The sequence below is a fragment of the Pristiophorus japonicus genome, chromosome 16, assembly GCF_044704955.1.
Source record: "Pristiophorus japonicus isolate sPriJap1 chromosome 16, sPriJap1.hap1, whole genome shotgun sequence".
In the NCBI taxonomy this organism is placed as follows: domain Eukaryota; kingdom Metazoa; phylum Chordata; class Chondrichthyes; family Pristiophoridae; genus Pristiophorus; species Pristiophorus japonicus.
In genome coordinates, this window is record NC_091992.1 from 8,303,191 (window position 1) to 8,837,941 (window position 534,751).

The 534,751-nt window shown below is 45.3% G+C and overlaps 7 protein-coding genes and 104 non-coding genes across 118 annotated transcripts in view; 3 read left to right on the forward strand and 108 right to left on the reverse strand.

The window, feature by feature from the left end:
• Window positions 1-19,040: 19,040 nt before the first annotated feature.
• Window positions 19,041-75,042, reverse strand: gdpd1 (glycerophosphodiester phosphodiesterase domain containing 1). 2 transcript variants are annotated; one of them, XM_070856953.1, is made up of 10 exons: window positions 74,819-75,042; window positions 59,423-59,465; window positions 41,680-41,815; window positions 39,027-39,072; window positions 37,541-37,662; window positions 35,895-35,984; window positions 33,326-33,459; window positions 31,479-31,538; window positions 27,104-27,155; window positions 19,041-19,190 (listed from the first exon to the last, which is right to left on the reverse strand). In XM_070856953.1, the coding sequence occupies exons 1-10, from the start codon at window positions 74,952-74,954 to the stop codon at window positions 19,059-19,061; spliced, it is 951 nt and encodes a 316-aa protein (XP_070713054.1). In that variant the 5' UTR covers window positions 74,955-75,042; the 3' UTR covers window positions 19,041-19,058. The 2 variants fall into 2 exon arrangements, with proteins under 2 accessions (XP_070713054.1, XP_070713055.1); XM_070856954.1 differs by lacking the exon at window positions 74,819-75,042 and adding an exon at window positions 73,843-73,917.
• A 6,036-nt stretch (window positions 75,043-81,078) lies between these two features.
• On the reverse strand, window positions 81,079-99,200 carry smg8 (SMG8 nonsense mediated mRNA decay factor). The gene is made up of 4 exons (XM_070856952.1): window positions 97,652-99,200; window positions 93,501-93,646; window positions 89,637-90,521; window positions 81,079-82,832 (listed from the first exon to the last, which is right to left on the reverse strand). Exons 1-4 carry the CDS (start codon window positions 99,162-99,164, stop codon window positions 82,635-82,637), a joined length of 2,742 nt encoding a protein of 913 aa, XP_070713053.1. The 5' UTR covers window positions 99,165-99,200; the 3' UTR covers window positions 81,079-82,634.
• Window positions 99,201-110,528: 11,328 nt separating this feature from the next.
• Window positions 110,529-134,682, reverse strand: prr11 (proline rich 11). Of its 2 annotated transcripts, none has more exons than XM_070858047.1 (11): window positions 134,661-134,682; window positions 132,868-133,021; window positions 128,540-128,693; window positions 126,796-126,927; window positions 123,780-124,037; window positions 122,535-122,633; window positions 122,361-122,459; window positions 121,846-121,952; window positions 120,509-120,571; window positions 119,479-119,572; window positions 110,529-113,947 (listed from the first exon to the last, which is right to left on the reverse strand). In XM_070858047.1, exons 2-11 carry the CDS (start codon window positions 133,017-133,019, stop codon window positions 113,879-113,881), a joined length of 1,227 nt encoding a protein of 408 aa, XP_070714148.1. In that variant the 5' UTR covers window positions 133,020-133,021; window positions 134,661-134,682; the 3' UTR covers window positions 110,529-113,878. The 2 variants fall into 2 exon arrangements, with proteins under 2 accessions (XP_070714148.1, XP_070714149.1); XM_070858048.1 differs by lacking the exon at window positions 134,661-134,682 and adding an exon at window positions 133,202-133,254.
• A 420-nt stretch (window positions 134,683-135,102) lies between these two features.
• ska2 (spindle and kinetochore associated complex subunit 2) lies at window positions 135,103-182,832 on the forward strand. 6 transcript variants are annotated; one of them, XM_070856959.1, is made up of 8 exons: window positions 135,124-135,179; window positions 145,434-145,714; window positions 167,181-167,270; window positions 172,849-173,025; window positions 174,954-175,037; window positions 176,580-176,619; window positions 180,076-180,205; window positions 181,524-182,832. In XM_070856959.1, the coding sequence occupies exons 3-8, from the start codon at window positions 167,235-167,237 to the stop codon at window positions 181,648-181,650; spliced, it is 594 nt and encodes a 197-aa protein (XP_070713060.1). In that variant the 5' UTR covers window positions 135,124-135,179; window positions 145,434-145,714; window positions 167,181-167,234; the 3' UTR covers window positions 181,651-182,832. The 6 variants fall into 6 exon arrangements, with proteins under 6 accessions (XP_070713057.1, XP_070713060.1, XP_070713058.1 ...); XM_070856957.1 differs by lacking the exon at window positions 145,434-145,714 and adding an exon at window positions 148,838-148,932 and having other exon boundaries at window positions 135,146-135,179; XM_070856960.1 differs by lacking the exon at window positions 135,124-135,179 and adding an exon at window positions 136,097-136,704.
• Window positions 182,833-184,117: 1,285 nt separating this feature from the next.
• tex14 (testis expressed 14, intercellular bridge forming factor) lies at window positions 184,118-454,810 on the reverse strand. The gene is made up of 31 exons (XM_070856955.1): window positions 454,690-454,810; window positions 448,784-448,920; window positions 255,173-255,287; window positions 253,842-254,007; window positions 252,153-252,292; window positions 247,321-247,402; window positions 245,878-246,008; window positions 244,877-244,990; window positions 242,690-242,813; window positions 240,548-240,726; window positions 236,178-236,329; window positions 235,061-235,251; window positions 234,109-234,316; window positions 231,395-232,671; window positions 231,040-231,149; window positions 228,271-228,422; window positions 227,069-227,395; window positions 225,639-225,745; window positions 218,569-218,709; window positions 215,985-216,084; window positions 213,593-213,686; window positions 211,886-211,978; window positions 206,488-206,621; window positions 203,771-203,979; window positions 196,358-196,454; window positions 193,868-194,116; window positions 190,204-190,387; window positions 188,789-188,908; window positions 187,236-187,357; window positions 185,061-185,127; window positions 184,118-184,318 (listed from the first exon to the last, which is right to left on the reverse strand). The coding sequence occupies exons 2-31, from the start codon at window positions 448,917-448,919 to the stop codon at window positions 184,300-184,302; spliced, it is 5,340 nt and encodes a 1,779-aa protein (XP_070713056.1). The 5' UTR covers window position 448,920; window positions 454,690-454,810; the 3' UTR covers window positions 184,118-184,299.
• LOC139227344 (small nucleolar RNA U3) lies at window positions 257,043-257,250 on the reverse strand. Its single transcript, XR_011587428.1, has one exon. It is a non-coding gene; the product is annotated as a small nucleolar RNA U3 (small nucleolar RNA).
• Window positions 262,007-262,078, reverse strand: trnah-gug (transfer RNA histidin (anticodon GUG)). Its single transcript has one exon. It is a non-coding gene; the product is annotated as a tRNA-His (tRNA).
• On the reverse strand, window positions 286,960-287,031 carry trnah-gug (transfer RNA histidin (anticodon GUG)). Its single transcript has one exon. It is a non-coding gene; the product is annotated as a tRNA-His (tRNA).
• Window positions 312,611-312,682, reverse strand: trnah-gug (transfer RNA histidin (anticodon GUG)). The gene has a single exon. It is a non-coding gene; the product is annotated as a tRNA-His (tRNA).
• Window positions 313,554-313,625, reverse strand: trnah-gug (transfer RNA histidin (anticodon GUG)). The gene has a single exon. It is a non-coding gene; the product is annotated as a tRNA-His (tRNA).
• On the reverse strand, window positions 316,383-316,454 carry trnah-gug (transfer RNA histidin (anticodon GUG)). The gene has a single exon. It is a non-coding gene; the product is annotated as a tRNA-His (tRNA).
• Window positions 317,804-317,875, reverse strand: trnah-gug (transfer RNA histidin (anticodon GUG)). The gene has a single exon. It is a non-coding gene; the product is annotated as a tRNA-His (tRNA).
• On the reverse strand, window positions 319,225-319,296 carry trnah-gug (transfer RNA histidin (anticodon GUG)). The gene has a single exon. It is a non-coding gene; the product is annotated as a tRNA-His (tRNA).
• Window positions 320,168-320,239, reverse strand: trnah-gug (transfer RNA histidin (anticodon GUG)). The gene has a single exon. It is a non-coding gene; the product is annotated as a tRNA-His (tRNA).
• trnah-gug (transfer RNA histidin (anticodon GUG)) lies at window positions 322,067-322,138 on the reverse strand. The gene has a single exon. It is a non-coding gene; the product is annotated as a tRNA-His (tRNA).
• On the reverse strand, window positions 323,488-323,559 carry trnah-gug (transfer RNA histidin (anticodon GUG)). Its single transcript has one exon. It is a non-coding gene; the product is annotated as a tRNA-His (tRNA).
• On the reverse strand, window positions 325,386-325,457 carry trnah-gug (transfer RNA histidin (anticodon GUG)). Its single transcript has one exon. It is a non-coding gene; the product is annotated as a tRNA-His (tRNA).
• Window positions 326,329-326,400, reverse strand: trnah-gug (transfer RNA histidin (anticodon GUG)). Its single transcript has one exon. It is a non-coding gene; the product is annotated as a tRNA-His (tRNA).
• trnah-gug (transfer RNA histidin (anticodon GUG)) lies at window positions 328,705-328,776 on the reverse strand. The gene has a single exon. It is a non-coding gene; the product is annotated as a tRNA-His (tRNA).
• On the reverse strand, window positions 329,648-329,719 carry trnah-gug (transfer RNA histidin (anticodon GUG)). Its single transcript has one exon. It is a non-coding gene; the product is annotated as a tRNA-His (tRNA).
• trnah-gug (transfer RNA histidin (anticodon GUG)) lies at window positions 331,069-331,140 on the reverse strand. Its single transcript has one exon. It is a non-coding gene; the product is annotated as a tRNA-His (tRNA).
• On the reverse strand, window positions 334,843-334,914 carry trnah-gug (transfer RNA histidin (anticodon GUG)). Its single transcript has one exon. It is a non-coding gene; the product is annotated as a tRNA-His (tRNA).
• Window positions 336,262-336,333, reverse strand: trnah-gug (transfer RNA histidin (anticodon GUG)). Its single transcript has one exon. It is a non-coding gene; the product is annotated as a tRNA-His (tRNA).
• Window positions 337,683-337,754, reverse strand: trnah-gug (transfer RNA histidin (anticodon GUG)). Its single transcript has one exon. It is a non-coding gene; the product is annotated as a tRNA-His (tRNA).
• On the reverse strand, window positions 338,626-338,697 carry trnah-gug (transfer RNA histidin (anticodon GUG)). The gene has a single exon. It is a non-coding gene; the product is annotated as a tRNA-His (tRNA).
• Window positions 341,467-341,538, reverse strand: trnah-gug (transfer RNA histidin (anticodon GUG)). The gene has a single exon. It is a non-coding gene; the product is annotated as a tRNA-His (tRNA).
• On the reverse strand, window positions 343,832-343,903 carry trnah-gug (transfer RNA histidin (anticodon GUG)). The gene has a single exon. It is a non-coding gene; the product is annotated as a tRNA-His (tRNA).
• trnah-gug (transfer RNA histidin (anticodon GUG)) lies at window positions 345,709-345,780 on the reverse strand. The gene has a single exon. It is a non-coding gene; the product is annotated as a tRNA-His (tRNA).
• On the reverse strand, window positions 346,653-346,724 carry trnah-gug (transfer RNA histidin (anticodon GUG)). Its single transcript has one exon. It is a non-coding gene; the product is annotated as a tRNA-His (tRNA).
• On the reverse strand, window positions 348,541-348,612 carry trnah-gug (transfer RNA histidin (anticodon GUG)). Its single transcript has one exon. It is a non-coding gene; the product is annotated as a tRNA-His (tRNA).
• Window positions 349,472-349,543, reverse strand: trnah-gug (transfer RNA histidin (anticodon GUG)). Its single transcript has one exon. It is a non-coding gene; the product is annotated as a tRNA-His (tRNA).
• trnah-gug (transfer RNA histidin (anticodon GUG)) lies at window positions 349,937-350,008 on the reverse strand. The gene has a single exon. It is a non-coding gene; the product is annotated as a tRNA-His (tRNA).
• trnah-gug (transfer RNA histidin (anticodon GUG)) lies at window positions 354,177-354,248 on the reverse strand. Its single transcript has one exon. It is a non-coding gene; the product is annotated as a tRNA-His (tRNA).
• On the reverse strand, window positions 354,643-354,714 carry trnah-gug (transfer RNA histidin (anticodon GUG)). The gene has a single exon. It is a non-coding gene; the product is annotated as a tRNA-His (tRNA).
• trnah-gug (transfer RNA histidin (anticodon GUG)) lies at window positions 356,995-357,066 on the reverse strand. Its single transcript has one exon. It is a non-coding gene; the product is annotated as a tRNA-His (tRNA).
• Window positions 357,460-357,531, reverse strand: trnah-gug (transfer RNA histidin (anticodon GUG)). The gene has a single exon. It is a non-coding gene; the product is annotated as a tRNA-His (tRNA).
• trnah-gug (transfer RNA histidin (anticodon GUG)) lies at window positions 358,402-358,473 on the reverse strand. The gene has a single exon. It is a non-coding gene; the product is annotated as a tRNA-His (tRNA).
• Window positions 360,248-360,319, reverse strand: trnah-gug (transfer RNA histidin (anticodon GUG)). The gene has a single exon. It is a non-coding gene; the product is annotated as a tRNA-His (tRNA).
• trnah-gug (transfer RNA histidin (anticodon GUG)) lies at window positions 361,191-361,262 on the reverse strand. The gene has a single exon. It is a non-coding gene; the product is annotated as a tRNA-His (tRNA).
• Window positions 362,135-362,206, reverse strand: trnah-gug (transfer RNA histidin (anticodon GUG)). Its single transcript has one exon. It is a non-coding gene; the product is annotated as a tRNA-His (tRNA).
• Window positions 363,078-363,149, reverse strand: trnah-gug (transfer RNA histidin (anticodon GUG)). The gene has a single exon. It is a non-coding gene; the product is annotated as a tRNA-His (tRNA).
• On the reverse strand, window positions 363,544-363,615 carry trnah-gug (transfer RNA histidin (anticodon GUG)). Its single transcript has one exon. It is a non-coding gene; the product is annotated as a tRNA-His (tRNA).
• Window positions 364,010-364,081, reverse strand: trnah-gug (transfer RNA histidin (anticodon GUG)). Its single transcript has one exon. It is a non-coding gene; the product is annotated as a tRNA-His (tRNA).
• trnah-gug (transfer RNA histidin (anticodon GUG)) lies at window positions 364,476-364,547 on the reverse strand. The gene has a single exon. It is a non-coding gene; the product is annotated as a tRNA-His (tRNA).
• trnah-gug (transfer RNA histidin (anticodon GUG)) lies at window positions 365,885-365,956 on the reverse strand. Its single transcript has one exon. It is a non-coding gene; the product is annotated as a tRNA-His (tRNA).
• Window positions 366,828-366,899, reverse strand: trnah-gug (transfer RNA histidin (anticodon GUG)). The gene has a single exon. It is a non-coding gene; the product is annotated as a tRNA-His (tRNA).
• trnah-gug (transfer RNA histidin (anticodon GUG)) lies at window positions 368,715-368,786 on the reverse strand. Its single transcript has one exon. It is a non-coding gene; the product is annotated as a tRNA-His (tRNA).
• Window positions 369,659-369,730, reverse strand: trnah-gug (transfer RNA histidin (anticodon GUG)). The gene has a single exon. It is a non-coding gene; the product is annotated as a tRNA-His (tRNA).
• trnah-gug (transfer RNA histidin (anticodon GUG)) lies at window positions 370,602-370,673 on the reverse strand. The gene has a single exon. It is a non-coding gene; the product is annotated as a tRNA-His (tRNA).
• Window positions 371,068-371,139, reverse strand: trnah-gug (transfer RNA histidin (anticodon GUG)). The gene has a single exon. It is a non-coding gene; the product is annotated as a tRNA-His (tRNA).
• Window positions 371,534-371,605, reverse strand: trnah-gug (transfer RNA histidin (anticodon GUG)). The gene has a single exon. It is a non-coding gene; the product is annotated as a tRNA-His (tRNA).
• On the reverse strand, window positions 372,000-372,071 carry trnah-gug (transfer RNA histidin (anticodon GUG)). The gene has a single exon. It is a non-coding gene; the product is annotated as a tRNA-His (tRNA).
• trnah-gug (transfer RNA histidin (anticodon GUG)) lies at window positions 373,409-373,480 on the reverse strand. Its single transcript has one exon. It is a non-coding gene; the product is annotated as a tRNA-His (tRNA).
• Window positions 374,353-374,424, reverse strand: trnah-gug (transfer RNA histidin (anticodon GUG)). Its single transcript has one exon. It is a non-coding gene; the product is annotated as a tRNA-His (tRNA).
• trnah-gug (transfer RNA histidin (anticodon GUG)) lies at window positions 375,773-375,844 on the reverse strand. The gene has a single exon. It is a non-coding gene; the product is annotated as a tRNA-His (tRNA).
• Window positions 376,239-376,310, reverse strand: trnah-gug (transfer RNA histidin (anticodon GUG)). Its single transcript has one exon. It is a non-coding gene; the product is annotated as a tRNA-His (tRNA).
• Window positions 376,705-376,776, reverse strand: trnah-gug (transfer RNA histidin (anticodon GUG)). The gene has a single exon. It is a non-coding gene; the product is annotated as a tRNA-His (tRNA).
• Window positions 377,171-377,242, reverse strand: trnah-gug (transfer RNA histidin (anticodon GUG)). Its single transcript has one exon. It is a non-coding gene; the product is annotated as a tRNA-His (tRNA).
• Window positions 377,637-377,708, reverse strand: trnah-gug (transfer RNA histidin (anticodon GUG)). The gene has a single exon. It is a non-coding gene; the product is annotated as a tRNA-His (tRNA).
• trnah-gug (transfer RNA histidin (anticodon GUG)) lies at window positions 379,057-379,128 on the reverse strand. Its single transcript has one exon. It is a non-coding gene; the product is annotated as a tRNA-His (tRNA).
• Window positions 379,523-379,594, reverse strand: trnah-gug (transfer RNA histidin (anticodon GUG)). Its single transcript has one exon. It is a non-coding gene; the product is annotated as a tRNA-His (tRNA).
• On the reverse strand, window positions 379,989-380,060 carry trnah-gug (transfer RNA histidin (anticodon GUG)). The gene has a single exon. It is a non-coding gene; the product is annotated as a tRNA-His (tRNA).
• On the reverse strand, window positions 381,398-381,469 carry trnah-gug (transfer RNA histidin (anticodon GUG)). The gene has a single exon. It is a non-coding gene; the product is annotated as a tRNA-His (tRNA).
• Window positions 382,341-382,412, reverse strand: trnah-gug (transfer RNA histidin (anticodon GUG)). The gene has a single exon. It is a non-coding gene; the product is annotated as a tRNA-His (tRNA).
• On the reverse strand, window positions 383,284-383,355 carry trnah-gug (transfer RNA histidin (anticodon GUG)). The gene has a single exon. It is a non-coding gene; the product is annotated as a tRNA-His (tRNA).
• trnah-gug (transfer RNA histidin (anticodon GUG)) lies at window positions 383,750-383,821 on the reverse strand. Its single transcript has one exon. It is a non-coding gene; the product is annotated as a tRNA-His (tRNA).
• Window positions 384,216-384,287, reverse strand: trnah-gug (transfer RNA histidin (anticodon GUG)). The gene has a single exon. It is a non-coding gene; the product is annotated as a tRNA-His (tRNA).
• trnah-gug (transfer RNA histidin (anticodon GUG)) lies at window positions 384,682-384,753 on the reverse strand. The gene has a single exon. It is a non-coding gene; the product is annotated as a tRNA-His (tRNA).
• On the reverse strand, window positions 386,091-386,162 carry trnah-gug (transfer RNA histidin (anticodon GUG)). Its single transcript has one exon. It is a non-coding gene; the product is annotated as a tRNA-His (tRNA).
• Window positions 387,034-387,105, reverse strand: trnah-gug (transfer RNA histidin (anticodon GUG)). Its single transcript has one exon. It is a non-coding gene; the product is annotated as a tRNA-His (tRNA).
• trnah-gug (transfer RNA histidin (anticodon GUG)) lies at window positions 388,921-388,992 on the reverse strand. Its single transcript has one exon. It is a non-coding gene; the product is annotated as a tRNA-His (tRNA).
• Window positions 389,865-389,936, reverse strand: trnah-gug (transfer RNA histidin (anticodon GUG)). Its single transcript has one exon. It is a non-coding gene; the product is annotated as a tRNA-His (tRNA).
• On the reverse strand, window positions 390,808-390,879 carry trnah-gug (transfer RNA histidin (anticodon GUG)). Its single transcript has one exon. It is a non-coding gene; the product is annotated as a tRNA-His (tRNA).
• trnah-gug (transfer RNA histidin (anticodon GUG)) lies at window positions 391,274-391,345 on the reverse strand. Its single transcript has one exon. It is a non-coding gene; the product is annotated as a tRNA-His (tRNA).
• On the reverse strand, window positions 392,217-392,288 carry trnah-gug (transfer RNA histidin (anticodon GUG)). The gene has a single exon. It is a non-coding gene; the product is annotated as a tRNA-His (tRNA).
• Window positions 393,161-393,232, reverse strand: trnah-gug (transfer RNA histidin (anticodon GUG)). Its single transcript has one exon. It is a non-coding gene; the product is annotated as a tRNA-His (tRNA).
• On the reverse strand, window positions 394,104-394,175 carry trnah-gug (transfer RNA histidin (anticodon GUG)). The gene has a single exon. It is a non-coding gene; the product is annotated as a tRNA-His (tRNA).
• Window positions 394,570-394,641, reverse strand: trnah-gug (transfer RNA histidin (anticodon GUG)). The gene has a single exon. It is a non-coding gene; the product is annotated as a tRNA-His (tRNA).
• trnah-gug (transfer RNA histidin (anticodon GUG)) lies at window positions 395,036-395,107 on the reverse strand. Its single transcript has one exon. It is a non-coding gene; the product is annotated as a tRNA-His (tRNA).
• trnah-gug (transfer RNA histidin (anticodon GUG)) lies at window positions 395,502-395,573 on the reverse strand. Its single transcript has one exon. It is a non-coding gene; the product is annotated as a tRNA-His (tRNA).
• trnah-gug (transfer RNA histidin (anticodon GUG)) lies at window positions 396,911-396,982 on the reverse strand. The gene has a single exon. It is a non-coding gene; the product is annotated as a tRNA-His (tRNA).
• trnah-gug (transfer RNA histidin (anticodon GUG)) lies at window positions 397,854-397,925 on the reverse strand. Its single transcript has one exon. It is a non-coding gene; the product is annotated as a tRNA-His (tRNA).
• Window positions 398,798-398,869, reverse strand: trnah-gug (transfer RNA histidin (anticodon GUG)). The gene has a single exon. It is a non-coding gene; the product is annotated as a tRNA-His (tRNA).
• trnah-gug (transfer RNA histidin (anticodon GUG)) lies at window positions 400,218-400,289 on the reverse strand. Its single transcript has one exon. It is a non-coding gene; the product is annotated as a tRNA-His (tRNA).
• Window positions 400,684-400,755, reverse strand: trnah-gug (transfer RNA histidin (anticodon GUG)). Its single transcript has one exon. It is a non-coding gene; the product is annotated as a tRNA-His (tRNA).
• Window positions 401,150-401,221, reverse strand: trnah-gug (transfer RNA histidin (anticodon GUG)). Its single transcript has one exon. It is a non-coding gene; the product is annotated as a tRNA-His (tRNA).
• Window positions 401,616-401,687, reverse strand: trnah-gug (transfer RNA histidin (anticodon GUG)). The gene has a single exon. It is a non-coding gene; the product is annotated as a tRNA-His (tRNA).
• trnah-gug (transfer RNA histidin (anticodon GUG)) lies at window positions 402,082-402,153 on the reverse strand. Its single transcript has one exon. It is a non-coding gene; the product is annotated as a tRNA-His (tRNA).
• trnah-gug (transfer RNA histidin (anticodon GUG)) lies at window positions 403,502-403,573 on the reverse strand. The gene has a single exon. It is a non-coding gene; the product is annotated as a tRNA-His (tRNA).
• Window positions 403,968-404,039, reverse strand: trnah-gug (transfer RNA histidin (anticodon GUG)). The gene has a single exon. It is a non-coding gene; the product is annotated as a tRNA-His (tRNA).
• Window positions 404,434-404,505, reverse strand: trnah-gug (transfer RNA histidin (anticodon GUG)). Its single transcript has one exon. It is a non-coding gene; the product is annotated as a tRNA-His (tRNA).
• trnah-gug (transfer RNA histidin (anticodon GUG)) lies at window positions 405,843-405,914 on the reverse strand. The gene has a single exon. It is a non-coding gene; the product is annotated as a tRNA-His (tRNA).
• On the reverse strand, window positions 406,786-406,857 carry trnah-gug (transfer RNA histidin (anticodon GUG)). Its single transcript has one exon. It is a non-coding gene; the product is annotated as a tRNA-His (tRNA).
• trnah-gug (transfer RNA histidin (anticodon GUG)) lies at window positions 408,207-408,278 on the reverse strand. Its single transcript has one exon. It is a non-coding gene; the product is annotated as a tRNA-His (tRNA).
• trnah-gug (transfer RNA histidin (anticodon GUG)) lies at window positions 408,673-408,744 on the reverse strand. The gene has a single exon. It is a non-coding gene; the product is annotated as a tRNA-His (tRNA).
• On the reverse strand, window positions 409,617-409,688 carry trnah-gug (transfer RNA histidin (anticodon GUG)). Its single transcript has one exon. It is a non-coding gene; the product is annotated as a tRNA-His (tRNA).
• On the reverse strand, window positions 411,026-411,097 carry trnah-gug (transfer RNA histidin (anticodon GUG)). The gene has a single exon. It is a non-coding gene; the product is annotated as a tRNA-His (tRNA).
• On the reverse strand, window positions 411,969-412,040 carry trnah-gug (transfer RNA histidin (anticodon GUG)). Its single transcript has one exon. It is a non-coding gene; the product is annotated as a tRNA-His (tRNA).
• On the reverse strand, window positions 413,390-413,461 carry trnah-gug (transfer RNA histidin (anticodon GUG)). Its single transcript has one exon. It is a non-coding gene; the product is annotated as a tRNA-His (tRNA).
• On the reverse strand, window positions 415,737-415,808 carry trnah-gug (transfer RNA histidin (anticodon GUG)). The gene has a single exon. It is a non-coding gene; the product is annotated as a tRNA-His (tRNA).
• trnah-gug (transfer RNA histidin (anticodon GUG)) lies at window positions 418,100-418,171 on the reverse strand. The gene has a single exon. It is a non-coding gene; the product is annotated as a tRNA-His (tRNA).
• Window positions 419,521-419,592, reverse strand: trnah-gug (transfer RNA histidin (anticodon GUG)). Its single transcript has one exon. It is a non-coding gene; the product is annotated as a tRNA-His (tRNA).
• trnah-gug (transfer RNA histidin (anticodon GUG)) lies at window positions 421,868-421,939 on the reverse strand. The gene has a single exon. It is a non-coding gene; the product is annotated as a tRNA-His (tRNA).
• On the reverse strand, window positions 427,049-427,120 carry trnah-gug (transfer RNA histidin (anticodon GUG)). The gene has a single exon. It is a non-coding gene; the product is annotated as a tRNA-His (tRNA).
• On the reverse strand, window positions 427,992-428,063 carry trnah-gug (transfer RNA histidin (anticodon GUG)). The gene has a single exon. It is a non-coding gene; the product is annotated as a tRNA-His (tRNA).
• trnah-gug (transfer RNA histidin (anticodon GUG)) lies at window positions 428,935-429,006 on the reverse strand. The gene has a single exon. It is a non-coding gene; the product is annotated as a tRNA-His (tRNA).
• trnah-gug (transfer RNA histidin (anticodon GUG)) lies at window positions 431,668-431,739 on the reverse strand. Its single transcript has one exon. It is a non-coding gene; the product is annotated as a tRNA-His (tRNA).
• trnah-gug (transfer RNA histidin (anticodon GUG)) lies at window positions 439,322-439,393 on the reverse strand. The gene has a single exon. It is a non-coding gene; the product is annotated as a tRNA-His (tRNA).
• On the reverse strand, window positions 445,512-445,583 carry trnah-gug (transfer RNA histidin (anticodon GUG)). Its single transcript has one exon. It is a non-coding gene; the product is annotated as a tRNA-His (tRNA).
• A 6,026-nt stretch (window positions 454,811-460,836) lies between the features above and the next one.
• rad51c (RAD51 paralog C) lies at window positions 460,837-486,086 on the forward strand. Its single transcript, XM_070858049.1, has 9 exons — window positions 460,837-461,113; window positions 463,756-464,014; window positions 465,618-465,784; window positions 472,456-472,589; window positions 477,281-477,412; window positions 477,860-477,926; window positions 480,392-480,452; window positions 483,259-483,319; window positions 485,547-486,086. Exons 1-9 carry the CDS (start codon window positions 460,996-460,998, stop codon window positions 485,652-485,654), a joined length of 1,107 nt encoding a protein of 368 aa, XP_070714150.1. The 5' UTR covers window positions 460,837-460,995; the 3' UTR covers window positions 485,655-486,086.
• Window positions 486,087-506,205: 20,119 nt separating this feature from the next.
• Window positions 506,206-534,751, forward strand: part of ppm1e (protein phosphatase, Mg2+/Mn2+ dependent, 1E) — a 114,280-nt gene continuing 85,734 nt past the window's right edge. Inside the window, exon 1 of the mRNA XM_070858003.1 lies at window positions 506,206-506,387. Within this exon, the coding sequence (XP_070714104.1) occupies window positions 506,206-506,387 (182 nt within the window). The remainder of the gene's footprint in view (window positions 506,388-534,751) is intronic.

Here is a 534,751-nt window from a genome sequence, read left to right on the forward strand (position 1 = left end):
GCTCCCACAGTGCTGTTAGGGAGGGAGTTCCAGGATTGTGACCCAGCGACGATGAAGGAACGGCCGATATATTTCCAAGTCGGGACGGTGTGTGATTCGGAGGGGAACGTGGAGGTGGTGGTGTTCCCATGCGCCTGCTGCCCTTGTCCTTCTAGGTGGTAGAGGCTGCGGGTTTGGGAGATGCTGCAGTGTGTGGAAGCGAAGGCCCGTGTTTCTGGAATGCCCACTTTCAGCGCAGCCTGGAGATGACAAGCGCTGGGCTAAATGTAAAACAGCTTTCTGATGAACATGGAGTTTATTGAAGTTTGGGTGTTTCACAAAAACAAGATGCTAGATGGTGCGAGAGTCATTCAGCCATTCAAATGTGTCAATCTGGTCACCTGTGTGCTTGCAGTAATTCATGGCACGAGTCGATTGCGGCAATAAGACCTGATTTCAGGACAATGGGTAGCTGGTCGTTTAGTCTACATCATCTGTTAATTATTTGTATGTACCGCTGTTGTATTATGTATGTCATGTAGAGTTCGAAGGCCTGATTTTGTATATCATCATCACAGGCAGTCCCTCGAAGCGAGGATGACTTGCTCCCTCGCCAAAAAGGGATGAGTTCACAGGTGTTTCAATGAAGGACCTAATATTCCAGATCCCGAACTACATCCTGAAGGGTGGAAGATGCCTGTGCCTGGATTGTTTTAACGTGTGGTGGTCGTTGCACACCAGCCACCACACGGGGCTTGACAGAGCGAGGTCTTGGTCCAGTGGCAAGGATTAACCAGGACAACTGGAGACCTGCTCTGCTGCACGGACCTAGTGTGCACACATATCGCACAGTGTGGGCCGGGCCCGTGCTGCTCCTAGGCCTGAACTCATGCCTCTCCTGGGCCCTGATCACATCCCTCCACAGTCGCTCACCACTCCTGCTGTATCTGGCCAGGTCGGGGCCATAAAAGGAGCGGCGAGCGGCCAGGGAGCCACGTGGGGGCGTACCACGGCAAGGTACAGCGCGAGCTGGTGCAGGAGGGCGATGGTAGTGAAGAGTGACGTCATCAAGGTCCAGGTCAGTGATTTTGTACGAGAGATGTGAGAGAAGGTTGTTTGAGCAGAGGCACTTGATTTGGAATGTGTTTGTCAGAGAGCATACACTAGGTTTTGTGAAGGGTTTGTGTGTGTCTCAGTTACTTTCATACTGGTTTTGTGTAGTATGAATGTTTAAATAATGACCTGATCCTACCATTACTGCAACTGAGTGAGTGTAATCTGACGTTTAAAGCAACGGAACGAAAAGGAGCAAGAAAGCTGTCCAACACAGTGCATCTTGTAGATGGTGCACACTGCAGCCACGGTGCGCCGGTGGTGGAGGGAGTGAATGTTGAAGGTGCTGGATGGGGGGCCAATCAAATGGGCTGCTTTGTCCTGGGATGGTGTCGAGCTTCTTGACTGTTATTGGAGCGACACTCATCCAGGCAAGTGGAGAATATTCCACCACACTCCTGACTTGTGCCTTGTAGATGGTGGGGAGGCTTTGGGGAGCCAGGAGGTGAGACCCTCGCCTCAGAATACCCAGCCTCTGACCTGCTCTTGTCGCCAGTATTTATGGGGCTGGTCCAGTTAGGCTTCTGATCAATGGTGACCCCGGGATGTTGATGGTAATGCCAGTATTTGTACAGTGCCCTGCTGGGGAGGTCACAGTCGCCCCCCCACCCCCCCTTCAATCAGCTCCAAGGGTGAGTGATAAGGGGTTGTACATGTGGGAACTGTACAAGCTCACACCACAGACTGTCTGCTCCCACTGACTGAGCCAAATGCTGGAAAATAGGGGTGGAGAAGAAATTATATTGAAATCAAATTTAAATTTGCATCACGTCTCAGTAGAGAACAAGTTAAAGTGCTCACTGCCCAGTCAAAGGTCTCCCAAGTAGCACTGGACATGATGGGGAGTTTGGCACTTCCTATGTTGGTCACAAGGTGGCGACATTAACCACATTGCGACACACACACACACACACACACACACAGCAAGCACATGCGTGTGTGTATTGGGCCGTAAATTGCGGCCTCTCTCGGTATGTATCATGTGTGCTCGCGCCCGAAGTCCGGCACTTTCAATCTGTCAAAATATCTTTTGACAGAACCAACAGAGCTCTGGGAGAAGGACCTTTGCGGGCGGATATTTGGGCGATTTGTCCAACTCCTGACCAGCCAATGTCCTTCAAACTCTTACGCCTGGAAAAAGCAGGAGCAAGACTGGTTTCTAGCAGCGCAAGAGTTTTAAAAGATAGAAAAATGTAATTTTATCACAAATTTTTATATTAAAAATCCTGCCCATTGAGTAAGTTTATTCTTAACCCTATTAAAACATTTTTGAAAGATTTTCAAAAAAAAAGTTTTTTCCTGAAACATTTAATTTAATTCAATTTCAATTAATTTTAAATATGCGAGATTTATTATTTATTTTGTGTGCTGTGTTTCTGGGGGTATTCCCATCGATAGTAATGTAACGGGAGCACGGTACAAATGGAACTCACCATTACTATCAGCGAGAATACTCCGTGTTGATTGGTGGTCCAGGCCCATGTGATCCCAGGATGCGTGAGCCTCTGCGCTCAGCTGCGCATCTCGGCCTCGGAGCCGAAGTGTTCGTTTCTCCGGGACCACCAGGTTCTTCCGTTAGAAAGAAATTTGGTCGGAGGCATCCACCCGCAGGAAGTCTCCGACCACAATTTCTGGCCCAATATATGCTTTGTATGTGTTTGCACATTTTATCATTTAGGCAGCTCGACTTGCATGGTTCTGTAGCAGGCGAACTACTTGCATTTACACAGCATCTCAGGACATCCCAAAGCACTTTACAGCCAATGAAGTACTTCGTGAAGTGCGGTCACTGTTGTAAGCAGAAACGGTCAATAGCCCTGTAATGTTGTCCCGTCAATTATCTATCCAATTCCGATTGAATGTTATGATCACAAATGCTTCCAACACCCTTTCAGGCAGCGCGTTCCAGACCATAACAGCTGCTCAAGTAAAAAACATGTGTTTCCTCGTGTCGCCTTTGGTTCTTTTGCCAATCACCTTAAATCTGTGCCCTCTGGTTACTGACCCTTCTGCCACTGGAAACAGTTTTATTTTATTTACTCTCTCAAAACCCTTCAGGATTTTGAACAGTTCTGTCAAACGTCCACTCAACCTTCTCTGCTCTAAGGAGAACAACCCCAGTTTCTCCACATAACTGAAGTCCCGCATCCCTGGGACCAGTCTAGTAAATCTCCTCTGCACCCTCTCCAAGGCCTTGACAGCCATCCTGAAGTGTGGGGCCTAACCAATGTCCTGTGAAGGTTCAGTATAACTTCCTTGCTTTTGTACTAACGCCAAGGATCCCATATGTGCCTTTAACAGCCTCTATCTATTCCCCAAATGTTAGCCTTCTTTCCGATCTAGCTGCCTTGGGTAGAGAAGGGCAGATCAATACCCTCCAGACACTCCCATAGACACAGCCCAATCACAGGGTCACGATGACTGAATCCAGGCTGACACTCCAGTGCAGTGCTGAGGGAGCTCCGCACTGTTGGAGGGGCAGTGCTGAGGGAGCGCCGCACTGTTGGAGGGGCAATACTTAATATGTCCTTACTATACAGTATAAATGCACATGAGGCCCATACTTGAGAGAAGGTCACTCTGTGACCCGTTACCTTTATTACCAAGACCTCAAGAGACAGACGGTGGGTGGAGCTTCCCCTTTTATACCGGAAAGTCCAGGTTAGGAGTGTCTCCCACAAGTTCGCCCTCTGTGGTCAGTGTTCTCAAGGTGTACAATTTAGGTCAGATTATATATGGGTTACAATGCTGGTTGAATACATGACATCACCTCCCCCCCCAAAGTCTTATTGGGATCACAGGTTAAGTCTCTCTGGTGGTTTACGCTCCCTTGTAGAGCGCCTGAGTTGGGGCTCCGGTTGTTGGGCGCTGGCCTGAGTGTCTGCTGTTTGCGGTGCCTCAGGCCTGTCCGGATTGCCCAGATTGACTGGGCTCTCCTCCACTTGGTTCCGCTGTTCGGTCACCTGTGGTGGAGTAAACTCTACGTCGTGTTCTTCCTCTGCTTCTTCTATGAGGTTGCTGAACCTCCTTTTAGTTTGATTCACGTGTTTGCGGCAGATTTGTCCATTGGTAAGTTTAACTACCAGAATCCTATTCCCTTCTTTGGCAATCACAGTGCCTGCGAGCCATTTGGGCCCTGCAGCGTAATTAAGGCCAAAAACAGGGTCATTGACATCAATACATCGTGCCCTCGCATTCCTGTCATGGTAGTCACATTGTGACTGGCGCCTGCTCTCAACAATTTCTTTCATAGTAGGGTGTATAAGGCAGTTGGCGAGAGGTGGGAGCAGCGTCGGAGCGGCCTATAAAAGGCCCAGCGGGAGCTCGAGAGTCGGCGAGAGGTGGGAGCAGTGTCGGAGCGGCCTATAAAAGGCCCAGCGGTGCAGCTACAACAGGAGAGAAAGCAAAAAAGTAGAAAGGAATCAAAAGGTGACGTCACAGCCAAGGGGGTAAGTGATTGGCTGGTGATTGGTGAGTAGCTTTTCTTTTTCTTTTTATATCAGTAAGTGAACTGTAACATTGTTATTACCAATTTAAGTGTATCTAAGGGTTAAGGCATGGCAGGAGAGCTCGGTCACGTGATATGCTCCTCCTGTGCCATGTGGGAACTCAGGGACGCTTCCGGTGTCCCCGACGACAACGTGTGTAAGAAGTGTATTCGCCTCCATCTCCTGATGGACCGCGTTGCGGAATTGGAGCTGAGGGTGGATTCACTCTGGAGCATCCACGATGCGGAGAATGACATAAGTGGCACGTGTAGTGAGTTGGTCTTACCGCATGAGAAGGATCCACAGCCAGCTAGGGAATACAAGACCAGCAGGAAGAGTAGTACAAAGAAGGTAATGCAGGGGTCCTATCTGGTCATCCCGCTGCAAAACAGATACACTGTTTTGAATGCTGTTGAGGGAGATGACTCATCAGGGGAGAGCAACAGCAGCCAAGTTCATGGCACCGTGGCTGGCTCTGTTGTACAGGAGGGCATAAAAAAAGAGTGGGAGAGCGATAGTGATAGGGGATTCAATCATAAGGGGAATAGATAGGCGTTTCTGCGGCCGCAATCGAGACTCCGGGATGGTATGTTGCCTCCCTGGTGCAAGGGTCAAGGATGTCTCCGAGCGAGTGCAGGACATTCTGAAAAGGGAGGGAGAACAGCCAGTTGTCGTGGTGCACATTGGTACCAACGACATAGGTAAAAAAGGGATGAGGTCTTACGAGACGAATTTAAGGAGCTAGGAGTTAAATTAAAACGTAGGACCTCAAAAGTAGTAATCTCGGGATTGCTACCAGTGCCATGTGCTAGTCAGAGTAGGAATCGCAGGATAGCACAGATGAATACGTGGCTTGAGCAGTGGTGCAGCAGGGAGGGATTCAAATTCGTGGGGCATTGGAACCGGTTCTGGGGGAGGTGGGACCAGTACAAACCGGACGGTCTGCACTTGGGCAGGAACGGAACCAATGTCCTAGGGGGAGTGTTTGCTCGTGCTGTTGGTGAGGAGTTAAACTAATATGGCAGGGAGATGGGAACCAATACAGGGATACAGAGGGAAACAAAAAGGAGACAAAAACAAAAGACAGAAAAGAGATGAGAAAAAGTGGAGGGCAGAGAAACCAAAGGCAAGAAACAAAAAGGGCCACTGAATATAAAAGGGCTGCAGGAGGGGTAAAAACTAAAAATCGTGGTTTAAAAACTAGGATGAAAACACTCTACCTAAATGCATGCAGCATTCGAAATAAAGTAAATGAGTTGACGGCACAAATCATTACAAATGGGTATTATTTGGTGGCCATTACAGAAACATGGTTGCAGGGTGGCCAAGACTGGAAATTAAACATACAGGGGTATCTGACGATTCAGAAAGATAGGCAAGGGAAAGGAGGTGGGGTAGCTCTGTTAATAAAGGATGATATCAGGGCAGTTGTGAGAGACGATATTGGCTCCAATGAACAAAATGTTGAATCATTGTGGGTGGAGATTAGAGATAGTAAGGGGAAAAAGTCACTGGTCGGCGTAGTTTATAGGCCCCCAAATAATAACTTCATGGTGGGGCGGGCAATAATCAAGGGAATAATGGAGGCATGTGAAAAAGGAACGGCAGTAGTTATGGGGGATTTTAACCTACATATCGATTAGTCAAATCAAATCGCAGGGGGTAGCCTGGAGGAGGAATTCATAGAATGCATACGGGATTGTTTCTTAGAACAGTATGTAACAGAGCCTACAAGGGAGCAAGCCATTTTGGATCTGGTCCTGTGTAACGAGACAGGAAAAATAAACGATCTCCTCGTAAAAGATCCTCTCGGAATGAGTGATCACAATATGATTGAATTTGTAATACAGATTGAGGATGAGGAATTTGTGTCAGAAACGAGCGTACTATGCTTAAACAAAGGGGACTACAGTGGGATGAGGGCAGAGTTGGCTAAAGTAGACTGGAAACAAGGACTAAACGGTGGCACAATTGAGGAACAGTGGAGGACTTTTAAGGAGCTCTTTCATAATGCGCAACAAAAATATATTCCAGTGAAAAAGAAGGGCGGCAAGAGAAGAGATAACCAGCCGTGGATAACCAAGGAAATAAAGGAAAGTATCAAATCAAAGACCAATGCGTATAAGGTGGCCAAGGTTAGTGGAAAACTAGAGGATTGGGAAAATTTTAAGCAACAGCAAAGAATGACTAAAAAAGCAATAAAGAAAGGGAAGATAGATTACGAAGGTAAACTTGCGCAAAACATAAAAACAGGTAGTAAAAGCTTTTACAGATATATAAAACGGAAAAGAGTGACTAAAGTAAATGTTGGTCCCTTAGAAGATGAAAAGGGGGATTTAATAATAGGAAATGTGGAAATGGCTGAGACCTTAAACAATTATTTTGCTTCCGTCTTCACAGTGGAAGACACAAAAACCATGCCAAAAATTGCTGGTCATAGGAATGTGGGAAGGGAGGACCTTGAGATGATCACTATCACTAGGGAGGTAGTGCTGGACAGACTAATGGGACTGAAGGTAGACAAGTCCCCTGGTCCTGATGAAATGCATCCCAGGGTATTAAAAGAGATGGCGGAAGTTATAGCAGATGCATTTGTTATAATCTACCAAAATTCTCTGGACTCTGGGGAGGTACCAGCGGATTGGAGAGCAGCTAATGTAACGCCTCTGTTTAAAAAAGGGGGCAGGCAAAAGGCAGGTAACTATAGGCCGGTTAGTTTAACATCTGTAGTGGGGAAAATGCTTGAAACTATCATTAAGGAAGAAATAGCGGGACATCTGGATAGGAATAGTGCAATCAAGCAGACGCAGCATGGATTCATGAAGGGGAAATCATGTTTAACTAACTTACTGGAATTCTTTGAGGATATAACGAGCATGGTGGATAGAGGTGTACCGATGGATGTGGTGTATTTAGATTTCCAAAAGGCATTCGATAAGGTGCCACACAAAAGGTTACTGCAGTAGATAAAGGTACGCGGAGTCAGAGGAAATGTATTAGCATGGATAGAGAATTGGCTGGCGAACAGAAAGCAGAGAGTCGGGATAAATGGGTCCTTTTCCGGTTGGAAATCAATGGTTAGTGGTGTGCCACAGGGATCAGTACTGGGACCACAACTGTTTACAATATACATAGATGACCTAGAAGTGGGGACAGAGTGTAGTGCAACAAAATTTGCAGATGACACTAAGATTAGTGGGAAAGCGGGTTGTGTAGAGGACTCAGAGAGGCTGCAAGGAGATTTGGATAGGTTAAGCGAATGGGCTAAGGTTTGGCAGATGGAATACAATGCCGGAAAGTGTGAGGTCATCCACCTTTGGAAAATAAACAGTAAAAGGGAATATTATTTGAATGGGGAGAAATTAAACATGCTGTGGTGCAGAGGGACCTGGGGGTCCTTGTGCATGAATCCCAAAAGGTTAGTTTGCAGGTGCAGCAGGTAATCAGGAAGGCAAATGGAATGTTGGCCTTCATTGCGAGAGGGATGGAGTACAAAAGCAGGGAGGTCCTGCTGCAACTGTATAAGGTATTGGTAAGGCCGCACCTGGAGTACTGCGTGCAGTTTTGGTCACCTTACTTAAGGAAGGATATACTAGCTTTGGAAGGGGTACAGAGACGATTCACTCGGCTGATTCGAGAAATGAGGGGGTTACCTTATGATGATAGATTGAGTAGACTGGGTCTTTACTCGTTGGAGTTCAGAAGGATGAGGGGTGATCTTATAGAAACATTTAAAATCATGAAAGGGATAGACAAGATAGAGGCAGAGAGGTTGTTTCCATTGGTCGGGGAGACTAGAACTAGGGGACACAGCCTCAAAATACGGGGGAGCCAATTTAAAACCGAGTTGAGAAGGAATTTATTTTCCCAGAGGGTTGTGAATCTGTGGAATTCTCTGCCCAAGGAAGCAGTTGAGGCTAGCTCATTGAATGTTTTCAAGTCAAAGATAGATAGATTTTTAAGCAATAAGGGAATTAAGGTTTACGGGGAGAGGTCGGGTAAGTGGAGCTGAGTCCACGACCAGATCAGCCATGATCTTATTGAATGGCGGAGCAGGCTCGAGGGGCTAGATGGCCTACTCCTGTTCCTAATTCTTATGTTCTTATAAGGGATAACCTGATTTTGAGCGTCCTTTTCATTAGCAGCTCTGCGGGTGGAACCCCTGTGAGCGAGTGTGGTTGGGATCTATTAGCCAACAGGAGGCGTGATAAGTGGCTTTGTAGGGAACCCCCTTGGATTCTGAGCATCCCCTGTTTGATTATCTGCACTGCTCGTTCCGCCTGGCCGTTTGAGGCCGGCTTGAACGGTGCCGTTCTGACATGGTTGATTCCATTGCCTGCCATGAAGTCCTGGAATTCAGCGCTTGTGAAGCACGGGCCATTGTCGCTGACCAAGACGTCCGGTAGACCATGGGTGGCGAACATTGCCCGTAGACTTTCTACCGTGGCAGAGGATGTGCTTGAATTTAAAATGGCACACTCAATCCATTTGGAGTAGGCATCTACTATAACCAAAAACATTTTTCCCATGAAAGGACCTGCGTAGTCCACATGGATGCGTGACCAAGGCTCGGCGGGCCAGGACCAGGGGCTAAGGGGGGCTTCCCTGGGTGCATTGCCCAGCTGAGCACACGTGTTGCACCTGCGAACACAAAGTTCCAGGTCGGCATCTATCCCTGGCCACCAAACGTGTGACCTGGCAATTGACTTCATCATGACAATGCCCGGGTGCTCGTTGTGAAATTCTCTGATAAACACCTCTCTGCCCATTTGGGGCACAACTACTCGGTTTCCCCACAGTAAGCAATCGGCCTGAATCGAGAGCTCATCCTTGCGTTTATGAAACGGTTTAAACTCTGCAGGGCATGCCCCATACGTGGCTGCCCAGTCGCCATTCAGGACACATTTCTTGACTAAAGACAGTAGCGGGTCTTTATCAGACTTTAATCTGACGGGCTGCCACAGGTGAGTCGTCGCATTCGAAAGCTTCAACAGCCATGACCATCTCAGCATCATGCTCAGCTGCCCCCTCAGTGGTGGCTAGTGGTAGCCTGCTGAGTGCATCGGCACAGTTTTCAGTGCCCGGTCTGTGCCGAATTGTGTAGTCATAGGCGGCTAACGTGAGTGCCCACCTGTGTATGTGGGCCGACGCATTCGCATTTATGGCTGTGTTGTCGGCCAAAAGGGACGTTAGGGGTTTGTGATCTGTCTCCAGCTCAAATTTCCTGCTAAACAGGTACTGGTGCATTTTTTTTTACTGCATACACACATGCTAGCGCTTCCTTTTCTACCATCCCGTAGCCCCTTTCTGCCCGGGACAGATTTAGCTTAGCCATAAGCTAGCGGCTGTTACTGACCATTGGCATTCACATACTGCAACACACACCCGACCCCATAGGACGACGCATCACAAGTTAAAACTAGTTTCTTACACGGGTCATATAACGTTAACAGTTTGTTGGAGCATAACAAACTGTGTGCTCTATCAAAAGCCCTTTCCTGGCTGTCCCCCCAGACTCAATCGCGACCTTTGCGTAGGAGCACGTGTAGCAGCTCTAACAGCGTGCTCAATTTGGGAAGAAAGTTGCCAAAATAATTCAGGAACCCCAGGAACGAACGCAGCTCTGTCATGTTAGGGGGTCTGGGTGCTCTCTGGATCACTTCCGTTTTGGACACAGTAGGTCTGATCCCGTCTGCTGCTACCCTCCTCCCCAGGAATTCTACCTCTGGAGCTAAGAAGATGCATTTCACCTTTTTCAGTCGCAGCCCTACCTGATCCAGTCTGCGTAGCACCTCCTCCAAGTTGTGGAGGTGATCTTCAGTATCGCAACCCGTGATGAAGATGTAGCCTTGAAAAACCACCGTCCTTGGAATCGACTTGAGGAGGCTTTCCATATTTCGCTGAAAGATCGCGGTGGCCAAACGAATCACGAACGGACATCTGTTGTACTCAAACAACCCCTTGTGTGTCGTGATGGTGGTCAGCTTCTTTGACTCACTCACCAGCTCCTGGGTCATGTAAGCTGAGGTCAGGTCCAATTTTGAAAAAGGTTTGCCACCGGATAGCGTCGCAAAGAGGTCCTCCGCTCTCGCTAGTGGGTACTGATCTTGGAGTGACACCCAATTGATGGTGGCCTGGTAATCGCTACATATCCTGACCGACCCATCCGCCTTGAGCACCGGCACAATCGGGCTCGCCCAGTCACTGAATTTGACTGGCGAGATGATGCCTTCCCTCAGCAGGCAGTCCAATTCGCATTCTATCTTTTCCCACATCACATACGGCACCGCTCTGGCCTTGTGGTGTACTGGCCTGACATCCGGGTTTATGTGAATCACTACCTTGGCCCCCATGAAAGTGCCGATGCCAGGTTGAAATAATGAGTCAAATTTGTCCAGGACCTGTGAGCATGATACTCGCTCCACAGAAGAAATTGCATTGACATCGCCCCATTTCCAGTTCATGACAGCAAGCCAACTCCTCCCCAGTAGTGTGGGACCATCCCCCGGGGCAATCCAGAGTGGCAACCTGTTCTCCGAATCTTTGTAGGTCATGACTACCGTGGCGCTGCCTAGCACCGGAACGACCTTCTTTGTATATGTCCGTAGTAGTGCGTCAATTGGCAATAATTTTGGCCTCCTGGCCTTGGACACCCACAACCTTTCGAACTGTTTGATACTCATCAGGGACTGGCTGGCCCCTGTGTCTAGCTCCATTAATACTGGGATGCCATTGAGGAGCACTTTCATCATTATCAGTGGCGTCTTGGTATATGAACTGTATATGTGCTCCACACGAACTTGCTGAACTTCAGCTTCCAGCGATTTCCCCCAGTATTCATTTGGCCTCGTAGGGCTTACATCGGGCCCGTCCTCCTCGTACATTAACCTGGCTGCAGGCTTTCTGCACATACGCGCCGTGACCACTGATGTTGCAGTTTCTGCAGGTAAATTGCTGATACCTGCAAGCTCTGGCTGGGTGTTTGCTTCCACACCTCCAGCATGAGCTAGAGGCCCCATTGTTTGAAACAAAAGGTCCATCACCAGTCGATCGTCCCTGTCTCTGTAACTGTCCTTAAGTGCACGATTAACAGGTGTTGATGGCCCCATTACTGGCCGCATTGTCCATTGCGATGGCATGAATCACCGTTCAGCTAGCCATTGACTCTGTTGAATTCCCCCTTTGGGTTCGACTGCATGCTGGGGCATGTCCGATTGCCCTTGTCTGCCTAGAGAACTGTGTGCCGCGTTAACAATGTTGACTCCCTGGTCGTTTGCTGCATTTGAGCCAAGATTTTTGCCATACATCATTCTGGTCTCTTCCTCCCCTGAGATAATTGTCTGGGCTATCATAACCACCACTTCCAAGGTCAAGTCTTTGGTCTCAATCAGTTTCCTGAAAACCCCAGCGTGCCCAATGTCCTCAATAAAAAAAGTCTCATAGGATCTCCGCTCTGCATGCATCTGGGAACTTACATAGACTCGCCAGTCGCCGGAGGTCTGCCACGAAGTCTGGAATGCTTTGCCCTTCTCGCCGCCGGTGCATGTAAAACCGGTGTCTCACCATGTGCATGCTGCTCACCGGTTTAAGGTGTTCCCTGATCAACTTACTGAGCTCTTCGAACGTCTTGTCCACCGGCTTCTCTGGCGCTAGAAGGTCCTTCATCAGGGAGTACGTCCTGGATCCACAAACCGTCAGATGAGCCCTGCGTTTGTCAGTTGAATCCTGTCCCTACCATTCCTTAGTGACAAAACTTTGCTGCAGTCTCTCAATAAAGTCGTCCCAATCATCACCAACACAGTACCTCTCTTCTGTGCTGCTAGTGGCCATGCTCGCGTGGTTTAAATCTCAGTTTCTCGTCACCAATAATATGTCCTTACTTTACAGTGTAAATGCACACGAGGCCCATACTTGAGAGAAGGTCACTCTGTGACAAGTTACCTTTATTACCAAGAACTCAAGAGGCAGACGGTGGGTGGAGCTTCCCCTTTTATACCGGAAAGTCCAGGTTAGGAGTGTCTCCCACAAGTTCGCCCTCTGTGGTCAGTGTTCTCAAGGTATACAACTTAGGTCAGCTTATCCATAGGTTACAATGACAGTTGAATGCATGACAGTAATGAGGGAGTGCCACACTGTCGGAGGGTCAGTGACGTTAAACCGAGGCCCTGTCTGCTCTCTCAGGTAGATCCCATGGCACTATTTCGAAGAAGAGCTGGGGAGTTATCGCCGGTGTCCTGGCCAATATTTATCCCTCAATGAACATCACCAAAACAGATTATCTGGGTCATTATCACATTGCTGTTTCTGGGAGCTTGCTGTGCGCAAATTGGCTGCCACGTTTCCAACATTACAACAGTGACTGCACTTCACAAAGTACTACATTGGCTGTAAATCGCTTTGGGACGTCCCGAGGTGAAATGAGTGCAATTTGAAGAGCCTTCCTGAACTAGCGCAATGTCAGGCGAATTGAATCGTAAGCCAGTGTAAAAGATCAGAGAAAACACAGACCCGAGTGGTTTGGGGCGTAACTCGCTGACGTTTAAAACTCCGACCTTTGCGCGCTGGATCGGCCCAATCCGCCCAGATTGCGCTGACATCACCGCTGCGAACACGTCCCCAGCTGTTTACACTGTACATTAATGATTTAGACGAGGGGATTAAATGTAGTATCTCCAAATTTGCGGATGACACTAAGTTGGGTGGCAGTGTGAGCTGCAAGGAGGATTCTATGAGGCTGCAGAGCGACTTGGATAGGTTAGGTGAGTGGGCAAATGCATGGCAGATGAAGTATAATGTGGATAAATGTGAGGTTATCCACTTTGGTGGTAAAAACAGAGAGACAGACTATTATCTGAATGGTGACAGATTAGGAAAAGGAGAGGTGCAACGAGACCTGGGTGTCATGGTACATCAGTCATTGAAGGTTAGCATGCAGGTACAGCAGGCGGTTAAGAAAGCAAATGGCATGTTGGCCTTCATAGCGAGGGGATTTGAGTACAAGGGCAGGGAGGTGTTGCTACAATTGTACAGGGCCTTGGTGAGGCCACACCTGGAGTATTGTGTACAGTTTTGGTCTCCTAACCTGAGGAAGGACATTCTTGCTATTGAGGGAGTGCAGCGAAGGTTCACCAGACTGATTGCCGGGATGGCGGGACTGACCTATCAAGAAAGACTGGATCAACTGGGCTTGTATTCACTGGAGTTCAGAAGAATGAGAGGGGACCTCATAGAAACGTTTAAAATTCTGACGGGGTTAGACAGGTTAGATGCAGGAAGAATGTTCCCAATGTTGGGGAAGTCCAGAACCAGGGGACACAGTCTAAGGATAAGGGGGAAGCCATTTAGGACTGAGATGAGGAGGAATTTCTTCACCCAGAGTGGTGAACCTGTGGAATTCTCTACCAAAGAAAGTTGTTGAGGCCAATTCACTAAATATATTCAAAAAGGAGTTAGATGAAGTCCTTACTACTAGAGGAATCAAGGGGTATGGTGAGAAAGCAGGAATGTGGTACTGAAGTTGCATGTTCAGCCATGAACTCATTGAATGGCGGTGCAGGCTAGAAGGGCCGAATGGCCTACTCCTGCACCTATTTTCTATGTTTCTATGTAATATCCGGGGTCTGAACCCATGAGGACTGAGAGTGGGGCGGGGGGAAAGTGGGGTTTAGACTGTCAGAAATAAATCAAACCAGACACCAAACAGCCAATAAAGTATATTAGGAAGTTTTTAAAAAACATTTAAACACTCATAAATCACAACATTTTAATCACATTCATGAATATATTTTAGTTGGACAGTATTTACCATTATCTACAACACAATATATTAATCATCTGTGCTTGTATAAAATTTAATTCAAACACACAGACCCCTCCCCCTCACATCCCGTATTCCCCATGCCTCCCCCTCACCTTGCCCCTCTCCTCTCCTCTCCTCATCACCCTCCCCTCTCCCTCACACCCCCCCCCCTCTCCCTCACACCCCCCCTCTCCCTCACACCCCCCTCTCTCTCTCTCTCTCTCACACACACACCCCCTCTCTCTCTCTCACCCACACACACCCCCTCTCTCTCACCCACACACACCCCCTCTCTCTCTCACCCCCTCTCTCTCACCCTCTCACACCCCCCCCCTCTCTCACCCCCTCCCTCTCTCACCCCCCTCTCTCTCACCCCCCTCTCTCTCACCCCCCTCTCTCTCTTTTTCTCACCCCCTCTCTCTCTCTCACACACCCCCTCTCTCTCTCACAACCCCCCCTCTCTCTCACAACCCCCTCTCTTTCTCTCTCTCACAACCCCTTCTCTTTCTCTCTCACAACCCCCTCTCTTTCTCTCTCTCACAACCCCCCCTCTCTCTCTCACACACCCCCCCCTCTCTCTCTCACACACCCCTCCTCTCTCTCTCTCTCACACCCTTCCTCTCTCTCTCACACCCCTCCTCTCTCTCTCTCTCTCAACCCCCCCTCTCCCCTCTCTCTCAACCCCCCTCTCTATCTCTCTCACACACCCCCTCTCTCTCACCCACCCCCCTCTCTCTCTCTCTCTCACACCCCCCTCTCTCTCTCTCCTCTCTCTCTCTCTCACACCCCCCCTCTCTCTCTCTCTCACACCCCCCCTCTCTTCCCCCCTCCCTCTCTCTCACACACTCCGCCTCTCTCTCTCACACACACCCCCTCTCTCTCTCTTCCTCCCTCTTTCCCCCCTCTCTCTCCCCCCCGCCTCTCTCTCTCGCCCCCCCGCCTCTCCCTCTCCCCCCGCCTCTCTCTCTCTCTCTCACCCCCCCGCCTCTCCCCCACTCCACACCCTCTCTCTCTCCCCCCTCTTTCTGTCCCCCTCCACACCCTCTCTCTCCCCCCCCACACCCTCCCTTTCCCCCCGCCCCACACCCTCTCTCTCCCCCACCCTCTCACCCCACACACCCTCTCTCTCCCCCCCCACACCCTCTCTCTCCCCCCCCACACACTCTCTCTCTCTCCCCCCCCACACACTCTCTCTCTCTCCCCCCCACACACCCTCTCTCTCCCCCCCCCACACACCCTCTCTCTCCCCCCCCCACACACCCTCTCTCTCCCCCCCCCACACACCCTCTCTCTCCCCCCCACACACACCCTCTCTCTCCCCCCCACACACACCCTCTCTCTCCCCCCCCCACACACCCTCTCTCTCCCCCCTCTCATTCTCTCTCTCTTCCCCCCCTCATTCTCTCTCTCTCTCTCTCTCCCTCCCCCCCACCCCACCCCACCCTCCCCTCCCCTCCAGTGTGACAAACTCTCAGTGTTAAGACGAGACACAAAATACATTGGAGTTGAATTATTCCGGGGATGGAGACAGTGTTGTCCACGAATCCCTTTCAGCAGCAGGTCAGCGAGTTTAAAAGTAGAAGCAAGACCGCATGTGGGAACATTTGATGACCAGCTTGTCAATAAATCCTTAAAAAATTAAAATGAGAAACAGGCGAGAAGCACCAATCGCAGCAGTGCCCATAGATGGTGAGAGGCCGGTTCTTTTCCTTGAAGCAGTTTGTTGGGCTTCAGACCCCCGGGATCAGGGAGCCAAGTCAGTGAGACCCGCCTGCACAGACCACCCAAGCACAGAGACGCCGCCTTGTCCAGCTCCTCCCCCACACACACACCCGTGCACCCCCTCTCTCTCCCCTCCACACACACCCGTGCACTCCCTCTCTTCCACCCCCCTCCACACACCTGTGCACCCCCTCTCTTCCACCCCCCTCCACACACCTGTGCACCCCCTCTCCCCCTCCCTCCACACACACCCGTGCAGCCCCTCTCTCCCCTCCCCCCCTCCACACACACCCGTGCACCCCCTCTCTCCCCCCCCCTCCACACACACCCGTGCACTCCCTCTCTTCCACCCCCCTCCACACACCTGTGCACCCCCTCTCTTCCACCCCCCTCCACACACCTGTGCACCCCCTCTCCCCCTCCCTCCACACACACCCGTGCAGCCCCTCTCTCCCCTCCCCCCCTCCACACACACCTGTGCACCCCCTCTCTTCCACCCCCCTCCACACACCTGTGCACCCCCTCTCCCCCCCCTCCACACACACCTGTGCACCCCCTCTCCCCCTCCCTCCACACACACCCGTGCAGCCCCTCTCTCCCCTCCCCTCACACCCGTGCACCCCCTCTCTTCCACCCCCCTCTACACACACCCATGCACCCCCTCTTCCCCCCCCCTCTACACACACCCATGCACCCCCTCTGCCCCCCCCCTCTACACACACCCGTGCACCCCCTCTGCCCCCCCCCCCTCTACACACACCCGTGCACCCCCTGCCCCCATTTAACAGGTGTCAACAAAACTGCACAAAGTCGGTGCCGAACTTTTAAAAATTTGTTCACAGGATGTGGGCGTCACTGGCAAGGCCAGCATTTATTGCCCATCCCTAACTGCCCCTTGAGAAGGTGGTGGTGAGCCGCCTTCTTGAACCGCTGCAGTCCGTGTGGTGACGGTTCTCCCCCAGCGCTGCAGTTAAGAGTCAACCACATTGGACACTGGAGTCATATATCGGCCAGATCGGGTAAGGGCGGCAGATTTCCTTCCCTAAAGGACATTACCGGTTGGGTTTTTAAACGACAATCTCGCCCCGCCCCACCCCACCTCTAATCCCCTCCAGCCCAATAATCCTCCGAGATCTCTGCGTCCTTCAGTTCTGGCCTCTCGCGCATCCCTGATTTTCATCACCCCACCCGCGGCGGCCGTGCCTTCAGCTGCTGAGGCCCCCAAGCTCTGGCATTCCCTCGCTAAACCTCCCCGCCTCTCTGACCAAGGTTTTGGGTCACCTGTCCTAATATCTCAGGTGCCCAACTTTGTCTGATTAAGCTCCTGTGGAGCGCCCTGTGATTGGGACATGTCACTATGTTAAAGGCGCTATATAAATGCAAATTGTTGTTGGTACAAACCAAAAAGCAGGGATCCAGAAACCACCAGAATAGATATTATTGCCTTGTGATTAACTCTCGGCCATCTCTTGGATTTAATACCTACAATTAATGTGAAGCAATCTCTTTATCCATCGATGGCTGATTTAGTGAATTAGATTTCTTCCAACCTCCCTCTGCAGTTCGGGGCTGTTCTTAATTAACTTCGTGAAGCTACGTGAAGCATTTTATCATTTTCTCCCCCCCCCCCCCCGCATAATGTAATGCTACATAAACACAAGGTTAGATGGATCCAAATTATGAAGTGTCAATACTGAGCAAGATCAACAAGCTCCCTCTGGTGAGAAATTCCCCAATCCTGCGATACAAACAAACAAATTGCCCCCTTTCAGTGATCATCTCCCCCCCCCCCCCCCATCACGAGATGTCTGCACTACTCCCAATTCTGCCCTCCTGAACATCCCTGATTATAATCGCTCCACCATCGGTGGCCGTGCCTTCTGTTGCCTGGGCCCCAAGCTCTGGAACTCCCTGTCTAAACCTCTCCAACTCTCTTTCCTCCTTCAAGACGCTCCTTAAAACCTACCTCTTTGACCAAGCCTTTGATCACCTGCGCTAATTTCTACTTAAGCGGCTCGGGGTCAAATTTTCATCGCATAATACTCCTGTGAAGCAGCTTGGGACGTTTCACTACGTCAAAGGTGCTATATAAATACAAGTTGTTGTTGGTGTTGAAGTTGGTGTGTCGTTGGAAGAGAGTCACAGTTAACGGAGCCCGGGGAGCCCTCCTGCCCAGAGACCCCTCTTCCTCACCTTCCATTGAGGGCGCGCTGGTTGAACCTGCATTCCGACCAAGGCTCCACACTTAGTGTTGCCGGATTAAGCATTTCCAGAATGTTGTGTTTGCATTCCAGAATTTTTTTTTAAAAAACCGCAGCGAGTCACGATATTTGGGAATGCGCCGTCGGAAAGAGCGGTGGCAGCGGACACAGCGAGAAATTTTCACAAGGGAATTAGACAAATACTTGAAAAGGAAAAGAAAAAATTTTTGCAGGGCTGTGGAGAAAAGGGGTGGGCCCAGTGAGAACAGCTCTTTCAAAGAGCTGGCACAATGAGCTGAATGGTCTCCTTCTGTACCACAACATTCTGTGATTCAATGGTTTCAATCACAGATTACATATAAACTTGCAAGGGTCAGTAAACTTATAGGGGTTTCCACCTGGACAACTAGGCGAGGTAAAGTGTCCTGGCCTCAATTAACTAGACTCAAAAAGGGTTTAAATATTTATGCAATCCTCCAAGAGGGTTTCAAACAGAGTCATCAACCTTAAAGAGATAAATATTTTCTGTGGTGATACATTATAGCTAACCGGCAGTGAATAAGACTGAAGGATTTGAAGCCATTCTGTTCTCGCTGCAGTGAATGTTTACAAGTAGTGGGTGCCCACGTTGCAGAATACTGAACTGGCCGGCCCCGAGTGGTGCGATGGGCCACGGCGACATCTCTGGCTTCTTCTCCACATCACACCCCCCCCCCCCCCCCTCCCTCCCCACCCCACTCCCCACCATCTCCGTCCCTACTGCTCTTTGCAGGGAGTGTGTTCCAGGAACTCCTTCAGCCGGGTGGGGTAGTCGGTCATGACCCCAGTCGCGTCCAAATCGAAGGCTCTCTCGAAGTCCTCCGTGTCGTTTAAGACCCAGACGTAAACCTGTGGGTGGACACAAGGTGAGTGCAGGCAACGGGCACGTCACACACTTCATCTGTTTGCGCCAGAATTCATCGCAACACATTGCTGTTAAGAACTAGTTGGTTTATTCGCAAAGGTTTACCACACTACACATTACCGGTTCATCCACTAGACTCACAACCACCTGCCTCATCGTGGATCCCCTGAGGTTTTATTGGGCTAGACTTTCCACTAGGTGGCTAAGGCCCAACAAAATGGGCCATGTTCCAGCGATGTGGGATGTCTCGGCCTTGCTGATCGCTGGCACAAGGCCCATTTTTTATTTTTTTTTGCGGTTTTCCACTCGGCCTTACCCCAGCGATGTCAAATGGGCGATGTGATTTTTCGGCGATCTCACGATCGCCCATCGAAAGTGGCCTTGCATCAGCCCAGTGAAGTGCGTGGTTGGTGCGGCGACTTGCGACGGGCCTTGTGTGGGCGATCATTGCGGCGATGTTTTGGGCCTAGTTTCCGCTTTTTCATCAAAATGGGCGCTGGAGGTCCGTTTTGGGCGATAGATGGGCCTTCGATGGGCGATGTGAAGTGGAAAGTCTAGCTCATTGAGTCTTGTGAACATCACGTGACGAGCGAAGCCCCTCACACTGCAACAGCTCGACAAAGCCGTGAGCATACTCACCGCCGGTGCATATATTACACCCCCACCCGCCGTGTTCCACCCCCTACCCAAACAAAATGCACACAGCCAGCTGTGCTCAAGGCAGACAAATAAATAAATAATTGAGGGGCTGGGCGTGTCAGCCGTGGCTCAGTGGGCAGCACTCTCGCCTCCGAGTCAGAAGGTCATGGGTTCAAGTCCCACTCCAGAGACTCGAGCACATAAATCCAGGCGGACACTCCGGTGCAGTGCTGAGGGAGCGCCGCACTGTCGGAGGGGTCGCCTTTTGGACGAGACGTTAAACCGAGGTCCCGTCTGCTCTCTCAGGTGGACGTGAAAGATCCCAAGGCACCATTTCGAAAAAGAGCAGGGGGAGTTATCGTCAGTGTCCTGGAGCCAATATTTATCCCTCAACCAACATAACAAAAACAGATTACCTGGTCATTATCACATTGCTGTTTGTGGGAGCTTGCTGTGCGCAAATTGGATGCCACGTTTCCTACATTACAACAGTGACTACACTCCAAAAAACAAAGTACTTCATTGGCTGTAAAGCGATTTGGGACGTCGCGAGGTCGGGAAAGGCAACAACAACTTGCATTTATATAGCGCCTTTAAAGTAGTAAAACGTCCCACGGCGTTTCACAGGAGTGTCATAAAATAAAATTTGACACCCAGCCATAAATGGAGAAATTAGTGTAGGTGACTAAAAGCTTGGTCAAAGAGGCAGGTTTCAAGGAATTTCTTAAAGGCGGAGAGAGAGAGGTAGAGAGGTTTCGGGAGGGAGTTCCAGAGCTTGGAGCCCAGGCAACAGAAGGCCCCGCCACCGATGGGAGAACGATTGCAATCAGGGATGCTTCAAGAGGCCAAAACTATAAGTGTGCCGATATCTCGGGAGGGGGGGGGGGGGGTTGTGAGGCTGAAGGAGATTAGAGATATAGGGAGGGGGGAGGCCATGGTGGGATTTGAAAACAAGGATGAGAATTTTAAAATCGAAGCGTTGCTTAACTGGGAGCCATAGCAAGCGAGTCTTTCTTTCTTTTCCTTAGAGCAGAGAAGGTTAAGGGGAGATTTAATAGAGAGGATCAAAATGATCAGGGATTTTGACAAGAGTAGGTCAGGAGAAAGCGTTTGGATTGGCAGGAAGTTCGGTCAGCAGAGGACGCAGCTTTAAGGTCATTGGGAAAAGGTCATTCCAGAGCTTGGGGCCCGAGGCAGCTGAAGGAATGGCCGCCGATGGTGGAGCGATGGAGAGTAAACGTTCTCACACAATCTGTTGACAGTCGGCAAACTCAATACGGCTCGATCAGTGTCGAGTAACAGCAAAAGAACCGAAGGGGGAGAAATGTTTTTACGCAGCGAGGTGATACCGTCTGGAATGTGTTGCCCGAAAGGGCGATGGAGGCAGATTCAATCGCAACTTTCAAAAGGGAATACTTGAAAAGGAAACATTTACAGGGCTATGAGGAGAGGGCCGGGGCGGGTGGGACCAATGTCGCTCCACATTTTTGGAGCGCTGCATGACCCTTTCAGACATCCGCACATGCCCGTTTTTTTTTTTTGCATTTAAAAGCCGGTGAGCCAACTGTAGGGCTGGGCAGTCTAAAGGGAACATTGGGCAAGACTTATTGGATCGCTCTACCAAAGAGCTGGTACAGGCGCGATGGGCCGAATGGCGGCCTCCTGTACTGCATAATCCTGTGATTCCAAGCATACACAGTCAGTAATGAACACTGAGCCCTTGTACACAGGAATGGGGATAGTGCGAGTTATTAACCACAAGGGGACGGAACTCTGCACTTTCAGCACTGGATCAGTGATCATCGGTAGAAAAGTTTTCTGTTGTCAAAGGAAAGACTTGCATTTATTAACCACCTGCAATGTATTTGCTTTGTGGCTTCTTTGCTTAAGAATTCATAGCAACACATTGCTATTAAGAACTAGTTGGTTTATTAACAAAGGTTTAACAATCACACTACTCACGACTGCATACCCCATCGCAGATGACCTAGACCCAACTGGTTGGGGTTTTCTTGAGTCTGGTGAACATCGCGTGGCTTCACAATGCAACAGCCCCACAAATCCGTGAGCATGCCCACTAGGTGCATACATTACACCACCTTTGTTCTTCAAGCACCTTCACATACAGTGCATTATTTTCAAGTTCAGTGACTTATGATTGTAAACATGGCAGCCATTTTGAGCACAACAAGATTCAATAAAGAATGAGACAACTAACGTTATTTTCTTTTGGTGGTGTTGACTCAAGGAGGAATTCTCCTCTTTGATCTTCAATGATGGGATCTATTACGTCCACCCAAGAGGGCAGATGGAGCCTCGGTTTGTCTTCTCCGACAGTGCAGCACTCCCTCTGTAAAGTCCTTACACAATACCACAAATCCACACGAGGCACATTCTGCAGACAAGGTCACTCCATGACCTGAACCTTTATTCACAGGACCAAGAAGTGATGACCCTGTGTGGGACCTCCCTTTATATACCTGGATGACCAGGTGAGGAGTGTCTCCCACAAGTTCACCCCCTGTACTCAAGGTGTGCATTTCTTACGTATATACAGTATTGCAGTGTTGTTACATAAAGATTACCTACATGACATCACCTCCCCCTCAACATCTTATTGGGATCATAGGTTAATTCTCTCGGCTGGTCTGCGCTCTCTCGTGGAGCGCCGCAGCTGGGGCTCTGGTTGTTGAGCCTTGGTATGCGTGTCTGTCACCTGTGGTGATTCCGGCCTGTCCGGGCTGACCGCAGGGACTGTGCATGCTGCTGAATATTCTTGTTGCTCATTCACTGGTGGTGGTGTGAATACCATCTCATGATCTTCCTCAGGTTCCTCAGTGTCCATGCTGAACCTTTTTTTTTACTTGGTCCAGACGCTTGCGGCATATCTGCCCATTGTTAAGTTTAACCACTATGATCCCATTCCCCTCTTTGTCTATTACAGTACCCTCAAGCCATTTGGGCCCCAAAGCGTGATTGAGGACAAATACGGGGTCATCAATTTCTATACATCTCCCCCTTGAATTTCGGTCATGGTGCTCGTTTTGGGACTGGCGCTCGCCCTCAACAATGTCGGACAGGACTGGATGAATGAGGGACAGCCGAGTTTTGAGTGTTTGTTTCATGAGTAGCTCCGCGAGCGGGACCCCCGTGAGCGAGTGCGGTCGGGACCTATAGGCCAGCAGGAGGCGCGATAGGCGGCATTGAAGGGAGGGACCTTTAATCCGGAGCATGCCTTGTTTTATGATTTGGATCGTACGTTCTGCCTGGCCATTGGAGGCCGGCTTGAACGATGCTGTCCTGACATGGTTAATGCCATTACCCGACATGAACTCCTGGAATTCGTAGCTTGTGAAACGTGGGCCATTATCGCTAACAAGGATGTCCGGCAAGCTGTGGGTCGCAAAGACCGCGCGCAGACTGTCCACAGTGGTGGATGTCATGCACGAATTCAAAATGATGCACTCGATCCATTTCGAGTATGCATCAACCACAATGAGAAACATTTTTCCCATGAACGGGCCCGCGTAGTCTACGTGAATACGTGACCATGGCCTGGTGGGCCAGGGCCACGGGCTGAGTGGGGCCTCCCTGGGGGCATTGCACAGCTGGGCACACGTCGTACACCAGCGAACACAGTGTTCCAGGTCTGAATCAATTCCCGGCCACCACACATGTGACCGGGCAATGGCCTTCATCAGCACGATGCCTGGGTGCTCGCTGTGGAGTTCCCTGATGAATGCTTCCCTGCCCCTCTGGGGCATGACTACCCGGCTGCCCCATAGTAGGCAGTCGGCTTGGATGGAGAGCTCATCCATCTGTCTGTGAAGCGGTCTGACCTCCTCAGGGCATGCTCAGTGTGCGGGCGCCCAATCCCCAGTCAGGACACATTTCTTAATCAAGGATAGGAGGGGATCTCTGTTGGTCCAGATTTTGATCTGGCGGGCTGTGATGGGGGACCCTGCGCTGTCAAAGGCATCGACAGCCATGACCATCTCGGCGCTTTGCTCCGCAGCCCCCTCAGTGGTGGCCAGTGGAAGCCTGCTGAGTGCATCAGCGCAGTTTTCGGTGCCGGGCCGGTGCCGTATGGTGTAGTCATACGCTGCGTGCATGAGAGCCCATCGCTGTATGCGAGCTGACACATTGGCATTGACAGCCTTGCTGTCTGACAGCAAGGATGTTAACGACTTGTGGTCCGTTTCTAATTTGAACCTCCTGCCAAAAAGGTACTGATGCATCTTTTTCACCCCATAGACACATGCGAGTGCTTCCTTCTCAACCATCCCATATCCCCATTCTGCTTGAGCGCGCGACCTGGAGGCATAAACCACAGGTTGTAGTTGGCCCTCAGCGTTACCCTGCTGCAAATCGCACCCAACCCCATAGGACGATGCATCACATGTCAGAACCAATTTCTTACGGGGGTCATACAGGGTCAACAACTTATTTGAACAAAGTAGGTTCTGTGCCCGATTGAAAGCCCGTTCCTGACAGTCCTCCCAAAACCAATCGCAACCCTTACGCAGGAGCACGTGTAGCAGCTCCAACAATGTGCTTAAGTTCGGCAGAAAGTTCCCAAAATAGTTCAAGAGTCCCAGAAATGAACGCAACTCCGATGTGTTGCAGGGTCTGGGCACTCGTCGAATTGCCTGAGTTTTGGATTCGGTGGGCCGAATCCCATCTGCAGCAACCCTCCTGTCCAGGAACTCAACCTCAGGAGCCAAAAACACACATTTAGACTTCTTGAGTCACAGGCCTACCCGGTCCAGTCGGCGTAGCACCTCCTCCAGGTTGTGGAGGTGTTCCTCAGTGTCATGACCGGTGATGAGGATGTCGTCCTGAAATACGATTGTTCCGGGAATGGATTTGAGCAGGCTTTCCATGTTTCTTTGAAAAATCGCGGCCGCTGATCGAATGCCAAACGGACACCTGTTGTAAACAAACAGTCCCTTGTGCATGGTGATGGTGGTCAGTAGTTTAGATTCGTCGACCAGTTCTTGGGTCATGTAGGCTGAAGTGAGGTCCAACTTGGTGAACAGCTTGCTGCCTGCCAGCGTGGCAAAAAGGTCCTCTGCTCTCGGGAGCGGGTATTGGTCTTGTAGGGACACCTGGTTGATAGTGGCCTTGTAGTCACAGATCCTGACCGAGCCATCCGCTTTTAGGACGGGAACAATAGGTCACGTCCAGTCGCTGAATTCAACGGGCGAGATGATGCCCTCTCTCAGCAACCGGTCCAACTGGCTTTCAATTTTCTCCCGAATCACATACGGCACAGCTCTGGCTTTGTGGTGCACTGGTCTGGCGTCCGGGGTGATGCATATCACTACTTTGGTACCTTTGAACGTCCCGACGCCAGGTTGAAATAGTGACTCAAATTGTTGTAGGACCTGTGAGCATGAACTTCGCTCCACAGATGACATGGCGTGCACATCCCCCCATTTCCAGTTCATCTCAGCTAACCAGCTCCTCCCCAACAGTGCGGGACCATTGCCCGGGACAATCCAGAGCAGCAGCCGGTTCACCGATCCATTGTGTGTGACCGCCAACATTGCACTGCCTAGCACGGGAATGATTTCTTTGGTGTACATCCATAATTGCGTCTCAATGCGTTCTAGTTTGGGTCTGCTGGTTTTGAGTGGCCACAGCTTTTCGAATTGTTGAACGCTCATGAGCGACTGGCTGGCCCCCGTGTCCAGCTCCATGCGTACCGGGATGCCGTTTAATAGGACTTTCATCATCATGGGTGGCGTTTTGGTATATGAGCTGTGAATGTTTGCCACACGAACCCGCTGAACTTCAGCATCCATTGATTTGCCCCAAGCGTCATCCTGCCTCGCAGACCCCTCATCTGGTTCATCCACCTCATATATTAGCCTGGTTACAAGTTTTCTGCACATTCTGGCTAAATGGCCACTGAGGTTACAATTTCTGCAGACGACCTGTTGAAACCTGCAAGTCCTGACAGCATGTCTGCCCCCAAACCTCCAGCATGAACTGAGATTCCCATTGTTGTGAACAAAAGAGCTGTTACAAGGCATTCCTCGCTGATTGTCCCTTTGACTGCTCTTGAGCACCCTGTTAGTGGGTGTCAATGGCCCCATCCCGGGCCACACTGTCCACTGGGGGGGGCGTAAATGTCCGTTCAGCCTACCATTGTCTCTGTTGGAGACTTACTCTTGGGTTTATTGCTGCCTGGGGTGTGTCGAGCTGCCCTTGCCTGCCTGCGGGACTCTGTGTCGCGTTTATGATATTGACTCCCTGATCCATCGCCATGTTGGAGGCAGAATTGCACGCGAATATTATTTTGGTTTCCTCCTCCCCCGCCATAAAAGTCTAAGCCATCAACGTCGCCGCTTCCAAGGTCAAGTCCTTGGTCTCAATTAGCTTTCTGGAAATCCCAGCATGACCGATGCCCTCAATAAAGAAATCTCTTAGCATCTCCCCCCTGCAGGCGTCTGTGAACTTAGAGGCTGGCCAAGCGCCGGAGGTCCGCAACGAAATCCGGTATGCTCTGTCCTTCCCGACGTCAGTGGGTATAGAATCTGTGTCGGGCCATGTATACGCTGCACGTCGGTTAGTTTGCTGAGCTCTTCAAAGGTTTTGTCCGCCGGCTTCTCGGGTGCTAGCAGGTCTTTCATGGGCGCGTAAGTCTTAGGTCCACAGCTGGTCAGCAGATGAACCCTTCGCTTGTCGGCCGCTGCGTCTCCCAGCCAGTCCTTCGTGACAAAACTCTGCTGGAGCCTCTCAATGAAATCGTCCCAGTCCGCACCAACACAGTACCGTTCATCTGTGGTGCCGGTGGCCATTCTTGTGGGTCGTTGATTCCCGTTTCTCGTCGCCAATGTAAAGTCCTTAAGCAATACCACAAATCCACACGAGGCACATTCTGTAGACAAGGTCACTCCATGACCTGAACCTTTATTCACAGGACCAAGAAGTGATGACCCTGCGTGGGACCTCCCTTTATATACCTGGATGACCAGGTGAGGAGTGTCTCCCACAAATTCACCCCCTGTGGTCAAGGTGTGCATTACTTACGTATATACAGTATTGCAGCGTTGTTACATAAAGGTTACCTACATGACACCCTCAGCACTGCACTGGGAGTGTCGGCCCGGATTAAGCACTCAAATCAAGGATCAGTTTTCAGATTCCGATCAGAGCACCAGATACAATATGCAAAGCAAAATCGGTCTCATTCTGCGGAGGTCAGACGCAGAGTCACACGGGCAACACAGAATAAAAGTGTAAGTTTCACCTGAATCCCTCTTGCTTTGAGATGCTTGAACAGAGATTTCCTCATGAGTAACCTGTGGGTAGAAACACCGCAATTAAAGGTTCGAATTCTGCAAAACAGATACACCGCTTTGAGTACTGTTGAGGGGGATGACTCATCAGGGGAGGGCAGCAGCAGCCAAGTTCATGGCACCGTGGCTGGCTCTGTTGCACAGGAGGGCAGGAAAAAGAGTGGGAGAGCGATAGTGATAGGGGATTCAATTGTAAGGGGAATAGATAGGCATTTCTGCGGCCGCAACCGAGACTCCAGGATGGTATGTTGCCTCCCTGGTGCAAGGGTCAAGGATGTCTCGGAGCGGGTGCAGGACATTCTAAAAAGGGAGGGAGATCAGCCAGTTGTCGTGGTGCACATTGGTACCAACGACATAGGTAAAAAAAGGGATGAGGTCCTACGAAACGAATTTAAGGAGCTAGGAGCTAAATTAAAAAGTAGGACCTCAAAAGTAGTAATCTCAGGATTGCTACCAGTGCCACGTGCTAGTCAGAGTAGGAATCGCAGGATAGCGCAGATGAATACGTGGCTTGAGCAGTGGTGCAGCAGGGAGGGATTCAAATTCCTGGGGCATTGGAACCGGTTCTGGGGGAGGTGGGACCAGTACAAACCGGATGGTCTGCACCTGGGCAGGACCGGAACCAATGTCCTAGGGGGAGTGTTTGCTAGTGCTGTTGGGGAGGAGTTAAACTAATATGGCAGGGGGATGGGAACCAATGCAAGGAGACAGAGGGAAACAAAAAGGAGGCAAAAGCAAAAGACAAAAAGGAGATGAGGAAAAGTGGAGGGCAGAGAAACCCAAGGCAAAGAACAAAAAGGGCCAATGTACAGCAAAATTCTAAAAGGACAAAGGGTGTTAAAAAACAAGCCTGAAGGCTTTGTGTCTTAATGCAAGGAGTATCCGCAATAAGGTGGATGAATTAACTGTGCAAATAGATGTTAACAAATATGATGTGATTGGGATTACGGAGACATGGCTCCAGGATGATCAGGGCTGGGAACTCAATATTCAGGAAAGATAGAATAAAAGGAAAAGGAGGTGGGGTAGCATTGCTGGTTAAGGAGGAAATTAAGGCAATAGTTCGGAAGGACATTAGCTTGGATGATGTGGAATCTATATGGGTAGAGCTGCAGAACACCAAAGGGCAAAAAACGTTAGTGGGAGTTGTGTACAGACCTCCAAACAGTAGTAGTGATGTTGGGGAGGGCATCAAACATGAAATTAGGGGTGCGTGCAATAAAGGTGCAGCAGTTATAATGGGTGACTTTAATATGCACATAGATTGGGCTAGCCAAACTGGAAGCAATACGGTGGAGGAGGATTTCCTGGAGTGCATAAGGGATGTTTTTTTAGATCAATATGTCGAGGAACCAACTAGGGGGAGGCCATCTTAGACTGGGTGTTGTGTAATGAGAGAGGATTAATTAGCAATCTCGTTGTGCGAGGCCGCTTGGGGAAGAGTGACCATAATATGGTGGAATTCTGTATTAGGATGGAGAATGAAACAGTTAATTCAGAGACCATGGTCCAGAACTTAAAGAAGGGTAACTTTGAAGGTATGAGGCGTGAATTGGCTAGGATAGATTGGCGAATGATACTTAAGGGGTTGACTGTGGATGGGCAATGGCAGACATTTAGAGACCGCATGGATGAACTACAACAATTGTACATTCCTGTCTGGCGTAAAAATAAAAAAGGGAAGGTGGCTCAACCATGGCTATCAAGGGAAATCAGGGATAGTATTAAAGCCAAGGAAGTGGCATACAAATTGGCCAGAAATAGCAGCGAACCCGGGGACTGGGAGAAATTTAGAACTCAGCAGAGGAGGACAAAGGGTTTGATTAGGGCAGGGAAAATGGAGTACGAGAAGAAGCTTGCAGGGAACATTAAGGCGGATTGCAAAAGTTTCTATAGGTATGTAAAGAGAAAAAGGTTAGTAAAGACAAACGTAGGTCCCCTGCAGTCAGAATCAGGGGAAGTCATAACGGGGAACAAAGAAATGGCGGACCAATTGAACAAATACGTTGGTTCGGTATTCACTAAGGAGGACACAAACAACCTTCCGGATATAAAAGGGGTCGGAGGGCCTAGTAAGGAGGAGGAACTGAGGGAAATCCTTATTAGTCGGGAAATTGTGTTGAGGAAATTGATGGGATTGAAGACCGATAAATCCCCAGGGCCTGATGGACTGCATCCCAGAGTACTTAAGGAGGTGGCCTTGGAAATAGTGGATGCATTGACAGTCATTTTCCAACATTCCATTGACTCTGGATCAGTTCCTATGGAGTGGAGGGTAGCCAATGTAACCCCACTTTTTAAAAAAGGAGGGAGAGAGAAAACAGGGAATTATAGACTGGTCAGCCTGACATCGGTAGTGGGTAAAATGATGGAATCAATTATTAAGGATGTCATAGCAGTGCATTTGGAAAGAGGTGATATGATAGGTCCAAGTCAGCATGGATTTGTGAAAGGGAAATCATGCTTGACAAATCTTTTGGAATTTTGTGAGGATGTTTCCAGTCGAGTGGACAAGGGAGAACCAGTTGACGTGGTATATTTGGACTTTCAGAAGGCTTTCGACAAGGTCCCACACAAGAGATTAATGTGCAAAGTTAAAGCACATGGGATTGGGGGTAGTGTGCTGACATGGATTGAGAACTGGTTGTCAGACAGGAAGCAAAGAGTAGGAGTAAATGGGGACTTTTCAGAATGGCAGGCAGTGACTAGTGGGGTACCGCAAGGTTCTGTGCTGGGGCCCCAGCTGTTTACACTGTACATTAATGATTTAGACGAGGGGATTAAATGTAGTATCTCCAAATTTGCGGATGACACTAAGTTGGGTGGCAGTGTGAGCTGCGAGGAGGATGCTATGAGGCTGCAGAGCGACTTGGATAGGTTAGGTGAGTGGGCAAATGCATGGCAGATGAAGTATAATGTGGATAAATGTGAGGTTATCCACTTTGGTGGTAAAAACAGAGAGACAGACTATTATCTGAATGGTGACAGATTAGGAAAAGGGGATGTGCAAAGAGACCTGGGTGTCATGGTACATCAGTCATTGAAGGTTGGCATGCAGGTACAGCAGGCGGTTAAGAAAGCAAATGGCATGTTGGCCTTCATAGCGAGGGGATTTGAGTACAGGGGCAGGGAGGTGTTGCTACAATTGTACAGGGCCTTGGTGAGGCCACACCTGGAGTATTGTGTACAGTTTTGGTCTCCTAACCTGAGGAAGGACATTCTTGCTATTGAGGGAGTGCAGCGAAGGTTCACCAGACTGATTCCCGGGATGGTGGGACTGACCTATCAAGAAAGACTGGATCAACTGGGCTTGTATTCACTGGAGTTCAGAAGAATGAGAGGGGACCTCATAGAAACGTTTAAAATTCTGACGGGGTTAGACAGGTTAGATGCAGGAAGAATGTTCCCAATGTTGGGGAAGTCCAGAACCAGGGGACACAGTCTAAGGATAAGGGGTAAGCCATTTAGGACCGAGATGAGGAGAAACATCTTCACCCAGAGAGTGGTGAACCTGTGGAATTCTCTACCACTGAAAGTTGTTGAGGCCAATTCACTAAATATATTCAAAAAGGAGTTAGATGTAGTCCTTACTACTAGGGGGATCAAGGGGTATGGTGAGAAAGCAGGAATGGGGTACTGAAGTTGCATGTTCAGCCATGAACTCATTGAATGGCGGTGCAGGCTAGAAGGGCCGAATGGCCTACTCCTGCACTTATTTTCTATGTTTCTATGTTTCTCGGGCCAGGATTTGGATTCCCGACAGGGCGGCGTTCTGCGCTCTCCCCACACCAGTTGCACACACGGGGCTGGCTCACCTTATCCCCCCCGCAGCATAGACCCTGCCACAGTGCAAGGGAGAGAGAGAAAGAAAGGAAGGGAGCGCGAGAGAACAAGAAAGGGAGCGCGAGAGAGAGAGAAGGGAGAGAGAGAGAGAGAGAGAGAGAGAGAAGGGAGAGAGAGAGAGAAGGGAGAGAGAGAGAGAGAGAAGGGAGAGAGAGAGAGAGAGAAGGGAGAGAGAGAGAGAGAGAAGGGAGAGAGAGAGAGAGAGAAGGGAGAGAGAGAGAGAGAGAAGGGAGAGAGAGAGAGAGAGAGAGAGAGAGAGAGAGAGATAAAGTGATGGAGAGAAAGAGAAAGATAGAAAGAGATAGAAAAAAGATAGATAGAAAGCAATAAAGATATAGTGATAGCGAGCGCGACAGAGAGTGGGGTAGAGATAGAAAGAGCGACAGATAGATATTTAAAGCGATAGCGAGCAACATAGATAGAGAGAGAGAGAGAGAGACAGAGAGTGAGAGAGATGGGAGTAAGTTAGCCGCGAGCACTCACATGTCAGCGAGCCAGATCACGAACCGCTGAGTCCGGGATATTGTGTTCTGATCCTTTAATCTGGACATGAAACAAAAATGGAGAGAGGGCGTGGTATCAATTTCCTGCTCATTCCCGAATCGCTCATCGCGTCACCAGTAACAGCGGGACTCCGATAGTACCACATTAACCGTGAATCCACCCTGCGGCACGATTATAGATTTGGCCCTTTCCAAACCCCGGGCTGTGTCTGGAGACAGCTCCGAGAGATGGACGGGACTCAGGTGAAGTACTGGCGGGTACAGCTCCGTCACTCGGGGATGGCAGAGATTGGAGATGATGTATCGCCCAAGGGGTGTATTGGCCGCGGTGTGATTCTCCCTGTCGGGTATCGGTACTGATGTTCAAAAGAAAGTCAGTCACAACACTGCTCGTTACATCATTTCCCTTTAGACTGGATGCATCGCTGCACACACGGAGGGACTCAGGGGTGGGGACAGGGGCAGGCTTTGCCGTGATGCCCAACCGCTGGTAGTTGAACAGGCGGTGGGCACACCCCACATCGCACTAGAGAGGGTACAGAGGAGATTTACCAGGCTGTTGCCTGGACTGGAGAATTTTAGCTATGAGGAAAGGTTGGATAGGCTGGGTTTTTTTTCTTTGGAACAGAGGAGGCTGAGGGGAGACCTTATTGAGGTGTATAAAATTATGAGGGGCCTAGATAGAATGGATAGGAAGGACCTATTTTCCCTAGCAGAGAGTTCAATAACCAGGGAGCATTGATTTAAAGTAATTGGTAGAAGGTTTAGAGGGTACTTGAGGGGAAACTTCTTCACCCAGAGGGTGATGGGGGTCTGGAACTCACTGCCTGAGAGGGTGGCAGAGGCAGAAACCCCCAGAGCATTTAAAAAGTACCTGGATGTGCACTTGAAGTGCCGTAACCTACAGGGCTACGGACCAAGAGCTGGAAAGTGGGATTAGGCTGGATAGCTGTCGGCCGGCACGGACATGATGAGCCAAAATGGCCTCCTTGCGGCTGTAAATTTCTATGATTATATGATCAAAGCTAAGGGTAAAGGTGAATAGGACATGGCGGGCCCTAGCGCATGGAACCATAGCCCAGTGAACGTGGTCATATGGGGAGAAGGCTAGACAGAGGACGTTACAAAAGTCAGCCACACAGGCAACAAAAAGGAATAACCTCCCCTCCCACCCCGCCATGGCAAACCAATCCAGCCAATGGGACGGCACATGGCAAGCCAATCCAGCCAATGGGACGGCCATGGCAAACCAATCCAGACAATGGGACGGCACATGGCAAACCAATCCAGCCAATGGGACGGCACATGGCAAACCAATCCAGCCAATGGGATGGCCATGGCAAACCAATCCAGCCAATGGGACGGCCATGGCAAACCAATCCAGCCAATGGGGCGGCCATGGCAAACCAATCCAGCCAATGGGACGGCCATGGCAAACCAATCCAGCCAATGGGACGGCCATGGCAAAGCAATCCAGCCAATGGGACAGCCATGGCAAAGCAATCCATCCAATGGGACAGCCATGGCAAAGCAATCCAGCCAATGGGACGGCCAAGGCAAACCAATCCAGCCAATGGGACGGCCATGGCAAACCATCCAGCCAATGGGAATGTCATGGCATTGCCAATCCGGCCAATGGGACAGCCCATGGCAAATCCAGTATATTGGTACTGGACTAGGCAGTAAGGTGCACTCCATACAATGCCCCCACCCCAGCACACCTTCCTTTTCAACCTCTGAGCCGGGGGGGGGGGGGGGCGGGGGATGTGCGATGGTTAGGAGATGGTTCACGGCCCCCGTTCAGAGAGTTGAAAGCCTTTAACTTACTTCAGGATGATTGAGGGCATAGGAATCTCCAGGAACTGCTCCCGCAGAGGGAAGAATGGCAGGAGGCCTGTGTAAAACAGCCCCAGCAGGAGTAGCACTCGATGCAGGCTGAACAGGATCGGGATGCATGGATTCTGTCAAACGGAACAAGAGCAAAGCACGTCACACGCGGGCCACACATGCCAGGACACTGGCGGCAGGCTAAGGAACTTGCAGGTAAACATCACATCTCTCAAACATCCCCAATCGCTTCACATGCCGCGAGCCACTGGGCTGTGCAGTTACTGTTTTGCAAACAAACCCAGCAGTCATTACTGCACAAAAATAGCAATGACTTGAAAGGCCGGTTAATTGGCTCTCGGTGGTGGCGTTTAGGGGCGGAAATAAAGGCCAGGATACCAGGAGAACTCCACGCTCTTCCAACAGTGCCGGGGTTCTTCGATATCCACCCAGAGCCTTGGCTTAATTTCTCACTAAAGGACGACACCCCTCCAACTGCACAGCACTCCTTCAGAACACTGGAATTGTCAGCCTAGATTATACATTCTAGTCCGAGATTGGGGCCTATGAATCTTTTTCTAATGTTTTACCCCAGAGGACTGTGAAAGCTCAGTCATTGAGTAAATTCAAGACCGAGATCTATAGATTTTTGGATACTAAGGGGATCGAGGGTTATGGGGATCGGGTGGGAAAGTGAAGTTGAGGTCGAAGATCAGCCATGTTTCTTATGTTGACCCCATGACCTTCGGACTCGGAGGTGAGAGTGATACCAACTGAGCACCTTGCATCACTCACGTGTGTCTCTGGTAACCCACACGTGAGATTGTGGAATCCTGACCTTACATTGATGTGTGAAAACCCAACGACACGTGTACACAGAGGGGTAGTGAAGCAGAAAGGACCATGTGTTCCTGTCTGACGGCCAGACTGTCTGAGCACTCATTGTAACGGCTGCAGCCTTTACCCACGCTGCTCGGAGAGAGAGAGTCATTTATTTCCTCTGTGGGGGAGATCCAGAACACAAAGTTTAACAAAACTTTAAAGGTTAAGAGCTCGGCCAGCCAGGAGTGAATCAGGAATTACCACTTTACACAAAGGGTAGTGGGAATGTGGAATCCTCTCCTCCGAAAGTCTGTGGATGCTGGGGGCCAATTGAAATGGTTAGCAAAGGGTATCGAGGGAAATGGAGGCGAGGCAGGTAGATGGAGTTGAGGTTCAGGTCAGCCATGATCTTACTGAATGGCGGAGCAGGCTCGAGGGGCTGAATGGCCTCCTCCAGCTCCCACCTCTTCCCATTAATCTTTCAGCCTCCACTTTCCCCAAGGCAGTGCAGTGTACACTGTGCAACCTATTGCTAATGCCTCCGAGGCAGGATCCCACACGCCTCAACTCGTCCTGGACACTTTCCTCAGCGTTTAGGGAATACAAGACCAGGGGGGGGTTATGCTTGAACTGTATAACATACAGGTTAGGCCACAGCTGGAGTACTGTGTGCAGTTCTGGTCACCACATTACAGGAAGGATGCGATTGCACCAGAGAGGGTACAGAGGAGATTTACCAGGATGTTGCCGGGAGTGGAGAATTTTAGCGATGAGGAAAGATTGGATAGGCTGGGGTTGTTTTCTTTGGAACAGGAGGAGGCTGAGAGGAGACCTTATTGAGGTGTATAAAATTATGAGGGGCCTAGATAGAATGGATAGGAAGGACCTATTTCCCTTAGCAGAGGGGTCAGCAACCAGAAAGCATAGATTTAAAGTAATTGGGGGGAGGTTTAGAGGGGAGTTGAGGAGAAATCTTTGACCCAGAGGGTGGTGGGGATCTGAAACCCTCATTATATTTAACGTAGTCAAACGTCCCAAGCCGCTTCACAGGAGTATTAGGAGATAAAAAATTTGAGCTGCATAAGTAGAAGTTAGCGCAGCTTGGTCAAAGAGGTATGTTTTAAGGAGCGTCTTGAAGGAGAAAAGAAAGGCGGAGAGGTTGAGACAGGGAGTTCCAGAGCTTGGGGCCCAGGCAACAGAAGGCACGGCCACCAATGGTTGAGTGGTTATAATCAGGGATGCTGAAGAGGGCAGAATTAGAGGAGTGCAGACATCTCGGGGGAGCTGTGGGACTGGAGGAGATTAGAGGGGGGGGGGGGGGATTTGAAAATGATGCGAATTTTGAAGTTGAGGTGTTTGCTTAACCAGAAAAAGTATTTGGATGTGCACTTGAAGTGCCATAACCTACAGGGCTATGGACCAAGAGCTGGGAAGTGGGATTAGGCTGGATAGCTGTGTCAGCCGGCGTGGACACGATGGGCCGAATGGCCTCCTTGTGTGCTGCAAATGCCTCCGATTCGATGAGGATGTGCCCTCACCCACTGCGGGCAGAGTCTGGCTCCGGGCCCGTGGCACTGGACAACAGACCTCGAGCTGACGGCACGGGAAGGAAACCAGAAGCGAGCGGCGACCGAGTAATCCTTGGGACGCCCGAGGCTAAAACTTCCCCGCGGATATCCCAATCCCAGCCTCCCAAATAACGGGACTCAGGCCTGCGGGACACAAGTGCAGCGGCAGCGAGGCTCACCGTTTTGTAACATTTCTTCACGATATCTTGACTGGCGTTGCCCCAGACGGTGAGGTCCTGCCGATTAAACTCTTGCACCAAATCCGATACCTGCCGGACAACACACACACACCAAACCCGGTGGGATATTGAATTAGCCAGACACATCAGCCAGTCTAAGCGCACAAAAAGAAAGCATTTACATAGCGCCTTTCACAGCCACCCGTCTCAGAGTGCTTTACAGCCAATGAAGTACTTTTTGGAGTGTAGTCACTGTTGTAATGTGGGAAAGGCGGCAGCCAATTTGCACACAGCAAGCTCCCACAAACAGCAATGTGATAATGACCCAGATAAGCGTTTTTTGTTATGTTGAGTGAGATATAAATATTGGCCCAGGACACCAGAGATAACTCCTCTGCCCCTCTTAGAAATAAGAAGGCCGTGGAATCTTTTACATCCACCCGAGAGCGCAGACGGGGCCTCGGTTGAACATCTCATTCGAAAGATGGCACCTCCAACAGTGCAGCACTCCCTCAGTACTGCACTGGAAGCATCAGCCGAGACTTTTGTGCTGAAGTCTCTGGAGTGGGACTTGAACCCACGACCTTCTGACTCGGAGGTGAGGGTGCTACCCACTGAGCCACAACCCTCTACTTTGGGGCTACCAGGTAGTTTGCGACATCGAGATGTTCTCCCGACGTATTAAGCAGTCGATACGAGGCAGGCGATGCCTGGAAATGTTCCCCTCCGCACCGCGCGCCCAGTCCGTATTTCCAGATCACCACAACTCGCTGCGTGAAGCATTTTATCCTCATCTCCCACCCTCACCTTGAAATAAAAACAGAAGCAGGGTTATGGGGACAACGCTGGGGAGTAAATGGGACGGTTCTTTCAGAAAAGCCAAATGGCCTCCTCCAGTGTGGCAAGATTCTACAACAACAACAACAACTTGTATTTATATAGTGCCTTTACTGTAGTGAAACATCCCAAGGCGCTTCAAAGGAGTATTGTGAGATAATAAAATTTGACACCAAGCTGTACAAGTAGAAATTAGCGCAGGTGACCAAAAGAGAGGTGGAGAGGTTTGGACAGGGAGTTCCGGAGCTTGGGGCCCAGGCAACAGAAGGCACGGCCACCGATGGTGGAGTGATTATAATCAGGGATACTCAGTACGGCAGAATTAGAGGAGCGCAGACATCTCGGGGGGTTGTGGGGCTGGGGGAGATTACAGAGATAGGGAGGGGCGAGGCCATGGAGGGATTTGAAAACAAGGATGAGAATTTTGAAAATCGAGGCGTTGCTTAACTGGGAGCCAATGTAAGTCAGCGAGCACAGGGGTGGTGGGTGAGCGGGACCTGGTGCGAGTTAGGACACAGGCAGCCGAGTTTTGGGTCACCTCTAGTTTACGTAGGATAGAATTCTATGCTGGAAATACTCAGCGGGTCAGGCAGCATCTGTGGAGAGAAAAGTTTCGGGTCGGCGACCTTTCATCTGAACTGGATGATTTCATCAGGAATAATTCTGACGAAAGGTCATCGAGCTGAAACGTTAACTCTGATTCTCTCTCCACAGATGCTGCCCGACCTGCTGCGTGTTTCCAGCATTTTCAGATTTTATTGCTTTAATAATTTTTTTTTAAAAAGGGTTTGTTTTTCTCGGTTTGGTACCTTTGAAATGAGGGTACTGTTGTTGACCTTAATGTCGATGTTGATGGCCGTTCCCGGAAAGGCTTCGAATACCTCCCTCAGCAGTGGAATGCGCTGGTTGTAATCTCCCTCACAGAAGCAATCTACAACAACAACAACAATTTGTATTTATATAGCGCCTTTAACGTAGTAAAACGTCCCAAGGTGCTTCACAGCAGTGTTACAAAACAAAACAGGTAATTTGACACCGAGCCACACAAGAAAAAATTAGCGCAGGTGACCAAAAGATAGGTTTTAAGGAGCGTCTTAAAGGAGGAGAGAGAGGTAGTGAGGCGGAGAGGTTTAGGCCCAGGTAGTTGAAGGTATGGCCACTGATGGTGGAGCGATTATAATCAGGGATGCTCAAGAGGGCAGAATTAGAGGAGCGCAGACATCTCGTGGGGTTGTGATGTTGAAATGGATTACAGAAATAGGGCGGGGCGGGGCCATGGAGGGAGTTGAAAATAAGGATGAGAATTTTGAAATTGAGACGTTGTTTAACCAGGAGCAAATGTAGGTCAGCGAGCACAGGGGTGATGGGTGAGCGGGACTTGGTACGAATTAGGACACGGGCAGCCGAGTTTTGGGTGACCTAAAGCAAAAGGGCGAGTGATCAGCAACAGATTTAACCGACGGACCGACAGTAGTCCGCAGACACACACACACACACACACACAGGCAGGGCCCCCACCAACACCCCCTCCCCACGCAGGAAATGCAACACCTGCCCTTTCCCCCCCCTCCCATCTCACTGTCCAGGGCCCCAAACACTCCTTCCAGGTGAAACAGCAATTTACTTGTACATCTTGTAATTTAGTATACTGTATTCGCTCCTCTACATTGGGGAGACCAAACGCAGACTGGGTGACCGCTTTGCAGAACACCTCCGTTCAGTCCGTAAGCGTGACCCCGAGCTTTATGATCGCCTGTCACTTTAATTCTCCGCTCCCACTCCCACTCTGACCTCTCTGTCCTCAGTCCCCCTGTACTGTTCCAATGAAGCTCCAACGTAAGCTCGAGGAACAGCACCTCATCTTTCGTTTAGGCACTTTACAGCCTTCGGGACTCAACATCGAGTTCAACAATTTCAGACCGTAACCTCTGCCCCTATTTTTTCACATGGTGGCTGTTGATGATTCTGCCGTTCCCATTTACACCTCATCGAGACTCATCTTTTGTTTCTTTACTTGTCCCATTACCATCTCCTTTCGCCTCGCACCATCATCCCTTTTGTCATTCAATCTCTCCTGCCTTCCACCCTATCACAGACCTTCCCCTTTTGTTCTTTCCTCCATTCCCGCTTACCCCTGCCTCTGTACTTGCGTAAAACCTAACATTTTCCAGTTCTGACGAAGGGTCGTCAACCTGAAACGTTAACTCTGTTTCGCTCTGTCCACAGAAGCTGCCCGACCTGCTGAGTGTTTCCAGCGTTTTGTGTTTTTAGCCCGGTACACAAACCAGATCTTACCTTTCTGAAAGGACACGTGCAGCCTGTGTTGGTAGGTCGGGAGCTCCTGAGAGGGGTGGGGGAAGAAGAACAAATCACATTAGTACACGGATTGCAAGAGGTTATGCTTGAACTGTATAAAACACTAGTTAGGCCACAGCTGGAGTACCGCATGCAGTCCTGGTCACCACATTACAGGAAAGATCAGATAGGCTGGGGTTGTTTTCTTTGGAACAAATTAGGCTGAAGGAAGACCTTATTGAGGTGTATAAAATGGAGGGGCCTAGATAGAGTGGATGGGGCGGACCTGTTTCCCTTAGCAGAGAGGTCAACAACCAGAGAGCATAGATTTAAAGTAATTGGTAGAAGTTTACAGGGGAGTTGAGGAGAAATCTTTGACCCAGAGGGTGGTGGGGGTCTGGAACTCATTGCCTGAAAAGGTGGTAGAGGAAGAAATCCTAGTTACATTTGGATGTGCACCTGAAGTGCCATAACCTGCAGGGCTACGGACCAAGAGCTGGAAATGGGATTAGGCTGGCTCTTTTTCAGCCAGCGCAGACATGATGGGCCAAATGATCTCCTGTGCCTTAAATTTCTATTATTTCATAACCCAGGCGACACAACACGCTCTAGGAGACAATGCAGCCCTAGTGCATCTAATCAATAAAACCACCCAATGAATAGAGCAGTTCCTGAAGCTCAGAGGATTCTGGGTATTGCAGCTACCATCATTGACTAATTGCCACAAGGGATGGCGCCTCAGGCAACCAACGGCAGAAGTGGGGTGGGAGGTCATGTGATGAAACCTCCTGGAATACAGTCCAACCAGATGTGGCAATTCTACAGTCTCCCCATTACAGGTAGCACTTCTTTGGCTATATAGTGCTTTGAGACATCCTGAAAGTCGAAATATATATGCAAGTCTTTCTTTTCTTGCTCCAAACGAACAAAAGGCGCCTCAGTTCAACTTCTCATCTGAAACCAACTCTGACAACGTAGTTTTGGTCTACTTATTTAAGGAAGGATATACCTGTACTTGCCTTGGAGGCGGTGCAACGAGGGTTCACAAGATTGATTCCCGGGATGAGAGATTGTGTAGAATGGGCCTATACTCCCTGGAGTTTATAACAATGAGAGGTGATCTCATTGAAACATACAAGATTCTGAGGGGGATTGACAGGGTAGATGCCAAGAGGCTGTTTCCCCCTGGCTGGAGTGTCTAGAGCTAGGGGGCACAGTCTCAGGATAAGGGGTCGGCCATTTAAGACTGAGATGAGGAGGAATTTCTTCAATCAGAGGGTTGTGAATCTTTGGAATTCTTTGCCCCAGAGGGCTGTGGATGCTGAGTCTCTGAATATATTCAAGGCTGAGATAGATGGATTTTTGGAGTTGAGGGGAATCAAGGGATATGGAGATCAGGCGGAAAAGTGGAGTTGAGGTCAATGATCGGCCATGATCTTATTGAATGGCGAAGCAGGCTCGAGGGGCCGTAGGGCAGACTCCTGCTCCTATTTCTTATGTTATGTTCCCTCCCCCAGTACTGCACCGCTACTACAATCAGCCCTGGGTTATGAGCTCAAGTCCTGGAGGGGAGCTCAAACCTTCGGACTCAGAGGCGGGTGGGCTACCCATCGAGCCACGCGGTAAGCCGATAGTGGACAGGAATGGCGCGCATGTTATCCAACAAAAATTGAATGTGGTTGCAGGAATTTCAGCTGCCGTTTACCTACGCCGGGAATTATGTCCACAAGATGGGCTGGGATGAAGGCAGCCCTTCGGCCCATTCGATTTGGTCTCAAACATCGAGAACACTGACCCGACTACTGACTTCCTGCTTTAGCACCCAGTGGCCTCAACCACTCGACCCAGCTCACAACCCCTCTCTCAACATTTGCAGCTCTAAATCTGTGGCCATTTGCTCTCTGCATGACCCACAATATGCTCACTCCTTCCAGATATTGAGCTCTTAATCCTGATCTTTACTCAATGAACTGCGGTTTGGTGATTAAATATTACACAACAGAGAAGCGAGAACTTGTAGTTATCAGAGCGCCTTGCATAAACGACCTCAGGACTCCCCAAAGCGATTGACAGCCAATGAAGTTCTGGGAAAGGGTAGTCACTGTTGTAATGTAGGTCAGCTTGTTATTAGAGGCTGGAATTCTATCTGGAGCTACTTGGCACCTTTCTCAGGTTTGTTTTACTTGTTGCACAAGAGGATCAGAGAACTGGACAAACAGCACAGTCCCTGCCTCAGTTTAGTATTCGTTTTGGAATCAGAAGGTCACAGATTCAATCCCACACCAGAACATGAGCACGTAATCCAGGCCGAGACTCCCAGTGCAGTATTAAGGGAGCGCCGCACTGTCGGAGGGGCAGGACTCGGGGAGCGCCGCACTGTGTGAAAGATCCCGTGCTGCTGTTCAAAGAGGAAGAGAAAGTTCTCCCAGTGCGCTGCTAACCATTCCTTCCTCAGCTAACGCTGCTCTGTCATCTCACTAGTTCCTGAAATCTTGCTGTGCACAAAATGTTTGCCTTGTTCACCAACTAACAATGTGCAGTACGTTCGAAAGACGTTGGCATGGTGCATCATCGTTCTGTACCACAAGGCACACAGTGACATGGAAATGCCACCGCTCCTTAAAATAACTTGTAGAAAAAGTTTACCGCTTACTGTGAAGTTTATATCGGCTATATTCACATTCATCCCGGTGGCTCGCTTTAAGTTTTCATCATGTGACACAACCACTTGTTCATCTTTGGTCATGTGACAGTCGAGCTCCAGCATGTCCGTTCCCAACTGCACGGCACTGAAAGGGTTAAAGGGTAAAGGTCAGTTAACTTACCAGTACCAAGGAAGGAGTTACACACACAGATTTTATTTTAATGCATTAAAGAAATGGCCAACAGATTTTCCAATCCGAGCTTCCTACAAAGCTTCACTGATCTCAGTCCGTTGCTTTCATCCTGATTCACGTCCCACATATTTGCCCAATATTCCGCCGGTTGATATGCAGGTAATCCCCATCACTACTCACGTGCTGAACTGGGCTGTAAGAAGCTTATGTGATTCGGTGTAAATTTGTGTCTGACGACGCTCCTCTGAAACGCCTTGAGACGTTTTAGTCTATTTAAAGGCTCTATATAAATACAGATTGTTGTAGTAACCAAACATGGAGGACAGAGACCAGTGTTATCTGAATCCACAGCTCAGATTACAGCCTTCAGGTAACTGCCTTGAATCACTAATTTATTTATGTGGATTGTATTTTATCCCTTCTCTTTTTAAACCGGTCAGTGAGTGAGTCCCGACTCTGCTTCCCACTGACGTCATTGACAATCTGCATCAATAGACCACCTTTAGGATTAAAAATAAACTCCCTTCGTAAGTGTCAGCTGTGGCTCAGTCGGCAGCACTCTCGCCCGGGTCAGAAGGTCGTGGGTTCAAGTTCCACTCCAGAGACTAGAACACAAAAATCCAGGCTGACACGCCTACTGTTATGTAATGTGTGTGTATCGTCCCAGTACCTTAAATGTATTGTAAGTACTATGCCACACCACAGAGGGCGCTGCGGTGGGAAACCCTGGTAGTACCTGTAACAGGTGCTATAAAAGGCTGACCACCACACCTGGGAGGCACTCTGGAGCTGAACAATAAAGGACGAAGGTCACAGCAGTTAGACTTACACCAGACCGTGTGGAGTCAGTGATTTGTGTGCTACATACACCACACCTACAGTGCAGTGTTGAGGGAGCGCTGCACTGTCGGAGATGCCGTCTTTTGGATGAGACGTTAAACCGAGGCCCCGTCTGCTCTCTCAGGTGGACATAAAAGATCCCATGGCACTGTTTCGAAGAAGAGCAGGGGGGTATCCCCGGTGTCCCGGCTAATATTTATCCCTCAATCAACATTACTAAAACTGATTATCGGGTCAGTACCGTTTTGTGGGACCGTGCAGTGTGCAAACTGTCTGTTGTGATTCCCTACATTACATTACTGTTGGGGGGGGGGGGGGGGGGGGGGGGAGGGGAGAAAGAGGAGAGAGAAAGGAGTGCTCCCAAAAAAGGATTTCTAAATGGAGTATATAGAATCATAGCATCTAACAGCACAGCAGGAGGCCATTTGGCACATTGTGCCTGTACTGGCTCTGTGAAAGAGCTCTCCAAATAGTCCCACTCCCCCTGCTCTTTCCTCATAGCCCTGCAAATCTTTCCTTTTCAAGAAGTGATCCAATTCCCTTTTGAAAATTAGGATTCAATCTGCTTCCACCGCCCTTTCAGGCAGCACGTTCCAGATGGTAACTGTTGTATATGCTGACTGTGGATGTACTCTCTGTGTAGTTGCATAAGATGGAGATATGTTTACCTGATGTACTATCAATAAGGTTTACACTGTGTATATAATATGCTGGCACCACTAGAGGGTGCAACTGGTGGAGACCGGGGGTTTCCTGCCCTGGTGGCAGGGCCCAGTACAAAAGGCTGTAACACCATGCTTGTGCCTCACTCTGGAGTTTGGCATAAAGGACCAAGGTCACTACAGTTTGAGTACGACATATTGCCTTGTGGAGTCATTCATAAGTACATCATTGACTTAATAGTAACAACTTGCTGCGTAAAAACAATTGTCCTCACCTCCCTTCTGGTTCTTTTGTCAACTGTTTTAAATCTGTGCCCCTCCCCGGATACCAACCCCCCTGCCACTGGAAACAGTTTCTCCTGATCTACTCTATCAAAACCCTTCATCATTTTCAACACCTCGAATTAACTCTCCCCTTAAATCATCTCTGCTCGAAGGAGAACAATCCCAGCTTCTCTAAATCTCGCCATATAACTGAAATTTCTCATCCCTGGTATTATTCCAGGAAATCTCCTCTGCACCCTCTCCAAGGCCTTGACATCCTTCCTAAAGTGCGGTGCCCAGAATTGGACACAATACTCCCGCTGGGGCCTAACCAACAATCTATAAAAGTTCAGCAGAACTGCCTTGCTACGTTAAAGTTTCTTGTGAGGAGAGATTGAGTAGATTGGGCCTATACTCTCTGGAGTTTAGAAGAATGAGAGGTGAAACATAAGATTCTGAGGGGGATTGACAGGGTAGATAACTGAGAGGTTGTTTCCCAGAGCTGGAGAGTCCAGAACTAGGGGTCAGTCTCAGAATAAGGGGTCGGCCATTTAAGACTGAGATGAGGAGGAATTTCTTCACTCAGAGGGTGGTGAATCTTTGGAATTCTCTGCCCCAGAGGGCTGTGGATGCTCAGTCGTTGAGTATATTCAAGGCCGAGATCGCTAGATTTTTGGACTCTCGGGGAAATCAAGGGATAGGGAGATCGGGCAGGAAAGTGGAGTTGAGGTCGAAGATCAGCCATGATCTTATTGAATGGCGGAGCAGGCTCAAGGGGCTGAATGGCCGACTCCTGCTCCTATTTCTTATGTTCTTCTTATAACTGACGTGTAAGGTGAATAAAAAAAGGGAATGAGCATCTCACTGTTCTCCAATAATGTCTACATTGATGCTCAATAGCAGAGTAAAATTTAAGATATATTTGAGTTTGCGAGTTTCTTCAATTCTCTTCTCTTGTTTTGATAAACCAAACCAGTGATTATGACATTATGTTAATTATACAGCTGGGCTAACCCGTAATTTGTTCCTACATTCCGGTCCAAATTTCTCCCCCTGTGGTGACTCATCCTACAGGACAGCTTCCCATCCCTCCAGTACCTCAACACAAGAGGCACTTCCCGAGTGAGCCGCAAGGTCTCCTGTCCACGGCGAGGTGCTGGGGGCAGTCACAAGGGAGCTCGATGCTGTCCTTTCCCAAAGTCAACCTGCGCACACTGCCAGTAAGGTGTGGGGGGTGTGGGGGGGCTGGAAAGTCACTGGAATACGATCAGGATCAGGAAACATCACTTCTGGGGACTTTTGTGACCATTGTTTTTCCCCACAGAGAGGATATGGAAAAACAATGGTCACAAATAAAATAAAAACAGAAAATGCTGGAAATCTCAGGGGGTCAGGCAGCATCTGTGGAGAGAAAGCGTTAACGTTTCAGGCCGATGACCCTTCGTCAGAACTGGCAGAAAAGTTCGAAATGTAACAAATTCTTCAGGAAGTGCAGGGGGCAGGAAAAAACAAAAGGGAAGGTCTGTGATAAGGTGGAAGGCACAAGCGATTAGAGACACAAAAGGGATGATGGGCCGATTTGAGATGGTAATGGCACAAGTTAGGAAACAAAAGATGAGTCCAGATAGGGTGTGAATGGCAGGATAATTACCAGCTGCCAAAAATGTTGGGTTTTAAAAACAAAGTGCATTCACACAAGTTGCTATTTTTTTAACGAGCACAAATAAAAGTGGTTAAAATGCCAATCAGCTAAGCAATAAAACTGCCCACCCCCCAACAAACTGTAAACCTTAGCCGCTTTCAGCAATCGCTAAAACTCCTCACACTCACTGTGTTGTGGGAGGTCCCTAGCCCTGGGAACTTGGCACAGGTTGTCTAGGATAGCCCTTCTCCTCTGGTTGTGAACACAGGGAATTAAGACCGGGATAGAAACACTCACTGACACTTATTAAACAGATGTAGGAGGCTGGTTAAAAGTTACTTCGGTTAAGTCAAGCAAGGTGACCCACTGATGCAGGAAAGAAAGACTTGCATTTATAGAGCGCCTTTCACGACCACCGGATGTCTAAAAGCGCTTTACAGCCAATGAAGTACTTTTGGAAGTATGGTCACTGTTGTAATGTGGGAAACGCGGCAGCCAATTTGCGCACAGCAAGCTCAAACACACAGCCATGTGATAATGACCAGACAATCTGTTTTTTGTTACGTTGATTGAGGGATAAATATTGGCGGGGACACCGGGAATAACTCTCCTGCTTTTCTTTGAAATAGTGCCATGGGGTCTTTTACGTCCGCCTGAGAGAGCAGACAGAGTCTTGGTTTTAAGGTCTCATCTGAAAGACGGCACTTCCGACAGTGCAGCACTCCCTCAGCACTGCACTGGAGTGTCAGGCTAGATTTCATTGTGCTCAAGTGAATCCACAACCTTCTGGCTCAGAGGCAAGGGTGCTGCCCACTGAGCCACAGCTGACAGGAAGGTGTATCGTGGTCATTATTTTGTATTACTATGCAAAGATCGGTTATATGGATTGAATTAAGTGAGCCCAATCATATGATGAAATAAAGCAACTAAACTATTTATATCTGGTCTCACCTTACCAAGTGTTTCCTTCACCCACCTTTGAAAAGATTGGAGGGGGACTTGTGGGGAGGGCAACATGTGAAAGACCTGAATATCCAGTTCGGATCATATAAGAACATAAGAAATAGGAGCAGGAGTAGATCATTTGGCCCCTCGAGCCTGCTCCGCCATTTAATAAGATCATGGCTGATCTGATCTTGGCCTCAACTCCACTTCCCTGCCCGCTCCCCATAACCCTTCACTCCCTTATTGTTCAAAAATCTATCTATCTCCACCTTAAATATATTCAATGACTCAGCCTCCGCAGCTCTCTGGGGTAGAGAATTCCAAAGATTCACGAACCTCAGAAGAAATTGCTCCTCATTTCAGTTTTAAATGGGCAACCCCTTATTCTTAAACTATGCCCCCTAGTTCTAGATTTCCCCCACCAGTGGAAATATCCTCTCTGCATCTACCTTGTCGAGCCCCCTCAGTATCTTATATGTTTCAATAAGATCAGCTCATTCTTCTAAACTCCAACCTGCTCAACCTTTCTTCATAAGTCAACCCCTTCATCTCCGGAATCAACCTAGTGAACCTTCTCTGAACTGCCTCCAATGCAGGTATATCCTTCCTTAAATAAGGAGACCAAAACTGCACACAGTACTCCAGATGTGGCCTCACCAATACCCTGTACAGTTGTAGCAGGACTTTTCTGCTTTTATACTCTATCCCCCTTGCAATAAAAACCAATGTTCCATTTGCTTTCCTGATCACTTGCTGTACCTGCATACTAACTTTTTGTCTTTCATGCACAAGGACCCCCAGGTCCCGCTGTACTGCAGCATTTTGGAATCTCTCTCCATTTAAATAATAATTAGCTTTTTTATTTTTCCTGCCAAAGTGGATAACCTCACACTTTCCCACATTATACTCCATCTGCCAAATGTTTGCCCACTCACTTAGCCTGTCTGTATCCCTTTGCAGATTTCTTGTGTCCTCCTCACAATTCGCTTTCCCGCCCATCTTTATAGATTGATATTGGAATGTCTGGGTGCACTCCTGAACTTAAAGATACTCAGGCCACTTACAGCAGTGACCAGAGTTGCTGTATCTGAGAGAATAATGAAGGCAAAATGCCAAACTAGTAACAGAACCTCTCCTACCCCTGACTGATTTTTCACCCCTTCATAGATCAAGATCACGGATACCAATTTTGGTGGGACCTGTAACACAAGTTCACTCATGGACCAGCAATTTAACTTGGCACCTTCAGAGTCTGATACAGCCAGTTGGGGTGGGGGAGGAGGGAGGGCAAAGAGAAGCAGAGGTTTGTTTCGCCGACATAATCTTCTAAATCACTTCTTTTTACAAATTGAAAACTACATCCAGCGGGAGTTTTTCATATCTAGACCCCATAGAATCTTAAAAAGAAAAATACTTGCATTTATATAGCGCCTTTCACAGCCACCGGATGTCTTAAAGTGCTTTACAGCCAATGAAGTACTTTTTGAAGTGTAGTCACTGTTGTAATGTGGGGAAACTTGGCAGCCAACTTGCGCACAGCAAGCTCCCAAAAACAGCAATGTGGTAATGACCAGATAATCTGTTTCGTTATGTTGATTGAGGGATAAATACTGGCCCCAGGACACCGAGGATAACCCCCCTGCTCTTCTTCAAAATAGTGCCCATGGGATCATTTACGTCCACCTGAGAGGTAGGCGGGGCTTCGGTTTAACGTCTCATCCGAAAGACGGCACCTCCGACAGTGCGGAACTCCCTCAGCACTGCACTGGGAGTGTCAGCCTAGATTTATGTGCTCCAGTCCCTGGAGTAGGTCTTGAACCCACAACCTTCAGACTCGGAGGCGAGTGTGCTGCCCACTGCGCCACAGCTGACACACTGAAGGAGGCCATTTTGATCATTCCACCATTGGTGGCCAGGTCTCCAATTGCCTCGGCCCAAAGTGCTGCAATTTCCTCCTTGAATCTCTCCAGCTCGCTCTCCTCCTGTAAGACGCTGCTTTCTCGCCTGTACCAATATCCCATATGTGCCTCGGTGTAAATTGTGTTTGATAACGCTTCTGCGAAGCGCCTTGGGGACATTTTGCTACGTTAAAGGTGAGATGTAACTGCTGTTGCTGAATAGGTTTTTGAGCAAATGAAGGATACAATCCAGAATCTCATCATATTTGTCACATCCTCTGCAAACACTCACTAAAACAGAATACAAATAAGGAGAGAGGCACCAATATTACGTGGCACCTTGGTTTCTGCGTGCTCCCGGTGAAGAGATTCAAGGTGTTTGGCGCCTTCCCGGATGCTTCTCTCTCCACTTTGGGTGGTCTTGGGCCAGGGACTCCCAGGTGTCGGTGGGGATGTTGCATTTTTTCAAGGAGGCTTTGAGGGTGTCCTTGAAGCGTTTCCTCTGCCCACCTGGGACTCGCTTGCTGTGTCGGAGTTCTGAGTAGAGCGCTTGTTTTGGGTATCGAGTATGCGGACAATGTGGCCCGCTAAGTGCTGCCCACTCAAGCCACGGTTGACACACAGAGGTGGGTGGGATAACGCTTAGCAAACAAGAGAGAAACACTATTAGCTCCCAATAAACCCACCATTGTCAATGCTTGCTGTGTTGGGTTTGATTCGGTGTCTAATCCGATCATGCGGCCGATTGATCCTCTGCCACACATTCCTCCAGATTTAAGGCGCTTCACTGAAAGTGGCTCAGCAACCTCGTCGAAGGTGCTTTAATGTTTAATCCAGGTTTTGGGTGAGCGTTGCCAATCAGCCATCAGAGCCCCGCTCTCAACCAGCTACATTTAATCAGACCTGTGCCTCCAGTTCCAAACCAATTCGACAAATGGAGACCGGAACTTTGGCTCGGGTATTTTCTAAATCGGTCTTTGTAATGTCCTTACTCAATAGCACAAAATCCACACGAGGCACACTCTGTGGACAAGGTCACTCTGTGACCTGAACCTTTATTCACAGGACCAAGAAGTGATGACCCTGCGTGGGACCTCCCTTTATATACCCGGATGACCAGGTAAGGAGTATCTCCCACAAGATCACCCCGTGGTCAAGGTGTGCATTTCTGATGTATATACAGTATTGCAGTGGTGTTACATAGCGGTTACAGACATGACAGTCTTCCAAGACGGGAGACGCAGAGAGAAAATATCATTTCTTCTTTGAATTCTCTTTACCGCCACCCAACCCGACCCTGACCAACAACTACTGCCCCTGAGGTATTGGAGGTCTGATGTTGCCGAGGGAAATCTGAAAACCAATCGTGAGGCATCGGTTTACCCACAGTGTAACGACTGAAAGTGAGGCAAGCGTAGACTGGATGCCTTACAGAGTCAGCAAGGCTCGGTGGGCAGCACTGTCATCTCACAGTCAGAAGGTCGTGGGTTCAAGTCCCACTCCAAAGACGACGCAGATGATCGAGGGGGCCATGCACATCCTATACAATCGGAACTCCTTCACGGCAAATGAGCCCACGGTGGGCAGAGGAAACGTTTCAAGGGCACCCTGAAAGCCTCCTTGATAAAATGCAACATCCCCACTGACATCTGGGAATCCCTGGCCAAAGACTGCCCTAAGTGGAGGAAGTGCGCCCGGGAGGGTGTTGAGCACCTCGAGTCTCATCGCCGAGAGCATGCAGAAAACAAGCACAGACAGCGGAAAGAGCGTGCAGAAAACCAGTCCCACCCACCCCTTCCCTCAACGACAGTCCCCGTCACAGGTGGGACAGTGGTTCTCGTATTGGACTGTTCAGCCACCTAAGAACTCAATTTTAGAGTGGAAGCAAGTCTTCCTCGATTCTGAGGGACTGCCTCTGATGATGATACAATCTATGCTCATTGAAGTTCAGAAGAATGAGAGGTGACCTTATTGAAACGATGATAACGAGGGGGCTCGACAAGGTGGATGCAGAGAGGATATTTCCACTCATAGGGGAAACTAAAACTAGGGGACATAGTCTTAGAATAAAGGGGCCACCCATTTAAAACTGAGATGAGGAGGAATTTCTTCACTCCGATGGTTGTAAATCTGTGAATTCTCTGCCCCAGAGAGCTGTGAAGCTGGGGCATTGAATATATTTAAGGTGGAAATAGACAGATCTTTGAGCGATAAGGCAGTAAAGGGTTATGGGGAGTGGGCAGGGAAGTGGAGCTAAGTTCATGATCAGATCAGCTATAATCTTATTGAATGGTGGAGCAGGCTTGAGGGGTCAAATGGCCCCTCGAGCCTGCTCTGCCATTCAATAAGATTACGGCTGATCTGATCATGGACTCAGCTCCACTTCCCTGCTCCTATTTCTTATGTTATGTTCTTATACACTGTGGGAAGTGCTGTCATTCGGATGAGACGTTAAAGATCCCATGGTACTGTTTTTTTTTGTTGAAGAGTTCTCCTCGCAGCTTGGCCCATCACCCAACATCATTAAAAACAGATTAGCTGCTCATTTATCTCACTGCTGTTTCTGGGAGCTTGCTGTGCACAAGTCGCCTACTGATTTTGCCTACATTGCAACAGTGACGGCACTGTTAAAAGGATTTCATTGGCTTGTGAAGCACTTTGTGACATTCGGAGGCTGTGAAAAGCAAGTTCGGTTTTGTAAACAAAGGGGGCTTTTGGATTTTACAAAACATTTGATGAAGTCTTGACACAGTCGTTTTTTATTTTAAAAAGCGCTTTATAATTGATTCCGGAATTGGACGAACAATTAAAAAGAGTGAAATTAAAAACAGGGACTAACTGGACTGGAATTACCCGAGAATCAAACATTAAGCTCCTTCTCCAGCACCAAGTTAAGATTTCGAAGGTAATCCTTTGCAAGAAAGAAAAAAAAGAGGCCGTCTCGTTACCATGCAAACCTACGAGGCCCGTCTTACAAAAAAATTCCCATTCACATTTGTAATTGAAAGGTTTTATTGTCAAGGGGTGGGTGGGGGAAGGAGAGAGAAGGAAGTGCCAAATCTCCATGGTAACTTACAACTTCGTTCAAGGAGACCAAGCGTTTGTGGTAGCAACGGAGGTCAGAGTTCACACACGCATCAGGTGACCAGTTCAATGCTTCACTCTTGGCCCGAGGTTGACTATTTTTTGGGTAGTGTTGGCTCGCGGTAGGTTCACATAAAATATAAATAAGCCAACACCGCTGGCTGTGGCTCGGTGGGCAGCACTCTCGCCTTGGAGTCGGAAGGTCGTAGGTTCAAGTACCACTCCAGGGACTTGAACACAAAAAATCGAGGCTGACACTCCAGTGCGGTGCTGAGGGAGCGCTGCACTGTCGAGGTGCCGCCTTTCAGGGGAGACATTAAACCGAGGCCCCGTCTGCTCTCTTAGGTGGACGTAAAAGATCCCACGGCACTATTTCGAAGCAGAGCAGGTGACTTGTGCACATCAAGATCCCCAAAACAGCAATGAGATAAATGAGCAGCTAATCTGTTTTTAAGGACATGATTTTTGCAGCGCGACAGCTGCAGGAAAAATGCAGGGAGCAGCGCCAGCCCTTATACATGGTCTTCTTCGACCTTACAAAGGCCTTTGACACTGTCAACCGTGAAGGTCGCCGCACAGCACTGCCCCCCAGACATCAAGATCACCGGCGCGGCCCTGGACAATGTGGACCACTTTCCTTATCTCGGGAGCCTCCTATCAACAAGAGCAGGCATTGACGACGAGATCCAACACCGCTTCCAGTGCGCCAGTGCAGCCTTCGGCCGCCTGAGGAAAAGAGCGTTTGAAGACCAGGCCCTCAAACTGTCACCAAGCTCATGGTCTCCAGGGCCGTAGTAATACCCGCCCTCCTGTATGGCTCAGAGACGTGGACCATGTACAGTGGACACCTCAAGGCGCTGGAAAAATACCACCAATGATGTCTCCACAAGATCCTACAAATCCCCTGGGAGGACAGACGCACCAACATTAGCATCCTCAACCAGGCCAACATCCCCAGCATTGAAGCACTGACCACACGATGAGCTCCGCTGAGCAGGCCACATTGTTCGCATGCCAGACACAAGACTCCCAAAGCTCGTCCACAGCAAACGAGCCAAAGGTGGGCAGAGGAAACGTTATAAGGACACCCTCAAAGCCTCCCTGATAAAATGCAACATGCCCACTGACACCTGGGAGTCCCTGGCCAAAGACCGCCCTAAGTGGAGGAAGTGCATCCGGGAGGGCGCTGAGCTCCTCGAGTCTCATCGCCGAGAGCATGCAGAAATCAAGCGCAGGCAGCGGAAGGAACGTGCGGCAAACCAGACTCCCCACCCACTGCCTGCCCCACCTGTGACAGAGACTGTAATTCCCGTATTGGACTGTTCAGTCACCTGAGAACTCACTTTTAGAGTGGAAGCAAGTCTTCCTCGATTTTGAGGGACTGCCTATGATTATCCCTCAATTAACATCACTAAAACAGATTATCTGGTCATTATTACATAGCTGATTGTGGGAGCTTGCTGTGCACAATTCTGAGTTTCCTACATTGCAACAGTGACGACACTTCAAAAGTACTTCATTGACTGTAAAGCGCTTTGGGACGTCTGGTGGCTGTGAAAGGCACTATATAAATGCAAGTCTTTCTTTCTGATAAGGCAGCAGGAACTCCCAAAGGGAGAGTCTAGGCTCATAGGGGGCCCTGGATTTAGTTTTTGAAGCACACCTTTTCTCATACACAAATATTTCAAACTGGAGGTTAAGTTGAGGAGGCCGTTTTTAAAAAAAAACACACAGAATCTTCGGCTTCAGAGGAAGAGAGTACAAAAGCAGGGAAGTTGTGCTAAACCTTTATAAATTCCTGGTTCGGCCTCGGCTGGAGGTAGTGTGTCCCGTTCTGGGCACCACACTTTAGGAAGGATGTCAGGGCCTTAGAGAGATTGACCAGAACGGTACCAGGGACGCGGCATTTCAGTTACGTGCAGTGACTGGAGAAGCTGGAATTGTTCTCCTTGGAGCAAAGAATGGCAAGGAGAGATTTAATAGAATCATAGAAAAATACAGCACAGAAGGAGGCCATTCGGCCCATCGAAACTGCGCTGGGATTTTCGAAGCGCACTGCAATTAGTCCCACTCCCCCACTCTGTCCCCATATTCCTACAATTTTACCATCAAGTATTTATCCAATTTCTGTTTGAAGGCTACTGCTGAATCGGAATCCGCCGCCCTATCAGGCAGTGCGTTCCAAATCCTAGCCACTCGCTGCGTAAAATAGTTTTTCATCGTGTCGCCTCTGGTTCTTTTGCCAATCGCCTTAAATCTGCGCCCTCTGGTTGTCGACCCTTCAGCCATTAGGAGCACCCTGTCCCGATTTACTCATCTAAACCCTTCTTGATTTTAAACGCCTCGATCAAATTTCCTCTGAGTCTTCTCTGCTCCAAAGAGAATCGAGGTGTTCAAAATGATGAGTGGTTTTGACAGAGTAGATAAGGAGAAACGGTTTCCAGTGGCAGGACAGTCAGCAACCAGAGGGCACAGATTTGAGATAGATTGGTAAAAGAACCAGGGGGAAGATGTGAATTTTTTATGATGATCGGGAATGCTGCCTGAAAGGGTGGCAGAAGCAGATTCAATAGTAACTTTCAAAAGGGAATTTGATAAATAATTAAAAAGGAAAATAAAAATTGTAGGAGCTGTAGGGAAAGGGCAGTGGGGAGTGGGAGTAATTGGAGAGCTCTTTCAAAGTGCCAGCATAAACACAATGGGCCAAATGGCCCCCTTAAGAACATAAGGAATAGGAGCAGGAGTGGGCCATTTGGCCCCTCGAGCCTGCTCCGCCATTCAATAAGATCATGGCTGATCTGATCTTGGTCTCAACTCCACTTCCCTGCCCGTTCCCCATAACCCTTGACTCCCTTATCGTTCAAAAATCTGTCTATCTCCACCTTAAATATATTCAATCTCCTCCTGTTCTGTACAATTAATTCTTAGTAACATTTTCCAATAAAGTGCACCTACAACTATTTTTGTTGTAAAACAAATAATCAAGTGCCCCCTGATTAAAGGTGGGGGCACACTCCCAAAAAAACTTTTCAAGTGCACCGACAGATTGAAGCTCTTTGTACACCTGGATACAAGATTGCAACAAATATTATAAATTAAACAGCAATAAAACGTAGAACAATACTGCTCATGGGGAGGGTTGGGTGGGTCCCTCTATTCCTCCCTCCCTCCACTGTATGCAAACATCACGACTGACCAAGTCCAGCGACTGAACCCTACTCCAAACTATTCTGCTCTTCAAGCCAATCCCTGGGGGTGGGAAGAAGTGACACTCCACGCGATTCAGGGACCATTCAGGACATCTGAAGTCAGAATGTTCTCAGACTCCAATTTCACTTACTTTCAATAAATGGACCTAATTCATGTGTCACTTTAAAGATTAGGATCTGGCAGTTTTGAGAGGACAGGGCATTCACAGACACGGAGGCACTTGACTAAGATTTCACACGCTTTTACTGGGAAACACCACCAGCTGAGTCATCGCGGCAGTACACTGACGTGTTAACCCCTTCACTCCTGGGTGCTCACTTCAAATGTCCCGATCCTTGGCCCGGTTTCTCTCCTCCCCCAATCCCGCGGATTGGTCTGAAAGGGCGGAGAATTGAGTGGAGAACTCAGGAGCTGGATTTGGCTAAGGGCCACCATTGTTGGGTCCAAGTTTCAGTCACAACACAGGAAGGAAAGAGGGTGGAGAGGAAGATATGGTTTTTGAAAACAGTCAGGTGGTCATGTGGGAACGGTAGTATAGTGGTTATGCCACTGGACCAGTAACCCAGAGGCCTGGATTAATGATCCAGAGGCGCGAGCTCAAATCCCACCACAGCAGCTGGGGAATTTAAATTCAGTTAATTAAATAAATCTGGAATTAAAAAGTTAGTGTCAGTAATGTGATCACGAAACTACCGGATTGTTGTTAAAAACCCATCTGGTTCACGAATGTCCCTTTAGGGAAGGAAATCTGCCGTCCTTACCCGGTCTGGGCCTATAGGTGACTCCAGACCCACAGCGATGTGGTTGACTCTTAACTGCCCTCTGAAATGGCCCTGCGAGTCACACGAGGGCAATTAGGGATGGGCAATAAATGCTGGCCTTGCCGCCGATGCTCACACAAATAAAAAACTGCGCGGCACCACGATACGTATGGGATTGGCGGATCAAGCCCTCGGCAGGTCCCCACTGTGATCCTCATGGATACCTCACAATGCTCCTTGCCCTTTCTGGACTCGACTATTCCAACACACTCCCAGTTGGCCTCCTACATTTTACCCCACGTAAACTAGAGATGATCCAAAACTCGGTCGCACCATCCCGCTCACCCATCACCCCCTGTGCTCGCTGACCCTACCATTGGCTTCTGGTTAAGCAACGCCTCAATTTCAAAATTCTCATCTTTATTTTCAAATCCCCTCCATGGCCTCGCCCCTCCCTATCTCTGTAATCTCCTCCAGCCCCACAACACCCCCCCCCCCCCCCCCCCGGCCCCCGAGATGTCTGCGCTCCTCTAATTCTGCGCTCCTGAGTATCCCTGATTATAATCGCTCAACCATCGGTGGCAGTGCCTTCTGTTGCCTGGGCCCCAAGCTCCGGAACTCCCTCCCTAAACCTTTCTGCCTCTCTTTCCTCCTTTAAGACGCTCCTTAAAACCTATCTCTTTGACCCAGCTTTTGGTGTTCTGTCTCCTCTTTGCCTCGGTGTCAAAAATATTTTTTATTGATAATACTCCTGTGAAGTGCCTTGGGAACTTTCACTATGCCAAAGGTGCTATATAAATACAAGTTGTTGTTGTTAGATAACTCACTCTCTTCCCATGACATACCACACTGATTGGAAAGAGGAAAGGAAAGTAAGAGAGAAACCTAACATAACCAATTTTGTTGAGTAATTCCACATGTTCCCATCTTCAAAAATACTGGTCAATTTGGTCACCTCCAGACTCAACGCCCGATCGTACCAGGCTGCTGTGATCCACCATACATGGCTCCAACTCCTGTCCTTCACCACAATCGCTCCTGCAGTCACTGACTCCCCCCCCCCCCCCCCAGTATATCGAAGACGAAGACATTCATTCACAGACCCCTCCTCCGCCTTGCCCCACCGCCCCAGGCCACGCTCAACGCTCCTTGCTGCTCCAATTCTAGCTTGCTGAGCACCATTCTTTCCCTCCGCTCATCATGGCCGGGTGAGGGGGGGGGGGGGGGAAGGGGGGGGCGAGCCTGCAACCGCTTTGACTTTGCTCCCGGGAACACTCTCCCATAACCCTCCACTTGTTACTTTTTTCCACAACTTTTGAAGCCCAAATTGTCCTGTCAGTGCTCGGTGTCCATTCCTCCTCCTGGGAGACCCCTCAGGTCATTTACCACGTCAATGGCTGTATAAATGTAAGTAAGTAGCTCGTGGATGAGCAAGCTTCCTAGTTGTCTATTGGGGTGTTCGGACATTTGCCGGCACAGGCACGATGGGCCGAATGGCCTCCTTCTGTGCTGCATCACTCAATGATTGTGACAAGCGCAACATTTCATTTCCGAGCTGCATTCTATCTGCTAATTACTCATTATTTTCAACAGTTCACTTTCGGCCGACGGCTTAGGCTCTCGCTCACGGTAGCCTCCATTCATGCTACACAGCTGCAGAACAATCCCTCCAACAACTTGCATTTATATAGCGCCTTTAATGTCGCCAAATGTTTACAGGCGCTTCACAGGAGCGTTATCAATGAAGAATATTTTTGACATCGAGACAAAGAGGAGACAGAACACCAAATGCTTGGTCAAAGAGGTAGGTTTTAAGGAGCATCTTAAAAGGAGGAGCGAAAGGTTGAGAGGTTTAGGGAGAGAATTCCATAACTTAGGGCTGAGGCAGCTGAAGGCATGGCCGCCAATGGTTGAGCGATTAAATTCAGGAATGCGCACGAGGCAAGAATTGGGGGAGCGCAGAGATCTGAGAGGGTTATGGGGCAGGAGGAGGTTACAGAGAAAGGGAGGGGCGAGGGGCCATGGAGGGAGTTGAAAACAAGAATGAGGATTTTAAAATCGAGGCGTTGTCGGATCAGGAACCGATGAGGGTCAGCGAGCACAGGGGTGATGGATGAACGGGACTTGGTGCGAGTTAGGACACGGGCATCCGAGTTTTGGTTGAGCAGAAGTTCATGTCGGGTGGAAGATGGGAGGCTGGCCAGGAGTGCGTTGGAATAGTCAAATCTAGAGGTAACCAAGATATGGATGAGGGCTTTAATGGCCGATGTGCTGAGGCAGGGTTGGTGTCGGGCGATGTTATGGAGGTGGAAATATGTTGTCTTGGTGACGGAGTGGGTGAGAGGTCAGAAGCTCATCCTGGGGTCAAACACAACACCAAGGCTGCCAACGGTCTGGCTCCGCTTCGGACAGTTGCCAGAGATGGAAACAGTGGTCAGCGAGTGGAGTTTGTGGCGGGGACCAAAGACAGTGGCTTCAGTCTTCCCAATATTTAGCTATCGTGAGTTCACTATTGGCTCAGTGGGTAGCCGTCACCCTTCAGAGTCAGAAGGTTGTGGGTTCAAGTCCCACTCCAGAGATTTGAGCACAAAATCCAAGCAGATACTGCAGTGCAGTGCTGAGGGAGTGCTGCACTGCCGCAGGTGCTGTCATTTGGATGAGACGTTAAACCGAGGCCCTGTCTGCTTTCTCAGGTGGACATAAAAGATCCCATGGCGCTATTTCGAAGAAGAGCAGGGGAGTTATTCTCTACCACAGAAAGTTGTTGAGGCCAGTTCGTTAAATATATTCGAAAGGGAGTTAGATGTGACCCTTACGGCTAATGGGATCATGGGGTATGGAGAGAAAGCAGGAATGGGGTACTGAGGTTGCATGATCAGCCATGATCATATTGAATGGTAGTGCAGGCTCGAAGGGCCGAATGGCCTACTCCTGCACCTATTTTCTATGTTTCTATGTTTGTGTGTGCCCTGGCCAATCAACTGAGAGAGATTATCTGGTCATTTAGCTCATTGCTGTTTGTGGGAGCTTGCTGTGCACAAATTGGCTGCCGCATTTCCCACATTACAACAGTGACTACACTTCAAAAAGTTACTTCATTGGCTGTAAAGCACTTTGGGACGTCCTGAGGTCGTGAAAGGGGCTATAGAAATGCTTTTATCATAAACATGACCCGGTTAAAGGAGGCAACAGTTGGGGCATCAATATCCCTCAACAACATGGCTATGAACAGAGGCTGGGATGGATTAGGGAGAGGGGGAGAAACCAATCAGCTGCTGATCAATGGGCGACAAGCCCTGACGGAAGGCACTTTAGTTCCCCGAATGCCCAGTTGCAATGCCATCCACGTTGGATAAGCAAACCAATACTCACCGGCTTGGCTCACACATTCATTGGCTGCAAAGCGCTTTGGGACGTCTGGTGGTCGTGAAAGGCACTATATGATGTCCACATCCTCTTAAAGTACTTCAGTATTGCTGCACTGGATTGTGACGGAGGAGCGGTGAGAGATCGTGGCGGAGGTGCGGCGAATGTTTGTGGCGGAGGAGTGGCGAGAGATCATGGCGGAGGTGTGGTGAATGAGGGTACGGGGCCCAGAAGAGGTGAGGGCCCAGGGGCAGCACGGGCCAGCCCACACTGCGATGTGTGCGCGCACTAGGTCCGTGCAGCAGAGCAGGTCTCCAGTCGTCCTGGTTCAACCCTTGCCACTGGATAAAGACCTAGCTCCGTCAAGCCCGTGTGGGGGCTGGTGTGCAACGGTCACCACACGTTAAAACAATCCACGCACAGGCATCTTCCACCCCCTTCGATTGGAGTTCAGGACTGGAACATCGGGTCCTTCATTGAACCATCTGTGAACTCTTGTGGAAGCAAGTCATCCTCGTTTGAGGGACCGCCTATGATGGTGATGATAAATGCAAGTCTTTCTTGAACCCAAAGCCGACAGGAAAGGAAGGGAGAAAATCTGTGCTGGTGGGGAGTTGGGGGGAAAAGATGGGCAAGGAATGGCAGAGAGAAGTAAAAGACATTTCGAGGCAGTGCCAAAAATAGAACGTAAACCCCCAAGAGTTAAAAACAGATCGGTTCCATCAACAGAGCTGGTCGGATTCATTTCTCTGCCCCTCTCACGCCGGCGAAAACCTGTAACTAAACTCCCGAGCACCAGATGTTAGACTGAAGGCACTTCAGTATCCCGTTACGCATTGTATTCAAGTCACAGAATGGAGGATCCACACGGACTTGGTGCTACTTACTGTTTGAAGGCTGCCATTGTATTCTCCAGCTTCTCTCCCGCACCTGTCAAGAGGGAAAACAGAGACACTCTCAACACTCAGAGCCGAGGGTTATCTCGCTTACGAGGAGTAGTTCTGCCAGCACTCGTGGGCAGATTGATACGGCCCAGCGGCTCAATTCAGCACAAGCACGTCCTTCCCATCAAATGAGCACCCCCCCACCCCGCCTGCCCTTCAAAACCAAAATATGAAAGGTTTTAAAATCAGAACCACAGGTGACTCGGTGGGCAGCATTCTCGCCTTAGAGTCAGATTCAAGCCTCACTCCAGAGACTAGAGCACATAATCTGGGCTGACACTCCAGTGCAGTGCTGCACTGTTGGAGGTGCTGCCTTTCGGTTGAGACGTTAAACAGATGCCCCATCTGCTCTCTCAGGTGGACCGTAGAAGATCCCACGACACTATTTTGAAGAAGAGTAGGGGAGTTATCCCATGTGTCCTGGTCAATATTTATCCCTCAACCAACATCACTAAAAGGAGAGATTATCTGGTCATTATCACACTGCTGTTTGTGGGAGCTTGCTGTGCGCAAATTGGCTGCTGCGATTCCTACATTACAACAGTGACTACACTTCAAAAAGTATTCCATTGGCTGTAAAGCGCTTTGGGACGTCCGGTGGTCGTGAAAGACGCTTATATAAATGCAAGTCTTTCTTTTCTCCCGCGCGCTCCCACTTCTCCCGAGCAGAGGTAATTAATTGGGACATTCGTAGTTTGCAGAGCTCGGGTCATCATCATCATCACAGGCGGTCCCTCGAACGAGGATGACTTGCTTCCACATGAGTTCACAGATGTTTCAATGAAGGACCCGATATTCCAGTCCTGAACTCCCGTTGAAGGGGTGGAAGATGCCTGTGCGTGGATGTTTTTAAACGTGTGGTGACCGTTGCACACCAGCCCCCACACTCATCCCTTAAACGGATGGGATTTTTTTTTTTTTAAATAAAAAGATTATAAAATGCAACCGACCAAACATTTCTTTCTTTTGAAATGTAACTTTTCAGTGGCGTTTTCCCAGGAAACTTTCCCTGACCACAGCCTGCTGATCTGTCTCGAGAATCCGCATCCTGTTCCGTGGTGGACCTTCAACTACTGACCACTCCGTATGATCAGAGGCTACAACTATCTCTCACACACACACACACACACACACACACAATTGTGTAATAGCATGGTCAATGAGCAAATAGTGTCTTGTTCCCATTCCTCCCCCTCTTCCCCTTCCCATAATCAGACACGAGGTGACCAATCGGTTTGCTGAGCCCAGCTACAGTTGTAGTCAGGGACTGCAATTGGCCCCAAGGATAACGGGACAGGGAGGGGAGGGAGACAAACAGGGTTCCTGCTGCTGATCACTGTCTAATGCTGTGATTGGGGAGTAATTAGAATCAAAATGTTTACGGCACAAAAGGAGGCCATTTCGGTCTATCGTGTCTGTGCCACTCGAAAAAAAGTTACCCAGCCTAATCCCACTTTCCAGCTCTAGGTCCATTGCCCTGTAGGTTACAGCACTTCAAGTGCACATCCAAGTACTATTTAAATGTGGTGAGGGTTTCTGCCTCTACCACCCTTTCAAGCAGTGAGCTCCATACCCCCACCACCCTCTGGGTGAAGAAAGTTCGCAAATTCTCTCCAATCCTTCTAAATCCATGCCCCCTGGTTATTTACCTCTCTGCTGAGGGAAATAGGTCCTTCCTACCCACTCCATCCAAGGCCCTTCCTAATTGTATACACCTCAATTAAGCCTCCCCCTCAGCCCCCTCTGTTCCAAAGAAAACAAACCCAGCCTATCCAGAGCTAAAACTCTCCAGTCCTGGCAACATCCTCGGAAATCTTCGTAAATAATTGTCGGGCCTTTATTGATCGGTGAGCTGAATGGCCATCTCCATCCACACCTGTCTTGGGCCCACGATTGTACAGACATTCCATTAGCTGAATCTCATAAATCAATCAGAGACATTCTCGGATTCTGAAATTCGAAGGCCAGTGTCGAAGGCAGCGTGTCGGCATTGTCCTGTGCTCTCCGAGCGACGGCGCATGAGAATTTTGGCCATGCTGCCGAGGCACAGGGACTTTCACAAGTAGACATTTCTCCCCACACTCCCGTCGGTCAACCGCCGGACGGGCTCAGGAATGAAGAATGGTCACTGTAATGTATGCACCTCTGAGCATGCTCACAGGTTTGTTGAGCTGTTGAGTTGTGAGTGGCTCAACCAGTCACGTGACATTCACAGGACTCAATAAAACCCCGGCCAGTTGGGTTCGGGGCGTCCACGACAAGGCAGGTGGGTTGTGAGCCTGGTGGATGAATTGGTAATGTGTAGTGTGATTGTTAAACCTTTTGCTAATAAACCAACTAGTTCTGAATAGCAATGTGTTGCTTGAATTCTTAAGCAAAGAACCCATGAAACAAATATATATCACTTGGGCAAGATTGCTGATTGTATTCGGGTGGTGGGACTCTCGCAGGCTCGGGAAGTGGGGGCAGTTTATCCTGGGGGTGTACAGAGTGTCTCTGTAAATAAAGTGACTTAAGCCTAGGCTCCAGTATTCCATCCTTCGCTACCTGGCTATCCGATTTTTACAGGAGGTAACAGAGCTTTTCGATTGTACCTCAGTGTGAGGAGGAGGAGGAGGAGAACCATGGGGTGGGGGAGGGGGAGAATTTATTTTTCATTTAAAAAGCTACAGAATGATACCACTCTAGCTGGGTTTGAAATGTTAAATAATTTTACTGGTGCGACTTTCCCAGGAGACCGTTTCCGACCGAAACCTGCTGATCTGTATCGAGAATAAGGACGTGCGCTGCTGTGATCGACCTGGAACTGCTGACTGCCCGTGGTCATCAGCGCCCACAGTCACAACTCGCACAGGCCATTGTGCAATTGGACTAGGGAACAAAAAACCCCCACCACACTCAAAATGACTGATTTTCCCCCCACCCCCCGCAACCGCTCAAATGCTGAACCACAGCTGAAGGAGGGGGGTTTGGGGGAGGGATCTACGATCGGCGTCGAGACGTATCTGGGTTAGCGGCAGTCCCCGCTCCCGAGGGTTATCCTGAAACTCCAACTGAAACCGGCGGGCCGTGGGAGCACGGCGAAAAAACGCAGCCCTGAGCACAGACTCTGTATTCAACCTGGGCCTATTAAAATGAATCGGGAGAGTGGGACTGTCAGTGGTGCAAAAACACCGGGGCTGAGAGTGTGAAAATAGGAGGGCAGGTTGCATAGACTAGCCCTCGGGTATAGAAGATTAAGGGGCGATCTAATTCAGGTGTTCAAGATGATTAAAGGAATTGATAGGGGAGATCGAGAAACTATCTCCTCGGGTGGGGGAGTCCAGGACAAGGGGACATCACCTTAAAATTAGAGCTAGTCCGTTCAGTGATGTCAGGAAACACTTCTTCACACACAAAGGGCAGTGGGAATCTGGAACTCTCTCCCCCAAAAAGCTGTTGAGGCTGGGTGGGGGTGGGGGGGGGGGGGTCAGTTGCAAATATCAAAATTGAGACTGATAATATCCTTTGCCTAACAAAAATCTAAGGGTTACGGGACAAATGCAGGTAAATGGAGTCGAGATACGGATCAGCTACGATCTAACTGAATGGCAGTACAGTCTCAAGGGGCTGAATGGCTGCCTCCGGTCACTGTGCAGGAGGTTGGCGATTGATGGGTTTGAAGACCTTCGCCCACCCTCTCGGATGGTGTTTGGAGAAACTGGAAAAGTCCCCAAGAGAAAAAAAAAATCGGCTGGTGCTGAGAGCTCTGCCTGCACAGATCTGTTCAGTGATTGGCTCGCCCCCCCCCACCGTGCCCTTGTCTTCACTTTCCTCTGCCGCTTCTGGCACTGATTCTTGCTGGAGAGCAGTGTCACGGGTGTTGGCCACAGCCCGATAGCTCACCCGTGCAGTTCTCTTTTCGTATGATCCCACGTGTTGGTACGCCAGGAAGAGCCTATGCATTCAGCAGGCAGGAGGAAATCAGGAGGGAACATATAGACTTAAAAAGAAATCCTAAAATCACTATAAGATGACACTCATCTCATCTCTTTCTAATGTTTCATTTTACCCTGTCCTCATTGACGTTGGCTCCTGGTCTTCCCCCAAAGCCTCAAATTTAAAATAGTCAGCCTCGTGTTAATGTCCCTGCATGGGTCCCCTCCCTGGCTGTGTCTTTGTTATGCTGATTGAGGGATAAATATTGGCCAGAACACCGGGGATAACTCCCCTGCTCTTCTTCAAAATAGTGCCATGGGACCTTCTACATCCACCCGAGAGGGCAGACGGGGCCTCGGTTTAACGTCTCATCCGAAAGACGGCACCTGCAACAGTGCAGCACTCCCTCAGCACTGCACTGGGCATGTCAGCCTGGATTCTTTGAGCTCAAGTCCCTGGAGTGGGACTTGAACTCTCAACATTCTGACTCAGAAGCAAGTGTGCTGCCCACTGAGCCAAAGCTGGCACAGGATGGAAGAGGTGCGATTATGCAGGTGGGAAAAGCCATTTGCTCCAACTTGGTTCCTCTGCCCACTGAGGTCCTGATGCCCGCCTCTCCCCTCCCATTGTTTTTGCCTCCATGACTCCATCTACAGGGGGTGGGGTGGGGGGGGGGACGGGGGACTTCACACCCTTCATGCGAGTTTCCTGAAACCATTCCTGAGCAAACCTGCGCGTGATACTGGACCTTGCAGGGTTGCAAAACAGGTTGTTTCACATCTGATAGAATCAGAGAAAATTATGACACAGGAGGCCGCCATTCGGCCCGTCGAGTCCGTGCTGGTCGAAAACGAGCTACTCAGCCTAATCCCACTTTCCAGCACTAGGTCCATAGCCCTGTAAGTTACGGCACTTCAAGGGCATATCTAAAAGTGGAAGCAAGTCTTCCTCGATTCCGAGGGACTGCCTATGATGATGATGATGGCATATCCAAGTACCTTTTAAATGCGATGAGTGTTTCTGCCTCTACCACCCTTTCAGGCAGTGAGTTCCAGATCCCCACCACCCTCTGGGTGAAAAATGTTCTCCTCAATCCCCTCTAATCCTTCGACCACTTACCGTAAATCTCTGCTCCCTGGTCATTTGACCCCTCTGCTAAGGGAAATAGGTCCGTCCTATCCACTCTGCCCTAGGTTATGCAGCCCGTCCAATAATCAGTTACACTGAAGTCAGTGGTTCTGAATATAGACTCCATCCCTCTCCCTAGCATCTCTCGGAGGCTAAGCCAGGCGGTTCGCAACCTTGGTGTCACATTTGACCCTGAAATGAACCACATATCCGCAGCATAACTAAGACCACCTATTTCCACCTCCGTAACATCCCCCTTGCCTCAGCTCACCCGCTGCCAAAACCCTTATCCATGCCTTTGTTACCTCTAGACTTGACTATTCCAACTCACTCCTGGCTGGCCTCCCACATTCTACACTACGGAAACTTGAAGTGATCCAAAACTCAGCAGCCCGTGTCCTAACTTGCACCAAGTCCTGCTCACCCATCACCCCTGTGCTCGCTGACCTACATTGGCTCCCAGTTAAACAATGACTCCATTTCAAAATTCTCATCGTTGTTTTCAAATCCCTCCACAGCCTCGCCCCTCCCCATCTCTAATCTCCTCCAGCTCCACAACCCCCCCCTGCCGTGATCTCTCTGCTCCTCTAATTCTACCCTCGAGTAGCCCTGATTTTCAACATTCGACCATCGGTGGCCGTGCCTTCTGTGGCCTGGGCCCCAAGCTCTGGAATTCTCTCCATAACCCTCTCTGCCTCGCCAGCATTCTTTACTCCTTTAAGGCGCTCCTTAAAACCTACCTCTTTGACCAAGCTTTTAGTCACCTGCGTTAATATTTCCTTGTGGCCTGGTGCCAAATTTTATGATGCTCACGTGAAGTACCTTGGGACGATTTACTACATTAAAAGGTGCTAACAGAAGGCTGAATTTCTCCAGTCTTTTCTGATAACTCGGACCCCTGACAATGGGTACGGGCTTGTGGCTTACTCTGCACTGCCTCCAGCACTTAAATGTTTCTCTCGTTTCTTGGCCACTAGAACTGGCTGCAATATTGCAAGGTGCGACCTTTTGGTCTCCTAATCAGAGGAAGGACGTTCTTGCTATTGAGGGAGTGCAGCGAAGGTTCACCAGACTGATTCCAGGGATGGCTGGACTGTCATATGAGGATAGACTGGATCAACTGGGCCTCTATTCACTGAAGTTTAGAAGGATGAGAGGGGATCTCATAGAAACGTATAAAATTCTGACGGGACGGGACAGGTTAGATGCGGGTAGAATGTTCCCGATGTTGGGGAAGTCCAGAACCAGGGGACACAGTCTTAGGATAAGGGGTAGGCCTTTTAGGACTGAGATGAGGAGAAACTTCTTCACTCAGAATTGTTAACCTGTGGAGTTCCCTGCTGCAGAGAGTTGTTGATGCCAGTTCATTGGATATATTCAAGGGGGAGTTAGATATGGCCCTTATGGCTAAGGGGATCAAGGGGTATGGAGAGAAAGCAGGAAAGGGGTACTGAAGGAATGAGCAGCCATGATCTTATTGAATAGTGGTGCAGGCTCGAAGGGCCGAATGGCCTACTCCTGCACTTATTTTCTATGTTTTTATGACTAGAGCACGATACGCCGCAGTTGTATTCCACTCTTCTGGCTATGTCCTACCCCACAGTACCTAGGCTGACACTCCAGTGCAGTGCTGAGGGAGCGCTGCACTATCGGAGGTGCCGTCTTTCAGTTGAGACGTTAAACCGAGGTCCCGTCTGCTCTCTTAGGTGAATGTAAAAGATCCCACTATTTCGAAGAAGAGCAGGGGAGTTATCCCCGGTGTCCTGGCCAATATTTATTCCTCAATCAACATAATAAAAATAGGTCATATGGTCATGATCACATGGCTGTGTGTGGGAGCTTGCTGTGCACAAACTGGCTGCCGTGTTTCCCACATTACACCAGTGACTACACTCCAAAAGTGCTTCATTGGCTGTAAAGCGCTTTGAGACATCCAGTGGTCGTGAAAGGCGCGATATAAATGCAAGTCTTTCTTTAGTGTATGACATAGTCTCGGTAGTGACTGTCCTATTGCATGCCATGTTCCCACTGCTGCTCATTTGCGGTAAATTCTGACTAAAGCGTTTTAAGAAGTACGCTTCAGTTTGAGGTCCTTATTGCATTCGAAACTTGGACTGCTGAATAAAGGACAGCTCCATCTTCCATCTGCTGTTCAGTCCAATCGGTTCCCCTGCCTCACTCACACCACTCGCTAGTTTAAGGGAGCAGATGGCTAGCTGCTGGGCCTCTGCCAAAATCCCCCCACAAACAGCAGCTGAGGGGGTGAGTCAGCCTGGATTAACTTGCTTTCCGATTTATTTTTTTCTGCTGGGACGGCGGCCCCTGCCGAAATCAGGTAATTGGTTTCCCCCCGCCCCACACCGCCAGTATGTCTTTCTGCCAAGCTGCTTGATTGGCTCGTGTCCAGCAACAACAACTTTCATTTATATAGTGCCCGCAAGGCAGTAAAATGTCCCAAGGCGCTTCACAGGTGTGTTAGCAAACAAAATTTCACACCAACCAACATCAGGAGAAGTTAGTGCAGGTGACCAAAAGCTTGGTCAGAGAGGTGGGTTTTAAGGAGCGTCTTAAAAAGGAGAAAAGAGAGGTGGAGAGATTTAGGGCGGGAATTCCAGAGCTTGGTAGCTGAAGGCACGGCCGCCAATGGTGGAGCGATTATAATCAGGGATGCTCAAGAGGGCAGAATTAAAGGAGCGCCGACATCTCGGGGGGGGGGTTGTGGGGCTGGAGGAGATTACAGAGATAGGGAGGGGGTGAGGCCATGGAGGGGATTTGAAAATAAGGATGAGAATGTTGAAATTGAGGCGTTGCTTAACAGGGAGCCAATGTAGATCAGCGAGCACAGGGGGTGATGGGTGAGCGGGACTTGGTGCGAGTTAGGACACGGGCAGCCGAGTCATTCATGCGACACAACTGATAACACTTCATGTTAACTGCTTTCATGTAATCATTTATAAACAATATACCCATGCTTGTGTTATTTGTGACGAGCTCGGCCTTCTGACTATTCATTTATTCACAAGGTTTATCAGAGCCTGTTAACTACTTGTTGCGGGCGGGGTGTGTATGTTGTGATATGCGAGTTGGCACAATTGTGTGGGACAGGCTGGATGGATGAGATGGTCTTTACCTGTCCGTCATTGTCTGTATGATAGAATCTGGGACACTAAGGGAACTGTTGTGTATCTGTAAAGCATGCACCCCCATGTTCCGCCACCAGGGAGCTCATCCCCTGAAGTTCCAAGGGATCCCAGCATCCCTTGGGAGCACTGTATATAAGCCGGCCCCTAAGGTCTGTTCCTCACTCTGGAGTGTCTTATTAAAGACTGAGGTCACTGTTACTTTAACCTCCCTGTGTGCAGTCTCATCTGTGTTAGGAACACAATAGGAACCAAGTGATAAGGGGACAGGGTGGGAAAGTGGAGCTGCTGTCGGTCCGTCAGGATCAATGTTCCCGTTAAGCCGCATGACTGCCCCGCTATCTGGAGGTCCCCTGCAGCCGGCTCACTGGATTTTGAATGGAAAAAACGCGCATTATTGGAAATGTGAATGGCGGCCCTCAAAAAATTAAAGGAAACATTGGCGATGATCTTATTGAATGGCGGAGCAGGGTCACGGGATCTCTAGCCTACTCCTGTTCCTGTTGCTTTTCTTAAACCCTGTCTGCTTTTGCCCCCTTGTTGCTAACTCAGGTAACTCGGGGCCAGTTGTAGCACCCGACTGTTCTCTGACCAAGATCAGCACGTTGTTGGGTATGAGTCATTTGGTGACTGATCGGGACCGTTGCATTTCCCCTTGCTGTGGTGTAATTTTTACAACGTTTGATGGCTGTGATTGTAGGTGCTGGTCACAAGCATCAGTCAGCTGTTCAAGGTCTGCCACATCAGTGAGTCCTTGATCACTTCACACATCAGCAGAATGTGGTCTGGGGCGAGTCTCCAGGGATAAGTCCACAAATAAAACCATATCTTGCATTTAGAAACGCCTTAAACGTAGAACGAAAGGTCCCACAAGGGGAGGTTTACAGGGGGTAGAAAGGATGCCAAACCAAAGGAGGGGGTGACCAAAGATGGGGTCAAAGACATGGATTTTGAAGGAGGGGCAGCTGTGGCTCAGTGGGTAGCACACTTGCCCCTGAGTCAGAAGGGCGTGGGTTCAAGTCCCACTCCAGCACATAAATCTCGGCTGACACTCCAGTGCAGTGCTGAGGGAGCGCTGCACTGTCGGAGATGCCGTCTTTCGGATAAGCCGTTAAACCCGAGGCCCCGTCTGCTCTCTCAAATGGACATAAAAGATCCCATGCCACTATTTTGAAGAAGAGCAGGGGCATTCTCCTCGGTATACTAGTCAATATTTATCCCTCAATCAACATCACTAAAACAGATTATCTGGTCATTATCACATGGCTATTTGTGGGAGCTTGCTGTGCGCAAATTGGCTGCCGCGTTTCCTACATTACAGCAGTGACTACACCCCAAAAATACTCCATTGGCTGTAAAGTGCTTTGAGACGTCTGGTGGTCATGAAAGGTGCTATATAAATGCAAGTCTTTTCTTTTTTGCCATATGCATGGGATCATACACGTGTGGGGGCAAAAGGCGTTCAAATATTTCCCACCTTGTAAGTCAATAAATATGACTCACCACAATCTTCCCACCTTTACAACTGCTGAACTGCCAGATTGGCAGCTGTGTCATTGTACAATGGGACCAGATACGCATTCCAGGATCATAATTCTTTCCCTTCCTACCACCTTCCAACTGATGGTCTCAGCTAGATATCACACACACACGTCACTGACTGCATGTTATTTGGCTGGGTTACTGATTCGGTGATTTGCAATCCTATACTGCACCTCACGGCCAAGTCCAGCAGGAAGATCAGAATCGTGCAACTCAGCCTCCAAGATACGAATGATTGTACCGAGAAGATTATGCAGCAAGAGCACACCGTGCAGATAACTGCGTCCCAGGTTTATTGTCTGGCTGCAACTGTTTAGGAGATTACAATATGGCTTTGTGAGGGGAGTTGGCCTCATGAAAATTAAGAAACTGGCTCCCGTCTCAGAATCAGAGCGGTTGCAGCACAGGAGGCTATTCGGCCCATCGAGCCCGTGCCGGCTCTCTACAAGAACACTGCAGCTCATCCCACTCCCCCGACCTTTCCCTGTAGCCCTGCAAATATTTTCCTTCAGGTACTTATCCAACTCCCTTTTGAAAGCCGTGATAGGATGCTGGAGGCAGATTCATTCAGGCTGTGCATTCCAGATCCTAACCACTCGCTGCGTAAAAAAGTTTTTTCTCGAGTCGCCTGTGGTTCTTCTGCCAATCACCTTAAATACCTCACAGGCTGGTGGAATTGGCGGACACGTGGCAGATGAAATTTAACGCAGAAAAGTGCAAAGTGAAACATTTTGGTAGGAAGAATGAGAAGGCGCAATATAAACTAAAGCGCTCAATTCTAAAGGGGATACATGACCAGAGACATGGGGGTATATGTGCACAAATTGTTGAAGTTGGCAGTGCAGGCTGAAACAGCACCTTGGGCTTCATAAACAGATGTATGGAGTACAAAGCAAGTAAGTTATGATGAACCTGCATAAAACACTGGCTCGGCTTCAACTGGAGTATTGTGTCCAATTCTGGGCACCGCACTTTAGGAAGGATGTGAAGGCCTTAGAGAGGGCGCAGAAAAGATTTTAAAGAATGGTTCCAAGGATGAGGGACTTCAGTTACACGGATAGACGGGTGAAGCTGGGGTTGTTCTCCTTGGAGCAGCGAAGGTTGTGAGGAGATTTGATAGAGGTGTTTAAAATCATATTGTGGGGGCGGGGGGGGGGGGTGGGGGGAAGGGATTTGCGATATATTCACAGAGCACAGCACACACAGCTTCCTAACATGGCAGGCAGCTCTCTCGGAAGTCTCCGGAAATCTGCCCAGTTCTGTTTATTATTAACCCTGCACTTGCAGTACACAATACGTCCACATCCACAGTGTGGAGCTACAAACATTACAAGCTTACAGACATTACAGGGTTCTAGGCAGAGTAGAGAGAGAGAAATTGTTCCCATTGGGAACCAGAGGACACAGGTTTAAGGTGATTGGCAGAAGAACCAAAGGCGACATGAGGAAAAACTTTTTTTTTTTATATAAACGCAGCGAGTGGTTAGGATCTGGAATGCACTGTCTGAAAGGGTGTGGAGGCAGACTCAATCGTGACTTTCAAAAGGGAATTGCAAAAGTACCTGAAGGAAAAAACTTTGCAGGGCTACGGGGAAAGGGCGGGGGGAGTGGGACTGGCTGAGGTGCTCTTGCAGAGAGCCGGCACGGGCTCGACGGGCCGAATGCCGATTTACTATACTGTAACCATTCTATGATTCTATTTTATGAATCTGTGAGTATGGCTAGCAATTAGCTGATTTATACCAATTGGAAAGCTCCCAGGTTGTTCCCAGGTCTGTGCTGAGATAGCTGCTCACAGTTGGGTTGCAAAGCTTGGGTTGGGTTAGTATTGGAGGGATGGGACCCTGCAGGGGAGATCAGCCCAGCCTTTCAGCTACCCCTGCTGGAAGTGATGATGCAATCAGGCTCATGTATGTCCATTCATCCTCCTCCCACTATCAAACAGCCTTTCAATCCCCGCGTTTGAATAATGGATGTCAGCGGAGATACACAATGTTACGACAGGTTACACTCCAGTCCTCAACTACCATTTAGGGCCATTCAATGGGCTTAGCTGCAATCCATGCCTTACTGTATGGGAGAAGTGAAGTCGGAATCTATATTCTACTAATCCACAGCACAGTGCTGGCCCTCCAATGAGCTGTACCACCTTCGACAAATACTCTTACAGCCAACGTGAATGATCTCTGGCTGTGGGATGGGACCCTGAGGATGAAAGAGTAGAGGCGATTTGTCTGAAAATTGATCAAGTTGTGCAACCCTCGTGAAAACAATGACCAGGTATCGTCCAATCGCCACCATGCTTTGGTGATGGACGGTCATCAAGAAGGCAAACGTAAATCTGTGTCTCAATTGACATTTGCATTCTGGCACCTGAGAGGATTTCTGGACAGGGTACCCCATTCAGCATACAAGATAGACAGACTTGCATTTATATAGCACCTTTCATGACCACCAGACATCTCAAAGTGCTTTACAGCCAATGAAGTACTTTTGGAGTGTAGTCACTGTTGTAATGTAGGAAACTCGGCAGCCAATTTTCCCACAGCAAGCTCCCACAAACAGCAATGTGATAATGACCAGATAATCCGTTTTTTTCGTTTATGTTGATCAAGGGATAAATATTGACCAGGATACCGCAGATAACTTCCCTGCTCCTCTTCAAAATAGCGCCACGGGATCTTTTACATCCACTTGAGAGAGTAGACGGGGCCTCGGTTTAACGTCTCATTCTAAACTCCCTCAGCACTGCACTGTCAGCATAGATATTTTTGTGCTCAAGTCCCTGGAGTGGGACTTGAACCCACGACCTTCTGACTCAAAAGGCGAGTGTGCTGCCCATGGAGCCACAGCTGGCACATCTTTGATCCCCGAACTAAGTTTCCGCTCTCGCATCATCTCCATCACAGAGACCATCACCTTCCACCTCCATAACATTACCCGCCTCAGCCCATCAGTTGCTGAAACCCTCATCCCCAAGCTCAACTATTCCAACGCTTTCCTGCCTGGCCTCCCATCCTCCACAAACGTCAGCTCGTGGGAAACTCAGCTGCCCTATCCCACACCAAGTCCCACTCACTCCTATTCCCTGCCCTTCCTGATCTGTGTTGGCTCTGTTCCCCAGTAACCCCAATTTAAAAGGATTCCTTCACGGCCTCGCTCCTTGCTATCTCTGGAATCTCATCCAGGCTTTCAACTCTGTTCCTCCAACTTGGTCTTCCTATCCCTTTGATCCACCATTGGTAATCATGTCCAGTGGCTTGGGTCCCAAACTCTGGGATTCCATGTCTAGACCCCACCACCTTCCAAATCTCTAACAACAATTTGCATTCATATAGCGCCTTTAACGTAGTAAAACGTTCCAAGGTGCTTTAAGATCCTTTAAAATCTTCTTTAAAACCCACCTCTTTGACCAAGCTTTTAATCACCCTTCATAACATTTGCTTCTGTGACTCTCAGCGTCCATTATCCCCCAGTCACGTCTCTGCAATGTGCTGTTACTGACTCCCTGTCTGCACAGACACTGGGAGCCCTCAGTGCCTTGCCCAATACGAGTTGACAGTAAGTACAGCCAGAGCGGCAACGCACGGGACATCACAGCCAAGGCTCATCCTTTACCGACGTATACATTTTCAATTGCGGGGGGTTAGGAGGGGGGGTTACTGATGGTCCTTTCAGGCCAATTCCCCCCCACCAGCCTAGTCCACGGACATGGAGGCTAACTGAGGCACCACAACAGCCAGCCCAGGTCAGATCAGCAAACAGAGCACAAACAAAGGATCATACCTGGGATAGTCGGAGCCTGTACAGCTCAGTTGCCTGAACCCATGTGAAGTTTCATAGAATGGTACAGCACAGAAGGAGGCCAATCGACTCATCAAGTCTGCGCTGGCTCCTTCAAAGAGCAATCCAGTCAATCCCACTCCCCTGCTCTTTCCCCATTCATAGAAACATAGAAAATAGGAGTAGGCCATTCGGCCCTTTGAGCCTGCACCACCATTCAATATGATCATGGCTGATCATGCAACTACAATTCTTTCTCCAAGTATTTATCCAATTACCTTTTGAAGGCTACTGTTCAATCTGTATCCACCACCCTATCAGGCCGTGCATTCCAAATCCTAACCACTTGCTGTGTAAAATGTTTTTTCTTCAGGTCATCTCTGGTTCTTTTGCCAATCACCTTAAATCTGTGCCCGCTGGTTATCGACCCTTCAGCCATTGGAAACAGTTTCTCTTTATTTACTCTATTTAAACCCTTCATGATTTTAAACTTCTCTATCAAATCTCCTCTTGGCCTTCCCTGCTCCAAGGAGAACAACTCCAGCTTCTCCAATCCATCCACGTAACTGTATTACCTCATCCCTGGAACCATTCTAGTCAATCTCTTCTGCACCCTCCCCAAAGCCTTCACATCCTTCATAAAGTGCGGTGCCCAGATTGGGACACAATTCTCCAGCTCGGGCACAACTAGCATTTTATATAGGTTTAGCACAGCCTCTATTAATAAAACCCCGGATCCCATGTGCTTTATTAACCTATCCTATCACTTTCAAAGATTTGTACACAAAGAATGTAAAGTGTGGCGTTAGTTTAGCTGGATATCTGATTTGTTTCTGCCTTGGCAAGTCTTACCTCTGATGACTCAGCTTCCTGGAATGATATCTGGGTGCAGAGTGTGCCGTGGTCTGGAGAGGTTGCATGTTTATTTTACCCCCTTCTTCTGTTCTCGTGGCCAGTCAGCGCGGCGTCAGCCGCTGCCCTGTGTGCGGTGGCCGGACAGGGATTGAGAAACAAATGGGATTAAATCCATATTTCAGGAATAAGGAAGGAATCATTTCGAAACCCTGGCCGTGGGAGCGGAGGGAGGGAGTCATCAGGGAGCCGGGGTGGGAGCTGAGTGAGGGCCTCCCCATTGCCCCCGGGAGCTGAGTGAGGGCCTCCCCGTTGCCCCCAGGAGCTTAGTGAGGGCCTCCCCTTTGCCCCCAGGAGCTTAGTGAGGGCCTCCCCTTTGCCCCCAGAAGCTGAGTGAGGGGCTCCTCGTTACCCCCGGGAAAGAGAGGCAGTGTCGGTGTTGCTCGGGGGGATTGGGGGGCACGGGACTGCAGTGCATTTGGACACGGCTTTCACCATCAGTTGGCACTCAGACTAAAATTCAGATGTTGACTCATCTTCCATGCATTTAAGTCCTTTTTTAAAAAAAAAATGGAGATAATTTATCAGCTGCACCGAGCGACAGCCCAGCAGTCACACCGTATGGGTTTAGGACCAACAATTTTGCTTGTAAATGACTGAATAAATCCCATTCCCATCGGAGAGAAAGCAGAAAAGGGATACTGAGGTGAATGATCAGCCATGATCTTACTGAATGGTGGTGCAGGCTCGAAGGGCCGAATGGCCTACTCCTGCACCTATTTTCTATGTTTCTATGTTAAGAATCCCCGCAAAGTTCCTTTTGTTACAATCACAGAAATGGTGCTCATGTGGGACAGAGAGAGGGGGGGAGAGCAGAGAGGGAGGGGGTGGGGGTCAGAGAGAGGGGGGGAGGCAGAGCGAGAGAGAGATTGATTTATCTGTGTACACACACACACCACATCCGCCGCTCACTTACCTCCGCGGTGCGAGATATGCCGGCACTTGAAGCTCTGCTTCTTCTTGCGGTGCAGCAGGTTCGGGCACTTGAAGAGCAAAGCCGAGGTGAGCGCATAGCCGCCCAGCGTGGAGAGAATGTAAAGCGCGGCTGACATTTCTTTCCCCCCGTTTGCCGGCGGCCTCTCCCCGCACTCACTCTCTCCCCCTTTGGGTGCTGCAGGCAGCCCGGGCTGTGAATGGACAGGCAGCTCTCCCTTGCCCCTCACCCCCGCCGCCGCTCACCACAGCACCGGGAGCCGCTCCTGCGCACGGCCGCCTGCCGCGCTGCCATTGGCCGGCTGCTGGCTACAAGCCGCGGATTGTTGCGCGGCCAGCCAATGGCAGCGCCGCCTGCCCCGGCCAGACCCCGCCTCCTCGGTGTTGCAACAAAATAAAGGACAATCTGCGCGTGCGCCACAACCTGTCACAAAGAGACAGGATCCATTTAAAAGCTGCGGTGCTTATTATTAGACGCCTTGGCTGGCTGCGGGGTTTATTAGGAGCTGAAGGAAAAAACCTTTGCACAAAATATTTCATGCAAAACCGAGAGAGTGTGTGCTGCTCTGCTCTCAGCGAGCGCTGCAGTGGGGTTTCCAAATTTACTGTTGACAAGAGCAAAGAAGTTGAGATTAGATTACCTCACACAGATAGACAGAACCCTATACCATTTAGACAAGATCAAAAACGCTAGTTACATATGGCATTGGAAATACTCCAGCAGTCTCTGTGGAAAGAGAGAGAGAGAGAGGGGTAACGTTTCAGGTCCGTGACCTTTGGTCACAACTGGAAAAAGTTAAAGATGTAACACATCTTAATTGCCGCTGCAGAGAGAGGAAAGAACAAAAGGTCTGTGATACGACGGAAGGCAGGAGTGATTAAACGACAACGTGTATTTATATAGCGCCTTTAATGTAGTGAAACGTCCCAAGGTGCTTCACGGGAGCATTACAAGATAACATTTCTTACACCGAGCAGCATAAGTAGAAATTAGGGCAGGTGACCAAAAGCTTGGTCAAAGAGGTAGGTTTTAAGGAACGTCTTGAAGGAGGAAAGAGAGGCAGAGGAGTTTGGGCAGTGAGTTACAGAAATCTGAAATAAAAACAGAAAATGCTGAAAATACTCAGCAGGTCAGGCAGACAGAAGACACCGCCACCAATGGTTGAGCGATTATAATCAGGGACGCTCAAGAGGGCAGAATTCGATAGGATAGTACAATGGTATGCTAGTACAAAGCAAGAGATGGTAATGGGATAAGTAAATAAACAAAAGGTGAGTCCAGATAGGGTGTAAATGGGAATGGCAGAATCAACAGCTGCCATATGAAAAAATAGGGGTAGAGGTTATGGTCTGAAATTGTTGAACTCTTGAGTCCAGAAGGCTGTAAAATGCCAAATCGAAAGATGAGGTGCTGTTCCCCGGGCTTGCATTGAGCTTCATTGGAACTGTACAAGCGGCTGAGGACGGAGAGGTCAGAGTTGGAGTGGAATGGACAATTAAAGTGACAGGCGACCGGAAGCTCGGGGTCAGGCTTACGAACTGAACAGAGGTGCTCCGCAAGGCGGTCACCCAATCTGCATTTGGTCTCCCCAATGTAGAGACCACCGCAGCATGAGCGACGAATACAGTACACTAAATTGCAAGAAATACAAGTAAATCGCTGTTTGACAGATGCTGCCTGACCTGCGTATTTTCAGCATTTTCTGTTTTTATTTCAGATTTCTAGCATCCCATCCGCAGTATTTTCCTTTTGTACGTATGATATTGTTGGACACATGCATTGTTTAACGGAAAAGTGTATCCTGAAATCTGAGCAACAGAAATAAAATGCAGGCACAGAATCATTTTCCATGAAACTAGATATTAAACAGGTCCCTCAGCATCTGATTCTAGGCAAAGTGCTAAGCCAGTCTTTTTTTCGTTCAGATTTTGACACAATTTCCATCCATTCCAGTAATTTTGGGAGTTTTAGTTCAGATATGCAACACTTGCACTTTTTTTGGTTTGACATTCTGATTCTGTGCAGTTATATTTATAATGAATAAAATTAGACTATAATTTTACTTTAAGCAACAAATCTATCTGAAAGTCTTGCATCTAGTGCACGTTTGGCACACTTCAGACATTACAAATGCAAACAATCTAAAGGACGGAACTATGCTTCCTCTGACCCCGAGCCAAAACATGACAAACACTTTCCAATATGCTAATTTCCTTCTGCAAACATCAATTAAATTATATTTGATCCCAAGCTTTGGTTTACTTACAGCAAATACACCCCTGTGGCTTAAACGTTCAGACCTTAAAAGTTCAGGCCACTTGTAACATCATCATCATCATCGGCGGTCCCTTGAACGAGGATGACTTGCTTCCACACCAAAAGGGACGAGTTCGCAGATGTTTTAATGAAGGACCCGATATTCCAGTCCTGAACTCCAGGGGTGGAAGATGCCTGTGCGTTTTTTATTTAAACGTGTAGTGACCGTTACACATCAGCCATCACACAGGTTTGACAGAGCTAGGCCTTTATCCAGTGGCAAGGATTAACCAGGACTGGAGACCTGCCACTTTTAACATAGCTCCACATTTACAGCAATGTATATTGCAGTGTAACACTCTTGTCATTACAAAATGGCTTTTCCTCCAACTTACTGTGAGCAATTCCAAAAGAGATTCACATGAACGACAATTATTTTGGATACATAAACAGGGCACGGATCCCCCCCCACCCTCCAAAAAAAATCTCAACTTTCTTTCCCTGTGAATCACTGACACACACACACACACAGTGTCCACTTGCAGTATAAACACTATGGTTATGCATGAAATAAATATTCTGAGCTGTATATGCAAAATCTCCTTGTGCCATGACATATTGATGACACCACAAGCCACTTGGCATCCAGTGACTACACCATTAAACTCTCTCTTTTCCGATGCCAACAGACCCAGTGTATTTCCAGCACTTTTCTGTTTTTATTATGAGTCAGCAGTGTTTAATACTCTGGTGAGAGTCACATGATGACTTGTTCATGTGTAAGTTACAATGCTCCAATAGGAATGGGAGCCAATCGGCTCCAGGCAACCTTTGCTGTCTCCAGTCAGTTTCCAGGTGCAATGACCTGGCGGTCACCAAGCTGGTAACCTGAGATGCAACTGTAACAAAATGTCTCCATCACAGCTTGAGGGAAACAAAAAACAGTGGCTTCTGCTTGGCCACGGACAAACAATACTGGCACTGACATGCAGGGAAGTCACCACCCACCCGCTCACCTTCAGGTGGTACAGGGAGAGTAAAGGATTGTGGAGGCAGCTCTCACAATTAAAAAAAATCATGCTGACAACTTATATTTATCCAACGCCTTTAACGCAGTAGCAGACTGTCGAACTCATTTGGCAGAACGTCTCATCGCCAGAGTTTTCACACAAGCACCAAGATGTAGCTTGTTTGGCGGTGAGGAGGGCCCTACCCGTCAGAGCGTTCATGCACAGCCGGCGTCTCAGCAGCACGGCACGGTGCCCCCGAGTTGGCTGCGGGGCGGACGAGACTGTCACCCACCTTCTTCAAGATTGCGCCTTTGCAAGGCAGGTCTGGAAAGAGATGCAGTGGTTGCTGTCGAGGTTCATCCCGAGCAGCTCCGTAACACAGGAATCTGTGCTCTACGGGCTGTTCCCAGGGACACACACCGAGACTGACATCACCTGCTGCTGGAGGGCCATCAACTCGGTGAAAGACGCTCTTTGGTCTTGCTGAAACTTGCTGGTCTTCCAGAGCAAGGAGATGTCCACGTCTGCGTGTTGCAGACTGGCGCAATCCAAGATCCAGGAGTACGTGCTGAGGGACGCACTTAAAATTGGCGCAGTCGCCGCAAAGGCACGGTGGGGAAGAGCCACAGTTTAAAGCCCTTCCGCCAAGGTAAACCCAGGGGATGGAATCAGTATAAAACTCCCCTCGGGCTGCAATGGTAAACCTTTTGTATACATAGAGCACCATGATCTGCTAACACCTATGTAGTGCCATGTATAATGCAAGTTCTGTTGCATAATGCTTGTTGGAAACAAATGTAACTATACCCTCACTGTGTACCGTACGGTGACACATGTAATGTAACTTGATGAACGTACCACAATGTATCCTGGATTGTATGAATCGTACCTTGAAATGTAAAGAAATGTATTGAACGGAACTGCGGTCAGCATCCAAATATAATGTATGGGATTGCTGACCGCATCCAAATGTACTGAACTGCTTTCGAATGTATTGTGCAAATTTTTATATGAATAAAGTATATTTTTAAATTTTTAAAAAGCGCCTTTAACGCAGCAAAACGTCCCAAGGCGCATCACAGGAGTGCAATCAGACAGGAAAATCGACTCCGAGTCAAAAGGAGATATTAGGACAGGTGACCAAAAGCTTGGTCAAAGAGGTCGGTTTTAAGGAGCATTGCAAGAGATGAGAGAGGTAGAGTGGCGGAGAGGTTTAGGGAGGGAATTCCAGAGCTTGGGGTTCAGACGGCTGAGGGTGGTGGGGCAAAGGAAGCCAGCGATGCACAAGAGGCCAGAATAGAGGAATGCAGAGTTCTCGGTGGGTTGTGGGGCTGGAGGAGGTCAGAGATAGGGAGGGGTGAGGCCATTGAGGGATTTGAAAACAAGGATGGGAATTTTAAAAACTGACCGGAGCTAAGCTAATGTAGATCACCGAGTACGGACCGGGGGGGCGGGGGACTTGGGTAGCAGAGTTTTGGATGAGCTGAAGTTTAGAGAGGTTGGAAGATGGGAGGCCAACCAGGAGGCCATTGGAAAGTCTGTAAGTAACAAAAGCATGGATGAGGGTTTCAGCAGCAGATGGGATGAGACAAGGGCGGAGACGGGCGATATTACGGTCATGGAAGTAGGCAATCCTCCTATTTATAAACTGTTTTTAACTACTTATAAACTAGTTCCGACGAAAGGTCATCGACCTGAAACTTTAACTCTGTTTCTCTCTTCTCAGATGCTGCCTGACCTGCTGAGTACCTCCAGCATTTTGTTTTTATTTCAGATTTCCAGCATGCGCAGTGTTTTGCTTTTGTACTTATAAACTATATTGATTATTATAAACTATAATTGATTTTAAAAAAAACAATGCTTAATGAGTTTGGATTACATTCATAAATTGTTCAAGGTTCATCACTGCTAGCCCACACAAGGTTAGCAAATTCAGCCCCGAAACCTGGGATTTCCTGCTTTGTATGGACTCAGCAGCCCACCCCATCCCACCGTGCATTTTCGAGGAGGCAAACCCAAATCCCACCACCCTGTGTTGCATTGCACAGGAACACCAGTGACCCACTGTTAATCACACTCTTAATTTGCAGAATTCGGTCTCCTTTGGAGGGGATCGGTAGCCTATTAACTGTGCCAGATTCATCTACAGGAAGAACAGATAATAAATTAAATAAAAGGCACGGTGCTTGTAGATTTTTTGCAACTGTATTTTAATTTTGGGTTTGTAAAGTGAGAATTGATAACTTAAGCCATGAGGTGCAATTTACATCCATCAAAAGTGTGTGGTAACATTAAATTATCGACAACACCACACATTAAGTGAATTTCTCAGATGGTGTTCAAAACCTCCATCTACCTCCCCCCGGCCTAACCAACCTCACTCCTTCTTCCAAATTCAGACCTTCCCTCTTGGCCACAAAAGCAAAGTAGCACAGACCGAACTCGAGTGTAAAACTCTGGGACACGAGACAGCAAAGGTCCTTTTTTTTTTTGAAGAAAGAGAGAGATAAACCTCATCACCAAACATAGCTGGCAGGCGTGGAGGTCAGACTGCCACCACACTCCACCCCTCCCGGGGATGATTGGCGTGCCACAATTGCTACAACATCGGTTTGACCATTTTGTCATCATTTCCAGTGCTGGTCCCTCAGAGTCGGCTTGTTAAATCAGGCACACTTTCTCCAACAGCTGACTTGCATCCTTTGGCCCAGAGAAGGCCAACCGTTACTGCCTCCTCTGACTGCCATTAGTGAAAACAAATCGGCATCACCCGTTGTGACTTGGCAGTGGTTGATGCAAACACCGATAAGTTTCCCCATCTGAGCCAGGCTCCAATTAATTTCACAAATCAAAATCCAAGTCCAAACATTTCGAGTGGTCTTTCTGTAGCTATTACTTGTCAGACCTCTGATCAGCATGCTGTTGGACCCCAGTAACAGTCAACTCCCCCAACCCCCCCCCCCCCCCCCCCCGAGATATTCAACTGTTCATGGAGGAGAGGGCGTTATATTTTAGGAACGTAAAGAAAAGTGAAAGAAAAAAAAATAAACTGTATAATTAAAAAAATTCACATGGGACTAAATCCTCCTCATTCCCCTCTCCCCACTTTATCCTTTCCTTACTGAACCTGCTGCCTTGTGTTGGGATGCTGTTCCACATGCAGCGGGGTCTCTCTGGTACCTCACTCAAGTCACCGCTGTGTCGGCCCAGACGGTGATGCTTTTTGACCATAGCGGCATCACAACCAAGCCCAATCCGGCTCTCTACACACAGGCACTTTCCGGCAACAGACACTAGACATCGACCAGGAACTGTGGCTGATTTCCCCACCCCACTCCACCCCCACTTTCCTAACTCAGGAGGGCAGTTGGCTGAAATTGTCTAACTCGCATCTGGGACTTAGCACCGCGCCAGGCAGCACCTTTACCCACTCGCCCATCGAGAAAGCTTAATTGCTTTATTATAAAATAAAGCACTCTCAACACACGATCATCAGACTCACCCAACAATAGCTGAAAGCGAAGGTACTCATAATCCCCAGGGGGAATTGTGAAGGCAAACACGATATATTTGGCACTGAATTATTTAACAGCTACCATATTGTGCACGTTCAAACACAATTTACCAATCTGAACTGATACGTGCATGGGCACAGGTCTTACGCCAACGTAGAAACATGACACCAGTTAAGCTCTTTCCTACCCAGCACTATTTGCCCAGTTAGGGCACACCAGACCAGGCTGGAAGGGACTATCAGCTGACAAAACTGCTTTTAGTAAGTTACCACACCACAATAGGCTTAAGAGGACCCGGACAAAAATTAAAGTGTTGACTGCTATCCAAACCCACTTTTACGTACCCAGGTAAAGGCTACCAAGAGAGTCTAAAGGATGGTGGCAAGTTGTCACTGGAGGTTGCAGTACAGTTGAGGGTTTGGATAAGGTTATGAGCAGTACGTAGTCATTAGAACTCCTAAATTAAAACCACAGGCCTCCCTTTAATCACTGAAATTTCCCTTGGTGTCTGACATTACTGACACCAATAGCTGAATCATCAACCACCGACTGTCACAGTGGGCCCTGAGTGTTGCCAAATGGCTTCCCGGGGCACCACAGGATGTGGGCATTTTACAGAGTGTGGATTTTCCCTCCTGCCACCAAACGTGAAGTTTTGACTGAAATCGATTACATCACTTTATACCGGGATGTGCACGGTCACAGAGTGTCAGGAATGCTGCAGGAGGAAGTCCCTACGGTCCTGGGATCAGTTTTGATTGCAAGGATTGAGGACTCCAGTCGGAAAAGGTCACGGCTGCTTTTCGCTAACTGATTCTGCAGGCACTCCTGGGCCTGTTGGGGCAAGGAAAGGATTCACACAACCGAGGAGAGCTTTCGATTCAACCCGAATCGTTGGTTTGGGTCGGTGTGACGTGCGATCCAGCCCATCTCTCTCTGGCTGCAAAGATGGGAGATGAGGGGAAAGAGGAAGGATTGTTTTTTCTTCAAAAAGTGCACCGCGTTACTGAAGCATCATCACTGTGGGACAGCCTTAAGGATCCCCCGTTGCATCCGATAACTCATCAGCGGCTGGTTTTCTTTCGGGGGGAAGCAGGGCCCACGGTCCGTGACGTAGGCATAGGGGAAGCGGAGCACCCAGAGCCCGTCCGGTGGCACCGATATTTCCTGCTTCTCGGGGTAGAACACGGGACACGGCGGGGGTCCAGGCTGAACCTGCAATGTAAAGGGAAATTCAATCTTACTGTAAAAAAACGACATTCTTACATTTGCAAAAATTTTAAAAACAGAATAACCACAGTGCAAATTTTTCACAGAATGGGGATTCTCTAAACGTACCACAACAATGAACATAAGAATCCGTCCCTTAAGAATCTGTTACATCTCGAAGTTTTCCAGTTCTGACAAAGGGTCACAGGCCTGAAACGTTAATTCTATGTTTCTCCCCATAAATGTTGCCCAACCTGCTTAGATTTCCAGCATTTTCGGTTTTTATTTCAGATTTCCAGACTACAGTTTTAGCCGAAATCCGAAAAACCTGCGTGGTAATACTCTCCCCTCTAGTATTATAGTATTAGGCAGTCCCTCGTATCGAGGATGACTTGCTTCCACACCAAAAGGGGATGAATTCACAGGTGTTTCAATGAGGGACTTGACATTCTAGATCCCGAACTACATCCTGAAGGGTGGAAGGTGCCTGTGCATGGATTCTTTTAATGTGGGGTAGTCGTTGCACACCAGCCACCACACAGGCTTGGGGAAGAGTGACCATAACATGGTAGAATTCTTTATTAGGATGGAGAGTGACAAAGTTAATTCAGAAACTAGGGTCCTGAACTTAAGGAAAGGTAATTTCAATGGTTTGAGGCGTGAATTGGCTAGAATAGACTGGCAAATTATACTTAAAGGGTTGATGGTGGATAGGCAATGGCAAACATTTAAAGATCACATGGATGAACGTCAGCAATTTTACATCCCTGTCTGGAGTAAAAATAAAACGGGGAAGGTGGCTCAACCGTGGCTAACAAGGGAAATTAAGGATAGTGTTAAATCCAAGGAAGAGGCATATAAATTAGCCAGAAAAAGCAGCAAACCTGAGGACTGGGAGAAATTTAGAATTCAGCAGAGAAGGACAAAGGATTTATTAAGAGGGGGAAAATAGAGTACAAGAAGAAGCTTGCCGGGAACATAAAAAGTGACTGCAAGAGCTTCTATAGATATGTGAAAAGAAAAAGATTAGTGAAGACAAACGTAGGTCCCTTGCAGTTGGATTCAGGTGAATTTATAATAGGGAACAAAGAAATGGCAGACCAATTGAACAAATACTTTGGTTCTGTCTTCACGAAGGATGACACAAATAACCTTCCGGAAGTACTAGGGGCCTGAGGGTCTAGTGAGAAGGAGGAACTGAAGGATATCCTTATTAGGCGGGAAATTGTGTTAGGGAAATTGATGGGATTGAAGGCTGATAAATCACCGGGGCCTGTTAGTCTGCATCCCAGGGTACTTAAGGAAGTGGCCCTAGAAATAGTGGATGCATTGGTGATCATTTCCCAACAATCTGTTGACTCTGGGTCAATTCCTAGGGACTGGAGGGTAGCTAATGTAACACTACTTTTTAAAAAAGGGAGGGAGAGAGAAAGCAGGTAATTATAGACCGGTTAGCCTGACATCAGTGGTGGGGAAAATGTTGGAATCAATTATTAAGGATGAAATAGCAGCGCATTTGGAAAGCAGTGACAGGATCAGTCCAAGTCAGCATGGATTTATGAAGGAGAAATCATGCTTGACAAATCTTCTGGAATTTTTTGAGGATGTAACTAGTAGAGTGGACAAGGGAGAACCAGTGGATGTGGTGTATTTGGACTTTCAAAAGGCTTTTGACAAGGTCCCACACAAGAGATTGGTGTGCAAAATCAAAGCACATGGTATTGGGGGTAATATACTGACGTGGATAGAGAACTGGTTGGCAGACAGGAAGCAGAGAGTTGGGATAAACAGGTCCTTTTCAGAATTGCAGGCAGTGACTAGTGGAGTGCCGCAGGGCTCAGTGCTGGGACCCCAGCTCTTTACAATATACATCAATGATTTGGATGAAGGAATTGAGTGTAATATCTCCAAGTTTGTAGATGACACTAAACTGGGTGGTATTGTGAGCTGTGAGGAGGATGCTAAGAGGCTGCAGGGGGACTTGGACAGGTTAGGTGAGTGGGCAAATGCATGGCAGTTGCAGTATAATGTGGATAAGTGTGAGGTTATCCACTTTGGGGGCAAAAACACGAAGACAGATTATCTGAATGGTAGCAGATTAGGAAAAGGGGAGGTGCAACGAGACCTGGGTGTCATGGTTCATCAGTCATTGAAAGTTGGCATGCAGGTACAGCAGGCGGTAAAGAAGGCAAATGGTATGTTGGCCTTCATAGCTAGGGGATGAGAGTATAGGAGCAGTGAGGTCTTACTGCTGTTGTACAGGGCCTTGGTGAGGCCTCATTTGGAATATTGTGTTCAGTTTTGGTCTCCTAATCTGAGGAAGGACGTTCTTGCTATTGAGGGAGTGCAGCAAAGGTTCACCAGACTGATTCCTGGGATGGCTGGACTGGCATATGAGGAGAGACTGGATCAACTGGGCCTTTATACAATGGAGTTTAGAAGGATGAGAGAGGATCTCATAGAAACTTACAAGATTCTGACGGGACTGGACAGGTTAGATGTGTGTAGATTGTTCCCGATGTTGGGGAAGTCCAGAACCAGGGGACACAGTCTTAGGAAAAGGGGGTAGGCCATTTAGGACTGAGTTGAGGAGAAACTTCTTCACTCAAGAGAGTTGTTAACCTGTGGAATTCCCTGCCGCAGAGTGTTGTTGATGCCAGTTCATTGGATATATTCAAGAGGGAGTTAGATATGGCCCTTACGACAAAGGGAATAAGGGGTACTGAGGGAATGATCAGCCATGATCTTATTGAATGGTGGTGCAGGCTCGAAGGGCTGAATGGTCTACTCCTGCAGCTATTATCTATGTTTCTATGACAGAGCTAGGTCTTAATCCAGTGGCAAGGGTTAACCAAGACGACTGGAGACCTGCTCTGCTGCACAGACCTAGTGCGCATGCATGCTCCTACTATCCATAGGTCGCAGTGTGTGCTGGTCCGTGCTGCCCCTGGGCCCCCGTCTTTCCTGGGCCCTGATCTCCAGACTACCGTTTTCGCCGTTCACCTGTGCCGAGTGTGGGAAGGGATTTACTACCTCATCCAACCTGCTGAAACACCAGTGCGTTCACACTGGGGAGAGACCGTTCGCCTACTCCGAGTGTGGGAAGGGATTCACTCAGTCACCCACCCTGCTGAGACACCAGCGAGTTCACAAGTGATTGCAGGATTTGGATTCTGCTGTTATTCACATCGTTCTGCCCTCTAGGTCAGAGGAGAAGAAAAATAGAACTGATATTCTAAAATACTAAATTCTAAAAAGAGATGGTAATTCTAAGCAAACCTGATGTTCACTATAAAAGCTAAGGGCCCAAGTTTGCCCCGCCCCCGCTTAAAACCATGAGGTGCGCTGACTTTGTAAAATAAAAACCACGCTGAAAACTTACCTCGCTATTCTCCCCGCTCCTGGAACGTTGCAGGCCCTTGGCGTGGCGCAGCACAGCACAAGCTGTGGCGGGGGGTGGAGCTAGGGCCGTGCTGAATCAACAAAGCCGGCAGGGGGGCGGGCTAGGGCCCAGTGTGTTTGTGAGTGCCGACAGCGTTGCGCATGCGCAATGGGTCAGTAACATTGCACAATTGGAAAGGATGAAAGGAATGTGTAAAGTATAAGGAGGGGGCTGGGAGCTGAGTAGTTGTGTGACTGACCGAGTCTGATCTCAGGATGTAGGAGCCGAGGATGTTGGGTGAGGTGACCCGGGGCAACAGTTGGTGGGACTCTGGGATGTGAGGGTTAATTCACTACAGGAGAGAGTGTGTATACACAGGGCTCTATTCCAACTGGGCTCGGGGTCCGGAGGCAGCAATGGAAGTGATGCGGCAGTGGTTAAGATTTAACAAGGTTAGTGCGATGGGTGTCTGTGGGCCGAGGAAGCCAGCGGCTGATTGGATTAAAGTATGTGAGATGCAGAGATACAGGCCTGGGTCAGGAGGCCTAGGAGATGAGGCGGCTGTGCAGATCGTGGAGCTGATCTTGGAGCAGCACAAGACAGTGAACCTGCCCCTCACCGGCAGCGCAGGGCACCGTCACTTTGCCCACACACACCGCGTCGATCCTCTGCTCTTCGTAAAGGCTGGAGACAGGAATATGGCAAAATGGGAGGGAACCAGAGCCCCAGCTTGCTGTACAGACACTCGGTCCACTTCATTCCTGATGTGCTCGACGCTGTCACTGAGCTGCCAGAGTCTGGCCGTCTATTCCAGGAGTTGAGCCGCAAGACTGCCTCTTCCCTCTGTGGGCGCAGAACCTGGGGCTCGGTGCGAGATGTCCACCACTCTGACCCGAGCACTGATCTGCTGGAGGTTCTCCAGTAACCGGCTGGTCTTCCTGCTCAGAGCCCCGATCGCTGCGTCCTCTGCCTTCCTCTCCTTGGTCACCGACAGCTTCGGGACGTGGATCGGGGGGAGAGCCGCCAACTCGGCCCACATCCGGGTAGCCTTTAGTTGGTTGTTCTCGGTCTTGAATTGTTTGACAGAGAGTCGGAGAGCCTCGATGTGCTGCAGCAGTAATGGTGAGTCCCTGAGCTGCACCGGGCCGGAACCCCCCCCCCCCCCCCCACCGAAACCTGCACTGCCTCGGAGATCTCTCCTGCTGCTTGTTGTGAGCCTCCCGCCCCTAGCCCTGGCCGAAGGGCTTGCTGCAGGTGGCGAGGAGGGACTTTTTATTTTTTAGTAATTGATTTATTTTTCATTTATTATTGATTGATGGTTTTTATGCTTCTTTAATGTTGTTGTGAAGGTGTTTAGTGCTTTGCAAAATCCTCTAACTTTCCTCCACCCCACCCCTCCAATCGCTGGCTACCTGCGCTGATTTCTTAATTCACTGCAAGGTTTTTCTGAGTGGACACAAGTGACCTCATACGCTGGCCTAAGTTAGTTTGGAGTAATTTTTAGCTGGCTAAACTTGCTTAAATGGCCAAAACAGGCGTAAGTGGCTGGTAACGCCCTCTTTTGAAAAAGAAGCGAAACTATAAAAAAACCTAACTAACTCACTTACACTGGAGCAAATTAAATGGGGAGAATTGCGATCTTTAACTTACCCCCAAAAAATCTAGTTGCTCCAAATAAAACAGACGAACTCCTGGGGAAACATGGGCCCCAAGAACAAAGGAAGGAAATGCTTATCTATTAATGGGAAACTGCATAATTTGGATAAGGTTTTCAGACCTATAGTTGTACAGGGGTGGGGGGGGGGGGGGGGGGGCAATAATATTAATTTAGCATTTCATAACATACATGGGACATGTAATCACCTGTTAATCAACTGCTGATTATTTTACAATAAACATATTGCAATAACATTACAATTGTTGATTCTTTTGGGTGGATGCTGAGAAGAATCAAAAATCTCATTATACAGTTAGCTCTAATCTTCACAGGCTTGATAGGAATATTACAGCCCCTGTTGTGATTTTAAAGTATTTCCAGCCATAATTTTCAAACAATTTTAAACTTTCACTCATACGCAATGCTTCCTAATGGACCTCACTGTTGTCAGCAAGTGTACATTCATGTCTTACCAATATCTAGACAAAAATCTTATGCCGGACACGCATTACCGCTCATCACAATTTTTGGTCACGCTTTTGCATTGTAAATTGCTATGTCAACAGTTCCCATTCAATTATGCTATGTCAACTGTCACGATGCAGCTGCAAGCTCTGGCCACTAGGCGACACTGCAGCGTGACTTTCTGAAGTTTCTCCACCAATTCTATCATCATTTGTATTTAAAAATAATTATATTCATCAACTTACCGTGGGCAGTTTAATATTGTACTTGGGCCTATACTCATTATTACACCAATATATTTCTTGCGTGACACTCTAAACAGCACCTCAAATTGTCCCCATCATTACTAGTAACAGACTTGTTCCACAGCTACTTCACTCCTATATTATGTCACTCCAACTCCTCTCTCCAGACACAACGCAGGTTCGGAGGGGCACATCTGACAACTCTACTGCTGGGTGTGTTTCACAGCTCAAATGGACATACTACACAAATTTCACACACTCAACACGATGCCTTTTTGAAACCAGAGCAACAGTCGTCTGCTTCTAATGACGACAATGACTGCAATTTGTTATTTCCTTGATTGCAAGCAATTAAAACAAAAGTCACGGTTTGTTTTCCTTGGAACAGAGGAGGCTGAGGGGAGACCTTATTGAGGTGTATAAAATTATGAGGGACCTAGATAGAGTGGATAGGAATGACCTATTTCCCTTAACAGAGGGGTCAACAACCAAGGGGCATAGATTTAAAGTAATTGGTAGGAGATTTAGAGGAGATACGAGAGGCAATTTCTTCACCCAGAGGGTGGTGGAGTCTGAAACTCACTGCCTGAAACCCTCATCACATTTAAAGAGTACTTGGATGTGCACATGAAGTGCCGTAACCTACAGGGCTACGGACCTAGAGCTGGAAAGTAGGATTAGGCTGGATAGCTCTTTGTCGGCCAGCGCAGACACAATGGGCCAAAATGGCCTCCTTCCGTGCTGTAAATTTCTATGACACGATGGACAATCTGTGTCTGCACTGACAACTGGTCTTGGCATAAAAACAGAATGAAACTGAAACAGTCGTGTGTAATCAACAGATCAGGGAGTGGTTAAAGTGTTCTAACCTCAGGCCTTAACAGAACAGTTCTAAACAGCTCAAGTTTCATTTTAATAATTCATGAGCTTATCTCAAGCCGGTTAATTGAACTTCCGCTTTCAAATCACTCATCCACCTTTGACTCTCTAGATTTCAAGTAGATGGCAGACATGACAAGCCTGCAGACCGCAGATTAACGTTTTTGGACCTGGAATCTTACCTGCGGCGTAAGGATGATCTGTAACGGGGCGTCGGGAACCACAATAAAGAGTCTGGTGAGCTGGGCATAGTGCGGCTTGAGTCCTCGGCCCTGGGATGGAGACAGGATGTACAGGGGCATATCCGAGGAGAGGGCTTTGATGGCAGACTCTTTGGGCCCGCTCCCCATCACCTTCATGATCTTTTCCGGGCCCGAGCACATGAACCGCCGGCCCCGCGAGTCCTCGTACTCGAAGCCGACAAACGCCCGAGCGATGTCATCCCGCCGCCTGCCACGTCCGATCACCGAGCTGGCCCGCTTGGCCGGCACGGACTTGTTGGGGGCCGGCCAGGAGTTACTGTCCATGTCCACTTCGTCCTCGGGCCTGGTCTTGATGACGATGTCCCAGGGCATCAGGTAGTTGGTCCCCGGTATGAAGCCGCTCTGGTCCAGGCCCCTGTGAAAGTTGTAAGCTTTGGAAGGGCCCAGCTTGACGAAGGACCAGCTGGAAAACTTGGGCAAAAGTCCCTTCGGACAGCTGGAATTTAACATGCCGGGCAGGTATTCCACCGTGGACACCTGCCGATCCACAACACTGGGTCTCTTTTCCGGCTTAGCTTCCCCTCCCTGGCCGTGTGCTTCGGGGTTATCGCCCCCTGCGTGGGGGTCGGGGGGAAACGTACCCAGACTGTCCATGGACTGTCCCAGACTCAGTGCCAAACTCAAGCTGGTGCTCTCGCCCTGCGTCTGGGCCTCTTTCTCTTTCATTTTCTCTCCTTCGCCCTCCTGCGGGGGGAGCGACGACGCGGTGGAATCGTTCTTGGCCGGAGCAGGGTCGGGGGTGCTAGGTTGGAAGACAGGAAAATAGAAGCGCTCGAGCTTCCCGCAGCATTTCTCATCTTGAAGCTGCAAAACAGAAAGTCAGACGATCCAATTTTCCCCACATCCAGCATTCGAGTACATTCTGCAATGCTTAGATCCAGAATTCGGCTACCTGTATCCCAACTCACACCAAGTCCCATTTACCCATCACTTCCCCTCCCCACCCGAGATCTCTGCACTCCTCCAACTCTGGCCCCAATTTTTATTGTTCCACCATTGACTGCCGTGCCTTCAGCTGCCTAGGCCCCAAGCTCTGGAATTCCTTCCCGAAACCTCTCCGCCTCTCTTCTCCTTTAATACGCTGCTTAAAATCTACCTCTTTGACCAAGCTTTTGGTCACCTGTCCTAATATCTCATTTGGCATGGTGTCAAATTTTGCTTGATAACACTCCTGTGAAGTACCTTGGGATGTTTTACTGAGTTAAAGGCGCTATATAAATGCAAGTTGATGATGTTACTTTACATTATTATTCAAAAATCGCAGTGTAGATTCACCAAGGATGTGAAACTATAGTTATGAGATATTTGGGATACTGGGACAGTTTGCACTAGAGCAAAGAAGGCAAGGTTTTGAAAAATGTTCTTCTCCATCCCAGAAACCATTTAGAGGCATATTTCCAAAGCGAAGAATATTATATAAATATAACCTGACATTTTTTGTGTAGTTAAAAGGTCTATACAACTTATATGCGACGCTTACAGGCAAAAATCTTGTATTTATATAGCACCTTTTTTTATTTTTGTATTTATATTTTATTTATATTTATATTTATAAATCTTGTATTTATATACCTCTCAGTATAACAGGTTCTGAATGGTTGTCACGTGGAACTACAGAAGTTTTGCAAGTTACTGCTGTTGTGTGAATAAACGTGACAACCATTCAGAATCTGTCTGGTGGTGTTGGTTGAGAGATAAATGATGGCCAAAGACACTGGGCAAACTCCTCGTCCTTCTTTCAAGATTGCTACTAGATCTTTAACATTCACCTGAGTCACCTGAAGGGGCCTCGGCATAGGATCTCCATGAAGGACAGCACCTTGGACAGTGCAGCACTCCCTCATTACTGCACCAGAGTGTCAGCCTGGACCACCTGCTCAGGTTCTGGAGTTGGGCTTGAACTCACAACCTTTTGCCTCAGAGGCGAGAATGTGAACAACTGAGCCGAACGGACACTATGGGTTTGGGTGTCAGCCTTGGATCTGTGATAGTACACTCGTCTGCCCCAGAGTCAGAAGGTTATAGGCTCAAGTCCCACTTCAGGACCCGAGCACAAAATCCAGGCTGACACTCCAGTGCAATACTGAGGACCGTCTTTCAGATGAGACATAAACCGAGGCCCCGTCTGCTCTCTCAGTGTGGACGTAAAAGATTCCATGGCACCATTTGAAAAAACAGCAGGGGAGTTCTCCCCGGTCAATATTTATCCCTCAACAACATCAATAAAACAGATTATCGGGTCATTATCTCATTGCTGTTTGTGGGAACTTGCTGTGCACAAATTGGCTGCTGCATTTTCTACATTACAACAGTGACTACACTTCAAAAGTATGTAATTTGCTGTAAAGCGCTTTGGGACGTCCTGAGGTTGTGAAAGGCGCTATAGAAATGCAAGTCCTTCTTTTATTTCTCTGTGCCCATTTCTATGGTATGACGCCCAGCTCAAAGAGCAAACCCGCTCTCCCAGGCATCTATCTCCATCACCAGCCTCCAGAATTTCTCCCCATTTATTTCCATCATAAGAAATAGAAACAGGAGTAGGTCATCTGGCCCCTCAAGCCTGCTCCGCCATTCAATAAGATCATGGCCGATCTGATCCTGGCCTCAGCTCCACTTCCCTGCCCGCTCCCCATAACCCTCGATTCCCCTATAGTGCAAAAATCTCCACCTTAAATATATTCAATGACCCAGCCTCCACAGCTCTCTGGGGCAGAGAATTCCACAGATTCACGACCCTCTCAGCAAAGAAATTCCTTCTCATCTCCGTTTTAAATGGACGGCCCCTTATTCTGAAACTATGCCCCCCTAGTTCTAGATTCCCCCACAAGGGGAAACATACTCTCTGCATCTACCCTGTCAAGCCCCTTCAGAATCTTATATGTTTCAATAAGATCACCTCTCATTCTTCTAAATTCCAATGAGTATAGGCCCAACCTGCTCAACCTTTCTTCATAAGACAACCCCTTCTTCTTAGGAATCAACCTAGTGAACCTTCTCTGAACTGTCCCCAATACATCCTCCTTAAATAAAGAGACCAAAACTGTAAGCAGTACTCCAGGTGTGGTCTCACCAACACCCTGTACAGTTGTAGCAAGAATTCCCTACTTGTATATTCCATCCCCCTTGCAACAAAGGCAAACATTCCATTTGCCTTCCTAATTATTTGCTGTACCTGCATGTTAACTTTTTATGTTTCATGTACAAGGACCCCCAGATCACACTGTGCAACATTTTGTAGTCGCTCTCTATTTAAATAATTTTCTTTTTTTTGTTCTTCCTACCAAAGTGGATAACCTCATATTTTCCTACATTATACTCCATCTGCCAATTTTTTTCCCCACTCACTGAGCCTGTCTCTATCCTTTGCAGATTCTTTGCATCCTCACAACTTGCTTTCCCAACTATCTTTGTATCATCAGCAAATTTGGCTACATTACATTTGATCCTTTCATCCAAGCCATTAATATAGATTGTAAATAGTTGAGCCCCAGCACTGATCCCTGTGGCACCCCACTAGTTACAATTTGCCAACCTGAAAATGACCCATTTATCCCGACTCTCTGTTTTCTGTTAGTTAGCCAATCCTCTATCCATGCTAATATATTACCCCAACCCCGTGAGCTCGTATCTTGTGCAGAGAGCTCTTATCTTGTGCAGGATAACAGGAAATAAAGTCTTGCAAGAAAGAGGTTGCACTGACACAATAATCATAAAGAGATCTGACCGTTTGTCCTCATTTAGCACCCTATATCTGCCTGTAAAATGTAGAAATGCCTGCCATACCTGATAGAAATCGTAATTGCCCGACTTGATGTCGAAGGGATCATCGCGAGGGGCTTGCCTGCGGCCGCAGTTACAAGAGCTGGTGGAGCGAGCGCGGCTGTTGTGATACAGCACGGGTGGATTCCTGTCAGGCTCTGGTTTTTCTCCTGCAAGAAAGAAAGACAAACACACACACACACACACACACAAAGAAAAAGGGTATTCGAATACCGTTAGCTATTTCATTATTGTTGTATTTCAATCCATGGGCAATTGGGGAAAAGGAGACATGCACCCAGGCAATGTTACCCATCACTAGAATGGTACCAGGGATGAGGGACTTCAGTTCTGTGGAGAGGCTGGAAAAGCTGGGGTTGGTTTCCTTGGAGCAGAGAAGGTTAAGAGGGGATTTGATAGAACTGTTCAAAATTATGAAGTGTTTTGATAGAGTAAATGAGAAACTGGTTCCAGTGGTTAACCAGAGGACACAAATTTAAGATGATTGACAAAAGAGGCGATATGAGGAAACATTCTATTTATTTATTTATTTTTTAAACAGTGAGTTGCTAAGATCTGGAATGCAGTGCCTGAAAGAGTGGTGGAAACAGATTCAATGTTCAAAGGAGAATTGGATAAACACTTGTAGGGAAAAATGTTTACAGTGCTATGGGGGAAAAAAAGAGCAGGGGGATGGCATTAATTGGATAGCACGATGGGCTGAACTGAATGGTCTCCTTCTGCGCTGTTTCATTCTATGGTATGTATGACTGGTAATCTGTGTTTTTTTTGGTGATCTTGTTTGAGTAATAGATTTTGACCAGGGCTGGTCTAAGCTCTTGCTCTTCTTTAAATTGTTCCTTACTTTGTGTGATAGTCGCTCCTGTGAAGCAGCACGGGACGTTTTACAACATTAAAGAATCATAGAAGTTTATGGTACAGAAGGAGGCCGTTCAGCTCATTGTCGGCCGGCACGGACACAAAGAGCTATCCAGCCTAATCCCACTTCCCAGCTCTTAGCCCGTAGCCCTGTAGGTTACGGCAATTCAAGTGCATCTCCAAGTACTTTTTAAATGCTGCAAGGGTTTCTGCCTCGACTAGCCTTTCAGGCAGTGAGTTCCAGACCCCCACTGCCCTCTGGTTATTGACCCCTCTGCTAAGGGAAATAGGTCCTTCCATCCACTCTATCTAGGCCCCTCATAATTTTATATACTTCAATAAGGTCTCCCCTCAGCCTTCTCTGTTCCAAAGAAAACAAACCCAGCCGATCCAATCTTTCCTCATAGCTAAAATTCTCCAGTCCTGACAACATCCTCGTAAATCTCCTCTGTACCCTCTCCAATGCAATCACATCTTTCCTGTAATGTGGTGACCAGAACTGCATGTGGTGTAACTCTAGCTGTGATGTAACTAGTGTGTAATACAGTATAAGCATAACCTCCCTGCTCTTGTATTCTATGCCTTGGCAAATAAAGGCAAGTATCCCGTATGCCTTCTTAACCACCATATCTACCTGGCCTGCTACCTTCAGGGATCTGTGGATATAAATACATTGAAGGCGCTATATAAATGCAAATTGTTAATGCTTTCCTGAACAGAAATTTGGGGCTTTGATGCAACGTCTTATCCAAAAGACAGCATCTCCCAACAAGTTCTGTGCTGGACCACCAGCCTATAACTCTGGTTCATCATCGACCCCTGTAGAGGGAGAGGATTTCTCCTGGTCTATCACCATCAGGAGAACAAGAGCAAAAACATTATGGAGGGAGGGAATTGTCAGCAGAGATGACCATTTGTTTTACTCCCTCCCTCGATACATTTTCATCAACCTGAAACGTTAACTCTGTTTCTCTCTCCACAGATGCTTGCCTGACCCTGCTGAGTGTTTCCACACGTGTGCGGTTTTTATTTCAGATTTTCCAGCAACCATTGTGCGACCGGTTTTTCAAATCCATTTACCAGTGTTATTCTGCAATCAGCCAAAAGGTGGCGCATGCGAGCGGTCTAGAGTGACTATCCCTCTGCTCTTGGGGGAACGCTCGTGGTCTTTACTCAGCATCTCTACGCGACTAAGAATCGCAACTCACTTATACAGAGAATCACTGCCTCGACTCTGGGATGCACGATGTTGGCACTGCAACGTGCTGCTTCACAGCTCTGGACTCCCCCCCTCCCTATAAAGCTCATTAGAAACATTTGTGGGAAATATCTGGTGGACTGGACACAGGTGAGTGTTTCTGGGACTTCCCCCTTTGTGGGATGGGTGGTCTCCTGGGTCTCAGCCTCCCCAAGGTCCTACTTTTGTTGCCAATCTGATATAGCTCTGGTGCTTCTTCTAATTCCTGTACTGTTCATTTGTCTTCATTATCAATCCCCTACGCTCGGTCTTCAGTAGCTCAATGACTAGGTGAACCTTCAGCCTCTGCTCTCCCAGTCAACCGCAGGTCCACAAGACTTCCACAATTCTGGAAATTAGTCTCCCTTGTATGGATGATGAGATAGCAACACCTTCTACTCTATAATTAATGTTAATAATAATGCAGATGTGACTCGGGTGACTCCTGGCACCATATAAATGTTAACAACGTTAGGAACACTATGTTTAACTACTTAAATATCGTACGTTACTGCTGCATTCTTCTTTTGTGTGCTGCCACAAGCCTGCATTTATGCCCATCCCTAAATGTCATGGCTTGCTAGGCCACTTCAGAGGGTATTATGATCCAACTGCATAGTGAGAGATTGGACGTAGGTGTAGGTTGGACGGGAGTGGGGGGGGGGGGGCGGGGAGAAAGAGAAGTTTATTGTTATGTTTAATAAAACATGTTGGGCGTAACATGCCACAATCAACACTGTACATGGGATAATACACTTTGAGAGAGATTGAGCCTATACCCTTTGGAGTTTACAAGAATGAGAGGTGATCTCATTGAAGCATAAAAGATTCTGAGAGGGATTGACAGGGTAGATGCCGAGAGGTTGTTTCCCCTGGCTGGACAGTCTGGAACTAGGGGGCACAGTCTTAGGATAAGGGGTCGGCCATTTAAGACTGAGATGAAGAGGAATTTCTTCACTCAGAGGGATGTGTATCTTGGAATTTTCTACACCCAGAGGGCTGTGGATGCTGAGTTGTTGAGTATATTCAAGGCTGAGATGGATTTTTGGACTAGGGTTAATCAAAGGATTTGGGGATCAGGCGGGAAATTGGAGTTGAGGTCAAAGATCAGCCATGATCTTATTGATTGGTAGAACGGGCTCCAGGGGCCTTCTGGCCTACTCCTAATTCTTACATTCTTAATAATGGCATGGTATGCTGTTGTCCATCTTTCTGATGCTGCTATCACACTTTGGAAGTCAGATTCTTGCTGATGTAGGCAATCTTATCCATACTGCTATACAAAAGTGAAGCCATTCTATAGCAATTAGAGCAGTTTCACATCAATAAGAATTGGTAAACACCAAACACTGCCTCTCAGCACAATGCTGATTCAGTGGGAAAGAGACAGATAATGAGAATGTGGGATCAAGAAATTATGTGATCAAACTAGAGACAGTAGGTATGAATGAAAACTAGAGAACTAGAAAAGGAACGGAGGATGGGGAAGAAAATATAAAAGAAATAAAAATGAGATGGCAAAACGGAAAGAAAATAAATAACGTCACGTATTGGGGAAAGGGAGGTAGAGAACTCCCATCAGCACACTTTACCGAGATCTTTGTAACAACCTTGCTTTCCCAAAATTCCTCTTCCCCTCCTGGCTTGAAGGTTCTGATTCCTGACAAGATGTAGATCCCTGGTTAACATGTCCATAGTCTATTCCTCATTCACAAGCCTGCAGTGAGTGTATTAGTACTCATTTGACCCTCGGGTCATTACTGCAGCTGACACTGAACCCACCCTCACTAAAAATCTAGATGTGAGGTATCCTGTTGTAGTGCAAACCTTCTGAATGTAGTCTTTGCCTTTTTCTTTGGTTACAATAAAATAATAAACTGATAAATTTGCAGAACAACATCTGAATACTCCAGTGAATATAAACATTGCTGCTTAAAGTCAGGGTCTACACTTTGCCACAACTGGGTGGGGAGTTTGTATTTTGTGTGCAATTTACTGACTCAATTCTCCAGTCTTTTCTCTCCCCCTGAAGATGAAAGCCTCTAAATTTATGGCTCACCTGGTTTAGGCAGCAGATGGAATTTGTGAACACAATGTTGATCCGTTAAGCTTCTCTCTTCACACAACTGATGCCCATTACTCCAAAACTTATAGCAGTCTTCATGCAGCTGCATGGCGTATTTCTGGAAGGCTGGTCCGCGGGCATGCTGACTGTAGACACGTAGGGCCTGTGCCAACTGGTTCTTGTGGACAGTGGTGGTGTAATGGTGGGGCAGATTGGACTGGTAGGCGCTGTGTGCCAGAGGCAGGGCCTTTTGGCAGCGGTTTTCCGAAAACTTATTATCCGCATCCAAAAACCCTTCGAGCCCTTTTAGCTGTCCCTGTATCTTGGAGGAAAGATCCCCAGAAAGAATTCCGAGGTCTTCCTCCTTCCCACTTATCATCACGTCGTAGAGTTTTGAGGCTACAGCCAGCCAGTTTTTATAGGCAGGGAGTTCAAAGTGTGACGGCTGCGGGTTCCTCCCAACACTATCCTCAAATCCCTTCTTGGTCAGAACCAGCTCCACGTGTTGCCACAGAAACTCCTTCAATGTGCAGTCCACCAGCTGGCCGCTGGAGCTGTTGAGGCTGCTTTCCAGTATGAAAGACGGCTGGCGGACGTGCCTCATCATCTGATAACGCCGTGAGCCAGAAAGTGGAAGGGATTCGTGCTCCCTGATGGCACAAGTGTTTTTCAGCTGCCCGATCAGCATGCTGATGGGGTCGTCCCCCTGCCCGGCCACCACGTAAACAAACGCCTGGTTGGCAGGGACGGTGAACAGACAGTTAATGCTCTGGTTGGTCAGCACTCTGCTCTTCCTGAAAATCCTGTAGATCTGATCCTCCAGGGCGTGCTGGAGCCTCCTTTTAGGAGAGTGCTTCTTGGGTTTATCCAGGTTGGAGGGGTCCAGGCACTTGGGCTCGACCTTCAACGCCCCATTCAGCTGGAAAATAAAGAGCAGTCTGGGGGGGCAGGGCCGACAGTTCAATCTCCACTCCTTGCCCACCAGGCAATCCTTGATCGCGCTCTTCAGGTAGGGCAGGACCTTTTGCCTGAGGCTGTCCAGGGCGCGGAAGAGACGGTCGTAAGTGATGTCGAAGGAGCAGGTGGGGTGGACCAGCAGCAGGATGTGGGAGACGGAGAAGAGGTAGAGCAGGTGGATGCAGTGCAGCTTCTCCTCGGCCTTCCAGAACTCGTGGGCCTCGGCGTGGCAGACGTCGTCGGCCAAGGCCCGGCAGGCGTGCAGCAGCTGCTGGTTGTCGCAGACGGCGGTGAGCAGCAGGTAGAGCACCTTGCTGTCCTGGTGGTAGTAGCACTGCAGCAGGTTGTTGTTGTCAGGGTGACCGCCGCCGCCGCCCAGGCCCGGGTACAGCGGGAAGACCGGTTTGTCGCACAGCGTGTTGACGATGGCGTGCTTCTCCGCGCTCACCTCCGACGTCTTGCCGAAGATGCCCACCACGCACATCTCCTCGTCCTGCTCCTCCTCGCCGCCGCCCGGGCTCAGCGCGGCCCTCAGGGCCCTGGCCGCCATCTTGCCCGCCGTGCCGTCCCCCGCGCCGTCCGGCCGCCCGCCCGCCGCGCCCACAAGCGTTCCGCGCACCCAGTGCCGCCGCTCATCTCAGCCGGCCGGAAACAAAAAGGTCCGCGCTCCCCACACTCGCTTCAGACAGAGGGGAATGAAAGCTGGATCGTCCCCTCCTCCTCCTCCTCCTCCCCAACCCCACTGCTTCCTCCTTTCTGTAAGAATCGTGATTCCAGGTCCCTCACGGTTCAGCACCAAACTACAAAATGCCTTTACCAACTCAAGCATTTTTAATACCAAAAGATGATTAAGAGACAGACCTGGCAATGTCAATCATTGGGCGTGAAAATTACTCATAATGACGAGTTTAAAACGTCACCAAAGCGGATCATATGTCTTACTCTTAACATCTCCCCAATGTTAACAGCTCTGTTAAAATACACCTGTCAAAAATAAAATTGATAGAGCTATAACTTTCCTGTACCTCTCCCCAAAAAATGCAAATTCGTTGAAAGTGATACCCACTTAGCCCCGTTTCTCTGACTCTTTTTGTTTATATTTTTAAATAGTTATCCAATTGTCTTTTATGGATTTTGCATCCACCTTTGTTTCTGGTAGGTTAACACCCTCTGCATGCAAACAAATAGCCCAAACCTTCCCACTGTATTTCCACTGAATCTTAAATTGATGCCCCTTAGTTACCAACTCACCAACCAGTGGAAATCATTTTTCCCCTAGTTAGTTTACCGGAACCACTCATTGTTCAGTTACATATTTTAATGTTCTTAGTTCAAATAAAAACAGCCCCAGTTTCTCTAGTCACTACCCATTAACGAAAGCCTCCCATCCCTGGTAACATTTTCTGCACCCTCTGCAGGTCCCTGACGGACTTCCTACAGAAAGGCACCTAAAACAGGACACAATATTTTAAGTACAACCTAGCCAATGATATGGATCGTTTTAGCAATATCACGGATAAAGTAAAACATGAGAAGACTTGCAAACTTCAAATTAATGGTGGTTAATCACAGGTCACATCACCATAGGATGTCACTGCCTCCCATATGATGACACAATGCTAAGGTGACACTTCAATCAAGTGTGGCAATATGACAGAGGCAACAGGAACAACTTGTAATTATACAATGCCTTTAACGTAGTAAAACGTCCCAAGGTGCTTCACAGGAGGAGTGTTATAAAACAATTAGGGCAGATGACCAAAAGCTTGGTCAAAGAGGTAGATTTGAAGCAGCGTCTTAAATGAGGAAAGAGAGGTAGAGAGACGGAGAGATTTAGGAAGAGCTTAGGGCCTTGGCAGCTGATGGCATGGCCACCGATTGAACAATTAAAATCAAAGATGCTTAATCGTCCAGAATTAGAGAAGCGCAGATATCTCTGGAGATTGTGGGGCTGGAGGAGATTACAGAGTTAGGAAGGGGCGAAGGCCATGGAAGGATTTGAAAATAAGTATCTGAATTTTAAAATTGAGCCATTGCTTAACCAGGAGCCAATTACTTAACCCAGTCAGCGGGCACAGGGGTGATGGATGGGCGGGACTTGGTGTCAAATTTTGGATGATCTCAAGTTTACGTGGGAGGCCAGCCAGGAATGCATTTGAATAGTCAAGTTTAGCATTGGTAAGGTGTTTCAGCAGCGGATGAGCTGAGGCAAGGGACCGAGACAGGCGATGTTACGGAGATGGAAATAGGCGGTCTTAGTTATGCTGTGGATATGTAGTCAGAAGCTAATTTCAGGATCAAAAATGACATCAATATTGCGAACAGTCTGGTTCAGCCTCAGACAGATGCTAGGAGTCGGTGGCTAGGGAACGGAGTTTGTGCAGGGACTGAAGACAATGGCTTCGGTCTTCCCAATATTTAGTTGGCAATTAGAAAAAAGAAGATTTTGTTTTCAAAATTGGACTTTGAGTTTAATATACAGCTTAGAAATGTCTAGACAGCCTGCTAATAAAATTACTTGTCCAATCCACAACCTGACGATCGGTAACTTTGTTCTCGATCAGTATCTCATTGATGTGTGAATGTGCCAAGCAGAGGGCAGTTGGCTTTTAGGGATGGAAGGTAGTCGCCCTCACATGCCTTCTGGAATGTGCGTTTGCAAAGATGGTCTGGAAAGAGATGCAGTGGTTTTTGTCGAAGTTCATCCCGAGCAGCTCTGTAACACAGGATTCAGTGCTCTACGGATTGTTCCCAGGGACGCCCACCAAGACAAACATCAACCAATGCTGGAGGACCATCATCTCGGTGAAAGACACCCTTTGGTCTGCCCTAGACTTCCAGTGGTCCTCCAATACAAGGAGCTGTCCCCAACCGAGTGTTGCAGACTGGCACATTCCAAGGTCCGGGACTACGTGCTAAGAGACGCACTGAAGGTTGGTGCAGCCGCCGCAAAGGCACAATGGGGAAAGGACACAGCTTAAGGCCCTCCCGCCACTGTACACTGAGGGGCTGGAACCAGTGTAAAACCCTGGTGTTTGTATCAGAAAATGTTTCATGTAAATGTAAAAGCCTTGCATTTATATAGCGCATTTCATGACCCAATGCACTTTACAATCAATGCAGTACTATTTTGAAGTATTATCTTTTGAAGTGAAGCGGCAGCCAATTTGCGCACAGCAAGCTTCCACAAACAGCAATGTGATAATGACCAGATAATCTTTTTTTTTAGTGATGTTGGTTGAGGGATAAACATTGGCCAGGTCACCAGGGAGAAATAATTCCATGGGATCTTTTATGCCCACTTGAGCGAGCAGACAGAGGCCTCGGTTTAACATCTCATTTGAAAGACGGCACCTCCGACAGTGCAGCATTCCCCCAGTACTCCCTCTTCTTAGGCAGTCCCCCGGAGTTGAGGATGACTTGCTTCCACACTAACAGGAGTTCTAAGGTGGCTGATGAGTCCAATACAGGATCTACAGCCTTTGTCACAGGTGGTAGCCGAAGGGAGAGGTGGGTGGGGTGCTTGATTTGTCCGCTGTTTGTACTTGACTTCCGCGCGCTCCCGATGAAGAGACTTTAAGTGGTCGGTGCCTTCCCGGATGCTTCTCCACTTTGAGTGGTCATGGGCCAGGGATTCTCAAGAGTCGGTGGGGATATTACATTTTTTCAAGGAGGCTTTGAGGGTGTCCTTGATGCATTTTCTCTGTCCTCCTCAGGTTCACTGGCCATGAAGGAGCTTGGAGCAGAGTACCTGTTTCGGAAGTCTTGTATCAAGCATGCAGACTACGTGGCCCGCCCATCGGAGCTGATTGAATGTCAGCCGAGATTTTTGCATTCCAGTCTGTGGAGGGGGATTTGAACCCACAACCTTCTGACTCAGAGAAGAGGGTGCTACCCATTAACTGACACTTACATGTAATTTGGAACGAGGTACCCTAGAGTGCCCTGTCTATTGCAGTGTGAATTGTAACAATTCAAATGTACCACTACAAATTTTTATGAAGTGTATATTTTTGAAACAAAAAGATCACAATCACAAAAGTCCGACATTGTGATACCAAACTGCCCTTTCAGCCAGAGCAGAGCCTAAAGAAATCTGGAGTTAAACGGGAAAACTTTTTACCCTCAAAAAAAAATCAAATCTTGAGTTTATATCCAAGGATTGATTGTAATTTGCATAAGTGCATCTTTAACCAAAATGTGTCTCTCTTAGTCAAAAATAATGGAAATGTATCAATAAACTAATAAAAGGAGTATTTTTTTTAAATAAACAAATCTTTTCATGTGCATTCACTCCTAAGGATATATCCTTTTAAAATTTTAAACTGGAATCTATATACAAATACAAGTTATTTAGGATGTTGGTGTTCTAGGCCATCTGATTCCTGTTTCAGTTATAGTTGTGGAAACGTTTTTGTCTACGGAACAGGAGTGGAAATAGTAACACAAAAGGACTGTCCATATTCTATATGCTTTACGTGGAGCTTCAAATTGAGAAAATGCTAGCACGCGCGTCACTGGACGGGGGATGGGGAAGAGGTTACAATGAGAGAAAATAGGGCAGCTAAAATGTCACATGGTTGTTGAATGATGGTTGGAAAGTTTGCTAATTACCATATTTATAATAGAGCCTATGAACATGAATTATTCATTTGCAAAGGCTGTTTATATGTAGAGGTGCAGCTCCATTAGGACAAGCACTTAATTAGCATGTTGCATAATTCCATACCAACCATAATTAGTTACTTCAGAAAACCATTATAAACACATCATACAAACCTTTTGGAATATTCTCCAGAATGCCAATACTGAATACAAGCTGCATCTCCAGAGGGAGAAAGAGAAAAAAAAAACATAGGTAATTTAGTTTGCAAATTTGTTTTGCTCCCCTTATCCACTCCTGATGGCATTTGTTTCCACTGGGTAAGGTTCTGTAGGCACTGAACACCCTCTGCTATTTCACCCAGGCCATTCTTTATACGTGAGCCTAGACCAGAGTGTTTTATTTTTAAAATGGGGTGAAGGGGTCCCCAAATGCCTGCAACGTCATCAGACTACGACTTATCTGCAACCAGGTTAACTTGCACATTGTGAGCATAATAAATGATTTTTAATTTACGAGAATATTTTTTCCGTTGCTGTATACGGAGAACATCTTAGAAATTTACAGCACAGAAAGAGGCCATTCAGCCCATTGTGCCTTTGCTGGCTCTTTGAAGGAGCTACCAATTAGTCTCACTCTCCAATTCTTTCTACAAAGCTACAATTTTCTCCTCCAAGTATTTATCCAATTCCCTTTTGAAAGTTACTATTGAATCTGCCTCCACCGCCCCTTCAGGCAGTGCCTTTCTGATTATGTTTTCTTTCTTTTGGCACAGAAACACTGGCATTTATACAACGCCTTTCATAACCTCAGGACATCCCAAAGCGCTTTACAGCCAATGAAGTACTTTTAAAATGCAGTCACTGTTGTAATTAGGGAAACATACACTAAAAGCACGTGGACAGACTACAGGTTGAGTCATTTTCAGCTCTTGAAAGAGGGCGAGAGGCATAAATACATATATTACCTCTACTTGCTCAAATACACGCACCTGAGCATATTTATATTTATATTTATATATTAAAGCCCATGCCCCAATAAGTTGTGTAACAGCAGCCCAGAAACATTTTTGATTCTGTCTCCACGCACACTTGTGCTCAGACCCTTCTCAAAAGCAGGATGGTTGGCAGTAGGAGCTAAGTGCGATGGAGGTCAAGTGCTGTATCCCAGTCTTCCATGGCATCACCTAGGTGACAAATTCCTTGAAAAGGAAACACAAGGTGGTATTTCAAAATGAAGTACAACGTGAAGCATAGGTGGTTTCATAGGAACAGGAGTAGGCCATTTAGCCCCTCGAGCCTGCTCTGCCATTCAATATCACAGCTGATCTGATCTTGGCCTCAACTCCACTTCCCTGCCAGTTCCCTTATCTTTCAAAAATAAGAAATTTCTATCTCCACCTTAAATATATTCAATGACCCAGCTTCCACAGTTCTCTGGGGTAGAGAATTCAAAAGATTCACCACCCTCAGAAGAAATTCCTCATTTGTTTTAAATGGACGACCCCTTATTCTGAGACTATGCCCCCTTATTTTAGACACCCCCACAAAATCTTACACGCTTCAATAAGGTCATCTCTCAGTCTTCTAAACTCCAATGAGTATTATATGCCCAACCTTTCTTCATTCGACAACCCCTTCATCTCAGGAATCAACCTCAGTTATCCAGTGGAAGTGTGCAGGATCAAACTCCAGCTTAGATGCAAATCGGCTCAATGCTGGCCAACAACTAAAACACAGAAGTTTTAGGGCTGGACTTTCCCCAGAGAGCCCCCCCAACACCAGATTGCCCGCTCAGAAAAACCGCTAACGTTCTGCAACTAACGCAGGCGAGGATGTCCATAATTAAGTTAAAAATAATCGCCCAGCGAGAAAATGGATCTTGCACCAGTAGTCTCTGCGGTTAAAGGCAAAACTAGATGAAATGGGTGGTTCTTAAGATGTTTTTAAAAACTTACTTCGCAGCTGCGGTTAGGCCTGGGGGGTGGGGAACTTAAAAAAAATATTCCCAAGACAGTTACAGTTAATCACCATTTTACAATTTAAAAATAAAGAACCTTTACCTTTCTTTGCCGAGTACTCACCGACCGCCCTGTTTCAGCTGCTTTCACAGGGCGGTTCCCTCAGCGGTCTGGACGGGCTTCCGTTGAGGCCAAACTTACGCCCTGGCAATCAAAAAGTAAAAGTAAGGGAAACTTTTGCCGGGCGGTTTCTCCCAAAAACAGCTGTGAACAAACCTCTCTTTTCTCCCTTCAGTCTGTCTTCATACTTAGCAGGAATTCAATGGAATATGTGATTGGGTCTGTGTTTCATCACTCTATTATTCAGGGAAGACAAGTTTAAGGGGGAGACTGTCACCTTCATTTTCGACGAAGAAAACCGCTGAAAATAAAGGGGACAGTCTCCCCCTTAAACTTGTCTTCCCTCCGTCCATTGAACAAGAGAGTGATGAAACACAGACCCAATCACATATTGCATTGAATTCCTGCAAAGTATGAAGACAGACTGAAGGGAGAAAAGAGGTGTTTGTTCACAGGAGTTGGGGGCGGGAAAAAAAAAATCAATAAGATTCTCTCATCATAGGCAGTCCCTCAGAATCGAAGAAGACTTGCTTACACTCCTGAAGTGAGTTCTTTGATGGCTGAACAGTCCAATACGAGAGCCACAGACTCTGTCGCAGGTGGGACAGATAGTTGTTGAGGGAAAAGGTGGTTGGGACTGGTTTGCCGCACACTCCTTCTGCGCTTGATTTCTGCATGCTCTCGGCATTGAGACTCGAAGTTCTCAGCACTCTCTCGGATGCAATTCTCTGATGCACCACAGGCCACACAACTATTGGTGGTTGGCCAAGGGTAGATTGACAGCCAATTTGGAGCAACTTATGTGATGGGAGAGCATTTCTGTGGCTGCTGCACAAAGACAGGATCAGATTCAGCTGCAAGTTAAATAACCAGCAACACTTGCCATCTAGGTTAGTCATTGAGTGTGGGATCGGAAGGTGCCTGTGGAACCAGACTTGTTTTTTAAAAAATAAAAAATACAGAGCCAGAGGGAAGAGGAATATTTAAGAAGGTGGCGGGGGAGGGGGGGGGGGGGGCGGTGAGAAAATAAGGAAAGAGAACCTGCAGTTTATGAATGCAGTGGAAATGATGGGTTATACTTACAGCAGTTTTGTTGACAGCTATGGAAGGCAAAAATGTTAAAAAGCAAAGATAAATTTTGGGTTTGAATTAATTTAGGAGATATTCAAGGACAAACGCAGGAGTGATGGTTGATAGCCTCACATATGGAGTAATGTCAGAGGGCACACTGCCGATTAGTGTCAGCCTGCAGATTACAACAGGGCCTCAATGTCTGGTAGGTGTATGGGCTTTGGTTGTTGGGAGGAGAGAGCACATGGGGAAGGAAGAAAACATGGGGAAGATATTATGGTACATCCATATAACCGACAGCGCAGTCCTACAAACAAATGTGATAATTAACTGCACCTCTTTCACTTCCGGTTTGGGAACAGTTCTTCACCTCACTGTAGCAGGTATAGCTAAAAGAACAAAAGGATTTGCATTTCTATAGCACCTTTCATGACCACCAGACATCCCAAAGTGCTTTACAGCCAATGAAGTACTTTTGAAACGCAGCAACCAATTTGCTCCCAGGTAATCTGTTTTAGTGATGTTGATTGAAGGACAAATATTGGCCAGACACCAGGGAGAACCCCTCTGCTTGTCTTCGAAATAGTGTCATGGGATCTTTTATGTCCACCCGAGAGCAGACGGGGTCTCTATCTAGTATCCCATCTGAAAGATGGCACCATCAACAGCATTCCCTCAGCACTGCACTGGAGTGTCAGCCTAGATCTTTGTACTCAAGTCTCTGGAGCGGGACTTGAACCCACGGCCTTCTGACAGAGGCGAGGGCGCTACCAGAGAGATTAGAGATAGTAAGGGGAAAAAGTCACTGGTGGGCGTAGTTTATAGGTCCCCAAATAATAACTTCACGGTGGGGCGGACAATAATCAAGGGAATAATGGAGGCATTTGAAAAAGGAACGGCAGCAATCAAGGGGGATTTTAAACTACATATCGATTGGACAAATCAAATCGCACGGGGTAGCCTTGAGGAATTCATAGAATGCATACGGGATTGTTTCTTAGAACAGTATGTTACAGAACCTACAAGGGAGCAAGCTATCTTAGATCTGGTCCTGTGTAATGAGACAGGAATAATAAACGATCTCCTGGTAAAAGATCCTCTCGGAATGAGTGATCACAGTATGGTTGAATTTGTAATACAGATTGAGGGTGAGGAAGTAGTGTCTCAAACAAGCGTACTATGCTTAAACAAAGGGGTCTACAGTGGGATGAGGGCAGAGTTGGCTAAAGTAGACTGGGAACACAGACTAAATGGTGGCACAATTGAGGAACAGCGGAGGACTTTTAAGGAGCTCTTTCATAGTGCGCAACAAAAATATATTCCAGTGAAAAAGAAGGGCGGTAAGAGAAGAGATAACCAGCCGTGGATAACCAAGGAAATAAAGGAGAGTATCAAATTAAAAACCAATGCGTATAAGGTGGCCAAGGTTAGTGGGAAACTAGAAGATTGGGAAAATTTTAAACGACAGCAAAGAATGACTAAGAAAGCAATAAAGAAGGGGAAGAAAGATTACGAATATAAACTTGCGCCAAACATAAAAACAGATAGTAAATGCTTTTACCGATATATAAAACGGAAAAGAGTGACTAAAGTAAATATTGGTCCCTTAGAAGATGAGAAAGGGGATTTAATAATGGGAAATGTGGAAATGGCTGAGACCTTAAACAATTATTTTGCTTCGGTCTTCACAGTGGAAGACACAAAAAACATGTCAAAAATTGCTGGGCACGGGAATGTGGGAAGGGAGGACCTTGAGATAATCACTATCACTAGTGGGGGGTGGGGTAGTGCTGGACAAGCTAATGGGACTCAAGGTAGACAAGTCCCTTGGTCCTGATGAAATGCATCCCAGAGTATTAAAAGAGATGGCGGAAGTTATAGCAGATGCATTCGTTATAATCTACCAAAATTCTCTGGACTCTGGGGAAGTACCAGCGGATTGGAAAGCAGCTAATGTAACGCCTCTGTTTAAAAAAGGGGGCAGACAAAAGGCAGGTAACTATAGGCTGGTTAGTTTAACATCTGTAGTGGGGAAAATGCTTGAAGCTATCATTAAGGAAGAAATAGCGGGACACCTAGATAGGAATAGTGCAATCAAGCAGACGCAACATGGATTCAGAAGGGGAAATCATGTGTAACTAATTTACTGGAATTCTTGGATATAACGAGCATGGTGGATAGAGGTGTACCGATGGATGTGGTGTATTTAGATTTCCAAAAGGCATTCGATAAGGTGCCACACAAAAGGTTACTGCAGAAGATAAAGGTACGCGGAGTCAGAGGAAATGTATTTGTATGGATCGAGAATTGGCTGGCTAACAGAAAGCAGAGAGTCGGGATAAATGGGTCCTTTTCGGGTTGGAAATCGGTGGTTAGTGGTGTGCCACAGGGATCGGTGCTGGGACCACAACTGTTCACAATATACATAGATGACCTGGAAGAGGGGACAGAGTGTAGTGTAACAAAATTTGCAGATGTCACAAAGATTAGTGGGAAAGCAGGTTGTGTAGAGGACACAGAGAGGCTGCAAAGAGATTTAGATAGGTTAAGCGAATGGGCTAAGGTTTGGCAGATGGAATACAATGTCGGAAAATGTGAGGTCATCCACCTTGGGGGAAAAAAAACAGTAAAAGGGAATATTATTTGAATGGGGAGAAATTACAACATTCTGGAGTGCAGAGGGACCTGGGGGTCCTGGTGCATGAATCCCAAAAAGTTAGTTTGCAGGTAATCAGGAAGGCGAATGGAATGTTGGCCTTCATTGCGAGAGGGATGGAGTACAAAAGCAGGGAGCTCCTGCTGCAACTGTACAGGGTATTGGTGAGGCCGCACCTGGAGTACTGCGTGCAGTTTTGATCACCTTACTTAAGGAAGGATATACTAGCTTTGGAAGGGGTACAGAGACAATTCACTGGGCTGATTCCAGAGATGAGGGGGTTACCTTATGATAGATTGAGTAGACCGGGTTTTTACTCGTTGGAGTTCAGAAGGATGAGGGGTGATCTTATAGAAACATTTAAAATAATAAAGGGGATAGACAAGATAGAGGCAGAGAGGTTGTTTCCACTGATCGGGGAGACTAGAACTAGGGGGCACAGCCTCAAAGTACAGGGGAGCCAATTTAAAACCGAGTGGAGAAGGAATTTCTTCTCCCAGAGGGTTGTGAATCTACGTAATTCTCTGCCCAAGGAAGCAGTTGAGGCTAGCTCATTGAATATATTCAAATCACAGATCGATAGATTTTTAACCAATAAGGGAATTAAGGGTTATGGGGAGCGGGCGGGTAAGTGGAGCAAGCAGTGATCTTGTTGAATGGCGGAGCAGGCTCGAGGGGCTAGATGGCCTACTTCTGTTCCTAATTCTTATGTTCTTATTAATGTTGGGGAAGTCCAGAACCAGGAGTCACAGTCTAAGGATAAGGAGTAAGCCATTTAGGACCGAGATGAGGAGAAACTTCTTCACCCAGAGAGTGGTGAACCTGTGGAATTCTCTACCACAGAAAGTTGTTGAGGCCAATTCACTAAATATATTCAAAAAGGAGTTAGATGTAGTCCTTACTAATAGGGGGATCAAGGTGTGGCAAGAAAGTAGGAATGGGGTACTGAAGTTGCATGATCAGCCATGAACTCATTGAATGGCGGTGCAGGCTCGAAGGGCCGAATGGTCTACTCCTGCACCCATTTTCTATGTTTCTCTGTTTCTATTACCAACTAAGGCACGGCTCATGCACTATTACCAGTGCACAGCAAGCTCACTGATTCATCCTCCCCTACTCGACCTAAACTTCACAGAACTATGATATATCTGCAAGTATGAAGTAGCTTTGCTCAATTCCAGGTATTGAAATTACAAATGGAGAAGAATCACTTTGTTTGAAACAGGTAATCTACAGAAAAGTAGGACGGCCTGTGTGTTTGCGCTCCTTTTCCCAGGTCATCTGCCCTCTGTCAGGGTTTCAGACAGAAAAAAAACCCCATTTAGGCAACTAGTGCTTCCACCATTGTCCATTATTGCTCAAGTTTTTTTTTTTAAATAAAAAAGGCTAGCGATCAGAACTTGAGCTCTACATTTGATAGAGAAAGAAATTACGATGCATGTGTTCATTGACTGTTTATTAAATAAAAAATAAAAAGCACATGTAATGCACTGGAATGGTATGGCCAAGGCTCAAAATGCATTATTACATAGACAGGAATTTAAAAAGACAGTCAATACAAAAAATATTAAAAAGTTAAAAATTGATAAAAACAGCAAAAACTATTTTAACATTGCTACCTATGGGACTAGTGCAACCGTCAATACTGGTTTGTATTATTTGGTTCATTTTGCAATAGCTTTATTGATGATGTCCACAGGCACCACTTCCATGTGCTACCATATAGACAAATGTGCAAATTTTAGTTAAAGAGCTTTGCAAGACCATTTTTGTAACAGTCATTCACAAGGAAATTCTTTTGTTCAAAATGCTCTATTATAGAATTTAAAATAAAAGATAGTACAGCATTTTGCCTTGTTGTATGGCAGCTTCGGGTCAACAGAAGTCATACAAGCCCAGATGTACAGGGCTGCTCCCAGCCATCGACAGAGTGGTCTAGTGCACCCAGTAACCATATACTCAGAAGATTGACATAATAAAAAAAAAAGTTTTCCCACTGTAAGTGTATTTTGAACAGAGTAATCCCCTGAATTTCCTTCACTCAAATTAAATCTTAGTGGCACCTAGAGAGAAGCCAGAAATAGGAATCACAATACTGCATGAACTGTTTTGTTTACCCAAGCTTAAACAGCAGTTCAGGCTTGACAATTCCCTTTTCTGCAGTCTTGACATCAACACACAGGAACAGCACTGGATAAACAGTGACTGTTATTCAGAGTTTAGCAACTGTGTGGAGTTAGGACATGTAACTAGTACTTCCATGGTTAAAAATGGAGATACTGTTAAACTGATCAAGCAGCATCTCAGACTTCTAACCCAGTAGAACCACCACTTAAAAAAAAACATAGTGGGATACTACTGAAAAGAGCCCCAGTGGTTATTATAGCTAAACACCAGTTCCCAAAATTAGTTTGGTGAAAACCTCATTAAAACATACATGCTTGTTGCTGCTAATGGTACATATATTTGCAACAAATTGAAAACTGTAGTTTTAGAACCTCCATTTTGAGAGCTGTGAATAATAAATACACAGGAACTGCTCCAAATCAGATTAACTCTTGAATCACAATGGTGGTGAAGGTGAATCTCTTAGCTCAGCAAACAATAGAAACAAATGAAAAAGCACTGTGGTCATTTTCATGGTATTGAGAGACATACAAGATTTTAAACAGTTTCCTCATCAATGGTGACACAACACACTTGAGGTTCACACATAATGAGAACTTTTTGCTGTTTTCAAAGCAGCCATCAATTTGTTTTTCAGGTAACCAGTAACTGGAAATGATAGTGGTCTTTATGTTTCCAATGCCTTTACAGCTCCTTCTGATTCAGCCCTTCAAGCATGTGCAGTTATTACTGCAGAGCAGTACACATCTGGAGATGGGTTGTAGGTAATGCTTTCATTTTTAGGATAACTGGCAAGCGCCTTCCCATTGACCAGATCGAGGGCTTATCCAGAGTCCCAACTTGTATCCATTTACTGTGCAATAAAGGTTAAGTGGCAACTCCCACCCAGACAGCCAATTCATTCAATTCCCAGCACTTCCAAAGACAGAAATAGTCATAACATATACATTTAAATCCATTTAACTCTATCCTGACCATCTTGGAATGGAGTGATTAACCAACACCCCCACCCCAAATCTAATAAAAAACACAAAGAAAGTGAACACTTTCTGTGGGAAGGTTTGTACAGTCATTAGACAGTGTTCACTTTAAGCACATTCACAGCTACATCCAACAGCTTAGAACTGCTTCACAAGGAGAACCCAATTCAGGAAAAGCATGTGACCAGGGAAGTCAACTTTTCAGTCCCCAAGTTATTATAAAAACAAGATAACTTTTTTTTAATATAAAGAAGTACTTTTTGAAATATAGTTCTACATTTTCATCTGTAGTAAGCCACAGCAATCTGATAGGACAGTGCAGCGCAGCGAGAGAGAAAATCCCTGAACTCCCAGTATTATTTCCCAACACTAAATATTTTGGGTACAAGGATTACTTTCCATTGACTGGAGTAAATGTGAACATCCAGAGCTTTGATAAACACATCTAACTGCATCGTGTAAATAGCCTGGTTACTGTAAACATGCACCATGGACATCTGGAAGCTTTGAAAAAAAAAGTACATGATACACAAACGATAGCAACACATTTCAAATCGTATGCAGAGCTGTGTGTTTATATATTACAGTAAGTTTAAAATGCTTCCTTCAAATATGTTGTGATTACTGGCAAGTATTGAAAATGCATAATCATCCCCACCAGATAGGAGGTGGCAAATGCAAACAATTTATCTCCCAGTGTAAGTAATTACATTTTTTGTAGCATTTGCAATGCTATAAAGTGCTATTGATGAGGTTTTGTAGTTTACAGTCAATTGGTTTGCCTAGAATCTGTACTGGTGTGGTCCAGTCAGGTTCATGCAAGAGCCAAGACCAAGTACCACTAAATACCATCATCCTCAATAATTTTAGATAAAAATCAAACTTCAGGGAAATAGGCAACAGATGAAAATAGAAAATGCTGCAAACACTTAACAGGTCAGGCACCATCTGTAGAGAGAAGGAGAGTCATCGACCCGAAATGTTAACTCCGTTTCTCACTCCACAGATGTTGCCTGACCTGCTGAGTGTTTGCAGCATTTTCTGCTTCATTTCAGGTTTCCAGCATTTTGCTTTTGTACAGATGAATGATTTCCTTGACAATTGAAAGAAAGATATCTCAAAAAAGATGCAAGGGAATTAAGAGTTAATTAAAAACAGGGGAAACCAATAGGGCTAACAAACAGTCACCCAAAAATTGAGCTATTTCTGCATTTTTAAACCCCAATTTAAAAAAAGTCAAAGCAGAACTATGTAAACAGTAAATGGTGTCAGGAGCCATGAAATTAATGGCTGCATGCAGGTTAATGCCAAAAGTTCTTCCTTCTTCCTTCTTCCTTCTTCCTTCTTCCTTCTTCCTTCTTCCTTCTTCCTTCTTCCTCCCCTCCCCACCCCAAATAAAAAGCACTAACTATTTGCCTTGTGGTTTAAAACCAGCTTAGTCCTCTTTCCCAGTTTGGAGCTTGCATATTCCCACTCTGGAAGGGAGTGCACACGATACAATTAGGTTAACAGCATCAGTCAGCCGTAAGAGTCCTAAAACAGCATGCATCACGGCTATGCTGGCTGAACATGAATAGTTACCAGAATATAATGGAAAGCACAGCAACCTCATCTTCAGCCAGAGTCCATTTGTCTGCACATTATGTATAAAAGTGAGATTTACACATGTTTATGTATATATAAAAAGCAAAACATTAAAATTCTTGCAATTTTAAAACTCAAAACATATTGCATGAGGGACATTTAGTTATGCAGTTTGCTCATCAAAGCTGGTGTTCGGAGAACAGCAGGAAGGAGGACTTTTGGGACGAGCCATCTGAAAATGGAGCAGAGAGCTTAGTAACAAACTATACACAGATTACAAAACATCTGTTATACACAGGCATCAGTTTCTAGCAGAGAGGTCAATAAGCAGGGGCCATTGATTTAAAGTAATTGGTCAAAGGGGATTGAGGACAATGTTTTTCACCCAGAGGGTGGTGGGGGTCTGGAACTCACTGCCTGAAAGGGTGGTAGAGGCAGAAACCCTCATAGCATTTAAAAAGGACTTGGATGTGCTGTAACCTACAAGGCTGAATTGCTCATTTTTGGCCAGCACAGACACGATAGGCTGCATGGCCTCCTCCTGTGCCACAAATTTCTATGATTCTATACCTTTCACAAATCAAACAAATGTTGGTTTTGTGGTTTATCTATAAAGCATGCACTCCCATGTTCTGCCACCAGGGAGCTCATCCCCTGAAGTCCCAAAAGATCCCAGCATCCCTTGGGAGCACTGTATATAAGCCGGCCCCTAAGGCCTGTTCCTCACTAGAGTGTCTTAAAGACTGAGGTCACTGTTACTTTAACCTCCCTGTATGCAGCCTCATCTGTGTTAGGAAGACAATAGGTTTCTTTTAGTCTAGGTGACAAGATTCCCAAACATGTATTTCGCGGAGCCCCCTTCGGAGATTTATGATGCCAAATCGAAAAACACAAAATCCAAACAGGGCAAAAAGAAACTTTCCAGAAAAGGCGCAGAGGACTGTGCAATAAAGTATTTTTTGGGGCTGCCAGACATTTATTTTTAAAAGGTCTATTTGTCTACTCGCTGTAAACATCACAGGGACCCAAGCGTTCATGAGGACTCCACTGCAGGGACCAAACAAAAGGTTGCTTCACAGTGCTGCAGAACATGGAGCAAAAAACCCTTGAACAGATGTTTGAAGCAGAATTGCGGGTTGGGAGCAGGGAAGAATGAGGCAATGACTTTACGTTAGTGGGAGTTGTGTACAGACCTCCAAACAGTAGTAGTGATGTTGGGGAGGGCATCAAACATGAAATTAGGGGTGCATGCAATAAAGGTGCAGCAGTTATCATGGGTGACTTTAATATGCACATAGATTGGGCTAGCCAAACTGGAAGCAATACAGTGGAGGAGGATTTCCTGGAGTGCATAAGAGATGGTTTTCTAGACCAATATGTCAAGGAACCAACTAGGGGGGAGGCCATTTAGACTGGGTGTTGTGTAATGAGAGAGGATTAATTAGCAATCTCATTGTGCGAGGCCCCTTGGGGAAGAGTGACCATAATATGGTGGAATTCTGCATTAGGATGGAGAATGAAACAGTTAATTCACAGACCATGATCCAGAACTTAAAGAAGGGTAACTTTGAAGGTATGAGGCGTGAATTGGCTAGGATAGATTGGCGAATGATACTTAAGGGGTTGACTGTGGATGGGCAATGGCAGACATTTAGAGACCGAATGGATGAACTACAACAATTGTACATTCCTGTTTGGCGTAAAAATAAAGGGAAGCTGGCTCAACCGTGGCTATCAAGGGAATCAGGGATAGTATTAAAGCCAAGGAAGTGACATACAAATTGGCCAGAAATAGCAGCGAACCTGAGAACTGGGAGAAATTTAGAACTCAGCAGAGGAGGACAAAGAGTTTGATTAGGGCAGGGAAAATGGAGTACGAGAAGAAGCTAGCAGGGAACATTAAGGCGGATTGCAAAAGTTTCTATGGATATGTAAAGAGAAAAGGTTAGTAAAGACAAACGTAGGTCCCCTGCAGTCAGAATCAGGGGAAGTCATAACGGGGAACAAAGAAATGGCAGACCAATTGAACAAGTACTTTGGTTCAGTATTCACTAAGGAGGACACAAACAACCTTCCAGATATAAAAGGGGTCAGAGGGTCTAGTAAGGAGGAGGAACTGAGGGAAATTCTTATTAGTCGGGAAATTGTGTTGGGGAAATTGATGGGATTGAAGGCCGATAAATCCCCAGGGCCTGATGGACTGCATCCCGGAGTACTTAAGGAGGTGGCCTTGGAAATAGCGGATGCATTGACAGTCATTTTCCAACATTCCATTGACTCTGGATCAGTTCCTATCGAGTGGAGGGTAGCCAATGTAACCCCACTTTTTAAAAAAGGAGAGAGAGAGAAAACAGGGAATTATAGACCGGTCAGCCTGACCTCAGTAGTGGGTAAAATGATGGAATCAATTATTAAGGATGTCAAAGCAGTGCATTTGGAAAGAGGTGACATGATAGGTCCAAGTCAGCATGGATTTGTGAAAGGGAAATCATGCTCGACAAATCTTCTGGAATTTTTTGAGGATGTTTCCAGTAAAGTGGACAAGGGAGAACCAATTGATGTGGTATATTTGGACTTTCAGAAGGCTTTCGACAAGGTCCCACACAAGAGTTTAATGTGCAAAGTTAAAGCACATGGGATTGGGGGGTAGTGTGCTGACGTGGATTGAGAACTGGTTGGCAGACAGGAAGCAAAGAGTAGGAGTAAATGGGTACTTTTCAGAATGGCAGGCAGTGACTAGTGGGGCACCACAAGGTTCTGCGCTGAGGCCCCAGCTGTTTACATTGTACATTAATGATTTAGAAGAGGGGATTAAATGTAGTATCTCCAAATTTGCGGATGACACTAAGTTGGGTGTGAGCTGTGAGGAGGATGTTATGAGGCTGCAGAGTGACTTGGATAGGTTAGGTGAGTGGGCAAATGCATGGCAGATGAAGTATAATGTGGATAAATGTGAGGTTATCCACTTTGATGGTAAAAACAGAGAGACAGACTATTATCTGAATGGTGACAGATTAGGAAAAGGGGAGGTGCAACGAGACCTGGGTGTCATGGTACATCAGTCATTGAAGGTTGGCATGCAGGTACAGCAGGCAGTTAAGAAAGCAAATGGCATGTTGGCCTTCATAGCGAAGGGATTTGAGTACAGGGGCAGGGAGGTGTTGCTACAGTTGTACAGGGCCTTAGTGAGGCCATACCTGGAGTATTGTGTACAGTTTTGGTCTCCTAACTTGAGGAAGGACATTCTTGCTATTGAGGGAGTGCAGCGAAGATTCACCAGACTGATTCCCAGGATGGTGGGACTGACCCATCAAGAAAGACTGGATCAACTGGGCTTGTATTCACTGGAGTTCAGAAGAATGAGAGGGGACCTCATAGAAACGTTTAAAATTCTGACAGGTTAGATGCAGGAAAAATGTTCCCAATGTTGGGGAAGTCCAGAACCAGGGGACACAGTCCAAGGATAAGGGGTAAGCCATTTAGGACCGAGATGAGGAGAAACTTCTTCACCCAGAGAGTGGTGAACCTGTGGAATTCTCTACCACAGAAAGTTGAGGCCAATTCACTAAATATATTCAAAAGGGAGTTAGATGAAGTCCTTACTACTAGGGGGAATCAAGGGGTATGGCGAGAAAGCAGGAAGGGGGTACTGAAGTTGCATGTTCAGCCATGAAGTCATTGAATGGTGGTGCAGGCTAGAAGGGCTGAATGGCCTACTCCTGCACCTATTTTCTATGTTTCTATGATATACGGCACAGAAACAGGCCATTCGGCCCAAACCAGTCCATGCCGGCATTTATGCTCCATTCGAGCCTCCTCCCATCTTTACTCATCGTAATCGGCATAACACTATTCCCTTCTCCCTCATGCTGGTCTAGTCTCCCCTTAAACGCATCTATACTATTTACTTCAACCACTCCCTGTGGTAGTGAATTCCACATTCTCATCACTCTGGGTGATGAAAATTCTTCTGAATTCCCCATTGGATTTCTTGGTGACTATCTTATATTGATGGCCTCGAGTTATGCTCTTCCCCATAAGTGGAAACACTCTCTGTATCCACTATCAAAACCTTCCATAATTTTAAACACCTCTATTAAGTCACCCCTTAGCCTTTTCGAACCAGCCGGTTCATCCTTTCCAGATATGTATACACTCGCATTTCTGGTATCATCCTTGCAAGTCTTCTCTGCACACTCCTGTATCCCCTTTTTATAATATAATATACGCAGTACATGAAGTGCAGTTTAATCAAGGTTAGTTATAGGTTTAGCATAATTTCCCTACTTTTCAATTCTATATCTCTAGGAATAAACCCTAGTGCTTGGTTTGCTTTAAATTTTTTAACATTTTTTTTTTTAAATTATAGCCTTGCTAACCTGTGTCACAACTTTTAGTGATGTGTATTTGTACTCAGATCCCTTTGTTACTCTACCCCACCTGGACTCTCACCCTCCAAGTAATAAGTGACCTCCCTATTCTTACCAAAATGTAATCTCACATTTCAGGGTTGAACTTTATTTGCCAATTATATGCCCATTCTGCAAGTTTATTAATGTCCTTGTTATTTGTTGCAGTCCTCTTCAGTATTGACTATTCCGGGTGTCCTCTGCAAATTTAGTAATTGTGTTTGATTCCAAAGTCTAAATCATTAATATAAATGTGTGAACAACAGTGGTCCCAGCACTGATCCTTGTGGACCACCACTACCCAACTTTTACCCCTACTCTCTGCTTTGTCTTGAAGCCAGCTAGCTATCCATTCTGCTATTTGTCCCCTGACTCTGCATTCTCTGACCTTGTTCATCAGTCTTGGGGTACCTTATCAAAGGCCTTTTGAAAATCTAGATGTTACATTGCTGCTATTTATTTCTCTACAGCAGTAGGTCCCTAGGGCTCGTGAGCACTGCCAAAAGAGGAGATGCCGCAGAGGTACTGACCAGTAGGCAAATAGCATTTTTTCCCCTCTATAAACGGAAATGGAGTAATATTGAAATTTCCTGCAAGCTGGTATGGTTTGCAGTCACAGAGAGCAAAATGAGCCTGCAAGGATTACAGGGAGTGTTACAGCACCAGCAATGGAGAGAATACACATTGCAGGCAGTAGTCATTAGCTACTTACATAGTGCCTTCCTCACACTCCCCAATAACCCTGCTACACCTAGTTTAAAGAAAGCTCTCGCTGAGCTAGATAGGACATTGAATAGCCAAGCCACACAGACGACAGAGGTCAGGTTTAAGCCCAGACTGCTGAGTTAACTGATCCCAGCCCTGGGTTGGTGGACAAATGAGAGGCTAGTCACTAACCAGTGATAGTGACACCTAGGTTAAGAGTGCAGATGAGGATGTTATATAACATAATAGGAGCAGGAGTAGGCCACACAGCCTCTCTGCCTACTCCACCATTTAATACGATCATGGCCTCAGGTCCACTGCCCTGCCTGCTCCCCATAACCCGATTATTTTACTGGCAAGGAAAGTGTTTGACTTGTCTGATGCCCTGGCAGAAAAATAGCCTACCGACAGTCACTGTCTAGCCTCATACATGAAGTGTGACTATGGAAAGGGACTCGAGAGCAATCATATTACAGCAAGGACTCAATGCCTTCAGGAGAAAGTTGGATGGGAAAAGGAAACATATTTCTCTCATACTCTGGGGAATAAAATATTTGGCAAAGCCCCCCCAAAAATGTTGCAATGTAATTTATTTATGGGTTTAGATCAGGAACATTACAAAGCAATTAAACTGCCTCCCTTAAATTACCTCAAATTTCCGTCTTAGCGCTTGAGTCATAACTGGTGTCAGTCCTGTCCCGGTGTCTTTGTTCTCCTTATAGAGAGGTGTTCCACCAGGGCTCCTGCAACCAAACACTTTATAGGATAAGCAATCGCGGTATTCAAAACCTTCTCAAAACACAAGCTTCCATCGTTCAAAGGTGGTAGTTTTGGCACCAGCTGTTTTACAGAGCAAGGTTCGAATTAGAGGTTTTGAGCAGCAGTTTTAATAAATACTTTGCAAATGACAGATCTTGTATAGCAGTATACATTTGCAGTGTTTCAATTTGAGTTTCTGGTTCAGCCACTAGAACGTGCTCGTGGGCATAAGTTATTCACGTTCAGCAATTTAAACCTCAATCCTGCAAAGATGAACTGGATTGGCACCTCGCTGGCTCTTGGGAGGGCAAGGGAGTGGAAAGGAAACTTATCAAGAGGAATGAAAATAACTGCAGTCAAGGGGAAAAGTGAAGAAGCTCCCCAATGGCTCATGTAGTAAAGATGTATAGATATGCCAGAGACACCAGGAGCTCCCATGTTTGATTCCTAGAATGCTGAGCTAGCTGATCCAAGCAAGAGTGGTAGTAGAGTTTGACAGTTTGCTTGGCAGGTGGGGGAGAATTAAACAAGTTTCTCAATAATTATCTGGTAACCCTCTACTGGAAAGTACACGTGAAAATTTTTTGGGAAAAGAAAACAGAATCAGACTTGGCAGTGATGTCTACCTGCAGTTCAGCAGCTTGCCAACATACAAGGATTACTCGAAGCAACATGGGTCAGATACTGGATGGTAACCAGCACAATTGGAACTGTACCCAGAGAAAGAGTAATTGTTTTCAGGGATGAGGAGAAAGGGAAGGAAATTTTCCATGTATGAATCAACTAGAGCAGTACATTGGTGCACTGAGCCACCAACTCAAACAAATGGAGTTACATGTAACAGATTGAAATGGATATGGCTCATTCAAAAAGATTTATATTTAAATATGTGAATAATGACCTTTGTAAGCTAATATTACCTTTTTACATCTACTTTCTTTAGACGTTGCCGAAGATCCAGTACAGGTTTATGTGGAGTGATTCTAAAAAAAAAAAGTTAGTTATAATTAGCCATTTCTTCAGTTAATGCCATCCCCTTCAAGTTTGGCAACACAAGCTGTGGACATCATGCAGAAGCCATAATTAGACAGCTAGATTAGAATATAAAAAAGGGCACTGTGCATTCTGTTGGGAAGCTTTGAACCAATAACCTGTTCCATCTATGGCTCTGCTCAGCCACTCTGTTCTAAGCTTTTCCACAAGGGCTGCTGATTAGGATTCAGAGTCTTCCTGGCAAAAGGAAGATCACTGAAGAGTTCAAATTATTTACTTTGAAAATGGAGGTGGATTTTAATTAGAACATTGGGTAAAAGCATTGTTATAGTTTGAGTAAGCCACGTAAAAGCTTGGTTCAATAACCAAGCTTGGCTGAAAGGGGCTCCTGGAGAACCAATTTCTCTTCAGGTCGAATGACTGCATATTTTGAGGATGCCATTAGACCCAGAATAGAACAATATTGTTTTGAGGACATGTTTATTTGCTAATCCTCAGGCCTGGCAATTCAGGAACGGATAAAGATTCGACAGTCAGGTGATTGTCAGTTCAAGCCCTGTTCCAGGGACTTGAGCACATAATCTAGTTGATACTTCAGTGCATTGTCAGAGGTGCCCAAGACATTAAACCGAGGTGGATGTAAATTTTTCCATGATACTACTTGAAGAGCAGGAGAGTTCTCCTTGGTATCATGGCCAATATTTATCCCTCAACAAACAGATTAGCTGGTCATCACATTGTTGTTTGTGGGATCTTGCGGTGTGTAAATTGGCTGTCGCGTTTCCTACATTACAATAGTGCCTATATTTCAAAAGTACTGCATTGGATGTAATGCACTTTAGGACTTCTGGTGGTCGTTACAGGCACTATATAAATGCAAGTCTGAGAACTGAACATAAGAACTAGGAGCAGGAGTAGGCCATCTGGTCCCTCGCGCCTGCTCCGCTATCCAATAAAATCATGGCTGATCTGATCTTGGTCTCAACTCCACCTAACCCTGGACTCACTTATCTTTCAAAAATCTGACTGAATATATTTTAAAAAAAGGTGGAGATAGACAATGACCCAGCCTCCACAGTGCTCTGGGGCAGAGAATTCCAAAGATTCCCGACAAATATTCTTTATATTTATGACAGGTCATGTGGATATTAAAAAATTACTGCAGATGGAAAATACTACACAATTAAAATAATTCTGGAACACATTTATTTTGTTGTGCTGTTTAGAGTTCATAAGATCATAGTAAAGAACCTCATAGGCTTACATCATTTTTGCTGGTTTCTGCAGTTGGTTAGCTTTTGCCTGCAAATTAAAGCTTTGTAGATCAGAGATTGTAACTAAAGGACACCTTTTCTTCCCTGGTGTATCCATCTGTGAACAAAATATTGTACTTCAGACAATAGTTTAAAATGACACTAATGCTTGAAGTGCTGAATTTCCAGGCACATTTACGGTTAGTAAAATCAGTAGCTCATTACACATCTTGTGCAAACAATTAAAAAAAAATGGACAGCACAAGTGAAGTGAAAAGTCTTCCTGTCAAATTAAATAACATTCCTTTTGAGATATGGCTAACAGAGATAAATGCAGCTATTATTTGTTCAGATTTGTGGTTTAAAAAAAAGTCAGTTCGAGCTTGGAACCAGCATTGTGCTTATATTAATTTGATATGAGCAATGAGAATAATTACTTGTGATAATGGTCCTGTTCCTTCGGGTATTCTTTTGAGAATTCCAGAAGGATTTGCTTAAAACAAAATGGAAGACTTGCAGTGCTCACCTTTGGTTTTTCCAATTTGTTCTGGGTCTTCCTCAGTTTCACTGCGAGTAAATCCTTTACAGTCACAAGTAGTGGGCCATCCATCCTCTCAGGAACAGTCTAGGAATGCCACACAAAGCATTACTACAGCACAATCTGGATGATAACAAAAAAACATATTTGAGTAGCACTCACCTTTGTGATTTCAAATCTGTCCGCAGTCTTCTTCAGTTTTACTTTAAGCAAATCTTTCATAGTTATGGATGGCAGTCTACCAATGTCCTCAGAGACTGTCTGCGAATGCAAGAGCCAGCAATCATGATCTTTATTTTATTTAGAAGTGATCTATTCTTAAGTATACACCAGATTTATGACATAGTGGATAAAGCTTCCATAAATTAGAGAATGGCATTTATTGGCTTGGCGGCAGGTATTGGACAAGATACTGGAGTAAACTTTAGCACTGTTGAAAGCAAGTAGCACTGAAAGTTAGGTGTGCACAAGTTAGATTTTCATATTGTACAGGGAAAATGTGCCTAGTTTTACAGCATGGAGAGTGAAAGCAGAAAGTGAACTTTTCCTTTAAAAACAGCTGACAGTAGTTTGTTACCTGCAGCTACAATAAAAAGGACAAACAACCCATAATTCCCTATCGTTCTCAGTTGGTCCTAATGTCAGCTGCTCCATCCTGGTTCATAGAAATTTACAGCCTGGAAGGCGGCCATTTCGGCCCAGAGTCCATGCCGGGTTGCCGTTTCATCTGCTGCACAGAAGCATTGGCACGAGAATGTCATGCCCAATCTGTCCCATCATTTTAATGCTCAGAGAAACTTCCAAAATTTTTCTTGCTCCCAACTCTCTACTGATGGGAAATGCTGTGATGACTTTTTTGCACTTCTCAACTCTATCAAGAACAGAATGGAACAGGACTTGAATCTGAATGAATGTTGGCCAGGACATAAATGAGGACTCCCTGCTCTTCAAAAATTGTGCCATGGGATATTTTACAGATGGATCAGGCCTCAGCTTAACATCTCATCCAAAAGACAACACCTTGAATAAAGCAACACTCCCTCTGCCACTGCATTGAAGGGTCGCCCCGAGGGTTGAACCCATGGCCAGAGGCAAGAAGTACAACAACTGAGCCAAGTTGGCACCCTGCAGGTATGGATTTATCAACATTCAGGAGGCTGTTTTCTCATCCTGTAATTTGATTAAAGTATCCACCTCACAGACATCTTCCCAATTAGGAGTCAACAAACTACTCTTAAAATTAGTTTTACAAATGTTGTGGAATTATTTGAACACAAAATGAACACTTCTTGACAATTGTAAACAAGATGTGATTTACATTTTTATAACTAATCAAAGATTTAAAAATAAAACAATTCAATTAACTTTGCAGCATAGCAAAACAATTCCACAACTTGGCACACTCACTTGCAAAGATTTTTCCCTCCGAGTTAGTCGCTGAATCTGCAGAGGCTTTTGTACAAACAGAGAGGGAGGAGGAGGAGGAGGAGGTGGAGGAGGAGGGGGGGGTGGTGGTGGTGGTGCTGGAGGGGCCCGAACTGATGATAGCAGCATGGCACAACTGATGATTGGCTGGACTGGCCATACTGGGATTCTAGTGGGGCCTGGGGAGAAATCAACAAACTTGCGACAGCTGCAGATTTCAGAGGCTTTTACATTAGATTCCTGTAAAAGATAGAAACACGATTTAAACACAAACTGACAAATACAAAGGATATGCTATGCAATAAATTCTTCCATTATTTGTGCACGTTGGGGTGCAATTATGCTTTTATTAACTTTACATATTACTTGTAGATAATTTCTAAATCAATAAAGGACTTTTCAAAATAAAATAAAGTAATCATGCAGACAAACTGGTGAGTGTCTTGGAGAGGAGGGGGGGGGGGGGGGGGGGAGAACTCTCAATTTGGGGATTGAATGTGCTTGGCAGTCCGAGTCATAGTGCCACATTTGTATTGATGTACTCAAATCCACTTTGGATTCAATGCTGATTCAAGTTCACAATCCTGCATGGTGTACACACACTCAGCAGTAACCCTACTCATGTGCAGAACACTAAATTTATCTGTATTAAAATGAGATCCTCCCCCCCCCCTTCCCTCAATTGCTTGAAATCTATTTTTTTTTTTTAAAGCTAAAAAAGCCCCAATACAACAATTCCTGCAGGACTCCACTAGCAACTGATTCATATGAAGAACCAACTATTAACAAATGTCTGCAAACAGGACTGCAATCAATTCCTTATCCAACCCAAAATCTGCCCATTGCATAGCCTATTGTGTGACACCTTGTCAAAAGTTTTGAAAGTCAAGGTATACAATGTCAGCGAAACTATCTACATCTGCTAATCAATAACTTCCGTGGAAAATTCAACCAGGTTGGAGACACATGAAGTTTTCCAAAAGCCATGTTGAGTCTATCTAATAACCCCTTCTCTGTCAAGGTGTTCATAGTGTCTCTGTGATAATCCCCTTTAGTAACTTGCCTACAACAGAACTCATGATAAAAGGGTATGTAATTCCCCAGTTCTGACATATTATACTTCTTGAATAGCACCACATGGACCTCCCTCCAGTCCATGGGAACATGCCGAGTGATGTGTTAAATACATGAGCAAGCAGCTTACAGAGTAGGCTCCCATTTCTTGGAGTTCACTTGGATAAATGCAATCAGGACCAGCAGCTAGATCCATTTTGAGAATCCCTTATTCCAGCCAGGACTATACAAGCATTCACTGACACTTTCAACTTTAGCATCAACCATGCAGATTGGTAACTTGGCATCTTCTGTAGGAAATACTGATGGAGAAGTAGCCATTTAAAATCCCTGCCATTTCCTGGGAGCCCACCTGAATCTGCTCGGACGAATTGTTCAGTGGCCCTATGCAGTCTTAGTTATAGAGAGTTCAGAACATTAACATCTAGAAACCAATAATGCAAGGTAAAGGGACATAAACGGCAAAATGGTTCCCTTCACTGTATACACATCAACCCACAGCATGTGGGTTAGAGGATAAATTGGACAACCTCAACAGGTGCATTTTCAAGTTGACTGAGTCAGTGGTTGCTCCACTAGGGGGCGGTTTACTCCAGAAATCAATGATTAAGGATGAATGGGTGAGCATGCAGCAGAGCCAGTCTTCTGGTTCATATATTCTGGTCTCGCACAACATTTTCACCTCATCCATTTCCTAAAACATGGATCGTATTTTCTCAAAAGTGTTGCTCCCCTCAAATTACAATAGATTCAACTTATTATCTCCTCTTCACAGCTCAGTTTGCCATCTTCCAGATTCTCTCTGCTGGCTCTACATCTTTTTGCGAGCGCAGATACCACAACTGAACAGAATACTGCTAGTGATCTCACCAATTCATCTTTTAGCCATTTTTACACCAATATCTTCTTGGTATTCAAATACAATTTGAAATTTATCTACCCACTTTGTCAAGCCTTTGCAGGTACAGGTTGAACCTCTTATCTGGCACCATTCCCAGCCGCCGGGTGGCACATGCGCAGATACTTCTCGGGGCCCACCGACACACTCTCCCACTTCCCCCCAGGCCGATGACCACCCCTCATCCGGCACAGGCCCTGGATAAGGGAGGTTCCAACTTGTAATTAAAAAAAAAAAACATTCTCCTATTCTAATGAGAACCTTGCTTTCTCACTTGGCATAGTCTGCCAACCTATTTTCAATAACATTTCTATATAAATTTTCCGCAAGAACAGCAAATATCTGCTGCTGCTCACGTGTTCAATTAGAGCTCCTACCATTGACTCTTGGTTTCCTATTATTTAGCCAATTTATATACATTTTACACAGTTTTAGTGCTGGCATGAATTTTTTCTTAAATATGTTTAATTATTAACTGTCTAGAAAAAGACTCTAATGGTGTTCCACTATAGAATGATAAGCCAATAAGCCTCTAGTTACAATAATCATATTTGTTGACAATTTAAAAAAGATGTAGGCAGTACTTTCCAAACTTGTGATCAGAACCCTATACCTGATAAGCTATGGAATTTCAATCACAACTTCCTTTACTTGTACTTTTATTTTCTTGAATATACTCTTATCTGGTCCTATTGACAAGAGTATTTTATTAAGTGCATGTCCTTTACCTCTACTTCACCAGAAAGGGAATGCCACTGGTTTCTACAGTGAAACCTAATCTTTGGCTACCAAAAGTTCTCAATATTTGCCACAAATTCTAATTTAGCACAGAAACGCTAGTGATTGGAGTTGTGGGAATTCTCTACTCAATCCAATACATTTAAAATGTATTGGTTTTCAAATTGGCCATGTTATTTCGACCAACATAAGGATTCAGATAATGAGCAAATGGAAGTATTTTGTATTGTTTTAGCTATAAATACAGTACAGACGAGAAATATAACCAGATCGAGGCAAGCTATTTACCAGGTTGACATTGAAGATTTCTTGTAAGTGTGTTAGTTTCATCTCAAGTGTCTCGATATGTTGCCGTAGTGCATTCAGCTCCCTCAAGTAAACACGAGAAGGATATAGAGTGTCCTTCACTACCTCTAAACCCTGGAAATATAGAACAAACAGATCAGCAGCAAAGCAATAAGATTTGATTGTCAAACTGTCTGCCTTTGGATCAATTTCATAAAGGCAGCATGTAGCGGAGCCACAGATCAAAAAGGTCCTGGATTTCCTGCTCTGAATTAACAGATTGCAACTGGATAGTAGCAAGGGCAATATAACGATTAATTGCCATAATAACTGGGAAAAGGGGGGGGGGGGGGTGTTTCCAGACAAGGAAAGAAAATGTGGGGGGGTGCAGGCATGGGGAGAAAGCAAGCCAGGACTTCTGCTCTTGATCAGAATCCAGCAAACTCCTGCTAGAAAGTGCATGTGTCAATGCCAAACGATTGGGTTTGGTTACAATGCCCAGTTGACCAACATTCACCATTTAGACTTTCACATTAAGAATGACCACCTGGGCAAGGTCTCCAAGGTACCCAAATCTTGTAGAACATTATTCTGGCAGTGGGAAGAAACCAGGAGAAAAGAAAATGGGAAACATTAAAAAAAGGAACTTAATCTTGCCATTGCTGGTTTACAAGCATTTAAAAAAAAAAAATTATTATATTCCTCTTTGGTAAACCAGATGAGCTGCAGGAGGATGAGGAACTTGGCTGCGCTCGAGAACTTTTTGTGGGTGGGTTTCATAAAGACAGGTATGCCTCACCCACAAGTTATTAAACACAAGTCCAGCTGATCGCCCAAGATGTTACTCATGAATAAAAATAAAGATGTAGGTCTTGCCACAACAACCTGTTCTCTCCCACACCCTAATACTGTGTGTTCTCTTGTCTCTACCCATTTGTCTAAAGCCTTCTCCCCATGCGCACGAATTCTAAAAATCTCTACTTCTATCTCGATCCTCTCCTATATCTTTTCCATTGGGTTTATGTGCATTTCAGATGGTTGTTGTTGAACTAGAGAATACAAATCCAAAAATGTAGCTGCTTGGAAATGGGGAAATCAGAGCAGAAATTGGAGAAGTGAGTAACCTGCACATTTAAAAGAAACTCAGGGGAGCTAGTGGAGGGGCAAGGCATGGTGCCAGGATCAAGCCTTGGAGGGACTTTTACCCTGGATCATGCTTGTTCAGTGGATTTGGTACTGGCTCTCACATGAACTGCTGGAATACATGACATGAATGAAAGGGTCTTCATAGAAGCAGGGGTCTGGACAAACGAGCCATAGGGACTAAATAGCACTCAATCAGGAAGGCGTTGGCAGAATCCCAAACCTGGAGAACGAGGGGAACTTTGTGATGCAATGGGCTTTAGCAGTTTCATCCCCCAGTCAAAACAGCCTGCTGTCACCCCCTGTTGAGGTGCATAACCGCTGCTACTTGGGAGAGGTACCCAAGGGTACTCAAACCAAACCAGCAAGGAGCCATCTTGAGGCAGGGAATTGCAAGAATTTCCACCCCCCACTCAGAATCCAATTTACCAGAAAACAATAAAAATTAGCCAAACAGTTCTAAAAATGGGAATTTGAAAGAATTATAGTCAACCCAACCAATTTGTTGGACAGAAGAGAATTTCACAACCGTAGCCAATTTGCTGTGGAAAAATCAAGATAACTTTTATTTGTGAATGAGAGAAGATTTGATTTGGATTTATACCTGCCTGATGCTGTTCAGCCACCAGTGGTACATGGAGGAAACCACAGCCTTCAGAGGATTCAACAAATTCTTCACATTCATGAAAGAAATGAGCCCAACAGGGACTGGCTCATGCAGGATAGATTTGCTAGTAGACACTGGTGCATCCTGCTTCCTGGATTTAAAAACAAAAAAAAAATCTAAGTGAACTACATGCATCATACAAACTAACCATGAAGTGAGAACAAACATTAATGTAAAACAACTTATTTGTATCAAGTGGTAGCAGGCAAGCCTTGAGAAATGCTGCATACGGTCACAAGAATTCAGTTAAATTAGGATAGAATGAACTCGCATTTATGTAGTGCCTTTCACAACCTCAGGATGCCCTAAAGCTCTTCACAACCAATGAAGTACATGAAATTATAGTCCCTGTTGTAACCCAAGAAATGCAGCAGCCAATTAGTGCACAGCAAGGATTTCAGAAACAGCAATGAGGTAAGTGATCAGATCATCTATTTTTAGTGATGTTGATCGATGGACAAGTGTCAGCCAGGACATCGGGAGAACTTCCCTACTATTCTTTAAATAGTGCAATGGGATCTTTAACATCCTACTGAGGGGGCAGATGGGGATTGGCTGAACATCTGATCCAACAGTGCAGTGATCCTTCAATACTGCACTGAACAGTTAGCCTAGATTATGTGCTCCAGTTCCTCCAGCAACCAATGAGCAGACAACCAAAACAACTTAGTGATCCCCAATGTGGATCCATAACATTTGGATCAGGGTAGGGTTCAAGTAGGATTTTTAGTCTAATGCTGTGTTAGCTTATCCCAATCAGTATAACCAGATTTAGTGAACAGTCAAACTGTCCATGAACATTTATCCAATACCATCATAACATGATAAGAGTTCAACGTAGCATTTGAAAGGGAGAAACGCAAAACAGCTACAGGGTGACCTCCCTTGTCCAGAACCCAACCTATTCTGGATAAGGGATTTTTCTGGACAAGGGGGTGATCACTTTAGATTGGATGGTACAGTTACTGAGCAAGGGGATATCGGGGTTGGCTGGCTGAGAGTGCAGAAGAGAGATCACGGGTGGGGGGGGGGGGGGGGGGGGGGGGAAGGGGGCAATCGATCGCGGGGTCAGATCAGCGATCGCAGAAGTCGGCAGCGAAGAAGGACTCAATTTGTTTTTGGCGGAGTTCTGCGCATGCGCCGCCCGGTGACCGGGAATGGTTCTGGACAAGGGGTGGTTCAACCTATATTAAGATTCTAGATTTAAGCACGGCCAACTTCAATGGGATGAGACAGAGATTGTTCACAGTAAACTGGGCAAATCGACAGATGATTAGTGGGAGATGAATAATTTAATGTGTTTATAAACTGAGGGGCAAGAGCTCGCCCTTGGATGATTAAAAAGGTAAGAGACAGCATAAAACTAAAAGAAAAATACAAAAAAAAACAGACCTTGGCGAATGGGAAAGATACAAAGTCACAAAACAATAGTATGAGCTACAAAAAGTGTACGAAAAGAAACTTGCAAAGGATATCAAAAGCAAAGAATTTTTTACAATTATATTAGAAATAAAAAAGGTAGTCAGGAGCAATGTTGGCCCCTTAAATACTGAGAGCGGTGATATAGTCAATGACGATAAAGGAAATGGTAGAAACGTTGAATAATTACTTTGAGTCAGTATTTACAGTAGAGGAAGAGGATAGCAGGCCGGAAATCCCAAGGAAACAATACAGAATCGGGGATAGGGACGCAAGTAAAATAACAGTAATGAAGAAAATAATGACACTAAAGAGTGACAGGTCCCAGGACAAGAAAGGAAGTAGGTGAGCACATTGCAGATGCCCCAACTATAATCTTTCAAAGTTCTCTCGATTCAGGAACCGTTCCTTTAGAAATGGAAAATTGCGCATGTCACTCCGCTATTTAAGAATGGCAAGAGGGGGAAACCAGGGAATTATAGACCAGTTAGCCTAACATCTGCAGTCAGGAAATTGATAGATTCTGCAATTAAGGATAGGGTGACTGAACACTTCCAAAAATGTTCAATTGACCAGAGAGCCAACATGGATTTGTGAAAGGTGGGTCATGCCTAACAAACTTGATTGAATTTTTGAGAGGCAGTGACTGAAGTAGTGGAATACCTATGGATGCTATTTATATGGACTTCCAGAAGGCATTTGATAAGTCACAAGAACAAAATCGGAGCACTGGCAAGCCATTTGGCCCCTCGAGCCTGCTCCGCCATTCAAGAAGATCATGGCGGTTCTGATCCTGGCCTCAACTCCACTTTCCCACCTGCTCCCCATAACCCTCAACTCCCATATCATTCAAAAATCTGTATCTCCACCTTAAATATATTCAAAGACCCAGCCTCCATAGCTCTCAGGGGTAGAGAATTCCAAAGGTTCACAACCCCAAAGAAGAAATTCCTTCTCATTTTGGTTTTAAATGGGCGACCCCTTATTCTGAAACTATGCCCCCTAGTTCTAAATTCCCCCAGGAGAGGAAATATCCTCTGCATCTACCCTGTCAAGCCCCCTCAGAATCTTATATGTTTCAATAAGATCACCTTTCATTCTTCTAAACGCCAAGGAATATAGGCCAACCTGCTCACCCTCTTCATATGACAACCCTTTCATCTCAGGAATCAACCTAGTGAACCTTCTCTGAACTGCCTCCAAATGAAACTATATCCTTTTTTAAATAAGGAGACCAAAACTATGCAGTACTCCACGTGGTCTTACCAACAACCTATACAGTTGGAGGACTCCCCTACTTTTATACTCCAGCCCCCTTTGCAATAAAGGCTAGCATTCTATTTGCCTTCCTGTTTACTTGCCGTACATGCATGCTAACTTTTTGCATTTCATGCACAAGAACCCCCAGATCCCACACAAGAGCCTGTCAACAAAGCTGGAAGCCCACAGAATGGAGTGCAAATTGTTGACCTGGTTAGGAAATTGGTTGAGCGGCAGGAAACAGTAGGAATAATTGACAGAATGTGACTAGTGGTGTCCCACAGAGATCTGTATTGGGGCCTCAACAATTCACCATATTTATTAAATGACTTAGATGATGGTTTAGAAAGTCATATATCCAAATTTGCTGATAACAGATAGGCAGCATTGTAGGCAGTGTAGATGAAAGCATACAATTACAAAAGGGATATTAATAGATGAAGTGAATGGGCAAAATTGTGGCAAATGGATTTCAAATGTAGGCAAGTCCACTTTGGACCTAAATAAGGATAACACTGGGCACTTTCTAAATGGTGAAAAGCTAAAAACAGCAGATGTCCAAAGAGACTTGGGGCTCCAGACACATAGATCATTCAAATGTCATGAATAGGTACAGAAAAGAATCAAAAAGGGTAATGGAATGCAGGCCTTTATATCTAGAGGACCAGAACACAAGGGCATAGAAGTTATGCTGCAGCTATACCAAGTCCTGGTTCGACCACACCTGGAGTACTGTAAGCATTTCTGGGCACCACACCGTAGGAAGGATATATTGGCCTTAGAGAGTGCAGCATAGGTTTACTAGAATGATACCCAGACTTCAACGATTAAGTTTATGAGGAGAGATTGCACAAATTAAGAGTTGTATTTCCTAAAATTTAAAAGGGTAAGGGGTGATCTGATCGAAGTTTTCAGGATATTAGAAGGGGAACAGATAGGGCAGATAGAGAGAAACTATTACCGCTGGTTGGGGAGTCTAGGACTAGGGGGCAGAGTTTAAGAATTTGAGCCAGATCCACAGGTATGAAATTAGGAAACACTTCTGCACACATAGTGGTAGATGTTTGGAACTCTCTTCCACAAACAGCAATTGATGCTAGATCAATTGCTAATTTTAAATCTGACATTGATAGTTTTTTGTTAACCAAAAGGGATTATGGGTCAAAGGCAGGTATATAGAGTTAGGTCACAGATCAGCCATGAGCTCATTGAATGACAAAACAGGCTCGAGGGGCTGAATGGCCTCCTCCTGTTCTTATGAGTGCCATCATTGCCACTCCTGAACAAGGTGGGCTGAGACTGACAGAAAGCCTACTTTGGGATAGCCGGGGTGGGGGAGGGGTGGCGACAGGGACAGTTAAAAAAAAAAACATGAAATTGTTTAAAAAGCTACTTGTCCATAAATACCTGAAATCAATTGCAAAAATTTTAAAAAAAATTAATAGCCTGTTCAATGTATTTTTGGGGGTTGGGAAAGAAAGGAAACAAATTTTGTTCATTTATATTATGTTCCAAATTATATACACCACCTTCAAGGCAAGCCTTGCTGACCAATGATCTTCAAGCTCAGTCTCAGAACTGCTCACCTTGGCGTTTCAGAAGTTGTTGGTTTTGCTTTGCAGACATTCTGTTTGCTTTTTGCTAGCAGGCGTCGCTTACTAGCATTCTGTGTCTTTTCCATTGCTTGGCGTTTTCTCATGATCTTCCACTTCCTGCGACACTGATTCAACTTGGGCATAGCTGCAGAAGAAAAAAAGTTATAGAATGTCATCAGGCACTGTATTTAGACTGACCACAAAAAAACAAACATCTCAAAACTGGATGTTGTCATTTCAAAACACTCAACTGATCAATGCAGTACTGGAATTTTCAACTTTGTAGTCAGCTTTCCAGTCACCACATTGTTCCATTAGGACTTACAATTCTGTCACAGCATTGCACCAATCCATTTTGAAATTGAAATGCCTTCCATCATACCTCTTCCTTGTGTCACCTCACACCACCCATGACACACTGAAACAGGTCACCAGGAAGTGCACAGGAACAACCTGCCAGATCAGTTGGATTTGGTGCCCTGTAACCAAATTAACATGTTACAAGATCCTAAAAAGATGCCCTGGCCAATATTTATTCCTCAACCAACACCTAAACAGATTATCCAGTCATCATTATCACATTACTGTTTGTGGAAGCTTGCTGTGCACAAACTGGCTGCCACATTTCCTACATCACAACAGTGACTACACATCAGAAGTACTTAATTGGTTGTCGAGAGTTTTGGCACATCCAGTGATCACTAGTCCTACCCCACTGTTCTTTTCCATAGCCCTGCATATTTCCTGTTTCAAGTATTTATTCAATTATCTTTTGAAAGTTTATAGTGAGTTTGTTTACACCACCCTTTCAGGCAGTGCATTCCAGATCATAACTTAGTTCTCCTTAGAGCAGAGAAGGTTGAGAGGAGAGTGGATAGGTGAGATCTAGACAGAGTAGACACACACAAAAATAGTGACTACACTTCAAAGTACTTCATTGGCTGTGAAGTGCTTTGGAACATCTAGTGGTAATGAAAGGCACTATATAAATGAAAGACTTTCTTTTAGCTATGCCTGCTACAATGAGGTAGAGAAGTATTCCCAAACTAGAAGTGAAAGAGGCTAAATTAGTGATTACATTTGTATGGGCACATAAAGCTACATAGTACTTGCAGATACACAATAGTTCTTTGAATTTTAAGTCAAGTAGGGAGGATGGGTCAGTGGGCTTGCTATACACTGTGAATGTTCTGGTTATTGTGCTTAGCTTTACACAGCAGCTGTGGCTCAGTGGGCAGCACTCTCTCCTCGGAATCAGAAGGGCGTGGGCTCATGTCCCACGCCAGAGACTTGAGCATAAAAATCTAGGCTGACATTTCCAATGTAGTACTGAGAGAGTGCAGCACTCTCAGAACTGCTGTCTTTCAGGGAGAGCCTGCTCTCTCAAGCAGAATCCAAAGAAGAGTAGGGGGAGTTACCCTAGCCAATATTTATCCCTCAATGATCGTTAAAAGAGAGAGAACAGATTATCTGGTCATTTTCCACATTGCTGTTTGTGGGATCTTGCTGTGCGCAAATTGGCTGCCGTATTTCCTACGGTGACTACACGTCAAAAATACTTTGGGATGTCCTGAGGCTGCGAAAGGCGCTATATAAATGCAAGTCTTGCTTTAGGAGTTTGCAAAGGAGGAACTAGAATCGTGAGCAACAGTGGTGGATCCATATTTACTTCAGAATAGATTATAAATGCTAACATATTTTCGTCTAAAACATGTTACTAAATCTTAGTGCATATACATCGCACATGCACGGAGACAATCCCGAAACCTTCCACCAATACTCACCTCACCTGAACTGAACTCACCAGCAACGGCGGCGAAAATTTAAATTAAAAAGCTCGTGCCAGCTGCCCAATAGGAATATGCCTTTCATGTGCCGCGCTTGGCTGCAACTCTCATCCAACCGCGTCGGGCGTCTCAATCACAAGCCCGAGCTGCTTTAGCCAATAGGAGTCGACAAGCCCCGCTGCGCTCACAGCCAATCGTTGCCGCATCTCATCCGGCTTGGTCCAATGAAACGCCGTGCGTATTATGGCTATCCAATCAAAACGACGCAGTGCATCTTGCTGCCGTCCTATCGGAAGGTCTGTTTAAACCCCCCCCCCCCGCTGAAGAGCGAGCCGCTTAATCCAATCAAGAGGCAACCCCTCCACCCTGTCCAATGGAAATACCGATCTCATGCAGCACATGCCCAATCAGAAGCCTAGTTTCATCTCACTCACGGGGCCCTTTTTTTTTATCGGTTCGCCTTCGGAATGTAAACTATTCAATATGGAGACCGCGGTCAACAAGCTGGCAGCGATGGTAAGAGGGGTTTTTTTTTAAATTAAAAAAAAATTATTTAATGTTGGAGACCGCTCTGAATCAAAATAAACCTATTGCACTGGGTCGAGTAAAACCTGGCGGTCGCGGAAAAAAAGTTTAAAAAATTTTGCGCGCGCGCCACGGGTGTTTTTTTTCGGTTAAAACTTTAATTTGTTCGAAAACCCCCGTCCTGATTTGCATCCGGGTAATTGGCCGCGAAAATGGCGGGAGTAAGGTTTTCCGTGGGGAGGGGTGACGGCAGCTGCGATTTCCCCCCCCCCCCCCCCCCGCGGGTCGCCGTCAGGGAATCGCCTCAGGATTATTCAATTTTCGTCGGGCTTTTGATTAAAACAGCGGTGGGTTCTGTGCCTCCGAACGTGTCGGGAGGGAAGCGAGGCGTTCCCGGTATGATCGCGCCTGTTTTTTTTTGCATTCGTCGTGTGTGTGTGTGCGCGCGCGCTCTCTCCCTTCCCCCTTTTTTTTCTCTATTCTGTCCTCGAGAGGAGGAGGAGGAGGAGGGGGTGGCGGCTTGACAAGATTCTCGGAGGTTGCGTCGCGACGTGCGCGGGGGTGTGGGCAGCGGGTGCGCGCACGCACACGACGTACGCTCGCGTGCGCCATCAACCGCCGCTCCTCCCGCTTGACAGCCAGCCGCTGGGTTGCGCGCGTAAATACAGTCCTCGTTTAACTGACCGACTAAAATTTAATGGTGATTTGGCGGGGGGGGGTTTACTTTTAACAATGAGCTGCGGTACAGATTGTCTTCACCCCCATCCCAATAGTCCGGGAAGCTGGTGTGTGTGTGTGTGTGTGTGTGTGTGTGCGCGCCCCCGATGGCATATTGTCGCGCTTGCATGTTTTAAACCGCTTGCTTGCAGCATTTTACTGTGAAGAGGCTCTTCTGTTTAATTGCACCAGTGCTTCACCATTTTTTAATTGTAATTTAGCAAGGTGCCAGGTTATTTTTAGATCGGTGAAGCATTTGCGTTTCAGAGGTGTCCAGTGTGAGTGTGTGGACAGATTCAGTATTCTCTGGACTTGACTTACTGCGCTTATTTCAACTTAACAAAAGAAAATATCTTCAAGAGTTTGTGAGGGGGTGCGGATGTTGCTGGCTATATAAATCCGACGCTTCCATAAACCCGTTTCCAGGCACAATATTTGCCTGGGGTATTCAAACAGTTCTGTCCAGGCGCGCGCGCGCGCGCACACAATGTCTGATCACGCTGCATGGCGAAAAAATTTTCACTTGTGAGCTGCTCAAATCTGTGACCAAGTTACTTCTGCATATGAGACTGCACACACCCTGCTCAACAGCTGTCTAGGGTAGAGTTGAAACTGGGTGATTTAGGGGTTATTTTGACAATTGTGGATGAGGTTATGAGGTCTGTAGTTTTATTAGTACTCTTGAAACCAAAGTGTGAGTGAAAGAAGACAGTTCCAGCCCAAAGTGACTATTTAATACAAAGCACTACTTGAGAAACAGTAGAAAGCAAAAGAATGCTGCTGGAAAATTGGCGTTTAAGTAAGTTTTTTTTAGAGGTCTTTTACCACCTTTGAAATTCTTCATTAAGAAAAACTAGCATGCAAGTGTTCCAAAATAAATATAACTTAACTACAGTGTTTAGTTTCTAGGTTAAAAATGGCTGTAAATAAGTGCATAATGCTTTTCTGGTTGTCATTGTTCAGCTGGGGTGTGGAAGGAGTGCTACATGTAGATATGGATGTGTGTTTGTTTCTGAATTCTCCCTTTCTGGATGAGGCAAGCTTTTTTTTTAAATTCTTGATCTGCATCGTGCCTTATTTTTGTGAGATGGTGAATTTATCTACAAGCTCTTGTATATTGCTTAAAGTAACATGCACAAAAAACATGTGACCCGCTGTCAGCAGAACTCGCACCTTTTTTTGAAAATGCATTTGTAAAAGACTGAAATGTTGCATCAGAAACACAGTTTCATCAAATTGCTGGAAGCAGGGTTTTTTTGAGAGTTGGTGTAACATTCCTGAATATTTCTTTCTCGGACGGTGAATTTGAGAGCGGAAAATCTTTGGCTAATTTGTTTGTCCATAACTGAACCAAAATTTTTATTTTGTCCATTTAAAAGACAGACTTGGATTTATATAGTGCCTTTCATGACCACCAGACGTCTCAAAGCGCTTTACAGTCAATGAAGTACTTTTGGAGTGTAATCACTGTTGTAATGTAGGAAAAATTTAATGACCTGTTTTAGTAAATTAATGAATTAAATAAATAGTGAGAAATGGCTGTAATAATAGTTCATTGTTGCAACAGTGACAGTGTCAAACCACTCTTGATTTATATTTGAGAAAATCTTACTTGAAAATGCATACCCATTACTACAGTTTATGGATGTCAGGACCCAAGAGCAGATCTATTATTTTAAAAAATGCCTCTGACACACTCGTTTCAAGTGGGAATGCTTAGCGGCATTCAGGGTCTAAATGGGTAAAGCCTACTGCTTGATTTATGTGTAGGGAGAGCCCTCGGATCAGTTGATACACAGCACGGGTGAGCAGTTGATAATCCATAACTCACCTTTTTGAGGTGAGATTGCTGTCTATAGGGTGGGAAACTAATATTCTTGTTGCAGTGGCCTAAGATTAATTCCAGAGTAGAATAACTGTTTCCTGTTTATTTTGCTGAATCTATTTGAGTTCACATAACCTTTCTTTCCTTGGGTTTTTGATAAGTTTTGCTAGTTTATGTGATAGTGAAAAGCCAATAATAAAATGCTATTCTGAGAGAAAAATGTATGCAGGTTCTAATGTTGGGAAGTTTGTTCTTTTCATAGCATTTGGCTTTTGGGTTGATGAAAGACTGAATGAGGCATTACATTTCTCATTATAAAGTAAAGCTTTGCCATATGGTTCAGTGACCTTTAGCCATTCTTCCAAATTCTGAACACAGTAAATAGACAGTCACGATTTAACAAGTTATTGAAGTTTCTTTCATCAGAAATTGTGAGGTGAGCAGGTGCTAGATCACCTGTTTCTGTGATCACTGGGTCTATTCTGCTGCCATTGTTGAAATATATGGCACCGCATGCTCTGTGCGTAAAGGGCGGATGTTTATTTAAAACTCCCTTTTTTGAACTTAACTAGTATTCAGAAACACAGCTGCTGAGTGGAACACAGATATCAATATGCAAATTATATGTATGAACCTACGGCTCCATTATAGAGGGTGTACTGTACTCATTGTTTTACCCTCATTGTAGTTTACGCGAGAATGATTTTAATATATGGTTTCTTCAAAAATGCATTAATTGTACTATGCGCCATATGTATTATCTTCAAAAAATTCTTAATGTACAAATACTTGTGTGTCTTTTTATAACTAAATCCCAGTGGTGTACCTCAAAATATTTGTCAAGATGTCAAAATATTTGTCTTTATTTAATCACAGGCACCCCTGATGACTCGGCTAGACTGTCTAGCGAGCAGCTAAACCATGCATGGAATCTTCCTCGTCTGTTTGTTTGGTCCCTGGTCTCTGCTGAGTTTGCTTATCTTAGTCCACTTCGCAGTGCTGCAGGTGGGCTCAGGAACTCTAGACCAGAGAGGGGGAAGAACAGCCAGTGTTCCTTCTCTGGTGACCCTGCTGGGAATGTGGGAGGATAGGATTGGGCTCCTGCAGGCATATAGTCTGTTGACACTTGTTGTCGAGGCCCAGGCCAATAATGGGCAACCTGGGTGAGAGACCTGGGAGTGTTCAAAGCTGATGAAACCATAAACCTGTAAGAAATTGATGCTTTCAGAAGAGAATTGAAGCTTTTCATTAAACCGCGTGTGCTAAAATTACTTCACATACCGTTGGTGTATATTCTGAGAGTTTGGTGAGTCGTGATCTTAATGTGTGTCTTTCTTTCCTGGTGTTCCTAGGTTAGTCTCTGGTCAGCTTTGTTGGATTCTTTCAGTGTTTTCTAAAATCCTGCCTGATCAAATCACTTTAAAGTGTAATTGCGTATGTGTGCAGGCCACTTTTCTGATTTTTAACGATTAAAATGTTTTAGTTAAAGTAGCAGTGTAACAAGTACTGCGAAGAGGGCTGCAATGGTGGCAGTGTTCTGTTCTCTTCTGCAGTGCCTGACTGGCACAGGAATATAGCTTAAAAGGCTTTGCCTTTTTTTCCTCCCCTCCTTTATGGTTGAAGGTTGTACCAAATTAAACTTGATTGATTTTCCAGCTTTGATGTTTGTGATGACTGATGGAAATTCTCGATCATCGAACTCGATGCCCTTTGTCCGTTCGTCCGATGCCCTTTTTATGTTGTACTACTAGTGATAACAGAAAAAAGCAGTGCAATATTAAAAGGGCATTGGCCGGCGACTAGATCGATGTTGCAGGTAGGGTCTGCAGTGTTTACCATCAATTTTTTTCCCCCCTCCAAAAAGGACTTGCTGTCAGAGAAGGGGGTAATCACCAATGGAAATCTAGTAGGTGGGTATGTTGGAGCTGATGAATATTGGTACCTTGTACTTGGTGAGCTGGTTTGGGGAGAAAATTCAGAAAATCTGGTGTTATAATTCAAAATCATTAATCTCTCTTTTTGAAATTTCAGCATTAAAATTAATTTCTTATTTAAAAAAAAATTGTTTGGATGATGCCCAGGATTGAATAGAGAATGCGAATATTTGCAGGAAATCAGCCCATTGCTCCATCAGGACGATGAAGTGAAATTTGACATGATTTGAAAGTATGCATTTTGGAACAAAACTATTTTAATAAGAAATCTTAAGGGAGCATTTACACTACAACAGTAGCATTTGTGCAAACTGGTTTCACAACCGCACTGAAGTTTTGTGCTATAAATCTGGAGTCAAGGCCTGACCTGATGAGAATGCGACTCCTTACATTTACATTACAAACGTTGGTGTTGGTGCAAAGTGATTCTACAGATATTATGCAAGTGCACCCCAAGGGTTTTCATTAGTAATATGGTTTTTAGGCTGTATTTATAGTACTGATGCGATCTTGACTGATATCTGTAGACCGCAACCCACATTGAGGCAAACCTGGGTTATATTTGTCAGGCTATACTGTGGTTTGCATTGAGATCAGCGATAAAGAAGTGTGGGTCATCGCCAGGGATTGCTGAGCACCCAGGGGCCCAAATAATGTTATTGTTGGAGAATGGACAGCCCTGCTTTCTCCAAATGTGGAAAAAAAGCATTTGAAGTTCGCAATGTATGGTCTTAAAATATAACTTTACACTGGGCTGGTGCTGTACTGCATCTATTGGAAAATTCAGTCAATACTGAGTTGTACTATAACTTCACATCCACGTGAAATGGTGAAATGACAAGTCAGCCCTCCCTCCGTTTTATTTTCTACTCTCCAGTTTTGCTGGGCTACAGTATGCTTGCATAGATGCTCTTCAGGTCCACATTCAAGTGGCCATTGTCAGGCTTGATGTGTGTTAGTGAACTGTTCACCTCGGGAAGAGAATCAACCCTGATCTTTCCTCTCCCAATGTTCATTCATGCCGGGTTGCAGAATAGTGGTGAGGGATTGGAACTCTGGCTGATGCTGGGACCAATCCTTGTTCCTCGCTGGGACCGTAGCGGAGATCAACTATCTCAACACAGACTGGAGATCAAACCTGTAAATGTTCCAATGCACTGCATAAATGCAGTAAGCCATTTGAGGGAAGCACCTGTGCGTGTGTTTTTTTAAAAAGGAATTTAGTGATTGATTCAAAGATTACTCACTAATTATCACACTTTGTAAATACAGTTTTACAAAATGTATAAAAACTCAAATGTTGCCCCTGGCCATATTCTGTCGACAGGCTGTCCAATTTGGATAGTGAGAGTCCCTTTCTATGGTGCACTTACTGAAATATCAGCCATCCATTGGTGGATTGGACGTGTGTCTAACATTGTCCGGCTGGTTTCTTGATGTGGGATTGTCAGCCAGGAGCAGGATGTTCTCTATCACATCGTCACTAGTGAGGAACGCTTGCAGTTTTGCTTTACTTGTACCACATGTGAGGAGTAATTATATCATGCTGTAAAATTTAGTACATATAAAAGCAGTTTAATAGAACAAAACTTAAAGTAAGCAGACCAGAAAGGCATGTCTAACTTTTTTTGCTACTTTGAGGAAGTAGACCCCAATTGTAAATAAGAAAGCACAGCATATAAAAGGAATCCGGGTGAATCCTGTATTGGAACACCAATGGGAGCTACCCTGAGGAATGATGGTGCTCAGACATACATTTTGCTGCTGCAGATTGATTCGAGGTGGGAAATCTCTCAGACCTCTTGTGCATTTAGCTGCCGGCTGAGATTGCCACTGGCAAAGGCCTGGAAATATATCGCCGGTCTTCCTCTCCCATTTGTTGACTAACTGAGGGGAGGAATTTGTTATGTGGGACAGACGGTAATGGCCCCTAAATTATCTGTCAACATGAAGTAACTAATTCATAAATTTTAATTTCTGTTTTAACCATGTGGTACAGAATCTAAGACTAATTATATGCTATAGCAGCTTAACGTGGCAGCACAAATCCATCCCCATTTAGACTAGAGTGTCTAATTAGATCCTTTCTGGAAATCTTAACTATCCCGATGACCAGCTATTTTCAAACCTCCCAACAAGTTATGGTGTTAGTGATACTCTAGCTGAGTGCTCTGTTTTGACATCCCACAGACTTTTTAAAAATAAACTAAATAGTACTTTTTAAACTAGGTACTTATAACTTTCGAAAGAATGATCAGATCTGAATGAATTTGTATTTTAAATACCAAAGAAGTTATATCTGGAAATTATACTATTTTAGAAGTTGTTTTAACGAAGTATTTGAGGTTGCTAATATACATAGGAAATAGCTTCGAATTTTAAGATTATTGTTGCTTTGTTGCAGGTTAATTCATTTGGGGGGTGGGGGGGGGGTCGAAAGTTCTACAGAAATTTTCCGGACTTGCTGCTGACAGATGCTCTGACTTTATTGCACTACTGTGTTTCACAGCTAGCAGTGCAATAGTATTGTCAAAGCATCTGAAGGTAGATCAGATCAACACTGGCGGAGGATACGAAATCGTCAACTGGTCCTGAGCAGCACCATGGGCAATTTACTTGTAAAGATTTTGTGCATTTATGTAAATTAACTTCGTGTTAAAACATCATTCAGCATTACCTCTGGCACCAAGTGTTGTCACCAGTACTTTGCTAAAATGTAATGGTAGGCATGTGGAAAAACACTAGGAGTACTATTTTTGATTTTTGTCTTGCAAATTCTGGGCAAAGTACTTGGAATTCTGCATAGCTAAGTGAAAAACTGGTTGTGGAAATGGTTAGATCAGTGCGAAGCGATGAATTAAGAATGTTATGCAAAAAGCAGATCTTAAAACCTATTGGCTTTTGAGTGTATTTCCTATAGCGTATTGATATGACTACCATAAGGAAATATGCACTTGTGACAAGCATGCTAAGTAAATCATTGACCATCATCATCATCATCATCATAGGCAGTCCCTCGGAATCGAGGAAGACTTGTTTCCACTCCTGAAGTGAGTTCTTTGGTGGCTGAACAGTCCAATACGAGAGCCACAGACGCTGTCACAGGTGGGACAGAGTGTCATTGAGGGAAGGGATGGGTGGGACTGGTTTGCCGCACGCTCTTTCCACTGTCTACGCTTGATTTCTGCATGCTCTGTGTTGAGACTTGAGGTGCTCAGCGCCCTCTCGGATGCACTTCCTCCACTTAGGGTGGTCTTGGGCTAGGGACTCCCAGATGTCAGTGGGGATGTTGCACTTTATCAGGGAGGCTTTGAGGGTATCATTGTAGCGTTTCCGCTGCCCACCTGGGGCTCGTTTGCCATGAAGGAACTCCGAATAGAGCACTTCCTTTGGGAGTCTCGAGTCTGGCATGCGGACTATGTGGCCTGCCCAGCGGAGCTGATCGAGTGTGGTCAGTGCTTCAATGCTGGAGATATTAGCCTGAATGAGGACGCTGATGTTGGTGCGCCTGTCCTCCCAGGGGATTTGTATCCCAGGGGATACCTTGACAATACAAGGTATTGCAGTGTGATGTTGAACTGTGTTGAATAGTGCTAGGCAAGGATGAACATCTTTACTGTGCTTTAAGGTTTTTCTTATGATTTTCTAATCTTAACATGACCACCGGGGAAGAATGGAGACCAGTTTCTTCTGAGTGGGGCAGAGAATCTAAGGGTTCTTTTGTATACTGTTAGCCGTGGCTCAGTGGGTAGCACCCTTGCTTCTGAGTCAGAAGGTTGTGAGTTCCAAGTCCCAATCCAGGGAAAAAAAATCTAGGCTGATGCTTCACTGGAGTACTGAGGGAGTGCTGCACTGTTGGAGGTGCTGTCTTTTGGATGAGACGTTAAACCAAGGCCCCGTCTCGTGTTCCGGGTGAATGTAAAAGATCCTACGGCAGTATTTTGAAGAGCAGCAGGGGAGTTATCCCTGGTATCCTGGCCAATATTATCCCTCAACCAACATTACTAAAACAGATTATTTGGTCATTATCACATTGCTGTTTGTGGGAGCTTGCTGTGCTTCCTACATTACAATAGTGACTGCACACTGCATTGACTGTAAAGCGCTTTGGGACATCTGGTAGTTGTGAAAGGCGCTACTGGTAGAGCGTCCGAAATCCGGAAATCTCGGAACTGAGGTTGTTCCGGATTTCGCAACGTCTTTCCGACGTCCCGAATCCGGAAATGCCCAAGCTGAGGTTTGGGTATTTACGGATTTCGGAACGTCTTTCTGTAGTCCTTTACTGATTTCCTTCTGATGTTGGTACCGGACGGCTGTTTTGTTGTTCCGTTTGGGAACTGCCGTCTGCAGAGTTTCGCCTACGGTTTTAGTTGGACCACTGGCATGCAGGGCTGGGGTTGCCGCAGTCACCGTGCTTTGGAGTTTTGGCATGCCCGTGTTCTGGCCGAGGGAAGACGCCCGGGGCGGGGTGGGACCTGCATTGTGGACTCGGGGACAGCGGTGCCTGTGGGTGTGAAGACCTGCAAGGAGAGGTAGGTGTGAGTTTCTGTTTTTTTTTTGGTATTTCCCTGGACCCGGCTTGTGGCGGTAATCGGTTTGGCAGGGTGTCCGGATTTCGGAACGTTTTCGGGATTCTGGATGGCCCCGCCATGGATCGGCCCGGATTCTGGAACATTTTGGATTTTGGATGCTCAACCTGTATGTAAATGCCATTTCTTTCTTTCTATCTATCTATACATGTGCAAAATGGAGCACCTGGATGGTTGTTTTGACTGGAGCTGAAAGATATTTTCTGAGATGTGGTATAGGACAATTTTGGGTGCACTTCCAATAATTGTTGGAATTAATTTGTGTAGCAACAGGTCCTTTTGATGTAATAAAATCTGTTGCTTCCAACAATTTAAAGTTAATTGGTACTTGCAGTCCTGAGCAGAAATGGGTTCAGTAGCTTTCTGCAAAATAGTTTTGGGATTTTTTTTTTAATACTGATCAGTGAAAAATAATTTTGATACAAGTATTATTTAGGATAGTGTGATTTTTAACGGGAAGTTGAGCTGTTGCAGTTGTAAACTTGTTTCTACTTTTTACACCCTCAAAATCTGACGATCCATCCAATGCATTTCTTTAACCCCAAGCAGCATTGTTTGGTGATCAAAGTCTTGAACAGTTGACCAGATGTATGTTCCTTTAATGATTTTGTGCATGAAAAGAACCAGAGGCGACATGAGGAAACTTTTTTTTACACAGCGAGTTGTTGTGATCTGGAATGTGCTGCCTGAAAGGGCGGTGAAAGCAGATTCAATAGTAACATTCAAAAGAGAATTGGATAAATACTTGAGGGGGAGGGGGAAAATTACAGGGCTATGGGGAAAGAGCAGGGGAGTGGGATTAATTTAATAGCTTTACGATGGGCCGAATGGCCTGTGCTGTATGATTCTATGAAGTCATAGCTAAAATTAGCTTCCGTAATCATATTGGCACTTTTCACATTGGAATATTCCAATCATACAAAGCCCATTATTGCTATTCAATTGTACCATGACCGGATCCAACAGTTAATAAAAGAATCCAGTGGCTTGTCTCAACCAATATCATTTATTTTTTTTAAAAAATTGATCACATTGCTATTTGTGGGAGCTTGCTGTGTGTAAATCGGCTGCTGTTTCCCACACTAAAAAGTGACTACACTTCAAAATTACTCTTAATTGGCTGCAAAACGCTTTGGGGCGTCGTGAAAGGTGCTATATAAGTGCAAATTATTTCTTTCAGGGTGAAAGATCTGTTCTGGATCGGAACAATTTTCTCCACCTGGAGTATCAAGCCCTGGCTGGTCTGATGTACCACTGCTGAGTAAAGTTCCCTGCATTCTGTGCCAACATAGTGCTCAAAACCAACTTCAGAAGAGCATGCCTATAAATATAACTTCCCATACCAGCCACCCTCATGACTTTCGGAACAAGATTGCGCCAAATTATCAGCAACTGCTCAAACTCCAAATAGACGAGAGATTTGTTGTCCGCCTGGGCTGGATTTGAAGATTAGTCTCTGAGGTAAACTAATAGTATGATAACAAGCTGTATCACCTAGTCTCTCCCAACTGGGGCATGTTTTAAATAACAACACAGATGACCGAATCATTTTAAGTCTCTGCCTTTTTATTTGTGATTGGTGGGGCAGGGGGAAAAGAAAGAATTGTTGCAGCCTAACTTCACTGTTTTTATTGATGCTCTGAATATGGGACAGAACTGTGCTGTAAAAGGTCCTCTTTATAAAATAGCAATTTCCTTGTCTGTACAGATCATTACAAATGTTTAATTTTAAAGTATTGTGTATACATGCTAGATGCGTTTACAGCAGTGGAGTAAAATTGCTTGGTGTGGGATATCAATGATCATATACCTTTTGGTGTAAAGGGACACTATTTGAATCATATGTAACGATCTACTTTAAGCCTATTTTCCTGTTTCTTTCCCTGTACCCTTTAATATTTTCTTCCGGCACGGGCTCGACCGGCCGCCTTTTGTGTTAGAATCATAGAATGGTTACGTCTTTTTACTGTATCTCATTTTTCTTAGTGTCATGATCGACTTGACTTCCATAGGTACTTTTAGTAAAACATTCCGTATCCTAAAAAACAATTGTGAAAAAATATTTCTGGACTCCCCTTTATGCTTGTAGAATCCTGAGTATTATGTCCACTTGTTACTGATTTACTGACAAGTGTCAATAATCTTTCACTGTTTACTCTGTCAAACCCGTACATAATTTGAACGCTTCTATTCAATTCCCCCTCTTCTCTTCCCTGACCACCCCCCCCCCCCCCCCAATTACCTTGTCTATAATAGTGGACAAAACTGAGAGAGGAGCTTTTTATGTTTTGTATTTGTTATACCTAGTACACTGTATTTTACTTGGTGAAATTTTATCTCTTTCCATGAAAGCTTGTTCTGTTGAATGTATGCAGAGTCCTTTTAACAGATACAATATTGATGTACATATGTATGGACCATATACAGTTTGGCTCTGTACTCGTGTACACATTGGTTGATGTGAATGTTGCACTCTGCACCTTTTCTCAAGATTAATTAGGCTTATTTTCAGCTGTCCTATTTTTGTTCAAATTCTTTTTGGGTCAAAAGAATTCATTGCCTACATCTACTGACTGGCTTCCACTCGATGTCCCTTTATTGTATCTTTTATTTAAAAAAATCTGTTTTCTCTGCATCTAAGTGTAACTGTGGTTTAACATTGGAAGCTTGAAGATTTGTGATTGTATTGTTCAAAACTTAACATTTCACGGTGCGGCGTGGCAGTCTATGCTATTGCAGTTAGATATCCTGTAACACTGATTTTCATAAGACAGTTTGAGCTAAAATACTAAATGTCATGCATGCTTCCTGTGCACACACTCACTCTCTGCACCATCATTTTGGTGTCCATTGCTGCAACCTAGATTCACCAGGTACAGCTACAATCTGACGGCTTTGTTGCTCATAGGGATTGTAGTAGTGAATCTTTGGCAGTGTTCACTGTTTTCCTTTCTTGTATAAGTATAGATTTTTATTGAAATCATTACAGTGTACATTTCAATGAAGTGGCCTGCACATATAGGACATTTAACAACTAGATCTAATTGTGTGTGTGTGTGTGTGTTGCTTTTTTCTCTTTCCTCTCTCTCTCAAGGTTAGTTTGACTTTTGTCATTCTGGGGAAAAAAAACAATCATTTTTAATTCTGCTGTTCTTGAAAGAAAACATCAATGTATTTGATATCCATAACATAGTTTGGTTTAAGGATGAAGACTATACTGTATATATATTTTAAGACTGGCATATGCTAGCAGATTTCTCTGCTTAAATATATGAAACGTACCAGGTTGTTGTATGATGTATGGGCATTCTTTGCAGCTGCAAATCTGCTGGTGTGCCTGATCTTAGGCTGGAGAACGGTGCTGGACAATGAATTGTACTCTTATGTGAATTTAGCAACTAGTTCAGAACAATTTGAAATGATGGCAGAGGTCTGTGGTTGGGCTTTTGACCCTCTGCCATGTCGACCAGAATATTCAGCTGTAATTCCTTTTATCTGAACGGTGTGTCGTCTGACTGCCCTACGACACTCGCTCACTCCATATCAATTCCCTGCAGTTTAACTGTGGGCTTTTCATGTGCATGCAAATGTAAATCTGATAGGAAGTTCATTGATTTGGCAGAGCTTTCTAATTGAGACTCTTTGTGGCGCTTGAGAGGAAATCTTTATCCGTTTTCCTGTAACTAAACTTTAACTGAGAGAATTTTTTGTTTTTAAGCTCTTAATTTTTCCGCCCACAAAATGATCCACTTTAAGTTCCAAACTTCCATGTATTTTTAGACACTGGTATAGAAATTGGATTGCTTCTAACAACTTCCAGTTTTTAAAAAAAATCTCAAATTTTAAAGCATTTCCTCAACTGGCAGGACTAATTTAGAGTTCACTCTCTCTGGGGTGGGGGGGGGGGGGGGAAAGGAGGAGGAGGAGGAGGAGGAGGAGGAGGAGGAGGAGGAGGAAAAAAAAATAAATAGGAGCAGACTGGTTATCTGTTATACTGTCCATATCAAGATGTACAGGTCTTAAATTGAGATACAGTCCTGGATTAAAGCAAAATGACATTTTGGTGAATAGACATTGAGAATGGTCAATGGTTTATCTGCAAATGTCTTTGTAATCCTCCTTTTGTGTTGGTTTTTGGTTATTGAGGGGTGTGTGTGTGTTTGCCTTGATGATGCCTTCCGTTTGTGCGGATGTTTTAGCTTCACCTCTATCTTCCTTTCCTTTGTGTCCTTTGGTGTTATGCTTTGCTTTGGAATGGGAGCAGTGCCAATCCTAATGCAAAAGTGCATAGGTTGGTGGGTCATCTTCAGGCATTAACTGTTCAAGTCCTCAACGCTTAACAAAAAGACCTTGGACAGTCAGATGCCTTGCTATTTAGTTTGTCCCCTGTATAGATGAGTTAAAGTTACTGATTGTGTTCCTTCCATCATGAAAGGATGGAGCTTGACTTGTTTTGGCTTTTAAAACCAATTGCAGAAGTGCAATTAGTGCCCTGAATAAAGTCTGTCTTGTGTTTCAATTTTGATTTGTTTATCTTGGCTCAGTGGTAGCACTCTCATCTCTGGATTTAAATCCCCATTCCAGAGACTTGAGCACAAAATCTAGGCTGCCGCCTGTCGGAGGTACTGTCTTTCGGATGAGACGTTGAGGCGAGGCTCCGTCTGCTTTCTCGAATGGAGGTAAAAGATCCCATGGCACTATTTTGAAGAGGAGCTGGGGGGAGTTTTCCTGGTGTCCTGGTCAACATTTATCTCTGAACCAACACTTAAAATAGATGATCTGGTCATTTATTTCATTGCTGTGCGTTTTACTTTTTGTGCCCAGCATGTTCATGCTGGTTTGATTATGACTGACACAAGCATTCATTTGTTAATTTGTATGGGTGGGGGAAGAAATGGCAGATGCAAAATTTAGCGCGTTAAAAGTCAGTGAAAATAGCCAATTTGAACAATATACCAATTGTGCTTACCGAATTCAAGCACAAGGCAGTATCGTCTTGCCATTCAGAATATTAAAGAAAAGAAGAAGAAAATTGTTGGTCTATCTATACCAAATATTTTGAAATCAGACTTCCCACATTACAACGGCGACTACATTTCAAAATGTACTTAATTGGCTGTAAAGCACTTTGGGACGTCCTGAGATTGAAAGGCGCTATATAAATGCAAATCTTTCTTTGTTTTTCAGGGGGGTTTTCTGCAATCAGCGGCACTATTTAAACAGATCTTTAAGAAAGTTTCTGGATAGTTTCCAGATAATCTTGCTGAAGCTTGATATTCTTTCCTTCCTCCCTACTCCAGTAAGTTGCATTCCTTTTACAAAATCTCTTGTGCCTGCTTGGGAACCTAAAACTGAGCTGTGGTGTACCCTTTTACCAGTCCCAAGCACTGGCTGTTTTATTTTGTGATTTTTTTTTTTGTGTGTGTGTGCGCTCATCAAGATGAGAGAATTTAATGTTGTGAAATGGAGCACTTTATTTTGGCCAGCCATTGTCCTTATTAAGCACATCCCCAGTTCCGATGTAATCTGAGGTTTAGAGTAAAGCTTTATCTATCTTGTCTAATTTCCTACAGTACCCAATTAGCGCAGGTTTTATTTTGCCTACAAGGAACGGGTTTGAGGCTGGCCCCTTGCAGTTTTAAAGAATGCACATTTCTGCGGTCACACAGCCTATCTATACAACTGACCTTAATTTTGGCTTTGGTAGAGCAGCAGTTGTAAAAGGTATTAATATATTTCCGGTATTCTGTGGCTTAAGGCTATTTGGGTAGAAATCTCACCCACAACTTAATCTCTTGGTTGTGCTCCATTTAGTTAAGGGGAGGTATATTCTACTGAGGTTGTTGCATAACCTGAAATGTTCTGGAGAGATATATATCTACACTTACTGATGTCTCTTGGTTGCTCATTATCGCTCTTGGTGTTTTAAAAGGAAAGTGTAGACATAGTCTAGGAGCAGAGAATTTTGTGTAGAATTCACCCAATGTCCCATTGGGGATGTTGTGCAGAAGCCTCCAGTCATGTCACTGGAATGGAACTTCATAAGGCCACAAGACCTAAAGCCAGCTCCCATGTGGTCTTTCATATTTTTGATGTGTTTTAAAAAAAAAATGATAAGTGATGTCACGACAGACTAGGATGAGGGTACATTTATTTTTCTTCCCAACACTTGGGATTTTGGGCAATAACTTTCCTTTTCGAAGTTTGCCTGGTGACTGGACTGTGTTTTAAAACCGATGAGATTAGTTGTATCCTGTGCAGTACCGATGTTGTAAATTTTCATTGCAAAAGATTTCTAAGCAAATGTACTCCCCATCTATGTGTGTAAGAAAATTCTGTTTAAGTCCTTGTAAATAGAAATGGTCCATTCATAATGTACAAACATGTCATGTTGTCTTTCTGTCAGATTGATGGGTTGCAACATAATCCTAAAGCATGAATTCGTTCTTTTTTGAGACCTGTCTCCGATTCGCAAGCACCTTTTTAAAAAAAAAAACGTTTGAGTCAGGATGTGCTTTTAAGAAGTGACCGTATTTTTGATGCTCAGGTACTGGGACCCTATCGATATTGCCTCTGCTTTGTAGATAGCTGTGAGTAGTGCAATATTGCTTATAGGGTTTCAGTGTTTGGGAATTGCAGCAGTCTGGCTTGCAGCTGATCGCCGAGTGGAAAACTTCAGTATTCGCATCAACAGAGATGTGCAAGAGCTGATGAAAATGTGCACATGTATAGTTTTCTGGTGGTGCAAGGAGAATGAGGGAAGATGTACGATGCTGAGCCGTGCAGGCATTTCTAAAATCAATTGCCAAGTGCAATTGTTTAAAGTTGCCAGTAGCTCCAGCCCTACCAATGGTTTGTGAGTAAATATGCCACAAGGTCTCTCATTTTTGATCCCTGGTCTTTTGCTGAGCTATCATCGCTCCATCCGAATGACTCTGTCGGTGCCGTAATTGCCTACGTTCTCATGGAAGGGGAAAACATCATCCAGGGTTTCTACTCATGATGTCCATGCCAAAAAGGATATGTATATGGACGATTTGGGCAAAGACTCAATCTGGCTTATCTATGATGGTCCTATGATGAAAAAGCCTAAGCCGCACTGAATCCTTCCCTGTGCTCTAGTAGCTAGCTGAAATGAGCATTCTTCACGTGAGCTTAGACCGGTGTTGCACAAATGCTATCCTGTGACCCTCCCTACCTCAGTCTTGAGGACTTGTAATGCCCTCTTACAAGCACAGATAAAATTGCCTACCTCCGCACACATTGCGAATTGAACGTGGGAACTTACTGACGACGAATGGTGTTGAGGTTCACAAAAACTGGACATGAATTTATAAATAAAATAAATAATTTGCATTTATATAGCGTCTTTCACAACTGCAATGTTCCAATGTGCTTTACAGACAAAGTACTTTTGAAGTGTAGTCACTGTTGTAAAGTCGGAAATGTGGCACCAATTAGTGCACAGCAATGAGATAATGACCAGATAATCTGTTCTAGTGATGTTGCTAGAGGGATAAATATTGGCCAGTACACTGAGAATCCCTCTTCAAATGTGCCTTGGGATCTTTTATGTGCACATGAGAGCGCAGACAGGACCTTTGTTTAACATTTCATCCGAAAAATGGTACCTCCAACAGCGCAGCACTCCCTCAGTACTGTCCCGAAGTGCCGGCCTAGATCATGTGCTTGTCTCTGGAATGGGGTTTAAATCCATGACCTGACTTGGAGACGAGAGTTCTACCACAGAGCCAAGGATCCCTTGGTCTTTGAAACATTGGTTTGAATATTTGAAGAACATTGTCGCCCTAGGGATGTGCAGAGGCATTTCAATTCTTGTATTTGTGACTGAATTAGTCCAAATCTTTATTCAACACAAAGTAACGGTAGGGAGTTTGGGAGAGTGGCACCAAATCCTACACTCTGCTGCGGCTGTTCTTTAATGGAGGTCGATCTGGAAACCCGAGACCTGATATAGTGCATGTGGTGTTTTTCAAATAGGCCTCCAGATCCATTGGAGAACAGAAACACAGGATAATTATTAGATCCCTCTCCAATTTACCGTCCAGGAGCAGATGGTGAGCTGTCCCAATATATGTCTTGTATTTGATCCAATATGTGCTTGAGTCATTAGCCACTTGTATGTCGTGATACATACCTGCTCAACTGGTCCCTCGGAAGCAGTAGCAACCAGAGGGAATGGGTATTTGCTGCTGTAATCTGAGTGGAACCGATAAGTTTGCTTTTGGTGATGCTCACAGCTACGTGGAACTCATGTGTCGGGAGTAAACAGCACTACAATAATGTAAAGACAGAATGATGGAAGTGTTTTTAGGGGACAAGGCTTCTAAATTAATTAATTGAAACCTTGGTGAAGGTTGGGAAACCATTGTCCTGGAGCGACTGCCGTTACTCTGGTTCCATGCTACCAAAGGGCAAAGATGCTATAAATATAAGTCAGCAAGAGTCGTTGCTTTTCTTTGGTACCACTATCTCCCCTGCATTGTTTCAAAAGAGACTGGTTTTCAATTACGAACAATAATTAGATCAGCCCTAAGTAAGGAAGCATTTGGTCTTCTAAAAGCACTAACTGTTTTTTTGAATAATTGAACGTCACTGAATAATTTATATTGTGCATTGTGCAGATCCCAAGAAGAGCAACACAAATGGCTTTGTGTGATTGAAGAACGGTGACGTTTCCTGTTCTTGCATGTCACCGTATAATGGAGAAGTACATTTCAGTAGCATTAACCAAATTTGCTGGAGGCTGCAGAAATAGTTAAAATCAGCAGTTGCTGCTAATCGTGACAGAATGTGAAGTATGCCACTGATCTAGTTTCTTCAATTTATGGGGTAAAGTTTCTCTTGTCTTGTGTGATTGATTACTTTTAAATAGAGGCTTTGTGGTATTGGATGACCTGTTCACAAGGTCATCAGAGGCTGTCCTTTTCAAGCAGGACCTGGAGACAGCGGTTTCATCAACCGGTAGGTCAACAATTGAAACGCATGCAGCGGTGTTTTCTAAGCAGCCTGCTTCATTTCCCAGATGTGGGAGTAAGTGCAGTGACCACATGTTCAGATTACTCCCGTCCTACTATTACTGCTCCCTTGCTAGCAGTCCCAACGATTTATTTTTTCAGCCCCGTTGGGTTGGTCCATAATATAGAGCCTTCCACATCCTCAGGATGTCCTAAAGCACTTCACAGCCAATGAATTGCCTTTGAACAGATGAACTCTATTCCTGGCATTGGTCTACACTTCCACTCTATTTGTGACAAATGGCATGAGGAAGAAATGTTCTGTTAAGTAAATGAATGCATAAGTCTCACTGTGGCCCACTGGTAGCACTCTTTCCTCTGAGTCAGAAGAGAAGTCCCACTGCAGGAACTGAGCACATGATATAGGCTGACTGCTGTCACTGTTTTGTAGGCAAACTTGGCAGCCACTTTGCGCACAAGGTTCCACAAACAGCAATGAGATAAATGATCAGATAATCTGCTTTTGTAGGTGTTCATTGACCTCTACACTGGGAGAACTTCCCAGCTCCTCTTCAGATAGCGCTGTGGGATCTTTTATATCCGCCTCGGTCCAAAAGGCAGCACCTCTGGCAGTGCGCTCTCCCTCAGTACTGCTTTGAAGTGTCTGCATAGGTCCAGGAGTGGGACTTGACTCCACAATCTTCTGTTTCGAATCACGAGTGCTACAACTGGGCTAAGGCTGACTGTCGTGTACATAAGAACATGAGAAATAGGAGCAGGAGTAGGTCATCTGGTCCCTTGAGTCTGCTCCGCCATTCAATAAGATCATGGCTGATCTGATCCTGGCCTCAACTCCACATCCCTGCCCGCTTCCCATAACCCTTGACTCCCTTCTCTCTCAAAAATCCGACTTATCTCCACCTTAAATATATTCAATGACCCAGTCTCCACAGCTCTCTGGGGCAGAGAATTCCAAAGATTTACAACTCTCAGAAGAAATTCTTCCTCATTTCTGTTTTAAATGGGCGGCCCCTTTTTCTGAAACTATGCTCCCTAGTTCGAGATTCCCCACGAGAGGAAACATTCTTCCTGCATCTACCCTGTCAAACCCCCTCAGAATCTTATACATTTCAATAAGATCACCCCTCATTCTTCTAAACTCCAATGAGTATAGGTCCAACCTGCTCAACGTTTCTTCATATGACAACCCCTTCATCTCCGGAATCAACCTCATGAACCTTCTCTGAACTACCTCCAATGCAACGATATCCCTCCATAAATAAGGAGACCAATACTGTACGCAGTACTCCAGGTGTGGCCTCGCCTATACCCTGTACAGTTGTAGCAGGATTCCCCTACTTTTATACTCCGTTCCCTTTGCAATAAAGACCAACATTCCATTTGCTTTCCTAATTACTTGCTGTACCTGCATGCTAACTTTGCGTTTCATGTACAAGGACCCCCAGATCCCTTGTTTGGCAGTACTGAGGGATGACTGCACTGCCAGAGGTGCTGCCTTTTGGACAACAGGTTACACTGAGGCCTTGTCTGCCTGCTGAGGTGGATATGAAAGATCCCACAGCGCTATTTGAAGAGGAGCTGGGGAGTTCTCCCAGTGTAGAGGTCAATGAAGACCAATGATGGAAGTATTTGTAAACTTGTGGGCCTACTTCAGGGACATGCCGGGTGCTGATGCTCATGATCTTTGTCCAACAGTTCTTGCGAATCACAGACCCGGAGCCCTGGGGCAGAGGAAGGGTCAAATTGCCTGGACAGACAAAGTGCACGTTGCTGACATTTTTGGGTAGAGGAGGTTAATTTAATGGCATGTACGGATTGACCGCTTGTGCTGCTGACATCCAATCTCTGTCATTGGGACCTGGATCAGTGATTTCATAAAGAACCTGGTATTGTTGGAGCAAAGATTACTGCTGTGAACACGCAGCACACTCTGCCTGAAATTGACCTACATTACCCCAAAAACCCACATGTTCATGGTAGATGGTTCGGGAAAATGTATTTAATTGTAAGGATAGAACGGGTTTAATTTCATCCTTGGATTCCTTCATTTGAACGCCCCAACCTCTGGCTCGGGTTTTCATTTCAATCGACTCCCTGTTCATGCCTCCTTTTGTACTACAGGAGTACTGCCTTTTTCAGAAAATTGGGGAAATCCTGGTACAAGGACCACCATAGCATGCATCTTCCCTTTTTAAATATTAGTAATGTGATGTGAATACTGAAAACTGTCCAACGCCTTCAGGACTGTAAGCCCTTCCATAAAACATTTAATATTAACACTGATTAATTTTACTTCGTCATTAAATTTGTAAATGGAACATGTTCATAGAAACATAGAAAATAGGTGCAGGAGTAGCCAATTCGGCCCTTCGAGCCTACACCGCCATTCAATGAGTTCATGGCTGAACGTGTAATCTCAGTACCCCATTCCTGCTTTCTCGCCATACCCCTTGATCCCCCTAGTAGTAAGGACTACATCTAACTCCTTTTTGAATATATTTAGTGAATTGGCCTCAACAACTTTCTGTGGTAGAGAATTCCACAGGTTCACCACTCTCTGGGTGAAGGAGTTTCTCCTCATCTCGGTCCTAAATGGCTTACCCCTTATCCTTAGACTGTGACCCCTGGTTCTGGACTTCCCCAACATTGGAAACATTCTTCCTGCATCTAACCTGTCTAAACCCGTCAGAATTTTAAACGTTTCTATGAGATCCCCTCTCATTCTTCTGAACTCCAGTGAATACAAGCCCAGTTGATCCAGTCTTTCCTGATATGTCAGTCCCGCCATCCCGGGAATCAGTCTGGTGAACCTTTGCTGCATTCCCTCAATAGCAAGAGTGTCCTTCCTCAAGTTAGGAGACCAAAACTGTACACAATACTCCAGGTGTGGCCTCACCAAGGCCCTGTACAACTGTAGCAATACCTCCCTGCCCCTGTACTCAAATCCCCTCGCTATGAAGGCCGACATGCCATTTGCTTTCTTAACCGCCTGCTGTACCTGCATGCCAACCTTCAATGACTGATGTACCATGACACCCAGGTCTCGTTGCACCTCCCCTTTTCCTAATCTGTCACCATTCAGATAATAGTCTGTCTCTCTGTTTTTACCACCAAAATGGATAACCTCACATTTATCCACATTATACTTCATCTGCCATGCATTTGCCCACTCACCTAACCTATCCAAGTCACTCTGCAGCCTTAAAGCATCCTCCTCGCAGTTCACACTGTCACCCAACTTAGTGTCATCCGCAAATTTCGAGATACTACATTTAATCCCCTCGTCTAAATCATTAATGTACAATGTAAACAGCTGGGGCCCCAGCACAGAACCTTGCGGTACCCCACTAGTCACTGCCTGCCATTCTGAAAAGTACCCATTTACTCCTACTCTTTGCTTCCTGTCTGACCACCAGTTCTCAATCCATGTCAACACACTACCCCCAATCCCATGTGCTTTAACTTTGCACATTAATCTCTTGTGGGACCTTGTCGAAAGCCTTCTGAAAGTCCAAATATACCACATCAACTGGTTCTCCTTTGTCCACTCTACTGGAAACATCCTCAAAAAAATTCCAGAAGATTTGTCAAGCATGATTTCCCTTTCACAAATCCATGCTGACTTTGACCTATCATGTCACCTCTTTCCAAATGCGCTGCAATGACATCCTTAATAATTGATTCCATAATTTTACCCACTACTGATGTCAGGCTGACCGGTCCTGTCGCCAGTGTTGTCCTTCTCTTAGCACATTTCAAAAAAGATAATTTCTTAATGTCAAGTATGGAGGGAAACTGCATATTCTGTAAAATGAATAAGCTGATCAGTACTTGAAAGGTTTAAGTGTGCAAAACACAATGGGAAAGGTGTGCAGGCAGGGAAAAAAAGCTGTAGAAAGAAGCGCTGCTAAAATATTCTACTCCTGTGGTCCTTAACGTCGAATGAGGAATGATGAGAAATAGGAACAGAAGTAGGATATTCGGCCTTTTTAACTCTGCTTCGCTATTCAATAAGATCATGGCTGATCTACCTCAACTCCATATCCCTTGATTCCCTTGTACCTATCCAAAAATCTACCCCTGCCTTGAATATACTCAACGGCTGGGCATCCACAGCCCTCTGTAGAGAATTCCAAAGATTCACAACCCTTTGAAGAAATTTCTCCTCATCTCTGTCCTAAATGGCTGATCTCTTATTCTGAGATTGTGACCCCCCCCCCCCTAGTTCTGGACTCTCAAGCCTTGGGTAAGGAGACCAAAACTGTACACAGTACTTCCAGGTGTGGTCTCACTAAGGTCCTGTATAATTGCAGTAAGAAGTTTTGACTCTTGTACTCCAATCCTTTTGTAATAAAGGCCAACATATGATTTGCTTTCCTAATTGCTTGCTGCACCTTGTATGTTAACTTACAGTGATTTGTGTACAAGGACACCCAGGTCCCTCTGAATACCAACATTTCCAAATCTCTTGTCACTTAAAAAGTATTCTGCTTTTCTATTTTTCCTACCAAAGTGGATAACTTCACATGTCTACATTATATTCCATCTGCCATGTTCTTGCCCACTCACTTAACCTGTCTATATCCCATTGCAGCCTCTTTGCAACCTCCTCACAAGTAACTTTCCCACCTAGCTTTGTATAGTCAGCAAACTTGGATACATTACACTCAATCCCCTCATCTAAGTCATTGATATAGATTATAAATAGCTGAGGCACAAGCACTGATCCTTGTGGTACCCCACTAGTTAAAGCCTGTCAACCTAAAATGACCTGTTTATTCCTAATCTGTTTTCTGTTCGTTAACCAATCCTCAGTCCATATTGATATATTGCCTCCAATCCCATGAGCCCTAATTTTGTGCATCTTACCAAATGCTTTCTGAAATTCCAAATGCACTACATCTACTGGTTTCCCCTTATCTACCCTGCTAGTTACAACCTAAAAAAAACTTAGAAAATCATGTTTGACAAATCTAAGTGCCCTGTTACAACGTCAATAATAGATTCTAGTCTTTTCCCTACTGGGAGGCCAGAGGATTGGGAAACTTTTAAAAGCCAGCAAAGAACAACTCAAAAAAAAAGAGGGAAGATAGATTATAAAAGTAAACTAGCACGAAATATAAAAACAGATAGTAAGAGTTTCTACAGGTACATAAAAAGAAAAAGAGTGGCTAAAGTAAATGTTGGTCCCTTATAGGATGAGACTGGGGAATTAATAATGGGGTTCAGGGAAATGGCAGAGACTTTAAACAAATATTTTGTATCAGTCTTCATTGTGGAAGACACTAAAACATCCAAAAAGTGGATAATCAAGGGGCAATAGGGAGGGAGGAACTTAATACAATCACTATCACTAGAGAAGTAGTACTCGGTAAAATAATGGGTTTAAAGGCGGACAAATCCCCTGGACCTGATGGCTTGCATCCGAGACATCAGAGATAGTGAATTCATTGATTGTAATTACCAAAATTCCCTGGATTCTGGGGAGGTCCCAGCGGATAGGAAAACTGCAAATGTAACGCCCTTATTTAAAAAAAACGAGGCAGACAGATAGCAGGAAACTATAGAAAAGTTAGCCTAACATCTGTTGTTGGGAAAATGCTGGAGTCCATTATTAAAGAAGCAGTAGCGGAGGTTTGGAAAAGCATAATCTATCAAGCAGAGTTAGCATGGTTTTATGAAAGGGAAATCATGCTTGACAAATCTTCTGGAATTTTTTGAGGATGTTTCCAGTAGAGTGGACAAGGGAGAACCAGTTGATGTGGTGTATTTGGACTTTCAGAAGGCTTTCGACAAGGTTCCACACAAGAGATTAATGTGCAAAGTTAAAGCACATGGGATTGGGGGTAGTGTGCTGACGTGGATTGAGAACTGGTTGGCAGACAGGAAGCAAAAAGTGGGAGTAAATGGGTACTTTTCAGAATGGCAGGCAGTGACTAGTGGGGTAACGCAAGGTTCTGTGCTGGGGCCCCAGCTGTTTACATTGTACATTAATGATTTAGACGAGGGGATTAAATGTAGTATCTCCAAATTTGCGGATGACACTAAGTTGGGTGGCAGTGAGAGCTGCGAGGAGGATGCTATGAGGCTGCAGAGTGACTTTGATAGGTTAGGTGAGTGGACAAATGCATGGCAGATGAAGTATAATGTGGATAAATGTGAGGTTATCCACTTTGGTGGTAAAAACAGAGAGACAGACTATTATCTGAATGGTGACAGATTAGGAAAAGGGGAGGTGCAATGAGACCTGGGTGTCATGGTACATCAGTCATTGAAGGTTGGCATGCAGGTATAGCAGGCGGTTAAGAAAGCAAATGGCATGTTGGCCTTCATAGCGAGGGGATTTGAGTACAGGGGCAGGGAGGTGTTACTATAGTTGTACAGGGCCTTGGTGAGGCCACACCTGGAGTATTGTGTACAGTTTTGGTCTCCTAACTTGAGGAAGTGCAGCGAAGGTTCACCAGACTGATTCCCGGGATGGCGGGACTGACATATCAAGAAAGACTGGATCAACTGGGCTTGTACTCACTGGAGTTCAGAAGAATGAGAGGGGATCTCATAGAAACGTTTAAAATTCTGACGGGTTTAGACAGGTTAGATGCAGGAAGAATGTTCCCAATGTTGGGGAAGTCCAGAACCAGGGGTCACAGTCTAAGGATAAGGGGTAAGCCATTTAGGACCGAGATGAAGAGAAACTTCTTCACCCAGAGAGTGGTGAACCTGTGTAACTCTCTACCACAGAAAGTAGTTGAGGCCAATTCACTAAATATATTCAAAAAGGAGTTAGATGCAGTCCTTACTACTAGGGGGATCAAGGAGTATGGCAAGAAAGCAGGAAAGAGGTACTGAAGTTGCATGTTTAGCCATGAACTCATTGAATGGCGGTGCAGGCTCGAAGGGCCGAATGGCCTACTCCTGCATCTATTTTCTATGTTTCTATGTACTTTGAGGATGTAATGAACAGGGTGGATAAGGGGGAACCAGTGGATGTGGTCTATATGAATTTCCAGAAGGCATTCAAAAAGATGCCACATAAAAGGTTACTGCAGAAGATAAAAGTTCACGGGGTTGGGGGTAATATATTAGCATGGATATAGGATTGGCTAACTAACAGAAAACACAGTCGGGATAAATGGGTCCTTTTCCGGTTGGCAAACAGTAACTAGTGGGGTGCCGCAGGGATCGGTGCTGGGGCCTCGAATATTTACAATTTATATTAATGACTTGGATGAAGGGACCGAGTGTAATGTAGCCAAATTTGCTGCTGATACAAAGATGGGTGGGAAGCAAATTGTGAGGAGGACACAAAAAATCTGCAAAGGGATATAGACAGGCTAAGTGAGTGGGAAAACATTTGGCAGATGGAGTATAATGTGGGAAAGTGTGAGGTCATGCACTTTGGCAGAAAAAATAGAAAAGCAAATTATAATTTAAATGGAGAAAAATTGCAAAATGCTGCAGTCCAGAGGGACCTGTGAGTCCTTGTGCATGAAACACAAAGTTAGTATGCAGGTACAGCAAGTAATCAGGAAGGCAAATGGAATGTTGGCCTTTATTGCAAGGGGGATAGAGAATAAAAGCAGAGAAGTCCTGCTACAACTGTACAGAATATTGGTGAGGCCACACCTGGAGTACTGCGTACAGTTTTGGTCTCCGTATTTAAGCAAGAATATACTTGCATTGGAGGCCGTTCAGAGAAGGTTCACTAGGTTGATTCTGGAGATGAGGGGTTTGAATTATGAAGAAAGGTTGGGTCTATGCATATTGGAGTTCAGAAGAATGCGAGGTGATCTTATCAAAACATATAAGATAATGAGGGGGCTCGACAAGGTGAATGCAGAGAGGATATTTCCACTCATAGGGGAAACTAAAACTAGGGGGCATCGTCTCAGAATAAGGAGCTGCCCATTTAAAACTGAGATGAGGAAAAATTTCTTCCTTTGAAAGTTGTAAATCTATGGAATTCTCTGCCCCAGAGAGTTGTGGAGGCTGGGTCATTGAATATATTTAAGGCGGAGATACAGATTTTTGAGCGATAAGGGAATAAAGGGTTATGGGGAGTGGGCAGGGAAGTGGAGCTGAGTACATGATCAGATCCGCTATGATCTTATTAAATGGCGGGAGCAGGCTCGAGGGGTCAAATGGCCAACTTCTGCTCCTATTTCTTAGGATCTTATGTACTGATGTCAGGCTAACTGGTCTATTCTTCCATGTTATCTTTTCCCTTCCTTTCTTGAATAGCGGGATTACATTTGTTACCTTCCAATCCACGGATCTCGTTCTAGAATCTATGGAATTTTGGAAGCTCAGAACCAATGTATCCACTATCTTTGTAGCCACCTCTTTTAAAACCTCCCCAGAGAGGTGCGGGGGGCTGAAGAGGAGAGTGAGAGAGGCTTTGGGGCGAGGAGGAGAGGGGGGTGGAAGAGAGGCTGGGAGAAAGAGACACCGGCGCGGGGGGAGGGGGGGGATGTAGGCCATAATGTCCAGGAGATATGTTGGCTTTTAGTTCCATTAATTTCTCCAGTAGTATTTGTTTATTATGACTAACCTCTTTAAGTTCCTCACTCCCACTAGATCCTTGGTTCCCCACTATTTTCAGTGAAGACAGTCTCTGCCATTTTCTTATTGCCCATTATAATTTCAATGTAACTATTTGTACTGCACTTTTTTTTTCAGACATGTGTCAAATCATTCATCATCCCGGCCCCAAATCATTCATCATTCCCTCCACGTGGTGCCGAGAAGCAGGACCTGAGGCCCCAGACCCCGACTTTCCCTCTCTCTTTCCCTCTTCCCCCCCCCCCCCCCCCCGACACTCTTTCTCTCTCCCCGCCCCCACCCCCCCCAGACTCTTTGTTGTGGGGGGGGGGGGGAGGAGAGATTGAGATCCAAGTCCAGAAGTCACGACACTGTCAATAGTCACTTCATATCCAATAAACCTGTTAACAATCTGTACACAATGGCTGCCCCATCTATGGTGGGGGCGGGGAGGATGCACTTGCGCTAGGCTAAGGCACTTTGGCTGGACGTGCTGTGTTCTGGGGAGCGCTGTCCTCCGTTACTTCAGGAAATCAAAGTGGATCGAGTTACAATTTGCAAAGTAAGTGAGACCTTAGGATGGGCGGTTCCAGTTACACATTCCTGTGAAACTTCTGGGTGTGGCTTATCATCCAAGGGGACCAATCATAGACAAAGGGTAGAGCATGGTGGCCATTTTTACAGGGCATCCTTATAATTTCTCCTGTCTCTGCCTGTAAGGGACCCGCATTTACTTTTGCTAATCTCTTCCATTTTACATTCCTATAGAAGCTCTTGACAATCTGTTTTATGTCTCTTGCTAGTTTACTCTTGTATTCAGTTTTCTCTCTCAATTTCTTGGTTCCCCTTTGAATTTTAAAATCCTCCCAATCCTCAAATTTACTATTTTTTGGCCACATTATAAGCCTCTTTAATCTAATACAGATTGAACCTCCCTTATCCGGAACCCTCGAGATCTGGTCTGTTCTGGATAAGGGATTTTTCCAGACGAGGGATGGTCACGTTAAATTGGATGATACAGGTACTGAGCAAAGGGATCTTGGAGCTGGGAATGCGGGGGTGGAGGTGATTAGTGATTGCGGGAGTCGGCAGCGAGGAAGGACTTCAACTTGTTCAAGTCGGAGTTCTGCTCATGCGCCACCCGGTGGCCGGGAATGGTTCTGAATGAGGGATGGTTCTGGATAAGGCAGGTTCAACCTGTACTATCTGTAAATTCTCTTGTTCGCCACAGTTGGACCATTTTACCTGTGGAGTTTTTATTCCTTAAGGAAATGTATTTTCATTGTGAATTATTAATTATTTCTTTAAATGTTTACCTAAAATTGCTTATCTAGCATCAGATCTTTTAATCTAGTTTCCCAACCTACCATAGCCAGTTGACCCCTCATTCTTTCGAAGTTTGCTTTGTTCATATTTAAGACCCTAGTTTTGGACCTAACTAAATCACTCTCAAACTTCAACATAAAATGTTATCATGTTATGATCACTGTTCCCCAGAGGCTCCTTTACTACAAGGTTATTAATTAACTCTGTCTCATTGCACAATACTAAATCTAAAATATCCTGTTCCCTAATTAGTTCCTTGACATGCTGATCTCAAACCATCTTGAATGCATTCCATGAACTCATTTTTTGCACTATTACTGCATATTTGTTTTGCCCAGTCTATATAAAAATTAAAGTCCCCCTGATTACTGTATTACCCTTGTTACATGCACCTCTAATTTCTTGATTATTTCTCTGCCCAACACTACAACTACGGTCCTTTTGTTTCTTGGCTCCAACCAAAGTGATTCTACATCTTGTTTTTCTGAGCTATCGACTATCCCATCCTTTTATTATCAGGGCTACACCCCCCCCCACCACCACCCCATTCTCCATTCTGCCGATCTCTTCTAAAACCAAGTATCCTGGAATATTTAACTTCCAACCCTGGTCACTCTGCAACCACATCTCTGTAATGGCTATTCGATCAACCCCATTTATTTCTATCTTTACTATTCATTCATCTATTTTATTCTGAATGCCTCCTGCATTCAAATATAGTGCCTTTGGGCTCAATTTTCCACATTGCATATTTTTGGCGTAGTTGAAGAGTTACGACCAATTTTTTTTTGTGTCCAACTTCGCCAAAGAAAAAAGTTTCAAGTTTCCCCGTTTTAACTTGTGAATGTGGCCTGGCGCACATTGTCCTTAAACTCTGTGGGTGGGGCCCGAGATCTGCGCCAAAAAGATCGGGTTGTCAGGGTAACGAGGGACACACTGTGGGCTGAGGCTGGAAAGTGAAACATACAAGACATTCTGGCCAGCTCACAACAACCTGCACAAGCACCTCGCACATTGCAGCTGATTAAGGTAGCAACTTACGAACATGAAAATATTAGTGTCTTTGTGGTGAAAATTTATCCTGTAAACCCTGTAAGAATTGGAAAGGGCACCCCCCGGCCAGTGCCGCTCCTAACCGAAATAGGCTGGTGCTACTACGAGAGAGTAACTCAACCTGTCCAAACTAAGGTCATGAGCGTGATTGTTTCAAGTACAAATAACATGGGTGGAACAAGACGATGTCAAAGCTCAGACTCCTTTCCCTCCAATTTCCTGGATTAATTTACATTGTACCGTGTATGAAAGGTGGCTAAAATGTGTCTTGACGACTCCTGAAGTAAATTAAATGGAGCTGCTGCAAGCAATAGTATAAAAACAATTTGCATCAAATCTCTGTAATTCCCCCTTCTCTGGAGCCGGAGCCGTTCCTAGTCCGGGCTGAAAGGCCTCCCCTCCCCCAGAGCCGCTCCTAGTCCAGGCCAAATGCCCCCGGCCGTGGAACTGGATCTTCTGCGCTGATTCTCTGACCTGCACGTGTTTTGTTAACTGCCCAGAAGATTTTTCAGAGCTGTCACACACGCCATCGTAGTTGGCCAGAATTGGCGCGGGTGGCAGGTTACGCCTCCAATGAGGTTTTTAAAAAAACTCGTCTAAAAAAACGTATCTATGTGAATTATGCTGGTGCAGAAACTTTGAGGAAAACGTGGAGATTTTAATTTACTCAAAGAAAAGCGGCGCAGATAATTGGGGAAAATTGAGCCCTTTATCTTTAACTTTTTCCATTCTTCCCTGATGTTACATTAGTCACTGATGCCCTATTACCTTTGATAAGTTCTGTCCATTCCTGACCCACTTTGCTTATTTTTACCCAAATCATTACTCTGCTCTACAGCCTTGTCATTTTTCTTGCTGCTTTTGAATTTACCCTTTCCTGAATCGTCCTACCACCCCAACCCTCCTTCATTAGTTTAAAGCCCTATCTACTGCCCGAGTTATTCGATTTGCCAGCACACTGGTCCCAGCCTGGTTTAAGTGGAGCCCGTCCCAACGGAACAGCTCCCTCTTTCCCCAGTACTGATACCTGTGGGCCCCATGAATTGAAACCCTTGCCTCCCACAGCACTCTTTCAGTCACACATTCAACCTTCTAATCTGCTTGTCCCAATATCAATTGCACGTGGCTGAGGTAAAAATCCAGGGATTATTGCCCGTGAGATTCTGAATTTTAATTTCGACCCCAAGTTCTCAAACTCTCAGCAGAACCTCATTCCTAGTTCTACCTTTGTCATTGGTTCCTACTTGGACCACAACAACTGGATCCTCTGCTTCCCACTCCCAAGTTCTTCTCTAGCCACGAGGAGATATCCTTAACCCTGGCACCACGGCCATCACAACTCCTGGTCGTGGCTGCAGAGAACAGTATCTATACCCGACTATACTGTCCCTTTTCACTCCTCCACATGAATGGCCTCCTGTACCACGGTGCCGTAGTCTGTTTGCTCATCAAGAACCTCGTACCTGTTGGATAAGGGCAAAGGCCAAGGCTCCTCCAGCACTGCATCCGGAGTCCCCTTAACTGCCTGAGTTGCAGTCATACCCTCCTGTCCCTGACTACTAGCTAGACCTACTTAACCTAAGGGATGTGACTACCTATATAAATGCAAGTCTTTCTATTGTTAAGTATGCTTTCTTGCAGCAGGTGGTCTCTGCATAGTAAAGGAACAGGATCCCTTACTCTACAGTACTTACTGCAGCCCTGGCTGTAATCAGTGAACCCAGCACTGACCAGGGTTTGAATCCCTGGGGTTCGGGTATTCTATAAACTTGCTGAACTATTGAGAGAGGGATTTTCCAGAATTCTAGTACGGTCTTTGAATGTCAAGGCATTAATTGTTTGCAGGGAAAATGGAACGTACTCTTTGCTGCTTACTCGAGGGAGTGTACAATTCACAGCTCGAGTTAGAATTCCACACCTGGGAATGCGGCACCGAGTGGTTTTACGCCAAAGACCAGGTGCTCGAGCACAATGAGTCCTGTGACAACATTTTCCTCAGGGCTTTCAGCCTGTCTGTTGTGTAAGAGCTGGCGGATTAACCAAACGTCTGGTTCTGTGAATCCCCTCCAGGCCATCGGGCATCTGAGACTCCTGCATAGCAGAAATGTGCGGCTGGCAGGCACCGACACGTTTTCCCAGTGACTCCCAATAAACTGCACCTTAGCTCATAGTATCAGCAGCTTCTGTAACTCCAGAGTTATTCATTGCAGCTTTTACTGTGCTGCATTTTTATAGATCACTGCCCAAGCAATAGATTTTAGTTTTAACTTTTTTTTAATTTAAGATTTGATATTGTGTATGAGATGGCCTCTCTTGCTCTTTCTCCACACCCCCACCTTTTTCAGCTGACGTAGGAGGGGGAAATTTAATTCACCTTTAAGATCACTCATCACAGCTCCCCAGAGAGGGTAACTTTTATTTTAATGTGCTGGCTGATCCACTGCTTTGCACGGCCAGGGAGCCAGAGATAAGGTAGAGAGCCATTGACATTCTTCACCCCCCCCCCCCGCCCCAATTCATATTATTACAATTTCTTTTGGGCTAATTTGTAATTTTCTGACATTCTAGAATTTGACTGATCTGTCTGGGCCTCGACACTGGGATTGGTTTTGTAAAGTGGATCGATTAAAGAGATGGGTGACTGCTTGATTTGAACTGACGTCCAGTCGCTAACCTCGCGCGTGTGTGTGGCAAGCTTCAGGACCAGAACTCGACCTAATTTGGAAACTCTAGCTTTATGCCGTTTTATTCGGCCTTCCTCTAACTCTGTGGTTAGAGGTTTTGAGTCCCGGGGATCGACTGATGTTCTGCAGCATCACAGCTAAGTGTGAGCTCCTGCTGGTCCAGTGTCTGAACCCCTGGAGGACAGATACGGTGGCGACAATAAGCAGTGATGTGATCTCTTGGTATGACCGCTGAAGACCAAAAAAGCAGTCTATTTTATTTAACCGGCAGTTTTTTTTTTTAACTTGCACTTTTCAGTGATTTATTTTCCTTCCTCAATTTAGTTCCAGAAGGCAGAGTCTGACCTGGATTATATCGAGCACAAACTTGAGTATGAAATGGTGAAAAACCTTCCTGAGGACACACCAACACAGGTACAGTCTTATGAACACTGATCGTGGGGAAATCTGTGTCTGGCTAAGCTCTAGACCACGTTTATATCTGTAGGGCATTATCAGGCAATATGTGTCTTGTCGGTGAAATAATGAGAAGAGTCGGTCACTTGCTCTGCCCCAGCATGTAACCCATTAAAAGCTGGAATCCAGGAATTTGTGTCAGTTACTTTGTATACTTTTTTTATGACATGCAAGGTTTGCATGGTAGCCCTACAGTGTACCAAAAGTAGAAGATACTTTTCTCCACTAGTTTAAAATGCATGTTCCGACAAGAAGCTGTGACTAATTGTAAAATGTCTCGAAGCACCAGCTATAGCTGTGCAATTTGTAGTCGTACTGTACATTTAAAAAAAAATATTTAACTAGCATGTTTTTTTTGAGTGTCAGCAAATTCAAAGGGCAATTCATTTTTTTTATTTTGCTGCCTTTCAGCCATCTGAAATCCACTGAGAATTTAGTCAGGCAGGGAATGTCAATGGAGAGACTTTACTGTATGAGGAAGTCTTGCTGCATTCCTGATTAGGGTTTGCTGAAGCAGGAGCTACCTAGATTTACAAGGATGATACCAGAAATGTGAAGTTATACCCATCAGGAAAGGATGAACAGCGAAGGCTGAGGGGTGACCTAATAGAGGTCTTCAAAATTAGGAAAGGTTTTGATCGAGAGTGGATACAGAGAATGTTTCTTGTGGGGAAGAGCATCACTAGAGGTCACCAATACAAGATAGTCACTTAGAAATCCAATATTGAATTCAGAAGAAACATCTTTACCCAGAGAGTGGTGAGAATATGGAACTCGCTAGCACAGGGAGTGGTTGAGGCGAATAGTATAGATGCATTTAAGGGGAGGCGAGACAAATGTATGAGGGAGAAGATTCATTCGGCCCAACCAATCCATGCCGGCGGCACAAGAGCCTCCTCCTGTCTTTCCTTATCTAACTCTTATCAACATAACCCTCTATTCCCTTCTGTGTTTCTGTGCCATATATCTGATGTAATCCTACTGTAGAGCATGAGCCCTTTACAGTAACTTGTGCATCCATCGCCTGATGTGTTGCTCCCTATTTGCTGTATTATTAGGCTGTCTTGCAAGACATAGAAACATAGAAAATAGGTGCAGGAGTAGGCCATTTGGCCCTTCGAGCCTGCACTGCCATTTAATAAGATCGTGGCTGATCATTCCCTCAGTACTCCTTTCCTGCTTTCTCTCCATACCCCTTGATCCCCTTAGCTGTAAGGGCCATATCTAACTCCTCCTTGAATATATCCAATGAACTGGCATCAACAACTCTCTGCGGCAGGGAATTCCACAGGTTAACAACTCTGAGTGAAGAAGTTTCTCCTCATCTCGGTCCTAAATGGCCTACCCCTTATCCTAAGACTGTGTCCCCTGGTTCTGAACTTCCCCAACATCAGGAACATGCTTCCTGCATCTAACCTGTCCAGTCCCGTCAGAATTTTCTACGTTTCTATGAGATCCCCTCTCATCCTTTTAAACTCCAATGAATAAAGGCCCAGTTGATCCAGTCTCTCCTCATGACAGTCCAGCCATCCCTGAAATCAGTCTGGTGAACCTTCGCTGCACTCCATCAATAGCAAGAATGTCCTTCCTCAGATTAGGAGACCAAAACTGAACACAATATTCTAGGTGAGGCCTCACTAAGGCCCTGGACAACTGCAGTAAGACCTCCCTGCTCCTATACTCAAATCCCCTAGCTATGAAGGCCAACATACCATTTGCCTTATTCACCGCCTGTTATACCTGCATGCCAACCTTCAATGACTGATGAACCATGACACCCAGGTCTCGTTGCACCTCCCCTTTTCCTAATCTGGCGCCATTCAGATAATATTCTGCCTTCATGTTTTTGCCCCCAAAATGGATAACCTCACATTTATCCACATTATGCTGCATCTGCCATGCATTTGCCCACTCACCTAACCTGTCCAAGTCTCCCTGCAGCCTCTTAGCGTCCCCCTCACACCTCACACCGCCACCCAGTTTAGTGTCATCTGCAAACTTGGAGATATTATACTCAATTCCTTCATCCAAATCGTTAATGTATATTGTAAAGAGCTGGGGTCCCAGCACTGAGCCCTGCGGCACTCCACTAGTCATTGCCTGCCATTCTGAAAAGGACCCGTTTATCCTGACTCTCTGCTTCCTGTCTGCCAACCAGTTCTCTCTCCACGTCAGTACATTACCCCAATTACCATGTGCTTTAATTTTGCACACCAATCTCTTGTGTGGGACCCTGTCAAAAGCCTTTTGAAAGTCCAAATACACCACATCCACTGGATCTCCCTTGTCCACTCTATTAGTTACATCCTCAAAAAATTCCAGAAGATTGGTCAAGCATGATTTCCCTTTTATAAATACATGCTGACTTGGACCGATCCTGTCACTGCTTTCCAAATGCACTGCTATTTCATCCTTAATAATTGATTCCAACATTTTCCCCACCACTGATATCAGGCTAACCGGTCTATAATTACCCGTTTTCTCTCTCCTTCCCTTTTTAAAAAGTGGTGTTACATTAGCTACCCTCCAGTCCATAGGAACTGATCCAGAGTCGATAGACTGTTGGAAAATGATCACCAATGCATCCACTATTTCTAGGGCCACTTTCTTAAGTACTCTGGGATACAGACTATCAGGCCCCGGTGATTTATCAGCCTTCAATCCCATCAATTTCCCTAACACAATTTCCCGCCTAATAAGGATATCCCTCAGTTCCTCCTTCCCACTAGACCCACTGTTCCTAGTACATTTGGAAGGTTATTCGTGTCTTCCTTCGTGAAGACAGAACCGAAGTATTTGTTCTATTGGTCTGCCATTTCTTTGTTCTCCATTATAAATTCACCTGAATCCAACTGCAAGGGACCTACATTTGTCTTCACTAATCTTTTTATTTTCACATATTTATAGAAGCTTTTGCAGTCAGTTTTTATGTTCCCGGCAAGCTTCCTCTCGTACTCTCTTTTCCCCCTCTTAATTAAATCCTTAGTCCTCCTCTGTTGAATTCTAAATTTCTCCCAGTCCTCAGGTTTGTTGCTTTTTCTAGCCAATTTATCTGCCCTTCCTTGGTTTTAACACTATCCTTAATTTCCCTTGTTAGCCATGGTTGAGCCACCTTCCCCGTTTTATTTTTACTCCAGACAGGGATGTACAATTGCTGAAGCTCCTCCATGTGATCTTTAAATGTTTGCCATTGTTTATCCACCGTCAACCCTTTAAGTATCCTTTGCCAATCTATTCTAGCCAATTCACGTCTCATACCGTCGAAGTTACCTTTCCTTAAGTTCAAGACCCTAGTTTCCGAATTAACTGTGTTGCTCTCCATCTTAATAAAGAATTCTACCATATTATGGTCACACTTCCCCAAGGGGCCTTGCACAACAAGATTGCTAATTAGTCCCTTCTCATTACACATCACCCAGTCTAGGATGGCCAGCTCTCTAGTTGGTTCCTCAACATATTGGTCAAGAAAACCATCCCTAATACACTCCAGGAAATCCTCCTCCATCGCATTACTACCAATTTGGTTAGCCCAATCAATATATAGATTAAAGTCGCCCACAATAACTGCTGTATCTTTATTGCACACAACCCTTATTTCTTGTTTGATGATGTCCCCAATCTCACTACTACTGTTTGGTGGTCTGTACACAACTCCCCCTAGCGTTTGCTGCCCTTTAGTATTTCGCAGCTCCACCCATACCGATTCCACATCATCCAGGCTTAATGTCCTTCCTTACTATTGCATTAATTTCCTCTTTAACCAGCAACGCCACCCCGCCTCCTTTTCCTCTCTGCCTATCCTTCCTAAATGTTGAATACCCTGGATGTTGAGTTCCCAGCCTTGGTCACCCTGGAGCCATGTCTCCATGATGCCAATTACATCATATCCGTTAACTGCTGTCTGCGCAGTTAATTCGTCCACCTTATATCAAGTACTCCTCGCATTGAGGCACAGAGCCTTCAGGCTTGTCTTTTTAACACACTTTGTTTGCCCCTTTAGAATTTTGCTGTAATGTGGTCCTTTTTGTTTTTTGCCTTGGGTTTCTCTGCCCTCCACTTTTACTATTCTCCTTTCTATCTTTTGCTTCTGTCTCCCTGCATAGGTTCCCATCCCCCTGCCATGTTAGTTTAACTCCTCCCCAACAGCATTAGCAAACACTACCCCCAGGACATTGGTTCCGGTCCTGCCCAGGTGCAGGCCGTCCGGCTTGTTACTGGTCCCATTTCCCCCAGAACCGGTTCCATTGTCCCAGGAATTTGAATCCCTCCCTTTTGCACCACTCCAAGCCACGTATTCATCTGAGCTATCCTGCGATTCCTACTCTGACTAGCACATGGCACTGGTAGCAATTCTGAGATGACTACTTTTGAGGTCCTAGTTTTTAATTTAACTTCTTGCTCCCTAAATTCGTCTCGTAGGACCTCATCCCGTTTTTTAATCTATATCGTTGGTACCTATGTGCACCACGACAACTGGATGTTCACCCTCCCTTTTCAGAATGTTCTGCACCTGCTCCGAGACATCCTTTGACCCTTGCACCAGGAAGGCAACGTACCATCCTGGAGTCTCAGTTGCGGCCGCAGAACGCCTATCTATTCCCCTTGCAATCGAATCCCCTATCACTATAGCCCTCCCACTCTTTTTCCTGCCCTCCTATGCAGCAGAGCTACCCACGGTGCCATGAACTTGGCTGCTGCTGCCCTCCCCTGATGAGTCATCCCCCTTAACAGTACCCAAAACGGTGTATCTGTTTTGCAGGGGGATGACCGCAGGGGACCCCTGCACTACCTTCCTTGCACTGCTCTTCCTGTTGGTCACCCATTTACTATCTGGCTGTGTACCCTTTACCTGCGGTGAGACCAACTCGTTAAACGTGCTATTCACGTCATTCTCAGCATCGTGCATGCTCCAGAGTGAATCCACCCACAGTTCCAGTGCCGCAATGCGGTCCATCAGGAGCTGGAGGCGGATACACTTCCCGCATACGTCGTCAGGGACACCGGAAGCGTCCATGACTTCCCACATAGTACAGGAGAAGCATAACATGTGTCTGAGCTCTCCTGCCATGTCTTAACCCTTAGATTAACTTAAATTGGCAACAACAATGCTAAATGTTACTTACTGATATAGAAAAGAAAAATAAAAACGACTTACCAATCACTTACCCCCTTGGCTGTGATGTCACCTTTCGATTTCTTTCTACTTCTTTTTGCCTCCTTGCTGCAGCTACACCGGCTGGGCCTCCGACGTCCCCGGACTACCTGCTGCTCGCACTCCCGCCTCTCCTACGCGTTGGGCCATTTGTAGGCCTCCGACGTCCCCGGACTCCCTGCTGCACGCACTCCCGCCTCTCCTACACGTTGGGCCTTTTGTAGGCCTCCGACGTCCCTGGACTCCCTGCTGTACAGTGAATAATATACAAATACTCCTCTGATAGAAGTGGGTTAAATACAGGGGTGACTAATTTAAAAGCGCTTTGGCTTGCACTGTTTCAGTACATTACAGCTTTCACTATATTTCTCACCTGTGTTGTAGGAAAATCCAGTCAAGCTGCTGAAGCAACTGCGGGTAATAAAATCTCGTTATCGCGAGCTATCTGCGGAAGCGGATCAGATAGCCACGGAACAAAAGGAATCTGTGGATTTCATCCGTTCACAACTTGCCGCCACGTTGCAGTTGGTACTGAAGCTGCAGGAGCAGAGTGACCTAAAGGTACATCTTTGTTGTCTCTATTGCTCGAGGTTGTCTCGCAGGAAAATGAAAAATGGCTTTGCTCCTACAGGGCTATGTTATCTCAGAGAGAGGGGGGAGCCCATCATTTACAAAGATACAGTGGGTTATTTTGCCATGAATTAGTTGCCTGCACTTCATGTGGTGTTTCTGATCAGTTGGGTATCTGTTGTATGTGAAAACCCATCACTGTGCTCTAGAGTAATAAATCCGCACTGGGTAAAGTGTCTGCCCAACATGGAGTTCACTCTGTCTCCATGGGGCGCACCCACTATCCCAAGTCCAGAGAGCTTGGGGCATGTTGGCAAGAACCAAGGCTTGGGGAACCCCCAAGAGTGTGCTCGATGCAATCACTGAAGCTGAGAAGGAACTGGCTTGGGGCTGGCCTTGTTTCATTGCTTTTTGTTGTTGTTTAACTGGCTAAAACCTTACACAATACCAGCACAAAGCCTGTGGCAATGGTTTAATGTGTGTTTTTTTTAAACTGCTACCCTTGTATTGAGGGATGAGGTGGGGTGGGCTGTGGGGGTCAGTTGGCTAGTGAACTTTTTATATATAGAATTTTAAAAAAATAATTGCATCCACTGTCCTTCCCAACAACTCAGTGGGTCGATACACTGTCTTTTCTACAGGCCAAAAAGGCTCCAAGTTCAGTTGTTTGCTGAATTAGCTGCTATTCGTCAGGGTGGCAGTGGGTATCCTTAAGTGGACTGCGTTCCCTGGGCTAGGAAGCGGGAAATTGGGCTGTTTACCTCTAGGAAACTCTGAGGCGGCTCCCATCAATCTCCTTCCTTCTCTTTCCACATCAACGTTGCGAATTGCCCACCTTGTAGAATGCAGAAATGGGCCTGGCGTGCTGCTGTGGAGGAGCTATGGGGAGATTTAATTGAAGTGTATAAAATGGAGTGGAAACAAAGGACTTATTTTCCTTAGCAGAGGGGGTCAAAACCAGGGAGTATAGATTTAAAATAATTGGTAGAAGGATTAGAGGGACGTTGAGATTTTTTTTCACCCGGGGGCGGGGTCTGGAACTCACTGTTTGAAAGGGTGGTAGAGGTAGAAACCCTCATCGCTTTTAAAAAGTACTTGGACATGCAACAGGAGTGCCTTAACCTACAGGGCTGCGGATCAAGAGCTGGAAAGTGGGATTACGCTGGGTAGCTCTTTTTCAGCCGGCACAGACACGATGGGCCGAATGGCCTCCTGTGCTGTAAATTTCTGTGATTCTAGGAGACTTGTTCCACGATTCCTCATATGACCGGTCTCCATCCTACGCTCTGCAATGGGGGGTAGTACTTAAGCGACCACTTTAAACCATTTCATTGGAATTCAGAAACATTTCACTCACTGACTCCTGAACAGAGCTCTCTCAAACTCTGTCTGCAGCTTAGCAACTCCCGATTATTGTTGAGCGATTCTTGCGCTGCCTTAACAGTGGTTAGTACTATATTCTTGAATACCAGAAATGTTTGGTGTTGCTTCCTGCGACTTCGATATGAGCAACAAAAGAAAAACTAAGTGCTGGAGATCTGTAACCAAAAATGAACATGCTGGAAAGGCTCAGTCAATGTCAGAACCCAGAACGTATTTGGAGAGATCCCTCAATGGAGCTCAAATCATAGAGGTCTTGCCATAACCAGTTCTGAAGGGTCCACTCTTCAAGGTACTGACTAACCTGTGCATTTCCAGCATGTTTTGTTGTCTTTTTGATTTTGAAATGTGTTGGTTTACAAAAGCTAATCTGTGAGGGACGCCTGAGCTGTGAGTGGTTTTTTTTGTGGGTGCTGGCCCGTTTGTCTGGACTGGCTCCGTGCTGGAAGTCTGTGGGCGTACCATTCGCCTGTACTGAAGCCACGAACAATTAGCTTGTGTACGGAGGGATTTGATTTCTTTATTTTTTGTTCTCCCAGTCTTGTCCACTGACTGAGGATGAGCAGTGGGCTGTGCAGAAGATTCTGAAGGCTGAGGTTTTGGCTGGAGCAGGCCCCAGTGAGGTACGTTGTGTCTTCCTGCTGTGCCGTTCTTAATTGTTTCACTTCTCTCCTCAACTGTAATACAAAATTGCATAATGACGGGTTTGGTGTTCATGTGCGGGGTAAAATTAGCCTTTTTAAAGGAAGCCATTTAAATTGTACTGTTTATGCAGGTATTTTAATTGCTGTTCACTTGAGCGTGGCTTTTTTCCAGCTATCGCCTCATTCCAAGACACTGCAGCAGTTACACCCCAGGAAAATCTGGACCAACACCTGCTCCGTGGCAGTCTAAAATTCAAATGAACCAATCTGGGAATTCTTGATCTAATGTGCCACGAGGTTATGATGTGCTCACCATGATTCCGTTATTTTTGCGTTGGGTTGGGTGGACAGAGTAAGGTTTTGTTTTGCTAACACTGGCCGTGATTGGAGTCGGAACCCATTTGCTCTTCGAGAGGAAGTCACCTATTGATGCCTGTGTGCAGGGTATCCTGTTTCCAGATTCTGCCTCAACTTCCTTCCATTTTATGTTTGTGTGTTTCCTGCAGCTTGGTCTCTGCTCCCTCTGTAAGCAGGCAGTGACTTTTGCTCGCCGTCCCTCTCTCTTCTCCCTTTCCTCCCCCGCCCTAGGCAGGGAAATCTTATCGCTCCACTTGGTGCGGCTCAGATCGGGAACTGACTAGTTAACGTTGCACCTATAATCAGCCCAGTCTGAGGCATTGAGTGTCGGTGCTCTTAACGTTCAACGCCATTGACCAGTTCCTGTCATCTTGTGATTACTCTGAGTGAGGCTGTGTGCTCCTTCTATTGCTATTCCTCCACCTCAAAGGAGAGATGCTGAGAGATTGTTTCCCCTGGCTAGAGTGTCTCGAACTAGGGGTCAGTCTCCAGGTAAGGAGTAGGCCACTTAAGACCGAGATGAGCAGGAATTTCTTCACTCGGAAGGTGGTGAATCTTTGGAATTCTCTGCCCCAGAGGGCTGTGGATGCTGAGTCTCTGAATATATTCAAGGCTGAGATCAATAGATTTTTGGAGTCTAGGGGAAATCGAGGGATATGGAGATCGGGCGGGAAAGTGGAGTTGAGGTCAATGATCAGCCATGATCTCATTGAATGGCGGAGCAGGCTCGAGGGGCCGTAGGGCTTACTCCTGCTCCTGTTATATTCTTATGAGACGGGGAGAATCAGTGTGTAACTTTTTTCTCCAGATTATTGACTTGCGTCTCATTGGCTGGTAGCACAGCAAAACTTAACTGAAAACAGGGAGCTGAAGATGGGGCAATGGGGCAAGCAGTGGAAAACAGTTCCCCATGTTCCACTGGACTAAGTATCGGTGTTAAAATGCAACACAATCACTTACTTTTAAAAAGAAAAATGAAAGGCTGAGTGGGTACAAAAGTTGCTTGATGACACTAGCTCAACCAACTTGTGGAAAGTTTGACAGCCTACTGCTTCCTGTGGCTTGTCTTCCATTTATTTTTTTTAAGCCCTGTTGACTTCAGTGGGCATGTTTTGATTACTTTCTGTCTATTAAGTATAATGGATCTTTTTCTTTCTTTGATAGGAACTTTGTGCAGAGCCTCCAATACCACAGCAGGTGGAAGGTAGGTGTGCAGACAGAAGTAATCTTTTTCTTGAACACTACTTTCCTCACTGTTCTAAATCTGTTTCTTTGCATGTCGATCACAGCTAAGCCTGATGGGATTTTCACCCAACAGGGGTCAGTGAATGGCGTTTGGGGAGCCAGACTGCTGAAGTTGTTTTCTCCCTCTCTTTCCGCCCCCTCCCCTGTCCCCAATCTTGCGACACTAAAGAAAGACTTGGATTTGTATAGTGCCTTTCATGACCACCGGATGTCTCGAGCGCTTTACAGCCAATGAAATAATTTTGGAGTGTGGTCATGTGGGAAACACGGCAGCCAATTTGCACACAGCAAGCTCCCACAAACAGCAATGTGCTAATGACCAGATAATCTGTTTTTTTTGTTATGTTGATTGAGGGATAAATACTGGCCAGGACGCCGGGGATAACTCCACTGCTCTTCTTCGAAATAGTGGCCATGGGATCTTTTACGTCCACTTACGAGAGTTTAACGTTTCATCCGAAAGACGGCACCTCCGACAGTGCAACACGCCCTCAGCACTGGATTTTTGTACTCAAGTCCCTGGAGTGGGACTTGAACCCACAACCTTCTGACTCAGAGGCGAGTGTGCTACCCACTGAGCCACAGCTGACACTAGGTAATTGTAGGACCCCTACTGACATCTACGAATTCAGCACAGACCAGACCAGAGATCAAACCTGGTCTGTGTGGCTCAGTTGTTCAGTTCCAAGACCAGGGGAGCCAAACCCGGTTTTCCCCCCTCCAGCTATGCAGTTATTAAATACTACACAGAATGGTATGTGACTAGGCTGAGCGCCAAGCTCTGGAAAGAGTGTTGGCCAAGAGTATCGGATATTCTTGGCAGCTCCCAGCACAGAAAATATGTTGGCGCAAAAAGCATGAATAAAAAAATTAAGGTGGTGAAATAGTCTCCAGAATTTTGCTGGTCATCTTTCTATTTTTACTTCAATTGCCTCAACATTGGAATTCAGGGAATAAGTTGGCACTCGAGATTCCTTAATAAATTGCCAAAATTCACCTGCGTTGCTCAGGAGATGTGAAAAAGTAAATAAAATAAAGTTGTTAATTCAGCATCTAAACTTGGCATCAGCTGAAATGTTTTTGTGGATATTGTAAAAGAAAACTTGCATTTATATGGTGCCTATCATACTTAAAGCGCTTCACAAACATTGAATTGCAGTGACTGTTATGTAGCCAAATTCAGTGGCTATTTTTCATATAGCAAGTTCCCACACACAGCAATTGAATGACTAGCTCATCTATTGGGTGAGGGAGGACATCAGAAGAACTCCCTGCTCTTTAAATAGTGCCATGGGATCTTTTAATGTGTACCTGAACCACAGGAACAGGCAGATGGGGGGGCCCCCCTAGTTTAGCATCTTCAACAATGCAGCACTGCCTCGGTGTGCTCAAAATAAGCCTTCTGGCTCCGTGTCAGAGTGCTCCCAACTGACCCAGGCTTGTGCTTCTTGCTGAAACTACTGGCGTGTGATACTTGGCCCTTGCTCCACAAAGAAAAACTCTCTTGGAATACAATGTGGGGAAGTGTGAGTTATCCACTTTGGGAGGAAAAACAAAAAAGCAGAATATTTTTTGAATGGCGAAAGACTGAGAAATGTTTGCATTCAGAGGGACCTGGGTGTCCTTGTACTTTAAACCACGGAAAGTTAACATGCAGGTACAACAAGCAATCAGGAAAGCAAATGGTATGTTGGCTGTTGTTACAAAGGGATTAGAGTACATGACTAAGACTTACTCCACTTACTGCAATTATACAGAGCATTGATGAGGCCACACCTGGAGTGCTGTGTACAGTTCTGGTCTCCTTACCTAAGGAAAGACATACTTGCCATAGAGGGAGTGCAACAAAGGTTCACTAGACTGGTTCCTGGAATGGGGGGGGATTGAGTAGACTAGGCCTATATTCCCTAGAGTTTGGAAGAATGAGAGCTGATCTAATTGAAACATATAAAATTCTTAAAGGGCTTGACAGGGTTAATGCTGAGATGTTTTCCCCTGGCTGGGGAATCTAGAACATGGGGTCACAGTCTGCAAATAAGGGGTCGGCCATTTAGGACTGAGATGAGGAGAAATGTCTTCACTCAGAGGGTGAGTGACTGCTGAGTCTCTGAATATATTCAAGGCTGAGACAGATCGATTTTTAGAGGCTAGGGGAATCGAGGGTTATGAAGATCGGGTGGGAAAGTGAAGTTGAGGTCGATGATCTTATTGAATAGCGGAGCAGGCTCGAGTGGCTCCCCAAACGCTGTTCACTGACCCCTGTTGGATGAAAATCCTATCAGGCTCAGCTGTGATCGACATGCAAAGAAACCGATCAGAAACAAGTTTATAACTGTGAGGAAAGTAGTGCTCAAGAATATTTGGAATTCTCTACCTCAGAGAGCTTTTGATGCTCAGTCGTTGAGTATATTCAAGACCGAGGTCGATAAATTTATGAGAATTGAGGGATATGCGGACAGTGCAGGAAGGTGGAGTTGAGGTAGAAGATCAGCCATTACCTTGTTGAATGATGGAGCGGGCTCGAAGGGCGAAATGGCCTACTCGAGCTCCTACTTATGTTCTTGTGTGTCGTTTCCTGGATTATGGTCAGATGACTTGAAATGAGATTCTCTTCCCCAGACATGTGCCTGGCATGGCTGAGATCAGAATCTTCATGGGTGCAGACTTGTTTCCCAGCGGTCAGTGACCGTGTTAGATTTTGTTTTAAACGGGGAGTGGCATTGAGCTCCTTTATGTTGCGGTTATAACCCGGTTGCTCTGTGTGACTGCTACGTTGCCTTGATCTCGCTTGCTATGTGGCTGCCCTTTTAATGTGTTTTACTTTTTATAATGGACCCGTCACTGTAAATTTGAAGTGGAGTTAAATGCTGATTTATGACATTCTGACCCGGTATTCAACTCCCGCTGCAAGGTATTAGTGAGAGCTTTGTAATTACGATACGTGTGTTTCTCCCTGTCCTGTAAACTATTCTCCATTCTTGGTGTGAGAATGTCACCTAGTTCACTGGCCAATATTGTATAACTGCCAGATGTGAGTTATTGGGCTGAATCTGAATTTCCTTTCCTCCCTGCGTGCAAATGCCTGCCCTCAGGTTTCCTCTGACGCGACATTAACTCTCTGTATTGGACCGCTCTAGTGTGGTGTGTTGAGAGTTTCAACAGAAGATGACCGTGTCTACTACTGATGATAGTGGGTTTAAAAGGGGTGTCAATCAGCGGGGCAAAATAACAGAGCATGGAATATGCACTAAATGTTTGTATGGCACATCGCTAACAATTTCTGGCCTTTAGTTTTATACCTTGTGATTTAATCTCTAACAAAACACTGGTTATATCCTCTGGTAGTTCATAAATGTCGGATCCGCTGCTGTTTTTAGTTAGCTGTGAATGATACTGCTCAATTTTTATGTTTTAGTGGAGTTTGAACCGATCACCGAGAAGATGTTCATGTCGGTACCGAGAAATGTGAGGCAAAGCGTGAAACTTGCTGACTTGAACGCGTTATATCAGCAGCTCTTTGACCACTTCGTAAAGGACAAAAATAGGTGAGGGCGTGACTTGGCTGAATTTTGTCGTCTCTCGGCCAGCACTGCTGGTGATTCTGGGAACAGAGTGCTCTGGGAGCGCAGCAGAAGATGGACAGCTGGCCATGGCCACAGGGAGGTCCCTCGCCCCTAGTTTGAATCCCGGAGCTGATCAGGCAGCAGAAATGGAGATCTGGAGGGTTGTTATTAGTACATCCAAGAAGAATTAAATTTCTTACTGATTCTGAACCAGGACGTGTGTGAGATTATCCTTTTGGGATGCTTTAGTTGCTTTCTTAGTCAGAATGTTTAAAAATGTTAAATATTGCCCCAATCAAACTTAAGTTTGCAGTAATGAAGTAATTCCTGATGCTTTTAGTTAACTCGGGCATGGTGTACATCACCAATTTGATTAGTGGCCTTTTATAAAAACTTTATGCTGAAACTGAGGTCCTTGGGGCAGAAATCACTGTTTTATATAAAGCAAAAACAAAAATCTAAACTTCACTGCTCTAATTCAGTCACTTAATATGATTTGTTGTCTGCTCCCGCTATCTATCCTTCAGCCAGGGCAGGATCTCAAACAGCGTATTCGGCACAAGTGCTATTGCATAGCTCCCTATCAGGCTTGGCTGGCAACCAGGCTTCTGCTGCCCTGCCTCTTTCCCTGTGCATTGTTCCACCTACGAGAAAGCATCCTGTCACAGCACTAGAGTAGCACTTGTTAATTTTGGATGGGGTGGGGAGTGGGGTTGGGTTGCAGTTTAATATCCGCGGCAGTCCAATCAGTTTGTATTCAGTTTCCACTGTATATTAGTCTTGCACATTTTCCATCCCTCCCGACCTGGCAGAGTGGAATGAGGAATGGAATTTTCCATTGGATTCAGACACTGATGCCTTTTGTCACTGTTGGTAGACTTGGGATTGATTGATTGATCTACTCAAGCAGCCGGCATAGTTAAAAATTGTAAAATCCAGAACCAGAAAAGAGCCACTACCAACTTGCACTGTCACAGACTTTCCTTACTTTGATGTGCTTGGGAGGAAATACCCCTAATCTGTCCAGATGTCAAAAATCTGACCAAAAGCATTTGAGTGATCGCTCAAGGATACCATTCCAACTTGCGACTTCCATACGTGACATTCCTGTGGTTAGATCAGGAATATTTTATAGGACTTTTAACTTCTACCTGTCTGAATCCCAATAATCAGGTATGCGTGTAGCTTTTCTATTTTTTAGATATTACATGACTAAGCTTTTTAAAGGGAAAGCGATGAATAAAGGTTTTATAATGGACTACGTCCCTGTGCTGAACTACATTTCCGTGTTCCCTCCCAGTGCTGCGCTGAGTGTGCTGCAGATGAGCAAACTGAACATGAAAGCAAACGAAGCCAAGTTAAAAACGCTGAAAGCTCTTGAAGTCCTTCAACTGGACAGAAAAGGACACGTGCGACTCTCCCTGTAACACTCAAACGCTGAGCGGACTCTCCCACACGGACCTTGTGGTGTAAATTCAACAGGGCAGTGACTCCCTTTCTGTAACTCTATCCGGTTCGCAGGTCTCCAGCCTTCAGACGCAGGTTCGACGATCTCTAGGCCCGTGAATTAAAAGTGGGGAGGAAGGAATCCAGACATTGCAGCTGTTTAGGTGCTTCATCGCGGTCTAGGATGCTGTTTCAGTTGAGCGACCTCTCGGCTGTGCATCAGGAGCTGGTCTCCCAAGTGTGCTAGGCTCAATTGTTAATGCAGAGACACAGTACTAGTACAGGTGACTGGTTACCAAGAAACCGTCTTCATCTAGCAGCACAATCATGGGCCCATATTTACTTAGCTTTTCAATGCCATGTGTCTGGGTTGTTTACAATATGGAGTGCAGCCAGTGGAACCTGTGCAGTTGCACTCCATAGTGTTAAATCACCTAGAAAAATGTAAAATGAGTTGCAATACAAATTGGTGAGATGTAGGTTTGCATCCCCCTCCACCCAAAAACTCTGTTGAATCGTGGGCACGGGGAGTTGCTGCGTGCAGTGCTTCCTCATGTTCCCTTTCCAGCGGCTGTGGTTCACCTTGCAAAAACCGGCTTCACGCAGCATTTGGAGAGGCGTGTGGGAAAGTTGCCTGCCTGCCCCCTTGACCACGAGCATCGCAAATAATTCATAAAATTAAAAAAAAACATTAGTAGATGCAAGGATTGTAATGACAGACTTTTTGGTTTGGTCATTTTGGTGGGTGGAGAGAATATAAAATGTGTTGGATTTGTCCCTAGAGCTCAAAGAATCCCATGCACAATGCAGTCTGTGCTTCCACTGTTACCTGGCTGGTCCACACGGAGCTGGAGAAAGTGAAGTTGGGTAATTGTGAGACCTAAGCTGAAGTTTATTAAATTGTATATTTGCATCTGCTGAAACCAACAGTGGAAATAAGCACAGGATTTGCATCACTATGTACTTTTTTTTCTTTCATACTGAACAAATTCTTTGCACTGTATTAAATTGATGTTGCTGGTTTTTATAATGTAATTGCACGGACATATGAACGAGGTAACTGAATTGTTTAAGCATTTTATACATGAAGGAAGGATATTTTGTGGTTCGATAGACAGATCTTGTCAATTTTTGATGTTGAATAAAGTGGAATGAGATTGTAATGGGTTTCCTGCCTTGTTTATGTGGCCTTGGTTAAGGATGACTGCACTGGGGAATGGAACATTCTCCACTTTGAATTTGGCTGCATCGTTTATCCAGTCCCAAATTGTTAGTTACAGATCGGTAATGAAAAAGCCCTGCCTATGCTTTCCTAGACATCGCATGTCGACCCAGTTTTAGACCGTGTTTATTTTTGGCCTGTGTAGGAGCGGGAGCGATGGGATGTGGGTTTGCAGCCACGGTTCATGTTGTGGAAATTACTCCCCATCTTGTACCTGGCAAATGTGGGTGGGAGGGTGCCGTGTAGAATTACGGTATTTCCTTAATCAAGACAACTAGATGTCCCAGGTTCCAGTAAAATCCATTTTGTAAAATTCAAGTTTCACTTTATGTTCTATGTTTTTCTTGTGAATCATGATTTATTTGTCAATTGTCGATTATACTGTTTGTCTTTGTTCTCTCTCCACTGCTCTGTTCTCCTTCATCAATGGCTTCTTGAGCGGTTTCTAGGAACAGGAGGAGGCCATTCAGCTCCTCCAGCCTGTTCCGCCATTCAATGAGATCATGGCTGATCTGTGACCTAACTCCATCTACCCACCTTTGGCCCATATTCCTTAATACCTTTTGGTTAACAAAAAATGATCAATCTCAGATTTAAAATTAACAACTGATCGAGCATCAATTGCTGTTTGCGGAAGAGTGTTCCAAATGTCTATCACCCTTTGTGTGTAGAAGTGTTTCCTAATTTCACTCCTAAAAGGCTGGCTCTGATTTTTAGACTATGTCCCCTAGTCCGAGTCCAATTAAAAAGGAGACAAACCGGCTAGAAGTAGAGACAGGCCAGTGAGGAGGAAGAACGAACACAGGAGCAGGATTCAGCCCCTCGCGTCTGTTCTGCCATTCGTTTAGATCACGGCTGATCTGTATCTCAACTCAATTTACCCGCCTCTCAAAAATCTATTGATCTCAGTCTTGAAAATTTCAATTGACCCAGAATCTGTAGCTTTGGGTTCCAGCTTTCCACCTTTGTGAGGGAAAAGTGCTTCCCGATTTCTCTCATTTTACAACGATGTCCCTTTGCTCTGGATTCCCCACCAGGGGAAGGTTTGTCTGTATCTATCCTATCGAATATCATTTTAAAGATCTCGATGAGCTCAGTCTTCACTCGCAAATTGATGGATAAGTCACAATACTGATTATATTCAACATCGATGATGGGTGCAAGTTTGTGTATTTGTACCAATATAATGTGCTGATTTCTGATTGACAAACCTTCGATACCAAGCATTGGCACATTTAAACACAATATAGTATGAGATTTATTATGCTTGGTAATAATTGCAATTTGAAGAAGCTTTTTGTAAAGGGATTATGGGGTACAGTACCCAGGGATTATGAGGCATGCTGTGTGCTCTATTTTCTTGTGGAGCAGAAATTCCTCCTTGTAGAATTTAGCATCGAGTGCTGGTTTATTCCAAGATGATCACCCTGCCAAAAAAAACCATACATGAAATATGGAATTGAATTAGCTCCTGGCGATCCAATGGTACTTGCCTTCTTTTAATTCATCCCCTGTGGACACTGCCGCATCGTCAATGTACAGATGTAATGTGCTCTCACGATAACTCCATTGTGTTTCCCATGCCCCACCCACTCATTTGCTCGTTGGGTTATCATTTAGTTTCCAGTCCACTGTACTGGTTTCTAATAATTGGGTATAATTGTGAATCAAAACACTTTGCTGTAGATGTTTTCTTTAATAAAATGGAAAATGTTACTAAAAAAAAGTGTGGGTTATTTTTGATTGGTACATTGTGTTGCTGAATGGTATGATTACAACAATTATATTGGTGCTTTACATTGTGGTAACTTTCCCTGTTATGTGGGACTTGGGAACAGGGAGTCAAAGTCTGCGGTGGCGTGCCTGGGCTGTGTTTGTTTGGTGAATAACTATTGTGTGCGCAGACCTTTGAATCTGAAGAGTGAGGGCTGCTGCGCTATGGGTGTAGAAACCGATCTTTCTGCAATGACAGGTTTACAATAACTGAGTTGGAGAGATTCAACTGTGTGACAAACTTGCATTTCAACATGTGCAGACATCTTCACCCACCAATGAAAGCCAAAAAGATAAAGAATGGAGATAGAGACATTGCTGGGGAAATTCCACTACATGCCACTCCATGAAACCACTTGTTGCTTCCTGACTTGTCATTTTGGCAGAAAGCCATACCTGTGAGGCTGGGTCCAGTTCACTCTCGGGATCTGGTTTTGACTGGAGCTCTCCTCGTTCACGCTACCTGCAGATTATGGGAAAAAACAACTTGTATTTACATAACGTTTTTAACTTGGTGAAACGCCCCAAGGTGCTTCACAGGAGTATTATGAGACATAAATTTGACACCGATAGAAATTAGCGCAGGTGATGAAACGCTTGGTCAAAGAAAGAGGTTTTAAGGAGCGTCTTGAAGGAGAAGAGGTGTTCAGGGAGGGAGTTCGAGCTTGGGCCAAGGCAACAGAAGGCACGGCCACCGATAGTTGAGCAATTTTATAATCGGGGATGCTCAGGAGGGCAGAATTAGAGGAGCGCAGATATCTAGGAGCGGGGGGAAGGGGGTGTATGGGGCTGGAGGAGATTAGAGATAGGGAGGGGCGAGGCCATGGAGGGATTTGAAAACAAGGATGAGAATTTTGAAACCGAGGCGTTGCTTAACCGGGAGCCAATGTAGGTCAGCGAGCACAGGGGTGGTGGGTGAGCGGGACTTGGTGCGAGATAGGACACGAGCAGCTGTTGGTAAAGTTGCACAGTTCTAACTGAACATGGCTGCTGGTGAGGGGGATCTGAACTCCCACCTCCCCCCCCCACACACAGTCTCCCCTAAGGTACGCTCCCTCAATCGGGAAGTCCCGTGCAGGCAGCTCGCCAGCCATTGCCACTGAAAGATACTGAGCATATGCCACCGTGCAGCAAACTTAAAAGAACCACGCACTGAGAAGGAAATTAGAGAGACCGCTGCTTCCAAATCCTCCCCCAAATATTTATTGTGCACCGAACCAGGACAGTTTAAAAACAAAAAAACATTCATCTCAATTCCACTGGATGTACTGAGGAAGACTACAAGGTGTAATATTTTTCTTTGGTGGGGGATTGGAGGAGGTTTATTAACTGCATGGGATGGTCTTGAAGTGAGTAATGAAGAGGTTTGTGGCCCACCTGAATGGGAGTTAAAGCCATTAACATGGGCACTCCACACCTAGGATTGTTGTTCACATTCCAAAATGCTAGTTTTCAAATATTCCTATTTGGAACACCTCAGTTAACCATCACTAGCATAGAACAATATTTATTTGCAGTTTATGGGTCACGAGTGTTGTGCAACGTTTTCCCTGAAGAGGTTTCTGCAGGTTAAACCATTTCTACTTGAGAAGAGCTGGGATTTGGTCATCTTCTGCATTCATCCTGCTGAATTGTGTTTTGCTACAAATACGGGTTAGCTACCAGCAATTAATTTTTAAAATTCCCATAACTATCCTGCCATGAAATTGATTTGTATTCGTGTTATGATTAGTAAGTAGACATGCAGGTACAGCAGATGGTGAAGAAAGCAAATGGCATGTTGGCCTTCATAGCGAGAGGATCTGAGTATAGGAGCAGGGAGGTCTTACTGCAGTTGTACAGGGCCTTGGTGAGGCCACAGCTTGAATATTGTGTACAGTTTTGGTCTCCTAATCTGAGGAAGGACATTCTTGCTATTGAGGAAGTGCAGCGAAGGTTCACCAGACTGATTCCTGGGATGGCAGGACTGACATGAAGAAAGACTGGATCGACTAGGCTTATATTCACTGGAATTTAGAAGAATGAGAGGGGATCTCGTAGAAGCATATAAAATTCTGACGGGATTGGACAGGTTAGATGCAGGAAGAGTGTTCCCGATGTTGTGGAAGGCCAGAACCAGGGGTTACAGTCTTAGGATAAGGGGTAAGCCATTTAGGACCGAGATGAGAAACTTTTTCACCCAGAGAATTGTGAACCTGTGGAATTCTCTACCACAGAAAGTTGTTGAGTCCAGTTCGTTAGATATATTCAAAAGGGAGTTGGATGTGGCCCTTACGGCTAAAGGGATCAGGGGGTATGGCGAGAAAGCAGGAGTGGGGTACTGAAGTTGCATAATCAGCCATGATGATATTGAATGGTGGTGCAGGCTCGAAGGGCTGAATGGCCTACTCCTGCACCTATTTTCTATGTTTCTATGACATTGTCATTGCGGCGCCTCGGTTTACAAATCCAGCAACGTCTTCAGTCGACAGCACCACCTTTTTAATTTAAAAAAAAATCTAGTGTCTCCAGTTGCTTAATGTTTAGAAAATAATTGGGAGTCTCCCAACTCCTCTTCTGCTCATTTCTTACTTGCGGGAGCAATTGAAGCACTGGTTCCTGGTCTGCTTTCCGAGGCTCCCTTTGCTGCTCCCTGTGCAGTCGCGATATTGGTTTGTTTTCCACTGGCAGAGCATTCTTCTTCCTGTGACACTCTGTCAACACAAACAGTAGTAACACACGACCTTACTATAAACATCCAATGTGCTGGGTACCATTTACAGATGTAACTAAAATAAATCTAAATACTGACTAAGCTCCGGATTAATTATGTAAAGCAGTACAGTAAAAACTAGAAACTGGGTTAACAATTAGTGCCACTAAGTAATGTGTGCCAATTCTTATTACACGCCTATCGCTCACTGCCTCTCTATTCCCCTACTGCTTAATCTTCAAATCTCGACATTCTACCTCTGCAATATTTTCCAGCTTTATTTTGTATCTTGCACCCTCTGCTCTTTTGATTCTAGCCTATTGTCCACCCATCTCCCCACCATCAGTAATTGAGCCTTCAGTCATTAAGCCCCCGAACTCAAGGGCTCTCAAACTAGACATGTGTTACAATTCTACTACACTAGCCTTTAGGGACCTTACAGACTTGATAGTAAACTTGTTCATTCAAATTAAACTACTGCTGCAGTTCCGGGAGCTCTATTGGTTGGGCATCACCAAAGGAAAGATGTAATTGCCTTGGAGGAAGTGCAACAAAGGTTCACTGGACTGATTTCTGGGATGAGGGGATTGTTCTATGAGGAGAGATTGAATAGTCTCTGCCTATATTCCTTGGCGTTTAAAAGAATGAGGTGATCTCATTGAAACATCTAAAATTCTTAAAAGGCTTGACCGGGTAGATTCTGGGAGGATGTTTACCTTGGCTGGGGAGTCTCGAACTAGGGGGTCACAGGATAAAGGGCTGATCATTTAGGACTGGGATGAGGAGAAATTTCTTCACTCAAAGGATTGTGAATCTTTGGAATTCTCTACTCCAGAGAGCTGTGAATGTTCAGTCGTTGAGTATATTCAAGGCTGAGATAGAGATTTTTGGATACAAAGGGAATCGAGGGATATGGAGATGGGGCATAAAAGTGGAGTTGGTGTAGAAGATCAGCCATGATCTTATAGCCAGAATGGTGAAAAATACGTCCACTGAATTCATGTTTTAGCTTTCTAATGCACTGGAACATAGGAATGTACAGCACTAGAAAAGGTATGTGGAGTTGAGGTAGAAGATCAGCCATGATCTTATTAAATGGTGGAGCAGGCTCAAATGGCATACTCCTGCTCCTATTTATGTTCTTGTACAACCAACCTGGGCCCGAATTTCAGTCTCAGGAACAATCAGGACTCTAGCTGGTCGGGGTGTATCCTGTTTTACACCCTGCCCGATCTTTTCCATTGATGGCGTCTGTTTTATGTTACCGCCCAAGATTAATTTCTACCCCATTGTAACCTCACTGGCTACATTGTTGCTGTTTGTGCAGAACAATAATGAAGGGACCCCCCCCCCCACACACACAGCCTGAAAATGGGTGTAATTAACAATTCACATGTTCTGTTACGGACACATCTGTAGCAGCTGCTCTAACCTCAAAGCCTCTCCTCTGACTGCATCGTTCCCCTTGGTCCACACCTTGGATATTTCTCCCTTCAGATGACCTTGAGATTCCATCATCTCCTCTAGAACACTGTCCAGCGTGGAATGAGCTCTAAGGAAAAGCGCAACTTTCATTCAAGATTGTTTGTTGCTTTTGAATGTTATGACTCTCAGCACTTGGGGCCAGTGCTACATGATTGGGAAAATTCCATCAACATTTTCTTTTTAAAAAAAAAATGAATGTATTGTGTAATTGGGAGGTGTGAGCAAAGCTCCGATTCAGCCACACCGATGGTTTGCAAATCTCTGTCAACTATAAAAGGCTTTAAGTGGAATAGATTCGGAAAACTTCCATCTCCTGCTGCGATCTGGCACTATTTGACAACTTGTCCGAGATACAAGGCTGGGGGCGGTGAGGGGTGCAAAGTTCACACTTGTGTAACATAGGGCACCCTCCTGAGATTGGGGTTATGGCAGATTGCTGGGGCAGAACAGATGAATTGGCAGTGGGGGGAGTGCTTGGTGCCGACACTGGGTGCAAGACACTTCCATGCCTCACCTTCAGCACTCCGTCACCAAAGAAAAATACAACTGTGAACAATGTCATTCTGAGAAAAAGACCCAGCCTCACAACTGGAGAGACTTGTTTTGAAAGTAAATTAACTGCGAAAAAGAGTCACATTTTACAGAGAAAAGCGAATCCTAGAAGGGAATAAAATAGGCCTTTGGTAAAATAACTGGGTCTGTGAGGTGGGGGAGATAACCGGGTCCAGAGGGTGGGTAAAAATAACCTGGTCTGGAGGGTGGGTGAAGATAACTGAATCTGGGGGGTGGGGGGAAATAACCTGGTGTGGAGGGTGGGTGAAGATAACCGGGTGTGGGGGGTGGGTGAAGATAACCGGGTGTGGGGGAGATGGGTGAAGATAACCGGGTGTGGGGGAGATAACCAGGTGTGGAGGGTGGGTGAAGAGTTGCAACAGAGATGATCAAAAGGGGAGTAAATGCAGCAAAAGTACTTGCAAGCTGCCAAGCTTTATTGTTTCTCAGTCTTGCCAAATTTGCAAAGAAGCTGAATTCCAATTCGTGGGTGGTTGAATTTCCTAACCCTGATCAGGCTACATGAGATTATATACTGAGCAGTTTTATATATCAATGTAAAATCACTGACAGTCAGGGGTGACTTGCAGATGGAACCATGGGGCTGGGCGGGGCGGATTTCCTTTGGCCACGATGTGTTCGTGACATTCTAACCACAATGGGAAGATTTCCAATGATCAGTATTAATAGCAAACATTTAAAAAGCAAATTCTAGTATTACTAGCAGAATCGGTAATTAAAGCCACAATGCTCGCCACGATTTGCCACCACTTGAATACTTGGTGTGTTGGCTTGTTTTTTTCCCTCTACCTCTCCGTCTCTTCCATGGATTTCTGCAGGCTGCACCGTTCCCAGTCACTGGGATGTTCCAACACGTCTTGGTTTGCTTCCTGCTGCCTCTCTGGCTCAATCTTTTCCTCTTTCTGATCCTCTCCGAACTCCTGAACAATCCCTCCTGACATTATCCTCTCTGGCATCTCATTCGCCTTTGTTCCTGAAAACAAGCCTGGATTTAGGGCATTCTATGTTCCGATGAAGGTGCAATTGGTTATATAATAAAAATAAGGACTGACTAAGTAGGAAACACTTGCTTTTATCTCTTACTTATCTGGGGGGAGGAGGGGTGTTCTGTTGCAAATAACTGTTGAAGAAATTAATTTTAAAAACTGAAAATGTTAGAAATTGGAAATTAAAACACACAATACTGGAAATACACTGCAAGGCCATCTGCAAAGAGAATAACTTGCATTTCTATAGCATTTTTAGCGAAATACCACTCAAGGAGCTTCACAGGAGGGTGTCACAAACCAAGCAGGAAACTGGGAGGAGTGAGGAGGTAACTGGAGGCGAGGTGGAAGAGGTAGGTTTTGAGTATGCAATTTTAGGGAGACTTTTATTAAAGTGAGGAGATTTAAGATCTTCGGAGCGTGGCATAAGTGCTGGCTCTGCCATCAGAGGAAGGTGGTGCACAGCAGAAGGTGTGAGCGGGGATGTAGGGAAGGTAGAGTGGAGTGTAGCCATGGAGGGATCTGTAAATGGGGACAAGGATCATGGTTCTCATCCATGCTTTTGTTACGTCCAGACTCGACTATGCCAACACTCTCCTGGCCGGCCTCCCATTTTTCCCCTTCCATAAACTTCAGCACATCCAAAACTCGTGCTGCCCGTGTCCAAGCTCGTACCAAGTCCCGCTCACCCATCCATCATCATCGGCAGTCCCTCGGAATCGAGGAAGACTTGCTTCCACTCCTGAAGTGAGTTCTTTGGTGGCTGAACAGTCCAATACGAGAGCCACAGACTCTGTCACAGGTGGGACAGTTGTTGAGGGAAGGGGTGGGTGGGTGGGACTGGTTTTCCGCACGCTCTTTCCGTTGCCTGCGCTTGATTTCTGCATGCTCTCGGCGTTGAGACTCGAGGTGCTCAGCGCCCTCTCTGATGCACTTCCTCCACTTAGGGCGGTCTTGCACCCCTGTGCTCGCTAACCTACATTGGCTCCCAATCTACCAACACCTCGATTTTAAAATGTTCATCCATGTATTCAATTCCCTCCATGGCCTCGCCCCTCCCTATCTCTGTAATCTCCAACCCCACAACCCTCTGAGATCTCTGCATTCCTCCAACTCTGGCCTCATGTGCATCCTCCAGTTCCTTCGCTCCACCATTGGCGGCCGTGCCTTTAGCTGTCTGGACCATAAGCTCTGGAATTCCCTCCTGAGGCCTCTTTGCCGCTCCTCCTTTCAGGCGCTCCTTAAATCCTACCTCTTTGAATAATCTTTTAGACACATCTCCTAATAATCTCCTTCTTTCTCCTGGTATCCATTTCTATTTGAGTGCACCTGTTTGAAGGATCTTGGGATGTTTTTCTATGTTTATGGCGCTATATAAACACAAGTTGTTGGGTGAGTGATGGACGGAGGTAGTCTGTCCCATTGTACCTCTACGGGCAGAATATCTACCTCATTATCTTTACCATCCTGAGACAGTGTGGCACTGATTAGCAGTACTTTTATTTGTATTAAGTCTTAAATGTTAAAATAAAGTTTTTTTAACGAAAATATATTTGTAAATACTGTATTTAATATTTGTGTATTTTAATGTACATGTTACAAACACTTGCAATACCACCAAATGCCTTGTGGCGGCAGTCTTGGTCTTTCCTTTTGCCCGTGGTTCTCTAATATAACCATGGGACCAGACTTTAAGGGCAAAGAGCAGGGAGAATTTGGGGTTTTATATCAAAATCAGGAAAGAATTCATTTTTATCGATCCATTAACATGAAAAAAATCTGGAAATTTATCATGAAAATGAATTAAAAAACATGACTTTAATAATCCTCCAAATTACATTTACTTTACACCCATCCCTTCAAAAATGGCAGTATCTAGAAACTGAGATAAAATGCGCATAATGTGCATTTTCCAGCCCAGCCCTCCACTCCTGCAGCAACAAAGGAAACCTGTTTATGTGTGGTTTAGTGAGAGGTGTTTGTTTCAGTTAAGAGGTGATCTGATTGAGGTGTTTAAAGTAAATTGAACAAATTGGAACAAACTATTTCCATTGGTCAGTCAATCGGTAAACGGGCATAAATTTAAGGTCATCAATATAACAAAGGGAGAGGTTAAGATTTTTTTGATTTACATAGAGGGTTGTTAGGACAGGGGGATTGTCTGGGTTGATGCTGAGAGGATGTTTCTCCTGGCTGGAGAGTCTAGAACTAGTCTCAGGATAAGGGATCGGCCATTTAAGACTGAGAGGAGGAGGAATTTCTTCACTCAGAGGGTGGTGAATCTTTGGAATTCTCTGCCCCAGAGGGCTGTAGATGCTGAGTCATCGAGTATATTCCAGGCTGAGATCGCCAAATTTTGGACTGTAGGGGAATCAAGGTATATGGAGATCGGGCAGGAAAGTGGAGTAGAGGTCAGCCATGATCTTATTGAATGGTGGAGCAGGCTCGAGGGGCCGCAGGGCCTACTCCTGCTCCTAATTCTTATGAATGCCGAACCAGAAACAGTGGTGAAAGCAAAATCCATAATAGCGTTTAAAGGGAAGTGGATAACTATTTAAAAATGAAAAATCTAAAAGGATTTGGGGAAAAGGCAAGGGGATGGGACCAAGTGACTAACACTCTCAGCTGTGTTGTAAAATTCAATCTTTTTTTGGCTATTTTGTAGTCTTAGATTCAGCGCTGTGCTTGGTTCCTGAATTCCAGGTTGATGGACAGTATCTGTTTTCTGGCCAGCCTATGGGAAGACCTTTCTTTGCTCCTACACCGACTTCAATATCTGAACTTTGGATCTGGAGACCAGAAATCCTCCCCGACGGGTGTCACTGTGTACTGCGGCACACAGGCACCACTCACCCTCTAGCACCTCAGCATGTGGCCATTCTTCCTGTGTGAACCTAGACAGTGAATGTCACAGGGCTATTCGACTGCAAAGGGCATCAGCAGCCGAGCCAATCCCTCCCACTTCCAATGTCGGCGCATGCAGGGGGAGTCAATCGACAGCAACCAGGACTGGGAGTCCTGGTGCAGAGACTGATTACAGCGCCGTTAGCATCTCGGCTCCAGATCAGCAAACTCAGAACATATTCGTGATCGAGTCCGTGACCTGCCTGATCTGTGCAACTCCGAACCACAACGCAGTTTTTCTTTATTCATTCTCGGGGTGTGGGATTAAGTAGGGAGTTCCAGGATTTTGGCCCAGCGACGATGAAGGAATGGCGATATATGTCTAAGTCAGGATGGCGTGTGACTCAGAGGGGCACTTGGAGGTGATGGTGTTCCCATGCGCCTGCTGCCCTTGTCCTTCTAGGTGATGGAGGTCAAGAGTTTGGGCATCGCTGCTGATGAAGCTTTGGCGAGTTGCTGAAGTGCCTCATCTATAGACAGTACACACATGGTGTGCTGGCGGTGGAGGGAGTGGATATTTAAACCAGCGGATGAGGTGCCGATCCTGCTTTGTGTTCACTTACCAATGGAGCCACGACTGATGTGTTTAAGCTGAAGAAAGTTTTCACAGCGCCTACCTTGATTCTGCTTGTCACACATTCCACTCATTCCATCTGCCTCCTCACCAGTTTTGCTGACAATCGCTGAGCTCGGGCTGCCACAGCTGGCACTGCCACGCGCTGCGACAGTAATACCCTGCCCACCGGGCAGTGAGCCGGCGGGGGTCCCGGGTCCTGACTTCACCGCTTCCTCACTCGGCCCTGCAGTGGCCCCTATATATATAAAAAAAAATTCGGGAACATTTTTGAGTCGTTTGTCAGAGGCTGGCTGGAGAGACTTGTGTTTGGAGAATGTACTGAAAGGTAACTCTGTACAGGGTAGCCGCGATCATTCTGCACTAAAAGCAGATCTGTAACCACACTACAGATTTGCCATTTATTTAGAGCACGCGTCAACTAAAACTCCAGCATGGGAGGAGGGGTTGAAATTCAACTTGGGTGGGGGCACAATTATTTTTAGCTGTATCAGTAATCAAGTGCCCCCTGATTTAAGGGGGGGCACACTCCAAAAACTTTTCAAGTGCCCCCTTGTTTTTTTGGGGGGGGGGCACTAAAAACACAAATTATACAAGTGCCCCCTGGCTAAAAGGGGAGGGGGGCACTAAAACCGACAAACTTAAACAAATAAAACTTTGGACATGGTTCGAATTAAAATTTGGTTGCCGGGGGTGATGATGCACTCCAGTCCCTCCGGCGCCCACCTCTCGCGGAAGACGGTGAGCGTACCGGTCGGTGGACACCGCATGTTCCATCTCCAGGGACATCCTGGCTCGGATGTAATCGTGGAAGAGAGGCAGGCAGTCGGGCTGAACGACCCCCTCGGTGGGGGTACAAAACGGACTGTGGGGAGTGGCTGCCCGTTAATCATCCCTGCCCCATCTTCCTCTTCGTTGACGTTACTGGAAAGGAACGTCGAAGGGAATGTTTAAAGGGCGGCTGATCCACTCCCACCCATGTTGTGCCACCGCCATAGTTAAACTCAACCCCCTTTGATAGAATACGTTGTTTGTGAGCGTCTGTTAACTGGGCTCAGCTGCATCAGTCAGATGCACATTTCAAGATGAATATGGAGCATCTTTTACTAAAGTTTGTACAAATTAAATAATGCATGTACAGTTGTAGATACGATAGGTTTAAATGTTCTAAAGTATTACTGCAACGTTGCATTTCCATTAAAAAGGAAGGAGAGTCTCTCATGAAGCACCTTCTGTTCAAAATATTCCACTGCCCGGGCCTGAACTAAATATATATATATATTTTTTAACTGTCAGGAAATATTGTCATCGCAGCAGGCTCACAGATCCCCCTCCGCCACCGCCCATCAGCAGCAACACTTCCCTCTCCAGTGATGGAGGTTGCCAGATGGGGCCCTTTGTGTTGTTGAGCGACTGCATTCACTGCACTGGGGCGGCACTTCCCCTGGGAACAGACTTGACCTCCCCCCGGCCCTGACCCCAGCAGGGCCTGGACACCACAGCGTATTCGGACCGTAAAGTACGCTATGCAATCGGGCGAATACAAATCCGCGACCTAGCTGCTTTACTGTCAGCGCCCGGTGCAGTAAGATGGAGTCACGCTGGGACACTCGTGGCCCCTCCCTGCAACACATGGTACAGAGATAGAAAAAGGCAGTCAAGTAGCCACTTCTCACCGCTCAGAAATAACTCCAAGAGCTACATGTGCGATGGATGATGTTGGCAGACACAGCAGCCGCTTTGTGCACAGCAAGGTCCAACAGACAGCGTGAGGCACATAACCAGTTTATCTGCTTTTGGGGGTGTGGGTTGAAAGGACATTGGCCAGGGCAATCGGAGCATTTTCTCTGAAAAGTGCCGTGGGATTTTTACTGTCCAGCACCAGTGGAGCAGGCAGTCAGTGCCACAGTTCTGACGGAAGGTCTGAAACATTAACTCTGTCTCTCTCTCTCTCCACAGAAGATGCTGCCTGGCCCGCTGAGCATTTCCAGCTTGTCTGTGTTTACCAGTTTAACATCTCACACAGAGTGCGTCAGACATGGTGGCTCTCTGTGACACTGCTGCCCGGTATGTTCTGACATGTCGTTATTTTTAGGCAGTGACCAAGGAAGTGAAGTGAGAGTGAGTCACTCCGGGTTTGGTGAGTCGTTTTACACCGGCTCTTCCAAACCCAGCCCTGAGCTTGGAGTCTGATCCACTCCTGCTGTTGTACCTTGGGAGTTGACTGCAGCAAAATCCTCCAAATATTAATCGGCCATTATTCCAAGTTGTAAACTGGTTTGGCAGCGAGTTAGTGAACGTTTACACCGGGGGCACAATGGGAACTGGAGGGGCATTGAGGGGGAATGGTGGTGCTGCCTGTTCCAGGCCCTGGTCACACTGTGCTCTGGGACATCCACCTTTCACTGCAACACAGAACAGAAAGTACTCCTCCGTTTCATTGCTGAGACTAGATCATACGATTGAAGAGAGATTCTACCTGTCCGCTGGGCGGGGGTTCCGGGAGGAGCTGCAGACGGCCTTCCGCTGACCGATTCCGACGGGGCGTTAGTAACACCGAGCCCTGATGGGGCGGTCTAAGATTAGAAAAACACTGATGGCCATTTTGTATTTGATAAAACTACACTATGCAAACACTAACAGGCAGACTTATAGCTGGGAACTGTTCCTATATAATGACCCCAATAACAAACAACCTGCATTTATATAGTTCCTTTAACGTAGGGAAACATCCCAAGGCGCTTCACAGGAGTTAATAAGACAAAAAAGTGACACCAAGCCAAAGGAGACATTAGGACAAAGAGGGACGTTTTTGGGAGCAACATTGCAGGTCAGCTTCTAAACCAGTTGTGATCTCAATCACAGACTGAGACTAGAGTCAGCTAGTCATTAATGACAAATCTTTACTTCAGGTTTCACCATAATCATAGCATTGATTGTAGAGAGTTAGACAAGGAAGGTTTTGCTGGAGAGAGAGAGTTGTCGGCTAGAGGTGAGAGAATGAAGGCCCAGCTTCGTCTGTATCCAATCGGTTATAGAATTATTCCATGTACTGTTAAGATTATGATATTAATATACGGCAGAAACCTTCAACAGGGAGCTCCTTGGTTACATTATCTAAACCAGAAAACATAAAGAAAAAGTGTCAATGCATGGCTGCTTGGGGTCCATTCAGTCAGCAGTTAACGGAAATATTACGCAAACGCCTGCTCGGGTATGAGTTCAGTCTCTCGATCCTTTCTACAGTCTCTAAATAACAGGATGACTCACCACTAACGAGCTCCCTGTTAAAGATTTCTGTCGTATATTAATATAATCTAAACAGTACATGGAATAATTCCATAACAGGATGGATACAAAAGCTGCTGGATCTTCATTCTCCCACCTATAGCCTACAACTTCTCTCTCAGGAAGGCAAATGGAATGTTGGCCTTTATTGCAAGGGGGATAGAGTATAAAAGCAGGGAAGTCCTGCTACAACTGTACAGGGTATTGGTGAGGCCACACCTGGAGTACTGCGTACAGTTTTGCTCTCCGTATTTAAGGAAGGATGTACTTGCATTGGGGGCAGTTCAGAGAAGGTTCACTAGGTTGATTCCGGAGATGAGGGAGTTGACTTATGAAGATAGGTTGAGTAGGTTGGGCCTATACACATTGGAGTTCAGAAGAATGAGAGGTGATCTTATCGAAACATATAAGATAATGAGGGGGCTCGACAAGGTGGATGCAGAGAGGATATTTCCACTCATAGGGGAAACTAAAAGTAGGGGACACAGTCTCAGAATAAGGGGCCGCCCATTTAAAACGGAGATGAGGAGGAATTTCTTCTCTCAGAGGGTTGTAAACCTGTGGAATTCTCTCCCCAGAGAGCTGTGGAGGCTGGGTCATTGAATATATTTAAGGCGGAGATAGACAGATTTTTGAGCGATAAGGGAATAAAGGGTTTTGGGGAGCGGGCGGGGAAGTGGAGCTGAGTCCAGGGAGGAGGACCTGCAAGATGAATTTAGGGAGCAAGAAGTTAAATTAAAAAGTAGGACCTCAAAAGTAGTAATCTCAGGATTGCTACCAGTGCCACGTGCTAGTCAGAGTAGGAATCGCAGGATAGCTCAGATGAATACGTGGCTTGAGGAGTGGTACAGCAGGGAGGGATTCAAATTCCTGGGACATTGGGGGAGGTGGGACCAGTACAAACCGGACAGTCTGCACCTGGGCAAGACCGGAACCAATGTTCTAGGGGCAGTGTTTGCTAGTGCTGTTGGGGAGGAGTTAAACTAATACGGCAAGGGGATGGGAACCTATGCAGGGAAACAGAGGGAAGTAGAATGGGGGCAGAAGCAAAATATAGAAAGAAGAAAAGTAAAAGTGCAGGGCAGAGAAACCTAAGGCAAAAAGCAAAAAGGACCACATTACAGCCAAATTCTAAAGGGACAAAGTGTGTTAGAAAGACAAGCCTGAAGGCTCTGTGTCTCAATGCGAGGAGTATTCAGAATAAGGTGGACAAATTAACTGCGCAGATAGCAATTAACAGGTATAATGTAATTGGCATCACGGAGACATGGCTCCAGGGTGACCAAGGCTGGGAACTCAACATCCAGGGGTATTCAACATTTAGGAAGGATAGACAGAAAGGAAAAGGAGGCGGGGTGGCATTGCTGGTTAAAGAGGAAATTAATGCAATAGTAAGAAAGGACATTAGCTTGGATGATGTGGAATCGGTATGGGTGGAGCTGCGGAATACCAAGGGGCAGAAAACGCTAGTGGGAGTTGTGTACAGACCACCAAACAGTAGTAGTAAGGTTGGGGACAGCATCAAACAAGAAATAAGGGATGCATGCAATAAAGGTACAGCAGTTATCATGGGTGGCTTTAATCTACATATTGATTGGGCTAACCAAACTGGTGGAGGAGGATTTCCTGGAGTGTATTAGGGATGGTTTTCTAGACCAATATGTCGAAGAACCAACTAGAGAGCTGGCCATCCTAGACTGGGTGATGTGTAACGAGAAGGGACTAATTATCAATCTTGTTGTGCGAGACCCCTTGGGGAAGAGTGACCATAACATGGTAGAATTCTTTATTAGGATGGAGAGTGACACAGTTAATTCAGAAACTAGGGTCCTGAACTTAAGGAAAGGTAACGTCGATGGTTTGGCTAGAGTAGACTGGCAAATGATACTTAAAGGGTTGACGGTGGATAGGCAATGGCAAACATTTAAAGATCATATGGATGAACTTCAGCAATTGTACATCCCTGTCTGGAGTAAAAATAAAACGTGGAAGGTGGCTCAACCGTGGCTAACAAGGGAAATTAAGGATAATGTTAAATCCAAGGAAGACGCATTTAAATTGGCCGGAAAAGAAGCAAACCTGAAGACTGGGAGAAATTTAGAATTCAGCAGAGGAGGACAAAGGGTTTAATTAAGAGGAGGATAATAGAGTACGAGAAGAAGCTTGCCGGGAACATAAAAACTGACTGCAAAAGCTTCTATAGATATGTGAAAAGAAAAAGATTAGCGAAGACAAACGTAGGTCCCTTGCAGTCGGATTCAGGTGAATTTATAATGGGGAACAAAGAAATGGCAGACCAATTAAACAAATACTTTGGTTCTGTCTTCACGAAGGAAGACACAAATAACCTTCCGAAAGTACTAGGGGCCCGAGGGTCTAGTGAAAAGGAGGAACTAAAGGAAATCCTTATTAGGTGGGAAATTGTGTTAGGGAAATTGATGGGATTGAAGTCCGATAAATCCCCGGGGCCTGATAGTCTGCATCCCAGAGTACTTCAGGAAGTTGCCCTAGAAATAGTGGATGCATTGGTGATCATTTTCCAACAGTCTATCGACTCTGGATCAGTTCCTAAGGACTGGAGGGTAGCTAATGTAACACCAGTTTTTAAAAAAAGGAGGGAGAGCGAAAACGGGTAATTATAGACTGGTTAGCCTGACATCAGTGGTGGGGAAAATGTTGGAATCAATTATTAAGGATGACATAGCAGCGCATTTGGAAAGCAGTGACAGGATCGGTCCAAGTCAGCATGGATTTATGAAGGGGAAATCATGCTTGACAAATCTTCTGGAATTTTTTGAGAATGTAACTAGCAGAGTGGACAAGGGAGAACCAGTGGATGTGGTGCATTTGGACTTTCAAAAGGCTTTTGACAAGGTCCCACACAAGAGATTGGTGTGCAAAATCAAAGCACATGGTGTTGGGGGTAATATACTGACGTGGATAGAGAACTGGTTGGCAGACAGGAAGCAGAGAGTCGGGATAAACAAAACCTTTTCAGAATGGCAGGCAGTGACTAGTGGAGTGCCACAGGGCTCAGTGCTGGGACCCCAGCTCTTTACAATATACATTAATGATTTTACATGAAGGAATTGAGTGTAATATCTTCAAGTTTGCAGATGACACTAAACTGGGTGGCGGTGTGAGCTATGAGGGGGACGCTAAGAGGCTGCAGGGTGACTTAGACAGGTTACGTGAGTGGGCAAATGCATGGCAGATGCAGTATAATGTGGATAAATGTGAGGTTATCCACTTTGGGGGCAAAAACGCGAAGACAGAATATTATCTGAATGGTGGCAGATTAGGAAAAGGGGAGGTGCAACTAGGCCTGGGTGTCATGGTTCATCAGTCATTGAAAGTTGGCATACAGGTGCAGCAGGCAGTAAAGAAGGCAAATGGTATGTTGGCCTTCATAGCTAGGGGATTTGAGTATAGGAGCAGTGAGGTCTTACTGCAGTTGTACAGGGACTTGGTGAGGCCTCATCTGGAATATTGTGTTCAATTTTGGTCTCCTAATCTAAGGAAGGATGTTCTTGCTGTTGAGGGAGTGCAGCGAAGGTTCGCCAGACTGATTCCGGGATGGCCGGACTGACATATGAGGAGAGACTGGATCAACTGGGCCTTTATACATTGGAGATTAGAAGGATGGGAGGGGATCTCATAGAAACATACAAGATTCTGACGGGATGGGACAGGTTAGACGCGGGTAGATTGTTCCCGATGTTGGGGAAGTCCAGAACCAGGGGACACAGTCTTAGGATAAGGGGTAGGCCATTTAGGACTGAGATGAGGAGAAACCTCTTCACTCAGAGAGTTGTTAACCTGTGGAATTCCCTGCCGCAGAGAGTTATTGAGGCCAGTTCAAGAGGGAGTTAGATATGGCCCTTACGGCTAAAGGGATCAAGTGGTATGGAGAGAAAGCAGGAAAGGGGTATTGAGGTGAATGATCAGCCATGATCTTATTGAATGGTGGTGCAGGCTCGAAGCGCCGAATGGCCTACTCCTGCTGTTAGTTCTTATGTTCTTATGTTCTCTCCAGCAAAACCTTTTCTTGCCTCTCTCTCTAATCAATGCTACAATGCTCATTGACCCTCTGAACTTTGCTCTCTGTTCCTGCTAAGCTGCAATTAAGTCATCCTAGAATTGCATTCACTTCCTGGTGTCTATATGGTGCTGAGATCACAGTGCATTGCCCCGTCTCCGATTCTAACACACCCATTTCCCTCAAGTCTTCTCTTTCTACAATCTAAAAGTTTTTAAAACTCAAGCTGACCTTATGTATACATGCGTGAATGTGTAGTATATTCTCATAAAATATATGTACGAATATTCTCCTATATAAGAACATAAGAAATAGGAGTAGGAGTCGGCCATATGGCCCCTCGAGCCTGCTCCACCATTCAATAAGATCATGGCTGATCTGATCATGGACTCAGCTTTACTCCCTTATTGCTCAAAAATCTGTACAGTGCCCTTACAAAATATATTTATGAGTGTACACCTATATGTATAATAGCTTCATAAAAATTCTTGAGAACCCTATAATTAAAAACTGTAACCGTGGAACCTTGGACTTTGAGGCGATGGCCGTTCCCGTCAGTTCCTCACTTACAAAAACGGAAGTGCAGATTTTCTGACACTCATTTGATTAATTCCATTCACTTTCTACATCGCTTGAATCCCCATTCACTCTCAACATGACACGGCACCGTGTGGGGACAGCTACTCTATATTTTTAACAAAAGGAAAAGCACAAGAGAGGGTTTGATTTCTGTGGCATGCTATCTTTAGTGCACTCTGGTTAATGATTTACATTTTAAGTAGTGGGCTATAATACTGCAATGGAGTAATTAACCTGTGTGGAAAAAAATCAAAGTACCATTGTAAAATAGTGCAGGCTGGAATTTAATGTGAAATGGCCCAAAGAAGAAGCTAAACTTAGACTTTGTACCAAGGTTCAAGGCTCTGTCTATTTTGGGTTCAGATATGTAACTAATCAGTGGAAGTCACGTATTAGACTGCATTGGTTTGGCCCTTGATCCCTGAGTCCCTGCGACGAGATGTTGCTGAGGCCAATTGTAATGACACTTAAATCCTGTACCAGCTGAACCCTGGAGCAGTCAATTTTCTCTGCAGAGGTGGCAGTCAGCAGGCCTTAGGCTTTGTTCTGATTAATATAGAAACATAGAAAATAGGTGCAGGAGTAGGCCATTCGAGCCTGCACCACCATTCAATATGATCATGGCTGATCATGCAACTTCAGTACCCCATTCCTGCTTTCTCTCCATACCCCTTGATCCCTTCATCAGTAAGGGCCACATCTAACTCCCTTTTGAATATAGGGATTAGTTGATTAGTTGATAATGTAAACAGATGTTTATTTTCCAATTCTCTCCCGGTTTCACTGAAGCAGTGGCCCATGCTGAGGTTCTGGCTCTCTGCCACCTCACGTGAGAGCTCATTCTTTATTTGTGAGCCTGGACGGTGAGTCTAGGCAGGCTCATCAACCATGGGGGGAGCCTCACCTCACAGAACCTTACACCACAGAAGGAGGCCATTCGGCCCATCGTGCCAGCTCTTTAAAAAGGGCTCTTCAATTAGTCCCATTCCCCCTGCTCTTTCCCCATAGCCCTGCAAATGATTCCTTTTTAAGTGTATATCCAATTCCCTTTTGAAAGTTACTATTGAATCTGCTCCCAGCACCCTTTCAGGCAGCGCGTTCCCGATCACAACAACTCGCTGCGTAAAAACATTTCTCTTCACCTCCCTCTTGGCTCATTTGCCGATAATATTAAATCTGTGTTCTCTGGTTACCGACTTTCCTGCCACTGGAAACAGCTGCTCCTCATTTACTCTCTAAAAACCCTTCAACTTGTGAACCTCTATTAAATCTCCCCTTAGCCTTGTCTGCTCTAAGGAGAACAATCCCAGCTTCTGTAGTCTCTCCACAGAACTTGACATCTACTGCTGGCCCAGTTAACATTAGATAACAGCACAGAGCAGGAATCAAACCCTGACCGGGACTGTACGCCTCAGTACCTCACCATGCATCGGATTTACCCACTGATCCATCATGTTTTTTTATTTTAAGTTTCCTTATGGCTATTGATGGGTAAGCAGGGCATTGGTGCGAGATTAAAACATTATGTACAGCTGATTATTACATTCAATCTAATGGTCGACAGCATTAAATTGCAGATCCTACACTGTTACAAGGCTATTTGGCCAGTCATTTTTATACAATTAAAAATATCATCGAACCTTATTCTGGAAATATATATAGGATCATAAAGTAGAAAGTTAGTCAAGCGATGAGCTGCCACAGTGCACACGAGCATGGAGTGCAGTGACACTGGCTCAATGCCCACTGCACTGAGTTCCTCATCCCACACACACACTGAGGTACAGGGAGGGGCCAAACACTGTCCCACTGCGGAGAGTGGGGGATGGAGGAGGGAAACATGGGAGGCGGGAATCATTGCCAGGCTGGTGGGGATCTGTGACCAGCTGCCCTGGTTGGAGGAGAAGAGAGGGCAGGAGAGAGGTGACCTGGCATAACCTGTGCAAGAAGAGACAAAAAAGGAGATGATATATGGTTATTACTCACAGGTCCAATTATTTTTGAGGGCTGTCTTTCAGGCGGAGTGATTGGGGTTTGCATCTTGCTGGTCTCATCACAAGCTGTAGTGAATGTCCCAGGAGATATTGCACTTGAATCAGGGCTGGGCCACGGGGAGGTCTCTGAAATCTTAGTCTGCAGCAGCACTGGTTCAAATCTAGTGTAGTGCGGCCAGTGACCCGAAGAAACGTCCTTCGCTAGATTAGAACACAGTCATTTCATTATTTCATGCAAATAAAATTAATACTAGTGTAGATTGCGTGACTGTTCCCGTGCAACCCCAAATGCACTCATACTCATATAGTTTCTGGATCTGATGAAGCATCTAAAAGAAAAAGAACTTGTATTTATATAGCGCCTTTCACAATCTCAGAGCCCAAAGCCCTTCACAGTTACTGAAGTACTTTTTGAAGTGTAGTCACTATCGTAATGTAGGAAAATACAGCAGTTGTTTTGCTCACAGCAAGCTCCCACAAACAGCATTTAGAATAATAGTCAGAAGGTTGTGGGTTCAAGTCCCACTCCAGGAACTTGAGCACATAAATCTAGATTGACACTCCAGTGCAGTGCTGAGGGAGTGCTGCACATCTTTTGGATGGGACGTTAAACCGAAGCCCCGTCTGCTCTCTCAGTTTGACGTAAAAGAACCCCTGGCACTATTTCGAAGATGAGCAGGGGAGTTATCCCCGGTGTCCTGGCCAATATTTATCCCTCAATCAACATAACAAAAAAACAGATTATCTGGTCATTATCACATTGCTGTTTGTGGGAGCTTGCTGTGCGCAATCTGCTGCCGCGTTTCCCACATTACAACAGTGACTACACTCCAAAAGTACTTCATTGGTTGTAAAGCGCTTTGAGACGTCCAGTCGTTGTGAAAGGCGCTATATAAATGCAAGTCTTTCTTTTAATGACTAGATCAGCTGTTTTAGTGATGTCGGTTGAGGGACAAATGTCTGACAAGACACCAGGGGAGAACTCCCCCGCTCTTTTTTTGAATAGTGCCCATGGGATCTTTTACATCCACCTGAGCGAGCTGACGAGGCCTTGGTTTAATGTCATATCTGAAAGACGGCACCTCCGACAGTGCAGCACTCCCTCAACACTGCACTGAAGTGCAACATCTTTTCTCCATGCAGATGGACCTGCTGTGTAGTTCCAGAATTTTCAAGTTTTTTTTTTTAATAGGAAATCTAATTTCAAATCCCATTCTTTTTACATATTGGAAAATGTTCCTCTAAGTGGTATAAGTGTGTGCGTGTACATGTGTGCAGTGGAGCCCAGAGTTAGGAGCGTTCTTTGTGGCCATTCTTGCCCAACACTCTGATGGCAGAGAGCTGTGAGCATACAGCAGGATCATGTTACCTCTGATTTCTTTCCAGGTTATTATGTGTTAGGTCATCAAACAGAACACATTTCTTTTTGTGCTATGCCGCACCATATTGCTCTTGTTAAGCGCCTTGGGACTTTTTGCTATGTTAAATGCACTATAGAAATGCAAGTTGTTATTGTTATAGTGATGTGACTTTTAATCACGGTTATAATATTAGCACTATCCCATACTGGGGTATAAAATACATCTTGCAAAAAATAGACACTTTATGCACATCAATGCACTTTACATTTTTCATACAGAACACTCTCTTGAGCATAATACAGTCATCGTTTCTTAATGTGAAGAGCCCATCAACTTCTTGCTGTTGATTTAGGTGATACATGCACATATTGCGGTGTATTTTTACCAGAAGCACATTGTATGTGGGTAGATGGTGAGCATGGCTGCTCCATGCCTGGGTGGGTAGGTTTGATTAGCCAGATAATTATTTCCCTTTCTTACACACCTGGAGAACTGTGTACAGTTCTGGTCTCCTTACCTAAGGAATGATATACTTGCCTTAGAGGGAGTGCAACAGAGGTTCACTAGCTTGATTCTTGGGATGAGGCACAGGATTGTCCTATGAGGAGAGATTGAGCAGACTAGGGCTTCATTCCCTAGGGTTTAGAAGAATGAGAGGTGATCTCATTGAAACATATAACATTCTTACAGGGCGTGACAGGGTAGATGCAGGGAGGATGTTTCCCCTGGCTGGTGAATCTAGCACTAGGAGGCACAGTCTCAGGATAAGAGGTTGGCCATTAAAGACTGAGATGGACATTTCTTCACTCAAAAGTTGTGCACCTTTGAAATTCTCTACCCCATAGAGCTGTGGATGCTCAGTCACTGAGTATATTCAAGACAGAGATCGACAGATATTTAGATACTGGGGAACACAAGGGATATGAGGTTGGAGTAGGAAGGTGGAGTGAGGCAAAAGGTCAGCCATGATCTTACTGAATGGCGGAGCAGGCTAGAAGGGCCAAATGGCCGACTCCTGCTCCTATTTCTTATGTACTTATGTTATTTTTATATGTTCATATCTGTATCATAATAGACTAGAGATTTTCATCAAAAATAAGTCCCTTCCTTTAAAAATGTATTTTATCTTCTTTATACCATATAACACTGTGCTTCACCCAGCCCCGCTCCACTGTCCCCCTGCACCAGATAGGGAAGGCAGGCCACCTGACATTGGTTCCTGCTATCCCACTGCACAGTGTGATGATATACTAACGTATTGGGCTCCCGTGCTGCCAAGTTCTCTATAAAATTAAAGCTGCTACTTTAACTTGTTGCTTTTGCCGCTCCATTCAGCTGCGACACGTACCTGTGCTGACCGGATATGGAGTGCTGTTATCGATAGGCGCACGTGTTGATGAGGGTGTTTTCGATAGCAGGAGTGGGTTAGCGAAATGACCATCACTTGGAATATAAGAAAGGTCTTGGATATCAGAAAAGGATCTAGGACATGAGGGAGAGAGAAAACATGTAAAAGAGGGATGTTTCAAGAGTACAGAAAAATACATTTTAGTGCCAGGATATGACTCCCAGTGAAGACGGTGTTGATATTTTCACTGGCACTTTGCTGGTGAGGTTATTTCCCATGAGATGAGTTCCCTATCTCAGTGAGGGGGACACGCAGCGAGTATACGCTGGATACAATTACAACTGTGGCATTTTCATAATGGTCATTTCTCTCAGCTATGGCTCAGTGGGCAGCACTCGAGCCTCTGAGTCAGAAGGTTGTGGGTTCAAGCCACACTCCAGAGACTTGAACACATAATCTACACAGAGGTGCTGTCATTCAGATAGAATGTTAAACCATGGCTGCCCTTTCAGGTGGATGTAAAAGATCCCATGGTGCTTTTAGAAGAAGAGCAGGGGAGTTCTCCCAAAGTCTTGGCCAACATTTATCATCAACAACTAACATCACCAAAACAAATGATCTGGTCATTTATCTCACTGCTGTTTGTGGAGCCTTGCTGTGCACAAATTGGCTACTGTCTTTCCCCACAATACAACAGTGACAGCACTTCATTGATTGTGAAGCGCTTTGGGACGTCCTGACATCATGCAAGGTGCTGTATCAATGCAAGTTGTTTTTTCCCGCAGTGGACCATAAATCTGAAAGCTGTATCTTCTCTATAATCTGTCCTCATAGAGCTATATTCCTGAGGGGTTAACATCCCCTTGCAGTAGCCTGATTGTTGGATTTAATGTAGTCTTGCACTACGTTACTGAAATCCATTCAAAAAGGCTGTTATTACACAGAGCAGAGTTTTACAGTAATTACAAACTTTATCGTTCTCATTTTTACATCAAGAGCAACAATGATGCTTCTGCTTTGCTAACCCTCAGCATAAAACGTGCCTTTAAAACACAGTCACTTACAGTCCATCTGGCTATCCGTTGCCATGGAGCCTCTGATTAGCCCTGTAGCTCTGATGGCTTCTGACTGGTTAGTTGACTCAATACAGCTCAAGACATAGCTCCAACCAAACCGCTTTGAAGATTTCCAGAACGAAAAGCAATTACATTTCTGTATTTCTCATAAGTACATGAGGTGGTCACTCGCCCATTCAAAGCATGCCAAATATTGTAATGTATGCATCTGTGAGCATGCTCACAGGTTTGTGGAGCTGTTGCATTGTGAGTGGCTTAGCCAGTCACGTGATGTTCGCAAAACTCAATAAAACCCCAGCAAGTTGGGTTCGGGGGATCCACGATGAGGCAGGTGGTTGTGAGCCTGGTGGATGAACTGGTAATGTGTAGTGTGATTGTTAAACCTTTTGTTACTAACCAACTTGTTCTCAATAGCAATGTGTTGCTATGACTTCTTAAGCAAAGAACCCATGAAGCAAATATGTTACAAATACAAAGGGTATTTGCTGGTTGAAGGAATTTCTGGAACCTTCTGAAGCACATGTGACTTCAAGACATTGACGCCAAGGATATGGCTCTGGACAGAATAGAGCTCCAGGCTTTGTGCTTAACAGACATTAGCATATTCAAGCAACTTTTATTCCACCAGGATAAACTACAGACACAGGCCAATGCCACTGGTCTGTCGACCATCACATGCATTCCCTAGACTTTGATGAATTAACTAACCCTACCTAATTTTAATCCCACGTATGCTGTGACCAGCAGGAAGGAATCCATTTTAGACAAATTGCTTCATTTTGGTCAGACCTTTGATGTAGAAATAGTCTACAATGCTTCATACATACATTCAATTGTGTATATTGAGATCGCGAGATCTTTTTGGACACTGAAGGAATGAATCAAGGGATATTGCGGGAAAGTGGAATTGAGGTCGAAGATCAGCCATGATCTTATTGAATGGTGGAACAGGCTCGAGGGGCCGTATGGCCTATTTTTGCTTCTAGTTCTTATAAGAACATAAGAAATAGGATCAGGAGTAGGCCATACGGCCCCTCAAGCCTGCTCCGCCATTCAATAAGATCATGGCTGATCTGATCATGGACTCAGATCCATTTCCCCACCCGCTCCCCATAACCCCTTATCCCCTTATCGTTTAAGAAACTGTCTATTTCTGTCTTAAATTTATTCAATGTCCTAGTTTCCGCAGCTCTCTGAGGCAGCAAATTCCACAGATTTACAACCCTCTTAGAGAAGAAATTTCTCCTCATCTCAGTTTTAAATGGACGGCCCCTTATTTTAAGATCAGCCCTCTAGTTCTAGTCTTCCCCATCAGTGGAAACATTCTCTCTGCATCCACCTTGTCAAGCCCGCTCATAGGGCCCAAGTTTCCACACGATAAAAAACGGGCGCCCCTCCGAGCTGGGCGCCCATTTTTCGCGCCTAAAAAAAACCTCGCGATTCTGGAGCGCCCTGCAGCTCCATGTCTGTTTGGCGCGGCGCCCAGAGGGGCGGAGCCTACACTCGCGCCGATTTTGTAAGTGGGAGGGGGCGGGTACTATTTAAATTAGTTTTTTTTCCTGCCGGCAACGCTGCGCGTGCGCGTTGGAGCGTTCGCGCATGCTCAGTGTGAAAAAAACATTGGCACTCGGCCATTTTTGTAGTTCTTTGTAGCTGTTTAATTTTTGAATTTTTTTTTAATAAAAGCACATTGCCATCAGCACATCAGCACTTGCAGCCTTCTCACTGTCTCCTCCCCCCCCGCGGGAAGAACGGGCGCCTCCCCTCCCCCCCCCCCCCCCGCGGGAAGAACGGGCGTCTCAGGCTGACTGCAGAATTCTCCGTGCCTGAAGCACTTTCACACAGGTCGGAAGATGGTTTATTTAATCTTTTCTTTGCTTATAAATGTTTATTCAGGTTGGATTTATTTGTATAATATTTGTAGAAGTATAAATAAGGATTTATTGTAGAATTTAATGACTTCCCCTCCCCCCCCCACCACCTCGTTCTGGACGCCTAATTTGTAACCTGCGCCTGATTTTTTAATGTGTAGAACAGGTTTTTTCAGTTCTACAAAAATCTTCACTTGCTCCATTCTAACTTAGTTTGGAGTACATTTTCACTGTGGAAACTTTCAAATCAGGCGTCAGTGGCCGGACACGCCCCCTTTTGAAGAAAAAATTCTGTTCCAAAGTAGAACTGTTCTACCTGACTAGAACTGCAGAAAAAAAAATGTGGAGAATTGCGATTTCTAAGATAGTCCGTTCTCCACCAGTTGCTCCTAAAAATCAGGCACAAATCATGTGGAAACTTGGGCCCATAATCTTATACGTTTCGATAAGATCACCTCTCATTCTTCTGAATTCCAATGAGTAGAGGCCCAGCCTACTCAACCTTTCCTCATAAGTCAACCCCCTCATCCCCAGCTTCAACCTAATGAACCTTCACTGAACTGCCACCAAAGCAAGTATATCCTTTCGTAAATATGGAAACTAAAACTGCACGCAGTATTCCAGGTGTGGCCTCACCAATAGCTATAGCAAGCCTTCCCTGCTTTTATACTCCATCCCCTTTGCAATAAAGGCCAAGATACCATTGGCCTTCCTGATCACTTGCTGTACCTGCATACTATCCTTTTGTGTTTCATGCACAAGTACCCCCAGGTCCCGCTGTACTGCGGCACTTTGCAATCTTTCTCCAATAAAATAATAACTTGCTCTTTGATTTTTTTCTGCCAAAGTGCATGACCTCACACTTTCCAACATTATACTCCATCTGCCAAATTTTTGCCCACTCACTTAGCCTGCCTATGTCCTTTTGCAGATTTTTTGTGTCCTCCTCGCACATTGCTTTTCCTCCCATCTTTGTATCGTCAGCAAACTTGGCTACATTACAATCAGTCCCTTCTTCCAAGTCGTTAATATAGATTGTAAATAGTTGGGTTTCCAGCACTGATCCCTGCGGCACCCCACTCGTTACTGGTTGCCAACCAGAGAATGAATGTTCTTATGTTCAATTAACAACAGAAAAACAGAGGTCACAAATAAGATGTTGCATATCCTGGAAGAGGCGACCACTTCACATATTGTGCTGATCATACAAAAAATTAATAAATGGAGGAACCAATGTTTTAACATCAAGTCGAAAAGAACAAACTGCTTTGGACTTGTAAGTAAAATAAAACAGCAATTCCGACATTGTTCTTCTCAAAGAGGATGAAAAGATCTGGAAGTGGACAAGCCACCGAGGTTACCTTATGTTCATCGCAGCAAAGGGTCACAAAGCAACATTTATTTGGGCACTAAGGAAATCGAGGGATATGCGGATCGGGCGGAGAAGTGGAATTGAGGTCAAAGATCAGCCATGATTTTATTGAATGGTGGAGCAGGTTCGAGGGGTCGTATGGTCGACTCCTGCTCCTATTTCGTATGTTCTTAACATTGACAGTTCTTTGCCACTGGTCTCGCCTCTCAGTTGGGAAACAGCGTGTGGCATTTGGAATTACTGAAGCGCCCAAAAAGGAGGAGAAAATAATTAAGAAATAATGGGGGAGAAATTGGCTTCTTTTTTGCCTCCTGTTCGCGGCTCTGCGACCAGGCACAGTGAGAGTACCGATGCCCGCGAACTTGCTGTGACATCATCTGGCTTCGCAGTGCCCTGGTAGCACCCCAGAGCCCTTGGGTAAATTTTCCACCATTTGGTTCTGCCATGATAGGTGAGCCCTGCACTCTGTTAAGAGTGCTTGGGCTGATCATCGGGGATCACGGCTGCCGTCGGCGAGGAGGGACTTTGTTTCCATAAGGGAGGGAAGGAGCTTCCAATCCCGGCAGCGCTGCCTTCGACAATGTACAGCGCTCTGCCGCTACCGCTCCTCTTGCCGGCTTTAGTGCTCGAAGAGAAATGGCAGCACTTGATGTAGTGTTCCATCTCCTTCCTGGAGCGCTAAACCGGAAGTTTGCGTCGGCTTCACTTGCGTAGCGCCCGGCGATACCATAAATTATCACCCCAAACAGTGCGCTATGCAATTTCTAGTCCTATATATCTTTTTAAAATGAGAAATGATTAGGAAAGTTATTATTTCACTAGTTAAATTCTTCTAATAAGGAACAACCTGTCCCACAGTTCGTTACAAAAACAATCGGTTACAGCTGAAGCACTATATGGTGTTAATGTTTTCGGCTTCAGATTGCTGTAAGGAAACCAGAAGCTCATAGACGGATGGGTGTGAAATTGAGTGCCGAGCCATGCTGGCCCAAGTGTACTAGCTCCTAGCTGTTTCGATTAGTCCTTCACACATCGTTTTAGTTTGAAAAAGCATTCTCTCTGGATAAATAACTACTTACATCTCATCCTTACGCAGAGCTGCTTTCGGTGCTTGTGCTGGATGATTATGGTTTAACGATGTGGTCAATCCAACTTCTCCTGCTTGGGGAACGCTGCAGAGAAGAAGCAAAACAGAACACAGATCAGTACTACGCCCAGGAGTGACATCGAAGGGCTAATTTTCCAACCTTGCCCTATCGGCTGGGGGCGCTACCCACCAAGAGCACATGTCCACAGATCCCTGAAGGTAGCAGGCCAGGTAGATAAGGTGTTTAAGAAGGCATTCGGAATACTTGCCTTTGTTAGCCAAAGCATGGACTACAAGAGCAGGGAGGTTATGCTAGAACTGTATAAAACACTGGTTCGGCCATAGCTGGAGTACAGTGTGTAGTTCTGGTCACCACATTACAAGAAAGATGTGATTGCACGAGAGAGGGTACAGAGGAGATTTATGAGGTTGTTGCCTGGACTGGAGAATTTTAGCTATGAGGTAAGATTGGATAGGCTGGGGTTGTTTTCTTTGGAACAGAGAAGGCTGAGGGGAGACCTTATTGAGGTGTATAAAATTATGAAGGGCCTAGATAGGGTGGATAGAAGGACCTCTTTCCCTCAGCAGAGGGCTCAACAACCAGGGGGCATAGATTTAAAGTAATTGGGGGGAGGTATAGGGGGGATTTGAGGGGAAATGTTTTCACCCAGAGGGTGGTGGGGGTCTGGAACTCACTGCCTGAAAGGGTGGTAGAGGCAGAAAACCTCACCACATTTAAAAAGTACTTGGATGTGCACTTGAAGTGCCGTAACTTACAGGGCTACGGACCGAGAGCTGGAAAGTGGGATTAGCTCTGTCGGCCGGTGCGGACACCAAGCTGTAAATTTCTATGATTCTATGTTGGAAACTCAGCCACGCTCGGTGTGCGACCTTGTGGCCACTGGACAGGAAATCACGTGCAGTGCGCGCCCAAGTTTAGGAGAAGAAGCGAGGTCTATAGTATTAAAACAAGCATGTGTCTTGAGTGCTGCTGCTTTTGAGCAAGCTGATTGATTTGTGGGATATGAGATAAACAATGATCTTGCAATGATTTTTCTTGAGAGGTTTTCAACAACTTTATATAAAACTAATAAAAGCACCAGCATAGCATTACAGTTGTCAGATTTTCAGTCTAGTTATCAGTTTCTGGAGCTCCAGAAGCGATAATATTGGATATAGTTTGACAGGAGCTCCCTCTCTTCGCGCAATGTTACTTATGTCCATTATAACATCACAGCAGAATATCAGGCGTGTGGTATCCTAGATAGGGTACCAAGCTGAGGATATCTGGTGAGAGCAAGCAAAATAATGTTTTAATGGCTGCGGACATTTGAAATAGCTTAAATATTTTGCTATAAAATGCCAAATGGAAAGCACAATCAGAAAAAAAAATAAGTTGTGAGGCTTTACAAGGTGGGCAGTGAGAAATGCAGGCAATTCAGACAAATCTTGTCTTGCTGGGCAAAAAGGGTCAGCACCAACTTTAGCCAAGAACATTTCCTTTCCACAGAAAATAAAGGAAATTAGTTTTTACACATTAGGTGGAATAATAAAAGAGGCTGCAGCCCGATCAAACGATAAGGAGGAAAAACCTCTCATCACTTTGACTCCCGTGGTTGCTGGAATCACAGGAAGATTAGGAGAACTTGCACGTGATACCAAAAATGAGAGCTAAATATTTATTCTTGTATCTCTTTACCCAGCTGATGGAGTAAAGCTGGGTTTGAGGACTCTGCTCCTGTCTCTGTCACTGCTCCTCTGCACTGTTACTTTCTGCTTGACTGTTTTTCCGTCTATTGACAAGACAAACAAACGTGATTTTTTTTTGCAATTTCGTAGAAAACACAGTTCACTTTTTCTGTTTTTAACCCTTCCCATTGATCCCCGGTATGTTCCCTTTAAAATCACACATGTTGGAAATTCAGGCTTTCCTGCCTCTGCGTTCATCGACTTAACAACAGTCGCTGCATTCTTAAGTCATTTGTTGCATGAAGCACTTTGACAAGCTGATAAGGCTCTTTACAAATGCTGAATGTATTTGCTATCATGGTTTTATAAATGCTAAACTGTGGTTTATTTGTAAAGTGGCAGTAAGAGTCCTACAGACACCAAACTCATCATCATCATAGACAGTCCCTCGAAGCAAGGATGACTTGCTTCCACTCCAAAAAGGGATGAGTTCACAGGTGTTTCAATGAAGGACCTAATATTCCAGATCCCGAACTACATCTTGGAGGGTGGAAGATGCCTGTGCGTGGATTTTTTTAACGTGTGGTGACCGTTGCACACCAGCCACCACACGGGCTCGACAGAGCTAGGTCTTGGTCCAGTGGCAAGGATTACCCAGGACGACTGGAGACCAGCTCTGCTGCACGGACCAAGTGCGTACACATATCGCAGTGTGGGCTGGTCCGTGCTGCCCCATGGCCCTCGGCTCTCCTGGGCCCCGGTCACTTCCTTCTACAAACTCTTGCCGCTCCTTCGCCCCTCCTGCTGTGCCTGCCCACACTGCAACCAGCGACCTGACTTCGCAGCCCTCGCCCCCCTGCAGTGATATGCCGCTGCATGCTGCTCCCTCTGATGGCCCCGACCTGCTAATGGTCTTGCAGGCTGGGACCGCGACGATTTTCGGGCCGGGCCACCGCAGACTACGCCCTCTAATGCAGCCTTTCAATCACAGTAAATCCTCTTCAATTCACTACAGCGTTTCTTAAAAGCATGTTTTACCTTCCCGGTGACTCAGCCATACAGATCAGGAAGATCCCAGGCTTGATCTGCTGTCTGTGCTGAGTGAACTGGTGTCACTGGGGCAGTGGTCGGGGCACTACAATTGGCTGCAGCCCTCCTGGGCTCGGAGGGACAAATCAGTCAGCGATCCTCTTCATGTGCCAGTATTAAATGATTAGAAAATCAGGCTTGGCTATGATGTCCCCAGTGGTTAACTAGCCAGCACAGGCTCACCGTTGAGGCTCACTCTTGGGGTGAGGTACTTTTTTATTCATTCACAGGATGTGAGCATCGCCGGCAAGGCCAGCATTTATTGCCCATCCCTAATTGCCCTCGAGAAGGTGGTGGTGAGCCACCATTTCAGAGGGCAGTTAAGAGTCAACCACATTGCTGTTGGTCTGGAGTCACATGTAGGCCAGACCAGGTAAGGGCGACAGATTTCTTCCATAATTTTTATGACAATCCAGTAGCTTCATGGTTACCATTACCGATTCTAGCTTTTAAAAAAAAATCCATATTTATTTAATTAACTGAATTTAAATTCCCCAGCTGCCGTGGAGGGATTTGAACTCATATCGCCACATCATTAATCCAGGCCTCTGGATTACTAGTCCAGTAACATAACCACTATCCTACAGTACCCTGAAGGGCTGTTGGTGCCTGAAGGACCAAACCTTAGAGTGAGTGACCTGCCATCCCTAAAGTAATTAATGTTGCACCAAAGACCCTAAGCCTCGTCCACACTAAGCATTACTTGTGTGATTTAAGTGTTTACTACAGAACATGAAAAAGTGCAACATCCCCACTGACACCTGGGGGTCCCTGGCCAAAGACCGCCCTAAGTGGAGGAAGTGCATCCGGGAGGGCGCTGAGCACCTTGAGTCTCATCGCCGAGAGCATGCAGAAAACAAGCGCAGGCAGCGGAAAGAACGGCAGCAAACCAGTCCCACACACCTCTTCCCTCAACAACCCACCTGTGACAGGGACTGTGGTTCTCGTATTGGACTGTTCAGCCACCTAAGGACTCATTTTTAAGTGGAAGCAAGTCTTCCTCGATTCCGAGGGATTGCCTATGATGATGACAGAACATGTGTTAAATGGTTTTGTGTTAAATGGTTTTTAGTTAGGTAACCACATCACTTTGTAGACTCGATTGGAATGGTTCTAAGGATCTAGAGCGGTTTGTCAGTGGGAGTACACACATCCGTGCACGTACTGCATCCTTTATTCATACTTCATGGAACAAAGCTGAGAACGCTGCTTACTCCCAAAAGGAACAAAACATCACAAATGATGAATGCAGCACTTGTGACCCAGTACAATTCCCTTTTATGGCTTGGCCCGCTGCTGACGTCAGTACTTACCAACACTGTCAGTATCTGAACTGCTTGAGCATCTCAAAGGACCTGTGTTTTTCTGACAGACCTCTCTGGTAATTTCTAACTCCTCTTCAGAACTAGTGGACTACAAAAACAATTAAAACTTTTTTTAATAGCGATTTTGTTTGCTTTCTAAAACATGTAATTCCTGCCTGCACATTGGCACACTGTCCTGAAGTAGAAGGTTGTTACAATCCTCCCATCAGTCCCACATTCTACCCTAAATAAATTAGAGGGGATCCAAAACTCGGCTGCCCGTGTCCTAACTCGCACCAAGACCTGTTCACCCATCACCCCTGTGCTCGCTGACCTACATTGGCTTCCGGTTAAGCAAGACCTCAATTTCAAAATTCTCATCCTTAATTTCAAAATTCTCATCCTTCTTTTCAAATCCCTCCATGGCCTCGCCATCCCTAAAGTAATTAATGTTGCACCAAAGACCCTAAGCCACGTCCACACTAAGCATTACTTGTGTGATTTAAGTGTTTACTACAGAACATGAAAATGTGCAACATCCCCACTGACACCTGGGAGTCCCTGGTGGAGGAAGTGCATCCGGGAGGGTGCTGAGCACCTCGAGTCTCATCGCCGAGAGCACGCAGAAAACAAGTTCAGGCAGCGGAAAGAGCGTGCGGCAAACCAGTCCCACCCACCCCTTCCCTCAACGGGGATTGTAATCTCCTCCAGACCCACAACCCCCCCCCCCGCCGAGATGTCTGCGCTCCTCTAATTCTGCCCCCGAGCATCCCTGATTACAATCGCTCAACCATCGGTGGCCGGGCCTTCTGTTGCCTAGGCCCCAAATCCTGGAACTTCCTGCCTAAACCTCTCCGCCTCTCTACAAGAGACTCCTTAAAACATACCTCTTTGACCAAGCTTTTGGTCACCTGCGCTAATTTCTCTTTATGTGGCTTGGTGTCAATTTTTTAAATCTCATAATACTGCTGTGTTTACTTGGGACATTTCACTACGTTAAAGGCACTATATAAATACAAGTTGTTGTTGTAAATACCCAACAGTTCTTCAGACCAAAACCTTTAGTCTTTTTTAGTGTTAAATAGCTCTGAATCCATTTTTCACACCAGTGAGGTTTGGGGTTTGATGTGTTTTATTATTAATTGAGAAGTCTCAGTGAAGGGTCAGGACATCACCAAGGTTGAATAGATTACAGGGAATTAGGTCAACCAAGGAGTGATCAGGTGACGCCAAGTTTTGGAATTCAAACATCTGCAGTTTATGGGAGGAAAGACGGTAGAGGAAGTTTTGAGCTCCTGGGAAAGAATGAGTTTGAGTAGAAGACGTGCTGAATCTTAGTCCGCACTCGCCCTGCTCTCTCCCCATAGCCCTGCAAATCTTTCCTTTTCAAGTATATATCCTGTTATATATGCAGACCATAGATATACTCCCTATGTAGTCACTGTATAGTTGCATAAGATGGAGACTTGTTTACCTGATGTACTATCAATAAGGTTTACACTGTGTATATAATATGCTGGCACCACTAGAGGGTGCACTGGTGGAGACCGGGGTTTCCTGCCCTGGTGGCAGGGGCTGTATAAAAGGGTAGCCACCATGCGGCTGCCTCACTCTGGAGTTACGAATAAATGACCAAGGTCACCACAGTTTGAGTAGAACACATTGCCTCGTGGAGTCATTCATAAGTACATTACAGACATAACATATCCAATTCCTTTTTGAAAGTACAATTGAATCTGCTTCCATCACCCTTTCAATCAGAGAATTCCAAAGCATCACAACTCGCTGCGGAAAAACAATTTTCCCCATCACCTCTCTGATTCTTCTGCCAATTATTTTCAAGCTGTGTCCTCGAGTTATCAACCCTCCTGCCAGTGGGAATGGTTTCTCATGATTTACTCTAACAAAACCCCTCATCATGTTAAACACCTCTATTAACTCTCCCCTTAATATCCTCTGCTCTGAAGGGAACAATCCCAGTTTCTCGAGTATAAAAGCAGAAAATGCTGGAAACATTCAGCAGGTCAGGCAGCATCTGTGGAGCGAGAAACAGAGGTAACGTTTCAGGTTGATGAGCTTTCATCACAACTGGAAGAAGTTAAGGAATTAACATTTTTTAAGCAAGTGCAAACTCTGTCCCTGCACTTGCTTAAAAACTGTTAATTCTCTAACTTCCTCCAGTTCTGATGAAAGGTCGACCTGAAACATTAACTCTGTTTCTCTCTTCACAGATGCTGCCCGATCTGCTGAGTATTTCCAGCACTTTTTGTGTGTATTTCAGACTTCCAGCATCTGCAGTATTTTGCTTTTCTCCCAGCTTCTCTAGTCTCGCCATGTAACTGAAGTTCCTCATCTCTGATTTCAACATGACAAGGATACGAAGAAAAGAATGAGTGAGTAAAATACACTACTGAAAGGTGAAAAGGAAAAAGAGAAGCAGTTCAGAGGAGCGATGAGCCTCACAGTCAATGTTCCCATTAAGCTGCACAGCTGCAGCCGGCTCACTGGTTTTTAGATGGGAACCCGTGCACGCGCAGAAAACTGAATGGGCCGCGTAGTATCGCTAAAACCTGGAGAGTTAGTTCCATTTTACCTCTTTGGTAAGTTGATTCTCAGTGAGGTCTGTATTCGTCAAAGTTTCAGAGCAAAGAGAGACCAATTCAGGATTGGGAGTGAAAAACTCATCCGACACACTGAAGGAGGAATCTGATAGAGAAAAGTGTTGCGTCTTCTCCTGAAAACATAAAATGGGACCAAATGAATCCACACAAAGTCTGAGCAACATACGCAGTTAAGAATAAGGAAACTATCACCCCGCCCAACTAGCTCACCTTTGTTCTTTAAGGAACTCAACATAATATTTTAAAGTAGAAGAATGGGCTCCCCTGATGTTTCAACAAGTTTATCCAGAGTGTAGCTGAGACATGCAGACCAGGTTTGATCCGGTGATGATGGATGGATGGGAAAATGTAGCCACTGGTGAGGTGTTTTGGGGGAATCTAGAACGAGGGGGCATAGTTTCAGAATAACGGGCTGCCCATTTAGAACTGAGATGAGGAGGAATTTCTTCTGAGGGTCGTAAATCTGTGGAATTCTCTGCACCAGAGAGCTGTGGAGGCTGGGTCATTGAATATATTTAAGGTGGAGATAGACAGATTTTTGAACGATAAGGGATCAAAGGGTTATGGGGAGCGGACGGGGAAGTGGAGCTGAGCCCAAGATCAGATCAGCCATGATCTTATTAAATGGCGGAGCAGGCTCAAGAGGCTAAATGGCCGACTCCTGCTTCTATTTTTTTATGTCCTTATGTTGGGGGTGGGAGTCAGACATAATATAAGAACATAAGAATTAGGAACAGGAGTAGGCCATCTAGCCCCTCGAGCCTGCTTCGCCATTCAACAAGATCATGGCTGATCTGGCCGTGGACTCAGCTCCACTTACCCGCCCGCTCCCCATAACCCTTAATTTCCTTATTGGTTAAAAATCTATCCATCTGTGATTTGAATACAGTCAATGAGCTAGCCTCAACTGCTTCCTTGGGCAGAGAATTCCACAGATTCACAACCCTCTGGGAGAAGAAATTCTTTCTCAACTCGGTTTTAAATTGGCTCCCCCGTATTTTGAGGCTGTGCCCCCTAGTTCTAGTATCCCCGACCAGTGGAAACAATCTCTCTGCCTCTAACCTGTCTATCCCCTTCATTATTTTAAATGTTTCTATAAGATCACTCCTCATCCTTCTGAACTCCAACGAGTAAAGACCCAGTCTACTCAATCTATCATCATAAGGTAATCCCCTCATCTCCGGAATCAGCCTAGTGAATCGTCTCTGTACCCCCTCCAAAGCTAGTATATCCTTAAGTAAGGTGATCAAAACTGCACGCAGTACTCCAGGTGCGGCCTCACCAATACCCTGTACAGTTGCAGCAGGACCTCCCTGCTTTTGTACTCCATCCCTCTCGCAATGAAGGCCAACATTCTATTCGCCTTCCTGATTACCTGCTGCACCTGCAAACTAGCTTTTTGGGATTCATGCACAAGGACCCCCAGGTCCCTCTGCACCGCAGCATGTTGTAGTTTCTCCCCATTCAAATAATATTCCCTTTTACTGTTTTTTCCCCCCCAAGGTGGATGACCTCACATTTTCTGGCATTGTATTCCATCTGCCAAACCTTAGCCCATTCGCTTAACCTATCTAAATCTCTTTGCAGCCTCTCTGTGTCCTCTACACAACTCGCTTTCCCACTAATCTTTGTGTCATCTGCAAATTGTGTTACACTACACTCTGTCCCCTCTTCCAGGTCATCTATGTATATTGTAAACAGTTGTGGTCCCAGCACCGATCCCTGTGGCACACCACTAACCACCGATTTCCAGCCCGAAAAGGACCCATTTATCCCGACTCTCTGCTTTATGTAAGCCAGCCAATTCTCGATCCATGCTAATACATTTCCTCTGACTCCGCGTACCTTTATCTTCTGCAGTAACCTTTTGTGTGGCACCTTATCGAATGCCTTTTGGAAATCTAAATACGTCACATCCATCGGTACACCTCTATCCGCCATGCTCGTTATCGAGTTGAGAAGGCATTTCTTCTCCCAGAGGGTTGTGAATCTGTGGAATTCTCTGCCCAAGGAAGCAGTTGAGGCTAGCTCATTGAATGTATTCAAGTCACAGAAAGATAGATTTTTAACCAATAAGGGAATAAAGGGTTACGGGGAGCGGGCGGGCAAGTGGAACTGAGTCCACGGCCAGATCAGCCATGATCTTATTGAATGGCGGAGCAGGCTCGAGGGGCTAGATGGCCTACTCCTGTTCCTAATTCTTATGTTCTTATGTTATATCCTCAAAGAATTCCAGTAAATTAGTTAAACATGATTTCCCCTTCATGAATCCATGTTGCGTCTGCTTGATTGCACTATTCCTATCTAGATGTCCCGCTATTTCTTCCTTAATGATAGCTTCAAGCATTTTCCCCACTACAGATGTTAAACTAACCGGCCTATAGTTACCTGCCTTTTGCCTGCCCCCTTTTTTAAACAGAGGCGTTACATTAGCTGCTCTCCAATCCGCTGGTACCTCCCCAGAGTCCAGAGAATTTTGGTAGATTATAACGAATGCATCTGCTATAACTTCCGCCATCTCTTTTAATACCCTGAGATGCATTTCATCAGGACCAGGGGACTTGTCTACCTTGAGTCCCATTAGCCTGTCCAGCACTACCTCCCTAGTGATAGTGATTGTCTCAAGGTCCTCGCTTCCCACATTCCCGTGACCAGCAATTTTTGGCATGGTTTTTGTGTCTTCCACTGTGAAGACCGAAGCAAAATAATTGTTTAAGGTCTCAGCCATTTCCACATTTCCCATTATTAAATCCCCCTTCACATCTTCTAAGGGACCAACATTTACTTTAGTCACTCTTTTCCGTTTTATATATCAGTAAAAGCTTTTACTATCTGTTTTTATGTTTTGCGCAAGTTTACTTTCATAATCTACCTTTCCTTTCTTTAATGCTTTCTTAGTCATTCTTTGCTATCGTTTAAAATTTTCCCAATCTTCTAGTTTCCCACTAACCTTGGCCACCTTATACGCATTGGTTTTTAATTTGATACTCTCCTTTATTTCCTTGGTTATCCACGGCTGGTTATCCCTTCTCTTACCGCTCTTCTTTTTCACTAGAATATATTTTTGTTGAGCACTATGAAAGAGCTCCTTAAAAGTTCTCCACTGTTCCTCAATTGTGCCACCGTTTAGTCTGTGTTCCCAGTCTACTTTAGCTAACTCTGCCCTCATCGCACTGTAGTTCCCTTTGTTTAAACATAGTATGCTCGTTTGAGACACTACTTCCTCACCCTCAATCTGTATTACAAATTCAACCATACTGTGATCACTCATTCCGAGAGGATCTTTTACTAGGAGATCGTTTATTATTCCTGTCTCATTACACAGGACCAGATCCAAGATAGCTTGCTCCCTTGTAGGTTCTGTAACATACTGTTCTAAGAAACAATCCCATATGCATTCTATGAATTCCTCCTCCAGGCTGCCCCGTGCGATTTGATTTGACCAATCGATATGTAGGTTAAAATCCCCCATGATTATTGGCGTTCCTTTTTCACATGCCTCCATTATTCTCTTGATTATTGTCCGCCCCACCATGAAGTTATTATTTGGGGGCCTATAAACTACGCCCACCAGTGATTTTTTTCCCCTTACTATCTCTAATCTCCACCCATAATGATTCAACATTTTGTTCATTAGAGCCAATATCATCTCTCACAACTGCCCTGATATCATCCTTTATTAACAGAGCTACCCCACCTCCTTTCCCAACTTGTCTATCCTTCCGAATTGTCAGATACCCCAGTATGTTTAATTCCCAGTCTTGGCCACCCTGCAACCACGTTTCTGTAATGGCCACCAAATCATACCCATTTGTAATGATTTGTGACGTCAACTCATTTACTTTATTTCGAATGCTGCGTGCCTTTAGGTAGAGTGTTTTAATACTAGTTTTTAAACCATGATTTTTAGTTTTGACCCCTCCTGCAGCCCCTTTATATTCATACATATTGTCCCTTCCTATCACCTTGTGGTTTACACTTACCCTAGTGCTACTCTGCTCTGTTGCCTCCTGCCTTTTGCATTCTTTCTTGGGATCCTGTTCATCTGCGCTCTCACCCACTCTAACTAGCTCAGAGCCCTCTCCTGGGTTCCGAATACTCCTCGCATTGAGGCACCGAGCTTTCATGCTTGCCTTTTTATTACACTTTGACCCTTTAGAATTTTGCTGTACAGTGGCCCTTTTTGTTTTTTGCCTTGGGTTTCTCTGCCCTCCACTTTTATTCATCTCCTTTCTGTCTTTTGCTTCTGTCTCCATTTTGTTTCCCTCTGTCTCCCTGCATTGGTTCCCATTCCCCTGCCATATTAGTTTAACTCCTCCCCAACAGCACTAGCAAACACTCCCCCTAGGACATTGGTTCCGGTCCTGCCTAGGTGCAGACCGTCCGGTTTGTATTGGTCCCACCTCCCCCAGAACTGGTTCCAATGCCCCAGGAATTTGAATCCCTCCCTGCTGCACCATTGCTCAAGCCACGTATTCATCTGCGCTGTCCTGCGATTCCTACTCTGACTAGCACGTGGCACTGGTAGCAATCCCGAGATTACTACTTTTGAGGTCCTACTTTTTAATTTAGCTCCTAGCTCCTTAAATTTGTCTCGTAGGACCTCATCCCTTTTTTTACCTATGTCGTTGGTACCAATGTGCACCACGACAACTGGCTGTTCTCCCTCCCTTTTCAGAATGTCCTGCACCCGCTCCAAGACATCCTTGACCCTTGCACCATGGAGGCAACATACCATCCTGGAGTCTCGGTTGCGGCCGCAGAAACGCCTATCTATTCCCCTTACAATTGAATCCCCTATCACTATTGCTCTCCCACTCTTTTTCCTGCCCTCCTGTGCAACAGAGCCAGCCACGGTGCCATGAACTTGGCTGCTGCTGCCCTCCCCTAATGAGTCATCCCCCTCAACAGTACTCAAAGCAGTGTATCTGTTTTGCAGGGGGATGACCGCAGGGGACCCCTGCACTACCTTCCTTGCACTGCTTTTCCTGCTGGTCTTCCATTCCCTAGCTGGCTGTGGACCCTTCACCTGCGGTAAGACCAACTCGCTACATGTGCTCCTCACGTCATTCTCAGCATCGTGGATGCTCCAGAGTGAATCGACCCTCAACTCCAATTCCGCAACGCGATCCGTCAGGAGCTGGAGGCGGATACAGATGGAGGGAGCTGGTGTGTGAATGAGTAGGGGCGTGGCAGCAGAAGTTGCGGAGATGACGGCTTTGGCTGGTGGTCGCAGGGAGCGGACTCTGGGTTCGGAGAGACATAGAGGGGCTGGAATTGGGATGCTGCAAAGAAAGGCAGCCACCAGCATGAGGTGAAGTCGTCCAGTAGAGCTACTAGGGAACAGGGCATTTAAAAAAGTTTTAAATGTATTCGTAAACATTAATGCTTACCTCCTTTACTATCCTAACCAACCGGCTGCTCGCTAATGCTAAAGAGACTCCAAAACTTAGTCTGCTTCACAGCGACACTTGGTGGCTAGAGCCTGTAACTGCACGCAGACTCAAACCTTTTCTTTTGCTTCTCGCAGTGACAAATTGTTTTGCCAGCTTAATGTTATGTGACCGAAAACCCTGACCACAGCGCCACCGATAGGCAAGCACTGCATCCAAACCGTGGCACTTTGGTCGTAGAGCCTGTCTTTGGATGTATTTTGAAATAAAATGTTGCGACCCATTCAACATTTTCAGATATTTTAGCAAATCCCCTGTGGCGCTGCTCACAGCAAATCAGAGAATGCCTTGCTTTATAAGAGCAGGAATATTTTTATACCGTGCATAATACAATGCATTATGCTTCTGGTATAAATTATTCGGGTAAATGTGTGCCTCTTTAAGGCAAATACCAATGCTGTTAAGTAGACACTGGGTAAGGTCAATTCAGAAGCTGCGGACATTATCAATAGTTATTTTGGAGAAACCTTTTCAAAATGACTACAAATGTTGATTACAGCTGCAGCACAAAATTACCGTAACTATGCCTTGCTACTCACTTCTAGACTGCTGACCAGTCTCACTCAGAATAGCCAGGATAGGGAATATGTAACTGGATATACAATACTGGTGCACTAACAAGTGTTCTTTAGACAGAGATTGACAATCCAGAAAGTGCTTTATTCTCCAAAGATTTTTCTCCAAAAAGGTAATGAACCCAATTCTGAACCTGTTTGTTACATCGCACTGCATCAGTATTTGCAGGAATGTTTGCGCTTCATATTGCCTCTGAATGGTAAATACATTTTTAATGGCTTTAACTTGTACAGGCTTTGGTCAATGCATAATGTGCCATTTTGGAAAAAAAGTGATTTAGCATGTCTAATCAATATGCAGAAGACCTCAACAACATCAACAACATCAAATTGTATTTCTATAGCACCTTTAACATAGTAAAATGTCCCAAGGCACTTCACAGGTGTGTTATAAGACAAAACAATAAATTTGACACCGAGTCACATAAGAAGAAATTAGGGCAGGTGAACAAAAGCTCGGTCAAAGAGGTAGGTTTTAAGGAGCGTCTTAAAGGAGGAATGAGAGATAGAGAGGCAGAGAGGTTTAGGCAGGGAGTTCCAGAGCCTAGGGCCCAGGCAGCTGAAAGTATGGCCACCAATGGTTGAGCAGTAATAATCAGGAATGCTCAAGAGGGCAGAATTTGAGGAGCGCAGACATCTCGTGGGGTTGTGAAGCTGAAGGAGATTACGGAAATAGGGAGGGGCGAGGCCATGGAGGGATTTATAAACAAGGATGAGAATTTTGGAATTGAGACGTTGCTTAACCGGGAGCCAATGTAGGTCAGCGAGCACAGGGGGTGATGGGTGAGCGGGACTTGGTGTGAGTTAGGACATGGGCTGCCGAGTTTTGGATGACCTCAAGTTTACGTAGGGTAGAATGTTGGAGGCCAGCCAGGGGTGCTTTGGAATAGTCAAGTCAAACTGGCCTCCTGTTAATATAGATTACGGAGAAGCATTTCAATCATAAGGGACGTGACCCATTTACGGAGATTGCTGTGAAATAGTTCTATAAAAGGACCCAGAATCATAACACACCTTCAGAGCTTTCTTTCGCACTCTTGTCGTGATGAATGTTTTGTCCAGGTTTGTTATCTCTATGTCGCTGCATCCTGACACCTGGCTATCAAAGGATTCTCTCTGCCCTGAGACATAGAATGACATTAGATCTCACATGAAAAGACACAAATCCTTTCTCCTTTCGAGCTGGTTATTTTCTGCTCTTGTTACGCTTTTCATTATTCGACAATCACATTATGCAAAACTTTATTTCCCAATTTCAGTTTTCTCCTCAATCACATTCCAAACAAAAAGGATTGTAACCAATCACATCAAAACATTTTTTCTGGATGGACAGCTGCTGTGACAGCTTCCCATCCATCCACTAAAACAACTCGCATTTATTTATACCCCAGAAATTTAAATGTAATATATGATGGCAGGAATTACATACCAAAACTGCACACTCTAAATAAGTAAATAAACATAATAAAAACATTTGAAAATTGAGCAGGAAAATATCACAAACTTAAATATGCCATCATCCGATCACTCAACACGTTCTCTCCTCCACACTATACTGGGATTCACGAACAAGCCGGACACCCTCCCTCAACGTGCAATTGTGCACTGAGAACAAAATGAAACTCGGCAGCAGTCTGATTTCTTTAAACGGCACTGATAGAACATAAGAAATGGTAGCAGGAGTCGGCCATTTGGCCCCTCGAGCCTGCTCCGCCATTCAATAAGATCATGGCTGATCTGATCTTGGCCTCAAACTCAACTTCCCTGCCCGCTCCACATAACCCTCGACTCGTTCAAGAATCTGTCTATCTCCACCTTAAATATAATAATTGACCCAGCCCCACAGCTCTCTGGGGCAGAGAATTCCAAAGATTGATGACCCTCAGAGAAAAAATTCCTTCTCATTTCTGTTTTAAATGGGCTACCCTTATTCTAAAACTATGCCCCCTAGTTCTAGATTCCCCCACGATGGGAAACATCCTCTCTGCATCTACATTTGGCACATTTACAAAATAAATATTGTGCAATTTTTGAAACTTTTAAAAACAATACCCCAAAACGATGCACTTAACGCACGTCACATGGGCCTTAAAAAAAACATGCACTTTTTTTTGGTGTACAATGTTATCAATCATTTAAAATTTTATAAAAAATAATACCCTCTTACTTTGAGTAATACAATACAAAACAAGCTTTTTTTTAAATCACATATAGGCAAGCACCCTTCTTCTCAGGAATCAACCTCGTGAACCTTTTCTGAACTACCTCCAATGCAAGTATATCTCTCCTTAAATACGGAGACCAAAACTGTACGCAGTACTCCAGGTGTGGTCTCACCAATACCCTGTACAGTTGTAGCAGGACTTCCCTACTTTTATACTCCATCTCCCTTGCAATAATTCCATTTGCCTTCCTGATTCCTGATTTCTCTTTAAATACCTCACCTGCAAAACTTTGAAAAGTTTCTTCCACATCTACGCTGCTACCGCTGTCGACTAGCGTCTCATCGGGAGTGTTGTTGTGTGGGCTGCATTGCATTTGCTGGAGACCCAGGTGGCCCTGCTCTAGTTCGGTTCTCTCGCTGCTGTTTCCATGGTGCCTGTTGTAGGGCCAATGACGTTCCTTTTTATGCGACGGCAGTTTTGCAAAACGGCGGAACAACTCCTCTTCATCTACACTCTCGGTGTGTGGGCTGCCTTCCTCCCTTGGCTCCCCTTGTGCAACTGACAGGCATCCCGATGCCATCTTTTCAATCATTTCTGTCACCTCATCTATGGAGGTAGAACTAGAGCGTGAATTCTAAACAGAATTATCAAACAGAATTATCATTCTCGCCCACACCCCCCGCCCAGCATTGTGAGACTGTGTTTGAGAATAAGCAACTTTCCCATTACAATTGAAAGAAAATCTACTTTTGAGCTCTCCCCACAGTGGATAAGAATAAAAGAACTTGCATTTATATAGAAACATGGAAAATAGGTGCAGGAGTAGGCCATTCGGCCCTTCGAGCCTGCACCACCATTCAATAAGATCATGGCTGATCATTCACCTCAGTACCCCTTTCCTGCTTTCTCTCCATACCCCTTGATCCCTTTAGCCATAAGGGCTATATCCAACTCCCTCTTGAATATATCTAACGAACTGGCATCAACAACTCTGCGGAAGAGAATTCCACAGGTTAACAACTCTCTGAGTGAAGAAGTTTCTCCTCATCTCGGTCCTAAATGGCTTACCCCTTATCCTTAGATTTAAGCGCCTTTCACGGCCTCAGGATATTCCGAAGCGCTTTACAGCCAATGAAGTACTTTTGAAGTGTAGGCACTGTTGTAATGTAGGAAACGTGGCAACCAACATGCGCACAGCAAGCTCCCACAAACAGCAATGTGATAATGAGCAGATAATCTGTTTTAGTGATGTTGGCTGAGGGATAAACATTGGCCTGGACACTGGGGAGAACATCCCTGATCTTGTTCGAAATAGTGCCATGGGATCTTTTACATTCGCCTGAGAGAGCAGATGGGGCCTCGGTTTAACGTCTCCTCCGAAACATGGTTCCATGGCACCACTAAAATAGCCTTAAAGGCGACAGACATTTCTTACTGTAGAACCAACTGTTGGTTTTAGAGATCAGGGCCTGTTTCCTTACTTGTCCAATTGGTGTTTCTAGGTGTTTGCTCAGATTTTGCCTTTGATTCTTTTAGTTGGTTTTGATGATGTGCTTTTTCCGTGCTGGTCAACTGATAAACCTCGGGCATTTTCTTCTGTCTCACTTTAATTCCTTCTGATGCAATATTACAGCTGCACAAATGAAGCAAAAATGTATTGAGATTAATATTAAACAACAGTTACATATGGTTTGGTAGATCTGCCGACCATACCTTAAGGTATCTATCGGACCTTCAACAGGTATTACCTTACCAAGCGATCTGCTGTTCGTTTGTCAGTCTGGCTTGGTGGTAGCCCTCACGCCTCTGAGTCAGGAGGCCATGGCTTCAAGCCCCACTCTAGTGATTTTAACACATAATCTAGGTTTACACTTCAGTACAATACTGAGGCAGTGCTGCACTGTTGGGAGGTGCCACCTTTCGAATGAGATGTTAAACTTTGCTCTCCCAGGTGGATGTAAAAAGTCCATTGGCACTTTTGTTGCTTGTGGCAGCTTGCTGTGCGCAAATTGGCTGCCGGGCTTCTTTATATTACAACAGTGACTAGAGTTCAAAAGTACTTCATTGGCTGGGAAGAGGCTTGGGACGTCCTCAGATTGTGAAAGGTGCTAATATAAATGCAAGTTGTTTCTTAAAGCACTGAAAGAAAGACTTGCATTTACATAGCATGTTATCACGTCTCACAGCATTTAAAAATACTTCATAGACAATGAACTACTGCAGTCACTGTTGTTATGGAGGCAAACACAGCCATTTTGCACATTTAAGGATCTCACAAACAGCAGTGGCATTTAAAACTGGCATATCGTGGTGTTAGTTGAGGAAGAAATGTTAACGAGAGAGCTCTGCTTTTCCTTGAATAGAGCCAAGGGATTATTACGGGTAAATTCTGCTCAGCTCTGGTGTGTAACTGAGCTCAACAGGCGTGTGAATTGGAGAGGCAGGCTCAGAGGTCAGTGCGGCCGATTTGTGGTGCTCCAGATTAAATCATCAGAGAAGCTGGCGTGCTGTGAGCTGCGCACACTGAGCTCCACATCCAATTCTCCAAACCCAGGCATCGGTGAGTGAGGATTGACAAAGGGTTCCTTTAACATCCACCTTAAACACCAGATTCCGTTGAATGTCACATCTGAAAATGGGCATTGCAACATTACACGCAGGACTGCCAGCTTGGATTAAACAAAGAACCTCCATTTATGTGAAATGTAAGTGAGTAAATGTCAGGGTGAAAGAAGACTTGCATTTATATAGCGCCTTTCACAATCTCAGGATGTCCCAAAGCGCTTTACAGCCAAGGAAGTATTTTTTGAAGTAGAGTTGTAATGTAGGAAACACGGCAGCCAATCTGCGCACAGCAAGTTCCCGCAAACAGCAATGTGATAATAACCAGGTAATCTATTGATTGTGATGTTGGTTGAGGGACCTTTTACATCCACCTGAGAGAGTAGACGAGGGCTCGGTTTAATGTCTCATCTGAAAATTGGCACCTCTGGCAGTGCAGTACTCCCTCAGTACTGGGCTGGAGTGTCAGCCTGGATTATGTGCTTAAGTGTCTGGAGTGGGACTTGAATCCACAACCTTCTGACTCCGATGTAACAGCATTCCCAACTGCACCAAAACTGACGCTCTGCACAGAGAATCGAGCAGATTTTGCTTACTAGGACCAAGATAATCTCGTTAATTTATTTTGTCATCTCTGCTGGTGGGCAAAGAATTGCTGGGTTGGGCATAAACATCATGGTCAATCTTCTTCTTAGCAGTCCCTCGCAGTCGAGGATGACTTGCTTCCACACTAATACAAGTTCACAGGTGACTGATGAGACCAATGCAGGACCTACAGTCTCTGTCACAGGTGGGGCAGACGGTGGTTGGAGGGACGGGTGGGTGGGGTACTTGGGTTGTCGTGCGCTCCTTCCGCTGTTTGTGCTGGGCTTCCGTGTGCTCCCGGCAAAGAGACTCGAGGTGTTCGGCGCCTTCCCGGATGCTTTTCCTCCATTTTGAGCGATCTTGGGCCAGGGATTCCCAGGTGTCGGTGGGGATGTTGCACTTTTTCAAGGAGTCTTTGAGGGTGTCCTTGAAGCGTTTCCTCCGCCCACCTGGGGCTCGCTTGCCGTGTCAGAGCTCTGAGTAGAGCACTTGTTTTGGGAGTCTAGTATCAGGCATGTGAATGATGTGGCCTGTCCATCAGAGCTGATCGAGCATGGTCAATGCTTCGATGCTGGGGATGTTGGCCTGAGTGAGAACACTGACGCTGGTGTGCCTAACCTGCCAATGGATATGCAGGATTTTGCGGAGGCAGCGTTGGTGGTACTTCTCCAGTGCTTTGAGGTGCCTGCTGTACATAGTCCATGTCTCTTATAAGCACATTTTAAGCATATAGGAGGGCAGTATCACTTCCTCTCTGTAGACCATGAGTTTGGTGCCGGGTTTGAGGTTCTGGTCTTCAAACAGCCTTTTCCTCAGGCGACCGAACGCTGCATTGACACACTGAAGGCGGTGTTGGACTTTGTCATCGACGTCTGCCCTTGTTGACAGTAGGCTCCCGAGGTATGTTCAAGTTGTCCAAGGCCTCATCATGGATCTTAATAATTGGAGGGCAGCACTGAGTGGTGGGGGCAGGTTGGTAGCAAATAATGGAGCATAGTGTAATTATTTATTATCTTATCAGTGGTGGGTACACAAACACATACAGTGATAACTGTGCAGTAATTACATATAATCAGAAAGGCAAAACTAAATAGGAAATTCACCTCTGAGTAATGCGGATTTTTCTATTGCCTGACAGGTACATGCACTGCTTTCTATATCCTTGCTGCTTGCCTTGTGCTGGGATTCTCATAGATATGCGACCTTTACGAGCCTGCAGCAAGAAACAAAATGTGTTTATAAAACACTATTATATACCACAACTTGCACCGATATAGCAGAGTGCCAATTGTACATACATCTCTCTCCCCATGATGGGAAGTAAAGTAATGCAGAGTGATACGTAGAAAACAAAAAGAGAGCAGTTCACACAGGGAGTAAAATGTGTACTTCGAAAGCAGTAAACCTCATGAATGACAATGGTAAGGTATGATACATCAGGGGTTATCAGAAACTTACAGGGACAGTGTCCTGGTCGTGAGCATGTGCAAATATATTCATTTTCTTCTTGCTCCTGGTTGTCACTTTATCCTTGTGCTGTGATATGGTTTTAAAATTTTCATTAAGTGCTGATCTGTAATCAGTCTCTTCATCGTTCACTTGCTTTCTCAGTGAACAGGTCGTTTGCGTCCCATCAGCAAAAGTGTCCGATGTCTTCAGAACATCAGAACCACGCCCATGCGCTACTGTCTCCTGCTCACCTTGCGTCTGACTCAGTATCTTCGATGCTGGTTGAAAGCGCCCCACGGGATCCGCTCCCTGCCTCCTGTCCACTCTATACACTGGGAGCTGATAGCACCTTGGAGGAGCCACAGCTACGGGGATCACCAGGTGGCCTTCATTGCATGGTTTCATCCTTTTGTCGTCCTTTTCATTGTCCCTCGGACAGTCCACTTCGTCAAAGCCTGGTAGCTTAGTGTAAGGAGCCCTCTCCAACAGCTGTAAATCACCCATCCCCTCTGCTTCCCTCGCGTTCTGTGCCGTGCTGACCTCAGGGCTGTATCTTTTTATGTTATCAAGGGCACTGAACGCTTGTTGCACGAGGTGTTTGGATGTCTGGATGTTGATCGTACAACTGCTGATCGAGTGCTGGATTGACAGACTCGTCTCAATGTTCTGCCCTTCTTCCAGTGCTCTGCTGGTCAGTGCATGTGAGGAGATTGGCCCATGTTTCTCGTGGTCACTTGCTGCATCTTCCACTCCTGACCATTCCTGAGAGTCACTTGGGGTCCCGTCACTCTGTTCATCTTCCTCATCTGATGCATATTCTGTGGCTGTCTCCAAATACGTGCTGCTATCCCCCTCGGAGTTTGTCCCTGTGCCACGGTGTGTGTCACTGTAACGCAACAGTCCAGTCTCTAAATCATCATTTGCAAACTCCTTGTCATAGGTGCCATCCATTTCCTGCTCCAATGCAAGGTCTAGGTCATGTAACTGCTCTAGGACGTCTGTGTCGTGTTTGGCAGGCTGGTTTTCTGCTGGCTCAGAGTTGTAGTGCTGCTCAATCGTGTTCCACGGGCTGTAGTCATTGCTAAGTTTGTCTTTGTTGTAAACCTTTTCTTGGTCTCTGGACCCGGCAGTATCCTCAGGGCGATTTTGTTCTGTGTTCCAACAATCGTACAGTACCGTAATCTGCTGCGTTGGTTCATGGTTTAAATCTATGATGTCGCCATCTTGTTCTCTTTCGTTCTTTGGACTGAAGCTCGTGCGATGACCCATGTTGTAATAGGAAGAGTCTGGAAAAGAAAAAAGACAAAGTGGACTCCCCTTTTCTTTGTGTTTTCCTTCTCCCATCCCTCCTCTCCTCAAGGCAATTATTACTGGGGTGAAGGTTCATGAGTGCCAGTTTCCCTCTGATATTTTGGCCAAGTGGCCAACATTCATTTGTGAGCCCTGACAGTGGGAGGCAGCACCATACCTTTATACATGCGCCCTTCCAGCAGGGGTCATTGGACAGTGACTTTCTCAAGCCCAGGAGCACTGAGTCCAATTACAATTATACGAAAAAGGAATGGAAAAAACCATCAAGCCCATCCCATCCAAACCACCCCCCCCAATCCAACCCGCCCCCCATATCCAAACTACCCCCCCAATCCAACCCCCCCAATCCAAACCCCCCCTCCTCCGCATCCAAAGCACCCCCCCCCACCCCATGTTGTGCGATTTCCTGAGAAAGGCTAAAAAACGGAGACCAATTCGGGAAAAACTCTGGGAAATTCCTCTCCATTGACCTAAGACAATCAAGCAAGCTCCAGGACATCTCAGTAACACTTGAGTATCACTAATCCCAGCTACCCCACAACCTACCGTCCATAACTTGAAATGTCCCCCTTTGTCAAGAACTTGTCTAGTTCCCTTTTGAAGGGTTGTGGAGAATCCATACTCGACACAAGCTTTGGTAATCTGTTCTAGAGTCAATGACTGTGAAAATAAGTACTTCCTGCCACCTAGCCATCTAACCTAACTGTTTGCCGACATATATATTTATCCTTGCCTCCTAATTCTCCTATCCGTATCGAGCTCAAATAATCCATCCAATTATGGTATTCCTCCCACCATGATCTTATTAAATGGAGGAGCAGGCTCGAGGGGCCAGGTGGCCTCCTCCTGCTCCTATTTCTTATATTCTTAAGATGAATGATGATTTTTTTTGGTGACTGTGGGCAAATGTTGAGCCAGGACATTAGGAGAACTCCCTGCTCTTTGAATAGTGTCAGGGCAACCTGATGTTCATTTGAACTACAGGAACAGGCAGACAGGGCTTCTCCTCAGTCCTCTAATTCTGCCCTCTTGAGCATCCCTGATTATAATCGCTCAACCATTGGTGGCCATGCCTTCTGTTGCCTCGGCCCCAAGCTCTGGAACTTCCTGCCTAAACCTCACCGCCTCACTACGTTAAAGGTGCTATTTAAATACATGTTGTTGTTGTCCTGTACGGAAGTGTCAGCCTAGATTATACGCTCACGTCCTGGAGTGCAGTCACCGGTTTCAGTAATGGAGAGTGGGATGTTGAATGGTATGGGGGGCGGGGCACAGAGGGAAAGTGTACACATTTAGAGTGAAGAGAAACCACAAAACTATCAACTTCATTTGAGAGATTGGCGAAGATTAGAAAAAAAAACTTAATACTTTTATGTACAAACCCTGACAAAAGTTCACTACACCTTTCCTACCATGATTCTCTGTTGTGATTTGGGCTTGTTCTAAATACTCAGACTTTCTTCCTTTGCCAGCATTCTCCTCTTGGAGTTGTCCCTGCTCTCTCCTGTAGCCTGCTCTGTCTGAGCTGGCCGCCACTGACTTGCCAATATCATCGTATAAACTCCGCACTTCAGACTGAATATTTTCAAAAGCATGTTTCTGCTGATTGCTAATTAGATCCTGTGATAAATGAGAATTGACTGATATATTATCCAAATAACACATTTTAACTGCCTATCCTTTTTTTTTTGACTTGCCAATTGATATACAGGCAACTCTCGATTATCCGCACACGGATGCAACGGGAAACCGTTGTAACGGCATTAAAATATCCGTGTATGTGACGTCACTTTGAAACTCTGATGTTCCTTTGAAGTGTTGCCTGTTGAGCCTTGCTTTTAAGCGCTCTGCCTTGCCTCAGCTCCCGCTGCTGCTCCCACGCAGTCCACTGCCTTTCATAATTCATTAAAATGCGACGAACAGTTACAGGAAGTAATCAACAAGCCTAACGGTGTTTAGATCTAGAGGACTATAATTCAAGGATTAGACGATACTCTACAGCTATTGGTTAGAGCACACCTGCAGTACTGTAAGCACTAACTGTAATGTCAACTCATTCTAACAGAGAAATTGTTTAGCCGGCATAACCCAATCCCCGAGGGACCTGGATAATCGAGAGTTGCCTGTATATAAACAATCTCAAATTAACGTTAAATGCAGCACCAGTGCTCCTTATAAAAATACCTTAAAAATCAAAAGCAGGAGTCTGTTTAAAACCATGGAATCTCTGTTTGTTTCAACTACTCAAGCAATTTCAGAATGACTATTATTAAGTTTTTGATTATATATTCAGGACTAGAACCAGGAGTTATTCCTGAAATGTTCATGAGCTGTTTTATTTCCCAAAACAACTCGGTTACACACCTTGATGTCATTCCGGAGAATAAACCGGATATCTTGAAGGTTCATAGTCCGATTCTGCGGCTTTACTTCAATCCCAGTTCGCACTATGTCATAGTACGGCTGCGGGACTTGTCCATCTACGGTTAAATATCGTCCAGCTGCTATTGACTCCTTCAGTGCAAATCCATCCAGATCTTCCCAGGGAACTGCATCTGCATGGAATGCTCATCAATGAGAAACTTGATAGTATGTCACAAACTGAGCTAATAGATAAAGCAGGCCACGAGACAAATGTTGTCCACAGTGCCATGAATTTTAACAGCTATTCAGCCTGGTCAGTCAAAATGTTGACCCAAAATAACATAAAAATACCTGTACTGCTTGTTACTTTGCCCTTGCTGTAACACTCACACACGTAATGATCCCAGTGTTAGGATTTCACTAAAGCATAATGTAGGAGAAATTTTCTGCCTATGTTCATTTGAACCTCAAAAAGCATGTAATAGTGCAATTATAGAGTCCGGTGATGAAATTCTGTTGGGATTCCACTGGTCTCCTGCTCCAACGCTGGAACACCCAGGGAAATGTCAGAAACTTTGAGATTATCATGAATAAACATAAGGAAATCAAACACCAGGAGTGAATGCAGAGTAATCTCTGACATTAGTCATCTCCCGACTCTATAAATAAGTCCTTGTAGAATTTTGTTGCCATTATATAATTTATATACATATTACATAGTATTACACGGGCCAGCCCACACTGCGATATGTGTGCGCACTAGGCCCGTGCAGCACAGCAGGTCTCCAGTCGTCTTGGTTAATCCTTGCCACTGGATAAAGACCTAGCTCTATCGAGCCCGTGTGGTGGCTGGTGTGCAACGGTCACCACACGTTAAAAAAATCCACGCACAGGCATCTTCCACCCCCTCAATTGGAGTTCAGGACTGGAACATCGGGTCCTTCATCGAAACATCTGTAAACTCGTGGAAGCAAGTCATCCTCGTTCGCGGGACCGCCTATGATGATGATATAGTATTTACAGCACAGAAACAGGCCATTTGGCACAACAGGTCCATGCTTACATGAGCCTATTAGGATATTACATTCATCCTACACTCTAGAACTGTAGACTATACCTGTAAACAGTTCCTGAATAAGAGTACAAAGACTGTAGACATCTGACTTGATAGTGGCAGGTTTGCCCCGAATGATCTCTGGTGCTAGCCAGTTGTAAAACTGTGGAGGGATAGGGCATCGGGAGAGATTGCTGTGCGTGCCTCCATCAACGCTGTGGAAGTGTTGAATAAAACAATCATTAAATTCATGCATTTTTGAACTAAATTTATTAATTTCCCTTCTGTACTATATTGATTAGGGAAATTTTTGAGAAACTTTATTCTTCATTTTAAAGTTCAATTTTTCATTTAAAATTTCTCCCTTATCCAAGTGGCAGGGAGCTCAGAGAACAGACAGGGAGGCAGAAGAGAATGGGTGGGAGAGGGTCAATCCAGGGTAAGAATGGGCAGAGGTGTCAAAGGCTACCAGGCAGCAGCTCTGTGGCCGTGGGTCGGGCCAACATTCAGTCAGAGAAGCAGAGAATAGGTCGGGGAGCGCAAAAAACGACTAGGAGGTAGTCCATGCCAGCCAAGACCAGGCATAGGAGAAGCCGAGAACAGATACTTTGAAGCATAACGGTCACACAATAGATGCCAGACTCTCAGATAGATATAGACAAATGGACAGACAGAAAGATCTGGTAGCAGTCTTGCCTCTGGGTCAGAAGGTTGTGGGTTCAAGTCCCACTCCCAGGACTTGAGCACAAAATCTAGGCTGTCACTCCAGTGTAGTATTGAGGGAGTGCTGTGCTGTCGAAGGTGCCGTTAAACCAAGGCCCTGTCTGCTCTCTCAGGTGAACGTAAAAGATCCCATGGCACTATTTTGAAGAAGAGCAGGGGAGTTATCCCCGGTGTCTTGGGTAAAAACATTGGCTGAGTACAGCTCGACTCCATATGCCGACTCAACTGAGACAAGAGAGATGGAAGTGCAGATCTTCAAGCAGTCAACAGAGGTCTCACTGCCTGAATCACTTAAAGTTTGAACATTGGTCTTCAGCTGCAGTACCTCATAACACCAACAGAGATCTCACTGTCATATCTCAATGTTATTCTTCATGCAGTACCTGATAATACCGACAGGGACTGCCCACACATTAAGTATTTTGCACTGCAGTATCATAGGAACCCAACAGAGGCTTTTAAAACTACAGTGATGTAAATTGTCTTACTAAACCAACAGAGGTCACAGCTTCTTGGTTGTAAGGTGTACATAGTTATAAATTACTGGAGGCTCAAGCACATACATAAGAACATAAGAATTAGCAGCAGCAGTAGACCATACGGACCCTCGAGCCTGCTCCGCCATTCAATAAAATCATGGCTGATCTTTGACCTCAACTCCACTTTCCCGCCTGATCCCCAAATCCCTTGATTAACCCTGGAGTCCAAAAATCTATCGATCTCAGTCTTGAAGATACTCAACGATTCAGCATCTTTGGGACAGAGAATTCCAAAGATTCCAAAGTTATAATGGGTGACTTTAATATGCACATAGATTGGGCTAGCCAAACTGGAAGCAATACGGTGGAGGAGGATTTCCTGGAGTGCATAAGGGATGGTTTTCTAGACCAATATGTTGAGGAACCAACTAGGGGGGAGGCCATCTTAGACTGGGTGTTGTGTAATGAGAGAGGATTAATTAGCAATCTCATTGTGCGAGGCCCCTTGGGGAAGAGTGACCATAATATGGTGGAATTCTGCATTAGGATGGAGAATGAAACAGTAAATTCAGAGACCATGGTCCAGAACTTAAAGAAGGGTAACTTTGAAGGTATGAGGCGTGAATTGGCTAGGATAGATTGGCGAATGATACTTAGGGGGTTGACTGTGGATGGGCAATGGCAGACATTTAGAGACCGCATGGATGAACTACATTCCTGTCTGGCGTAAAAATAAAAAAGGGAAGGTGGCTCAACCGTGGCTATCTAGGGAAATCAGGGATAGTATTAAAGCCAAGGAAGTGGCATACAAATTGGCCAGAAATAGCAGAGAACCTGAGGACTGGGAGAAATTTAGAACTCAGCAGAGGAGGACAAAGGGTTTGATTAGGGCAGGGAAAATGGAGTACGAGAAGAAGCTTGCAGGGACCATTAAGGCGGATTGCAAAAGTTTCTATAGGTATGTAAAGAGAAAAAGGTTAGTAAAGACAAACGTAGGTCCCCTGCAGTCAGAATCAGGGGAAGTCATAACGGGGAACAAAGAAATGGCAGACCAATTGAACAAGTACTTTGGTTCGGTATTCACTAAGGAGGATACAAACAACCTTCCGGATATAAAAGGGGTCAGAGGGTCTAGTAAGGAGGGGGAACTGAGGGAAATCTTTATTAGTCGGGAAATTGTGTTGGGGAAATTGATGGGATTGAAGGCCGATAAATCCCCAGGGCCTGATGGACTGCATCCCAGAGTACTGAAGGAGGTAGCCTTGGAAATAGCGGATGCATTGACAGTCATTTTCCAACATTCCATTGACTCTGGATCAGTTCCTATGGAGTGGAGGGTAGCCAATGTAACCCCACTTTTTAAAAAAGGAGGGAGAGAGAAAACAGGGAATTATAGACCGGTCAGCCTGACCTCAGTAGTGGGTAAAATGATGGAATCAATTATTAAGGATGTCATAGCAGTGCATCTGGAAAATGGTGACATGATAGGTCCAAGTCAGCATGGATTTGTGAAAGGGAAATCATGCTTGACAAATCTTCTGGAATTTTTTGAGGATGTTTCCAGTAAAGTGGACAAAGGAGAACCAGTTGATGTGGTATATTTGGACTTTCAGAAGGCTTTCGACAAGGTCCCACACAAGAGATTAATGTGCAAAGTTAAAGCACATGGGATTGGGGGTAGTGTGCTGACGTGGATTGAGAACTGGTTGTCAGACAGGAAGCAAAGAGTAGGAGTAAATGGGTACTTTTCAGAATGGCAGGCAGTGACTAGTGGGGTGCCGCAAGGTTCTGTGCTGGGGCCCCAGCTGTTTACATTGTACATTAATGATTTAGACGAGGGGATTAAATGTAGTATCTCCAAATTTGCGGATGACACTAAGTTGGGTGGCAGTGTGAGCTGCGAGGAGGATGCTATTAGGCTGCAGAGTGACTTGGATAGGTTAGGTGAGTGGGCAAATGCATGGCAGATGAAGTATAATGTGGATGAATGTGAGGTTATCCACTTTGGTGGTAAAAACAGAGAGACAGACTATTATCTGAATGGTGACAGATTAGGAAAAGGGAAGGTGCAACGAGACCTGGGTGTCATGGTACATCAGTCATTGAAGGTTAGCATGCAGGTACAGCAGGCGGTTAAGAAAGCAAATGGCATGTTGGCCTTCATAGCGAGGGGATTTGAATACAGGGGCAGGGAGGTGTTGCTACAGTTGTACAGGGCCTTGGTGAGGCCACACCTGGAGTATTGTGTACAGTTTTGGTCTCCTAACTTGAGGAAGGACATTCTTGCTATTGAGGGAGTGCAGCGAAGATTCACCAGACTGATTCCCGGGATGGCGGGACTGACCTATCAAGAAAGACTGGATCAACTGGGCTTGTATTCACTGGAGTTCAGAAGAATGAGAGGGGACCTCATAGAAACGTTTAAAATTCTGACGGGTTTTGACAGGTTCGATGCAGGAAGAATGTTCCCAATGTTGGGGAAGTCCAGAACCAGGGGTCACAGACTGAGGATAAGGGGTAAGCCATTTAGGACCGAGATGAGGAGAAACTTCTTCATCCAGAGAGTGGTGAACCTGTGGAATTCTCTACCACAGAAAGTAGTTGAGGCCAATTCACTAAATATATTCAAAAGGGAGTTAGATGAAGTTCTTACTACTCGGGGGATCAAGGGTTATGGCGAGAAAGCAGGAAGTGGGTACTGAAGTTTCATGTTCAGCCATGAACTCATTGAATGGCGGTGCAGGCTAGAAGGGCTGAATGGCCTGCTCCTGCACCTATTTTCTATGTTTCTATGTTTCTATTCACCACCCTCTGAGTGAAGAAATTCCTCCTCATCTCAGTATTAAATGGCCGACCCCTTATCCTGAGACTGTGACCCTCTGGTTCTAGACTCTCCAGCCCGGGGGGGGGGGGGAAACAGTCTCTCAGCATCTACCCTGTCAAGCTCCCTCGGAACCTCTCTGCCTTGCCACCTCCCTCCTTGCTTTCAACAAAATCCTCAAAACATTCCTTTTCAACTGGACCTTTAGTTCCCTATCCCAGCTTCTCCATTCTCCTCCCATTCCCCATGTTGCGTGTCCATCACATCTCTTTCTTCCTTACTGTAGACCACAAGATATCAGGCTTCTGTCAGAGGACCTCACCGGTTACTGGATTAATTATGATGGTGAATTATAGAGAAATGCACTGTCCTCTGGGTACAATAGTTATCGGAAATCAGTAAATCCGTACCTTTCGACCATGTATTCAAAGTTGCTTAATTTGGCAATGCCAGGCAAAACTAGCTGCACAGCGTGAGAAGTGACAGCTCGATGGATGTACCCCCGTGAGTGAAGGTAAAGGACGGCATCAGTAATCTGCAGGAGCATTTGCACAATCATCTCCACCAACAAGACTGGGAATTCTGACCGCTGAAAGACGAACAGTTAGATAAAAGAAACAATAGATCAACACCAAGTATAGATTCTGTCCTGCCATATAGCGGACCCAGCACTGATATGCCTAATAACAACCTTCAACGTCAAAATACAGCTCTGCTGGCTGGGTTTCAAAACAAATTATTTTCTCATTTTCCCTGTCCCCTCCTAACAGTGCGGACTCATACAGTTGTACTGGTGTTGGCATCATTGAGGCTAATTGTAGCAGCCCCATTGCTGTCCCAGCATTGAATCTACAACCTTCTGGTCTGAGTTTTTTAACACAGTACTGGATGGTATGTTTAGCCATTAGTCCATCTGGGGAGCCCAATATTATTTATTCTGAATATAATTGTTCATTTTCACATGTAAGGTGACTATTCATTCGCAGGACTGGCACATTACACTGGAAATCCAGCAGAACGCTGATGTTATTAACCTCTTAATATTATACCATAATGCACCCATTTTCCAGTTCTGTTCCTGTGATTCACTGTGCACACTGCATCAGATTCCTCTTCAATGGGAATGATCAAAAACAGTGCGTCCAATATTAAATATCATGTGACAGATCCCAAGACCTGTCCAGCTTCAATTCATAAGGAATTTTATACTTTATGGTTTTATATAAATTTGTAGCTTGCGTTAGGCACTGGAATGTTTAAAGTGGAAGTTATGGCAGCTGTGATTCGACATTGTACTAGCGCTGGGACCATTCTTCCCGACATAAAGTGCCTTGGGACATTTTATTACAATAAAGACATTATATAATGGAAAGTTGTTGTTCAGTTTTCTCTTCTGCTATACTGTTATATGCGTTTACAGTGGCTCTAGGAAATTAATTTTTCAAGTAAAACTTTACATCATGGACTCATATTCAAAAGTTACTGAGGAGAACTGATAAGACACCATGGGGCTGAAATTACCCCTCCCCTTAAGGCCTGTTACCGTTGGAAATCGGAGGCCACGCTGTGCAATGGCCACCGATTTTTTAAATTCCGCTCCTGCGGTATCCCGGTGGTGACCCGCTTTGCCCCCCCCCACCGCGGCTGCAGATCTGTCCTAAGTGCGTCATAAGAGCGCGTACCGCCAATATTCCCCCCCCCCCCCCCAACCCCCAGATGGCAAAATTCCACTGAAAAAATCTTGCTCCCGCCGCACGGTGCCAAAAGCTGCTTTTTTTCCTGCCGGTGCAGTGAGGCTGTAGTCCTTGTAAAATGGCGGTGCAGTTCCCATTAAAAAGGAGGACCTACTGCCACTGCCGCCATGTTTTTTTTTGTTGGCCGACTGCCATGTCGGGCTGACAATTATGCCCCTGGGTTCGGCCGGGCCACCAACAGGCAGCCTGGCACCCCCTCGTGTCCGAAACCCTCCCTGGTGGCCCAGTGGACTGAACTTAAACAATCGCGCAGATTCTCCCCTTTAAGCGAAGCACCGTGATGATGTCATCAGCGTCACGCTAATGACGGACAGCGGTGGCCGCTTCACTCACCCCCAATTTCCGCCCCTCTCGTGTGTTCACCGCTGCACTTCCACTTCCATTATGACCGACTTCTAGTCCGCCGAGAAAAAAAAGCCAAAGAGCGGAATTTCACTCAAGAGGCTACCGCATCCATCACGCTGGTAAAAACGCGAGAGACAGGGTAAGTGCGCCCCGTTTCCAGCGGTGGGCAATTTCGGCCCCCATTTACATTTATTGTTTTGGAAAAGTTAAGTGAAGTACTCTACTGATATCTAATTCGATTCATTATTTTGTTTCTGTATTTTTCCTTCTTAGAATAAACTTGATTAGAAGTTTTTAGCCTGCGCTACGTGGTCCAAATTAGAATATTACTGTATAAAACATTATTTGTTTCAAATCGGCTGTCTATTCTGCAAATAGTACCCAACATAACACAACATTAATCACTGAAAAATCTAAGTTATATTAAGAATTAAATCTGAAATATTGGCTTACCCTCTCATGCAATACTCCGTAAAGGGAACCAAGATGAATCCTCTCATACACTAAACGGATCTGATCCAGATCGGACAACTGGCACACAGCCATCAGCAGCAGAAAGCTCGGGTGCCGAAGTTGACTGCAAGGCACAACAGAATTTTGATATTGAATGTCAAAAAAAACTGTGGGGTAATTTTAATCTAACCTGCCCGGTGGGAATGGGGCAGGTTCGGGCTGGACCCACCCGGCAAATTAGGTTTAAATGACCCCATCCGTGTCTCTTAACAGTTCATTTCAATGAGCTACATGCAAGTAATGCTGTCATGATCACTCAATTTATAATATATGCTCTTCTTACAATTACCCTGTAATCACTGCAGACGTTTTCTCAACAGACCTGTGGTAATTACAGCTGATTACCCTCCTGCGGGACTATGATCAAGCATCAAAGACAGTCAGGATACTAACAGTTCGTGTTCATCACTGCTCCAATTTACAAGAAGTCACTCAGTAGCAACAGATTTGCTGTTAGACAATTTTTTTCCAATGGCTGTGATACTTTAACAGTTAGTTCACTGAGTTAGCCGATATAATGGGCACTTGGTAGTTTAATTGCTATTTCATCAATCAGATTGAGAAATTTGTTTTTTTATTAATAACCAGAACTATGTGCTACTGTGAATTAGAGTGTTGTCCTTAATCCTGGACCCTGCGTTTGAATGCAGACTGGGCTGATGGGACATCAGTGTCCTTTCTCTCACCCAGAGAGCACATAAGGAAACCTGGTATGGGAGGTGGAAAACGTCATCTGAGCAGTGGAGTGAGTGCTCTTCCGATGTTGAGGTTAAAGCGCACTGCTGGAGCAGCACTGAGGGAGCTTTACACTCTATCTCACCATGCTATACCTGCTTGGGGGTGTTTGAGAAGTTCAACAAAAAGTGATTTCATAAAAAATGTTCACACATTTCTAAGGCATATTTCACATTTTTATGGATTAAAATAGGAGGTTGAGAGAAACAAGATACCAGGCTAAATCCTTTAAAATAAATGGGGGTTAGTGTCTCTGTTAAAACAGTGAGAAATGTCAGATGAACATGTTAGCTGCCCATCAGCAAGAGTCATTTGTACCATGTGCAGTTTGCTATTGCTCCAAAGAAGTGCCATAAAATGATTGGATGTGGCTTTGTCCCTAAGATTACCCAACCTTGGCGATTCAGGCCGGTACAAGTGATGAGTTGAGGATGGTCGCTTCTTCAGAAGGACAATCGCCACGCTCACTCTCACATACCTCCTGGCGGTTGTCTCAAAAGCAACAGAGCTGGAGGACTAGGAGCAGATTCCCTACGCATTCCAACATGGGTTATCCTGTACACACAGTGCACTCCCGGTAGATAACACAGAGCTGGCTGTATTATCTGTGTACTGCACACCCCAAACTAAAAATGAACTGAATGTAACACACTTAGACCACTCCCCTGACAAACGCTTCCTCTGATCAAACAATGTTCTAATTGGTGTTTATAGAGGACAATACAGATTTAAAAACTTAAAACGTCATAGCAACTCTTACTATATGAACTACTCATATCAGAGGCAACATTCTCACAGGAAAAAACTTTGGATCCTGCTCCCAGTTCCTGCTTCTCCTGTGGTCTAGCGCAGCTAAGTGATTTACTGTGAGACTAACTTCTCCCTTCTGTGCAGAGCCACATCATTTAAAGTGGGGACATTTTCAGACTAACCTTCAGAAACAGCATTGAGATTTCCCCCAATTTTGCTCTGATTGTTCATTTTTAAACAATGGAAAATGCCGATGAAATAAGAATATTTTATTTCAACCGAAAAATGGCAAAATCAAGTTAAAAGCCAGAAAGAAACATAAAACTCGCTTCGGCCTGTTTGTTATCTAGTGTGCCACACATTCTGGTCTGAATGGTATCTTGTGTGTCACACTCTCCTGACTTGTGTACGCATGGCTCACACTCTCATAAGAAATAGGAAATAGGAACAGAAGTAGGCCATATGGCCCATCGAGCCTGCCGTGTGTCACTCTCCGGTCTGTATGCTTAGCACACTCTTGGCCAAGTTATGGTGCATGATGCAGAGGGCCTAAAAAATATATCAAAAGTTCAGCCCTACTGGAGTAGGTATATACCATAATACTGTATAACATTTATAAAGCTGTTGCCTTTATTTGCTGACCTGTTGTATTCTTGTTCTGCAATCAGCAAATCAGCTGATAGTCGTTTGCTGCAGTTCTGATGTGTGGGAAGATTCATGTATCTCACTGTGACGCGAATTCCATTCCATGTTAAACTGAATCAGAAATGATATTAAACACACTATGGCTAATCCAATACAAGGCTAATTTATCATGAAGATCGTGACTTCTTTACCTTTCATGTATGGAAGTCTATGAAAGCTCGTCTGCCTGGCAACTCACACATAAATGAGTCATACATAATAGGATGGTCCCAGGTTGGTGCTCTGATCAGCGTTGAGATGACCGATCTCAGTCAGAGCGTGGGTAAGGGATTACAATTGGCATCATTGTGCTTTGGTTAAGGAAGTATGAGCGACAAGAGTTCGTAGAGGGACACGATCGGGACCTAGGAGAGGCGAAAGTTCGGGGCCCAGAAGAGGCGAGGGCCCAGGGGCAGCACGGGCTAGCGATATGTGTGCGCACTCGCTCCATGCAGCAGAGCTGGTCTCCAGTCGTCTTGGTTAATCCTTGCCACTGAACCAAGACCTAGCTCTGTCAAGCCTGTGTGGTGGCTGGTGTGCAACGGCCACCACACGTTAAAAAAATCCACGCACAGGCATCTTCCACTCTTCAGGATGTAGTTCGGGATCCGGAATAACATTGAAACACCTGTGAACTCATCCGTTTTCGGCATGGATGCAAGTCATTCTCGTTTCGAGGGACTGCCTATGATGATGATAAATTGGCCAGAGTTCCTGCTCCTGATTGCTATTTAATGACCCCAGTTAGAAGTCCACATGTCATGCCCATGCAGTCAAATAACCATTCTGTCTGGATTCACACAGAAAGAATCGTTACTTGTGCAAAGTACCAAAGGATAACTAGCATAGATCATCCTGATTTACCATGCGGAACAATATATACTGTACATAGATCATTCTGATTTTTACAATGCACTTGAAATAGAAATATAAAAGGCTACTGTACCATAAACACTTACTTAGTCATTGTCGTGTAAGGGCCATTTGCGTAGGAGAAAGTTGGTTCATCATCTGCCTGAACCAATTCCTTCTCATTAACAATTGGAATGGAAGCCAGATAAGCCAACTGTGCTGGTCCATGCACATAGAACTGTAAAATACATAGATCGAAGATAAGGAAGCAGCATGCAGCTGGATAGTTACCTCAAGGAGAGAAAGGGAATAGAAGAAAGATTTGTTTTGTGAAAGACTTCAGGGAAAGGGGCCTCTCCCAGTCAGAGTGGAGAAAAACATTTGATTTTAATTTCCCTAATTTATTTTATAATTTATTTGTTCACTCTTTTGTCTCACATGGTTGGTGGGAGGGAGATGGCAGTAATTCAGTATTCCAGTTCTTGGCATTGGTACTATACACTTAACCTAAGCAAGGTTGTTTTTCCCTCAGTACGCATAAAAAGGGAAATAGCAAATACTGGAAAAACATGGCAGTTCTATCAGCGTCTAAAAACAGAACAAATGGGTTAACTTTTCAGGTGTAGATCCTACAACTATTTTAAGTTGAAACAATAAATCAAGTGCCCCATTATTAAAGGGGCACTAAAACCGTCAAATTAAACAAATTAACTTTTTACAATAACAGTTCAAATTAAAATTTGTTTGCCGGGGGTGATGATGCACTCCGGTCCCTCCTCTCGCGGAAGGCCGCGAGCGTACCGGTGGACACTGCGTGCTCCATCTCCAGGGACAGTTCTTTTTGAACACGTTTAGGATTTCACTAGAATAACAATCAGAGAAAAACCTCCCACTATGGTGATAATGCTGCTGACACAGTGACCAGGAGAAACTTTCGCCTTATGTTTCCAATGTTGCTAACACAGTGATCAGAGGAAACCTTCCTCCACAACCTCTGCAGCACTCGTCACTATTGCAGGTCTCTGTTGTGCGACCATGTGCAAGCGGAATAAATCAAATTCGCTTTTAACACATGGGGTTATAGGAATTTTATTTGGTATTTTGGGAATTACATTCCATAATTTCGCTTGACTACAATTAGGGCTACTGGTTTACCGTGGCTGAATAAGTCAACATTCCATTTTTATTGCATGGTGTTTTCGGGATCAATATCTATGATTCTGTCCATTTAATTGTCAGTCAATGGCTTTGGCCATACCTTGGTTTTAATTAGAACTTATTAATGAGCTTCTGATCTCAGAATGACCCTCTGGGAAAAGATACCGGGTGGATTCCATGCAGTTCCTCATCAATTGTCCAGTTTAAGAGTGAAATAAGGCAGAGCCCTGGGCAAAGGATACTTTGTTTTGTGTTTGCCACAATAGAACTTAAGGCTGTGAGAGAAAACAACAGCATAAAAAGGGCAGTTTTGTAAAGTGAAAGTTTGAAAAGGATATCATGACGTTTATATATTCCGGTTTCAGCACATGTATCCAGCTCTGAATCCTTACCTTGCCAAATCCAAAGCATTGAACACTTTGTGATGAAATACTTCTGGCTTTAGGGATGTTGAGAAACTCCACATCTTTGTTTCTTAAAAACAGAAAGTTTACCACTGCACAATCAATATAAAATCATGCGTAATTATGTACTCTGTTATTTTTATAATTATAGGTCAATTTTTTCATTCTTTTTACCATGAGAGCAACAATAATTCAAAGAGCCATCTCTGGAAACTGCTTGACAGGTGAGGCCAAGATTAGCAACATAGAAAATAGAGGCAGTAGTAGGCCATTCGGCCCTTCGAGTCTGCACCGCCATTCAATAAGATCATGGCTGATGGACTCAGTTCCACTTCCCTGCCCACTCCCCATAACCCCTTATTCCCTTATCATTTAAGAAACTGTCTATTTCTGTCTTAAATTTATTCAATGTCCCAGCTTCCACAGCTCTCCGAGGCAGCGAATTCCACAGATTTCAACCCCCTGAGAGAAGAAATTCCTCCTCATCTCTGTTTTAAATGGGTGACCCCTTATTCTAAGATCATGCCCTCTAGTTCTAGTCTCCCCCATCAGTGGAAACATCGTCTCTGCATCCACCTTGTTACGCCCCCTCATAATCTTATATGTTTCGATAAGATCACCTCTCATTCTTCTGAATTTCAATGAGTAGAGGCCCAACCTACTCAATCTTTCCTCATAAATCAACCCCCTCATCTCCAGAATCAACCTAGTGAGCCTTCTCTGAACTGCCTCCAAAGCAAGTATATCCTTTCATTAATATGGAAACCAAAACTGCACGCAGTATTCCAGGTGTGGCCTCACCAATACCCTGTATAGCTGTAGCAAGACTTCCCTGCTTTTATACTCCATCCCCTTTGCAATAAAGGCCAAGATACCATTGGCCTTCCTGATCACTTGCATACTATCCTTTTGTGTTTCATGCACAAGTACCCCCAGGTCCCGCTGTACTGCAGCACTTTGCAATCTTTCTTCATTTAAATAATAACTTGCTCTTTGATTTTTTTTCTGCCAAAGTGCATGACCTCACACTTTCCAAAATTATACTCCATCTGCCAAATTTTTGCCCACTCACTTAGCCTGTCTATGTCCTTTTGCAGATTTTTTGTGTCCTCACGCATTGCTTTTCCTCCCATCTTTGTATAGTCAGCAAACTTGGTTATGTTACACTCCGTCCCTTCTTCCAAGTCGTTAATATAGATTGTAAATAGTTGGGGTCCAAGCACTGATCCCTGCGACACCCCACTAGTTACTGACTGCCAACCAGAGAATGAACCATTTATCCCAACTCTCTGTTTTCTGTTAGTTAGCCAATCCTCTAGCTATGCTAATATATTACCCCCAACCCCGTGAACTTTTATCTTGTACAGTAACCTTTTATGTGGCGCCTTGTCAAATGCCTACTGGAAATCCAAACATACCACATCCACTGGTTCCCCTTTATCCACCCTGTTCATTACATCCTCAAAGAATTCCAGCAAATTTGTCAAACATGACTTCCCCTTCATAAATCCATGCTGACTCTGCCATTCCGAATTTTGCTTTTCCAAATGTCCTGCTACTGCTTCTCTAATAATGGACTCCAACATTTTCCCAACCACAGATGTCAGGCTAACTGGTTTATAGCTTCCTGCTTTTTGTCTGCCTCCTTTTTTAAGTTTGCAGTTTTCCAATCTGCTGGGACCTCCCCAGAATCCAGCGAATTTTGGTAAATTACAACCAATGCATCCACAATCCCTGCCGTTACTTCTCTTAAGACCCTAGGATGCATGGCTGATCCTCTATCTCAACACCATATTCCCGCTTTTTCCCCATACCCTTGATGCCTTTTGTTTCTAGAAATCTATCTATCTCCCTCTTAAATATATCCAGTGACTTGGCCTCCACAGCCTTCTGTGGTAGAGAATTCCACAGGTTCACCACCCTCTGAGTGAAAAAATTTCTCATCTCGGTCCTAAATTTCCCACCCCGTATCCTGAGACTGTGACCCCTTGTTCTAGACTTCCCAGCCAGGGGAAACATCTTCCCCGCATCCAGTCTATCCAACCCAGTCAGAATTTTATACGTTTCAATGAGATCCCCTCTCATTCTTCCAAACTCTAGTGAATACAGGCCTAGTTGACCCAATCTCTCCTTATACAACAGTCCCGCCATCCTGGGAATCAGTCTGGTGAACCTTCGCTGCACTCCCTTGATGGCAAGTATATCCTTTCTTAGGTAAGAAGACCAAAACTGCACACAATATTCCAGATGTGGTCTCACCAAGGCCTTGTATAATTGTAGTAAGACATCCTTGCTCCTGTACTCAAATCCTCTTGCAATGAAGGCCAACATACCATTTGCTTTCCTAACTGCTTGCTGCACCTGCATGTTTGCTTTCAATGACTGGTGTACAAGGACACCCAGGTCCCTCTGTACATCGACACTCCCAAGCCATCACCATTTAAATAATACTTTGTCCTTATGTCTTTCCTACCAAAGTGGATAACTTCACATTTATCCATGTTATATTGCATTTGCCATGTGTTTGCCCACTCACTCAACCTATCTAAATCGCCTGGCAGCATCTTGCATCCTCCTCACAACTCACAATCCCACCTAGTTTTGTGTCATCAGCAAACTTGGAAATATTACATTTGGTTCCATCATCCAAATCATTTATATATATTGTGAATGGCTGGGGCCCCAGCACTGATCCCTGTGGTACCCCACTAGTCACTGCCCGCCACCCCGAAAAAGACCTGTTTATTCCTACTCTCTGTTTCCTGTCGGTTAACCAATTTTCAATCCATGCCAATACATTACCCCCAATCCTATGTGCTTTAATTTTGCACATTAACCTCTTATGTGGGACTTTATCAAAAGTCTTCTGAAAATCCAAATACACTTTAGATAAGGTTCTCCCTTATCTATTCTATCAGTTACAACCTCAAAAAACTTCAGTAGGTTAGTCAAACATGATTTTCCTTTCATAAATCCATGTTGACTTTGTTTAATCACGTTGATATTATCTAAGTATGCCATTATCACATCCTTCATAATAGACTCTAGCATTTTCCCTACTACTGATGTTCGGGTCGGTTGTGAGGAATCCACAGTATATGGCTTCCTGGCACTTACTGTCAAGGCCATTTGACCACAGCAGAGTTAATGCTTTCCACAAAGAGGGAAGAAAACTGTAGTAGACAGTAATACACGTACTGTCCCTGCCACTTACACTGTCTGCGCTTATCCCGGGAAGCCGCCTGTATCGGGCAAACGGCACCAACCATTTGTCATCACCATAGGCGACAATTACAAAGGCACCGCTTAAACTGTATTAAGTGCACCGGCTACTTTGTGCAGTTCAGTTCTTGCCTGATTGGGCTGTCCATATATAAATCAGTCTTCACATTCGGTTTTGCTGCAGTGGTCTCTGCTTTTGTTACGAATAGGCAGCCTGCAGCTGAAAATCATACAACACGGCAACAGAGCTGCCAAGGAACTTCATTCATTTAAGTAACTGTAACTGTCAATCATCATGGTGAGAATTGGCATTTCTCTCAATATACTCAGTGCAACAGCTGATTGAAGATATATCTTACATATGCAGAGATAGATAGTTTGAATTGTTTACTGCACACAGAACAAAGAACAGAAAAACAGGGTTTCCGATCAAGGCCATTTCTCATTTTGCCCTTGCAGCACCTGCACTAAGTTTCAGGATGGTCCTCACCATGTACTCCCAGACGTAGAAACCTGGGGATCGGACACAGGCAGCCTTGCACATGTTGTTATACTGAAAAACCAACCGGCTGGCCAGAAGGCCTCTTTCATCATTTGATGCTTTTCCAGCAGCAATCAATCCATATCTGTGTGTGTGTGTGTGTGTGTGTGTGTATGTTTGCAAACAGACCACACAACACAGACTCATGTATAATGGAGCTATGGAGAACAAAACTTGCAAAAGAACACCTCTTATCTCCAGACTTTCCTTGCAGATGAACATTCCATGAGATGAGAAATCTTCACCATAACAGCCATCTTCCAGAGTGCTCTAAAGACTGATATACACCCAAAATGTTAACCGGTATTTTAATCACGTCATGGGTGAAGTCACATTCCAGGACTTGAGTACATAATCTAGGCTGACACTTCAATCCATACTGATGGAGTGCTGTATTGTCAGAGATGACGGCCTTCCACTTTCAGAGGCCATTCAGTGCAGACCCCTGCCTGCTGGACTTGCCTATTTTATTGTTGCTGGAAATGGTATAAAGCTCTCACCCACAAGATCCTACAAATCCCCTAGGAGGACAGACGCACCAACATTAGCGCCCTCGACCAGGCCAATATCACCAGCATTGAAGCACTGACCACACTTGATCAGCTCCGCTGGGCAGGCCACATTGTTCGCATACCAGGCATGAGACTCCCAAAGCAAGCGTTCTACTCAAATTCCTTCATGGCAGGCGAGCCAAAGGTGGGCAGAGGAAACGTTACAAGGACACCCTCAAAGCCTCCCTGATAAAATGCAACATCCCCACTGACACCTGGGAGTCCCTGGCCAAAGACCGCTCTAAGTAGAGGAAGTGCATTCGGGAGGGTGCTGAGCTCCTTGAGTCTCATCGCCGAGAGCATGCAGAAATCAAGCGCAGGCAGCGGAAGGAGCGTGTGGCAAACCAGGCTCCCTGCCCACCCTTTCCCTCAACCACTGTCTGTCCCACCTGTGATAGGGACTGTGGTTCTCGTATTGGACTGTTCAGCCACCTAAGGACATGTTAGGAGTGGAAGCAAGTCTTCCTCGATTCCGAGGAACTGTCTATGATGATAAAAGCTCTCACCCATAAGTGATTTTGTTGAGTATAGAGGGGTTCCGTATCAGGGCTTGTGACGAACTGCCAACTCGACGTGAGTTACTGCAGACAATCTGTTGTGTGATTCCCTGCATGTGTGACGCGCACCTCTGCATGAACTCCAGGATCTGGAACACAGAATTATTTGGGAAAATTACAAGCAAAAAGTTTTTTCACCAGAACGTATAGTATCTCACATGGAATACTGTGTCACTGCAAAAACTTTCTCAAACAATAGCGTTTATATAATCATCAAATATACAATCCCATTGCTGTTGTCTTCACTGAAGACACAGAACATTGTAGAGGGAGTTTATCTAGACTGCGCTAGCAGATTGCCTCGAGACCAGTTAAGCGCATCCTTGGTGGGAGCAAATTGTCCGGCTGCCCTTTCAATCCCAGTTGAGGTGACAAAAATCGTCTTTTCCACAAACTTCAAAATATATACTTGCTGCAATTTATTTTTATTCTTTCTCCCATAATTATATACCTACTTTCAGTTGTTACTGCTTCAAATTGGATCTCATGTGCAAACCAAAGTACAATCAGACTGTATAAATGAAACTCACATTTTACAATGCCGTTTGATAGATTTTAGAATGCAGAAATGAAGCAAATCTAAACACGCCACCTAATTTAACACGGGCTCATCGGCATCTGACGATTCCACTCTTTAGCAGGCGACAGGAGTGACCGGGGAGTGACTCACCTGACAATGGTCCCTTCCTCGTTATGGAGAGGAGAATGCTCGCTCATCACGTTTTATTACAGGACTCATGACGCAGCACTCTGAGAGACCAATGTCCTGCAGCATTGCGTCTCAAACAGAAATAAGTTTACTTTGATTCTTAACTACCTGCAGCAGGGAAGTAGAAATTGGCCCCATCTGACTTCAAAATGGCCTTTTTTGTTTCATTTTAATTTGTTTATTTTGTTTAGATTGTTATTCCCTATTTAAGGAAAGAAAAATCCCCTTCTGAAAATATACATTTTCACCCCTCTTCACACACTTCTCCACAACACATAGTATTCCCTGAAAAAAGACTTGCATTTATATAGCACCGTTGACAACCACCGGATGTCCCAAATCGTTTTACTTTGAAGTATTTTTTGAATTGTAGTCACTGCTGTAATGTAGGAAACACGGCAGCCAATTTGCACACAGCAAGATCCCACCAACAGCAATGTGATGACCAGATAATCTGCTTTAGTGATGTTGATTGAAGAATAAATATAGGCCAGGACATCGGGGATAACTCCCCTGTTCATCTTTGAAATAGTGCCAAGGGATATTTTACGTTCATCTGAGAGAGCAGACAGGGCCTCGGATTAATGTCTCATCTTAAAGGCACACTTCCGTCAGTGCAGCACTTCCTCAGTACTGCACTGGAGTGTCAGCCTAGATTTCTTTTGTGCTCAGGTCTCTGGAGTGGGACTTGAACCCACAACCTTTGGCTTTGTTAACATCACTATGTAACTAGCTGTAAGAAAATACACAACGGGTGATTCACTCCCTAATTGTCACCCCCCCAACCTTTCTCTCAGAAAATGCCTATGACCTCCAGCAATCCATCCAGGAATGGAGACTCACTGTGTGGGGATCGGTTGCAAGAGTGGCTGCTAAATGACTAACTAAATACCAACACACCAGTTAAAGTCAACTCCATTGCTTCGTACCCGAGTGCTGTGTTCCTTCCCAGCTGACTTGGCCCAGGTACGAGGTATTCTTCCATCTTTATCATTTAGACGCAGATCACCTCCAGCATCCAGTAACTTACTGAGGATCCACTGATTGCATGAAAAAGCTGATGCATGCACTGGAGTGCTCCGGTCGTCACACCGACTAGATAGAATGAATTGTTTAGAAAAAAATAGATCAGTCCACAGGTGTTCCTCCACCAAACCAAATGTGCTTATTATTCCCTTTATTTAGGATTTAGAACTTTTCCAAAAAAAGCCTGCTAAACAGTCTTGGAGCTTTGCTAAACTAGTTTACTCAAATATCTGCTTAAATATTTGAGTTCTAAGTTAAACAGCACTTTTTTTGGAAAGCATTAATAGGGCAATGCAGCGATTTTTGAGGATTGAATCTAACTTTGGGTTAACCACTCAAAGCAATCAATTCCTTCTGCAACTTTCAAAGTGCTCTACATGTGGCCTGACCAGGTAACCTCTGCAAAAAGTGATGTCCTACAAATTTCCAGCAATAAATATTAAAAGTCAGAATAACTAAACTATGTAAAACTATACAAGATATCTTTATTCATAGCATTCAGTAGTAAAGGAAAAGAATTGATGGTGTCATCTCCAAAGTGTTAACTTAATCTGTTTGTTTTTCCATTATCATGTTGTTCACTTTACATAGAACATACGGCACAGAAACAGGCCTCTCAGCCCAACCAGTCCATGCCGGTGTTCATGCTCCACTCGAGCCTCCTCCCGTCTTTCCTCATCTAACTCTATCAGTATAACCCTCTATTCGCTTCTCCCTCATATGCTTATCTAGCTTCCCCTTAAATGCATCGATACGATCTGTATATGCATCTATACATTGTCCAAAACTGAGCCACTTGCTCGCTGTCCCGCACTAAGTCCCACTTGCCCATCACCCCCATCCTCTCTGTCCCGCAGTGTGTTCAGTTTAGAATCTTCATCCTCATCTTCATTGCCTCACCCCCTGCAACGTCTTCCAGCCTTCCATATCCTTCATTCCTCCAAATCTGGCCTTTTGTGCAATCACTCCTCCCTCACCCTACCTTTGCTGGCAGAGTTTTCAGCTGCCTTGTCCCTACTCTCTGGAATTCTTTCCCCAGCCTCCTCTACCTCTCCATTTCGCTCTCTCCACCTTTAAAACCCTTCTCAAAAGCCAACTTTCCCACCATGCTTTTAGTCACCTCTCCTATTGTTCGCCATCTTTTCCTTCATCCCTTCTGTCTATTTTATTTGACCTTCTCGCTCTTCAAAGCAATTTGCGACACTTTCTATGTTAAAGAGGCTAAGGTACTTACTGGTTAGGGTTTGCTCCAAACTCCAATAATACATCGACAACTTTGACAAGGTCCAGTAATGCAGCTATAAACAGTGGAGTCTGTCCCAAACTATTTCTAGTGTCCACAGCAACACCTGGGGAAAAGAAACTGAAATTAGGCCATGCAAAACTAAATCTGTGATACGTGATTTCATTTAATGTATTTGCCAGTATCAAAACAATGTCATGTACCACATTATGTCCAAATGTGTTGGTTCCATGTAATTTGCGACCTTCAACATCAGATTTTCATTGTGCAGCTGCACTCACAGGTCCTATTGTTCAGTAGCAATGGCCTCCTCACCCAGTCGACTCACCCAATGCTCAATACTCAAAACAATGCTCCCATTTCCCGGAGAAAAAAGACTTGCATTTATATTCAGGATGTCCCAAATGCTGGCGTGGGACTGAAATCCACTTTCATTCAGATCCGTCCTATCCAAAGACAGATGCTGCATTTCACTGCATTCCACAGATGCAGTGAAGGGAATAAAGGGTTATGGGGAGCGGGCAGGGAAGTGGAGCTGAGTCTATGATCAGATCAGCCATGATCTTATTGAATGGCAGAGCAGGCTCAAGGAGCCAAATGGCCTACTCCTGCTCCTATTTCTTATGTTCTTATGCTGCCTGACCAGCATTTCACTACTCTGGCCATTATGCTAAATGTGTTTCTTGTGCAGTCTAGACAAAACAGCTTCACACTCATGAACTGGCCTGTACTGAACCATAAGAACATAAGAAATAGGAACAGGAGTAGGCCATGTACCCCTCGAGCCTGCTCTGCCATTCAATAAGATCATGGCTGATCATGCCCTCTAGTTCTAGTCTCCCCCATCAGTGGAAACATCCTCTCTGCATCCACCTTGTCAAGCCCCCTCATAATCTTATATGTTTCGATAAGATCATTCCTCATTCTTCTGAATTCCAATGATTAGAGGCCCAACCTATTCAACCTTTCCTCATAAGTCAACACCCTCATCCTCAGAATCAACCTAGTGAACCTTCTCTGAACTACCTCCAAAACAAGAATATCCTTTCGTAAATATGGAAACCAAAACTGCACGCAGTATTCCAGGTGTGGCCTCACCAATACCTTATTTAGCTGTAGCAAGACTTCCCTACTTTTATGCCATCCCCTTTGCAATAAAGGCCAAGATACCATTGGCCTTCCTGATCACTTGCTGTACCTGCATGCTATCCTTTAGTGATTCATGCACAAGTACCCCCAGGTCCCACTGTTCTGTGGCACTTTGCAATCTTTCTCCATTTAAATAATAACTTGCTCTTTGATTTTTTTTCTGCCAAAGTGCATGACCTCACACTTTTCAACATTATACTTCATCTGCCAAATTTTTGCCCACTCACTTAGCCTGTCAATGTCGTTTTGCAGATTTTTTGTGTCCTCCTCACACATTGCTTTTCCTCCCATCTTTGTATTGTCAGCAAACTTGGCTACGTTACACTCAGTCCCTTCTTCCAAGTCGTTAATATAGATTGTAAATAGTTGGGGTCCCAGCACTGATCCCTGCGGCATCCCACTAGTTACTGGTTGCCAACCAGAGAATAAACCATTTATTCCAACTCTCTGTTTTCTGTTAGTTAGCCAATCCTCTATCCATGCTAGTATATTATCCCCCAACCCTGTGAACTTTTATCTTGTGCAGTAACCTTTTATGTGGCACCTTGTCAAATGCCTTCTGGAAACCATCTAGGAAACAATGTTGTCACCAGCAATCTAAGAACCAAGACAAGTGAAAATATCAATAGCTTCTCATTACTGTGCAGATACTTTAAAATAGTAAAGCAGGTGAAGTATTTAAGGAGACTATCCTTTATTGATTGAAAGACTAACCACTCAGACTGTGTCCTCTTCCCCCAGCTCCCTATGAGAGAGAGAAGGAACACACATCAATGACAGAGAGCAGCTGCCAAAAGCAGCACTCAATGCCTGCTTCCTGCTCAGAAGAGAACACTGTAAATTATCCTCGTGGTTAGTGAGACCAAACACTCTAGAAACACATTTCTCAAGAATTTTTTTTAAAATTTCAAAATATACTTTATTCATATAAAAATTTGTACAGTACGTTCAAAAGCAGTTCAGTACATTTAGCTGCGGTCAGCAATCCCATACACTACATTTGGGTGCTGACGGCAGTTCCGTTCGATACATTTCCTTGCTTTTCAATTCAAGTACAATTCGGTACAATACGGGATACATTGTAGCACATTCAACAAATTACATTACATGTGTCACTATACAGTACACGGAATGGGTGACGGTACATTTACATTTTTCTTTTCAACATGCATTACAAAACAGACATAGGTGTTTACAGATCATAGGTGCTCCATGTACATAAAAAAAAGAAGTTACAAGTATGGCCCGAGGTGGGTTTTGTACTGATTCCTGCCCCCGGGTTTACCGTGGCAGAAGGGCTTTAAACTGTGGCTCTTCCCCACCGTGCCTTTGCGGCGAATGCACCAATTTTAAGTGCGTCCCTCAGCACGTAATCCTGGATCTTGGATTGCGCCAGTCTGCAACACGCAGACGTGGACATCTCCTTGCTCTGGAAGACCAGCAAGTTTCAGCAAGACCAAAGAGCGTCTTTGACCGAGTTGATGGCCCTCCAGCAGCAGGTGATGTCTGTCTCGGTGTGTGTCCCTGGGAACAGCCGGTAGAGCACAGAGTCCTGTGTTATGGAGCTGCTTGGGATGAACCTCGACAGCAACCACTGCATCTCCTTCCAAACCTGCCTTGCGAAGGTGCAATCCTGAAGGAGATGGGTGACAGTCTCATCCGCCCTGCAGCCGACTCGGGGGCACCGTGCCGTGTTGCTGAGACGTCGGCTGTGCATGAACGCTCTGACGGGTAGGGCCCTCCTCACCGCCAACCAAGCTACGTCTTGGTGCTTGTGTGAAAGCTCTGGCGATGAGACGTTCTGCCAAACGAGTTCGACAGTCCGCTCAGGGAACCACCTGACAGGGTCCACCCTCTCCTTCTTTCGTAGGGCGTCCAGGACGTTACGTGCTGACCACTGTTTTATGGCCTTGTGGTCAAAGGGGTTTTTTGTGAAAAACTTTTCCACAAAGGACAGGTGGACAGGCATGGTCCAGCTGGTGGGGGCGTTTCGCGGCAGCGTGGCCAGGCCCATCCTTCGCAACACCGGGGACAGGTAGAACCTCAGCACGTAGTGACACTTGGTGTTTGCGTACCGGGGGTCTGTGCACAGCTTGATGCAGCCGCACACAAAGGTGGCCATCAGGATGAGGGCCACGTTCGGAACATCCTTTCTTCCACTGTCCAGAGATTTGTTCATTGTGTCTCTGCGGACACGTTCCATTTTGGACCTCCAGACAAAGTGGAAGACGGCCCGGGTGACTGCCATGGCACAGGAGCGAGAGATGGGCCAGACCTGTGCCACGTGCAGCAAACCCGAGAGCACCTCACTCCTGAGGACCAGGTTCTTTCCTGCCATGGAGAGGAAGCGCAGCTTCCACATCCCAATTTTTGCTTCACTTTGGCGATCCGCTCTTCCCAGTTTTTGGCGCACGCCCCGTCCGCTCCGAACCATATTCCCAACACCTTCAGGTAATCTGGCTTAACGTTGAAGGGAATAAAGGATCGGTCGGCCTAGTTGCCAAAGAACATGGCCTCGCTTTTGCTGCGATTGACCTTCGCTCCCGAGGCCAGTTCAAACTGGTCGCGGATTGTGAGCAATCTGCGGACCGACTGCGGATCCGAGCAAAAGATGGCCACGGCGTCCACGTATAGGGAGGTCTTGACCTGAGCGCCTCTGCTGCCTGGGATCGTCACCCCTCTAATGCCCGCATCCTTCCTGATGGACCCGAAGTTAAGGAGGTGGTGGGCGGCCGCCTCCTCGTAGCAGATGTAATGTACAAAAATTCCCCTCTAAGGCTAATTAACGTGTATGCCTCGCCTCTCAGAAGCGAGCGGCTGGCCCTCTTCCAGCAGCTCCCACTGCTGCTGGTGACATCCAGGCCGGTCATTCTGGGCGGTGATTTCAACTGCATCATCGATGCGACTGGACGATCCAGCAGAGCCGACAGCAAGCTGGACACCATGTCCAGACTCCTGATGGATGCGGTAAAAGACACCAAGCTGTGCGACGTCTTCAGCAACCCTGCAGACGGAGCACCGCGCAGATACACCTGGTCGAGACCAGACGGGTCCATCTGTTCCAGAATAGACTTCCTGTTTGTGTCCCACACGCTCAAGGTCAGATCCACCGACGTCACGCTGGTGTTCTCTGACGACTGCCTCCTACTGGCCGACTGTCGCCTACAGGAAAACCAGAAAGTTGGCAGAGGGATATGGAAGCTGAACGTGAAACTGTTGACTCCGGAAAATGTGGAGGAACTCAAGAGGGATTACAAAGGTTGGAGAACCGTAAAACCCCTCTGCGATTCCCCGATGCACTGGTGGGAAACAATCAAGACAAACATCAAGAGGTTCTTCATCCTCAAAGGTGTTCAGGAGGTGAGTGGGAGACAAGAGAGAATTGTCCCAACTCCAGAAGAGCATGCAAAACCTGCTCCTGTTGCAGTCGATGGGGGTCGATGTCGCGGAGGAACTCGAAGAGGTGAAGGGCTAGCAAGCCTCGCTCTTTGCCTCAGAGTCCTCCAAAATCATTTTCCGCTCCAGAGTCCGCTCCGTCGAGCAGGATGAGATGTGTTCGCGCTTCTTCTTCCAAAAGGTACACAGGGGGAGCTCTATGATCACCAACCTAAAGGAAGAGGACGTTCTGAGACGTTTTCGCAGCCTGACATGCTGAGGATCAGCAAATCCTTCTATGCCAGGCTGTATGACGTCAAGCCCACAGACCGCGCGGCCTCCCAGTCATTCCTATCGTCTATCACGGATGTTCTAAACGACAGTGAGCGGGAGAATCTGGACCACCCGTTAACTCTGGTCGAGATGACAAAGACCGTCCGGTCCCTTGCGACGAGTAAAACTCCCAGAAGCGACGGCTTACCGGTCGAGTTGTATTCGGCTCTGTGGGACTGGATGGGCCCAGACCTGCTGGAAGTGTACGAGGGTATGCTTCTGGCTGGCAGTATGTCAGAATCAATGCGGAAAGGCATCATCACCCTCAAGCAGAAGGGGGAGAGGGCGGAAATCAAAAACTGGCGGCCCATTTCGCTGCTCAATGTGGATTACAAGATCCTGTCAAAGGTCATCGCCAACAGGGTCAAGTCTGCTCTTGAGCTGGTGATTCACCCGGACCAGACCTGCGCAGTCCTCGGCAGGAAGATCTCGGATAGCCTGGCGCTACTCAGGGATACGATCGCCTACGTGCGGGACAGGGGGGTGAACACCTGCTTAATCAGCTTAAACCAGGAGAAGGCCTTTGACAGGATATCGAACACGTACCTGATGGACGTGCTCTCCAAAATGGGGTTTGGGGAGGGTATCCGCAATTGGATCCAACTGCTCTACAGAGACATCAGTAGCGCAGTTCTAATCAACGGGTGGGAAACTGAACGCTTTCCGATCAGATCTGGAGTCAGGCAAGGCTGTCTTCTCTCCTCTGTCTTGTTTGTGTGTTGTATCGAGCTCTTTGCCGGGTCCATCAGGAAGGTCTGTGGGCAAGAAAGCAACTATAGAAATGATCCCTAAACGCATAGCCTTAGTGAGACAATAGTACACGCTCTGGTGGCGATAACAGGCGTACACATCTCAGTTTCCATGTGTAATTTTCATCCACACTATAGCTGAATGACTTTCAATGCCTGAATCTACAAAGAATTCATATTTTTAAACAAGGAAAAAAAACAGAGGAGAGACACACTGTAACCTTATTCGAATTCAATTCCTAATCTGTGTACTAGTCAGTTCGTGCAATCCAAACTAAGGATATGAGTGAGTCGGGTCTGCACTCCAGCACTGCGGCGGTATATTGGAAGAATCGCTGTCCAGCGCTCCCTGCTGGAAATCCGTTATAATCGCACAGGAATAATGTGGCAAAAAAAGAGCTGTTTTCTTTATTCTCATTCTCATCAAACAGTATTTGGTTTTAAGGACCAGTTTTTTAAATACGAATTTAATGTGAATTTCCCATGCTGAAAATTTTGAACACTTTTAATAACATGGCAATTTAGGACACTAATCAAGCAATCTCTTGTTCTGACCTCCTGCAATAACGGGCTTCTGTACCCAGCATTTTTTCGGGAAATCGGGCTGTTTGGATCCCAATAAAACTCTTATCCCAATTATGTTTATTAATTGAGAAGATTTCAGGAACTATTATGAGCAAATCGCTACCTCGCCAAATTATCCGAACGACATTTAAGAGTTGAGTCAAACATCACCCACAGCACTGGCTACAGTCAGCCATGACATATTAGTTGGGCAACACAGAAGGAAATAGCGAGTACAGAGCTAGCGTATAACGCGCAGAGACACACACGCATTCTACTATTGTTATTTTAAACCTAACATGTTACAGAAATGGACCTGGGACTTTGTTAAAAAAGCTTAAAAACAGAAAATGCTGGATAAAGTCAGCAGGTTAGGCAGCATCTGTAAGCTGAAACGTTAACTCTGTTTCCCTCGCCACAGCTGCCGCCTGACCTGCTGAATGTCTGCCTGCATTTTCTGTTTTTATTTCAGATTTCCAGCAGTATTTTGCATGAAAGGGTTACTTCTCTCCCATTTAATATATCCACAGAGTAAACCAAATACATTTTTTAAAGCTTTAATCTGACAAAATTGTGTGTAAACGACAACCGTGTTGTTAAAAATTTATATTGTGGAAAAATGAGACCCATTGCCGTGTCATTGCTTCACCCGCAATGCCGTGACTCGGATTCGAACCGAGGTTGCTGCGGCCACAACGCAGAGTACTAACCACTATACGATCACGGCGTGCTACATAGGCCCTGGAAACAAAGCGCAGAGAATTACTGCCAAGTGTAACAAATTTTCTGGCTAAGTTATGAATGAAATTATTATTGATACAATATCTCACGTGACTGGACAGTAGCCTCTTCCTCAACATTCTATCCGCTTTCCAAAGTATCTTTCTGCTCGCCTTCAGTTACCAATCTCTGGCCTATTGCACCCCCCTCCCAAAACACACAAATTAATTTCGCCTGAAAGAAATTCCATCTTTGAATCAGTCTGAGACCCGAATATATTTATTCCTTTTGAGGTTTTAAGTAGCAAAGAAAATTGCAGAGAAAAAGCATTTTAATTAATCATAATAAAATATTGCAATCCTTTTAAATTATCAGCAGGCAAAAGTATCCTTGAAGGAATATTCCAAAATACTGTTTGTCTTACGTGCATGTCGTAGTATTTTAAGAATATATTTCACAATTAAAGGATGTTATCATTTTTGGTTTCATTCACACAAAAGCACCTAAATTAATTAAATCACGGTGGTCTCTTGAAGCTTGCTTAATCACCAACAGGCGATGGAGAGAAATTTCACAGAGCTTTTTCCTAAAATGGTCTGTCCTCTCTTCCTCTGTATTGCTTTCCCAGGAGATTGCACAGCTGCAGGGAGGATGGGTCAAGCAGGTTGCACTATGTGGGCCAGGACAGGCATGGTGTAGCAGCTGGTCTTATTCTGTGCTATCTTTGTATGTTGGTATAGGACTGGAGTGTCCTCTGCACTTACGGCAAGTTACACCCATAAACTGGGCGCAAACCACCTGTCATGTATCCTACATGGTTACTGCTTGCACTATTACAAGATGTGCCACCAGAGGGCACCGCAGTGGGAGACTTGCAGGTTACCAGTACAGGTGTGCCTGGCCTAGTATAAAAGGCAGGCCACCATATGTGACCCTCACTCTGGAGTTATCAATAAAGGACTAAGGTCATTACAGTTCAAGTAGAACACATTGTCTTGTGGAGTCATTATCAGAGCAACTGAAGACATAACTATTGTGTATGTAAGCACTCTGGAGCAACTGAAGACATAACTATTGTGTATGTAAGCACTCTGTTAATGACTTCACGAGGGAGGGGTATAGCACTTGAACTGTACAGACTGTAGTCCTTTATTGCAGCTCCTAGAGTGAGGACACCAAGAGGTGAGCTCCCTTTTATACTGGGTTACCTGCAGTGTACAGGTGACCCTTAGGTCTCCAGCAGCAGCACCCTCTGGTATACATGTGAGGTACATTCAGGTCTAGTGTTACAGTACATCAGTATATCATTGGCATGCATACATAACAACATTCCTTCCTAAGCCTTTCCCAAGTCCTTATTGCCATGACATGGGGAGGTGATCAGTTCAATAGTGGGCTGTGGGAGGTTGTGGTGAGGGTTTTGTGGATGCCAGGTGTGATCCCTGTGCTTGAGGCTGCCCTCATCCATTTCCCCATCCTCACACACAGACCATGAGGGTGTCACTGTTGGAGGATTCCTCAGTGGTGGAGCCAGTGCAATGGGTAAGGTACATACACTGTAGAATGGGTAGGTGGTGGCGTTTGGTGGTGGGCAGGGCCACAGGGCTGTGTGGGCTCCTTGTCCTCCATTGCTGGTGGAAGTCTTGTCATCCGAGGGTCCACCAGGAAAGCTGGAGGGTACCGACCTCTTGCTCCCGGTGCTGGCCCTGGTGGCCAGGGGGTGTAGGACCGATCTGGGGCAGGTTGCCAGTGGTGGTGGCTGTGCTGCCAATTGACCGCTGTCTCTGCAGTGGGTCTGCTCCCACTGGGTGGGTGTGAGCCCTTCCTGGGGCATCACATTTGTCCCAAAAGCCCAGGCTACATGGTCAGTAGCCCGCTGGACCTGGGTGTCTCCCACGGGGGGATTCCTCTGGCATTGACATTGTACCTGTAGAAGCCGGTGTCCTTTAACAGTCTACTTTTTACATGCATGACACATTGGCTCCGATCACAAACAGTCGATTCTACACTGTTATCTCTCTTCACATTATCACATTTAGCACTTACAATACTTTCTTGTGTATCGGTGTCTCCATACAGGGTTACATTTATCATATTAAAATTTCTAGCATCATCATTTAACAGTACAAACTTGTTGCTAACATCACTTTCACATTTTTTTCATTAATCTGGTATCACAATTTAACGTTACATTTGCATACCTGCATTCGCTTACTGCACTTTTAACTTTAATGTCCTTGGCATCGCTGTGCCTGGAGAGAAATTGTCCCTTTAATTGCCTTGGGTTGCCGGTCACCTTTAAGAGGGCCTTCCAAACCAGCTCGCCACTCGGTGCCACGTGTCGCTCCTCCAACGCTGCCCCTCGTGGTCTGATCGCGGCTATTTTGATTCCAGGTTCTTCACCTCGCGGTGCAGCCGCCATCTTCTCGTTCTCCTCGAGGTAGGCTGTGGTGATCTTTTTCTCCCCAGGTTCGACCACGGACGTCGGGAATCCACCTTTTTCACCGATCTTCTTCCCTCGGAGTCCTGGCACGGCCCAGAAGGTGAGGTCTGGACGTTCAGGTTGGATGATCTCTCCACGATGTTGTGCAAGTTGTCAGCGCGCAATCGAGCTGGACGGTAGGATTTCTAGGTGCTGCGATGGATCTAAGTTCAGTGCCGCGTAGGATGTTGATCGCTGGGGCCCGGAGGCCTTCGTCGCTCCGACCGATTTGGACCTGCTTCATCCAACTTCTTCCCAGCAGTGTTGGACCATTGCCGGCAACAATCCACAAGGGGAACTTGTTCATCGCGCCACCCTGGGAGATCTGGACGTCCACGCTGGGGTGGTGCCTTTGGTGTAGGTGAGCAACTTTGCCTAGATTGGAGACAGTTTTGGTTCGTTCGGCGGGATTGTTCCAAAGTTTTTCGAAGGTCATCTGGCTCATCATTGACTCGCTTGCCCCTGTGTCGATCTCCATCGAAGTTGGTCCCGGTTCAGGCAAAGCTGCGCACCTACACCGATGAACTTATTCCAGTCATTGGTAGTGCGGATGTAAAGGTACTCCATGATGGCGCGGTGCAGAAGTTACCTCTGTGGATTGTTGCAGGTGATGGACCAATTACTCGGAAGAAGGTGGATGGAGAAGATCCATTGGAAGGGGGAAGACTTCATTCCTCCAGCGATCGACGCCTTCTGCGCTCAGAGGCAAAGCAAGCCCTCACTTGAGGGTGGACCCGGCACCAGAGAGCAGTCCAGCACAGCACCCGAGGCACAGACCGCCCAGCACGACTGTGTGGAGATGATCCAGCTGAGACGACCGAACGCACCTTCCAGGCTCCAGTGGCAGGATTCCGGAGGAAGAAAATCGGATCCAAAGGCGACATCCCAACTTCGGTGGCAGAACCGGGGGAGAAGACAATCACCGCAGTCGACATCATGGATGGAGGAAAGATGGCGCCCAAACCACGAGGTGATGTGCTGAAGGAAAAGATAGCGGCAGCCAGACCACGAGGTGCAGCGCTGATGGAGCAACACGTGGCACAAAACATAGAAGAGGATTGGGGTAAAAAAAGCAAGGCTCTCTTAAAGGAGGCCTGCAACCCACCACACTTAAAGGGACAGTTCCACATTTTCAAACAATGTAAGAGCAACTGTGAGTTTGATGTAAAATGTGCAATTGATGATCAGAATTGTGTGCATGCAATAAGCAAAGAAGATCTCAATGTAATAGCAACTGTGAGCCAGATGTAAAATTCATAATCAGCGTTGTGTACATGCAATAAGCAAAGAAAAGTTGCGCGATCGCGATCGGGCTACTGGTTATTTACAATGAGTAATGAAACGTTGCACGATGTAGGATTTCAACTGCACTCAGTCAATGCAGCAGGCAGACATCCATAGGGAGCACACGGGTCCAGCGAGCTACCCAATGTAGTAGCCTGCGTCCTTGGCACCAGAGTTATGCACCATGGAGTGTGGCCACAAGCAGCCAATACATACGAGCTGCAGAGCAAGCGATCTCAGGAGGGCCTCGCCCCTGCCTATTTCTGTGACCTCCTACAGCCCCAAAACCCTCCAAATTCTCTACGCTCCTCTAATTCTCCAATCCCCAATTTTAATCGCTCCACCATTGGCAGCCGTGACTTCAGCTGCCGAGGGCCTATGCTCTGGAATTCCCAATTTAGAACTCGCCAACCCATTATATCTCTTTCTTCCTTTAAGACATTCCTTACAATCTCCCTCTTTGACCAAGCTTTTCCCTAATATCTCACTCTGTGACTCGGTGTCAAATTTTAGTTTAGAATGCTCCTGTGAAGCACCTTGGGACATTTTACAACATTAAAGTTCCTATATAACTACAGGTTGTTGTTGAAATAGATGACTTTTGCAAAAGGTGAGATAGAAGCAACACATCAGTTAATTTCAATTTGTGCATAAAATCTAAGACGCATTGGGGTATCATGGCTTTACCCGCAATCCCGTGACTCGGATTCCAACCAAGATTGCTGCGGCCAACAACGCACAGAACTAACCACTATACGATCACAGCGTGTTATATAGGCCCTGGCTTCCACCTGCCCGAAATAGTTCTAAAGTACAACCACAAAATAGTTTTCCTTTGTACTTGTGTCCCGTTTCTGTGCAAAAGAACCAGGAACTTTCCTGTTATCTAGGCAGCACGCTGTGATCCTGTACCCATCCTGTTACTTTCAGGGATCGGTGGACATTCACCCCAAGGTCCCTCTGTTCCTCTACACTTCTCAGAATCTGACCATTTATTGTGTATTCCCAAGCCTTGTTGCCCCTCCCCAAATGCATTACCTCTGGATTGATTTTCATTTCTTAATCATGTCCCCTAAATTAATGTCTCAATCATTGATATATACCGTAAAAAGCAAGGGATGATGTATTGAGACCTGCGGAACCCAAATGGAAACAAGCTGCCAGTCACAAAAACTCCCGTCGACCATTCGCCTTTGCTTCCTGCCACTGAGCCAATGTTGGATTCAACTTGCCACTTTCACTTGGATTCCATTGGTTTATATTTTTCTGACCAGTCTGCCATGTGGTACCTTGTTAAAAGTCTTGTTAAAATCCATGTAGACTACATCAAACGCATTACCCTCCTCAACCCTCCTTGTTTCCTCCTCAGAAAAATCAATCAAGTTAGTCAGACACAACCGTCCCATGACAAATCTATGCTGACTGTCCTTGATTATTCCGTGCCATTCTAAATGATGATTAATAGTGTCACTCAGAATCCTACTATGGCCAAATAGCTTGCTGACGCTCATAGTCAGCAGTCACATAGAAAACATAGAAAATAGGTGCAGGAGTAGGCCATTCAGCCCTTCTAGCCTGCACCGCCATTCAATGAGTTCATGGCTGAACATGCAACTTCAGTACCCCCTTCCTGCTTTCTCGCCATACCCCTTGATCCCCCGAGTAGTAAGGACTACATCTAACTCCCTTTTGAATATATTTAGTGAATTGGCCTCAACTACTTTCTGTGGTAGAGAATTCCACAGGTTCACCACTCTCTGGGTGAAGAAGTTTCTCCTCATCTCGGTCCTAAATGGCTTACCCCTTATCCTTAGACTGTGACCCGTGGTTCTGGACTTCCCCAACATTGGGAACATTCTTCCTGCATCTAACCTGTCTAAACCCGTCAGAATTTTAAACGTTTCTATGAGGTCCCCTCTCATTCTTCTGAACTCCAGTGAATACAAGCCCAGTTGATCCAGTCTTTCTTGATAGGTCAGTCCCACCATCCCGGGAATCAGTCTGGTGAATCTTCGTTGCACTCCCTCAATAGCAAGAATGTCCTTCCTCAAGTTAGGAGACCAAAACTGTACACAATACTCCAGGTGTGGCCTCACCAAGGCCCTGTACAACTGTAGCAACACCTCCCTGCCCCTGTACTCAAATCCCCTCGCTATGGAGGCCAACATGCCATTTGCTTTCTTAACCGCCTGCTGTACCTGCATGCCAACCTTCAATGACTGATGTACCATGACACCCAGGTCTCGTTGCACCTCCCCTTTTCCTAATCTGTCACCATTCAGATAATAGTCTGTCTCTCTGTTTTTACCACCAAAGTGGATAACCTCACATTTATCCACATTATACTTCATCTGCCATGCATTTGCCCACTCACCTAACCTATCCAAGTCACTCTGCAGCCTCGTAGCATCCTCCTCGCAGCTCACACTGCCACCCAACTTAGTGTCATCCGCAAATTTGGAGATACTACATTTAATCCCCTCGTCTAAATCATTAATGTACAATGTAAACAGCTGGGGCCCCAGCACAGAAACTTGCGGTACCCCACTAGTCACTGCCTGCCATTCTGAAAAGTACCCATTTACTCCTACTCTTTGCTTCCTATCTGACAACCAGTTCTCAATCCATGTCAGCACACTACCCCCAATCCCATGTGCTTTAACTTTGCACATTAATCTCTTGTGTGGGACCTTGTCGAAAGCCTTCTGAAAGTCCAAATATACCACATCAACTGGTTTTCCTTTGTCCACTTTACTGGAAACATCCTCAAAAAATTCCAGAAGATTTGTCAAGCATGATTTCCCTTTCACAAATCCATGCTGACTTGGACCTATCATGTCACCTTTTTCCAAATGCGCTGCTATGACATCCTTAATAATTGATTCCATCATTTTACCCACTACTGAGGTCAGGCTGACCGGTCTATAATTGCCTGTTTTCTCTCTCCCTCCTTTTTTTAAAAAGTGGGGTTACATTGGCTACCCTCCACTCGATAGGAACTGATCCAGAGTCAATGGAATGTTGGAAAATGACTGTCAATGCATCCGCTATTTCCAAGGCCACCTCCTTAAGTACTCTAGGATGCAGTCCATCAGGCCCTGGGGATTTATCGGTCTTCAATCCCATCAATTTCCCCAACACAATTTCCTGACTAATAAGGATTTCCCTCAGTTCCTCCTCCTTACTAGACTCTCTGACCCCTTTTATATCCAGAAGGTTGTTTGTGTCCTCCTTAGCGAATACCGAACCAAAGTACTTGTTCAATTGGTCTGCCATTTCTTTGTTCCCCGTTCTGACTTCCCCTGATTCTGACTGCAGGGGACCTACGTTTGTCTTTACTAACCTTTTCCTCTTTACATACCTATAGAAACTTTTGCAATCCGCCTTAATGTTCCCTTCTTCTCGTACTCCATTTTCCCTGCCCTAATCAAACCCTTTGTCCTCCTCTGCTGAGTTCTAAATTTCTCCCAGTCCCCGGGTTCGCTGCTATTTCTGGCCAATTTGTATGCCACTTCCTTGGCTTTAATACTGTCCATTATTTCCCTTGATAGCCACGGTTGAGCCACCTTCCCTTTTTTATTTTTACGCCAGACAGGAATGTACAATTGTTGTAATTCATCCATGCGGTCTCTAAATGTCTGCCATTGCCCATCCACAGTCAACCCCTTAAGTATCATTCGCCAATCTATCCTAGCCAATTCACGCCTCATACCTTCAAAGTTACCCTTCTTTAAGTTCTGGACCATGGTCTCTGAATTAACTGTTTCATTCTCCATCCTAATGCAGAATTCCACCATATTATGGTCACTCTTCCCCAAGGGGCCTCGCACAATGAGATTGCTAATTAATCCTCTCTCATTACACAACACCCAGTCTAAGATGGCCTCCCCCCTAGTTGGTTCCTCGACATACTGGTCTAGAAAACCATCCCTTATGCACTCCAGGAAATCCTCCTCCACCGTATTGCTTCCAGTTTGGCTAGCCCAATCTATGTGCATATTAAAGTCACCCATTATAACTGCTGCACCTTTATTGCATGCACCCCTAATTTCCTGTTTGATGCCCTCCCCAACATCACTACTACTGTTTGGAGGTCTGTACACAACTCCCACTAACGTTTTTTGCCCTTTGGTGTTCTGCAGCTCTACCCATATAGATTCCACATCATCCAAGCTAATGTCTTTCCTAACTATTGCATTAATCTCTTCTTTAACCAGCAATGCTACCCCACCTCCTTTTCCTTTTATTCTATCCTTCCTGAATGTTGAATACCTCTGGATGCTGAGTTCCCAGCCCTGATCATCCTGGGGCCACGTCTCCATAATCTCAATCGCATCATATTTGTTAACATCTATTTGCACAGTTAACTCATCCACCTTATTGCGGATACTCCTTGCATTAAGACACAAAGCCTTCAGGCTTGTTTTTTAACACCCTTTGTCCGTTTAGAATTTTGCTGTACAGTGGCCCTTTTTGTTCTTTGCCTTGGGTTTCTCTGCCCTCCACTTTTCCTCATCTCCTTTCTGTCTTTTGCTTTTGCCTCCTTTTTGTTTCCCTCTGTCTCCCTGCATTGGTTCCCATCCCCCTGCCATATTAGTTTAACTCCTCCCCAACAGCACTAGCAAACACTCCCCCTAGGACATTGGTTCCGGTCCTGCCCAGGTGCAGACCGTCCGGTTTGTACTGGTCCCACCTCCCCCAGATACGGTTCCAATGCCCCAGGAATTTGAATCCCTCCCTGCTGCACCACTGCTCAAGCCACGTATTCATCTGCGCTATCCTGCAATTCCTACTCTGACTAGCACGTGGCACTGGTAGCAATCCCGAGATTACTACTTTTGAGGTCCTATTTTTTAATTTAGCTCCTAGCTCCTTAAATTCGTTTCGTAGGACCTCATCCCGTTTTTTACCTATGTCGTTGGTACCAATGTGCACCACGACAACTGGCTGTTCTCCCTCCCTTTTTAGAATGTCCTGCACCCGCTCTGAGACATCCTTGACCCTTGCACCAGGGAGGCAACATATCATCCTGGAGTCTCGGTTGCGGCCGCAGAAATGCCTATCTATTCCCCTCACCATTGAATCCCCTATCACTATCGCTCTCCCACTCTTTTTGCTGCCCTCCTGTGCAACAGAGCCAGCCACGGTGCCATGAACTTGGCTGCTGCTGCCCTCCCCTGATGAGTCATCCCCCCCAACAGTACTCAAAGCGGTGTATCTGTTTTGCAGGGGGATGACCACAGGGGACCCCTGCACTACCTTCCTTGCACTACTCTTCCTGCTGGTCTTCCATTCCCTATCTGGCTGTGGACCCTTCTCCTGCGGTAAGACCAGCTCGCTACTCACGTCATTCTCAGCATCGTGGATGCTCCAGAGTGAATCCACCCTCAGCTCCAATTCCGCAACGCGGACCGTCAGGAGCTGGAGGTGGATACACTTCCCGCACACGTAGTCGTCAGGGACACCGGAAGTGTCCCTGAGTTCCCACATGGTACAGGAGGAGCATAACACCCGACCGAGCTCTCCTGCCATGACTTAACCTTTAGATACACTTAAATTGGCAACAACAATGTTAAAAGTTACTGACTAATATAAAAAAAGAAAAAGAAAAACTACTCACCAATCACCAGCCAATCACTTACCCCCTAGGCTGTGACGTCACCTTTCTGTTTCTTTCTACTTCTTTTTTGCCTTCTCCCTGTAGCTGCACAAGTACACCTTTTATAGGCCTCTGCTGATCCCCGGACTCACACCTCAGCGACCACGAACTCCCGCTGCCTCTCGCGGCCTTTTATAGGCCTCTGCTGATCCCCGGACTCACGCCTCAGCGACCACGAACTCCCGCTGCCTCTCGCGGCCTTTTATAGGCCTCTGCTGATCACGCATGAATAATGGCTAATACTGGAGGCCGCTCAACACCTCAAAGATGTAATGCCATTGAACTGTTGTTCATAAACCTCGCGATTGCGATGAACTTCAGTTAATTTCTGTTTCTAAATAAAATCTGCGATCCATTGCCATATCCTCAATGCCGTGACTCGGATTCAAACCGAGGTTGCTGCAGCCGCAACGCAGAGTACTAGGGGATTCAATTGTAAGGGGAATACATAGGCGTTTCTGCGGCCGCAACCGAGACTCCAGGATGGTATGTTGCCTCCCTGGTGCAAGGGTCAAGGATGTCTCAGAGCGGGTGCAGGACATTCTGAAAAGTGAGGGTGAACAGTCAGTTGTCGTGGTACATATAGGTACCAACGATATAGGTAAAAAACGGAATGAGGTCCTACGAGATGAATTTAAGGAGCTAGGAGTTAAATTAAAAAGTAGGACCTCAAAGGTAATAATGTCCGGATTGCTACCAGTGCCACGTGCTAGTCAGAGTCAGAATCGCAGGATAGCTCAGGTGAATATGTGGCTTGAGGAGTGGTGGAGAAGGGAGGGATTCAAATTCCCGGGGCATTGGAACCGGTTCTGGGGGAAGGTGGGACCAATACAAACCGGACGGTCTTCACCTGGGCAGGACCAGAACCAATGTCCTAGGGGGAGTGTTTGCTAGTGCTGTTGGGGAGGAGTTAAACTAATATGGCAGGGGGATGGGAACCTATGCAGGGAGTCAGAGGGAAATAAAGTGGAGTCAGAAGCAAAAGATAGAAAGGGGAATAGTAAAAGTGGAGGGCAGAGAAACCCAAGGCAAAAAACAAAAAGGGCCACATTACACCAAAATTCTAAAGGAGGGCAAGTGTGTTAGAAAGACAAGCCTGAAGGCTCTGTGCCTCAATACGAGGAGTATTCGGAATAAAATGGACGAATTAACTGCGCAGATAGCAGTTAACGGGTATGATGTCAGTGGCATCACGGAGACATGGCTCCAGGGTGACCAAGGCTGGGAACTCAACATCCAAGGGTATTCAGCATTTAGGAAGGATAGACAGAAAGGAAAAGGAGGTGGGGTGGCGTTGCTGGTTAAAGAGGAAATTAATGCAATAGTAAGGAGGGACATTAGCCTGGATGATGTGGAATCGGTATGGGTGGAGCTGCGGAATTCCAAAGGGCAGAAAACGCTAGTGGGAGTTGTGTACAGGCCACCAAACAGTAGTAGTGAGGTTGGGGACAGCATCAAACAAGAAATAAGGGATGTGTGCGATAAAGGTACAGCAGTAACATGGGCGACTTTAATCTACATATTGATTGGGCTAACCAAACTGGGAGCAATGCGGTGGAGGAGGATTTCCTGGAGTGTATTAGGGATGGTTTTCTCGACCAATATGTCGAGGAACCAACTAGAGAGCTGGCCATCCTAGACTGGGTGATGTGTAATGAGAAGGGACTAATTAGCAATCTTGTTGTGCGAGGCCCCTTGGGGAAGAGTGACCATAATATGGGAGAATTCTTTATTAAGATGGAGAGTGACACAGTAAATTCGGAAACTAGGGTCCTAAACTTAAGGAAAGGTAACTTCGACGGTATGAGGCGTGAATTGGCTAGAATAGATTGGCAAAGGATACTTAAAGGGGTGACGCTGGATAAGCAATGGCAAACATTTAAAGATCACATGGATGAACTTCAACAATTGTACATCCCTGTCTGGAGTAAAAATAAAATGGGGAAGGTGGCTCAACCATGGTTAACAAGGGAAATTAACAATAGTGTTAAAGCCAAGGAAGAGGCATATAATTTGGCTAGAAAAAGCAACAAACCTGAGGACTGGGAGAAATTTAGAATTCAACAGAGGAAGACAAAGGGTTTAATTAAGAGGGGGAAAATAGAGTACGATTGGAAGCTTGCAGGGAACATAAAAACTGACTGCAAAAGCTTCTATAAATATGTGAAGAGAAAAAGAATAGTGAAGACAAACGTAGGTCCCTTGCATTCGGATTCAGGTGAATTTATAATGGCGAATAAAGAAATGGCAGACCAATTGAACAAATACTTTGGTTCTGTCTTCACAAAGGAAGACACAAATAACCTTCTGATTGTACTAGGGGACAGCAGGTCTAGTGAGAAAGAGTTACTGAAGGATATCCTTATTAGGCAGGAAATTGTGTTAGGGAAATTGATGGGATTGAAGGCCGATAAATCCCCTGAGCCTGATAGTCTGCATCCCAGAGTACTTAAGGAAGTTGCCCGAGAAATAGTGGATGCATTGGTGATCATTTTCCAACAGTCGATTGACTCTGGATCAGTTCCTATGGACTGGAAGGTAGCTAATGTAACACCACTTTTTTAAAAAGAAGGGAGAGAGAAAACGGGTAATTATAGACCGGTTAGCCTGACATCAGTAGTGGGGAAAATGTTGGAATCAATCATTAAGGATGAAATAGCAGCGCATTTGGAAAGCAGTGATAGGATCGGACCAAGTCAGCAGGGATTTATGAAAGGGAAATCATGCTTGACGAATCTTCTGGAATTTTTTGAGGATGTAACGAGCAGAGTGGACAAAGGCTAACCAGTGGATGTGGTATATGTGGACTTTCAAAAGGCTTTTGACAAGATCCCACACAAGAGATTGGTGTGCAAAATCAAAGCGCATGGTATTGGGGGTAATGTATTGACATGGATAGAGAACTGATTGGCAGACAGGAAGCAGAGAGTCGGGATAAATGGGTCCTTTTCAGAATGGCAGGCAGTGACTAGTGGAGTGCCACAGGGCTCAGTGCTGGGATCCCAGCTCTTTACAATATACATTAACGATTTAGGTGAAGGAATTGAGTGTAATATCTCCAAGTTTGCGGATGACACTAAACTGGGTGGCGGTGTGAGCTGTGAGGAGGATGCTAAGAGGCTGCAGGGTGACTTGGACAGGTTAGGTGAATGGGCAAATGCATGGCAGATGCAGTATAATGTGGATAAATGTGAGGTTATCCATTTTGGGGGCAAAAACACGAAGGCAGAATATTATCTGGATGGCGGCAGATTAGGAAAAGGGGAGGTGCAACGAAACCTGGGTGTCATGGTTCATCAGTCACTGAAAGTTGGCATGCAGGTACAGCAAGCAGTGAAGAAGACAAATGGTATGCTGGCCTTCATAGCTAGGGGATTTGAGTATAGGAGCAGGGAGATCTTACTGCAGTTGTACAAGGCCTTAGTGAGGCCTCACCTGGAATATTGTGTACAGTTTAGGTCTCCTAATCTGAGGAAGGACGTTCTTGCTATTGAGGGAGTGCAGCGAAGGTTCACCAGACTGATTCCAGGGATGGCTGGATTGTCATATGAGGAGAGACTGAATCATCTGGGCCTTTATTCGTTGGAGTTTAGAAGGGTGAGAGGGGATCTCATAGAAACGTATAAGATTCTGATGGGACTGGACAGGTTAGATGCGGGAAGAATGTTCCCGATATTGGGGAAGTCCAGAACCAGGGGATATAGTCTTAGGTTAAGGGGTAGGCCATTTAGGACTGAAATGAGGAGAAACTTCTTCACTCAGAGAGTTGTTAACTTGTGGAATTCCCTGCCGCAGAGAGTTGTTGATGCCAATTAATTGGATACATTCAAGAGGGAGTTAGATATGGCCCTTATGGCTAAGGGGATCAAGGGTTATGGAGAGAAAGCAGGAAAGGGGTTGTGGAAATGTATTTTTATCTAAGCTGATACCATACGGTATTTGTGTGCCCCTTGTAATATATTACAAGAGGGAGTCCTAGTCCTTCCAGAACTTTCTGCATAAAATCAGTCAGCTTGCGTAAACAGCTAAACCTGGTTGGAGATGGCTGATGGCCAGCAGACAGCTAGGAGACAAGTCATGCTGAGACAAGTACCCACCATGGTGCTCTCCTATTGTCTACACGACAAGAGTTCCATGTCACCCCACCCTTTTCTATGTACTCAAACCACCAGCCACTATCTCTTGTAGAGACCTCATCCTTTTGATGTAAACAATAAACTGACCAGGAAATTGAACAATCCTGACACAATACAAGACAGGTGATAGCCCATTACCTCATTCTCATGGAGTAATGGCCGGCTGGCCAACTGATAACCCTGACAAAAGGAAATATCTGTAAACCATGTCAGGACCAGGATATAGTAATTAACTCTTTATCTGTATTCACTGACTGTGAGACAGAGCAATACACAGGGAGAGGCCATAACTTGGGTTTTACTGTATAAATATCTTGTGAAACTGTACCATTGCGGAGGTGTTCACTTAGCCCTTGACTGAGTGTCATCTGCCCCTTGCTAGCAAGTAAATTAAAGAAACTTCTGCCGGAGCTGTAAGTGTCGGAGTCATTCTTTTCGGAGGTCGAGATTTCGACAGGGTACTGAGGGAATGATCAGCCATGATCTTATTGAATGGCGGTGCAGGCTCGAAGGGCCGAATGGCCTACTCCTGCACCTATTTTCTATATTTCTATGTTTAACCACTATACGATCACGGCATGCTACATAGGCCTTGGTAGCTACTGGCCCCAAATTATTCTAAAGTACAACTACAAAATAGTTTTACTTTGTACTTGTGTCACGCTTCTGTGCAGAAAAACCAGGAACTTTCCTGTCATCTAGGCAGCATGCCATGATCCTATACCCGTCATGTTACCTTCAGGGATCGGTGGACATTCACTCCATGGTCCCTCAGTTCCTATACACTTCTGAGCATCCGACCATTTATTGTGTATTCCCATGTCTTGTTGCCCCTCCCCAAATGCATTACCTCTGGATTGAATTCCATTTCTTAATCATGTCCCCTAAATTAATGTCTCAATCGTTGATATATACCATAAAAAGCAAGCGACGAAGTATTGAGGCCTGCGGAACCCCAATGGAAACAAGCTGCCAGTCACAAAAACTCCTGTCGACCATTCGCCTTTGCTTCCTGCCATTGAGCCAATGTTGGATCCAACTTGCCACTTTCATTTGGATCCCATTGGTTACTATTTTTCTGACCAATCTGCCATGTTGTACCTTGTCAAAAGCCTTGCTAAGATATATACAGGGTGAAGGTACATTCAGGTCTAGTGTTACAGTACATCAGTACATCATTGGCATACATACATATCAATAACAATTGGAAACGAGATTACGGACCATCACGCGAAAATGGCTACCCTTGATATGTTGCTGCAGTTCGCTGATGGTGATGATTGGGACGCCTTTGTGGAGAGGCTCGACCATTTCTTCACAGCAAATGTCCTGGCAGGTGACAACCCGGCAACACTGGCTGATAAGCGCAGAGCTATCCTGCTAACCAGTTGTGGGCCCACCGTCTATGGCTTTGTCAGGGACTTGCAGGCACCAGCGAAGACCACGACCAAGACGTACGAGGAGCTCGGAATGCTGACCCAAGAGCAACTCAAGCCCAAAGAGAGCATCCTCACAGCCAGACACCAGTTCTACACCCACCGACAGCCCGAAGGCCAGGAAATCGCGAAATATGCTGCAGACCTCAGGAGGCTGGCGGCACTGTGTGATTTCGTCAATCACCTCACCGAAGCGCTGCGGGACATTTTTGTCATTGGAATCGGCCATGAGGGCCTTCTTCATAAGCTACTGTCTGCGGATACCACAGTCACACTGCAGAAAGCCATCTCTGTGAGACAGGCATTCATGACCTTGACCTGCGGCTCTAGGCAGCTGACTCATTCTCAGAACTCAAACCCAGCCAGTACTGTGCACAGAGTGGCGCCTTTTAGAGGCTGGACTATAGAACGCGAACCTTCTCAGGGAAGAGAGAACAGGCCCCCGAGCCCCTTAACTCAGAGTCCGCCGAGGGGGGCTAGTCGAGTAGCTTCATGGCGTTGTGGAGGGAATCACAGGGCTCATCAGTGCCATTTTAAAAACTATATGTGTAAAGGCTGCAGCACAAAGGGCCACCTCCAGCGAATGTGTAAAAGAAATATGACTCACTGTGTTGATGAAGAGTCTGCAGATGGCCATGAATCCGGCGCGGATTATGAAACGATAGGCAGAGAGGCAGCTCAGCCCCATGATGAGGTATATAGCATGTTTACCTGCACCACTGAGTGTTCCCCGTTGAGGATGGAAGTCGAGATAGATGGCGTTCCAGTCTTCATGGAAGTGAACACGAGGGCGAGCCAGTCAATAATGAATCAAGAAGCCTTTGCGAGGCTATGGGACAATCAAGCGGAACGACTCAAGTTCGGCTTGGTTCAGGCAAAGCTGCGCACCTACACCGATGAACTTATTCCAGTCATTGGTAGTGCGGATGTAAAGGTACTCCATGATGGCGCGGTGCAGAAGTTACCTCTGTGGATTGTTGCAGGTGATGGACCAATTACTCGGAAGAAGGTGGATGGAGAAGATCCATTGGAAGGGGGAAGACTTCATTCCTCCAGCGATCGACGCCTTCTGCGCTCAGAGGCAAAACAAGCCCTCACTTGAGGGTGGACCCGGCACCAGAGAGCAGTCCAGCACAGCACCCGAGGCACAGACCGTCCAGCACGACTGCGTGGAGATGATCCAGCTGAGACGACCCGAACGCACCTTCCAGGCTCCAGTGGCAGGACTCCGGAGGAAGAAAATCAGATCCAAAGGCGACATCCCAGCTTCGGTGGCAGAACCGGGGGAGAAGACGATCACCGCAGTCAACATCATGGATGGAGGAAAGATGGCGCCCAAACCACGAGGTGATGCGCTGAAGGAAAAGATAGCGGCAGCCAGACCACGAGGTGCAGCGCTGATGGAGCAACACGTGGCACCAAACGGAGAAGAGGATTGGGGTAAAGAAAGCAAGGCTCTCTTAAAGGAGGCCTGCAACCCGCCACACTTAAAGGGACAGTTCCACATTTTCAAACAATGTAAGAGCAACAGTGCATTAGATGTAAAATGTGCAATTGATGATCAGAATTGTGTGCATGCAATAAGCAAAGAAGAGTCTCAATGTAATAGCAACTGTGAGCCAGATGTAAAATTCCTAATCAGCGTTGTGTACATGCAATAAGCAAAGAAAAGTCGCACGATCGCGATCGGGCTACTGGTTATTTACAGTGAGTAATGAAACGTTGCGCGATGTAGGATTTCAACTGCACTCAGTCAATGCAGCGGGCAGACACCCATTGGGAGTACACAGGACTAGCGAGCTACCCAATGTAGTAGCCTGCGTCCCTGGGACCAGAGTTATGCACTATGGAGTGTGGCCACAAGCAGCCAATAAATACAAGCTGCAGAGCAAGCGATTTCAGGAAGGCAATGGCACCGGTATCGATACCCTGCCCCTGATTGGCTCCACCTCTCAGGCACCCAATGGCACCAACCGCCACGAGCCTGAAAGAGCAAACTGTGCTAAGGCACAGCCCCCAGACCCCATCGTCACCAAGGCCATACCCGGGAATGAAGGTCTCCCAAAGGGGACCGGAACTAGCCAGGATCCCAAACCAAACAACGCCCAGGCAAGTGAGTCAGCAGTTCCTTGTGCACTGCTAGGCGACATCTCCTCACGGAGCAGCAGCGACCCATAGCGCAAAGAAAGGACAGTGAGGTCACAGGCATCTGTGAACCTGCCCGACGCTAGGAGCAATGGCAACAGCCCCGAGAGCAGGCAACTCGAGCCAACCGGCTTCCCACTGCCAGCATTGGGCACCGCGCCGCCACCAGACTACCTGGACACCATCCAGCAGTTCTGGAACTAGCTTGTCCTTACGCACCGGTTACCGATCCCCAGTACGTATCGATAATGTATCTCACCAGTCGAATATACTTGCCTCACAACTGAACCACAAATGTAATGCAAACTTTTTTTTCTGGACTTGAATGTATATGAATGTAATGAGCCTCCGGCACAATCTATATGTGGGGGGGCGGGGTGGGGGGGGGGGGGACGCGGGGAGGTGAGAATGGAGTGGTCATGGACACACATAAACAGAAACCACCAGCACTCTACTGCCAACGAAACACCAACCACTCACCCAAGATAGATACAACCCACCAAGGGTCAACCAGGTAGAGCTAAGCCCAGCGCACAGTCAATGCAAAGGCGATTTGCACTGAAGACTTGGGGGAGAGTGATGTCATGTATCCTACATGGTTACTGCTTGCACTATTACAAGGTGTGCCACCAGAGGGCACCGCAGTAGGAGACTTGCTGGTTACCTGTACAGGTGTGCCTGGCCTAGTATAAAAGGCAGGCCACCATGTGTGATCCTCACTCTGGAGTTATCAATAAAGGACTAAGGTCACTACAGTTTAAGTACAACACATTGCCTTATGGAGTCATTATCAGAGCATCTGAAGACATAACACCAACTAGGAGCTTTAAAAGATCGTGGAATTTGGGGCATGAGCTATGCGCATAACTACAATACACCCAAGTCTCCTCGAATGGGTGGAATGCTGGTTCAGGTGTTAGAATTGGTAGAGCTCCTGTGATAGTGAGGGAATAAATGAATAGTTATTACTTCTTATCTCTCTTCAGCAACTCTGCTGGGAATGCATATATGCTGGCAACTATCTGAGGCTGAACAAGTCTGTATGCAACCTTGGTGTCATATTTGACCCCAAGATGAGCTCCTGACCACATGTCCCTGCCTTCATTAAGACTGTCTATTTTCATCTCTATAACATCGCTTGCCTCAGCTCATTTGCTGCTGAATCCCTCATCCATGCCTTTGTTACCTCTAGACTTGACTATTCCACTCCTGGCAGGCCTATCACATTCTACCCTATGTAAATTTGAGATCATCCAAAACTCTGCTGCCCATATCCTAACTTGCACCAAGTCCCACTCACCCATCACCCCTGTCCTCACTGACCTACATTGGCTCCCGGTTATGCAACACCTCAATTAAAAATTTTAATCTTTGTTTTCAAATTTCTCCATGGCCACGCCCCTCCCTATTTCTGTGACCTCCGAGAGCCCCACAACCCTCCAAATTCTCTCGCTCCTCTAATTCTCCAATCCCCAATTTTAATCGCTCCACCATTGGCAGCCGTGACTGTCATGTATTCAACTGTCATTGTAACCCATGGATAAGCTGACCTAAGTTGTACACTTTGAGAACACTGACCACAGGGGACGAACTTGTGGGAGACACTCCTAACCTGGACTTTCCAGTATAAAAGGAGAAGCTCCACCCACCGTATGTCTCTTGAGGTCTTGGTAATAAAGGTAACTGGCCACAGAGTGATCTTCTCTCAAGTATGGGCCTCGTGTGCATTTATACTGTATAGTAAGGACATATTATTGCCGACGAGAAACTGGGATTTAAACCACGCGTGCATGGACACAAGCAGCACAGAAGAGAGGTACTGTGTTGGTGATGATTGGGAAGACTTTTTTGAGAGACTACAGCAAAGTTTTGTAACTAAGAAATGGTTGGGACAGAATTCGGCCGACAAACGCAGGGCTCATCTCCTGACGGTTTGTGGATCCAGAACGTACTCCCTGATGTAGAACCTTCTAGTGCAAGAGAAGCCGGCGGACAAGACGTTCGAAGAGCCCAGTAAGTTGATCGGGGAACACCTTAAACCGGCGAGCAGCATGCACATGGCGAGACACCGGTTTTACACGCACCGGCGGCGAGAAGGGCAAAGCGTTCCAGACTTCGTGTTAGATCTTCGGCGACTGGCGAGCCTATGTAAGTTCCCAGGTGCATGCAGAGCGGAGATGCTGCGAGACTTTTTTATCAAGGGCATCGGGCACGCTGGGGTTTTCATGAAACTGATTTGAGACCAAAGACTTGACCTTGGAAGCGGTGGTTCTGATAGCACGGACAATTATCTCAGGGGAGGAAGAGACCAGAATGATTTATGGCAAAAATCTTGGCTCAAATGCGGCAAACGACCAGGGAGTCAATATTGTTAACGCGGCACACAGTTCTCTAGGCAGACAAGGGCAATCGGACATGCCCCAGCATGCAGTCGAACCCAAAGGAGGAATTCAACAGAGACAATGGCTAGCTGAACGGCGATTCATGCCATTGCAATGGACAATGCGGCCAGTAATGAGGCCATCAATACCTGTTAATGGTGCGCTTAAGGACAGTTACAGAGACAGTCAGAGACGATCGACTGGTAATGGACCTTTTGTTTCCAACAATGGGGCCTCTAGCCAGAGCTTTCAGGTATCAGCAATATACCTGCAGAAACTGCAATGTCACCGGTCACTTGGCACATATGTGCAGGAAGCCTGCAGCCAGGTGGATGTACGAGGAGGACGGGCATGCTGTAAGCCCTACGAGGCCAAATGAATACTGGGGGAAATCGCTGGAAGCTGAAGTTCAGCAAGTTCATGTGGAGCACATATACGGTTCATATACCAGGACGCCACCGATAATGATGAAAGTGCTCCTCAATGGCATCCCAGTATTAATGGAGCTGGACACGGGGGCCAGCCAGTCCCTGATGAGTATCACAGTTCGAAAGGTTGTGGGTGTTCAAGGCCAGGAGGCCAAAATTATTGATGATTGACGCACTACTACGGACATATACAAAGGAGATCATTCCGGTGCTAGGCAGCGCCACTGTAGTCTTGACCTACAATGTTTCAGAGAACAGGATGCCACTCTGGATTGTCCCGGGGGCAGTCCCGCACTACTGGGGAGGAGTTGGCTTGCTGTAATGAACTGGAAATGGGGCGATGTCAATGCAATTTCTTCTGTGGAGCGAGAATCATGCTCACAGGTCTTGGACAAATTTGACTCATTATTTCAACCCGGCATCGGCACTTTCATGGGGACCAAAGTAATGATTCACATAAACCCGGACGCCAGGCCAGTACACCACAAGGCCAGAGCGATGCCGTACGTGATGCGGGAAAAGATAGAATGCAAATTGGACCGCCTGCTGAGGGAAGACATCATCTTACCAGTCGAATTCAGTGACTGGGCGAACCCCGATCGTGCCGGTGCTCAAGTCGGATGGGTCGGTCAGGATATGTGGCAATTACAAGGCCACCATCAATCGGGTGTCACTCCAAGACCAGTACCCGCTACCGAGAGAGGAGGACCTCTTTGCGACGCTATCCGGTGGCAAACTTTTTTCAAAATTGGACTTGACCTCAGCTTACATGACCCAGGAGCTGACGAGTGAGTCAAAGAAGCTGACCACCATCACGACACACAAGGAGTTGTTTGAGTACAACAGATGTCCGTTCGGGATTCGTTCGGCCGCCACGATCTTTCAGCGAAATATGGAAAGCCTCCTCAAGTCGATTCCAAGGACGGTGGTTTTTCAAGACGACATCCTCATCGCAGGTCGCGATACTAAAGAACACCTCCACAACCTGGAGGAGGTGCTACGCAGACTGGACCGGGTAGGACTGCGACTGAAAAAGGCGAAGTGCGTCTTCTTAGCTCCAGAGGTAGAATTCCTGGGGAGGAGGGTAGCAGCAGACGGGATCAGACCTACTGCGTCCAAAACGGAAGTGATCCAGAGAGCACCCAGACCTCGTAACACGATGGAGCTGTGTTCGTTCCTGGGGCTCCTGAACTATTTTGGCAACCTTCTTTCCAAATTGAGCACGCTGTTAGAGTCGTGATTGGGTCTGGGGGGACAGCCAGGAAAGGGCTTTTGATAGAGCACGCAATTTGTTACGTTCCAACAAACTGTTAACGTTATATGACCCGTGTAAAAAACTAGTTTTAACGTGTGATGCGTCGTCCTATGGGGTCGGGTGTGTGTTGCAGCATGTGAATGCCAATGGTCAGTTACAGCCGGTAGCTTATGCCTCCAGAAGTCTGTCCCGGGCAGAAAGGGGCTCCGGGATGGTAGAAAAGGAAGCGCTAGCATGTGTAAATGCAGTAAAAAAAATGCACCAGTACCTGTTTGGCAGGAAATTTGAGTTGGAGACAGATCACAAACCCCTAACGTCCCTTTTGGCTGACAACAAGGCCATAAATGCGAATGCATTGGCCCGCATACAGAGGCGGGCACTTACGTTAGCTGCCTATGACTACACAATTCGGCACAGACCGGGCACTGAAAACAGTGCCGATGCACTCAGCAGGCTACCACTAGCCATCACTGAGGGGGCAGCTGAATATGACCTGAGATGGTCATGGTTGTTGAAGCTTTCGAAAGCGAAGGCTCACCTGTGACAACCAGTCAGATTAAAGTCTGGACAAATAAAGACACACTACTGTCTTTAATTAAGAAATGTGTCCTGAATGGGGACTGGGCAGCCACTTTCGGGGCATGCCCTGAGGAGTTTAAACCGTTTCATAGGCGAAAGGATGAACTCTCGATTCAGGCCGATTGCCTACTATGGGGAATCCGAGTAGTCATGCCCCAGAAGGGCAGAGAGGTGTTTATCAGAGAACTTTAAAATGAGCACCCGGGCATTGTCATGATGAAGGCAATTGCCAGGTCACATGTTTGATGGCCAGGGATAGATGCAGACCTGAAACATTGTGTTCGCAGGTGCAACACATGTGCTCAGCTGGGCAATGCACCCAGGGAAGCCCCCCTTAGCCCATGGTCCTGGCCCGCCAAGCCATGGTCACGCAACCATGTGGACTACGCAGGTCCTTTCATGGGAAAAATGTTTTTGGTTATAGTAGACGCCTACTCCAAATGGATTGAGTGTGCCATTTTAAATTCAAGCACATCCTCTGCCACGGTAGAAAGTCTACGGGCAATGTTCACCGCCCATGGTCTACCGGACGTCTTGGTTAGCGACAATGGCCCGTGCTTCACAAGCATTGAATTCCAGGACTTCATGGCAGGCAATGGAATCAACTATGTCAGAACGGCACCGTTCAAGCCGGCCTCAAACGGCCAGGCAGAACGAGCATTGCAGATAATCAAACAGGAGATGCTAAGAATCCAAGGGGCTATTCTACAAAGCCGCTTATCACGCCTCCTGTTGGCCAATAGATCCCGACCACACTCGCTCACAGGGGTTCCACCCGCAGAGCTGCTAATGAAAAGAACGCTCAAAACCATGTTATCCCTTATACACCCTACTATGAAAGAAATTGTTGAGAGCAGGCGTCAGTCACAATGTGGCTACCATGACAGGAATGCGAGGGCACAATGTATTGATGTCAATGATCTTGTTTTTGTCCTTAATTACGCTGCAGGGCCCAAATGGCTTGCAGGCACTGTGATTGCCAAAGAGAGGAATAGGGTTTTGGTAGTTAAACTTACCAATGGACAAATCTGCCGCAAACACATGGATCAAACTAAAAGGAGGTTCAGCAACCCCATAGAAGAAGCAGAGGAAGAACACGACGTAGAGTTTACTCCACTACAGGTGACCGAACAGCGGAACCAAGTGGAGGACTGGACCCAAGTGGAGGAGAGCTCAGTCACTGTGGGCAGTCCAGGCCTGAGGCACCGCAAATAGCAGACACTCAGGCCAGCGCCCAACAACCGGAGCCCCAACTCAGGCGCTCTGCAAGGGAGCGGAAACCACCAGAGAGACTTAACCTGTGATCCCAATAAGACTTTGTGGGGGAGGTGATGTCATGTATTCAACTGTAATTGTAACCCATGTATAAGCTGACCTAAGTTGTACACCTTGAGAACACTGACCACAGGGGGCGAACATGTGGGAGACACTCCTAACCTGGACATTCCGGTATAAAAGGGGAAGCTCCACCCACCGTCTGTCTCTTGAGGCCTTCGTAATAAAGGTAACTGGTCACAGAGTGATCTTCTCTTAAGTATGGGCCTCGTGTGCATTTATACTCTGTAGTAAGGACATATTAGTGACTTCAGCTGCCGAGGGCCTATGCTCTGGAATTCCCAATTTAGAACTCGCCACCCCATTACATCTCTTTCCTCCTTTAAGACATTCCTGACAATCTCCCTCTTTGACCAAGCTTTTCCCTAATATCTCCATCTGTGACTCGGTGTCAAATTTTAGTTTAGAATGCTCCTGTGAAGCACCTTGGGACATTTTACAACATTAAAGTTCCTATATAACTACAGGTTGTTGTTGAAATAGATGACTTTTGCAAATAAGTGAGATAGAAGCAACACATCAGTTAATTTCAGTTTGTGCATAAAATCTAAGACGCATTGGGGTATCATGGCTTTACCCACAATCCCGTGACTCGGATTCCAACCAAGATTGCAGCGGCCAACAACGCACAGAACTAACCACTATACAATCACAGCGTGTTATATAGACTCTGGCTTCCACCTGCCCAAAATAGTTCTAAAGTACAACCACATAATAGTTTTACTTTGTACTTGTGTACTTGGGTAACAGGAGAACCAGGAACTTTCCTGTTATCTAGGCAGCACGCCGTGATCCTATAACCATCCTGTTACCTTCAGGGATCGGTGGACATTCACCCCAAGGTCGCTCTGTTCCTCTACACTTCTCAGCATCCGACCATTTATTGTGTATTCCCAAGCCTTGTTGCCCCTCCCCAAATGCATAACCTCTGGATTGATTTCCATTTCTTAATCATGTCCCCTAAATTAATGTCTGAATCATTGATATATACCGTAAAAAGCAAGGGACGAAGTATTGGCGCTTGTGGAACCCCAATGGAAACAAGCTGCCAGTCACAAAAATTCCCATTGACTATTCGCCTTTGCTTCCTGCCACTGAGCCAATGTTGGATCCAACTTGCCACTTTCACTTGGATCCCATTGGTTTATATTTTTCTGACCAGTCTGCCATGTGGTACCTTGTCAAAAGCCTTGCTAAAATCCATGTAGACTACATCAAACGCATTACCCTCATCAACCCTCCTTGTTTCCTCCTCAGAAAATTCAATGAAGTTAGTCAGGCACAACCGTCCCATAACAAATCCATGCTGACTGTCCTTGATTATTTTGAGCCTTTCTAAATGACGATTAATACTGTCCCTCAGAATCCTACTATGGTCAAATAGCTTGCTGACGCTCATAGTCAGCAGTCACACATGAATAATGGATAATACTGGAGGGCGCTCAATACCTCAAAGCCATATTTCAGTATCAATCAATCTCTCAAAAGAGCACAGGTGATAAAGCATGGTTGAATATTAAAATTACTTCAAATTATTACTGTTGCAGGCTAAAGTAAAGTTAAATAAGTATTCCAGATTACTATATCGCTGAATATAAAAATCTATGTTTACAAAGAAAGAATTATTGATTGTTGTTTTATGCATTAATGTAATTTAATTACCATTGAAATGTTGGTAATAAACCTTGTGATTGAAACTTGCCATCAGTTAATTTTTGTTTCTAAATAAAACAGCAGGCCTATTGCCATGTTATTGCTTTATCCACAATGCCATGACTCGGATTCGAACCGAGGTTGCTGCGGCCACAACGCAGAGTACTAACCACTATACGATCACGGCATGCTATATAGGCCCTGTAGAAATGTTAGAAAGGATTAAGAAGTTAGTTCAGACCTGGGGTCTAAAAAAATAATAAACTCTCTTGCACAAAAAGCACGCAGGCATTAACCTCGGTCAATGAGATAAGAGATGAGGTAAGGTTATAAAACAGCAGGGAAAACTACAGGATAATAAAGCCAAATTCAAAGGAGTCGCCCTGGGTAAGAGATAGTGTGTAAATACTGAATGCCAATTAACAAAGTTCCAGCAATTGCGAATGATCGAACAAAAGGTCAGGTGCAGGAATAACAGATTGAAAGCAAACGGACAGGAGGGAGTTACCATAACAGCACTAGCTGTGGAAACAGCAAGGGGTGGTAAGAAAGGATTTAATTGATCAAGATAATGTTCACACACGGGAAGGGAGACTCCGACTTGGGAATAACTTTTGGAGGCGAAAGACAAGTTGCGCTAACAGCAGAATGTTTCTGTATCTTGTAAAAACAAGCAGGCAATTAACAGCAACACACATGGTTAACTGAGGGGAAAAAAGGGTGTAAAGATAGACAAGCTCGAACAGTCCGGAGCAAGAACCCAGAAACAACACTCGACAGAAACAGGGACCAGGAGAGCGACCCTTGAAGGAACAGTGTCAGGACTGGATTGATCATCCGGGAACGTATTGGGTAACTATGAGAATATTTTGAACAGAAAGGAACACCCTTTAGAACGCCTTTTCTGCAGAGTTAAACAGAGTTAAATAGAATATAAGTAGTGAGTCTTGTACTTCTTCTGTTTTGGAGAACTATAGAGTATAAGTGGTGAGTCTTGTACTTCTGAATTGGAGAATTATAGAGTATAAGAACTGAGTCTTGTACTTTTTCTGTATTAAACGAACATTAACGATACTGTCATTTGTCTAGTGTGTAATTTGATATTTAACTCGGGAACCGTCGCAGGCAACTACTAGTCACATGACTAGCGAAATTGTCATTTGCACAACAGGCCCTGGTATCCACTGGCCCCAAATTATTCTAAAGTACAACCACCAAATAGTTTTACTTTGTACTTGTGTCCCGTTTCTGTGCAGAAGAACCAGGAACTTTCCTGTTATCTAGGCAGCACACCATGATCCTATACCCGCCATGTTACCATCAGGGATCGGTGGACATTCACTCCAAGCTCCCTCTTTTCCTCTACATTTCTCAACATCCGACCATTTATTGTGCATTCCCATGCCTTGTTGCCCCTCCCCAAATGCATTACCTTTGGATTGAATTCTATTTCTTAATCAGGTCCCCTAAGTTAACGTTTCAATCATTGATATATACCATAAAAAGCAAGGGACGAAGTATTGAGGCCTGCAGAATCCCAATGGAAACAAGCTGCCAGTCACAAAAACTCCCATCGACCATTCACCTTTGCTTCCTGCCACTGAGCCAATGTTGGATCCAACTTGCCACTTTCACTTGGAACCCATTGGCTTTTATTTTTCTGACCAGTCTGCCATGTTGTACCTTGTCAAAGGCCTTGCTAAAATCCATGTAGAATACATCAAACACATTATCCTCATCAACCCTCCTTGTTTCATCCTCAGAAAATTCAATCAAGTTAGTCAGACACGACCATCCCATAACAAATCCATGCTGACTGTCCTTGATTATTCCGAGCCTTTCTAAATGATGATTAATACTGTCCCTCAGAACCCTGCTATGGTCAAATAGCTCACTGACGCTCATCGTCAGTAATCATACATGAATAATGACCAATACTGGAAGCCGCTCAACACCTCAAAGCTATATTGCCATTGAACTGTTGTTCATAAACCTCGCGATTGCGACGAACTTCAGTTAATTTGTTTCTAAATAAAATCTGCGGTCCATTGCTATATCCTCAATACCGTGACTCGGATTCAAACCGAGGTTGCTGCAGCCACAACGCAGAGTACGAACCATATACGATCACGGCATGCTACATAGGCCCTGGTAGCTACTGGCCCCAAATTATTCTAAAGTACAACCACAAAATAGTTTTACTTTGTACTTGTGTCACGCTTCTGTGCAGAAAAACCAGGAACTTTCCTGTCATCTAGGCAGCATGCCGTGATCCTATACCCGTCATGTTACCTTCAGGGATCGGTGGACATTCACTCCATGGTCCCTCAGTTCCTATACACTTCTGAGCATCCGACCATTTATTGTGCATTCCCATACCTTGTTGCCCCTCCCCAAATGCATTATCTCTGGATTAAATTCCATTTCTTAATCATGTCCCCTAAATTAATGTCTCAATCGTTGATATATACCATAAAAAGCAAGCGACGAAGTATTGAGGCCTGCGGAACCCCAATGGAAACAAGCTGCCAGTCACAAAAACTCCCGTCGACCATTCGCCTTTGCTTCCTGCCATTGAGCCAATGTTGGATCCAACTTGCCACTTTCACTTGGATCCCATTGGCTTCTATTTTTCTGACCAGTCTGCCATGTTGTACCTTGTCAAAAGCCTTGCTAAGATATATACAGGGTGAAGGTACATTCAGGTCTAGTGTTACAGTACATCAGTACATCATTGGCATGCATACATACCAATAACAATTGGAAACGAGATTACGGACCATCACACGAAAATGGCTACCCTTGATATGTTGCTGCAGTTCGCTGATGGTGATGATTGGGACGCCTTTGCGGAGAGGCTCGACCATTTCTTCACAGCACATGTCCTGGCAGGTGACAACCCGGCAACACTGGCTGATAAGCGCAGAGCTATCCTGCTAACCAGTTGTGGGCCCATCGTCTATAGCTTCGTCAGGGACTTGCAGGCACCAGCGAAGACCACAACCAAGACGTACGAGGAGCTCGTAATGCTAATCCGAGAGCAACTCAAGCCCAAAGAAAGCATCCTCACAGCCAGACACCAGTTCTCCACTCACCGACGGCCCGAAGGCCACGAAATCATGAAATATGCTGCAGACCTCAGGAGGCTGGCGGCACTGTGTGATCTCGGCAATCACCTCACCGATGCGCTGCGGGACATTTTTGTCATTGGAATCGGCCATGAGGGCCTTCTTCATAAGCTACTGTCCGCGGATACCACAGTCACACTGCAGAAAGCCATCTCTGTGAGACAGGCATTCGTGACCTCGACCTGCGGTTCTAGGCAGCTGACTCATTCTCAGAACTCAAACCCAGCCAGTACTGTGCACAGAGTGGCGCCTTTTAGAGGCTGGACTATAGAACGCGAACCTTCTCAGGGGAGAGAGAACAGGCCCCCGAGTCCCTTAACTCAGAGTCCGCCAAGGGGGGTAGTCGAGTAGCTCCATGGCATTGTGGCGGGAATCACAGGGCTCATCAGTGCCATTTTAAAAACTATGTGTGTAAAGGCTGCAGCACAAAGGGCCACCTCCAGCGAATGTGTAAAAGAAATATGACTCACTGTGTTGATGAAGAGTCTGCAGATGGCCATGAATCCGGCGCGGATTATGAAACGATAGGCAGAGAGGCAGCTCAGCCCCATGATGAGGTATATAGCATGTTTACCTGCACCACTGAGTGTTCCCCGTTGAGGATGGAAGTCGAGATAGATGGCGTTCCAGTCTTTATGGAAGTGAACACGGGGGCGAGCCAGTCAGTAATGAATCAAGAAGCCTTTGCGAGGCTATGGGACAATCAAGCTGAACGACTCAAGTTGGTCCCGGTTCAGGCAAAGCTGCGCACCTACACCGATGAACTTATTCCAGTCATTGGTAGTGCGGATGTAAAGGTACTCCATGATGGCGCAGTGCACAATTTACCTCTGTAGATTGTTGCAGGTGATGGACCAACGCTACTCGGAAGAAGGTGGATGGAGAAGATCCATTGGAAGTGGGAAGACTTCACCCCTCCAGCGATCGATGCCTTCTGCGCTCAGAGGCAAAGCAAGCCCTTACTTGAGGGTGGACCCGGCACCAGAGAGCAGTCCAGCACAGCACCCGAGGCACAGACCATCCAGCACGACTGCGTGGAGATGATCCAGCTGAGACGACCCGAATGCACCTTCCAGGCTCCAGTGGCAGGACTCCGGAGGAAGAAAATCAGATCCAAAGGCAACTTCTCAGCTTCGGTGGCAGAACCCAGGGTGAAGAAGATCACCGCAGTCAACATCGTGGATAGAGGAAAGATGGCGCCCAAACCACAAGGTGATGCGCTAAAGGAAAAGATGGCGGTGGCCAGACCACGAGGTGCAGCGCTGATGGAGCAACACGTGGCACAAAATGGAGATGAGGATTGGGGTAAAGAAAGCAAGGCTCTCTTAAAGGAGGCCTGCAACCCACCACACTTAAAGGGACAGTTCCACATTTTCAAACAATGTAAGAGCAACTGTGCGTTAGATGTAAAATGTGCAATTGATGATCAGAATTGTGTAAATGCAATAAGCAAAGAAGAGTCTCAATGTAATAGCAACTGTGAGCCAGATGTAAGATGTGCAATTGATGATCAGCGTTGTGTACATGCAGTAAGCAAAGAAAAGGCACGCGATCGGGATCGGAGCTACAGGTTATTTACAGTGAGTAATGAAACGTCGCGCGATGTAGGATTTCAACTGCACTCAGTCAATGCAGCGGGCAGACACCCATCGGGAGCACAGAGGTCCAGCGAGCTACCCAATGTAGTAGCCTGCGTCCCTGGGACCAGAGTTATGAACCATGGAGTGTGGCCGCAAGCAGCCAATACATACGAGCTGCAGAGCAAGCGATCTCAGGAGGGCAACGGCACCGGTATCAATACTCTGCCCCTGATCGGCTCCACCTCTCAGGCACCCGATGGCACCAACCACTGTGGTGTATGTAGCACACAAATCACTGACTCCACACAGTCTGGTGTAAATCTAACTGCTGTGACCTTCGTCCTTTATTGTTCAGCTCCAGAGTGCCTCTCAGATGTGGTGGTCAGCCTTTTATAGCGCCTGTTTCAGGTACTTCCAGGTTTCCCACCACAGCGTCCTCTGTGGTGTAGCATTGTGCTTACATTACATTTAAGGTACCAGGACGATACACACAGCAATACATAACATCACACTTCCCCCCCACCAGGACGCAGGACGACGATACACACATCAATACATAACATCACACTTGTCCAACGGAAGGCAGGTAGGCATAGACAGTGCATTAGTAGGTACATGTTATCTGGTACATTAACTAGTTATTGACTGATAACAGATCCCTGATTTCCTTGTTAGCCCTTATCATTAATTGTGCTTCATATCCATTATTTTACACAAATACAGTGGCCATTCAGCATTAAAAAATGTATTCTTATTATAAATTCGCCATCTCACATTAACATAGCTCATTTTAGACTTGCTCTGCCTTACAGAAGTCCTTTGTGGGGACCACCACATGGTAAGGCCCATTTAAGACTCCCGGGTGCATTTCCTTTTTAAGGCGCCACCTTTGATGCAGGAGGATTCCACGAGGCTTCTCCTTGGGTGCTGCCATCTTTGATGCTCTAGACCGAGGCCACCACCATCTTGCTCTCCGCCGCTCCGGATGCCCTCCGCCGCCGCAGCCTCCGCTGCCACCTGACTTGCCGCCTCTCCAGCGGCCGTCGTCGTCGCTTCTCCGGCGGCCGCACTTGCTGCCTCCCCCGCGGCCTCCGTAGCCGCCGACCTCCAGCTGCTGCCGCCGCCCGACTCTCCCTCTGCGTGGGCCCCTCCGATCCGCCGGCCATCCTGGATCCCTCGCACCCCGCCGACTCACCCCCCCCCCCACCACACTAGGCCCCTCTCTGCAGGGCTGCTTGCCTGTGGGGGCTGAGGCTGCAGGATCTCTGTGTGAGGTCCGGGGCTAGGGCTTGCCTGTGGGTGGATTGAGGCTGCAGCTCCAGCTCGGTCGGCGCTGCTCTCTGGGCACCCGGGGCACGGCAGCACCCCGGGGAATGGTGAAGTCTTCCCAGCTCCCACGGACTGTCCCCATCCACCTCCGGCCGAGGAGTGTCGGCCCATCGCCTGCAATGACCCACAAAGGTAAACTGTGCGTCTCGTCCCCGTGGGATACCTGCACCATCGCTCTGCCAAGAACAGGTGTTAGTTCCCTGGTGTAGGTACGGAGCTTCGCCGTGACCGGGACCAGCTTGGGTCGTGCAGCTGGATTAATCCACAGTTTATCAAAAGTTCTCCGACTCATCAACGACGGACCTGAGCCTGTGTCCACTTCCATACTCACAGAGACTCCATTAACTTTTACTTCTCTTATCACTGGGGGTGAATCGTCAGTACACGTGTACAGTCCCAACACCTCATCATCTTCTGCCTGCTCCTCGCTGAACAGTAGATCATCCCCCATCTCCTCAGCCACATGGTGAGTCCTATTTCTTTTACACATACGCTAAAGGTGGCCTTTCGTGTGGCAGGTATTGCACGTGTACTCCGCAAACCTGCACTGGTGAGCCCCATGTCTTCCTCCACAACGCCAGCATGGTGCTGCTTGATTGGCCCCCCTCAGCGGACTCTGAGTTCCAGGACCCCGAGGTCCGTGCTCTCTGCCCCGGGCAGAGCCACGTTCTGCAGTTTGTCCATGGTGGGCGCTATCCTGTGGACAGTGCCTGCCGGGTTCGAGACTGTGTGGATTATTTGCTTGGTGCTGCAAGTCGAGATCATACGTGCCCGACTGATGGTGATGGCCTTTGTCAGAGTGACTGTGGGTTCCGTGGCTAACAGCTTGTGAAGGAGGCCCTCGCGGCCAATCCCCATAACGATAACGTCCCGTAACGCCTCATCAAGGTGTGCGCCAAAATCACACGGCGTCGCGAGTCTCCTGAGGTCTGCAGCATATTTGGTGACATCCTGGCCCTCAGGTCTGCAGTGATGGTAAAATTTGTATCTGGCCGTGAGGATGCTCTCCTTCGGTTTCAACTGGTCACGAATTAGTTCAGTCAGCAAATCCCTGAAGAGACAGTAAACCTCATCTCCACAACTGGAGAGCAATATCGCCATACGCTTATCTCTCATTGCGTCCGTGTCCTCCGTCAGGTCGTTTGCTGTGAAGTAGTACTCGAGCCTTTCCGTGAAGGCCTCCCAATCATTGCCCACGGTAAAATCCTTTAGCGAGCCCAGAGTAGCCATGGTTGCGTGGAGTTCGTCCGCTTCCTTGTTGCCAATGTGATGTATGTAGCACACAAATCACAGACTCCACGCGGTCTGGTGTAAATCTACCTGCTGTGACCTTCGTCCTTTATTGTTCAGCTCCAGAGTGCCTCTCAGGTGTGGTGGTCAGCCTTTTCTCGTGCCTGTTTCAGGTACTTCCAGGTTTCCCACCACAGCGCCCTCTGTGGTGTAGCATTGTGCTTACATTACATTTAAAGTAGCAGGACAATACACACATCAATACATAACAACCACCACGAGCCTGAAAGAGCAAACTGTGGTAAGGCGCAGCCCCCAGACCCCATCGCCACCAAGGCCATACATAGAAACATAGAAAATAGGTGCAGGAGTAGGCCATTCGGCCCTTCGAGCCTGCACCGCCATTCAATGAGTTCATGGCTGAACATGCAACTTCAGTACCCCATTCCTGCTTTCTCTCCATACCCCTTGATCCCCCTAGTAGTAAGGACTACATCTAACTCCTTTTTGAATATATTTAGTGAATTGGCCTCAGCAACTTTCTGTGGTAGAGAATTCCACAGGTTCACCACTCTTTGGGTGAAGAAGTTTCTCCTCATCTCGATCCTAAATGTATTACCCCTTATCCTTAGACTGTGAGCCCTGGTTCTGGACTTCCCCAACATTGGGAGCATACTTCCTGCATCTTACCTGTCTAAACCCGTCAAAATTTTAAATGTTTCTATGAGATCCCCTCTCTTTCTTCTGAACTCCAGTGAATACAAGCCCAGTTGATCCAATCTTTCATAAGAACATAAGAACACGAGTAGGCCATCTAGCCCCTCGAGCCTGCTCCGCCACTCTACAAGATCATGGCTGATCTGGCCGTGGACTCAGCTCCACTCACCCGCCCGCTACCCATAACCTTTAATTCCCTTATTGGTTAAAAATCTATCTATCTGTGATTTGAATATATTTAATGAGCTAGCCTCAACTTCTTCCTTGGGCAGAGAATTCCACAGATTCACAACCCTCTGGCAGAAGAAATTCCTTCTCAACTCGATTTTAAATTGGCTCCCCCGTATTTTGAGGCTGTGCCCCCTAGTTCTAGTCTCCCCGACCAGTGGAAACAACCTCTCTGCCTCTAACCTGTCTATCCCCTTCATTATTTTAAATGTTTCTATAAGATCACTCCTCATCCTTCTGAACTCCAACGAGTAAAGACCCAGTCTACTCAATCTACCATCATAAGGTAACCCCCTCATCTCCGGAATCAGCCGAGTGAATCGTCTCTGTACCCCTTCCAAAGCTAGTATATCTTTCCTTAAGTAAGGTGACCAAAACTGCACGCAGTACTCCAGGTGCGGCCTCACCAATACCCTGTACAGTTGCAGCAGGACTTCCCTGTTTTTGTACTCCATCCCTCTCGCAATGAAGGCCAACATTCCATTCGCCTTCCTGATTACCTGCTGCACCTGCAAACTAACTTTTTGGGATTCATGCACAAGGACCCCCAGGTCCCTCTGCACCGCAGCATGTTGTAATTTCTCCCCATTCAAATAATATTCCCTTTTACTGTTTTTTTTCCAAGGTGGATGACCTCACATTTTCCGACATTGTATTCCATCTGCCAAACCTTAGCCCATTCGCTTAACCTATCTAAATCTACACAACCCGCTTTCTCACTAATCTTTGTGTCATCTGCAAATTTTGTTACACTACACTCTGTCCCCTCTTCTAGGTCATCTATGTATATTGTAAACAGTTGTGGTCCCAGCACCGATCTCTGTGGCACACCACTAGCCACCGATTTCCAATCCGAAAAGGACCCATTTATCCCGACTCTCTGCTTTCTGTTAGCCAGCCAATTCTCTATCCATGCTAATACATTTCCTCTGACTCCGCGTACCTTTATCTTCTACAGTAACCTTTTGTGTGGCACCTTATCGAATGCCTTTTGGAAATCTAAATATACCACATCCATCGGTACACCTCTATCCACCATGCTCATTATATCTTCAAAGAATACCCGGGAATTAAGGATTGAGAATGTGTGAAAATGTATAAGCAATAGAGACAGTGAAGTGAACAAAGGAATCATGGAAGGATAACTAAAATAATGTCAGACTGCAAATGTTACAACATCAGCACAAATAACAGACTTGCTCAAGGTCTTAGTTACTAGTCACGCCAGTAAAATTGTAACATTTACAAGCAATGGGTGAGAAAGCTCTTTGTGCAAAACAGTTGCTATAACCACTTGCCCGTATCTAATTGGGCAAGGAAGGCCAGGTATCAGCTCATGAGTGGACAAAGGGAAGGAGGGATCACAAAAGGATAGGGTGAACTGAATGTCCCTCAATTGTATTACGTACTGAAAGTGTATAACCGTTGCGCCCCTACATTGTAACGGGGCTTGTCCGAGGGAAGTGAGCGCACTCTGAAGGGAGAGCGTTCCTTTGTTCTGATAAGTCCCGGCCGGTGAAACAAAGAATAAAGACTGCTTTGTTATAAGCTGCTTTGGTGTTCGTGTGTCAGTGTATTCGCTGAAACAGATTGAGGGAAAAAGAATCCGTATTAACAGGATCACCCGTAACAATTCTTCCAAAGGGGTTGGGACCAGCCAATATCCCAAACCAAACAACATCCAGGCAAGTGAGTCAGCAGTTCCCTGTGCACTGCTGGGTGACAGCTCCTCAGGGAGCACAGAAACATAGAAAATAGATGCAGGAATAGGCCATTCGGCCCTTCGAGCCTGCACCACCATTCAATAAGATCATGGCTGATCATTCACCTCAGTACCCCTTTCCTGTTTTCACTCCATAATCCCTTGATCCCTTTAGCCGTAAGGGCCATATCTAACTTATATCCAATGAACTGGCATCAACAACTCTCTGCGGTAAGGAATTCCACAGGTTAACAACTCTCTGAATGAAGAAGTTTCTCTTCATCTCAGTCCTAAATGGCTTACCCCTTATCCTTAGACTATGTCCCCTGGTTCTGGACTTCCCCAACATCGGGAACATTCTTCCTGCATCTAACCTGTCCTGTCCCGTCAGAATTTTATATGTTTCTATGAGATCCCCTCTCATCCTTCTAAACTCCAGTGAATACAGGCCCAGTCGATCCAATCTCTCCTCATATGTCAGTCCTGCCATCCCAGGAATCAGTCTCGTAAACCTTCGCTGCACTCCCTCAATAGCAAGAACATCCTTCGTCATATTGGGAGACCAAAACTGAACACAATATTCCAGGTGAGGCCTCACTAAGGCCCTGTACAACTGCAGTAAGACCTCCCTGCTCCTTTAGTGAAATCCCCTAGCTATGAAGGCCAACATACCATTTGCCTTCTTCACTGCCTGCTGTACCTGCATGCCAACTTTCAATGACTGATGTACCATGACATCCAGGGCTCGTTGCACCTTCCCTTTTACTAATCTGCCGCCATTCAGATAATATTCTGCCTTCATGGTTTTGCCACCAAAGTGGATAACCTAACATTTATCCACATTATACTGCATCTGCCATGCGTTTGCCCATTCACCTAACCTGTCCAAGTCACCCTGCAGCCTCTTAGCATCCTCCTCACAGCTCACACCGCCACCCAGCTTAGTGTCATCTGCAAACTTGGAGATATTACACTCAATTCCTTCATGTAAATCATTAATGTATATTGTAAATAGCTGGGGTCCCAGCACTGAGCCCTGCGGCACCCCACTAGTTACTGCCTGCCATTCTGAAAAGGACCCGTTTATCCTGACTCTGCTTCTTGTCTGCCAACCAGTTCTCCAGGGCGCAAAGAAAGGACAGGGAGGTCACAGGCATTTGTGAACCTGCCTGACTCTAGGAGCAATGGCAACAGCCCCGACAGCAGGGCAACTTGAGCCAATCGGGTTCCCACTGCCAGCATTGGGCACCGCGCCGCCACCAGGCTGCCTGGACATCATCCAGCAGTTCTGGAGCTCGCTTGTCCTTACGCACCGGTTACCGAACCCCAGTACGTATCGATAATGTATCTCACCAGTCGAATGTACTCTCCTCACAACTGAACCACAAATGTAATGCAAACTTTTTTTTCTGGATTTGAATGTATATTAATGTAATGAGCCTCCGGCACAATCTATATGTGGGGGGGCGGGGGGGTGAGAATGGAGAACGAAACACAAACCACTCACCCAAGATAGAAACAACCCGCCAAGGGTCAACCAGATAGAGCTAAGCCCAGAGCACTGTCAATGCAAAGGCGATTTGCACTAAAGACTTGGGGGAGAGTGATGTCATGTATCCTACATGGTTACTGCTTGTACTATTACAAGGTGTGCTACCAGAGGGCACCAGAGTGGGAGAACTTGCAGGTTACCTGTACAGGTGTATCTGGCCTAGTATAAAAGGCAGGCCACCATGTGTGATCCTCACTCTGGAGTTATAAATAAAGGTCTAAGGTTCCTACAGTTTAAGTACAACACATTACCTCGTGGCGTCATTATCAGAGCATCTGAAGACATAACACCAACTAGATGCCTTCAAAGATCGTGGAATTTGGGGCGTGAGTTATGCGTGTAACTATAATACACCCAAGTCTCCTTGATGGGATGGATGGTGGTTCAGGTGTTAGAATTGGTCTCAGAGCTCCTGTGATAGCGAGGGAATAAATGAATAGTTATTACTTCTTATCTCTCTTCAGTAACTCTGCTGGGAATGCATATATGCTGGCAACTGTCTGAGGCTGAACAAGTCTGTATGCAACCTTGGTGTCATATTTGACCACTTACCCCTGCCTTCATTAAGACTGTCTATTTTCACCTCTATAACATCGCTTGCCTCAGCTCATTTGCTGCTGAATCCCTCATCCATGCCTTTATTACCTCTAGACTTGACTATTCCACTCCTGGCAGGCCTATCACATTCTACCTATGTAAATTTGAGGTCATCCAAAACTCTGCTGCCCATATCCTAACTTGCACCAAGTCCCACTCACCCATCACTCCTGTCCTCACTGACATACATTGGCTCCCAGCTATGCAATGCCTCAATTTTAAAATTTTCATCTTTGTTTTCAAATTCCTCCATGGCCTGCCCCTCCCTATTTCTGTAACCACCTACAGCCCCACAACCCTCCAAATTCTCTACGCTCCTCTAATTCTCCAATCCCCAATTTTAATCGCTCCACCATTGGCAGCCGTGACTTCAGCTGCCGAGGGCCTATGCACTGGAATTCCCGATTTAGAACTCGCCACCCCATTATATCTCTCTCCTCCCTTAAGACATTCCTTACAATCTACCTCTTTGACCAAGCTTTTCCCTAATATCTCTTTCTGTGACTCAGTGTCAAATTTTATTTTAGAATGCTCCTGTGAAGTGCCTTGGGACATTTTACAACATTAAAGGTCCTATATAACTACAAGTTGTTGTTGAAATAGATGACTTTTGCAAATAAGTGAGATAGAAGCAACACATTAATTTCAGTTTGTGCATAAAATCTAAGACCCATTGCCGTATCATTGCTTTACCCGCAATGCCGTGACTCGGATTCGAACCACGATTGCTGCGACCACAACGCAGAGTACTCATCATCATCATCATCATCATAGGCAGTCCCTCGGAATCGAGGAAGACCTGCTTCCACTCCTGAAGTGAGTTCTTTGGTGGCTAAATATGAGAGCCACAGATTCTGTCACAGGTGGGGCAGATAGTCATTGAGGGAAGGGGTGAGTGGGACTGCTTTGCCACACCCTCATTCCACTGTCTGCGCTTGATTTCTGCATGCTCTCGGCGTTGAGACTCGAGCTGCTCAGCGCCTTCTCTGGTGCACTTCCTCCACTTCGGCCGGTCTTGGGCTCCCAGATGTCAGTGGGGATGTTGTACTTTATCAGGGAGGCTTTGAGGGTGCTCTTGTAGCATTTCCGTTGCCCACCTTTGGCTCGTTTGCCATGAAGGAACTCCGAGCAGAGCATTTGCTTTGGGAGTCTCGTGTCTGGCACTAACCCCTATACGATCACGGTGCGCTGCATAGGCTCTGGCTTCCACCTGCCCAAAATAGTTCTAAAGTACAACCACAAAATAGTTTTACTTTGTACTTGTGTCATGTTTCTGTGCAGAAGAACCAGGAACTTTTCTGTTATCCAGGCAGCTCACCATGATCCTATACCCGTCGTGTTACCTTCAGGGATCGGTGGACATTACCGGCTGTAACTGAGCCTTGGCATTAACATGCTGCAATACACACCCGACCCCATAGGACGACGCATCGTACATTAAAACAAGTTTCTTACATGGGTCATATAGCGTTAACAGATTGTTGGAGCGTAACAAATTGCGTGCTCTATCAAAAGCCCTTTCCTGGCTGTCCCCCCAGACTAAAATCGCGACCTTTGCGTAGGAGCACGTGTAGCGGCTCTAACAGCGTGCTCAATTTGGTAAGAAAGTTACCAAAATAGTTCAGGAGCTCCAGGAATGAACGCAGCTCCGTCGTGTTGCGGGGTCTGGGTACTCTCTGGATCGCTTCCGTTTTGGACGCAGTAGGTCTGATCCCGTCTGCTGTTATCCTCATCCCCAGGAATTCTACCTCTGGAGCTAGGAAGACGCACTTTGCCTTTTTCAGTCGCAGCCCTACCTGGTCCAGTCTGCGTAGCACCTCCTCCAGGTTGTGGAGGTGTTCTTCAGTATCGCAACCCGTGATGAGGATGTCGTCTTGAAAAACCACCGTCCTTGGAATCGACTTGAGGAGGCTTTCCATATTTCGTTGAAAGATCGCGACGGCAGAGCGAATCCCGAACGGACATCTGTTGTACTCAAACAACCCCTTGTGTGTCGTGATGGTGGTCAGCTTCTTCGACTCACTCGCCAGCTCTTGGGTCATGTAAGCTGAGGTCAGGTCCAATTTTGAAAAAAGTCTGCCACCGGATAGCGTCGCAAAGAGGTTCTCCGCTCTCGGTAGCGGGTACTGGTCTTGGAGTGACACACGATTGATGGTGGCCTTGTAATCACCACATATCCTGATCGACCCATCCGCCTTACCGGCACAATTGGGCTCGCCCAGTCACTGAATTCGACTGGTGAGATGATGCCTTCCCTCAGCAGGCGGTCCAATTCGCCTTCTATCTTTTCCCGCATCACGTACGGCACCGCTCTGGCCTTGTTGTGTACTGGCCTGGCGTCCGGGTTTATGTGAATCACTACCTTGGTCCCCATGAAAGTCCCAATGCCGGATTGAAATAATGAGTCAAATTTGTCCAGGACCTGTGAGCATGATACTCACTCCACAGAAGAAATTGCATTGACATCGCCTCATTTCCAGTTCATGACAGCAAGCCAACTCCTCCCCAGTAGTGCGGGACTGTCCCCCGGGACAATCCAGTGTGACAATCTGTTCTCCGAATCTGTGGGTCACCGACTACCATGGTGCTGTCTAGCACCGGAATGATCTCCTTTGTATATGTCCGTAGCTGTGCGTCAATCGGCAATAATTTTGACCTCCTGGCCTTGGATGCCCACAACTTGTCGAACTGTTTGGCCCCCGTGTCTAGCTCCATTAACACTGAGATGCCATTGAGGAGCACTTTCATCATTATCGGTGGCATCCTGGTGTATGAACTGATTATGAACTCGCTGAACTTCAGCTTCCAGCGATTTCCCCCAGTGTTCATTTGGCCTCGTAGGGCTTACATCGGGCCCGTCCTCCTCGTACATCAACCTGGCTACAGGCTTCCTGCACATACGCACCAAGTGACTGCTGACGTTGCAGTTTCTGCAGGTATATTGCTGATACCTGAAAGCTCTGGCTGGGTGTTTGCCTCCACACCTCCAACATGAGCCGTTGTTGGAAACAAAAGGTCCATTCCCAGTCGATCGTCTCTGACTGTCTCTGTAACTGTCCTTAAGCGCACCATTAACAGGTGTTGATGGCCCCATTACTGGCCGTATTGTCTCTTGCGATGGCATGAATCGCCGTTCAGCTAGCCATTGTCTCTGTTGAATTCCCTCTTTGGGTTCGACTACATGCTCGGGCATGTCCGATTGCCCCTGCCTGCCTGGAGAACTGTGTCCCGCATTAACAATGTTGACTCCCTGTCCATTTGTTGCATTTAAACCAAGATTTTTGTCAAACATCATTCTGGTCTCTTCCTCCCCTGAGATAAATGTCTGGGCTATCAAAGCTGCCGTTTCCAGGGTCAAGTCTTTGGTCTCAATCATTTTCCTGAAAACCGCTGCGTGCCCGATGCCCTCAATAAAAAAGTCTCGCAGCATCTCCGCTCTGCATGCATCTGGGAACTTACATAGGCTCGCCAGTCGCCGTTGGTCTGCCACGAAGTTTGGAATGCTTTGCCCTTCTCGCTGCCGGTGGGTGTAAAACCGGTGTCTTGCCATGTGCATGCTGCTCGCCGGTTTAAAGTGTTCCCCGATCAACTTACTGAGCTCTTCAAAAGTTTTGTCCGCCGGCTTCTCTGGCGCTAGAAGGTCCATCATCAGGGAGTAGGTCCTGGATCCACAAAACTTCAGGAGATGAGCCCTGCGTTTGTCGGCCGAATCCTGTCCCAACCATTCCTTGGTGATGAAACTTTGCTGTAGTCTCTCAATAAAATTGGCCCAATCATCACCAACACAATACCTCTCGTCTGTGCTGCTAGTGGCCATGCTCGCGTGGTTTAAATCCCAGTTTCTCGTCGCCAATAATATGTCCTTACTATACAGTATAAATGCACACGAGGCCCATATTTGAGAGAAGGCCACTCTGTGACCAGTAACTTTTATTTGCCAGCACTGAAGTGATGAAAGTGGGTGGAGCTTCCCCCTGTAGTGGGGAAAATGCTTGAAGCTATCATTAAGGAAGAAATAGCGGGACATCTAGATAGGAATAGTGCAATCAAGCAGACGCAACATGGATTCATGAAGGGGAAATCATGTTTAACTAATTTACTGGAATTCTTTGAGGATATAACGAGCATGGTGGATAGAGGTGTACCGATGGATGGGGCATTCGATAAGGTGCCACACAAAAGGTTCCTGCAGAAGATAAAGGTACGCGGAGTCAGAGGAAATGTATTAGCATGGATCGAGAATTGGCTGGCTAACAGAAAGCAGAGAGTCGGGATAAATGAGTCCTTTTCGGGTTGGAAATCGGTGATTAGTGATGTGCCACAGGGATCGGTGCTGGGACCACAACTGTTTACAATATACATAGATGACCTAGAAGAGGGGACAGGGTGTAGTGTAACAAAATTTGCAGATGACATAAAGATTAGTGGGAAAGCGGGTTGTGTAGAGGACATAGAGAGGCTGCAAAGAGATTTAGATAGGTTAAGCGAATGGGCTAAGGTTTGGCAGATGGAATATAATGTCGGAAAATGTGAGGTCATCCACCTTGGAAAAAAAACAGTAAAAGGGAATATTATTTGAATGGGGAGAAATTACAACATGCTGCGGTGCAGAGGGACCTGGGGATCCTTGAGCATGAAACTCTTTTAGAGTCTACCTGTGGAATGGTAGAGTCATGAAACTCTTTTGAGTGGTAGAGTCATGAATCCCAAAAAGTTAGTTTGCAGGTGCAGCAGGTGATCAGGAAGGCGAATGGAATGTTGGCCTTCATTGCGAGAGGGATGGAGTACAAAAGCAGGGAGGTCCTGCTGCAACTGTACAGGGTATTGGTGAGGCCGCACCTGGAGTACTGCGTGCAGTTTTGGTCACCTTACTTAAGGAAGGATATACTAGCTTTGGAAGGGGTACAGAGACGATTCACTCGGCTGATTCCGGAGATGAGGGGGTTACCTTATGATGATAGATTGAGTAGACTGGGTCTTTACTCGTTGGAGTTCAGAAGGATGAGGGGTGATCTTATAGAAACATTTAAAATAATGAAAGGGATAGACAAGATAGAGGCAGAGAGGTTGTTTCCACTGGTCAGGGAGACTAGAACTAGGGGGCACAGCCTCAAAATACGGGGGAGCCAATTTAAAACTGAGTTAAGAAGGAATTTCTTCTCCCAGAGGGTTGTGAATCTGTGGAATTCTCTGCCCGGGGAAGCAGTTGAGGCTAGCTCATTGAATGTATTCAAATCACAGATAGATAGATTTTTAACCAATAAGGGAATTAAGGGTTATGGGGAGCGGGCGGGTGAGTGGAGCTGAGTCCACGGCCAGATCAGCCATGATCTTGTTGAATGGTGGAGCAGGCTCGAGGGGCAAGAGGGCCTACTCCTGTTCCTAATTCTTATGTTCTTATGTTCTTATACCTGAGAGTCCAGGTTCGGGGTGTCTCCCACAAGTTCACCACCTAGTGGTCAATGTTCTCACGGTGTACAACTTAGGTCAGTTTATACATGGGTTACAATGACAGTTGAATACATGACACTGCCAGTCACAAATACTCCCGTCGACTATTCGCCTTTGCTTCCTGCCACTGATCTAATGTTGGATCCAACTTGCCACTTTCACTTGGGTCCCATTGGCTTTTATTTTTCTGACTAGTTTGCCATGTGGTACCTTGTCAAAAGCCTTCTAGACTACATCAAACACACTACCATTAGCAACCCTCCTTGTTTCCTCCTCAGAAAATTAAATCAAGTTAGTCAGACACGACCGTCCCATGACAGATCCATGCTGACTGTCCTCGATTATTCCATGCCTTTCTAAATGATGATTAATATTGTCGCTCAGTATTCTACTATGGTCAAATCGCTTACTGATGCTCATAGTCACCAGTCATACATGAATAATGGCCAATACTGGGGGCCGCTCAGCACCTCAAAGCCATATTTCAGTATTAATCAATCTCTCAAAAGAACACAGGTGATAAAGCAAAGTTGAATATTAAAATTACTTCAAATTATTACTGTTGCAGGCCAAAGTAAAGTTAAATAAGTATTCCAGAATACTATACCCCTGAATATAAAAATCGATGTTTACAATGAAAGAATTATTGATTGTTGAATTTGGTTTCATGCATTAATTTAACTTAATTACCATTGAAATGTTGGTAATAAACCTTGTGATTGAAACTTGCCATCAGTTAATTTCTGTTTCTAAATAAAATGTCAGGCCTATTGCCATATCATTGTTTTATCCGCAATGCCATGACGTGGATTTGAACCAAAGTTACTGTAGCTACAACACAGAGTACTAACCACTATACAATCATGGCATGCTACATAGGCCCTGTAAAAATGTTAGAAAGGATTAAGAAGTTAGTTCAGACCTGGATCTAAAAAACTAATAAACTCTATAGCACAAAAAGCAAGTAGGCATTAACCTCAGGGTCAAAGAGATAAGAGATGAGGTAAGGTTATGAAACAACAGAGAAAACTACAGGATAATAAAGCCAAATTCAAAGGAGTCGCCTTGGGTAAGAGATAGTGTGTAAATACTGAATGCCAATTAACAAAGTTCCGGCAATTTGAAAGGATCGAACAAAAGGTCAGGTGTAGGAATAACAGATTGAAGACCAACGGACAGGAGGGAGTTACCATAACAGCAACAGCTGTGGAAACAGCAAGGGGTGGTAAGAAAGAATTTAATTGATCAAGATAATGTTCACGCACGGGAAGGGAGACTCCGACTTGGGAATAATTTTTGGAGGCGAAAGACAAGTTGCGCTAACAGCAGAATGTCTCTGTATCTTGTAAAAACAAGCAGGTAATTAACAGCAACACACACGGTTAACTGAGGGGGAAAAGCGTGTAAGGATAGACAAGCTCGAACAGTCCGGAGCGAGAACCCAGAAACAAAACTCGACAGAAGCAGGGACCAAGAGAGCGACCCTTGAAGGAACAGTGTCAGGACCAGATTGATCACCCGGGAACGTATTGGGTAAATATGAGAATATTTTGAGCGGAAAGGAACACCCTTTGGAACGCCTTTTCTGCAGTTAAACAGAGTATAATAGAATATAAGTAGTAAGTCTTGTACTTCTTCTGTATTGGGGAACTATAGAGTATAAGTGGTGAGTCTTGTACTTCTGTATTGGAGAAATATAGAGAATAATTAGTGAGTCTCGTACTTTTTCGGTATTAAACGAACATTAACGGTACTGTCATTTGTCTAGTGTGTAATTTGATATTTAACTCAGGAACCGTCGCAGGCAACTGATAGTCACACGACTAGCGAAATTGCCGTTTACGCAACAGGCCCTGGTATCCATTGACCCCAAATTATTCTAAAGTACAACCACAAAATAATTTTACTTTGTACTTGTGTCCCGTTTCTGTGCAGAAGAACCAGGAACTTTCCTGTCATCTACGCAACACGCCGTGAACCTATACCTGTCCTGTTATCTTCAGGGACCGGTGGACATTCACTCCAAGGTCCCTCGGTTCCTCTATAATTCTCAGCATCCGACCATTTATTGTGTATTCCCAGCCTTGTTGCCCCTCCCCAAATGCATTTCCTCTGGATTGAATTCCATTTCTAAATCAGGTCCCCTAAATTAACGTCTCAATCATTGATATATAGCATAAAAAGCAAGCGACGAAGTATTGAGGCCTGCGGAACCCCAATGGAAACAAGCTGCCAGTCACAAAAACTTCCGTCGACCATTCGCCTTTGCTTCCTGCCACTGAGCCAATGTTGGATCCAACTTGCCACTTTCACTTGGATCCCATTGGCTTTTATTTTTCTGACCAGTCTGCCATGTTGTACCTTGTCAAAAGCCTTGCTAAAATCCATATAGATTACATCAAACGCATTACGCTCATCAACTCTCCTTGTTTCCTCCTCAGAAAATTCAATCAAGTTAGTCAGACACGACCATCCCATAACAAATCCATGCTGACTGTCCTTGATTATTCCGAGCCTTTCGAAATGACGATTAATACTGTCCCTCAGAATCCTGCTATGGTCAAATAGCTCACTGACGTTCAACGTCAGTAATCATACATGAATAATGACCAAGACTGCAGGCCGCTCAACACCTCAAAGCTATATTGCCATTGAACTGTTGTCATAAACCTCGCGATTGCAATTAACTTCAGTTTCTAAATAAAATATGAGCCTTGCTGCCATGTCATTGCTTTATCCACAATGCTATAACTTTGATTTGAACTGAGGTTGTTGCGGCCACAACGCAGACTACTAACGACTATACGATCACTGCATGCTACATAGATCCTGCTATCGAGTGGCACCAAATTATTGTAAAGTACAACCACAAAATAGTTTTACTTTGTACTTGTGTCCTGTTTCTGTGCAGAAGAACCAGGAACTTTCCTGTTATCTACCTAGCACGCCGTGATCCTATGCCTGTCCTGTTACCTTCAGGGATCGGTGGACATTCACTCCACGGTCTCTCGGTTCCTCTACACTTCTCAGCATCCGACCATTTATTGTGTATTCCCTTGCCTTGTTGCCCCTCCCCAAATGCATTTCCTCTGGATTAAATTCCATTTCTAAATCAGGTCCCCTAAATTAACATCTCAATCACTGATATATAGCATAAAAAGCAAGGGTGATGTATTGAGACCTGCGGAACCTCAATGGAAACAAGCTGCCAGTCACAAAAACTCCTGTCGACCATTCGCCTTTGCTTCCTGCCATTGAGCCAATGTTGGATCAAACTTGCCACTTTCACTTGGATCCCATTGGCTTTTATTTTTCTGACCCGTCTGCCATGTGGTACCTTGTCAAAAGCCTTGCTTAAATCCATGTAGACTACATCAAGCATATTACCTTCATCAACCCTCCTTGTCTCCTCCTCAGAAAATTCAATCAAGTGAGTCAGACACAACTGTCACATAACAAATCCATGCTGACTGTCCTTGATTATTCCGAGCCTTTCTAAATGCCGAGTAATGCTGTCCCTCAGAACCCTGCTATGGTCAAACAGCTCACTGACGCTCATCGTCAGCTATCACACATGAATAATGACCAAGACTGGATGGCTGTTCAAGACCTCAAAGATATTCTGCCATTGAACTATTGTTCATAAACCTCGCTATTGCGATTAACTTCAGTTTCTAAATAAAAGCTGATACACATTGATGCGTTATTGCTTTATCCACAATGCTGTGATGGGGATTTGAACCGAGGTTGCGGCTGCACCACACAAAGTACTAACCACTATACAATCACTGTGTGCTACATAGCCCCTGCTATTCACTAGCCCCCAATTATTCTAAAGTTCAAAAACAAAATGGTTTTACTTTGCACTTGTGTCCCATTTCTGTGCATAATAACCAGAAACTTTCCTGTTAGCTACGCAGCACGCCGTGATCCTGTACCTGTCGTGTTACTTTCAGGGACCGGTGGACATTCACTCCAAGGTCCCTCGGTTCCTCTACACTTCTCAGCATCCGACCATTTATTGTATATTCCCATGCCTTGTTGCCCCTCCCCAAATGCATTTCCTCTGGATTGAATTCCATTTCAAAATCATGTCCGCTAAATTAATGTCTCAATATATAGCATAAAAAGCAAGGGACGATGTATTGAGACCTGCGGAACCCCGATGGAAACAAGCTGCCAGTCACAAAAACTCCTGTCGACCATTCAACTTTGCTTCCTGTCATTGAGCCAATGTTGGATCAAACTTGCCACTTTCTCTTGGATCCCATTGGCTTTTATTTTTCCGACCACTCTGCTATGTTGTACCTTGTCAAATGCCTTGCTAAAATTCTTGTATTCTACATCAAACGCATTATGCTCATCAACTCTCCTTGTTTCCTCCTCAGAAAATTCAATCCAGATAGTCAGTCACGACCGTCCCATAACAAATCCATGCTGACTGTCCATGATTAATCCGAGCCTTTCGAAATGACGATTAATACTGTCCTTCAGAACCCTGCTATGGTCAAATAGCTCACTGACGCTCATCATCAGTAATCATACATGAATAATGACCAAGACTGGGGGCCGCTCAACTCTTCAAAGCTATATTGCCGTTGAAGTGTTGTTCATAAACCTCACGATTGTAATTCACTTCAGTTACTAAATAAAATATGTAGCCCATTGCCGTGTCATTGTTTCATCCACAATGCCTTAACTAGGATTCGAACCGAGGTTGCTGCATTAACCGGCTTTTTCATTGCAGTCACAGCATTGGGCCTTACAAACAAAAACTGAAGGATCTTGAACAAAAAAATGCCGACATGTTCAAGCATTACCAATTCTGTACGCACATTGGTTGATTGATATTTAATTTCCCTTTTATCAAATATGGTTGAAATGTTGTTAATAAAGCAAGACTTCAATGATTGAATAAAATGCCAGGCACATTGCCGTCTAATTGCTTTATCCACACTACCGTAACTCGGATTCGAACCGAGGTTGCTGCGGCCACAACACAGAGTACTAACCACTATACGATCACGGCGTACTACTTGGACACTGACAGCCAAAGTCGCACAATTATTCTAAAGTACAACAACAAAATAGTTTTAATTACTACTTGTATGCAGTTTCTGTGCAGAGGAACGAGAGAAATTCCTGTTGTCCAGGCAGCTCAACGTGATCCTATAGTGCTCAATACTCCGCTTTGTGGCTACATTAACCGGCTTTTTCAATGCAGTCACAGCATTGGGCCTTACAAACAAAAACTGAAGGATCTTGAACAAAAAAAAGCCGACATGTTCAAGCATTACCAATTCTGTACTCCCATTGGTTGATTGATATTTCATATCCCTTTTATCTGATATGGTTGAAATGTTGTTCATAAAGCAAGACTTCAATGACTGAATAAAATGCCAGGCCCATTGCCGTCTCATTTCTTTATCCGCACTGCCGTGACGCGTATTCGAACAAAGGTTGCTGCGGCCACAATGTAGAGTACTAACCACGAGACGATCACAGCGTAATACTTGGACGCTGACAGCCAATGCCCCACAATTATTCTAAAGTACAACAACAAAATAGTTTTAATTAGTACTTGTATGCAGTTTCTGTGCAGAGGAACTAGAGAATTTCCTGTTGTCCAGGCAGCTCAACGTGATCCTATATTGCTCAATACTCCACTTTGTGGCTACATTACCCGGCTTTTTCATTGGAGTCACAGCATTGGGCCGTACAAACAAAAACTGAAGGAACTTTAACAAAAAAAAGCCGACATGTTCAAGCATTACTAATTCTGTACTCCCATTGGTTGATTGATATTTCATATCCCTTTTATCTGATATGGTTGAAATGTTGTTAATAAAGCAAGACTTCAATGACTGGATAAAATGCCAAGCCCTTTGCTTTATCCACACTGCCATGACTCCGATTTGAACCGAGGTTGCTGCGGCCACAACGCAGAGTACTAACCACTATACGATCACGGCGTACTACTTGGACACTGACAGCCAAAGTCGCACAATTATTCTAAAGTACAACAACAAAATAGTTTTAATTAGTACTTGTATGCAGTTTCTGTGCAGAGCAACAAGAGAAATTCCTGTTGTCCAGGAAGCTCAACGTGATCCTATAGTGCTCAATACTCCGCTTTGTGGCTACATTAACCGGCTTTTTCAATGCAGTCACAGCATTGGGCCTTACGAACAAAAACTGAAGGATCTTGAACAAAAAAAAGCCGACATGTTCAAGCATTACCAATTCTGTACTCCCATTGGTTGATTGATATTTCATATCCCTTTTATCTGATATGGTTGAAATGTTGTTCATAAAGCAAGACTTCAATGACTGAATAAAATGCCAAGCCCATTGCCGTCTCATTTCTTTATCCGCACTGCCGTGACGCGTATTCGAACAAAGGTTGCTGCGGCCACAATGTAGAGTACTAACCACGAGACGATCACAGCGTAATACTTGGACGCTGACAGCCAATGCCCCACAATTATTCTAAAGTACAACAACAAAATAGTTTTAATTAGTACTTGTATGCAGTTTCTGTGCAGAGGAACTAGAGAATTTCCTGTTGTCCAGGCAGCTCAACGTGATCCTATATTGCTCAATACTCCACTTTGTGGCTACATTACCCGGCTTTTTCATTGGAGTCACAGCATTGGGCCTTACAAACAAAAACTGAAGGAACTTTAACAAAAAAAAGCCGACATGTTCAAGCATTACTAATTCTGTACTCCCATTGGTTGATTGATATTTCATATCCCTTTTATCTGATATGGTTGAAATGTTGTTAATAAAGCAAGACTTCAATGACTGGATAAAATGCCAAGCCCATTGCTTTATCCACACTGCCATGACTCCGATTTGAACCGAGGTTGCTGCGGCCACAACGCAGAGTACTAACCACTATACGATCACGGCGTACTACTTGGACACTGACAGCCAAAGTCGCACAATTATTCTAAAGTACAACAACAAAATAGTTTTAATTAGTACTTGTATGCAGTTTCTGTGCAGAGCAACAAGAGAAATTTCTGTTGTCCAGGCAGCTCAACGTGATCCGAAAGTGCTCAATACTCTGCTTTGTGGCTACATTAACCGGCTTTTTCAATGCAGTCACAGCATTGGGCCTTACGAACAAAAACTGAAGGATCTTGAACAAAAAAAAGCCGACATGTTCAAGCATTACCAATTCTGTACTCCCATTGGTTGATTGATATTTCATATCCCTTTTATCTGATATGGTTGAAATGTTGTTCATAAAGCAAGACTTCAATGACTGAATAAAATGCCAAGCCCATTGCTTTACCCACACTGCCTTGACTCGGATACGAACCGAGGTTGCTGCGGCCACAACGCAGAGTACTAACCACTATACGATCACGGCGTACTACTTGGACACTGACAGCCAAAGTCGCACAATTATTCTAAAGTACAACAACAAAATAGTTTTAATTAGTACTTGTATTCAGTTTCTGTGCAGAGGAACAAGAGAAATTTCTGTTGTCCAGGCAGCTCAACGTGATCCTATCGTGCTCAATACTTGGCTTTGTGGCTACATTAACCAGCTTTTTCATTGCAGTCACAGCATTGGGCCTTACAAACAAAAACTGAAGGATCTTGAACAAAAAAAAGCCGACATGTTCAAGCATTACCAATTCTGTACTCCCATTGGTTGATTGATATTTCATATCCCTTTTATCTGATATGGTTGAAATGTTGTTCATAAAGCAAGACTTCAATGACTGAATAAAATGCCAGGCCCATTGCCGTCTCATTTCTTTATCCGCACTGCCGTGACGCGTATTCGAACAAAGGTTGCTGCGGCCACAATGTAGAGTACTAACCACGAGACGATCACAGCGTAATACTTGGACGCTGACAGCCAATGCCCCACAATTATTCTAAAGTACAACAACAAAATAGTTTTAATTAGTACTTGTATGCAGTTTCTGTGCAGAGGAACTAGAGAATTTCCTGTTGTCCAGGCAGCTCAACGTGATCCTATATTGCTCAATACTCCACTTTGTGGCTACATTACCCGGCTTTTTCATTGGAGTCACAGCATTGGGCCGTACAAACAAAAACTGAAGGAACTTTAACAAAAAAAAGCCGACATGTTCAAGCATTACTAATTCTGTACTCCCATTGGTTGATTGATATTTCATATCCCTTTTATCTGATATGGTTGAAATGTTGTTAATAAAGCAAGACTTCAATGACTGGATAAAATGCCAAGCCCTTTGCTTTATCCACACTGCCATGACTCGGATTCGAACCGAGGTTGCTGCGGCCACAACGCAGAGTACTAACCACTATACGATCACGGCGTACTACTTGGACACTGACAGCCAAAGTCGCACAATTATTCTAAAGTACAACAACAAAATAGTTTTAATTAGTACTTGTATGCAGTTTCTGTGCAGAGCAACAAGAGAAATTCCTGTTGTCCAGGAAGCTCAACGTGATCCTATAGTGCTCAATACTCCGCTTTGTGGCTACATTAACCGGCTTTTTCAATGCAGTCACAGCATTGGGCCTTACAAACAAAAACTGAAGGATCTTGAACAAAAAAAAGCCGACATGTTCAAGCATTACCAATTCTGTACTCCCATTGGTTGATTGATATTTCATATCCCTTTTATCTGATATGGTTGAAATGTTGTTCATAAAGCAAGACTTCAATGACTGAATAAAATGCCAGGCCCATTGCCGTCTCATTTCTTTATCCGCACTGCTGTGTCGCGTATTCGAACCAAGGTTGCTGTGGCCACAACGTAGAGTACTAACCACGAGACGATCACAGCGTAATTCTTGGACGCTGACAGCCAATGCCCCACAATTATTCTAAAGTACAACAACAAAATAGTTTTAATTAGTACTTGTATGCAGTTTCTGTGCAGAGGAACTACAGAATTTCCTGTTGTCCAGGCAGCTCAACGTGATCCTATATTGCTCAATACTCCACTTTGTGGCTACATTAACCAACTTTTTCATTGGAGTCACAGCATTGGGCCTTACAAACAAAAACTGAAGGAACTTCAACAAAAAAAAGCCGACATGTTCAAGCATTACTAATTCTGTACTCCCATTGGTTGATTGATATTTCATATCCCTTTTATCTGATATGGTTGAAATGTTGTTAATAAAGCAAGACTTCAATGACTGAATAAAATGCCAAGCCCATTGCTTTATCCACACTGCCATGACTCGGATTCGAACCGAGGTTGCTGCGGCCACAACGCAGAGTACTAACCACTATACGATCACGGCGTACTACTTGGACACTGACAGCCAAAGTCGCACAATTATTCTAAAGTACAACAACAAAATAGTTTTAATTAGTACTTGTATGCAGTTTCTGTGCAGAGGAACGAGAGAAATTCCTGTTGTCCAGGCAGCTCAGCGTGATCCTATAGTGCTCAATACTCCGCTTTGTGGCTACATTAACCGGCTTTTTCAATGCAGTCACAGCATTGGGCCTTACAAACAAAAACTGAAGGATCTTGAACAAAAAAAAGCCGACATGTTCAAGTATTACTAATTCTGTACTCCCATTGGTTGATTGATATTTCATATCCCTTTTATTTGATATGGTTGAAATGTTGTTCATAAAGCAAGACTTCAATGACTGAATAAAATGCCAGGCCCATTGCCGTCTCATTTCTTTATCCGCACTGCCGTGACGCATATTCGAACAAAGGTTGCTGTGGCCACAACGTAGAGTACGAACCACTATACGATCACAGCGTAATACTTGGACGCTGACAGCCAATGCCCCACAATTATTCTAAAGTACAACAACAAAATAGTTTTAATTAGTACTTGTATGCAGTTTCTGTGCATAGAGACGAGAGAATTTCCTGTTGTCCAGGCAGCTTAACGTGATCCTATATTGCTCAATACTCCACTTTGTGGCTACATAACCCGGCTTTTTCATTGGAGTCACAGCATTGGGCCTTACAAACAAAAACTGAAGGAACTTTAACAAAAAAAAGCCGACATGTTCAAGCATTACTAATTCTGTACTCCCATTGGTTGATTGATATTTCATGTCCCTTTTATCTGACATGGTTGAAATGTTGTTAATAAAGCAAGACTTCAATGACTGGATAAAATGCCAAGCCCATTGCTTTATCCACACTGCCATGACTCCGATTTGAACCGAGGTTGCTGCGGCCACAACGCAGAGTACTAACCACTATACGATCACGGCGTACTACTTGGACACTGACAGCCAAAGTCGCACAATTATTCTAAAGTACAACAACAAAATAGTTTTAATTAGTACTTGTATGCAGTTTCTGTGCAGAGCAACAAGAGAAATTCCTGTTGTCCAGGCAGCTCAACGTGATCCTATCGTGCTCAATACTTGGCTTTGTGGCTACATTAACCAGCTTTTTCATTGCAGTCACAGCATTGGGCCTTACAAACAAAAACTGAAGGATCTTGAACAAAAAAAAGCCGACATGTTCAAGCATTACCAATTCTGTACTCCCATTGGTTGATTGATATTTCATATCCCTTTTATCTGATATGGTTGAAATGTTGTTGAGAAAGCAAGACTTCAATGACTGAATAAAATGCCAAGCCCTTTGCTTTATCCACACTGCCATGACACCTATTTGAACCGAGGTTGCTGCGGCCACAACGCAGAGTACTAACCACTATACGATCACGGCGTACTACTTGGACACTGACAGCCAAAGTTGCACAAATATTCTAAAGTACAACAACAAAATAGTTTTAATTAGTACTTGTATGCAGTTTCTGTGCAGAGGAACGAGAGAAATTCCTGTTGTCCAGGCAGTTCAACGTGATCCAACAGTTTTCAATCTCCGCTTTGTGGCTACATTACCCGGCTTTTTCAATGCAGTCACAGCATTGGGCCTTACAAACAAAAACTGAAGGATCTTGAACAAAAAAAAGACGACATGTTCAAGCATTACCAATTGGGTATTCCCATTGGTTGATTGATATTTCATATCCCTTTTATCTGATATGGTTGAAATGTTGTTAATAAAGCAAGACTTCAATGACTGAATAAAATGCCAGGCCCATTGCCGTCTCATTTCTTTATCCGCACTGCCGTGACGCGTATTCGAACCAAGGTTGCTGTGGCCACAACGTAGAGTACTAACCACGAGACGATCACAGCGTAATTCTTGGACGCTGACAGCCAATGCCCCACAATTATTCTAAAGTACAACAACAAAATAGTTTTAATTAGTACTTGTATGCAGTTTCTGTGCAGAGGAACTGGAGAAATTCCTGTTGTCCAGGCAGCTCAGCGTGATCCTATATTGCTCAATACTCCGCTTTGTGGCACAAATTAACCGTTTTTTTCAATGCAGTCACAGCATTGGGCCTTACAAACAAAAACTGAAGGATCTTGAACAAAAAAAAGCCGACATGTTCAAGCATTACTAATTCTGTACTCCCATTGGTTGATTGATATTTCATATCCCTTTTATCTGATATGGTTGAAATGTTGTTCATAAAGCAAGACTTCAATGACTGAATAAAATGCCAGGCCCATTGCCGTCTCATTTCTTTATCCGCACTGCCGTGACGCATATTCGAACAAAGGTTGCTGTGGCCACAACGTAGAGTACTAACCACGAGACGATCACAGCGTAATACTTGGACGCTGACAGCCAATGCCCCACAATTATTCTAAAGTACAACAACAAAATAGTTTTAATTAGTACTTGTGTGCAGTTTCTGTGCAGAGGAACGAGAGAATTTCCTGTTGTCCAGGCAGCTCAACGTGATCCTATATTGCTCAATACTCCACTTTGTGGCTACATTACCCGGCTTTTTCATTGGAGTCACAGCATTGGGTCTTACAAACAAAAACTGAAGGAACTTCAACAAAAAAAAGCCGACATGTTCAAGCATTACTAATTCTGTACTCCCATTGGTTGATTGATATTTCATATCCCTTTTACCTGATATGGTTGAAATGTTGTTCATAAAGCAAGACTTCAATGACTGAATAAAATGCCAAGCCCATTGCTTCATCCACACTGCCGTGACTCGGATTTGAACCGAGGTTGCTGCGGCCACAACACAGAGTACTAACCACTATACGATCACGGCGTACTACTTGGACACTGACAGCCAAAGTTGCACAATTATTCTAAAGTACAACAACAAAATAGTTTTAATTAGTACTTGTATTCAGTTTCTGTGCAGAGGAACTCGAGAAATTCCTGTTGTCCAGGCAGCTCAACGTGATCCTATAGTGCTCAATACTCCGCTTTGTGGCTGCATTAACCGGCTTTTTCAATGCAGTCACAGCATTGGGCCTTACAAACAAAAACTGAAGGATCTTTAACAAAAAAAAGCCGACATGTTCAAGCATTACTAATTCTGTACTCCCATTGGTTGATTGATATTTCATATCCCTTTTATCTGATATGGTTGAAATGTTGTTCATAAAGCAAGACTTCAATGACTGAATAAAATGCCAGGCCCATTGCCGTCTCATTTCTTTATCCGCACTGCTGTGACGCGTATTCGAACCAAGGTTGCTGTGGCCACAACGTAGAGTACTAACCACGAGACGATCACAGCGTAATTCTTGGACGCTGACAGCCAATGCCCCACAATTATTCTAAAGTACAACAACAAAATAGTTTTAATTAGTACTTGTATGCAGTTTCTGTGCAGAGGAACTGGAGAAATTCCTGTTGTCCAGGCAGCTCAGCGTGATCCTATATTGCTCAATACTGCGCTTTGTGGCATAAATTAACCGTTTTTTTCAATGCAGTCACAGCATTGGGCCTTACAAACAAAAACTGAAGGATCTTGAACAAAAAAAAGCCGACATGTTCAAGCATTACCAATTGGGTACTCCCATTGGTTGATTGATATTTCATATCCCTTTTATCTGATATGGTTGAAATGTTGTGAATAAAGCAAGACTTCAATGACTGAATAAAATTTCAGGCCCATTGCCGTCTCATTTCTTTATCCGCACTGCCGTGACGCATATTCAAACCAAGGTTGCTGTGGCCACAACGGAGAGTACTAACCACGAGACGATCACAGCGTAATACTTGGACGCTGACAGCCAATGCCCCACAATTATTCTAAAGTACAACAACAAAATAGTTTTAATTAGTACTTGTGTGCAGTTTCTGTGCAGAGGAACTAGAGAATTTCCTGTTGTCCAGGCAGCTCAACGTGATCCTATATTGCTCAATGCTCCACTTTGTGGCTACATTACCCGGCTTTTTCATTGGAGTCACAGCATTGGGTCTTACAAACAAAAACTGAAGGAACTTCAACAAAAAAAAGCCGACATGTTCAAGCATTACTAATTCTGTATTCCCATTGGTTGATTGATATTTCATATCCCTTTTATCTGATATGGTTGAAATGTTGTTAATAAAGCAAGACTTCAATGACTGAATAAAATGCCAAGCCCATTGCTTTATCCACACTGCCGTGACTCGGATTCGAACCGAGGTTGCTGCGGCCACAACGCAGAGTACTAACCACTATACGATCACGGCGTACTACTTGGACACTGACAGCCAAAGTTGCACAATTATTCTAAAGTACAACAACAAAATAGTTTTAATTAGTACTTGTATTCAGTTTCTGTGCAGAGGAACTCGAGAAATTCCTGTTGTCCAGGCAGCTCAACGTGATCCTATAGTGTTCAATACTCCGCTTTGTGGCTGCATTAACCGGCTTTTTCAATGCAGTCACAGCATTGGGCCTTACAAACAAAAACTGAAGGATCTTTAACAAAAAAAAGCCGACATGTTCAAGCATTACTAATTCTGTACTCCCATTGGTTGATTGATATTTCATATCCCTTTTATCTGATATGGTTGAAATGTTGTTCATAAAGCAAGACTTCAATGACTGAATAAAATGCCAGGCCCATTGCCGTCTCATTTCTTTATCCGCACTGCTGTGTCGCGTATTCGAACCAAGGTTGCTGTGGCCACAACGTAGAGTACTAACCACGAGACGATCACAGCGTAATTCTTGGACGCTGACAGCCAATGCCCCACAATTATTCTAAAGTACAACAACAAAATAGTTTTAATTAGTACTTGTATGCAGTTTCTGTGCAGAGGAACTGGAGAAATTCCTGTTGTCCAGGCAGCTCAGCGTGATCCTATATTGCTCAATACTGCGCTTTGTGGCATAAATTAACCGTTTTTTTCAATGCAGTCACAGCATTGGGCCTTACAAACAAAAACTGAAGGATCTTGAACAAAAAAAAGCCGACATGTTCAAGCATTACCAATTGGGTACTCCCATTGGTTGATTGATATTTCATATCCCTTTTATCTGATATGGTTGAAATGTTGTGAATAAAGCAAGACTTCAATGACTGAATAAAATTTCAGGCCCATTGCCGTCTCATTTCTTTATCCGCACTGCCGTGACGCATATTCAAACCAAGGTTGCTGTGGCCACAACGGAGAGTACTAACCACGAGACGATCACAGCGTAATACTTGGACGCTGACAGCCAATGCCCCACAATTATTCTAAAGTACAACAACAAAATAGTTTTAATTAGTACTTGTGTGCAGTTTCTGTGCAGAGGAACTAGAGAATTTCCTGTTGTCCAGGCAGCTCAACGTGATCCTATATTGCTCAATGCTCCACTTTGTGGCTACATTACCCGGCTTTTTCATTGGAGTCACAGCATTGGGTCTTACAAACAAAAACTGAAGGAACTTCAACAAAAAAAAGCCGACATGTTCAAGCATTACTAATTCTGTATTCCCATTGGTTGATTGATATTTCATATCCCTTTTATCTGATATGGTTGAAATGTTGTTAATAAAGCAAGACTTCAATGACTGAATAAAATGCCAAGCCCATTGCTTTATCCACACTGCCGTGACTCGGATTCGAACCGAGGTTGCTGCGGCCACAACGCAGAGTACTAACCACTATACGATCACGGCGTACTACTTGGACACTGACAGCCAAAGTTGCACAATTATTCTAAAGTACAACAACAAAATAGTTTTAATTAGTACTTGTATGCAGTTTCTGTGCAGAGGAACGAGAGAAATTCCTGTTGTCCAGGCAGCTCAACGTGATCCTATAGTGCTCAATACTCCGCTTTGTGGCTACATTAACCGGCTTTTTCAATGCAGTCACAGCATTGGGCCTTGCAAACAAAAACTGAAGGATCTTGAACAAAAAAAAGCCGACATGTTCAAGCATTACCAATTCTGTACTCCCATTGGTTGATTGATATTTCATATCCCTTTTATCTGATATGGTTGAAATGTTGTTCATAAAGCAAGACTTCAATGACTGAATAAAATGCCAGGCCCATTGCCGTCTCATTTCTTTATCCGCACTGCCGTGACGCATATTCGAACAAAGGTTGCTGTGGCCACAACGTAGAGTACTAACCACGAGACGATCACAGCGTAATACTTGGACGCTGACAGCCAATGCCCCACAATTATTCTAAAGTACAACAACAAAATAGTTTTAATTAGTACTTGTGTGCAGTTTCTGTGCAGAGGAACTAGAGAATTTCCTGTTGTCCAGGCAGCTTAACGTGATCCTATATTGCTCAATACTCCACTTTGTGGCTACATTACCCGGCTTTTTCATTGGAGTCACAGCATTGGGTCTTACAAACAAAAACTGAAGGAACTTCAACAAAAAAAAGCCGACATGTTCAAGCATTACTAATTCTGTACTCCCATTGGTTGATTGATATTTCATATCCCTTTTATCTGATATGGTTGAAATGTTGTTAATAAAGCAAGACTTCAATGACTGAATAAAATGCCAAGCCCATTGCTTCATCCACACTGCCGTGACTCGGATTCGAACCGAGGTTGCTGCGGCCACAACACAGAGTACTAACCACTATACGATCACGGCGTACTACTTGGACACTGACAGCCAAAGTTGCACAATTATTCTAAAGTACAACAACAAAATAGTTTTAATTAGTACTTGTATTCAGTTTCTGTGCAGAGGAACTCGAGAAATTCCTGTTGTCCAGGCAGCTCAACGTGATCCTATAGTGCTCAATACTCCGCTTTGTGGCTGCATTAACCGGCTTTTTCAATGCAGTCACAGCATTGGGCCTTACAAACAAAAACTGAAGGATCTTTAACAAAAAAAAGCCGACATGTTCAAGCATTACTAATTCTGTACTCCCATTGGTTGATTGATATTTCATATCCCTTTTATCTGATATGGTTGAAATGTTGTTCATAAAGCAAGACTTCAATGACTGAATAAAATGCCAGGCCCATTGCCGTCTCATTTCTTTATCCGCACTGCCGTGACGCATATTCGAACCAAGGTTGCTGTGGCCACAACGTAGAGTACTAACCACGAGACGATCACAGCGTAATTCTTGGACGCTGACAGCCAATGCCCCACAATTATTCTAAAGTACAACAACAAAATAGTTTTAATTAGTACTTGTATGCAGTTTCTGTGCAGAGGAACTGGAGAAATTCCTGTTGTCCAGGCAGCTCAGCGTGATCCTATATTGCTCAATACTGCGCTTTGTGGCATAAATTAACCGTTTTTTTCAATGCAGTCACAGCATTGGGCCTTACAAACAAAAACTGAAGGATCTTGAACAAAAAAAAGCCGACATGTTCAAGCATTACCAATTGGGTACTCCCATTGGTTGATTGATATTTCATATCCCTTTTATCTGATATGGTTGAAATGTTGTGAATAAAGCAAGACTTCAATGACTGAATAAAATGCCAGGCCCATTGCCGTCTCATTTCTTTATCCGCACTGCCGTGACGCGTATTCGAACCAAGGTTGCTGTGGCCACAACGTAGAGTACTAACCACGAGACGATCACAGCGTAATTCTTGGACGCTGACAGCCAATGCCCCACAATTATTCTAAAGTACAACAACAAAATAGTTTTAATTAGTACTTGTATGCAGTTTCTGTGCAGAGGAACTGGAGAAATTCCTGTTGTCCAGGCAGCTCAGCGTGATCCTATATTGCTCAATACTCCGCTTTGTGGCACAAATTAACCGTTTTTTTCAATGCAGTCACAGCATTGGGCCTTACAAACAAAAACTGAAGGATCTTGAACAAAAAAAAGCCGACATGTTCAAGCATTACTAATTCTGTACTCCCATTGGTTGATTGATATTTCATATCCCTTTTATCTGATATGGTTGAAATGTTGTTCATAAAGCAAGACTTCAATGACTGAATAAAATGCCAGGCCCATTGCCGTCTCATTTCTTTATCCGCACTGCCGTGACGCATATTCGAACAAAGGTTGCTGTGGCCACAACGTAGAGTACTAACCACGAGACGATCACAGCGTAATACTTGGACGCTGACAGCCAATGCCCCACAATTATTCTAAAGTACAACAACAAAATAGTTTTAATTAGTACTTGTGTGCAGTTTCTGTGCAGAGGAACGAGAGAATTTCCTGTTGTCCAGGCAGCTCAACGTGATCCTATATTGCTCAATACTCCACTTTGTGGCTACATTACCCGGCTTTTTCATTGGAGTCACAGCATTGGGTCTTACAAACAAAAACTGAAGGAACTTCAACAAAAAAAAGCCGACATGTTCAAGCATTACTAATTCTGTACTCCCATTGGTTGATTGATATTTCATATCCCTTTTACCTGATATGGTTGAAATGTTGTTCATAAAGCAAGACTTCAATGACTGAATAAAATGCCAAGCCCATTGCTTCATCCACACTGCCGTGACTCGGATTTGAACCGAGGTTGCTGCGGCCACAACACAGAGTACTAACCACTATACGATCACGGCGTACTACTTGGACACTGACAGCCAAAGTTGCACAATTATTCTAAAGTACAACAACAAAATAGTTTTAATTAGTACTTGTATTCAGTTTCTGTGCAGAGGAACTCGAGAAATTCCTGTTGTCCAGGCAGCTCAACGTGATCCTATAGTGCTCAATACTCCGCTTTGTGGCTGCATTAACCGGCTTTTTCAATGCAGTCACAGCATTGGGCCTTACAAACAAAAACTGAAGGATCTTTAACAAAAAAAAGCCGACATGTTCAAGCATTACTAATTCTGTACTCCCATTGGTTGATTGATATTTCATATCCCTTTTATCTGATATGGTTGAAATGTTGTTCATAAAGCAAGACTTCAATGACTGAATAAAATGCCAGGCCCATTGCCGTCTCATTTCTTTATCCGCACTGCTGTGACGCGTATTCGAACCAAGGTTGCTGTGGCCACAACGTAGAGTACTAACCACGAGACGATCACAGCGTAATTCTTGGACGCTGACAGCCAATGCCCCACAATTATTCTAAAGTACAACAACAAAATAGTTTTAATTAGTACTTGTATGCAGTTTCTGTGCAGAGGAACTGGAGAAATTCCTGTTGTCCAGGCAGCTCAGCGTGATCCTATATTGCTCAATACTGCGCTTTGTGGCATAAATTAACCGTTTTTTTCAATGCAGTCACAGCATTGGGCCTTACAAACAAAAACTGAAGGATCTTGAACAAAAAAAAGCCGACATGTTCAAGCATTACCAATTGGGTACTCCCATTGGTTGATTGATATTTCATATCCCTTTTATCTGATATGGTTGAAATGTTGTGAATAAAGCAAGACTTCAATGACTGAATAAAATTTCAGGCCCATTGCCGTCTCATTTCTTTATCCGCACTGCCGTGACGCATATTCAAACCAAGGTTGCTGTGGCCACAACGGAGAGTACTAACCACGAGACGATCACAGCGTAATACTTGGACGCTGACAGCCAATGCCCCACAATTATTCTAAAGTACAACAACAAAATAGTTTTAATTAGTACTTGTGTGCAGTTTCTGTGCAGAGGAACTAGAGAATTTCCTGTTGTCCAGGCAGCTCAACGTGATCCTATATTGCTCAATGCTCCACTTTGTGGCTACATTACCCGGCTTTTTCATTGGAGTCACAGCATTGGGTCTTACAAACAAAAACTGAAGGAACTTCAACAAAAAAAAGCCGACATGTTCAAGCATTACTAATTCTGTATTCCCATTGGTTGATTGATATTTCATATCCCTTTTATCTGATATGGTTGAAATGTTGTTAATAAAGCAAGACTTCAATGACTGAATAAAATGCCAAGCCCATTGCTTTATCCACACTGCCGTGACTCGGATTCGAACCGAGGTTGCTGCGGCCACAACGCAGAGTACTAACCACTATACGATCACGGCGTACTACTTGGACACTGACAGCCAAAGTTGCACAATTATTCTAAAGTACAACAACAAAATAGTTTTAATTAGTACTTGTATTCAGTTTCTGTGCAGAGGAACTCGAGAAATTCCTGTTGTCCAGGCAGCTCAACGTGATCCTATAGTGTTCAATACTCCGCTTTGTGGCTGCATTAACCGGCTTTTTCAATGCAGTCACAGCATTGGGCCTTACAAACAAAAACTGAAGGATCTTTAACAAAAAAAAGCCGACATGTTCAAGCATTACTAATTCTGTACTCCCATTGGTTGATTGATATTTCATATCCCTTTTATCTGATATGGTTGAAATGTTGTTCATAAAGCAAGACTTCAATGACTGAATAAAATGCCAGGCCCATTGCCGTCTCATTTCTTTATCCGCACTGCTGTGTCGCGTATTCGAACCAAGGTTGCTGTGGCCACAACGTAGAGTACTAACCACGAGACGATCACAGCGTAATTCTTGGACGCTGACAGCCAATGCCCCACAATTATTCTAAAGTACAACAACAAAATAGTTTTAATTAGTACTTGTATGCAGTTTCTGTGCAGAGGAACTGGAGAAATTCCTGTTGTCCAGGCAGCTCAGCGTGATCCTATATTGCTCAATACTGCGCTTTGTGGCATAAATTAACCGTTTTTTTCAATGCAGTCACAGCATTGGGCCTTACAAACAAAAACTGAAGGATCTTGAACAAAAAAAAGCCGACATGTTCAAGCATTACCAATTGGGTACTCCCATTGGTTGATTGATATTTCATATCCCTTTTATCTGATATGGTTGAAATGTTGTGAATAAAGCAAGACTTCAATGACTGAATAAAATTTCAGGCCCATTGCCGTCTCATTTCTTTATCCGCACTGCCGTGACGCATATTCAAACCAAGGTTGCTGTGGCCACAACGGAGAGTACTAACCACGAGACGATCACAGCGTAATACTTGGACGCTGACAGCCAATGCCCCACAATTATTCTAAAGTACAACAACAAAATAGTTTTAATTAGTACTTGTGTGCAGTTTCTGTGCAGAGGAACTAGAGAATTTCCTGTTGTCCAGGCAGCTCAACGTGATCCTATATTGCTCAATGCTCCACTTTGTGGCTACATTACCCGGCTTTTTCATTGGAGTCACAGCATTGGGTCTTACAAACAAAAACTGAAGGAACTTCAACAAAAAACAGCCGACATGTTCAAGCATTACTAATTCTGTATTCCCATTGGTTGATTGATATTTCATATCCCTTTTATCTGATATGGTTGAAATGTTGTTAATAAAGCAAGACTTCAATGACTGAATAAAATGCCAGGCCCATTGCCGTCTCATTTCTTTATCCGCACTGCCGTGACGCATATTCGAACAAAGGTTGCTGTGGCCACAACGTAGAGTACTAACCACGAGACGATCACAGCGTAATACTTGGACGCTGACAGCCAATGCCCCACAATTATTCTAAAGTACAACAACAAAATAGTTTTAATTAGTACTTGTGTGCAGTTTCTGTGCAGAGGAACTAGAGAATTTCCTGTTGTCCAGGCAGCTCAACGTGATTCTATATTGCTCAATACTCCACTTTGTGGCTACATTACCCGGCTTTTTCATTGGAGTCACAGCATTGGGTCTTACAAACAAAAACTGAAGGAACTTCAACAAAAAAAAGCCGACATGTTCAAGCATTACTAATTCTGTACTCCCATTGGTTGATTGATATTTCATATCCCTTTGATCTGATATGGTTGAAATGTTGTTAATAAAGCAAGACTTCAATGACTGAATAAAATGCCAAGCCCATTGCTTCATCCACACTGCCGTGACTCGGATTCGAACCGAGGTTGCTGCGGCCACAACGCAGAGCACTAACCACTATACGATCACGGCGTACTACTTGGACACTGACAGCCAAAGTTGCACAATTATTCTAAAGTACAACAACAAAATAGTTTTAATTAGTACTTGTATGCAGTTTCTGTGCAGAGGAACGAGAGAAATTCCTGTTGTCCAGGCAGCTCAACGTGATCCTATAGTGCTCAATACTCCGCTTTGTGGCTACATTAACCGGCTTTTTCAATGCAGTCACAGCATTGGGCCTTGCAAACAAAAACTGAAGGATCTTGAACAAAAAAAAGCCGACATGTTCAAGCATTACCAATTCTGTACTCCCATTGGTTGATTGATATTTCATATCCCTTTTATCTGATATGGTTGAAATGTTGTTCATAAAGCAAGACTTCAATGACTGAATAAAATGCCAGGCCCATTGCCGTCTCATTTCTTTATCCGCACTGCCGTGACGCATATTCGAACAAAGGTTGCTGTGGCCACAACGTAGAGTACTAACCACGAGACGATCACAGCGTAATACTTGGACGCTGACAGCCAATGCCCCACAATTATTCTAAAGTACAACAACAAAATAGTTTTAATTAGTACTTGTGTGCAGTTTCTGTGCAGAGGAACTAGAGAATTTCCTGTTGTCCAGGCAGCTCAACGTGATTCTATATTGCTCAATACTCCACTTTATGGCTACATTACCCGGCTTTTTCATTGGAGTCACAGCATTGGGTCTTACAAACAAACACTGAAGGAACTTCAACAAAAAAAAGCCGACATGTTCAAGCATTACTAATTCTGTACTCCCATTGGTTGATTGATATTTCATATCCCTTTTATCTGATATGGTTGAAATGTTGTTAATAAAGCAAGACTTCAATGACTGAATAAAATGCCAAGCCCATTGCTTCATCCACACTGCCGTGACTCGGATTCGAACCGAGGTTGCTGCGGCCACAACGCAGAGTACTAACCACTATACGATCACGGCGTACTACTTGGACACTGACAGCCAAAGTTGCACAATTATTCTAAAGTACAACAACAAAATAGTTTTAATTAGTACTTGTATGCAGTTTCTGTGCAGAGGAACTGGAGAAATTCCTGTTGTCCAGGCAGCTCAGCGTGATCCCATATTGCTCAATACTGCGCTTTGTGGCATAAATTAACCGTTTTTTTCAATGCAGTCACAGCATTGGGCCTTACAAACAAAAACTGAAGGATCTTGAACAAAAAAAAGCCGACATGTTCAAGCATTACCAATTGGGTACTCCCATTGGTTGATTGATATTTCATATCCCTTTTATCTGATATGGTTGAAATGTTGTGAATAAAGCAAGACTTCAATGACTGAATAAAATTTCAGGCCCATTGCCGTCTCATTTCTTTATCCGCACTGCCGTGACGCATATTCAAACCAAGGTTGCTGCGGCCACAACGCAGAGTACTAACCACTATACGATCACGGCGTACTACTTGGACACTGACAGCCAAAGTTGCACAATTATTCTAAAGTACAACAACAAAATAGTTTTAATTAGTACTTGTATTCAGTTTCTGTGCAGAGGAACTCGAGAAATTCCTGTTGTCCAGGCAGCTCAACGTGATCCTATAGTGTTCAATACTCCGCTTTGTGGCTGCATTAACCGGCTTTTTCAATGCAGTCACAGCATTGGGCCTTACAAACAAAAACTGAAGGATCTTTAACAAAAAAAAGCCGACATGTTCAAGCATTACTAATTCTGTACTCCCATTGGTTGATTGATATTTCATATCCCTTTTATCTGATATGGTTGAAATGTTGTTCATAAAGCAAGACTTCAATGACTGAATAAAATGCCAGGCCCATTGCCGTCTCATTTCTTTATCCGCACTGCTGTGTCGCGTATTCGAACCAAGGTTGCTGTGGCCACAACGTAGAGTACTAACCACGAGACGATCACAGCGTAATTCTTGGACGCTGACAGCCAATGCCCCACAATTATTCTAAAGTACAACAACAAAATAGTTTTAATTAGTACTTGTATGCAGTTTCTGTGCAGAGGAACTGGAGAAATTCCTGTTGTCCAGGCAGCTCAGCGTGATCCTATATTGCTCAATACTGCGCTTTGTGGCTGCATTAACCGGCTTTTTCAATGCAGTCACAGCATTGGGCCTTACAAACAAAAACTGAAGGATCTTTAACAAAAAAAAGCCGACATGTTCAAGCATTACTAATTCTGTACTCCCATTGGTTGATTGATATTTCATATCCCTTTTATCTGATATGGTTGAAATGTTGTTCATAAAGCAAGACTTCAATGACTGAATAAAATGCCAGGCCCATTGCCGTCTCATTTCTTTATCCGCACTGCTGTGTCGCGTATTCGAACCAAGGTTGCTGTGGCCACAACGTAGGGTACTAACCACGAGACGATCACAGCGTAATTCTTGGACGCTGACAGCCAATGCCCCACAATTATTCTAAAGTACAACAACAAAATAGTTTTAATTAGTACTTGTATGCAGTTTCTGTGCAGAGGAACTGGAGAAATTCCTGTTGTCCAGGCAGCTCAGCGTGATCCTATATTGCTCAATACTGCGCTTTGTGGCATAAATTAACCGTTTTTTTCAATGCAGTCACAGCATTGGGCCTTACAAACAAAAACTGAAGGATCTTGAACAAAAAAAAGCCGACATGTTCAAGCATTACCAATTGGGTACTCCCATTGGTTGATTGATATTTCATATCCCTTTTATCTGATATGGTTGAAATGTTGTGAATAAAGCAAGACTTCAATGACTGAATAAAATTTCAGGCCCATTGCCGTCTCATTTCTTTATCCGCACTGCCGTGACGCATATTCAAACCAAGGTTGCTGTGGCCACAACGGAGAGTACTAACCACGAGACGATCACAGCGTAATACTTGGACGCTGACAGCCAATGCCCCACAATTATTCTAAAGTACAACAACAAAATAGTTTTAATTAGTACTTGTGTGCAGTTTCTGTGCAGAGGAACTAGAGAATTTCCTGTTGTCCAGGCAGCTCAACGTGATCCTATATTGCTCAATGCTCCACTTTGTGGCAACATTACCCGGCTTTTTCATTGGAGTCACAGCATTGGGTCTTACAAACAAAAACTGAAGGAACTTCAACAAAAAAAAGCCGACATGTTCAAGCATTACTAATTCTGTATTCCCATTGGTTGATTGATATTTCATATCCCTTTTATCTGATATGGTTGAAATGTTGTTAATAAAGCAAGACTTCAATGACTGAATAAAATGCCAAGCCCATTGCTTTATCCACACTGCCGTGACTCGGATTCGAACCGAGGTTGCTGCGGCCACAACGCAGAGTACTAACCACTATACGATCACGGCGTACTACTTGGACACTGACAGCCAAAGTTGCACAATTATTCTAAAGTACAACAACAAAATAGTTTTAATTAGTACTTGTATGCAGTTTCTGTGCAGAGGAACGAGAGAAATTCCTGTTGTCCAGGCAGCTCAACGTGATCCTATAGTGCTCAATACTCCGCTTTGTGGCTACATTAACCGGCTTTTTCAATGCAGTCACAGCATTGGGCCTTGCAAACAAAAACTGAAGGATCTTGAACAAAAAAAAGCCGACATGTTCAAGCATTACCAATTCTGTACTCCCATTGGTTGATTGATATTTCATATCCCTTTTATCTGATACGGTTGAAATGTTGTTCATAAAGCAAGACTTCAATGACTGAATAAAATGCCAGGCCCATTGCCGTCTCATTTCTTTATCCGCACTGCCGTGACGCATATTCGAACAAAGGTTGCTGTGGCCACAACGTAGAGTACTAACCACGAGACGATCACAGCGTAATACTTGGACGCTGACAGCCAATGCCCCACAATTATTCTAAAGTACAACAACAAAATAGTTTTAATTAGTACTTGTGTGCAGTTTCTGTGCAGAGGAACTGGAGAAATTCCTGTTGTCCAGGCAGCTCAACGTGATTCTATATTGCTCAATACTCCACTTTGTGGCTACATTACCCGGCTTTTTCATTGGAGTCACAGCATTGGGTCTTACAAACAAAAACTGAAGGAACTTCAACAAAAAAAAGCCGACATGTTCAAGCATTACTAATTCTGTACTCCCATTGGTTGATTGATATTTCATATCCCTTTTATCTGATATGGTTGAAATGTTGTTAATAAAGCAAGACTTCAATGACTGAATAAAATGCCAAGCCCATTGCTTCATCCACACTGCCGTGACTCGGATTCGAACCGAGGTTGCTGCGGCCACAACGCAGAGTACTAACCACTATACGATCACGGCGTACTACTTGGACACTGACAGCCAAAGTTGCACAATTATTCTAAAGTACAACAACAAAATAGTTTTAATTAGTACTTGTATTCAGTTTCTGTGCAGAGGAACGAGAGAAATTCCTGTTGTCCAGGCAGCTCAACGTGATCCTATAGTGCTCAATACTCCGCTTTGTGGCTGCATTAACCGGCTTTTTCAATGCAGTCACAGCATTGGGCCTTACAAACAAAAACTGAAGGATCTTTAACAAAAAAAAGCCGACATGTTCAAGCATTACTAATTCTGTACTCCCATTGGTTGATTGATATTTCATATCCCTTTTATCTGATATGGTTGAAATGTTGTGAATAAAGCAAGACTTCAATGACTGAATAAAATTTCAGGCCCATTGCCGTCTCATTTCTTTATCCGCACTGCCGTGACGCATATTCAAACCAAGGTTGCTGTGGCCACAACGGAGAGTACTAACCACGAGACGATCACAGCGTAATTCTTGGACGCTGACAGCCAATGCCCCACAATTATTCTAAAGTACAACAACAAAATAGTTTTAATTAGTACTTGTATGCAGTTTCTGTGCAGAGGAACTGGAGAAATTCCTGTTGTCCAGGCAGCTCAGCGTGATCCTATATTGCTCAATACTGCGCTTTGTGGCATAAATTAACCGTTTTTTTCAATGCAGTCACAGCATTGGGCCTTACAAACAAAAACTGAAGGATCTTGAACAAAAAAAAGCCGACATGTTCAAGCATTACCAATTGGGTACTCCCATTGGTTGATTGATATTTCATATCCCTTTTATCTGATATGGTTGAAATGTTGTGAATAAAGCAAGACTTCAATGACTGAATAAAATTTCAGGCCCATTGCCGTCTCATTTCTTTATCCGCACTGCCGTGACGCATATTCAAACCAAGGTTGCTGTGGCCACAACGGAGAGTACTAACCACGAGACGATCACAGCGTAATACTTGGACGCTGACAGCCAATGCCCCACAATTATTCTAAAGTACAACAACAAAATAGTTTTAATTAGTACTTGTGTGCAGTTTCTGTGCAGAGGAACTCGAGAATTTCCTGTTGTCCAGGCAGCTCAACGTGATCCTATATTGCTCAATGCTCCACTTTGTGGCTACATTACCCGGCTTTTTCATTGGAGTCACAGCATTGGGTCTTACAAACAAAAACTGAAGGAACTTCAACAAAAAAAAGCCGACATGTTCAAGCATTACTAATTCTGTATTCCCATTGGTTGATTGATATTTCATATCCCTTTTATCTGATATGGTTGAAATGTTGTTAATAAAGCAAGACTTCAATGACTGAATAAAATGCCAAGCCCATTGCTTCCTCCACACTGCCGTGACTCGGATTCGAACCGAGGTTGCTGCGGCCACAACGCAGAGTACTAACCACTATACGATCACGGCGTACTACTTGGACACTGACAGCCAAAGTTGCACAATTATTCTAAAGTACAACAACAAAATAGTTTTAATTAGTACTTGTATTCAGTTTCTGTGCAGAGGAACTCGAGAAATTCCTGTTGTCCAGGCAGCTCAACGTGATCCTATAGTGTTCAATACTCCGCTTTGTGGCTGCATTAACCGGCTTTTTCAATGCAGTCACAGCATTGGGCCTTACAAACAAAAACTGAAGGATCTTTAACAAAAAAAAGCCGACATGTTCAAGCATTACTAATTCTGTACTCCCATTGGTTGATTGATATTTCATATCCCTTTTATCTGATATGGTTGAAATGTTGTTCATAAAGCAAGACTTCAATGACTGAATAAAATGCCAGGCCCATTGCCGTCTCATTTCTTTATCCGCACTGCTGTGTCGCGTATTCGAACCAAGGTTGCTGTGGCCACAACGTAGAGTACTAACCACGAGACGATCACAGCGTAATTCTTGGACGCTGACAGCCAATGCCCCACAATTATTCTAAAGTACAACAACAAAATAGTTTTAATTAGTACTTGTATGCAGTTTCTGTGCAGAGGAACTGGAGAAATTCCTGTTGTCCAGGCAGCTCAGCGTGATCCTATATTGCTCAATACTGCGCTTTGTGGCATAAATTAACCGTTTTTTTCAATGCAGTCACAGCATTGGGCCTTACAAACAAAAACTGAAGGATCTTGAACAAAAAAAAGCCGACATGTTCAAGCATTACCAATTGGGTACTCCCATTGGTTGATTGATATTTCATATCCCTTTTATCTGATATGGTTGAAATGTTGTGAATAAAGCAAGACTTCAATGACTGAATAAAATTTCAGGCCCATTGCCGTCTCATTTCTTTATCCGCACTGCCGTGACGCATATTCAAACCAAGGTTGCTGTGGCCACAACGGAGAGTACTAACCACGAGACGATCACAGCGTAATACTTGGACGCTGACAGCCAATGCCCCACAATTATTCTAAAGTACAACAACAAAATAGTTTTAATTAGTACTTGTGTGCAGTTTCTGTGCAGAGGAACTAGAGAATTTCCTGTTGTCCAGGCAGCTCAACGTGATCCTATATTGCTCAATGCTCCACTTTGTGGCTACATTACCCGGCTTTTTCATTGGAGTCACAGCATTGGGTCTTACAAACAAAAACTGAAGGAACTTCAACAAAAAAAAGCCGACATGTTCAAGCATTACTAATTCTGTATTCCCATTGGTTGATTGATATTTCATATCCCTTTTATCTGATATGGTTGAAATGTTGTTAATAAAGCAAGACTTCAATGACTGAATAAAATGCCAAGCCCATTGCTTTATCCACACTGCCGTGACTCGGATTCGAACCGAAGTTGCTGCGGCCACAACGCAGAGTACTAACCACTATACGATCACGGCGTACTAATTGGACACTGACAGCCAAAGTTGCACAATTATTCTAAAGTACAACAACAAAATAGTTTTAATTAGTACTTGTATTCAGTTTCTGTGCAGAGGAACTCGAGAAATTCCTGTTGTCCAGGCAGCTCAACGTTATCCTATAGTGTTCAATACTCCGCTTTGTGGCTGCATTAACCGGCTTTTTCAATGCAGTCACAGCATTGGGCCTGACAAACAAAAACTGAAGGATCTTTAACAAAAAAAAGCCGACATGTTCAAGCATTACTAATTCTGTACTCCCATTGGTTGATTGATATTTCATATCCCTTTTATCTGATATGGTTGAAATGTTGTTCATAAAGCAAGACTTCAATGACTGAATAAAATGCCAGGCCCATTGCCGTCTCATTTCTTTATCCGCACTGCTGTGTCGCGTATTCGAACCAAGGTTGCTGTGGCCACAACGTAGAGTACTAACCACGAGACGATCACAGCGTAATTCTTGGACGCTGACAGCCAATGCCCCACAATTATTCTGAAGTACAACAACAAAATAGTTTTAATTAGTACTTGTATGCAGTTTCTGTGCAGAGGAACTAGAGAATTTCCTGTTGTCCATGCAGCTCAACGTGATCCTATATTGCTCAATACTCCACTTTGTGGCTACATTACCCGGCTTTTTCATTGGAGTCACAGCATTGGGCCTTACAAACAAAAACTGAAGGAACTTTAACAAAAAAAAGCCGACATGTTCAAGCATTACCAATTCTGTACTCCCATTGGTTGATTGATATTTCATATCCCTTTTATCTGATATGGTTGAAATGTTGTTCATAAAGCAAGACTTCAATGACTGAATAAAATGCCAGGCCCATTGCCGTCTCATTTCTTTATCCGCACTGCCGTGACGCATATTCGAACAAAGGTTGCTGTGGCCACAACGTAGAGTACTAACCACGAGACGATCACAGCGTAATACTTGGACGCTGACAGCCAATGCCCCACAATTATTCTAAAGTACAACAACAAAATAGTTTTAATTAGTACTTGTGTGCAGTTTCTGTGCAGAGGAACTAGAGAATTTCCTGTTGTCCAGGCAGCTCAACGTGATCCTATATTGTTCAATACTCCACTTTGTGGCTACATTACCCGGCTTTTTCATTGGAGTCACAGCATTGGGTCTTACAAACAAAAACTGAAGGAACTTCAACAAAAAAAAGCCGACATGTTCAAGCATTACTAATTCTGTACTCCCATTGGTTGATTGATATTTCATATCCCTTTTATCTGATATGGTTGAAATGTTGTTAATAAAGCAAGACTTCAATGACTGAATAAAATGCCAAGCCCATTGCTTCATCCACACTGCCGTGACTCAGATTCGAACCGAGGTTGCTGCGGCCACAACGCAGAGTACAAACCACTATACGATCACGGCGTACTACTTGGACACTGACAGCCAAAGTTGCACAATTATTCTAAAGTACAACAACAAAATAGTTTTAATTAGTACTTGTATTCAGTTTCTGTGCAGAGGAACTCGAGAAATTCCTGTTGTCCAGGCAGCTCAACGTGATCCTATATTGCTCAATACTCCACTTTGTGGCTACATTACCCGACTTTTTCATTGGAGTCACAGCATTGGGCCTTACAAACAAAAACTGAAGGAACTTTAACAAACAAAAGCCGATATGTTCAAGCATGATTAATTCTGCACTCCCATTGGTTGATTGATATTTCATATCCCTTTTCTCTGATATGGTTGAAATGTTGTTAATGAAGCAAGACTTCAATGACTGAATAAAATGCCAAGCCCATTGCTTTAACCACACTGCCGTGACTCAGATTCGAACCGAGGTTGCTGCGGCCACAACGCAGAGTACTAACCACTATACGATCACAGCGTACGACTTGGACACTGACAGCCAAAGTCGCACAATTATTCTAAAGTACAACAACAAAATAGTTTTAATTAGTACTTGTATGCAGTTTCTGTGCAGAGGAACGAGAGAAATTCCTGTTGTCCAGGCAGCTCAACGTGATCCTATAGTGCTCAATACTCCGCTTTGTGGCTACATTAACCGGCTTTTTTCAATGCAGTCACAGCATTGGGCCTTACAAATAAAAACTGAAGGATCTTGAACAAAAAAAAGCCGACATGTTCAAGCATTACCAATTCTGTACTCCCATTGGTTGATTGATATTTCATATCCCTTTTATCTGATATGGTTGAAATGTTGTTCATAAAGCAAGACTTCAATGACTGGATAAAATGCCAAGCCCATTGCTTTAACCACACTGCCGTGACTCGGATTCGAACCGAGGTTGCTGCAGCCACAACGCAGAGTACTAACCACTATACGATCACGGCGTACTACTTGGACACTAACAGCCAAAGTCGCACAATTATTCTAAAGTACAACAACAAAATAGTTTTAATTAGTACTTGTGTGCAGTTTCTGTGCAGAGGAACGAGAGAAATTCCTGTTGTCCAGGCAGTTCAACGTGATCCTATAGTGCTCAATACTCCGTTTGTGGCTACATTAACCGGCTTTTTCAATGCAGTCACAGCATTGGGCCTTACAAGCAAAAACTGAAGGATCTTGAACAAAAAAAAGCCGACATGTTCAAGCATTACCAATTCTGTACTCCCATTGGTTGATTGATATTTCATATCCCTTTTATCTGATATGGTTGAAATGTTGTTCATAAAGCAAGACTTCAATGACTGAATAAAATGCCAGGCCCATTGCCGTCTCATTTCTTTATCCGCACTGCCGTGACGCATATTCGAACAAAGGTTGCAGTGGCCACAACGTAGAGTACGAACCACGAGACGATCACAGCGTAATACTTGGACGCTGACAGCCAATGCCCCACAATTATTCTAAAGTACAACAACAAAATAGTTTTAATTAGTACTTGTATGCAGTTTCTGTGCAGAGGAACTAGAGAATTTCCTGTTATCCATGCAGCTCAACGTGATCCTATATTGCTCAATACTCCACTTTGTGGCTACATTACCCGGCTTTTTCATTGGAGTCACAGCATTGGGCCTTACAAACAAAAACTGAAGGATCTTGAACAAAAAAAAGCCGACATGTTCAAGCATTACCAATTCTGTACTCCCATTGGTTGATTGATATTTCATATCCCTTTTATCTGATATGGTTGAAATGTTGTTCATAAAGCAAGACTTCAATGACTGAATAAAATGCCAGGCCCATTGCCGTCTCATTTCTTTATCCGCACTGCCGTGACGCATATTCGAACAAAGGTTGCTGTGGCCACAACGTAGAGTACTAACCACGAGACGATCACAGCGTAATACTTGGACGCTGACAGCCAATGCCCCACAATTATTCTAAAGTACAACAACAAAATAGTTTTAATTAGTACTTGTGTGCAGTTTCTGTGCAGAGGAACTAGAGAATTTCCTGTTGTCCAGGCAGCTCAACGTGATCCTATATTGCTCAATACTCCACTTTGTGGCTACATTACCCGGCTTTTTCATTGGAGTCACAGCATTGGGTCTTACAAACAAAAACTGAAGGAACTTCAACAAAAAAAAGCCGACATGTTCAAGCATTACTAATTCTGTACTCCCATTGGTTGATTGATATTTCATATCCCTTTTATCTGATATGGTTGAAATGTTGTTAATAAAGCAAGACTTCAATGACTGAATAAAATGCCAAGCCCATTGCTTCATCCACACTGCCGTGACTCGGATTCGAACCGAGGTTGCTGCGGCCACAACACAGAGTACTAACCACTATACGATCACGGCGTACTACTTGGACACTGACAGCCAAAGTTGCACAATTATTCTAAAGTACAACAACAAAATAGTTTTAATTAGTACTTGTATTCAGTTTCTGTGCAGAGGAACTCGAGAAATTCCTGTTGTCCAGGCAGCTCAACGTGATCCTATAGTGCTCAATACTCCGCTTTGTGGCTGCATTAACCGGCTTTTTCAATGCAGTCACAGCATTGGGCCTTACAAACAAAAACTGAAGGATCTTTAACAAAAAAAAGCCGACATGTTCAAGCATTACTAATTCTGTACTCCCATTGGTTGATTGATATTTCATATCCCTTTTATCTGATATGGTTGAAATGTTGTTCATAAAGCAAGACTTCAATGACTGAATAAAATGCCAGGCCCATTGCCGTCTCATTTCTTTATCCGCACTGCTGTGACGCGTATTCGAACCAAGGTTGCTGTGGCCACAACGTAGAGTACTAACCACGAGACGATCACAGCGTAATTCTTGGACGCTGACAGCCAATGCCCCACAATTATTCTAAAGTACAACAACAAAATAGTTTTAATTAGTACTTGTATGCAGTTTCTGTGCAGAGGAACTGGAGAAATTCCTGTTGTCCAGGCAGCTCAGCGTGATCCTATATTGCTCAATACTGCGCTTTGTGGCATAAATTAACCGTTTTTTTCAATGCAGTCACAGCATTGGGCCTTACAAACAAAAACTGAAGGATCTTGAACAAAAAAAAGCCGACATGTTCAAGCATTACCAATTGGGTACTCCCATTGGTTGATTGATATTTCATATCCCTTTTATCTGATATGGTTGAAATGTTGTGAATAAAGCAAGACTTCAATGACTGAATAAAATTTCAGGCCCATTGCCGTCTCATTTCTTTATCCGCACTGCCGTGACGCATATTCAAACCAAGGTTGCTGTGGCCACAACGGAGAGTACTAACCACGAGACGATCACAGCGTAATACTTGGACGCTGACAGCCAATGCCCCACAATTATTCTAAAGTACAACAACAAAATAGTTTTAATTAGTACTTGTGTGCAGTTTCTGTGCAGAGGAACTAGAGAATTTCCTGTTGTCCAGGCAGCTCAACGTGATCCTATATTGCTCAATGCTCCACTTTGTGGCTACATTACCCGGCTTTTTCATTGGAGTCACAGCATTGGGTCTTACAAACAAAAACTGAAGGAACTTCAACAAAAAAAAGCCGACATGTTCAAGCATTACTAATTCTGTATTCCCATTGGTTGATTGATATTTCATATCCCTTTTATCTGATATGGTTGAAATGTTGTTAATAAAGCAAGACTTCAATGACTGAATAAAATGCCAAGCCCATTGCTTTATCCACACTGCCGTGACTCGGATTCGAACCGAGGTTGCTGCGGCCACAACGCAGAGTACTAACCATTATACGATCACGGCGTACTACTTGGACACTGACAGCCAAAGTTGCACAATTATTCTAAAGTACAACAACAAGATAGTTTTAATTAGTACTTGTATGCAGTTTCTGTGCAGAGGAACGAGAGAAATTCCTGTTGTCCAGGCAGCTCAACGTGATCCTATAGTGCTCAATACTCCGCTTTGTGGCTACATTAACCGGCTTTTTCAATGCAGTCACAGCATTGGGCCTTGCAAACAAAAACTGAAGGATCTTGAACAAAAAAAAGCCGACATGTTCAAGCATTACCAATTCTGTACTCCCATTGGTTGATTGATATTTCATATCCCTTTTATCTGATATGGTTGAAATGTTGTTCATAAAGCAAGACTTCAATGACTGAATAAAATGCCAGGCCCATTGCCGTCTCATTTCTTTATCCGCACTGCCGTGACGCATATTCGAACAAAGGTTGCTGTGGCCACAACGTAGAGTACTAACCACGAGACGATCACAGCGTAATACTTGGACGCTGACAGCCAATGCCCCACAATTATTCTAAAGTACAACAACAAAATAGTTTTAATTAGTACTTGTGTGCAGTTTCTGTGCAGAGGAACTAGAGAATTTCCTGTTGTCCAGGCAGCTCAACGTGATTCTATATTGCTCAATACTCCACTTTGTGGCTACATTACCCGGCTTTTTCATTGGAGTCACAGCATTGGGTCTTACAAACAAAAACTGAAGGAACTTCAACAAAAAAAAGCCGACATGTTCAAGCATTACTAATTCTGTACTCCCATTGGTTGATTGATATTTCATATCCCTTTTATCTGATATGGTTGAAATGTTGTTAATAAAGCAAGACTTCAATGACTGAATAAAATGCCAAGCCCATTGCTTCATCCACACTGCCGTGACTCGGATTCGAACCGAGGTTGCTGCGGCCACAACGCAGAGTACTAACCACTATACGATCACGGCGTACTACTTGGACACTGACAGCCAAAGTTGCACAATTATTCTAAAGTACAACAACAAAATAGTTTTAATTAGTACTTGTATGCAGTTTCTGTGCAGAGGAACGAGAGAAATTCCTGTTGTCCAGGCAGCTCAACGTGATCCTATAGTGCTCAATACTCCGCTTTGTGGCTACATTAACCGGCTTTTTCAATGCAGTCACAGCATTGGGCCTTGCAAACAAAAACTGAAGGATCTTGAACAAAAAAAAGCCGACATGTTCAAGCATTACCAATTCTGTACTCCCATTGGTTGATTGATATTTCATATCCCTTTTATCTGATATGGTTGAAATGTTGTTCATAAAGCAAGACTTCAATGACTGAATAAAATGCCAGGCCCATTGCCGTCTCATTTCTTTATCCGCACTGCCGTGACGCATATTCGAACAAAGGTTGCTGTGGCCACAACGTAGAGTACTAACCACGAGACGATCACAGCGTAATACTTGGACGCTGACAGCCAATGCCCCACAATTATTCTAAAGTACAACAACAAAATAGTTTTAATTAGTACTTGTGTGCAGTTTCTGTGCAGAGGAACTAGAGAATTTCCTGTTGTCCAGGCAGCTCAACGTGATTCTATATTGCTCAATACTCCACTTTATGGCTACATTACCCGGCTTTTTCATTGGAGTCACAGCATTGGGTCTTACAAACAAACACTGAAGGAACTTCAACAAAAAAAAGCCGACATGTTCAAGCATTACTAATTCTGTACTCCCATTGGTTGATTGATATTTCATATCCCTTTTATCTGATATGGTTGAAATGTTGTTAATAAAGCAAGACTTCAATGACTGAATAAAATGCCAAGCCCATTGCTTCATCCACACTGCCGTGACTCAGATTCGAACCGAGGTTGCTGCGGCCACAACGCAGAGTACTAACCACTATACGATCACGGCGTACTACTTGGACACTGACAGCCAAAGTTGCACAATTATTCTAAAGTACAACAACAAAATAGTTTTAATTAGTACTTGTATGCAGTTTCTGTGCAGAGGAACTGGAGAAATTCCTGTTGTCCAGGCAGCTCAGCGTGATCCTATATTGCTCAATACTGCGCTTTGTGGCATAAATTAACCGTTTTTTTCAATGCAGTCACAGCATTGGGCCTTACAAACAAAAACTGAAGGATCTTGAACAAAAAAAAGCCGACATGTTCAAGCATTACCAATTGGGTACTCCCATTGGTTGATTGATATTTCATATCCCTTTTATCTGATATGGTTGAAATGTTGTGAATAAAGCAAGACTTCAATGACTGAATAAAATTTCAGGCCCATTGCCGTCTCATTTCTTTATCCGCACTGCCGTGACGCATATTCAAACCAAGGTTGCTGCGGCCACAACGCAGAGTACTAACCACTATACGATCACGGCGTACTACTTGGACACTGACAGCCAAAGTTGCACAATTATTCTAAAGTACAACAACAAAATAGTTTTAATTAGTACTTGTATTCAGTTTCTGTGCAGAGGAACTCGAGAAATTCCTGTTGTCCAGGCAGCTCAACGTGATCCTATAGTGTTCAATACTCCGCTTTGTGGCTGCATTAACCGGCTTTTTCAATGCAGTCACAGCATTGGGCCTTACAAACAAAAACTGAAGGATCTTTAACAAAAAAAAGCCGACATGTTCAAGCATTACTAATTCTGTACTCCCATTGGTTGATTGATATTTCATATCCCTTTTATCTGATATGGTTGAAATGTTGTTCATAAAGCAAGACTTCAATGACTGAATAAAATGCCAGGCCCATTGCCGTCTCATTTCTTTATCCGCACTGCTGTGTCACGTATTCGAACCAAGGTTGCTGTGGCCACAACGTAGGGTACTAACCACGAGACGATCACAGCGTAATTCTTGGACGCTGACAGCCAATGCCCCACAATTATTCTAAAGTACAACAACAAAATAGTTTTAATTAGTACTTGTATGCAGTTTCTGTGCAGAGGAACTGGAGAAATTCCTGTTGTCCAGGCAGCTCAGCGTGATCCTATATTGCTCAATACTGCGCTTTGTGGCTGCATTAACCGGCTTTTTCAATGCAGTCACAGCATTGGGCCTTACAAACAAAAACTGAAGGATCTTGAACAAAAAAAAGCCGACATGTTCAAGCATTACCAATTGGGTACTCCCATTGGTTGATTGATATTTCATATCCCTTTTATCTGATATGGTTGAAATGTTGTGAATAAAGCAAGACTTCAATGACTGAATAAAATTTCAGGCCCATTGCCGTCTCATTTCTTTATCCGCACTGCCGTGACGCATATTCAAACCAAGGTTGCTGTGGCCACAACGGAGAGTACTAACCACGAGACGATCACAGCGTAATACTTGGACGCTGACAGCCAATGCCCCACAATTATTCTAAAGTACAACAACAAAATAGTTTTAATTAGTACTTGTGTGCAGTTTCTGTGCAGAGGAACTAGAGAATTTCCTGTTGTCCAGGCAGCTCAACGTGATCCTATATTGCTCAATGCTCCACTTTGTGGCTACATTACCCGGCTTTTTCATTGGAGTCACAGCATTGGGTCTTACAAACAAAAACTGAAGGAACTTCAACAAAAAAAAGCCGACATGTTCAAGCATTACTAATTCTGTATTCCCATTGGTTGATTGATATTTCATATCCCTTTTATCTGATATGGTTGAAATGTTGTTAATAAAGCAAGACTTCAATGACTGAATAAAATGCCAAGCCCATTACTTTATCCACACTGCCGTGACTCGGATTCGAACCGAGGTTGCTGCGGCCACAACGCAGAGTACTAACCACTATACGATCACGGCGTACTACTTGGACACTGACAGCCAAAGTTGCACAATTATTCTAAAGTACAACAACAAAATAGTTTTAATTAGTACTTGTATGCAGTTTCTGTGCAGAGGAACGAGAGAAATTCCTGTTGTCCAGGCAGCTCAACGTGATCCTATAGTGCTCAATACTCCGCTTTGTGGCTACATTAACCGGCTTTTTCAATGCAGTCACAGCATTGGGCCTTGCAAACAAAAACTGAAGGATCTTGAACAAAAAAAAGCCGACATGTTCAAGCATTACTAATTCTGTACTCCCATTGGTTGATTGATATTTCATATCCCTTTTGTCTGATATGGTTGAAATGTTGTTCATAAAGCAAGACTTCAATGACTGAATAAAATGCCAGGCCCATTGCCGTCTCATTTCTTTATCCGCACTGCTGTGTCGCGTATTCGAACCAAGGTTGCTGTGGCCACAACGTAGAGTACTAACCACGAGACGATCACAGCGTAATTCTTGGACGCTGACAGCCAATGCCCCACAATTATTCTAAAGTACAACAACAAAATAGTTTTAATTAGTACTTGTATGCAGTTTCTGTGCAGAGGAACTGGAGAAATTCCTGTTGTCCAGGCAGCTCAGCGTGATCCTATATTGCTCAATACTGCGCTTTGTGGCATAAATTAACCGTTTTTTTCAATGCAGTCACAGCATTGGGCCTTACAAACAAAAACTGAAGGATCTTGAACAAAAAAAAGCCGACATGTTCAAGCATTACCAATTGGGTACTCCCATTGGTTGATTGATATTTCATATCCCTTTTATCTGATATGGTTGAAATGTTGTGAATAAAGCAAGACTTCAATGACTGAATAAAATTTCAGGCCCATTGCCGTCTCATTTCTTTATCCGCACTGCCGTGACGCATATTCAAACCAAGGTTGCTGTGGCCACAACGGAGAGTACTAACCACGAGACGATCACAGCGTAATACTTGGACGCTGACAGCCAATGCCCCACAATTATTCTAAAGTACAACAACAAAATAGTTTTAATTAGTACTTGTGTGCAGTTTCTGTGCAGAGGAACTAGAGAATTTCCTGTTGTCCAGGCAGCTCAACGTGATCCTATATTGCTCAATGCTCCACTTTGTGGCTACATTACCCGGCTTTTTCATTGGAGTCACAGCATTGGGTCTTACAAACAAAAACTGAAGGAACTTCAACAAAAAAAAGCCGACATGTTCAAGCATTACTAATTCTGTACTCCCATTGGTTGATTGATATTTCATATCCCTTTTATCTGATATGGTTGAAATGTTGTTAATAAAGCAAGACTTCAATGACTGGATAAAATGCCAAGCCCATTGCTTTAACCACACTGCCGTGACTTGGATTCAAACCGAGGTTGCTGCAGCCACAACGCAGAGTACTAACCACTATACGATCACGGCGTACTACTTGGACACTGACAGCCAAAGTCGCACAATTATTCTAAAGTACAACAACAAAATAGTTTTAATTAGTACTTGTATGCAGTTTCTGTGCAGAGGAACGAGAGAAATTCCTGTTGTCCAGGCAGTTCAACGTGATCCTATAGTGCTCAATACTCCGCTTTGTGGCTACATTAACCGGCTTTTTCAATGCAGTCACAGCATTGGGCCTTACAAACAAAAACTGAAGGATCTTGAACATAAAAAAAGCCGACATGATCAAGCATTACCAATTCTGTACTCCCATTGGTTGATTGATATTTCATATCCCTTTTATCTGATATGGTTGAAATGTTGTTCATAAAGCAAGACTTCAATGACTGAATAAAATGCCAGGCCCATTGCCGTCTCATTTCTTTATCCGCACTGCCGTGACGCATATTCGAACAAAGGTTGCTGTGGCCACAACGTAGAGTACGAACCACAAGACGATCACAGCGTAATACTTGGACGCTGACAGCCAATGCCCCACAATTATTCTAAAGTACAACAACAAAATAGTTTTAATTAGTACTTGTATGCAGTTTCTGTGCAGAGGGACGAGAGAATTTCCTGTTGTCCAGGCAGCTTAACGTGATCCTATATTGCTCAATACTCCACTTTGTGGCTACATTACCCGGCTTTTTCATTGGAGTCACAGCATTGGGCCTTACAAACAAAAACTGAAGGAACTTTAACAAAAAAAAGCCGACATGTTCAAGCATTACTAATTCTGCACTCCCATTGGTTGATTGATATTTCATATCCCTTTTATCTGATATGGTTGAAATGTTGTTAATAAAGCAAGACTTCAATGACTGGATAAAATGCCAAGCCCATTGCTTTAACCACACTGCCGTGACTCGGATTCGAACCGAGGTTGCTGCAGCCACAACGCAGAGTACTAACCACTATACGATCACGGCGTACTACTTGGACACTGACAGCCAAATTCGCACAATTATTCTAAAGTACAACAACAAAATAGTTTTAATTAGTACTTGTGTGCAGTTTCTGTGCAGAGGAACGAGAGAAATTCCTGCTGTCCAGGCAGTTCAACGTGATCCTATAGTGCTCAATACTCCGCTTTGTGGCTACATTAACCGGCTTTTTCAATGCAGTCACAGCATTGGGCCTTACAAACAAAAACTGAAGGATCTTGAACATAAAAAAAGCCGACATGATCAAGCATTATCAATTCTGTACTCCCATTGGTTGATTGATATTTCATATCCCTTTTATCTGATATGGTTGAAATGTTGTTAATAAAATAAGACTTCAATGACTGAATAAAATGCCAAACCCATTGCTTTAACCACACTGCCGTGACTCAGATTCGAACCAAGACTGCTGCAGCCACAACGCAGAGTACGAACCACTATACGATCACGGCGTACTACTTGGACACTGACAGCCAAAGTCGCACAATTATTCTAAAGTACAACAACAAAATAGTTTTAATTAGTACTTGTATGCAGTTTCTGTGCAGAGGAACGAGAGAAATTCCTGTTGTCCAGGCAGCTCAACGTGATCCTACATTGCTCAATGCTCCACTTTGTGGCTACATTACCCGGCTTTTTCATTGGAGTCACAGCATTGGGTCTTACAAACAAAAACTGAAGGAACTTTAACAAAAAAAAGCCGACATGTTCAAGCATTACTAATTCTGCACTCCCATTGGTTGATTGATATTTCATATCCCTTTTATCTGATATGGTTGAAATGTTGTTAATAAAGCAAGACTTCAATGACTGGATAAAATGCCAAGCCCATTGCTTTAACCACACTGCCGTGACTTGGATTCAAACCGAGGTTGCTGCAGCCACAACGCAGAGTACTAACCACTATACGATCACGGCGTACTACTTGGACACTGACAGCCAAAGTCGCACAATTATTCTAAAGTACAACAACAAAATAGTTTTAATTAGTACTTGTATGCAGTTTCTGTGCAGAGGAACGAGAGAAATTCCTGTTGTCCAGGCAGTTCAACGTGATCCTATAGTGCTCAATACTCCGCTTTGTGGCTACATTAACCGGCTTTTTCAATGCAGTCACAGCATTGGGCCTTACAAACAAAAACTGAAGGATCTTGAACATAAAAAAAGCCGACATGATCAAGCATTACCAATTCTGTACTCCCATTGGTTGATTGATATTTCATATCCCTTTTATCTGATATGGTTGAAATGTTGTTCATAAAGCAAGACTTCAATGACTGAATAAAATGCCAGGCCCATTGCCGTCTCATTTCTTTATCCGCACTGCCGTGACGCATATTCGAACAAAGGTTGCTGTGGCCACAACGTAGAGTACGAACCACAAGACGATCACAGCGTAATACTTGGACGCTGACAGCCAATGCCCCACAATTATTCTAAAGTACAACAACAAAATAGTTTTAATTAGTACTTGTATGCAGTTTCTGTGCAGAGGGACGAGAGAATTTCCTGTTGTCCAGGCAGCTTAACGTGATCCTATATTGCTCAATACTCCACTTTGTGGCTACATTACCCGGCTTTTTCATTGGAGTCACAGCATTGGGCCTTACAAACAAAAACTGAAGGAACTTTAACAAAAAAAAGCCGACATGTTCAAGCATTACTAATTCTGCACTCCCATTGGTTGATTGATATTTCATATCCCTTTTATCTGATATGGTTGAAATGTTGTTAATAAAGCAAGACTTCAATGACTGGATAAAATGCCAAGCCCATTGCTTTAACCACACTGCCGTGACTCGGATTCGAACCGAGGTTGCTGCAGCCACAACGCAGAGTACTAACCACTATACGATCACGGCGTACTACTTGGACACTGACAGCCAAATTCGCACAATTATTCTAAAGTACAACAACAAAATAGTTTTAATTAGTACTTGTGTGCAGTTTCTGTGCAGAGGAACGAGAGAAATTCCTGCTGTCCAGGCAGTTCAACGTGATCCTATAGTGCTCAATACTCCGCTTTGTGGCTACATTAACCGGCTTTTTCAATGCAGTCACAGCATTGGGCCTTACAAACAAAAACTGAAGGATCTTGAACATAAAAAAAGCCGACATGATCAAGCATTATCAATTCTGTACTCCCATTGGTTGATTGATATTTCATATCCCTTTTATCTGATATGGTTGAAATGTTGTTCATAAAGCAAGACTTCAATGACTGAATAAAATGCCAGGCCCATTGCCGTCTCATTTCTTTATCCGCACTGCCGTGACGCATATTCGAACAAAGGTTGCTGTGGCCACAACGTAGAGTACGAACCACAAGACAATCACAGCGTAATACTTGGACGCTGACAGCCAATGCCCCACAATTATTCTAAAGTGCAACAACAAAATAGTTTTAATTAGTACTTGTATGCAGTTTCTGTGCAGAGGGACGAGAGAATTTCCTGTTGTCCAGGCAGCTTAACGTGATCCTATATTGCTCAATACTCCACTTTGTGGCTACATTACCCGGCTTTTTCATTGGAGTCACAGCATTGGGCCTTACAAACAAAAACTGAAGGAACTTTAACAAAAAAAAGCCGACATGTTCAAGCATTACTAATTCTGCACTCCCATTGGTTGATTGATATTTCATATCCCTTTTATCTGATATGGTTGAAATGTTGTTAATAAAGCAAGACTTCAATGACTGGATAAAATGCCAAGCCCATTGCTTTAACCACACTGCCGTGACTCGGATTCGAACCGAGGTTGCTGCAGCCACAACGCAGAGTACTAACCACTATACGATCACGGCGTACTACTTGGACACTGACAGCCAAAGTCGCACAATTATTCTAAAGTACAACAACAAAATAGTTTTAATTAGTACTTGTGTGCAGTTTCTGTGCAGAGGAACGAGAGAAATTCCTGTTGTCCAGGCAGTTCAACGTGATCCTATAGTGCTCAATACTCCGCTTTGTGGCTACATTAACCGGCTTTTTCAATGCAGTCACAGCATTGGGCCTTACAAACAAAAACTGAAGGATCTTGAACATAAAAAAAGCCGACATGATCAAGCATTACCAATTCTGTACTCCCATTGGTTGATTGATATTTCATATCCCTTTTATCTGATATGGTTGAAATGTTGTTCATAAAGCAAGACTTCAATGACTGAATAAAATGCCAGGCCCATTTCCGTCTCATTTCTTTATCCGCACTGCCGTGACGCATATTCGAACAAAGGTTGCAGTGGCCACAACGTGGAGTACGAACCACGAGACGATCACAGCGTAATACTTGGACGCTGACAGCCAATGCCCCACAATTATTCTAAAGTACAACAACAAAATAGTTTTAATTAGTACTTGTGTGCAGTTTCTGTGCAGAGGAACTAGAGAATTTCCTGTTGTCCAGGCAGCTCAACGTGATCCTACATTGCTCAATGCTCCACTTTGTGGCTACATTACCCGGCTTTTTCATTGGAGTCACAGCATTGGGTCTTACAAACAAAAACTGAAGGAACTTTAACAAAAAAAAGCCGACATGTTCAAGCATTACTAATTCTGCACTCCCATTGGTTGATTGATATTTCATATCCCTTTTATCTGATATGGTTGAAATGTTGTTAATAAAGCAAGACTTCAATGACTGGATAAAATGCCAAGCCCATTGCTTTAACCACACTGCCGTGACTTGGATTCAAACCGAGGTTGCTGCAGCCACAACGTAGAGTACTAACCACTATACGATCACGGCGTACTACTTGGACACTGACAGCCAAAGTCGCACAATTATTCTAAAGTACAACAACAAAATAGTTTTAATTAGTACTTGTATGCAGTTTCTGTGCAGAGGAACGAGAGAAATTCCTGTTGTCCAGGCAGTTCAACGTGATCCTATAGTGCTCAATACTCCGCTTTGTGGCTACATTAACCGGCTTTTTCAATGCAGTCACAGCATTGGGCCTTACAAACAAAAACTGAAGGATCTTGAACATAAAAAAAGCCGACATGATCAAGCATTACCAATTCTGTACTCCCATTGGTTGATTGATATTTCATATCCCTTTTATCTGATATGGTTGAAATGTTGTTCATAAAGCAAGACTTCAATGACTGAATAAAATGCCAGGCCCATTGCCGTCTCATTTCTTTATCCGCACTGCCGTGACGCATATTCGAACAAAGGTTGCTGTGGCCACAACGTAGAGTACGAACCACAAGACGATCACAGCGTAATACTTGGACGCTGACAGCCAATGCCCCACAATTATTCTAAAGTACAACAACAAAATAGTTTTAATTAGTACTTGTATGCAGTTTCTGTGCAGAGGGACGAGAGAATTTCCTGTTGTCCAGGCAGCTTAACGTGATCCTATATTGCTCAATACTCCACTTTGTGGCTACATTACCCGGCTTTTTCATTGGAGTCACAGCATTGGGTCTTACAAACAAAAACTGAAGCAACTTCAACAAAAAAAAGCCGACATGTTCAAGCATTACTAATTCTGTATTCCCATTGGTTGATTGATATTTCATATCCCTTTTATCTGATATGGTTGAAATGTTGTTAATAAAGCAAGACTTCAATGACTGAATAAAATGCCAAGCCCATTGCTTTATCCACACTGCCGTGACTCGGATTCGAACCGAGGTTGCTGCGGCCACAACGCAGAGTACTAACCACTATACGATCACGGCGTACTACTTGGACACTGACAGCCAAAGTTGCACAATTATTCTAAAGTACAACAACAAAATAGTTTTAATTAGTACTTGTATTCAGTTTCTGTGCAGAGGAACAAGAGAAATTTCTGTTGTCCAGGCAGCTCAACGTGATCCTATATTGCTCAATACTCCACTTTGTGGCTAGATTACCCAGCTTTTTCAATGCAGTCACGACATTGGGCCTTACAAGCAAAAACTGAAGGAACTTCAACAAAAAAAGCCGACATGTTCAAGCATTACTAATTCTGTACTCCCATTGGTTGATTGATATTTCATATCCCTTTTATCTGATATGGTTGAAATGTTGTTAATAAAGCAAGACTTCAATGACTGAATAAAATGCCAAGCCCATTGCTTTATCCACACTGCCGTGACTCAGATTCTAACCGGGGTTGCTGCAGCCACAACGCAGAGTACTAACCACTTTACGATCACGGCGTACTACTTGGACACTGTCAGCCAAAGTCGCACAATTATTCTAAAGTACAACAACAAAATAGTTTTAATCAGTACTTGTATTCAGTTTCTGTGCAGAGGAACAAGAGAAATTTCTGTTGTCCAGGCAGCTCAACGTGATCCTATCGTGCTCAATACTCCGCTTTGTGGCTACATTAACCGGCTTTTTCAATGCAGTCACAGCATTGGGCCTTACAAACAAAAACTGAAGGATCTTGAACAAAAAAAAGCCGACATGTTCAAGCATTACTAATTCTGTACTCCCATTGGTTGATTGATATTTCATATCCCTTTTATCTGATATGGTTAAAATGTTGTTAATAAAGCAAGACTTCAATGACTGAATAAAATGCCAAGCCCATTGCTTTCTCCATACTGCCGTGACTCGGATTCGAACCGAGGTTGCTGCAGCCACAACGCAGAGTACTAACCACTATACGATCACGGCGTACTACTTGGACACTGACAGCCAAAGTTGCACAATTATTCTAAAGTACAACAACAAAATAGTTTTAATCAGTACTTGTATGCAGTTTCTGTGCAGAGGAACGAGAGAAATTCCTGTTGTCCAGGCAGCTCAACGTGATCCTATAGTGCTCAATACTCCGCTTTGTGGCTACATTAACCGGCTTTTTCAATGCAGTCACAGCATGGGCCTTACAAACAAAAACTGAAGGATCTTGAACAAAAAAAAGCCGACATGTTCAAGCATTACGAATTGGGTACTCCCATTGGTTGATTGATATTTCATATCCCTTTTATCTGATATGGTTGAAATGTTGTTAATAAAGCAAGACTTCAATGACTGAATAAAATGCCAAGCCCATTGCTTTATCCACACTGCCGTGACTCGGATTCGAACCGAGGTTGCTGCGGCCACAACGCAGAGTACTAACCACTATACGATCACAGCGTACTACTTGGACACTGACAGCCAAAGTTGCACAATTATTCTAAAGTACAACAACAAAATAGTTTTAATTAGTACTTGTATGCAGTTTCTGTGCAGAGGAACAAGAGAAATTTCTGTTGTCCAGGCAGCTCAACGTGATCCTATCGTGCTCAATACTCCGCTTTGTGGCTACATTAACCGGCTTTTTCAATGCAGTCACAGCATTGGGCCTTACAAGCAAAAACTGAAGGAACTTCAACAAAAAAAGCCGACATGTTCAAGCATTACTAATTCTGTACTCCCATTGGTTGATTGATATTTCATATCCCTTTTATCTGATATGGTTGAAATGTTGTTAATAAAGCAAGACTTCAATGACTGAATAAAATGCCAAGCCCATTGCTTTATCCACACTGCCGTGACTCAGATTCTAACCGGGGTTGCTGCAGCCACAACGCAGAGTACTAACCACTTTACGATCACGGCTTACTACTTGGACACTGTCAGCCAAAGTTGCACAATTATTCTAAAGTACAACAACAAAATAGTTTTAATCAGTACTTGTATGCAGTTTCTGTGCAGAGGAACGAGAGAAATTCCTGTTGTCCAGGCAGCTCAACGTGATCCTATAGTGCTCAATACTCCACTTTGTGGCTACATTAACCGGCTTTTTCAATGCAGTCACAGCATTGGGCCTTACAAACAAAAACTGAAGGATCTTGAACAAAAAAAAGCCGACATGTTCAAGCATTACTAATTCTGTACTCCCATTGGTTGATTGATATTTCATATCCCTTTTATCTGATTATGGTTAAAATGTTGTTAATAAAGCAAGACTTCAATGACTGAATAAAATGCCAAGCCCATTGCTTTATCCATACTGCCATGACTCGGATTCGAACCTAGGTTGCTGCAGCCACAACGCAGAGTACTAACCACTATATGATCACGGCGTACTACTTGGACACTGACAGCCAAAGTTGCACAATTATTCTAAAGTACAACAACAAAATAGTTTTAATCAGTACTTGTATGCAGTTTCTGTGCAGAGGAACGAGAGAAATTCCTGTTGTCCAGGCAGCTCAACGTGATCCTATAGTGCTCAATACTCCGCATTGTGGCTACATTAACCGGCTTTTTCAATGCAGTCACAGCATTGGGCCTTACAAACAAAAACTGAAGGATCTTGAACAAAAAAAAGCCGACATGTTCAAGCATTACGAATTGGGTACTCCCATTGGTTGATTGATATTTCATATCCCTTTTATCTGATATGGTTGAAATGTTGTTAATAAAGTAAGACTTCAATGACTGAATAAAATGCCAAACCCATTGCTTTAACCACACTGCCGTGACTTAGATTCGAACCAAGATTGCTGCAGCCACAACGCAGAGTACGAACCACTATACGATCACGGCGTACTACTTGGACACTGACAGCCAAAGTCGCACAATTATTCTAAAATACAACAACAAAATAGTTTTAATTAGTACTTGTATGCAGTTTCTGTGCAGAGGAACGAGAGAAATTCCTGTTGTCCAGGCAGCTCAACGTGATCCTATAGTGCTCAATACTCCGCTTTGTGGCTACATTAACCGGCTTTTTCAATGCAGTCACAGCATTGGGCCTTACAAACAAAAACTGAAGGATCTTGAACAAAAAAAAGCCGACATGTTCAAGCATTACCAATTCTGTACTCCCATTGGTTGATTGATATTTCATATCCCTTTTATCTGATATGGTTGAAATGTTGTTCATAAAGCAAGACTTCAATGACTGAATAAAATGCCAGGCCCATTGCCGTCTCATTTCTTTCTCCGCACTGCCGTGACGCATATTCGAACAAAGGTTGCTGTGGCCACAACGTAGAGTACGAACCACAACACGATCACAGCGTAATACTTGGACGCTGACAGAAATGCCCCACAATTATTCTAAAGTACAACAACAAAATAGTTTTAATTAGTACTTGTGTGCAGTTTCTGTGCAGAGGAACGAGAGAAATTCCTGCTGTCCAGGCAGTTCAACGTGATCCTATAGTGCTCAATACTCCGCTTTGTGGCTACATTAACCGGCTTTTTCAATGCAGTCACAGCATTGGGCCTTACAAACAAAAACTGAAGGATCTTGAACATAAAAAAAGCCGACATGATCAAGCATTATCAATTCTGTACTCCCATTGGTTGATTGATATTTCATATCCCTTTTATCTGATATGGTTGAAATGTTGTTCATAAAGCAAGACTTCAATGACTGAATAAAATGCCAGGCCCATTGCCGTCTCATTTCTTTATCCGCACTGCCGTGACGCATATTCGAACAAAGGTTGCTGTGGCCACAACGTAGAGTACGAACCACAAGACAATCACAGCGTAATACTTGGACGCTGACAGCCAATGCCCCACAATTATTCTAAAGTGCAACAACAAAATAGTTTTAATTAGTACTTGTGTGCAGTTTCTGTGCAGAGGAACGAGAGAAATTCCTGTTGTCCAGGCAGTTCAACGTGATCCTATAGTGCTCAATACTCCGCTTTGTGGCTACATTAACCGGCTTTTTCAATGCAGTCACAGCATTGGGCCTTACAAACAAAAACTGAAGGATCTTGAACATAAAAAAAGCCGACATGATGAAGCATTACCAATTCTGTACTCCCATTGGTTGATTGATATTTCATATCCCTTTTATCTGATATGGTTGAAATGTTGTTCATAAAGCAAGACTTCAATGACTGAATAAAATGCCAGGCCCATTTCCGTCTCATTTCTTTATCCGCACTGCCGTGACGCATATTCGAACAAAGGTTGCAGTGGCCACAACGTGGAGTACGAACCACGAGACGATCACAGCGTAATACTTGGACGCTGACAGCCAATGCCCCACAATTATTCTAAAGTACAACAACAAAATAGTTTTAATTAGTACTTGTGTGCAGTTTCTGTGCAGAGGAACTAGAGAATTTCCTGTTGTCCAGGCAGCTCAACGTGATCCTACATTGCTCAATGCTCCACTTTGTGGCTACATTACCCGGCTTTTTCATTGGAGTCACAGCATTGGGTCTTACAAACAAAAACTGAAGGAACTTTAACAAAAAAAAGCCGACATGTTCAAGCATTACTAATTCTGCACTCCCATTGGTTGATTGATATTTCATATCCCTTTTATCTGATATGGTTGAAATGTTGTTAATAAAGCAAGACTTCAATGACTGGATAAAATGCCAAGCCCATTGCTTTAACCACACTGCCATGACTTGGATTCGAACCGAGGTTGCTGCAGCCACAACGCAGAGTACTAACCACTATACGATCACGGCGTACTACTTGGACACTGACAGCCAAAGTCGCACAATTATTCTAAAGTACAACAACAAAATAGTTTTAATTAGTACTTGTATGCAGTTTCTGTGCAGAGGAACGAGAGAAATTCCTGTTGTCCAGGCAGTTCAACGTGATCCTATAGTGCTCAATACTCCGCTTTGTGGCTACATTACCCGGCTTTTTCAATGCAGTCACAGCATTGGGCCTTACAAACAAAAACTGAAGGATCTTGAACATAAAAAAAGCCGACATGATCAAGCATTACCAATTCTGTACTCCCATTGGTTGATTGATATTTCATATCCCTTTTATCTGATATGGTTGAAATGTTGTTCATAAAGCAAGACTTCAATGACTGAATAAAATGCCAGGCCCATTGCCGTCTCATTTCTTTATCCGCACTGCCGTGACGCATATTCGAACAAAGGTTGCTGTGGCCACAACGTAGAGTACGAACCACAAGACGATCACAGCGTAATACTTGGACGCTGACAGCCAATGCCCCACAATTATTCTAAAGTACAACAACAAAATAGTTTTAATTAGTACTTGTATGCAGTTTCTGTGCAGAGGGACGAGAGAATTTCCTGTTGTCCAGGCAGCTTAACGTGATCCTATATTGCTCAATACTCCACTTTGTGGCTACATTACCCGGCTTTTTCATTGGAGTCACAGCATTGGGTCTTACAAACAAAAACTGAAGGAACTTCAACAAAAAAAAGCCGACATGTTCAAGCATTACTAATTCTGTATTCCCATTGGTTGATTGATATTTCATATCCCTTTTATCTGATATGGTTGAAATGTTGTTAATAAAGCAAGACTTCAATGACTGAATAAAATGCCAAGCCCATTGCTTTATCCACACTGCCGTGACTCGGATTCGAACCGAGGTTGCTGCGGCCACAACGCAGAGTACTAACCACTATACGATCACGGCGTACTACTTGGACACTGACAGCCAAAGTTGCACAATTATTCTAAAGTACAACAACAAAATAGTTTTAATTAGTACTTGTATTCAGTTTCTGTGCAGAGGAACAAGAGAAATTTCTGTTGTCCAGGCAGCTCAACGTGATCCTATCGTGCTCAATACTCCGCTTTGTGGCTACATTAACCGGCTTTTTCAATGCAGTCACAGCATTGGGCCTTACAAACAAAAACTGAAGGATCTTGAACAAAAAAAAGCCGACATGTTCAAGCATTACCAATTCTGTACTCCCATTGGTTGATTGATATTTCACATCTCTTTTATCTGATATGGTTGAAATGTTGTTCATAAAGCAAGACTTCAATGACTGAATAAAATGCCAAGCCCATTGCTTTATCCACACTGCCGTGACTCGGATTCGAACCGAGGTTGCTGCGGCCACAACGCAGAGTACTAACCACTATACGATCACGGCGTACTATTTGGACACTGACAGCCGAAGTCGCACAATTATTCTAAAGTACAACAACAAAATAGTTTTAATTAGTACTTGTATGCAGTTTATGTGCAGAGGAACTGGAGAATTTCCTGTTGTCCAGGCAGCTCAACGTGATCCTATATTGCTCAATACTCCGCTTTGTGGCTACATTGCCCGGCTTTTTCATTGGAGTCACAGCATTGGGTCTTGCAAACAAAAACTGAAGGAACTTCAACAAAAAAAAGCCGACATGTTCAAGCATTACTAATTCTGTACTCCCATTGGTTGATTGATATTTCATATCCCTTTTATCTGATATGGTTGAAATGTTGTTAATAAAGCAAGACTTCAATGACTGAATAAAATGCCAAGCCCATTGCTTTATCCATACTGCCTTGACTCGGATTCGAACCGAGGTTGCTGCAGCCACAACGCAGAGTACTAACCACTAATACGATCACGGCGTACTACTTGGACACTGACAGCCAAAATTGCACAATTATTCTAAAGTACAACAACAAAATAGTTTTAATTCGTACTTGTATGCAGTTTCTGTGCAGAGGAACGAGAGAAATTCCTGTTGTCCAGGCAGCTCAACGTGATCCTATAGTGCTCAATACTCCGCTTTGTGGCTACATTAACCGGCTTTTTCAATGCAGTCACAGCATTGGGCCTTACAAACAAAAACTGAAGGATCTTGAACAAAAAAAAGCCGACATGTTCAAGCATTACCAATTCTGTACTCCCATTGGTTGATTGATATTTCATATCCCTTTTATCTGATATGGTTGAAATGTTGTTCATAAAGCAAGACTTCAATGACTGAATAAAATGCCAAGCCCATTGCCGTCTCATTTCTTTATCCGCACTGCCGTGACGCATATTCGAACCAAGGTTGCTGTGGCCACAACGTAGAGTACTAACCACGAGACGATCACAGCGTAATACTTGGACGCTAACAGCCAATGCCCCACAATTATTCTAAAGTACAACAACAAAATAGTTTTAATTAGTACTTGTATGCAGTTTCTGTGCAGAGGAACGAGAGAATTTCCTGTTGTCCAGGCAGCTCAACGTGATCCTATATTGCTCAATACTCCACTTTGTGGCTACATTACCCGACTTTTTCATTGGAGTCACAGCATTGGGCCTTACAAACAAAAACTGAAGGATCTTGAACAAAAAAAAGCCGACATGTTCAAGCATGATTAATTCTGCACTCCCATTGGTTGATTGATATTTCATATCCCTTTTATCTGATATGGTTGAAATGTTGTTAATAAAGCAAGACTTCAATGACTGAATAAAATGCCAGGCCCATTGCCGTCTCATTTCTTTATCCGCACTGCCGTGACGCATATTCGAACAAAGGTTGCTGTGGCCACAACGTAGAGTACTAACCACGAGACGATCACAGCGTAATACTTGGACGCTGACAGCCAATGCCCCACAATTATTCTAAAGTACAGCAACAAAATAGTTTTAATTAGTACTTGTTTGGATTTTCTGTGCAGAGGAACGAGAGAATTTCCTGTTGTCCAGGCAGCTCAACGTGATCCTATATTGCTCAATACTCCACTTTGTGGCTACATTACCCAGCTTTTTCAATGCAGTCACGACATTGGGCCTTACAAGCAAAAACTGAAGGAACTTCAACAAAAAAAGCCGACATGTTCAAGCATTACTAATTCTGTACTCCCATTGGTTGATTGATATTTCATATCCCTTTTATCTGATATGGTTGAAATGTTGTTAATAAAGCAAGACTTCAATGACTGAATAAAATGCCAAGCCCATTGCTTTATCCACACTGCCGTGACTCAGATTCGAACCGGGGTTGCTGCAGCCACAATGCAGAGTACTAACCACTTTACGATCACGGCTTACTACTTGGACACTGTCAGCCAAAGTCGCACAATTATTCTAAAGTACAACAACAAAATAGTTTTAATTAGTACTTGTATTCAGTTTCTGTGCAGAGGAACAAGAGAAATTTCTGTTGTCCAGGCAGCTCAACGTGATCCTATCGTGCTCAATACTCCGCTTTGTGGCTACATTAACCGGCTTTTTCAATGCAGTCACAGCATTGGGCCTTACAAACAAAAACTGAAGGATCTTGAACAAAAAAAAGCCGACATGTTCAAGCATTACTAATTCTGTACTCCCATTGGTTGATTGATATTTCATATCCCTTTTATCTGATATGGTTAAAATGTTGTTAATAAAGCAAGACTTCAATGACTGAATAAAATGCCAAGCCCATTGCTTTCTCCATACTGCCGTGACTCGGATTCGAACCGAGGTTGCTGCAGCCACAACGCAGAGTACTAACCACTATACGATCACGGCGTACTACTTGGACACTGACAGCCAAAGTTGCACAATTATTCTAAAGTACAACAACAAAATAGTTTTAATCAGTACTTGTATGCAGTTTCTGTGCAGAGGAACGAGAGAAATTCCTGTTGTCCAGGCAGCTCAACGTGATCCTATAGTGCTCAATACTCCGCTTTGTGGCTACATTAACCGGCTTTTTCAATGCAGTCACAGCATGGGCCTTACAAACAAAAACTGAAGGATCTTGAACAAAAAAAAGCCGACATGTTCAAGCATTACGAATTGGGTACTCCCATTGGTTGATTGATATTTCATATCCCTTTTATCTGATATGGTTGAAATGTTGTTAATAAAGCAAGACTTCAATGACTGAATAAAATGCCAAGCCCATTGCTTTATCCACACTGCCGTGACTCGGATTCGAACCGAGGTTGCTGCGGCCACAACGCAGAGTACTAACCACTATACGATCACAGCGTACTACTTGGACACTGACAGCCAAAGTTGCACAATTATTCTAAAGTACAACAACAAAATAGTTTTAATTAGTACTTGTATGCAGTTTCTGTGCAGAGGAACAAGAGAAATTTCTGTTGTCCAGGCAGCTCAACGTGATCCTATCGTGCTCAATACTCCGCTTTGTGGCTACATTAACCGGCTTTTTCAATGCAGTCACAGCATTGGGCCTTACAAACAAAAACTGAAGGATCTTGAACAAAAAAAAGCCGACATGTTCAAGCATGATTAATTCTGCACTCCCATTGGTTGATTGATATTTCATATCCCTTTTATCTGATATGGTTGAAATGTTGTTAATAAAGCAAGACTTCAATGACTGAATAAAATGCCAGGCCCATTGCCGTCTCATTTCTTTATCCGCACTGCCGTGACGCATATTCGAACAAAGTTTGCTGTGGCCACAACGTAGAGTACTAACCACGAGACGATCACAGCGTAATACTTGGACGCTGACAGCCAATGCCCCACAATTATTCTAAAGTACAGCAACAAAATAGTTTTAATTAGTACTTGTTTGGATTTTCTGTGCAGAGGAACGAGAGAATTTCCTGTTGTCCAGGCAGCTCAACGTGATCCTATATTGCTCAATACTCCACTTTGTGGCTACATTACCCAGCTTTTTCAATGCAGTCACGACATTGGGCCTTACAAGCAAAAACTGAAGGAACTTCAACAAAAAAAGCCGACATGTTCAAGCATTACTAATTCTGTACTCCCATTGGTTGATTGATATTTCATATCCCTTTTATCTGATATGGTTGAAATGTTGTTAATAAAGCAAGACTTCAATGACTGGATAAAATGCCAAGCCCATTGCTTTAACCACACTGCCGTGACTCGGATTCGAACCGAGGTTGCTGCAGCCACAACGCAGAGTACTAACCACTATACGATCACGGCGTACTACTTGGACACTGACAGCCAAAGTCGCACAATTATTCTAAAGTACAACAACAAAATAGTTTTAATTAGTACTTGTGTGCAGTTTCTGTGCAGAGGAACGAGAGAAATTCCTGTTGTCCAGGCAGTTCAACGTGATCCTATAGTGCTCAATACTCCGCATTGGGCCTTACAAACAAAAACTGAAGGATCTTGAACATAAAAAAAGCCGACATGATCAAGCATTACCAATTCTGTACTCCCATTGGTTGATTGATATTTCATATCCCTTTTATCTGATATGGTTGAAATGTTGTTCATAAAGCAAGACTTCAATGACTGAATAAAATGCCAGGCCCATTGCCGTCTCATTTCTTTATCCGCACTGCCGTGACGCATATTCGAACAAAGGTTGCTGTGGCCACAACGTAGAGTACGAACCACAAGACGATCACAGCGTAATACTTGGACGCTGACAGCCAATGCCCCACAATTATTCTAAAGTACAACAACAAAATAGTTTTAATTAGTACTTGTATGCAGTTTCTGTGCAGAGGGACGAGAGAATTTCCTGTTGTCCAGGCAGCTTAACGTGATCCTATATTGCTCAATACTCCACTTTGTGGCTACATTACCCGGCTTTTTCATTGGAGTCACAGCATTGGGTCTTACAAACATAAACTGAAGGAACTTCAACAAAAAAAAGCCGACATGTTCAAGCATGATTAATTCTGCACTCCCATTGGTTGATTGATATTTCATATCCCTTTTATCTGATATGGTTGAAATGTTGTTAATAAAGCAAGACTTCAATGACTGAATAAAATGCCAGGCCCATTGCCGTCTCATTTCTTTATCCGCACTGCCGTGACGCATATTCGAACCAAGGTTGCTGTGGCCACAACGTAGAGTACTAACCACGAGACGATCACAGCGTAATACTTGGACGCTAACAGCCAATGCCCCACAATTATTCTAAAGTACAACAACAAAATAGTTTTAATTAGTACTTGTATTCAGTTTCTGTGCAGAGGAACGAGAGAAATTTCTGTTGTCCAGGCAGCTCAACGTGATCCTATCGTGCTCAATACTCCGCTTTGTGGCTACATTAACCGGCTTTTTCAATGCAGTCACAGCATTGGGCCTTGCAAACAAAAACTGAAGGATCTTGAACAAAAAAAAGCCGACATGTTCAAGCATTACTAATTCTGTACTCCCATTGGTTGATTGATATTTCATATCCCTTTTATCTGATATGGTTAAAATGTTGTTAATAAAGCAAGACTTCAATGACTGAATAAAATGCCAAGCCCATTGCTTTATCCATACTGCCGTGACTCGGATTCGATCCGAGGTTGCTGCAGCCACAACGCAGAGTACTAACCACTATACGATCACGGCGTACTACTTGGACACTGACAGCCAAAGTTGCATAATTATTCTAAAGTACAACAACAAAATAGTTTTAATCAGTACTTGTATGCAGTTTCTGTGCAGAGGAACGAGAGAAATTCCTGTTGTCCAGGCAGCTCAACGTGATCCTATAGTGCTCAATACTCCGCTTTGTGGCTACATTAACCGGCTTTTTCAATGCAGTCACAGCATTGGGCCTTACAAACAAAAACTGAAGGATCTTGAACAAAAAAAAGCCGACATGTTCAAGCATTACGAATTGGGTACTCCCATTGGTTGATTGATATTTCATATCCCTTTTATCTGATATGGTTGAAATGTTGTTAATAAAGCAAGACTTCAATGACTGAATAAAATGCCAAGCCCATTGCTTCATCCACACTGCCGTGACTCGGATTCGAACCGAGGTTGCTGCGGCCACAACGCAGAGTACTAACCACTATACGATCACGGCGTACTACTTGGACACTGACAGCCAAAGTTGCACAATTATTCTAAAGTACAACAACAAAATAGTTTTAATCAGTACTTGTATGCAGTTTCTGTGCAGAGGAACGAGAGAAATTCCTGTTGTCCAGGCAGCTCAACGTGATCCTATTTTGCTCAATACTCCACTTTGTGGCTACATTGCCTGGCTTTTTCATTGGAGTCACAGCATTGGGCCTTACAAACAAAAACTGAAGGAACTTCAACAAAAAAAAGCCGACATGTTCAAGCATTACCAATTCTGTTCTCCCATTGGTTGATTGATATTTCATATCCCTTTTATCTGATATGGTTGAAATGTTGTTCATAAAGCAAGACTTCAATGACTGAATAAAATGCCAGGCCCATTGCCGTCTCATTTCTTTATCCGCACTGCCGTGACGCATATTCGAACAAAGGTTGCTGTGGCCACAACGTAGAGTACGAACCACAAGACGATCACAGCGTAATACTTGGACGCTGACAGCCAATGCCCCACAATTATTCTAAAGTGCAACAACAAAATAGTTTTAATTAGTACTTGTATGCAGTTTCTGTGCAGAGGGACGAGAGAATTTCCTGTTGTCCAGGCAGCTTAACGTGATCCTATATTGCTCAATACTCCACTTTGTGGCTACATTACCCGGCTTTTTCATTGGAGTCACAGCATTGGGCCTTACAAACAAAAACTGAAGGAACTTTAACAAAAAAAAGCCGACATGTTAAAGCATTACTAATTCTGCACTCCCATTGGTTGATTGATATTTCATATCCCTTTTATCTGATATGGTTGAAATGTTGTTAATAAAGCAAGACTTCAATGACTGGATAAAATGCCAAGCCCATTGCTTTAACCACACTGCCGTGACTCGGATTCGAACCGAGGTTGCTGCAGCCACAACGCAGAGTACTAACCACTATACGATCACGGCGTACTACTTGGACACTGACAGCCAAAGTCGCACAATTATTCTAAAGTACAACAAAAAAATAGTTTTAATTAGTACTTGTGTGCAGTTTCTGTGCAGAGGAACGAGAGAAATTCCTGTTGTCCAGGCAGTTCAACGTGATCCTATAGTGCTCAATACTCCGCTTTGTGGCTACATTAACCGGCTTTTTCAATGCAGTCACAGCATTGGGCCTTACAAACAAAAACTGAAGGATCTTGAACATAAAAAAAGCCGACATGATCAAGCATTACCAATTCTGTACTCCCATTGGTTGATTGATATTTCATATCCCTTTTATCTGATATGGTTGAAATGTTGTTCATAAAGCAAGACTTCAATGACTGAATAAAATGCCAGGCCCATTGCCGTCTCATTTCTTTATCCGCACTGCCGTGACGCATATTCGAACAAAGGTTGCTGTGGCCACAACGTAGAGTACGAACCACAAGACGATCACAGCGTAATACTTGGACGCTGACAGCCAATGCCCCACAATTATTCTAAAGTACAACAACAAAATAGTTTTAATTAGTACTTGTATGCAGTTTCTGTGCAGAGGGACGAGAGAATTTCCTGTTGTCCAGGCAGCTTAACGTGATCCTATATTGCTCAATACTCCACTTTGTGGCTACATTAACCGGCTTTTTCAATGCAGTCACAGCATTGGGCCTTACAAACAAAAACTGAAGGATCTTGAACAAAAAAAAGCCGACATGTTCAAGCATTACCAATTCTGTACTCCCATTGGTTGATTGATATTTCATATCCCTTTTATCTGATATGGTTGAAATGTTGTTAATAAAGCAAGACTTCAATGACTGGATAAAATGCCAAGCCCATTGCTTTAACCACACTGCCGTGACTCGGATTCGAACCGAGGTTGCTGCAGCCACAACGCAGAGTACTAACCACTATACGATCACGGCGTACTACTTGGACACTGACAGCCAAAGTTGCACAATTATTCTAAAGTACAACAAAAAAATAGTTTTAATTAGTACTTGTGTGCAGTTTCTGTGCAGAGGAACGAGAGAAATTCCTGTTGTCCAGGCAGTTCAACGTGATCCTATAGTGCTCAATACTCCGCTTTGTGGCTACATTAACCGGCTTTTTCAATGCAGTCACAGCATTGGGCCTTACAAACAAAAACTGAAGGATCTTGAACAAAAAAAAGCCGACATGTTCAAGCATTACCAATTCTGTACTCCCATTGGTTGATTGATATTTCATATCCCTTTTATCTGATATGGTTGAAATGTTGTTCATAAAGCAAGACTTCAATGACTGAATAAAATGCCAGGCCCATTGCCGTCTCATTTCTTTATCCGCACTGCCGTGACGCATATTCGAACAAAGGTTGCTGTGGCCACAACGTAGAGTACGAACCACGAGACGATCACAGCGTAATACTTGGACGCTGACAGCCAATGCCCCACAATTATTCTAAAGTACAACAACAAAATAGTTTTAATTAGTACTTGTATGCAGTTTCTGTGCAGAGGGACGAGAGAATTTCCTGTTGTCCAGGCAGCTTAACGTGATCCTATATTGCTCAATACTCCACTTTGTGGCTACATTACCCGGCTTTTTCATTGGAGTCACAGCATTGGGCCTTACAAACAAAAACTGAAGGAACTTTAACAAAAAAAAGCCGACATGTTCAAGCATTACTAATTCTGCACTCCCATTGGTTGATTGATATTTCATATCCCTTTTATCTGATATGGTTGAAATGTTGTTAATAAAGCAAGACTTCAATGACTGGATAAAATGCCAAGCCCATTGCTTTAACCACACTGCCGTGACTCGGATTCGAACCGAGGTTGCTGCAGCCACAACGCAGAGTACTAACCACTATACGATCACGGCGTACTACTTGGACACTGACAGCCAAAGTTGCACAATTATTCTAAAGTACAACAAAAAAATAGTTTTAATTAGTACTTGTCTGCAGTTTCTGTGCAGAGGAACGAGAGAAATTCCTGTTGTCCAGGCAGTTCAACGTGATCCTATAGTGCTCAATACTCCGCTTTGTGGCTACATTAACCGGCTTTTTCAATGCAGTCACAGCATTGGGCCTTACAAACAAAAACTGAAGGATCTTGAACAAAAAAAAGCCGACATGTTCAAGCATTACCAATTCTGTACTCCCATTGGTTGATTGATATTTCATATCCCTTTTATCTGATATGGTTGAAATGTTGTTAATAAAGCAAGACTTCAATGACTGGATAAAATGCCAAGCCCATTGCTTTTTCCACACTGCCGTGACTCGGATTCGAACCGAGGTTACTGCGGCCACAACGCAGAGTGCTAACCACTATACGATCACGGCGTACTACTTGGACACTGACAGCCAAAGTCGCACAATTATTCTAAAGTACAACAACAAAATAGTTTTAATTAGTACTTGTATGCAGTTTCTGTGCAGAGGAACGAGAGAAATTCCTGTTGTGCAGGCAGCTCAACGTGATCCTATCGTGCTCAATACTCCGCTTTGTGGCTACATTAACCGGCTTTTTCAATGCAGTCACAGCATTGGGCCTTACAAACAAAAACTGAAGGATCTTGAACAAAAAAAAGCCGACATGTTCAAGCATTACTAATTCTGTACTCCCATTGGTTGATTGATATTTCATATCCCTTTTATCTGATATGGTTAAAATGTTGTTAATAAAGCAAGACTTCAATGACTGAATAAAATGCCAAGCCCATTGCTTTATCCATACTGCCGTGACTCGGATTCGAACCGAGGTTGCTGCAGCCACAACGCAGAGTACTAACCACTATACGATCACGGCGTACTACTTGGACACTGACAGCCAAAGTTGCACAATTATTCTAAAGTACAACAACAAAATAGTTTTAATCAGTACTTGTATGCAGTTTCTGTGCAGAGGAACGAGAGAAATTCCTGTTGTCCAGGCAGCTCAACGTGATCCTATAGTGCTCAATACTCCGCTTTGTGGCTACATTAACCGGCTTTTTCAATGCAGTCACAGCATTGGGCCTTACAAACAAAAACTGAAGGATCTTGAACAAAAAAAAGCCGACATGTTCAAGCATTACGAATTGGGTACTCCCATTGGTTGATTGATATTTCATATCCCTTTTATCTGATATGGTTGAAATGTTGTTAATAAAGCAAGACTTCAATGACTGAATAAAATGCCAAGCCTATTGCTTCATCCACACTGCCATGACTCGGATTCGAACCGAGGTTGCTGCGGCCACAACGCAGAGTACTAACCACTATACGATCACGGCGTACTACTTGGACACTGACAGCCAAAGTCGCACAATTATTCTAAAGTACAACAACAAAATAGTTTTAATTAGTACTTGTGTGCAGTTTCTGTGCAGAGGAACTAGAGAATTTCCTGTTGTCCAGGCAGCTCAACGTGATCCTATTTTGCTCAATACTCCACTTTGTGGCTACATTGCCCGGCTTTTTCATTGGAGTCACAGCATTGGGCCTTACAAACAAAAACTGAAGGAACTTCAACAAAAAAAAGCCGACATGTTCAAGCATTACTAATTCTGTACTCCCATTGGTTGATTGATATTTCATATCCCTTTTATCTGATATGGTTGAAATGTTGTTCAAAAAGCAAGATTTCAATGACTGGATAAAATGCCAAACCCATTGCTTTAACCACACTGCCGTGACTCAGATTCGAACCAAGATTGCTGCAGCCACAACGCAGAGTACGAACCACTATACGATCACGGCGTACTACTTGGACACTGACAGCCAAAGTCGCACAATTATTCTAAAATACAACAACAAAATAGTTTTAATTAGTACTTGTATGCAGTTTCTGTGCAGAGGAACGAGAGAAATTCCTGTTGTCCAGGCAGCTCAACGTGATCCTATAGTGCTCAATACTCCGCTTTGTGGCTACATTAACCGGCTTTTTCAATGCAGTCACAGCATTGGGCCTTACAAACAAAAACTGAAGGATCTTGAACAAAAAAAAGCCGACATGTTCAAGCATTACCAATTCTGTACTCCCATTGGTTGATTGATATTTCATATCCCTTTTATCTGATATGGTTGAAATGTTGTTCATAAAGCAAGACTTCAATGACTGAATAAAATGCCAGGCCCATTGCCGTCTCATTTCTTTATCCGCACTGCCGTGACGCATATTCGAACAAAGGTTGCTGTGGCCACAACGTAGAGTACGAACCACAAGACGATCACAGCGTAATACTTGGACGCTGACAGCCAATGCCCCACAATTATTCTAAAGTGCAACAACAAAATAGTTTTAATTAGTACTTGTATGCAGTTTCTGTGCAGAGGGACGAGAGAATTTCCTGTTGTCCAGGCAGCTTAACGTGATCCTATATTGCTCAATACTCCACTTTGTGGCTACATTACCCGGCTTTTTCATTGGAGTCACAGCATTGGGCCTTACAAACAAAAACTGAAGGAACTTTAACAAAAAAAAGCCGACATGTTCAAGCATTACTAATTCTGCACTCCCATTGGTTGATTGATATTTCATATCCCTTTTATCTGATATGGTTGAAATGTTGTTAATAAAGCAAGACTTCAATGACTGGATAAAATGCCAAGCCCATTGCTTTAACCACACTGCCGTGACTCGGATTCGAACCGAGGTTGCTGCAGCCACAACGCAGAGTACTAACCACTATACGATCACGGCGTACTACTTGGACACTGACAGCCAAAGTCGCACAATTATTCTAAAGTACAACAAAAAAATAGTTTTAATTAGTACTTGTGTGCAGTTTCTGTGCAGAGGAACGAGAGAAATTCCTGTTGTCCAGGCAGTTCAACGTGATCCTATAGTGCTGAATACTCCGCTTTGTGGCTACATTAACCGGCTTTTTCAATGCAGTCACAGCATTGGGCCTTACAAACAAAAACTGAAGGATCTTGAACAAAAAAAAGCCGACATGTTCAAGCATTACCAATTCTGTACTCCCATTGGTTGATTGATATTTCATATCCCTTTTATCTGATATGGTTGAAATGTTGTTCATAAAGCAAGACTTCAATGACTGAATAAAATGCCAGGCCCATTGCCGTCTCATTTCTTTATCCGCACTGCCGTGACGCATATTCGAACAAAGGTTGCTGTGGCCACAACGTAGAGTACGAACCACAAGACGATCACAGCGTAATACTTGGACGCTGACAGCCAATGCCCCACAATTATTCTAAAGTACAACAACAAAATAGTTTTAATTAGTACTTGTATGCAGTTTCTGTGCAGAGGGACGAGAGAATTTCCTGTTGTCCAGGCAGCTTAACGTGATCCTATATTGCTCAATACTCCACTTTGTGGCTACATTACCCGGCTTTTTCATTGGAGTCACAGCATTGGGCCTTACAAACAAAAACTGAAGGAACTTTAACAAAAAAAAGCCGACATGTTCAAGCATTACTAATTCTGCACTCCCATTGGTTGATTGATATTTCATATCCCTTTTATCTGATATGGTTGAAATGTTGTTAATAAAGCAAGACTTCAATGACTGAATAAAATGCCAAGCCCATTGCTTCATCCACACTGCCGTGACTCGGATTCGAACCGAGGTTGCTGCGGCCACAACGCAGAGTACTAACCACTATACGATCACGGCGTACTACTTGGACACTGACAGCCAAAGTTGCACAATTATTCTAAAGTACAACAACAAAATAGTTTTAATCAGTACTTGTATGCAGTTTCTGTGCAGAGGAACGAGAGAAATTCCTGTTGTCCAGGCAGCTCAACGTGATCCTATTTTGCTCAATACTCCACTTTGTGGCTACATTGCCTGGCTTTTTCATTGGAGTCACAGCATTGGGCCTTACAAACAAAAACTGAAGGAACTTCAACAAAAAAAAGCCGACATGTTCAAGCATTACCAATTCTGTTCTCCCATTGGTTGATTGATATTTCATATCCCTTTTATCTGATATGGTTGAAATGTTGTTCATAAAGCAAGACTTCAATGACTGAATAAAATGCCAGGCCCATTGCCGTCTCATTTCTTTATCCGCACTGCCGTGACGCATATTCGAACAAAGGTTGCTGTGGCCACAACGTAGAGTACGAACCACAAGACGATCACAGCGTAATACTTGGACGCTGACAGCCAATGCCCCACAATTATTCTAAAGTGCAACAACAAAATAGTTTTAATTAGTACTTGTATGCAGTTTCTGTGCAGAGGGACGAGAGAATTTCCTGTTGTCCAGGCAGCTTAACGTGATCCTATATTGCTCAATACTCCACTTTGTGGCTACATTACCCGGCTTTTTCATTGGAGTCACAGCATTGGGCCTTACAAACAAAAACTGAAGGAACTTTAACAAAAAAAAGCCGACATGTTCAAGCATTACTAATTCTGCACTCCCATTGGTTGATTGATATTTCATATCCCTTTTATCTGATATGGTTGAAATGTTGTTAATAAAGCAAGACTTCAATGACTGGATAAAATGCCAAGCCCATTGCTTTAACCACACTGCCGTGACTCGGATTCGAACCGAGGTTGCTGCAGCCACAACGCAGAATACTAACCACTATACGATCACGGCGTACTACTTGGACACTGACATCCAAAGTCGCACAATTATTCTAAAGTACAACAAAAAAATAGTTTTAATTAGTACTTGTGTGCAGTTTCTGTGCAGAGGAACGAGAGAAATTCCTGTTGTCCAGGCAGTTCAACGTGATCCTATAGTGCTCAATACTCCGCTTTGTGGCTACATTAACCGGCTTTTTCAATGCAGTCACAGCATTGGGCCTTACAAACAAAAACTGAAGGATCTTGAACATAAAAAAAGCCGACATGATCAAGCATTACCAATTCTGTACTCCCATTGGTTGATTGATATTTCATATCCCTTTTATCTGATATGGTTGAAATGTTGTTCATAAAGCAAGACTTCAATGACTGAATAAAATGCCAGGCCCATTGCCGTCTCATTTCTTTATCCGCACTGCCGTGACGCATATTCGAACAAAGGTTGCTGTGGCCACAACGTAGAGTACGAACCACAAGACGATCACAGCGTAATACTTGGACGCTGACAGCCAATGCCCCACAATTATTCTAAAGTACAACAACAAAATAGTTTTAATTAGTACTTGTATGCAGTTTCTGTGCAGAGGGACGAGAGAATTTCCTGTTGTCCAGGCAGCTTAACGTGATCCTATATTGCTCAATACTCCACTTTGTGGCTACATTAACCGGCTTTTTCAATGCAGTCACAGCATTGGGCCTTACAAACAAAAACTGAAGGATCTTGAACAAAAAAAAGCCGACATGTTCAAGCATTACCAATTCTGTACTCCCATTGGTTGATTGATATTTCATATCCCTTTTATCTGATATGGTTGAAATGTTGTTAATAAAGCAAGACTTCAATGACTGGATAAAATGCCAAGCCCATTGCTTTAACCACACTGCCGTGACTCGGATTCGAACCGAGGTTGCTGCAGCCACAACGCAGAGTACTAACCACTATACGATCACGGCGTACTACTTGGACACTGACAGCCAAAGTTGCACAATTATTCTAAAGTACAACAAAAAAATAGTTTTAATTAGTACTTGTGTGCAGTTTCTGTGCAGAGGAACGAGAGAAATTCCTGTTGTCCAGGCAGTTCAACGTGATCCTATAGTGCTCAATACTCCGCTTTGTGGCTACATTAACCGGCTTTTTCAATGCAGTCACAGCATTGGGCCTTACAAACAAAAACTGAAGGATCTTGAACATAAAAAAAGCCGACATGATCAAGCATTACCAATTCTGTACTCCCATTGGTTGATTGATATTTCATATCCCTTTTATCTGATATGGTTGAAATGTTGTTCATAAAGCAAGACTTCAATGACTGAATAAAATGCCAGGCCCATTGCCGTCTCATTTCTTTATCCGCACTGCCGTGACGCATATTCGAACAAAGGTTGCTGTGGCCACAACGTAGAGTACGAACCACAAGACGATCACAGCGTAATACTTGGACGCTGACAGCCAATGCCCCACAATTATTCTAAAGTACAACAACAAAATAGTTTTAATTAGTACTTGTATGCAGTTTCTGTGCAGAGGGACGAGAGAATTTCCTGTTGTCCAGGCAGCTTAACGTGATCCTATATTGCTCAATACTCCACTTTGTGGCTACATTAACCGGCTTTTTCAATGCAGTCACAGCATTGGGCCTTACAAACAAAAACTGAAGGATCTTGAACAAAAAAAAGCCGACATGTTCAAGCATTACCAATTCTGTACTCCCATTGGTTGATTGATATTTCATATCCCTTTTATCTGATATGGTTGAAATGTTGTTAATAAAGCAAGACTTCAATGACTGGATAAAATGCCAAGCCCATTGCTTTAACCACACTGCCGTGACTCGGATTCGAACCGAGGTTGCTGCAGCCACAACGCAGAGTACTAACCACTATACGATCACGGCGTACTACTTGGACACTGACAGCCAAAGTTGCACAATTATTCTAAAGTACAACAAAAAAATAGTTTTAATTAGTACTTGTGTGCAGTTTCTGTGCAGAGGAACGAGAGAAATTCCTGTTGTCCAGGCAGTTCAACGTGATCCTATAGTGCTCAATACTCCGCTTTGTGGCTACATTAACCGGCTTTTTCAATGCAGTCACAGCATTGGGCCTTACAAACAAAAACTGAAGGATCTTGAACAAAAAAAAGCCGACATGTTCAAGCATTACCAATTCTGTACTCCCATTGGTTGATTGATATTTCATATCCCTTTTATCTGATATGGTTGAAATGTTGTTCATAAAGCAAGACTTCAATGACTGAATAAAATGCCAGGCCCATTGCCGTCTCATTTCTTTATCCGCACTGCCGTGACGCATATTCGAACAAAGGTTGCTGTGGCCACAACGTAGAGTACGTACCACAAGACGATCACAGCGTAATACTTGGACGCTGACAGCCAATGCCCCACAATTATTCTAAAGTACAACAACAAAATAGTTTTAATTAGTACTTGTATGCAGTTTCTGTGCAGAGGGACGAGAGAATTTCCTGTTGTCCAGGCAGCTTAACGTGATCCTATATTGCTCAATACTCCACTTTGTGGCTACATTACCCGGCTTTTTCATTGGAGTCACAGCATTGGGCCTTACAAACAAAAACTGAAGGAACTTTAACAAAAAAAAGCCGACATGTTCAAGCATTACTAATTCTGCACTCCCATTGGTTGATTGATATTTCATATCCCTTTTATCTGATATGGTTGAAATGTTGTTAATAAAGCAAGACTTCAATGACTGGATAAAATGCCAAGCCCATTGCTTTAACCACACTGCCGTGACTCGGATTCGAACCGAGGTTGCTGCAGCCACAACGCAGAGTACTAACCACTATACGATCACGGCGTACTACTTGGACACTGACAGCCAAAGTTGCACAATTATTCTAAAGTACAACAAAAAAATAGTTTTAATTAGTACTTGTGTGCAGTTTCTGTGCAGAGGAACGAGAGAAATTCCTGTTGTCCAGGCAGTTCAACGTGATCCTATAGTGCTCAATACTCCGCTTTGTGGCTACATTAACCGGCTTTTTCAATGCAGTCACAGCATTGGGCCTTACAAACAAAAACTGAAGGATCTTGAACAAAAAAAAGCCGACATGTTCAAGCATTACCAATTCTGTACTCCCATTGGTTGATTGATATTTCATATCCCTTTTATCTGATATGGTTGAAATGTTGTTAATAAAGCAAGACTTCAATGACTGGATAAAATGCCAAGCCCATTGCTTTTTCCACACTGCCGTGACTCGGATTCGAACCGAGGTTACTGCGGCCACAACGCAGAGTACTAACCACTATACGATCACGGCGTACTACTTGGACACTGACAGCCAAAGTCGCACAATTATTCTAAAGTACAACAACAAAATAGTTTTAATTAGTACTTGTATGCAGTTTCTGTGCAGAGGAACGAGAGAAATTCCTGTTGTCCAGGCAGCTCAACGTGATCCTATCGTGCTCAATACTCCGCTTTGTGGCTACATTAACCGGCTTTTTCAATGCAGTCACAGCATTGGGCCTTACAAACAAAAACTGAAGGATCTTGAACAAAAAAAAGCCGACATGTTCAAGCATTACTAATTCTGTACTCCCATTGGTTGATTGATATTTCATATCCCTTTTATCTGATATGGTTAAAATGTTGTTAATAAAGCAAGACTTCAATGACTGAATAAAATGCCAAGCCCATTGCTTTATCCATACTGCCGTGACTCGGATTCGAACCGAGGTTGCTGCAGCCACAACGCAGAGTACTAACCACTATACGATCACGGCGTACTACTTGGACACTGACAGCCAAAGTTGCACAATTATTCTAAAGTACAACAACAAAATAGTTTTAATCAGTACTTGTATGCAGTTTCTGTGCAGAGGAACGAGAGAAATTCCTGTTGTCCAGGCAGCTCAACGTGATCCTATAGTGCTCAATACTCCGCTTTGTGGCTACATTAACCGGCTTTTTCAATGCAGTCACAGCATTGGGCCTTACAAACAAAAACTGAAGGATCTTGAACAAAAAAAAGCCGACATGTTCAAGCATTACGAATTGGGTACTCCCATTGGTTGATTGATATTTCATATCCCTTTTATCTGATATGGTTGAAATGTTGTTAATAAAGCAAGACTTCAATGACTGAATAAAATGCCAAGCCTATTGCTTCATCCACACTGCCATGACTCGGATTCGAACCGAGGTTGCTGCGGCCACAACGCAGAGTACTAACCACTATACGATCACGGCGTACTACTTGGACACTGACAGCCAAAGTCGCACAATTATTCTAAAGTACAACAACAAAATAGTTTTAATTAGTACTTGTGTGCAGTTTCTGTGCAGAGGAACTAGAGAATTTCCTGTTGTCCAGGCAGCTCAACGTGATCCTATTTTGCTCAATACTCCACTTTGTGGCTACATTGCCCGGCTTTTTCATTGGAGTCACAGCATTGGGCCTTACAAACAAAAACTGAAGGAACTTCAACAAAAAAAAGCCGACATGTTCAAGCATTACTAATTCTGTACTCCCATTGGTTGATTGATATTTCATATCCCTTTTATCTGATATGGTTGAAATGTTGTTCAAAAAGCAAGATTTCAATGACTGGATAAAATGCCAAACCCATTGCTTTAACCACACTGCCGTGACTCAGATTCGAACCAAGATTGCTGCAGCCACAACGCAGAGTACGAACCACTATACGATCACGGCGTACTACTTGGACACTGACAGCCAAAGTCTCACAATTATTCTAAAATACAACAACAAAATAGTTTTAATTAGTACTTGTATGCAGTTTCTGTGCAGAGGAACGAGAGAAATTCCTGTTGTCCAGGCAGCTCAACGTGATCCTATAGTGCTCAATACTCCGCTTTGTGGCTACATTAACCGGCTTTTTCAATGCAGTCACAGCATTGGACCTTACAAACAAAAACTGAAGGATCTTGAACAAAAAAAAGCCGACATGTTCAAGCATTACCAATTCTGTACTCCCATTGGTTGATTGATATTTCATATCCCTTTTATCTGATATGGTTGAAATGTTGTTCATAAAGCAAGACTTCAATGACTGAATAAAATGCCAGGCCCATTGCCGTCTCATTTCTTTATCCGCACTGCCGTGACGCATATTCGAACAAAGGTTGCTGTGGCCACAACGTAGAGTACGAACCACAAGACGATCACAGCGTAATACTTGGACGCTGACAGCCAATGCCCCACAATTATTCTAAAGTACAACAACAAAATAGTTTTAATTAGTACTTGTATGCAGTTTCTGTGCAGAGGGACGAGAGAATTTCCTGTTGTCCAGGCAGCTTAACGTGATCCTATATTGCTCAATACTCCACTTTGTGGCTACATTACCCGGCTTTTTCATTGGAGTCACAGCATTGGGCCTTACAAACAAAAACTGAAGGAACTTTAACAAAAAAAAGCCGACATGTTCAAGCATTACTAATTCTGCACTCCCATTGGTTGATTGATATTTCATATCCCTTTTATCTGATATGGTTGAAATGTTGTTAATAAAGCAAGACTTCAATGACTGGATAAAATGCCAAGCCCATTGCTTTAACCACACTGCCGTGACTCGGATTCGAACCGAGGTTGCTGCAGCCACAACGCAGAGTACTAACCACTATACGATCACGGCGTACTACTTGGACACTGACAGCCAAAGTCGCACAATTATTCTAAAGTACAACAAAAAAATAGTTTTAATTAGTACTTGTGTGCAGTTTCTGTGCAGAGGAACGAGAGAAATTCCTGTTGTCCAGGCAGTTCAACGTGATCCTATAGTGCTCAATACTCCGCTTTGTGGCTACATTAACCGGCTTTTTCAATGCAGTCACAGCATTGGGCCTTACAAACAAAAACTGAAGGATCTTGAACATAAAAAAAGCCGACATGATCAAGCATTACCAATTCTGTACTCCCATTGGTTGATTGATATTTCATATCCCTTTTATCTGATATGGTTGAAATGTTGTTCATAAAGCAAGACTTCAATGACTGAATAAAATGCCAGGCCCATTGCCGTCTCATTTCTTTATCCGCACTGCCGTGACGCATATTCGAACAAAGGCTGCTGTGGCCACAACGTAGAGAACTAACCACGAGACGATCACAGCGTAATACTTGGACGCTGACAGCCAATGCCCCACAATTATTCTAAAGTACAGCAACAAAATAGTTTTAATTAGTACTTGTGTGCAGTTTCTGTGCAGAGGAACTAGAGAATTTCCTGTTGTCCAGGCAGCTCAACGTGATCCTATTTTGCTCAATACTCCACTTTGTGGCTACATTACCCGGCTTTTTCATTGGAGTCACAGCATTGGGCCTTACAAACAAAAACTGAAGGAACTTCAACAAAAAAAAGCCGACATGTTCAAGCATTACTAATTCTGTACTCCCATTGGTTGATTGATATTTCACATCCCTTTTATCTGATATGGTTGAAATGTTGTTCATAAAGCAAGACTTCAATGACTGAATAAAATGCCAAGCCCATTGCTTTATCCACACTGCCGTGACTCGGATTCGAACCGAGGTTGCTGCAGCCACAACGCAGAGTACTAACCACTATACGATCACGGCGTACTACTTGGACACTAACAGCCAAAGTCGCACAATTATTCTAAAGTACAACAACAAAATAGTTTTAATTAGTACTTGTGTGCAGTTTCTGTGCAGAGGAACGAGAGAAATTCCTGTTGTCCAGGCAGTTCAACGTGATCCTATAGTGCTCAATACTCCGCTTTGTGGCTACATTAACCGGCTTTTTCAATGCAGTCACAGCATTGGGCCTTGCAAACAAAAACTGAAGGATCTTGAACAAAAAAAAGCCGACATGATCAAGCATTACCAATTCTGTACTCCCATTGGTTGATTGATATTTCATATCCCTTTTATCTGATATGGTTGAAATGTTGTTCATAAAGCAAGACTTCAATGACTGAATAAAATGCCAGGCCCATTGCCGTCTCATTTCTTTATCCGCACTGCCGTGACGCATATTCGAACAAAGGTTGCAGTGGCCACAACGTGGAGTACGAACCACGAGACGATCACAGCGTAATACTTGGACGCTGACAGCCAATGCCCCACAATTATTCTAAAGTACAACAACAAAATAGTTTTAATTAGTACTTGTATTCAGTTTCTGTGCAGAGGAACTAGAGAATTTCCTGTTGTCCAGGCAGCTTAACGTGATCCTATATTGCTCAATACTCCACTTTGTGGCTACATTACCCGGCTTTTTCATTGGAGTCACAGCATTGGGTCTTACAAACAAAAACTGAAGGATCTTGAACAAAAAAAAGCCGACATGTTCAAGCATTACCAATTCTGTACTCCCATTGGTTGATTGATATTTCATATCCCTTTTATCTGATATGGTTGAAATGTTGTTCATAAAGCAAGACTTCAATGACTGAATAAAATGCCAGGCCCATTGCCGTCTCATTTCTTTCTCCGCACTGCCGTGACGCATATTCAAACCAAGGTTGCTGTGGCCACAACGTAGAGTACTAACCACGAGACGATCACAGCGTAATACTTGGACGCTGACAGCCAATGCCCCACAATTATTCTAAAGTACAACAACAAAATAGTTTTAATTAGTACTTGTGTGCAGTTTCTGTGCAGAGGAACTAGAGAATTTCCTGTTGTCCAGGCAGCTCAACGTGATCCTACATTGCTCAATGCTCCACTTTGTGGCTACATTACCCGGCTTTTTCATTGGAGTCACAGCATTGGGTCTTACAAACAAAAACTGAAGGAACTTCAACAAAAAAAAGCCGACATGTTCAAGCATTACTAATTCTGTATTCCCATTGGTTGATTGATATTTCATATCCCTTTTATCTGATATGGTTGAAATGTTGTTAATAAAGCAAGACTTCAATGACTGAATAAAATGCCAAGCCCATTGCTTTATCCACACTGCCATGACTCGGATTCGAACCGAGGTTGCTGCGGCCACAACGCAGAGTACTAACCACTATACGATCACGGCGTACTACTTGGACACTGACAGCCAAAGTTGCACAATTATTCTAAAGTACAACAACAAAATAGTTTTAATTAGTACTTGTATGCAGTTTCTGTGCAGAGGAACGAGAGAAATTCCTGTTGTCCAGGCAGCTCAACGTGATCCTATAGTGCTCAATACTCCGCTTTGTGGCTACATTAAGCGGCTTTTTCAATGCAGTCACAGCATTGGGCCTTACAAACAAAAACTGAAGGATCTTGAACAAAAAAAAGCCGACATGTTCAAGCATTACCAATTCTGTACTCCCATTGGTTGATTGATATTTCATATCCCTTTTATCTGATATGGTTGAAATGTTGTTCATAAAGCAAGACTTCAATGACTGAATAAAATGCCAAGCCCATTGCTTTATCCACACTGCCATGACTCGGATTCGAACCGAGGTTGCTGCGGCCACAACGCAGAGTACTAACCACTATACGATCACGGCGTACTACTTGGACACTGACAACCAAAGTCGCACAATTATTCTAAAGTACAACAACTAAATAGTTTTAATTAGTACTTGTATGCAGTTTCTGTGCAGAGGAACGAGAGAAATTCCTGTTGTCCAGGCAGCTCAACGTGATCCTATCGTGCTCAATACTCCGCTTTGTGGCTACATTAACCGGCTTTTTCAATGCAGTCACAGCATTGGGCCTTACAAACAAAAACTGAAGGATCTTGAACAAAAAAAAGCCGACATGTTCAAGCATTACTAATTCTGTACTCCCATTGGTTGATTGATATTTCATATCCCTTTTATCTGATATGGTTAAAATGTTGTTAATAAAGCAAGACTTCAATGACTGAATAAAATGCCAAGCCCATTGCTTTATCCATACTGCCGTGACTCGGATTCGAACCGAGGTTGCTGCAGCCACAACGCAGAGTACTAACCACTATACGATCACGGCGTACTACTTGGACACTGACAGCCAAAGTTGCACAATTATTCTAAAGTACAACAACAAAATAGTTTTAATCAGTACTTGTATGCAGTTTCTGTGCAGAGGAACGAGAGAAATTCCTGTTGTCCAGGCAGCTCAACGTGATCCTATAGTGCTCAATACTCCGCTTTGTGGCTACATTAACCGGCTTTTTCAATGCAGTCACAGCATTGGGCCTTACAAACAAAAACTGAAGGATCTTGAACAAAAAAAAGCCGACATGTTCAAGCATTACGAATTGGGTACTCCCATTGGTTGATTGATATTTCATATCCCTTTTATCTGATATGGTTGAAATGTTGTTAATAAAGCAAGACTTCAATGACTGAATAAAATGCCAAGCCCATTGCTTCATCCACACTGCCGTGACTCGGATTCGAACCGAGGTTGCTGCGGCCACAACGCAGAGTACTAACCACTATACGATCACGGCGTACTACTTGGACACTGACAGCCAAAGTCGCACAATTATTCTAAAGTACAACAACAAAATACTTTTAATTAGAACTTGTATTCAGTTTCTGTGCAGAGGAACAAGAGAAATTTCTGTTGTCCAGGCAGCTCAACGTGATCCTATCGTGCTCAATACTCCGCTTTGTGGCTACATTAACCGGCTTTTTCAATGCAGTCACAGCATTGGGCCTTACAAACAAAAACTGAAGGATCTTGAACAAAAAAGAGCCGACATGTTCAAGCATTACCAATTCTGTACTCCCATTGGTTGATTGATATTTCACATCCCTTTTATCTGATATGGTTGAAATGTTGTTCATAAAGCAAGACTTCAATGACTGAATAAAATGCCAAGCCCATTGCTTTATCCACACTGCCGTGACTCGGATTCGAACCGAGGTTGCTGCAGCCACAACGCAGAGTACTAACCACTATACGATCACGGCGTACTACTTGGACACTAACAGCCAAAGTCGCACAATTATTCTAAAGTACAACAACAAAATAGTTTTAATTAGTACTTGTGTGCAGTTTCTGTGCAGAGGAACGAGAGAAATTCCTGTTGTCCAGGCAGTTCAACGTGATCCTATAGTGCTCAATACTCCGCTTTGTGGCTACATTAACCGGCTTTTTCAATGCAGTCACAGCATTGGGCCTTGCAAACAAAAACTGAAGGATCTTGAACAAAAAAAAGCCGACATGATCAAGCATTACCAATTCTGTACTCCCATTGGTTGATTGATATTTCATATCCCTTTTATCTGATATGGTTGAAATGTTGTTCATAAAGCAAGACTTCAATGACTGAATAAAATGCCAGGCCCATTGCCGTCTCATTTCTTTATCCGCACTGCCGTGACGCATATTCGAACAAAGGTTGCAGTGGCCACAACGTGGAGTACGAACCACGAGACGATCACAGCGTAATACTTGGACGCTGACAGCCAATGCCCCACAATTATTCTAAAGTACAACAACAAAATAGTTTTAATTAGTACTTGTATTCAGTTTCTGTGCAGAGGAACTAGAGAATTTCCTGTTGTCCAGGCAGCTTAACGTGATCCTATATTGCTCAATACTCCACTTTGTGGCTACATTACCCGGCTTTTTCATTGGAGTCACAGCATTGGGTCTTACAAACAAAAACTGAAGGATCTTGAACAAAAAAAAGCCGACATGTTCAAGCATTACCAATTCTGTACTCCCATTGGTTGATTGATATTTCATATCCCTTTTATCTGATATGGTTGAAATGTTGTTCATAAAGCAAGACTTCAATGACTGAATAAAATGCCAGGCCCATTGCCGTCTCATTTCTTTCTCCGCACTGCCGTGACGCATATTCAAACCAAGGTTGCTGTGGCCACAACGTAGAGTACTAACCACGAGACGATCACAGCGTAATACTTGGACGCTGACAGCCAATGCCCCACAATTATTCTAAAGTACAACAACAAAATAGTTTTAATTAGTACTTGTGTGCAGTTTCTGTGCAGAGGAACTAGAGAATTTCCTGTTGTCCAGGCAGCTCAACGTGATCCTACATTGCTCAATGCTCCACTTTGTGGCTACATTACCCGGCTTTTTCATTGGAGTCACAGCATTGGGTCTTACAAACAAAAACTGAAGGAACTTCAACAAAAAAAAGCCGACATGTTCAAGCATTACTAATTCTGTATTCCCATTGGTTGATTGATATTTCATATCCCTTTTATCTGATATGGTTGAAATGTTGTTAATAAAGCAAGACTTCAATGACTGAATAAAATGCCAAGCCCATTGCTTTATCCACACTGCCATGACTCGGATTCGAACCGAGGTTGCTGCGGCCACAACGCAGAGTACTAACCACTATACGATCACGGCGTACTACTTGGACACTGACAGCCAAAGTTGCACAATTATTCTAAAGTACAACAACAAAATAGTTTTAATTAGTACTTGTATGCAGTTTCTGTGCAGAGGAACGAGAGAAATTCCTGTTGTCCAGGCAGCTCAACGTGATCCTATAGTGCTCAATACTCCGCTTTGTGGCTACATTAAGCGGCTTTTTCAATGCAGTCACAGCATTGGGCCTTACAAACAAAAACTGAAGGATCTTGAACAAAAAAAAGCCGACATGTTCAAGCATTACTAATTCTGTACTCCCATTGGTTGATTGATATTTCATATCCCTTTTATCTGATATGGTTAAAATGTTGTTAATAAAGCAAGACTTCAATGACTGAATAAAATGCCAAGCCCATTGCTTTATCCATACTGCCGTGACTCGGATTCGAACCGAGGTTGCTGCAGCCACAACGCAGAGTACTAACCACTATACGATCACGGCGTACTACTTGGACACTGACAGCCAAAGTTGCACAATTATTCTAAAGTACAACAACAAAATAGTTTTAATCAGTACTTGTATGCAGTTTCTGTGCAGAGGAACGAGAGAAATTCCTGTTGTCCAGGCAGCTCAACGTGATCCTATAGTGCTCAATACTCCGCTTTGTGGCTACATTAACCGGCTTTTTCAATGCAGTCACAGCATTGGGCCTTACAAACAAAAACTGAAGGATCTTGAACAAAAAAAAGCCGACATGTTCAAGCATTACGAATTGGGTACTCCCATTGGTTGATTGATATTTCATATCCCTTTTATCTGATATGGTTGAAATGTTGTTAATAAAGCAAGACTTCAATGACTGAATAAAATGCCAAGCCCATTGCTTCATCCACACTGCCGTGACTCGGATTCGAACCGAGGTTGCTGCGGCCACAACGCAGAGTACTAACCACTATACGATCACGGCGTACTACTTGGACACTGACAGCCAAAGTCGCACAATTATTCTAAAGTACAACAACAAAATAGTTTTAATTAGTACTTGTGTGCAGTTTCTGTGCAGAGGAACTAGAGAATTTCCTGTTGTCCAGGCAGCTCAACGTGATCCTATTTTGCTCAATACTCCACTTTGTGGCTACATTGCCCGGCTTTTTCATTGGAGTCACAGCATTGGGCCTTACAAACAAAAACTGAAGGAACTTCAACAAAAAAAAGCCGACATGTTCAAGCATTACTAATTCTGTACTCCCATTGGTTGATTGATATTTCATATCCCTTTTATCTGATATGGTTGAAATGTTGTTCAAAAAGCAAGATTTCAATGACTGGATAAAATGCCAAACCCATTGCTTTAAACACACTGCCGTGACTCAGATTCGAACCAAGATTGCTGCAGCCACAACGCAGAGTACGAACCACTATACGATCACGGCGTACTACTTGGACACTGACAGCCAAAGTCGCACAATTATTCTAAAATACAACAACAAAATAGTTTCAATTAGTACTTGTATGCAGTTTCTGTGCAGAGGAACGAGAGAAATTCCTGTTGTCCAGGCAGCTCAACGTGATCCTATAGTGCTCAATACTCCGCTTTGTGGCTACATTAACCGGCTTTTTCAATGCAGTCACAGCATTGGGCCTTACAAACAAAAACTGAAGGATCTTGAACAAAAAAAAGCCGACATGTTCAAGCATTACCAATTCTGTACTCCCATTGGTTGATTGATATTTCATATCCCTTTTATCTGATATGGTTGAAATGTTGTTCATAAAGCAAGACTTCAATGACTGAATAAAATGCCAGGCCCATTGCCGTCTCATTTCTTTATCCGCACTGCCGTGACGCATATTCGAACAAAGGTTGCTGTGGCCACAACGTAGAGTACGAACCACAAGACGATCACAGCGTAATACTTGGACGCTGACAGCCAATGCCCCACAATTATTCTAAAGTACAACAACAAAATAGTTTTAATTAGTACTTGTATGCAGTTTCTGTGCAGAGGGACGAGAGAATTTCCTGTTGTTTAGGCAGCTTAACGTGATCCTATATTGCTCAATACTCCACTTTGCGGCTACATTACCCGGCTTTTTCATTGGAGTCACAGCATTGGGCCTTACAAACAAAAACTGAAGGAACTTTAACAAAAAAAAGCCGACATGTTCAAGCATTACTAATTCTGCACTCCCATTGGTTGATTGATATTTCATATCCCTTTTATCTGATATGGTTGAAATGTTGTTAATAAAGCAAGACTTCAATGACTGGATAAAATGCCAAGCCCATTGCTTTAACCACACTGCCGTGACTCGGATTCGAACCGAGGTTGCTGCAGCCACAACGCAGAGTACTAACCACTATACGATCACGGCGTACTACTTGGACACTGACAGCCAAAGTCGCACAATTATTCTAAAGTACAACAAAAAAATAGTTTTAATTAGTACTTGTGTGCAGTTTCTGTGCAGAGGAACGAGAGAAATTCCTGTTGTCCAGGCAGTTCAACGTGATCCTATAGTGCTCAATACTCCGCTTTGTGGCTACATTAACCGGCTTTTTCAATGCAGTCACAGCATTGGGCCTTACAAACAAAAACTGAAGGATCTTGAACAAAAAAAAGCCGACATGTTCAAGCATTACCAATTCTGTACTCCCATTGGTTGATTGATATATCATATCCCTTTTATCTGATATGGTTGAAATGTTGTTCATAAAGCAAGACTTCAATGACTGAATAAAATGCCAGGCCCATTGCCGTCTCATTTCTTTATCCGCACTGCCGTGACGCATATTCGAACAAAGGTTGCTGTGGCCACAACGTAGAGTACGAACCACAAGACGATCACAGCGTAATACTTGGACGCTGACAGCCAATGCCCCACAATTATTCTAAAGTACAACAACAAAATAGTTTTAATTAGTACTTGTATGCAGTTTCTGTGCAGAGGGACGAGAGAATTTCCTGTTGTCCAGGCAGCTTAACGTGATCCTATATTGCTCAATACTCCACTTTGTGGCTACATTAACCGGCTTTTTCAATGCAGTCACAGCATTGGGCCTTACAAACAAAAACTGAAGGATCTTGAACAAAAAAAAGCCGACATGTTCAAGCATTACCAATTCTGTACTCCCATTGGTTGATTGATATTTCATATCCCTTTTATCTGATATGGTTGAAATGTTGTTAATAAAGCAAGACTTCAATGACTGGATAAAATGCCAAGCCCATTGCTTTAACCACACTGCCGTGACTCGGATTCGAACCGAGGTTGCTGCAGCCACAACGCAGAGTACTAACCACTATACGATCACGGCGTACTACTTGGACACTGACAGCCAAAGTTGCACAATTATTCTAAAGTACAACAAAAAAATAGTTTTAATTAGTACTTGTGTGCAGTTTCTGTGCAGAGGAACGAGAGAAATTCCTGTTGTCCAGGCAGTTCAACGTGATCCTATAGTGCTCAATACTCCGCTTTGTGGCTACATTAACCGGCTTTTTCAATGCAGTCACAGCATTGGGCCTTACAAACAAAAACTGAAGGATCTTGAACAAAAAAAAGCCGACATGTTCAAGCATTACCAATTCTGTACTCCCATTGGTTGATTGATATTTCATATCCCTTTTATCTGATATGGTTGAAATGTTGTTCATAAAGCAAGACTTCAATGACTGAATAAAATGCCAGGCCCATTGCCGTCTCATTTCTTTATCCGCACTGCCGTGACGCATATTCGAACAAAGGTTGCTGTGGCCACAACGTAGAGTACGAACCACGAGACGATCACAGCGTAATACTTGGACGCTGACAGCCAATGCCCCACAATTATTCTAAAGTACAACAACAAAATAGTTTTAATTAGTACTTGTATGCAGTTTCTGTGCAGAGGGACGAGAGAATTTCCTGTTGTCCAGGCAGCTTAACGTGATCCTATATTGCTCAATACTCCACTTTGTGGCTACATTACCCGGCTTTTTCATTGGAGTCACAGCATTGGGCCTTACAAACAAAAACTGAAGGAACTTTAACAAAAAAAAGCCGACATGTTCAAGCATTACTAATTCTGCACTCCCATTGGTTGATTGATATTTCATATCCCTTTTATCTGATATGGTTGAAATGTTGTTAATAAAGCAAGACTTCAATGACTGGATAAAATGCCAAGCCCATTGCTTTAACCACACTGCCGTGACTCGGATTCGAACCGAGGTTGCTGCAGCCACAACGCAGAGTACTAACCACTATACGATCACGGCGTACTACTTGGACACTGACAGCCAAAGTTGCACAATTATTCTAAAGTACAACAAAAAAATAGTTTTAATTAGTACTTGTCTGCAGTTTCTGTGCAGAGGAACGAGAGAAATTCCTGTTGTCCAGGCAGTTCAACGTGATCCTATAGTGCTCAATACTCCGCTTTGTGGCTACATTAACCGGCTTTTTCAATGCAGTCACAGCATTGGGCCTTACAAACAAAAACTGAAGGATCTTGAACAAAAAAAAGCCGACATGTTCAAGCATTACCAATTCTGTACTCCCATTGGTTGATTGATATTTCATATCCCTTTTATCTGATATGGTTGAAATGTTGTTAATAAAGCAAGACTTCAATGACTGGATAAAATGCCAAGCCCATTGCTTTTTCCACACTGCCGTGACTCGGATTCGAACCGAGGTTACTGCGGCCACAACGCAGAGTGCTAACCACTATACGATCACGGCGTACTACTTGGACACTGACAGCCAAAGTCGCACAATTATTCTAAAGTACAACAACAAAATAGTTTTAATTAGTACTTGTATGCAGTTTCTGTGCAGAGGAACGAGAGAAATTCCTGTTGTGCAGGCAGCTCAACGTGATCCTATCGTGCTCAATACTCCGCTTTGTGGCTACATTAACCGGCTTTTTCAATGCAGTCACAGCATTGGGCCTTACAAACAAAAACTGAAGGATCTTGAACAAAAAAAAGCCGACATGTTCAAGCATTACTAATTCTGTACTCCCATTGGTTGATTGATATTTCATATCCCTTTTATCTGATATGGTTAAAATGTTGTTAATAAAGCAAGACTTCAATGACTGAATAAAATGCCAAGCCCATTGCTTTATCCATACTGCCGTGACTCGGATTCGAACCGAGGTTGCTGCAGCCACAACGCAGAGTACTAACCACTATACGATCACGGCGTACTACTTGGACACTGACAGCCAAAGTTGCACAATTATTCTAAAGTACAACAACAAAATAGTTTTAATCAGTACTTGTATGCAGTTTCTGTGCAGAGGAACGAGAGAAATTCCTGTTGTCCAGGCAGCTCAACGTGATCCTATAGTGCTCAATACTCCGCTTTGTGGCTACATTAACCGGCTTTTTCAATGCAGTCACAGCATTGGGCCTTACAAACAAAAACTGAAGGATCTTGAACAAAAAAAAGCCGACATGTTCAAGCATTACGAATTGGGTACTCCCATTGGTTGATTGATATTTCATATCCCTTTTATCTGATATGGTTGAAATGTTGTTAATAAAGCAAGACTTCAATGACTGAATAAAATGCCAAGCCTATTGCTTCATCCACACTGCCATGACTCGGATTCGAACCGAGGTTGCTGCGGCCACAACGCAGAGTACTAACCACTATACGATCACGGCGTACTACTTGGACACTGACAGCCAAAGTCGCACAATTATTCTAAAGTACAACAACAAAATAGTTTTAATTAGTACTTGTGTGCAGTTTCTGTGCAGAGGAACTAGAGAATTTCCTGTTGTCCAGGCAGCTCAACGTGATCCTATTTTGCTCAATACTCCACTTTGTGGCTACATTGCCCGGCTTTTTCATTGGAGTCACAGCATTGGGCCTTACAAACAAAAACTGAAGGAACTTCAACAAAAAAAAGCCGACATGTTCAAGCATTACTAATTCTGTACTCCCATTGGTTGATTGATATTTCATATCCCTTTTATCTGATATGGTTGAAATGTTGTTCAAAAAGCAAGATTTCAATGACTGGATAAAATGCCAAACCCATTGCTTTAACCACACTGCCGTGACTCAGATTCGAACCAAGATTGCTGCAGCCACAACGCAGAGTACGAACCACTATACGATCACGGCGTACTACTTGGACACTGACAGCCAAAGTCGCACAATTATTCTAAAATACAACAACAAAATAGTTTTAATTAGTACTTGTATGCAGTTTCTGTGCAGAGGAACGAGAGAAATTCCTGTTGTCCAGGCAGCTCAACGTGATCCTATAGTGCTCAATACTCCGCTTTGTGGCTACATTAACCGGCTTTTTCAATGCAGTCACAGCATTGGGCCTTACAAACAAAAACTGAAGGATCTTGAACAAAAAAAAGCCGACATGTTCAAGCATTACCAATTCTGTACTCCCATTGGTTGATTGATATTTCATATCCCTTTTATCTGATATGGTTGAAATGTTGTTCATAAAGCAAGACTTCAATGACTGAATAAAATGCCAGGCCCATTGCCGTCTCATTTCTTTATCCGCACTGCCGTGACGCATATTCGAACAAAGGTTGCTGTGGCCACAACGTAGAGTACGAACCACAAGACGATCACAGCGTAATACTTGGACGCTGACAGCCAATGCCCCACAATTATTCTAAAGTGCAACAACAAAATAGTTTTAATTAGTACTTGTATGCAGTTTCTGTGCAGAGGGACGAGAGAATTTCCTGTTGTCCAGGCAGCTTAACGTGATCCTATATTGCTCAATACTCCACTTTGTGGCTACATTACCCGGCTTTTTCATTGGAGTCACAGCATTGGGCCTTACAAACAAAAACTGAAGGAACTTTAACAAAAAAAAGCCGACATGTTCAAGCATTACTAATTCTGCACTCCCATTGGTTGATTGATATTTCATATCCCTTTTATCTGATATGGTTGAAATGTTGTTAATAAAGCAAGACTTCAATGACTGGATAAAATGCCAAGCCCATTGCTTTAACCACACTGCCGTGACTCGGATTCGAACCGAGGTTGCTGCAGCCACAACGCAGAGTACTAACCACTATACGATCACGGCGTACTACTTGGACACTGACAGCCAAAGTCGCACAATTATTCTAAAGTACAACAAAAAAATAGTTTTAATTAGTACTTGTGTGCAGTTTCTGTGCAGAGGAACGAGAGAAATTCCTGTTGTCCAGGCAGTTCAACGTGATCCTATAGTGCTGAATACTCCGCTTTGTGGCTACATTAACCGGCTTTTTCAATGCAGTCACAGCATTGGGCCTTACAAACAAAAACTGAAGGATCTTGAACAAAAAAAAGCCGACATGTTCAAGCATTACCAATTCTGTACTCCCATTGGTTGATTGATATTTCATATCCCTTTTATCTGATATGGTTGAAATGTTGTTCATAAAGCAAGACTTCAATGACTGAATAAAATGCCAGGCCCATTGCCGTCTCATTTCTTTATCCGCACTGCCGTGACGCATATTCGAACAAAGGTTGCTGTGGCCACAACGTAGAGTACGAACCACAAGACGATCACAGCGTAATACTTGGACGCTGACAGCCAATGCCCCACAATTATTCTAAAGTACAACAACAAAATAGTTTTAATTAGTACTTGTATGCAGTTTCTGTGCAGAGGGACGAGAGAATTTCCTGTTGTCCAGGCAGCTTAACGTGATCCTATATTGCTCAATACTCCACTTTGTGGCTACATTACCCGGCTTTTTCATTGGAGTCACAGCATTGGGCCTTACAAACAAAAACTGAAGGAACTTTAACAAAAAAAAGCCGACATGTTCAAGCATTACTAATTCTGCACTCCCATTGGTTGATTGATATTTCATATCCCTTTTATCTGATATGGTTGAAATGTTGTTAATAAAGCAAGACTTCAATGACTGAATAAAATGCCAAGCCCATTGCTTCATCCACACTGCCGTGACTCGGATTCGAACCGAGGTTGCTGCGGCCACAACGCAGAGTACTAACCACTATACGATCACGGCGTACTACTTGGACACTGACAGCCAAAGTTGCACAATTATTCTAAAGTACAACAACAAAATAGTTTTAATCAGTACTTGTATGCAGTTTCTGTGCAGAGGAACGAGAGAAATTCCTGTTGTCCAGGCAGCTCAACGTGATCCTATTTTGCTCAATACTCCACTTTGTGGCTACATTGCCTGGCTTTTTCATTGGAGTCACAGCATTGGGCCTTACAAACAAAAACTGAAGGAACTTCAACAAAAAAAAGCCGACATGTTCAAGCATTACCAATTCTGTTCTCCCATTGGTTGATTGATATTTCATATCCCTTTTATCTGATATGGTTGAAATGTTGTTCATAAAGCAAGACTTCAATGACTGAATAAAATGCCAGGCCCATTGCCGTCTCATTTCTTTATCCGCACTGCCGTGACGCATATTCGAACAAAGGTTGCTGTGGCCACAACGTAGAGTACGAACCACAAGACGATCACAGCGTAATACTTGGACGCTGACAGCCAATGCCCCACAATTATTCTAAAGTGCAACAACAAAATAGTTTTAATTAGTACTTGTATGCAGTTTCTGTGCAGAGGGACGAGAGAATTTCCTGTTGTCCAGGCAGCTTAACGTGATCCTATATTGCTCAATACTCCACTTTGTGGCTACATTACCCGGCTTTTTCATTGGAGTCACAGCATTGGGCCTTACAAACAAAAACTGAAGGAACTTTAACAAAAAAAAGCCGACATGTTCAAGCATTACTAATTCTGCACTCCCATTGGTTGATTGATATTTCATATCCCTTTTATCTGATATGGTTGAAATGTTGTTAATAAAGCAAGACTTCAATGACTGGATAAAATGCCAAGCCCATTGCTTTAACCACACTGCCGTGACTCGGATTCGAACCGAGGTTGCTGCAGCCACAACGCAGAATACTAACCACTATACGATCACGGCGTACTACTTGGACACTGACATCCAAAGTCGCACAATTATTCTAAAGTACAACAAAAAAATAGTTTTAATTAGTACTTGTGTGCAGTTTCTGTGCAGAGGAACGAGAGAAATTCCTGTTGTCCAGGCAGTTCAACGTGATCCTATAGTGCTCAATACTCCGCTTTGTGGCTACATTAACCGGCTTTTTCAATGCAGTCACAGCATTGGGCCTTACAAACAAAAACTGAAGGATCTTGAACATAAAAAAAGCCGACATGATCAAGCATTACCAATTCTGTACTCCCATTGGTTGATTGATATTTCATATCCCTTTTATCTGATATGGTTGAAATGTTGTTCATAAAGCAAGACTTCAATGACTGAATAAAATGCCAGGCCCATTGCCGTCTCATTTCTTTATCCGCACTGCCGTGACGCATATTCGAACAAAGGTTGCTGTGGCCACAACGTAGAGTACGAACCACAAGACGATCACAGCGTAATACTTGGACGCTGACAGCCAATGCCCCACAATTATTCTAAAGTACAACAACAAAATAGTTTTAATTAGTACTTGTATGCAGTTTCTGTGCAGAGGGACGAGAGAATTTCCTGTTGTCCAGGCAGCTTAACGTGATCCTATATTGCTCAATACTCCACTTTGTGGCTACATTAACCGGCTTTTTCAATGCAGTCACAGCATTGGGCCTTACAAACAAAAACTGAAGGATCTTGAACAAAAAAAAGCCGACATGTTCAAGCATTACCAATTCTGTACTCCCATTGGCTGATTGATATTTCATATCCCTTTTATCTGATATGGTTGAAATGTTGTTAATAAAGCAAGACTTCAATGACTGGATAAAATGCCAAGCCCATTGCTTTAACCACACTGCCGTGACTCGGATTCGAACCGAGGTTGCTGCAGCCACAACGCAGAGTACTAACCACTATACGATCACGGCGTACTACTTGGACACTGACAGCCAAAGTTGCACAATTATTCTAAAGTACAACAAAAAAATAGTTTTAATTAGTACTTGTGTGCAGTTTCTGTGCAGAGGAACGAGAGAAATTCCTGTTGTCCAGGCAGTTCAACGTGATCCTATAGTGCTCAATACTCCGCTTTGTGGCTACATTAACCGGCTTTTTCAATGCAGTCACAGCATTGGGCCTTACAAACAAAAACTGAAGGATCTTGAACATAAAAAAAGCCGACATGATCAAGCATTACCAATTCTGTACTCCCATTGGTTGATTGATATTTCATATCCCTTTTATCTGATATGGTTGAAATGTTGTTCATAAAGCAAGACTTCAATGACTGAATAAAATGCCAGGCCCATTGCCGTCTCATTTCTTTACCCGCACTGCCGTGACGCATATTCGAACAAAGGTTGCTGTGGCCACAACGTAGAGTACGAACCACAAGACGATCACAGCGTAATACTTGGACGCTGACAGCCAATGCCCCACAATTATTCTAAAGTACAACAACAAAATAGTTTTAATTAGTACTTGTATGCAGTTTCTGTGCAGAGGGACGAGAGAATTTCCTGTTGTCCAGGCAGCTTAACGTGATCCTATATTGCTCAATACTCCACTTTGTGGCTACATTAACCGGCTTTTTCAATGCAGTCACAGCATTGGGCCTTACAAACAAAAACTGAAGGATCTTGAACAAAAAAAAGCCGACATGTTCAAGCATTACCAATTCTGTACTCCCATTGGTTGATTGATATTTCATATCCCTTTTATCTGATATGGTTGAAATGTTGTTAATAAAGCAAGACTTCAATGACTGGATAAAATGCCAAGCCCATTGCTTTAACCACACTGCCGTGACTCGGATTCGAACCGAGGTTGCTGCAGCCACAACGCAGAGTACTAACCACTATACGATCACGGCGTACTACTTGGACACTGACAGCCAAAGTTGCACAATTATTCTAAAGTACAACAAAAAAATAGTTTTAATTAGTACTTGTGTGCAGTTTCTGTGCAGAGGAACGAGAGAAATTCCTGTTGTCCAGGCAGTTCAACGTGATCCTATAGTGCTCAATACTCCGCTTTGTGGCTACATTAACCGGCTTTTTCAATGCAGTCACAGCATTGGGCCTTACAAACAAAAACTGAAGGATCTTGAACAAAAAAAAGCCGACATGTTCAAGCATTACCAATTCTGTACTCCCATTGGTTGATTGATATTTCATATCCCTTTTATCTGATATGGTTGAAATGTTGTTCATAAAGCAAGACTTCAATGACTGAATAAAATGCCAGGCCCATTGCCGTCTCATTTCTTTATCCGCACTGCCGTGACGCATATTCGAACAAAGGTTGCTGTGGCCACAACGTAGAGTACGTACCACAAGACGATCACAGCGTAATACTTGGACGCTGACAGCCAATGCCCCACAATTATTCTAAAGTACAACAACAAAATAGTTTTAATTAGTACTTGTATGCAGTTTCTGTGCAGAGGGACGAGAGAATTTCCTGTTGTCCAGGCAGCTTAACGTGATCCTATATTGCTCAATACTCCACTTTGTGGCTACATTACCCGGCTTTTTCATTGGAGTCACAGCATTGGGCCTTACAAACAAAAACTGAAGGAACTTTAACAAAAAAAAGCCGACATGTTCAAGCATTACTAATTCTGCACTCCCATTGGTTGATTGATATTTCATATCCCTTTTATCTGATATGGTTGAAATGTTGTTAATAAAGCAAGACTTCAATGACTGGATAAAATGCCAAGCCCATTGCTTTAACCACACTGCCGTGACTCGGATTCGAACCGAGGTTGCTGCAGCCACAACGCAGAGTACTAACCACTATACGATCACGGCGTACTACTTGGACACTGACAGCCAAAGTTGCACAATTATTCTAAAGTACAACAAAAAAATAGTTTTAATTAGTACTTGTGTGCAGTTTCTGTGCAGAGGAACGAGAGAAATTCCTGTTGACCAGGCAGTTCAACGTGATCCTATAGTGCTCAATACTCCGCTTTGTGGCTACATTAACCGGCTTTTTCAATGCAGTCACAGCATTGGGCCTTACAAACAAAAACTGAAGGATCTTGAACAAAAAAAAGCCGACATGTTCAAGCATTACCAATTCTGTACTCCCATTGGTTGATTGATATTTCATATCCCTTTTATCTGATATGGTTGAAATGTTGTTAATAAAGCAAGACTTCAATGACTGGATAAAATGCCAAGCCCATTGCTTTTTCCACACTGCCGTGACTCGGATTCGAACCGAGGTTACTGCGGCCACAACGCAGAGTACTAACCACTATACGATCACGGCGTACTACTTGGACACTGACAGCCAAAGTCGCACAATTATTCTAAAGTACAACAACAAAATAGTTTTAATTAGTACTTGTATGCAGTTTCTGTGCAGAGGAACGAGAGAAATTCCTGTTGTCCAGGCAGCTCAACGTGATCCTATCGTGCTCAATACTCCGCTTTGTGGCTACATTAACCGGCTTTTTCAATGCAGTCACAGCATTGGGCCTTACAAACAAAAACTGAAGGATCTTGAACAAAAAAAAGCCGACATGTTCAAGCATTACCAATTCTGTACTCCCATTGGTTGATTGATATTTCATATCCCTTTTATCTGATATGGTTGAAATGTTGTTCATAAAGCAAGACTTCAATGACTGAATAAAATGCCAGGCCCATTGCCGTCTCATTTCTTTATCCGCACTGCCGTGACGCATATTCGAACAAAGGTTGCTGTGGCCACAACGTAGAGTACGAACCACAAGACGATCACAGCGTAATACTTGGACGCTGACAGCCAATGCCCCACAATTATTCTAAAGTACAACAACAAAATAGTTTTAATTAGTACTTGTATGCAGTTTCTGTGCAGAGGGACGAGAGAATTTCCTGTTGTCCAGGCAGCTTAACGTGATCCTATATTGCTCAATACTCCACTTTGTGGCTACATTAACCGGCTTTTTCAATGCAGTCACAGCATTGGGCCTTACAAACAAAAACTGAAGGATCTTGAACAAAAAAAAGCCGACATGTTCAAGCATTACCAATTCTGTACTCCCATTGGCTGATTGATATTTCATATCCCTTTTATCTGATATGGTTGAAATGTTGTTAATAAAGCAAGACTTCAATGACTGGATAAAATGCCAAGCCCATTGCTTTAACCACACTGCCGTGACTCGGATTCGAACCGAGGTTGCTGCAGCCACAACGCAGAGTACTAACCACTATACGATCACGGCGTACTACTTGGACACTGACAGCCAAAGTTGCACAATTATTCTAAAGTACAACAAAAAAATAGTTTTAATTAGTACTTGTGTGCAGTTTCTGTGCAGAGGAACGAGAGAAATTCCTGTTGTCCAGGCAGTTCAACGTGATCCTATAGTGCTCAATACTCCGCTTTGTGGCTACATTAACCGGCTTTTTCAATGCAGTCACAGCATTGGGCCTTACAAACAAAAACTGAAGGATCTTGAACATAAAAAAAGCCGACATGATCAAGCATTACCAATTCTGTACTCCCATTGGTTGATTGATATTTCATATCCCTTTTATCTGATATGGTTGAAATGTTGTTCATAAAGCAAGACTTCAATGACTGAATAAAATGCCAGGCCCATTGCCGTCTCATTTCTTTACCCGCACTGCCGTGACGCATATTCGAACAAAGGTTGCTGTGGCCACAACGTAGAGTACGAACCACAAGACGATCACAGCGTAATACTTGGACGCTGACAGCCAATGCCCCACAATTATTCTAAAGTACAACAACAAAATAGTTTTAATTAGTACTTGTATGCAGTTTCTGTGCAGAGGGACGAGAGAATTTCCTGTTGTCCAGGCAGCTTAACGTGATCCTATATTGCTCAATACTCCACTTTGTGGCTACATTAACCGGCTTTTTCAATGCAGTCACAGCATTGGGCCTTACAAACAAAAACTGAAGGATCTTGAACAAAAAAAAGCCGACATGTTCAAGCATTACCAATTCTGTACTCCCATTGGTTGATTGATATTTCATATCCCTTTTATCTGATATGGTTGAAATGTTGTTAATAAAGCAAGACTTCAATGACTGGATAAAATGCCAAGCCCATTGCTTTAACCACACTGCCGTGACTCGGATTCGAACCGAGGTTGCTGCAGCCACAACGCAGAGTACTAACCACTATACGATCACGGCGTACTACTTGGACACTGACAGCCAAAGTTGCACAATTATTCTAAAGTACAACAAAAAAATAGTTTTAATTAGTACTTGTGTGCAGTTTCTGTGCAGAGGAACGAGAGAAATTCCTGTTGTCCAGGCAGTTCAACGTGATCCTATAGTGCTCAATACTCCGCTTTGTGGCTACATTAACCGGCTTTTTCAATGCAGTCACAGCATTGGGCCTTACAAACAAAAACTGAAGGATCTTGAACAAAAAAAAGCCGACATGTTCAAGCATTACCAATTCTGTACTCCCATTGGTTGATTGATATTTCATATCCCTTTTATCTGATATGGTTGAAATGTTGTTCATAAAGCAAGACTTCAATGACTGAATAAAATGCCAGGCCCATTGCCGTCTCATTTCTTTATCCGCACTGCCGTGACGCATATTCGAACAAAGGTTGCTGTGGCCACAACGTAGAGTACGTACCACAAGACGATCACAGCGTAATACTTGGACGCTGACAGCCAATGCCCCACAATTATTCTAAAGTACAACAACAAAATAGTTTTAATTAGTACTTGTATGCAGTTTCTGTGCAGAGGGACGAGAGAATTTCCTGTTGTCCAGGCAGCTTAACGTGATCCTATATTGCTCAATACTCCACTTTGTGGCTACATTACCCGGCTTTTTCATTGGAGTCACAGCATTGGGCCTTACAAACAAAAACTGAAGGAACTTTAACAAAAAAAAGCCGACATGTTCAAGCATTACTAATTCTGCACTCCCATTGGTTGATTGATATTTCATATCCCTTTTATCTGATATGGTTGAAATGTTGTTAATAAAGCAAGACTTCAATGACTGGATAAAATGCCAAGCCCATTGCTTTAACCACACTGCCGTGACTCGGATTCGAACCGAGGTTGCTGCAGCCACAACGCAGAGTACTAACCACTATACGATCACGGCGTACTACTTGGACACTGACAGCCAAAGTTGCACAATTATTCTAAAGTACAACAAAAAAATAGTTTTAATTAGTACTTGTGTGCAGTTTCTGTGCAGAGGAACGAGAGAAATTCCTGTTGACCAGGCAGTTCAACGTGATCCTATAGTGCTCAATACTCCGCTTTGTGGCTACATTAACCGGCTTTTTCAATGCAGTCACAGCATTGGGCCTTACAAACAAAAACTGAAGGATCTTGAACAAAAAAAAGCCGACATGTTCAAGCATTACCAATTCTGTACTCCCATTGGTTGATTGATATTTCATATCCCTTTTATCTGATATGGTTGAAATGTTGTTAATAAAGCAAGACTTCAATGACTGGATAAAATGCCAAGCCCATTGCTTTTTCCACACTGCCGTGACTCGGATTCGAACCGAGGTTACTGCGGCCACAACGCAGAGTACTAACCACTATACGATCACGGCGTACTACTTGGACACTGACAGCCAAAGTCGCACAATTATTCTAAAGTACAACAACAAAATAGTTTTAATTAGTACTTGTATGCAGTTTCTGTGCAGAGGAACGAGAGAAATTCCTGTTGTCCAGGCAGCTCAACGTGATCCTATCGTGCTCAATACTCCGCTTTGTGGCTACATTAACCGGCTTTTTCAATGCAGTCACAGCATTGGGCCTTACAAACAAAAACTGAAGGATCTTGAACAAAAAAAAGCCGACATGTTCAAGCATTACTAATTCTGTACTCCCATTGGTTGATTGATATTTCATATCCCTTTTATCTGATATGGTTAAAATGTTGTTAATAAAGCAAGACTTCAATGACTGAATAAAATGCCAAGCCCATTGCTTTATCCATACTGCCGTGACTCGGATTCGAACCGAGGTTGCTGCAGCCACAACGCAGAGTACTAACCACTATACGATCACGGCGTACTACTTGGACACTGACAGCCAAAGTTGCACAATTATTCTAAAGTACAACAACAAAATAGTTTTAATCAGTACTTGTATGCAGTTTCTGTGCAGAGGAACGAGAGAAATTCCTGTTGTCCAGGCAGCTCAACGTGATCCTATAGTGCTCAATACTCCGCTTTGTGGCTACATTAACCGGCTTTTTCAATGCAGTCACAGCATTGGGCCTTACAAACAAAAACTGAAGGATCTTGAACAAAAAAAAGCCGACATGTTCAAGCATTACGAATTGGGTACTCCCATTGGTTGATTGATATTTCATATCCCTTTTATCTGATATGGTTGAAATGTTGTTAATAAAGCAAGACTTCAATGACTGAATAAAATGCCAAGCCTATTGCTTCATCCACACTGCCATGACTCGGATTCGAACCGAGGTTGCTGCGGCCACAACGCAGAGTACTAACCACTATACGATCACGGCGTACTACTTGGACACTGACAGCCAAAGTCGCACAATTATTCTAAAGTACAACAACAAAATAGTTTTAATTAGTACTTGTGTGCAGTTTCTGTGCAGAGGAACTAGAGAATTTCCTGTTGTCCAGGCAGCTCAACGTGATCCTATTTTGCTCAATACTCCACTTTGTGGCTACATTGCCCGGCTTTTTCATTGGAGTCACAGCATTGGGCCTTACAAACAAAAACTGAAGGAACTTCAACAAAAAAAAGCCGACATGTTCAAGCATTACTAATTCTGTACTCCCATTGGTTGATTGATATTTCATATCCCTTTTATCTGATATGGTTGAAATGTTGTTCAAAAAGCAAGATTTCAATGACTGGATAAAATGCCAAACCCATTGCTTTAACCACACTGCCGTGACTCAGATTCGAACCAAGATTGCTGCAGCCACAACGCAGAGTACGAACCACTATACGATCACGGCGTACTACTTGGACACTGACAGCCAAAGTCTCACAATTATTCTAAAATACAACAACAAAATAGTTTTAATTAGTACTTGTATGCAGTTTCTGTGCAGAGGAACGAGAGAAATTCCTGTTGTCCAGGCAGCTCAACGTGATCCTATAGTGCTCAATACTCCGCTTTGTGGCTACATTAACCGGCTTTTTCAATGCAGTCACAGCATTGGACCTTACAAACAAAAACTGAAGGATCTTGAACAAAAAAAAGCCGACATGTTCAAGCATTACCAATTCTGTACTCCCATTGGTTGATTGATATTTCATATCCCTTTTATCTGATATGGTTGAAATGTTGTTCATAAAGCAAGACTTCAATGACTGAATAAAATGCCAGGCCCATTGCCGTCTCATTTCTTTATCCGCACTGCCGTGACGCATATTCGAACAAAGGTTGCTGTGGCCACAACGTAGAGTACGAACCACAAGACGATCACAGCGTAATACTTGGACGCTGACAGCCAATGCCCCACAATTATTCTAAAGTGCAACAACAAAATAGTTTTAATTAGTACTTGTATGCAGTTTCTGTGCAGAGGGACGAGAGAATTTCCTGTTGTCCAGGCAGCTTAACGTGATCCTATATTGCTCAATACTCCACTTTGTGGCTACATTACCCGGCTTTTTCATTGGAGTCACAGCATTGGGCCTTACAAACAAAAACTGAAGGAACTTTAACAAAAAAAAGCCGACATGTTCAAGCATTACTAATTCTGCACTCCCATTGGTTGATTGATATTTCATATCCCTTTTATCTGATATGGTTGAAATGTTGTTAATAAAGCAAGACTTCAATGACTGGATAAAATGCCAAGCCCATTGCTTTAACCACACTGCCGTGACTCGGATTCGAACCGAGGTTGCTGCAGCCACAACGCAGAGTACTAACCACTATACGATCACGGCGTACTACTTGGACACTGACAGCCAAAGTCGCACAATTATTCTAAAGTACAACAAAAAAATAGTTTTAATTAGTACTTGTGTGCAGTTTCTGTGCAGAGGAACGAGAGAAATTCCTGTTGTCCAGGCAGTTCAACGTGATCCTATAGTGCTGAATACTCCGCTTTGTGGCTACATTAACCGGCTTTTTCAATGCAGTCACAGCATTGGGCCTTACAAACAAAAACTGAAGGATCTTGAACAAAAAAAAGCCGACATGTTCAAGCATTACCAATTCTGTACTCCCATTGGTTGATTGATATTTCATATCCCTTTTATCTGATATGGTTGAAATGTTGTTCATAAAGCAAGACTTCAATGACTGAATAAAATGCCAGGCCCATTGCCGTCTCATTTCTTTATCCGCACTGCCGTGACGCATATTCGAACAAAGGTTGCTGTGGCCACAACGTAGAGTACGAACCACAAGACGATCACAGCGTAATACTTGGACGCTGACAGCCAATGCCCCACAATTATTCTAAAGTACAACAACAAAATAGTTTTAATTAGTACTTGTATGCAGTTTCTGTGCAGAGGGACGAGAGAATTTCCTGTTGTCCAGGCAGCTTAACGTGATCCTATATTGCTCAATACTCCACTTTGTGGCTACATTACCCGGCTTTTTCATTGGAGTCACAGCATTGGGCCTTACAAACAAAAACTGAAGGAACTTTAACAAAAAAAAGCCGACATGTTCAAGCATTACTAATTCTGCACTCCCATTGGTTGATTGATATTTCATATCCCTTTTATCTGATATGGTTGAAATGTTGTTAATAAAGCAAGACTTCAATGACTGGATAAAATGCCAAGCCCATTGCTTTAACCACACTGCCGTGACTCGGATTCGAACCGAGGTTGCTGCAGCCACAACGCAGAGTACTAACCACTATACGATCACGGCGTACTACTTGGACACTGACAGCCAAAGTCGCACAATTATTCTAAAGTACAACAAAAAAATAGTTTTAATTAGTACTTGTGTGCAGTTTCTGTGCAGAGGAACGAGAGAAATTCCTGTTGTCCAGGCAGTTCAACGTGATCCTATAGTGCTCAATACTCCGCTTTGTGGCTACATTAACCGGCTTTTTCAATGCAGTCACAGCATTGGGCCTTACAAACAAAAACTGAAGGATCTTGAACATAAAAAAAGCCGACATGATCAAGCATTACCAATTCTGTACTCCCATTGGTTGATTGATATTTCATATCCCTTTTATCTGATATGGTTGAAATGTTGTTCATAAAGCAAGACTTCAATGACTGAATAAAATGCCAGGCCCATTGCCGTCTCATTTCTTTATCCGCACTGCCGTGACGCATATTCGAACAAAGGCTGCTGTGGCCACAACGTAGAGAACTAACCACGAGACGATCACAGCGTAATACTTGGACGCTGACAGCCAATGCCCCACAATTATTCTAAAGTACAGCAACAAAATAGTTTTAATTAGTACTTGTGTGCAGTTTCTGTGCAGAGGAACTAGAGAATTTCCTGTTGTCCAGGCAGCTCAACGTGATCCTATTTTGCTCAATACTCCACTTTGTGGCTACATTACCCGGCTTTTTCATTGGAGTCACAGCATTGGGCCTTACAAACAAAAACTGAAGGAACTTCAACAAAAAAAAGCCGACATGTTCAAGCATTACTAATTCTGTACTCCCATTGGTTGATTGATATTTCACATCCCTTTTATCTGATATGGTTGAAATGTTGTTCATAAAGCAAGACTTCAATGACTGAATAAAATGCCAAGCCCATTGCTTTATCCACACTGCCGTGACTCGGATTCGAACCGAGGTTGCTGCAGCCACAACGCAGAGTACTAACCACTATACGATCACGGCGTACTACTTGGACACTAACAGCCAAAGTCGCACAATTATTCTAAAGTACAACAACAAAATAGTTTTAATTAGTACTTGTGTGCAGTTTCTGTGCAGAGGAACGAGAGAAATTCCTGTTGTCCAGGCAGTTCAACGTGATCCTATAGTGCTCAATACTCCGCTTTGTGGCTACATTAACCGGCTTTTTCAATGCAGTCACAGCATTGGGCCTTGCAAACAAAAACTGAAGGATCTTGAACAAAAAAAAGCCGACATGATCAAGCATTACCAATTCTGTACTCCCATTGGTTGATTGATATTTCATATCCCTTTTATCTGATATGGTTGAAATGTTGTTCATAAAGCAAGACTTCAATGACTGAATAAAATGCCAGGCCCATTGCCGTCTCATTTCTTTATCCGCACTGCCGTGACGCATATTCGAACAAAGGTTGCAGTGGCCACAACGTGGAGTACGAACCACGAGACGATCACAGCGTAATACTTGGACGCTGACAGCCAATGCCCCACAATTATTCTAAAGTACAACAACAAAATAGTTTTAATTAGTACTTGTATTCAGTTTCTGTGCAGAGGAACTAGAGAATTTCCTGTTGTCCAGGCAGCTTAACGTGATCCTATATTGCTCAATACTCCACTTTGTGGCTACATTACCCGGCTTTTTCATTGGAGTCACAGCATTGGGTCTTACAAACAAAAACTGAAGGATCTTGAACAAAAAAAAGCCGACATGTTCAAGCATTACCAATTCTGTACTCCCATTGGTTGATTGATATTTCATATCCCTTTTATCTGATATGGTTGAAATGTTGTTCATAAAGCAAGACTTCAATGACTGAATAAAATGCCAGGCCCATTGCCGTCTCATTTCTTTCTCCGCACTGCCGTGACGCATATTCAAACCAAGGTTGCTGTGGCCACAACGTAGAGTACTAACCACGAGACGATCACAGCGTAATACTTGGACGCTGACAGCCAATGCCCCACAATTATTCTAAAGTACAACAACAAAATAGTTTTAATTAGTACTTGTGTGCAGTTTCTGTGCAGAGGAACTAGAGAATTTCCTGTTGTCCAGGCAGCTCAACGTGATCCTACATTGCTCAATGCTCCACTTTGTGGCTACATTACCCGGCTTTTTCATTGGAGTCACAGCATTGGGTCTTACAAACAAAAACTGAAGGAACTTCAACAAAAAAAAGCCGACATGTTCAAGCATTACTAATTCTGTATTCCCATTGGTTGATTGATATTTCATATCCCTTTTATCTGATATGGTTGAAATGTTGTTAATAAAGCAAGACTTCAATGACTGAATAAAATGCCAAGCCCATTGCTTTATCCACACTGCCATGACTCGGATTCGAACCGAGGTTGCTGCGGCCACAACGCAGAGTACTAACCACTATACGATCACGGCGTACTACTTGGACACTGACAGCCAAAGTTGCACAATTATTCTAAAGTACAACAACAAAATAGTTTTAATTAGTACTTGTATGCAGTTTCTGTGCAGAGGAACGAGAGAAATTCCTGTTGTCCAGGCAGCTCAACGTGATCCTATAGTGCTCAATACTCCGCTTTGTGGCTACATTAAGCGGCTTTTTCAATGCAGTCACAGCATTGGGCCTTACAAACAAAAACTGAAGGATCTTGAACAAAAAAAAGCCGACATGTTCAAGCATTACCAATTCTGTACTCCCATTGGTTGATTGATATTTCATATCCCTTTTATCTGATATGGTTGAAATGTTGTTCATAAAGCAAGACTTCAATGACTGAATAAAATGCCAAGCCCATTGCTTTATCCACACTGCCATGACTCGGATTCGAACCGAGGTTGCTGCGGCCACAACGCAGAGTACTAACCACTATACGATCACGGCGTACAACTTGGACACTGACAACCAAAGTCGCACAATTATTCTAAAGTACAACAACTAAATAGTTTTAATTAGTACTTGTATGCAGTTTCTGTGCAGAGGAACGAGAGAAATTCCTGTTGTCCAGGCAGCTCAACGTGATCCTATCGTGCTCAATACTCCGCTTTGTGGCTACATTAACCGGCTTTTTCAATGCAGTCACAGCATTGGGCCTTACAAACAAAAACTGAAGGATCTTGAACAAAAAAAAGCCGACATGTTCAAGCATTACTAATTCTGTACTCCCATTGGTTGATTGATATTTCATATCCCTTTTATCTGATATGGTTAAAATGTTGTTAATAAAGCAAGACTTCAATGACTGAATAAAATGCCAAGCCCATTGCTTTATCCATACTGCCGTGACTCGGATTCGAACCGAGGTTGCTGCAGCCACAACGCAGAGTACTAACCACTATACGATCACGGCGTACTACTTGGACACTGACAGCCAAAGTTGCACAATTATTCTAAAGTACAACAACAAAATAGTTTTAATCAGTACTTGTATGCAGTTTCTGTGCAGAGGAACGAGAGAAATTCCTGTTGTCCAGGCAGCTCAACGTGATCCTATAGTGCTCAATACTCCGCTTTGTGGCTACATTAACCGGCTTTTTCAATGCAGTCACAGCATTGGGCCTTACAAACAAAAACTGAAGGATCTTGAACAAAAAAAAGCCGACATGTTCAAGCATTACGAATTGGGTACTCCCATTGGTTGATTGATATTTCATATCCCTTTTATCTGATATGGTTGAAATGTTGTTAATAAAGCAAGACTTCAATGACTGAATAAAATGCCAAGCCCATTGCTTCATCCACACTGCCGTGACTCGGATTCGAACCGAGGTTGCTGCGGCCACAACGCAGAGTACTAACCACTATACGATCACGGCGTACTACTTGGACACTGACAGCCAAAGTCGCACAATTATTCTAAAGTACAACAACAAAATACTTTTAATTAGAACTTGTATTCAGTTTCTGTGCAGAGGAACAAGAGAAATTTCTGTTGTCCAGGCAGCTCAACGTGATCCTATCGTGCTCAATACTCCGCTTTGTGGCTACATTAACCGGCTTTTTCAATGCAGTCACAGCATTGGGCCTTACAAACAAAAACTGAAGGATCTTGAACAAAAAAGAGCCGACATGTTCAAGCATTACCAATTCTGTACTCCCATTGGTTGATTGATATTTCACATCCCTTTTATCTGATATGGTTGAAATGTTGTTCATAAAGCAAGACTTCAATGACTGAATAAAATGCCAAGCCCATTGCTTTATCCACACTGCCGTGACTCGGATTCGAACCGAGGTTGCTGCAGCCACAACGCAGAGTACTAACCACTATACGATCACGGCGTACTACTTGGACACTAACAGCCAAAGTCGCACAATTATTCTAAAGTACAACAACAAAATAGTTTTAATTAGTACTTGTGTGCAGTTTCTGTGCAGAGGAACGAGAGAAATTCCTGTTGTCCAGGCAGTTCAACGTGATCCTATAGTGCTCAATACTCCGCTTTGTGGCTACATTAACCGGCTTTTTCAATGCAGTCACAGCATTGGGCCTTGCAAACAAAAACTGAAGGATCTTGAACAAAAAAAAGCCGACATGATCAAGCATTACCAATTCTGTACTCCCATTGGTTGATTGATATTTCATATCCCTTTTATCTGATATGGTTGAAATGTTGTTCATAAAGCAAGACTTCAATGACTGAATAAAATGCCAGGCCCATTGCCGTCTCATTTCTTTATCCGCACTGCCGTGACGCATATTCGAACAAAGGTTGCAGTGGCCACAACGTGGAGTACGAACCACGAGACGATCACAGCGTAATACTTGGACGCTGACAGCCAATGCCCCACAATTATTCTAAAGTACAACAACAAAATAGTTTTAATTAGTACTTGTATTCAGTTTCTGTGCAGAGGAACTAGAGAATTTCCTGTTGTCCAGGCAGCTTAACGTGATCCTATATTGCTCAATACTCCACTTTGTGGCTACATTACCCGGCTTTTTCATTGGAGTCACAGCATTGGGTCTTACAAACAAAAACTGAAGGATCTTGAACAAAAAAAAGCCGACATGTTCAAGCATTACCAATTCTGTACTCCCATTGGTTGATTGATATTTCATATCCCTTTTATCTGATATGGTTGAAATGTTGTTCATAAAGCAAGACTTCAATGACTGAATAAAATGCCAGGCCCATTGCCGTCTCATTTCTTTCTCCGCACTGCCGTGACGCATATTCAAACCAAGGTTGCTGTGGCCACAACGTAGAGTACTAACCACGAGACGATCACAGCGTAATACTTGGACGCTGACAGCCAATGCCCCACAATTATTCTAAAGTACAACAACAAAATAGTTTTAATTAGTACTTGTGTGCAGTTTCTGTGCAGAGGAACTAGAGAATTTCCTGTTGTCCAGGCAGCTCAACGTGATCCTACATTGCTCAATGCTCCACTTTGTGGCTACATTACCCGGCTTTTTCATTGGAGTCACAGCATTGGGTCTTACAAACAAAAACTGAAGGAACTTCAACAAAAAAAAGCCGACATGTTCAAGCATTACTAATTCTGTATTCCCATTGGTTGATTGATATTTCATATCCCTTTTATCTGATATGGTTGAAATGTTGTTAATAAAGCAAGACTTCAATGACTGAATAAAATGCCAAGCCCATTGCTTTATCCACACTGCCATGACTCGGATTCGAACCGAGGTTGCTGCGGCCACAACGCAGAGTACTAACCACTATACGATCACGGCGTACTACTTGGACACTGACAGCCAAAGTTGCACAATTATTCTAAAGTACAACAACAAAATAGTTTTAATTAGTACTTGTATGCAGTTTCTGTGCAGAGGAACGAGAGAAATTCCTGTTGTCCAGGCAGCTCAACGTGATCCTATAGTGCTCAATACTCCGCTTTGTGGCTACATTAAGCGGCTTTTTCAATGCAGTCACAGCATTGGGCCTTACAAACAAAAACTGAAGGATCTTGAACAAAAAAAAGCCGACATGTTCAAGCATTACTAATTCTGTACTCCCATTGGTTGATTGATATTTCATATCCCTTTTATCTGATATGGTTAAAATGTTGTTAATAAAGCAAGACTTCAATGACTGAATAAAATGCCAAGCCCATTGCTTTATCCATACTGCCGTGACTCGGATTCGAACCGAGGTTGCTGCAGCCACAACGCAGAGTACTAACCACTATACGATCACGGCGTACTACTTGGACACTGACAGCCAAAGTTGCACAATTATTCTAAAGTACAACAACAAAATAGTTTTAATCAGTACTTGTATGCAGTTTCTGTGCAGAGGAACGAGAGAAATTCCTGTTGTCCAGGCAGCTCAACGTGATCCTATAGTGCTCAATACTCCGCTTTGTGGCTACATTAACCGGCTTTTTCAATGCAGTCACAGCATTGGGCCTTACAAACAAAAACTGAAGGATCTTGAACAAAAAAAAGCCGACATGTTCAAGCATTACGAATTGGGTACTCCCATTGGTTGATTGATATTTCATATCCCTTTTATCTGATATGGTTGAAATGTTGTTAATAAAGCAAGACTTCAATGACTGAATAAAATGCCAAGCCCATTGCTTCATCCACACTGCCGTGACTCGGATTCGAACCGAGGTTGCTGCGGCCACAACGCAGAGTACTAACCACTATACGATCACGGCGTACTACTTGGACACTGACAGCCAAAGTCGCACAATTATTCTAAAGTACAACAACAAAATAGTTTTAATTAGTACTTGTGTGCAGTTTCTGTGCAGAGGAACTAGAGAATTTCCTGTTGTCCAGGCAGCTCAACGTGATCCTATTTTGCTCAATACTCCACTTTGTGGCTACATTGCCCGGCTTTTTCATTGGAGTCACAGCATTGGGCCTTACAAACAAAAACTGAAGGAACTTCAACAAAAAAAAGCCGACATGTTCAAGCATTACTAATTCTGTACTCCCATTGGTTGATTGATATTTCATATCCCTTTTATCTGATATGGTTGAAATGTTGTTCAAAAAGCAAGATTTCAATGACTGGATAAAATGCCAAACCCATTGCTTTAAACACACTGCCGTGACTCAGATTCGAACCAAGATTGCTGCAGCCACAACGCAGAGTACGAACCACTATACGATCACGGCGTACTACTTGGACACTGACAGCCAAAGTCGCACAATTATTCTAAAATACAACAACAAAATAGTTTCAATTAGTACTTGTATGCAGTTTCTGTGCAGAGGAACGAGAGAAATTCCTGTTGTCCAGGCAGCTCAACGTGATCCTATAGTGCTCAATACTCCGCTTTGTGGCTACATTAACCGGCTTTTTCAATGCAGTCACAGCATTGGGCCTTACAAACAAAAACTGAAGGATCTTGAACAAAAAAAAGCCGACATGTTCAAGCATTACCAATTCTGTACTCCCATTGGTTGATTGATATTTCATATCCCTTTTATCTGATATGGTTGAAATGTTGTTCATAAAGCAAGACTTCAATGACTGAATAAAATGCCAGGCCCATTGCCGTCTCATTTCTTTATCCGCACTGCCGTGACGCATATTCGAACAAAGGTTGCTGTGGCCACAACGTAGAGTACGAACCACAAGACGATCACAGCGTAATACTTGGACGCTGACAGCCAATGCCCCACAATTATTCTAAAGTACAACAACAAAATAGTTTTAATTAGTACTTGTATGCAGTTTCTGTGCAGAGGGACGAGAGAATTTCCTGTTGTTTAGGCAGCTTAACGTGATCCTATATTGCTCAATACTCCACTTTGCGGCTACATTACCCGGCTTTTTCATTGGAGTCACAGCATTGGGCCTTACAAACAAAAACTGAAGGAACTTTAACAAAAAAAAGCCGACATGTTCAAGCATTACTAATTCTGCACTCCCATTGGTTGATTGATATTTCATATCCCTTTTATCTGATATGGTTGAAATGTTGTTAATAAAGCAAGACTTCAATGACTGGATAAAATGCCAAGCCCATTGCTTTAACCACACTGCCGTGACTCGGATTCGAACCGAGGTTGCTGCAGCCACAACGCAGAGTACTAACCACTATACGATCACGGCGTACTACTTGGACACTGACAGCCAAAGTCGCACAATTATTCTAAAGTACAACAAAAAAATAGTTTTAATTAGTACTTGTGTGCAGTTTCTGTGCAGAGGAACGAGAGAAATTCCTGTTGTCCAGGCAGTTCAACGTGATCCTATAGTGCTCAATACTCCGCTTTGTGGCTACATTAACCGGCTTTTTCAATGCAGTCACAGCATTGGGCCTTACAAACAAAAACTGAAGGATCTTGAACAAAAAAAAGCCGACATGTTCAAGCATTACCAATTCTGTACTCCCATTGGTTGATTGATATATCATATCCCTTTTATCTGATATGGTTGAAATGTTGTTCATAAAGCAAGACTTCAATGACTGAATAAAATGCCAGGCCCATTGCCGTCTCATTTCTTTATCCGCACTGCCGTGACGCATATTCGAACAAAGGTTGCTGTGGCCACAACGTAGAGTACGAACCACAAGACGATCACAGCGTAATACTTGGACGCTGACAGCCAATGCCCCACAATTATTCAAAAGTACAACAACAAAATAGTTTTAATTAGTACTTGTATGCAGTTTCTGTGCAGAGGGACGAGAGAATTTCCTGTTGTCCAGGCAGCTTAACGTGATCTTATATTGCTCAATACTCCACTTTGTGGCTACATTACCCGGCTTTTTCATTGGAGTTTCAGCATTGGGCCTTACAAACAAAAACTGAAGGAACTTTAACAAAAAAAAGCCGACATGTTCAAGCATTACTAATTCTGCACTCCCATTGGTTGATTGATATTTCATATCCCTTTTATCTGATATGGTTGAAATGTTGTTAATAAAGCAAGACTTCAATGACTGGATAAAATGCCAAGCCCATTGCTTTAACCACACTGCCGTGACTCGGATTCGAACCGAGGTTGCTGCAGCCACAACGCAGAGTACTAACCACTATACGATCACGGCGTACTACTTGGACACTGACAGCCAAAGTCGCACAATTATTCTAAAGTACAACAACAAAATAGTTTTAATTAGTACTTGTGTGCAGTTTCTGTGCAGAGGAACGAGAGAAATTCCTGTTGTCCAGGCAGTTCAACGTGATCCTATAGTGCTCAATACTCCACTTTGTGGCTACATTAACCGGCTTTTTCAATGCAGTCACAGCATTGGGCCTTACAAACAAAAACTGAAGGATCTTGAACATAAAAAAAGCCGACATGATCAAGCATTACCAATTCTGTACTCCCATTGGTTGATTGATATTTCATATCCCTTTTATCTGATATGGTTGAAATGTTGTTCATAAAGCAAGACTTCAATGACTGAATAAAATGCCAGGCCCATTGCCGTCTCATTTCTTTATCCGCACTGCCGTGACGCATATTCGAACAAAGGTTGCATGGGCCACAACGTGGAGTACGAACCACGAGACGATCACAGCGTAATACTTGGACGCTGACAGCCAATGCCCCACAATTATTCTAAAGTACAACAACAAAATAGTTTTAATTAGTACTTGTATGCAGTTCCTGTGCAGAGGAACTAGAGAATTTCCTGTTGTCCAGGCAGCTCAACGTGATCCTATATTGCTCAATACTCCACTTTGTGGCTACATTACCCGGCTTTTTCATTGGAGTCACAGCATTGGGTCTTACAAACAAAAACTGAAGGATCTTGAACAAAAAAAAGCCGACATGTTCAAGCATTACCAATTCTGTACTCCCATTGGTTGATTGATATTTCATATCCCTTTTATCTGATATGGTTGAAATGTTGTTCATAAAGCAAGACTTCAATGACTGAATAAAATGCCAGGCCCATTGCCGTCTCATTTCTTTCTCCGCACTGCCGTGACGCATATTCGAACAAAGGTTGCTGTGGCCACAACGTAGAGTACTAACCACGAGACGATCACAGCGTAATACTTGGACGCTGACAGCCAATGCCCCACAATTATTCTAAAGTACAACAACAAAATAGTTTTAATTAGTACTTGTGTGCAGTTTCTGTGCAGAGGAACTAGAGAATTTCCTGTTGTCCAGGCAGCTCAACGTGATCCTACATTGCTCAATGCTCCACTTTGTGGCTACATTACCCGGCTTTTTCATTGGAGTCACAGCATTGGGTCTTACAAACAAAAACTGAAGGAACTTCAACAAAAAAAAGCCGACATGTTCAAGCATTACTAATTCTGTATTCCCATTGGTTGATTGATATTTCATATCCCTTTTATCTGATATGGTTGAAATGTTGTTAATAAAGCAAGACTTCAATGACTGAATAAAATGCCAAGCCCATTGCTTTATCCACACTGCCGTGACTCGGATTCGAACCGAGGTTGCTGCGGCCACAACGCAGAGTACTAACCACTATACGATCACGGCATACTACTTGGACACTGACAGCCAAAGTTGCACAATTATTCTAAAGTACAACAACAAAATAGTTTTAATTAGTACTTGTATGCAGTTTCTGTGCAGAGGAACGAGAGAAATTCCTGTTGTCCAGGCAGCTCAACGTGATCCTGTAGTGCTCAATACTCCGCTTTGTGGCTACATTAAGCGGCTTTTTCAACGCAGTCACAGCATTGGGCCTTACAAACAAAAACTGAAGGATCTTGAACAAAAAAAAGCCGACATGTTCAAGCATTACCAATTCTGTACTCCCATTGGTTGATTGATATTTCACATCCCTTTTATCTGATATGGTTGAAATGTTGTTCATAAAGCAAGACTTCAATGACTGAATAAAATGCCAAGCCCATTGCTTTATCCACACTGCCGTGACTCGGATTCGAACCGAGGTTGCTGCAGCCACAACGCAGAGTACTAACCACTATACGATCACGGCGTACTACTTGGACACTGACAGCGAAAGTCGCACAATTATTCTAAAGTACAACAACAAAATAGTTTTAATTAGTACTTGTGTGCAGTTTCTGTGCAGAGGAACGAGAGAAATTCCTGTTGTCCAGGCAGTTCAACGTGATCCTATAGTGCTCAATACTCCGCTTTGTGGCTACATTAAGCGGCTTTTTCAATGCAGTCACAGCATTGGGCCTTACAAACAAAAACTGAAGGATCTTGAACATAAAAAAAGCCGACATGATCAAGCATTACCAATTCTGTACTCCCATTGGTTGATTGATATTTCATATCCCTTTTATCTGATATGGTTGAAATGTTGTTCATAAAGCAAGACTTCAATGACTGAATAAAATGCCAGGCCCATTGCCGTCTCATTTCTTTATCCGCACTGCCGTGACGCATATTCGAACAAAGGTTGCTGTGGCCACAACGTAGAGTACTAACCACGAGACGATCACAGCGTAATACTTGGACGCTGACAGCCAATGCCCCACAATTATTCTAAAGTACAACAACAAAATAGTTTTAATTAGTACTTGTGTGCAGTTTCTGTGCAGAGGAACTAGAGAATTTCCTGTTGTCCAGGCAGCTCAACGTGATCCTACATTGCTCAATGCTCCACTTTGTGGCTACATTACCCGGCCTTTTCATTGGAGTCACAGCATTGGGTCTTACAAACAAAAACTGAAGGAACTTCAACAAAAAAAAGCCGACATGTTCAAGCATTACTAATTCTGTATTCCCATTGGTTGATTGATATTTCATATCCCTTTTATCTGATATGGTCGAAATGTTGTTAATAAAGCAAGACTTCAATGACTGAATAAAATGCCAAGCCCATTGCTTTATCCACACTACCGTGACTCGGATTCGAACCGAGGTTGCTGCGGCCACAACGCAGAGTACTAACCACTATACGATCACGGCGTACTACTTGGACACTGACAGCCAAAGTTGCACAATTATTCCAAAGTACAACAACAAAATAGTTTTAATTAGTACTTGTATGCAGTTTCTGTGCAGAGGAACGAGAGAAATTCCTGTTGTCCAGGCAGCTCAACGTGATCCTATAGTGCTCAATACTCCGCTTTGTGGCTACAGTAAGCGGCTTTTTCAATGCAGTCACAGCATTGGGCCTTACAAACAAAAACTGAAGGATCTTGAACAAAAAAAAGCCGACATGTTCAAGCATTACCAATTCTGTACTCCCATTGGTTGATTGATATTTCATATCCCTTTTATCTGATATGGTTGAAATGTTGTTCATAAAGCAAGACTTCAATGACTGAATAAAATGCCAGGCCCATTGCCGTCTCATTTCTTTATCCGCACTGCCGTGACGCATATTCGAACAAAGGCTGCTGTGGCCACAACGTAGAGAACTAACCACGAGACGATCACAGCGTAATACTTGGACGCTGACAGCCAATGCCCCACAATTATTCTAAAGTACAACAACAAAATAGTTTTAATTAGTACTTGTGTGCAGTTTCTGTGCAGAGGAACTAGAGAATTTCCTGTTGTCCAGGCAGCTCAACGTGATCCTACATTGCTCAATGCTCCACTTTGTGGCTACATTACCCGGCTTTTTCATTGGAGTCACAGCATTGGGTCTTACAAACAAAAACTGAAGGAACTTCAACAAAAAAAAGCCGACATGTTCAAGCATTACTAATTCTGTACTCCCATTGGTTGATTGATATTTCATATCCCTTTTATCTGATATGGTTGAAATGTTGTTAATAAAGCAAGACTTCAATGACTGAATAAAATGCCAAGCCCATTGCTTTATCCACACTGCCGTGACTCAGATTCGAACCGAGGTTGCTGCAGCCACAACGCAGAGTACTAACCACTTTACGATCACGGCTTACTACTTGGACACTAACAGCCAAAGTCGCACAATTATTCTAAAGTACAACAACAAAATACTTTTAATTAGAACTTGTATTCAGTTTCTGTGCAGAGGAACAAGAGAAATTTCTGTTGTCCAGGCAGCTCAACGTGATCCTATCGTGCTCAATACTCCGCTTTGTGGCTACATTAACCGGCTTTTTCAATGCAGTCACAGCATTGGGCCTTACAAACAAAAACTGAAGGATCTTGAACAAAAAAAAGCCGACATGTTCAAGCATTACCAATTCTGTACTCCCATTGGTTGATTGATATTTCACATCCCTTTTATCTGATATGGTTGAAATGTTGTTCATAAAGCAAGACTTCAATGACTGAATAAAATGCCAAGCCCATTGCTTTATCCACACTGCCGTGACTCGGATTCGAACCGAGGTTGCTGCAGCCACAACGCAGAGTACTAACCACTATACGATCACGGCGTACTACTTGGACACTGACAGCGAAAGTCGCACAATTATTCTAAAGTACAACAACAAAATAGTTTTAATTAGTACTTGTGTGCAGTTTCTGTGCAGAGGAACGAGAGAAATTCCTGTTGTCCAGGCAGTTCAACGTGATCCTATAGTGCTCAATACTCCGCTTTGTGGCTACAGTAAGCGGCTTTTTCAATGCAGTCACAGCATTGGGCCTTACAAACAAAAACTGAAGGATCTTGAACAAAAAAAAGCCGACATGTTCAAGCATTACCAATTCTGTACTCCCATTGGTTGATTGATATTTCATATCCCTTTTATCTGATATGGTTGAAATGTTGTTCATAAAGCAAGACTTCAATGACTGAATAAAATGCCAGGCCCATTGCCGTCTCATTTCTTTATCCGCACTGCCGTGACGCATATTCGAACAAAGGCTGCTGTGGCCACAACGTAGAGAACTAACCACGAGACGATCACAGCGTAATACTTGGACGCTGACAGCCAATGCCCCACAATTATTCTAAAGTACAGCAACAAAATAGTTTTAATTAGTACTTGTGTGCAGTTTCTGTGCAGAGGAACTAGAGAATTTCCTGTTGTCCAGGCAGCTCAACGTGATCCTATTTTGCTCAATACTCCACTTTGTGGCTACATTGCCCGGCTTTTTCATTGGAGTCACAGCATTGGGCCTTACAAACAAAAACTGAAGGAACTTCAACAAAAAAAAGCCGACATGTTCAAGCATTACTAATTCTGTACTCCCATTGGTTGATTGATATTTCATATCCCTTTTATCTGATATGGTTGAAATGTTGTTCATAAAGCAAGACTTCAATGACTGGATAAAATGCCAAGCCCATTGCTTTAACCACACTGCCGTGACTCGGATTCGAACCGAGGTTGCTGCAGCCACAACGCAGAGTACTAACCACTATACGATCACGGCGTACTACTTGGACACTGACAGCCAAAGTCGCACAATTATTCTAAAGTACAACAACAAAATAGTTTTAATTAGTACTTGTGTGCAGTTTCTGTGCAGAGGAACGAGAGAAATTCCTGTTGTCCAGGCAGTTCAACGTGATCCTATAGTGCTCAATACTCCGCTTTGTGGCTACATTAACCGGCTTTTTCAATGCAGTCACAGCATTGGGCCTTACAAACAAAAACTGAAGGATCTTGAACATAAAAAAAGCCGACATGATCAAGCATTACCAATTCTGTACTCCCATTGGTTGATTGATATTTCATATCCCTTTTATCTGATATGGTTGAAATGTTGTTCATAAAGCAAGACTTCAATGACTGAATAAAATGCCAGGCCCATTGCCGTCTCATTTCTTTATCCGCACTGCCGTGACGCATATTCGAACAAAGGTTGCAGTGGCCACAACGTGGAGTACGAACCACGAGACGATCACAGCGTAATACTTGGACGCTGACAGCCAATGCCCCACAATTATTCTAAAGTACAACAACAAAATAGTTTTAATTAGTACTTGTATGCAGTTCCTGTGCAGAGGAACTAGAGAATTTCCTGTTGTCCAGGCAGCTCAACGTGATCCTATATTGCTCAATACTCCACTTTGTGGCTACATTACCCGGCTTTTTCATTGGAGTCACAGCATTGGGTCTTACAAACAAAAACTGAAGGATCTTGAACAAAAAAAAGCCGACATGTTCAAGCATTACCAATTCTGTACTCCCATTGGTTGATTGATATTTCATATCCCTTTTATCTGATATGGTTGAAATGTTGTTCATAAAGCAAGACTTCAATGACTGAATAAAATGCCAGGCCCATTGCCGTCTCATTTCTTTCTCCGCACTGCCGTGACGCATATTCGAACAAAGGTTGCTGTGGCCACAACGTAGAGTACTAACCACGAGACGATCACAGCGTAATACTTGGACGCTGACAGCCAATGCCCCACAATTATTCTAAAGTACAACAACAAAATAGTTTTAATTAGTACTTGTGTGCAGTTTCTGTGCAGAGGAACTAGAGAATTTCCTGTTGTCCAGGCAGCTCAACGTGATCCTACATTGCTCAATGCTCCACTTTGTGGCTACATTACCCGGCTTTTTCATTGGAGTCACAGCATTGGGTCTTACAAACAAAAACTGAAGGAACTTCAACAAAAAAAAGCCGACATGTTCAAGCATTACTAATTCTGTATTCCCATTGGTTGATTGATATTTCATATCCCTTTTATCTGATATGGTTGAAATGTTGTTAATAAAGCAAGACTTCAATGACTGAATAAAATGCCAAGCCCACTGCTTTATCCACACTGCCGTGACTCGGATTCGAACCGAGGTTGCTGCGGCCACAACGCAGAGTACTAACCACTATACGATCACGGCGTACTACTTGGACACTGACAGCCAAAGTTGCACAATTATTCTAAAGTACAACAACAAAATAGTTTTAATTAGTACTTGTATGCAGTTTCTGTGCAGAGGAACGAGAGAAATTCCTGTTGTCCAGGCAGCTCAACGTGATCCTATAGTGCTCAATACTCCGCTTTGTGGCTACATTAACCGGCTTTTTCAATGCAGTCACAGCATTGGGCCTTACAAACAAAAACTGAAGGATCTTGAACAAAAAAAAGCCGACATGTTCAAGCATTACCAATTCTGTACTCCCATTGGTTGATTGATATTTCATATCCCTTTTATCTGATATGGTTGAAATGTTGTTCATAAAGCAAGACTTCAATGACTGAATAAAATGCCAGGCCCATTGCCGTCTCATTTCTTTATCCGCACTGCCGTGACGCATATTCGAACAAAGGCTGCTGTGGCCACAACGTAGAGAACTAACCACGAGACGATCACAGCGTAATACTTGGACGCTGACAGCCAATGCCCCACAATTATTCTAAAGTACAGCAACAAAATAGTTTTAATTAGTACTTGTGTGCAGTTTCTGTGCAGAGGAACTAGAGAATTTCCTGTTGTCCAGGCAGCTCAACGTGATCCTATTTTGCTCAATACTCCACTTTGTGGCTACATTGCCCGGCTTTTTCATTGGAGTCACAGCATTGGGCCTTACAAACAAAAACTGAAGGAACTTCAACAAAAAAAAGCCGACATGTTCAAGCATTACTAATTCTGTACTCCCATTGGTTGATTGATATTTCATATCCCTTTTATCTGATATGGTTGAAATGTTGTTAATAAAGCAAGACTTCAAGGATAAAATGCCAAGCCCATTGCTTTAACCACACTGCCGTGACTCAGATTCGAACCGAGATTGCTGCAGCCACAACGCACAGTACTAACCACTATACGATCACGGCGTACTACTTGGACACTGACAGCCAAAGTCGCACAATTATTCTAAAGTACAACAACAAAATAGTTTTAATTAGTACTTGTATGCAGTTTCTGTGCAGAGGAACGAGAGAAATTCCTGTTGTCCAGTCAGCTCAACGTGATCCTATAGTGCTCAATACTCCGCTTTGTGGCTACATTAACCGGCTTTTTCAATGCAGTCACAGCATTGGGCCTTACAAACAAAAACTGAAGGATCTTGAACAAAAAAAAGCCGACATGTTCAAGCATTACCAATTCTGTACTCCCATTGGTTGATTGATATTTCATATCCCTTTTATCTGATATGGTTGAAATGTTGTTCATAAAGCAAGACTTCAATGACTGAATAAAATGCCAGGCCCATTGCCGTCTCATTTCTTTATCCGCACTGCCGTGACGCATATTCGAACAAAGGTTGCTGTGGCCACAACGTAGAGTACGAACCACGAGACGATCACAGCGTAATACTTGGACGCTGACAGCCAATGCCCCACAATTATTCTAAAGTACAACAACAAAATAGTTTTAATTAGTACTTGTATGCAGTTTCTGTGCAGAGGGACGAGAGAATTTCCTGTTGTCCAGGCAGCTCAACGTGATCCTATATTGCTCAATACTCCACTTTGTGGCTACATTAACCAGCTTTTTCATTGGAGTCACGACATTGGGCCTTACAAACAAAAACTGAAGGAACTTAAACAAAAAAAAGCCGACATGTTCAAGCATTACTAATTCTGTACTCCCATTGGTTGATTGATATTTCATATCCCTTTTATCTGATATGGTTGAAATGTTGTTAATAAAGCAAGACTTCAATGACTGAATAAAATGCCAAGCCCATTGCTTTATCCACACTGCCATGACTCAGATTCGAACCGAGGTTGCTGCAGCCACAACGCAGAGTACTAACCACTTTACGATCACGGCTTACTACTTGGACACTAACAGCCAAAGTCGCACAATTATTCTAAAGTACAACAACAAAATACTTTTAGTTAGAACTTGTATTCAGTTTCTGTGCAGAGGAACAAGAGAAATTTCTGTTGTCCAGGCAGCTCAACGTGATCCTATCGTGCTCAATACTCCGCTTTGTGGCTACATTAACCGGCTTTTTCAATGCAGTCACAGCATTGGGCCTTACAAACAAAAACTGAAGGATCTTGAACAAAAAAAAGCCGACATGTTCAAGCATTACCAATTCTGTACTCCCATTGGTTGATTGATATTTCACATCCCTTTTATCTGATATGGTTGAAATGTTGTTCATAAAGCAAGACTTCAATGACTGAATAAAATGCCAAGCCCATTGCTTTATCCACACTGCCGTGACTCGGATTCGAACCGAGGTTGCTGCAGCCACAACGCAGAGTACTAACCACTATACGATCACGGCGTACTACTTGGACACTGACAGCCAAAGTCGCACAATTATTCTAAAGTACAACAACAAAATAGTTTTAATTAGTACTTGTGTGCAGTTTCTGTGCAGAGGAACGAGAGAAATTCCTGTTGTCCAGGCAGTTCAACGTGATCCTATAGTGCTCAATACTCCGCTTTGTGGCTACATTAACCGGCTTTTTCAATGCAGTCACAGCATTGGGCCTTACAAACAAAAACTGAAGGATCTTGAACATAAAAAAAGCCGACATGTTCAAGCATTACCAATTCTGTACTCCCATTGGTTGATTGATATTTCATATCCCTTTTATCTGATATGGTTGAAATGTTGTTCATAAAGCAAGACTTCAATGACTGAATAAAATGCCAGGCCCATTGCCGTCTCATTTCTTTATCCGCACTGCCGTGACGCATATTCGAACAAAGGTTGCAGTGGCCACAACGTGGAGTACGAACCACGAGACGATCACAGCGTAATACTTGGACGCTGACAGCCAATGCCCCACAATTATTCTAAAGTACAACAACAAAATAGTTTTAATTAGTACTTGTATGCAGTTTCTGTGCAGAGGAACTAGAGAATTTCCTGTTGTCCAGGCAGCTCAACGTGATCCTATATTGCTCAATACTCCACTTTGTGGCTACATTACCCGGCTTTTTCATTGGAGTCACAGCATTGGGTCTTACAAACAAAAACTGAAGGATCTTGAACAAAAAAAAGCCGACATGTTCAAGCATTACCAATTCTGTACTCCCATTGGTTGATTGATATTTCATATCCCTTTTATCTGATATGGTTGAAATGTTGTTCATAAAGCAAGACTTCAATGACTGAATAAAATGCCAGGCCCATTGCCGCCTCATTTCTTTATCCGCACTGCCGTGACGCGTATTCGAACCAAGGTTACTGTGGCCACAACGTAGAGTACTAACCACGAGACAATCACAGCGTAATACTTGGACGCTGACAGCCAATGCCCCACAATTATTCTAAAGTACAACAACAAAATAGTTTTAATTAGTACTTGTGTGCAGTTTCTGTGCAGAGGAACTAGAGAATTTCCTGTTGTCCAGGCAGCTCAACGTGATCCTATATTGCTCAATACTCCGCTTTGTGGCTACATTACCCGGCTTTTTCATTGGAGTCACAGCATTGGGCCTTACAAACAAAAACTGAAGGAACTTTAACAAAAAAAAGCCGACATGTTCAAGCATTACTAATTCTGTACTCCCATTGGTTGATTGATATTTCATATCCCTTTTATCTGATATGGTTGAAATGTTGTTAATAAAGCAAGACTTCAATGACTGAATAAAATGCCAAGCCGATTGCTTTATCCACACTGCCGTGACTCGAATTCGAACCGAGGTTGCTGCGGCCACAACGCAGAGTACTAACCACTATACGATCACGGCGTACTACTTGGACACTGACAGCCAAAGTCGCACAATTATTCTAAAGTACAACAACAAAATAGTTTTAATTAGTACTTGTATGCAGTTTCTGTGCAGAGGAACGAGAGAAATTCCTGTTGTCCAGGCAGCTCAACGTGATCCTATAGTGCTCAATACTCCGCTTTGTGGCTACATTAACCGGCTTTTTCAATGCAGTCACAGCATTGGGCCTTACAAACAAAAACTGAAGGATCTTGAACAAAAAAAAGCCGACATGTTCAAGTATTACCAATTCTGTACTCCCATTGGTTGATTGATATTTCATATCCCTTTTATCTGATATGGTTGAAATGTTGTGAATAAAGCAAGACTTCAATGACTGAATAAAATGCCAGGCCCATTGCCGTCTCATTTCTTTATCCGCACTGCCGTACGCGTATTCGAAACAAGGTTGCTGTGGCCACAACGTAGAGTACTAACCACGAGACGATCACAGCGTAATACTTGGACGCTGACAGCCAATGCCCCACAATTATTCTGAAGTACAACAACAAAATAGTTTTAATTAGTACTTGTATGCAGTTTCTGTGCAGAGGAACTAGAGAATTTCCTGTTGTCCAGGCAGCTCAACGTGATCCTATTTTGCTCAATACTCCACTTTGTGGCTACATTGCCCGGCTTTTTCATTGGAGTCACAGCATTGGGCCTTACAAACAAAAACTGAAGGAACTTCAACAAAAAAAAGCCGACATGTTCAAGCATTACTAATTCTGTACTCCCATTGGTTGATTGATATTTCATATCCCTTTTATCTGATATGGTTGAAATGTTGTTCATAAAGCAAGACTTCAATGACTGGATAAAATGCCAAGCCCATTGCTTTAACCACACTGCCGTGACTCGGATTCGAACCGAGGTTGCTGCAGCCACAACGCAGAGTACTAACCACTATACGATCACGGCGTACTACTTGGACACTGACAGCCAAAGTCGCACAATTATTCTAAAGTACAACAACAAAATAGTTTTAATTAGTACTTGTGTGCAGTTTCTGTGCAGAGGAACGAGAGAAATTCCTGTTGTCCAGGCAGTTCAACGTGATCCTATAGTGCTCAATACTCCGCTTTGTGGCTACATTAACCGGCTTTTTCAATGCAGTCACAGCATTGGGCCTTACAAACAAAAACTGAAGGATCTTGAACATAAAAAAAGCCGACATGATCAAGCATTACCAATTCTGTACTCCCATTGGTTGATTGATATTTCATATCCCTTTTATCTGATATGGTTGAAATGTTGTTCATAAAGCAAGACTTCAATGACTGAATAAAATGCCAGGCCCATTGCCGTCTCATTTCTTTATCCGCACTGCCGTGACGCATATTCGAACAAAGGTTGCAGTGGCCACAACGTGGAGTACGAACCACGAGACGATCACAGCGTAATACTTGGACGCTGACAGCCAATGCCCCACAATTATTCTAAAGTACAACAACAAAATAGTTTTAATTAGTACTTGTATGCAGTTCCTGTGCAGAGGAACTAGAGAATTTCCTGTTGTCCAGGCAGCTCAACGTGATCCTATATTGCTCAATACTCCACTTTGTGGCTACATTACCCGGCTTTTTCATTGGAGTCACAGCATTGGGTCTTACAAACAAAAACTGAAGGATCTTGAACAAAAAAAAGCCGACATGTTCAAGCATTACCAATTCTGTACTCCCATTGGTTGATTGATATTTCATATCCCTTTTATCTGATATGGTTGAAATGTTGTTCATAAAGCAAGACTTCAATGACTGAATAAAATGCCAGGCCCATTGCCGTCTCATTTCTTTCTCCGCACTGCCGTGACGCATATTCGAACAAAGGTTGCTGTGGCCACAACGTAGAGTACTAACCACGAGACGATCACAGCGTAATACTTGGACGCTGACAGCCAATGCCCCACAATTATTCTAAAGTACAACAACAAAATAGTTTTAATTAGTACTTGTGTGCAGTTTCTGTGCAGAGGAACTAGAGAATTTCCTGTTGTCCAGGCAGCTCAACGTGATCCTACATTGCTCAATGCTCCACTTTGTGGCTACATTACCCGGCTTTTTCATTGGAGTCACAGCATTGGGTCTTACAAACAAAAACTGAAGGAACTTCAACAAAAAAAAGCCGACATGTTCAAGCATTACTAATTCTGTATTCCCACTGGTTGATTGATATTTCATATCCCTTTTATCTGATATGGTTGAAATGTTGTTATTAAAGCAAGACTTCAATGACTGAATAAAATGCCAAGCCCACTGCTTTATCCACACTGCCATGACTCGGATTCGAACCGAGGTTGCTGCGGCCACAACGCAGAGTACTAACCACTATACGATCACGGCGTACTACTTGGACACTGACAGCCAAAGTTGCACAATTATTCTAAAGTACAACAACAAAATAGTTTTAATTAGTACTTGTATGCAGTTTCTGTGCAGAGGAACGAGAGAAATTCCTGTTGTCCAGGCAGCTCAACGTGATCCTATAGTGCTCAATACTCCGCTTTGTGGCTACATTAACCGGCTTTTTCAATGCAGTCACAGCATTGGGCCTTACAAACAAAAACTGAAGGATCTTGAACAAAAAAAAGCCGACATGTTCAAGCATTACCAATTCTGTACTCCCATTGGTTGATTGATATTTCATATCCCTTTTATCTGATATGGTTGAAATGTTGTTCATAAAGCAAGACTTCAATGACTGAATAAAATGCCAGGCCCATTGCCGTCTCATTTCTTTATCCGCACTGCCGTGACGCATATTCGAACAAAGGCTGCTGTGGCCACAACGTAGAGAACTAACCACGAGACGATCACAGCGTAATACTTGGACGCTGACAGCCAATGCCCCACAATTATTCTAAAGTACAGCAACAAAATAGTTTTAATTAGTACTTGTGTGCAGTTTCTGTGCAGAGGAACTAGAGAATTTCCTGTTGTCCAGGCAGCTCAACGTGATCCTATTTTGCTCAATACTCCACTTTGTGGCTACATTGCCCGGCTTTTTCATTGGAGTCACAGCATTGGGCCTTACAAACAAAAACTGAAGGAACTTCAACAAAAAAAAGCCGACATGTTCAAGCATTACTAATTCTGTACTCCCATTGGTTGATTGATATTTCATATCCCTTTTATCTGATATGGTTGAAATGTTGTTAATAAAGCAAGACTTCAAGGATAAAATGCCAAGCCCATTGCTTTAACCACACTGCCGTGACTCAGATTCGAACCGAGATTGCTGCAGCCACAACGCACAGTACTAACCACTATACGATCACGGCGTACTACTTGGACACTGACAGCCAAAGTCGCACAATTATTCTAAAGTACAACAACAAAATAGTTTTAATTAGTACTTGTATGCAGTTTCTGTGCAGAGGAACGAGAGAAATTCCTGTTGTCCAGTCAGCTCAACGTGATCCTATAGTGCTCAATACTCCGCTTTGTGGCTACATTAACCGGCTTTTTCAATGCAGTCACAGCATTGGGCCTTACAAACAAAAACTGAAGGATCTTGAACAAAAAAAAGCCGACATGTTCAAGCATTACCAATTCTGTACTCCCATTGGTTGATTGATATTTCATATCCCTTTTATCTGATATGGTTGAAATGTTGTTCATAAAGCAAGACTTCAATGACTGAATAAAATGCCAGGCCCATTGCCGTCTCATTTCTTTATCCGCACTGCCGTGACGCATATTCGAACAAAGGTTGCTGTGGCCACAACGTAGAGTACGAACCACGAGACGATCACAGCGTAATACTTGGACGCTGACAGCCAATGCCCCACAATTATTCTAAAGTACAACAACAAAATAGTTTTAATTAGTACTTGTATGCAGTTTCTGTGCAGAGGGACGAGAGAATTTCCTGTTGTCCAGGCAGCTCAACGTGATCCTATATTGCTCAATACTCCACTTTGTGGCTACATTAACCAGCTTTTTCATTGGAGTCACGACATTGGGCCTTACAAACAAAAACTGAAGGAACTTAAACAAAAAAAAGCCGACATGTTCAAGCATTACTAATTCTGTACTCCCATTGGTTGATTGATATTTCATATCCCTTTTATCTGATATGGTTGAAATGTTGTTAATAAAGCAAGACTTCAATGACTGAATAAAATGCCAAGCCCATTGCTTTATCCACACTGCCATGACTCAGATTCGAACCGAGGTTGCTGCAGCCACAACGCAGAGTACTAACCACTTTACGATCACGGCTTACTACTTGGACACTAACAGCCAAAGTCGCACAATTATTCTAAAGTACAACAACAAAATACTTTTAGTTAGAACTTGTATTCAGTTTCTGTGCAGAGGAACAAGAGAAATTTCTGTTGTCCAGGCAGCTCAACGTGATCCTATCGTGCTCAATACTCCGCTTTGTGGCTACATTAACCGGCTTTTTCAATGCAGTCACAGCATTGGGCCTTACAAACAAAAACTGAAGGATCTTGAACAAAAAAAAGCCGACATGTTCAAGCATTACCAATTCTGTACTCCCATTGGTTGATTGATATTTCACATCCCTTTTATCTGATATGGTTGAAATGTTGTTCATAAAGCAAGACTTCAATGACTGAATAAAATGCCAAGCCCATTGCTTTATCCACACTGCCGTGACTCGGATTCGAACCGAGGTTGCTGCAGCCACAACGCAGAGTACTAACCACTATACGATCACGGCGTACTACTTGGACACTGACAGCCAAAGTCGCACAATTATTCTAAAGTACAACAACAAAATAGTTTTAATTAGTACTTGTGTGCAGTTTCTGTGCAGAGGAACGAGAGAAATTCCTGTTGTCCAGGCAGTTCAACGTGATCCTATAGTGCTCAATACTCCGCTTTGTGGCTACATTAACCGGCTTTTTCAATGCAGTCACAGCATTGGGCCTTACAAACAAAAACTGAAGGATCTTGAACATAAAAAAAGCCGACATGATCAAGCATTACCAATTCTGTACTCCCATTGGTTGATTGATATTTCATATCCCTTTTATCTGATATGGTTGAAATGTTGTTCATAAAGCAAGACTTCAATGACTGAATAAAATGCCAGGCCCATTGCCGTCTCATTTCTTTATCCGCACTGCCGTGACGCATATTCGAACAAAGGTTGCAGTGGCCACAACGTGGAGTACGAACCACGAGACGATCACAGCGTAATACTTGGACGCTGACAGCCAATGCCCCACAATTATTCTAAAGTACAACAACAAAATAGTTTTAATTAGTACTTGTATGCAGTTTCTGTGCAGAGGAACTAGAGAATTTCCTGTTGTCCAGGCAGCTCAACGTGATCCTATATTGCTCAATACTCCACTTTGTGGCTACATTACCCGGCTTTTTCATTGGAGTCACAGCATTGGGTCTTACAAACAAAAACTGAAGGATCTTGAACAAAAAAAAGCCGACATGTTCAAGCATTACCAATTCTGTACTCCCATTGGTTGATTGATATTTCATATCCCTTTTATCTGATATGGTTGAAATGTTGTTCATAAAGCAAGACTTCAATGACTGAATAAAATGCCAGGCCCATTGCCGCCTCATTTCTTTATCCGCACTGCCGTGACGCGTATTCGAACCAAGGTTACTGTGGCCACAACGTAGAGTACTAACCACGAGACAATCACAGCGTAATACTTGGACGCTGACAGCCAATGCCCCACAATTATTCTAAAGTACAACAACAAAATAGTTTTAATTAGTACTTGTGTGCAGTTTCTGTGCAGAGGAACTAGAGAATTTCCTGTTGTCCAGGCAGCTCAACGTGATCCTATATTGCTCAATACTCCGCTTTGTGGCTACATTACCCGGCTTTTTCATTGGAGTCACAGCATTGGGCCTTACAAACAAAAACTGAAGGAACTTTAACAAAAAAAAGCCGACATGTTCAAGCATTACTAATTCTGTACTCCCATTGGTTGATTGATATTTCATATCCCTTTTATCTGATATGGTTGAAATGTTGTTAATAAAGCAAGACTTCAATGACTGAATAAAATGCCAAGCCGATTGCTTTATCCACACTGCCGTGACTCGAATTCGAACCGAGGTTGCTGCGGCCACAACGCAGAGTACTAACCACTATACGATCACGGCGTACTACTTGGACACTGACAGCCAAAGTCGCACAATTATTCTAAAGTACAACAACAAAATAGTTTTAATTAGTACTTGTATGCAGTTTCTGTGCAGAGGAACGAGAGAAATTCCTGTTGTCCAGGCAGCTCAACGTGATCCTATAGTGCTCAATACTCCGCTTTGTGGCTACATTAACCGGCTTTTTCAATGCAGTCACAGCATTGGGCCTTACAAACAAAAACTGAAGGATCTTGAACAAAAAAAAGCCGACATGTTCAAGTATTACCAATTCTGTACTCCCATTGGTTGATTGATATTTCATATCCCTTTTATCTGATATGGTTGAAATGTTGTGAATAAAGCAAGACTTCAATGACTGAATAAAATGCCAGGCCCATTGCCGTCTCATTTCTTTATCCGCACTGCCGTACGCGTATTCGAAACAAGGTTGCTGTGGCCACAACGTAGAGTACTAACCACGAGACGATCACAGCGTAATACTTGGACGCTGACAGCCAATGCCCCACAATTATTCTGAAGTACAACAACAAAATAGTTTTAATTAGTACTTGTATGCAGTTTCTGTGCAGAGGGACTAGAGAATTTCCTATTGTCCAGGCAGCTCAACGTGATCCTATATTGCTCAATACTCCACTTTGTGGCTACATTACCCGGCTTTTTCATTGGAGTCACAGCATTGGGTCTTACAAACAAAAACTGAAGGAACTTCAACAAAAAAAAGCCAACATGTTCAAGCATTACTAATTCTGTACTCCCATTGGTTGATTGATATTTCATATCCCTTTTATCTGATATGGTTGAAATGTTGTTAATAAAGCAAGACTTCAATGACTGAATAAAATGCCAAGCCCATTGCTTTGTCCACACTGCCGTGACTCGGATTCTAACCGAGGTTGCTGCAGCCACAACGCAGAGTACTAACCACTATACGATCACGGCGTACTACTTGGACACTGACAGCCAAAGTCGCACAATTATTCTAAAGTACAACAACAAAATAGTTTTAATTAGTACTTGTGTGCAGTTTCTGTGCAGAGGAACGAGAGAAATTCCTGTTGTCCAGGCAGTTCAACGTGATCCTATGGTGCTCAATACTCCGCTTTGTGGCTACATTAACCGGCTTTTTCAATGCAGTCACAGCATTGGGCCTTACAAACAAAAACTGAAGGATCTTGAACAAAAAAAAGCCGACATGTTCAAGCATTACCAATTCTGTACTCCCATTGGTTGATTGATATTTCATATCCCTTTTATCTGATATGATTGAAATGTTGTTCATAAGGCAAGCCTTCAACGACTGAATAAAATGCCAGGCCCATTGCCGTCTCATTTCTTTATCCGCACTGCCGTGACGCATATTCGAACCAAGGTTGCTGTGGCCACAACGTAGAGTACTAACCACGAGACGATCACAGCGTAATACTTGGACGCTGACAACCAATGCCCCACAATTATTCTAAAGTACAACAACAAAATAGTTTTAATTAGTACTTGTATGCAGTTTCTGTGCAGAGGAACTAGAGAATTTCCTGTTGTCCAGGCAGCTCAACGTGATCCTATATTGCTCAATACTCCACTTTGTGGCTACATTACCCGGCTTTTTCATTGGAGTCACAGCATTGGGCCTTACAAACAAAAACTGAAGGAACTTTAACAAAAAAAAGCCGACATGTTCAAGCATTACTAATTCTGCACTCCCATTGGTTGATTGATATTTCATATCCCTTTTATCTGATATGGTTGAAATGTTGTGAATAAAGCAAGACTTCAATGACTGAATAAAATGCCAAGCCCATTACTTTATCCACACTGCCGTAACTCGGATTCGAACCGAGGTTGCTGCAGCCACAACGCAGAGTACTAACCACTATACGATCACGGCGTACTACTTGGACACTGACAGCCAAAGTCGCACAATTATTCTAAAGTACAACAACAAAATAGTTTTAATTAGTACTTGTATGCAGTTTCTGTGCAGTGGAACTAGAGAATTTCCTGTTGTCCAGGCAGCTCAACGTGATCCTATATTGCTCAATACTCCACTTTGTGGCTACATTACCCAGCTTTTTCATTGGAGTCACAGCATTGGGTCTTACAAACAAAAACTGAAGGAACTTCAACAAAAAAAAGCCGACATGTTCAAGCATTACTAATTCTGTACTCCCATTGGTTGATTGATATTTCATATCCCTTTTATCTGATATGGTTGAAATGTTGTTCATAAAGCAAGACTTCAATGACTGAATAAAATGCCAAGCCCATTGCTTTATCCACACTGCCGCGACTCGGATTCGAACCGAGGTTGCTGCGGCCACAACGCAGAGTACTCACCACGAGACGATCACAGCGTAATATTTGGACGCTGACAGCCAATGCCCCACAATTATTCTAAAGTACAACAACAAAATAGTTTTAATTAGTACTTGCATGCAGTTTCAGTGCAGAGGAACGAGAGAAATTCCTGTTGTCCAGGCAGCTCAACGTGATCCTATAGTGCTCAATACTCTGCTTTGTGGCTACATTAACCGGCTTTTTCAATGCAGTCACAGCATTGGGCCTTACAAACAAAAACTGAAGGATCTTGAACAAAAAAAAGCCGACATGTTCAAGCATGACCAATTCTGTACTCCCATTGGTTGATTGATATTTCATATCCCTTTTATCTGATATGGTTGAAATGTTGTTCATAAAGCAAGACTTCAATGACTGAATAAAATGCCAGGCCCATTGCCGTCTCATTTCTTTATCCGCACTGCCGTGACGCATATTCGAACAAAGGTTGCTGTGGCCACAACGTAGAGTACGAACCACGAGACAATCACAGCGTAATACTTGGACGCTGACAGCCAATGCCCCACAATTATTCTAAAGTACAACAACAAAATAGTTTTAATTAGTACTTGTATTCAGTTTCTGTGCAGAGGAACGAGAGAATTTCCTGTTGTCCAGGCAGCTCAACGTGATCCTATATTGCTCAATACTCCACTTTGTGGCTGCATTAACCAGCTTTTTCATTGGAGTCACGACATTGGGCCTTACAAACAAAAACTGAAGGAACTTCAACAAAAAAAAGCCGACATGTTCAAGCATTATTAATTCTGTACTCCCATTGGTTGATTGATATTTCATATCCCTTTTATCTGATATGGTTGAAATGTTGTTCATAAAGCAAGACTACAATGACTGAATAAAATGCCAAGCCCATTGCTTTATCCACACTGCCGTGACTTGGATTCGAACCGGGGTTGCTGCAGCCATAACGCAGAGTACTAACCACTATACGATCACGGCGTACTACTTGGACACTGATAGCCAAAGTCGCACAATTATTCTAAAGTACAACAACAAAATAGTTTTAATTAGTACTTGTGTTCAGTTTCTGTGCAGAGGAACAAGAGAAATTTCTGTTGTCCAGGCAGCTCAACGTGATCCTATCGTGCTCAATACTTGGCTTTGTGGCTACATTAACCAGCTTTTTCATTGCACTCACAGCATTGGGCCTTACAAACAAACACTGAAGGAACTTTAACAAAAAAGAGCCGACATGTTCAAGCATTACTAATTCTGTACTCCCATTGGTTGATTGATATTTCATATCCCTTTTATCTGATATGGTTGAAATGTTGTTAATAAAGCAAGACTTCAATGACTGGATAAAATGCCAAGCCCATTGCTTTATCCACACTGCCATGACTCGGATTCGAACCGAGGTTACTGCGGCCACAACGCAGAGTACTAACCACTATACGATCACGGCGTACTACTTGGACACTGACAGCCAAAGTCGCACAATTATTCTAAAGTACAACAACAAAATAGTTTTAATTAGTACTTGTATGCAGTTTCTGTGCAGAGGAACGAGAGAAATTCCTGTTGTCCAGGCAGCTCAACGTGATCCTATAGTGCTCAATACTCCGCTTTGTGGCTACATTAACTGGCTTTTTCAATGCAGTCACAGCATTGGGCCTTACAAACAAAAACTGAAGGATCTTGAACAAAAAAAAGCCGACATGTTCAAGCATTACCAATTCTGTACTCCCATTGGTTGATTGATATTTCATATCCCTTTTATCTGATATGGTTGAAATGTTGTTCATAAAGCAAGACTTCAATGACTGAATAAAATGCCAGGCCCATTGCCGTCTCATTTCTTTATCCGCACTGCCGTGACGCATATTCGAACAAAGGTTGCTGTGGCCACAACGTAGAGTACTAACCACGAGACGATCACAGCGTAATACTTGGACGCTGACAGCCAATGCCCCACAATTATTCTAAAGTACAACAACAAAATAGTTTTAATTAGTACTTGTATTCAGTTTCTGTGCAGAGGAACGAGAGAATTTCCTGTTGTCCAGGCAGCTCAACGTGATCCTATATTGCTCAATACTCCACTTTGTGGCTGCATTAACCAGCTTTTTCATTGGAGTCACGACATTGGGCCTTACAAACAAAAACTGAAGGAACTTCAACAAAAAAAAGCCGACATGTTCAAGCATTATTAATTCTGTACTCCCATTGGTTGATTGATATTTCATATCCCTTTTATCTGATATGGTTGAAATGTTGTTAATAAAGCAAGACTTCAATGACTGAATAAAATGCCAAGCCCATTGCTTCATCCACACTGCCGTGACTCGGATTCGAACCGAGGTTGCTGCGGCCACAACGCAGAGTACTAACCACTATACAATCACGGCGTACTACTTGGACACTGACAGCCAAAGTCGCACAATTATTCTAAAGTACAACAACAAAATAGTTTTAATTCGTACTTGTATTCAGTTTCTGTGCAGAGGAACAAGAGAAATTTCTGTTGTGCAGGCAGCTCAATGTGATCCTATTGTGCTCAATACTTGGCTTTGTGGCTACATTAACCAGCTTTTTCATTGCAGTCACAGCATTGGGCCTTACAAACAAAAACTGAAGGATCTTGAACAAAAAAAAGCCGACATGTTCAAGCATTACCAATTCTGTACTCACATTGATTGATTGATATTTCATATCCCTTTTATCTGATATGGTTGAAATGTTGTTAATAAGGCAAGACTTCAATGACTGAATAAAATGCCAAGCCCATTGCCTTCTCATTTCTTTATCCGCACTGCCGTGACGCGTATTTGAACCAAGGTTGCTGTGGCCACAACGTAGAGTACTAACCACGAGACGATCACAGCGTAATACTTGGACGCTGACAGCCAATGCCCCACAATTATTCTAAAGTACAACAACAAAATAGTTTTAATTAGTACTTGTATGCAGTTTCTGTGCAGAGGAACTAGAGAATTTCCTGTTGTCCAGGCAGCTCAACGTGATCCTATATTGCTCAATACTCCACTTTGTGGCTACATTACCCGGCCTTTTCATTGGAGTCACAGCATTGGGCCTTACAAACAAAAACTGAAGGAACTTGAACAAAAAAAAGCCGACATGTTCAAGCATTACTAATTCTGTACTCCCATTGGTTGATTGATATTTCATATCCCTTTTATCTGATATGGTTGAAATGTTGTTAATAAAGCAAGACTTCAATGACTGAATAAAATGCCAAGCCCATTGCTTTATCCACACTGCCGTGACTCGGATTCGAACCGAGGTTGCTGCGGCCACAACACAGAGTACTAACCACTATACGATCACGGCGTACTACTTGGACACTGACAGCCAAAGTCGCACAATTAATCTAAAGTACAACAACAAAATAGTTTTAATTCGTACTTGTATGCAGTTTCTGTGCAGAGGAACGAGAGAAATTCCTGTTGTCCAGGCAGCTCAACGTGATCCTATAGTGCTCAATACTCCGCTTTGTGGCTACATTAACCGGCTTTTTCAATGCAGTCACAGCATTGGGCCTTACAAACAAAAACTGAAGGATCTTGAACAAAAAAAAGCCGACATGTTCAAGCATTACCAATTCTGTACTCCCATTGGTTGATTGATATTTCATATCCCTTTTATCTGATATGGTTGAAATGTTGTTCATAAAGCAAGACTTCAATGACTGAATAAAATGCCAGGCCCATTGCCGTCTCATTTCTTTATCCGCACTGCCGTGACGCGTATTCGAACAAAGGTTGCTGCGGCCACAACGTAGAGTACTAACCACGAGACGATCACAGCGTAATACTTGGACGCTGACAGCCAATGCCCCACAATTATTCTAAAGTACAACAACAATTATTCTAAAGTACAACATTTGTGAAAGGGAAATCATGCTTGACAAATCTTCTGGAATTTTTTGAGGATGTTTCCAGTAGAGTGGACAAGGGAGAACCAGTTGATGTGGTATATTTGGACTTTCAGAAGGCTTTCGACAAGGTCCCACACAAGAGATTAATGTGCAAAGTTAAAGCACATGGGATTGGGGGTAGTGTGCTGACATGGATTGAGAACTGGTTGTCAGACAGGAAGCAAAGAGTAGGAGTAAATGGGGACTTTTCAGAATGGCAGGCAGTGACTAGTGGGGTACCGCAAGGTTCTGTGCTGGGGCCCCAGCTGTTTACACTGTACATTAATGATTTAGACGAGGGGATTAAATGTAGTATCTCCAAATTTGCGGATGACACTAAGTTGGGTGGCAGTGTGAGCTGCAAGGAGGATTCTATGAGGCTGCAGAGCGACTTGGATAGGTTAGGTGAGTGGGCAAATGCATGGCAGATGAAGTATAATGTGGATAAATGTGAGGTTATCCACTTTGGTGGTAAAAACAGAGAGACAGACTATTATCTGAATGGTGACAGATTAGGAAAAGGGGAGGTGCAAAGAGACCTGGGTGTCATGGTACATCAGTCATTGAAGGTTGGCATGCAGGTACAGCAGGCGGTTAAGAAAGCAAATGGCATGTTGGCCTTCATAGCGAGGGGATTTGAGTACAAGGGCAGGGAGGTGTTGCTACAATTGTACAGGGCCTTGGTGAGGCCACACCTGGAGTATTGTGTACAGTTTTGGTCTCCTAACCTGAGGAAGGACATTCTTGCTATTGAGGGAGTGCAGCGAAGGTTCACCAGACTGATTCCCGGGATGGCGGGACTGACCTATCAAGAAAGACTGGATCAACTGGGCTTGTATTCACTGGAGTTCAGAAGAATGAGAGGGGACCTCATAGAAACGTTTAAAATTCTGACAGGGTTAGACAGGTTAGATGCAGGAAGAATGTTCCCAATGTTGGGGAAGTCCAGAACCAGGGGACACAGTCTAAGGATAAGGGGGAAGCCATTTAGGACCGAGATGAGGAGGAATTTCTTCACCCAGAGAGTGGTGAACCTGTGGAATTCTCTACCACAGAAAGTTGTTGAGGCCAATTCACTAAATATATTCAAAAAGGAGTTAGATGAAGTCCTTACTACTAGGGGAATCAAGGGGTATGATGAGAAAGCAGGAATGGGGTACTGAAGTTGCATGTTCAGCCATGAACTCATTGAATGGCGGTGCAGGCTAGAAGGGCCGAATGGCCTACTCCTGCACCTATTTTCTATGTTTCTATGTTTCTAAATAGTTTTAATTAGTACTTGTATGCAGTTTCTGTGCAGAGGAATTAGAGAATTTCCTGTTGTCCAGGCAGCTCAACGTGATCCTATATTGCTCAATACTCCACTTTGTGGCTACATTGCCCGGCTTTTTCATTGGAGTCACAGCATTGGGCCTTACAAACAAAAACTGAAATAACTTCAACAAAAAAAAGCCGACATGTTCAAACATTATTAATTCCGTACTCCCATTGGTTGATTGATATTTCATATCCCTTTTATCTGATATGGTTGAAATGTTGTTAATAAAGCATGACTTCAATGACTGAATAAAATGCCAAGCCCATTGCCTTCTCATTTCTTTATCCGCACTGCCGTGACGCGTATTCGAACCAAGGTTGCGGTGGCCACAACATAGAGTACTAACCACGAGACGATCACAGCGTAATACTTGGACGCTGACAGCCAATGCCCCACAATTATTCTAAAGTACAACAACAAAATAGTTTTAATTAGTACTTGTATTCAGTTTCTGTGCAGAGGAACAAGAGAAATTTCTGTTGTGCAGGCAGCTCAACGTGATCCTATCGTGCTCAATACTTGGCTTTGTGGCTACATTAACCAGCTTTTTCATTGGAGTCACAGCATTGGGCCTTACAAACAAAAACTGAAGGAACTTTAACAAAAAAAAGCCGACATGTTCAAGCATTACTAATTCTGTACTCCCATTGGTTGATTGATATTTCATATCCCTTTTATCTGATATGGTTGAAATGTTGTTAATAAAGCAAGACTTCAATGACTGAATAAAATGCCAAGCCCATTGCTTTATCCACACTGCCGTGACTCGGATTCGAACCGAGGTTGCTGCGGCCACAACACAGAGTACTAACCACTATACGATCACGGCGTACTACTTGGACACTGACAGCCAAAGTCGCACAATTAATCTAAAGTACAACAACAAAATAGTTTTAATTAGTACTTGTATGCAGTTTCTGTGCAGAGGAACGAGAGAAATTCCTGTTGTCCAGGCAGCTCAACGTGATCCTATAGTGCTCAATACTCCGCTTTGTGGCTACATTAACCGGCTTTTTCAATGCAGTCACAGCATTGGGCCTTACAAACAAAAACTGAAGGATCTTGAACAAAAAAAAGCCGACATGTTCAAGCATTACCAATTCTGTACTCCCATTGGTTGATTGATATTTCATATCCCTTTTATCTGATATGGTTGAAATGTTGTTCATAAAGCAAGACTTCAATGACTGAATAAAATGCCAGGCCCATTGCCGTCTCATTTCTTTATCCGCACTGCCGTGACGCGTATTCGAACAAAGGTTGCTGCGGCCACAACGTAGAGTACTAACCACGAGACGATCACAGCGTAATACTTGGACGCTGACAGCCAATGCCCCACAATTATTCTAAAGTACAACAACAAAATAGTTTTAATTCGTACTTGTATGCAGTTTCTGTGCAGAGGAATTAGAGAATTTCCTGTTGTCCAGGCAGCTCAACGTGATCCTATATTGCTTAATACTCCACTTTGTGGCTACATTGCCCGGCTTTTTCATTGGAGTCACAGCATTGGGCCTTACAAACAAAAACTGAAGGATCTTGAACAAAAAACAGCCGACATGTTCAAGCATTACCAATTCTGTACTCACATTAATTGATTGATATTTCATATCCCTTTTATCTGATGTGGTTGAAATGTTGTTCATAAAGCAAGACTTCAATGACTGGATAAAATGCCAAGCCCATTGCTTTATCCACACTGCCCTGACTCGGATTCGAACCGAGGTTGCTGCGGCCACAACGCAGAGTACTAACCACTATACGATCACGGCGTACTACTTGGACACTGACAGCCAAAGTCACACAATTAGAAACATAGAAATATAGAAACATAGAAAATAGGTGCAGGAGCAGGCCATTCAGCCCTTCTAGCCTGCACCGCCATTCAATGAGTTCATGGCTGAACATGAAACTTCAGTACCCCCTTCCTGCTTTCTCGCCATAACCCTTGATCCCCCGAGTAGTAAGGACTTCATCTAACTCCCTTTTGAATATATTTAGTGAATTGGCCTCAACTACTTTCTGTGGTAGAGAATTCCACAGGTTCACCACTCTCTGGGTGAAGAAGTTTCTCCTCATCTCGGTCCTAAATGGCTTACCCCTTATCCTCAGACTGTGACCCCTGGTTCTGGACTTCCCCAACATTGGGAACATTCTTCCTGCATCTAACCTGTCTAAACCCGTCAGAATTTTAAACGTTTCTATGAGGTCCCCTCTCATTCTTCTGAACTCCAGTGAATACAAGCCCAGTTGATCCAGTCTTTCTTGATAGGTCAGTCCCGCCATCCCGGGAATCAGTCTGGTGAATCTTCGCTGCACTCCCTCAATAGCAAGAATGTCCTTCCTCAAGTTAGGAGACCAAAACTGTACACAATACTCCAGGTGTGGCCTCACCAAGGCCCTGTACAACTGTAGCAACACCTCCCTGCCACTGTATTCAAATCCCCTCGCTATGAAGGCCAACATGCCATTTGCTTTCTTAACCGCCTGCTGTACCTACATGCTAACCTTCAATGACTGATGTACCATGACACCCAGGTCTCGTTGCACCTTCCCTTTTCCTAATCTGTCACCATTCAGATAATAGTCTGTCTCTCTGTTTTTACCACCAAAGTGGATAACCTCACATTTATCCACATTATACTTCATCTGCCATGCATTTGCCCACTCACCTAACCTATCCAAGTCACTCTGCAGCCTAATAGCATCCTCCTCGCAGCTCACACTGCCACCCAACTTAGTGTCATCCGCAAATTTGGAGATACTGCATTTAATCCCCTCGTCTAAATCATTAATGTACAATGTAAACAGCTGGGGCCCCAGCACAGAACCTTGCGGCACCCCACTAGTCACTGCCTGCCATTCTGAAAAGTACCCGTTTACTCCTACTCTTTGCTTCCTGTCTGACAACCAGTTCTCAATCCACGTCAGCACACTACCCCCAATCCCATGTGCTTTAACTTTGCACATTAATCTCTTGTGTGGGACCTTGTCGAAAGCCTTCTGAAAGTCCAAATATACCACATCAACTGGTTCTCCTTTGTCCACTTTACTGGAAACATCCTCAAAAAATTCCAGAAGATTTGTCAAGCATGATTTCCCTTTCACAAATCCATGCTGACTTGGACCTATCATGTCACCATTTTCCAGATGCACTGCTATGACATCCTTAATAATTGATTCCATCATTTTACCCACTACTGAGGTCAGGCTGACCGGTCTATAATTCCCTGTTTTCTCTCTCCCTCCTTTTTTAAAAAGTGGGGTTACATTGGCTACCCTCCACTCCATAGGAACTGATCCAGAGTCAATGGAATGTTGGAAAATGACTGTCAATGCATCCGCTATTTCCAAGGCCACCTCCTTAAGTACTCTGGGATGCAGTCCATCAGGCCCTGGGGATTTATCGGCCTTCAATCCCATCAATTTCCCCAACACAATTTCCCGACTAATAAAGATTTCCCTCAGTTACCCCTCCTTACTAGACCCTCTGACCCCTTTTATATCCGGAAGGTTGTTTGTATCCTCCTTAGTGAATACCGAACCAAAGTACTTGTTCAATTTGTCTGCCATTTCTTTGTTCCCCGTTATGACTTCCCCTGATTCTGACTGCAGGGGACCTATGTTTGTCTTTACTAACCTTTTTCTCTTTACATACCTATAGAAACTTTTGCAATCCTCCTTAATGTTCCCTGCAAGCTTCTTCTCGTACTCCATTTTCCCTGCCCTAATCAAACCCTTTGTCCTCCTCTGCTGAGTTCTAAATTTCTCCCAGTCCCCGGGTTCGCTGCTATTTCTGGCCAATTTGTATGCCACTTCCTTGGCTTTAATACTATCCCTGATTTCCCTAGATAGCCACGGTTGAGCCACCTTCCCTTTTTTATTTTTACGCCAGACTGGAATGTACAATTGTTGTAATTCATCCATGCGGTCTCTAAATGTCTGCCATTGCCCATCCACAGTCAACCCCCTAAGTATCATTCGCCAATCTATCCTAGCCAATTCACGCCTCATACCTTCAAAGTTACCCTTCTTTAAGTTCTGGACCATGGTCTCTGAATTTACTGTTTCATTCTCCATCCTAATGCAGAATTCCACCATATTATGGTCACTCTTCCCCAAGGGGCCTCACACAATGAGATTGCTAATTAATCCTCTCTCATTACACAACACCCAGTCTAAGATGGCCTCCCCCCTAGTTGGTTCCTCAACATACTGGTCTAGGAAACCATCCCTTATTCTAAACTATAACAACAAAATAGTTTTAATTAGTACTTGGATGCAGTTTCTGTGCAGAGGAACGAGAGAAATTCCTGTTGTCCAGGCAGCTCAACGTGATCCTATAGTGCTCAATACTCCGCTTTGTGGCTACATTAACCGGCTTTTTCAATGCAGTCACAGCATTGGGCCTTACAAACAAAAACTGAAGAATCTTGAACAAAACAAAAGCCGACATGTTCAAGCATTACCAATTGGGTACTCCCATTGGTTGATTGATATTTCATATCCCTTTTATCTGATATGGTTGAAATGTTGTTAATAAAGCAAGACTTCAATGACTGAATAAAATGCCAGGCCCATTGCCGTCTCATTTCTTTATCCGCACTGCCGTGACGCATATTCGAATCAAGGTTGCTGCGGCCACAACGCAGAGTACTAACCACTATACGATCACAGCGTAATACTTGGACACTGACATCCAAAGCCCCACAATTATTCTAAAGTACAACAACAAAATAGTTTTAATTAGTACTTGTATTCAGTTTCTGTGCATAGGAACGAGAGAAACTCCTGTTGTCCAGACAGCTCAGCGTGATCCTATAGTGCTCAATACTCGGCTTTGTGGCTACATTAACCAGCTTTTTCATTGCAGTCACAGCATTGGGCCTTACAAACAAAAACTGAAGGAACTTCAACAAAAAAAAGCCGACATGTTCAAGCATTACTAATTCTGTACTCCCATTGGTTGATTGATATTTCATGTCCCTTTTATCTGATATGGTTGAAATGTTGTTAATAAAGCAAGACTTCAATGACTGAATAAAATGCCAAGCCCATTGCTTTATCCACATTGCCTTGACTCGGATTCGAACCGAGGTTGCTGCAGCCACAACGCAGAGTACTAACCACTATACAATCACGGCGTACGACTTGGACACTGATAACCAAAGCCCCACAATTATTCTAAAGTACAACAACAAAATAGTTTTAATTAGTACTTGTATTCAGTTTCTGTGCAGAGGAACTCAAGAATTTCCTGCTGTCCAGGCAGCTCAACGTGATCCTCTCGTGCTCAATACTCCATTTTGTGGCGACATTACCCGCCTTTTTCATTGGAGTCACAGCATTGGGCCTTACAAACAAAAACTGAAGGAACTTGAACAAAAAAATGCGGACATGTTCAAGCATTACCAATTCTGTACTCACATTGGTTGATTGATATTTCATATCCCTTTTTATCTCATATCAAGTCTTCTTCTGATATTTTCTTGGGTACTTCAGTGTTGGTCACTCCCGTAAACTTGACAAGCTTCAATGAGATAATGGTTGATCGGCGACCTAACTCCATTCCCGCCTTTGGTCAATATCCCTTAATACCTTTAGTTCACAAAAATTATCAATCTCAGATTTAAAATTCCCAATTGATCTAGTATTTATTCCTGTTTGTGGAAGAGAGTTCCAAATGTCTACCATCCTTTGTGTGTAGAAGTGTTTCCTTATTTCACTCCTGAAAGGTCTGGCTCTAATTTTTAGACTATGCCCCCGAGTCCGAGACTCCCCAACCAGCAGAAATAGTTACTCTCTATCTACTGTAGCTGTTCCCCTTAATGACTTGAAAACTTTGATTAAACCACCCCTTTAGCTTCTAAATTCCAGGGAATACAACCCTAGTTTGTGCAATCTCTCCTCAGAATTTAATACTTGGAGTCCAGCTATCATTCTGGTAAACTTACGCTGCACTCCCTCCAAAGCCGATATATCCTTCCTCAGGTGTGGTGCCCAGAACTGCTCACAGTACTCCAGGTGTGATCTATCCTATAGCTGAAGCATGCCTTCTAGCTGGCTGACTGCCCATGGGTCCTTTGACTGTTTCTCTCCCTCTGTTACCAGCAACAACTTGCATTTATATAGCGCCTTTAACGCAGTAAAATGTCCCAAAGCGCTTCACAGGAGCGTTACAAAACAAAATTCGACACTGAGCTACGTAAGGTGATATTAGGACAGATGTCCAAAAGCTTGGTCAAAGAGGTAGGTTTTATGGAGCATCTTAAAGGAGGAGGAGAGGCGGAGGGAATTCCAGAGATTAGGGCCCAGGCAGCTAAAGGCACGGGTGCCAATGGTGGCGCAATTACAATCGGGGAAGTGCAGGAGGCCAGAACTTGAATCGCATAGAACTCAGAAAGTTGTGGAGAAGCATCCGAGAAGGCACCGAACAGTTCGAGTCACTTCAACGGGAGTACAAACAGCACCAGGTGCATACGACAAATCAAGCACCCCAGCCACCCGTCCCTCCAACCACCATCTGCCAAACCACTCACAGAGACTGTAGATCCTGCATCGGTCTCATCAGTCACCTTAGAACCCATTTTAGTGTGCAAGCAAGTCATCCTCGACTCCGGGGAAAGTCCTAAGGAGAAGAAGAGATGAGCGAACGGGACTTGGTGCGAGTTAAAGGATACGAGGAGCAGAGTTTTAGATGAGATCCAGTTTGTGTAGGGTGGAAGATGGGAGGCTGGCCAGGAGAGCATTGGAAAGCCAGTGGGAAGGCAGTCCATTTGACTTTTTCTCCATTCACTGATTTGCCAGTTGAACTATTAACAAAATCTAATACCTCTCCTTCTCCGTGGGGTTTAAAGAAAACATTTCCAGTTATTCTGAAAATGAAAGTGGGCCATCTTTACTTAATGGGCCTGATATTAGACAATTGACACAACACAGAATACTAACCACTATACAATCACGGCGTGCTCCATGGGCCCTGGCGTTCTGTGGCCCAAAAGTATTCTAATGTATAACCACATGTCCTGCTCTCTGGACAGTATAACGTGTCCTACTACAAAAGCCAAATACTGTAGATGCTGGAAATTTGAAATCAAAACTAAAATGCTGGAAATTCTCAGCAGGTCAGGCAACATCTGTGGAGAGGGACACAGAGTTCACATTTCAAATAGATGCCCTTTCATCAGAATGATGTGATCTCAAAGTGCTTCATACTCTGCCTTCTGACTACACTACCCGGCTTTTTAATTGGAGTCACGACATTGGGTTTTGGTTTTCAAATCAACTGTACTTTCTTGCAAACAAAAACTGAAGGATCTTGAACAAAAACATGCCAACATGTTCAAGCATTACCAATTCTGTACTCCCATTGGTTGATTGATATTTCATATCCCTTTTATCTAATATGGTTGAAATGTTGTTGATAAAGCAAGACTTCAATGACTGAATAAAATGCAAGACCCATTGCAATATCTGCACTGCCATGACTCGGATTCTAACCGAGGTTGCTGCGGCCACAACGCAGAGTACTAACCACTATACGATCACGGCGTACTACTTGGACACTGACAGCCAAAGTCGCACAATTATTCTAAAGTACAACAACAAAATAGTTTTAATTAGTACTTGTATTCAGTTTCTGTGCAGAGGAACGAGAGAATTTCCTGTTGTTCAGGCAGCTCAACGTGATCCTGTAGTGCTCAATACTCCGCTTTGTGGCGACATTACCCGGCTTTTTCAATGCAGTCACAGCATTGGGCCTTACAAACAAAAACTGAAGGATCTTGAACAAAAAAAAGCCGACATGTTCAAGCATTACCAATTCTGTACTCCCATTGGTTGATTAATATTTCATATCCCTTTTATCTGATATGGTTGAAATGTTGTTAATAAAGCAAGACTTCAATGACTGAATAAAATGCCAGGCCCATTGCTTTACCCACACTGCCGTGACTCGGATTTGAACCGAGGTTGCTGCAGCCACAACGCAGAGTACTAACCATTATACGATCACAGCGCACTACTTGGACACTGACAGACAAAGTAGCACAATTATTCTAAAGTACAACAACAAAATAGTTTTAATTAGGACTTGTCTGCAGTTTCTGTGCAGAGGAACTAGAGAAATTCCTGTTGTCCAGGCAGCTCAACGTGATCCTATAGTGCTCAATACTCCGCTTTGTGGATACATTAACCGGCTTTTTCAATGCACTCACAGCATTGGGCCTTACAAACAAAAACTGAAGGATCTTGAACAAAAAAAAGCTGATATGTTCAAGGATTACTAATTCTGTACTCCCATTGGTTGATTGATATTTCATATCCCTTTTATCTGATATGGTTGAAATGTTGTTCATAAAGCAAGACTTCAATGACTGAATAAAATGCAAGACCCATTGCAATATCCACACTGCCGTGACTCGGATTCGAACCGAGGTTGCTGCGGCCACAACGCAGAGTACTAACCACTATACAATCACGGCGTACTACTTGGACACTGACAGCCAAAGCACCACAATTATTCTAAAGTACAACAACAAAATGGTTTTAATTAGTACTTGTATTCAGTTTCTATGCTGAGGAACGAGAGAATTTCCTGTTGTCCAGGCAGCTCAACGTGATCCTATAGTGCTCAATACTCCATTTTGTGGCGACATTACCCGCCTTTTTCATTGGAGTCACAGCATTGGGCCTTACAAACAAAAACTGAAGGAACTTGAACAAAAAAATGCGGACATGTTCAAGCATTACCAATTCTGTACTCACACTGGTTGATTGATATTTCATATCCCTTTTTATCTCATATCAAGTCTTCTTCTGATATTTTCTTGGGTACTTCAGTGTTGGTCACTCCCGTAAACTTGACAAGCTTCAATGAGATAATGGTTGATCGGCGACCTAACTCCATTCCCGCCTTTGGTCAATATCCCTTAATACCTTTAGTTCACAAAAATTATCAATCTCAGATTTAAAATTCCCAATTGATCTAGTATTTATTCCTGTTTGTGGAAGAGAGTTCCAAATGTCTACCATCCTTTGTGTGTAGAAGTGTTTCCTTATTTCACTCCTGAAAGGTCTGGCTCTAATTTTTAGACTATGCCCCCGAGTCCGAGACTCCCCAACCAGCAGAAATAGTTACTCTCTATCTACTGTAGCTGTTCCCCTTAATGACTTGAAAACTTTGATTAAACCACCCCTTTAGCTTCTAAATTCCAGGGAATACAACCCTAGTTTGTGCAATCTCTCCTCAGAATTTAACCCTTGGAGTCCAGCTATCATTCTGGTAAACTTACGCTGCACTCCCTCCAAAGCCGATATATCCTTCCTCAGGTGTGGTGCCCAGAACTGCTCACAGTACTCCAGGTGTGATCTATCCTATAGCTGAAGCATGCCTTCTAGCTGGCTGACTGCCCATGGGTCCTTTGACTGTTTCTCTCCCTCTGTTACCAGCAACAACTTGCATTTATATAGCGCCTTTAACGCAGTAAAATGTCCCAAAGCGCTTCACAGGAGCGTTACAAAACAAAATTCGACACTGAGCTACGTAAGGTGATATTAGGACAGATGACCAAAAGCTTGGTCAAAGAGGTAGGTTTTATGGAGCATCTTAAAGGAGGAGGAGAGGCGGAGGGAATTCCAGAGATTAGGGCCCAGGCAGCTAAAGGCACGGGTGCCAATGGTGGCGCAATTACAATCGGGGAAGTGCAGGAGGCCAGAACTTGAATCGCATAGAACTCAGAAAGTTGTGGAGAAGCATCCGAGAAGGCACCGAACAGTTCGAGTCACTTCAACGGGAGTACAAACAGCACCAGGTGCATACGACAAATCAAGCACCCCAGCTACCCGTCCCTCCAACCACCATCTGCCAAACCATTGACAGAGACTGTAGATCCTGCATCGGTCTCATCGGTCAGCTTAGAACCCATTTTAGTGTGCAAGCAAGTCATCCTCGACTCCGGGGAAAGTCCTAAGGAGAAGAAGAGATGAGCGAACGGGACTTGGTGCGAGTTAAAGGATACGAGGAGCAGAGTTTTAGATGAGATCCAGTTTGTGTAGGGTGGAAGGTGGGAGGCTGGCCAGGAGAGCATTGGAAAGCCAGTGAGAAGGCAGTCCATTTGACTTTTTCTCCATTCACTGATTTGCCAGTTGAACTATTAATAAAACCTAATACCTCTCCTTCTCCGTGGGGTTTAAAGAAAACATTTCCAGTTATTCTGAAAATGAAAGTGGGCCATCTTTACTTAATGGGCCTGATATTAGACAATTGACACAACACAGAATACTAACCACTATACAATCACGGCGTGCTCCATGGGCCCTGGCGTTCTGTGGCCCAAAAGTATTCTAATGTATAACCACATGTCCTGCTCTCTGGACAGCATAACGTGTCCTACTACAAAAGCCAAATACTGTAGATGCTGGAAATTTGAAATCAAAACTAAAATGCTGGAAATTCTCAGCAGGTCAGGCAACATCTGTGGAGAGGGACACAGAGTTCACATTTCAAATAGATGCCCTTTCATCAGAACGACGTGATCTCAAAGTGCTTCATACTCTGCCTTCTGACTACACTACCCGGCTTTTTAATTGGAGTCACGACATTGGGCTTTGGTTTTCAAATCAACTGTACTTTCTTGCAAACAAAAACTGAAGGATCTTGACAAAAACATGCCAACATGTTCAAGCATTACCAATTCTGTACTCCCATTGGTTGATTGATATTTCATATCCCTTTTATCTAATATGGTTGAAATGTTGTTGATAAAGCAAGACTTCAATGACTGAATAAAATGCAAGACCCATTGCAATATCTGCACTGCCGTGACTCGGATTTGAACCGAGGTTGCTGCGGCCACAACGCAGAGTACTAACCACTATACGATCACAGCGTACTACTTGGACACTAACAGCCAAAGCCACACAATTATTCTAAAGTACAACAACAAAATAGTTTTAATTAGTACTTGTATTCAGATTCTTGTCTGCAGAGGAACTGGAGAATTTCCTGTTGTCCAGGCAGCACAACGTGATCCTGTAGAGCTCAATACTCTGCCTTCTAGCTACATTACCAAATTTTTTCATTGGAGTCACAGTATTGGGCCTTGTCACAAATTTCACGTCTTCTTCTGATATTTTCTTGGGTACTTCAGTGTTGGTCACTCCCATAAACTTGACACGGTTCAATGAGATCTGGGCTGATCGGCGACCTAACTCCATTCCCGCCTTTGGTCAATATCCCTTAATACCTTTAGTTCACAAAAATTATCAATCTCAGATTTAAAATTACCAAGTATTTATTCCTGTTTGTGGAAGAGAGTTCCAAATGTCTACCACCCTTTGTGTGTAAAAGTGTTGATTTATTTCACTCCTGAAAATTCTCGTTCTAATTTGTAGACTCTGCCCCCTAGTCCTAGATTCCGCAACCAGCAGAAATAGTCACTCTTCATCTATCCTAGCTGTTCTCCTTAATGTCTTGAAAAAGTTGCTTTATTCATAATGCCGTAATTCAGATTCAAACCGAGGTTGCTACAGCCAGAACACAGAGTACTAACCGCTATACGAAAACAGTGTGCTACATAGAAACATAGACAAGAGGTGCAGGGGTAGGCCCTTCGCCCCTTCGAGCCTGCACCACCATTCAATCAGATCATGGCTGATCATTCACCTCAGTATCCCTTTCCTGCTTTCTCTCCATATCCCTTGATCCCTTTAGCCGTAAGGGCCACATCCTACTCCCTCTTGAATATATCCAACGAACTGGCATCAACAACTCTCTACGGTAGGGAATTCCACAGGTTAACAACTCTCTGAGTGAAGAAGTTTCTCCTCATCGTAGTCCTAAATGGCTTACCCCTTATCTTTAGACTGTGTCCCCTGGTTCTGGATTTCCCCAACATTGGGAACATTCTTCCTGTATCTAACCTGTCCAGTCCTGTCAGAATTTTATATGTTTCTTTGAGATCCCCTCTCATCCTTCTAAACTCCAGTGAATAAAGGGCCAGTCGATCCAGTCTCTCCTCATATGTCAGTCCAGCCATCCCGGGAATCAGTCTGGTGAACCTTCGCTGCACTCCCTCAATAGCAAGAACGTCCTTCCTCAGATGAGGAGACCAAAACTGAACACAATATTCAGAGTGAGGCCTGACCAGGGCCCTGTACAACTGCAGTAAGACCTCTCTGCTCCTATACTCAAAACCCCTAGCTATGAAGACCAACATACCATTTGCCTTCTTCACCATGTGCTGTACCCGCATAAACTTTCAATGACTGATGTACCATGACACCCAGGTCTCGTTGCACCTCCCCTTTTCCTAATCTGCCGCCATTCAGATAATATTCTGCCTTCGTGTTTTTGCCCCCAAAGTGGATAACCTCACATTTATCCACATTATACTGCATCTGCCATGCATTTGCCTACTCACCTAACCTGTCCAAGGCACCCTGCAGCCTCTTAGCATCCTCCTCACAGCTCACACCGCCACCCAGTTTAGTGTCATCTGCAAACTTGGAGATATTACACTCAATTCCTTCATCCAAATCATTAATATATAAAATGTAAATAGCTGGGGTCCCAGCACTGCGCCCTGCGATACCCCACTAGTCACTGCCTGCCATTCTGAAAAGGACCCATTTATCCCGACTCTCTGCTTCCTGTCTGCCAACCAGTTCTCTATCCACGTCAGTACATTACCCCCAATATCATGTGCTTTAATTTTGCACACCAATCTCTTGTTTGGGAGCTTGTCAAAAGCCTTTTGAAAGTCCAAATACACCACATCCACTGATTCTCCCTTGTCCACTTTGCTAGTTACATCCTCAAAAAATTCCAGAAGATTTGTCAAGCATGATTTCACTTTCATAAATCCATGTTGACTTGGACCGATCCTGTCACTGCTTTCCAAATGCGCTGTGATTTCATCTTTAATAATTGATTCCAACATTTTCCCCACTACTGATGTCAGGCTAACCGGTCTATAATTACCCGTTTTCTCTCTCCCTCCTTTCTTAAAAAGTGGTGTTACATTAGCTACCCTCCAGTCCATAGTAACTGATCTAGAGTTGATAGACTGTTGGAAAATGATCAGCAATGCATCCACTATTTCTCGGGCCAATTCCTTAAGTACTCTGGGATGCAGACTATCAGGCCCAGGGGATTTATCGGCCTTCAATCCCATCAATTTCTCTAACACAATTTCCCGCCTAATAAGGATATCCTTCAGTTCCTCCTTCTCACTAGACCCTCGGTCCCCTAGTACTTTCGGAAGGTTATTTGTGTCTTCCTTCGTGAAGACAGAACCAAAGTTTTTGTTCAACTGGTCTGTCATTTCTTTGTTCCCCATTATAAATTCACCTGAATCTGACTGCAAGGGACCTACGTTTGTCTTCACTCATCTTTTTCTCTTCACATATCTATAAAAGCTTTTGCAGTCAGTTTTTATGCTCCCGGCAAGCTTCCTCTCATACTCTATTTTCCCCCTCCTAATTAAACCCTTTGTCCTCCTCTGCTGAATTCTAAATTTCTCCCAGTCCTCAGGTTTGCTGCTTTTTCCGGCCAATTTATATGCCTCTTCCTTGGATTTAACACTATCCTTAATTTCCCTTGTTAGCCACAGTTGAGCCACCTTCCCCATTGTATTTTTACTCCAGACAGGGATGTACAATTGTTGAAGTTCATCCATGTGATCTTTAAATGTTTGCCATAGGTGACCATGACATGCTACGTGGGCCCTGATGGCCATGACATTCTACATTCCTGGCACCTGGGAATCCCTGGCCCAAGACCGCCCAAAGTGGAGGAAGAGCATCCGTGAGGGCGCTGAGCACCTCGAGTCTCGTCGCTGAGAGCAAGCGCATACAGCGGAAGGAGCGTGCGGCAAACCAGGCTCCCCACCCACCCTTTCCTTCAACCACCATTTGCCCCAGCTGTAACAGAGACTGTAATTCTCGCACTGGACTGTAGAGCCACCTGAGAACTCACTTTTAGAGTGGAAGCAAGTCTTCCTTGCTTCCGAGGGACTGCCTATGAGGATGATGACATATTGCCTTCCTGCTTCAAGGCCTGGTCCATTAGAAAATTAACTCCTTTGTCCAAGTGGCTTTAGCCTGTGGCATTTTAAAGATGCCCAAATTTGCTTTTTTTTTAAATACGTTTTTAATTATTATTTTTCAAAACCTTTAAAAACAAACACTGTTGCAAGTGTATATGTGTGTCTTTTGATTGAGGAAGCGCTCAAGCTTGACTGATAAGACTCCCACAATCCAGTTCTGAAGGTCATGGCCCTGAAAAGTTAACTGTTTCTCTCTCCACAGATGCTGAATGAGTATTTCCAGCATTTTCTGTTTCTATCCCATAATATATCCTTCTCACACTTCTTGCCAGTGCTGAAATAAATAATGGGCACCCAGGCCTCAGCAGCAACCAAAACCTTGAAGGAGAGCAGAAAATTAAAAAGTGGCATGTTTATGATTTAAATATATATTCATTCTGAAGCAAGCCGCCTGAGATTTTATTTCTGTAATAAATAATAAACTAGATTTGTCATAAATCTTGCTTGATGAATAAAATGAGAACCCATTGCCGTGTCATTGCTTCACCCGCAATGCCGTGACTCGGATTCGAACCGAGGTTGCTGCGGCCACAACGCAGAGTACTAACCACTATACGATCACGGCGTGCTACATAGGCCCTGAGAGAAAGCGCTGAAAATTAGGCTCAAATAGAAGTGCGCAACCTGTGAAGTAATACTGTCATTGAATACCGCGATAAATAACCGCTTTCTTCAGTCACATTGCATGTGATGACCTCCTGATTTCGTAGCGAGTTTGAGATGGCCCTTTTTCCGAAGAGGAGGTTATTTTTTTCATTATTTGCACAAAATGCAGAAACGGGGGGAAAACTTAAGCAGCAGGATCCAGTTCAAGGCCCTTCCACACTCTGCGCCTGGGGGCAACATTGCAACCCCGGGGTTGGTTTAGAGACGCTATTCTCGCTGCTGCAGGCTCAGTTTGCACGGTTTATAAAATCAGGCAATTGTTTTCTGGCACTGATAATTATGGAGCAGCATCTCAATGCAATAAAATTACGCATTGCAAACGTGGCTTTGGGAGCTTGAATGTTTTGCTGAATAAAACTACATGTCTCTGCGCACAGAGATCTATCAACAACCTACATTTTAAAACCACCGAGTTACTCTGTTCTTAATTGCCACCTCTAACTTTAACAAACTTCGGAAGCCTAGTTTAATAAAATCTCTATTGCACAACTTATTTTCTCCTTGCGCTTTGCAGTTCCACACATTGTGGCCCTATCAAAAGGGAGAGGGAACATCTTTGGCTTCTCCCTGCACAGGCACAGATTTAGTTTTATGCTTTTGTAATCCGGAGGGTGATTGAGCGACTTCCATGCGGGGCTGCTGTCTGGGTTTTACATTGGGTAGGAGAGAGCCCACCTCTGACGGTGCACTGAGCTCTGCCTTGATACACAGCCCCGCAGACAGAAACATGAGCAGGGCCGGCTTTTACACAACCAAAATCTGCCCCGTTATCCTGCCAGGAGAATTGTAAAAGGCACATTTTTTTGTTGGAATAAGAGAGCCAAGTTTTGCAAATGATACTTTGCTGTTAAATTGCAACAGCGCCGTTGCTTTTGCCACTATATACAAGAGAGGTCGAGATTTGGCAGTTCAGTGACCGCCAAAATGAGACACAGGTCACTAATTATGATCAGTACGGCCTGTGCCACTTATCTTTAATGAAACATATACAAAAACAATTTTCTGTGCACTTCTAATGCTGCATGTTGTTAAGTATTTTTAGAGAAATGTACCAAATTGAACAATATTGCTTAATTCATGGTAGTTCAAGAATAGAGTGAGTATTCTGGGTGAGAAGGGTTAAATAAATGAGTCCACAGTTCAAAGAAGCTCAATAAGAAAGTACCTGTGGTAGGTTTACCAGTTCTCCAAATTCTCTGAATACAAGCAAGTACTATTTTAATATTAGTGATGATTTTGCTGTATTTGGTACGAGAAGAATTTGTTTCACTACTATTTGGTTCAGTACTGTTACAATGGTATAACTGTTTGAATATATGCAGTACAAGAAACATTATTATAAAATGGTTAACTACACAGACATTTTCTTCCAAGAGAAGTCAGCAATTCATTAGCTAATCCACCTGCAACATGGAAATATGACCCTGATTACAAGCTGAACTAACACAGCCTAGAATGAGGCCTAGATTCCGAAGGCCATGTGTTTACTGCTGTCCGGTAAACTGGCTCAAAAGAGACACTCAGCCAATTTTTTATGAATTTAAATGGATTTTATTTTAAATTTTTGACAGGGATGAGGTAAGGTTCCAAAATCGATGCACAACCTTCAGTAGTGGACTGGAATGTGAGTGTCAGCAAGCTATGACAGTGGAGTCATTATAGCCGCAACTGATCCTGTCGCCTCCCAACCTCCACGATTTCGCATTTTGCTATACTGGCTTCCACGCCACAAGTTTAAAATTCTCACCTTTGTGTTTACGTTCTACTCTACTTAAACCAGAGGTGATCCAAAACTCGGCTGTCCATGTCCTAACTCGCACCAAGTCCCACTCACCCATCACCCCCTGTGCTCGATGCCCTAAATTGGCTTCTGGTTAAGCAACGCCGCGATTTCAAAATTCTGTTCCTTATTTTCAAATCCCTCCATGGCCTCGCCCCTCCCTATCTCTGTAATCTCCTCCAGCCCCACAACCCCCTGAGATGTCTGCACTCCTCCAATTCTGCCCTCCTGAGCATCCCTGATTATAATCGCTCAACCATTGGTGGCAATGCCTTCTGTTGCCTAGGCCTCAAGCTCTGGAACTCCCTTCCTAAACCTCCCCACCTCTCTTTCCTCCTTCAAGGCGCCCCTTAAAACCTACCTCTTTGACCATGCTTTTGGTCACCTGCGCTAATTTCTACTCATGCGGCTCGGTGTCAAATTTTTATCGCATAATACTCCTGTGAAGCGCCTTCGGACGTTTCACTATGTTGAAGGCGCGAAAAAATACAAGTCGTTGTTGTTGTAAATCTATCCGTGCCCTTGCCGCTCCCTATTTCTGTAAGCACCTCCTGCGCTACAATTCCCTTCCTGAACTCTCCGTTCCTCTCACTCCAGCCTCTTAAGCATCCACCCTTGTCCCCACCATTTGCGGCTGTGCCTTCAACCTCCTAAGCCTCATGCTCCTACCCTAATCCCTTCTTCAGCGTAAAGGCACTGTATAGAAATTGCAATCAATAGCAGGGATCCTAGCTAATTTTTCCCTCCCTACCCCAGGGTATTGAGGCCAGTTATATTATCGCTATTGCACCCAGCTAATTACAATCAATCGGGGAATAAATCCAGTTTTCCAGGTCTGTATCCTTTAATTATACACTGCCTTTTACCAATTGGGGAAGCTTTGTTGTTTAAAATGTTGCAAATGACTAACAACTGGCAAAATTTATCAGCTTTTATTTTGTATCATCTATACTTGTGGCGAAGAATAGCCCATAAATTATTTTTAAAAGAAATTAGATTTTATGCTTGATAAAGGGGAAAATTAAAGGTTATGGGGAGGAATAGTAGTGTGACTTCAGACCAGTCTGTTCAATGGGAGAATAATAATAGACTGATGGGCCAAACAGCCTGTTTTTGTGCTGTAATATTTTACAGCTCTCTGATCATTCTTTCATATGCAAATTTTTCAGCACTATTAGGTGTGGAGATATACAAAGACATTTACAGAGACAGCTTAATACTAAGTCCATGTCTTTCTTAACAAAAATAAGAAACTTATACAGTAAATCCAAAGTCCGAGCCTAATCTTAATACAGAATCCTCAAATGCAAAATTCCCACCTTTCTTTAGGATTTTTTTCACCTTGGTGTGGTTGCCCTCTCTAACAAATTGATGCAACTGTGACCCTGATGTATCAGCCTTCACTGAACCAAGTTGTACGGGACAAGGCACAGGGAGTGGTACCATGTGAGACATCCTAAAACAAGTCAAACAAAAAGTTGGAACTCAGTATAAAATTAATTTACAATCAATTCTTGACATCTGGAATTCTTATAAGAAAGCTAAAAAAAAATGCTGCAATTTGCTTCATAAATGTCTTTAATATTGACAGTAGATCTGTGAAACATCTTCATGTGGTGGTAGAAGTTTGGAACTCTCTTCCGCAAACGGCAGTTGATGCTAGGTCAATTGTTGATTTCAAATCGGAGATTGATAAAAATTTTTGTTACCCAAAGGTTTAAGGGATATGGGGCAAAGGCAGGTATATGGAGTTAGGTCACAGATCAGCCATGATCTAATTGAATCGCGGAACAGGCTCATAAGAACATAAGAATTAGGAACAGGAGTAGGCTATCTAGACCCTCAAGCCTGCTCCGCCATTCAATAAGATCATGGCTGATCTGGCCGTGGACTCAGCTCCACTTACCCGCCCGCTTCCTGTAACCCTTAATTCCCTTATTGGTTAAAAATCTATCTATCTGTGACTTGAATACATTCAATGAGCTAGCCTCAACTGCTTCCTTGGCAGAGAATTCCACAGATTCACAACCCTCTGGGAGAAGAAATTCCTTCTCAACTCGGTTTTAAATTGGTTCCCCCATATTTTGAAGCTGTGCGCCCCTAGTTCTAGTCTCCCCGACCAGTGGAAACAACCTCTCTGCCTCTATCTTGTCTATCCCTTTCATTATTTTAAATGTTTCTATAAGATCACCCCTCATCCTTCTGAACTTCAACGAGTAAAGACCCAGTCTACTCAATCTATCATCATAAGGTAACTCCCTCATCTCCGGAATCAGCCTAGTGAATCGTCTCTGTACCCCCTCCAAAGCCAGTATATCCTTCCTTAAGTAAGGTGACCAAAACTGCACGCAGTACTTCAGGTGCGGCCTTACCAATACCCTATACAGTTGAAGCAGGACCTCCCTGCTTTTGTACACCATCCCTCTCGCAATGAAGGCCAACATTCCATTCGCCTTCCTGATTACCTGCTGCACCTGCAAACTAACCTTTTGGGAAGGACCCCCAGGTCCCTCTGCACCTCAGCATGTTGTAATTTCTCCCCATTCAAATAATATTCCCTTTTACTGTTTTTTTTCCCCAAGGTGGATGACCTCACACTTTCCGACATTGTATTCCATCTGCCAAACCTTAGCCCATTCGCTTAACCTATCCAAATCTCTTTGCAGCCTCTCTGTATCCTCTACACAACCCACTTTCCCACTAATCTTTGTGCCATCTGCAAATTTTGTTACACTACACTCTGTGCCCTCTTCCAGGTCATCTATGTACATTGTAAACAGTTGTGGTCCCAGCACCGATCCCTGTGGCACACCACTAACCACCGATTTCCACCCCGAAAAGGACCCATTTATCCCGACTCTCTGCTGTCTGTTCGCCAGCCAATTCTCTATCCATGCTAATACATTTTCTCTGACTCCGCGTACCTCTATCTTCTGCAGTAACCTTTTGTGTGGCACCTTATCAAATGTCTTTTGGAAATCTAAATACACCACATCCATCGGTACACCTCTATCCACCATGCTCGTTATATCCTCAAAGAATTCCAGTAAATTAGTTAAACATGATTTCGCCTTCATGAATCCATGTTGCGTCTGCTTGATTGCACTATTCCTATTTAGATGTCCCGCTATTTCTTCCTTAATGATAGTTTCAAGCATTTTCCCCACTACAGATGTTAAACTAACCGGTCTATAATTACCTGCCTTTTGTCTGCCCCCTTTTTTAAACAGAGGCGTTACATTAGCTGCTTTCCAATCCGCTGGTACCTCCCCAGAGTCCAGAGAATTTTGGTAGATTATAACGAATGCATCTGCTATAACTTCCGCCATCTCTTTTAATACTCTGGGATGCATTTCATCAGGACCAGGGGACTTGTCTGCCTTGAGTCCCATTAGCCTGTCCAGCACTACCCCCCTAGTGATAGTGATTGTCTCAAGGTCCTCCCTTCCCACATTCCTGTGACCAGCAATTTCTGGCATGGTTTTTGTGTCTTCCACTGTGAAGACCGAAGCAAAATAATTGTTTAAGGTCTCAGCCATTTCCACATTTTCCATTATTAAATCACATTAGTCACTCTTTTCCATTTTATCTGTAAAAGCTTTTACTATCTGTTTTTATGTTTTGCGCAAGTTTACCTTCGTAATCTATCTTTCCTTTCTTTATTGCTTTTTTAGTCATTCTTTGCTGTTGTTTAAAATGTTCCCAATCTTCTAGTTTCCCACTAACCTTGGCCACCTTATACGCATTAGTCTTTGATTTGATACTTTCCTTTATTTCCTTGGTTATCCACGGCTGGTTATCCCTTCTCTTACCACCCTTCTTTTTCACTGGAATATATTTTTGTTGCGCACTATGAAAGAGCTCCTTAAAAGTCCTCCACTGTTCCTCAATTGTGCCACTGTTTAGTCTGTGTTTCCAGTCTACTTTAGCCAACTCTGCCCTCATCCCACTGTAGTCCCTTTTGTTTAAGCATAGTACGCTCGTTTCTGACACAACTTCCTCACCCTCTATCTGTATTACAAATTCAACCATACTGTGATCACTCATTCCGAGAGGATCTTTTACTAGGAGATCGTTTATTATTCCTGTCTCATTACACAGGACCAGATCTAAGATAGCTTGCTCCCTTGTAGGTTCTGTAACATACTGTTCTAAGAAACAATCCCGTATGCATTCTATGAATTCCTCCTCCAGGCTACCCCGTGTGATTTGAGTTGACCAATCGATATGTAGGTTAAAATCCCCCATGATTACTGCCGTTCCTTTTTCACATGCCTCCATTATTCCCTTGATTATTGCCCGCCCCACCGTAAAGTTATTATTTGGGGGCCTATAAACTACGCCCACCAGTGACTTTTTCCCCTTACTATCTCTAATCTCCACCCACAATGATTCAACATTTTGTTCATTAGAGCCAATATTGTCTCTCACAACTGCCCTGATATCATCCTTTATTCACAGAGCTACCCCACCTCCTTTCCCTTTTTGTCTATCTTTCCGAATCGTCAGATATCCCTGTATGTTTAATTCCCAGTCTTGGCCACCCTGCAACCATGTTTCTGTAATGGCCACCAAATCATACCCATTGGTAATGATTTATGCCGTCAACTCATTTACTTTATTTCGAATGCTGCGTGCGTTTAGGTAGAATGTTTTAATCCTAGTTTTTAAACCATGATTTCTAGTTTTGACCCCTCCTGCAGCCCCTTTATATTCAGTGGCCCTTTTTGTTTTTTGCCTTCGGTTTCTCGGCCCTCCACTTTTACTCATCTCCTTTCTGTCTTTTGCTTTTGTCTCCTTTTTGTTTCCCTCTGCCTCCCTGCATTGGTTCCCATCCCCCTGCCATATTAGTTTAACTCCTCCCCAACAGCTCTAGCAAACACTCCCCCTAGGACATTGGTTCCGGTCCTGCCCAGGTGCAGACCATCCGGTTTGTACTGGTCCCACCTCCCCCAGAACCTGTTCCAATGCCCCAGGAATTTGAATCCCTCCCTGCTGCACCACTGCTCAAGCCACATATTCATCTGCGCTATCCTGCGATTCCTACTCTGACTAGCACGTGGCTCGAGGGGTTAAATGGCCTACTCCTGATCCTGCGTGTTTCACGTAGAGAATAACACAGCAGCAGGAGATGGAAAGGACCGACAAACAGGTCTGGGGCCTAGGAATGGGACAGATGGGAACCGACGGATCCGTAAGACGGAGAAGACTGAAATCAGGGGAAAGTAATGGACACCATCATCATCATAGACGTGTCCCTCGAAATCGAGGAAGCCTTGCTTCCACTCTAAAAGTGAGTTCTCAGGTGACTGTACAGTCCAATTCGAGAATTAGTCTCTGTAACAGGTGGGACAGACAGTGGTTGAAGGAAAGGGTGCGTGGAGAGCCTGGTTTGCTGCATGCTCCTTCTGCTGTCTGCACTTGATTTCTGCATGTTCTCGCGACAAGACTCGAGGTGTTCAGCGCCCTCCCGGATGCTCTTCCTCCACTTTGGGCGGTCTTGGGCCAGGGATTCCCAGGTGCCGGTGGGAATGTTACACTTTATCAAGGAGGCTTTGAGGGTGTCCTTGAAACGTTTCCTCTGCGCACCTGAGGCTCACTTGCCATGTAGGAGTTCCTAGCAGAGCGCTTGCTTAGGGAGTCTCGTGTCGGGCATGTGGAGAATGTGGTCCGCCCAACGGAGCTGGTCGAGAGTGGTCAGTGCTTCGATGCTAAGGACGTTGGCGTCTATCTTCCCAGTGGATTTCCAGGATTTTGCAGAGGCAGCACTGGTGGTACTTCTCCAGTGCTTTGGGGTGCCTGCTGTATATAGTCCACGTCTCTGAGCCATATAGGAGAGCAGGTATCACTACTGCCCTGTAGACCATAAGCTTGGTGCCAGATTTGAGGTCCTGGTCTTCAAACACTCCCTTCCTCAGGCGGCTGAAGGCTGCGCTGGCACACTGGAGGCGGTATTGGACCACGCCATCGATGTCTGCCCTTGAGCAGACTCCTGAGGTATGGAGTCTGCTCAAGGGCTGAGCCATTGATTTTGATGGACACCAGCAACAGTAGAAAGGGCCAAAGTGAAGAGAGATGGACTGGGAGAAGACTAGAACAGTAGAAGAGTAAGGGACAGGAGCAAAGAGGCAGGAAGGAGGTTCGAAATAGGAGAGATTGAGAACAAGGAGTTGTAGAAGAGGGTGTGACCTAATAGAGGTCTTTAAAATGATAAAAGGTTGTGATAGAGTGGCTGCAGACAGAGTGTTTCCACTTATGGGGAAGAGCATAACTAGGGTCCACCAATATAAGATAGTCACCAAGAAATCCAATAGGGAATTCAGAAGAAACTTCTTTACCCAGAGAGTGGTGAGGATGTAGAACTCGCTTCCTCAGGAAGTGAATAGTATCGATGCATTTAAGGGGAGGCTAGACAAGCATATGAGGGAGAAGGGAATAGAGGGATATGCTGATAGATTTAGATGAGGAAAGAGGGGAGGAGGCTCGAGTGCAGCATGAACACAGGCATGGACTAGTTGGGCCGAATGGCCTGTTTCTGTGCCATATATCCTGTGTATTCCTATGTAAACAGGGAGAAATGAAGCAGGTTACCAGTGGGGCAGTGGGCAAGGGAAGAGGAAGCAGGAAGAGTGGGTCAGCAGCTGGGGCAGAGATGGAACACAGTGCATGGTTGGGCTCAGAGGCAAGAGGAACCCTACAAACGGCGATTGATGTTATATCAATTATTAATTTTAAATCAGAGATTGATAGATTTTTGTTAACCAAAAGTATTAAGGAATGTGGGCCAAAGGAGTTAGGTCTCAGATCAGTCATGATCTAATTGAATGGCTTAAAAGGCTCGAGGGGCTAAGTGGCCTCCTCCTATTCCTGTTTCCTCCGCTCCCCCCCCACAGAGGCTCACCTGCACCCCCCCCCTCAATGATCCTCTACCCACCCACCCCCTCAGTGACTCTCTCTTCCACCCGCCCCCCGCCTATGGACTCCCCCCCCTCCCCTGCAGTGACCCTCTCCCCCCCCCCTCACTGACCCCTCCCCCTCACTAACAGCCCCCCTCCTCACTGACCCTCCCCCCAGACCCCCCTCACTGACCCCCTCGCTGCCCCCTCACTGACCCGCTACTCACTGAACCTCCCTCCCACCACCCTCGAGGCCGACGGTCCGGCGCCGGTCTGACGGGCTCTGTCAGCGGGTGCCGACCGATCTGACATCCATTGACCGATGTTACCTCAGAGCGCGCTGTTTGCCGCGATGGATTATATATTTGGTGATCTTTTCAAATGACGGTAGGCCGCGGCTCGGGGCAACGGCACGAGGAGCAGCGCGCGCAGAACGAGGCCAAACCACGCCCCCCCTGCCGCGCCCACTGCCAAACGCGATCTCATTGCTGCCCCTAGCGGCCAGAGGCTTCTCATTGCAGCCTGGCGCGGCCGGCCGAGCTCCCCCTAGCGGCGGGAGGCTTCTAACGTCGCTCCATCAGCTGCTTTGAATGGATCAAATGATGCTAACTGTCTCTTTTCATCTTTGTTTGGTTAATTGCATATCATCCTTCAGAAGCTAATTTTAGCTAGAATTCCACAACTTCGTTCCCTAACCACCGACTCCATCCCTCTCCCTAGCATCTGTCCGAGGCCGGAGCAGACTGTTTTCAACCTTCGGGTCATATTTGACCCTGAAATGAGCTTCTGGCCACATATCCACAGCGTAACTAAAACCGCTATATTGGCTCCCTGTTAAGCAACACCTCGATTTCAAAATTCTCATCCTTGTTTACAAATCCCTCCATGACTTCGCCCCTCCCTATTTTTGTAATCTCCTCCAGCCCCACAACCCCCCGCCCCTCCGAGATGTCTGCGCTCCTCTAATTCTGCCCTCTTGAGCATCCCTCATTACAATCACTCCACCACCAGTGGCCGTGCCTTCTGTTGCCTAGGTCCCAAGCTCTGTAACTCCCTCCCTAAACCTCTCTATCTCTCCTTCCTCCTTTAAGGCGCTTCTTAAAACCCACCTCTTTAACCAAGCTTTTGGTCACCTGCTGTAATTTCTTCTTATGTGGCTCAGTGTCAAATCTATTTTTTTTGTCTTATAACACTGCTGTGAAGCGGCTTGGGACATTTTACTACGTTAAAGGCGCTATATAAATACAAGTTGTTGTTGTTGTTGTAGAATTCCACTGTTACAGTTTGGAAGTTTTTCTTCTGATCTTTACATTGCTTTTCTGTGTTTAACCCAACTCTCAGTCCAATAAAGGCCATTGCAAAGGGTCCAGTGTAGTAACAGGAATGGTGAAACTGGGCTGGTCCCCATACTTCTGTGAGCCAGTTATGATGAACCTTTATAAAACGCTGGTTCGGCCTCACCTGGAGTATTGTGGCCAGCTCTGGGCACCACACTTTAGGAAGGAATTTACGGTGATTGGTAAAAGAACCGAAGGCGATGTAAGAAAAAACTTTTTTACGCAGCGAGTGGTTAGGATCTGGAATGCACTGCCTGAGAGGGAGGTGGAGGCAGACTCAATCGGGGCTTTCGAATGGGTGTTGGATAAGTACCTGAAAGAAAAAAACTTGCAGGACTGCGGGGAAAGGCCAGGGGAGTGGAACTAGCTCAAGTGCTCTTGCAGAGAGCCGGCACGGGCTCGATGGGCCGAATTACCTCCTTCCGTGCTGTAACCATTCTATGACTTTATGAAATTGAATACAAGTAACAATTAAAACTATTTTATGGTTGTACTTCAGAATAATTTGGGGCCAGTGGCTACCAGGGCCAATGTAGCACGCCGTGATCGTATGGTGGTTAGTACTCTGCGTTGTGGCTGCAGCAACCTCGGTTTGAATCCGAGTCACGGCAGGCAATGGGTCTCATTCTATTCAGTGATTGAAGTCTTGCTTTGTCAACAACATTTCAACCATATTAGATAAAAGGATATGTAATATCAATCAACCAATGGGAGTACAGAATTGTTAATGTTTGAACATGTCGGCTTTTTTTTGTTAAAGATTTTTCAGTTTTTGTTAGGAAGCAAGTACAGTTAATTTGAAAACCAAAGCCCAATGTCGTGACTCCAATTCAAAAGCTGGGTAGTATTAAGCACTTTGAGATCACGTCGTTCTGATGAAAGGGCATTGACTTGGAACGTTAACTCTGTGTCCCTCTCCACAGATGCTGCCTGACCTGCTGAGTATTTCCAGCATTTTGTATTTTTGTTTCAGATTTCCAACATCCACAGTATTTGGCTTTTGTAGTAAGATCACGATATGTTGTCCAGCGAGAAGGACATGTGGTTATACATTAGAATACTTTTGGGGCACAGAATGCCAGGGCCTATCTAGCTGAATCGACATGGGCTCGATGGGCCGAATGGCCTCCTTCTGTACTGTAACCATTCTATGATTCTAGTATACTCAGGTACTGTAACCATTTTATGATTCTAGTATACTCAGGTACTGTAACCTTCCATGATTCTAGTATACTCAGGTACTGTAACCTTTCCATGATTCTAGTATACTCAGGTACTGTAACTTTTCCATGATTCTAGTATACTCAGGTACTGTAACCATTCTATGATTCTAGTATACTCAGGTACTGTAACCATTCTATGATTCTAGTATACTCAGGTACTGTAACCATTCTATGATTCTAGTATACTCAGGTACTGTAACCATTTTATGATTCTAGTATACTCAGGTACTGTAACCATTTTATGATTCTAGTATACTCAAATACTGTAACCATTTTATGATTCTAGTATACTCAGGTACTGTAACCATTCTATGATTCTAGTATACTCAGGTACTGTAACCATTTTATGATTCTAGTATACTCAGGTACTGTAATCATTCTATGATTCTAGTATACTCAGGTACTGTAACCATTCTATGATTCTAGTATACTCAGGTACTGTAACCATTTTATGATTCTAGTATACTCAGGTACTGTAACCATTCTATGATTCTAGCATACTCAGGTACTGTAACCATTCTGTGATTCTAGTATACTCAGGTACTGTAACCATTCTGTGATACTAGTATACTCAGGTACTGTAACCATTTTATGATTCTAGTATACTCAGGTACTGTAACCATTTTATGATTCTAGTATACTCAGGTACTGTAACCATTCTATGATTCTAGTATACTCAGGTACTGTAACCATTTTATGATTCTAGTATACTCAGGTACTGTAACCATTTTATGATTCTAGTATACTCAGGTACTGTAACCATTTTATGATTCTGGTATACTCAGGTACTGTAACCATGTTATGATTCTAGTATACTCAGGTACTGTAATCATTCTGTGATTCTAGTATACTCAGGCACTGTAACCATTCTATGATTCTAGTACAATCAGGTACTGTAACCATTCTATGATTCTAGTATACTCGGGTACTATAACTGTTACATGATTCTAGTATACTCAGGTACTGTAACCATTTTATGATTCTAGTATACTCCGGTACTGTAACCATTCTATGATTCTAGTATACTCAGGTACTGTAACCATTCTATGATTCTGGTATACTCAGGTACTGTGACCATTCTATGATTCTAGTATACTCAGGTACCGTAACCATTCTGTGATTCTAGTATACCCAGGTACTGTAACCATTTTATGATTCTAGTATACTCAGGTACTGTAACCATTCTATGATTCTAGTATACTCCGGTACTGTAACCATTCTATGACTATAGTATACTCAGGTACTGTGAATATTCTATGATTCTAGTATACTCAGGTACCGTAACCATTCTGTGATTCTAGTATACTCAGGTACTGTAACCATTTTATGATTCTAGTATACTCAGGTACTGTAACCATTCTATGATTCTAGTATACTCAGGTACTGTAACCATTCTATGATTCTAGTATACTCAGGTACTGTAACCATTCTACGATTCTAGTATACTCAGGTACTTGCAAGATAAAAGAGATCTTCCATATATGCATAGCATCTTTCATGCCCTCAATATGTCACACACTGTTTCAAAGCTAATTCATTATTTTTAAGAATGTATTTATTGTTGTTATAGATGAAACCGCGCCAGCACATTGTGCACAGCAAGGTCCTAGAAACAGCAATTAGACAATGACCAATTTGTCGGTTTGTATCCTGGTGCTTGGGGGATAAGGCCTCCGGTTAGGGAAGGAAATCTGCCGTCCTTACCTGGTCTGGCCTATATGTGACTCCAGACCCACAGCAATGTGGTTGATTCTTAACTGTCCTCTAAAATGTCCCAGCAAGACACTCATTTATATAAGGCGGCTCACCAGCACCTTCTCCGGGGCAATTAGGGATGGGCAATAAATGCTGGCCTTGCCAGTGACACCCACATCTCGTGAATGAATAATAAAAAAAATGTTTAACATCTCATCTGTTGGCACCAGTGCCAATGACTCATTCCCTCAGTACAGCATTGAAAAGCCAGCCAAGATTGTATGCTCAAGTCTTGGAATAGAGCTTAAACCCTTGATATTCTGAGTTAGAAGCAAAAGAACTTCTACTGAGCCAAGCTGACACTTGGGCCTATACTTTCTGGAGTTTAGAAGAATGAGAGGTGATCTCATTGAAACATATAAGATTCTGAGGGGGATTGACAGGGTAGATGCTGAGAGGCTGTTTCCCCCAGCTGGAGAGTCTAGAACCAGGGGGCAGTCTCAGGATAAGGGGGCGGCCTTTTAGAACTGAGATGAGGAGGAATTTCTTCAGGGTTGTGAACCTTTGGAATTCTCTACCCCGGAGGTTCTGTGGAGGCTCAGTCGTTGAGTATATTCAAGGCTGTGATTGATAGATTGTTGGACTCTAGGGACATTGAGCTTCCTATGTGTAATGTGACTCCCGTGTTTGCCTAAATAACATTGACTGCACTTCAATAATCATTTGTTGTTGGTGAATTACTTTGCGACATCCTGAACTATATAAATGCAGATTCTTTCGTTCATGACTTGCAAATTTGTTTGTATTCACCCTATCCCTGAGGTATTTCCTCTTCCCTTGAGTAGATTGGGCCTATACTCTCTGGAGTTTCGAAGAATGAGGTGATCTCATTGAAACATATAAGGTTCTGAGGTGGATTTATTTTTTTATTCGTTCACAGGATGTGGGTGTCACTGGCAAGGCCAGCATTTATTGCCCTTCTCTAACTGCCCTTGAGAAGGTGGTGGTGAGCCGCCTTCTTGAACCACTGCAGTCCGTGTGGTGAAGGTGCTCCCACAGTGCTGTTAGGGAGGGAGTTCCAGGATTTTGACCCAGTGACGATGAAGGAACGTGCGATATACTGCCAAGTCAGGATGGTGTGTGACTTGGAGGGGAGCATGGAAATGGTGATGTTCCCATGTGCCTGCTACCCTTGGTCCTTCTAGGTAGTAGAGGTCGCAGGTTTGGAAGGTGTTGCCGAAGAAGTTATGGTAAGTTGATGCAGTGCATCTTGTAGATGGTACACACTGCCTTTTTCTACTTTCTCGTAAGTAGTTTGCAGGTCACTTGACCCATTTACTCTCTGCCTCTCTCTCTGATTGGAAAAGCTCTCCTTTCTAACCCCCATCTATTTAGTTCCAACCCTACCGAAGGACTTGCTTAACTTTCAGTTTGCAGTTCTTCCAAAGATAAAATTATATGTCCATAGTGCCTTTAAGTTGAAGCAGAAGAGCGATGTTTGAAGTAAGGGATCAGTTCATCTGTTTTGGTGCTGTTCATTGAGGGAGGAATGTTGGTCAGGACACTAGAACTCCACAATCAGCTGTGGCTCAGTGGGCAGCACTCTCGCCTCTGAGTCAGACAGTTGTAAGTACATGTCTCGTGCCAGAGACTTGAGCACATAAATCTAGGCTGACACTCCAAGGGAGTGCTGCATTGTCGGAGGCGCCATCTTTTGGATGAGATGTTAAACCGAGGCTCTGTCTGCTCTCTCAGGTGGATATAAAGAATCCTATGGCACTATTTTGAAGAAGAGCAGGGAAGTTATCCCTGGCGTCCTGGCCAATATTTATTGAAAGCAGATTATCTGGTCATTATCTCATTGCTGTGGGAGCTTGCTGTGCACAAATTGGCTGCCCTGTTTCCTACATTCCTAGAGTGACTACACTGTACTTAATGTACTTAATTGGCTGTAAAGTGCTTTGGGACGTCCCGAGGACATGAAAGGCGCTATAGAAATGCAAGTCTTTTCTTTCTTTTTAACCTTTCACTAATACCATGGGATCTTTTATGTCCACCTGAACAGGCAGAGAGGACCACAATGTATTGTTTCATTCTAAGACCAAAGGTTGATACCTTGAAGTTAACCTGTTTCGCTTTACAGGTGCTGAGTGGCCAGCAGTGTATCTGCTGTGTTTTGCCGCTCCCAGGCGGTGCTGCCCCTTTAAGTGCCGGGAGTGTGTGTCTGCAAGAGGCCGGCAGGCGGGGTACGAGCTGTGTCTGCAGGGGGCGGACTGCTGCGCTTTGTGCTGCAGTTACTGACACTGTGCCCTCGGGAAGCGCGGCGGCCGGAGCGGCTGTGAGGATTGCGGGCAGCGTGTGTGAAGTGAGGCCCGGGAAGATGCAGAGGGACTTGGGCAGCTTCCCGCTCCCTCCCGCACTCAGGCTCAAGCTGCTGGGCTGCGGCTTCCACAGCGCCGGGGACCTGAGCGGGGTGAGAGCCAGCGGCCTGAGCAAAGGTAAACTTCCGAGAGCAGGGGCACTGCCGTAATACACCGGCAGCGGGGGCACTCTACCGTAACACTGCTAGAGCAGGGGCATTGCCGCAATACACCGACAGCAGGGACACTGCCGTAATACACTGACTGCAGGGACACTCTACTGTAACACTGCTAGAGCAGGGGCACTGCCGTAATACACCGACAGCAGGGGCACTCTACCGTATCACTGCTACAGCAGGGGTACCCTACTGTAACACTGCTACAGCAGGGGTACCCTACCGTAACACTGCTACAGCAGGGGCACCCTGCCGTAACACTGCTAGAGCAGGGGCACCCTGCCGTAACACTGCTAGAGCAGGGGCACTCTGCCGTAACACTGCTAGAGCAGGGGCACTCTGCCGCAACACTGCTAGAGCAGGGGCAGAGAATTCCAGAGATTCACAACATTCTGAGTGAAGAAATTTCTCCTCATCTCAGTCCTAAATAGCCGACCCCTGATCCTGAGACTGTGCCCCCTAGTTCTAGACACTCCAGCCAGGGGAAACATCCTCAGCATCTGCCCTACCAAACCACCCCCTTACCTGTCCTAATATCTCCTTATGTGGCTCGGTGTCAAATTTGGTTTGATAATTGTTCCTGTGAAGCACCTTGGGACTTTTTGCTACGTTAAAGGCGCTATATAAATACAAGTTGTTGTTAAAGCAGGGGCACTTTACTGTAATCTTCCTAAAGTGGGGGCACAGGTACTGTTGACCGAGCTAAAGCCTTTGGACTGAGGAAAGTCAGTTATCCGTGACCCCCTACTGGAGATGGTATGTTGGTTTGGCTCTGACTCCCTCCAAGGTCACGTTCACAATGAAGAACAAGGATGCGGGTGGAAGCCCTGGAGATTGGTCAGTGGAGCTTTTCTTCCATTCTCTGATTAAATCAGGAATATTTCCTTTGAAGAAGGAAGGAAGAACTTGAATGTATTTGGTGTCCCTCAGGGAAGGCAACCTGGCACTCCATCCCATCTGACCTCCGTGTGACCCCAGTCCCACATTGTACGGTCGGCCCTCGACATCCTCAGGGTGACCAGGGATGGGCAATAAATGCTGCCATGCCGGTGCCGCCCACATCAACAACAACAATAACTTTTATTTATATAGCGCCTTTAACAGAGTAAAACGTCCCAAGGTGCTCCACAGGAATGTTATAAGACAAAACAAATAAATTTGACACCAAGCCATATAAGAAGAAATTAGCACAGGTGACCAAAAGCTTAATCAAAGAGGTAGGTTTTAAGGAGCGTCTTAAAGGGGGAAAGAGAGGTAGAGAGGTTTAGAGAGGGAGTTCCAGAGCTTGGGGCCCAGGCAGCTGAAGGCACGGCCATCAATGGTTGAGCGATTATAATCAGGGATGCTCAAGAGGGCAGAATTAGAGGAGTGTGGACAACTCGGGCGGGGGGGGGGGGCTGGAGGAGATTACAGAGATGGGGAGGGGCGAGGCCATGGAGGTATTTGTAAACAAGCGTGAGCATTTTGAAATCGAGGTCACAGGACACAGATTTAAGATAATATCCCAAGAAAAAGGAAAAGATGTCTAAAGGTGTGCAATAACCTTCCCCACCTTCGGGATCACAGATATTGTTCCATTCTGGACCATCCATCCAGAAACACCTGAACATCGCCCACTGTCAGCTGTGGCTCAGTGGGCAGCACTCTCGCCTCTGAGTCAGAAGGTTGTGGGTTCAAGTCCCACTCCAGGGACTTGAGCACAAAAATCTAGGCTGACACTCCCAGTGCAGTGCTGAGGGAGCGCTGCCCTGTTGGAGGTGCCGTCTTTCGGATGAGACGTTAAACCGAGGTCCCGTCTGCTCCCTCGGGTGGACTTAAAAGATCCCATGGCCATTAAAAGAAAGACTTCCATTTATATAGCGCCTTTCATGACCACCGGACGTCTCAAAACGCTTTACAGCCAATGATGTTCTTTCGGAGTGTAGTCACTGTTGTAATGTGGGAAACGCGGCGGCCAACTTGCGCACAGCAAGCTCCCACAACCAGCAATGTGATAGTGACCAGATAATCTGTTTTTGTTATGCTAATTGAGGGATCGATATTGGCCCCAGGATACTGGGGTTAACTCCCCCTGCTCTTCTTCGAAATAGTGGCATGGAATCTTTTACATCCACCTGAGAGAGCAGACGGGGCCTCGGTTTAACGTCTCATCCGAAAGACGGCACCTCCGAAAATGCAGCATTCCCTCAGCACTGCTCTGGGAGTGTCAGCCTGGATTTATGTCCTTGAGTTCCTTTGTCGAAGAAGAGCAGGGGAGTTCTCCCCGGTGTCCTGGACAATATTTATCCCTCAATCAACATCACTAAAACAGATTATCAGGTCACTATCACATTGCTGTTTGTGGGAGCTTGCTGTGCTCAAATTGCCTGCCACGTTTCCCACATTACAACAGTTCAGAAAGTACTTCATTGGCTGTTAAGCGCTTTGAGATGTTCTGAGGATGTGATAGGCGCTACAGAAATGCAAGTCTTTTTCTTTCACGGCAGCATTACAGGGGTTTTTGCCTCCTGCCACCTGGTCCCATGCGCTGATCACTCTCTGTGAGGGGAAGAATGTCCCGATATCCAATTGTCTGACTGTGCCTCCCTCTCCATCACCGTTTAGAGCTGGGCATCTCCAGAGAGGAGGCGTTGGAAGTCCTGCAAATCGTGAGACGGGAGAGCTGCGGAGAGGAATCCCAAGGGAGCGGCGTACAGCTGTCCGTGCGGAAGTGCACGGCCCTGGAGCTGCTGGAGGAGGAACACGCCCAGGGCTCCGTCATCACCTTCAGCTCGGCTCTGGATGAAATCCTCGGGGGAGGGGTGCCCATCGCTAAAATCACAGAGATCTGCGGCGCTCCTGGTGTTGGCAAAACACAGCTAAGGTATGGAGCTGCTCCACACGGTGTCAGCTGTGGCTCAGTGGGTAGCACTCTCGCCTCTCGGTCAGAAGGTCGTGGGTTCAAGTCAGCACATAAATCTAAGCTGACGTTCCCAGTGCAGTGCTGAGGGAGTGCTGCACTGTCGGAGGTGCCGTCTTTCGGATGAGCTGTTAAACCGAGGCCTCGTCTGCTCTCTCAGGTGGATGTAACATATCCCATGGCACTATTTTGAAGAAGAGCAGGGGGAGTTATCCCCGGTGTCCCGGCCAATATTTATCCCTCAATCAACATAACAAAAAAACAGATTATCTGGTCATTATCACATTGCTGTGGGAGCTTGCTGTGCGCAAATTGGCTGCCGCGTTTCCCACATTACAACAGGGACTACACTTCAAAAGTACTTCATTGGCTGTAAAGCACTTTGGGACGTCCAGCCATGATCTTATTGAATGGCGGAGCAGGTTCAAGGGGCCAGGTGGCTGTCTCCTGCTCCTATTCCTTATGTTTTTATGAAAGGCGCTATATAAATGCAATGCTTTTCTTTTCACACCTGTGTGTCAGTCCATGTCAGGTACGGTTGGCATCAATGTTTAGTTTAAGCTGTGCGGTCCTGCAGCGGTCTGGAGGCCCTGCGCAGGCCACTGACGGGCGAAGCCGTGCACGCGCAGAGATTTGAATGGGCCGCGCAACCTCTTAAAGGGGCAGTGCACCCCCCCCCACCCCGCCAAAAAAAAAAGTTACAGCTGAGGTTCGTTGGCGTGTCCCCAAACTTGGAGATAAAAGAAGCAAAGTGCAAATTGGGGAAGCCTGGTAGCTTATCGATCGTCGTTGGGGCACAGTGACTGCCCCAGAGGCTCCGTGGGCAGAGGCAGTGCCCGATGAACCATGTTGGAAGAGCACAGGTCTCATCCCTGCTCCTTGCCGCGTCACCCGGCCTTGGCCGGAGCATTGGCCTGTGGGAGCAGTGACATCCTCGGTGTCCCTGGGCTGGGGAATCGCACGGGGGGGTGGGGGGGTGGGGTGGAGGGTCGTCGGGGGGGAGGGTTGGGTGGGTGGGGTCCTGCTCCAGGCCGCTGCTCAGCGCCCCCTGCTGGAAAGCGCCTGCGATGACAGGAGGGTTGGTAACCAGAGGACATGGATTGCAGATAATTGGCTAAAAAGCCGGGGGGGCGGGGAGTTGAGCCATTGTCTTACGCAGCGAGTTGTTGTGATCTGGAATGCGCTGCCTGAAAGGGCGTGGGAGCAGATGCAAGAGTAACGTTCGAAAGCGAATCAAATAAATACTTGAAAAGGAAAAATCTGCAAGGAATGAGGAAAGAGCAGGGGGGGAGTGGGACTAATCTAATCGCTCTTTCAGAGAGCCGGCACAGGCACGATGGGCCGAATGGCCTCCCTCTGTGCTCTGTGACTCTACGTGTGACTGGATCAGGCTTGGCCGTGGAGTTGCAGGAACAGGAGGAGGCCATCCTGCCCCTCCAGCCTGTTCCGCCGTTTAATTAGATCACGGCTGATCCGTGTCTGCACTCTATCTACCCGCCTTGTTTCTGTAACCCTAACAAAGAAACTGTTAAAGGCGCTATATAAACCCAAGTTGTTGTTGTTGCAGTATCCAGCTCGTTGTGGACGCACAGATCCCCGAGTGTTTCGGTGGCCTTGATGGCGAGTCGGTTTACATCGACACTGAAGGCAGCTTCATCGTGGACCGGGTGGTGGACGTGGCCCAGGCTGCCGTGCACCATTGTCACCTCATCGCCGAGTCCGGCCAGGATCCAGGTACGCCGGGCAACAACAACTTGTATTTATATAGCGCCTTTTAACGTAGTGAAACATCCCACGGCGCTTCACAGGAGCATTATGCGATTTAAAAAATGTAACTTCGAGCCACATAAGTAGGAATTAGCGCCGGTGATCAAAAGCTTGGTCCAAGAGGTATGTTTTAAGAAGCGTCTTGAGGTAGAGAGACGGGGAGGTTTAGGGAGGGAGTTCCAGAGCTTGGGGCCGAGGTAACAGAAGGCACGGCCACCGATGGTGGAGCGATTATAATCAGGGATGCTCAGGAGAGCAGAATTTGGGGGGTGGGGTGTGTGGTGTGGGGTGGGGTGGGGGTGGGGTGGGGGGGTGTGGGGTGGGGGTGGGTGGGGGGGTGTGGGGTGGGGGTGGGGGGGGGTTGGTTGTGGGGCTGGAGGAGATTACAGAGATAGGGAGGGGCGAGGGCCATGGAGGGATTTGTAAACAAGAATGAGAATTTTGAAATCGAGGAGTGGCTTAACCAGAAGCTAATGTAGGTCAGCGAGCACAGGGGGTGATGGGTGAACGGGACTTGGTGCGAATTAGGACACGGACAGCCGAGTTTTGGATCACTTCTAGTTTACGTACGGTAGAATGTGGGAGGCCAGCCAGGATGTAACAAAGGCAAACAGGGCCATGGGGTGCTTGTAGCTCACGCCTAGTGTGTGTCAGCCATGGCTCAGAGGCAGCACTCTCTCTCTCGTCTCTGAGTCAGAAGGTTGTGGGTTCAAGTCCCATTCCAGAGACTTGAGCACAAAAAAAATCTAGGCTGACCCTCCCAGTGCAGTGCTGAGGGAGTGCTGCACTGTCGAAGGTGCCGTCTTTTGGATGTGACGTTAAAATCGAGGCCCCGTCTGCTCTCTCAGGCGGACATAAAAGATCCCACGGCCACTATTTCGAAGAAGAGCAGGGTGGATTTTCCTAATGCCCCTCAGCCAAGATCCCTAAAACAGACTCACTGGTCAGTCGTCCCAGTGCTATATGTGGGGCTTTGCTGTGTGCACGGTGAATACACTTTTTAAACAAAAAATAATTTTGTTGGCGGTCAAGTACTACACTGTGGATGTGAAAGGTGCTATATAAATTCAAGTTAGTTTTTGAAGGAACGGCCGATATATTTCCAAGTCAGGATGGTATGTGACTTGGAGGGGAACGTGGAGCTGATGGTGTTCCCATGCACCTGCTGCCCTTGTCCTTCTAGGTGGTAGAGGTCGTGGGTTTGGGAGGTGCTATTGGAAGAAGCCTTGGCGAGTTGCTGCAGTGCGTCTTGTAGATGGTGCACGCTGGATAGGTTAGGTGAGTGGGCAAATGCATGGCAGATGAAGTATAATGTGGATAAATGTGAGGTTATCCACTTTGGTGGTAAAAACAGAGAGACAGACTATTATCTGAATGGTGACAGATTAGGAAAAGGAGAGGTGCAAAGAGACCTGGGTGTCATGGTACATCAGTCATTGAAGGTTGGCATGCAGGTACAGCAGGCGGTTAAGAAAGCAAATGGCATGTTGGCCTTCATAGCGAGGGGTTTTGAGTACAGGGGCAGGGAGGTGTTGCTACAGTTGTACAGGGCCTTGGTGAGGCCACACCTGGAGTATTGTGCACAGTTTTGGTCTCCTAACCTGAGGAAGGACATTCTTGCTATTGAGGGAGTGCAACGAAGGTTCACCAGACTGATCCCCGGGATGGCGGGACTGACCTATCAAGAAAGACTGTATCAACTGGGCTTGTATTCACTGGAGTTCAGAAGAATGAGAGGGGACCTCATAGAAACGTTTAAAATTCTGATGGGGTTAGACAGGTTAGATGCAGGCAGAATGTTCCCAATGTTGGGGAAGTCCAGAACCAGGGGACACAGTTTAAGGATAAGGGATAAGCCATTTAGGACCGAGATGAGGAGGAATTTCTTCACCCAGAGAGTGGTGAACCTGTGGAATTCTCTACCACAGAAAGTTGTTGAGGCCAATTCACTAAATATATTCAAAAAGGAGTTAGATGTAGTCCTTACTACTAGGGGAATCAAGGGGTATGGCGAGAAAGCAGGAATGGGGTACTGAAGTTGCATGTTCAGCCATGAACTCATTGAATGGCGGTGCAGGCTAGAAGGGCCGAATGGCCTACTCCTGCACCTATTTTCTATGTTCCTATGCAGCCACGGTGCGCCGGTGGTGAAGGGAGTGAGTGTTGAAGGTGGTGGATGGGGTGCCCATCAAGCGGGCTGCTTTGTCCTGGATGGTGTCGAGCTTCTTGAGTGTTGTTGGAGCCGCACTCATCCAGGCAAGTGGTGATGTGAGGAAACACTTCTTCACACAAAGGGTCGCGGAAATCTGGAACTCTCTCCTCCCAAAATTCTGTTGAGGGTGGAGGGCTCAATTGAAAATTTCTAAACTGAGATTGCTAGATATTGTTGGGCGAGGGTATTAACGGTTACGGAACAGCCGTAAGGTACAGATCGGCCGTTTCTAATGAACTGGTGGAACAGTTCTCGAGGGGCCGAATGGCCTCCTCCTGTTCCTATGTGTAGTCTTCTAATTCTTTTGGTGGTAGTTGTAAAATGGGAAGTATTGGCGAAGCTGGGAGTCCGTCTCTCTGATGGAATTCAATCCGGAGAAGTGTGAGGTAGTACATTTGGGGAGGTCAAACAAGGAAAGGTAATACACAATAAATGGTACGATACTGAGAAGTGTAGAGGAACAAAGGGACCTGGGAGTGCATGTCCACAGATCCCCGAAAGTAGCAGGCCAGGTGGATAAGGTGGTTAAGAAGGCATACGGAATACTTGCCTTTATTAGCCGAGGCATAGAATACAAGAGCAGGGGGGGGAGGGGGTTATGCTTGAAATGTATAAAAAAACTGGTTAGGCCACAGCTGGAGAAAACATTAAAACACAGAACATAGGTGCAGGAGTAGGCCATTCGGCCCTTTGAGCCTGCACCACCATTCAATAAGATCACGGCTGATCATTCCCTCAGTAACCCTTTCCTGCTTTCTCTCCATACCCCTTGATCCCCTTAGCTGTAAGGGCCATATCTAACTCCCTCTTGAATATATCCAATGAACTAGCATCAACAACTCTCTGCGGCAGGGAGATCACATGGATGAACTTCAACAGTTGTACATCCCTGTCTGGAGTAAAAATAAAACAGGGAAGATGGCTCAACCGTGGCTAACAAAGGAAATTAAGGATACTGTTAGATCCAAGGAAGAGGCATATAAATTAGCCAGAAAAAGCAGCAAACCTGAGGATTGGGAGAAATTTAGAATTCAGCAGAGGAGGACAAAGGATTTAATTAGGAGGGGGAAAATAGAATACGAGAGGAAGCTTGCCGGGAGCATAAAAACTGACTGCAAAAGCTTCTATAGATATGTGAAGAGAAAAAGATTAGTGAAGACAAACGTAGGTCCCTTGCAGTCAGACTCAGGTGAATTAATAATGGGGAACAAAGAAATGACAGACCAATTGAACAAATACTTTGGTTCTGTCTTCACGAAGGAAGACACAAATAACCTTCCGGGTGTACAAGGGGATCGAGGGTCTAGTGAGAAGGAGGAACTGACAGATAACCTTATTAGGCGGGAAATTGTGTTGGGAAAATTGATGGGATTGAAGGCCGAAAAATGCCCGGGGCCTGATTGTCTGCATCCCAGAGTACTTAAGGAGGTGGCCCTACAAATAGTGGATGCATTGGTGATCATTTTCCAACAGTCTATTGACTCTGGATCAGTTCCTATGGACTGGAGGATAGCAAATGTAACACCACTTTTTAAAAAAGGAGGGTGAGAAAAACAGGTAATTATAGTTAGTCTGACATAAGTAGTGGGGAAAATGTTGGAATCAATTATTAAGGATGAAATAGCAGCGCATTTGGAGAGCAGTGACAGGATCGGTCCAAGTCAGCATGGATTTGTGAAAGGGGAAATCATGCTTGACAAATCTTCTGGAATTTTTTGAAGATGTAACTAGTAGAGTGGACAAGGGAGAACCAGTGGATGTGGTGTATTTGGACTTTCAAAAGGCATTTGACAAGGTCCCACACAAGAGATTAGTGTGCAAAATCAAAGTACATGGTATTGGGGGTAATGTACTGGCGTGGATAGAGAATTGGTTGGCAGACAGGAAGCAGAGAGTCGGGATAAATGGGTCCTTTTCAGAATTGGAGGCAGTGTCTAGTGGAGTGCCAAAGGGCTCAGTGCTGGGACCCCAGCTCTTTACATTATACATTAATGATTTGGATGAAGGAATTGAGTGTAATATCTCCAAGTTTACAGACGACACGAAACTGGGTGGCAGTGTGAGCTGTGAGGAGGATGTTAAAAGGCTGCAGGATGATTTGGACAGGTTGGGTGAGTTGGCAGATGCAGTATAATGTGGATAAATGTGAGGTTATCCACTTTGGTGGCAGAAACACGACGGCAGAATATTATCTGGATGGCGGCAGATTAGGAAAAGGGGAAGTGCAACGAGACCTGGGTGTCATGGTTCATCAATCATTGAAAGTTGGCATACAGGTACAACAGGCGGTGAAGAAAGCAAATGGCATGTTGACCTTCATAGCTAGGGGATTTGAGTATAGGAGCAGGGAGGTCTTACTGCAGTTGTACAGAGCCTTGGTGAGGCCTCACCTGGAATATTGTGTTCAGTTTTGGTCTCCTAATCTGAGGAAGGACATTCTTGCTATTGAGGGAGTGCAGCGAAGGTTCACCAGACTGATTCCAGGGATGGCTGGACTGACATATGAGGAGAGACTGGATCAACTGGGCCTTTATACATTGGAGTTTTGAAGGATTAGAGGGGTTCTCATAGAAACGTATAAGATTCTGACGGGACGGGACAGGTTAGATGCGGGCAGAATGTTCCCGATGTTGGGCAAGTCCAGAACCAGGGGACACAGTCTAAGAATAAGGGGTAGGCCATTTAGGACTGAGATGAGGAAGAACTTCTTCACTCAGAGAGTTGTTAACCTGTGGAATTCCCTGCCGCAGAGAGCCGTTGATGCCAGTTCATGGATATATTCAAGAGGGAGTTAGATATGACCCTTATGGCTAAAGGGATCAAGGGGTATGGAGAGAAAGCGGGAAAGGGGTACTGAGGTGAATGATCAGCCATGATCATATTGAATGGTGGTGCAGGCTCGAATGGCCTACTCCTGAACCTATTTTCTATGTTAACAACTCTCTGAGTGAAGAAGTTTCTCCTCATCTCAGCCCTAAATGGCCTACCCCTTATCCTAAGACTGTGTCCCCTGGTTCTGGACTTCCCCAACATCGGGAACATTCTACCCGCATCTAACCTGTCCAGTCCCGTCAGAATCTTATATGTTTCTATGAGATCCCCTCTCATTCTTCTAACCTCCAATGTATAAAGGCCCAGTCGATCCAGTCTCTCCTCATATATCAGTCCTGCCATCCTGGGAATCAGTTTGGTGAACCTTCGCTGCACTCCCACAATAGCAAGAACGTCCTTCTTCAGATTAGGAGACCAAAACTGAACACAATATTCCAGGTGAGGCCTCACCAAGGCCCTGTACAACTGCAGTAAGACCTCCTGCTCCTATACTCAAATCCCCTAGCTATGAAGGCCAACATACCATTTGCCTTCTTCACCGCCTGCTGTACCTGTATGTCAACTTTCAGTGACTGATGAACCATGACACCCAGGTCTCGTTGCACCTCCCCTTTTCCTAATCTGCCGCCATTCAGATAATATTCTATCTTTGTGTTTTTGCCCCAAAGTGGATAACCTCACATTTATCCACATTATACTGCATCTGCCATGCATTTGCTCACTCACCTAACCTGTCCAAGTCACCCTGCAGCCTCCTAGCGTCCCCCTCACACCTCACACCGCCACCCAGTTTAGTGTCATCTGCAAACTTGGAGATATTACACTCAATTCCTTCATCCAAATCATTGATGTATATTGTAAAGAGCTGGGGTCCCAGCACTGAGCCCTGCGGCACTCCACTAGTCACTGCCTGCCATTTTGAAAAGGACCCGTTTATCCCGACTCTCTGCTTCCTGTCTGCCAACCAGTTCTCTATCCACGTCAGTACATTACTCCCAATACCATGTGCTTTGATTTTGCACACCAATCTCTTGTGTGGGACCTTGTCAAATGCCTTTTGACTACAACTGCGTGTAGTTCTGGTCACCACATTACAGAAAAGATGAGAGGTTGCAGAGGAGATTCACGAGGATGTTGCCAGGACTGGAGAATTTTAGCTATGAGGAAAGATTGGATAGGCTGGGTTTGTTTTCTTTGGAACAGAGGAGGCTGACGGGAGATTTAAAATTATGAGGGGCCTAGATAAATGGATAGGACGGACCTATTTCCCTTAGCAGAGGGTTCAAAAACCATTGGGCATAGATTTAAAGTAAGTGATAGGAGGTTTAGAGGGGACATTTCTTCACTCAGAGGGTGGTGGGGGTCTGGAACTCACTGCCCGAAAGGGTGGTAGAGGCAGAAACCCTCATCGCATTTAAAAAGTACCTGGATGTGCACCTGAAGTGCCGTAACCTACAGGGCTACGGACCGAGAGCTGGAAAGTGGGATTAGGCTGGGTAGCTCTTTGGCCGGCGCGGACACGATGGGCCGAATGGCCTCCTTCCATGCTGTAACTTTCTCTGATTCTGTCTGAAGTTGTCCGTCTGCCTTGCAGCTCAGCGGCAGGCAGTGCAGGCCTTCTCCGTCTCCAGCATCCTCTCTCGCATCTACTACTTCCGTTGCCATGACTACGTGGAGCTGCTGGCACAGGTTCACCTGTTGGCGGATTTCCTTGCTGAACATCCTAAGGTACGTTTCGACTCGGGTTCTGTCTTTAGCTGGTTTAACCCTTTCCTCCCCTCCACTCGCAGACCGAGTTCAGTTCAGAATGGCGGCACTCTGGGCCGGTGGGGGAGTTGGTGCTGGCTTAAGTCCCTGACTTCACCACGCGTTGTATTCATTCACAGGATGTGGGCGTCGCTGGCAGGGCCGGCATTTATTGCCCATCACTAATTGCCCTCGAGAAGGTGGTGGTGAGCCGCCTTCTTGAACCGCTGCAGTCGTGTGGTGAAGGTGCTCCCACAGTGCTGTTAGGGAGGGGGTTCCAGGATTTTGACCCAGCGACGATGAAGGAACGGCCGATATATTTCCAAGTCAGGACGGTGTGTGACTTGGAGGGAAACTTGCAGGTGCTGGTGTTCCCATGTGCCTGCTGCCCTTGTCCTTCTCGGGGGCCGAGGTCGCGGGTTTGGTGAGTGTCCAATTTCAGGTGGATCTTCAGGGAACGGGGCAGCTTTGGAGGGAGGCACAGAAAGATGCAAGCTAGATACCTCTTCCTACAGGGAGGGAGAAACCATAATCCTTGGACCTTTCGTGCAATCCTCTGAATGGCCAGGTAAAGAGCATTTGTGGAAGATCTAAGTGTCGACGGAGGAATCTTTTGGAAAAGTGAATTCCTTTTAGGACGGTACAGTTCTGCAATATAAATTGGCTTGTATTTTTACTCATATCTGAACTTGCACCATCTCATCTAAGCCACTAGGTGGCACAGTAGGACAGGAGGAGACCATTCAGCCCCTCGGGCCTGCTCTGCCATTCAATCTGATCACGGCCGATCTGTATCTCAGCTCCATTTACCCGTCTTAGTTTCATATCCCTCAATACCCTCACCCAACAAAAATCTATCGATCTCAGTCTTGAAAGCTCCAATTGACTCCCAGCATCCACAACCTTTTGGGGGTGAGAGTTCCAGATTCCCACCACCCTTTGTGTGAAAGAGGGATTCCTGACATCACCCTTGAACGTCCTGGCTCTAATTTTAAGGTTCTGGATTTTCCCAGCAGAGGAAATACTTTCTCTGTATCTACCCTATCAAATCCTTTTAAACACCTCAGTTTGATCACCCCCTCAGTCTCCATGCCCAAGGGAATACAAACCAATATAATCAACCTGTCCTCATTATTTAACCCTCCCAGCCCCGGTATCGTTCTGGTGAATCTGCACTACTCCCCCTCCAAGGCCAATATTTCCTTCCTGAGGTGCGGGGGTCAAAGCTGAATGCAGTTCCTCCAGATGGGGTCTTTACTACTGAAGCATAACTTCCTCCCCTTTGTATTCCAGCCCCTTTGTTAAAGCCCAATTAGGCTTTTTGATCACTTTTCCTACCTGCTTACTAACTTTAAATGACTTGCATACTTGGGCCTTTTAAATCTCTTTTCTCTTCTATAGTCCCTAGTGTCTCACTATTTAGAAATTTCACTGTGGGGCAGTGTAAACTAAAAAAAGAAAGAACTGCAAATTGAATAAAAACAAAACATTGCTGGAAATACACAGCATCTCAACAGTGAGAAGGTGGGTTAACGTGCCAGATCTCAGTACAGCCACTAGATGGAGCACTGCATTGAATTTCTCAGCGCGGCCACTAGATGGAGCAGTGCATTGAATTTCTAGGTGCGGCCACTAGATGGAGCAGTGCATTGAATTTCTCAGCGTGGCCACTAAGGGGGGGGATCAAGGGGTATGGAGAGAAAGCAGGAAGGGGGTACTGAAGGAATGATCAGCCATGATCTTATTGAATGGCAGTGCAGGTTCGAAGGGCCGAATGGCCTGCTCCTGCACCTATTTTCTATGTTTCTATGTAGGTGGAGCAGTGCATTGAATTACTCGATGCGGCCACTAGATGGAGCAGTGCATTGAATTTCTCGGCGCGGCCACTAGATGGAGCACTGCATTTAATTTCTCGGCGCGGCCACTAGATGGAGCTGTGCATTGAATTTCTCAGCGTGGCCACTAGATGGAGCTGTGCATTGAATTTCTCGGCGCGGCCACTAGATGGAGCTGTGCATTGAATTTCTCAGCGCGGCCACTAGATGGAGCTGTGCATTGAATTTCTCGGCGCGGCCACTAGATGGAGCTGTGCAGTGAATTTCTCGGTGCGGCCACTAGATGGAGCAGTGCACTGCAGCAGAGATGAGGTTGGAGTTAGAGAGGAAGGGGAAATGCTGAGATTATTTTTCCAGAAAAAATACAACACTCTCTGCCCAACAAACTTGGAGCAACGTTGATCGAACCGATGGAGCAATCTACACTTCAATCCCAGGCCCAGGCATTGGCTGTTCTGTGCTGAACGTATTTGCCTGGGGTGGGTTGCACTCAATTGACCTTGACACCTTTATACTTCCTTTTTAAAAAAAAATACAACAGGCTTATCAACAGACAATACTGTTTAACTAAGCTGACAGCATCCATGGCTTTATGAATCAAGGCGCAGAGTGCAAAAGCAAGGAAGTTCTGCTAAACCTATTTAAAACACTGGTACGGCCCCAGCTGGAGTATTGTGTCCAATTCTGGGCACCACACTTTAGGAAGGACGTCAAGACCTTGGAGAGGGTGCAGAGGGGATTGACTAGAATAGTACCAGGGATGAGGGACTTCAGGTACGCGAGAGACTGGAGAAGCTGGGGTTGTTCTCCTTGGAGCAGAGAAGGTTAAGAGGAGATTTAATCGAGGTGTTCAAAATCATGAGGGGTTTGATAGAGTACATAAGGAGAAACTGTTTCAAGTGGCAGTAGGGTCGGTAACCAGTGGGCACAGATTGAAGGTAATCGGCAAAAGAACCAGATGGGGAGATGACGAGAAATGTCTTGCGGAGCGAGTTGTTGTGATCTGGATTGCGCTGCCTGAAAGGGCGGTGGGAGCAGATTCAATAGTAACATTCAAAAAAGAATTGGATAAATACTTGAAGGGGAAACATTTGCCAGGCTGTGGGGACAGAGCAGAGAGTGGGGCTAATTCAATCACTCTACCAAAGAGCCAACACCGGCACGATGGGCTGAATGGCCTCTTCCTGTGCTGTGTCACTCTATGATTCTGTGATCAGCCAGGATTGGTGTCTGTCGGACCCTGGTGGATACTGGGGTGGGACTGGTCTCAGCTGTGATACCTCCCATGGTTGAGCTGCTTGTTGACACGCATTGTCTGGCTCACACCTCCAGAATTGTCACTTAACTACAACTTGCATATATATAGCGCCTTTAACCTCTTTTTACACTTCCTCCTCCCACTTTTTCTCTCGTTCCCTCAATGGTCAATATCTAACGTGTTGTGAAGCACCTTGGGACATTTTACTACGTTAAAGGCGCTATATAAATAAAAGTTCTTATTTAACGTAGTAAAACATCCCCCAGGTGCTATACAGGAGCGTAATCAGTCCAAATTTGACACCGAGCCACAAAGCGAGACATTAGAATAGGTGATGAGGTCGGATTTAGCGAGCGTCTTAAAGGATAAAAGAGAGGTAGAGAGGCGGAGAGGTTTAGGGAGGGAGTTCCAGAGCCTGGGGCCCAGGCAGCTGAAGGCACGGCCACCGCTGGTGGGGCGAAGGAGATCGGGGATGCTGAATTGGAGGAACACCGCCACCTCCAAGTCACACACACACCATCCTGACTTGGAAATATATCGCTGTTCCTTCATCATCGCTGGGTCAAAATCCTGAAACTCCCTCCCTAACAGTGCTGTGGGAGAACCGTCACCACACGGACTGCAGCGGTTCAAGAAGGCGGCTCACCACCACCTTCTCCAGGGCAATTAGGGATGGGCAATAAATGCCGGCCTTGCCAGCGATGCCCACATCCCGAGAATGAATAAATACATTAAAAAAATATCGGAAGGTTTTGGGGTTGGAGGAGGTCCCAGAGATGGGGAGGGGGCCGAGGCCATGGATGGCTTTGAACATGAGGACGAGAATGTAAAACGCGAGGCGTTCTCGGACCAGCAGCCAGTGTCGGTCGGCGAGTGCAGGGGACCAGGGACTGCTGGAAGCTCGCCAGTTGGAGCGTGTAATGTATGCCCCTGTGAGCATGCTCACTGGTTTGTGGAGCTGTTGCATTGTGAGTGACTTAGCCAGTCACATGATGTTCACAAGACTCAATAAAACCCCAGCCAGTTGGGTTCGGGGGATCCACGATGAGGCAGGTGGTTGTGAGCCCGGTGGATGAACTGGTAATGTGTAGTGCGATTGTTAAACCTTTTGCTAATAAACCAACTAGTTCTCAACAGCAATGTGTTGCTATGAATTCTTAAGCAAAGAACCCATGAAGCAAATACATTGCAGCAGGTTCACCTCATTGCAGCAAAGTGACAGGACCCGGAGAGATGGCAGCAGTCGGAGGAAGGTGGGGCTTCAGCGAGGCACCGGAGGGTGACTGCCCCCCATGGAGCTGTACCCCAACACGGGTCAGTGTCTGGGGAGGGGGAGAGAGAGGGAGGGGGGGAGCGGGGTGAAGGGGGAGGGGGAGATAGGGAGGGGAAGATGGTGAGGGATGGGAGGGGGGGAGGGGATGGAGTGGGAGGGGAATGTGAAAGGGGAGGGGAATGTGAAGGGGAGGGGGTGGGGGGGGGTGAGGGTGAGGGGGATGGGAGGGTGACTGGGGGAGGGTGAAGGGGGGATTCTCGGATGGTTTTGTCTGTTGCCGGACTGAGTGCCATTCCCGGTTTTCCAGGTGCGGATTGTGGTGATTGACAGCATCGCCTTCCCGTTCCGCCACGACCTGACAGACCTGTCACTGAGGACGCGGCTCCTGAACGGATTGGCGCAGCAGCTCATCGGCCTGGCCAATCAGCATGGGGCGGCGGTGAGTAAAACCTGGCACAGCGGCTCTGCCCCGTAACTGGAGCCGCAACGACCGAACTGGAGTCACCCGACCTCGATGTGCTGCGCTATTCAACTGGGCTCGGCTTCACTCTGCTGCTCCCCGAGACCAGATCGGATTAGTCGCTGGACTGGACTGGAGTCAGACTGGAATGGACCGGAGCGGACTGTGCTTTGGGACCGGAGTGGACTGTGCTTTAATGTCTGCCCAGACTTTCCTTTACTCTTTTCGGGGATGAGCAAACTGTTTGATGTTGAATTGTTCCTTTAGGCAGTCTGCCGGATGCCTGAATGGGTCAACCATATAATCGGGTTCAGATGACCTGTTAATTCTGATGACTAAAGTTCCTCTCTCTGGTACGAGCTCTCCTCCCGTTTGGGAGTTTCCTGGATCCTATAATTCGCCAGTAACAGTGACCTTCTCTTCCAGGTGGTGTTGACGAACCAGATGACCACCCGGTTTGGACCAGAACAATCCTTGCTGGTCCCTGCACTCGGTGAGACCCATCATTTCCCTCGTGGGCTGGTCGCAACGCTGAGTCTTGGGCCCGTTTCATTTAAGGAACAATCCCTCCCTCTCTCCCTCCCTCCCTCCCTCTCTCCCTCCCTCCCGTGAAAGGGTTGCCTCCTGTCTGGGGTATGGTTTCTCAGGTACCAGATTTCCCCCCTCCTCACCGCAAGTTCCCGGTGACAGTGGCGATTATTCTTGTTAACCAAGCAACAACAGCCTGCATTTATATAGCAGCTTTAATGCAGTAAAACTTCCCAGGGAGCTTCACAGGATCAAACAAAATGTGACATTGAGCCGCAGAAGGAGATATTTATACAGGTGACCAAAGGGTCACAGAGGTAGGTTTTAAGGAGGTAGAGAGGCGGAGAGGTTTAGGGAGGGAATTCCAGAGCGTGGGGCCTCGGCAGCTGAAGGCACAGCCACCAATGGTGCAGCGATTAAAATCGGGAGGCTCTAGAGGCCAGAATTGGAGGCGCAGAGAACTCGGAGGGTTGGAGGAGGCTACAGAGATGAGGAGGGGGGGTGAGGGTTACAGAGATGGGGAGGGGGTGAGGGTTACAGAGATGTGGAGGGGGTGAGGGTTACAGAGATGGGGAGGGGGGTGAGGGGTACAGAGATGGGGAGGGGGGTGAGGGGTACAGAGATGGGGAGGGGGGTGAGGGTTACAGAGATGGGGAAGGGGGTGAGGGTTACAGAAATGGGAAGGGTGTGAGGGTTACAGAGATGGGGAGGGGGTTGAGGGTTACAGAAATGGGAAGGGTGTGAGGGTTACAGAAATGGGAAGGGTGTGAGGGTTACAGAAATGGGAAGGGTGTGAGGGGTACAGAGATGGGGAGGGGTTTGAGGGGTACAGAGATGGGGAGGGGTTTGAGGGTTACAGAGATGGGGAGGGGTTTGAGGGTTACAGAGATGGGGAGGGGTTTGAGGGGTACAGAGATGGGGAGGGGGTGAGGGTTACAGAGATGGGGAGGGGTTTGAGGGTTATAGAGATGGGGAGGGGTTTGAGGGGTACAGAGATGGGGAGGGGTTTGAGGGGTACAGAGATGGGGAGGGGTTTGAAGGTTAGAGATGGGGAGGGGTTTGAGGGGTACAGAGATGGGGAGGGGGTGAGGGTTACAGAGATGGGGAGGGGTTTGAGGGGTACAGAGATGGGGAGGGGTTTGAGGGGTACAGAGATTGGGAGGGGTTTGAGGGTTACAGAGATGGGGAGGGGTTTGAGGGTTACAGAGATGGGAAGGGGTTTGAGGGGTACAGAGATGGGGAGGGGGTGAGGGTTACAGAGATGGGGAGGGAGTTGAGGGTTACAGAGATGGGGAGGGGTTTGAGGGGTACAGAGATGGGGAGGGGGGTGAGGGGTACAGAGATGGGGAGGGGGGTGAGGGGTACAGAGATGGGGAGGGGGGTGAGGGGTACAGAGATAGGGATGGGGGTGAGGGTTACAGAGATGGGGAGGGGTTTGAGGGGTACAGAGATGGGGAGGGGGGTGAGGGGTACAGAGATGGGGAGGGGGGTGAGGGGTACAGAGATGGGGAGGGGGGTGAGGGGTACAGAGATGGGGAGGGGGGTGAGGGGTACAGAGATGGGGAGGGGGGTGAGGGGTACAGAGATGGGGAGGGGGGTGAGGGGTACAGAGATGGGGAGGGGGGTGAGGGGTACAGAGATGGGGAGGGGGGTGAGGGGTACAGAGATGGGGAGGGGGGTGAGGGGTACAGAGATGGGGAGGGGGGTGAGGGGTACAGAGATGGGGAGGGGGGTGAGGGGTACAGAGATGGGGAGGGGGTGAGGGGTACAGAGATGGGGAGGGGGGTGAGGGGTACAGAGATGGGGAGGGGGGGTGAGGGGTACAGAGATGGGGAGGGGGGGTGAGGGGTACAGAGATGGGGAGGGGGGTGAGGGGTACAGAGATGGGGAGGGGGGTGAGGGGTACAGAGATGGGGAGGGGTGAGGCCGTGGAGGGATTTGGAAACTGGGATGACAAACCTTGTCCTGGTCTCTCCTAGAACAAAAGCGGGCAGTAATGGGTTAAGCAAAGCAACAAAAGAAGGGTCAGGAGGAGGTGTAAATGGCAGCACCAGAACCATTAATGCACGTGCTGATCCATTAAATGGGAGCAGTGGTTGAGCTGAGATTGTTGAACGAATGTTTCAGTCCAGAGGCAGCAAAGTGTCTAATCGAAAGATGAGGTGCTGTTCCTCATGGAGCTTCATTGGAACAGTGCAGGAGGCCGAGGACGGAGAGGTCAGAGTGGGAGTGGAGCGGGGAATTAAAGTGACAGGCGATCGGAAGCTCGGGGTCACGTTTGTGGATTGAGCGGAGGTGTTCCACAAAGCGCTCACCCAATCTGTTTGGTCTCCCCGGTGTGCAGGAGGCCCTCTCCCTCTGTCGCCTCCGTAACTCTGAAGGCATTCGACTGCCTTCGCTGCTTAAAATGGTTTCTTGTTTTTTGATCAGGTGAAAGCTGGGGTCACACCGCCACCATCCGCTTAATCCTACGCTGGGAGGGCAAGCTGAGGTGAGAGGTCAGACCCAGGTCAGAGTGACACAAGGTTGTCTCTGGCTGATTGGACGGTGTAATTTATTTGCTTCATGGGTTCTTTGCTGAAGAATTCATAGCCACATATTGCTATTGAGAACTATATGGTTTATTAACAAAGGTTGAACAATCACGCGACACATGACCAATTCATCAACCAGGCTCACAACCACCTGCCTCATCGTGGATGACCTCGACCCAACTGGCTGGGGTTTTATTGAGTCTTGTGAACATTACGTGACTGGCTAAGCCACTACACTGGAACAGCTCTACAACTATTTTTTTATAACATTAAATCAAGTGCCCCCTTTGGTAAGGGCACCAAAACCCACAAATTAACAATGTAACCTCGTCAAATCAATGGTTGCCGGGGGTGATGATGCACTCCAGTCCCTCCGGTGCAACAGCTGTACAAACCTGTGAGCTCATGGGTGCCTACATTACAGCGGCATGCCAGATGTGACCGCCCCTCCCCAGGGGGGTGTGAGGTGGTGCAGCCCAGTGTGTGTGCCTCCGACAGTGTGGACAGGGACTGGCTCACTCTCGGCCTATCACACTGAAGCGCCCAAGGACACCACGCATGATATCTGTGTCAAATATCAGTGCATGGTTTCTTTAACAGCTCGGACCAGTTGGGCCAAATGGTCTGTTTCCGTGCTGTAAATCCTATTTTAGGGACTTTTGTTTTAAACTTTATTTCCAAATACCACAGAACATCTGATCGACACAGAGCACGGTTTCTGACCAGTTGCCAATGTTTGGTTCTCCCAGTTCCAGTTATGTTTGAAACAATCTGTTTATCTTCACAACACTTCGAGCACCATAGGGACAGGAGGAGGCCATTCAGCCCCTCGAGCCCATTCCGCCATTCAGTGAGATTGTGGCTGATCTAAATCTTCACTCCATTTACCTGCCTTTTTTCCGTAACCCTTAATACCCTTACCCAACAAAAATCTATCCCTCTCAAGTTTAATATTTTTCATTGACCCCCCCCCCCACCCCGCTCCAGCCTCAACAGCTTTCTAGAGGAGAGAGTCGCAGATTCCCACTGCCCTGTGTGTGAAGAAGTGCTTCCTGACATCACCCCTGAACGGCCGGGATCTAATGTTAAAGTGACACCTCCTTGTGATGGACTCCTCCCACCAGAGGAAGTAGTTTCTCTCGATCTACCCCATCAAATCCTTTACTCATCTTCTACCCCTCAGTGAGATCACCCCCTAATCTTCTACACTCGAGGGAATACAAGCCCAGTCTGTGTAACCGGTCCTCGTAGTTTAACTCTTTCAGCCCCAGCTGGGAATGCCAGCCCTTGTGTCATGTCAGTGTCAGTGACTCGAGTGTTACTGGGGCCATTGCTGAATATTGTTTTGAGGGGGCAGCGGTGCACCAATTCGAAGAGGCTGATGGCCCCACTATTTCTGCTGGTTGGGGAGTCTAGGACTAGAGGAGGTTGTTATGTCTTTAGATGCTCTCATAATGACTCCACGAGGCAATGTATTGTACTTGAACTGTAGTGACCTTAGTCCATTTAATGTAACTCCGGAGTGAGTATCACACATGGTGGCCTGCCTTTTATACTAGGCCTGGCACACCTGTACAGGTAACCTACAAGTCTCCCACTGCAGTGCCCTCTGGTGGCACACTTTGGTGACCATACAGCTGATGTAAAAGTTTCCCATAGTAGTGGCCTCTGATGGCACATCATATGTAATAGTACAAGCAGTAAACATGTATGGATACATGACAGACGTAGCCTAAAAATAATAGCCAGGCCTTCCAGCAGTGAAACTAGGAAACACCTCTACACACAGAGTGGTAGAAGTTTGGAACTCTCTTCCGCAAACAGCAGCTGATGCTGGGTCAATTGTGAATTTTAAATCTGAGATTGATGGATGTTTGTTAACCAAAGGTGTTACAGGATCTGAGGCCAATGGCGGGTATATGGAGTTAGGTCGCAGATCAACCATGCTTTCACTGAATGGCGGAATAGGCTCAAGGGGCTGAATGGCCTGCTCCTGTTCCTATGGGTCCAGCTTTATATTCAAACGGATTGGCTTCCTCCTGTTCGAGGTTAAAGAGCCCTCGGGCCTGTTCCGCATTCAGTTCAATCCTGGCGGAGCTACAGCTCGACTCCATTTAGCTGTCTTTGCTCCAATACCCTTAACCCAGTAAAACAAATCTATTGATCTCAGTCTTGAAAGCTCCAATTGTCCCAGCCATAAATAATAGGCTGCATACAGTGACACCGCTGGTCCCGGCCAGAATAAAGATGATCGGGTAATTCTCCTGTCAATCACGCCTGGAGACCACACTGCTCCGTGTGGCTGGGATCGATTTTAAACTCATAATTTGTGTGTAACGATCCACTCACTGTAATATGTTGGAGAAATCATTCACTTTTATTGGGAGACATTGCTGTGATTTTGGTGATGTGTTCTGCAGTTCTTCAAGGCTCTGTTTAAATAGACTCTGTTTATTGTTAGCTATTTAAATAGAATCTGTTTGCTGACCCGCCCTGCCTCCTTCTCAATGGCTGACCCAGTGGTGTCAGTACTCACTCCAAAAATATGAATTGCAAATAAAGGGTTTTTATTTCCAAAGGAGTTGTGTATGAATGAAATCCCATTGCAGTGTCCTGCCTCTCCGGCCCATGCTGCTGACCGAGGCCAGGACTGTGGGCACGGACTGTCCACTGGTAACGTGAATCCGTCGGGTATAAGATGAGCTGCATTTTCAAAGCCCCTTCTCCCAGCTTCTGCTATGTCCCTCTTCTCTCTTACTCTAGGTTCGCCTCCCTCTACAAATCCCCAAGTCAGAAGGAGGCGACAGTACCATACCAGATAACCGTAAGTGTTGTGGCTGTATTTGTAAAAAAATGTGTACATTATGAGCTGAGGTTTGTGTTGTGCTCATTAAGGTGGGGGGGGGGTGGTGTTGCTACTGGGAGATGGAGCATGTTTAACTTTTTGCATCAAATATAAGTATTGACTGCCTCATATCACCCCTGAAACATCTACCCTGTCAAGCCCTGTATGTTTCCCAAGATATCCTGTATCTTGTATGTTTCAATGAGATCACCTCTCATTCTTCTAAACTTTAGAGAATATAGGCCCATTCTACTCAATCTCTCCTCATAAGACAATCCCCCCATCCCAGGAATCAGTCTGGTGAACCTTCGTTGCACTCCCTCTATGGCAAGTATATCCTTCCTTAGTAAGGAGACCAAAACTGTACACAATACTCCAGGTGTGGTCTCACCAGGGCCCTATATAATTGCAATAAGATGTCTTTACTCTTATACTCAAATCCTCTTGTAATAAAGGCCAACAAACCATTTGCTTTCTTAATTGCTTGCTGTCCCTGCATGTTAACCTTCAGTGATTCGTGTACAAGGACACCCAGGTCCCTCTGAACACCAACATTTCCCAATCTCTCACCATCAAATATAAGTATTGAGTGCTCCCAGTTCTGGTATCGAATGGGATGGGGGGGGGGTCGGTGAGTGGATAAGAGGTCGCATTGGGGGGATGGTGAGGGCTTGTAATGGGGGGGATGGGGACGGGGAGGGGATGAGAGGTTGCAAGGGAGGGGGCGAGGGGAAATCATGCTTGACAAATCTTCTGGAATTTTTTGAGGATGTTTCCAGTAAAGTGGACAAAGGAGAACCAGTTGATGTGGTATATTTGGACTTTCAGAAGGCTTTCGACAAGGTCCCACACAAGAGATTAATGTGCAAAGTTAAAGCACATGGGATTGGGGGTAGTGTGCTGACGTGGATTGAGAACTGGTTGTCAGACAGGAAGCAAAGAGTAGGAGTAAACGGGTACTTTTCAGAATGGCAGGCAGTGACTAGTGGGGTGTTGCAAGGTTCTGTGCTGGGGCCCCAGCTGTTTACATTGTACATTAATGATTTAGATGAGGGGATTAAATGCAGTATCTCCAAATTTGCGGATAACACTAAGTTGGGTGGCAGTGTGAGCTGCGAGGAGGATGCTATTAGGCTGCAGAGTGACTTGGATAGGTTAGGTGAGTGGGCAAATGCATGGCAGATGAAGTATAATGTGGATAAATGTGAGGTTATCCACTTTGGTGGTAAAAACAGAGAGACAGACTATTATCTGAATGGTGACAGATTAGGAAAAGGGAAGGTGCAACGAGACCTGGGTGTCATGGTACATCAGTCATTGAAGGTTAGCATGCAGGTACAGCAGGCGGTTAAGAAAGCAAATGGCATGTTGACCTTCATAGCGAGGGGATTTGAATACAGGGGCAGGGAGGTGTTGCTACAGTTGTACAGGGCCTTGGTGAGGCCACACCTGGAGTATTGTGTACAGTTTTGGCCTCCTCACTTGAGGAAGGACATTCTTGCTATTGAGGGAGTGCAGCGAAGATTCACCAGACTGATTCCCGGGATGGCGGGACTGACCTATCAAGAAAGACTGGATCAACTGGGCTTGTATTCACTGGAGTTCAGAAGAATGAGAGGGGACCTCATGGAAACGTTTAAAATTCTGACGGGTTTAGACAGGTTAGATGCAGGAAGAATGTTCCCAATGTTGGGGAAGTCCAGAACCAGGGGTCACATTCTGAGGATAAGGGGTAAGCCATTTAGGACCGAGATGAGGAGAAACTTCTTCACCCAGAGAGTGGTGAACCTGTGGAATTCTCTACCACAGAAAGTAGTTGAGGCCAATTCACTAAATATATTCAAAAGAGAGTTAGATGAAGTCCTTACTACTCGGGGGATCAAGGGTTATGGCGAGAAAGCAGGAAGGGGGTACTGAAGTTTCATGTTCAGCCATGAACTCATTGAATGGCGGTGCAGGCTAGAAGGGCTGAATGGCCTACTCCTGCACCTATTTTCTATGTTTCTATGTTTCTATGAGAGAGGGAGGGGGGAGGAGAAAGAGGGAGGGAGGGGGGAGAGGAGGAGGGAAGAGGGGGAGAGCGACAACAACAGGTCAGTCCCTAGAGGCCAGGGAGTATCTCATCAGATGACCTCCAGTTGTCTTTGTTCAAAGTCTCTCGATCCTGTAGTCGAGCTGGTTTAACTAGCCATTGTCTTGTTTTCAGTCACTGGGCTTCCGCGATGTCCAGTCATCGGACCCGTCTCCGACCCTGCCCGATAACGGCACCAACCCACGCAAGCGCCCAAGGACCGAGGACCAGGATGGACAGTGACATCACCCACAGGATGGGCGGGAATTTCTCCCGTTCCAACGCGTGGATTTAAGGGGCACTCTGATTGGATCGTTTGAATCCAGAACGATCCAATGGTGCAGCTAGATTTCTGTTCCCGCGGGGTCTGATCGTAACCTGGCAGCAGGTTATGTGGATCCAGTTGGGAGCTACCAAGACGCAGTGTCCCACACACTCGCCTGCCGAGTTCCCTATCTCGGCCGCGTGACTGTGGGGTGTGGCCGGGCAGAGACCGGCGATGGAAGCTAGAAGATCTTTGTAAAGCACCAAGCCACGCCGAACCTCAGCACTTTTCACACTTGTTCAAACCCTTTCACCTGCTCGCTGGATTCCAGTTGTTGTGATATTTCGTGTGATGTATTTTTTTCTCTCTCTCGTTCCATTTCGTTTTAAGTAAATGTATTTTGTAACCTCCGCACCCCTTTGTTTGTTTGTCTTCCGCTGCCCCCACAGTCTTTCGCCACAGTCTGCCCGAGCCCGTCCTGCACAAACCCCATCATCGTCCACCATGCAAAGCTCATCTTAACCACTCTGCTTGCTTGCCCAGGAACTTGAACACACACTCCAGGCTGACCTTCCCAGTGCAGTGCTGGGGGAGTGCTGCACTGTCAGAGGTGCCGTCTTTCAATGGGGAGTTAAAGCGAGGCCCCGTCTGCCCTCGGGTAGATGTAAGACCCCAAGATCTGGTCATTATCACATTACTGTTTGTGAGATCGTGCTGATGTTTCTCTTACATTAGCTGCCATTAATGGGCGGCACACCCGCCTCTGAGTCAGAAGGTTGTGGGTTCAAGTCCCACTCCAGGGACCTGAGCACAAAAATCTAGGCTGAGGGAGTGCTGCACTGTTGGAGGTGCTGTCTTTCAGATGAGACATTAAACTGAGGTCTCCTCTGCTCTCTCAGGTGGATGTAAAAGATCCCACGGCACTATTTTGAAGAAGAGCAGGGGAGTTATCCCCGGTGTCCTGGGCCAATATTTATCCCTCAATCAACATCACTAAAACAGATTATCTGGTTACTATCACATTGCTATTTGTGGGAGCTTGCTGTGTGCAAATTGGCTGCCGCGTTTCTCACATTACAACAGTGACCACATTCCCAGAGTACTTCATTGGCTGTAAAGCGCTTTGGAACATCCTGAGATTGTGAAAGGCGCTATATAAATGCAAGTTCCTTCTTTTGCTCTCAGTGACTTCCTGTACTGTGTGTGTGTGTAAGAACATTATGCGAGTGCAGGGTCAGGTTTACCGGTGAGGTTCCGTTCCCCCAACCCATGTTTGAAAATACCATGTCAGGTGTGTGTCCAGACCTGCCATCACTCACAGTCTAGAGACACACACACACATAATGTAAGGCCCCTTCAAAGTCCTCCAAAAACTCTATCCCAGCGAGGAGTCAGCTCCTTAACAACAACAACTTGTATTTATATAGCGCCTTTAACATAATGAAACGTCCCAAGGTGCTTCACAGGAATATTATGAGACAAAAAATTTGACCGAGCCGCATAAGGAGAAATTGGGGCGGGTGAAAGAGAGGCAGAGAAGTTTAGGGAAGAAATTCCAGATGAGGAAAGCAATAAAAAAAGAAAACATTTGCATTTCTATAGCACCTTTCCCAACCTCGGGACGTCACAAAGCGCTTCACAGCCAATGAAGTACTTTTGGAGTGTAGTCACTGTTGTATTGTGGGAAACGCGGCAACCAATTTGCGCACAGCAAGCTCCCACAATCAGCAGTGAGATAAATGACAAGATACTTAGTTTTTTCTTCAGTGATGATGATTGAGGAATAAATATTGGCCAGGACACCGGGGAGAACTCTCCTGCTTTTCTTCGAATTCCTGCCATAGGATCTTTTACGTCCACCCAAGAGGGCAGACAAGGCTTTGATTGACATCTCCGGCAGTGCGGCACTCCCTCAGTACTGCCCCTCCGACAGTGCTGCGCTCCCGCAGTACTGCCCCTCCGACAGTGCGGCGCTCCCTCAGTACTGCCCCTCCAACAGTGCGACGCTCCCTCAGTACTGACCCTCCGACAGTGCGGCGCTCCCTCAGTACTGACCCTCCAACAGTGCGCGCTCCCGCAGTACTATCCCTCCGACAGTGCCGTGCTCCCTCAGTACTGACCCTCCGACAGTGCAGCGCTCTCTCAGTATTGCCCCTCTGACAGTGTAGCACACCCTCAGTATTGCCCCTCTGACAGTGCAGCGCTCCCTCAGTACTGACCCTCCGACAGTGCAGCGCTCTCTCAGTATTGCCCTTCCGACAGTGCAGCACTCTCTCAGTACTGCACCTCCGACAGTGCAGTGCTCTCTCAGTACTGCACCTCCGACAGTGCAGCGCTCTCTCAGTACTGCACCTCCGACAGTGCAGCGCTCTCTCAGTACTGACCCTCCGACAGTGCAGCGCTCTCTCAGTACTGCCCCTCTGACAGTGCAGCGCTCTCTCAGTACTGACCCTCCGACAGTGCAGCGCTCTCTCCGTATTGCCCTTCCGAAAGTGCAGCACTCCCTCAGTATTGCCCTTCTGACAGTGTAGCACTCCCTCAGTACTGCCCTTCCGACAGTGCAGCACTCCCTCAGTACCATGCTGGGAATGTGAGCGTGGATTATGTGCTCAAGGTGCTGGAGCAGGACTCCAACCCACGACTAATGTTCCCCTTAAGGCGTGCGGCTGCACACCGATGGCCAGGTCCTGCGCAGGCTGCTCACCAGCTGACGCTGAGTGGGAACATTGCCCCCCACGACTTTGGCGACTCGGAGACGAGAGTGCGGCCCCCGCTGTATCGCAAGTGAAGGTGGTGAGGAGTTAAATGATTAAATGCGAGCCTGCGGGTCCTGAATGGAGAACCGGTGATGAAGCTCGATCGTTGTTTATTTTGTTTCTGGATGCTATAAAGGGGAAAAGGCAGGAACTGTCCCTTGGGAAATGAGACCGTCAGAATCGAAGGGTGAGAAGCAAGCTCTAGCCGGGGAATGCAGTCTGATGTCAATCACAGACCGGGCTGTTTGCAGCCCTGAACAAATTGGATTTAAGAATCCATGAAAAATAAATCACAGCGAACATGACAATCTCTATTACTCATCGGCGCTCTATCATAAACCTGAGGCGATTTGAAATGAATGTACTCAAAGAATGCGGTGCTAGCTACTGTGACGTAGAATCACAGCACAGAGGGAGGCCATTCGGCCCATCGTGCCTGTGCTGCTTCTGTGAAAGTTGCCCCCCCGCTCTTTCTGCACAGCTCTGCAACAGTTTTCCTTTGCAATATTTATACAATTCCCTTTTTTGAAAGTTACTGTTAAATCTGCTCCCACCGCCCTTTCAGGCAGCGTGTTCCCGATCACAACAACTCGTTGCGTCAAATAAATTCTCCTGATCTCCCCCTCTGATTTTTTTGTCAATTACCTTAAATCTGTGCGCTCTGGTTACTGACCCAACCAGTGGAAACAATTTCTCCTTATGAACTCTATCTATAACGTATTTGCTTCATGGGTTCTTTGCTTAAGAATTCATAGCAACACATTACTATTAAGAACGAGTTGGTTTATTAACAAAGGTTTAACAATCACATTACACATTACCAGTTCATCCACTAGGCTCACAACTGCATACCTCATCGTGGATGACCGAGACCCAACTGGCTGGGGTTTTATTGACTCTTATGAACATCACGTGACTGGCTAAGCCACTCACAATGCAACAGCTCTACAACTCTTTTAGGGAGTACAAAATAAACATTAGATCGAGTGCCCCCTGATCTGGGGGACACTCCAGATACTTATAACTGCCCTCTTTTTTTTTTTTTCCTTTTGTGATTTTTTTTTTTGGGCATTAAAATCATATAATTTACAAGTGCCCCCTATAAAAGGGGAGGGGGACACTGCAACAGCTCTACAACTCTTTTGTCATTTTCACAGGTGCATACAGTACACCATCGAAACCCCATGTAATTTTAAACACCTTGATTATATCTCCCCATAACCTCTGTTCTAAGGAGAACAATCTCAATCTCGCCAGGTAACTGAAGCCTCTCATCATTCTGGTATTCTAGTAAATCGCCTCTGCACCCTCTCCAAAGTACTGATGTCCTTCCTCCAGAATTGGACACAATATACTCCAGCTGAAGTCTAGCAAGTCTGTTGTGTGGCACTTTATCAAATGCCTTTTGAAAGTCCATATGCAGAATATCAACTGCCCTCATCAACCCTCTCCATTACTTCATCGAAGAACTCAATCAAGTTTAATTAAACTAAGATTAAAAGGTGAAATGTTTTAAATGTAATTATCGGTTGATTAAGTTTCAGAATACCCTTGAATTTAAGTAAACTCAACTCTATCTGTTCTTCCTCTGTGGAAGAATACTGTTCGTGGAGGTTCTGTGTGTACCAGGCACCCACTAGTACCTCCCTCAAATACCCTTCTCACCCTCCCTATCTCTCTAACCTCTTCCAGCCCTGTAGCCCTCTCCTTCCACCCCACCAAATACTCGGACTCCAGCCTTCCACCTCTTCCATCAGCCCCACCATTGGCGGTCGTGCTTTCACCCGCATGGGCCCCACACTTTAGCAATCTCTCCCTAAACCTCTCTGCCTCCCTCTGCTGCTCTCCAGTGTCAGCTGTGGCTCAGTGGGCAGCAGCCTCGTCTCTGAGTCAGAAGGTTGTGGGTTCAAGTCCCACTTTGTACACCTCATTGAGATCTCTCAACCTCTTCTGTTCCAATGAGAACAAACCCAGCCTATCCAATCTGTCCTCATAACTAAGATTCTCCATTCCAGGCAGCATCCTAATAAATCTCCTCTGCACCCTCTAGTGCAATCACGTCCTTCCTACAATACGGCGACCAGAACTGCACAGAATACTCCAGCTGTGGCCTAACCAAAGTATTATGCTCTTATATTCTATGCCTCGGCCAATAAAGGCAAGCATTCCGTATGTCGTCTTAACCACCTTATCCACCTGGCCTGCTACTTTCAGGGATCTGTGGACAAGCACTCTAAGGTCCCTTTGTTCATCTACACTATTAAGTGGCCTACCGCTTAATGTGTATACCCTTTCCTTATTAGCCCTCCCAAAGTGCATTACTTCACACTTCTCTGAATTAAATTCCATTTGCCACTGCTCTGCCCACCTGACCAGTAGATTGATATCCTCCTGCATCTCATGACTTTCCTCTTCATTATTAACCACACAGCCAATTTTAGTGTCATCTGCAAACTTCTTAATCATACTCCCTATATTCAAATCTAAATCGTTGATATATACCACAAAAAGCAAGGGACCCAGTACTGAGCCCTGCGGAACCTCACTGGAAACATCCTTTCAGTCACAAAAACATCCATCAATCATATCCTTTGCTTTCTACCTCCAACTTGACATTTCTACCTCCAACTTGACATTTCTACCTCCAACTTGACATTTTGCCCTGTATTCCATGGGCTTTAACCTTCATGACCAGTCTGCCATGTGGGACCTTTTCAAAAGCTTTGCTAAAGTCCATATATACTTCATCATACACACTACCCTCATCGACCCTCTTGGTTATCTCCTCAAAAAATTCAATCAGGTTAGTCAGACACGATCTTCCCTTAACAAATCCGTGCTGACTGACCCTAATTAATCCTTGCCTTTCCAAATGCAGATTTATCCTGTCTTTCAGGATTTTTTCCAATAATTTTCCCACCACTGAGGTTAGGCTGACAGGCCTGTAATTACTCGGCCTATCCCTTTCTCCCTTCTTAAACAAGGGTACCACATTAACAGGCCTCCAATCCTCTGGCACCATGCCCAGATACAAAGAGGACTGGAAAATGATGGTCAAGGCCTTTGCTATTTCCTCTTTTACTTCGCTTAATGGTCTGGGATGCATTTCATCTGGGCCTGGGAATTTATCTACTTTCAAAGCTGCTAAACCCCTTAATACTTCCTCTCTCGCTATATTTATTTCATCCAGAACATCACACACACTTCCTCGATAGCAGTATCTGCATTGCCCCTTTCCTTTGTGAAAACAGATGCAAAGTATTCATTAAGAACCGTACCAACATCTTCCGCCTCCACACAAAGATTACCCTCATGGTCTCTAATAGGTCCTACCCTTTCTTTAATTATCCTCTTACTCTTAATATATTTAAAGAACATCTTAGGGGTTTCCTTAATTTTACTGGCCAAGAATTTTTCGAGCTCTCACTTAGCAATCCTAATATCCTTTTTAATTTTGCCTCTTAACTTTCTATATTCCTCTAAAGATTCTATAGTATTTATCCGTTGATTTATGACATAAGCGTCCCCTTTTTTCTTAATCCTCCCCTGTAAGTCTCTAGACATCCAAGGGGCTCTAGAATTATTTTCCCAGCCTTTTTCTTTAAGGGCACATGTTTGGCCTGAGCCGTCTGGATCTCCTCCTTAAATGCCTCCTACTGTTCCTATTGTGTTCCTAACACAGATGAGACTGCACACAGAGAGGTTAAAGTAACAGTGACCTCAGTCTTTATTAAGACACTCCAGAGTGAGGAACAGGCCTTAGGGGCCGGCTTATATACAATGCTCAAAGGATGCTGGGATCTCTTGGGACTTCAGGGGATGCGGTCCCTGGTGGTGGAACATGGGAGTGCATGCTTTACAGATACACAACATCACTCCCCCCCGCCCCCCAAAGTCAAAGTGAAAACTTTTACAAGGTAAGGTGGTCGGGAGCCTTTCTTTCCCTGGTGGACCGCCTCGGTACAAATGTCGGTTCTGGTGTGTTGGCTGTGCCCTCGAAGGGCTGGCGAGTTGTTGGCCCTGCAGGGTTGCTGGGTGAGCCTGGCCTTGCTGGGCTGTTGGGCGTGATGGGTTCAATTTCCTGGTCCGGGGTGGTGTCATTGATTCTTTGGGTGTGTGTTGTGGGCTCGCAAAAGGTGGTGTCTGCTGTGGGTTGTTCAGGGCAGTCTGTGAACCGCAGCCTCGTTTGATCCAGGTGCTTTCTGCAAATTTGTCCATTGTCTAGTTTGACTACAAACACCCTACTCCCTTCTTCAACTATCACCGTACCCGCGATCCACTTGGGACCATGTCCATAGTTTAGCACATACGCAGGGTCATTCAGATCAATTTCCTGTGACACAGTGGCGCGACCATCGTTTACATTTTGTTGCTGCCGCCTGCTCTCTACCTGATCATGCAGGTTGGGGTGAACCAGCGAGAGTCTGGTTTTAAGTGTCCTTTTCATGAGTAGCTCAGCCGGGGGCACCCCTGTGAGTAAGTGAGGTAGCTGAGCAGTACTCAGGACAGGTGGGTTTGGAGTGAGCCTTCTGTGACTCGTTTGAGGCTCTGTTTGATTGTTTGTACTGCCCGGTCTGCCTGGCCATTGGAGGCTGGTTTAAACGGGGCCGAGGTGGCATGTTTGATCCCATCATGAATTCTTTAAATTCAGCACTGGTGAAACATGGCCCGTTGTCACTGACCAGTATGTCAGGCAGGCCGTGGGTGGCAAACATGGCCCTCAGGTTTTCAATGGTGGCGGTGGCGGTGCTTCCCGACATTATTTCACATTCAATCCATTTTGAAAAAGCATCCACCACCACCAGGAACATTTTACCGAGAAACGGGCTCACATAGTCGACATGGATCCTCGACCAGGGTCTGGAGGGCCAGGACCACAAACTTAGTGGTGCCTCTCTGGGCGCGTTGCTCAACTGAGCACACACGCGGCATTGCCGTATGCAGGACTCTAAGTCAGAGTCGATACCAGGCCACCACACGTGGGATCTGGCTATCGCTTTCATCATTACTATACCGGGATGTGTGCTGTGGAGATCCGAGATGAACGTCTCCCTTCCCTTTTTTGGTAGCACTATACGGTTACCCCACAACAGGCAGTCTGCCTGAATGGACAGCTCGTCCTTTCGCCGCTGGAACAGCTTGATTAGCTCTTGCATTTCAATGGGGATGCTGGCCCAGCTCCCATGCAGTACACAGTTTTTTACTAGGGACAGCAGAGGATCTTGGTTGGTCCAAGTCCTAATCTGGCAGGCCGTGACAGATGATTTATCATTTTCAAATGCTTCCATGACCAACAACAAGTCTGCGGGCTGCGCCACCATCAACAAGTTTGCAGGCTGCGCCATTTCCACCCCCGTGGTGGGCAATGGTAACCGACTAAGAGCATCAACACAGTTCTCGGTGCCTGGCCTGTGGCAGATGTTATAATTATACGCTGATAGCGCGAGTGCCCACCTTTGTATGTGGGCTGAGGCATTAGTATTTATCCCCTTGTTTTCAGCGAACAGAGATATGAGGGGCTTGTGATTGGTTTCCAGCTCAAACTTGAGGCCAAACAGGTACTGATGCATTTTCTTTACCCCGAACACACACGCTAATGCCTCTTTCTCAATCATGCTGTAGGCTCTCTCGGTCTTAGACAAGCTCCTGGAGGCATAGGCGACAGGTTTCAACTTCCCCACAACATTAGCTTGTTGTAATACACACCCGACTCCGTACGACGACGCATCACATGCTAGTACAAGTCTTTTACACGGGTTATACAATACAAGCAGCTTGTTGGAGCATAACATTTTTCTGGTTTTCTCAAAAGCAATTACTTGTTTTTTTTTCCCCATACCCAGTTCTCACTTTTATGCAATAACACATGTACGGGCTCTAAGAGGGTGCTTAACCCCGGTAGGAAGTTACCAAATTAGTTGAGGAGTCCCAGGAATGACCGCAGCTCCGTGACGTTCTGTGGCCTGGGCGCATTCCTGATAGCCTCTGTCTTGGCGTCTGTGGGCCGAATGCCGTCCGCCGCGATCTTTCTCCCCAAAAACTCCACTTCTGTTGCCATGAAGATGCATTTCGACCTCTTCAGCCGCAGCCCTACGCGATCCAGTCGCTGGAGGACCTCCTCCAGGTTTTGTAGGTGCTCGACGGTGTCCCGACCCGTGACCAATATGTCGTCCTGAAAAACCACCGTACGTGGTACCGACTTGAGTAGTGTCTCCATGTTGTATCTGTAAAGCATGCACTCCCATGTTCCGCCACCAGGGAACGTATCCCCTGAAGTTCCAAGGGATCCCAGCATCCCTTGGGAGCACTGTATATAAGCCGGCCCCTAAGGCCTGTTCCTCACTCTGGAGTGTCTTAATAAAGACTGAGGTCACTGTTACTTTAACCTCCCTGTGTGCAGTCTCATCTGTGTTAGGAACACAACAACTGGCGATGAGTATACAAATCCAACGCAAAGATGCAGCAAACTGTGGGCATCCTGGAGAAGTTCTTGTAGGGTGAGGACTGGGAAGCCTATGTCGAACGGCTATACCAGTACTTTGTAGCCAATGACCTGGAAGGAGAAAGAAGTGCTGCAAAAAGGAGAGCGGTCCTCCTCACAGTCTGTGGGGCACCGACCTACAGTCTCATGAAGAATCTTCTGGCTCCGGTGAAACCCACAGATAAGTCGTATGAGGAGCTGTGTACGCTGGTTTGGGAGCATCTTAACCCGAGGGAGAGCGTGCTGATGGCGAGGTATCGGTTCTACACGTGCCAGCAATCTGAAGATCAGGAAGTGGCGAGCTACGTCGCTGAGCTAAGGCGACTTGCAGGACAATGTGAGTTTGATGGCTACCTGGAGCAGATGCTCAGAGACTTTTTTGTACTGGGCATTGGCCACAAGACCATCCTACAAAAACTTTTGACTGTAGAGACACCGACCCTCAGTAAGGCCATTGCGATAGCACAGGCGTTTATGTCCACCAGTGATAACACCAAACAAATCTCTCAGCACACAAGTGCTAGCAATGTTCATAAATTAACTGGAACTGTGTTTGCAAGCAGAAATGTACAGGGCAGAAACCACGAGTCTGCAACTGCCAGCAGGTGACCCAGATGACCCAGAGTCTGCAACAAAGGATGAATGCCAGGCAATTCACACCTTGTTGGCGTTATGGAGGCTTCCATTCAGCCTATTCATGCCGCTTCAAAGGGTATGTTTGCAAGAGCTGTGGAACAATGGGGCACCTCCAACGAGCTACAAGCTCTGCAAAACCTGCTAACCACCACGTGGCAGAGGAAGATCGGTCCATGGTGGATCAAAGCAATTTCGAGCCTCAAGAGAGAGGAGGCAGATGCTGAAGTACACAGGGTGCACACATTTTCGACGAAATGTCCACCTATAATGCTAACTGTAAAATTGAATGGCTTACCGGTAGCCATTGAACTGGACATGGCGCTAGCCAATCCATCATGGGTAAAAAGATGTTTGAGAGACTGTGGTGCAACAAGACACTCAGACTAACCTTGAGCCCCATCCACACGATACTGAGAACGTACACCAAAGTGCTCATCACTGTCCTGGGCAGCACCATGGTCAAGGTCACCTACGAGGGCACGGGTGCACGAACTGCCACTCTGGATTGTCCCGGGCGATGGCCCCACAATGCTTGGAAGGAGCTGGCTGGGCAAAATCCGCTGGAACTGGGATGACATTCGAGCGCTATCACATGTCGATGAGGCCTCATGAACCCAGGTTCTTAACAAATTTCCTTCCCTTTTTGAGCCAGGCATTGGAAACTTTTCTGAGGCGAAGGTGCGGATCCACTTGGTCCCAGAGGCATGACCCATTCACCACAAGGCGCGAGTGGTACCTCACATGATGAGGGAGAGAGTGGAAATCGAGCTGGACATGCTGCAATGCGAGGGCATCATCTCCCCAGTGGAATTCAGCGAGTGGGCCAGCCCAATTATTCCAGTACTCAAAAGTGATGGCACGGTCAGGATTTGCGGCGATTATAAAGTAACTATTAATCGTTTCTCGCTACAGGACCAATACCCGCTTCCTAAGGCAGACGACCTATTTGCGACGCTGGCAGGAGACAAGACGTTCACCAAGCTCGACCTGACTTCGGCCTACATGATGCAGGAGCTGGAGGAGTCTTCGAAGGGCCTCACCTGCATCAACATGCCCAAGGGACTGTTCATCTACAACAGATGCCCGTTTGGAATTTGGTCGGCTTCAGCGATCTTCCAGAGGAACATGGGAGTGCATGCTTTACAGATACACAACAGTTCCGACACTGATTTACCCACAAGTAGCTGTTTGCAGTCCACCATGGCCAAATCACTCCTTAACTTAGCAAAATTAGCTTTTCCCCAATTCGGAACTTTTATTCCAGGCCTATTCTTGTCCTTATCCATAACTAACTTGAATCTGACTGAATTATGGTCACTGGCACCCAAGTGCTCTCCCACTAATACCCCTTCAACCTGCCCAGCTTCATTCCCCAAAACTAAATCCAAGCCCTCTCGTGTTGGGCTTGCTACATACTGACTAAAAAAGTTCTCTTGAATGCATTTCAAGAATTCCGCACCCTCTATACCCTTCACACTAAATTTGGCCCAATCAATATTTGGATAGTTACAATCGCCTACTATTACTATCCTATGTTTTTTTGGATTTCACAGCAATTTTCCTACATATTTGCTCCTCTATCTCCCTCCCACTGTTTGGGGGTCTATAATACACGCCCAGCAGTGTGATCGCCCCTTTTTTATTTTTCAATTTGACCCATATGGCCTCATTTGATGATCCCTCTAACATATCATCCCTCCTCATCGCTGTCATATTTTCTTTAATCAGTACCGCAACCCCCCCTCCCCCCCTTTTTACCCCCCTCTCTATCTTGTCTAAAAATCCTGTAGCCAGGAATATTGATCTGCCAATTGAACCTGCCCTTCTTTCAGCCATGTTTCTGTAATGGCTATCATGTCATACTCCAAAGTGTCTACCTGTGTTCTTAGCTCATCCGCCTTATTCGTTATACTCCTTGCATTAAAGTATCTACCGTTCAGCACATGAAGTCCTCCTTGATTACTACATACTTAACCCGGTTTCCTCTGTCTTATAGATTCGCTTTCTAGATTCTTGCTATCCAATTTCAGCTTCACTTCCTTCCCTTTTGAATTTGTTCTCAGGTTCCCATCCCCCTGCCAAGCTAGCTTAAGCTCTCCCCAACAGCACTAGCAAAACTCCCCGCGAGGATATTGGTCCCGACGCTGTTGAGGTGCAACCCGTCCGATTTATACTGGTCCCATCTCCCCCAGAAACGGTCCCAATGCCTCAAGAATTTAAAGCCCTCCCTCCTACATCAACTTTCCAGCCATGTGTTCATCCTGTCTATCCTTCTATTCTTATACTTATTAGCACGTGGTACCGGTAGTAACCCGTAGATTACTACCTTGGAGGTCCTACCCTTTAATTTTCTTCCAAGCTCCCTGAATTCTTCCTGTCGGATCTCATCCCTCATTTTACCTATGTCGTTTGTCCCGATATGGACCAAGACCTCTAGCTGTTTACCCTCCCCCCCCCCAGAATGCCCTGCGTCCGCTCTGTGACATCCTTGACCCTGGCACCAGGGCGGCACAAAACCATTCGGGAGTCATGTCTACAGCCGCAGAAACGCCTGTCTGTTCCCCTAACTATAGAATCCCCTATCACTAGGGCTCTTTTGTTCTTCGTCCCTGCCCCCTGTGCAGCTGAGCCACCCGTGGTGCCTTGGAATTGGCTCTGGCTGCACTCCCCAGAGGCACCATCGTCCTTACCGATACTCAGAAATGAATATCGGTTTGAAAACGAGATGAACTTCCTGCGTTACCTGCCTAGCACACTTACTACATCTGGTGGTCACCCACTTTCCCTCTGCATGCACGCCTTTAAGCTGCGGGGTGACCACCTCCTGAAACGTGCTATCCATGTCGTTCTCAGCCTCGCGGATGCACCTTATTGCCTCCACCCGCTGATCCAGCTCCGAAATGCGGAGCTCGAGTAGTTGAAGCTGGAGACACCTCCTGCACACATGGTTGTCTAGGCTGCGCGAAGAATCCAGGACTTCCCACATGCCGCAGGATGTGCACTCCACAGGACTGAGCTGCCCTACCATCCCTCCAGTTAGCCTTATCTAGTTTAAAAAATCTATTTGAAACAAAATAGAGAAAAGAGAGCTACTTACTAGCTCACCTCACCAAGCTCCGAGGCCTCCGAACTCACGACCTCCGAACTCCCGACTCGCCGACCTCACAGGGCCTACCTACTCATCGACCTCAGGGCCTACCGACTCACCAACCTCAGGTAGCCGTAAAAGAACCCATGGCACTACTTTGAAGAAGAGCAGGAGAGATCTTTGGTGCTGTGTATGGAGAAAGAGTCAGACTGAACACTGTGAGCTCGAAGTAAAGTGTGACCTTAGTCTTTTATTGCAGGTCTCCAGAGTGCCTCTCCAACCTGTGAAGCCTCCTTAAATACCTGCACTCCCAAGGGATTATGGGATCCCTTGGGATGCCAGGGGATGAGCCCTCTGGTGGCTATACAGAGTAAATACAAGTTTACATATATAACATTTGGTATCCGGGCCAATATTTCTCCCTCAAACAACATCACTAAAACAGATCATTTGCTCATTAGCTTAGTGCTGTTTGTGGGCACTTGCTGTGTGCATATTTGCAACATTACAGGAGTGACTGCACCTCAAAAAGTACTTAATTGGCTGTAAGACGCTTTGGGACATCTTGAGGTTGTGAAAGGCCCTATACATAGAAACATAGAAAATAGATGCAGGAGTAGGCCATTCGGCCCTTCGAGCCTGCACTGCCATTCAATATGATCATGGCTGATCATGCAACCTCAGTACCCCATTCCTACTTTCTCTCCATACCCCTTGATCCCTTTAGCCATAAGAGCCACATCTAACTCCCTTTTGAATATATCTAACGAACTGGCCTCAACAACTTTCTGTGGTAGAGAATTCCACAGGTTCACAATTCTCTGAGTGAAAAAGTTTCTCCTCATTTCGGTCCTAAATGGCTTACCCCTTATCCTTAGACTGTGACCCCTGGTTCTGGACTTCCCTAACATCGGGAACATTCTTCCTGCATCTAACCTGTCCAATCCCGTCAGAATTTTATATGTTTCTATGAGATCCCCTCTCATTCTTCTAAATTCCAGTGAATATAAGCTTAGTCGATCCAGTCTTTCTTCATATGTCAGTCCTGCAATCCCGGGAATCAGTTTGGTGAACCTTCGCTGCACTCCCTCAATAGCAAGAACGTCCTTCCTCAGATTAGGAAACCAAAACTGAACACAATATTCAAGGTGTGGCCTCACCAAGGCCCTGTACAACTGCAGTAAGATCTCCCTGCTCCTATACTCAAAGCCTCTCGCTATGAAGGCCAACATGTCATTTGCCTTCTTCACCACCTGCTGTACCTGCATGCCAACTTTCAATGACTGATGTACCATGACACCCAGGTCTCGTTGCAGCTCCCCTTTTCCTAATCTGTCAGATAATATTCTGCCTTCCTGTTTTTGCCACCAAAGTGGATAACCTCACATTTATCTACATTATACTGCATCTGCCATGCATTTGCCCACTCACCTAACCTATCCAAATCACCTTGCAGCCTCTTAGCATCCTCTTCACAGCTCACACTGCCAACTAGCTTAGTGTCTTCTGCAAACTTGGAGATATTACATTTAATTCCTTCGTCTAAATCATTAATGTATATTGTAAATAGCTGGGGTCCCAGTACTGAACTTTGCGGTACCCCACTAGTCAATGCCTGCCATTCTGAAAAGGACCCATTTATTCCTACTCTTTACTTCCTGTCTGCCAATCAGTTCTCTATCCACATCAATACATTACCCCCAATACCACGTGCTTTAATTTTGCACGCTAATCTCTTGTGTGGGACCTTGTCAAAAGCCTTTTGAAAGTCCAAATACATCACATCCACTGGTTCTCCCTTGTCCACTCTACTTGTTACATCCTCAAAAATGTTTTCGAAGATTTGTCAAACATGATTTCCCTTTCATAAATCCATGCTGACTTGGACCGATCCTGTCACTGCTTTCCAAATGCACTGCTATTACATCTTTAATAGTTGATTCCAACATTTTCCCCACTATTGATGTCAGGCTAACCGGTCTATAATTCCCTGTTTTCTCTCTCCCTCCTTTTTTAAAAAGTGGTGTTACATTAGCTACCCTCTAATCCATAGGAACTGATCCAGAGTCTATAGAAAGTTGGAAAATGACCACCAATGCATCCACTATTTCTAGGGCCATTTTCTTAAGTACTCTGGGATGCAGATTATCAGGCCCTGGGGATTTATCGACCTTCAATCCCATCAATTTCCCTAACACAATTTCCTGACTAATAAGGATTTCCTTTAGTTCCTCCTTCTCGCTCGACCCACTGTCCCCTAGTATTTCCGCAACGTTATTTGTGTCTTCCTTCGAGAAGACAGAACCAAAGTATTTGTTCAATTGATCTGTTCCCCATTATAAATTCACCTGATTTTGACTGCAAGGGACCTACATGTGTCTTCACTAATCTTTTTCTCTTCACATATCTATAGAAGCTTTTGCAGTCAGTTTTTATGTTCCCAGCAAGCTTCCTCTCATACTCTATATTCCCCCTCTTAATTAAACCCTCTGCTGACTTCTAAATTTCTCCCAGTCCTCAGATTTGCTGCTTTTTTTGGCCAATTTATATGCCTCTTCCTTGGATTTAACACTATCCCTAATTTTCCTTGTTAGCCACGGTTGAGCCACCTTCCCCTTTTTCTTTTTACGCCAGACAGGGATGTACAATTGTTGAAGTTCATCTATGTGACCTTTAAATGTCTGCCATTGCCTATCCACCATCAACCCTTTAAGTATAGAAACATAGAAACATAGAAAATAGGTGCAGGAGTAGGCCATTCGGCCCTTCTAGCCTGCACCGCCATTCAATGAGTTCATGGCTGAACATGCAACTTCAGTACCCCATTCCTGCTTTCTCACCATACCCCTTGATTCCCCTAGTAGTAAGGACTTCATCTAACTCCTTTTTGAATATATTTAGTGAATTGGCCTCAACAACTTTCTGTGGTAGAGAATTCCACAGGTTCACCACTCTCTGGGTGAAGAAATTCCTCCTCATCTCGGTCCTAAATGGCTTCCCCCTTATCCTTAGACTGTGTCCCCTGGTTCTGGACTTCCCCAACATTGGGAACATTCTTCCTGCATCTAACCTGTCTAACCCCGTCAGAATTTTAAACGTTTCTATGAGGTCCCCTCTCATTCTTCTGAACTCCAGTGAATACAAGCCCAGTTGATCCAGTCTTTCTTGATAGGTCAGTCCCGCCATCCCGGGAATCAGTCTGGTGAACCTTCGCTGCACTCCCTCAATAGCAAGAATGTCCTTCCTCAGGTTAGGAGACCAAAACTGTACACAATACTCCAGGTGTGGCCTCACCAAGGCCCTGTACAATTGTAGCAACACCTCCCTGCCCTTGTACTCAAATCCCCTCGCTATGAAGGCCAACATGCCATTTGCTTTCTTAACCGCCTGCTGTACCTGCATGCCAACCTTCAATGACTGATGTACCATGACACCCAGGTCTCTTTGCACCTGCCCTTTTCCTAATCTGTCACCATTCAGATAATAGTCTGTCTCTCTGTTTTTACCACCAAAGTGGATAACCTCACATTTATCCACATTATACTTCATCTGCCATGCATTTGCCCACTCACCTAACCTATCCAAGTCGCTCTGCAGCCTCATAGAATCCTCCTTGCAGCTCACACTGCCACCCAACTTAGTGTCATCCGCAAATTTGGAGATACTACATTTAATCCCCTCGTCTAAATCATTAATGTACAGTGTAAACAGCTGGGGCCCCAGCACAGAACCTTGCGGTACCCCACTAGTCACTGCCTGCCATTCTGAAAAGTCCCCATTTACTCCTATTCTTTGCTTCCTGTCTGACAACCAGGGGATCATTCGCCAGTCTATCCTAGCCAATTCACGTCTCATAACGTCGAAATGCAAGTCTTTCTTTCTCTAACATCTCATCTTACTACAGTTATACAGGGCCTTGGTGAGACCGCACCTGGAGTATTGTGTGCAGTTTTGGTCTCCTTACCTACTTTCCATAGAGGGAGTGCAGCGAAGGTTCACCAGACTGATTCCTGGGATGGCAGGACTGTCGTATGAGGAGAGATTGGGTCCACTAGGCCTGTATTCACTAGAGTTTAGGAGAATGAGGGGATCTCATTGAAACATATAAAATTCTGATTGGGTTGGATAGACTGGATGTGGGGAGGATGTTTCTCCTAGCTGGGAAGTCTAGAACAAGCGGTCACAGTCTCAGGGTAGGACATTTAGGAACGAGATGAGGAGAAATTTTTTCACTGAGAGACTGGTGAACCCGTGGAATTCTCTGCCACAGAAGGTTGTCGAGGCCAAATCACTGAATATATTTAAGAGGAAGATAGATAGATTTCTAGACACAAAAGGTATCAAGGGGTATGGGGAAAAAGTGGGAATATGGTGTTGAGATAGAGGATCAGCCATGATCATACTGAATGGCGGTGCAGACTCGAAGGGCCGAATGGCCTACTACTGCTCCTTTCTCTATGAACAACTGCACCTCCAACAGAGCAGAACTCCCTCAATACTGCACCAGAGTGTCAGCCTAGATTATATGCTGTGGAGTGGGGCTTGAACCCACAACCTTCTGACTCAGAAATGAAAGTGCCAACTGAGCCAAGGCTGACACCCAAGCGTAATTACAAGCAATCCATTGGTTGTGAGGGGCTTTGGGATATCCTGAGGCTGTGATAAAATGCGATATGAAAACATGTGTTCATTCTTCCCCCATCGCTGGGTATTCCATGTACACACTAAGCCATCATTTTGACCTGTCAGCTGCCTGGGCCCGAAGCTCTGGAATTCCCTCCCTAAACCTCCCCACCTCTTCCCCCTTTGGAGAGGTTGAGGCGAAAAGCAGAGATGTATTTAAGGAGCAGCCAGACGAGTACATGAGAGAGAAAGCGATAGAATACGCTGTTAGGGTTTAATGAAGTAGAGTGGGAGGAGGCTCTTGTGGAGCATAAACACCGGTGTGGACCAGTTGGGCCGAATGTAGAAATTTAAGTTGCTCCTTAAAACCTACCCCTTCGACCAAGCTTTTGGTCACCTGTCCTACTATCTTGGTGTCCAATTTTATTTGAAAATCACTCCTGCGAAATGCCTTGGGATTTTTTTAATTACTGTTATAAGACCGGGGAAGGGGTGGGTGCAGGGGAGGATTGGGAGCGCGATATAAATGCAAGTTGTTGTAATATAACATAAAAGATCCTATGGCACAATTTTGAAGAACAGTAGGGGCGTGTCCTGACCAATATTTATCCCTCAATGAATATCACTAACAAACATATTCTCTGGTCATTATCACATTGCTGTTTGTGGGAGCTTGCTGTGTGCAAATTGGCTGCCGCGTTTCTCACATTACAACAGTGACTATACTTCAAAAATACATAATTGGCTGTAAATCACTTTGGGATGTCTGGTGGTTGTGAAAGGCGCTATATAAATGAGTCTCGTCGCCGAGAGCATGCAGAAATCAAGCGGAAAGAGCGTGTGGCAATTCAGTCCCACCCACCCTTTCCTTCAACGACTATCTGCCCCACCTGTGACAAGGACTGTGGTTCTCGTAGTTGACTGTTCAGCCACCTAAGGACTCATTTTTAGAGTGGATGCAAGTCTTCCTCAATTCCGAGGGACTGCCTATGATGATGATGAAATGAAAGTTTTTGTCACTTAAAGTGATTGACACTTGACAGAAGTTAATATTGGCTTTTGTACAGTGTCTGAGGATGTGTGCTTGCATGATATTAGAAGGTGAAGAGCAGCATGTGTGATATTGGGAGGTAATGCGTGCGTCGATTGGCATGTAATCTGTGCACACGCACGGCCAGTGTCTGGGAGCAGGGAGCGCGCACGGCCAGTGTCTGGAGTATGTGCAGTGCGCATAGCCAGGGTCTGGGGCAGAGGGAGCTCACACGGCCAGGATCTGGGTGCAAGGAGCACACACGGCCAGTGTCTGGGGTAGAGGGAACGCGCACGGCCAGTGTCTGGGGTAGAGGGAGCGCGCACGGCCAGTGTCTGGGGTACGGGGAGCACGCACGGCCAGGATCTGGGTGCAGGGAGCGTGCATGGCCAGTGTCTGTGGTACGGGGAGCGGCACGGCCAGTGTCTGGGTGCGGGGAGCACGCACGGCCAGTGTCTGGGGGAGAGGGAGCGCGCACGCCCAGTATCTGTGGCAGAGGGAGCACGCACAGCCAGTGTCTGGGGCAAAGGGAGCACGCACGGCCGGTATCTGGGGCAGAGGGAGCGCGCACGGCCGGTGTCTGGGGCAGAGGGAGCGCACACAGCCAGTGTCTGGGGCAGAGGGAGCGCGCACGGCCGATGTCTGGGATAGAGCGAGCGCACACAGCCAGTGTCTGGGGTAGAGCGAGCGCACACAGCCAGTGTCTGCATGCAGGGAGCACCTACGGCCAGTGTCTGGGGTAAAGGGAGCGCGCACGGCCAGTGTCTGGGGCAGAGGGAGCACGCACAGCCAGTGTCTGGGGTGCAGGGAGTGCACACGGCCAGTGTCTGGGTGCAGGGAGCGCGCACGGCCAGTGTCTGGGGGAGAGGGAGCGCGCACGGCCAGTGTCTGGGTGCAGGGAGCACGCACAGCCGGTGTCTGGGGCAGAGGGAGCGCGCACGGCCGGTGTCTGGGATAGAGCGAGCGCACACAGCCAGTGTCTGGGGTAGAGCGAGCGCACACATCCAGTGTCTGCATGCAGGGAGCACCTACGGCCAGTGTCTGGGGTAAAGGGAGCACGCACGGCCAGTGTCTGGGGCAGAGGGAGCACGCACAGCCAGTGTCTGGGGTGCAGGGAGTGCGCACGGCCAGTGTCTGGGTGCAGGGAGCGCGCACGGCCAGTATCTGGGGGAGAGGGAGCGTGCACGGCCAGTGTCTGGGTGCAGGGAGCACGCACGGCCGGTGTCTGGGGCAGAGGGAGCGCGCACGGTCAGTGTCTGGGGGAGAGGGAGCGCGCATGGCCAGTGTCAGGGGGAGAGTGAGCGCGCACGGCCAGTGTCTGGGGTACGGGGAGCGCGCATGGTCAGTGTCAGGGGGAGAGGGAGCGCGCACGGCCAGTGTCTGGGGTACGGGGGGCTCACTGCCAGTGTCTGGGGTACGGGGAGCGCGCATGGCCAGTGTCAGGGGGAGAGGGAGCGCGCACGGCCAGTGTCTGGGGTACGGGGAGCGCGCATGGCCAGTGTCAGGGGCAGAGTGAGCGCGCACGGCCAGTGTCTGGGGTACGGGGAGCGCGCGGACAGTGTCTGGGGTACGGGGAGCGCGCATGGCCAGTGTCAGGGGGAGAGTGAGCGCGCACGGCCAGTGTCTGGGGTACGGGGAGCGCGCATGGCCAGTGTCAGGGGGAGAGGGAGCGCGCACGGCCAGTGTCTGGGGTACGGGGGGCGCGCGGACAGTGTCCGGGATAGAGGGGCGCGCGCACGACCAGCAGGAGGCGCGCGCACACTCTGATTGTCTGTAGCGCGCGCACCGCCCTGCGCCGCGGGGGCGCGGACGCCCACTCCCCGGGCCGCGGCGGGAGCGCGCACGTCCCCTGTGCCGGCACACGCCGCCCAGCGCCCATCCTGTGCGGACTCGGGGCTCCGGGGGATGTGAAGCGATGGCAGCGGCGGCGGGCGAGGAGAAAGCGTTCCGCCGGTTCCTGGAGCTGCTGCTGCGCGAGTTCCGGGCTCCGCTGGGCGAGGACGAGCCGCTGCCCCTCCGGCCCGTGTCCAACCACATCACGGAGGAGGAGGTGGAGGGGGAGTGCCTGGACCTCTGCCTCCAGCATCTCTGCAGATAGTTAAGTACCGAGCGACATTGCACTTCAACACTGAGTGTAAACAATAGCCCAGCAACATGCAATGGCAATAACTGCAGACTGAGCCCCGCTCGCTGCACCCCTGTAAAGTCATTGAATGCGCTCCTGTAACTAACATTGCATCCTCTGCAAACCTGCCGTGTCCGGGGAGAATGGCTGAGAGCAAACCGCATCCGTGCCCGGGGCGAACCGACGGTCGCTTTGACCTGAAATACAATCGTTGAGAAATAAGCAGAAAAGAGCACTTGTTAGATTAAAGGGTTTTTTTGTTGTTGTAAGCTGCCACTGTAGAGTGTTTAAACCACTCGGACCTCTTTCCCCTCCCTTTATGTGGCTCGGGGAACGGGAGTTTGACATTGAAACTCTCGGCGAGGTAACCGGTGAAGGAGACGGAGATTAGCGGGGTTTCTGCTGAGTGTCTCAAATGTGCCAACAGTCTGAAACTGCCCGTGCAACCAGAGTAAATGCAAAAAAAAGAAAAAGGCACATTGCATTCTCTGTATTTATCGAAGCTTATCTTAAGCATTAAATCGGGAAGGGATCAGAAAGGCTGACAGGGGGGACATGACTACTTAATCTGCGCTTAGCTTCAAGACACGATGTCCCTGACGTTAACAGGAACCCCATGCTATTTATTGTTCATTTATATCTATTGTATGCAAAGCAATGATTTAACAAGGGGAGAAAAAGTTACGGGTCACTATTAAAGTTGGTTTTCAGAAATGTGATTTATGTTTGTTGGAAAAAGGCGCTTTATTTATACACAGGTAATGGACCGGGCTAAATGTGTCGGGTTGCAAAAGATTGTTGGAATTTTATAAAAGCAGCGTGGGGATATTGTCTCTTTAACCTTGTTTTATGATTTGCATTTTTTTTTAATTTGCATTGGAGGGAGGTTTCTGCCGCGGATTCTGCTTTTCATTCCAGTTTCCAATGTGTTTGCTCACACTTGAACCTCTCTCAAACTGGCTGAGATCTGATAGTGTGAGGGGGAAAGTCCTTTGTGTGATTAAGGCACGAAGCAGAATTCATAAGAAGAAACTATGTCTGTAAGCCCGGTCGATTTGCAAGCCGTGCATTTGTCAAAATGTCACCGTTTGGTTGCAAAAATCAGGATGCATTTGGGTTTTTGCCGGGACACTGGGTCTCCTGGGACTGTAGTCCCTCCAGTGTTGCGGAGAAGCTCTCTCCCTCTCCCACTACCTGTCCCTGGGGGCTCTCTCCTTCCAGTGAAGCTATTTCCAGACGTTGAGGGTATTTCTGGTGCGCTGGGAATCTGACAGGCGCGCCCCCGACCCTCGCTGCACGTCCCCAGCCCTCCAGCGCGCTCCCGGCCACCTCCAGTCATTCATTCCCCAGTCCTGTCACTTTGGAGACGCAGGTACATGCTCTTTGTATCATTTTTACAACTAGATACATTCATTTCAAAAAAATGAGAAATGAATTAAATTTTATTGCTTGTTTTTTAAATGCAGCTATTTATCCATTTCATTTATTGTTTAAAAAGTGCATTCTCAGTCTGTGCCGTTTAATTAATTAAAAGTTGCTTAATTGAAATGATCTGATCATTCATTTTGTTAAAAGCTTCCAATCCCCACTTTGTCTTGTTATCTATCTTTAATTCTAATTATTGGATAATTGATTTTAGTTGAGTACAAAAAGCTTTGAATTGTCAGGAGTAGAATGTATTTGGAAGGTGACCCTGTGAGTTGCACCTTAGTGGCACAGGGTTGGGGAGGGCCAGGAGGTTATGTGAAGTTTAGTGTCACAGAACCAGTGGATCGTTACAGCTCTGGAATTTAGGGCACATATCTGTTGGTCTCAATTTTGACTGACGTTTACTCCTGTGTCGCCCAATTTCTGTTTCTGCACACCCTTTCCACCTCCACTGCAAACACTGTTTTACCAGCAGAATGGTCAGTTGCGTAACTGTGACTGTTGTAAATCGTATCACTGGGTATGAAAAAGGGCCGTTACTCGAATCCTGGGAGTGTCAGCCTTGGCTCAGTGGCAGCTATTTTGCCCTTCAGTCTGGAAGAGATATGGGTTCCAGCTCCAGGACCTCAGTAACCAGGTACTGGACTGATGGTCGCCATGGAGATCTGAGCCCTGGGATGTCCCATAACAGGACGGTAGCTCTATGACATTATTCTCAGGGTATCTCGGTGAGTGGCATGCTGTGAGGAGGCTGTTACATGATTCAGGTATTAAGACATCAGAAGGTCACACTTAGCCTATCCGAGTGTTGTCGGGGAAGGACAGCCAGGTTATAGAATCAGAAATTTACAGCATGGAAGGAGGCCATTTCGGCCCATCTTGTCCGCGCCGGCCGACTAAGAACTATCCAGCCTAATCCCACTTTCCAGCTCTTGGTCCGCAGCCCTGTAGGTTACGCACTTCAAGTGCACATACTTGTGGTGAGGGTTTCTGCCTCTACCACCCTTTCAGGCAGTGAGTTCCAGACTCCCACCACCTGCTGGGTGAAGACATTTACCCTCAAATCCCCTCTAAACCTTCTACCAATTACTTTAAATCTCTGCCTTCTGGTTGTTGGCCCTTCTGCTAAGGAAAATAGGTCCTTCCTATCCACTCTATCTTGGCCCCTCATAATTTTTTCTCACCTCAGTAAGGTCTCCTCTCAGCCTCCTCTGTTCCAGAGAAAACAGCCCCAGCCTATCCTGCATCAAAAATCCAGGGGGCTGCTCAATATTGGTGATGCTGACTTGACGTCGGTCCGATTCCTATTTACTGTGCCTTGGTGCCTCTGTCTCACACAGAGTGCAGCTCTGGTCTCCAAATTCTAAAAAGGATATCAAGGCACTGGAGAAGGTGCAAAAAAGATTTACACGGATGATACCAGAACTGGGAAGGTATAACTATCAGGAAAGGATGAACCGGCGGGGTGGGCTGAGGGGTGGCCTGATCGAGGTCTTTAACATTAAGAAGGGGTTCGATAGGGTGGATGTAGAGAGGCTGTTTCTAGTTGTGGGGGAGACCAGAACTAGGGGTCATAAATATATAGATCGTCACTTGTAAATCCAATCGGGAATTCAGGAGAAACGTTCTTGCCCAGAGAGTGGTGAGAATGTGGAACTCGCTGCCACAGGGAGTGGTTGAGGCAAATAATATCGATGCATTTAAGGGGAAGCTGGATAAACACATGCGGGAGAAGGGAATAGAAGGATATGTTGATGGGGTTAGAGGAAATAGAGTGGGAGGAGGCTCGTGTGGAGCATAAACACCGGCATGGACGAGTTGGGCCGAATGGTGTGTTTCTGTGCTGTAAATACTAAGTAATTCTATGTAATATATGTAACCACGTAAGTCCCTTTCAAGCACACGCTCTCTTGCTCACTCAGTTCTTGTCAGTGTCATGCCTGTGATCTTTACTTGTTGGTTTCGGATGCGATTCTGTGAATTTGTCGGATGATATTCTTGCAAATACTTTAGTGCAGGTTTTTAAAACAATGAATGTCATTTTATTTCTTTGTACACCCTCATTATGAACCGATATATCTTGCAACGTCCCGTCCAGCATCTGGCTGAAGTTCTCCCTCATCCTACTAGAGGGCAGTGTGGGCCGGGCCAGGTTGGGTCACTTCTGTGTCGACAGCCAGTACGGCACCATGATTGTCCAGCGGAGGGCGGATGTCTGTGGGGAGGGACTGATCCGGCCAGTCTTCGGACAACCCTGTCATAGCTGAGGTGCCCTGTTTCCCTGCCCTTTATTTTGTGTGTCAGCTGTGGCTCAGTGGGTAGCACCCTCGCCTCGAGTCAGAAAGTTGTGGGTTCAAATCCCACTCCAGGGACTTGAGCATAAAAATCTAGGCTGACACTCCAGTGCAGTGCTGAGGGAGTGCTGCACTGTTGGAGGTGCTATTTTTCAGATGAAACGTTAAATCGAGGCCCCGTCTGCCCTCGCAGGTGGATGTAAAAGATCCCATGGCAGTATTTAGAAGAGCAGGGGAGTTATCCCCGATGTCCTGGCCAATTTTTATCCCTCAATCAACATCACTAAAACATATTATCCGGGCATTAGCACTTTGCTGTTTGTGGGAGCTTGCTGTGCGCAACGTGGCTACAGTGTTTCCCACAGTGACTACACTTCAAAAGTACTTCATTGGCTGTAAAGTGCGTTGGGACATCCGGTGGTCGCGAAAGGCGCTATATAAATGCAAGTCTTTCTTGCCCACGTCACTATGCTGTCCCTGGCTGAGAATTTGAGTAGCTTGAAGGTTGAAATCTCTGTCAAGGCCAGAAGCTGAACGTGTTCTTTTAATGTTCTACCGGCAGTGGCCAGTGGCATTTTGAGTATGTCATACATAAAGTAAATCTTAACATTCTGTACAAATCCGTGGTAGCACTCTCGCTTCTGATTGCAAGCTGCATAATCCAGGCTGACTCCAGTGCAGAACTGAGGGAGCGCTGCACTGTCTGAGGTGCCGTCGTTTGGATGAGGCGTTAAACCGAGGCTCGATCATAAGAACATAAGAATTAGGAGCAAGAGTCGGCCACACGGCCCCTCGAGCCTGCTCCGCCATTCAATGAGATCACGGCTGATCATCGACCTCAACACTTTCCTGCCCGATCCCCATATCCCTCGATTCCCTTAGAATCCAAAAATCTATCGATTTAAGTCTTGAATATACTCAACGACTGAGCATCCACAGCCCTCTGGGGCAGAGAATTCCAAAGATTCACCACCCTCTGAGTGAAGGAATCTCTCCTCATCTCCGTCCTAAATGGCCGACCCCTTATCCTGAGACTGTATCCCCTGGTTCTAGACTCTCGAGCCAGAGGGAAACAACCTTCCTGTATCTACCCAGTCAATCCCCCTCAGCACCGGGGAGTTCTCCCCGTTGTTCTGGGCAACATCGCAAACACATTATCTGGTCGTTATCTCGTTGCTGTTTGTGAGAGCTTGCTGTGCACAAATCGGCAAATGACGACACTTCAATAAGCACTTCATTGACTGTGAAATGAACCAGTGATTCCAATCCGAAAGAAGGACTTGCATTTATATAGCGCCTTTTACGACCTCAGGACATCCTAAAGCGATTCAAAACCAATGAAGTACTTTTGGAGTGTCATCATCATCATCATAGGCAGTCCTTCAGAATCGAAAAAGACTTGCTTCCATTCTTAGCATGAGTTCTTAGGTGGCTGAACAGTCCAATACAGGAATTACAGTCTCTGTCACAGGTGGAACAGATAGTCGTTGAGGGAAGGGGTGGGTGGGACTGGTTTGCCACATGCTCCTTCCGCTGCCTGCACTTGTTTTCTGCATGCTCTCAGCAACGAGACTCGAGGAGCTCAGCACCCTCCCGGATGCACTTCGTCCACTTAGGGCAGTCTTTGGCCAGGGACTCCCAGATGTCAGTGGGGATGTTGCACTTTATCAGGGAGGCTTTGAGGGTGTCCTTGTAACGTTTCTGCTGCCCACCTTTGGCTCGTTTGCCGTGTGTAGTCACTGTTATAATGTAGGAACCGGCAGCCAATTTGTGCACAGCAAGCTCCCACAAACAGCAACATGATAATGACCAGATAATCAGTTTTAGTGATGTTGGTTGAGGGATAAATATTGGCCAGGACACCAAGGATAAACTCTCCTGCTCTTCTTCGAAATAATGCCGAGGGATCTTTTACATCCACCTGAGGGCAGATGGGGCCTCAGTTTAATGTTTCATCTGAAAGACAGTGCAGCGGCACTCCTCCGTATTGCCCTGGGAGTGTCAGCGTGGATTATCTGCTCAAAAGTTTAGATTGGGGCTCGAAATGATCTACTGACTCCGAACTGGAGAGAGTGCATCCAACTAGTTCACTGCTGACACTTGTAATGGAATCAGCCTCAGCAGTGATGCCTCCAGGGCTGAATAGCTGGCTGACACGAACTCATAAGGAACGTTCATTTGGACGAATGGCACTGATTGAGGGAAGAATGTTGATCCGGACACCAGGGAGGGAGATAAACTCCCCAGCCCTTCTCCGACAGTGCGGCGCGCTCTCAGCACTGCCCCTCCGACAGTGCGGCGCTCCCTCAGCGCTGCCCCTCCGACAGTGCGGCGTTCCCTCAGCGCTGCCCCTCCGACAGTGCGGCGCTCCCTCAGCGCTGCCCCTCCGACAGTGCGGCGCTCCCTCAGCGCTGCCCCTCCGACAGTGCGGCGCTCCCTCAGCGCTGCCCCTCCGACAGTGCGGCGCTCCCTCAGCGCTGCCCCTCCGACAGTGCGGCGCTCCCTCAGCGCTGCCCCTCCGACAGTGCGGCGCTCCCTCAGCGCTGCCCCTCCGACAGTGCGGCGCTCCCTCAGCGCTGCCCCTCCGACAGTGCGGCGCTCCCTCAGCGCTGCCCCTCCGACAGTGCGGCGCTCCCTCAGCGCTGCCCCTCCGACAGTGCGGCGCTCCCTCAGCGCTGCCCCTCACATATCCGAAGCATAACTAAGACTGCCTATTTCCACCTCCGTAACATCGCCCGTCTCCGCCCTTGCCTCAGCTCATCTGCTGCTGAAACCCTCATCCGTGCCTTTGTTACCTCTAGATTTGACTATTCCAGCGCACTCCTGGCTGGCCTCCCACATTCTACCCTACGTAAACTAGAGGTGATCCAAAACTCGGCTGCCTAACTCGCACCAAGTCCCGTTCACCCATCCCCCCTGTGCTCGCTGACCGACATTAGTTTCTGGTTAAGCCACTCCTCGATTTCAAAATTCTCATCCTTATTTTCAAATCCCTCCATGGCCTCGCCCCTCCCTATCTCTGTAATCTCCAGCCCCACAAACCCCCCGAGATGTCTGCGCTCCTCTAATTCTGCCCTCTTGAGCATCCCTGATTATAATCGCTCAACCATTGGTGGCTGTGCCTTCTGTTGCCTAGACCCCAAGCTCTGGAACTCCCTGTCTAAACCTCTCTGCCTCTCTTTCAAAACGCTCCTTAAAACCTACCTCTTTGACCAAGCTTTTGGTCATCTGCCCTAATTTCTGCTTATGTGGCTTGGTGTCACATTTTTAATCTCGTAACACTCCTGTGAAGCGCTTTGCGACGTTTCACCAGGTTAAAGGCGCTATATAAATGCAAGTTATTGTGGAGTGGGGTTCGGACCCAGCCATCTGGCTCACAGGTGAGAATACTGTTGACTGAGCCACTGACACAGAGTTGACTGGAATTTTCCAGAACAATGCGTGCGTCTCTTCCCCCAGCTGGGCTGCTGACAGTGCGTTTATCCTCCCATCGCGAAACCCTTTGCTGGAATTAGTGGGCACAGTGGGGGTTGTGACCTTCCAATAAGATTAATCCATTTGGGTTTGACCTTTTGGGGTAGAGGTCGCTGAGGCCCAGCGGGAGATTGTCCATTGCCGCTGCCTCACTATGATACAGAGCCTCTGGAGACGGAGCGACTTGGAGGGGGGGTGGTAAGGAGAATGTGTGTGCGGGCGATCGTTCAAACAAGCCCGCCTCTTCAAAAGGCAATTGTTTACAGTCACTTAAACAGTTAAAGGAATACCTGGGAGGCAGGCCGGAGGATGGTGTTCCCTCAGCACCGCCTCTCCCGACCCCTCCACGACTCCTGACTTGTCATGTTGTTCTTCCGACATCCAGTCCTGGATGAGCAGAAATTTCCTGCAATTAGCCATTGGGAAGGCCATTGTCTTCAGTCCTCTTCCACTAAATACCTATCAGGAAAGGATGAACAGGCTGTTGAAAAGAGAAGGCTGAGGGGTGGCCTAATGGAGGTCATTAAAATGATGAAGGGTTTTGATAGAGTTGATAGAGAGAGAATGTTTCCACTTGTGAGGAAGAGCATAACTGGAGGCCATCAATATAAGATAGTCACCTTGAAATCCAATGGGGAATTCAGAAGAAACTTCTTTACCCAGAGAGTGGTGAGAATGTGGAACTCGCTGCCACAGGGAGTGGTTGAGGCGAAAAGTATTGTTGCATTTAAGGGGAGGCTACATTATCGCATGAGGGAGAAGAGAATAGAGAGTTATGCTGATAGCTTTAGATGAGGAATGACTAGGGGAGGCTCGAGTGGAGCATAAACACTGGCATGGACTGGTTGGGCCGAATGGCCTGTTTCTGTGCCGTATATCCCATGTAATCCTATGTGAACTTTGTTCCCGAACCACCGATCCATCCCCCTCTCTGGCTAACGACTGAGGCTGAACCAGACTGTTCACAGGCTCGGCGTGATGTTGGACCCTGACCTGAGCAGCCAACCCCATATCCTCTTCATCATAAAGACCGCAGACTTCCACCTCCGTAATATCGCCCTTTTCTGCCCCTACCTCAGTCCATCTGCTGCTGAAACCCTCATCCAAGCCTTGCTCCCTCCAGACTCAACTATTTCAACGCTCTCCTGGCTGGCCTTGCACCCTCTGCAAACTCAAATTCATCCAAAACTCGGCTGCCCGTGTCCGAACTCGCACCAAGTCCCGCTCACCCATCACCCCTGTGCTCGCTGACCTACATTGGCTCCCGGTCCGGCAACTCCTCGATTTCAAAATTCCCATCCTTGTTTTCAAATCCCTCCCTATCTCTGTAATCTCCTCCAGCCCCACAGCCCCCCGAGATGTCTGCCCTTCTCCAATTCTGGCCACGTGCACATCCCCCACTTCCTTTGCTCCACCGTGGGTGGCCGTGCCTTCAGCTGCCAAGGCCCCAAGCTCTGGAATTTGCTCACTCAACCTTTCTGCTTCTTCACCTCTCTCTCCTCCTTTTAAGACCCCTCCCTTAAATCCTACCTTTTTGACCAAGCTTTTAATCACCCTTCATATCTCTTTACATGGCTCGGTTGCAGATTTCATTTGATTACGCTCCTGTGAAGCACCTTGGGACGTGTTCCTAATTAAAAGGCGCTATATAAATGCAGGTCTTTCTTTCCACCTTTCTGTATAAATGCAAGTTGTTGCTAATTACGGCGCAAGGCTAAATGCAGCTCTAATTTACACAGACGGGAACTCGGGGCGGATGCGTTTTATCACAAAGATGTAAACCTTCGACACCCAGCTCTCGCTCGCTCTCTCGCTCCCCTCTCTCTCTCTCTCTCTCTCTCTCCCTTTACTTGCTCTCTCTCCCCTTACACACACTCTCTCTCTCTCTCTCTCTCCCCCTTTTCTCTCTCTCTCTCTCTCTCCCCCCTTACTCTCTCTCTCTCTCCCCTTACTCTCTCTCTCTCTCCCCTTACTCTCTCTCTCTCTCCCCTTACACTCTCTCTCTCTCTCCCCTTACACTCTCTCTCTCTCTCCCCTTACACTCTCTCTCTCTCCCCTTACTCTCTCTCTCTCCCCTTACTCTCTCTCTCTCCCCTTACTCGCTCTCTCTCTCCCCTTACTCTCTCTCTCTCCCCTTACTCTCTCTCTCTCTCCCCTTACTCTCTCTCTCTCTCCCCTTGCTCGCTCTATCTCCCCTTGCTCGCTCTATCTCCCCTTGCTCGCTCTCTCGCCCCTTGCTCGCTCTCTCGCCCCTTACTCGCTCTCTCGCCCCTTACTCGCTCTCTCGCCCCTTACTCGCTCTCTCGCCCCTTACTCGCTCTCTCGCCCCTTACTCGCTCTCTCGCCCCTTACTCGCTCTCTCGCCCCTTACTCGCTCTCTCGCCCCTTACTCGCTCTCTCGCCCCTTACTCGCTCTCTCGCCCCTTACTCGCTCTCTCGCCCCTTACTCGCTCTCTCGCCCCTTACTCGCTCTCTCGCCCCTTACTCGCTCTCTCGCCCCTCCCCTTTGGTGGTAAAAACAGAGAGACAGACTATTATCTGAATGGTGACAGATTAGGAAAAGGGGAGGTGCAACGAGACCTGGGTGTCAAGGTACATCAGTCATTGAAGGTTGGCATGCAGGTCCAGCAGGCGGTTAAGAAAGCAAATGGCATGTTGGCCTTCATAGCGAGGGGATTTGAGTACAGAGGCAGGGAGGTGTTGCTACAGTTGTGCAGGGCCTTGGTGAGGCCACACCTGGAGTATTGTGTACAGTTTTGGTCTCCTAACTTGAGGAAGGACATTCTTGCTATTGAGGGAATGCAGCGAAGATTCACCAGACTGATTCCCGGGATGCTGGGACTGACCCATCAAGAAAGACTGGATCAACTGGGCTTGTATTCACTGGAGTTCAGAAGAATGAGAGGGACCTCGTAGAAACGTTTAAAATTCTGACTGGTTTAGACAGGTTAGATGCAGGAAGAATGTTCCCAATGTTGGGGAAGTCCAGAACCAGGGGTCACAGTCTTAGGATAAAGGGTAAGCCATTTAGGATCGAGATGAGGAGAAACTTCTTCACCCAGAGAGTGGTGAACCTGTGGAATTCTCTACCACAGAAAGTAGTTGAGGCCAATTCACTAAATATATTCAAAAGGGAGTTAGATGAAGTCCTTACTACTAGGGGGATCAAGGGGTATGGCAAGAAAGCAAGAAGGGTGTACTGAAACTGCATGTTCAGCCATGATCTCATTGAATAGCGGTGCAGGCTAGAAGGGCTGAATGGCCTACTCCTGCACTTATTTTCTATGTTTCTATGTCTCTCTCTCTCTCTCTCTCTCTCCCCTTTGTCTATCTCTCTCTCTCTCCCCTTTGTCTCTCTCTCTCTCTCCCCCTCCCCTTTGTCTCTCTCTCTCTCTCTCCTTTGTCTCTCTCTCTCTCTCCTTTGTCTCTCTCTCTCTCCTTTGTCTCTCTCTCTCTCCCCTTTGTCTCTCTCTCTCTCCCCTTTGTCTCTCTCTCTCTCTCCCCTTACTCGCTCTCTCTCTCCCCTTACTCACTCTCTCTCTCCCCTTACTCGCTCTCTCTCTCCCCTTACTCGCTCTCTCTCTCCCCTTACTCGCTCTCTCTCTCCCCTTACTCGCTCTCTCTCTCCCCTTACTCGCTCTCTCTCTCCCCTTACTCGCTCTCTCTCTCCCCTTACTCGCTCTCTCTCTCCCCTTACTCGCTCTCTCTCTCCCCTTACTCGCTCTCTCTCTCCCCTTACTCGCTCTCTCTCTCCCCTTACTCGCTCTCTCTCTCCCCTTACTCGCTCTCTCTCTCCCCTTACTCGCTCTCTCTCTCCCCTTACTCGCTCTCTCTCTCCCCTTACTCGCTCTCTCTCTCCCCTTACTCGCTCTCTCTCTCCCCTTACTCGCTCTCTCTCTCCCCTTACTCGCTCTCTCTCTCCCCTTACTCGCTCTCTCTCTCCCCTTACTCGCTCTCTCTCTCCCCTTACTCGCTCTCTCTCTCCCCTTACTCGCTCTCTCTCTCCCCTTACTCGCTCTCTCTCTCCCCTTACTCGCTCTCTCTCTCCCCTTACTCGCTCTCTCTCTCCCCTTACTCGCTCTCTCTCTCCCCTTACTCGCTCTCTCTCTCCCCTTACTCGCTCTCTCTCTCCCCTTACTCGCTCTCTCTCTCCCCTTACTCGCTCTCTCTCTCCCCTTACTCGCTCTCTCTCTCCCCTTACTCGCTCTCTCTCTCCCCTTACTCGCTCTCTCTCTCCCCTTACTCGCTCTCTCTCTCCCCTTACTCGCTCTCTCTCTCCCCTTACTCGCTCTCTCTCTCCCCTTACTCGCTCTCTCTCTCCCCTTACTCGCTCTCTCGCCCCTCCCCTTTGGTGGTAAAAACAGAGAGACAGACTATTATCTGAATGGTGACAGATTAGGAAAAGGGGAGGTGCAACGAGACCTGGGTGTCAAGGTACATCAGTCATTGAAGGTTGGCATGCAGGTCCAGCAGGCGGTTAAGAAAGCAAATGGCATGTTGGCCTTCATAGCGAGGGGATTTGAGTACAGAGGCAGGGAGGTGTTGCTACAGTTGTGCAGGGCCTTGGTGAGGCCACACCTGGAGTATTGTGTACAGTTTTGGTCTCCTAACTTGAGGAAGGACATTCTTGCTATTGAGGGAATGCAGCGAAGATTCACCAGACTGATTCCCGGGATGCTGGGACTGACCCATCAAGAAAGACTGGATCAACTGGGCTTGTATTCACTGGAGTTCAGAAGAATGAGAGGGACCTCGTAGAAACGTTTAAAATTCTGACTGGTTTAGACAGGTTAGATGCAGGAAGAATGTTCCCAATGTTGGGGAAGTCCAGAACCAGGGGTCACAGTCTTAGGATAAAGGGTAAGCCATTTAGGACCGAGATGAGGAGAAACTTCTTCACCCAGAGAGTGGTGAACCTGTGGAATTCTCTACCACAGAAAGTAGTTGAGGCCAATTCACTAAATATATTCAAAAGGGAGTTAGATGAAGTCCTTACTACTAGGGGGATCAAGGGGTATGGCAAGAAAGCAAGAAGGGTGTACTGAAACTGCATGTTCAGCCATGATCTCATTGAATAGCGGTGCAGGCTAGAAGGGCTGAATGGCCTACTCCTGCACTTATTTTCTATGTTTCTATGTCTCTCTCTCTCTCTCTCTCTCTCCCCTTTGTCTATCTCTCTCTCTCTCCCCTTTGTCTCTCTCTCTCTCTCCCCCTCCCCTTTGTCTCTCTCTCTCTCTCTCCTTTGTCTCTCTCTCTCTCTCCTTTGTCTCTCTCTCTCTCCTTTGTCTCTCTCTCTCTCCCCTTTGTCTCTCTCTCTCTCCCCTTTGTCTCTCTCTCTCTCTCCCCTTTGTCTGTCTCTCTCCCCTTTGTCTCTCTCTCTCCCCTTTGTCTCTCTCTCTCTCCCCTTTGTCTCTCTCTCTCTCCCCTTTGTCTCTCTCTCTCTCCCCTTTGTCTCTCTCTCTCTCCCCTTTGTCTCTCTCTCTCTCCCCTTTGTCTCTCTCTCTCTCCCCTTTGTCTCTCTCTCTCTCCCCTTTGTCTCTCTCTCTCTCCCCTTTGTCTCTCTCTCTCTCCCCTTTGTCTCTCTCTCTCTCCCCTTTGTCTCTCTCTCTCTCCCCTTTGTCTCTCTCTCTCTCCCCTTTGTCTCTCTCTCTCTCCCCTTTGTCTCTCTCTCTCTCTCCCCTTTGTCTCTCTCTCTCTCCCCTTTGTCTCTCTCTCTCTCCCCTTTGTCTCTCTCTCTCTCCCCTTTGTCTCTCTCTCTCTCTTCCCTTTGTCTCTCTCTCTCTCTCTCTCTCCTTTGTCTCTCTCTCTCTCTCTCCCCTTTGTCTCTCTCTCTCTCTCCCCTTTGTCTCTCTCTCTCTCTCTCTCCCCTTTGTCTCTCTCTCTCTCTCTCCCCTTTGTGTCTCTCTCTCTCTCTCCCCTTTGTGTGTGTCTCTCTCTCTCCCCTTTGTGTGTCTCTCTCTCTCTCCCCTTTGTGTGTCTCTCTCTCTCCCCTTTGTGTCTCTCTCTCTCTCTCTCCCCTTTGTCTCTCTCTCTCCCCTTTGTCTCTCTCTCTCCCCTTTGTCTCTCTCTCTCCCCTTTGTCTCTCTCTCTCCCCTTTGTCTCTCTCTCTCCCCTTTGTCTCTCTCTCTCCCCTTTGTCTCTCTCTCTCCCCTTACTGTCTCTCTCTCTCCCCTTACTGTCTCTCTCTCTCCCCTTACTGTCTCTCTCTCTCCCCTTACTGTCTCTCTCTCTCCCCTTACTGTCTCTCTCTCTCCCCTTACTGTCTCTCTCTCTCCCCTTACTCGCTCTCTCTCTCCCCTTACTCGCTCTCTCTCTCCCCTTACTCGCTCTCTCTCTCCCCTTACTCGCTCTCTCTCTCCCCTTACTCGCTCTCTCTCTCCCCTTACTCGCTCTCTCTCTCCCCTTACTCGCTCTCTCTCTCCCCTTACTCGCTCTCTCTCTCCCCTTACTCGCTCTCTCTCTCCCCTTACTCGCTCTCTCTCTCCCCTTACTCGCTCTCTCTCTCCCCTTACTCGCTCTCTCTCTCCCCTTACTCGCTCTCTCTCTCCCCTTACTCGCTCTCTCTCTCCCCTTACTCGCTCTCTCTCTCCCCTTACTCGCTCTCTCTCTCCCCTTACTCGCTCTCTCTCTCCCCTTACTCGCTCTCTCTCTCCCCTTACTCGCTCGCTCTCTCCCCTTACTCGCTCGCTCTCTCCCCTTACTCGCTCTCTCTCTCCCCTTACTCGCTCGCTCTCTCCCCTTACTCGCTCTCTCTCTCCCCTTACTCGCTCTCTCTCTCCCCTTACTCGCTCTCTCACTCCCCTTACTCGCTCTCTCTCTCCCCTTACTCGCTCTCTCTCTCCCCTTACTCGCTCTCTCTCTCCCCTTACTCGCTCTCTCTCTCCCCTTACTCGCTCTCTCTCTCCCCTTACTCGCTCTCTCTCTCCCCTTACTCGCTCTCTCTCTCCCCTTACTCGCTCTCTCTCTCCCCTTACTCGCTCTCTCTCTCCCCTTACTCGCTCTCTCTCTCCCCTTACTCGCTCTCTCTCTCCCCTTACTCGCTCTCTCTCTCCCCTTACTCGCTCTCTCTCTCCCCTTACTCGCTCTCTCTCTCCCCTTACTCGCTCTCTCTCTCCCCTTACTCGCTCTCTCGCCCCTCCCCTTACTCGCTCTCTCGCCCCTCCCCTTACTCGCTCTCTCGCCCCTCCCCTTTGGTGGTAAAAACAGAGAGACAGACTATTATCTGAATGGTGACAGATTAGGAAAAGGGGAGGTGCAACGAGACCTGGGTGTCAAGGTACATCAGTCATTGAAGGTTGGCATGCAGGTCCAGCAGGCGGTTAAGAAAGCAAATGGCATGTTGGCCTTCATAGCGAGGGGATTTGAGTACAGAGGCAGGGAGGTGTTGCTACAGTTGTGCAGGGCCTTGGTGAGGCCACACCTGGAGTATTGTGTACAGTTTTGGTCTCCTAACTTGAGGAAGGACATTCTTGCTATTGAGGGAATGCAGCGAAGATTCACCAGACTGATTCCCGGGATGCTGGGACTGACCCATCAAGAAAGACTGGATCAACTGGGCTTGTATTCACTGGAGTTCAGAAGAATGAGAGGGACCTCGTAGAAACGTTTAAAATTCTGACTGGTTTAGACAGGTTAGATGCAGGAAGAATGTTCCCAATGTTGGGGAAGTCCAGAACCAGGGGTCACAGTCTTAGGATAAAGGGTAAGCCATTTAGGACTGAGATGAGGAGAAAATTCTTCACCCAGAGTGTGGTGAACCTGTGGAATTCTCTACCACAGAAAGTAGTTGAGGCCAATTCACTAAATATATTCAAAAGGGAGTTAGATGAAGTCCTTACTACTAGGGGGATCAAGGGGTATGGCAAGAAAGCAAGAAGGGTGTACTGAAACTGCATGTTCAGCCATGATCTCATTGAATAGCGGTGCAGGCTAGAAGGGCTGAATGGCCTACTCCTGCACTTATTTTCTATGTTTCTATGTCTCTCTCTCTCTCTCTCTCTCCCCTTTGTCTATCTCTCTCTCTCTCCCCTTTGTCTCTCTCTCTCTCTCCCCCTCCCCTTTGTCTCTCTCTCTCTCTCTCCCCCCTTTCTCTCTCTCTCTCTCTCCTTTGTCTCTCTCTCTCTCTCTCTCCTTTGTCTCTCTCTCTCTCTCCCTTTTGTCTCTCTCTCTCTCTCTCTCTCCCCTTTGTCTCTCTCTCTCTCCCCTTTGTCTCTCTCTCTCTCCCCTTTGTCTCTCTCTCTCTCCCCTTTGTCTCTCTCTCTCTCCCCTTTGTCTCTCTCTCTCCCCTTTGTCTCTCTCTCTCTCCCCTTTGTCTCTCTCTCTCTCTCTCCCCTTTGTCTCTCTCTCTCTCTCCCCTTTGTCTCTCTCTCTCCCCTTTGTCTCTCTCTCTCCCCTTTGTCTCTCTCTCTCCCCTTTGTCTCTCTCTCTCCCCTTTGTCTCTCTCTCTCCCCTTTGTCTCTCTCTCTCCCCTTTGTCTCTCTCTCTCCCCTTTGTCTCTCTCTCTCCCCTTTGTCTCTCTCTCTCCCCTTTTTGTGTCTCTCTCCCCTTTGTCTCTCTCTCTCTCTCTCCCCTTTGTCTCTCTCTCTCCCCTTTGTCTCTCTCTCTCCCCTTTGTCTCTCTCTCTCCCCTTTGTCTCTCTCTCTCCCCTTTGTCTCTCTCTCTCCCCTTTGTCTCTCTCTCTCCCCTTTGTCTCTCTCTCTCCCCTTTGTCTCTCTCTCTCCCCTTTGTCTCTCTCTCTCCCCTTTGTCTCTCTCTCTCCCCTTTGTCTCTCTCTCTCCCCTTTGTCTCTCTCTCTCCCCTTTTTGTCTCTCTCTCCCCTTTGTCTCTCTCTCTCCCCTTTGTCTTTGTCTCTCTCTCTCCCCTTTGTCTTTGTCTCTCTCTCTCCCCTTTGTCTTTGTCTCTCTCTCTCCCCTTTGTCTCTCTCTCTCCCCTTTGTCTCTCTCTCTCCCCTTTGTCTCTCTCTCTCCCCTTTGTCTCTCTCTCTCCCCCCTTTGTCTCTCTCTCTCCCCTTTGTCTCTCTCTCTCCCCTTTGTCTCCCTCTCTCCCCTTTGTCTCGCTCTCTCCCCTTTGTCTCTCGCTCTCTCCCCTTTGTCTCTCGCTCTCTCCCCTTTGTCTCTCGCTCTCTCCCCTTTGTCTCTCGCTCTCTCCCCTTTGTCTCTCGCTCTCTCCCCTTTGTCTCTCGCTCTCTCCCCTTTGTCTCTCGCTCTCTCCCCTTTGTCTCTCGCTCTCTCCCCTTTGTCTCTCGCTCTCTCCCCTTTGTCTCTCGCTCTCTCCCCTTTGTCTCTCGCTCGCTCCCCTTTGTCTCTCGCTCGCTCCCCTTTGTCTCTCGCTCTCTCCCCTTTGTCTCTCGCTCTCTCCCCTTTGTCTCTCGCTCTCTCCCCTTTGTCTCTCGCTCTCTCCCCTTTGTCTCTCGCTCTCTCCCCTTTGTCTCTCGCTCTCTCCCCTTTGTCTCTCGCTCTCTCCCCTTTGTCTCTCGCTCTCTCCCCTTTGTCTCTCGCTCTCTCCCCTTTGTCTCTCGCTCTCTCCCCTTTGTCTCTCGCTCTCTCCCCTTTGTCTCTCGCTCTCTCCCCTTTGTCTCTCGCTCTCTCCCCTTTGTCTCTCGCTCTCTCCCCTTTGTCTCTCGCTCTCTCCCCTTTGTCTCTCGCTCTCTCCCCTTTGTCTCTCGCTCTCTCCCCTTTGTCTCTCGCTCTCTCCCCTTTGTCTCTCGCTCTCTCCCCTTTGTCTCTCGCTCTCTCCCCTTTGTCTCTCGCTCTCTCCCCTTTGTCTCTCGCTCTCTCCCCTTTGTCTCTCGCTCTCTCCCCTTTGTCTCTCGCTCTCTCCCCTTTGTCTCTCGCTCTCTCCCCTTTGTCTCTCGCTCTCTCCCCTTTGTCTCTCGCTCTCTCCCCTTTGTCTCTCGCTCTCTCCCCTTTGTCTCTCGCTCTCTCCCCTTTGTCTCTCGCTCTCTCCCCTTTGTCTCTCGCTCTCTCCCCTTTGTCTCTCGCTCTCTCCCCTTTGTCTCTCGCTCTCTCCCCTTTGTCTCTCGCTCTCTCCCCTTTGTCTCTCGCTCTCTCCCCTTTGTCTCTCGCTCTCTCCCCTTTGTCTCTCGCTCTCTCCCCTTTGTCTCTCGCTCTCTCCCCTTTGTCTCTCGCTCTCTCCCCTTTGTCTCTCGCTCTCTCCCCTTTGTCTCGCTCTCTCCCCTTTGTCTCTCGCTCTCTCCCCTTTGTCTCTCGCTCTCTCCCCTTTGTCTCTCGCTCTCTCCCCTTTGTCTCTCGCTCTCTCCCCTTTGTCTCTCGCTCTCTCCCCTTTGTCTCTCGCTCTCTCCCCTTTGTCTCTCGCTCTCTCCCCTTTGTCTCTCGCTCTCTCCCCTTTGTCTCTCGCTCTCTCCCCTTTGTCTCTCGCTCTCTCCCCTTTGTCTCTCGCTCTCTCCCCTTTGTCTCTCGCTCTCTCCCCTTTGTCTCTCGCTCTCTCCCCTTTGTCTCTCGCTCTCTCCCCTTTGTCTCTCGCTCTCTCCCCTTTGTCTCTCGCTCTCTCCCCTTTGTCTCTCGCTCTCTCCCCTTTGTCTCTCGCTCTCTCCCCTTTGTCTCTCGCTCTCTCCCCTTTGTCTCTCGCTCTCTCCCCTTTGTCTCTCGCTCTCTCCCCTTTGTCTCTCGCTCTCTCCCCTTTGTCTCTCGCTCTCTCCCCTTTGTCTCTCGCTCTCTCCCCTTTGTCTCTCGCTCTCTCCCCTTTGTCTCTCGCTCTCTCCCCTTTGTCTCTCGCTCTCTCCCCTTTGTCTCTCGCTCTCTCCCCTTTGTCTCTCGCTCTCTCCCCTTTGTCTCTCGCTCTCTCCCCTTTGTCTCTCGCTCTCTCCCCTTTGTCTCTCGCTCTCTCCCCTTTGTCTCTCGCTCTCTCCCCTTTGTCTCTCGCTCTCTCCCCTTTGTTTCTCGCTCTCTCTCCCCTTTGTCTCTCGCTCTCTCTCCCCTTTGTCTCTCTCTCTCTCTCCCCTTTGTCTCTCTCTCTCTCTCTCCCCTTTGTCTCTCTCTCTCTCTCTCCCCTTTGTCTCTCTCGCTCTCTCTCCCCTTTGTCTCTCGCTCTCTCTCCCCTTTGTCTCTCTCTCTGTCTCTCTCCCCTTTGTCTCTCTCTCTCTCTCTCCCCCTTTGTCTCTCTCTCCCTTTTGTCTCTCTCTCTCGCCCATGTATAAACTGACCTAAGTTGTACACCGTGAGAACATTGACCACTAGATGGTGAACTTGTGGGAGACACTCCTAACCTGGACATTCAGATATAAAAGGGGAAGCTTCATCACTTCAGTGCCAGCTAATAAAGGTTACTGGTCATAGAGTGAACTTCTCTCAAGTATGGGCCTCATGTGCATCTATATTGTATAGTAAGGACATATTGGCGATGAAAAACTAGGATTTAAACCACGCGAGCATGGCCACTAGCAGCACAGACGAGAGGTACTGTGTTGGTGATGATTGGGATGATTTTATTGAAAGCCAACAGCAAAGTTTCATCACTAAGGAATGGTTGGGACAGGATTCGGCCGACAAACGCAGGGCTCATCTCCTGACGGTTTGTGGATCCAGGACGTACTCCCTGATGTAGAACCTTCTAGTGCCAGAGAAGCCGGCGGACAAGACGTTCGAAGAGCTCAGTAAGTTGACCGGGGAACACTTTAAACCGGCGAGCAGCATGCACATGGCAAGACATCGGTTTTAGACCCACCGGCGGCGAGAAGGACAAAGCGTTCCAGACTTCATGGCAGATCTCTGGCAACTGGTGAGCCTATGTAAGTTCCCAGATGCATGCAGAGCGGAGATGCTGCGAGACTTTTTTTAATTGAGGGCATCGGGCACGCTGAGGTTTTCAGGAAACTGATTGAGACTAAAGACTTGACCCTGGAAACGGCGGCTTTGATGGCCCAGACATTTATCTCGGGAGGAAGGGACCAGAATGATGTTTGACAAAAATCTTGGTTTAAATGCAGCAAATGGACAGGGAGTTAACATTGTTAATGTGGGACACAGTTCTCCAGGCAGACAGGGGCAATCGGACATGCCCGATCATGTAGTCGAACCCAAAGGGGGATTTCAACAGAGACAATGGCTAGCTGAATGGTGATTCATGCCATCGCAATGGACAATGCGGCCAGTAATGGGGCCATCAACACCTGTCAATGGTACCCTTAAGGACAATCACAGACAGTCAGAGACGATCGACTGGTAATGAACCTTTTGTTTCCAACAACGGATCATGTTGGAGGTGTGGAGGCAAACACACAGCCAGAGCTCGCAGGTATCAGCAATATACCTGCAGAAACTGCAACGTCAGCAGTCACTTGGCGCGTATGTGCAGGAAGCCTGCAGCCAGGTTGATGTACGAGGAGGACGGGGACAATATAAGCCCTACAAGGCCAAATGGACACTGGGGGAAATCGCTGGAAGCTGAAGTTCAGCGAGTTCATGTGGAGCATATATACATTCATACACCAGGACGCCACCGATAATGATGAAAGTGCTCCTCAATGGCATCCCAGTATCAATGGAGCTAGACACGGGGGCCAGCCCGTCCCTGAAGAGTATCAAACAGTTCGACAAGTTGTGGGCGTCCAAGGCCAGGAGGCCAAAATTATTGCCAATTGATGCACAGCTACGGACATATGCAAAGGAGATCATTCCGGTGCTAGGCAGCGCCACGGTAGTCGTGACCTACAAAGATTCGGAGAACAGGTTGCCACTCTGGATTGTCCTGGGGGATGGTCCCGCACTGCTGGGGAGGAGTTGGCTGGCTGTCATGAACTGGAAATGGGGCGATGTCAATGCAATTTCTTCTGTGGAGCGAATATCATGCTCACAGGTCCTGGACAAATTTGACTCACTATTTCAACCCGGCATTGGCAGTTTCATGGGGACCAAGGTAGTGATTCACATAAACCCAGACGCCAGGCCAGCACACCACAAGGCCAGAGCGGTGCCATACATGATGCGGGAAAAGATAGAAGGCGAATTAGACCGCCTGCTGAGGGAAGGCATCATCTCGCCAGTCGAATTCAGTGACTGGGTGAGCCCGATTATGTCGGTACTCAAGGCGGATGGGTCGGTCAGGATATGTGGTGATTACAAGGTCACCATCAATCGGGTGTGCGTTGCAGCATGTTAATGCCAAGGGTCAGTTACAGCCGGTAGCTTATGCCTTCAGAAGTCTGTCCCAGGCAGAACGGGGCTACGGGATGGTAGAAAAGGAAGCGCTTGCATGTGTATATGCTGTTTAAAAAAATAAAAAAAAAAAAATTTAAAAAATTGCACCAGTATCTGTTTGGCAGGAAATTTGAGCTGGAGACAGATCACAAACCCCTAACATCCCTTTTGACCGACCACAAGGCCATAAATGCAAATGCATCGGCTCGCATACAGAGGTGGGCACTCATGTTAGCCGCCTATGACTATACAATTCGGCATAGACCAGGCACTGAAAACTGCGCCGATGCACTCAGCAGGCTCCCACTAGCCACCACCGAGGGGGCAACCGAGCATGCTGCTGAGATGGTCATGGCTATTGAAGCTTTCAAAAGCAAAGGCTCACCTGTGACAGCCCGTCAGATTAAAGTCTGGACAAATAGAGACCCGCTGCTGTCTTTAGTCAAGAAATGTGTCCTGAATGGGGAGTGGATAGCCACGAACGGGGCATGCCCTGAGGAATTCAAACCATTTCACAGGCACAAGGATGAACTCTCGATTCAGGCCGATTACCTACTATGGGGAAACCGAGTAGTCATGCCTCAGATGGGTAGAGAGATGTTCATCAGAGAACTCCACAATGAGCACCCGGGCATTGTCATGATGAAGGCAATTGCCAGGTCACACGTTTGGTGGCCAGGGATAGATACAGACCGGGAACTTTGTGTTCGCAGGTGCAACACGTGTGCCCAGCTGGGCAATGCACCCAGGGAAGCCCCCCTTAGCCCCTGGTCCTGGCCCGCCAAGCCATGGTCACGCATCCATGTGGACTATGCAGGTCCTTTCATGGAAAAAATGTTTTTGGTTGTAGTAGACGCCTACTCCAAATGGATCAAGTATGACATTCTCAATTCAAGCACATCCTCTGCCATGGTAGAAAATCTACGGGCAATGTTGGCCGCCCATGGTCTACCGGATGTCTTGGTCAGCAACAATGGCCCGTGCTTTACAAGCATTGAATTCCAGGACTTCATGGCAGGAAATGGTATCAACCATGTCAGAACGGCACCGTTCAAGCCGGCCTCAAACGGCCAGGTGGAACGAACAGTGCAGATAATCAAACAGGGGATGCTCAGAATCCAAAGAGGTTCCCTACAAAGCCGCTTATCACGCCTCCTGTTGGCCAATAGATCCCGACCACACTCGCTCACGGGTCCCACCCGCAGAGCTGCTAATGAAAAGGACGCTCAAAACCAGGTTATCCCTTGTACACCCCACCATGAAAGAAATTGTTGAGAGCAGACGCCTGTCACAATGTGACTACCATGACGGGAATGCGAGGGCACGATGTATTGATGTCAATGACCCTGTCTTTGTCCTCAACTACACTGCAGGGCCCAAATGGCTCGCAGGCACTGTGATTGCCAAAGAGGGGAATAGGATTCTGGTAGTTAAACTTACCAATGGACAAATCTGCCGCAAACACGTGGATCAAACGAAAAGGAGGTTCAGCAACCCCACAGAAGAAGCAGAGGAAGAACACGATGTAGAGTTTACTCCACCACAGGTGACCGAACACCGGAACCAAGTGGAGGAGAGCCCAGTCACTGTGGGCAGTCCGGACAGGCCTGAGGCACCGCAAACAGCAGACACTCAGGCCAGCGCCCAACAACCGGAGCCACAACTCAGGCGCTCTACAAGGGAGCGTAAACCACCAGAGAGACTTAACCTGTGATCCCAATAAGACTTTGGGGAGGAGGTGATGTCATGTATTCAACCAGCATTGTAACCCATGTATAAACTGACCTAAGTTGTACACCGTGAGAACATTGACCACTAGGTGGTGAACTTGTGGAAGACACTCCTAACCTGGACTTACAGGTATAAAAGGGGAAGCTCCACCCACCTTCATCACTTCAGTGCCGGCTAATAAAGGTTACTGGTCACAGAGTGACCTTCTCTCAAGTATGGGCCTCGTGTACATCTATACTGTATAGTAAGGACATATTACACTCTCTCTCTCTCTCTCTCTCTCCCTCAGCAAGAGAGTTTCACAGGTGTTGGTGACTGGATGCACCTTAATGGGGAGCTCCGTCCCAAACTCTGGCAATGAACGCAATGGCTGCAAATTGGGTCACAAATCTGTGCCTGTCGCTGGGGTGAGCTCGAAGGGTGTTTCCATTCACAGACTCATCTCACACTTAAAAAAAAAAAACTATCTGGGCCAATAACCCGCACGCTCCACCCTTGGAAGGAAGAGAAAGGTAACGTTTGAGCGTGAAATCGAAACACCTCGGTTTGTTTCCACTCGGCATCGGGTCAAGGGGAGTTGCCAACTCTGGACGTATTCCTGGAGGTTTCATCACATGACCTCCGCCTTCAACCACCCCACCCGGTCAATCAGCCTCTTAGAATCATAGAACAGTACAGCACAGAAGGAGGCCACTCGGCCCATCGAGTCCGCGCAGGCCTTTTGAAGAGCAATCCCGTTACTCCCACTCCCCCGTTCTTTCCCCATTCCCTGCAATGTTTCTCCTTCAAGTATTTATCCAACTCCCATTTGAAGGCTACTATTGAATCTGTATCCACCGCCCTATCAGGCAGTGCACTCGCTGCGTAAAATGTTTTTCCTGCTGTCGCCTCTGGTTCTTTTGCCAATCGCCTTAAATCTGTGCCCTCTGGTTATTGACCCTTTAGGCATTAGAAAGAAAGATTTGCATTTATATAGCGGCATTCGCAACTAACGGACGCCCCAAAGTGCTTTACAGCCAATGAAGTACTTTTGGAGTGTAGTCACTGTTGTAATGTGGGAAACGCAGCAGCCATCTTGTGCACAGCAAGCTCCTACAAAAAGCAATGTGATAATGACCGGATAATCTGTTTTTTGTTATATTAATTGAGGGATAAAAATATTGGCCCAGGACACTGGGGATAACTCCCCTGCTCTTCTTCGCAATAGTGTCACGGGATCTTTTACGTCCACCTGAGAGGGCAGGCGGGGCCTCGGTTTAACGTCTCATCCGAAAGACGGCACCTCCGACAGTGCAGCACTCCCTCAGCACTGCACTGGGAGTGTCAGCCTAGATTTATGTCTGGAGTGGGACTTGAACCCACAGCCTTCTGACTCCGAGGCGAGGTGCTGCCCACTGAGCCACAGCTGACACTGGAAGCAACTTCTCTTTATTTACTCTATCTAAACCCTTCATGGTTTTAAACACTTCTATCAAATCTTTTTCCCATCTCCGCTATTTTTGTAACTAATGAGCAAAAGGAAATGAGTGTTTTTTATTTTGCTGCTCCTGTGATTTTCCTCGCGGGAGTTGCGCGCAGTGAGGTGTCCCGGAGATTCGCCCTCCATCCCTGGAGACTCTCCCTCCATCCCTGGAGACTCCAGGCCAATCCTGGAGGGTTGGCAACTCCACTCGAGCCCCTCTCGCATTCCCCAACAAAACGTTGCTGCAATGTAGATGTGGTTTGCCGTGCGATTGATGTTTGGCTGGGCCACGGACACGGGGGCTTCCTGAGTCTAATTGTTTGTGGAGTTTGTATCCGTGTCAGCGGTGGCTCAGTGGGCAGCGCACTCGCCTCGGAGTCCGAAGGTCGTGGGTTCAAGTCCCACTCCGGAGACTTGAGCACAAAGCAATCTAGGCTGACGCTCCCAGTGCAGTGCTGAGGGAGTGCTGCACTGTCGGAGGTGCCGTCGTTTGGATGAGACGTTAAACCGAGGCCCCGTCTGCTCTCTGAGGTGGATATAAAAGATTCCACGGTGCAATTTTGAAGAAAATCATAATCATCGGCAGTCCCTCAGAATCGAGGAAGACTTGCTTCCACTCTAAAAGTAAGTTCTCAGGTGACTGTACAGTCCAATACGGGAATTACAGTCTCGGTCACAGGTGGGGCAGACGGTGGTTGAAGGGTGGGTGGGACTGGTTTGCCGCACGCTCCTTCCGCTGCCTGTGTTTGTTTTCTGCATGCTCTCGGCGATGAGACTCGAGGTGCTCAGCGCCCTCCCGGATGCTCTTCCTCCACTTAGGGCGGTCTATGGCCAGGGATTCCCAGGTGTCAGTGGGGATGTTGCACTTTATCAGGGAGGCTTTGAGGGTGTCCTTGAAGCGTTTCCTCTGCCCACCTGGGGCTCGTTTGCCATGTAGGAGTTCCGAGTAGAGCACTTGCTTTGGGGGTCTCGTGTCAGGCATGTGAACAATGTGGCCCGCCCAGCCGAGCTGGTCGAGTGTGGTCAGTGCTTCGATGCTGGGGATGTTGACCTGGGCGAAGACACTGACGTTGGTGTGTCTGTCCTCCCAGGGGATTTGCAGGATCTTGTGACGGCAGCGCTGGTGGTATCCAACAGCTGGGGAGTTATCCCGGGTATCCTGGGCCAATATTTATCCTTCACTCAAAAGAGATTATCTGGTCATTCTCACATTGCTGCTTGTGGGAGCTTGCTGTGCGCAAGATGGCTGCCGCATTTCCTACAATGCAACAGTGACTACACTTAAATAAAAAAGTACTTCAATGGCTGTAAAGCACTTCAGGGTCGTCCAGTGGTTATGAAAGGCGCTATATAGATGCAAATACGTGCTTTCTTTTCACTCTTGTGTTCTTCGCCCATCGCCTTTCCTGTTGGACCTGACTCTTGCATTGCAAACAGGCAGGCTATTCGACTGTGATGGTCGTCGTGGCCGGACCCGATCCCGTTCCCATTATAACCACATTGAAGTTCAGAACCTCTCGCTCCCAGCAGCGAGCACATCATGCTCCGACACGCAGTGTGATTGCAGATAAATGTGCAATGATGCTGCGTTAGTCTGGGGTCAGTGGAACAGGTGCCCCCAGATAGATCAGTGCCGCTCTAGTTCCAGTTGGTGTAGAATGCATTAGATCACTCGCCGAACATGTCCTTCACTTTTAGATACTTAAGTTGCAACGGTGCCAGCTGTGGTTCAGTCGCCTGAGTCAGAAGGTTGTGGGTTCGAGTCCCACTCCAGGGACCTGAGCACAAAATCTAAGCTGACATTCCCAGTGCAGTGCAGAAGGAGTGCTGCACTGTCGGAGGTGCCGTCTTTTGGATGAGACGTTAAACCGAGGCCCCATCTGCTCTCTCAGGTGGACGTAAAAGATCCCATGGCCACTATTTTGAAGAAGAGCAGGGGAGTTAGCCTTGGTGTCCTGGGCTAATATTTATCCCTCAATCAATGTAACAAAAACAAATTATCTGGTCATTATCACATTGCTGTTTGTGGGAGCTTGCTGTGCGTGTTTTTTACATTGCAACAGTGACTACACTTCAAAAGTACTTCATTGGCTGTAAAGCGCTTTGAGGTGTCCTTAGATCGTGAGGTGCCAGCCTTTTGGATGAGACGTTAAAGCGAGGTCCTGTTTACCTGGGAGTGCGTTAATATTCGCAGGTGATTCAAGTTACCGAGGGGGAGCCGATTGCCGTGGCTGCCGAGGAAGCTGATTGCCGCGGTTACCGAGGGGGAGCCGATTGCCACGGTTACCGAGGAGGAGCTCGGTGTGAGGAGTGTGTTATTTCCCGAGTCCCTCAGTCAGTGTCTGTTAGCCGGACTCTGAGCAGATTTTGCATTTTCCATCTTATTTCCATGCAACGGATTTTGCATCTGTCTCTGTTCCTAAGCGACAGAAACAAACAGGAGGCTAATTTGCCTAAAGGAGCCTCCCTCCACTCAAAGTGAGAAATACGATCATTGTTGAGGCAATCAGCTCCCTCAGTAATCGCGGCAATCAGCTCCCTCCGTAAACGCGGCAATCAGCTCCCTCAGTAACCGCGGCAATCAGCTCCCTCAGTAACTGCGGCAATCAGCTCCCTCAGTAACCGCGGCAATCAGCTCCCTCCGTAAACGCGGTAATCAGCTCCCTCCGTAAACGCGGTAATCAGCTCCCTCAGTAACTGCGGCAATCAGCTCCCTCAGTAACCTGAATCTCCGCACCTTCGCCACACGGACTGCAGCGGTTCAGGAAGGCAGTTCAGCACCACCTTCGCAAGGGCAATAATAGCAGCACAGTGCCGACTTTGCCACAGTGGTTTGGTACAACGGAGTGTCTCACTGGGCCATTTCAGAGGACGGTTAAGTGTCAACCACATCGCTGTGGGTCTGGAGTCACACATAGGCCCAGACCCGGTAAGGGCAGCAGATTTCCTTCCCTAAAGGACAATAGTGAACCAGATGGATTGTTAATGACAATCCGGTAGTTACATGGTCACCAATACTGATACTAGCAATTCCAGATTTATTTAATTAAGTGAATTTAAATGCCGCGATTAGATTTGAAGGCAGGCCTCTGGATTACTAGTCCAGTAATATAACCACCGTCCCCTCATGGCCCAGTTATGTTGAATGACCTGTTTCCGTGCTGGAAATTCTGTGTCATTTCTCAGCATCACAACCCTCTGTAAAAACAAAAAGGCTCTCTTGCCCTCTGTCCTAAATATCTAACATTTAATCTTAAATAGATGTGCACCCTTATTCTGGAGCCTGCGGCCACTGGGGAGAGTCGGTTTCTAAGCCCCCTGCCCTGGTATGAGCAGGCCCCAAGCCGGCTGCCGATTACGGGCGAGGAGTGGGGTTGGGGGTAACGTCACTCTCTGGTTCAGTCGGCGAGAGCCCTTGCGGAATCCCCGGCTCACCCATCGAGGCTCCCCTCCCACACCGCCCGGATTAGCGCTCCGGGTGGAAGCCCATCCTCCATGGCAGCGCGGTGACACTTGCCAGCGGCTCAATTTCGGGATCTCCACCCGGGAACGCTGAATAGGTCCGTCGAGGCTCCCCGTGTAAAGTGTTCAAACTCCGGACTTCACAACTGGCCACTCCCGATCCCAGCATCAAAGGTGTCAGCTGTGGCTCAGTGGGCAGCACCCTCGCCTCTGAGACAGAGGGTTGTGGGTTCAAGTCCCACTCCAAGATCCTATGACCATTATTTTGAAGAAGAGCAGGGGAGTTATCCCCGGTGTCTGGTGTCCTGAGCCAATATTTATCCCTCAATCAACTTCACAAGAAATAGATTATCTGGTCTTTATCGCATTGCTGTTTGTGGGAGCTTGCTGTGCGCAATTTGGCTGCCGCGTTTCCCACATTACAACAGTGACTACACTCCAAAAGTACTTCGTTGGTTGTAAAGTGCTTTGGGACGACCTGAGGTTGTGAAAGGCGCTATAGAAATGCAAGTCTTTCTTTATCTCCCAGTCATTGTATAAATTACGGATCGATGCTGCCACCTGGTGTCTGAAAGGGGGAAAGGCTTCACTGGGGGGACCTTCCAGGTGCAAATGAGACTCAAGATTTGGGGGCAACTTTAGCCCATTGGGATACTGACGGGCTCGAGTGTGATGCTGGTTTAGAGTAACATCGTGCGGGATGTGAAACCAGCTCCCCACCATACCCTGCTGCTCCACCCATTGGGTCAGGTCACCATTAGCCCAGTTGTTTGTGGTGAAAGGTCTGGCCTGTTTCTAGATACACAAAACACAGCCTCCGTGGGCCACACCATGCAGTAACACACTGTGCCAGGCCGCTGTGTGAATAGTTTAACAATCGGAGGTTCTGTCCTCCCAGCCCAGGTGTTCCCGATTCAGCCCAGTGTCCAATTGTCACATGTGCCTCCCTCATGGATTGGAAACCCAGTCGTTTCTGAGCAAGGCCCTCGTTTCTCCTGCCCTTTACACAGTCAACGAGCGAGCAAACTCAGCAATGCTGCCCCGGGGTAAGCGAGATCCCCCCGAGCCTGGAGGTAAAACCCCTTCCCCGGTCGGATCCTGCCCCGATCTGAGACACCATCTCACCTCGTGCACCTTGTGTTCTTGCATTGCACACCCCCTCACCTCCCCCCCTCCTCACCTCCCCCCCCCCTCACCTCACCCCCCCCCTCACCTCACCCCCCCCTCACCTCACCCCCCCCTCACCTCACCCCCCCTCACCTCACCCCCCCCTCACCTCACCCCCCCTCACCTCACCCTCCCCTCACCTCACCCCCCCCTCACCTCACCCC

Coding starts and splice junctions, on each gene's coding strand:
- smg8 (XM_070856952.1), bottom strand. CDS start 99,164: ATGGCGGCCAGGGCCCTGAGGGCCGCGCTGAGCCCGGGCGGCGGCGAG. Junction 93,647..97,651: donor CCATCTGCTGCCTAAACCAG/GTGAGCCATAAA, acceptor TCTTTCTTGCAG/GAGAAAAACCAGAGCCTGAC. Junction 90,522..93,500: donor GCAATTACGATTTCTATCAG/GTATGGCAGGCA, acceptor TCTGTTTTGCAG/CTTCAAGATGAGAAATGCTG.
- gdpd1 (XM_070856953.1), bottom strand. CDS start 74,954: ATGTCAGCCGCGCTTTACATTCTCTCCACGCTGGGCGGCTATGCGCTC. Junction 35,985..37,540: donor ACAGTACCCTCATTTCAAAG/GTACCAAACCGA, acceptor GTTGTCCGGCAG/GTATCGGATTTGGTGCAAGA. Junction 19,191..27,103: donor TCAAAGCAAGAGGGATTCAG/GTGAAACTTACA, acceptor GTCCACCCACAG/GTTTACGTCTGGGTCTTAAA.
- ska2 (XM_070856956.1), top strand. CDS start 135,147: ATGGAGACCGCGGTCAACAAGCTGGCAGCGATG. Junction 135,180..167,180: donor TCAACAAGCTGGCAGCGATG/GTAAGAGGGGTT, acceptor TCCTCAATTTAG/TTCCAGAAGGCAGAGTCTGA. Junction 180,206..181,523: donor TTCGTAAAGGACAAAAATAG/GTGAGGGCGTGA, acceptor GTTCCCTCCCAG/TGCTGCGCTGAGTGTGCTGC.
- tex14 (XM_070856955.1), bottom strand. CDS start 448,919: ATGTCTCACATGGTACCACTCCCTGTGCCTTGTCCCGTACAACTTGGT. Junction 196,455..203,770: donor CCTCAAAAATAATTGGACCT/GTGAGTAATAAC, acceptor TTCTAATCTTAG/ACCGCCCCATCAGGGCTCGG. Junction 187,358..188,788: donor GTCAGAGGAGAGGCTTTGAG/GTTAGAGCAGCT, acceptor TTGTGTTGACAG/AGTGTCACAGGAAGAAGAAT.
- rad51c (XM_070858049.1), top strand. CDS start 460,996: ATGCAGAGGGACTTGGGCAGCTTCCCGCTCCCTCCCGCACTCAGGCTC. Junction 464,015..465,617: donor GTTGGCAAAACACAGCTAAG/GTATGGAGCTGC, acceptor TTGTTGTTGCAG/TATCCAGCTCGTTGTGGACG. Junction 483,320..485,546: donor CAGTACCATACCAGATAACC/GTAAGTGTTGTG, acceptor TCTTGTTTTCAG/TCACTGGGCTTCCGCGATGT.
- prr11 (XM_070858047.1), bottom strand. CDS start 133,019: ATGCCCAAGTTGAATCAGTGTCGCAGGAAGTGGAAGATCATGAGAAAA. Junction 122,460..122,534: donor ACAGATTTGAAATCACAAAG/GTGAGTGCTACT, acceptor TGGCATTCCTAG/ACTGTTCCTGAGAGGATGGA. Junction 119,573..120,508: donor AAGAAAGTAGATGTAAAAAG/GTAATATTAGCT, acceptor GTTTGGTTGCAG/GAGCCCTGGTGGAACACCTC.